Source organism: Takifugu flavidus, chromosome 22 (genome assembly GCF_003711565.1).
Source record: "Takifugu flavidus isolate HTHZ2018 chromosome 22, ASM371156v2, whole genome shotgun sequence".
Taxonomy (NCBI): Eukaryota; Metazoa; Chordata; class Actinopteri; order Tetraodontiformes; family Tetraodontidae; genus Takifugu; species Takifugu flavidus.
Genome location: NC_079541.1, coordinates 6,472,695 through 6,988,808, shown reverse-complemented (window position 1 = coordinate 6,988,808; position 516,114 = coordinate 6,472,695). Strand labels below are relative to the sequence as shown.

At 47.3% G+C, this 516,114-nt stretch overlaps 31 protein-coding genes and 2 long non-coding RNA genes across 76 annotated transcripts; 19 read left to right on the top strand and 14 right to left on the bottom strand.

Moving 5' to 3' along the window:
• Nucleotides 1-1,009: 1,009 nt before the first annotated feature.
• On the bottom strand, nucleotides 1,010-15,762 carry creb3l2 (cAMP responsive element binding protein 3-like 2). Of its 4 annotated transcripts, none has more exons than XM_057022425.1 (12): nucleotides 15,160-15,762; nucleotides 5,716-5,959; nucleotides 5,430-5,641; nucleotides 5,275-5,353; nucleotides 4,985-5,187; nucleotides 4,722-4,868; nucleotides 4,585-4,643; nucleotides 4,401-4,469; nucleotides 3,527-3,626; nucleotides 3,258-3,387; nucleotides 2,703-2,950; nucleotides 1,010-2,612 (listed from the first exon to the last, which is right to left on the bottom strand). In XM_057022425.1, exons 1-11 carry the CDS (start codon nucleotides 15,256-15,258, stop codon nucleotides 2,712-2,714), a joined length of 1,581 nt encoding a protein of 526 aa, XP_056878405.1. In that variant the 5' UTR covers nucleotides 15,259-15,762; the 3' UTR covers nucleotides 1,010-2,612; nucleotides 2,703-2,711. The 4 variants fall into 4 exon arrangements, with proteins under 4 accessions (XP_056878405.1, XP_056878404.1, XP_056878406.1 ...); XM_057022424.1 differs by having other exon boundaries at nucleotides 2,716-2,950; nucleotides 15,160-15,754; XM_057022426.1 differs by lacking the exon at nucleotides 15,160-15,762 and adding an exon at nucleotides 6,040-7,366 and having other exon boundaries at nucleotides 2,716-2,950.
• Nucleotides 15,763-16,525: 763 nt separating this feature from the next.
• ssbp1 (single-stranded DNA binding protein 1) lies at nucleotides 16,526-19,149 on the bottom strand. The gene is made up of 7 exons (XM_057022433.1): nucleotides 19,045-19,149; nucleotides 18,288-18,354; nucleotides 18,062-18,119; nucleotides 17,836-17,976; nucleotides 17,225-17,312; nucleotides 17,052-17,140; nucleotides 16,526-16,975 (listed from the first exon to the last, which is right to left on the bottom strand). The coding sequence occupies exons 2-7, from the start codon at nucleotides 18,309-18,311 to the stop codon at nucleotides 16,932-16,934; spliced, it is 444 nt and encodes a 147-aa protein (XP_056878413.1). The 5' UTR covers nucleotides 18,312-18,354; nucleotides 19,045-19,149; the 3' UTR covers nucleotides 16,526-16,931.
• Nucleotides 19,150-21,006: 1,857 nt separating this feature from the next.
• On the top strand, nucleotides 21,007-25,430 carry LOC130519252 (peroxisomal succinyl-coenzyme A thioesterase-like). The gene is made up of 11 exons (XM_057022503.1): nucleotides 21,007-21,157; nucleotides 21,592-21,797; nucleotides 21,863-21,962; nucleotides 22,062-22,252; nucleotides 22,325-22,488; nucleotides 22,585-22,704; nucleotides 22,787-22,869; nucleotides 22,948-23,041; nucleotides 23,123-23,203; nucleotides 23,293-23,419; nucleotides 23,488-25,430. The coding sequence occupies exons 1-11, from the start codon at nucleotides 21,093-21,095 to the stop codon at nucleotides 23,610-23,612; spliced, it is 1,356 nt and encodes a 451-aa protein (XP_056878483.1). The 5' UTR covers nucleotides 21,007-21,092; the 3' UTR covers nucleotides 23,613-25,430.
• rps16 (ribosomal protein S16) lies at nucleotides 24,717-26,990 on the bottom strand. The gene is made up of 6 exons (XM_057022504.1): nucleotides 26,905-26,990; nucleotides 26,763-26,814; nucleotides 26,170-26,271; nucleotides 25,988-26,084; nucleotides 25,859-25,906; nucleotides 24,717-24,906 (listed from the first exon to the last, which is right to left on the bottom strand). The coding sequence occupies exons 2-6, from the start codon at nucleotides 26,808-26,810 to the stop codon at nucleotides 24,761-24,763; spliced, it is 441 nt and encodes a 146-aa protein (XP_056878484.1). The 5' UTR covers nucleotides 26,811-26,814; nucleotides 26,905-26,990; the 3' UTR covers nucleotides 24,717-24,760.
• Nucleotides 26,991-36,586: 9,596 nt separating this feature from the next.
• Nucleotides 36,587-65,555, top strand: ppp1r12a (protein phosphatase 1, regulatory subunit 12A). 12 transcript variants are annotated; one of them, XM_057022046.1, is made up of 27 exons: nucleotides 36,587-36,915; nucleotides 47,661-47,791; nucleotides 49,916-50,034; nucleotides 53,025-53,184; nucleotides 53,660-53,804; nucleotides 53,888-53,962; nucleotides 54,067-54,158; nucleotides 54,270-54,427; nucleotides 54,518-54,636; nucleotides 56,134-56,358; nucleotides 56,448-56,539; nucleotides 56,718-56,831; nucleotides 57,376-57,528; nucleotides 57,784-57,945; nucleotides 58,020-58,190; nucleotides 58,950-59,040; nucleotides 59,147-59,326; nucleotides 59,413-59,587; nucleotides 60,151-60,275; nucleotides 60,355-60,420; nucleotides 61,025-61,041; nucleotides 61,137-61,254; nucleotides 61,366-61,470; nucleotides 61,555-61,602; nucleotides 61,731-61,764; nucleotides 62,583-62,633; nucleotides 63,991-65,555. In XM_057022046.1, the coding sequence occupies exons 1-26, from the start codon at nucleotides 36,679-36,681 to the stop codon at nucleotides 62,612-62,614; spliced, it is 3,144 nt and encodes a 1,047-aa protein (XP_056878026.1). In that variant the 5' UTR covers nucleotides 36,587-36,678; the 3' UTR covers nucleotides 62,615-62,633; nucleotides 63,991-65,555. The 12 variants fall into 12 exon arrangements, with proteins under 12 accessions (XP_056878026.1, XP_056878027.1, XP_056878024.1 ...); XM_057022047.1 differs by lacking the exon at nucleotides 63,991-65,555 and adding an exon at nucleotides 62,929-63,056; XM_057022044.1 differs by lacking the exon at nucleotides 61,731-61,764.
• A 3,066-nt stretch (nucleotides 65,556-68,621) lies between these two features.
• On the top strand, nucleotides 68,622-97,581 carry pawr (PRKC, apoptosis, WT1, regulator). Of its 2 annotated transcripts, none has more exons than XM_057023122.1 (7): nucleotides 68,622-68,779; nucleotides 69,015-69,636; nucleotides 88,055-88,180; nucleotides 91,184-91,218; nucleotides 93,751-93,859; nucleotides 95,263-95,367; nucleotides 96,349-97,581. In XM_057023122.1, exons 2-7 carry the CDS (start codon nucleotides 69,112-69,114, stop codon nucleotides 96,433-96,435), a joined length of 987 nt encoding a protein of 328 aa, XP_056879102.1. In that variant the 5' UTR covers nucleotides 68,622-68,779; nucleotides 69,015-69,111; the 3' UTR covers nucleotides 96,436-97,581. The 2 variants fall into 2 exon arrangements, with proteins under 2 accessions (XP_056879102.1, XP_056879103.1); XM_057023123.1 differs by having other exon boundaries at nucleotides 68,624-68,779; nucleotides 69,012-69,636.
• Nucleotides 97,582-108,557: 10,976 nt separating this feature from the next.
• Nucleotides 108,558-194,035, top strand: syt1a (synaptotagmin Ia). Of its 6 annotated transcripts, none has more exons than XM_057023118.1 (12): nucleotides 108,558-108,739; nucleotides 133,911-133,952; nucleotides 143,229-143,293; nucleotides 159,248-159,335; nucleotides 172,357-172,560; nucleotides 177,727-177,899; nucleotides 180,420-180,545; nucleotides 182,574-182,741; nucleotides 183,411-183,578; nucleotides 186,050-186,167; nucleotides 189,685-189,818; nucleotides 190,566-194,035. In XM_057023118.1, exons 5-12 carry the CDS (start codon nucleotides 172,386-172,388, stop codon nucleotides 190,770-190,772), a joined length of 1,269 nt encoding a protein of 422 aa, XP_056879098.1. In that variant the 5' UTR covers nucleotides 108,558-108,739; nucleotides 133,911-133,952; nucleotides 143,229-143,293; nucleotides 159,248-159,335; nucleotides 172,357-172,385; the 3' UTR covers nucleotides 190,773-194,035. The 6 variants fall into 6 exon arrangements, with proteins under 6 accessions (XP_056879098.1, XP_056879096.1, XP_056879095.1 ...); XM_057023115.1 differs by lacking the exon at nucleotides 159,248-159,335 and adding an exon at nucleotides 149,830-149,897 and having other exon boundaries at nucleotides 108,559-108,739; XM_057023116.1 differs by lacking the exon at nucleotides 159,248-159,335.
• A 576-nt stretch (nucleotides 194,036-194,611) lies between these two features.
• On the top strand, nucleotides 194,612-197,958 carry LOC130519568 (NADH-cytochrome b5 reductase 3). Its single transcript, XM_057023124.1, has 9 exons — nucleotides 194,612-194,915; nucleotides 195,180-195,305; nucleotides 195,438-195,510; nucleotides 195,976-196,082; nucleotides 196,153-196,282; nucleotides 196,348-196,431; nucleotides 196,563-196,648; nucleotides 196,719-196,818; nucleotides 197,499-197,958. The coding sequence occupies exons 1-9, from the start codon at nucleotides 194,895-194,897 to the stop codon at nucleotides 197,669-197,671; spliced, it is 900 nt and encodes a 299-aa protein (XP_056879104.1). The 5' UTR covers nucleotides 194,612-194,894; the 3' UTR covers nucleotides 197,672-197,958.
• Nucleotides 197,959-197,961: 3 nt separating this feature from the next.
• Nucleotides 197,962-208,991, bottom strand: ppfibp1a (PPFIA binding protein 1a). Of its 7 annotated transcripts, none has more exons than XM_057023109.1 (26): nucleotides 208,796-208,991; nucleotides 208,347-208,521; nucleotides 205,037-205,116; nucleotides 203,768-203,973; nucleotides 203,218-203,298; nucleotides 202,970-203,083; nucleotides 202,758-202,868; nucleotides 202,014-202,106; nucleotides 201,839-201,877; nucleotides 201,462-201,579; nucleotides 201,112-201,173; nucleotides 200,981-201,044; nucleotides 200,799-200,914; nucleotides 200,608-200,678; nucleotides 200,495-200,531; nucleotides 200,200-200,338; nucleotides 199,965-200,100; nucleotides 199,554-199,893; nucleotides 199,372-199,480; nucleotides 199,208-199,296; nucleotides 199,014-199,136; nucleotides 198,817-198,942; nucleotides 198,539-198,727; nucleotides 198,325-198,477; nucleotides 198,191-198,256; nucleotides 197,962-198,123 (listed from the first exon to the last, which is right to left on the bottom strand). In XM_057023109.1, exons 3-26 carry the CDS (start codon nucleotides 205,098-205,100, stop codon nucleotides 198,046-198,048), a joined length of 2,724 nt encoding a protein of 907 aa, XP_056879089.1. In that variant the 5' UTR covers nucleotides 205,101-205,116; nucleotides 208,347-208,521; nucleotides 208,796-208,991; the 3' UTR covers nucleotides 197,962-198,045. The 7 variants fall into 7 exon arrangements, with proteins under 7 accessions (XP_056879089.1, XP_056879090.1, XP_056879093.1 ...); XM_057023110.1 differs by having other exon boundaries at nucleotides 208,347-208,401; XM_057023113.1 differs by lacking the exon at nucleotides 208,347-208,521 and having other exon boundaries at nucleotides 199,554-199,704; nucleotides 199,774-199,893; nucleotides 208,796-208,987.
• A 20,956-nt stretch (nucleotides 208,992-229,947) lies between these two features.
• syt10 (synaptotagmin X) lies at nucleotides 229,948-237,283 on the top strand. 2 transcript variants are annotated; one of them, XM_057022285.1, is made up of 7 exons: nucleotides 229,948-230,251; nucleotides 230,772-231,165; nucleotides 232,923-233,481; nucleotides 234,185-234,305; nucleotides 234,469-234,640; nucleotides 234,725-234,854; nucleotides 235,588-237,283. In XM_057022285.1, exons 1-7 carry the CDS (start codon nucleotides 230,065-230,067, stop codon nucleotides 235,657-235,659), a joined length of 1,635 nt encoding a protein of 544 aa, XP_056878265.1. In that variant the 5' UTR covers nucleotides 229,948-230,064; the 3' UTR covers nucleotides 235,660-237,283. The 2 variants fall into 2 exon arrangements, with proteins under 2 accessions (XP_056878265.1, XP_056878264.1); XM_057022284.1 differs by having other exon boundaries at nucleotides 229,950-230,266.
• Nucleotides 237,284-241,659: 4,376 nt separating this feature from the next.
• Nucleotides 241,660-242,873, bottom strand: tnnt2c (troponin T2c, cardiac). The gene has a single exon (XM_057022336.1). The coding sequence runs from the start codon at nucleotides 242,704-242,706 to the stop codon at nucleotides 241,882-241,884; it is 825 nt and encodes a 274-aa protein (XP_056878316.1). The 5' UTR covers nucleotides 242,707-242,873; the 3' UTR covers nucleotides 241,660-241,881.
• A 2,275-nt stretch (nucleotides 242,874-245,148) lies between these two features.
• On the top strand, nucleotides 245,149-247,008 carry LOC130519141 (transcription termination factor 2, mitochondrial-like). Of its 2 annotated transcripts, none has more exons than XM_057022320.1 (2): nucleotides 245,149-245,363; nucleotides 245,767-247,008. In XM_057022320.1, exon 2 carries the CDS (start codon nucleotides 245,768-245,770, stop codon nucleotides 246,839-246,841), a length of 1,074 nt encoding a protein of 357 aa, XP_056878300.1. In that variant the 5' UTR covers nucleotides 245,149-245,363; nucleotide 245,767; the 3' UTR covers nucleotides 246,842-247,008. The 2 variants fall into 2 exon arrangements, with proteins under 2 accessions (XP_056878300.1, XP_056878299.1); XM_057022319.1 differs by having other exon boundaries at nucleotides 245,151-245,363; nucleotides 245,716-247,008.
• On the bottom strand, nucleotides 247,009-254,396 carry cry1a (cryptochrome circadian regulator 1a). Its single transcript, XM_057022277.1, has 14 exons — nucleotides 253,532-254,396; nucleotides 250,639-250,747; nucleotides 250,422-250,564; nucleotides 250,163-250,347; nucleotides 249,903-249,991; nucleotides 249,595-249,735; nucleotides 249,211-249,522; nucleotides 248,850-249,001; nucleotides 248,576-248,778; nucleotides 248,390-248,491; nucleotides 248,211-248,306; nucleotides 248,033-248,110; nucleotides 247,839-247,943; nucleotides 247,009-247,721 (listed from the first exon to the last, which is right to left on the bottom strand). Exons 1-13 carry the CDS (start codon nucleotides 253,687-253,689, stop codon nucleotides 247,843-247,845), a joined length of 1,869 nt encoding a protein of 622 aa, XP_056878257.1. The 5' UTR covers nucleotides 253,690-254,396; the 3' UTR covers nucleotides 247,009-247,721; nucleotides 247,839-247,842.
• A 203-nt stretch (nucleotides 254,397-254,599) lies between these two features.
• On the top strand, nucleotides 254,600-255,170 carry LOC130519185 (uncharacterized). The gene is made up of 2 exons (XR_008948235.1): nucleotides 254,600-254,776; nucleotides 254,860-255,170. It is a non-coding gene; the product is annotated as an uncharacterized LOC130519185 (long non-coding RNA).
• Nucleotides 255,171-256,235: 1,065 nt separating this feature from the next.
• On the top strand, nucleotides 256,236-328,771 carry btbd11a (BTB (POZ) domain containing 11a). 2 transcript variants are annotated; one of them, XM_057022248.1, is made up of 17 exons: nucleotides 256,236-257,760; nucleotides 303,553-303,702; nucleotides 313,619-313,826; nucleotides 316,374-316,526; nucleotides 317,070-317,235; nucleotides 318,799-318,888; nucleotides 319,841-319,942; nucleotides 320,726-320,819; nucleotides 321,413-321,548; nucleotides 322,352-322,584; nucleotides 323,223-323,401; nucleotides 323,611-323,716; nucleotides 324,340-324,442; nucleotides 324,652-324,733; nucleotides 324,810-324,878; nucleotides 324,955-325,068; nucleotides 325,366-328,771. In XM_057022248.1, the coding sequence occupies exons 1-17, from the start codon at nucleotides 256,893-256,895 to the stop codon at nucleotides 325,594-325,596; spliced, it is 3,084 nt and encodes a 1,027-aa protein (XP_056878228.1). In that variant the 5' UTR covers nucleotides 256,236-256,892; the 3' UTR covers nucleotides 325,597-328,771. The 2 variants fall into 2 exon arrangements, with proteins under 2 accessions (XP_056878228.1, XP_056878229.1); XM_057022249.1 differs by lacking the exon at nucleotides 319,841-319,942.
• Nucleotides 328,772-329,762: 991 nt separating this feature from the next.
• Nucleotides 329,763-335,277, top strand: LOC130519103 (zinc finger protein 420-like). 2 transcript variants are annotated; one of them, XM_057022245.1, is made up of 7 exons: nucleotides 329,763-330,086; nucleotides 330,710-330,912; nucleotides 331,505-331,606; nucleotides 331,713-331,808; nucleotides 331,891-332,001; nucleotides 332,224-332,347; nucleotides 332,463-335,277. In XM_057022245.1, the coding sequence occupies exons 1-7, from the start codon at nucleotides 330,059-330,061 to the stop codon at nucleotides 335,045-335,047; spliced, it is 3,249 nt and encodes a 1,082-aa protein (XP_056878225.1). In that variant the 5' UTR covers nucleotides 329,763-330,058; the 3' UTR covers nucleotides 335,048-335,277. The 2 variants fall into 2 exon arrangements, with proteins under 2 accessions (XP_056878225.1, XP_056878226.1); XM_057022246.1 differs by lacking the exons at nucleotides 329,763-330,086; nucleotides 330,710-330,912 and having other exon boundaries at nucleotides 331,588-331,606; nucleotides 331,907-332,001.
• Nucleotides 335,278-339,560: 4,283 nt separating this feature from the next.
• igf1 (insulin-like growth factor 1) lies at nucleotides 339,561-351,150 on the top strand. Its single transcript, XM_057022365.1, has 5 exons — nucleotides 339,561-339,879; nucleotides 341,056-341,215; nucleotides 347,850-348,094; nucleotides 348,271-348,306; nucleotides 348,990-351,150. The coding sequence occupies exons 1-5, from the start codon at nucleotides 339,832-339,834 to the stop codon at nucleotides 349,047-349,049; spliced, it is 549 nt and encodes a 182-aa protein (XP_056878345.1). The 5' UTR covers nucleotides 339,561-339,831; the 3' UTR covers nucleotides 349,050-351,150.
• A 4,467-nt stretch (nucleotides 351,151-355,617) lies between these two features.
• On the top strand, nucleotides 355,618-357,667 carry pmch (pro-melanin-concentrating hormone). Its single transcript, XM_057022370.1, has 3 exons — nucleotides 355,618-355,861; nucleotides 357,244-357,370; nucleotides 357,447-357,667. Exons 1-3 carry the CDS (start codon nucleotides 355,646-355,648, stop codon nucleotides 357,500-357,502), a joined length of 399 nt encoding a protein of 132 aa, XP_056878350.1. The 5' UTR covers nucleotides 355,618-355,645; the 3' UTR covers nucleotides 357,503-357,667.
• A 248-nt stretch (nucleotides 357,668-357,915) lies between these two features.
• Nucleotides 357,916-367,729, bottom strand: parpbp (PARP1 binding protein). Of its 2 annotated transcripts, none has more exons than XM_057022282.1 (11): nucleotides 367,667-367,729; nucleotides 367,277-367,432; nucleotides 366,493-366,729; nucleotides 366,283-366,384; nucleotides 365,461-365,631; nucleotides 365,213-365,367; nucleotides 362,822-363,008; nucleotides 362,504-362,685; nucleotides 361,753-361,834; nucleotides 359,064-359,253; nucleotides 357,916-358,553 (listed from the first exon to the last, which is right to left on the bottom strand). In XM_057022282.1, the coding sequence occupies exons 2-11, from the start codon at nucleotides 367,424-367,426 to the stop codon at nucleotides 358,264-358,266; spliced, it is 1,746 nt and encodes a 581-aa protein (XP_056878262.1). In that variant the 5' UTR covers nucleotides 367,427-367,432; nucleotides 367,667-367,729; the 3' UTR covers nucleotides 357,916-358,263. The 2 variants fall into 2 exon arrangements, with proteins under 2 accessions (XP_056878262.1, XP_056878263.1); XM_057022283.1 differs by lacking the exon at nucleotides 367,667-367,729 and adding an exon at nucleotides 367,538-367,663.
• A 169-nt stretch (nucleotides 367,730-367,898) lies between these two features.
• On the top strand, nucleotides 367,899-378,725 carry nup37 (nucleoporin 37). Of its 3 annotated transcripts, XM_057022329.1 has the most exons (11): nucleotides 367,899-368,041; nucleotides 368,529-368,704; nucleotides 368,802-368,923; nucleotides 372,464-372,536; nucleotides 372,735-372,829; nucleotides 376,413-376,503; nucleotides 376,663-376,844; nucleotides 376,930-376,980; nucleotides 377,118-377,211; nucleotides 377,295-377,442; nucleotides 377,818-378,725. In XM_057022329.1, exons 2-10 carry the CDS (start codon nucleotides 368,549-368,551, stop codon nucleotides 377,406-377,408), a joined length of 978 nt encoding a protein of 325 aa, XP_056878309.1. In that variant the 5' UTR covers nucleotides 367,899-368,041; nucleotides 368,529-368,548; the 3' UTR covers nucleotides 377,409-377,442; nucleotides 377,818-378,725. The 3 variants fall into 3 exon arrangements, with proteins under 3 accessions (XP_056878309.1, XP_056878307.1, XP_056878308.1); XM_057022327.1 differs by lacking the exon at nucleotides 377,818-378,725 and having other exon boundaries at nucleotides 377,295-377,475; XM_057022328.1 differs by lacking the exon at nucleotides 377,818-378,725 and having other exon boundaries at nucleotides 368,041-368,227; nucleotides 377,295-377,475.
• A 1,397-nt stretch (nucleotides 378,726-380,122) lies between these two features.
• Nucleotides 380,123-383,319, bottom strand: th2 (tyrosine hydroxylase 2). The gene is made up of 12 exons (XM_057022305.1): nucleotides 383,037-383,319; nucleotides 382,261-382,435; nucleotides 382,089-382,177; nucleotides 381,952-382,019; nucleotides 381,818-381,868; nucleotides 381,572-381,717; nucleotides 381,203-381,338; nucleotides 381,049-381,118; nucleotides 380,866-380,922; nucleotides 380,673-380,768; nucleotides 380,450-380,583; nucleotides 380,123-380,372 (listed from the first exon to the last, which is right to left on the bottom strand). The coding sequence occupies exons 1-12, from the start codon at nucleotides 383,277-383,279 to the stop codon at nucleotides 380,207-380,209; spliced, it is 1,431 nt and encodes a 476-aa protein (XP_056878285.1). The 5' UTR covers nucleotides 383,280-383,319; the 3' UTR covers nucleotides 380,123-380,206.
• A 1,820-nt stretch (nucleotides 383,320-385,139) lies between these two features.
• On the bottom strand, nucleotides 385,140-400,243 carry pah (phenylalanine hydroxylase). Of its 2 annotated transcripts, none has more exons than XM_057022311.1 (13): nucleotides 400,133-400,243; nucleotides 392,036-392,155; nucleotides 389,299-389,482; nucleotides 388,130-388,218; nucleotides 387,585-387,652; nucleotides 387,079-387,275; nucleotides 386,854-386,989; nucleotides 386,701-386,770; nucleotides 386,579-386,635; nucleotides 386,414-386,509; nucleotides 385,975-386,108; nucleotides 385,692-385,807; nucleotides 385,140-385,567 (listed from the first exon to the last, which is right to left on the bottom strand). In XM_057022311.1, exons 1-13 carry the CDS (start codon nucleotides 400,190-400,192, stop codon nucleotides 385,524-385,526), a joined length of 1,371 nt encoding a protein of 456 aa, XP_056878291.1. In that variant the 5' UTR covers nucleotides 400,193-400,243; the 3' UTR covers nucleotides 385,140-385,523. The 2 variants fall into 2 exon arrangements, with proteins under 2 accessions (XP_056878291.1, XP_056878290.1); XM_057022310.1 differs by lacking the exon at nucleotides 400,133-400,243 and adding an exon at nucleotides 392,833-393,224.
• Nucleotides 400,244-403,428: 3,185 nt separating this feature from the next.
• Nucleotides 403,429-439,438, top strand: LOC130519108 (uncharacterized). Of its 6 annotated transcripts, none has more exons than XR_008948229.1 (15): nucleotides 403,430-403,743; nucleotides 406,988-407,053; nucleotides 411,030-411,276; nucleotides 412,652-413,074; nucleotides 413,234-413,695; nucleotides 416,468-416,620; nucleotides 419,404-419,580; nucleotides 421,253-421,329; nucleotides 422,194-422,290; nucleotides 426,041-426,250; nucleotides 433,336-433,406; nucleotides 433,615-433,725; nucleotides 433,895-433,996; nucleotides 437,206-437,275; nucleotides 438,127-438,184. XR_008948229.1 is itself a non-coding variant. In XM_057022259.1 (15 exons), exons 1-15 carry the CDS (start codon nucleotides 403,582-403,584, stop codon nucleotides 438,367-438,369), a joined length of 2,610 nt encoding a protein of 869 aa, XP_056878239.1. In that variant the 5' UTR covers nucleotides 403,432-403,581; the 3' UTR covers nucleotides 438,370-439,438. The 6 variants fall into 6 exon arrangements, 4 of the variants coding, with proteins under 4 accessions (XP_056878239.1, XP_056878236.1, XP_056878240.1 ...); XM_057022259.1 differs by having other exon boundaries at nucleotides 403,432-403,743; nucleotides 411,030-411,219; nucleotides 433,895-433,992; nucleotides 438,127-439,438; XM_057022256.1 differs by having other exon boundaries at nucleotides 403,432-403,743; nucleotides 433,895-433,992; nucleotides 438,127-439,438.
• Nucleotides 439,439-440,709: 1,271 nt separating this feature from the next.
• On the bottom strand, nucleotides 440,710-442,780 carry ascl1a (achaete-scute family bHLH transcription factor 1a). Its single transcript, XM_057022361.1, has 2 exons — nucleotides 441,625-442,780; nucleotides 440,710-441,534 (listed from the first exon to the last, which is right to left on the bottom strand). Exon 1 carries the CDS (start codon nucleotides 442,243-442,245, stop codon nucleotides 441,640-441,642), a length of 606 nt encoding a protein of 201 aa, XP_056878341.1. The 5' UTR covers nucleotides 442,246-442,780; the 3' UTR covers nucleotides 440,710-441,534; nucleotides 441,625-441,639.
• Nucleotides 442,781-444,720: 1,940 nt separating this feature from the next.
• itfg2 (integrin alpha FG-GAP repeat containing 2) lies at nucleotides 444,721-450,008 on the top strand. Its single transcript, XM_057022316.1, has 12 exons — nucleotides 444,721-444,974; nucleotides 445,333-445,428; nucleotides 445,501-445,542; nucleotides 445,636-445,813; nucleotides 445,892-446,031; nucleotides 446,175-446,323; nucleotides 446,403-446,497; nucleotides 446,753-446,806; nucleotides 447,246-447,337; nucleotides 447,596-447,713; nucleotides 448,112-448,285; nucleotides 449,878-450,008. Exons 1-12 carry the CDS (start codon nucleotides 444,879-444,881, stop codon nucleotides 449,937-449,939), a joined length of 1,296 nt encoding a protein of 431 aa, XP_056878296.1. The 5' UTR covers nucleotides 444,721-444,878; the 3' UTR covers nucleotides 449,940-450,008.
• Nucleotides 450,009-455,011: 5,003 nt separating this feature from the next.
• On the bottom strand, nucleotides 455,012-469,474 carry nrip2 (nuclear receptor interacting protein 2). The gene is made up of 6 exons (XM_057022340.1): nucleotides 468,976-469,474; nucleotides 461,376-461,669; nucleotides 458,545-458,627; nucleotides 458,266-458,372; nucleotides 457,967-458,019; nucleotides 455,012-457,095 (listed from the first exon to the last, which is right to left on the bottom strand). Exons 1-6 carry the CDS (start codon nucleotides 469,129-469,131, stop codon nucleotides 456,979-456,981), a joined length of 810 nt encoding a protein of 269 aa, XP_056878320.1. The 5' UTR covers nucleotides 469,132-469,474; the 3' UTR covers nucleotides 455,012-456,978.
• Nucleotides 469,475-470,316: 842 nt separating this feature from the next.
• klhl42 (kelch-like family, member 42) lies at nucleotides 470,317-473,658 on the bottom strand. Its single transcript, XM_057022306.1, has 3 exons — nucleotides 472,451-473,658; nucleotides 472,181-472,374; nucleotides 470,317-471,708 (listed from the first exon to the last, which is right to left on the bottom strand). The coding sequence occupies exons 1-3, from the start codon at nucleotides 473,212-473,214 to the stop codon at nucleotides 471,254-471,256; spliced, it is 1,413 nt and encodes a 470-aa protein (XP_056878286.1). The 5' UTR covers nucleotides 473,215-473,658; the 3' UTR covers nucleotides 470,317-471,253.
• A 727-nt stretch (nucleotides 473,659-474,385) lies between these two features.
• On the top strand, nucleotides 474,386-482,291 carry LOC130519105 (endosome/lysosome-associated apoptosis and autophagy regulator family member 2-like). The gene is made up of 22 exons (XM_057022250.1): nucleotides 474,386-474,641; nucleotides 476,314-476,434; nucleotides 476,505-476,694; nucleotides 476,779-476,926; nucleotides 477,027-477,116; nucleotides 477,708-477,813; nucleotides 477,890-478,039; nucleotides 478,150-478,238; nucleotides 478,312-478,492; nucleotides 478,662-478,790; nucleotides 478,884-478,974; nucleotides 479,046-479,148; nucleotides 479,247-479,384; nucleotides 479,476-479,748; nucleotides 479,879-480,052; nucleotides 480,144-480,333; nucleotides 480,408-480,504; nucleotides 480,571-480,672; nucleotides 480,757-480,883; nucleotides 481,081-481,259; nucleotides 481,371-481,533; nucleotides 481,642-482,291. Exons 1-22 carry the CDS (start codon nucleotides 474,540-474,542, stop codon nucleotides 481,711-481,713), a joined length of 3,015 nt encoding a protein of 1,004 aa, XP_056878230.1. The 5' UTR covers nucleotides 474,386-474,539; the 3' UTR covers nucleotides 481,714-482,291.
• Nucleotides 482,292-482,585: 294 nt separating this feature from the next.
• On the top strand, nucleotides 482,586-485,794 carry LOC130519158 (tetraspanin-9). 5 transcript variants are annotated; one of them, XM_057022348.1, is made up of 10 exons: nucleotides 482,586-482,789; nucleotides 483,357-483,384; nucleotides 483,546-483,594; nucleotides 484,123-484,202; nucleotides 484,279-484,470; nucleotides 484,543-484,617; nucleotides 484,721-484,822; nucleotides 484,897-485,028; nucleotides 485,207-485,290; nucleotides 485,363-485,794. In XM_057022348.1, exons 4-10 carry the CDS (start codon nucleotides 484,140-484,142, stop codon nucleotides 485,432-485,434), a joined length of 720 nt encoding a protein of 239 aa, XP_056878328.1. In that variant the 5' UTR covers nucleotides 482,586-482,789; nucleotides 483,357-483,384; nucleotides 483,546-483,594; nucleotides 484,123-484,139; the 3' UTR covers nucleotides 485,435-485,794. The 5 variants fall into 5 exon arrangements, with proteins under 5 accessions (XP_056878328.1, XP_056878329.1, XP_056878327.1 ...); XM_057022345.1 differs by having other exon boundaries at nucleotides 482,588-482,789; nucleotides 483,546-483,590; XM_057022347.1 differs by lacking the exon at nucleotides 483,357-483,384 and having other exon boundaries at nucleotides 482,587-482,789.
• Nucleotides 484,081-488,186, bottom strand: amdhd1 (amidohydrolase domain containing 1). Its single transcript, XM_057022317.1, has 9 exons — nucleotides 487,937-488,186; nucleotides 487,490-487,596; nucleotides 487,349-487,413; nucleotides 487,008-487,285; nucleotides 486,709-486,934; nucleotides 486,196-486,320; nucleotides 486,037-486,130; nucleotides 485,812-485,972; nucleotides 484,081-485,630 (listed from the first exon to the last, which is right to left on the bottom strand). Exons 1-9 carry the CDS (start codon nucleotides 488,071-488,073, stop codon nucleotides 485,528-485,530), a joined length of 1,296 nt encoding a protein of 431 aa, XP_056878297.1. The 5' UTR covers nucleotides 488,074-488,186; the 3' UTR covers nucleotides 484,081-485,527.
• Nucleotides 488,187-488,391: 205 nt separating this feature from the next.
• Nucleotides 488,392-490,456, bottom strand: snrpf (small nuclear ribonucleoprotein polypeptide F). Its single transcript, XM_057022381.1, has 4 exons — nucleotides 490,176-490,456; nucleotides 489,466-489,591; nucleotides 488,871-488,935; nucleotides 488,392-488,635 (listed from the first exon to the last, which is right to left on the bottom strand). The coding sequence occupies exons 1-4, from the start codon at nucleotides 490,176-490,178 to the stop codon at nucleotides 488,569-488,571; spliced, it is 261 nt and encodes an 86-aa protein (XP_056878361.1). The 5' UTR covers nucleotides 490,179-490,456; the 3' UTR covers nucleotides 488,392-488,568.
• Nucleotides 490,457-491,777: 1,321 nt separating this feature from the next.
• Nucleotides 491,778-493,028, top strand: LOC130519191 (uncharacterized). The gene is made up of 2 exons (XR_008948241.1): nucleotides 491,778-491,915; nucleotides 492,878-493,028. It is a non-coding gene; the product is annotated as an uncharacterized LOC130519191 (long non-coding RNA).
• Nucleotides 493,029-494,158: 1,130 nt separating this feature from the next.
• ntn4 (netrin 4) lies at nucleotides 494,159-510,863 on the top strand. Its single transcript, XM_057022276.1, has 10 exons — nucleotides 494,159-494,619; nucleotides 495,641-496,194; nucleotides 499,775-500,053; nucleotides 504,799-504,925; nucleotides 505,212-505,397; nucleotides 508,486-508,696; nucleotides 508,775-508,869; nucleotides 509,187-509,255; nucleotides 509,350-509,523; nucleotides 509,854-510,863. Exons 1-10 carry the CDS (start codon nucleotides 494,574-494,576, stop codon nucleotides 509,991-509,993), a joined length of 1,881 nt encoding a protein of 626 aa, XP_056878256.1. The 5' UTR covers nucleotides 494,159-494,573; the 3' UTR covers nucleotides 509,994-510,863.
• The last annotated feature ends 5,251 nt before the right edge of the window (nucleotides 510,864-516,114 follow it).

Genomic DNA, 516,114 nt, shown 5'->3' with positions numbered 1-516,114 from the left:
TCCTGTTAGCTAAACTGTTGCTATCCATTTTAAGATGGTTTGTTTGGGATTCAGGACACAAATGTACGCAACGGCTCACAGTATTAACACCAGGCACGTATATATCTATTTCTTCATTTTTTCGCCCTTTGTCTGAAAAGATCTCTTTGAACCTCAAAGGGATTTTTCCCTTGTATAATTGAAGAAGCTGAACACTGAATCAATCCTTGGAATCATCTTTGATCTCAGTGCTTCAGTACATCAGAGTTTTCTCCTGATATATTGATTAGTGCTGTTGTGGGCTGTACTTTATCTCAGTATTCCACTAATTACCAGGAGCGGATCTGTTTGTGATAAAGACAGAAGCTAGTCTGTGCCAGTACAGTAATCCAGTTTGCACATAATTTCATTTGAAACATCACAGAAAAGTTTGGAAGAACCACAGAAAGGGTTGTTTATTTTAGTTGTTGCTTACTGTAGATATTTTAATGTTACTCCTTACCATCTTTAATTTTCTCTGTATTTCACTTTTAAGGGCTAATCAGATTTTAGCTCCACTACTGCAAATGTATACTCTGCACCAATAATGTGTTTACTGCTTTCGGACAATGGCATCAAACCTGCATGCTAGCACTTTAGCCATGTTATCAGAGCAGGCTTTGTAAAACCTACAACTTGATCCTAAAGTTGAAAATTCTCACTAAACAAAGCTCCAATTCTTCAGAGAAAAACTAAATATTTGAAATTTTAGATTCAAATATTTGATGATGCAACCATTTACATCATGAAGTGTATGTCAGCTACCAGTTGTTTGAGTACCACAGGGCTCTGTTCTTGGCCCTCTCCTCTTCTCTATTTATGCTTAATCCAGGAAGTCATAAGCATCATTATCAATTATCATTATCAATCACACCATTAGATTGTGATTTTAAAAAATAAAAATGCCATGAAGTTGCAGCTTTCCAGAGAGTTACAGTTTAATCTTGTTATTAGTCCAAGAGCTGAACAGACTACACAAACGCAGGCAAGGTGCTTTTACTAAGGAAAATACTTTATTCATTTGAAAGCAAAAAGACAGGAAGCCCAAAACAAAGTCACAATGTCCCATCAAATATAGTTTATCGTGTTTACGGGCTTTATTTTAATGTTTTATTTTGATGGTGGACGCTGCCTGAAATCGTCTGGATTTTATTCTATTTACAAGGTAGAAGTAACTGGCCAGTCAGCAACACTCAGGAATGATTATATAAAGCTACAAAATGTTAAACAAGTCTGCCGGTGCTGTAAATGAAATGGACAATTAAGACTTAAAGCCACAAATATTGCAGTTGTGAAAGCATCGGTGACCGTGGACGTCAAAGGATTATAAACTGGAGACTTTTAGACTTGCTTATTAACAACTTATATTTACAAAAATAGAAACCTTTTTCTTGTCTGAGAAAAAAACAAATCTTTGGCAAATGCTAAAAGGGAAAGTTCTAAAGACAAAAGAATTGCAGCAAAATAATGCAATGATGTTCTTCTGTACAGTCAAAGGTTAAAAACAGATTGACACCACTCTCACATTGGAATGCTAATACAATGCTAAGTGCTAACAAGTGGAGGAAATAATCGTGCTAAATTTAAGAAAAGTTTGTTTTACCGCTGATATTGAGCGGCACTGGATGGAGCTAACTAGCTGACACCATATCTGTCAGTCTTTCATACAGCACTAGCTAAGCTCCCGATATTTATTCCAAAATTTAAAAATAACAGTAAAGAAGATCAGACGTTTAAGCTGCAACATTGCCTCTTGAGCTGCTTTTGATAAGAAAAATAATAGGAAAATGTTTTCTGGCTAGCACACAGAGACTAGCATGCACAGAGGTAAGTAAAGATAGCTAAAGAGTAGCTAATAGGATCCCCACATTCATATGTAACTAAATGTTCAGTCATTGCCAAAAAAAAGAAGTAAAACACATTTTAACTCACATCTTTTGAAATTTTCCCGAATGAGTGCAGGCACCTCGAGGTAAACCCTCAATTTTAGCACGGAAAGTACAAAAGAGAAAAATAAAATTAAAACACAAATGTACAACATGAACAAAAGTATCAAAAACCGGGATGTCCGAGTCACGGGAATAGAAAATAAACACAACTGCTATTAAAAGTGACACAACTACAAAGAGCAATCTTTTTTTAAAAAAAAAAAAAAGGTTCTATAAATACAAATGTTTTCTGTCAGTGTCCTGTAAACAGCCTCACATCATATTTTCACACATTTCCAAAGGAATAAATGTGATTTTTATTCCCTACGTCTGTTTTGAACTCATCTTTTTACAGTGTTTCAAGCCAGGTCCACTCAGGCAACAGATACCACTAAAATTTGACTCGTGTCAGATTAATCAGTGCAACCTTGCTTCAGACTGGGAGGCAACCAGTGCCCCGATAGCACAAGTCATCATTACTACAGTGTATCTGAGCGCCCGCAGGCGGCAGAAAACCCTCAGCAGTGGGAGGAACTGTGAGGTTTGCTCCAGGACACTGAACCATTATCCAGGTGGGGGAAGGGGGCGTGGCCTCAGGAGGTCTCGTTGACCGTTCGTTCTAGCTCTACCACTTTACTGCTCTCGCCCGCCCGCTGCTCCAGAGACCTGCGTGAGGAGAACCAGGGATCAGTCCACATAGCAGCGCGCTAACGGTTAGCGTGCAAAAAAGACGTCACGGAAATGTAGATGTCTGACATCAGGAGTTCACCTGTGCAGGTCCAGCAGCAGGTTTTTGGCTGTCTGTGTGTTGTTGTGCTTGTTCCTGAAAGGCGGGTGCGTCTCCACCCTGCTGGGCTCCGCCCCCAGGCTCTTCTGCTCCGAGCGCCGCCAGGCCGCCACCACGACGGCGTGCGTGTCCTCCATCTCCAGGGGGTACTCCCCGCCCAGGCCCAGGAGGTGCGGCTGCTCGTCCTCGAAGGTCGACAGGAGATTCCTGGACTTGACTGAGACCAACATCGAAAAACATGAGCTGACCGGCGACCACAGATCTCACACACATAGTTACGTAAACGCTTCACATACAATATTCTAAACCATTAAATTCACTTGTTTCCATTTTACCTATGCTCGTGTGTGTGTGTGTGTGTGTGTGTGGGATGAAGCCAAAGGTCAGGTCTACTTGTCCGTCCTTGCAGCTCTATAGGTGAAATCTGATTATTGATGTTGTTCACTAATTATTCATCACATTTGCGACAACAGGAAGTGCGTGTGTATAGCTAATACAAGCTAGCACGGCCCCGCGGCGCGCACCTGTGGCGATGTAGGACTCTTTGATGGTCAGCTGTTTGGAGGCGAGGCCAGTTTCAGTGATGCTGGAGGAGGGAATGAAACTGCCGGGGTAGAAACTTCCCAGAAACAGAGCGAAACACAACATGACCACCTACAGCGAGACAGAGATGATAAATTATGAGGGGGTGATAAACGGCTGACGAATGAGGCAGATGTTTCCTAGTCGATGTTTCAATTTGTCTCACACACACACACACACACACACACACCACACACACACACACACTCACCATTAGGCAAGACGAGGTCTGGGTTCCCGCCACCCTGCAGGATTTGGCGAGTTTTCCCGCCACCATGTCCTGCAGAGACTGCAGCTGCTGCAACAGAGACCTGCAGAGGAGAAAACCACCATTTCACATCCACGTTCCAGCTCAAAACTTTAGGTCAGATTCAGTCCCAAAAGCACCTCTGAGCTCACAGAGCTAATGCTATTGCTGGCTAACTGCACCATGAAGGGACGTCTTATGTCAGAAGTGGATGGCGATGCTTTAACCACCACGCCACCATGCTGAGCACCTGCTCCTGTCATTTTGTACTTATAAAACATGACAGTCAGTTTCACCTTATTGACTTTTCCAGATGGTTTTTGCTTATAAAAGAAAATATTTGACTTCTGCCCTCAGCGTCTGTCAGGTCTGCCATGACGAGCTACCGCTGACGCTACTCTGGGGCCTCATCAATAATAAATCAACACATCAACAAGCATTCTTTGTCAGTCGACAGGCCGGGCGTCGCACAGACGCAAGTTTCTCCCGCAGTCACGGAAGACGGATCCTCAAACAGCCGCGTTCATCAGCCCCGTTTTACATTAAAACTCGTGCAACGCCCAAACGCCGAATCGTTCGCCGCTTTTTGGGAGTCGCAGGATTCATTCGGGGTTTCCCCGATGCATCTGTGCACCCTTCAGGCTTCTGAAGGAGATCAAAATGATGCTGCGGGGTCAGACGATACCTGATCTCCAGGCAGATAAATCCTGTTTTTAATATTCAGTTTGCCGGTTAGAGGAACCGTTCTCCCCTAACTGACAGATTTTCTTCAGTAGAACGAAGGTGGAGGAACGCCAGTGTTTGTGGTGCATTATCACGCCAGTGGGAGTGTTCTTACTTGTTGTCCTTGTCCAGGTTTTCCACTTTTCTGCGCAGCTCGCTGTTTTCGTTGGTGCATGTCTCCACCCTGCGGTCAGATGGAGGTACTGCAGGGTCACTGTCTGATATTACGTTCGTCGACTGCTTGTAATTATATTTATGGACTCAATTTCAGGCTTAAAAGTTTCAACAGGGCGACTCACTTTTTCTCCAGCGTGTCCATGTACTCTTTCTTCTTTCTGCGACTCTCTTGAGCGGAAATCTGACAGCAAATGCAGATTTTTATTCTATTTGTTTTAAAAGAACAGGTACTTCTAGAGACAACTTCCTGAACCTCTACCTTATTTTTGATTTTCCGGCGGATCTTCTTCAGCGCCTTCTCCTCGGCCTTGGTGAGGGGCAGTTTGGTGGGAACCGGGTAGCCTTCGGCCACCAGCGTGCGGCGCTCCTCTTCGGTCAGGATCAACGGGCCCGAGCCCTGCAGCTTCTACACCCAGGACGCAGACATTAGACATCTTTTTTGATAAATATGTGGGCGTTTCATCAACAACAAGGGCAGGAAATTATTGTTTTTGCTTTCAAAGTTTACGTGTCAGGACTCACATGAGGAGCGGTGAGCAGGGGGGAGTTGGACAGGCAGGACGAGGCTCGGGGCGACGTCTTCAGGGCGGCCTGAGCCGGTGCTGGGCTGGTGGGGGAGGTGGGGCGGGAGAGGCCAGGAGGGGCGTGGACGGGACTCTGACTGCCCTCGGAGTCGCTGCCATGGGAACTGGGAGGAGTGGGGGGCATCTGCAGCGACTCCAGTCCTGGAAAAATGAAAACACCGGATGATCAGTTGCTTACATCGACCAGCAGGGGGCGCCGTGAGAGAGGAGCTGAGACACAATCCAGACCTTTGGGGGACAGATTGAGGAACTGGTCGACTTCATGAGGCTCCAGTTTGATCTGGGGGAGGACGCTCTCCTCTTTTATCTGTGAACGGACACGAGGGACGTCAGAGGACGGTTTTAAAGCTGTTAAAAGTCTCTGCTGGACACCCCCAGCTCACCTTGACGCCCTTGCCCTGGTTGGAGGAGGCTGAGGTGGAAGCCACGGCGGGGAGAGCGGCCGCAGCCGCGGGGGAGGCCGCGGCGGGCCCCTCGGGGGCCTGGGGCAGTGAGAGGGAGAGGGTGGGGATCAGGGAGGGGGTCTCACACAGGAGGCTGTCCATGGCTTCCTCCTGCTCCATCGGCCAATCGGCTGAATCCCCCTCAGATTCTCCTGCAGAGGATGAAACCCATTATTCCTGACCCCCCCCACCCCCACTGTGGGGAGGAACTGCTCGCTCCTCTTACCTGCTTCGCTGCCTTGCTCACCGGTCAGATGTGACAGCGGCGACTGCGGCCGGCTGTCGCCACAGAGCGAGTAGCTGTGCTCGGCCGTGATGTGGGGGGGCAGCGGGGAGGACGGGGACAGGTCGCCGCCGTCCTCCCCCTCCATGGCCTCCACGCCGCACCTCCCTCCCGACAGGAAGGGGTCGCTGAGCAGCTGGCCCAGCAAAGCATCCTGGGAGAGGTCGTCCAGCAGCTCGGAGAAGTGCTGCAGACGGGGGAGAGGGAGCGGATCAGACAGGAAGACAGACGGTAATTACACCTCCACGCAGTAATTACAGGTCCCACCTGCTTTATTACCACTTCTCCTCCCACTCCTCTTTTTATTTCAGCGTCTGAGTCTCAGCTCGGCGTTAAATTTACCCTGCAGAAGCTCGTGGTCTTTATCTGCTCCTTCCTCCCCCCGTCGCCTCCTCCTCCCTCCTTCTGTCCTCCTCTCCGAGGTCATGTGACAGCCAAGACCGAGCAGCGGTTACAAGGAAACGCGGCCACTGCGCTAACGCTAACGCTAACAATCAGCGAAACTTTTCACTGAAGCGACGCGGCCCAGAAATCCCGACGTTTCCCAGGATCGGTGATCTCACTCCGTCTGTCCGTCCGTCGGGGGAGTGCGGATCCCCCCCGCGTGGACCCTGGAACACTCGGCTACAGTTCGCGCGAGGCTAGGAAAAGTCGTTACATAACAACGAAGAAAGGAAGGGGAGTCCAAAGGTATGAAGGGAGGAGAGCCAAGACGGAGGAGGGAGCCCAACATGTGGCTTTCGTTAGGCGTGCACACACACACACACACACACACACACACACACACACACACACACACACTAAAAATGACAGAGCACTCATCCATCATCACTGCGGGTGTTTCTGGTGCGGTTCTAGATCGTTCCTTCTCTGAGATGGAACCTCCCGTGTCCCAGTTTTGGGATATTTCCGTAATGTCAAAGGTCAAATACAGGTTTCTTAAACCCAAACACCAGTAATCAGCCCACTCCCCTAAAAATGACCCTCGTCTTACTTTCAAACCCTTTTCTTTTCGAGCAAATGAGCTGTTTCTGATGCTAATGACAACCCAGCGCATTAATAACCGTCGCGCTAAGCTCCCACTGCTGTCAACGCTGCGCAGGCTCGCTAACGGAGCGGAGATCTACTCTGGAGCTGCTCTCCAACCAGATCCCAGCCGAGGAAGCTGATCTGTTTAGCTTGATTAGCTCGATGCAACATGCTATTAGAGTTTAATTCATGGGCAACATCAAAAGGTTCACTTTAAGTCAACTCGGGATCTTTTGCTGGGAGGCAACCGGTAATTTAACGGTCTGTGTCGACACCGTAATTACCATCCTCACTGTGTGTGTGTGTGTGTGTGTGTGTGAGTGTGTGTGTAGGCCTATAATCGAGCTGTGGGCATGATGTGGTTTCCAGGAGACGCCGGGCGGAGGTAGACGACGGTGAGTGTTTGCCCTCAGTGTGACATTTCTGGCACGTGCACGTTCAGCCTTTATCCACGTTAAACACGCTCCCACGTGCACGACGCGCTCGCACTGACCTACATTGTAAAACACGAGAATGGATCCGCTGGAGGATAAATGTTTACGCTGCCCCTCCTAAACGGATGGTTTGTGCTGCACGCGGACGCTTGAGGACGATCAGGAGAGTGTGTGTGTGTGTGTGTGTGTGTGTGTGTGTGTGTGTGGTGTGTGTGTGTGTGTGTGTGTGAGAAAGGAGAACATGTAATGCAGGGCAGTAGGCCGGGCAGCAGAATGAGTCATTTCACACACACACACACACACACACACGCACACAGAGTCCTCTTTGTTGCTGCAGACCAGCAGAAAGCGTGGTATTTAAGGCCAGATGTAACTCGACACGTTCCAGCTGGAACCATGAGACTCGAAGCCTCGGTGGGGAAACTGGGAGCTCAAACTGGGAGGTTTGTCGGTGTGAGTTCTTCGGTAATAAAAGCCCCCACAGCTGTACTGGTCACCAGCTCGCAGCTAAAGTAGCGGGAGGGGAGACGGGGACGGAAGGAATGTCCTCTCGGCTCTGTAATTTTTCCACCAAGCGTCTGTTTCTGCCCTTAAACGCGGGCGTTAGCGTGCACGGAGGGGTGCCCGGAGAGGAAAGTTGGATGACGTAACACCCCGGGAAGAAAAGAACCAGATGGGGAAACAAAAAAGCAGAAAGAAGGACGAGCCTCCCTACGGACCCAAGGGTCATCCTGCGTACCCGTGTGTGTGTGTGTACCTTGCTCTGGACCCGTGTGTGTGTACTCGATGATGCACTGGTGCAAACACACTCTCGGAAACACACACAGATGACAGCCGGGTGACTCATCTGCTGGACTCGGCTCCTTTTCCCACATCCTGACCTTCTGGTGAAATTCCCCAAACACCCAACGTTAACGAGGGCCCAATATGTGCGTACGGACCCCCGCTGCTGCCTCTGCTCTCCGTTCATGCCTGGGTCCCCGTCCCCCCCGCTGCAGGGGGGCGACTGGCGGGTGGCTGCTGGAATTCTAACAATGCGCGAGCTGTTTTAGCAGTTAGCTTGAGCAGCCATGCGGCGCTCTAGACTTATCAGCTGAGGCTGCATTTTTGTTTTGGCCGTGAGCAAAAGAAGCAAAATGGCGGCAGTGTGGTTGGAGGAGGCCGCGTCCGGGGTTTTATCTGCGCCGAGGCCTCGCGTCACGTCTGGACGGCGTTCCGGCCCGTCGGTTTACGTGCGAGACTCGTCATTCCAAGGCTAACTAGCACGCTAACATCATTTGTTCCACAGTGTCCGACTGCCCAAAATGACCTCCTTTCAGAAAAATGCCTCCCAGGAGACTCAGACGCTCCCTGACCCAGATTCTCCACATGGAACTGGACTCAGAAGGAAAGTGGACGGCGAGTGCTGGTCTGACTGGTGGAAGGTTCCGGAAAACACCCGGGAACTGCACCAGCATATAACACAGCACTGTTAATCTATCTTTAAACACAAAAAAGTGTGTGTGTGTGTGGTGTGTGTGTGTGAGGGGGATGTTCTGCTTAACAGGGGTAAACAACAGGAACAGTTGGGCTGCCGGTGTTTACCCTCCACTTACAGCCGAGCACAGGAATACTGGGAGATATAGAAAAAACCAGCGAAACCATTACAGGCTGATGTGAGAGGCTTCACATCCACTTCCTGTTTGACACAAGTCCACTTCCTGTTTGACACAAGTTGTTGTTAGCAGCCTCGTTAGCGGCGAACGCTCAGTACTCACAAACACGCCACAGAAAGTTTGCTTTCAACAAATAAAGTGTGTGTGTGTGTGTGTGTGTGTGTGTGTGTGTGTGTGTGTGTGTGTGTGTGTGTGTGTGTAAATTAAACAGATGACAAATGGAAAATGGCCTCTTCTCTTTACCGTCCCTTTCCTATTTCTGGTAAAATCATTCCCAGATGGCTCCCAGGGCTTCCGAAAGATCACACACAAATACACACACACACACTCCCCCCTACACACACACACATGCACACACACACCCAAACTTTCCAGCCTTGCTCTGTCACACTGACCGGTTTTACTGTCCAAGCAAACATCGACCCCTCGCCTGCTGCTCAACATGTTCGCTAAAATCCGACATGTTGGAAATTGGGACTTTTATCCTGTTAATGGGTGTTGGTGAAAAAGAAACTTCCGATTTTCAGGCTTTGATGGCAGGAAAGACAAAAGAACACGTTTAATTACCCAAAATCGAGGGGGGGGAACAAAACAAACTCAGACAAATATCCGTTTACATGGTAAAACGGAGTTTAGCTTTAGCGCGCTAATGCTACCGTATAAACAGACGACTGAAAGTAAACAAACAAACTGAACCAACGGCAGCAAATCTCTCACTTTTATCTAGCGGCAGAAATGCACTGTAAAAACTCATTATCGGTGAACTTTTCATTTAAAACAGTCAATCACAAATGGCCAACACCCATTTCTGAAACGAGCAGGTTCTGAGAGCGTCGAGCTGTTGGGTTTTGTTCCGGTTCAGGATGAAAAATGGAGCCGAAGCTCCAGAAACACATTTGTTATTATGGTCCGAAAACCAACACGGTTAAAGCGGCGTTTCGCCTCACTTCCTGTCTGCAAACACAGCTGTCAGATGTTTGTGTCAAACACAAGCACAGCTGCTTTCTGATGTCCCTAACACACACACACACACACACACACTCACACACACACGTAAATTCTTCCATCTCTGGGCTGCAGCACCGACTGACCCTCAGGTACCTCGCGCTGCCCTCCCCGACCCAAAGGAATGCTGGGAGATGTCTTTATTAGCTGAAGCTCTCTGAAGAGGGACCAATCAAAAGAACCTGCCGGAGGTTCTGGGACCTGGTCCCCTCCGGTCTAAACTGGGTCAAGGCCGCGGTATCCCATAGCGATGCTCTTAATCCCTGGAAATTCAAACACTCTGGGAAACTTGTCTGGGCCCGCCGCTTATCTTCATTCCTCTGCTCGAGGTTGCCAAGTAGAAACTCGCTCGCCTGTCGAGGCACGTGCACGTGCACGCGCACGGCCGGCGGTGAAGAACCCTTATGAAAACCTCATCGAATCACTGGAGAATGTATTTAAAATGATAACACAAGTGTCCAGAACAGTAAACATTTGTTGATTAGCGCATTAGCTCCCATGTGAGCTTGTACTAAAACCCGGCTACGGACCACATGCTGTGGGAATGGTTTTGGGGGCCCAAAACCTACGCCTGAAATCCTGCTAACCCGCCCTCATGTGGTCCGCCCAGATGAAAGCGGTCCAGACGGATCCGATTCATCCTCCTGAACCCCGACGTTTAAGCCGCTCTGGTGGATGATAGAAGCTCATCGGTGAAGGTTAAGAGATTAGCAACCAACCAGGCGCAAAGGTTCTGGTATTCTGGGACAGGACCCGACTCGTCAGCGCTCTCAGCTCAGCCAGAAGGAGGAAGAGGAGGAGGAGGAGGAGGAAGAGGAGTCGACGGGGTGGAGAGGTTAAAAAGGCTGAGAAGGGTCAGGTTTCTGCCCTAAGGTAATGCTTTTTGACACGCTAGTTAGCAGCTCGGTATTTAGCAGGCAAGTAGCACAAAATTAAGCCAAATCTTTACCCAAAATACTAGTTTTATCAGTACAACTATCTCCCAAATTATACACAATAAATCCTCATGTTAGAAAAAGCTTGTTAACATTTCTGCAGCCTCATTTCATGTGAGAAAAAAAAGCAAAAAGCATAAAACCCATCAAAGTCGGCACCTCGCTGTTTAATAAGTGTCTAACAAGCTTTCGCCACTTTGATGGTTTCCAACACCGGAGCTCTGGCTGCAAATTAAACACGGAATTCTGCAGGGTGAGCTTTGTTTTAAGGTTCGATGTCTCGTGTGGTGGGAGGAGAAGGACGGAAGCGGTCAGTTTGCTACATCTGACCAGAGTTCAACCGAAAAAAATAAAATAAAATAGATGCTTCCAGGCACATTTTCGGGCTGGGAACTTGGACCCACACCCTGCTAACCACACCAACAGGGCTCCAACATGGACCTTTAAACCTGGAGCAAAAGGAGGAAAAGAGGGGGCGAGAGGAGCGGACCGGGGAGACAAAATTAGCTTTAGCCTCAGAAATCCAGGCTCCGTCCTGATCCCCCCACATGCTGATTACTACCTTCGCCTCGCTCTGAGGCGGCGGCCATGACAGCGGCCGCCAAACCTCCTGCCGCAGTTTTTTTTCCACAGTCTGGAGAAAAGTTGCATCAGCCGAGGGGGAGAAGAGCGCACGTGCACGCCATCTGAGGACCCCGCGTCCAAAACGTCGCTTTGATTTAAGTGACGCCGCTACCTGGCAAATTCTGCCAAACGTTTTATTAGAACCAGAGGACAAAGACCCAAAGACGCCAGAAATTGTCTGATGAAATCGGCACGTTGACGGTGGCGTGAGGATTTCGCTGCTCTGGGGCCGGTCGCAGCCTCCCAAAGCTGGTCCTCACGGGTCAGGACCAGCAGGGGGCATGTGAAGATACCAGAAGTACTACCCACAATTTCCACGCCATTCCTGGCTAATAGGGGCGGCGGGAGCCCCTCCCGGTGGCCCACAGGTGAGGCACCAGAACACCCTGTACCCCCAAAGGAAGCTGACCCACTCACGTGTGTGTGGACTGTGGCAGGAACCCAGAGATAAACTCCACGCTGATAACCGGGAGTTACATAAGCCCAATCTCCCTGACGTTAGCATTAGCGATTCCGATATCATCCTTTACTTCCTGATAGCGATTCCCATAACCTGATCTCACACATTGTTCAGGCCGACCTGGTTCAGGTTCGCCCTTTTTGTCAAACCTAAACAAACACAACAAGTGGACAAAAGTCCTGATTCTGGACTGGGAATACCGGCTCAGATCGGGTTATACCGTCGGAAACTCGAGGGATCTCCGGACGCTGTGAAGAACCGGCGTCCTTGGACGTCTCCGCCAGAAGATCCTGGAAATGTTCCCCCCCGATACCATCCGATAATTAGCGACCAGCCCAGCTGAAGACGGAACCACTGGTACTGGGAACCAGTTAAACCAGAACAGAGGCTCCCTCTGATGAATAATCAGGAGATATTTATCTAGATGACACTGATTATTGACGCGCTATTGACGTTCTTTTATTAACTCGGGCTAACCTGAAGATCCGGCACCACGCCCGCCACAAGGACAACGTACACGGCAATAGCGCGGGCGTGTTCCCTTGGATGACATCAACGCACGGCGGCTGGAATCTGAGCGAGTCGCCGGCCTCCGCTCAGGGAAGGGGGGGGGAGGGGGGGGCGCCGTCTGGTTCCTATCGGGGTAAAACCAGTGCACTCAGTGACCGTTGCTCTGAGACACGGGGCCATTCAGAGCCCGCAGGATGCCCGGCCCCGATGGAGAACCGGCTCCGGCCCCGTCACATGACCAGAACCTTCGCTGACGTCCCGTCCCGCTACTCCGGAGTCGGAATCAGTCGTAAAGCATGTAGCTGTCGTTCCAGGGGCGGGAACGTGCGCAGGTATGCAGGTGATCCGGACGTAGTTGAAGCCAGAGCAAACATACGCTCCCTCGCCGCGTCCTCTCCCCACACGTGGTCAGCACGTGGGGAACGCTGCGCCAAACTCGGGAAAGTATGCACGACTGCACGGACTCGGATTTACGGTCGCCACATGTTGGCAGGAAAGTGACAGCGGAGTCGTTCGTCTTCCGACTTCTAAGCTGCGGCCTATTTGCCGCTTTAAACGGCTTAAAAATCGCGACCCGCAGTAGCCGTTTGGCTAGCGAGGCCGCGCGTTTGCACCCGTTAGCTGCGTCTTGCTACGTTGGTTTCCTTCACGTATTCCGGACATCGACGACCAGAAAGTGAGAGTTCTGTTGGCCAAAACGGCCCGATTTTGGGAGCCTCCTTTTGCACACGGGGGCCAACGAAGATGGCGTCTCCTCGAACCGAGGTCATATTCGCCGTTAGCTCACAATCACGCCATTAAGGATTGTTCAGGCATTGGGAGGGGGAGGCGTGACACAGCGGGGGGGCGATGGGGGGGAGCAGCTCTGGAGCCCACACCGGAGGCTCAGAGGGTTAGCATTGTCGCGAGGAATCTCATACTAGCACACACACACACCCCCCCGCCGAGAAAAAGTGAGACAGGCGCTAACAAAGACGCCACTCTGCTGCCTGAGATTTAAACACTGCAGGCTTGTTGCTCTTTACGTTCAGGCCTCACACACACACACACACACACACACACACACACACACACACACACACACACACGCCTCTCCATATATAGAGCCGTCACCTTGCTAACAGCAGCATCTCCAGTCAGAACACAGCCTGGCCTTTGTGCAGCCTGGGCGTAACTCTTCACGGAACACAAACAAATGAAACCCATCAGGTCAGAGTTGGCCTCAAAACACCGAACACCTCAGGAGGACCAGCCTAAAGCTGAGCTAGTCCATGGAAATCTTAGCAGCCGATGCTAACAGGTCATTCCAACCCTTCTGTGTTTGTTTGATTGATTTCTGGGGCAGCTCGGCCTCCGGCGCGCCGGTGACCTTTTAAAGACGCGTCTGTTTGGTTTTTTTACATCGAGCTTGATGATAAGAAACTGCATGAACTCAACAAAGTAACAAAACCCTGATTTCTTTTCACGTTGACATTAAATACCTGCAGATCTGCGTGTGCTTGTGTGTTTTCACAAGGTCTCTGTAGTGTCTGATTCCTATCCTGCAATACAGCTGCATTTTTCCCTGCAACTTAATGCCCCTCCCATCATTACACACACACACACACACACACACACACACACACACACACACACACACACAGAGTTGGAACACAAACTCACACTTCCAGTTACATAACTGAGGCAAAGAGCCATTTAAAAGGCTCTGTTTCCTTTCGTGGATGCAGTGTGTAGGTGTGTGTGTGTGTGTGTGTAGTGTGTGTGTGTGTGGGGAGGTGGGTTTTGTTTATCTGCTGATTTACTTATACACACTAACTCCTTTCTATGATAATAAATTCAAATCTTCTACTCTTTAGATATGGATTTAATAAAATGCGCTCTGGAATCGTCTCTGAGCTGCGTTTAAATAAAGATACGAACGTGCGATAAAGAACTCCAGAGCGGCGCTCCAACAGCTGTGAACCTGCACTGGAAAACTGCAGGAGCTCCCTAAACTTCCCAACCAGCGTGTGTTTTCCAGGCGTCCTCGTCCCTCTTTAAATGAAGGCAGCGTTAATGTTTTAAACCATTCTGAGCAGCACAAACGTTCAATATTTTTACACTGTTTATCCATACTGCGTATTTACCAGGAAGGGAGGGCCCCCCGAGGGCCCCCTCCCTCACTGCTTCAGGGCCCCATCCGAGCCAGCAGCCCCATAGCTGGTTACTCACGGAAAAACTCCATATGGAGCAAACTTTAGCACCCAAACACTCGATCAAAAAGGCAAAAAGTAACGTAATAAGGCAAACATGAGTTCATCTCAAAAATAAAGAGGTTGGGGGGACATTTATAACTTTAGGGGAAGATGGCTGGGACCTGGTGTGAGCCTATAGCATCAATAAACTCTAAATCTGCTCCCCCATCAGAGAGTGTGTGAGTCAATGTCTACAGTGTGTTGATGTGGTGTCACTTTAAGGAAAAATCTGGAGGGGGGGGGGAGATGAAAAAAATAGAAGATTAAAGTGGATTTCAAGGATGGGAAAATTTCCTGGACCCCAGGGCTCTGGGCTTTGAATGGAGAGCCGGGTGCCACACACACACACACACACACACACACACACACACACACAACACACACACACACACACACACACACACCTTCCTGTCCCTTTAATGGATTTATAGCTGATCTTTAATCTCCCTGGAGCTAATCACACCCCTCCCCGCCGGGATCAATGCCGGATCGATAACTTACATTGGTGTAGAGCATGGAGTCGATCTCCTCGGTATCAGAGAGCTCGCTGAGGTTCCGGTCCCAGTGCAGAAAGGGCTCGGTACTGTCCAGGATCTCCATGGTGCCTTCACGGACTCTCTCTGACGATCGGAACCTTCTTCAACTCTTGAAAGAAAACTGCGGTGTTCGGTTGGAAACACTCGAAACTCCAAGTTCGGGGCAGGAAAGTCCAAAACAAACTTGCGAGGGGAGATTGGCGATGGCTCGGGAACCGGTTCTGGTGTCTCAGACGGGGTGACGCGGGTCAGACTGGAGCCGGATCTGGTTACTGTTGTTGTTTCTCATCTCCTCGCAGATTGTGGGGTCCGCAGCCGGATTCCAGCAGCCTCTTTTCCCTTTTCCTTCCTCCCAGCTGCTCCTCCTCACGGACCAGACGCTCAGGAATGTGTGGGCGGGGTCAAACGAGCCGATCGATGGCCGATCAGGGTAAAATCGATAGTTTAAGTTCACCAAGTTTGTGGCGCATATTGAGTGAAGAGACTGAACATTGAAGGCGGACTGTAAAAAGTACAGCGAATCTTCATTAATCAGTTGTTTCGAACATTTACTTATATTAACTGCGCAGCTTCCGGGAAATTCCAAAATGAAGCGTTACTACTGCGATAAAACCCCTAAAAACAGAATTGAGGCACCTTTCAGAAAAAGAATTACTGACAAAAGGTCGTTTACTATTGGATTGAACTTCTCTGCCATATTTCGCGTGTCACGCTCAATGAAATGTGGCGTTTAAAGAAACTTTTAAGCGCATTTCTCTATTGTCGTACAATAATATTAAAGACCGACCTGGTTTCAATCATTACAAAATCGCAGACATCAACCATAATGGTTTAGTAACCTCGAAACAAAAAATAATGAACAAAAAATATTAAATATAAATAAAAGTCCATTTAAAAAGAAATAAACATAACTCAGTACTTTTAGTTTCTGAGCCAATTTCAACTACTTCCGGTTTTGCCATTAATTTTGTAGTTTTGACGAAAATGTTGGGCAGGATTCAACAGGTTTCTCCATAACTCTTGGCCACGCCCATCTCAAAGGTCGACCAATCAGATGACAGATATCGTTGAAGCTCGCGTCTGTACGTCCGCCTGAGCATTTGATGGACAGGCCAAGAAGCCAATCAGATAAGACCCAGCGATTTATCAGGACCAATCATTTATGGCCAAGAATACTTTTGACTACACCCCGCCCTCGCTGTCATAGAACCAGCCAATCAGCAACTTTATTTTGTTTTAGATCACTTAAAAGAAAAATTAAGTTAAATTAACCTGACCTGTTTCCGGACACACCAAAATTCCATTCCATAAAAAAAGGACATGAAAAAATGTAAAAAAGAGAAAGAATGTTTAATTTTCAATACTACTTTTCTTTCTTTCCAAAGAAAAAAACAGCAGTCTCCTTTAAACTTGCAAAAAACAAACAACATTGGTTTTGACGATTGTTTTGTCCATGTTGTAGGATTATTTCACACCATCGGCTTCTAACAAGACAGAGAATGACCCTGGAAACAGGTTTCCTCACCATGGGAACAAAATATACATTATTTTAACAGACAAAATGAAAAAGAGAGGGAAAAGAAACACTTTATAAAAGTGCAAAGAGCTTTTTTTCCGCATCTCTGCAGGAAGTGCTTCAGTCTAGTCCGTCCCTGCTCTGTTGTTACATTTAGGGCCCTTTTTCTTTTAACTGTGTGGATGAAAACATATTAACGGTCAACGTCAGCAGACGATTCTTCAGGTTCTGTCTCGAATGTTGTCGCTCAAGAAGACGATGTTGTCTACAGAGAAAGGCAAAGAAAAGATATGAACTCTAGCGCTCATGTATCTGTTCAACAGGTGTGTTTTTATGCCGACCTGCAATGATGGTCGTTGCCTGGCGTCTCACTTGGTTCTTGTCAACGTACTCGCCATAGTCCAGTTTCCCTTCGACCAGAACTCTGGAGCTAAAGGACAGAAATCAAAATATAATTTTGAGAGTTTGAGATTCACAAATTTTGTTGGACATGTTGATTGTGTGTGCTTCATACCCTTTTTTAACGTACTGGTAGGCAACGTCTCTCAAACCGGGTTTGAACACCGAGATACGATGCCACGTCGTCTTCTGACTGATGTCACCTGCAGTTGGAACGCAGCAGAGATCACTCACAAACAGTCAGACACCGTTATACTCCGTCTGCAGCTCTGCTAACGTGCTACAAGGATTTTGTGTTAAGCTAAAAATCAATTTCACTTGGCTCAACGGCACAACAGCGCCATCAAGTGGACACGTGTTTAAAAACAGCAGATGAGTCTAACAACAAGGTTAGATTAACTGAACTTTATCACTACAAGTAATTAAAGCTTATTTAGCTGCATATAAAAGAGGAAAATATCTATGACTGCTTGTACTTATGAACTGATATTCATTTACTTTGATTAAGGATTTGTATGTTGTATAAATGTCATTGTGAATGACAGCAGGAATGTTTGCTTTAAAACCTGCCTGTCCATGATAAATCCATATTTGCAAAATCTGTGATAACAATATTGTGAAGCCTTAATTTATGTATTATTTTGTGGGTTTCGCGAAACTCTAAGTACAGACATCTGCTGATCACATCGTAGTTCTGAAAACCAAAAAGGTCCTGAATCCTCTAACCTGTTGTGTTAATCTCTCCTTCTCCACTGCGCCACATCTCATTGGTTGCCATTGAGAAGATGGTAACGGGGTTGCGACCCTCCACCTGTCTCATCACCGGGTCCTGGCCCACTCGTCCCAGCAGCTGCACGCGGTTTATCGCTGGAGAGAGAGAGCAAGGAGATCCTCATAACTCCTCATCTGCTGAATGGATGAATCTTTGTATGAATGATTGACGATTACTCACATCTCTCCAAGATCAGGCTGGTGTCTGTGCTCCTGTACCTTACCAGCTGCCTCAACAGCTGGAGACAGAGGAAAAGTAAAAAAGTCCTTAAGGATTAGTTATAAAGGTCAAAAAGTAAAGATGAAATTTCAAGAAAAGCTCAAATTAACTCTCTCCTTTATTTGTCTGGGAGCATTTTCAGCTGAGTTAATATTTTCCTGATACTTCCTCATCATCTTTTACTCACCTGTGCTGAGGTGCTTCTCAACATCTCTGAGGGGGAAACGTGGGCAGATGGACAGAAAGACAGCAGCCTGACAAATGGAGAAAACAGAGAGCTATTTATTACAGAGAAAAATGGAAGAAAACACACCCTATTTATATAGTTACTATTAGTATGTACAGCTCATATTCTGTTATAACTTAATTCTAAATGTGCTGTATAATAAAAAGTTTAAAGAAAATATGTATAGATGTAAATAACTGTTTTACATATGCTGACATGTACATATAATTTAAAAAACAATAATTAAAATGATCATCTATGACGTTAGGTTCAAACCCCTTAAAAGTCACTAAAAGCAGTCACGGAAAATAAGTAGAAATCAGGATTAAATGAATAAATTGTCGAATTTGTTGTTTACTTTACAGGATCGGTACTATATCCAGTAATATGACCTGTTATCGCTTCATGGCAGGATAATCTACATTCCTGATAGAGAAATACATAAAGAACAGACCCGCACGGATTTCAAATGCGTTCGAGGAGAATAATCATTTTAATTTTATGTCTGCTGCTCTGCGAGCATCCATTGATAGCAACGCGATCACTCTCGCGCCACCAAATGTGGACATTAAATAATTCTCTTAAAAAACGAACGTGACTGGTTGTGTTATTTATTCACGCACGAGCACATTAGTGACAACGTGTCAACAAAATGCGGCGATAAGATGGGTAAAATGGGTAGAATTCAAACACAAAAAAGAGTTTGATGAAAACTTACCAGAAGCGGGACTTCAGGGGGACTTCAGTAACCTCACACTGCTTCCGGTCCGACTCCAAAACGGTTCCGTCAAATCATTATAGTTCCGCTTCACATCAGTTACCGACGTAATCTTATAATAATAATAATAATAATAATAATAATAATAATAATAATAATAATAATAATTGAGGATGATCCATGTAAGAGCCATAAACCATGACAATGGATATGTTGTCTTGCGAAGTTGTGCATCTGCTGAGTATTTGCAGCTGTCAGATGTCACGGGGTGTGATCTGACAGGTAGTTTGGGAGGAAGTAAATTCACCTGCGCTATGCTGCTGCGCTGTAATGTAGAAGGTGATCGTCTGTGGCTCATTTCTATGATCATAAGTGTGACGTGAGATATGCTATGTTGTATGTTTTTTTATTTACTGTGTAATTTACTGGATTAAGTAAATTACTACAATGGCTCTGGCAAACAAACGTGCAAGTCTTCAAAAGGAACGTAAAAGGCATAAAATGTAAACACATGACACAAAATGAATTGTTCTGTTGTGTTGAAGATTAGAGCAGTAAATCCAAGGAAAATCTTCAGTTTGCATTGATGACACACAAAAATCTCAAAGAAGGAGCTTAACACAAAGCTAACATGGCTTAACTGAATGTGTGCAGAGCTGCTAGCGCACCTGGTTTTGTGGTCACACTAGAGTTGGCTTGGATGGAGAAACACTCTGTGATCTGCCTGATACTTACACTCAGGAGCAAATGCTGACAGGTAAACCAAGATCTTCAGAGGTGGCCTCATGTGAAAAATGTTCACCTACCTGAGATTGACTCTGGGGTCGACCTGTTGATTGGAACAAATGTGCAAAGACCATTGAACACAGTTGTATAATAACTTGTATACTGTATATTGACTTGCATATTGGATAATTTTCTTGTGATACAGGCAAGAAATTCCTCATGCATATTTATAAAAAAAAAAACTTTGAGTGCTGTACCTGCAGGATTACAGGTGTCACCTTCACAGCTACCTCTGGTCAGGTGTCCTGACAGGATCCATGGGCAGGTCATGACACTAAAAACAATTTAAGCATCCTTATTTGGGAATAAGTGACTTAAGATCCTAACAAGACGTGTCAAATATACAAGCTGTAAGCAGCTTTGATTGGCCCTCACACCTCCAAGCTTCTCCAACTTGTTGAGCATAATTTAGAGCAGGGATGAAGAGGATTGGATCAATTGTGTTGGATCACAGCCATTCAGACTAAGAAGTGGTCATTTTCTGTCACCAGCAGGAGGCGCTGCGAATACGGTGGAATATTAATATAGTTCTGCATCCATGACAACAACAAAATCAACTTAATCAACTTTAAAGTCTGGCGTAATGAACTGAATGGCCCGCATGTTATACATAGTATAAAATAATGTTCATTAGAATGTTTTGTCAGTGTTGCAATCCACATAACAGACTTGTCATTGTAGGTTGATCACAGCTCAGCTCAAGGTCCCATTAACACATGTTAATGTTTTGCTACACGTTCTGTGGACACGAGCAGTGCGCGTGTATTAATACTTAATAATAGTTTGGCACACGCGGAACCCCATAACGCGTTTTTGTTGACTTATCTGATAACAGGTCGTACAACAAGTTGAAAATATTGTTCGAGAAAGAAGGAGTTTGTAAAATCAGAGTCGTAAAAGCAGACGTCGATATGGTTTATTTCTTCACACGGTCGGTGGGAAATAATCTAAGACTTGGTGCGGGGGACAGAAATCAAAATATGATTTTGAGATTTTGAGATTCACAAATTTTGTTGGACATGTTGACTGTGTGTGCTTCATACCCTTTTTTAACGGGGGGGGGGGGGGGGGGGGGGGGGGTGAAAATTTAAAGCGTCTGCTGTTTTTACGTGACGTCAGTGAACGCACCACGTCCGCTGGAACTCCAGCATGTTGATAAATCTGTCCGGAGCAGCGGGCCAGCTTTAGCTTATCCGCTAGCACAGCTAAAGGTGCCAAAACAACTAAGGTAAACAAAGTTTAAACTGCTCAGGTGAAGATCAATGAGGTATTTAAGTGCCAAAAGGCTGTGTTTCTTGTATTTTGGATTATATCAACGGAGCTTCAGGTAAGAAATATTCCTATAGTAAACAGCGTTCGAGTGTGGACGTAGAACTCGTGTTGCCTTCAATTTCGGCTTTGTGAATCACTATTTACAAGTGTCGTTGTTAAAGTGGAGGGTTGCCGGTTTAAGTCCGGGTGCGGACAACTTTTCGGAGGTGTTCTGGTCGTTTGGGGGGGGCACCTGTAGAGCACCGCCGAGGTGCCCTTCAGCAAGGGAAGAAACCCCTTCAGACGCACCTTCACCCATAGCTGGGAGAGGCTCCTGCACCCTCCCCATCACCCCGAAATAGATAAAGTGGCCAACAAAAAATATATTTCTATATATATTATATTTCTAAGGCAGTAACAGTTCAGTGCATGATTCAAAGCCTGGTAGTTCACGGATCCACCATGCAGTGGTTCCCAGTAAAGATTCCCTGTGGTTTTCTTCCTCTGCAGACCTTTAGCGACCATGTCTCAGAGCTGCTTGCCAATCATCTCCGCTCACCCGTCTCGCGCCCTGGTCGATGAGAAGATCAAGGTGTGCGTTGAGAATCTGCCACCAGGACTCCCAGTGACACTTCACTCCCTCCACCACTCGGAGGACAAAGACTACTGGGAGGCTTTCGGTCACTACATCAGCGATCACAGAGGAGCGGTCTCAGGTGAGTGTGTCCACGCCTGAAAACCACGCTCCGCGTCCATTTTTGACATCTCCCTGGTTCTGCAGTGGCAGATGATCTGAGTTTTGGAGGCACGTACAAGGGAAAGGAGGAGATGGGGTTGTTGTGGAGCATGCGGCCAGTGCCAGGCAGCCGTGAAGCTCTCAGGTAAAACACTGAGTCTTTGGTGATCTGACGTTAAGCGTGAATAATACAGATAAAAGCTTCATCCTATGTGGACATTAAAGCCTCTTCATTGTCTGTCAGGTTGAGGAAGATGAACGTCTGCAGCCCTTTCTTGGTCAACATCTCCGTCCACAGTGGACATGTGACTGAAGGCTTCATGGAGCGCACTCCTCTGGCCGCCACGCTCATAGAGAGATGGTACATGGCTCCAGGGGTCAAGAGGATTAACGTCCAACAGAGAGGGGTGCGCGGGACCCTCTTCTTGCCTCCAGGTGCACCTGAGTGACCTTTTCTGGACTCCTCTGTGCTTCAGATCTGTCCTGAGCTCTACTTTGTTATGACAGGTCCAGGACCGTACCCTGGGCTGCTGGACATGTGGGGCGGTGGCGGAGGCCTGATCGAGTATCGGTCAGCACTGCTAGCATCCAGAGGCTACGTATCATTGGCGCTGGAGTATATCAAACCTGATGAGCTGCAGTCCGCTGAGCTCGCGTTCAGTTATTTTGAGGTTTGTGTTATTTTTCCTTTAAATTGTCCCCACAAGTTCCGATTTTTGGAATATGTTCCCTTTAAAAAAAACATTGTATTGTCTGCTTCTGCACAGACTGCATTTAACATCATTAAAGAACATCCCCGGGTGATATCGGACCGAGTCGGACTGTTCGGTCTGTCTCTCGGCTCGATTGTGTCCTTCTTGTTGGCAGCTGAGAGCATCGTCGTCAAGGCAAGATTTGTTCTTCTTTACCTCTTTGTTTTAAACCATATAAACGGACCAACAAATGTGTTTTATGTGTCTGTGTTTTTAGCCTTCGTGCTGTGTTTGTGTCAGCGGCAGCCACATGAGCACTCACTTGAACATCCTTAAAGGTTTCGGCAACATAATATCCGTGTATGTGTTCTGGCCTGGCACATGAACGCATCGTGTGACGTTTGCAGCAAAGGTTGATGCAACATTTTTTAATTACAGTCAGCAGGACCTGATACGCCTGGACGAGAACAACCATCAAGTATGGAGAGACATGTCCTTAGAGATACTGAGAAACTCCACAAATACCATTGACGTGAGTTTGACCTTCGTCGTGGCGGCACCTATAAAGTTGTTAGAGATGGAACCGACTTTCAAAGGTGCCTTTTTCTGCAAGGTTGGGAAAATAGAGTGTCCGGTGTTGTTGGTCAACGGGTGTGATGATCAAAACTGGGCCGTGGAGGAGTACGCCAAAGACGTGAGTAGACACACACACACACAGCCTGCACAATGGACACGTGTATCAAATGTTAATGTTTCCCGTTTGTCTTGACCTTTGACCCCCAGATCCTCCAGCAGATGAAAAACGCCGGAAATGAGCACCTGCTGACGCTGGTTCAGTATCCAGAGGCTGGGCATCTGATCGAGCCGCCGTACACGCCTCACTTTAGGTTCTCCAGGTTCAGTAAGGACGGTGAGTGTGAAGCTGCCTTTGGGTTTGTTCCCTTTCCACACGTTTCTGAGCCCTGATTTGCTTTGCAGCGATTGTTGTGTGGGGGGGGGCGACCAAACCCCATTCAGACGCTCAGGAGGACTCCTGGAGGAAGATCCTGGCCTTTTTACAGCAGCACCTGTACTCCAACCAGACTCCCCGTGCCAGGATGTGACCGGCGCTCACAGAAAGGCTGATGATGAAATCTGCCCCCCATTAGCTTATTTCACGTCACTCCTGGATCACAGGTGTCGCCTACAGTGACCTGTGGTCAGGTATCCCGACAGGGTCCACGGGCAGGTCATGACACTCAAAACAGTTAAGTGTCCTTACTTGGGAATACTTGAAATTGCCATTTAAGCTAAGAGGCGTCAAATATAACACAAGCTTGCGACATTGACGTACAAAAACCACTTTTCCTAACTTTTTGTCACACGCGTTTTATTGCGAATTCTCCTGAATATGACGGTGACCTGACTCGATCCCCATCTGGAGCCCGTTTTAAGTCGCAGGTGTAGAAATAAACCAAAATTTGCCACGTCAATCAGAACGGACGCCTTCCTTTTTTTAATGTTAGAATAAATCATGTAGGAGTGAGAACCCTTCACAATTCCAGATCAAATTGTGGCACAGATGTTGTTCCAGGAGGCTTCACATCTTTTAATATGCAGAATCTCCAAATCGATGAGCATAGATTAGAGCTGGGATGGTGATCATTGGATCAATCGACCATTTCCGGTCACCAGCAGGGGGCGCCGTGAGTAAAGTGGATTTTTAATGTACCGGTACTGTAATTCTGCATCCTGGACTGAACCCTCATGTCAAGAAAATTCCTAGATTTCTGAACCTTTGTCATTTACACGTACATGGGACCAAAATCGTGTTTCTCTTCTGTACAATTAGACATAAGTTAAACATGTTACGCAATCAAAGAAACATGAAAGTGTGGTGTAATGAGTTGAATGTTACTTGTGGTATAAAATAATCCTGTTGAGATCGAGTGTCCCCGGTGTTTGTGGCGAGGAGTGAGCGGAGGCGTTGCTCAGCTTCAGACGGATCAAGACTGGCGGTTAGGGGAAGACGCTGCTGCTCAAACTGGTCACAGTCGTTTTAAACCATGTTACCGAGACGTTTAAGCTGATTTCACCAGTCCCCCCCCCCCCAGCAGTTGGTGGCGCTCCTGCAGCCACACCATTTTAGCTATTTGCAAGTTTGTAACAATTTGAGATGGCCACAAAAGTATTTAGTTTACAGCTTCAAACACACAAAGGACACGTGATGAATATTTCATTCCTCCATTTATTATCAAAGGGTACGGGGGGGTTAACGGTAGGACTTCTGGTAACGAGCACGGGCTCCAGGTCCACCGAACTTCTTGGACTCGCAGCGACGTGGGTCGGCGACCAGCAGGGTCCTGTCGTACTGGATCAGGATGTCTTTGATCTCTTTCTTGGAAGCCTCATCGACATCTGCCACAACAACAAATCCAACAGGTTTAGTGAGGAGGGAACCAGAACTACCCTTAAGACTAGTTTATCAATTTAGAGGTACTGTCTGCACAGGGCTGGCCCGTGTCCCGGGCTCGTCCCCGTATATTAATGGTGGTCTGAAGGCGAGACGATTCCACCACACCGGTGTTACTCATTATATCATTATTACGCTGTCCGCTCTGCTGCTCTGACCAGGGGCAGATCACGCTGCGCTCCTTAAACAGAACTCCATGTTCAGGTGCACTTCTGACTCAGCACAATACAGGTTTGAAAACCGTGGCTATGCCAGGGAGGTTTTGCTGCGCTCAGCCAATCATGCACAGTATTCTTTGGCGTACACATGTTAATGCTGCTGTCATGTAATAATTACCACTGTTGTGTGTGTGAATATCAACCCATGTTGTACTAACAAACAGCAGCCCGGTGAATCGCTTGATCGTTCAATTTCCAGTACTTTCATTATAATTTGATGAAAAACTTGATTAAAGTTGTTTTGAAGCTGGTGTGAGACTTGTTACGACTAACACAATCACAGTCTGCAAAGTTACTGTTGTAATAAGCCCAAGCAGCCTTTAAAAAAAGCTTTTATATCTGAATATTCTGTACAGTGATGCTGATCCAGTTTTAACTGGAGGTGCCACTGTCAACATGCATTTTTTGGACTTGTGGGAACACGTCCGACTTCTCTCAAGCACCAATCATGTGCTTCATCCAACATTCAGGTTTGGTCCCGTGAATGCCCCAACAGCCTTGAACCGTCATACACCAGAGCCACGGTCACGTCTCTGAACCTTTCCAAGTACACTTTTTACAGCACTCCCAAGTATACGTCACAAATATGAACAGCGTAAACATAATATTGTTTGAAATGCATCACCTAATGCACAGACAATGAGGCATCATCAAGGTTGTGGCACATGAATATACTCACATTTCTGGTAGTAGGCGACCAGGGCTTTAGAGATGGCCTGGCGGATGGCTGTAAAATACAAAACCATTGGGTTAAAAAACAACACCAGGATTTATTTCATCTTTTGGAAAACGTGAATTTTCTTCTGACCGTAGACTTGTGCGACACGTCCGCCACCCTTCACTCTGACTCTGATGTCAACTCCAGCAAAGCGCTCCTTCCCCAGCAGCAACACGGGCTCCAGGAGCTGCCGGAACACACAGATTTCAGCCCATGATCACACATAAAAGCCGATTTAAAGGCCCACTGCATCTTCCCAGTCTGGAACTCACCTTGTACTGGAGGGTGGCAGGCTCCAACATCTCCAGAGGTTTGCCATTAACCTTCAGAAGGCCATTCCCCCTCTTGCAGTGGGCAACCGCTGTGGCAGTTTTCTGTGACAAGTATAACATGGTTTCCAATCACAATCAAACTAAAAGATCATCTCGTCGTATTTCAACCTATATATTTTAGACTAACTGTTTTCTGAGGTCCCTTTGTGGTATTAATCTGACTAATGTCAGTAACTGGCAGGACAAATTGGAGCAGCTTCTAGTAGTTCGTGTCAGTCCAGGAGAAACCATTAAAAATACGGCCCTTTAGCAACCAGGCTAGCCTGGAACGCTAACCCGATTCAACACAATGCGGGGGGGGGACAACCGGTGAAACACCCATAAAACGGACGAACAAGTACTGTACATTTAAGACCGTTCCCAGGTAATACGTTCAAAGTTTTCTTAGTAAGTTTTAGAGCTACAGCTGCAATTTATCGGTTAGGAATCAAGCGATGCACGACTTTTCTGTGCAAGCTACGATGGCTAAAGTATGCTAGCATGACATGTTAGCCACAAATCCACACGTGGAAGAAGTTATTCATTCAACCTACCTTACGTCCAAAAACCTGGACAGATTGTAATGGACCTTTTGCTGGCATGTTTCTGAAACACACAAACAACGATATTTACTCATTTAGCCAGCGAACGTGCGTCATTTTAATCGTTAAACGAAGACCAGCTTGTAGCACATACCGTCTTCAGCTAGGGTGCCGTACGGAGAGACCGACAGGGTTTCACAGGCAGAACATCAGGGTCTGTCGCACGACAATTCAGACCTGCTTTGCGGTAGAATTTACGACAGTTACTTTCGCTCAACCTCCATTTCACACAAATTGGGTTTTTTAAAACGTCAAAAACATTAAAATATTTTACCAGGATGCACTAAAGTGTGCATAGCTTTCTCGACTCAAGCTGCATACGAGCATCACCAAAGTTAATTCGTTGCTCTCTGGCCAGCCGACGCACAGTGAGTTTATATTTTATTTATAGATTACCGGTAAATACTACAATATAAACAAATCATTATTTTCCAAAATACATGTCAGGTTTAAAGCGTCTATTGTTGCTGCAATAGTGCTCCAAACACCACCAAAATAATTAATATCACTTCCCCTCTCCAGTCTTATAATAGAAGAGGTCTTTTAAATCGTTTATTTAATAAACGAATAGACCCCCCCCCCCCCCCCCCCACACACACACACACTCCTCATTCAACGATATCTAATGAAAAACATCTGTATAAGAAGCTTTTACACAGATTTCCTCGACAGACGACCTGGAAAGATGAGTGGAATGTTCACAGAAACGTGTCTGTCTAAACAACATAAACCAGAAGCCACGCCGTTCAGCTGCCAAAGTAAAAGCAGTCACACTAGAAAAATGCACCCAACACCTGGATCGTAGTTAAAGCAGATGCACCGTGACAGTATGAAAAATAAGACAATAATATCGATCGTTTCTACCTTCCGGAAGTTCAGAAAATGTTGAAACTGTCTAAATCTGTACGCAACAGCTCCACCTGGTGTTTACTATCTGTAATTACACCATTTACACACACGCCATTGATATTTAACCACGATTGTTGTCTGGGAGACATTAGTGCGCAGCATTTTTCATCATATTCCCTGCATCTTGTTTTCATCAGTGAACATTTTTTAGCTTGTGGTGAGATAAATAAATAAATCCACTGAGATTACTTGGTTCCGCATAGTTTTCCGACTATGGGAACCAGGCGCAACATGGGGGGAAAAGGAAGTTGGGGTAGCTTTGGGGATTTTAAACTGTATTCCTACGCTTGAGACACGGGTCTGACTGGACCACAGCGGCGGACATTGTTGACCCGGCCAAAGTGGACCCGGCCAAACTGGACCCTGCAGCTTGTGGGAGGAAAAACGTCCCCTTTGTTCTTCCTAAAGATTTCGCAAACAAGGAGTCTTTGTGGTGATTTAGGGTGAAAAGGGGAGAGAGACACTTGTCATGAATCCTGAGCACGCACGCACGCACACACACACCCTGCAGTGTGACTCTGGAGGCAGCTTCAAGCCACAGGCTCATACCGTTAAAGGAGGGATGCAGTGCTGCCATTCCAGGGTCGGAGAAGGACTGAAGATAGATAGCATCTTGGGAATCTGTATACAGTGGTGTGAGTCATGTGTGCGGCGTGCAGTACCTACCTATACTTGACATTTACTACAGTCAGACTGGTGTTTATAGTGTCCACCAGGCACCTGGCTTCTTTTATTGTCAGCGGGAACGTCTGCGCCCCTCAGGCCTCCTCAGCTTTTGGAATGGCTTGTTCTTCTTTCTCTCTTAATTTTCCACATTTCCTGAACTTCAAACTCAACCCTGGAGCCTAAATCAAGTGAAGATTATTTGATCTACCTTGGTTGTGGTCCGTGTGCAGCGATCTATAGAAATACTCGCACCCTCTGTTCTTAATTCAACTCTTGGCCACCAGGGGGCGGTCAACTGGACCGAGAACCTATTTCAGTAAACCCGAACTCTGATTTTATCAGGATTTGATACACAGGAGCAGCGTGATGCGTGACCAGCATCCCTTCTGACGTGTGTTCCATCCTCATGCGCGAGTACGGCAGGAGGATCTCCACGGCAACGTGCCGCAGCAGCGCGTGGGCGTGTTGTTCAGGGAGGCAGGAGAACGCCAGAAGGTGAAGAAGAGGAGTGATGGTTGGACAACAATAGCAACGGGACAGTTTCGGAGGCGGACGTCATCAGCAGACGTGTTGCTGGTCCTGCACCCCCCCACCAAATCTGAGTTCCGTCTCCAGCCTGATCCAGTCAGTGCAGGGATCTTACTGACTGGGGGGCACCTGCTTTCACCTTTACGGTTCTACAGATGTGTGTGTGGTTTGGAGGGGGGGGGGCAGTGCTACATCACCATCTGCACAGGAAGTGCCTTAAAGCTGCGGATTCCTCCATTTCCTGCAGTCAGTGAAACCGCTGGTCCCCCTCACAGCGCCGCCACCGCGTGCTCTCGGGTCACCACCGTGGTCACCGGCGCTTTCAGGGGAACCTGGGCCCCTATAACCCCCCCCCCCCCCGTCTTTATCTGTGCTGCTGAAATGGCAAATAAATCCTAAATTTCAGGGGGAGGAGGGGAGGCTGCACTCATCCAGTAAAAGACCCGGCAGTAAATAAAGAGCGCGCCATATATGGGCATTTCCTCTCCGCGGCCGTATGGAAACACATCACCTGGAGGCGCGACCTCCCCGACCTTGTCCTGTCACAGCACCCTGAGCAGGAGACAACGCTCGCAGATTTACAGGGAGGAGACGCCGTTCCCGGCTGCTCCCGGCTGGCCGCGGCGCCTGGCGTGACCATAATAGGCCCTGCCTGGGTTGGAAAAGCGTCGCTTGTAATTGAAAGTTCCCCCCGAGCGAGAAGAAGATCCGCTAAAACCCTGGTGGGCGGGGAGGCCGGCAGGGGCGCAGAGGTTCTGTGAGGGATACAGAACCTCGGGTCACCGCGGCAACGGGAGAAAACTCTTTCAGGGCTCACGGGGCAGAAAAGCGTCTCGCCTGAGGAGCAGCGGCGAGCCGCCGGGCCGGCGGATCACGGACGTCTTACCTTTTATATCCCTGCGCGGGGGGCCGTGAATAGATCCCTTCATCCCCGCCATCGCCCTAATCAATGAGGGACTCTCCTAAACCGTCCTTTAGGTCACACTCTCTGCCCCTGACCTGCAGCTGGAGCTTTACCTCCCTCCTCAGGGTCTGGCGTTAGTGTTAAAATAGGCTGCTGTGGTGATCAGAGACAAAGGAGGAGACCCAGTTAGAACCCTGGAACCGCTCCACCCAAACTAATCCATTTCAGAAGCATGCCAGACCTTCCCGAACGTCCCGCCCACATCAGTATAAAAAGGATGTCGCCACCACGAATCACCCATCAAAGCCTGAGGTACCCAAAAGGCCGCTACCCCACCCGCCGCCGCGTCATGGCAGCAGTAAATATTGACGTCCGACTCTGTGGGTGACGGCCCTAAAACGTAGCCCGGTATCGAACCCGGGTTGGGACCTGAGCCCCCTCCATTAATTTGCCTATTTCAGCACACGTTTAACCTGTTAGCCTCATGTGGCTACAGGCTAATTCCAACGCCGCATCACAGCGCCGCTAAAGTACTGATACTGGTTTGATTTGGATACTTTCATTATTTCTGTGGAAACTGGAGAGTAATTAAACGTGTGTTAGCCGCCATCAGCGCCTCCTTGGACGGTCGAGCTGTGAGGAGCTTGTGGCAGACGTTATGGCAGAGTGTTAGCTAGAGCCACTGAGCTAATTAGCTAGCCTTGACAAACATGAAAGTGTCAGCTGGTCAGGTTGGACGCAAACAACAGCACCTGTCTGCGGGGTGATACGTCACTCCTCGCTGCCGCTGACAACGTGCTTACATGGACAACGTCTCCTGACGTTTTCGCCGAGTAGCTCCTCAAACGGACGCGTCGATCATCGCCAAACAGCACCGACTGCCCTTTGATTTGACTTTTTTATTTGATTTACAGCATTCAGCAGGAGAAGAAGCCGTTATTTTAACTGGCCGCCCTTAAAATGTCTCTAATCTGAGGTCTCGGAGCAGCGATTTGTTAGCTCAGCTGATCTGGCGGTGGCGCCGCATCAAACTCGCCAACACGTCGGCCTCGCGTTGGGCTCATTCGTCCTCGCCATCACCCACGCTGCTATACGTCCTCTCAATCACCTCTCTCGGCCTGCCCACGGGATCGGCTCCACTCACCCGCCGGCCCGCTTGCACATGCGCACGTGTGACGCGGGTTAAGGTTCACGGGCGTCTGGACGGGGGCGGTGGGGCGAGGGAGGGGCACGCGGGTTAAGGTTCACGGGCGTCTTGGACGGGGGCGGTGGGGCGAGGGAGGGGCACCAATAGCGCCTCAGCGTCACCATCACACCAAAGCCTCCTTTATTCATCTCTCCAGTGGAAGATGTGACACAGAAACGAATGCCCCCCTACACACACACACACACACCCACCCACGCACACACACACTCTGCTTGTGCCTGCACACACGCTAAAATGTCAAGTACGGGATGAAATGTGACCTTTCCGACGTGGCTGATTGGCTCGTTGTCTTGCGTTTAGCGCTAGCATCACTCTCTGGGAGCGCGGTGGGGGTTTTAAACGCAGATGATGTCCCGGACGTCTTTCCCGGGGTGTCTGCGAGCGTTCCAGGCTCTCAGGGGTGAGAGAAGATGGAAGCTCTGATGGGAAAGTGGGCCAGCACTCTCAGCCCTCCACTGGAGAGCTCCTTAAAAGGCCTGGAGAGATGATGTCGTCGGCTCTTTTCCTCCCCCCCTCCACCGCCGTTATGTTTTTCCCCTCCTTCCAGAAGCCCGGCAGCAGCTTTGGTGGAAGCCATCGTGCACATCAAACGCGCGACAGTGATGACTTCACCCGGCTGAAATAAGGCCTCCATCCATCCGAATCTGGGAAGACCCGTAACGAAAGACCGAATTTCCCAGAGTGCTTTGCTGCAGTGGCCGAGGCCGCCCGAGCTGAAGTAGTCCGTCAGGTTTTACAATGTTATAAACAGTGTTGTAAAAGCACCCACAACTCAAAGTGGAGTAAGAGTAAAGATGTCACGCTGAGAATTACGTCGGTAAAGTGAAAGTCAGCTCCTGGAATAAGCAAAAGTTTCTGCACTCAAACATATATTTAAAGATATTTATTCATATCCTGTAAATAATGAACAGTTGTCCCGCTTATTAGCAGCGGTTAGCCAGGAAGTACGTGTTTAGGGGTTAGCTAGCGAGCCAGTTTGTCACGCTAATGCTACGTCCTGTGATACAAGTTCCCTTTTATTTATGAACCAAAAGCAGAAATGAGGAGGAGATGCAACACCAGTGACACGACAGAGAAGCAGAAGTGATGTTTTGCAAGTTTCGCTGCCTCGTCCGACCAATCGGAGCGTCCCAAACACGTCAGAGAGCGAGCGTCTCCTGGCTGTTGCAGCAAGTCTGACTGTGTTTTTCCATCGAAAGGTCAAGAACCACTTTATGTACACAATGCACGTTAGTCCAAAGCAGACCGCCGCGCCCCGTCTGACCGCCCCAGGTGAGCCTCCAGAAGGCGACGCCACCTCGCCCCGATCTCTGAGTCATCTGCCGTTATCTGGGGAACGTTCTTCACGCGTTTCATGGACATATATGTCCCAGGACGTTGACATCTTTGCTATTTTTAGCGCCGCTGGAGGTTGTTATAATAATGATGTCAGGGGGGCTTTGAAAATAAATCTGTGTTTATTCCTGCTCTCTATTCATGTTGTGTTTGTTTGTGTTTATTCGTGTATCGAACCAGCTGTTTTTGGGGGCCGATTCCTTTTAGCGGCTCATTTCGGCTCAGCTGCACTTCAGCCTGCTGGAAACATGTTTACGGACCTTCTTTGTAAAATGCTTTGATGCGGCAGCGTTTTGGACGGGTGAACGCCGTGTTATATCTGCTCTCATGTGGAAAAGGTAGAGAAAGACTTTCTCCTGCTTCTTTATGTTGCAGAAGTTAGCAATGACGGCAACGTCACATGTTCCTGAACAACGTATGCGGGATTGAAGGGGGCCAGCAGCACAAGTGACACTTGTGGTATCTATTTTTAGCCATCGCTTCCTCTGTGAAGTGTGTGTGGCTGGATCAACATCATTTCAATGCAACTAACTCTGCACGTCCCGTCAGTGAGCAAACATCTTGGGCTGATGCTAGCAAGCACCATTGATGTTGGACTAAACTAGCATGGCTAATGGTGATCACTGTCAAATTGTCTTTTCATTCTCTATTCAGGACGTGTCCTCAGCTGGAGATCAAGGGCTAATCTAGTCAAGGGAAAATGGCAGCGCCCACCTTACCGGACTCGCTTCGTAAACGTTCTCAGGCTAATTTAGAGCAACAATAGCAAACAAGGCGTCTGTTGTAACCAGCGGCAGATTTAAGGATTAGCCAAGTCGCGAGAGACGAGCACCGGGAAGCAAAATAAATCACACCTGTTAACGGAAACGTGAGGCGACGAGCTGCCCGTGTTAGATGAGACGGCCCGCGTGACCTTTGACCCAAGAGAATGCAGCCACCGGGCTCGCACCCCGTGATCGCCGACTGTGGGGTTGAGTTGAGTTCACAGTGTGCGAGTGGTATTTAAACCTGATATGGCCGAGAGGCTTTAAATGCTGAGCGCGGCTCTGTTTTTCCGCCTATGCTTCTTTTCATCAAGGCGAATGGAAATAATGAGGGAGGTGGAGGAGGGGAAGGGGGCGCTAAATCAGGAACACTGAAGCAGACAGACCAAAGATTTGAAAAGATAAAAGGAACAAACTTAGTCGTGGGTGTCATTAGCTCTGAGGCAGACGCCTCACGGGTGCTGCCATCTTGTTTTGATGATGTCATTTGCGGTGCAATAACGACCGGGAAGTTGTGACATAATCCGCTTCATGTTGTTGAATTGGTGATGCCGATAGCAGCTGTATGCTAACACAAGGTATCTCTGCAGCCCACGCTAATGCTGCTAGCGGAGAGGCTTTCGACCCCAGAATGCTCTGTTTTCTGCTAGATCTGGCCAAAGCGTCATCATCTGGCTGGAGGCCAGTATTTATAATTTACCAGCAAATAATGACGACGGTCTTGTTTGCGCGGTTTGGGATGATTCACCATCTCTTCGCGGCTCTTCGCACCAGCCCACGGCAGCAGCTCCAGATTTCGGCCTATTATTATCCCGTTTTCCTCTCAGAAACAAGGTCACTCAGTCTTATGAGGCTGTCGCTGCTCATTTGGCTTTAAAGAAACACGTCCCAGATTCCAACGTGTCCACGTCCTGCGCTCGCTCCCGTGTTTATTTGCGCATACCTGACATGATGGCTGAACGACTGTTGTTGTCATACCGGGGTAATGGGCTGGGATAGAGGGGCAGAACGGAGTGATGCTCCAGCTGCAGAGGTCCTGCAAGTGAGGCCCGCTGCCCTATTTCTGTCTGGAGGGGGCTCAGCTGTTGTCTGGGTGTAGATCACCTCCCGAACGTCCCCCAACCGTTCACCATCTGTCCTGCCATCGCTAACGCAAACAGCTCGCTACCTAGTGCGGCGAGGTATCTGCTAATTCTTGTCAATCGTGGGACCACATGACTCTGGCTCCGCCCACATTGTATCAGTGCATACACGTCCCCATTAGACCAGTTAGTTTGTTCTCTTTTCCCACCATAATCACAGTTTAGCTCTCCCAGCAGGCCAGTTGTACCACCTGGATTAGCAGTCCCGGGTGCTAACATGCTAACCACGTGGTAAATGGAATAAAAACATATTATTTCCTGATAATTAAGGGACTTGGAGGGATTAACAGACCCAAGCATGTAAAGGGGACAGAACACATGTCCCTGCCCCCCCCTCCCAGTGCTATAATCGTCCTTCTCCCCTTTCTCTTTCCATTTCCCTGGGAATAGTCTCAGATTAGCTCAGGGTTGACGTCCTCGTCCCGGTCAGGGTTCTGATGTTTGACAGTAGGTGACGTTCTGCCCTGTTTAACATGTCGTCCAACAGAACGCCAATCTCACCAAAAAAAAAGAAGACACCGTTTCGCCGGTGCATTTCTGTTAACTCTCACCTGATACCGGCGGCCCTGCCGAGCCTCCCGGTCCTCCACCGACTAATTGGACGGGTCTGGAGGGCTGAGCCAGCACCGTCGCCGCCTTTCACCAGATCACTTTTTAAACTTCCTCTGATAACATCAAAGCGGGACTATTTCCATCCGCTCGATAGTGGTGCTGTCTGGAACCACAGAACAGGGAGGAGATGAGTGTGTCGGCGTGACGGCCGCCAATAACAGGGACTGGGTGACAGGGGGGCGTGGGAGCGGGCCGTCTGGCGTCTCTCGGATGGGCCTGACTTGTCCACACTTCAGCGGTCACCCCCCCCCGGAGTGCTGCCCATCTGGGTCACCTGTAAATACACACTGATGGATGCTGACGGATGCTGTATACGGCAGCTACAGGAGGCTAATGAGTATCGGGGGCTTTTTTTAGCTAATAACAGCTGGACAGATGGATAGCCTTAGTACCCAGATGAGCTAACCGGTTGTTCTGCAGGCAGGAGCCAGAAATCTTAGAACTAAGGGTGTAAACAAGCGGTAGCCTGGAGGTGCTTCCAGACTAGAGTGACATTTTCTGACATTCTGCTAGCATAGCTTAGCTTCGGAATAGTAGGAAACCTAGACAGCAGACTACCCTACACTGCTAATTATTTCTAGTCTTTAAGCTAAGCTAACTGGCTGCTGCTTCTGTGACCATGTTTTGGGGTGGATTTCCAGTCAATTCTGTCAAATATTGATATCCCGGCAGGTCCTGCACGTCCTCGCTGACAACATGGCTTCAGACGCAGCTGCTGAGCGACGCTACGTAAACAGGATACTCTGCTGGAAGCTCCACTTCGCCGTGGCACGTGGACATAACTTGACGTGTTTCCACGCCTCCGCCTTGGAGGATTTTAAACGAGCATGAGAGGCTTGCAAGTTTAAAGATGCACGCCTGTTGGAAGCCTTCAAACATGATTCATTTCTCTGATATCTGACCATTAAAGCAGTTTTATCAGAAGGAAACCTGTTGAATATCCTCCATTATCCTCCGTATCACTGAACCAGTCGCTTCCCATGACAGTTCTGTCACATTTGGGATCAGATATCAGCTGCTGGTACCCTCACTGGTTTACCCCCAGTCCTCATGTTTCCATCAATAAAATGGACCTGCATACCAGAGCCGGGCTGGACCAACCTGTCAGGCCATTGTTAAACAGGTGAAGATTGACACGTCCCACTGTAACCAGCCCATTTATCCTTTTACCCAGTTCAACCAGTCTATTTATCCTCTCCCAATGTAATGAGTCCATTTATTTTCTCACCGTGAGTACAGCCAGTTGGTTTGTCCTCTCCCTCCCAGTATAACCAGTTCATTTCTCCTCTCTGCTCAGTTATAAAGCCTGTGTTTTGCCCCACAGGAATCAAGTTCATGTAAAGTCAGTGGATTACATCAGCAGATGCAGTTAACATGTCGTCCCATCATTAGCTGCATGATAAAGATCTATAGTGGATAGTGCAGCTGAATTTACAGTGCAAAAAAAAAAAAGTGACGTGGGGGCAGAGAAAAGATGGAATAAACACTGGTGGTGCGCGCAGCGGAGCCTGTCTGCAGCGGGGAGGCCGTTATGTAATATTTTCAAGCACTCTTGTCTTATTTGGTGTACACACTCGATCGGGGATTAGCCTGCTCATAATCCGCTGGCGGTGACGTCATGCCGCGGCGCCGAGATCTCGCGAGAGTTCGCCCGACAATCCCGCCGCCCTCTCTCTCTTCCTCCGTCGGTGCCCCCTCCTCTCCAGCCCTCCCTTCCCACGCCCCAGTGCGCTGTGGGATAGTGGCACTATAAAGTATATCCTCTCTCGGAGAACGATAAGAAGCCCGAGACTGGAGGGGGATGAAGATGGCGGACGCCAAACAGAAGAGGAACGAGCAGCTAAAGCGATGGATGGGCTCGGAGACGGACCTGGAGCCTCCTATTCTGAAAAAGAAGAAGACGAAGGTGAAGTTCGATGATGGCGCCGTGTTTCTGGCCGCCTGCTCGAGCGGCGATACCGAGGAGGTGCTCCGAATGCTCGACCACGGCGCTGACATCAACTACGCCAATGTGGACGGTCTCACGGCTCTCCACCAGGTTTGTTGCCCCCCCTTCTCTTAGGCGGTCACCGGCCGTGTCGGCTTGGCGAGGCACGAACGTCGGCTGGCTGCTAGCAACTGCTCGCCGTGGAACACCTGTCAAATGGAAGCCATTCTCATCCCGTTGTTTACTTACCTAGCACTCCCGTCCTTTTCCACACACCGTGTTGGACCACCGGTGCCTCGGAGCTCGGTTATGGGGCCCCTAGAACACCGAAACTGCTGATCATCCATGCAGTCCACCTTACAAAGTTGAAATTTCATCATTCGGGGCTACTTTTCACCCCGCAAAACTAGCCTGGCTGTGTCCCTTCTCTCAGTGGGTGCAGTCTAATTGCTGTATCCCAGCCTGTAAAACTGGGTCGCCTTTTCCTTTTTATTTATGTAGATTTGGAGTAAAGGGACAACCGAGGGCGGTGCAGTTGGACCGGGCTAATTTATGCCAGTCGGATCATCGAACGTCAAGAGTTTATCCCGAGTGTGGTTGGTGCAGACGGGATGAATTCCACAGCAATGGCTGGTTCCCGGCTAGCAGGAAAAGTCGTTTTGTTGATAAACCCTCCGCCTCGACCGCGACTAGCGTCTGGAGGGGAAGCTAGCTAGCTTCCGTCTGCCAACGTCAGTGCAGGAACGTTTCACCACCTCCATGTCTACTGTATTTACAGTCTTCTCGGTGTGCTCGGCAGCGATCTGCACAGTAGTTAAAGTGCCATTTAGTTGTAAATACTAGGCAGCTATTTTAGTGCACTATTAGCCAGGCTGACTGGACGCTCCGTTAGCAGGTTAAGCTAGCCGAACGTAGTTGTTTTGGGCGTTTATCTGTGGGTTAATTCATTCCTGCCAGCTGCTCTCGCAATATCTCCTCATTTAATGTTGCGTGACTTTTGACTTTTCGATTATAATGAGGATCATATGTCCCAAATATTGTTCCGTTTGTCTGGAATTTGAGCAATGCTAAGCTAATCCCTTGCCCGCTACCCTGCGTTAGCTGCCCATACTAGCCCGGGTAGTTCGGGCGTCAAAGAACGAAAAGAGGAGCGTGTTTTTACTGGAGCTGTGCGGTCATGTAAGCGCTAAACTCCCCCAAATGCCTCTTGAATAAAAGCGAGGCGTAATGTGGGGTTAAATTTGTTAAGAATCCTCGTCTAGTTACCGCGGGACCGAGACGCGCTCGCCGCCGCCAGGAGCGCCCTGATGTGTTGAGGCTGATTCAACTGTACAGACAGTAAATATCTGCTACAATAAAGCACTTTTATAGCCTTTTATAGGCGCCTCTATTGATCCCAGTCGTGGAGTGTGTCCTAAATGACGAGATGTGGCCTCATTGTGCTATAATGCCCATGAAATGTCTAATATATATTAACCAGTCGATAGAATCAGCTGATAATGAACTTGTAGGTTATTATTGCTGTTAACGGGAGATGATAGAGGATCCATGCAGATTAATGTCACTTTGGGAATCAAAGTGAATCAAACTCGAAGTGTTTGATTGCGTGATGGACTCCGGGATGCCAGGATCAAACCCCCGCTCCGTGGGTTTGATTTTGGCTTTTTTATTATTAATTTGTTTGGGTCATTTCAGTGATCTCAGGCTTAATGACAGGATTCCTCATCAGGTTTTCAATGGTATCATAGATTTGCAGTGATGTCACCTCATTACTGGCGCCCACATGGCTTTTTTAGCCTGAGTAATGCTACATGAAGGTGTTTGTTTCCCAAGCTTTTATACCTATTAAAATTTTAACAGCTTTTCCCAAGGTCATTAGCTTGGATTGGAGGGTTTTCGTGTGTTTCTGTAAGATTTGGCTGTTTTAAAAGGCTTTCCTTGTGGTCAGCCTTTTGTCGTTAATCCCGGATTTAGCGCGGCCCCTGTGCAAACTCGTTGGGTGGAAATGTTGCCTTTTTTTGGGCCGATGTCCAGTGATGAGCTCAAGTGATTGCCGCGCTCCAGATCTAACCATCTCTGGAGACGAGACGCCGTGTGAGAGCGCGCGTGTGTGCGCGGCGACGCATAATCCTGAGGATTTTGGGGGGGGTTTGTAAAAGCACCGAGGACATTTCTTTATTGCTGACTGAGTTCAAAGAGGTGAACGGGGTCACTTGATCAAGTTTTTAACCTACTGACTTCTGCTTGTGTTGTCAAGTGCGTTGTCGGTCCATGACCCTTCCCTGGGCAGCAGTCCCAGTCCCGGTACTGGTGGTACTGGTGCGGCGCCACGTTATCACCCGCGCCTGCTTCAATCGCGCATTTAGGTGAGAGGTTGTGTCTCTAGTTCGTGACTCTTCCTTTAGACCCACTATAGTTTCAACAGTCCTGGAATTTTCACGTTGCGTGACCGACCGAGGTCAGAGGCTCGTGGAGGAAGCGGAGGTGAACAAGGGACCCAGAAGAGGAGCGGCGATTCAAGATGTCGCCGGCTAAACTTGTCACAGAGGGAAACATTCCAAGTCCTGTTGTCCCGGCCGGAGCATTCCTCGCATGACAGTCGCTGGAAACCATGGCGAAGAGAGATGAGCAGGCATTCCTCAGCTGTCACCTCAACCCCTCCCCGAACCTCCCTCTTTCCCCTGACTAGTTCCGTCGTGGCGGGCGGCGAGGACGGAGGGAACCTGGGCCCGTTCCGCCGGGACCTGCACCTCAACTCCTCTCCTGACCCCTGACCCCCGCAGCTTGACTTGAGTCCGCTCTGTTGGCGTCCCACCCCGTCACCGTGGCCTTGAACATCATCTTCCACGGTTTCCATGACGACCACGCGCGAAAGGAGGCCCGCGTCGGCGGGTTTGCGGAGTGCGAGTTGCATAACCGGGCGAAGGCGTTTTGTTGGCGGCGCCCGCCAGTTTCAACCGGGGATGAAATCGGCGGCTCTCGTAATGGAAGAAAACCGGAGCGCGCGGCGGAAGATGGCTGCTCCTCCTCCGTACCAGCGTCGCCGGCTTTAACACGTTACATAATTGCTGACTGGGTCTCCCGACCCCCCCCCCCCCCCAGCCCAGAGCTGCGCCCGGAGCCCACATTTGTCCAGCGAGGGCAGCAGAAAAGAGACTTCTGACCCTGATGAAACTGGAATTTGAGCAGGAAAACGGGCCGTTTCTCTGTTGTGCTCCAGGGTTTGGTCTGGGACTCTTCTGTCGTCCGCTCTGTCTTCACCTGCCTGCTCCGCCACTCGTGACTCAGATTACGCCTTTTGCAGCTTTTCTAGCCGCATAAGCTCCAAAAGAAGCTTCGCGGAGCGGATCGAAGCGTTTCGGCTGTGTTTTCAGAGAAAATGTCACTTCCAAATTTAGATTTAATTCATCATTGGAGGCTTCTGTGACGCTTTGCTTTTCAAAAAGGGATTCAAGAACTTCCTCATTCAAAGTCGGCCTCATGATGGTCCGCCCTCACCTTAATCAAGTTTTTCTGTTTCAAACAATGATTTTAATGGTTCCCTGTGGAATTAAAGATCCCGGCGTCGGGTATTGAGCAATTTTCCTAAATTAAGAATCAGGACGGCCCCAGAATTTGACATCTGGTTCATAGCAACCACGCAGCTGACTTTTCCAGACGGAGACCTGTTGAGTTACGTGAGCGGCGGAGCCTGATATTGCGGTGCACGGCACCAGGTTGCTCCGGCGCGCGGAGCCGTAAACCCAGCAGGTCTGTGTGTTCTGTCGGACTCGCACAGGGAACCGCTCTCCTGGCTGCTGCTCCCACAGCACAACAGGCGTTGGTGGACAGATAAGCTTCAAATTCACACTTTAAAAGCAGAAACTTCCCTCAATATTTGCTCGACGCGTTAGCTGAGCCCAGCGTCACGGCTGGAAGGAGCCCAGTCGTAGGGACCTGACCACCCCGCATCACGTTCCTGCAGGTTGCACGAGGCCTCGGAGGTCTTTGTCCTGTGCAGCAGCCGCTCATGTATATCTCATACGATGCAGAACTGAATAATTCATCATCCAGACAGATTTGATTTGACTTCTTTGTCTGGCCCCGGAGCCGTTTCTCCCTCTGAAGTAATTGGCTGAGTTTGTTCACAAAAAAACCTCCAACCCACGGAGGTAAACTCCAGCTGTGGCCGCGCCGGCGTTTGGAGCTCTTGAATGAGAAGTATTTCTGAATCGGCACCCAACTCCAGTTCCCATGACCCCTCTGGGCTCCCCTGGGTGCTGTGGTGCACGCCGCTGGATTCAGCCGAAGCGCACCGTCGCGTTCCAGGCAGCCGTGACTCACCGCCGAGCTGCGCTAACATTAGCATTGGTAACAGAATGGCCCGAACGGGTATACTTTACCTGTGCATAATTGGCAGGTATGGCCTCGTCAGGCTGGCTTCATCCATCCTGTCCAACCCGTTATCAACAGCAGGAAGTCCGCGTGACGTTGGAGCCCCAGATCATCTGCTGATTGTAACACGTCAGTGTTTCCTTCACACACTCTGTCATGAGAACACGTATGACTTCGGGGGGGGGAAGCCGAGCAGAAGAGCTGGAGGGTTTCTCAAGTATTCCAGGTGCAGGTTGGAACTGGTTCACCTGGGGTCTTAGGGAGGATTCCTTAGCCCAGTAAACCTGCTGCCGCGGATACGAGTCGGCGCGTCTGACTGGCTGTTTGAGAGGATCGAGGCCGCCTGGGGTTGATCATTAGCCCACGCTGCAGCTAACTGGTCAATTATTGAGCCCACAGTCACGTCCAAGCACGGTTTGACAACTGAATTCTGTCATCCTAAATATTCCAATAAAACCAGGAATCAAACACACACTTCAGCCCGTGCCCCCCAACCCCCAACCCTGTGGCACATTGTCCCTGTCTGAGGTCCTCCGTCTTGGGGGGGACGCACACGTCACGCCGTGAGCGTTCTTAACGGTCTGTTTTTGAACTGAACCTGGACTCGCCTCGGCGAGCTGCGAGTACGATTCCGGCAGCGAGCGTGTGTGTTGTCTGCACGACGGGCGAGGTTGCGTTTTTTGCATTTATTCTTTTTGCCTCTTGTGCTGTGACATAAGGAATAGTGACGGTGGATGTGGACTGAGCGTCCATTAAAAGGGAATTTTGCGTGTGTGTTTTATGGAGTTCAAACATCGACTCGGCCTTTTAAGATGAATTATTAAATGAGCCCACTCAGGCGGCTGTAAAAACATTACTATTCAAGACATTAATCCACAAAACAAATACTAAATTTAAGAAAAAAAAATCCTTACAGTGGTAATTAAACTGTTAATCAATGTTTAACGTCATTACCAGTTAATATTGGACATCAAATATATCTAAACTCTAGAATCTATCATCGTCTCTGGAAGTGTCTTTAATATTTGATGCCTGGCCCAGAACTTCAGGAGGATCCAAAAGTTGGTGCTCATCTTCCCTCACCAAGGTGGTGATGGTGATGGTGGTGGTGGGGGGGGTTCGGGGAGATTTCAGACCCTTGAGGAACAGGAAGTGGCTGTTTATTTTCCTCATTTCCTCTTTGAGGCTCCACTAGCGAGTCTGCCGCTGCTTCCACCCTCTCGGCCAGCAGAGACACAGGTCCTCGCTTTGAAGCACAAACTTTCCTTTTAAACCTCAAAATGAGTCAATAAAAATGAGTTACCTGATTTGATGGCTGAGCTTTGCCCATTAAGTGTTCATCATTTTAGAATTTTACCCGTATAATAAAACTTTACCTGGCAGATTTGGGCCTCCGTGAACAATCGGCTGCTTAGTTTGCGTTAATAACTTTAAATCCATTCTTAAATGTTGGAAGAATCGTTTTGAAATGGAAGAATCGTTTTGTTTCAAAGACTCAAAGGTTGATGCAATAGTTTGCATTAATAATCAAAGAAATGTGGCCACAAGCGCGAATGCTAACGTTAGCTGTCCTTTAGCTGGGCCCTCTTGTCTTCAGAGCTGCTGACAGGGCTGTCCACCATCTTCGCCCTTCACATAAGGGCTCCATTATATAGAAATATCAACAGGGCTGCATTGGGCCCTTTCTGCATCGCCATCTGCCCCCACTTGCCTTTGACCCCGCTCACATGGAAACTAATTTGGCTCTCAAGTGCGGCTATTGTTTTGGCTGCCGAGCGAAAGCCCAAGTGAAACATACAGCCACAATCTCGCCGGCATTCCCCCCCCCCTTCCTCAATCCCAGTCTTCTTTTTCCACGGGAATCCCAGAGCCATATATGGTTGTCCTCGGCTACAGCGGCAGCTACAGCGCTACGGGCTGGAAGTGTGTGTAGCTTTCCTCCAGCTCCCAGCAGGGCTGATCTGTTGGAGGGACCCAGCTGGTTGCCCTACGGTGCTCTAACCCTCCCCCTCGTACCCTCTGGCCTTATGAACCGGGCCAATAGCAGACAGGAGCTGGCTGTTCTTTGTCCCAGACGCACGCACGCACGCACAAACGCGCGTGCACCTTGGAGAACATTCAGGTATATAATTCTTTAGTCACAGCCCGCTCCTTTAATTGTCAGTGCAGATCTGTATCACAAATGTACACATGCAGACACGGACACACAGCGCGCCCGTGCTTCCATGCAGGCAGTTGGAAGGAATTCCTTTTGTGGAAGTGGCTGCGTGCCTTTGAGCCAGTGACGTAGCCTGTGGGGAGTGGCCAGTGTGCTGGTGTTTGAAGCCTGGAAGCATTACTTATCTGGGAATTTCTCCACTGCTATGCTAGTGCTAGCCCATGTCCCAGCTGCTTAGCAGCTCAGTGGTTGGAGAGAGGCTAGTTTTTGTCATCCTGATAAAACGTCGCCTTCCCTTTTGAGAAGTCAGTTCATGTTCTTAGTTTTCCCTTTGTGCTTTAACTCCTGATTACACTCCACGTAAAGGTGGCTGAACTCTGCTGTGGTTTGAGGATTTGAACAGCTGTTTTAGAGCCCATCGCTCAACCCAGCAGTATCTGAAATAGTCTCTGCTTTTGCTCCCGGCGTTCCTGGTGTTAGCTTCACAGTTGGCCAGCGTAGAGCCGCCCAGACGTTCACGGAGCCCGCTTTTTTTTTTTTTTTTTTTTTTTTTCAGCCGACAGTTCGGTCGTCTCAAAAAAAAACAAAACCTGTTGACACTGAGGTCAGCAGATTATCCTCAAGAATCTGGTCATTGTTTCTGAAAACACAGGTCTCTGTGAGTGTGACAGCGTCCTCTGATTCACCTCCGTTGGAAAATACAGTGGTGGACAGACGACTGCAGACAGGGTTGGAGCTGGCCGCACTCCTAAATATTCATTTGATGATGCGATGGGTAATTTAATGTTTTTGATCAGTTTTGAGCGCATTATGTGCTGAAGTCCACGTCGATCCTGGTCCCCCTGACACTGCTCTCGGCTGTGCCCCCCCGTCCTCTGACGTGCTTGAGTCGGCCACCTGAGGATGCTGCAGGGAGTCAAGAAGGGGACGGGTGTTTAAGTGTCTCCTTGATGTTGAGTGGGGCTAAATTAAGCGCTCCGCTCTCCTGCACAGTGACCTAGAAGATAACAAAGCTGCCCTCCTGTGCACGTGGAGGTCGTACCCCCTGAGTGGGGTTTCAGGCTGGTGCTGCAACCTGGTCTTTTATTTGTGCCAAGATGGAAACGTGATTCTTTGATGCAGCGACCTGAACAGCCGACGGCAGCACCAGCCGCCGTGGTGGCTCTTGTGTAATCCGGTGAGTCACCTTGAACACGCCGGCAACAGTAAAAACTTGTCTCCAGGTAACCGATTGTGCAGCTGCCATGGCAGTAAACTACTTTCAGCGTGCGTATCAGCGCTGGCCGCCCAGGTGACCCTCGCTGGGGTGTGTCGGACCATATATTGTCATGTTTCCAAGAGCGCTCTACCGGCTGTCACGTCTGGACAAATATAGGAGCATATTTCTGGCCATAAATGGTCATGGGATTAACAGAAGCCGTTCTTTCAGGTATCTCCAGGCACGTCTGATGTTGTCTCTCAGCGGTTTGCTCTTTGAACTGCCTTCAGGGGCCGTCTGAGCGCTGGCGTGTGCTTCCAAATTAATAATTTTCTCTCTTTATTTGTGTTTCTTGCAGAAACTTGATGAGCTCTGAACCCATGTTCCCCTTCTGGCTTTGTTGTCATGGGAACAGAGCAGCCTCTTTCCTGAGGTGCCTGTCATGGGTACATTTTTGGGCCAGCTCAGAAGGGCTCAGCCCATCTTCTTTGAGGTGCTGGTTGTGGGGGAGGAGGGGCTTGAATTCCTCTATCATATTTCAGGATTAGACTGTGGTAAATGATGGATGTTGCATTGTTTCTGTCCTAATCTTATCCAAATTTATCCACGCCGGCTTAAGAAGATTTAATAAAGGAGCCTGTGTTTAGCGCTGGTGGTACTGGAGGTCTTTACTTATCTGTTCCAGAGGTCTGCTGGTTGATTCTTTAGCCTAATGTAACGAGTCGGCCTCCATATTTGCATGCACGGTTTATGACTGGTGTTTATCTAACAAGGTTAAGTCTGATGACAAGTCATTGTTTGCCTATGCAAATGGTATGATCCAGTTTGGAGGATGGTGTGTGTGTGTGTGTGTTTTATATAATAGTTAGGTGGTCAGGCAGGTTTGCTATATTAAAACAATGAATATTTTTTAATCACCACTTTGTCTCTGATGTCAGGTTTTAATTTGTTAGCGTTGGCGTGTACTGACTCACAACCATAGGGAGTACATGCATCCGTGCAGAAGAAACATTGCCTTTGCTGTGTGAACAGAATTAGAGCAGGAATTCTGCTAAAAATGCAGGAGATCATCAACCGGTCTGAGGCTGGGGTGCAGCTTTATTACGGTGGCGTGTTTGGAGACCATTTAGTAACTCTGACGTAGCCAAAAGCCTAATTGGAATATTGAAAGGATGCTCTCGTGAAATCTTTGGCGTGTGTTGGCGAACACATTGTCCTCTGTCTTCGCGACATTCTACGATCCGCCTTGTTGCATCACGTGCAACATTGCCAAGTCACCGGCCAAACAGGTTTAAATGGCAGCGTGTGGAAGAGCGAGTCGCGTGTTCTTACAGGTCTGTCACAGCCGATACGAGAGAGAATTCATCTGCCTTTATTTGTCAGTATAAATCCAATTAAACTTATCACCTCTGGAACCACTCCGACTCACCTGCCGCCGTAAACACGAGTCATTGTTAGTGTTTGTCTTTGGTGGTTACGGACGTTAAAGCGGAGCGCTACATTGGCTCGCCCTCGCCGTACCCTCCAGCTGCTGCAGCACATCACGGGCGACGCACGCGCCTCGTGCTGGCACCTGCCAGCAACATACAATTACCGTCGTTAAGGGATTACCTTTGTTGGGCTTCAGTAGCCGGTGGGCGGAGCCTGTGCAGGAAGGTGACGTACTGGAACGGGAAGGCGCTGCCTTCGCGGCGTTCGCCTTAAGGGGCTTGTTTCCATTATTAGAGAAGGAGAAGGCTTTGAAGAGAGGGTAACTGTGGGAAGTGGCTAAGGAGGAGGTTTATTCATGCATTATTCCTCCATATCACCCTTCAAAACAAGTATGCTCCAGTCGGCCGTGCCCGTTTGAATACTACTGCCGCGCTTGAATACGCAAAACAAAGGTTTCCCTTTGTGTCTTTCTCATCAACAAGAAAATGAGTTATAGAATGAGCTGAAATCCCAGAAAAATGCTGACTGCAGCTTCAGGAGAGCGACGACCGGACCCATCAGTACGTGGACGTCCATGCTGCCGGGCTTCCACGTTATATCCTACAATTCATGTTACGGCTACAGCAAAACCCGTCGGATCGGACCGCGCTGCAGCGTCAACGCGCAAGCTAATGAGACGCACGTACGTTAAAAGAGAGAGAGGGAGATAAGCTCGGCGAGGCCTCTTCAGGCTCTCCTCAGCTCTGGCCATGTACGGCATCCCAAACAGTCCAAATTTGGACAAGGATTCCAGCCAGATAGTCGTGTGCCCTGAACGTGAAGCCGCAGTGTGTTCATGTGTATCTGTTTCCCCTGTCAACGCTGCGGTTGCCATAGCAACCCCGGGAAAGACAGCGAGACAGTCCAGGCGCAGTGTTCAGCGGAGGGGGGTTGCGGTGGCAGGAGCTCCGTTTCTAAACGGTAATCGAGTGCGAATCCAAGTCTGCACGGCAGCAGTTTGTTTATGACTCCACACTTTAGTTCTAAATATTTTCATTTTTTTATTGCAGGTTTCAAGGTCAAGCTGTTGTGTTGGTATTATCCTCACCACGGGATGTCATTAACATAACCAAAAAATAGCCTTAAAGCAGGAGGTCATTTTTTTAGCGTGATTTCGATGCAAAGTTAAAGACGTTAATGCCCATAATGTGGCTAAAACCACCCACCGCATGAGTCAGACCATGTTAAAGCTCTACATGCAGCTATTTATTCCTACAGTGGTCTCACTTTCAGAGGGTTTTTTTCTGTGTTCTGCTAGTTTGCTGCTGCACTTCGAGATAAAGTCGATTTCCTCTCGTCACTCCGCAGACGGGAGATGACGCGGGCGATTAATCCTCGACGTGGCTTGATTTGAACCTCACTCTGCACGAAGCAGCAGCAGCCTATAGGCAGAGCGCCCGCGCCCGCTCCCTTCGTCGGCAGTACTATGCTGCGTGGTATTTGAAGCACCCCTGCTATGTGCAAGTGATTAGGGATCGCTCCGGCTGCCAAAATTCCCAACAACTCTGAAACCACATGGCAGTCTGTCAGCTGCGTTGCAGGGCTCTTTTCTGGAACTATAACGCCAAGAATCACGCCGACGTGAGCTCATGTGCACGTGTGCTGCAGCATCTCTGCGCCGTTCTGACATTCCATCTCTCCCGTCTCTCTCCTCAGGCGTGCATCGACGACAACGTCGACATGGTGACTTTCCTGGTGGAGCACGGAGCCAGCATCGACCAGCCCGACAACGAGGGCTGGCTCCCCCTTCACGCCGCGTCCTCCTGCGGATACCTCGACATAGCTGCGTGAGTGCTGACGCCCGAGGCCTTTTTCTCAGAAGCAGCGCGTCTCTTCTCAGACGCTCATCATTTACTTCCCTTTTCAGTTCTTTTTAAAATCTTTATTTTGATATTTGCAGTTGTCCCTACAGGCCTGGACGCCTTATCTCGGCGTGTTTGTAAAACGGGCAGCTATTTTTAAGCCGCACACAGTTCCGCACACATATTCGACGGATAACTCGAACATGCATTGTTCGAGTGATGTCATCAAATATTTGGAGGCGATTGTCAATAGCTATTTCTGGAATCTAGCTGTAGGGTTGCCCTCTACAGTCTGTGCTGTGTTTTATTGCTGCTGGATCTTTTCAGGAAGAAAGGCTGCTCATTGAAGACAATACTGATGTTATCAGAAGGTGTTTAAACAGGGCCCCTGACCCGCTTTACTCCAGTTTCATTACAGTTTTCAGGTTTAGCCCCATTTCGAATGGGGTGGAAATGGAAAATGGATCATTCTAAAAGGAAAAAAGCCAATCATTTTCTAAATATTAAGATTCTTTCTTGATTGAAATAAAGAAGTGACTCACGATCGAAGGCCTCTGTTCAGATCCAGCACGTCTTGTGTCCATTATGCCTCATGAACACAGCAGCGGCTGAGCTTCTATGACAGAAAACAAGATTTATTTTTGTTACCAGATAATGGTGGAAAGGTCAAGTGGTCCGCCTGGTTCTGGTGACTCATGGAGATCAAGAATTGAGAATCTCCATTTGTCACACTGACAACAGACAATGGTAGTGAAAGGGGAGCTGTGACAGGCCCCCACTGTGCAAAAAGAAAATGATGCACAGCCACCAATATACACAAAACACAATCTTTTTAGGTTCAGGTGGCAACCGCCTGAGCAGTCTGTTACCAGGGTGACAGAAGTCCTTGATCATTTTCCTGCCTCGGGTGTAGATGACCTTCAGACAGGGCAATGATGTCCTGATCGTTCAGTGCGGAGCGTTTCTGTCCATAGCAGGCGGCGCTGCTCCTGATGAACCCCGGCTCAGGGGCTGGGGTTTGGAAAGCTCATTGCAGAGTCGCGGAGATCTTCCTCAGGCAAGCGCCTGCTCACCTTCTATGGTGATGTGGACCTCGAGGTACCTGAAGATGCTGACTCTCTCCACAGGGGTCCTGTAAATCCTGAGAGGTGTGTAATGACACCTCCTTAGTTTTTGGAACGTTCAGGTTCTTGTCTCTGCACCATGGTGACAACTTGTCCACCTCCTCTAGAGAGGCTTTCTCCCAAGTGTTGCCTAAACCGCTCTATCATCCGCAAACTTCACAATGATGTTGGAGGAGCGAGTGTTCTGGCACACCTGTGGCCTGGAGGCACAATTCCCAAAATCACCCAGCTTGGGAGGAGCCAAGGTGTAGTCAGAGCTGTAGTCAATGAACGGCAGCCACACATATTTCCACACTGTCCAAGTGGGTGAGGGCATCTCCAGGAGTCCTGTTTGGGCGATAGGGAGTCAATTAATACAGGTAATGATGCACAGCAGAATTTCTTGATACGTCTCTTACGACACTTAATTACCACGGAAGTAACACCCAAAGGGGAAAGGACGGCTAGTTCCTCGGGGCTCGGCTTCTTGGGGACGGGGATGATGATGGGTTGCACGGATGAGGCACGGACACTGGACCGTGCCAGAGACGAGCTGAAAATGGAGCTGAACGCAGGAGCTAGCTGGGCGGCACATGATGCTATCGCGACTAAGGGTGACTAAGCGTGTTTTTAAAGCCCCTGGGGTCAGGGGCAGAAGACAGAAGGTCCAATCTATACTATCTACAGTTTACTTAAATTAAATCCTTGAGTGGGGAAACCATCGATGTGACTCTGTCACTGTGCTCTACCTCCACTCTGACTTTGTCATCCGGGCGCGGCGCGTTGGCTTTGTTTGCTCAGTCAGCAGGCGACCCTCTGCCATTTAAACACCTCGAACCTCTGCCGTCATCGTCCTCCTTATTTGAACACACAAGCGTGGTTATTTGCAGTTGTCATGCAGTGTTTGACGAACCTTCAGCAAACTCTGTCACACAGCGACTCCGAAACATCATCCTAAACACAAATATCTGGATCCTGTAAACAATAAATGCTGTTTTTGTTGCAGGTATTTGATCAGCCAGGGTGCCAATGTAGGAGGCGTGAACAGTGAAGGCGAAACACCTCTGGACATAGCTGAAGAGGAGGCAATGGAGGAGCTACTGCAGAATGAGATCAACAGACAAGGTACCCCCATCTATATTTGTGTGTTCTCACATTTACTCAGGAACAAACTGCAGCTAATTTATGTAGGTACATGAAAAGAGGGAATTTTCGACGCCGTGGTCAAGGTCAGGGCTCGCTCTGCTGGGTACAATTCCTGCCCTGACGTTATCCAAACACTCGGAACCCACAGCTGACAGTTTGGTGTGTGTCTGAACTGCCTGCTGAGCCGTCTGCCTTTTCTCAAGTGTGGACGAGGCTCCTTCATTAGTGGATGTACATTTCCTTCCTGTGCAGGGCTGTTGAAAGAACCATTTCCTGCTCGAAACGGCGTACAAAGTGCTCTGTGGATTATCGTGCGTCCTGTCAGGCTGACGGGTTATATTTCAGGGTGGTTTTTTTCTCCTATTTTATCTGCGATGGTGCTACCTGCTGTGTTTTTTACTCGCTCGCTCGAGGAGGCCTTGGCTAGCCCTGTAAAGACGATCCAGCTGTGTGGCGCGCACCATCAGAAACCGAAAAGGCCAGTCTTTTCTATTTTTGGCCAGGGCATTCTTGAGATGATGAAAGGCCCTCTCCTACGGTGAGAGGCCACACACTGACGTGTTGACTGGCCCGGGGCCAGAGGGGTGCTCCTCGGCTCATATTCACTCGTAAAGTCTTCTCTGTTTCCCCCCACGTCTCCTCCTGGACTGTGTTTACTGCACAAAGGCAAAAAAAGAAGAAGCTAAATAGTCCCGATTGACAGCTGAAAGGCCAGTCATATATGCAGCTTGCTGACAAAAATACCTACACTTCTCTCTTAATGTATAATACATATTAAAGCCACGCGGATGCTAACACGTGTGCATTCCGTTCGCTTTTTGTCCCTTTAAAAGTGCCTCAATTTAAATGCAAACTGTCCGAAAGCTCACAAAGTCCTCGGGTGATTACATCCAATGTGCCATTTACAGGTTACACACTCGCCCACGCTCTTGGTGATATTATATAAGAGCGGGAGATGTGCACCCACCTGAACCTGAAGCATCTCAGGCAGCAGCAGCTGTCAGGTTTGATTTCCAGCTGCACCATAGATGAGCCGGCTGTTTTAGACTAAATCAAACATACATCATTAAATTACCACCTCGTTGCCTCCATAAAGCCTAAAATGCTTTTATTGGCCCTTTCTTTTTAATCCAGGTCTGACAGATTTCTGCGTAATGCTGCCTACTTGCTGGAAAAAGCCCAAATGAGTGCTCGGTGCTCCTGGCCTCAGGGCAGCTGCAGACAATCCACAGCTCAGTCCTCCATTGGAGAGGTAGCAGGCAGCATTATGCAACGGCTTGTGTAACACCTCTCTATGTTTGTAATGTGATTTTCTCCCCTCAAAGAATCTCCAATCATTGGGTTAAACCTGTTAGCGGGCGGTCACGGTTTCCCCTGGCTCCAGATGCTTGTCCCGGTCAAACGGCTCCCTCCATCATATCCACCCAGAGTCCTGACGTTTACCCTCCATGCATAGTTTGGATCTTTCAGCCACTTCACTTGGTCTTTAAATCAATCAGAACATCCCTGGAAAACTAAGACACATCTGTGTAATTATCTCAATTTAGATGTTTCAGTTTAGCATTAGCATCAGCAGACATATTGTAGGTACACTGTCGGCACGCTAAAGGCTGGCGGGTCCTTTTTTGGTCGATTGGATTTTCCCTTTATCTCCTCAATGCTCAGATACAAGATGTGCTGTTCTCTTGTAAAAAGTCATCTTTGAACAGCTGCCAGTTTTTCCACTTGCCTCTTCTTCTGTAGTCCTGCTTAGAGGCCATTAGGATTCTTGCTTTTTATAGACACGGCGTGGGCTACCTCTCAACATCACGGGACGTGGCGTTATCCTGCCAGATCCCTGAGTTGATGTTCTATGACCTGCACTCAGGAGCACCGAGTTAATTTTAACGTTACATGTTGAAATAGAATTATCGGTCATACTCAGGGGTGCTTTTACTCGGTTAACTGTATCATCTCCTTACATTTCTCCTGCTCATCTAAGGTTTAAAATGGATGGATATTATTCATAGCTATAAAAGTGGGATATGTGGTTTGTTTTTTTAGATTTTAAGATGAAAGATTTTTTAGCACAGCTGCTATTTGTTGCTTCAGACTATAGTAAAACTTCCCAGAAACAAGCGCCTTCAACTCCCAACAGTGAGTCACTGGGCCACATTTGAAGTGACACAACGCTTACACAAATTCCCGAAATGCTGTTTGATTCTTGGACAAAATGAGATGTTTGGTTCACGCTGAAAGCGAATCCATCCGCTCCAGCTGTCGCCAGGTAGATTGAGCGAACGCTCGGGCGCAGATGTCTGCTCTCATTGTTTTTGAGGCTATCGTCAAACTTTCTGAGCATTCTGGAAATAAGTGCTGATGTGAGCAGGGGAGGAGAGCAGAGCCCGGAAAGATCCGCTGAAGTTCTGGCCTCGGCTGCAGAGAGGCCGTTGGCCTGACATTTATGGCGTTCAGCACGGTTAATGCTCAGCTGGCAAATCCACAGCTCACGCGGCCACACATTTTCAGACCGCCTTGTGTTCCAGCCAGGTGTCAACAAGACGGCACAGGCCCGTTTTCACTGCTGCACCACTTGTACCCTTACAGCTCAGACATATTGACCCACTTAAACCGGCTGAGGCCTGTGTGTTTGCAGCCGTTCGCTCATTGTCAAACTGAAGGAAAATTGGCACAATCCTGTTTGCTAAAACAAAACAACTGCTTCATGACATCCTCCAGTGTTTAGAGAGGTTGGCTGAATAAAGTTACTGCTGGAGTTCTGTCCTAGTGGTCGCGTCATCCTACGATCAGCAGTCAGAAATGAACGTGATTAATCATTCACGTGCTTTTTCGTAGCTGTAAGACATGGTAAATGTGTTCAGAATTAACCCCCCCTCTCATCTGTGTGGTTCAGTGTTAGAGCGGTTGTTTGCTAAGTAGCGGCTAATCCGGCCACTCTGACAGCGTCGGTCTGCTCTGTCGATCCCCAGGGGTGGACATCGAGGCAGCACGCAAAGAAGAGGAGCGGGTCATGCTGAGAGACGCCCGCCAGTGGCTCAACAGCGGCCAGATCCAGGACATCCGGCACGCCAAGTCCGGAGGAACCTCGCTCCACGTTGCTGCCGCAAAGGGATACGTGGAGGTTTTAAAGTAAGCCGTGGTCTTGATTTCACAGGTAGCCGAGAGAGAATGAAGCTAACGTCTTTCCATGTTGGGACAAAAATGCAATGACCACCTCATTTATTGCTATTGCATAAATTCTTTCCTCTGCTTCACATAAATACTGTTTATAGCCAAGGCCGCGGCCGAGCGCTGTCGTTTTTCTGTGCTCATGCCAAATATATCTCGGCGTCTGCGACTCGTCGGTGCCTTGTTCCGACATCCTCGCCGTAGGCTGTTAGCGCGTCTGCTCCGGGGCAGGAGCCTTCTGTCCATCTGCTCCGGGAAGCCAGCCAAACGCTGCACTGACGTAGATAGTTTTAAATACGTCTTCCCCCTCGTTGTGGCAGAATTATGGGCTGCGTTATTTGAGTTTGAAAACTCCGTTCGGCTCTTTGGGTGGTGGATCCGATTGCAACCTGACCGAACCGAAAATGTTTGTTTTCTCTCTCTCATGCGCACGCAGGCTTTTAATCCAAGCAGGGTATGATGTAAATATTAAGGACTATGACGGCTGGACTCCTCTTCACGCGGCGGCACACTGGGGCAAAGAGGAAGCGTGTAGAGTCCTGGTGGAGAATCTGTGTGACATGGACCTGATTAACAAAATGGTGAGGCTTCGCAACAGTCGAGCACTCTGGCAGGAAGTGCAGCAAAATCCATAATTTTTACCGTTTTGTCACGAACCCCTCAGGGCCAGACTGCTTTTGATGTAGCAGACGAAGATGTTCTGGGCTACTTAGAAGAACTACAGAAGAAGCAAAATCTGGTGAGTCACCGTGTTGGAGCTGAGAATAATTCAGTTTGCTGGTATAATGGTGATTGCATTAGGGTCGCCCGAGCATGTGATGGAGGCTGTGTTTTTGTTTACAGCTCATGAGCAGCAAGAAAGACGTTAAGAAATCTCCTTTGATTGAGACAACAACCACCGGGGATAACAACCAGTCACTGAAACTCCTCAAGAGGTTCGCAAGGCTAAATGTGTCCCGGCCTACAGCTCAGACATTATTCAATAGTTCCAATCTGTCAGATGTTGAATTCGCTGATGTTACATAAATGTTGTATTTCTGTTTCAGCAAAGAAACGCTGCTCCTGGAGCCAGAGAAGAGCACCCCACGCATCGAGACCTTGGAGCCAGAGAAGGTGGATGAGGAAGATGAGGGGAAGAAGGATGAATCAAGCTGCTCCAGCGAAGAGGAGGAGGACGAAGATTCCGAATCGGAGACTGAAGCAGGTACTGCCTGCGTGCACCGCGGCTAACCAGCTAGCAGAAAGGTCGGGGGATGGTGGAAAAGTTGTTCATTGTCTTTTGATGATGTCTTAGACAAAACCAAGCCGTCAGCATCTGTGAGCAACAGCACGACGACCACCTCGAGCAGCACAGTGTCTCCTCCAACAAGCCCCACGAACCAGGTGACGAGCCCCACTTCTCCGATTAAGAAGGTACGGCCCAGATGGCAGAAATGAGCCGTCCACAGCCAGCGCTGTAGCAAAAATATGATTAATCCTTAGACTGTATCCTCAGAACTGGGGTGGCCTTTATGCCCATAAACCCTTCTCAGATATTGCTGGCTGTATGTTTCTCCATAAGGACACGCTTGCCGAATATCTCAGGGGCCAAGAAGGGCCATCGTGGGTCTGCCCGGTGGCAGTTTTTTGTGTTGTTGTAACAGATGCGGCAACTTCTAGTGGTCCTTGACGTCTTTGGAAGTTTTTTCCTGCTTTTGGGGCTGCTGCCCTCTGCTGGCAGGTTGAAGGCAAGCAAGTCATTTTGTGTTTTGAGCCAGCAGCGGGATTTAAGAACCCCGTGATGTTGTCAAAAGATGTCACCATTTCTGAATGCAGCCTATTGATGTGTTCCATCTACCTGTGAACGTCCCATCAGCGGTCTTGTGACTTCCTGAATGTCGTTGGCTGCTCTTCTGCTTCCGTTCTTGCAATGATTTCTGTTTTTGAAGCCTAGCTCTCACACATCACAATGTTTGCCGTCTAACAAAACATTAACAAAGGTTAAGAAGATACAATCAGACGTTGGATCTGCCTATTATTCCATCCTACAGCAATAATTGTCCCCCCCCCGCTGTCCGCCTCCCTGCTTTGGCAGTAAGCATTGTGTGGTGTGACTAGGCCTTAAACCGTCCTCTCGTTACAGTGTTTCTTTTGCTGTTGCTTCTCTCTCACATTTTGGCTCTTCTCTGTCCCTTTCCCCCCTTTACTGTTTGAAAAATCCGGGTTCCTGTCTTGATTTGCTGTAGTTTGATTGTATTACTCCTCTCATGCCTGTGGCGGAGCCAGGCTGTCCTGCATTGTGGCGTCAAGGCTTGCGCAAAACTGGCATTTCTCTAGTGCCCAAAAAGCTTATGGTGAGGCATTGGTGTGCACCAACTTTGTTCTCTCATCTGACATGCACCTGTGCACTGACAGTACTCGGCACCCCCTCCCTAACAACCCTGGTCTGACCCAGGCGATGCCAACTGAACGTACCGCTCGCTGACTTTCACACATCCACCCTACATGGTTCTGTGCTCACGTGTATTTGCCAGCTGCACCCTCCCGTTCATCCTTTCACCGTGTGTGTGTGTGTGTGTGTGTGTGTGTGTGGCTCCTGTGTTTTCTTTAGTTGCTTCCCATTTTGTGACAGACCAAAAACGTACATTAAAATCCCAGCAGCCTTGTTTATCCTTTCAACATTGATAATGTAAAAGAACCTTGACTCCGGAATGATTTAGTGAACGCTGGAATGGTTCCCACCTCTTAACTGGCATGTCATTCCCTAAAGATGTCCCCTTATTTCCAAATCATGCTTCTTGGGTATTAATCCAAAACAGTTTTTTGACCAACTGACATTTGTAACTGGCCAAAATTCACCCATAATTATATGAAATGAATGAATTGCTGAATACTTTCTGTGCTGAAGTGCCATCCTTTCCACCCTCTCAGGCCGCTCAGCCAGCCGGGAAGGCGGCGGCTAAAGTGGAGGAAGACCGGAAGGATGAATCTCCGGCATCCTGGCGGCTCGGGCTGAGAAAGACGGGCAGCTATGGCGCGCTGGCAGAGATCACGGCCACCAAGGAGGCCCAGAGGGAGAAGGACACGAGCGGAGTCATGCGCTCTGCCTCGAGCCCGCGCCTCTCTTCCTCCCTGGACAACAAAGACAAAGAGAAGGTCAACATTTACTTCCTTTCAACTTCATGCTTCCATGAACCGCTGTGCTAACATGTGCAGCTAACATCGTCCATCCTGTCCAACCTCAGGAAAAAGACAAAGGGACCCGGCTTGCCTATGTGGCCCCCACCATCCCCAGGAGACTGGCCAGTACTTCAGACATTGATGAGAAGGAAAACAGGTGAGCCTCTGTGCTAACACTCTTCAGCAGTAGCAGTGAAGTTGCCCCATTCTAATATTGGAAACACTTCCTGAACATCCCTGTTAGCCCCATTAGCAGCTAGCAAAAAATGTTACATTCCAGGATTTACCCTCTGTGGTGCTCCGAGGGCTATTGTGTCTTGTGTCTTGTTCCTCAGGGACTCTACTGCACTGATACGTAGTGGCTCATACACCCGGCGACGCTGGGATGACGACCTGAAGAACAGCGAAGGAAGCGCCTCCACCAACCGAACCTCCAGCTACCAGCGCAGGTTGGCTGCTTTACTCTGCTGTTCCAAACTTCCATCCCTCATCTTCAGATTCCTGCTCCATCTGATCTGACAGAGTTTTGTCCACGCCGGGTTGGTTTTGCATGGCCTAACAGACGGCATCGATGTCAGGAAAGCTGCTGAGAAAGCCTTGCAAAGCAGCCCGACAGCTTTTCCACATCACTGCCTCAGTCTGTCATGTAATTGTAGTCCTGCTGTCATAGTTGGTTCCAAGAAAAATGTGTTTTTATTTTCATTTAAACCCAAATTATGTATATTCCCGTGCTATGAAACAGGCATGGACTTCTTCTGCATGCATGTCAGATGGGTAAAATTGGGAACATTTTCCTTCATAAATTGGAACCAAACTCAAACATTTCCGGAGTCAAATCCGGTCCATTTGAAACCCTCCATTCTTCTTCCAACCCCATGTGACACGTATGCAGCAACAGTGTGCAGAGATCAGATATGTTTCTGTGGTTGTATCTGTGTGTACGCCTCCACTGCTAATCTGCCTCTCTCACCCACTCGCCTGCCAACACGCCAGCACGTCCCACACACTAGCACTAGGGCGGAGTGGCAGCACGCGGGACGTGCCGGCCAAGTCTTCGTCCACTTCCAGCTTGGACCCTAACACCTGTAACACTAAACCCTGGCAGCCGCCCTCCACCCACTACCAGTCTTACAGCATTTATCGCAGGTATACCAGCCTCACCACAGGCACCACCGCCTCTCACACACTCGTCTGTCCTCTCGACCATCTCGCTGCTCGACTGTTCACCATGACATGGATGAAGCCAGGGTGCAAACGATGGACTGAATATTTAACATGTTCAAGTGCTCTGGTGTATAAAGCCAAAATTAGCTGCCAGTGATCTACTTACAGTATCTGCTAATTATCTCTGAGGGTCTGAGATTGGGGTGGCATTCACCTCTGGTGACTCTTCTTCTTCAGCAGCTCTTTTGGCAGAAGGCACGAGGACCTGAGTTCCTCCACAGTCACCACCTCATCACCCTCCTCTACGACGACCACCACCTCTTCATCCGTTACCTCAACCACAGGCCTCCGTGGCCTGGGCTCCTCCACCCGCACTGGCTCCACCAGTCTCACCAGCAGGTGCGTGAACGGGACCCGTTGGCCGGCCATCAGCAGCGCCTGTCCTGTGTTTACCACCGTGCGTCTGCCATCAGGTACTGGTCAGAGGAGAGTGCAGAGAGGGAAAAAGAGAAGGAGAAGGAGTCTGCTGCTGTCATCCCCACTATAAACACTGGCTCTACTACAACCACCACATCTACCACTACTTCAACAGCCATATCTACCACTCTCACCACCGGCGCTGTCACAGGCCCAGAGCGACGCAGGTAACACACCAGACGCAGCATTCCATGCATTTTCTAAAACTGGAAAGACACAAAAAAAAGGATGGTTTAGTGTCGTTGGTGGGAATCAACCGCACGATGAGTTTTAGTCCTGGGAGTTTTTTATGGTGGTTTAAAGGGACCCAACAGCTTCCATCGGTCAAACTAATCCGGATGCATTTCCTGTTTGGGAACAGGGTGGGTGTATGCGTCTTTCATCGCCGTACACACGAGTGGTTTGTGTGGAGTGTGTTTGCACGCGCGTGTTTAAATGGGTTCAAGTGTGCATCCCCCGTGCTGCTGAAACGAGCCACCTGTCATGGTGGGAGTGGAGCAGGCCCCGATTCTCAGCAAGTTTCCCTTTTAAGGAAGCCCTCGCTTTTCCTCAAGGCCAGAGCTGCACTGAGCGGATCTGTGTGGCCGGAATGGCTGTGCTAACTTTCCAGAATGATTTTAATTGTCGCCAACAGCATTAAGCGTCATCAGATTTCTCATAGATCTACTATAGGAGCTATTGCTGTTAGCAATTTGGTTGCATCACACAGGCAAAGAATTATCTACATACAGGCCGACATATTAGGTTTTAGGCTCTTTAAACACCTTTTCTAACTTGAGGGAAGGGTTATCCATAAGTCATTACTGCTATTTTGGCCCACTCATGTTGGGTTTGGTTGTGTATGCGTGTAGTATTAAGGTTAATTGGTGCCGAGGAAGGAAATCTGTCTTTATGCTGGATTAACTCTGGGTGTTTGGGTGCGTCAGGTCATATCTGACTCCAGTGCGAGATGAGGAGTCAGAGTCCCAAAGGAAAGCTCGCTCCAGGCAGGCCCGACAGTCGAGGAGGTCCACCCAGGTTAGCAGATCATATCCCGCATGCTAGCATCTGTGTCATCAAAATATCAAACGTTGACCCGAGCAACGCAGACGGCAGGGCTGATTTTATTGCTCTTTTCCACCAGGGCGTGACCCTGACCGATCTCCAAGAGGCAGAGAAGACGATCGGCAGGGGTCGCCCCACAAAAACCCGCGAGGAGGAAAAGGAAGAGAGGGAGAAGCAGGACAAAGAGAAGCAGGAGGAGAGGAAGGAGACGGAGACCAAGGAGGAGGATTATCGATCGAAGTATCGCAGCTTTGAAGAGGTACGTCTTTCCACGCCATTGTTGTTTCCGCCGGACACGTTGAAGGCCTCCAGCTCACCCCTCTGCTCTTCTCCCCCCCCCCTCAGCGCTACAGGCCTCTGTCTTCGTCGTCCACCTCGACTTCTGCCATTTCCACAGCCAGCACTGCCTCCACCCCGTCCTACTCCAGCACCACCTTGTCCTCCAGCTCCCTGAACAGGCCGAACAGTCTGACGGGCATCACGTCCTCCTACAGCCGCTCCTCCAGAGATACAGAAAAAGGTTGGCCAACGTGAACTGGTGCACATTGTTTCCGCTTCCCCTAAACCCGCAATGGTCGTCCCATGAACCACGTGTCTCCATGATCCTACTAGAACTAAAATAGCATCTGCTCTGTCCCGCCTGTCAGACAAGAGACGCGTCTGAGTTCTGCCTCTGCAGGTCCGCGTTCACACGGGCACCGAGCCAGACGCCGCTTAAGGGCAAAGAGACAGAAAAGGAATTGGATTGGCTTCTAAATGAAGTAGCTCTTCTCTTCACCAATAAGCCTGTGAAGCATCTCTGGGAAAATTTAAGGCGGCTTTAGTCTGTTCAACAAAAGGAAGGAAACACAGGCGTCTTTGTTCTCCCCCGACCAAGGCTGCCGTCTCCTCAATGGATTCCCTCCAAGTTATTTTCCCGATCCGGCCTCAGGAATTATGGCCCGGTCCCTCCGTCCCTCGGCCGTCCGCCCAGACAAGGGCCCGTCCGAGTGTTTTAGGGGCTCGGTGATTTAGAGTAAAGACGGCGCACGTCATGATGTTTTCGCTGCAACACACTGAGAGTTATTTCTTCTTCCTGCCCAGCAGAAACCGACAGAAAGGAGGAGGAGAAGGAGGGAGAGGACAAGTCTCAGCCCCGCTCCATACGGGATCGCAGGCGGCCCCGCGAGAAGAGACGCTCCACCGGGGTCTCCTTCTGGACCCAGGACGTGAGAGACTTGAACTTGAACCGGATAAACGCCTGTAATAGTGTGTCAAGCATCGTGCTTTGTTTTCATTCGTTAAAAGGGGGAGGAGAACGACCCGGACCAGCAGTCGGATTCTGAGGAGGGCAGCAACAAGGGGGAGCCACAGGTACCCGTCCAATCCTGAGCCTTCCTGTCAAATATGACCACCTTCTGTTTGATTTCTGCTCTCCCGTCTCCTCTCACGAGCCTTTGATATCCTCTAATCTTTCTCCGGTTCCTCCCCTCCTGTGCTCCTTTCCCTTCCGCCCTCTTGGGATTGTCTGGTTGCTACGGCGACCTTGAAGAAAAGCGGTCTGTTTTAGTAGTCTGACAAATTTCAAAAACAGGCTTAAACATTTGGACGGAAGGTGGGGATCAGCGGGGTCGGAGCACACTCGTGAGGCAAAAGACAATGAGAGCGTTTCTCCACTTTGGAACGTGCTCTCAAATCCGATTAAACGCATTCTGACGGAGAAAAGTTTGTGTTGTGGAAACACTGCCGGCTGGATGAACTTCCTGTGACTGCGGTCGTTAGTCGAACCAGCAGAGAGAGGAGACGCTTCCAGCGGGGCGGCTTCTGCTCCTCCTGTAGGACCACGTGAAATGTGACGTTTAAACGGATGCAGTCCGACCCGAAGGGTCAAAGGTCGCGCGGAGTCGGGCTGCAGAGTCGGTTTGTTTTCTGGTATCTGCACATTCATGATCTCTCTTCTCCCTCTGCTTTCTCACAGAGCGACAGATTGTCCAGGTATGATCCCCGCCTGCCATTTTTAAGCGCCGTTTCCTCTGAATCCTTTTAAAATCGGCTATTTTTTTTTAAACGCGTTTATTTTGCCACTGCAGGAATGAGCTCACGTCCTCCTCGGACCGCAACGACACGCTCTCCAGCCGTGGCTACGGAGAGAGCCGGAGGATATACTCCAGCCGCCTGGACAGGGACGACACCACAGACTATAAGAAGGTGTGTGACGCACGGGGGGGGAAACCCCGGTCGCCACGGCAACAGACGACGCATCCGCTCTGGGTTGAGTCCAAGCCTCTAACTGTCCCGTGTGTTTGCGGCTCCGCGCAGCTCTACGAGCAGATCCTGGCTGAGAACGAGAAGTTGAAGGCCCAGTTACGCGACACCGATCTGGAACTGGCCGACTTGAAGCTCCAGTTAGAGAAGGCCACGCAGGTACGGGCAGCTCGCCGCGCCGCCGCCACCGCCGCCATCATCGGGGAGGAGATCCCTGACCTTTGTCCTCTGCTGTCGTTTCAGAGGCAGGAGCGCTACGCTGACCGATCTCAGCTGGAGATGGAGAAAAGGGTAAAGAGAGTTGGCTCACCTGAGTCTAGCTGTACTGGAACATGTGTAACCTGTGTGTGTGTGTGTGTGTGTGTGTGATGCTCCATCCCTACTTGTCGGTAACACCCCCACTGGGTTTATGTCTGAAGGTGACGAGCAGGCCCCAGTACCCTCTGGGTGGTGGTATGATTTGAGTTTTTGTACCAGTCTCCTCTCTGCTGCTGCTCTCTCACACATGCCCTTTCAGCCGGGGTCAGAAGGGCACTTCCTGCCCCCCCCCTCCGCCCGGAACACTTTCCTCCTTCCTCTCACCCTTTGTTTTGTTAACCTTAGAAAGAGCGTGTGGTCACCTCTCCTCCTGATTGATGTGGAGTTTGTGTCTCGGTTTCATGCCGGAGTTCCAATGTTTGCCTTCAGAACCTGTTCACGTGTGTCTCCGTACATTTGGAAACGTGTCAAACATCTGTTTATTTGTCTCATTCTAAATCACGTTCTGCACAAACCGACTGTTATTAATATTCCATTAACAATCCGTTCTTAGTAATTAGTCCTTTCGCATATTAAATGATCTAATATTTCTGCCTTATCTTCCAATTAGCTCAGCAATTGAAGCTCGTTGGCTGAATTTGAGAGCTTCTGTTTCAAACGTTTGCAGCCCAACCAACAATTTAGTGGTTAAAATAATCCTTAGAGTGCACATGAATGGTAATTCCTGGTTCATCTCCATGAAGTCCATCTTAAAATGACTCCATCGTGTCCGATATTCAGTATCTATCCACCATATCACTGAATATTCAAACCTGTGACTGGCTGTTGCTTGCAGAGGCCTCACAAACTGTCAAAGCGTGTGTGTGTGTGTGTGTGTGTGTGTGTGCGCGCTACACGCTCATCACCTGATAGTTGTTTTGAAGTGTGTCCAACTTGCACCTGAGTGTTTTCTGTCCGTTTTTCTGTGTGAACTGTTGCGTTTCTGAGTTGATCGACTGACTTTGCCTCCGCAGGAAAGAAGAGCTCTAGAAAGGAAGATTTCTGAGATGGAGGAGGAACTTAAAGTACGTGCACACACACACGCACGCACGCGCACCGCAGCAGGCAGCAGGCCGGCGTTCTCATGTCATTTTTCCATCCCGTCCACCAGCAGCAGCAGAACTGAATCATTCCTTCAGCTCCAGATTCTCTCCTCATTTTCTAACAGTCTTCTCTCTGTCCTCCCTCTCTTCCTCCTGTCGGTCCCTCTTCTATTAATTTCTGTCCTCCCGTCTTTCATTAACCCTCCCGCCACATCCCCTCCTCTGGTCTTGTTTTTCTCTGCCCCCCCTCCCCTCCCCTCCCTCTCCTCTCCCGCAGAACCTCCCCCAGGTAAAGCAGGTTCAGGCCCTGCGGCAGGTTAAGGAGCGGCTGCAGGCTGAGAACCGGGCCCTGTCCCGGGTGGTGGCCAGACTCTCGCAGTCCGCCTGCAGCCCGCCGCCCCCCGTCGACCTCTGAGCCACGTCCGTCTGTCCGCCACCGCTTCCTCTTCCTCCTCTTCCTCTTCCTCATCTCTCCCTTCATCGTCACCCCCCCACCCCCACCCTTCCCAATTCTTCTCATGCTCCATTCGTGCTCTGACCACCTCCGTAGCCAGGCAGGTGCCCACCGCCCAACCTGCTACCCCCCCAAACCCGCCTCCCCAGAGCTTTTGGTGTTCACATTGGGGAGGGACTTTTGAAAGGACACTCTCCTTTCACAGTAGACAACCCCCCCCCTTGGTTGAGTCCTCGAACGCGCCGTGTCCTGTGAGGGGAAAGTGTCCTGATTGTGGTGCCTCCGTCAGTCGGAGCGGCGTCTGCTTTGTTTTGGCTCCTCCTTCTGCATGACCTTTCCGTCCCAGTGACGGCCTCCTCCACCTTTTACCCCTCCCAGGTCTTAATTTAGACCGATGACATCATCACATCGGTCCCTCCACGAGTTACAGTGCACGTTTCACCACCTCCATTTGGACCAGTCGTCCCAGTTTGCTGCGACCCGTCACAGTTTGAACTTGACGCTGCGGCTTCTGTGCAAGAATTCTGGAGGAACTGATGGATAATTTAGCTGCATGTGACAGACGGGATCAGAATTAAACTAACAAAAAAAAAAGATTCAAACATGTCGAGTTGACGGTTGTTCAAAGTCCGAATTAGCGTTTCGGGATTATTTCTGGAGCATAAAAGCAAAACGGCCCTGTTAGCTTGATGCTAATGCTAAGGATGACGTCAGATTTTCTGTGTGTGTAATGTTTTCGCCTTTCCTTATTCCTGGAATAAAGAAAGGCGTGGAGCTGCTGCCGTGTGACTCCAGGCCTGGTTTAACTCCCGTTGTGTCGGAGCGAGATGTCGGGCTTTCTCCTCCACTCGTCTAAACCTCCTCCTCCTCTCTCTTGTCTTGCAGATGCTCCCAGACTTGAAAGCAGACAACCAGAGACTAAAAGATGAGAACGGAGCGCTCATTCGAGTCATTAGCAAGCTTTCCAAGTAGAGCAGGCACCCCCCCGACCCACCCCCACCCCCACCCTTGTGGCATTGACTAATGGAATTGCACATTTAGAAATTAATTGCAACAGACATCAGACGAGACTCCTTCTCTTTTTCCTTTTCTTTTTGCTCCACCGCACCTTCCATCCATCCATCCCCGCTCGGCCGTGCACCCGCCGCTCCCTTTAGAGTCGCCGAGGCTGCCGAGCAAAAAGGAGGGGGCAAAAAGGGTGTGGCGAGCATGTTTAACGCAATGTGGGCGGGGCGTCCTGAACACTATTTAACCAATAAGCCTTAGATGTACATAAGAGAAAAAAGCATCAATCCCTCTTTCTCAGATTTTACCACTCCTGGTTTTATCGGGCCACGCCCCCCTCGCTCCTCGTCGTGTGCCGTGCGGTTTCCTCCTCCATCCTTCTCTCAAAGTGCCACTTCCTGTCCTCCCTCGTGGCCCCGCCTCCTACCCACACCACCGATGCACACTTCTCCTCTTTTTTTTTTTTACCCATCTTCCTCCAAGAAGGATCTTCTCTTCTTTTCCTCGCTTTAGCGAAACGAGGCGGACCTGGTGGAGTTTAAGCTTTCACTGTATGTGCAATATGCATTTTTTATCGCTTTAATCCATCACAGATAGGATATTTTCCCCCACTCTTCCACCGCTCACCCTCCTTGTGGCTGTTTTTTTTTTTTTTTTCCTTTTAAGTTTGTAGTGTAGTCAGTTTATCCTGTATTTCTCACCTTGTTTTAGCAGGTACTGAGTGATGCTGTATATACCTGTATGTATTTGTTTGAGACCAGCACATGGCATGCGTTTATGGTTCCCGTCTGTTACTATTAAAAACTATAACAAAAATTCCAGAGGACAAAAAGGTGTGTTTTAATGACATTTTCTTTTATAGACATTGAACGTGGCGCCGTGGAACCCCCTCCACCCACTTGTTCAGTGCTTTTTTTTTTTCTTTTCCCAGTTTAAATATAATTATTCACATGTTTGTGAGTTTTTTTTAAAGACAGAAAAGCTTCACGACATTTCACTTTCGTTGTATTCAGTATGTTGGAGGAGTGCTGTTAATTTTCTCCTTTTTTTTTTCTTTTTTTTTTAAGCTGTAGTATTATAGCCAAGGTGTTGTCACTAAAAATGACCTTTAGGTATCTCTAACCCTTTTACCATGTCTACATGCACTGTTGGAAATGCCATGTGAGGAGTCTTGATGTCAGGTTAAAATCACCACCCTGAATTCCTTCACATTTAAAAAGGAAAAAAAACATTTTATGCATTTCAGTGGCCTTTTTAAGGATATTTTAATAAAAGAGGAAGTCACTGCAGATGGACTGATGGCCGTCTCCTCTGGTTTAGACTTTCCCCCCCCCCTTCTCCCCGTCATTTGTAAAATAGGTGTGTGGCTTAATACATGCAAGCTGTGCTGTGACTACCAACCACTGAAGAGTTCATTAAAAATAAACTTGTACATTGTAAAGGTTCCATGTCTCCTGCTTTCTGACTCCACCATTAAATAACTTGAGCTCACTATTGGCCAAGGTGCCCCTCCATGGCCGCTCCATGTTTGCAACTCAACAGCACCTTTCGGGAGTACGACGTTCATCCAACATACGCAAACATACTCACTTATACATAATCATACAGTTATACATAGGAATGCAAAGAGAAAACGGCTTCGACTGCAGTACCTGGCAACGAGCAGCAGGGGGCGCTGTTTATGCCAAACGCTACAGTCCGTGTCATCTTTAAACAGGGCTATTTTAAATACTTCTAAAGTTTTAAGTTAATCAGCTGCATTGGATTTTTTAATTCAGTTGACTTCGTTTCATATGTTGTAAAATTTAATGAAGTTTTAAGGTTTTTTTATTATTTATTTTTTAAATCTAATTTAAATGGCTCTTTAAGGTCTATTTGTTTTGACTTAAGTTGCATTTTTGTCTATATTTTTTGACACTTTGCTGTCAATAGGATCACCCCTTAACTTAAAGAAGTTAATTTAATGAATTTAACCTTTATTTTGTCTCTAAAAATATATTTTTATTTGGAGATCGATAGCTGCGTTACTGCTCATTAACAGTAGAGGGCGCACGTTCGCCTCCACTTCAACACAGCTGCAGAGAAAAAAAATGTTTTTAAATTTAATTTATCTGGTTCCACATATTTGAGACATGCAAAATGTTATCCATCAGCAAATAAAGATTCTCTAATTTAAAACCTGTATTAGTCTGATCTGAAATGTAGTTATTACACTGCAGTTTTGTTAATAACTGCAATTATGCTGATTATTGTTTTTGTTTATTCAGCTGTGACTGTGGGAACTTTAGGAAAAGCTGCAGGTCCTGTTCAGGGTGGGACCTGCTCTGTCAATCTGTGATCTTCAATCTTCAGATTAAGTTTAGGATTAAGCTGTGGTGTGTGACGTAATTGCAGAGGCACCAGAGAAAAGGTTTGCCATGACCTCAGCGTGGTTAAGAGCTCTGGTTCTTGTTTAAAGTGCCCTGCAGATGCACTTCCTCTTCAGATGGGATTAAAAGGATCCTTTCGGCTCAATCAGAGTCAGCCCTCAGTAAAAAAAATACAGTTTTAGCAGGATTATTGAACCCTTGTGTGGTGTTGGGGTCTGTGGGACCCGTTTTCACTTTTTATTAAAAGAAAAATGATAAAATTTATTAATTTTATCAAGAAAAATGATAACATTAAATAATTTTCTTGATAAAATTAATTAATTTTATCATTTTTCTTTTAATAAAAAGTGAAAACGGGTCCCACAGACCCCAACACCACACAAGGGTTCAAGTGTAATGAGCTCAGTTTCTAAAATTTCCTATTCTTTTTTTGTTTTCCTCTGAATTGTCACTTTAATCCCCTGATTCCAAACCTAAATTTCACCATATGGTTATACAAGAACAGTCTGATTGTTTAAGACTCATGATCCAGGAAAATGAAACCGTTGTTATGGTAACCATGTTGCCATCATCGCCGTCAACAGACGTGCTTAAAATATGGTTCTGAACTAAAGCTCTGCTTTTGGTGGGATTTGGGACGAACATTGAGGGAACGGTGACGCTCCCACACGCTTGACTTTTACAGGAAATATGTCACCTGAAAACTCCCCGTTGACCTCTGACCTTCCCGTCAGACTGAGGCGGACAGGAAGTTCAGCAGTTCAAATCTGGGATTAGCGAAGTGCAATAAATTATGAGGTGGGTCGACGGTACCTGTGAGAACTCGTGAAATTCCTGGAAAGTTTCTTTTCTGAGCTGGAAAGAATTGTTCTTGACTTGAAATGGAGATGAATGACAACTAGTTTTGACCATTATCGAACTAAGGGGAAGAGGAAAAGATGATTCCATCTCTGGGTTTATCGTCCAGGTTCATCGTCCACACCCAGGAACTGAAATACTCACATAAACGACTTCATGGAGGCCGGAGCTCCTCGCCGTTAGCTCGCCACCTCCAGCTAATGCGCCCCCCCCCTAAATTAAAGTTTCCTGTCAAATAAATTATAACTGGTGAATGCTCGCCTGGCCTGACCTGCACATTATGTTTGAATGGCTGATCGTTTCCTCTGGAATGCGGATGATTAAAGGTGATCTCAGCAGAATTGTCACTGAAAATGAGGTCAGGTTAAATGTTTTAAAGCAGGAAACTGTAATTCCTCCCTTTTCCCTCCTCCTCAGCAGGGGGCAAAAATGCCAAACATGCAGCCCTGTGACCTGTGAGTCCACAGTTTAGGGTTTATTTTTAGGACGGGGCCGTTCCCTCCTGGTTCTCCACCCGGTTTTTGTCATTATCTGTTAGTGTGTTGGCTCATGCAGCGATAATGGCTGCTGTCTCATTTGACAACACCTTAGCATACCATGCTAAGCTAACAATCCATTAAATGTGTTTTTTAACCGCAGCAGCGCTTAAATAAGTGAAACTCGGATTGGGGAGAGAGACAAACACCAAGCTGTGTGTTGGAGCCGTACCGTCCCGTGCCGAACTGGACCGTGCTGCCTCGCAAAGGCGCAGCATTTTTGAAGCTAGCTTCCCTAGCCTGAGCTCTACAACTGCTGAATTTTATTTTATTATACTTTAATGATTCAGCTGTCGCAGGGGCCCCTTTTTTTAGACATTTAATTGAATTTCTAATGGGGTGATTTTAAAAACCAGAAAATGTCCCTGGATTGGACATAAACATGTTTTTCTCTCATCGTTGTTGTCTGAAATTACAGAAAAGAGTTGCAGAAGATTTCAGTCTCGCATTAGTGAAATAAAACTGTCAATCTTCTGTCTCCCTTTGAGCTGGAGTCGACGTGAAGACAAAGACCTGTGAGATCATTTCTCATCCAGCACTCCGGGGACAGCTTGACTCTGGTGGAAAAGTGTTGTAGCGTCCAACAAAAGGTCTGAGGGGGATTTGGCAGCATGAATTTGGAATTATGGGACGTTAAAGTCAAACTTTCTGGGAATTACCGTAATTGCGGGCCCTAAAGCGCCTGTAGAAATTGAAAATCAACGTGCGGTGACTCGGCAGAAACGGCAGCGATCACTCGTGTATTTCCGGAAGTGTTCGGGTATCATCGGGCTCGCCCGGCGGACCCCGGGGGGGGGGCAGAGCGGCTCTCGAAGCTTGAACGCTGCGCCATTCATCAGCGCGGACCGCGGGCACACCTGGTCCGACCCACTGAAGCTCTTCAGCGGCCGAAACCGCTCCACACAGGTGAGTCTTCACCCGTAACCGAACTCCTGCCCACTTTGGCCCACTTTGGCCCACTTTGGCCCACTTTCGTTTACTTTTAACAGCGGGAAAAGAATCTTTTGCGTCGTTATTAGAACCGCGTTCCTCAGCAACCTGTCGCGTCCTCGCGCCTCTGCGCGAGAAGCGTCCAAAGAGGACTTTTGAAGGGAAGCGGTCCGTTTCTAGCCTGACTTTATTTCCTCCTACCTGCCAGCAGCTCCCGGGTTAATCGCTGAAGGAATGCGGGGCCATTAGGACCGGAGCCGAGACTTTCAAACGCCAACTTTCTGGAGCGACTTGTCAAAAAGGGAATCATGGCCACGGGCGGGTTCAAGCCGAACGCCACCACGGATTTCCTGGAGGAATGGAAGGCGAAGCGGGAGAAGATGAGAGCCAAAATGCTGGGGGAGATCGCGGCGGTGTCCGGGGCCCCTCTGGCGACCAGCGCCGCGAACAGCAGCGGCCGCCACGCCGCCCCGCCGGCGGCCGCCGAGCTCCCCACCGGCCCGGAGCGAAGCGCCAACTGCCTCCCCCCCTCCTACCCGGTGGCTCGGTCCTCCTCCGGCACCGCTCTGAAGGAGGAGACGCACCATGCGGGCGCCCCCGCGGGGAGCAACCCGAAGAAAGCCCCGTCGCAGCCGGAGAGGGCTCAGTGCGGGTCCCCGGACCCCAGCTCCGCGGGCGGCCACGACATGGACAAGGAGAGCCCGTCACCCAGCAAGGCCAAGGAGAAGAACAGCTCCGGGCCCAGCGCCAGGAAGGGGAAAGGGCAGATCGAGAAGAGGAAGCTGAGGGAAAAGAGGAGATCCACAGGTGTTGTCAGCATACCATCCAACGAGGTGAGTCCTCACCCTGGGGGGGAGGGGGGTCCCGGTTCGGGGGGGGGTTACACCGGGCCTCTTCTGTGGTGACAACTCAGGAGTTGCAACAGCAGTTGCAGAAAAATCTGTTAAATCCAGATAATCTACTCTCAGGGGGGGGAAAAGTCAAATTTCTGGCAGGTTTTTGGGTTCTTTTCCAGAAGAAAGCTGATCTGATCCAAATCCGGTTTGGATCCGTGCACTTTAGCTCCATTTCACCGGTTTGCGAACTCTGACTGTAATCTGGTGCGGCAAAAAGGGAATTTCACCTCGGGATTCTTGTTGCGATGGATAATTTTCGCCCCGCGTGGTCGTGGAATCGGAAAAGGTTGCGCGCGTGACCCACCAGGGCCCCGAGGGTCAGGTCAGAGGTCGACCTTGGGGCAAGCTTCGGATTCGTACGTTTCGACACTCCTCAGCTAGCTTGCGCTGCCGTCGGTTTCTCTGGTTTTGACACTTCAGCCAAAAATGCTGATTTAAAAAATAATGTCTGGTTTCATCAGCCCAGTGTTGTAAGAGAGGGAGGGTGTGTGTGTGAGTGTGTGTGTGTGTGTTCATTGTTGTGTTTAGAATCATGTCACACTCTTTCTTAATCCCTGTGGTCTGGACTGCTGTGACTCTCGGCCAGCTAGCAGCGCCACCGCCAGTTTTAGACCCACACGCTGTAAAAAGTGTTCCGAGGTGGCGGTGGCGAATCCCGTCCCCGTTGTCACGCCTGGAGCGTCACGGCGCTACAGCTCGGAGGTCGACCAGTTTGTGGGTTGATTAACACATCTGTGAAGAATCTTGGCCTGTTTACCGACGCGTTAATAACTCTCCCAGATTTAGAACCTCTTTGGTCCTTTGATGCTTTGATGGTTTTATGGATCCTGTTCTCGGGGTCAGCGAGGTCGCGCGGTTACAGGCTAACTGTCTCCCGTGAATGATGTTTTCGTGGTATGCGAGGCATCTTCTCTATTCTTTTAGCATAAATACATGATACGCTGAGCTAGATTTATTCCCCAGCTGCTAAACTTCAGCATGACCGTGAATTTAATCGTCTCCACTGAGTTTGTTGTTAGCATTGTTAGCTGGTACATGGCTAACGCATCAGCAGGTGGAAGTTGAACGATACCTGGTGGCTAACAAAGCCTTCATTTAGGCTAACCCTAGTGTAGCCATAATGAATTCCCCACTTCCTGAATGGATAAATGGAGTCCAAAAGGAAGCAGGATTATTTATCCCAGCCTGACGGGAAAAGCTAGCACGATAGATTTCCCCCAGAATCCCCCCCCGAACTATGCAAATGAGGTGGGTCACACAAACTCCCCTTTGTGGCGGGACTATGTGAGGGGACAGGTGTGAACAGAGACGCCAGGGAACGTCCCCTCTGCCCGTTCTCTGCACAATAGCCTCAGAACCGCGCCGGGGGAACCCAATCTTCTGTCCGGCGAGGCTGGAATGGCCTGACAAAGGCTCCAGGCTCCGCTGGAGAATAGACGCGTCTTCCCAGCAACAATCAATACGCCACCTCTGAGGTGTCTCCTTTCTCCCACCCCTCAGCACGCAGGGGATTGTCGTCAGTGCTGACCTTTGACCCGCTCCGGTCCTGCTTACGCAACACAGGAATGCGAAAGGACAGCGCGTGTTTGCTGAGAGATCTGCCCCGCCGCCACTTTCCCTTCAGGTTTGTGACGTCGGGCTGGTTTACGAGGCCCGGCGCCAATCGCGCGGCGGCAGCGGTGAACTACGAGGCCGCGGTTGGACGTCTCGGGCGGCGGGTGTGGGGTTTTTGTTTGACGCGGAGGCTGGAAGTGTGCCACAAAAGCAACTGCTGCTGAGGAATGCAGAGCTCTTCCCTGCAGCACCACCGGCGAGGTCGGCGGGTTCAACGTTAGCGCGCCGCCGGTGGCTTTTGGTAAACATAAGGCGTTAGCCTCCGAAGCAGCGCTGGTCACTTAAAGCTGGGCCGAGCAGGTGCAGCACGCGAGATGGTTGTAAAGCTCGTCTCCACGCTAGCCCGAGCATTGCGCTAGCAGCCACACAGGGTGGCTTTAATTCTAATACACTGTTTTTCCCATTTTTTTAAGCTAACAGGTGGTAGCAGGGCGCCGCGTCAGCCGTCGGCGTGGCTCGTCGAGCTTTTACGGTGTTTAATGTGCCGTCTTTAAACTGCCTTTACTGACATTAACACCGAGGCCTTTTGTTTGCGGCCAGATTAGCTTCTGCTCCATTTTATCCTCTGGTCAAGTTCAGTGAAGGGTGAAGTGTGTTTGGACAAAGGCGGCGCTGAAGCAGCATTGGCGGCTGCTTTTCCCTGCCGCAGCCGCCGAGCGTTCACTTTAATTCGATTCTTTCTGTGTTGCAATAAAATGATGAAATCCGTCGCCCAGTCCTCTGCTCCGCCACGTACGGAGCAGTTTTTAATGGCCGCCCAGTTAAATCTTTACAGTTGTTTGTTTATTCCCTCTAAACAGCCCCCCGGTGCACGTGTGCGCAGAAGAATGCGTGCATGCTAATTAGCTCGGGGTGCATTTTGCTCGCTGTTAAATCCTTCTCCAAACAAGGACATCATCTCCTTAAATACCACCCAGATTTAATCATGGACTCTGGTGAGCCGGCTGTTTGGTCAGGCTGTTTGTTTTCCTTCTTTTCACCCTTTAGCTGAACATCAGGAATGCTAAACTCCTTAATTAAGCCCCCCCCCCCCCCCCCCCCCCATTTCTCCCTGTGAATTCCCATGATCCAAGAAGAAGCCGTTCCCAGCAGGACGACCCAGTGCGGCCGACCAGTGTTGGGATGAACTCCCGGCTGTTTACAGAAGATGTCGGAACAACGGGGTGACTAATGGGAGGAACATTCCCAGTTGAGATTTCAGGCAACTCGAGCGAAGGAAACAGGAAGTGTTGTTTTCTGGGGGTCTCTCAGCACTTCATCACAACGGGCAGCGGCCGCCTAACGAGCTGCCTTCCTTCGCCCTGTTTCGGAATGATACAGAAAGTGGACGTCCCGGTAATGTGACCTCAGCAGGACCGGGATGCTGTCGGACGACAGACCAGTGGAAGCTTAGTGGGGGGGATACAGCTATTTATTCATTTGTGGTGGGATTCGGTGTGGACCATTTCTCTCCGCCCTGCGAAGGTGGGAGCGTCTTATTTTCCAGGCCGTTGGTCCTCAGCTATGGCGGTTAGAGGACGCCGCGGAGCAGCCGGTAAATGATTCCTGAAAACCTGTCACCGACTCCACCGCTGCTGCCCGAGTGGCCCAGTTAGCCGTCTCCGTTGCTAACCTTTAGCGGAGGGGGCGGAATTCTGCATCATTCAGGCCGCCGCCTGTGAATGTGTAACCAGCGTCGCTCCACAGGTCCGAGTGAACGACCCCGCCGTCGGCCGACCTTTGACCCCTCGGACGTTAGCCGGGATGACCCCCCCCCCTTGTTGCCTTTTCCCTCCTCATTCCCAGCGTTCTTTGTGCTGGGTTACCGACACGCCGCTCGGGATTTTAATCCTAATAGTTTTCGGAAGCGTGGGGCGCTAACCTCTTTCATGCTCACTTTTAGCAATAAATTCCCCCCTGCTGTGCGGTCGTTTGGGAACTTTCCGTTCGCAGCTCCCGGCCGTCTTAATCCGACAACACGCCAGGCTCAGCAGGGGGTCTTTAAGGGAGCTGGGGGGGGTGATTTTTCTGCCTGCCGCGGTGTGTAACCTGTTGGACGTTCCTCACGTTTGCTGACGACTGCAGGGAATTCTGGGAGTCCGTTTACATCAAGCCTCTGGTGCGGGATCAGGCTGTTGGGAGTCGCCGGAGACCCAAATCTACTTAAAATATAGATGGAATTTGGGTTCCAGGCGCCCTTCTTAAAGGGATATTCCCTCCGTTTATAGGAGGACTCCCAGACATCCGATCGCTGCCGTCTTTGTCATGGAGAGGAGCCGCAGCAGGAACGCTCCCGAGCTGGAGCTCCGGCCCGATTGCCGGTGCTAAATCAATCAAAACAACGTGCTGCGCTCGCTCTGCTGCTTTAATGCTGCAGGGACAATAACAATACGCCTCAGTTGTCTGTATGAGTGGATGAACACCAACAGTATGATTCCTGTCTGCAGCCCCCCCCCGTGTGTTGTATGGCCACAGATCCTTCCTGTCACATTCACACCAGCAAGCCTGGATCAGACTTCCTGTTCCCACTCAGAGGGTATTTGGTTTGGCCCTTTCTTCCAACGAGTGAGGTTGATCATCAGAAATATGAGCAGAACAAACCTCCTCCGGACTGGAGCGACGCTCTGGGCTCAGCTCGCCCTCGAACCAAAACAAATCGCATTTATTAAAGCGGGACAGATGAGGATCCAGGCGCTGATTTAAGCTGAATGAAAATATTTTCAGCAGCAGCAGACTGGTAGGTCTTTCTGCCCCCCCCCCATCCTCCTCCTTCGGGTGTTAACATTTAGCATAGCAGCACTACAAAAGGACAGCGAAGAGAAAACTGCTCGGTAAAGGAGCGCAAGAATGTGGGGAACTAGAACAAATATGTGATCTAGCTGACCGCACACACACACACACACACACTCACACGAAGCTGAAGAGCTCTTAAATAAAAGCTGCAGATCCTTTAATCAGTCACCAAATGTCACCTGACCAGACGGCTTGTTTACACCTTTGGCCATGCTACGTCTGTTAGCATGCTAATGCAAATCTCTCTCACTTGGTGCTTTTGTGCATTTAATGACGGCCTAGAACACGCGTGGGCACGCAGGCGCCTGCACCTGTGGCAGATGCAGCTTAACCATGTTTATTCGTGTCTTTGGATTGTTTTTGCTTTGTATAGAAGCATCTGTTTTGATTCAGCATTTAATGGGTACTAATTTCCCCCATCAGCTCCAACATAAAGTGGCTTTTTTTGGTCTCAATTTTCAGAATTTCAGAATTTTTAATCCTGTCTGACGGCTGCAGCTCCGCTAATGCTAATGCTAATGCTGCTTAATTGAGCATCTTGATGCTCTCCTTTGTCGTGACGTTGGGGCAGCTTCACCCGTGGCTCTGCCGGCCAGAGGGAGACGCTAAATCCCTGGAGACGTCTGGGCGGCAGCGTCACGCTCGGAGGAGGAGAGACCTTCAGCATGGCCGTGTCTCGTAGCTCCCTCCCTCTCCTCCGTGGTCTCAACCTTCGCCTGTGGCCTCCTGAAAGATTCATGGCCAAAGAAACGCGTCCGTCCAGCGTGACAGATTGGACTTTCATGCTCCTCTGATGCCACCCAAAGTCACAGAGGCCTCTGTGTCTTTACCTGCTCGCTTCTCTTTGTTTGTCCTCTGACTTTTAGAAAAAATCCTCCCGTCCTCAGAGGTGTCCTCAGACGTCTCATTAGCAAATCGGTCCTCGACCCGAAGCGAAGACTTTTGCTTTTAGACTCATGATTAAACATCAGGGGTGCTTGTGTGTGAGGCTGTCCAGGTCGGGACGAATGGCCCCGTGTCCCCGTCTCTATCTGTCCACCAGGCTGGAAGGTCACAGGAATCGGGTGTAAAGTGCTTATCTGGAGGACGGACAGGGACTGTTGCAGCTTTCCCTGACTCACAACCAGGCTTGATTGAAGGTCTACATGGCGAGCGGGCGGCGAGCAGACCTTTCCCTGCTGCCGTGTGTGTGAGGGGGGGGGTCAGACTGAGCTTAGCATGACTCACGGTCTAGTTCGGCGTCTGCCAGCGCTCCAACACAATGGCCTCTGTACACAATGGCCCCGCTGCCTCTCCTGCTGGAACGCCAAACACGCTTCCAACCGCTTCCGATGCTGCGGCTTGTGTTACTTGGCAGAGGTGCGCCCTCCGCCCAGGGGCTTGCGTCGCCACGTTAACTTTCCTCATAAAGACGGCTCGCCGGGGGCAGGTTTTCATCTTGGAACCAGGTCTTTTTTTTTCCGGTTTCCTGACGATTTTTTACAAGTGTTAAATCCTGGTGAGTTGAATACTGCTGAGTAACGAGCGCCGGTGGCGGTTGCCCACCTTTAAATGGTCATCCGCGGGCTCAGCATTCTCCCACTCATTCAGGGTTGGGGGGGGGGGCTGTTTAACTGGGATACTGTGGGGGGGGGGGGCAAGGCGTGACCCTGGGGTGGCGGCCTTCTCTCCAGCCATGAAAACAGGAGTAAATCGTGACCTCCTGAGCAGAGATTGATTTATAATCAGGATTGAAATGCCCCTCAGAGCAGTTACGTAACCCCCCCCCCCCCCCCGCCCCCTTCTTATGCAATGCTGCAGAGGAACCATCCCGTTCCTCCTCCATCCACTTTAAAATGCTGTTGTCAGGAATTGCCCCGAGCTGGGTCAATTATTTTTCCAGCAGCCGTCATGAATGTTGATGGACCTGCTGTTCTGAAAACATTCAATTACTGCGCACGTGTTTCCAGCAGCTCATTTGCATGCAGAGCTGCCGCTCTCTTCCAGCTCAGAGACCCCCCCCCCCCCCCAACTTCCCAGCTGATGGGACAGATAAATGAACGACCCTGACGGAGGTCCTAGAACTTTGAAATCGGCCGAGGGTGCGTTGAAACGCTTTATTCGTTTCAGATCTGGGCTCGGCAGCCTTTTCCCTGTGTCGCCCCCCCCCCCCGGGCCCTGATGAGTGGCTGGGCTTCTTCCAGGGATATCCATTATCCAAACGCTGAACTAATTCCCCCACTCAATCTCTCACATCCCGTCTTGTCCCGCCTCCCAATCCGCTCTGCTTCTGGTGCGAGCGACATTTGTCTCGACACATCTCCCTCCCGTAGACCCCATTCACCCGGCCTTGCAAGAACTGGGATGTTTTCAGCTTCCAGGAATTGTGCAGCGCGGGGTTGTGGATTATGGCGCTGCAGCTTGAGGTGAAGGGCGCCACAGCGTGCGGCGGGATCTCCTCACGGCAACGCCGTGCATTCAGAATGCGTTCCTTGTCCGTAATATAGGCCTGTCCATACCATAACTCCACCTTTGGCCTCTCCATCCACGGCCTCAACACACCGCTCACCCGCACGGCGCCATGGTGTGGCGTGGTTACACGTGGTCATTACAGGTGGTACGTCACACCTGAGAGGTGGACGGATTATCTCGTGCACACTGACGCAAATTTTTATGTGCGTCAAAACGTCTCAGATCTCTGAGGTCTTTGGAAAATGGGAGCCGAAATCAAAGCTTATATTTTTGTTCAGTGGATTTAAAAACCAAAAAAGTTGTGTAGTTTGGAGGAAATGCAGGGGGGAAGTATTGGCGTTGTCCAGAGCTGCGCCGCTCCTGCCGTGCTGCGAGGGCTGGGCTGGAACACAGGAATGCACTAATCATGCAGCCGCCCTGCCCTCACCAGCCAAACCGCCTTTTGTCTGCACTTGGAGAGTGAACCAACACAAAAAAGCCCGCTGAGGTTCCTCTTTCCGCCACAGATTCAGGTTGCAGGAGTGTCGGTCTGAAGAATCTTAATCGTTTTCTCTAGCAGGAACAGCAGAAGCCCTCCCCCCCATCACTTCCTCATCCCATCTTCGTCTTTGTGAGGAATTCTGCCACACGCAAAGTAACCCGGGTTGAAGCGTTCCGTGGAAAACAATAGCTGGTATTCAGTGTTTACTCCCGCGCAGCCTTTCACCTAAACTGTCCAGCGCCGCCATCCTTCATCCGCCCTTAATGATGTTGGTTTTCCTCACACACTGCGGCTGTTGTTGTTTGCCCCTTTCCTGGTTTTGGAAAGAAAAAAAACTCCAGAATCCGCGCGGGCCCGAATGCCTCGCATAGCAGAGAGATTTCCTCTGAGCTGCGGCATCAAACCAGTTATGCTGTGCTTTACCTTCCTGCAGGACAGAAATGGAAAAACCCCACTTTAGCTGAGTCTCATAATTGTCGTTCTGACGCAGCCGCGACTAAAATCCTCCAACAGCCAATTAGTGCCATCAGCAAAGCCAGCTTCAGCTTCTGGAATGATGATTTTTCAGGAGAAGGGATGTCTGGGCTGCAGTGACACGGCCTGAGCCCCTCTGATCAAAGATCTGTGCGTGATGAGCCGCCCCGGGTCCACTTCCCTCTCCTACTTACAGCAGATCATTGTCAAGGCAGATTACTGCAGGTACCGAGAGGAGATTACAAGTTTTGTTTTTATCTTTTTAAATGAAGCTGAATTTCATGTAGTTCTTGAAATAACTGACAGGTAAACTTCACGTTCAGGCTCTGACATCATGAAGCAAGTCTGGACAGGATGTGCACGTGTGTTAACATGCACACACAATAAAGATGACCTGCAGCACAATTTTTTTTCTCCTGGTTTAAACACATCAGAACAGGAAGTAGCCCTATTGTTAGCATTAAATGCTAACTGCCCATCTGCGTCCATATGATTTAGGAGATGTGGGACTTTGTGTGAAAATAATTAAGGTGCAAGCACATTATTTCAGTCTCTACTAATTATTCCACCAGGCATGCTGGGAGATGTAGTCAGCCGGATGGCTGTTCAACGTTCATTTGTTTCTGGAGGGAATTCCAGTTAACCACCGTTTTATGGTGGGAAGCGCAGCGTCGATGGCTGTGTGAGGACAGCAGATGGTAGCTGGGAGTTCCTTCAGCCTGTTTTTAAAGGAGAACACGGGAGATGTCATCCATCTTTGGAAACCAGACCCGTGCCTCAAAAGCTTAAGGCTAGGTTTTGACCCCATTACCTCCAGGAAGGATGCAATCGTATGAGGAGTTAGAGGGCTGCGGGAGGCCGACCATTGTTGCCTCCAGTGGAAATTACATAATGTAATCTCAGGCGACACACGCTGCTTTTATCAACCCCCCCCCAACTCATTGTTGAAGAGCTCCCAGTAATGCTGTGCCACATGTTTATTTTTAAGTGTCCCACTTCCAATCGTAGGGTTTCTAAGCAGGATGAAGACCAGATCATCAAACAACAACGGCAGTGATTATAAAACAGTGGTGTGTGTGCAGCCCGAGGGCCTGACACCAGTGTTGAGGGTTGCATTCCACAGCTGCGTGAGCGACACCATGGCATCACCACACATTTGTATCCTGCACGTCTGCAGCACCGGTTCGGTTGGAACTCTCACCGTTTCCTCTGTGATGTTCACGTTCAGCAGCGGTGGGGTGGGGGGGGTTCTGAGTGTCTGCTGATCCTCTCTGCTGGCGAGCTGATGGGACTCTGGAGATAAGAGCCGAGCAACCTGCCCCAGCAAACCCGCAGAAACCCGACCGGCCGCCGCTGCGGGGATCAACTTGCAGCTCGCCCAAATTCTTCTGATATTGGAACCCGGCTCGTTTCTCAGGCTCTGGGCCTTTTGTTCCGGTTACCTTCCTCCCAACGCAGAGGTTTAACCTCTTCCTCTGCCTTCCTGCCAAAGTCTGGAGGCTCGGAGGGCCGATTATTTAGCTGTCAGCCCTCATTCCGCTCCTCTGCTCAGTCATGAACTCAAACAACCTCCTTTTTGTCGGCTTTGCATTTGTTTTTGTTTTTTTTCCTTCATGTAAATGAGAAATTTAATCCTTTATCAGCAGTGGGATTAAGAAACGAACCTTGTTAAGTAGCTTGTTTTGGGAAAAGACCTAATTTCCTAACTGGGGTTTTAAGAGGATTTCATCCGAGCTCGCCACAATCCCAAAGACGGACTTAGGAACGGTGGCATACGTACCAGCTGACACAGTTTACAGGGACCGTTCACCCTAATTTTGCTCATTCATCGCTGGGGTCAGAGGTCATTCAATCTGATCGACTGGGATTCAGCAGCAGTTTGCGTCCACAGCTCGGCGAAGGCCTTAATTGCGACAGGACCTGTTGAAGTGGGCTGAACGCCCGTCCCCTCTGGCTCCAGTCTCATTTAACCACCTTGACCTCTGTCAACAGTCCGACGTCGGTTAATTAAAAGTGTGCCTGAAAAGGTGTAAATAAACAGAGACCAAAGCGTGCCGACTCGGTCACGGCGGTCTTTATCGCCCGTCGAGTTGGAAAGCGAGGGTGTCGCCCCTGTTCATGATGATTGTCGTGTCTGGCTGCGCCCTTCATCCATCCCCCCCGTCTCTCATCTGGAATGGTGCCTCTGTCAACAGCTTTCGTTATGAATAGGATTGAAAGCGGGCTGGCAGAGGTGGGCTTTAAATAGCAACATTCCCGGTGTTTTTCATTGTTTTTCCCTCTTTAAGCCGCGTCAGTCACAGCTCCAGCGGTCCCACAGGCCCCCTCCTGCCGCGCTGTGCGGTAGGTAGATGGCACTCCGTCATGTGTTTGTTTGAAAGAGCTCCTCGTTGGGGCTTCAGCTCCGTAAATTCCACATATGGCTTCAGCTAGGCAGGTTGTTACACAACTTCAGGCAAGAATAGGTGCGGATATAAGAGGCATTACAAATCTGGCATCGTCTGTAATGCAATTAAATATCAAACGTATCTCTGCCTGGCACGCCTTTGACCACATGGGTTTCATATTTGCTGCTGGGGAACGCAGCTTTTCTGCAAAGCGCTCCAACAAAAGGGTTTAAACCGCCTCTGCGTCGGCCGCGTAGCAGCCGCAAGATCAAATCTCCCAGTGAATGGGGTTTAATACAGTCTGTCACATCAGGACAGTGCAGAAAGACACTGAAACATGCAATTATTTCACATTTGAGCTGAAAATTAAGCTTCGACTTCAGTCACTATATAAATAAACAATTTTAGGACATTATATTTAAAATGAATGGATTATTTTTCAGTCATTTTTAAAGAGCAAGTGTTTCATAGTCAAGGAGATATTTCTGATTCAGCAATTGGCCTCCAGGGGTGACAGAGATGGAACAGTTGGGAGAACAAGGAAATAAACAGTTTTTCCCCAAAACAGTCTCATTATAAACAAAGGTCATCATTTCCCTGTCAAACCCCTGAAGACAATGTCTGTGGCTAATCTTCAGCTGCGGGCCCTGCTGCATTCCTGACTTATTTGTCCTCCTATAGTCGATTATCTTCATAATTAGCTGGTTATTTATTTAAGTCTGGAAAATTCCCTTCCAAACACCGAACCTTAGACAGAACAGAAGCGTGGAAACTTTCCTCATTGACCATGTACCTGTACTCATCACCGTCAGTAACTGTTCACCGACGTGTGTTTGATCAATTAGACCACCTATAACATCCATTTTTAAGCCTAACTGTCTCTAGTGGCATGTTTTCAGGACTGCCACACCTTTATCCAGGTGGTTTTTGGAAGGCACCATGATTGCAGCACCTGTGTTTATCAGGAGATGTGAAAGATGTCATTATCAGCCGTTTGGTTTTAATACGCAGGTCGTCTAACTGGTTGGTTAACCACGGCCATCAGGCTGCCAGTGACACGCGATATCGATGTCACACCAGTAATGTCAAGTAATAATACAGTTTATATAGTGTGTATAATAAAGTTGTACCTCAGTGTTTGAGTGCATTTTTATCAGCATTGACGTGTACGAGCAGAGGAGCAGGAAGCGGTGAATTTAAACTGGTATCCTGTGGGGAACTGAACTAGAAACATGAGTCACCACGGGCAGATTCCCAAAACCAAATTAAAGGAATACAGACATAATCAAACGCTGGCTGAAAATGGGCAACTCTGGGCTTTTTCCTCAGACTCGGAGCCCACGTTCCCTCATCCAGCAGCTCAGGAAGTAATTACACGTCTGCTGTACTTCAACCTGCAGAATAAACCAGGAACCTTATAGATACTCTTTATTTCCTGGATTTGGGACATTTGTCACCCAGTTTTGAGGAGATAATCTGTCTGTGGGGGCTGTTGGCTCTCTGACATCAGAATAGTCCAAGAAAACCAGCTCAGTCAGAGCGGCGAGTGGTGCTGCAACCATCTCCTCAAACGTCAGCGGAGGAATAGACGTATCTTCTCCGAGTGTCCTTCGTGAGGCAGGTCAGTTTGTTTTTCCTCTACATCCTGGAGGAGTTCAGTCCTGGTCAGGATGTGTTCGGGGAGGGTTTGTGTAGTAAAAGTCAACAGCGTTCTGCCGTGGCACATGTCAAACAATCCCTGTCCACATCAAGGTCGAGCAGAGACTCGCTGAGATACCAGTCATTCCGAGGAAGACGATTTCCTGCACTGGGGTCAGGGGTCACGTTGTAGTCTCCCGAGAATAGTTGTGTTCAAAATGGGTTTTAAAAAAGTGATTAAAGATTAAAATCGTGGTCGTTGCTAAATCCACACATGAGCATGCATTTGGAGCACTGCATATACTTTTCCAAAACCAAAAATACATTTTTTTTGGTTGTACAGAAAAGTTGAGACGGATATTATGTTTTTCAAAATAAAAAAGGGTGAGGGCTTAATGAGTAACTCTATGAAAGGCTTCAACATGGCACCCAAAACCAGAAAGATGTGGGCAAAAATGGAAGAATGGGTTGAGTAATAGCCCAAATAGCCAAGACTGAGCCGATTATCTGCTCCTGGGTAATCAAAGCAGGTCTAACGTGTCTTCTGAGTAGCGTAGACAAACCCCTTATCTGAAGATAAGCTGTCAGTCAAAAATGCTCCTCCATTGTTGGAGGGAAAAAAGACTTTTGCTGGACAGGTTACAATCTGCAGAAAAACGCCTCGACTGGCTGAGGGAGACGTGGCAACGTTTTGTGGACTGATGAAACGAAATTGCTCATTTTGGGTCAAGGGGCCTCAGTTTGTCAGATGGCCCTCAAACGCTGAATTGAAGGCACAGCACGCTGTGAAGGATGTGGAGCCTGGCGTCAGACGCCTCACGATTTCTCATACTGTTGTGTTGAGCCTGTAAACCAGGATCAAGGATCAATTTGGATAGATAAAAACACCTGAAGGGGTCATATAGTTATTACGAAAAGGAAATGTCGTCATGGGTGTTTCAACAAGAAAAATGGCCCCGAACACGCCAGTAAGGGAGCAGCACTTTGATTCCAGACCGACAGGATTAATGTTATAGAGGGGCCGGCCCAGTCCCCAGACCTTAAACCAATAGAAAACACGTGGGTTGATATTTTAAAAAGCTGTTTCTGAGACAAAACAAGATGAATAGTGGAATATAGTTAAATTGTCTGGGGTTGGAATACCTGTTCACAGGTGCAGGACGCTGCTCAGCTCCACGCGACACAGACGTGAAGCTGCTCTCCCAAACAACCGAGTTACACCACTGAACATTAGCTATTTCCCCCACTGCTGCTGTCGCTGGCTGAGGAGAAATGCATTGTGGGATACCTAGCTGTCCTAAGCCCGCACCAGTCTGATGCATACTTCTCTTCGGCCACCTTTGATTCATGTCGATTTTGATCAACTTCCTGTTTTACCGTAACGACGACAGGCTGCTGTTTTTTGTATTCCTGTACCTTTTGGCCGGTCTTCCGGTTACAAATATGCAGTGTAGTTGGCTTTATGCTCCTGTGCCACGCTGTACAAAAACCCATCAGGACAGGAAGGAAGAAGAAGTGCTCACGCCAGCAGCAGACCAGAAACAAGATTAGGAGTTAGACAAAACACGGTGCAGCGTGTGTGCAACACCCCGTTATTACTGCTGGTTTGTGAGGGAGAGGGGATTGAGGAGAGGCTGCTGGGATCAAGGCTGGCACAGCGCGGCCCTGCCGCCTCCAGCCGCCAGCTCGGCTCCGCACACTCTCCACACATTATCTGCTTTATTTGTGCACACACCACTGGAAGGAAAGTCTCCACACATAATGGCAAATTTAAGAAGGTGCACGCAGACGTGCACAGCTCTCCAAATTCTCCTGTCAACCAGTAGGTACTCACCCCAGCAATGGAAACCAGTTGGGAGCTGGAACAGAATGAGAAATGTATCCAAACACATCCCAGTAGATTACAAGATTTCAGGCCTAATATGAAGCACATGTGAAGCAGTTTCACCAGCAAGTGTGTGTTTGTGTGTGTGTGAGATTTTGATTTTTCCCTTTTTTTCCCCTTTCCTGCTGTGTCATGTTTTTTTTCTCACAAACATCCTGATTAAAGGAGAAATTCATATCTTTTCCTGCAGGTTCCGAAGGTTTGAGGCTCGCGCTTCCTGCTTTGTGCCAGGAATGGGGTGAAATTGAGCGTGTCTGCTGACGCACACTTGCATCCATCACTGTCCGGAGCCAGAAAACTGAACACAGATTCTAATCATGTGACCAGGCAAATTTCCTACGGGAATTAGTTGTTCCCCTTTGGATTTGTGTGAACCAAAGAAAGTCCTATTAAGTGTTTATTTTAAACTCAGCAAAGCATAAGATCAAGAGGGAAGTTAGATAATGGACAGTGAAACGTTGCAAGACCTCAGCGCTCCAAAGTTTTTGCGTCTGAGGAAATGGAGTGAAAAACTCAACAAACGGTGGCGCTGAGTTGTGATGGACCAGAAACCCAAATGCCTGATTTCCAGCGTTAACTGCTTTATTTCCTACGCAGAGCTGTGACGAATGTGTACCTGTGATCCAGATGTTTAGAGATACCCGAAATATTCCGATTCGGCCCAGATCCTGGTGTATGTGTCGGTGGAATCGGCATCGTTAATCCCTTGGAAAGATCAACAAAGCTGACATTTAAATCTCCCCTCATCTACAGCTGTGCAAACAGAATTACCAGCTTAATTCTTACCAGGAAATGGCTGTGAATAGCGTGTCATTTAAAATATTTTACCATCCCAAACACCTTCCTGCCATTTAATGAATTCAATTCACCTTTTGTTTTGCTTAGGTGTTTAATTTTAATGCCACTAATGAGCTCGTTTGGATGTTAGCGGTAATGGATGTCGAACACGAGGCGCAATGTCCCATAAAATGCCCCATCGTCGACCTCCTGACCTTTCATTTGGACCCCGCCCCCTCGCTCATCCCCACACAGACACCTCCTCACTCAGGCTGTCCCAGTTTAAACTCAGCTCTGTTCCAACTTGTGTGTAGGTCACAGACCATGGAACCAGTTTGGCACACTGAAAAGTGCCGTCGGCTGTTTCCCACAAGCCTGTTCAGACGGTCGGAGAACTCGGCCCAGCCCCGCTGAGCGCGCCTGACCTGCCCTCGGGCCTCGGCCCCGTCTGCCACATGCGGAGGAATGCCGCTATCTCGGCCTGCACAAGCACAGCCAGACCCCCTGCTGGGTCCTTGTTTGTCTGTCAGAACGTGTGTGTTCAGAAGTCTGAGGTCTGGCTGAGCGCTGATTAAATGTTATAGTCTCAAAGAGGCGAAATTACCCTCCGGGCAAACTTGGAAGTTCCCAAAAAAACAGCGCAGGGCTCCTGGCGATAAACACTCCGTTTTAAAGAAAGCAACCTGAGGCTTTTGCGGCGAACAAAAGCTCTGGTCCTTGAGAATGTTTTGCACGCCGTTTGACTCCCGTCTGTCCCCGAACGGCCCTTTTACTCAGAAAATAGTCCTTTGTGCAAGTTTGGGAATCAAGTCACCGGAGAAGCATCGGATTGAGGAAGTGTGGAATTGTTCCGCAGTGGCAGTAGATCATCGCAGTCTCCGCTTTTAGTTTTCGTGGGGACTTTTATGTTCCTTTCTCACCACGTGGGGGCTTTGACGGCAGTCGTTTTTTCACAGTCGTGCTTCGGCGCGCCTCGCCGTGACCCGGCGGCGACCTTGGCAGGGTGTAGCGTCATGTTAATCATCCGGCAGCTCCGAGGTGAACATCCCGGCGTCGGTCTACCTGAGCCGCTGCCAGCCCCAGCTGACCGCCAGTCCTGATTAAAAGACGCCAGCGTTCTGGCGTCCCGCTCCTCTAATAGATCATCTTAATGAAATCAGCACGCTGCGGCGTGTGGCAGGTGATTAATGCGCAGAGATCATTAAACCGGGTGTACCGGCCTGCGCCTCGGGCGGAGGTGCCCTTTGCTTGTTTAGAGATAAATCTGCCAGCTAACCGGACAGGACGCTGGCACGGCGACGGCCCGGCCACGTCTCCAAACTGAACCAGCTCTGAGGGCAGGAGGGAATATTTTGGTCTGGGCTGGAAATCGGACTCGTCTAATGCGTTTCTCCGGTCCAGCAACGGCGGCCAGGAGCTCTTCTCAGGCAGAAAATTACAACAGTGGGGGGACGCCGCTTCATTATTATTTTAAATTCAGACAATAAACTCAGAAATACTTCTTAGAGTCTGTCGCTGGTTGGCGGATTCTGTCCCTTCCTCCCTGCAGTTAGCTCGTTGCTAACGGTAGCTTAAAAGGTCTCAGACTACCAGTTCAGCTCAAAGGTGGGACCAGGTTCAACTGTTCAGATATGCTACGCTAAGTTACTCCTGACGGATGCTAGTTCAACACTCCAGAGTGGGCGGGGCTAAAATGGATTCCCGTACATGAGATGCGATCGTGGAACAATAAATGTAGATTCTTTTCAAATGATGATGGTTTTTAAAGTCAGGTTTCAGCAGTCCTTTCCATCGTTGGTGGACGAAACTGGACTGAATGTGGTTCATTTAACAACATAAACGTAATAAGATTATGCCGTTAGAATGGAAATTTAGCTCGTCTGCTGTCCTTTCGGTGGTTGCCGTGGTCGTTGATTGAATTTCATCTAAAAGTCAAGTGATATTTGGGCATAATCTAACGCAGAACTTGGCCATAATATCTGGACCAGAAGGCAGCGGGTGTGCAGAACAAAAGTACTGATGACTGATGGGTTTTTTTTGCACAAACAGTTTCCAAGCCCAACAGACATTCCAGCGGATCACCAGCTCCGCTCCAGATGGAGCTTCTTAAACTCATAACATGCGGATTGACGGCCGTGGCCGCTGAGGCTGGAGCGGAGGGCATGCAGGTTCTGCCGCGGCTGCTGCCATAAACAGGAGGCAGAGAGGCTTTTAGGGATCTACTTGTGCTTTTTGGCAGTTTGACAGCTTTCATGTTAATGGTGTTTATGTTAATTGACTATTATCAAAGACAGTTTAATCCAGCGAACAAAGAGCCCGATGTTCAAAGATTAGGCTTAATAAAACATTAGCGTCTTCTATTATTACCTATCTAAGTTAGCACTTCAGTGATCAGTGCTCATTCCTTCATCCGAGTCCATATTCTTTGCCACCTGATGAGATGACTCGGGCTCAGTGGAAGTCATAACATCAATGAAAGCATCACTAATTCAACCGTGAGCACCTTCTGTACTCTTCTCTGCGTTCCAAGGTACAAGAAATTGGCCACAGGCTGATTCTGAGAGGAGAAATCCCTTATATGGTTACACCCAGAGCCCCCTTTTCCCCTTTATTTGGAACAGAAGAAATGCAACTTGGAATACTGGAGGGCAAAATGGGCTGCGTTTTGATCCAAAGTAAACTTGGGAGATTCCTGGTTCCATATTTCAGACAACACGGAGCATAGCAGAGCGGTTAGTCACCGCCGACCTCACTGCGCATCCAACATACGTTGCTATCGGGAAAGATCATTTCCATGGAATCTCCCTGGTATAAACCGGTGACAGCTACAGTAGGTGCTCCGTTATCGTGTCCCCGAGACGGGGACGGCGTGCATGCAGACGCATCAAGCTGCAGAGCGTTCCATGGAACGGGGCTGCTGCTGTTCCCAGAGGAGAGCTGATAAAGCCTTTGGCAGGAAAGGCCTCGCAAATGACTGCATTCCTCACAACCCTTGTACGGTTATTTTTACCAGTAAAGAGCCGCCGATCGGGAGCTGCGGTTCTGGCCGGAGCAGCCTGGCTGTACGTCTGAGGCCACGCACGTTTAATGGCGAGCGTGAGTCAAATACCGACAAGGGTTTCTGCTCTGTGTTGTCGTACGTGACGTTTAGTACAATTCCAAAGGACGTTTGGGAGGAAAAGTCCAATCAAACGTCTTCGTTTGGCCCCGCAGGGAGCCTTTGGGGGGGTTTCCTGGACGTGTTTGTGTCCTCGGAGGATTAAAAGGAGACCTTGGATGCGTTCAGGCCGAGGTCGTCGCCACATCACCATGCAGCGGCGGAACCGCGTTACTGTCGGCTTCTGCTGTTCTTCACAGGAACCAGATTGATTAAAAAAAAATAAAAAAAGGCCTCCAGCCCCTCAGGAGAGAGCTGCTTTTTCCATTCAGCAATAACTCCATTTTGAAAATAATTCAACGTCTCAGAGACGGCGGTGAGGCAGCAGCAGGACCCGGCTTTGACGGGAAACATCCTGACAGCGGCGGCGGCCTCAGTATAATTAGTCTGTCAGCATTTACATTCCCACAGTGTCCTTTTCTAATCGCGTTGGGAAATGAATATTGTGAGCGTGCTGTTGACACGGCGGAGGAGGAGAAGAGATAATGCTGTAGTTCTGCCGTTTAAATGCAGCCGCGCGTGTTCCGCTTCATACGAAGGCTTCTGCTTTGTTAGCACGTTTGAGGTGGAACAGAAATGATACGACTCGTCTGATGCAGCCTCATGGTCTTTAAGCTGAATAAGCAGTGATGGGTGAGAAATGTCGCTGTTGGGACCTGATCTGACCTGTTCTGGGTGTTTATTGATAACTGATTCTACGCCTGTTCTCGGGTCCTCAGAGCCTGGATGAGCTGGACGACGACGACCCCGGGGAGAAGGAGCGGCGGGAGGAGGAGGCGCTGGTCCAGGCCAACACTTACCAGAACGAGGCCATGACGGCCGACGCCAACTCTGGCCACTTACTGGTACGGTGACTGAATTATCCGTTGATGTTAATTGACGTGCGGAACGGTGTGATTGGCAGCTGTTTGGTGTCCAAATGAGCCTGTTCATCATTTCGGGTTCATTTAATTAACGCGACCTGTGAAGTCTGTAGCAGGAGGGTGGGAATAAATGGAAAAATCCAAAACGACACGCTCGCCTTGCAGTGCGGCGGCGCTTGTGCGACGCTTGTGAACGTCGGGGAGCATCTCCAGCTGGGTAACGACACTAAAACAGGATGGGATGAAACGGCCGCGCGCGAGTGCCGATGTGAACGCCGTTAAAAGTCACCTTCCAGGTGGATCAGCTGTTGGGCGTCAGCAGGCGGATTTTTGTTCAGGGCTGTTAATGAGACCCGAGGAGTGCGCACACAAATGTGCGGCTAACAGGGCGACTGTGACAGCACCTGCTGAGACGCTGCACGGAGGGAAAAATTAAAAACCGGCGTTGGCGTCGACGAGAGGCGCTCGAAACAAACAGCCACTGTTCTGGATCAATCTCCCGCCACCCGTCAGCCGGGGCAAATAAATGACACTTGTTGAGCACGACGGCCGACGCAGATCAAACTATTCCGATATCCCGGGATTCACATTCTGCTCAGCAACGATTTTGATGAAGGGACGACGCAGAGCTGTCGGATTGGGTTTGGTCGGCGTTTCAGGAATGTGCTGACAAACGCTGCGTCAGGATCTTCAGTCCTGTCTGGTCATCGGACGTTACAAACTGTCAACTACTTCCTCAAGTCTTTCATCTTCATCGGCTTTGCTGTCGCGGCGACGAATTGTCAACAACATTTACGTGGAAGCGCCTCCATGGTCGTCATACTGCCCCCTATTGGCTGACTGTAGTTACATCACGATCACCTAATGGTAGGTGGTGTTTAGTCCAAACTGAAACCATAAAATATCTTGAATTGCTTGTTTTGCTCGTAGGTAACGCTGAACATGCGTGTTAAGCTAACACGTGAGCCTGTTTCCTCCCAGTAAGAACATCGGTTCTTGCCTCTCGTCCAACAAGGACAGATGATTTCAGGGAGGGAACGTTCGAGGCCATATGGAACATTCCTGAAATGCATTGAATGTGGAGTGAAACAAAGCAGGTTATATGTGGCTCCCTCTAACCATCAGCTTGAAGGTTTGTCTAACGAGCCTCATTTGCATTTTTAATTAGCACCTTCTTGTCAGGAAGAAAAATCTACTGGTGCAGAACATTTTCACTGAACAGCAGGGAGAACTGGTGTTTCCATCCAGCAGTCATGTTAGCTGTGGTAAATCTGACAGGATGGCCACCAACAATCCCTTTAGCTCTTTTATTCTCTAGACCTGAACATTCAAATGCACATAACCCCAGTTTGAAAAACAGGGCACATCTCGGGTTTGAGCCCATATTTGAGTTCAGGGTCATCAATGTTGACTCGCGGCGCCGCCGCCAGTTTGTGAAGCGCTCAATCAATCCTGGAGTGCACGCTGAGTGATATAGTGCACGTGTTATGGTTGTTTGTTTTCTCTGGTTTCCCAGCTGCTCTGGGCTCTGCGGCGGCTCTTGCGGGAGCTGTCAGCTCCGCTCAAGCATGATAAATAAAGTTGCAGCGCGAGTCCTGCGTGAATTAGGCTAACCTTGATTCATAATCCCGCACGCCGCTGTCAAACGCCGCCAAGGCGCCGCAACAGCGTCGCAGATAAAACTGTTCTTTCTCCCACAGAGGCCGGCTGATCATCAGTCCATCCTCCCTGTATTAAACCAAACAGTTGCCTTCAAGCTCCTGTTTAACATGCAGTTAAATAAAAATGCATCTGGGGCGACGGTTGTTGTATAAAAACTGCCAGTCAGTAATTACGGTTTTAATTAGCAGGAAAAACAGGACATTAAGATGGTCCCTTTAGTTTGGTCAGCGATTGTTCCGCTGAAACGCTCTTTAAATGTAAATGTGAGTCCTGGAGCGACCAGATGGATCCTCTGAATATCCAATATGACCTGAAGGTCTGTCTGCAGGACGCCCACAGGAAACGAGCAATACAGGAAATAAATAGTTTGCTTTTGCGTCTCCTCGGACGGCCGCGTTTGGAAAGTCCAGCGTCGGCGGCTTTGATTGGTGTAATGAGGGTTCACAGCAGGTCAGGCCAAATCAGACGGTTTATGAGCTGTAACGGACCGGACTTGCTCATCATTATCAGAGTCAAGTATCCCGGTTTCACATCTCTCAAGTCTGAAATGGAACTGGACGAGATGTTGGTTTCTGAGACAAACTTCATCAAAGTGTGGCGGATTTTTATGTAGACAGGAAGTATTCTGGAGTGTCTCGCCCTCTGCAGCTGCACGCCGCCCTCGCCGCTGTCCTCCATCTTCAGCAAGTCCACCCAGGCGGGAGTCGGGGAGGAGATGAAGGCTGGGATTTCATCTCAGGGCTAATAGATGACATGTGACAGAGGATGGGGGCGACGCTGACCTTGACAGATAGATGGCAGCAGAAACCTGAGACTCTCCACTGCACATGACCTCCGAGGAGAGGAGACGAGCATTTGTCTCCGAGCGCCCGTGACGCACACCTCGGTTTTAGAGCGAGGAGCTACCGAGGGCGACTTTATTGGAGCGTACAGATCTAAACAACCTTTAGATTAAGGAATAATGGGAAAAGGAGATAAGCACGCACCTCCGTGTTGCAAAGCGAGATTGCCTTCCACACCTCGGGGCTGGGGGGCTCCTGCTGAGCCATTAGACGCAGCAGAGTTCATCTATATATCAGTTCAGAGGCTTCCTATGCAACCTAGAGGCTTTCTATAAATGCTTCTCTTGATAGATTTGTTATTCTCCAGATTGGATGGTCGTGTTCCTGCCCCTCTCTGGGGCGGCGACACCCCCCTGGGCCGAGGATCGCAACTGTGGCCCGACGAAATCTCACCCTGATATCTGCTTCTCTGAAATCACACATGATGATTGGATTGATTTTGGTCTGAACTGATTTCCCCCCTCCTCCCACTTTGTTTCAGGACACCCCCAGATCTGGGAGCGGCCGTCACAAGAGGTGAGGCTTCATCAGCGTTATCCTGCATTCAAAGTGTTGTCGTTCCTGCGGCTGCTGTTACTCCCGGCTCCATTTCCCACCTGCTGATGCTCCCGAGGGTGTGTGATTGGTCCCCCCCCCAGGCTCCCTGAGACCTCACCCTGCAGGGTGCTAATGGGCCACACTGTGATGTTTAGTATGGAGGGAGTCAGTGTTTAGGCTCGGCTTCAGGACCCGCTGAGCACCGCAGAGGTTTGTGCTGCGTCTGTCGTCAGTGCTGCCAAGGACACGTCTCTAAAAATACAATTACATACTTGAGTGTTGTTGGAACAGGGTGAAGCGTCTGTGTGGGTGCACAGGGGAGCAGCTTTAATCAGAATATTCAGACAAATAACACTTCCTCTTTGAGATGAGAACTCCACCTGGTCTGGTCTCCGTCCCCTCTAGTCTGGTCTCCGTCCCCTCTAGTCTGGTCTCCATCCCCTCTAGTCTGGTCTCCGTTCCCCCTCTAGTCTGGTCTCCGTCCCCTCTAGTCTGGTCTCTGTCCCCTCTAGTCTGGTCTCTGTCCCCTCTAGTCTGGTCTCCGTCCCCTCTAGTCTGGTCTCTGTCCCCTCTAGTCTGGTCTCCATCCCCCCTCTAGTCTGGTCTCTGTCCCCTCTAGTCTGGTCTCCATCCCCCCTCTAGTCTGGTCTCCGTCCCCTCTAGTCTGGTCTCCGTCCCCTCTAGTCTGGTCTCCGTCCCCCCTCTAGTCTGGTCTCCGTCCCCCCTAGTCTGGTCTCCGTCCCCCCTCTAGTCTGGTCTCCGTCCCCCCTAGTCTGGTCTCCGTCCCCCCTCTAGTCTGGTCTCCGTCCCCCCTCTAGTCTGGTCTCCGTCCCCCCTCTAGTCTGGTCTCTGTCCCCTCTAGTCTGGTCTCTGTCCCCTCTAGTCTGGTCTCCGTCCCCTCTAGTCTGGTCTCTGTCCCCTCTAGTCTGGTCTCCGTCCCCTCTAGTCTGGTCTCTGTCCCCTCTAGTCTGGTCTCCGTCCCCTCTAGTCTGGTCTCTGTCCCCTCTAGTCTGGTCTCCATCCCCCCTCTAGTCTGGGTCTGTCCCCCTCTAGTCTGGTCTCCGTCCCCCCTCTAGTCTGGTCTCCATCCCCCCTCTAGTCTGGTCTCTGTCCCCTCTAGTCTGGTCTCCGTCCCCCTCTAGTCTGGTCTCCATCCCCCCTCTAGTCTGGTCTCCGTCCCCTCTAGTCTGGTCTGTCCCCCTCTAGTCTGGTCTCCGTCCCCTCTAGTCTGGTCTCTGTCCCCTCTAGTCTGGTCTCCATCCCCCCTCTAGTCTGGTCTCTGTCCCCTCTAGTCTGGTCTCCGTCCCCCTCTAGTCTGGTCTCTGTCCCCTCTAGTCTGGTCTCCGTCCCCCCTCTAGTCTGGTCTCCATCCCCCCTCTAGTCTGGTCTCTGTCCCCTCTAGTCTGGTCTCTGTCCCCTCTAGTCTGGTCTCTTCCCCCTCTAGTCTGGTCTCCGTCCCCTCTAGTCTGGTCTCCGTCCCCCCTCTAGTCTGGTCTCCGTCCCCCTCTAGTCTGGTCTCCGTCCCCCCTCTAGTCTGGTCTCTGTCCCCTCTAGTCTGGTCTCCGTCCCCCCTCTAGTCTGGTCTCTGTCCCCTCTAGTCTGGTCTCCGTCCCCCCTCTAGTCTGGTCTCCGTCCCCCCTCTATTCTGGTCTCCGTCCCCCCTCTAGTCTGGTCTCCATCCCCCCTCTAGTCTGGTCTCCGTCCCCTCTAGTCTGGTCTCTGTCCCCTCTAGTCTGGTCTCCGTCCCCCTCTAGTCTGGTCTCTGTCCCCTCTAGTCTGGTCTCTGTCCCCTCTAGTCTGGTCTCCGTCCCCTCTAGTCTGGTCTCTGTCCCCTCTAGTCTGGTCTCCGTCCCCCCTCTAGTCTGGTCTCTGTCCCCTCTAGTCTGGTCTCCGTCCCCCCTCTAGTCTGGTCTCTGTCCCCTCTAGTCTGGTCTCCGTCCCCCCTCTAGTCTGGTCTCTGTCCCCTCTAGTCTGGTCTCCGTCCCCCCTCTAGTCTGGTCTCCAGTTCTGGATAAAACTGCCTCTATGGAAAACAGTTTCTCACACCTACAGACTCTTCCCAGCCTGGAGGTGATGCGCTGCTAAAAGGAGACATGAAAGCTAATTAAAACCGTCCGTCCCCCCCCCCCCGCCCCCCCCCCCAGCAGTAGGAAAGCAGATCGGTCTTCAGCCTGTTTGAAGTTGTGATGTGGAAATTGTAATTGTAATGTGGTTTTTTAGAAGCAGAAGCCTTTTTGCACCAGTGTGGTGAATCCTTGACGGCCTTTTCTCCATTAATGGACTAAAAAGCAGAGCGGTGTTAGTAATGCACACCTGAGTGAGAGGACAGAAAAGGGACACGTTCCCAGCAGGTCCTTTATTCTGGATGTGTCATCTGTTCAGGTCCAATAACCCGGGTATGATTCAGCTCAAGTGTTTGTCGGGGGAAGAATCTGAAAAATCCACATCAGGTTTTTAAAGCTCTTTGTCATCATGTTCTCTTGTTTTTCTCCTCCTGCTTTGGTGCCACAGCTCCGTGGGAGCAGAGGAGGAGGTGGGAGGGAACAGGCAGCGCCACAACCGCCACGCCAGAGACCCAGCTCCTGGAAGTCTGGAGAGAAGGATAGATGAGCTGGAGAAGGTAAAAGCACGACTCTTTTCATGGAACGGTCCTAACAATGAAACGGGCTCCTTGGCCACGTCAGAGGAACCTGCAGGTGACATTCCAACACGGCTGCACCGATACTATTTATACGACTCTGTTCTGTCAACAATGAGCAGCATGACATCAATAAAAGCCGTTTATTGATGCCACATCCTGCTCTCCCAGGTTATTACGCAAGCATACCTGCAGCGACCTGACCTGAGGGTCAAATCCCACTTCTGACGTCTGAGGTTAGTTAGTCAGTCTCAGACGGGCGGGAGAGTCTCAAAACGTCCTCCCAGATCAGCTCCGTCTGACGTAATCAGTTTCCAGCCGTGCGTGGACAGGAGCCAAAGCCAAACAGCTGCCGAGGCGGAACTCCTTGTGTAAAGGTCAAAGGTTAAAGAGTGGCTTTGAATGATCTGTGGTCATCACGACCAAAACGAAGCGAAACGAACGACATTTTTAACGTTTAGCTGCTGTAATTGGCCTTTAGACTTAGAATAAACTCCCGGCAGCGAAATGTCAAACCCCCAATATGGTGTTGACAAAGTTTAATTACAAAGTTTCTTTTTCTTGTTCTGTTATTTAATGTCACAGCTGCAGGATTTATTTATTAAAATTCCTGACAGTTTGACGGCGTTACCACATATTTTCGCCCTAACTCAAGAATCCAGCTGCGACATTTTACCGTTTTTTAGTAAATCTTAATTTTAACGTAAAAAAACCAGGAATTTGGTGGCCTGGGTGGTCACGCTTGGCCTCGTTTGAACCCAAACTTGCCCGTTTCTTCTTCTAACGTGCTTTTTTCTGCCTGGTTTCCATCCTCCACCTCTCTATAAATGGACCCATCCATGGAAATGTAAACTGGCAGACTTCATGGCTGACCTCTGCTCTCACGGTTAAATCCTGTAAATGTGTAAAGAGTCTCTGAGCCCGAGCAGAACTCTTTTGGCCAAGCACTTTATTCGGGCGAGTTCTGATTTTCTACCTGGAGGAATCGAGGCTGAATTGACACTCGACCCCATCAACAAACGCCGCGCGGCGGCTTTTAAGCAGTTTTTGTGAAGCTATGGATGTGGCTGACCTCCTGCCTTAGAGGACTCTCTGAGCTGGGGCATCACAAACCTTCTGAACACCCAGTTTCTCTCCAAAGAAAGGAGAAATCCAGCATCTGGAGCTCCTCAGAGAATCCCTTCACACCTGTCTGCCCCTACACGTGTAACGGATTAACCCAAACACGTCCGTCAACGTGCAGCACTTGTGTTCCTTCACCTGTTCCCCATCACCAGAAGGAAATCTACGCGGGTGTTTACACGAGGCTCCATATTTCAGACCGGATTTGGGGAGAACTTCTCAGGTCAAGCGTGAGGTTACTCTTGGTGGGATCTGTGTTTCAGGAGCTGGCCAGAGAACGTCAGGAGAACCTCAGGCTGCTGAAAGCCCACCAGGACAAAGACGACCTCATCGGGAAGCTGAAGGAGGAGGTCGACCTGCTGAACAGGGTGAGTCCAACGTGATCCAGCTCTGTCGTGCTGCCTGCCTGGATTTCACCCGTTTCATCTCAGTGGAGGGCTCCTCAGGCTTCCTCTCAGGGTGTTTGGGTGCAACTGAAAACATCTCACTTCTGATTCACCCCCACAATCTCACCTGCCTCTTGGGTTCCTCATGATGAAGCCACAAAGAAAAGCAGGATCGAGCTGTGTTTAGAACACCGCTAACTTGAAAATCAGTCCACAGCACCACGACTTAAATATGGAACCTTAAACAAGAGATTCTGCTTCCTTGAGACGGACTAATTTGTGTTTTTTGGGATAGTGCATACGCTTGAGTCACCCTGCCACCTGCTGGCGTGGCTGGTGTACTGCAGCTCGTTTCGCTTCACCCCGATGACAGATGTCACGCTGGAACAGGAGTTGGCTCGTCATGGTGGACGCCGGAGTCGCGTCGCCACTGCATTAGGGTGATAGCATCACACGGACAGGAATCTGGTCCTAAAAGACACGCTTCACGCTGCGGCGGGCGGCGCCGAGATAGCATCAGAGACGTGCCTGAGATAGACTGTTGCAAAGCCTGATGGGAAGGCAGGAGATAAGGTCTGATCCAGTCTGCGCGGAGGAAGATTAAACCTTCAGTGGCTGCAGAAGTTTATTGTGCAGAAGAAGCCGGGGTCAGATCTCAGCAGTGGCACGGCTCGACCTTTAAGAACACACGTAGGGTAAATAATCCCTTTGTGGCTGGGACGACCCTGCCACCTCCCTCGTACGGCTCTGGTGAATGCACTCGGTGATGGACCGACTCCAGAACGAGAGGCGTCGTTTAGACCAGCGCGCCGTGGCAGCTGAGAGCCTCTCTCATCATCAGCCACTAATCGAGGCTGTTAACGTCTAATTTGTTGCCGCCCGGCTGTGGGGAGTGAAGCTCCCTTTAGCTCGGCCGCGTGCTGAATGTTCCCGTCCTGAGCTGCTCTTCTGCTGTCTCGGCAGGACCTGGATGACATTGAGGACGAGAACGAGCAGCTGAAACAGGAGAACAAGACTCTGCTGAAGGTGGTGGGTCAGCTAACGAGGTAGAACCACACCAACGGCCCCGCCGCCTCCCCCTGTTCTGCCCTGACCTCCTGCCCTGGGCCCAGTCCAGCAGCTTGGCTCCTTCTTCACGTCTCCCCCGTGTTGAAGGTTAAACTGTCCGGTGTCAGAGGAGCAAACGCCGCGGCTTAACATCTTCTCGACCTTTGTTTGTCGTCCTTTCTGTATTTAATGTAAATGTCATGTATATAGGCCACATAGATTGTGGGTTCTTTTGATTTTTCCTTGATAAGGTCTTAAAAGGCAAACCTAAAATGAATGTATGTGCACACACAAGCGCGCACGGCCACGTCTGTGCACGCACCAGCCACCCCAGGTCAGGCTCATGGGCGAGCTCTTGTGGAGGAAGACTTGGACCAAATTTAGAGATGATCATCAGCCAAAGTGAGCTCAGGCCCTTCCACTGTCTCCATGATTTTATAAGAAACGACGACGTGGCACTTTAGTCATCAGGGTGTCACAATTCTTCAGTTCAATTAGGTTAATTAATCATCGCTCTGTTGCTTTTTTCCAGGTTTAAATTAAGAAAAAGTGCCTCTGTGAGTTAGCGGCTAAGCTAGCTCAGTATTTCTATTTATTCCTGAATACCGACGCCAGGTTCTAACGGTCTGACCATCAGAGCTGCACCAGACCCAAATGAAGAAAACTGTGCCTTTAATTTGCGGCTTTTATTAATTTCAGTGGAAATATCCGAGGATTGTATCTGCCCTCGATGAAGTGTTTCAGCGTTAAACCCTTCCGTAGTAAACGTGGATTGTTTTAAGATGCCTTTTTGTAATTTGTTTACAAGTGCTAGACGTTTAGCTTTGGATCGAGCTACAGTGCTTTTTTTTTTGTATGATAACCAAACGAAAAAGAAGGAAGGTTTGAAATACATCTCTTTTGTTTACTCAAGGGAACAGACTTGGATGGTAGTGGAATTTTACTATTTCTGTCATTTTATTTACCCGAGGAGTTGCTCAGTAAGCTAACCTATAGATTTTAGGGCGTTGGTAGATCACGTTGCTTCCACGCGCAGCCACGCACTTTGGGGTGAAGACCGCCCCGTCGCAAACACGGATCCATCTCTCATTACCGTACACGTGTACAGGAGATTAAAACATTTAATAAAGGTTTGATTGTCTCTCCTCAGTCGACTCGCTTCTCTTCATTAAGGCTAATTTTGATGCTGTTATGAGGTGGGAGGGGGGTGGTCATGAGGATCGGTGATGCCAATCATCCTCCTGGGACATAAAAGCCTCTGTCAACCCAGCCGAACCTCCATTACGCCATGGAAACGTGCTAATTCGCTCACCTAGTGACAGTGTTGAGGGAAAAATTTATATATGCAGAATATCAGCACTAATGTCAACTCAATTTCCAGACAATAGCCTCTTGGAGCCCATCAGAAATGCTGGAGGGCTCCTTCTATAATTCCCATTAGCATTTTTATGAAAATGAGCCGTCTGTCATGTGGGGGGGGGGGGCGAGGTAAATTTGGACCGTCAGTGACGGCAGCTCAAGGTTTTAATACACGGGAGCCGACTTTGTGTGCACGAAACTTTAAAAGGATCATGAATACAGATTCTGATGAACAAAACTGGTGACTTTTGCGTTTATAGGCCCAGGGTGTGGGAGTTGCTGACCTCTAGTGGACAAGATATGAGAATAAAACTCAACTTTCATTAGAAATGGGGCAGAGTAGCTCTAGCCTTCACGGAGGAGGACATGACTGTGCACTATTAAAAGCACATGCGCGCGTTTAGGGTTGCTTAATTAAAAGGTAAAGGCTGGTAAATCGTTGCCAAGCTAGCAAACTGGCGAACTCAACTCCTTCCTGACCACACCCACCAAATTAACACAACGTCCCAGCATGCTTTGCTCAATCGTTGCCCACCGTTCACGATACATCATCTTGAAACAATCTCGTGTCCGATCCGCTTTGTTTGTATGTACGGCGTCTGCCTCCGCAGCGCATGTTAGATCCCGAGAGGCCGATAGTCGCCACGGAGATGAGAAGCAGACCTTATCTCGTCCTTGTAGAAACCCAGCCATATTTCATTATCTGTTGGTTTCATGCTCCTGCTTCTCCGGACAATCTCCTCAATCTCCAGGCTCCCTGGTGCGTGGAAGCACTCATCCAGGCAGAGGATGTCAGGGGTCAGGATGCCAGAAAGAGCCGGAATGGATGCAGAGGACGATAAGATGGCATATTTGTGCAATTTCTCCCACCTCTGCCTCCTGCTCTTCTTTATCAGAGCAGCCCTTTTTCTCCTCCAGCAGCCTGAAAATGGCACGCACCTTTTAAATGTGGAGATCTCAGGAGCGCTGTGGGACATTAAAGGCAGGTTTCAGATTAAAGCGTCCTCGGTGACGGGAAAATAGTCCCGTTCAGACCTTTTAGAATGTCACGCCGCACTTCCAGCTGAATCAACAATCCCTTTCAAGCTGGCCAGGTTTGTGTCCGTCCGTCACCGAGCTGCTTTTGAAGTCGCTGCTTCCCGCCCCCCCGTTACAGGCTCTTCACCTGGACTGCAGGTGGTCGTGGCCTTCATGGAAGTTCACGGATTCGACTAATGGCCGCCTGGATGTGTGACATTTTCCAAATTGCTTCATTTACCCTGAGAAAGATTCTGTTTTTGGCATTTCAGACCACAAAAGCATCTGAAATTATTCCTTTAAAATAGCTAAAACCGAGCTATTTCTTTTTTTTTTAAAGAGCCACTTTAAGGCTTTCAGGGCCTCTAATATTCGTCTGATCTCTCCAGAGGTGTTTCAGTCCAGCTCTGGTTCTGAAGGGTTCTTCCTCTGCCTGTTCCTCATCTTCACAGCTCCTTCAGGTGAGATGGAGGCTCACGTCGTCCTACTAAGACGCAGTAAAAGCTGATTTGCAGGGGTGAAGAGGGCGAGCAGACCTTCATCCTCTTCACTGCTGGCGTCAGTAATCCGAGCGGTTCTGAGACGATGCGTTCAGGGACTGAAAGAGGAAAAACCCAATGAGAATTTCTTTGAAATTTGTTGAAACAAAACCAGTCCTGGCTTCCTCGTGTCCACACACACACACACACACACACACATACACGCAGCTGTGAGTCCCCTTACAACAGATGCTGACAGCTTTACTTTGGTGTCTTGTTTCTCTGTTGGGAATTTAAGTCATCACTTCTGCAGTACCCCTGGGGGGTTCCCATGGAAACAGATTTTCATGTCTATTCCAAATCTTGGTTGTTTTTTTTTCAAAGTCCACTTTACCTGTCACACTTCAGAGGATATGTAAATTAATCTTAGGAGGAAAAAAAAAAGATTGAACTGAATTAACAAATGTACTTCAGTCCCAGACAGGATGGAGCCCGTCTACGTGCACCTCCCGTTCCCCGCCAGAGGGTGGCGCTGTTCCCAGCTAGGGCAGAACCGAAACTTGACATGCTTCTATTGTTTGTAACAGTTGCAATGAACCCGGATCTCTCTTGATTCAGCCTTGAGCAACACAAGCACAAGAAGAAGCTGGAAAGTGGTTGCTAACATTCACTGTTCCATCCCATCTTCGCCTCTGCCTGGTTTGTTGTTGACCCGTCGCCACGGTAACCCTGATGTTGCCACTTCCCTGTTCCCGCAGCCAAGACCGAGCGTGCACGTTTGAATGTTGCTTGTGACTCGAAAGAGAAAGTCATGCGGAAGGAGCACCTGCGGTTTCTGATCTGAGGTCACTCTACGCCGTTACCATGACAACTGCCAGCATCCCCTGGAGAAGTTGTGTTTTCTGCCATGGGACTGCAGGGGAGGGGGTTGCTTTAGAGTAAAAACAACGTGCCTCCCCCTTGTCAGCGGGATACGTGCGGCAGTGCATGTTCGGCCCCGAGCGGAGTCTCATTCCGAGCTCTCCCAGAGGAACACGAACGTCACGGCAACACGGCAGTAAATTCCGTCTTCATCTTCCACCCGTCATCTACAGCTACTTCCTGAAAAATGGCTGCTAACCGCCACTTCCTTTCACCCAGCAGCCCCCCACCCCCCCGGGGCTACCCGCATCGGCAGGCGGCGCGCAGGTGGTATCTGGTGCGGGGTTCATCCATAAATGCATGATCGTTCCTACAGCGGCTCACCGATCACCTCTCCTCACGGGAAACCTAAACAAGCCAATTATCCCTGTTGGGATTCATGTGACTCCAGCGGGAGGAGGGGCCGGACTGAAACGGACACGCCCCCTCGCTCATTACCGTGCGTATTTACAGCCGCACGTGGGCGGCGCTCACACAGGCGTGATTAAAGACTTGGAAATAAGAGGACGTGTTGTGGTAATTTAAAGATCTGGTGCTGGTCTGAGTCGTTCCACTGCGACACCTCCCGCTGCTGCTGCTGGGCGACAGACACATGGCGGAAAAGGTCACTCCCCACATGGCGCCATGCATGATCCCAGGAACCATCTGCTGTGAGCGTGACGCTGTACATCCAGGAAAATCAGGACCTGGCTGCCGAAAACCATCCTGAAGGAAGGCGTGAAGGACTGACCTTTACCAAGAATCGGCGGCCTGCGTTCCCTAAATGTGTATTGTTGTGGGTCGGCGGGGGCTGCGCAGCGGCGCGCCGCTTGACAGGTTCTTGATGTCCTTTGTGAATAATCGGAGGATCGCACTGTCACATCGCATTCACAAGAGATGGCTGCACTTTGGCGTCGCTCGCCAGCAAAAAGGTCATCGTGGCTGCGACATACGGCCACAGCAGAGACGGGGCGAGAGCGAGGACAGCAGCGGCATATTTTCTGCTCTAGTTTACATAATGGGTGAATATTGTGAAACGGCAGAGTTGATGGTTAAGAACTCCTCTTCAAAGCCATTAGTGATTAGATGGAGGATGTAGATGGATTTGTAACGACGCTCTCCGCCGTGGCCCCCCTCGCCTCGGCCTGATGAAAGGCGGCGAGAGCCTCACAAGGCTTTTGTTGTGAGCATTATTCCACATTTACAGGCACTATGGCCACTCGTCCACCTGCAAGGACACCTGTCTGCTTTGATCAGACCTTATTGGTATGGAATAAAAGACTCATCAAGAGATTCAAATGCACCCACTGACATGGAAAAAAGAAATCACTGTTTTTAAATAACATATAGTTGAATAAATTGTGATGTTGCCCGCGGAATTTTGTTCAAAAAGCTGGATTTTTATGTCAATAAAAGAGGGATTTTACTGAATAAACGGAACAATTCGTCGATCTTTTACGTTTAACATACATGGCAATATAAAAATGTAACGCATTTCACAGCAAAAAGTCAACTTCCGCTAGCGTTAGCAGCTAGCGTTAGCAGCTAGCTAACGTCTTCGGTACCCTTTTTAATTGACAGCACACCTGTTAATTATGAATTCATTTCGACTGCGCAACAAGGTAAAAAAAAATACCTCCAAGGTCTATTTTAATGGTGTTTTTAGGGTGTTTAAAAGCGCCAGTGCTGGTTGTTTAATATAACCCTCCGTTATTATGAAACGAAGGCCTTTTTGTACCAATAAACAGTCAAATGTCATGGCGTCATTACTTTTCAGTATTTTGTCTTCTAGGTTTTAGTGTCTATGTTTAAGCCTTAATAAATGACTAGTGAGATAAATTGAGCCCCGTTGCGGATATTGGTGCATCCAGGCGTGTTTGTGATGGATGTTGTTCAGTGGAAAAACACCTGAACACCGCACAAACGGTCCAAATGCTCTTACAAGGTGATTAGGGAGCAAAATTTCCATTCCAGCTCATCAGCTTGTGCCGTTTATGAAACATTAAATGCCTTTTTGAGGGACAAAAACAGCTTTGGCAGCTTGACTCGTCTCACGGTACGAAAGTGTTTTTTTTCTTTCTTTTAAATGATGACGCACTTGTGCTGAAATGAACTCTGCTGTTTGATTTCTCTTCTCTGCAACGCTTTTTTCAGTTCTGATAAACGTTTGTTTTAAAAGTCAACCGGTCCAAACTCTGCTTTAAAAAAAAAAAAAATCCCATCTAAAAGTTCCAGATTTACGTACCATTGATTAGCATTATTCAGCTAGCGGCTACACAGCTAATGCTAACGGTTCAGGGTGTGTCGATTTCAGGCTTTGATGGACAAATATGCATCTCTAGCACATCTGGAGAACTAAATTAGCCTGTCTTTTCATGTCGCCACACCAGTGATTTGCTCCCTTTTGAATAAAAGTCTGTGTTTTACAATCATAAAATCCTGCTTTTTGTTTCTAACTTGCATTCTGCGCAGCTGCAGCCATCACGAACGGGCCCCAGGAGAAAAGATGGAGTTCTCCAGTTTCAAACGGTGTGGAGGAGGCTACAGACTGATGGGACTTCAGTCACTTTAAATGGCGTTAAGCAGCCAGATTTGCACGGTGGAGATCTTCCTATAGGCTGAGAGAAGTGGAGCGGAGGCTCAGCTGCGGTTGGGGGGCACGATGGCGCCGACGGCGGCTGCAGGTGCATGATAGAGAGAGCCACCATCACGTGGTGCGGCCTCAGCAGGGAGGATTCATCTGCCTTTCTGATGACAAACGTCTCAGCCTCCTGTGCGTCCCCAAATGAACCTTCTCTTCTCTTTCCGCAGTCCGGCCGATCTAAAGAGGAAAACAACAACCGTTTGATTTGTAGTCAAGTGACGGCGGCGGAGCAGCAGCGGGGAAAGTCGCTCGGCTGTGACCGGCGTTCAGCTGGAGCTTCCTGCTGACAGGATGATGAGCAGCAATCAGCCCCCCTTGTTCTGACAGGTCCACGCCAGGGCAGTGATGGGTGAATTACAGCTGAGGCGAATGCCAGCCTGCTGTCCACGTGAGCCATCAGATATGCACGTTATCATCTGCAGGAGAAGGCGTCTTAAACGGAAATAAATCCTTCACGCGTGGTTGCAGCTTGTGCTGGGAACACGCGTGACAGAACAGCACGGAACAAATGCAGCGTTTAGCCGAGTAGAAGACAGCTGCTTCTGTTTCTGGGTGGTTTTAGTCGTTATGAAGGTGAGTGCCTTTGGAAATAAGGGAATATTTTACTCATTGAAGAAAAAAAAAATCTGTTCATTTGTTAGCTCAATGCTAACATGAGCTGCTCAACAGCTACTGAACCTTAACAAATCGCTCAATTACCTGAACTTAAAGATGCACGTGCAAGTATCCAAATGCCTCATCCATTTATTACTGGGCTGTTTGAAGGCGATGTTGGTAGCCAAACCTCCGACTCTTCTCTGACCAGTCCTGAAACATTAGCTGCCCTCTCCTGGTCCTTTGCCTCGTGCTGCAAAACTTTCCAGAAAGAAAAGATTTTGATTACAGCCCTCGCCTGGACCAAAGCGGCTCTCACTGGTGGTTCCGCCTCCTCTCTTTTCTTTTTCTCTGTAGAGCCACCTGAACTATTTTCTGTGAGGCGGGGGAGCTAAGTGCATCTGTTGATCGGAGCTGATCCGGGAGGAAAATTACAGTGCAGAATAAGCAGCTGTCGCAACGTGATGAAGGTATGACTAAACCTCATCTTTTATAGAAAACAGAATAAAAAGGAGCCGCTCCCAGTGTTCTGAGTAGCTAAATTACAGACGATTGTGATGGAAGGTGTCAGCCCTCCCCCACAGCCCTTCCTAACCTCCCTCTGCTCACTTGTTCTACAAACAATGCTGGCTTTGATCTCAGCAGGCATGGAGCATTCCTCTTTGTTCTGGCTGCTTTCATTTAGCACGCAGGTGCCGACCGTCCAAACATTAATTGTAGAGTAGGACGCTGTGATCGGGCTCCGACTTTGGAACACCTGAGGGAATATGAGGCTGCTCGTCAGCCCCCGGTCCTGTTGTGCTGTCAGCTCACAAGCTGCCATCACGTGAACGCCTGGGTAAAAATAATTCTCTCGGCAGCACATGACGAGGATGATGCCCACGCTAAGAATAGGCCCCCTGGATAGAACCCAGATGACAGTAAATCATCCGTCGGATGCAACGGGGAACGCTTTAATAATCCGGCCTTGAAACAATGAGATATCAGTGAGGGGCCGTGACACAATCGTTTGCTCTGCAGAGCTTCTGCTCAATATCTGTCAGGTGAACACGTCGCTAATTGACTCACGGATTGTTGGAAAACGAATCTGGCTGTAACCTCGGCGAGCTGTGTAAACAAGGCGGGTTATTGCGGCGTGCGCTGTTGTCAGCGGTTGACAGTACAGCGCACGTGTGTAATGAAGCTGGGAACAGGCCGACGTATCGACAGCGAAGCTCTGAGCGGTCAGATTTAGATTATTCTTTAGTGGACGTCCACTCGGCTGTGCAGCCATTTTGTAGCCGATGTTTTTAACTTCAGGTGCTTTTGTGGGTCTTGTGTCATTTCATGCGAGATTGGGAATCGCAGCCTATCAGAGCATCGGACAGCCAGGTAATAGGTTACCTTTAAGGCAGGAGGTGTGATTGTGCTGTCACAGGAAGGCAGACGGGCGGCCATTTTGGTTCCTATAACGAGATCACAAGCTCTCGGGCCAACATGCCGGTTCCATTCAGAACACGTCTGAAAATGAGTGGAGCGGCAGATGGGTCGATGTATGATCATACCATCATAGGTGTTATCATGTGGAGGTGTTGTTGCGTGGCAGGCCCAAACATCTCCAGGGCAAATCTACCAATAAATCCCTGTGTGGGTCTGGATGCTCTGATAAGAGAGCATCTTGCCTTCTTCTTAGATGACCCCTGTGAGGATCAGGGCGTTCCAGGTGAAGGACAATGTTTAATATTCCTGCAGGTTACATTTCCTGCCATCTTTATGGATATTTGCCCCTGTCAGCTTTGACAGACAAGATACGATCGCTGCTTACCATTTAGTCAATGATGCGTTCAGTGTATTTATAGAATCGCCTCACCGTGTCTCAGCCTGAAGCTGATCTCCAGAACTCAATCTTTCATTACAATAGAAACCATTAGCAGACTCAACGGTGGTGAAAATGTTACAGGATTCTTTTTCCTTCCGTCTTGATTCTTGGATTACTACAGTAAGTGCTCAAACTGCTGCTTCTGCGCTATAATTCATATGTTCCAACAGGTTGGTCCCCACAAATGCAGTGAAGAGTGAGGTGTTAGCTGCAGAATGTTGGCCGTAGCGTGTTTGTGCCAGCATAATCAATTTTCCCCGCTCCTGTGATTGAAGGTTTGCCTTGAACCACTGCAAGAGAAGAAACCTCTGAGAAATCTGAGCTGCAAATAGACCTTTAAAGGGTTTTGAGTGTCGGTAAATAACAATTTACCCTTCTTTTACACAAACTACCCTCAGATTTGAGCCGAATGGTGGTTTGTTGACCGTCAGTACTGCCAGACATTGCTGCAGACGACAACAGCCTCCCCCAGAGCGGCTGTAGTTCGGCCATTCCCAAAAGATCTGGTGGGTTCTGCTCAGGTTGTGGTCTGCACCCCTTTACCTGAGCTCTCCATCCCCTCAGGGGAGCCGGTAAGCACATATGCAGGGTCCGCAGAAGGGGCTTGACACGCATCGGTGAGCGCGTCCCATCCTCGCCCCAGGCGGCATTTGCTCGTGGGTGGGGCCAGACTGGGTGATGTAGGGATGACACAATGAAAGATGAGTGTCGCCTCATCCGTCAGTCTGTCACCCAGCGTCTCCCAGGCTCCCATGCTGTAAACAAGCGGGGGAGACACCAGACTTCCTGGGGCGGGGTGTGTGCAGACGGCTGGGGCGTAGCGACCCCCCCCCCCCCCCCCCGAATCACCCATTTTAGGGGGAGGATATGACCCAAAATTGGACTTTTGTGTGACGGATGCTGTTGGAGAAAACAACGGACCGACCTGACATTTTGGACTGGAGAAAGAAAGCTTCGAGCATCCCGATTGCACTGATGGATTTAGCCTAGCAGTATAACGTTCTCAGCTGTGTGTGGAGAGATGTAGGCCACCTTCAGAACCTTCCGGGCTGTTTGATCTCTCACCGATGAGGGCAGCCATCAGTCATTTGACAGATGCAGGACATTGGGGGGAGAGGCTCGCTTCTCTAATTATTCCCTCCATCACATGATTAATATTGTCGCTTTGATTCATCTTTAAAGCATTAAATCAGAGGCGCTCTGACTCTGACAGAGGACACAGCTTCTTCCCTTGTTCCTGGGCCTCACTGACACCTCGGAGGTGTCCTTCCATCCAGGAGGACTGGGAGCCAAGCCTGTGGAGCTGGGCTCACTGCCTGCCAGAGCCAGGGCCAAGTTATTTCTGAACAGGACCAGGGAGGATGCAGCTGCTGCTTCTGCTGCTGATGCCAGTGGAGCCCCTCCAGAACCCGCCAGCTCCTTTATAGCGAGACAGACCGACACCAAGGACTATAAAAGCATTTCACTGTGACGTATCTCTACTTAGCCTGTTAGACTGAGTCCACATCTCGCTTTGCATCCGGCCCTTAGGGACCCAAACCCGCAACATTGTGCTGAGTGCCCCTGCAGCTGGAACATGATGGTTATTACTCTTTCTTTCTTTATTGCAGCGCACATAAAGACAACTGTCACAGAAAAGGTCACACTAAGAACACCAGTCAGCACAAACAAACAAGCTATATTGATGTTCAAACCTTCAAAGGTTTTCAATATGTTTGTGCCAGTAATTTTCTGGTGGATCGGGGCCATATTTAGATTCTGAGACCTGTCAGTCAGCTCCCTTAAAAAATTCCTAGCAAGGAATCTTAGTTTGAGAGTCATTGAGGGTGTTTTTGGCAGCAACTCTAAGTGAGGTGGGGACAAAAACTTCTATCCTAGTGAGGAGATGCTGTTGACCCCGTTGCTAGGTGACACAGTCCTCTAAAGGCTGTGACTGGTTGTTACAAAAGGAAAGAAAACCAACTGCGCCATAGCGATGAATGGACGGAGAAATGTTTAAACATACCACCTTCACATGCTGATTATTGTTGATTTGCTAATTTTGCTGCTAATTTTACTACTTCACCTCTTTGATATTGATGGTGGGCACAGCAATTACTGTGATTACCGACAACCTTGTTAAAAGCCGTTTGATTTGGCAGAATGACCAAAAAATTTAGAAAAAGGGGAAAAAAAGGAAAAAGTCAAACTGGACATAAGAGCAGAGCTGGCGTTGTCATAGCTCAGGGAGGAGAACAAAAGAGGGAATTGGGTCTGGTGATCACGGCTCAAAAGGCAGACTTGGGAGCGCTTCGCCCAACAAATCAATCCGTCGTTCCGTATGCGGAGAGTACGTCTCCTTCCTCTGTTGCCTTTATCTTCTCTGGTTAAGACACTCTGAGGCTTCTTAAATGTCCTCCACTCCTCTGGGAGCTCCCGTAAGGCCACATATATTTGTAACTTTTTATCTCGCCAAGGGAAAGTTCTAAGAAAAACCTTAATATTTAAGGATTCCTGAGAGCTACTTTTAGTCTTAGGATTCTTTGTGAATATGGGCCCAGATCTTTATGATGCTTCTTGTGCTGTTAGCAGGACCAGGTTTGTTGTCTGGGCTAGCAAAGAACAGCATTCCAATTTTTTTATTTAAGACAAAATGATGCTCTCTGTTCCCCCTGTTAAGTTTGAAGCCTTTCCACAAGGTGGGTTTATTAAAATAACTCGGTAATATACCGATCAACGGTGACGTGAGGCTTTAAAGCTAAACTAAGGTGGTTTTTGGAGATGAACTGCTGTGACATTGTTCCATCCCTGTAATGAGGGATTGTCCTTGCAGGTGTTTCTGTGGCATTTTGATTGACAGTCTCAGCTGTCCTCAAGGGAAATCATCCTCCCTTCACGTTCCTGTTGGCTTCTGAGTGCGTGTGCATGTGTGTGTTATGTACGTGCAAGGACAGGCAGTGGTTTAGCACACACGCGCCCGCACACGCTCCCGCCGCTGAAGATGCCAGCATCCTTCGGGAAGAGATTTGCCCTTGAAGGTGACGGCTAGCATCACGCTCAGGTTATTCCAATATGTGCCGACGGGGTCATCTCGGGTTACACGGTGTTGCCCATCATCGTTGGCATCTCCCCACCATCCAGCCAATCGCAGCCAAGGACTGAGTGATGCCGCGTCCCTCTTACTGGAGGGATTCCTTGGAACTGCCGCGTGACGATGCTGGCTTAAAGAAGCCTCCCCCTCCCCTCCCCCTCTTTTTCTCTCAGCCTTTTGTGAGGTGTAATTTCCACATGTTTGAACAGAGCATGATCTAGCACCATCCATCCAGAGTCCTCCCTCACTTCTCCAAACCAGGCTCCACCTCCCTCTCTCCCTCCCTCTCTCTCCCTCCCTCTCTTTGAGCCTCTCCTACTCCAGATGAGCGTGTCTCTCCAACAGGGCGAGCAGATTGGAACCTGAAGGTGTGCCGTTGTTACCAGGTATGACCGCACGTTTCACTTTGGGCCGCTCCAGAACTTATAAAGAAGCTGTAGTTGCTTTGTGAGTGTATGTATGGGCAGCATGGGCGCAATTGTGATGTTGTGTCTAGGTGACATCATCAGGTGGGCTGGGCACTTTGAAAGAGTCTTGTGGGAAGTACTCTTGCTGTAATCACCAGTTCTTTCTCCCTTTCCCCGGGCGTTCATACCGTCGTCCTCGTGCAGGAGAAAACTGCTTTAGGTGGAGGGTAGAGTTGGAGCTGCCTCCCGAACAGACTGTGTAGAACACATTCTGGTTGCGAGGGGAGACCACGGTGTGGATGTGTGGGCGGATGGAGAGATGAGTAGAGAAGGGGAGGGGACGGAGATGGAAGACGAGCAGCTGCTTTCATCTCACGGAAGCTAATCCCTCCGTTTGTTCAGCTCGGTCCATCAGATAAACCGGAGCAGCTGTGGTTGTGGTGCCTTGTCTCTTCTCTCCATTCTTCAATTGTGATGGGTTTATCTTTAGCAGGGAGCAAAGAGGGAGGCTATTGATTGAAATGATGTCATTTGAAAAGAAAAGACAACCCTCTGGGATTGACTTTTCCTCCCGCTACCTTTTGTTCTTACACCTTATGCTGATTGTCAAACTCGCCCTATGATAAATTCCTGTTCACAGCGGGAGTCTTCACAATAACCGAGTGCATGTAATTGACGGGCCACTTCAGGTCCAGGTTGCCGGGCCTCTCTGATTGGCGGGGAATGGAGGCTTATCACTTTCCACAGGCTAACTAATGGAGGACTTGACACATGCATGTGCGTTCTTTTCCTCTTGCTAGCACGTCAGGCATACCCACAGCAGTCGTAGTGAGCTTTGTTAAAAGGTGAGCGGCCTATCACCTCTTTCCTGCTGTCCGATTACCTAACATCTCTGAGGGCAGAACCGGCCACTGAAATGGCAGAAGATAAAAAGCAGATGAAGGGAGTCAGGGGTTGCTCAGGTGTTGCTGCTTAGCCTAGCGTTTGGAATACATTAGGCTGTGAGGCTCCCATGTGTCAAACTGTTACCTGGTGACAGAGTGAGCGTGCGGCAGGGGCTTTCCATCCTCCCGCCCTCGCCCAAATCCAAATGACCCCTCAGCTCATTTCCCAGGGCAGAGCTTATGTTTACACACTCTCTGGGAGCTTTGCAGATGCTCCATTTCATAAGCACTAAGTGAATCAAGCCGAGGATGCGGCCGCGCCGATGCGCCTCCTGGAAACCACGTGCAGATATGTCTGGTTTCAGAGGCTTTCAAGGTCACCTGACAGCGTAAGTGTCTTGGTTGTGCAGAGTCAGGCGTCAGTACCAAAACGAATCAAGAGGCTACTTGGCTATTTTATCAAGCCCATTAAGGAGCTTTCCTGAGAAAGGCAGAAGCAGTGCTCACCTTTTAACTGGACTCAGATTATCTGGACTGGACTGTTCTGAAAGAACTCTTTTAGATCCAACAGGCACCGTTGCCTATTCTCAGTAATGACATCAACTAACAGAAGCACAAGAATAGTTTCACGCCAGACAACTACTCTTGTTTCTGTTTTTCCAGTACAAAATGGAGGACATGAAGATATAAAATGTCATCACTGTTTTCTGGACCGAGGAGTTTTCTCTTCCAAAATCTTCTTTTTTCCTCTTCAATCACTTATCAACAGTTTCTGTCCACAGTTTTCCTTTAAATGCGTTTTCCTCATGGAAATAAAATAGCCAATTACTGAGCCGGGATGTCATCAGAGAGCGAGATAATTTTCTTCCATATCATTCTGTAAATGCATTTACACTGGAAGATTGTCTCATGTGCCCCTCTCTCTTTGAGCCTGTGCATTAGCGTACTTGCTCTTAATGTTCTGTTGTTCCATTAAATCTTAATAACAGTCAAAACAAATGAAATTATTCTGATTGCTTTCCTCTGAGAAAGCAAGGCTTATTTTGCAATATTTAATGATGAAACTAATTTTGCAGCAAAAAAGAACACTACTTTGTATATATAAAACATCCAGCTTGTTTCCGAGGTACTTCCTGCCAAGTGATCAACCCTAAGACAGCTCTTGAGGTCTGGGTGTTTAGCAAGGCAGCCAAAAAAGAGTGCAAACAACCTCTGAATAGGCAGCTTATTAAATAAGCCATGATTAATAGAAACGCTTATTAATCTGCTTTTTCAAAAGGAAAGTGCTCGTGGGCGCAGTTGTTGCCAGGGTTTTTCCTCAACGCATTCGTAACAGCTGTCGTTGCTGTGGCATTTCTGGACAGACTCTTGCAGGCGTAAACCCGTACGACTTGACAAGGTGCGCAGAGTTCCGGACCGCGCGATCTCCGCAGACCCACCGAGATAAGACTCGGATTACACGATCAATCTCCAAACACGCTCCTGCAAATACACACCAGTGCTTTCTGTTGACAGAGCTAAATGGAGAGAGATACATGTTATTTAAATGCTAATGGGAATTTTCCAGCATACACTGCAAAACACCATTTCCACCAAGTTTCCACCCATGTGAATGCGCAGCACATTTTGCGTTTGTCCCCCCAAACTCTCCCTGAAATACTAAAGGAATCTCATGAATTACAGTTTAATTTGACTCGGCTCACTCTGCCATGCAGCAACTTTGGCAGCGCGGGAATTCAGCAGAGTACGAGTGCCACCTCTTCCCACAACACAAGGCTCGTAGACGCGTTTTCATTTGCTTTGTTTCACCCCGCGACAAAAGCTCATTCTTCCATTCGCACACAACTGCATTTAAATTCACATTAATCAGCCTCAGCGTGGTCCAAATCATTTGCGTCAAGTTGCAGCGAGGCAGAACGGATCAGCTCCACAGCCTGAACATTGTCTATTAAAAACATAAGCCCGTATTGGATACATGCGCCGCTGTTTGCAGGACTCAACAGAAATCCGCCTAATTGAATACGCCGAGCGAGCCGAGTAAAATGGAGTAAGTTAATGCTGCATTGAGTAGGTGCAGGGTTTGTCTTGAAAATGAGGTTCCCCTGACATTAATCACAATCTGAATCCATTCATAGCTGCCTGTTGTAATTGCGCAATAAGCCTACAAACTGTGTTTAACAAGACTGTAGTTGGGGGTATGTAGGTAAAATGATGAGAAAATGGCTCCATTGCAATTTATGTCATTCTAAAATCTCCTCTAAGGGAAATTGCTTTTGCCCCCCTGCACCTTTTTAATATCCTGATTCATACTTTGTGGTAGTCAAAGGCATAGCAATTTTTCTAAAGGTGCTTTGTGGGGAATTAATTGAGATTAATACTGTTGGCGTGACTGTCGAGGGACAGGGTCGGAGTCCCGTGTGCTCCTGGCCTCCTCAGTCCTCAGACTCACTGGGCATTGTGGTCAAAGGCATAGAGGAATTATTGCCGCGTGGAGTTTAATGAATGTAGTAAAGCGCTGGTTTGTTTTGAAAAGAGGCCACTTCGCTCAGCCAATAGTGGCGTTTGCCTCCGCTGAGCTCTGAAAGATGAATAAGTACATCCCATGGTAGTTGATATTAAAACAGCGAGCTTGATGGAAGAGAAAATAGACAAGGAAGTGTCACATTACCTCCTGGGTAATGTCTCTAATATCCTAACTGACCGTCATTCTCCGTGTAATAGTCTTTTTGGCTCTGGTTGTTCATGTTTTTTGTCTGAAATGAGATTAGATTAGAGGTGCTTGACTCTGCTCCCTTGTTGCTGAGCCACGCTGTATTGACGGTGTAAGTGTCAGCGGTTACATGAGCCTGGCTTCCAAATTGCCAGTGTCTGCTCTTTATTTCCCACTCATGTTCAACATCTGCCCTTTTTAGGAGCAATTAAACACCCAGACTTTGTCACAATGATTGCACATTTTCCGACTCAGTCTTTCTGATTTTTATAGAAACATCTACATTTCTTCCATAGTTTTTCTGTACATGCTGGAAGCTACAGTATGACAGCATGTTAGAATGTCCAATAAGTTGCCTCTTGGCCCCTGCTGCAACTCACTGGAGGGTTCTGTGTCCCCCTGGGGGGTGCATGAGTCATAAAGCAACATGACACTCAGCAGCGTGTGTGAGATACGGTGGGACAATGGGATAAAAAAAGCAATTAAAATCAGTGTCACGCAGCACCCCCATCTTTATGACACAAACGACCTTGTTAAATTTAGAATAGATGGCATGAATTTCAACATCTGCAGGGATGGAGATGTGTGACATTCTGTCAAGGAGCCTGAACTGTTTGTATTCCTACGGATCAAGGTCACAGCGTCTCATGGATTTCCCCACATGTTAAACAGAGTAACTGTACAGCTCCATTTATATATCAGAGTTTATGTTTTTCTCTGAAGGCAGAACCTCGTAAACTGCTGAATTCTAGTGAACCTGTCAGAAGGGACAGTCGGACAGTGTTCCTCCTGCCCTGTCAGGACCTTGTAAAGGAGGAGGAGTTAAACCTCCTCTTCTCTCATCCCTGGCCCCGACAAATCTCCATTACTGTTAGTGGAACGGCATGCATGCCCTCCGCTGCCGACCGCTGAGATTTGCCCGTGATGCAATCATCCCCGTTTGTCGCCATGGCAACCAAGTCTCCTGCCTGCTGTAGGTTGTCATGCCAGCCACCTCCCCCTTGCTCTTCCTCACCCATTAGCACTGTACTGTAAATGACATTTGTAAGTGCTCCCCATCACTGTCTGAGATCTGTCTGCTTATCATTCGCGATGGTCTTGCCCTGCTCTCCCTCAGGAGATGGTCCCCTTTTTAGCACAGGGAAATAGAGAAACAGGGAATGGTGTTGTAGTGCCAGCTACAGGAATGTGCTTATTTGGTCGCACCACCGGCCAGCAAAAACTCAGAAGATGAGATGAAGTGAGAGGCAGTTTTTGTCCTCCTGCTTCTACTAACCCTTAGAAATTGAGCTGTGTGACATGTTTGGGGCTCCCAGAAAGGATAATGCAAATGGGGGCCCATGCTGTGCTAAGTTCATTCTCAGAGGGAAGCACGTTGGGGGCAGACGGAAGCCTTTCTTCCAAAACATGTCCACCCAGCTAGTTGAAAAAACACTCATTACCACAGCACTGAGGGGCCAACATGGGATAATAACTAGGCATCTGCTTAAATTTGATATAATGGCATGTTGGCAAGTCTGGGGTCTGCAGTAGAAACCATCACACTTGCATAGGCTGTCTGACTCCTGTAGTCAAGAGTAACCTGAAATGTTTGAAGCAAACCAGCTCTGCAGGTCACAACACAGGCTTTAATGGGTTCTTTACAGGGAGGCCTCTGGCTAAACTTTACCATATTTATAGAGGAGGATTAGCCTTATTTACTCCACCCTTCAGAATGGAGAACCCACACGGTCCTGATAATGCGCAACTCGGCCTGTTGGGATGGGATGAAGGCTCAAGGTTCCATTTAGCTGCTGGTGAAATATCTGAGATTGCATTTGCTGTTCCTTATCTCCTAAATTAACTCATTACTCGATGTGCAGCTTCCCCTTCCTGGGAACGAGGTGCTTTTGAATTTGTAATGAAACATGACCGTCCCTTCACGTGTCGCCTGTTGGACGAGACTGCGGCTCACACCGCCTCCATCTCGCCATTGATTTTTGGCTTCGCGGCCAGCTGGTTAACCTTGAGAAGGGAGGCAAAAGCAATGAGCAAGGAGGCAGATAACGCATCCTGTGTCCATATCTGTGTCAGCTCTGAAATGAAGTGATTCATCAAACTGATTTTCGTCATCAGATTTTAGTCGTGTAATTTTACCTGCCATGGCAGAGAACAGACAAAAAGTTCTAACAAATAGGATTCCATCAAACCAACAAGGCAAACATTACCGTCCTGTCGGTCACATCTTTCCTTGAAGCTTATGCTAATTGCACATGCAAATTGTCTAAGATTATGGTCTGCGCTTGCTGTAGGGTTTAGTGATTGCGAGTTGCGATATCGCCGGATTTCCTCGCATTCCTTTTGAAACAGTTGTTGATGAAGAGGCAGCGAGTCTTCTGTATCAGAAAACAAACTCCACTGAGAGAAATCCCAAACTTAAGTCTTGCTGGTTGTTGCTCAGCTTCAGTTTAGGCGTTTCACGTTTTAATTGTTGAGGTTTTTGCAACTTTGAGTCGCTACCCGGGCTTCTGTAGCTTCTGTAGCTTAGTCTTATTTCTGGAGAATTACAACAACCACTGATCCTGATATACTTAGTACGTTGGGGGTGTAATTGGAATATAGAGTTTAATCCATCAGCAAATCAGGGACTTCGCATCACCATAGTTGGGGGAAAAAATTAGGATTTAGAAGCCTTGTTACAGTAAAATTCCTCAATTATTAATACAGTTCAGCAGTTTTGATGGGATTTCAAAATCAGGCAAACCTGTAATGAACCAGTTTTCCTGCACCTCAGAAAGAGCTTTGCATTATTCACTGACCATCATCCATCACAGTCTCCTTCATGTAAATCCGGTCGTCTTGCTCGGCCCTGTGGCCCCTCTGGACCCAAAGACTGATTTTGAAGAGCTGCAATCGATACCTCTGGATCCTGCATCCCAACCCGCCTGGCCAACCTCAGAAAAGAGCCCCCAGGCGGATCCTCGTCCGTCGCCTCTGGACTGCTTGCGTCCACAAGTGCTGCTTTTAAAACATCTCCCATCACAGAGAGCCACACTCACAATCAACCCGGGGGGGTGTTTGCCATGAAGATCGGTGTGCAAGGGTGCAGTGAAGCGTCACAGCCACTAGATACTGCTACACCCTGAATCTAGCAGTCCCTGGTGAGAGCGAGACGTGACAGTTGCCACAGAGAGGCGAGGCAGCGTTATGTAATAGGAACAACACCTTCATCTGTTCATCTGCAAACACCCAAGGATCAGACCTTCAGAGATGAAGCCGCGTCATAACCCCCCCCTCCCACCCCAGCGTGCTCATTTTTACACATTTAGTGTTGACGCAAGACATTAATTTAGTCATGAAACAACTCTGGGTTTTAAAGTGCTTAAGAACACATCAGCCAGAGCCATTTATTTCTATACAACCTGTTAACATCTTTTAATTGCCCTCAGTTCCACATTAGTGCTCACTGATTTCAGTGTTGCCAATGCAGATTGTTTTCTAATTTGAAAAGTGAAAATAAAGACGCAGTTCTTTAATTGGAACTGCACTCCTAACCAGTGGAGCAGGGGGAAATTAATTAGATTTGCCAGGAATCTTATTTTGGAGAGCTTCCTTGAAAGCTTTCTTGTTTGGCTCTTTCTTGATTGGTGTTCATGTGGCTTCTAGGAGGAGGAGGGACAACCCCCTTCCCCCTTTTCTTGACCTCCTACAGTAAATCAGTAGCTGCTGATTGATTCCGAGGTGCAACAGTAAATGATGTCCCTCTCAGACAGTAAACGCTGACTGGTGAGGGCGTCTTTATCTTTGAGGTCACTCCACACTTGACTGTCTCTCTGTTTTCCCTTCGTCTGCCTCCTCGATGCTGTCTCCCACCACATCCACCATTATCTCTCTCTGGGTTATCAGCTTTTTTTTGGTAGAAAACACACAGCCACGGGGCACTGGCTGCTTCATGGAATTGGCTGGATGTTTAGATACTACAGTAGATACTAGTTTCCTGTTTGAAATGTCATGAAAATCATTCTCCAAGTGTTCTGTGGAATTTGATCCACCTCTGACCATGGTTGACTGTCCAGAATGGCTCATTAACATAACTCAACAGCTGAATTTGGATCACCAGTCGAGCCGGTGGAGACTTGCGTTGATGTTCTCCTGATTACTGTGTTCAGGATCTTCATTAAGGAAGCACCTAAGCCCAGTTTATCTGTAATTTAAAACAGGATCTGGTGTTGTTCAGAGGCTTAAAGGGGCAGTTGCACTGGTAATCTGATGCAGCCAGTGAACTAGTCTTTTAAATGCTGAATCAATACTCCCAGGTTTGGAGGTGTGCCAGGCTGTGCATCAAATCCTCTCCAATCTTTTTCATTTACGCTGCTCTCAACCTTAAAGGGATGGCGCCGCTCTCACACTTCCCACACGGCTGACCACCGGTCTGGACACGCCGTCTGTCACGTAGTGAAAGCGCGTCTCTGTTATTGACAGTGGATCGTGTTTCACTCTTACATTTGTTACGTGTTAAAGAGGCGTCCGACTGGAGCCGCTGGTGGCATAAAAAGCTCACTGATTGGTCAAGTGAGAGTAGGAGAAGGTGAAGAAGGCTCTGCTTTCTTCTGACATTAGTGTAAAGATAGTATAAGGCCTAAAAGTTAATGATGGTCATCCTAGCATCAGGGGAGATCAACGCTCTGTGGCTCATCGTTTGAGGAGCAGAGTTCGTACAGCCATCTCCTCCTGCAGCAGCCCAATTCATGCAGACTTCCTCGTTAGCTCGGGCAGATACAGGCCATGTCCTCCCTGCCCCCGGAGGCGCCTTCCCTCCCGCCATCAGTCGACCTGTTTTATTCAGCCCATCTGCATGGATGTTTGCCACCTGGCTGCCTCCACAGTGAAAAAAAGGAGGGCAGAGTGTGTACCAGAGGTCTCCGGAATGGGGTCAAGATTTGCTTCATGTTTTCGTAACCTGCTGGAAGACCGCAGGCAAACATCAAACAACCGGAACACCTGCTTCTAAACTACTTCCGTGTTCAAGCTGCGCTCAGATGAAAGTCGGGATTTGGACTGAGATCAAAGATGGTTTTGGGTTCAGACCTATTTTCGTGGTAACAGCTTTTATTTCAGAATCCACATATCCTCCCCAAGAGAGGATTAATATTTATGCACCTTTTCTCAATTTCTGCCTAGTTTTATTAATATTGTTTGTAATGTAAATAAAGATCATGGCTTTGTTTTCATTCATGTTCTTCATTTGGATAGATTGTGCCTCCCGGCTTGTCTCATTGGTGGTTTATTTCTATAAAGTTGTTGCGTTTCACTTCTCTCCTTTATTTTTTGAAAACCAAAAGGGATTTAGCATGATGGCGGCAGAAAAAAGAGCACTTTTTACAAGCCTGACAAAGTTATTGAACGTTTGAGACGACTGGGGGTTTAAAAAGGTGGGACAGGAGCTTTAATCATGAAAAACCCTGTAAAGCTCATCAAGCAGCAGCAGAACCAACGGTCCTTAATGTAATCACAGTCCCACAGTGGTTCTGCTTTTAGAGTAAATTCTAAAAAACATTGAAAAAACCCATAATACCTCAGGTGTCAAGACTAATTAGTTGCAGGAAAACAATTTTGCAATCAACAGTTTAATATTACGAAGCTGGAAAACAACGTGTTGTTGCTTATTACTGTATGTTACCGATTCAGATCATTTTAATGAGCTTTACAATCTGATAGATGACAAAAACAGATATTCAATTGCTGCCCTCCTTTAAACAACCATAACATATTCAGCGTTGTTGTGATGTATAATATTCAGCTGCATTCTGTGGGGGATATTTTTAGTTTGGCCCTGTCTGTCACCCTCACGCTCTGAATTCCAAATCACAGAAATGTCAAAATTTCCATGTTGTCACACAAAGAGACAGTGGTTACATTCAGCACCCCCCTCCTCCGTCAGAAAGTATGGCAATCCGCACCTTTTCATCTTATATTCCCTTGAATAGCTTTTCCACTTAAGATCAAAAAGTGGACAGTTATAATTGGTAAGAACGCTTTCAGCAAATGCATCATATAAATTCAAGAAAAACCACCAATCGACCCACCCTGCTGTTTGAAAATTAATAACCAAAGATAGTTCTGCTCAATCAGAGGTGATGTGCAGGAAAAAAGGGAGCTTTTAGTCCACAGACGACGTGTTCCTTTAAGAGCATCGCCGGAGTAGAAAATTGAGCAAAGACAACACACCATGAAATGGCCTCACATCAGGCGAGCCCTCGCCGGCCAGAACAGAACATGTCCCCTCTCCCTCTAATTCACCGTAAAATGATTTTGCCCCGGCCTCTTGGAGTCTTCCTCTAGGTTAGCAGCCGCTGCACTGCAAATATTCATTAGGCATGAATGCAAACTGAGTGATTTACTGCTGTGTGCCACCTTTGGCCCCGTCGATATGAATGCCTGGCTCAGGTCTAATTCATCCAGTGGCTGTGATGGGATTGCACCAGTGCCGCTGTGCAACCTTCAGTATCCCCGAGCCCTGCCTCTTTTAGCCTGAACCCACATCAGTGGCAATGATTGCTCCCTCATCAGAGTGTGAAAACACTGTTTCTGGCCTGTGAAGCGTGCCGTTCACGTTCATTAGGTCATCCTTTTTAATCTGGTGGAGAACACATTTGTGTTCCTGCCCCACCTGTTTCTGAATAGGAAAACAGAGGTCAGATTCATCCTCTCAGATGGGCCTATCTATCTATCCATCCATCCATCCATCCAAACCTGTAACCTTTGGTAAATTTAATCAATACGGAAGCCAAAGGAAGATCAGGCAGAGTTTTCCTTTTAAATCACTGACGTGAGGTTGTTACAAGGACCAATGCTTTCAGATTTTGGTACTCAAGATGTCAAGCAATAGAAAAAAAATCAAGCAAATTTGTCAGATTGTTGACAGATTCAGTCATGTGGGACCACAGGTCAGGAGAGGGGAGAGTGTGTCTTTCCTCTCAGTCGACTGTGGTGTGTGAATGTTGGACAGGAAGCATGAACACTACACCCAAGGATACATCTTTGAGTATAAAAGTAACCGGAAAAGATCAGACGTACAGTAACTATGAAAAATCCACAACGATGACAATGATAAAGTATCTTAACACGGCCTTTAATAGCTACAATAGTTTGTTTGTTAGCTTGTCAGCGCCGGTATGTCTGTGTCCACGGGAGAGCAACGGAGGCTCTGCCAAAGGTGGTAAAGGAAAGAATGGAAGATAGTGCTCATGAGCGGCCGGTGATGAAGGAGGCGGCGGCGGGTTTGATTAGTTTTTTATCTGCTCACAGGAGTTTGGTGGATAAACCCAGACTGATGGGCTGGAAAGAGCTGACACGGTGTTTGTTTGCAGCCCAATGAAAGCAAGCAAAGGCGGAACTGCTCTCTTTAACTGCACTTTATCTCTGCGTACTTCCTCTCCTAGATTGAAGTTTTTCGAGATATTTGCAGCCGTCCGAGGTGGCGAGGAAATGGGCGGGTCTGGGTGATGTAATAATCCGTAAATCGATGTGCAGGACCAGTATCGATCCTGCGTTTACTCCCACCGTGGACAAGTGTTATCTTTGCGACCATGAAGAGAAGCACTCCAACTCTGCCATGGATTTTCTTTAGGTTTCAAGGTCACATTGAGGAGGCTAAATAGAAAAAAAGCTTCCTACAGCTTTCTTCCATCTGGAACACCTACGGCTTATTTACAGCGTGCCAGAAATAACTGACAGATATAATTACACATAAAATAGAGAATCTTGGTTGAGAAGTCCCTTTGGAATTGAATAAAGCAGCTTTTGATTAACTATGAGTGAATGTCACAATATTCTGATTGAAACCTGAGGCAGGATTTATGCTGAATTCAACCCACCTGCAGTCAATTTAAAGAAGCTTATATCCGTTAGGAGGTGTGTTCCTGATCACGCAGGTGTAGGAGGAGATCACCTCTAACCAGGAAGAGCCAGTGGTCCATTTGCTTCTAATGACGCATGCAGAACGTCCACGACGGCCGGCGCTGCAGTGTTTTAAACTGCGGGGCATCAGGTCAATATCAGAGGTGGCAGTATTATAACTATTAAAAGGAGTATTGAGAGAATGTTGGTTTTTTTTACAGTATATCAGCATTGCAGCTCCCCACTAAACTGGGAACAGGAAGGAAATTGCAGTGTCAATAGTGTTTCCATATTTCTGCCGTAGCTAACAACCAAACATTTGTGCAATTGTAACTCTGAAGAGCTCTAATCAAACGACGGGGAGCGAAGCAGAGTCACTGTGGAATCCAGCTGTGCTGCAGGAGACCCACCTCGCCCTGCGTATGCATGCGTCTGCAGCCTGTCAGCATCCTTCGTTCACTTTGAGCTAATGCCCTGTATTGAACAACAAGCTAGTGTGGTCCAAACACGGGCCAGAGCTAAAGAGCCATGCCTAATAAAGCCTCGTATGTCCACAATGGGAATCAGCATCTAATGGGCTTTGATGAGAGTCAGTGCACGGGCCTCATCAATCTGCATAGATTCATAGGATGACAAACCAAATGGCTCACATTTCTGGATGAACGAATATGGATTGATGATATTTACAAAGTGCAGGAACACATAAATAGGCAGGATTAACCTTTGATTGAACAGTGAGAGAACCTTTTAAATGCAGGTTTTCTGTATCTTTAAAAAAGAAATCCAAAGAAAAGTGTGGTTCAGAGATGAGACAGGGAGCGAGGCATGTAAACCGTGCAAGTGTTGACTCCAGATAAGTTGGCGTCGGTCCTCTCTCCGGAGTCTGTGGCCTGTGGGTGTGATTAAGTAAAGCTCACACAGGCGTGGATTGTAGCAGGGAATTTGGCCACAGTTGTTTCTCTTGTTGTTTCATTGCTGAAAAAGTGCTCAGAACTTCCCAGTAAATGAGATTCAGTCCTGCTGGAGTCTCTCGAACTGCTGAATTATCAGTCAAAGCGCTAGCGCTGCTACTTCATAGCCCCGCTGGATGCTAACTGCCACGCTAATATATCAAAATGATCTTTTTTTTGGTCATTGAGACATGAAACATGATACCGTTTGTCTATCTGTGCCGCCTGACTTTTGCCACACTAGCTGCATATTTTCCAGAGAGGATATTAGAGATTGTGAAATGACAAACACATCTGAGGCAGCTGCGGTCTAAAATCTGGGGGTTCCTGTCTCGTGATCAGACTGAATACCTTTTCCCCATTTAGGAAACATCCTGTATATAGAGCTGAGAGGGTCCCATTGACAGTATTTGCCATTCCAGCCTGAGCAGCAGCTGTGTTTGTCCAGCTGAAATTAATGGCTAACATGTAAACTGCATCTGCTGCACAGACCAGGACAGACCCATCAACTCCATAAAAGTCTGCCTGACACCATCTTATCACCTAATTGGAGTGTTCGAATCCACGCACCAGTGAAATAACAGCCGAACTCTCCTTTCTTGTTTCTCTGCTCTTCATCACCATCAAGGAGTATCTGCAGCTGTTTTTTTAACTACGATTTGCATCAGAACAGACACCCGCAGTTCAGTTTTCAGCTCATTTACCTAAATCTGTCCCACAATCTGAGTCTTCAGCAGGTTTGCTTTGTCCTTATTTATGTCAGGGTGGGTGAAGATGAGGCTCTTCTGGTTTTCCAGTCTGTTTGGAGATTGGTCCACCATCCTAATGAGCACTAAACAGAGCATTTCTGTATTCATAACGCGGTTTAAGTGTCCTGGTTTGTTTTCCTAGAGGAATACCTATTCAATTGTAGCTTGAAACTCTGGACAGGCCCGCCCAGAAGAATTTACATGATGGGATTTCATCCCGATCCCGGACAGTTTTCACTTCTAACCTGCATCTGGGGTTTGCCGTGCTGTCACAGGACCCCTTGACACGTGATATAATAATGGGATTTCATATTCATCAGGCAGCTTGTTGTTGACAAACTCTGGGATAACCACATTCATAACTGCAAACATAAGTGCAGGACTAGATGCAGTGCCTAATTACTCCTTTTGTTGCACTTCCACTGCTGTGACCATAGGAAAAAGACAAATTAAATTAAACCAGTGCATATTGTTCTTTTGGTACGACATTCCTGCAGGGGAAGGATGGTGGCTGCCTCTTGATTCCTTCACACGTACGTATTTTCACGTTCTACATTTATAAATGGATTCTCTAATAAATAACAAATAATGAGGGTATTGTTGCTGAAATGGCATTCATTGCTGACAATAGTTTCCCACTATAGAAAGAACAGAAGTGTGTCCATTAATGTTTCTGAGCGACACGCACCAGCAACAAACAACATTACATAATCCAACCTGAGGATTCAATGACTCTAGAATGCTAATTGTTTTTTACTCTCGATGCCATTTACAAATCAGTTGTTGAATTAAAACCATAACGAGACCGTTGTGGCGGTCTTTCTCTGACGGTGTCGGTGTTATTGCTGTTATTTAATCATCTTTTGTGTGCCAGACCCCACGATGGACCCCACTAGTACAGTCCTGAGGTGTGGACAAGGTTGGAGGTGCACCTGCACGTTGCTTCTGTTGTTGCTTCTTGTTTAGTACAGAAGAATCTGAATGATCCCCACCTGTTTAATGTTATTTAATGGTCTATTTGTTTCTCCCCTGCTGCAACACATAAGGGGAAAATAAGCTGGATTTGTGCGTGAAAGTGAGTTACGGTAATTTGTATTTTTCGCCGTCTTTGAGCCAGCCTGTCAGTCTGAGGTGTTTCCGGCTCACTGCAGGCGGGAGCTCCATCCAGCAGCCCCCTGCTCATATTTTTGACTCTTAAAACAGCAGTAAAAGGTCAAAGAGAGACTTTTCTCTGCTGCCTCCTGTTTTATTCGCGCTCACCGCTGACCTACACTCCGACTCGGCCCCTCCTCTGAAATCTCAAAATCTTCCTCTAACACAGCCTCGGCTGAATACAGCATCCATTAAGTCCCTCGGCTCGCATTGGGATTACATTTTCTATCACTGGACCATGAAAAATAGATGAATTAGCTCTGGAGTACTGCTCTTATTGTGTCCTGTTTTCATTAGCCATGTCACCCTGCTCTCTTTATCTTCTTCATCTCTCCCTTTCTCCCGCCTGTCGTGTTTTCCAGGCCAGGATATTTGTGTCCTCCTTTAGAGGGCATATCTCTGAAACACTGTCGCCCCACCTACTGCACAGGACCGCACAGCGTCCATCCCGCACCCCCCCGCCGTTTATCATTTTTAATCTTTCCCTGCTCTGCTCGGTAATTACGTCTGCGACTGGTTATTTCCACGCTGCTGCGTGTTGCCCAACTGCCACCAACTGTTCTGATTGGTCCGAACACTTCTAGGTCAGACAGTGACAAACCAATATTCTCTCTCCCACAGCGAAATTCTTCCACAGGGGAAGGTGATGTGCTTTATTCCCCTATTTACCCCCCTCCTCTCTGCCAAATCTAAATATAAACACAACTCTCAGCGAGCGAGGGTAGTCGTGCTGACTCAAGATGGCGGCACACCTTCAGAGGTTCCTCTCAGTGTGACAGCCCCCCCCACAAAGGCCCGTAGTTGTGTGAAATCTATAGGTAATAAAGAGGTTGTTGCTGCCAGCTGTTGTGTGGTGCCCAGCGGGCCCCGTATAGGTGGTAATCAGATGGGTGCTCATCTGGAGAGCACAGAGGCAGCACGAGGCTCGACTCTGTCTCATCACCTCTCCGTCTCTACTACTTTCTTGTCTGGAAAGATGTCGCCTCGCTTTGAAATATCCAGTTTTAGTCAGTTGGTCGCACTTTATTCTTTTCCGTCACTTGAAATGACACATTGCCTCCTGTCCAGTCTTGACTGGTGTGAGAAAACCAGCCCAGTATGAGCTCTGTTTGTCTGACTGCTGTCATTTTCTCTCTATTGATCACCACCGCCGGTTATTCGTCATCTGCCTTTTTCCCCCCAGCCTGGATGGGACTCGTCCATCCATCACTGATTCTTTCAGCCTCACAGAGAATGAAGAAAGTAATATTTTCTCTTTTGGTACATCGAGACCTTGTTATTTAAAGGACAGTCCCTCTGTTCTCGCCAGTGGCCTCTGAGGGTGAGGTCTGGTTATTTCCAACCCAGGCGGGCTGGACCGCCTGAAGGAAGAAAACCTTTAAAGCGCTGTCACTTTACATTTCCTGCCTTATGTTAACATTGAAGGGTGCAGGGCAGAGGATGCAACGAACATTAGCCGCTACTTAAACCACCCTCGGGCTCAAAGCGTTGACCACCGGCTTTAAAACCCTCCGATAGGTGTCTTTGCATCTGACTTATGTGTTTTTGTGTAGAAAAAAAGAACGTTGGCAGATTATCTGGAGACTACAGTGTCTGTTTCCTTGAAAAGCAGCTCTTCTAAGGCCAATTACCTGCTCTGTGACACTTGATTTCTTTGCAGCTGATCAATGAGTCTGGAGTCAAACGGTTGACATGCTCAATGTCTCAATCCATACAAGGAACGGCCGCATTAGGATTTAAGGGAAGTTGGTTATTGACAATCTAAAGTCTGAAATGGACGCTCAGTGGTAGGATGTTGGTTATATCTCAGTGGTACGTGTTTGGAAGGATAACCCCTGTTTGACCTCCTTTAAAAATGCAGCCTCTGCCTGTTAGTGCACGCAGCCACAGGTATTATAAAAGCCTCTCTGGGGTGTGTGTGTGTGTGTGTGTGTGTGTCTGGCTAATGTGCATTCTGTGGTGTCCCCCACACCCCTCACAGCAAAACTGATGAATATGAATTCCCTTTCAGGCACATAATGCTCCTTCACACTCTCACTTCCCCCTCTCCTCATCACATCTTCTCAAAATCTTCACATGCTAATAACCTGGGAGGCGGGTGGCCAGTTGATCCGTCCAAAAATAACATCTGCATATGATTGGAAGAGAACACGAGCGCAGCGGGAGTCGTGAGAGGAACACGAAGGCACTCAGGTCTCTCTAAACTCCGCTCCAAAATACGTAGTGTTTGTTCTCTGGTGGGGTGACTTTCAGGACGTGTCCCAGAATGCTGTGGCCTTTTACAAGAAGGGCGTTAAAATGATTTTCCCTGACTGTAGCGGGAGCAAGAATATCTGGACAGTGTGCCCTGCACTTGCAGGTTGATGGGGTAATGGTTGTGCAGTGATGCAGATGGAGGATAATCGGATAGTCAGGTCAACTAGACCTTTGGGCTCATTTCCAAGCGAAATGTTTAATTTTCCATTTCAAATTCTTTACATTAGCTGTGACACATTTTTTACTGCCCAGGCGTGGCCTCCAGACCACCCTCAAAGATCTGGACTTGTATTCACTGTTTCACACTCAAAATTGGATGTCAGTCAGAGACGTGTTTGACCTCCCTGACCTTTCCGCTCAGGATAAATGACCTGAAGGGGAATGCTGTTCTTCCAGTCATTTCATGTGAATCGTCCAGACAAAACATATAAAATATGCACACCCCCCCTTCCTCGTAAATGCCACCTCTCTTAGTTTGCGATCATTAAAACATGTAAATCCTGTGTGTCACAGCACTGGCTAGATCACATGATGCGACAGACCACTTATATAACACACATCTCTGCAGGAACTGGAGCAGAAGAACCACATGAGAAGCCAGTCGTGTGGGAATGTCCCCGCCCACAGAGTTTATCACCCCTTTTCCTCTTGACTCAGGTTATCAATATGCATGTGGAAATTATAATCAGAAGAGTAATTGGACTTCCTATCAGTGGCTAGTTACAGTTTCATTAGACACTAATTAGTATGGATATATGATTTTCCATGAGAGCATTTGTAATTGCTTCTTATAATACTGAGAAACGCAGTATAAATAAGATCAGTTCCAAACGTACTGGACTGAGACCGAACGCTTTAGTAATGGAAGTCCTTGTTTACTGTGCATCCTAATGAATGTGGAGTTGCACAGGGAAATTACAGTCCTCACTTTTCCTATGGACATTAACTTCTAATTAAAATGGGAAATTGAGCATCCAGAAGTGAAAGGATTGACATTGATGATATGCACAATATGACACCCAAGCAGATGCAATCCAATATCCTACTGCTAAATTAGCATCTAAATATACCGGCCATGATAATAAAGCCAGCGCATTTTTGTCATCTAACAAATCTAGATCCCCCATTGTGTCATTCACAATGTGTTTTTCTTTGTTTATGTGTTAGAGTCTGTCGATACTTAAAAGATATGATCATAATATATTGAAATAAATGAGTTAGCAAGTTGTTATAGCAATAAACAGGCATTTGTTCATCATTTAAGTGTGAAAAAACAACACAATTTGGACTTAAAAGACAAAAATGTCATTAAATTCTGGTGTTAAATGTCATATACTAGCTAGAATACAGGTTTTGAAATGATATAAATGGTTTGTGTTTCTTATAACAAACTTCTGTTGCATCTCTGCTGGAGCCTGAAGGTCAAACACCCATCTACGTCTTTGAGAGCTTTTATCGTGACAGATGGTTGACATTTCATTTCGCTGTTATATAATATAACGATTTAATCACCATGTTTGTTAGCAAGTGCTTGCGCAATTTCTGTTCAAAGGAGAATAGAATCACTGAATTAACTTTGGGCTTCCAAGAGGCTTTGCTAATCAATATTTTCCACTGCTGAATGGCAGCTGATTACTTTAATGTGGTTATTTACAGGTTTTGATTGGCTGCGTTATTATTAGGAAGTTGCAAATCACGAATGCGATTAAACACCAGCATTAGAAGAAAAAGAAGCACTGGTGGGTTTGTTCGCACCATAAACTGTAGCATTGCAGTCTTCTTTTCATCCTCCTGTCCTTAAAATCGGCTTGACGGGAGAGTAGTTAATGTGACCCAGTCTGCGTTCCAAAGGCTCTGCCTATGTGCTTTTGCACTGTTAATTATGGCTAATGGATATGAGCTGGAGGGCTCAACTCTCTCCTGCTACAACAAAAACAAGTCAGCTCACGGAACACGCAGTGTGACAGCAGTCCAGCCCATTTGACTGCCTTTACCGGAGATATCACGGAGGTGATGCTTTGTTTAGCCAAGACATCCATTAGATATCCATGACTCTGTTTTTTTTATAATGTTTAGATTTCTGTCTGAAGTGACAGCTTTGTCTTGATGATTCAGAGTACTGCTCTTTTCATACATCAAAACACATCAAAAGGCATCCATTGATACAGCGCTGACATTGATTTCATCTCATTAAGTCGTAACTCAGGTCATTCACGTTTAACACCGATCTTTCCCAGGATGTTTGAAACGTCTCCGGAGCTTTCGGGGTTCTCAGACATTCTGTTACTTTTGATTTGCCAGGTGCTTTGATTTCTGATGGAACATTAAAGGGTACAAAAGGCGTGTCAGAACAGAGAATGTGGCTATGTGGCGAACTGTTTAGAAAGATGCTATCGCCGGTTAGCTACGACCCCGTCACTCTCTAATAAAAAGCTTTATTTATTTTTTTAGGGCACTAACCATAACGTCTCTCAATCATTAGGAAAAATGTCTGTCTGAAGCTAGCAAGAGTGTCTTTGAATGAGTTTTGTTTGCAGTAGAATCTCTGTATTTTCCTCCAGTGTTTTAGGCAGGCTCATTTTTTAATTAATCCCCTTTGTAGACTTTAGTTTTTTGTTTTTATCAAATTGGAACATCCATGAGGGACATTTTCTGAAGGCAGATCGTCACATTTGTTACAGCAACTCATTTTTAGGGACGGATTACTGTCTTTGAGTGGGTTAATTTAATTCCGTTGTCTTTTGCTACCAGCTACATGTCCCTTTCAAACCATGCTCTCATCAGACAAACTCAATTAAAACAGCGTAATTCATGGGTCTGCTCGATGATGTTGTTTTTCCACGCATGTGTTTCTGGCTTGATGTCTTGACGTACAAGAGGACCCGTGTTTATCAGTTTTCATACTGACGGCAGAGCAAAAATTAGTCAGGATGACGAAAGCACCGTCGCTGTCTGCTCAGAAAATATGTGAAAAAAAACTGTTAAGCTGAGCAATTCGAGGGAAAGAGTTGCACAAAAGGAGATGCTAATACTAATGCAGACATGGATTCTGAGTATTAAGCTCTGTCACAGAAGGGAGCATTCGGTTTATTGATCAAAACCTTCTCCAGCTCACTGCGGGATCAAACATGAGACATGAATGTGCACAGACGATGCTCAGACAAGCAGCACATAAACACCCTCGACCTCGTCTGGAGGGTTTAATGTTGCTGAGAAGGTTCTAAGGTGGAGAACACACATCACAATAACGTTGCTGGTGAAGAATATTGATTATATAATTGTTATGTACTGTCCATTTCTGCCATATCTTGTGGGAAAATATATACAAATCAAGCAGAAAGCAGCTAATCCACATGCAACAACTGATATTGTGTAGAAATTGCGTATGGGCTCATTAAACCAGCCCGTAGACTAAAGAAATCTGGAAATCAAATGAGTTTTTCCCTCCGTCTTCGCTGCAGGACACCCAGAACTGCATCCATGGATTCGATCTACAGCTGTGGTCGTGATCCAACATTTAACAGGGACGAACACGCCCTTAAAGGATTATTGGCCATTTACTCCCCCCCCAGCCTTCAAATGAGAAGACTATCTAATTATCATTGGAAGTGTAGATGTAAATAATGGAGAGGGAGAGAGGATCTGCGTCGATTTGAGTGCTGTAGCCATATTTGCACTCATCATTTTTGACCAGTCAAGACCCTTCGCAGTCACGCGCCCTCTGGAGCAGCTCTAGGGGGCGCTGTAAACCCACGCCAACATGCGTGTGAAAATCAAGTGGGGTGTGTCTGATGTTGGCATTTGTCATCCAACTCGTCTTAAAGAGGTCTAATTGCCTTTGAGCAAAACTAAGTTTACTTCCCATTTATCTGACTGGATCGGCAGAGAGCTTCAACGAGTGTTGCCAAGCAACCGTTGAAACGGGGCCGGTGAAGGCACCGGCCAAAAAGACTCAGCGAGGTCTTTTTTTCTCCCTCTCAACTTGATATTCATGTGCCATCTGCGTGCGCTCACAATGCCCATGTTCTCTACGTCAGAAAGCGTTCCTTGTTTGCAGAAACAAAATGACTTTTTTCTTCTTTTTTTTTAACCGCAGCTCCAAAATCCAAAAGACCTTTAATGCCACAACATGGATGATGTGGCGGCAGTGACACATGATCAATGTGTCTGTCTGCCAGAAAAATATTGCGCAAAGGAAAGTTTTCAAGCAGTTTTAGCTGGTTTAACACATTTGCAACTGACATCAGCTCCCACATCCAACTAGGCATCAAACAAGTATTTGTATTAGAAAAAAGAAATGCTGAAGCACATGAGCCAAATATGACTCAAATTAGCGCTGATACCAAATGCTCCACAGGCGCTTTGCACCTGCGGAAGCCAAATAATGCGATCTGATTGCATGATTATCCAGAGTGCAGACTCCGAGTGCCGTCATTCACTCTGATTGTGTGACACGAGAGGACCGAGCGGGAGGGTTGAGAACTTTCAAAGATCCACTTTCTGGATTGGTTCAGATTCCGAGACGCCATTAAGCATATAATCAGTGAAGTGGGTCTAGCTCGCTGCATCTCGCAGGCAGATTGTCTCTTATATCTGAGCCCTGCTGGAGATATCCGGAGACCGGCTGAGAGTTAAGATGGTCCATTTCAGAGTTAACGGCGTTTGATGGATGTTGGGCTCTAAGTGGGTCATCCTGACCAGAGGTGACCAGCCAGCCCTGGCAGCGTGCCGCTCACGGTCATGGTTGTCTCCTCCAATAAAACACACGAGGCTTCACGTCATGCAGCGCCTGCCTGCCTCGCAGGTCCTGCAGGAGTGAGCGGTGTTTCTCAGGTGCCATCATGAATGCAGGAATAATCAATTTCACTGCGTCTGCTGAGCACAAATAGGCTACGACCGGAGTAGAACTACCCGCAAAGGCTTTAAAAGTAAAGGAGGGAGCTGTGGAGAGGCAGGGCTGCACCATCATCACCATGGGAGACCATCCCAGCGTTATTAAGATGACTGATTTGAGAGCTAGCTTCAAGGATGTGCCATTGAGTTTCTGAACTTTTGTACGGACGTTGTGCCACAGTCAGACGCACGCACACACGGTTGACTCTGGCCGTAATGGGTTTAGTTCATTTATTTAATGATGACCGCTCACTTTCCGCTCCACTCTGCTGAGCTTTAGAAATGCTCATGAGGGGACGTCTGCAGCTCCAAGGTAAACACACTTTTCTGTTGCTATCTCGGAAAAACATCTAAAACGGCCACTTTAGTGCTTCTAAGCAAATCTGGGCCCTCGCGAGCAATCAGAGCGTCTGCACAGGGAAGCGTATGTAAATTCTTCACGGAGGCAGATTTGATTTGCGGATGCCGTGTGATGATAACGACGCCAATAATGGCTGTAGCAGCCTTGATTCAAACATATTTATGTTTATGCCAGAAATGTATCTGCATAAGTGACAAGTCCATTTCTTATGATCTCCCGCTAAACAAACGCAAACAAAAGCCCATCCCACCGCGCTGGAAACGCATGAGTCACGTCCGCACGCCAAAGTTTCGTTTTCCCTCCACTGCTCGGCTAACAAAACTGGCAAAAAAACCCCGAGTTTATTGTTAAATGCCATGCAATTTAGTCCAATGACAAAGAAGCATTGCAGGCAGCTTAATTAGTAGGTTGAGCACGCTAGCCTTCCTCTCCCCTTTTCAGGCTTCTGTAGTGGATTGGTTATCAAATGTTTTGATGTCAAGGGAGAGAAATGTTGACTGACAGGCGTGGCCGTACTGGAGCAACAGATCATGCAGAAACTGACAGCAGAGACCAAAAAAAAAAAGACACAAAACATTTCATTATTCGTCTCAGCTGCAGCAGACACAAGTGATGTGGAAAGGCCCGTTTGTTTGGGCCATTTCCACTGAGATGGGGATTTAAACCATCAAAAAGGGGGGAAGCGTCTAAGCCTAGAACAAAAAAAAGCTAATTGAATGATAAGACTCGGTGACAGAGGTTTGTTTATCAGGGGAATCTATAAAATTGGCTGTTTTCCAGCATCAGGAACATCCTTCAAACACTGTCCAATCTCCTGTCTTCTGCAGGTTTGCAGAGTTTAAACCTTTAAATGCTTGGAGGAGAACTCGTCTCATTAGAACGGCTCCCCCGGGCTTCTGCTCACGAGCACCAGGAGACCTCGTCGCTCCGCTAACTTTAATTTTAACCTTTGAAATATTCGTCCATCTTGCCCCGCAGCGCTGCTTGAGATTCAGAATTTCAAGCGATGTGAAGTTCTGGTCCATTCGTGCGACTCGTTAAACCCTGAAAATCTCCGCGTGGGCCAGACGGGTTATCGAAAGAGCAAAAGACGAGGACACCTCCGTGAACAGGACTTATTTATAATTGTGTGTTCATCGCTGGCAGCAAGTTGCCTGACCAATTAAAATGTTCCACAAATTTAGCGGTTTCCTCCCTAAAACAACAATCGTCCTGGCTTGGCAGAGCAGAGGTGTATTCATCTTTTGGCCGTTTCCTTCCCACCCGGCTGGCATCCTTCTGCCAAATTCTTGAAGCCAAAAATCAAGCGCGCCTCAGAACTGGCCGTCGTCAAGGCTGCCTGCCTGGTAGGACGGAGACAATGGCCGTCGTGTCTGCGGCTCCTGTGAGGAACAAGGACAGCTCCTGCTTCCCAGGGGTAATATCTCTGGACCGGATATTTGACTGCGTGGCCCTGCTGCTGCACATTGTTCCCCATACATGGGTCCCTTCAGCCTCTAATTGAACAGATATTGAGATCCAAACATCAATATGACTTTAATATCATGTCAGTTTTTTCACGCCGCTGTATTTCCGGGTCCATATGAGTCTCGCTGGAAGAATTTTGGATGGCTTTTCTACGGGAGAGATAAAGCAACGGCGGGACGCTCAGTTGTTATTAAGGATGATACCATCATGGTGCTGAGCCTGTAGTTACTCCAACCACGGTGATGGTTAGATGGTGAAATTCAATGGGAACGGGGGGCATTTGAACTGTTGGAGGGGGCCATTTCAGGGTCGATCATAAATGACACTAATTGAACTTCAGATATTGCTCAAACTTTTCTGATTGCAACCACAGAGGATATAATTTGACAGGCCCGGCCAGACGGAGGACTCTGGCCCGCAGGAGAGCGATGAAACTGCCATGATAATAACGTCCGAGCTCACCTCCGTCCGGCTTCCCGGATGGACGTTTGCGAGGAATATTAAAGCGATGGTAGCTGGCTCCTCCTGAATACGAGAGCTTTCGGAATAAGGGAAAACGCACAGATTAAATCAGGATCCTTTCAGACCTCGCAGATGTTTAGGAGGGTTATTCCCTGTAACTTTCACTAGATTACCTGCTAAATCTCTACCTTTAGACCCGTTCCACCTCATGTGATGGGTGTCAACCGCTCACCAACTCGGGACTATTTTAGCGGCACACACCCTGACGGCCAGACGCTGAGGTGTTTTTTTAAACCCCGCGTGAATGTTGCACATTCATGAAAAACCTTTGCAGTGGAAGCTGAGAGTTGGCTTTCAAAGCCCTCCTGCTGTCTGCTGGTAAATATCAGCTCTAATTAGTGGCTGTTTATATCTTTTGCAGCGTCATCTTTTGGAAGGCAGCCGCTCGACTCCACTACTGATTTTGTGCCGTCGGGAATCGATGGACGCAGAGTTCTGTGTCCTTTCTCCCTCCACCTGTACGTTTCTGCTCGGTGATACGAGAATCAATCCTGCCTGGTGGTATTTTTGGCCGCATCTCATCCGGTGAATTTAATTTTTGTTAAAGCGAGGCCATATTTGGGGTTTGTGGTGTAGTTTCCTCGTCACATTGCAGCAGTGGCCACGACCCCCCTGCCGGGGTGTGATATTGGGCTCCTCTCTGTAAATTAAGAGGCAACACCTCCTCCCGCCGTCGGGCTCCTGTCTGACTCCCTTCACATCAGAACTGGCCTGTTGATGGTATATGACCTTAAAATTAGAGTTGACGCCTGTTTGCATTTCTGGTATCTTCAGATTTGCTTGAATGGAAAGAAAGGTCAAAGGTTATCCCATTCTTGGCTATTACTGATGCTCCCCATATTTACTGCCTGTAACCCACACTGGGATTTCTGTCACCTGTTACTGGGAGAAGTAGTTCAGGACGGTCTTTTTTAAATCTACAACACGATCAAGCGGCATATTTGCTGTGATGTGTCTAAAATAATTCCTTTTTAGTGACATTAGAAGGCTGCACTGTGCATCCTATTAGCTCCAACCTTTGATTTATCATTTTCCTGGTACTGAACTGTTATTAAGGCTGCTGATTAAGCACTGCTAAAGTTCTGCCACAGGCACATTAGTGCTGGACATCTTTGTTACCGTTTGTGAATTGACCCATTAAATTAATTTTCTGGGATGTTTTAATCTTCATGGACTTACTTGACACATTTCATCACATTTTATCAAGCTGTGGGACTGGAATGTGTGGGCTGAATGGCTTTAATGTCTGATGATTTTGTCTTAGTGTTGAGCTTAAAGCCAGGCATTTTAATACTTATGAACACTGAGAGTTTGATATTTCTTTTCAGATTTCTGTTAAAGGAAGATTGGACGAAACCACTGAAGAAGCCGTAAGTACGCTTATTCAATCCCTCACACATGTGATATTATGGTTGGTTTGTCCCTGTATTCCAGTATGTCCATTTTGTGGATAAAATCTGAAATTTAAATTTCTCCCAACTGTCTTATTTGTTATAATGGCCTAATTGTGTTGACTGCAGAGGCCATCTTGCCCTCATGTGTTACACCCTGACACAGGCGCACAGTATCAATCAAATCAGTGGATCCTACAGGGAGTCAGGATGCCTGATGGCTTCTGGTCTCATTTGAGATGCAGACATTGTCCTGTTGCTTCCTTTAATTGGATCTGGAGGCGTGCAATCTAATATTCACCACTGAGGCTCCAACATGGCCCCTGAGCCTGTAACAGGAGGCTGTGTGCTAATTCAATGGACTGAAGTCAGCTGTGATCAGAAGGTTCAGTGGTCATTCAGTCAAGAGGATGACATGAGCCTTTCCAATACCTGATCTACTTATTTGTCTCTGCTCCTTATTCACTTGTGAATAAAATGAGCAAACTGTGTAAATGGCACCATTTCTGTATCTACAGATCAAAGTTTAAGTTTTAAACGAGGCCAGCTGAAGCCTGACACGCTGCAATTTTCAGATTTGTTGGAAATTTCACACCAGAAAACAGCTGTGTTGACTTGGTGCTGAGAGATTTAGCCTGATTCCAGCTAATTTATTGGTTACCTGTCACGCTGTTCAGTTGCAGTCGCAGATTTACCATCTGATCTAAACAGCCTGCAGCGGAAATAGCAGCCAGATCAAGGTGTTCCATTAGATACTGAACTGTGTCGCTTCAGTCCATGTACAGCTTATATTTGCACCGGCGACCCCCAAAATCTGATCAGAAAAATTTTACCTTCCCAAATCCACAGCAAATTCAAACTAGAACCCAGACGCGACAGCCTTATCTGCCAAGTCTGGGTTTCAGGGTAGAAGCATTTGTGGTTCGGCAGCTGAAAGAAAGCTTCACGTTGTCCTTTTCCTGCAAGGTCACCGGTGAGGCTTTGTTTGGTTGCTGCTCGCAGGAATAGATTTGCAAAGATGACTCATTATCTCAGTCTGATTTGATGTAGCGGAGCACCCACTCCTCTCAAGGATGATGAAGCTCCCTTCTCCTGTCCCAGCTGTCACTAGTGATGGATGAACTGAGCACTTCCTACCTCCAATGCCGTTTACGCACATACCTGATCTTACATCTGGAGATTCTTCAGCCGTTAGTGGGCATATTAATCACCCTTCATGCTGGGTGATTGGGTTAAAAATCCAAGTGCTACTCGGCTCAGAGTTTGTTGTTATTCTTCTCTTGGCTCACATATATTCAAGAAAGGCAAATATGCTTTCCTCATGTTATTACCCTCATACTTAGGAAAGTGAGGAATATCAGCTGACAACCTTCTCTTTCAATATACATATAAGCCATCACTTATCCGAGAGCGCGCGTGCTGGAAAATGATTATGTAGCCGAAAACAGACATAAAGTAATGCATACATTACACTGAATCCTGAAAGTAACAGTAAGAATATGTATTTGGGGGTAGGAGCACGTCGAGGTTATAATTGAATATTTTTATGCACTCATGAATACAGATTGTTTTTTTCCCTGTGACTAAAAATTGTTCCTGTCGTCTGTCCGCTGGATAAATGACAACTGTGGGTATCTGTTCAGAGAAAAACACTCATTCTGGCCACTTTTCCCCTTTAGCCTTTTTAAATTAATATAACGACAGAATTATTTCAGTTTATAGTTTGCGCTGAGTGATGCCTTCGAAGACGGTGTCTGCATCTTCATCTCGATCCAGCACTCAGCAGCACGACACCAGCTAAGAGCTTTACACTGAGAGAACATGCTAGCAGGACCAACAGAGGCTACATGTCAGTTAAACAGCAGAGGCTGACCCAGCGATAAGATCCAGTCCCAAAACAGAGTTACAGGACTCGCTGGGATGTTCCAACAACAGGACCTCCTGTAAACGCTGTTGCCGAGGGTTGTTAAGCAAATTTTTTTTTAGCGGTTGGAAATTGGCTCTTTACACCTTTCACTTTGCCAAAAGACAAGTTTGCTTGTTTTGTTTTTCTGGCAACAGAAAACAGCAGATTATTGCATGCAGATGATGTCTTATTTTAAACAAGCGCTAATTGCAATTTTGGGTTTGACTCTTAATACGGAGCCGATGATGGAAATAGAACGGATGAACAGAACCGGAACATCGTGGCTCCATCACGGCAGGACTGCACTTTAATCCTGGAACCTTCCCTGCGCTCCGTTTCCTCGCTGTTAAATGGGTGATAGCGACATTATAGTTGCTTTTGGTGGCCGTTTTTATTTTCAGGTTGAAACAAGATGAACTAAAAAACTTCCTTTTTAGTGAGGACAGTGTCAATCAGAGTATTTTTGTAGGTTTCAGAGCTTTAAACTAAAGTTGGTGCAACCTTGTTGTTTGTTAGAGTACCAAAAGTGCAGCTTTTATGCATGACGCGTGCGTTCAGCTGTTAGCAGGAGCATATCTGGGTGCGAATCGCCAGCTCAAGGCTGCGCCGCTCTGGTCAGTAACTGTCCGATGGGGTGGTCCGTCTCTGTCACTGCAACTCAATGATCCTTACATCGTGAGATAGAGAGATGGAAAAAATCTCCCTCTGGGGCAGCTTAAGAGAAGAAGACACATGGGGAAAGATGGCCTGGTGTGTTGGAAATAGCCACGGGGAGGACATTTCCCACAATGCCCCAATTCCTCTGGATCCCCGGTGTCGATCCGTCCTTTGTGAGCCAGAGTGTTTGAGACACATTGCGGTCACGGTGGGCTGCAGGAGATATGACAAATAAAAAAACAACCTTTCCTGTTCCGTTCTATTGAGAGGAAAAACCCCCCAAAGCCCTCTAAAACCGAGCTCCACCTCCTTTTAGTGTTAGTTAATATAAGCGTCACATTTTTAGAAGCTTGTCTGAACTTATTTATTCTTACCAATCAGCAGGTTTTATTCGCAAAGCAGGGAAGGGTAATGTCACTTTAATCCAAAATACACTCATATGTTGTTATTATCATGATCCGTTCATTAAGCTTGCTTGTATGCAATGCAACAAAAATAAAATAAAGTACTCAGGGAACAGAGTGGAGTTACTCTTCCCCCGCTGCATGGACAGATGTATTTTAGCTTCACACACAGACCTCGAACTTTTCAGTTTTTCCATTTTCTTCTCAGGCAGGTGTACAAAAGAAGGAACGGCTGCTGGTGTGTAGAAAATCGAAAAGCAAGTTTTCTTGCTCTTGAAGTTGACCTGACCTGAGAGATGACGTAGGTCATAATTCTTTTGTTCAGCTGTTAGATTCTACAAATATTCCTCTAACTATGACAACACGATGAAAGACACATCCCGTCTGTCTGTGCAAGAGCTCAAAGCTAAGGTTTACATACTTTTCTATGTGTATCCTCACATATTCAAACACTCTATTCAGGTCACCGACGTATGGCTTCAATTAATATAGCTGATATAATAATATAGCTTGGTTTTCTTTCAATGTGGCATTAAAGGCATTGCTATTATTGACAGGAAGCAACAAATAGTCTGTAGCAAAGATGGCTGACATCATATTAACAGGATCAGATCCGCTGACATCTCATCTGCTCCTCAGCTATGTGAAATATCTGGGGCAGGCCAGCTCCTCAAACCAGCTCTAGACGAGCTTCTTGTGATTCATCGCGACGCCGGAGCCCAGGGCCCTTTCAAGACCGCTCAGTTTCAGTCCCGAATGTTTGCGCGTTTGATTCTGAAACATCCCAGTTTGGAGGAAACAATAATACAGTTTGCATGGGCGGATGCGGGTGTGTGTGGGTGTGAAATATAGACCGTGGTTCTAATCCCTCTTTCCAGTCCTCTGAGTGTGTGGGTGGTGCTTTTTTCATCCCTTCATGTGGGATTAAGCTGTGGCTCGGTAAATATCCAAAGACGGCATAAAGAAGGCTCGCAGCCGAAGAACAAACAGCTATTTAGCCTCAGCATTGTTTTTATTTGTATGATTTAGTTTTGAAGCCGTTATTTGAGGTTGACTTCACAGCTAACTCCAGTCAATTATTTCGTAGGAGAGTGATTGATTGGGCGACTCCACCCCGGCGTCCGCGCTCCCTCTTAACTGCCACATGCCGACTGCAACGTGTCCTAATTGCCCGCATTTGTGTGTTTAGCAAATATCATCAGGCGGGAAAATATTTGTAGATTCCACAAGGGGCAACTCATCCCTCTGATGATGCTTGTTCTGATCGTGACGTTGCATACGAGAGCTCACCAGGCCAAGCCGATGGCTTAAGGCGATGAATGAAAATCATTTCTAGCAGCGTGTCATCTTTGGGCTGTAATTTTCTTTGATTTGCCCTCATGTCGGGAGGCTTTGCTCACGCTCGGTAACTGCTGCTCACAAGGCTGCGCTGCTGTGAGTTTATGTGGCATGAAGTCATAATAATAATTCCTTATATCTTTGACTGCTGTAAACATTTACAACACCACTAAGTAAAATTCATTTCTCTAACGAAGCTATAACAAGCAAATGGATAAAGATGTCTGGTTCTGACATGAAATGAGGCGGTGTCAGTCGTAGCTGCACCTCGGTGCGGAGCTGAGAGCAGAATTCTCTGCTCAGCTGAATGTAGCCTGAGCCAAAACACCCAGATGCTTGTTTAATGCTGCGCTGGCTTGCAGTGGCTTGCAAATTGAACATGGGAGCATAATTCTAAGTGTCTGTTTTGAGCGTAGGAACACCGGTGGACCTTCTGCCCACCGAGCTTCACCAGTCGTCCCCTGCCTTCAGAGGAGATCATGGATTCCGTCTGTTTCCGAGGCTGAAGGATTCTTCTTCTGTGCCGTGATGCTGAGCAGGGACTGCTGGTTCCATGTCACAAATTCTCTTTAGTTAACATGTAAAGTCGGTTTGCTGTCGTGTTGCTAGGTAACCCAACGCCTCCTAAGAGTGTGCAGTTATTTCTGAAAACTACGTCAGGTTTTTCACTCCTCTAAGAATAGAAAAGCTCACGAGCCGCTGCCTTACACAGATGAACTGAGGAGCAAAATAAAGTCCAAAGTGCTTAAATTTTAAGAAACAAATGGCCATTTCCTCACCTTGTTTTAAGCTCCTTCTTCACACCTCTGTCTGCTTATGCATATGCAATTCTAATCTGACTCCAGTGAACAGAAGTGACACTTGAATTTGTTGGACGGGATGCAGCAGTGCAAGAACGGAGTCATGCAGGGATGTAAGCAGAGTCCCTGAGTGCTTTTCTGTCCAGAATATAAACACACTGGAGCACCATGTGCCCCCCATGGTGTAATTGTTCCAGCAGATGTCAGGTTAACACTGAATCCTGTGCCTGTCTGCATCCAGACTTTTTAAAAAACCTTCTACATCATTTGAAAATGATGTGGCAAGTGCTAAAACGGAGCACCTTGGCTCCATCTACTAAGGCCAAAAAGCATCAGGCACCTTTCAGGGCAGCCCGTCTTTGTAACAGCGGCGAGGCGGTGGGAGCTAGTAAAAGCCTCAGAGCCAGGGGAGAGCAGCTGTCGTCAATAGGAGCTTTTTGCCCCCGGAGTGAAGCTTTTTACTGGCTTGGACCAGCTTTGATCATCAGCATTATGTGACCTCAGTGCATTGCTTATATTAACGCAAATGTCCTAAATTTATACATGAGTGGCATCTGAACAGAAAGGCTCCTTTCAAACTTTTTGAAGGACAATACTTTGTATTCCACACGCAGACTGAATTAAATATGAGCTCTGTGATATTCAAGAAATAAAAGATTATTGACCTTTCCCTTCTCAACTAAAAAAACCAAATAATAATATGCACAGGAACAGCACTTCCAAGGTCATTCTGTCTGATTTGCATGTCCTTCTATGACTGTTGGACATGGAATTAGTTTTGTTTCTCCATTAGATGATGAAGAAGCACATGCAGAATGGTACGTTTAGCTCCCATATGATGCAGCCCTTTATTCATAACCCCAAAGGTCATTATTAACAGAGCCTGTACCTATAGTGACCTTCTCAACGCTGGCAGTCCACCTACTACCTTCATGTTGACTCTAGTTGACTCATAAAACATGAAGGTGGGATGGAGTAGACACCTTGAAACAGAATATGGAGAAATAGCTCTTTTATGCACGTTTGTAGAAATGTCAGCAATGAAAGAGAATATGTTGAACTGTGTTGTCTCTGAAACAAGGATCACTGTTTTCCTCATACGTCGCACGATTTAAAGTAGCCTTATATATGTTTTCTGGCTCTTTTGCTGCAGTCGCCATGGATACGACCCCCCTCTGGCCCAGTTTAGTTTCCTTGCTCTCCGAAACGCCAGTTTTCACGATACCATTCTCATCTGTAATGTAGTGAATAAAAGCACACGATGCAAAATGTGTTCATTCATAGTTATGGAAAATGCTCTGTGTCATACTGGACCGGGCTTTTAAATGCTGTTTATTTTTGTATAAATCTAAGACTGTTTATCCCTAATTTTCTTGAGCGTAAAATGAAACCTAGCTTCTGTTTTTCCTCCATCAATGACATGTCTTCACCCCCAGCTTACGTGCACACTGCATACAAATCCTCGGTATAGCTGAGGAAGCATTTATAGGTCACTGACTATGTTTCATGTCGGCGTCCTCTGTGTTCTCTGGTTACAGGAGCCGAGCGTCATGATGACAGTGGTGGAGCTCACGTGTGCTCCACATCCTCTGTTTACCATACAGTCACCTTCCTTACACATGCACTGACCATTTAGGGTCTCTGGCCACTGTAGGCTGCTGCAGGCATGTGTGTGAATAACAATGCCATCGCCTCAGGTAGCGATCTCAAATCGCCTCTAGTGGACAGATAAACCATTGCAGGAAATGACAGCGGCGATAGGAATCACGCATCCTCCGCCAAGATGGAAACCATTTCAGAAATGGCAATCTGCCGCCCGGACGCACAGATGTCTGTCACGCCTTAGCGCCTCAGTGTTACCGACCAGATATATGTCAACATGCATCACAGCCAAGCGCGACCTAAACCGGTCAGATCCATGAGCTGTGCTTCAGTAGAGTCACCAGCGTCAAGGTCGGAACAAGTCATCAAATCCAACAAGGTCGTCTGCAAACAGCAGTTATTTTGCTTCCGAAAACCTATCACATGTGTTTTAGGAAGATATAGAGTTAAGCTCTGAATCCCGCTTGTTTCACCCGCAGTGACCTTTAGGTTCACAGACTCCCTGATTGGATTTTCTTTTTTCAGTTCACCCTTCTGGATATCTCAGAGTCACATCTCGTCTCCAAAGTTCTCCCCGTTTCTGACAGTCAGTCACCCCCAAAGTACCTTGACTCAGGGAGTAAACACGGCCGCCTCTGTTCATCAGTGTAATCTTGTTTGCTCAGAGGGCAGCTTCTGCGCAGGACAGCACGCTGCCACGGGGATAAGGACCCACTCCGGAGATACTGTGATCCCTGCTTCCATACCTTACATGTGACGGCTCACTGGAGCTGACGGGAAATCAGCAAAGTCGCAGTGTTAATAAAACGGCTCCATTCTGCGTCCTGCTCGGTTCAGAGCTTAAAAAAGCCTTGATGTTAAAAAAAAAGGTATATGTTTCATGGATGTGAGATTTGGTTACACCTCCATGAAAAACTCATCTGCGACTGTTGTTTGAGACGACTGAAGGGCGTTTAACATTCAAAGCGATCTCTGGGGTTCGCAATTAGGCTCTCAGCGAGCAGCCATCAAAGCAAGAAGAGAGGAGCGCAGCTGTGTCACAACAGACTAACTCGCCGTATCGCCGCCACTCCAGATTCTGTGTTTTAGCAGCTTGCAGGGTCCCTCCACCAGAGCAGAAATAGGACCTAAAAATGATGACACGAGTGCCGAGTTTAAGCTTTACTGGCAGACGTGTATGACAGAAGTTCCACTGCAGGCTGTCAATCAAAGGTATCGGCAGAAGGGGAAAGACCGTCGCAAGAACAGAGAAGTCAGGTCATATACTGATATTGATGATATTTCTCAGCAGCATCCCAAGAAGCTGTGCAAGAACACCATGATTTACAATAAATGGTGATGGCTGACGCAGGCCTTCCTCACTATGATTCTGATGGGAGGGATGGAGCAGATGGTGGAGAGCCATGCATAGAGAGATGAACCGTATGTGGATGGATGGCACAGTGGGAGCCTGGCCCTTATCAGGGGTGTTGGGAAGCTCAGTGGAATTCATTTTATGGAAGACTCCTCTGATCTCAATATATTATAGCAAAATATTTAACACCCTTTACCCTCAAAATGGAATGTAAAACACAACGGGATGAAACCCGAGTATGTCTGTAAAAACTAGGGCAACTCTGTTGTTTACAGATGCAGAGACCAGAAGGAACAATAATGTCACAGCAGAAACTAGTTGATTTCATCGTCTGGCTTACATATGCGGGCGAGTAGAAACACTCCAGTGATTGACAGGTTCAACCCTGAAAGGTCAGCGCGCTCTGAAACTCAACCTCTCGGTGTAGATTACGCCGGTAATATCTCTCATGTCAAGTGTTTCTCATCCCCGGCCAGAACGGCTCTCGGTCTACAGTCAGATGTACAGATTTCATCACGCCGCTGCGTTCGCTACTGCACAGGTTGTTGAACATGGAGATAGAGGGGCTTGCTGCATTGGCCCCACCAGCAGATGAGAAAATCATATATCTGCTAGTGGAGCTGGTAATTACATGATTACAGCCTCAGATATTCATCCCAGATTGTTCAATTTAAATGATCTACGCTTCAGACATGAGGGGGGTCAGAAACCTTCAAACAGCATGATAGTGTGAAGGCTAGTCCAAAAAATGGGTCAGGAATTGACGAGAAGGACTGAACATGGGAAAAGGTAACAGGAGACATGAGCCACGAACCACCAAGCCTCACAAAAGAGCCGGTGCAGATGGCCACAAAGGAGGATGCGAGCGTGGAGCCTCTGATATCACGCCATGCTCATGATGTTCCAGTCATGGTATTTGTTAGGAGTGCATATTTAGCGGTGCATTTGAAATCGGGGGCTTGGCGCAGGCTTTGCTCTGGGTCTGTGATTAACATGAAGCAGCGTGTGAAAGCACAGAACAGACATCCGCTCGTATCCGCGACCCCGGAGCAGAAGGGAGCCGGACGGAACCAACCACACACCATCTGATTCTTCCAGACTTTAAATGTAAAGCACGTGGTTTTCGCATGTATCGGCGGGAGTTCTACGCTTTAAACGCATTTTCTTTTTCCTTTTTCTTCTTGTCTTCTGTAGAGCCGATTGAACACTGCTGAGAGTGGAGGAAGTGTTTAAAGAGGACCTGCGGTGTCGAGTTAAAGGTGAGTCAATGCTCAGTCCTACCCAATAAAAGACAACTCACAGAGGATGCAGCTCATTCCACTTCTAAGTGTAGGTTTTTGTGTTTAAAATGTGGTCATTTTTGTTACGCCGCCCATCAATAACTCCGGTGCAGGTGCAGGTGGGGTCGGGGGTTATTTAGGAGCCACTCTGGCTGATTCTGGCCTTTTTAAATCCTATTTTGTTTCGTATGCGAGCAGCTCAGCCTCCCCCCGGCTCAGGAAGGTGGCGGAGGAATCGGGCCTGCTGAGCGTGGACCCAAAGAGTGGTCTAATTTTTCTTCCTTATTGCCCGTGACACATCCAAATGGCCCAGTGCGGCCCGCTGAGAGAGGCAGGGAAAGTGAGGAGCCCGCCGCTCAGGTGGAGTCAGAGTGTCCATCTTCTGGGGTTCTGAGCAAGGTCCCAATTTTCTTAGCTGAAACAAAACAATTCACCGGTGTTCATCAGGGCAGACAAGGTTAAATTGGAGCCGCAGGTTGCTGCCTCGGTAACACACTGCTGCTTGCAGCCTGTTTTTAGGTGGCAGTTTGGGCTGAGGATAACATGTGTATTAGGGTTTAACTGTGACGTTGGTTTAATGGGGCTGATGAAACTGCAGCACCAACACTGTAACAGCTCAAATCTAAATTGCACCAGACTCATCCTCAGTCTATTTTCCTCAAATCATCTGTTGTTCTAATCACGCGTGTGTGCGTGTTTAATTTTCTAAAGTGATTTTGGTAGAAATGATTCACTTAATTTTTATCAAGACGGCTTTGTGCAGATTAATAATCAAATGGCGGATTCAATTTTTTTTATGTGATTACTTGTTTATCTTCTCTTTTAAATTCACGCCCCAACTCGCAAGTACGGCTTTGCTCATCAGAGGTGTTTTTATTGTCTCTGGTGTGCCACACACCTTTCAGGAATCCTGCATTGAGCAGAGATCAGTTCTGTCACACGCTGCTGGGCGCCGCAGTGATGGAGGGTGCTGTCAAGGTGACTTCTGGGGCCGCCTATAGCAGGTGGGATCCCAGGTTGAGGGGGGGGGCAGCCTACGTGACTGGGAAAGGTTCCTCAGAGATGATTCCTGCCTCACCTTTCTGCTGCTTTCATCCTGGAGCCTCAGATTAAGATCTGGCCTTGTAATTATTGGCTTAATTCTGCCATGCTGATAACATCTCGCCCGTCAGGTGTTGCGGAGTGTGTGTGACACCAGCTGTTCGTGTCCCTTAAATGTTCCATCAGGCAGCGACGGATGCTAGTGGCAATCTAAAGGGATATATGTGTCTTGATCGACTTGTTCCTGAAGAGCTGCCCACCTTTTTCCATTTATACCTCCCTCGAAGGTTGGGAATTGAAAAAATTGTGGCTGTCCTGTATTTCTAACATCCCAGGAACAACAAGGGCATCAATCATCTCATGCAGTCCCACAACTCCCATGTCTGGACGCCTCGTCCCCCTTCGCAAACACACATTTGACAGGAAGAGTCAATTCTGCTTAATGAGCAATTGTGCTGCAGACTGTTTCCATTAGCATGCACACAGAGTACGTACACACCCACCCAGTTTATGGGCACAGGTCGTTTTTTTTCTCGTGCGAGACTTGAATGCCACGTGTGAGCATTTGTTTCAAATGTCAGCTGCTTTTACACGTCCTGTTAGCGTTGTGGTGAAGATAAACTCATGCAAAGGTCTGGAATTTTGTGGTGGAGGTGGTTTTCAAAGGAAATCAGAATCAGTAACTTGATATTTGTTGAGTGTGTGAAGTCCTTCCATGAATTGCCGTCCACGTGCCAGCGAGCGCTTGCGTCAGCACGTGTAGGTAGCTTCGGACTCTTATCTTCCCACTGCAGCTTATGGATGCATTGAAGTGGCAGCGATGCAGTTTAACATAGAGCCACTGTAAGGCTGCACAAGTTTGCAAGTTAATGACTGAATTTAAAATAGCTACTGATAAATCCTCAGCTTTTGGTGCATCCAGATTAATCTTAATTGGCTTTTGCTGGGTAAATTCTAATAAAATATTGTGCTTTTTCATGATATCATAGTTTGTTGTTCATGTGAGCTGAAAGTTCCCTTTCTGCCCCAGCTGAATGGGTGATGATCGGGGCTTTGCTTCCTATGTGGGGGCGCTGCTGCTGATATCGCTATCCTCTCTCTCCAAACCCGCCGTGCTTTAACCTCAGCTCAGACCTCACTTGGCTATAAGCGTCTTCCATCATAACTACACGTGAAATGAATCAGCCATGAGTAAGCTGTCCTGGGTGCATTCAGCAGTAAATAACACATAAGTATCACGGTGGATGAGATTAATTCATATGATTGGGTTAAATTATTGGTATGACCCTTTCGCTTTAGGACTCTCATCTTCTTACAGTAGCAAAGCAGAGTTCCTCTGACTGTCATGTTGAACGTAGTGTGTTTGCCATGATGTTTTTGGCGGATATGTCTTTGATATTTTAGGTTTTTGCGTGTTGTGAAAGTGACACCTCGCTGACCTTGGAGCATCTGTGTGTTGCGCAGTAACGGGGGTTGCTAAGGTAATTTAATTACCAGACAGTCAATGGGCAAGGGTAATTACTGCTCTCTAAATCCTCGCTAATCCCCCTTCTGAGTCCACTACACAGACTTGGCCCGGGGTACTCCAAGAGGCAGTACTGTGTACACAATCCCGTCCCAGTTCAGGGTTCTCCAACAGGTTCACTGGTCTGTGTGGTCCACCTTCTTTTCACAGGCGCGGTTGTCTTTCTCCTCACGTTGTGTCTACGCATGAGTCAAGGGGGACTCTTGGGTCAAAAGGGCCACTTATCTCTCTATAAGAATGTGGTAATTATCACCACTGGGATAAAAAGATGTGGCACCAGTGGCTGCAGTGAGCAGATGGAAGCTACTGAGCATGCTAATGAAGGTTTCTCCAGACTAACCTTTTAACCTCAAGCTCCCTCCGACCCCACAGTATCTATTTTGCTGCGTCTCTGGCCTTCATAAGCCCAAGTGGCAGCCAAACATCTGTGTGACATCAGCAGAAAGTGGCCCGACCCGAGCAGGTGCTGTGGGGGTGCTGTGGACTCAGTGTGTACAGTATCTGCAGTGAGGCAGGAGGGGGGTGAAAAGAGCATCTGCCTGCTTTGAAAAGAATCCTCTGAATAGCTCCATATTTGAACAGCCACTTACCCCCCTGATGATGCTGTAAGTCATTTGTGACAGCTTCCTGCCAGTGGGGGACATGGGGAAGTCAGAGAGTGACGGGAGTCACATTAAATAAGAATCAGAGCCAGAGCAATACATTTTCAACAAAAAAGGCAATATACAACACCGGAAAGGCTCTAATATCTGCAGATACTGATGCCAGTCCTGACAACAGACAAGCTATTTTTATGAGTAAGTTCCATTACGTACCTCAAATGCATAGTTTGCTATTAAAATAATAAATAACCACGATACAAGCAAGCTTGCTCGCTAAAGATTGACTGACACATCTTTTTTTTAACGGGACATTGAGTGTCCTGCAGTTCGGACCGACCAAAGTTATTCTGGTCACTTTTTTTATGTCCACGGAGCTGATCTTATCAGGAGAACACATCTCGTCCACAAAGACGCCCTGAACTTTTATAATGGCTAATGTATAATTTAATTATGTAGTCCAGTGGCTCTACAATTGCCTAAATATATGTTTGTTTCAGTGAGACCAATTCAAAGATGGTTGAGTTGAGGGACTTTGGTTTAATTCATTTAAGTTTTTGCAGTACAAACATTAAATTGGGAATATTTTGGATTGAATCCGAAGCACAAAAATATCTTATTTTAAAAATCGACGGTAGCCGTTCTCATTCATGATTGAGACCAGAGTCCAAGGCTTTCCATTCATTTAATTTTTTTTCTGAATGCCGTTGTTGCCCTTTTCTTTCAAATAACACCTTTGTGTTCCTCTTGTTTCCTGTCCTCCTCCTTCCAGATCGACCTCTGGAGGACACCTGAATTCTAAGAGCTTCCGCTGTAGCTTCTTTTCGAGTGACAAAGTGCTTCTTAAATCGGCTTTTCAGACTTTGTTGCTGTTGTTTTCAACAGGAAACAGCTAACAGCGCCAGACTTTTAATGGCCTCATCGTATCCACTCATTGGTGGATAAATGAGTTTTGAACCATTGATGGAGGTGACTAGAAAGTTCATCTCTTCACCAGATGTGGTTCACCAGATCATTATTCCATCTCACCATCCATTCTCCCATCTTCTGAGTATTCCCACATGCTTCCCACAGGGCGTGTCCCGCCCCAGAGGACAGAATCCACCGTCGTAGCAGAGGGTATAACAGCCCTCTTTGTTGGATCGTTCTTTCCGAGAGAACACTGGCTGTTGACAGGAAAAAAAACCTTTTATTTCATTATTTAATGTCTTTTTGCCCCTCGTTTTTAAATGCTGAACCTTAAACACTCGCTGACACCTACAAAGGGCACAAAACTCCCAGCAGATACATTAACCATTGCATTTTTCCTCTATAGAGAGCCTGATAGAGGTGTTCGATAGATGTGTTCTTTTTTCTCTACAATTGTGCTTATCTGCCAGCCAGTTTCAGAGCAAGATAATCTATTGGAGGTGAGCAGTTTTCATGGCCGCTGCCACTAGGGAGGCTTTATGCCATGCTGGAAATGACATTTTTCTGAAGATTGTTGGGAATTTCTCCATTGGAGATGGCCAGCACTGCACAGCATGGATGCACTTTGTCCCTTGCTCATTAGTTTTGAACTACAAGCCCGCTGGGCAACAAAACTGCAGCGTGCACATTGCCTTACCCCATAATCGATCCCCCTACGGCCACGGCGAGACAAAACACACACAGCCAGTTAACCAAAGCTTATAGAGAGAAGCAGGCCGTCTAGTGTCCAGGCAGGGTGTTAGCTGCTAATCATTAACAGCCTCCCTGTTTGCTTTCTGTCAGAGCTGGTTATCTGTTAGCTTTTATACATTTTGTCAACAGAGCAGTGCACCTCGCTGTGTTTTATCAGCCTGTGCACCTTATTTACTGGCCGGGCACATACATGTGCACATCCGGCTGGTTTCAGTCACGGCTGAGCGTGCAGGCCGCACAGCCCGCAGATGAGTGGAAAAAACAGATGTGTCGTCTGGGAGAAAACAACACGCAATTAATCTGCAGAGCAAACAAGCAAACTTGGGAGGTAAATTCAAGGATGTCCCGGGGAGACAATTGATTAGATGCAAGATGACCCATTCAAGCGTTTGGCTCAAAGGGCAAACAGGAAACACCAGGGGGGGCGTGGCCACGGGGGGGCTGCAACACCACAAACTGATTTATTTATTTAGGGATAAACAAGTGTTTAGTGCAGAGACTTATGAATGGGATGGTGATTTGATTAGTCATGTGTTATTCATATGTACAGGCTTTAACTACATGTAAACTACGTGCTAAAACATCAACATGTACGCGTTGGCATGGTTACCTAACATGGTTAGGGATTCACCATTTTGAAAAGAAAGGTTTCAACAAGAATAAGACTGCCTGAGACTGAGGCGTAAACTAGTCAATAAATGAACAAACACCGCCAATCCATCTGTCTCTAATGCTGCTATGTTTCCTTCTCATTAGATGCAGCGAAAGGCTGTTTTTGGTTATTTTTCCATCTCTTGGCTGCAGGACTTTTGTGTTTGATGCCAAGAAAGCACCATTAAACATCCACACTTCCATTAAATTGGGTTCCCAGGGCCTTGTTGTGTCCAGACGGGTGGTCAAATGAGACTGCTCTTAGTTGCGCCCCCCCCCCATCCCCCGGAGCCCACAGTGCCACATCTGGGCAGGATGAGAGAAGAAGGGATGCGGGCGGCTCTTGGAGGATGAGAATTAGCATACACTTACTCTGGGAATGCCCTTGTCGTGACGTTCTGAAGAATGGCTGCGAAACGGCGTCAAACACACCTGCAGAACCCAGAGGAGGGCAAACACGGAGCGATACAGAAAGATGGGAATGAAGAAGAATGAGTGTGAATAAGCAGCGGTTAAAGCTTTGAAGAGGGAGCCTGTGCTGAATGCCTCATTAGCATTATTCATTAGCCACGGCATCTAAGGTTTTAGATGTATTAGGCTTTCGCCAATGCTTTTGTCTTTTTCCAGCACAGCAAACCACCCGAAATGCTTTTGTGTGGAAATGCTGAGCTCGGAGGACCTGCAGCTGACATTGGTTTTCACAAAAGGTGTGAGCGGCTCTGGAAAATGTCTGAAAATAGTGAGCGGAGCTGGAAGGTAAAGGGGATGTTTGCATTTTGTCTGATGGAGAGAGCGAGCGGGAGTAGAGGGAGAGAGGGAAGGGGGGGAGGGAGCCGGAGTAGGTGGGCGGGAAGAGAAGAGGCGGGTGTCACGGATGGAGAGAGGGAGAACAGCGAGCTGCTCTCTTGCCGGAGCCGTTGACTCGGTGTTCGAGTGTGTGATCGTGAGTGCTTCTTAAGCCATTCTGTGAAACAAACAAAAAAAACACACAGGAGGAAGGGTGCTTTTTGAGTCTTTGTCTTTTCTTTTTCCTCAAGCGCCGCATCTCGTCTGAAGCCCTTTCTGGGATTTTTAAGAGGACCCGGGAAAGACAGCGTGCTGCCAGGTAAGAGAGGATTGGACGGCACACTTGTGAAACAGCGTGAGGGGGTCCCGGGTGCCGCGCGGGGAGGACAGGGGCTTAAAACAACAGTTGTGAACATGCATGTGCAAGCGTGACTGGCGGGGCAGCACTACTGTAATTGTGACTGGGAGAATCGGGTCATGTAGAGGGAGAGGATGAGGAGGAGGATGAGGAGGAGCAGGCGGCTCATGCAAGATGACAGGTGTCAGGGGTGTCAGATTTACAAGGATGGAGATTACTCCAAAGGAAAAAACAAACTGTTGGGGGGGGACTGGAAGGAGCGGGGAGAATCTTTTAGCTTTTGCTGTTAAGTAGAGATCAAAGTTGACTCTGGCAGGCAACATTTCTCATGAATAATCTGGGGAATTATTTGTTTGCATTTTTGCATGCAGCTGTGGCGGCAGGAGGAGATAAGCGGACCCTCGGAGAGGGTCAGCCCTGAGACGAGGGTCTGGTACTCGTGGTGTGGTCAGAGGTGACGGTTATTCAGAGGAGATAAAGGGGCTAAAGCTGCGCGCTGGCTTCTTAACTCCGGTTGCTTTGTCATTTAATGAGACTGTAATCGGATCACTGCGTTGCCTTCCCTGCTGTTTGTCATTTCCCCTTTGTCATTTCTTATCTCTGTCTCTCCGTCCTCATTATCCCAGATTCTGTTGAAACCAACTAGTCCATCTCTCCTTCCCGTCCTTCCCTCCATCCAAGCATGCTGATGTACAGTAGACTATTAAACAAAGATGGGCTACTGGGCCGGAGGCTCAGCAAAGCTTTTCTCTTTCTTGGCGTTTTTTTTTTTTCTGCTCTCATTTTCCAACATGAAAGAGGTGAAGGTTGCATCGAGGGGCTTCAAATAAGCCCCCTCTCTCTATTTGATTCCATTGAAACCATGAAAGACCAGCACACACGCATCCTTTCAGACGTAAAGCCGACTCGGCTTCAGGATTTTGCCTCAATTTCAACTTCATTTTTCCACCACCTTTCATTTCTTTTATTCTTCCCCAGCATTCAGTATGCTCTATTCACATCAACTGGGCCGCACTGACTCCTTGGAAAATGGATATGCGTGTCCCAGAGTGGACCTGAACAGTCTGCTCATTTCTCATAATCACACCATTGTTGCTATTAGACGTACAATATGTGTTAAATCTGGACTCGCTTATGGAGACAGTCCATTGTGACTCTCTCGATTGGACGGCAATTGAATGCTTTTTCTCATAAAATGTCGCTCCTGCTGACAGGCTCGTTTTATTTCACAACTATTTAGTGTGTCTGCTGTGAGATCTCACCACTGCATCAATAGTTAATGAGTCCATTCACACTGCTGAACAGTCCCATATTAAACACAGTTCAGGCTGACTTAGATTTGGATTAGGCATCATGCTGACCTTCAGCTAACCTTGCAGAGTGGGCTTGTAAATAAGGGGTGGCAACATGTCCGAGTATTAAATCTTCTAAAAGAGGAAGAGAGACGCGCACTAAAGGAGCACAGACTCTAATATACACACCTCTAATATGTTTGGAGTTAAATTTTTCTGCTTTGTGGCGGCGTCTGTAGGTCTCCCAGCGTGTCATGTGTGGGTGTTGCTCTGTGTTCAGACCAGATCACTCATGCCTGGACTTTACAGCTTTCAAGCCCAGAGCGGCACGCACCTCCTTTCGCTCCAGCGGAGCTGCAATCCACGCTCCCTGTGACTCATTGCTCTCGTGCTCTCTGATTGGCCAGCTTTTTCGCTCCAGGGAAAGATGGGACGGAGTGGGGCCGGCCTCCAACGAGCGGTTCTTTTTACGCGGCGTCTGACAAGAGTGATATTTGATTGGAAAGTTAAAGAAAACATGTTGCTCATTCTGTTTATTAGCTGAATACGTGCAGACTGGACGCACTCCGGTCAGCTTTTCCTCCATCACAGCGATGCATCGGGGGCCTCCAGCCATCTCCTCTGTGTGTCGATGATGCTGTCAGAACAGAAAGTGGAGCTGCCCGTGTCCTGTTTGCCCCCTACAGAAAGACCTGCTGCACACAGACACCTTAAACCATGTTTCATTAGGAGCATCACACTGAGGCCGAGCAGCGCTGATCCAGTGCTCCTGTGTAGAACTTCCTGCGGAGCATGACCCTGCTCGGTGTAGCGGGTATTCCTGTTACTGTGGGAGGAGAAAGTAAAGATCCAATTGGAATATTTGCCACCTTTAAGCTCTTTGGGCTAACAGTGACTGAGTCCACAGGTGGACTAAACCAGGTAGACCAGGTAAATAAACTTTTCAAATAAGCAGAGCTCACAAGTGCTTGTTTGCCACAGTGCACGTAGCTCACTGGAGCGTTAAATCCCACTTGGCTTTCAGACTGGGTTACTCTATGGGCTTTGTGTCCCCCCTTTAATGAAAGATATCAAATGATTAGAATTTAGTTGAATATCAGGGAAATAAAGAGAGCCCCTTCCACGTGGCTTTCTGGTTCCATAATAATCAGAGCAGAATCATGGAGAATCCGCCGCTCCCCGACAGAAGCAAAGAAGGAGCTGGGATTGATGCTAATTACCTTCCACAAATAGATTAGATTATTTTACCTTGTGATCATAAGAATCCTAATCTTTTGTGTTCCCCAGTCTGGAGTTAGAACCTGACATTTCGTCAGCAAAGATCATGCCCACCCATCGCTCCTTTTCTTTAGTGCGCTCTCTTCTTCTTTCCGCGCAACGAAGCATTCTGATTCATCTGCCGGGTTGTCATTCATGCAGCGCGCACGTTCACAGCAGCTTTTTAGTTAAATGCCATGCTGGTACATGCAGATCATCTTAAAACTGAGCCTCACGTTTCAGATTTATTATTAAATCTAAATCTGTTTCGGTGAAATGAAACCTTGCTGTCTTCTGCCCTGGAGGTCACACAGGACTTCCCGGGCCTAAACTGATACTGTACGTCAGTTCATGGGCGTGCACACCCGTCCATACGCTGACTATGGATTTTGTGGTTGATTGCATGTCCACTAAGTGCAAACGAAAGTCTGGCCGCTGTCACCAACACCAGCACGGACTCGTCCAGACAGACACGATGTGAGCTGCCCAAGCCCTGCCCTGAGGCTTCCATTATCATCAGCAGATAGCAAGACGCTGTCACGCCTCCCTCTCCCTCACTTCTCTCTGCCGGACCCTCATACACGTGTCCCCTAATTAGGACAGCTAATAACTAACCGGGGTCATTTGTATATGTGTGTATTAGCATAATTGAATAGGCATGAGTTAAGTGTTTTCCAGTGGTGTGTTAATAACGCGCTTCGGAAAAGAGGCCAGTACACAGACGGCTGTGTTTATTCGCCTCAGCGCTGCGATGAAGTGAGAGGCATTCATCTGTTCAGCCTCCTCCCCTTTGACCCGCCTCTCTTCGTCTCCTCGTCATCTGTCAACGCCGTGAAATTAAGGTGTGGCCGTATTATTCTTTTCTTTGTCTCCTGGGATGTCCTTGATTCTGAAGCTGTGTGTCGACTGTAGCTAATAAACTGTAGCCATAGCTGTGTGAAAAATGGGGCTCCTGACCCGACCACAGGTAGTAGTCTCCTCTTCCGCTGCCAGTAATAAACCCTCCTCTTCCCCACAGAAGCCTAAATAGAAGCATGAGGGGGCATGGAAAGACATTCCAGGTGAATTTGGCTCAAAGTGAAAAAAAGAATGAGGGGCGCAGAGGGTGACTGCGGGGCTAGAAAGAGGATACATTTTCCATCTGGGCACGCTGCAGCGGTCTCCGTGTTGTGTTAATCAGACCACTGCCGTCGGAAAGGAAAGGACAGTTTTGAGTTTCTCTTTCATCTCCGAAGGCCGCAAAGACAAAAAAAAAAGAATCCTTTTCTGCAGTCCAGACAGACAAAAGAGAGACAAAACTGAGATTCTTTGAGCACTATACTATGTTTGTATTTACAATTTCAATCTTAATTCCACCCCGCTTTTTGAAGCCATCATTTGATTCTGTTTAAAGGATCTGTCAGGTCAAAGGGACGACACAGAGAGTTAAAAGCCAGGGGGTTATCGAAAAATCAGACATTTCCTCAGAACCGTGTCCTTAAACGTATCGACAAGCTCTGAAGGAGATCAGCATGCAGTGGATGGAGGGCAATCACTGAGCTGGTCCTTCCACCTGGGACTCCGTTATCAGCGTCCCCTATCGAAAACGTCCACTACAAGAGATACAGATTCCATTACAGTTGTGTCTCACAGGGCTGAAGCATTCTAATGAATCCATGCAAACGATCTCTGTGACAGCAAACGGCATCACTTTGGACCCGCTTCAACCTGTTGACGAGAGATGCGCAGTGTTGGCGTGCATGTGCACTGACCTCTTCCCCTCCATTCATTTAGCAAGAATGTGCCCAAAGAGTCACGTTTGGCAAAAATGCAATCAGTAGCTTTAGGTTTCCTCTCCGAGCGCGCGCTCTCCCACCAATCATCAGAGCGCGTGCGGTAATGAATTTCAGTAAGCGAGGACAAAGTGAGCGGAATAATGAAAGGCAAACGTTGAGGTGGTGCAGGAGCTCGTGCATTATTCATCTGCCGTCACCCTCACCCTCTGTCAAAAGTTGGTGACTGTTGTTTTGGTTGGAACTCTTTGTCAAAGCCAAACAGACAAAATCAGCATTTCTTCTTTTACATGACGCCGCCTTGGCTCGAAAACCACAGACCTCAGGATAAACAGCTCCTGTCTTCACCCCCAGAGGCCCAGCGGCTTATTTTTAAACTGACAGAAAGACTTTTGGCACCACTGAAGGAGGTTTTTTCCAGCAATGCGACTTTTAAAATTTAAAAAGCCAATAACGGCGTGATGATTTATCCTCGGTGTCATTTAGATTCTTCCCCTGTCTCTTCTAGCCAAACCTCGCTCCCAGTCTCGTTCCCTTCCAGTGTGCCACAATTGTCAGTATTAATAACCTCTCCGCCTCCTGATATGCTAAACCCTGAGGAGGTACAAATTACCCAGCATGCACCGAGGGAGCGCAGTTCACACAGAGCTGCTGGATCATGGTGGCTTGACTTTGACATGCACCGAATTACCTGCTCTTACCAAGTTAACATTTCCACACACAGTTGCTGCATGAGTTCCCTCCCAGGACTCAGAAATGTGTCTCAGGAGTCAGTGCACGTGACCTCCGTGCACGGCCTTCCTGTCTATTACTGTTTAAGCATCGGTTTTAGTTCATTTAAAGTTTTAAACAGACTCATCTCATATCCAGCTCAGTATTGAGTTTATGAATGATTGGAAAACAGGTTGACGTTTATTCTTGTGACGCATCAGTGGAATGTGACTCTCACATCAACCATCGTACAGCAAATGTGTGTTCATCCGCAGCTTAAAATAGTTCCCTAGTTGTTCCTCTTGGCTTAATAATTACAGTGTACACCTGTTTTAACAAATATATCTTTTAACAGTGCCTGTAATGAAATATTTCTCCCAGTTTCTTACACTTATATTATTTTTATGGATTTTTTTTATATCCTTACAGCACACATTGTTATGTCTCATGTCTGAGTTGTAATGGGCCAGAAGATGGAAATGGTTACAAGGTGCTGAATGCTGATTTACATGTAATTACATTCTGTAAATTTGTTTTGCAAACAGTCATTGAAAATGTGAATGTATCATAAGTGACAGAGGCAAAAATTAATACAACACAGACGCAGACAAGGGGAAAAATGGAGGTCAGAGTGTTTACAACAGCTCTGTAATTGGAAAGAAAATGTGATGCCAGTCATTCTTTCAGTGTTTCCTGTCTGGACCAGACAAACAAATGTTGTGGACCTGATGGTTTAAGAGCTTTTAGTGAGCTGAACTGCACCCACGAGGCCCCGCATTTCCCTGGCCTGAATGCACCAATTAGATCAGTGACAGCAGTCTAACCTCAGGTTCTCCTCAGCCCGTGTCTCTTACCCCACCTGCCTTTTCCGCTCTCGTCCATCAATCAGTTCAGCCCGCACCACGCTTGAGTAAGCTTGACTGGCACTAAGGAGCCTTAGAGCGCCCTGTGTGGTGGTAACCAGTTCATAAACATGCATATCCACACCTCTCTGGTCCAAATGGGGCTCACCTGGCAAACGCATCAATATATTGAAGAGAAGATAAGAAGATCATTGCTGTCTTTCCCAGGGCTGGCTATTGTTAGGTCGGTCACTTCTGCTGGTTGGAGGACAATGCTCAGGTCATTCCTCAAACGCCCGGCTCGTGTGCTCTCACTGCTCACCAGTGTTGATTGAAGCATTGATTATGTTCAGCTGCTGCTCGGCTGTTGGTCCCCAAGCATAAAGATATATATCCTGTAATATTTGTGCGTTCATCAGCGTGATGGTGAAGTGACGGTTACAGCTTTAACCTTGTACACACACCTTAATGAGTCACTTTCCAACCAAAACACACTAGTTCACCAGGTAATGCTCTCAAACGTTGGCGACCAGCCTTCAATCAATAGAAACACCAAATGTCCTGACAGACTCGGTAACTGTGTTTGTTTTATGCTTTATTATATGTTGTATTCCAGCCTCCTGATGCTTGAGCTTTCCTGGTGCATTACTTAAAGTCATACCTGAACAACTGGGAGGGGGGGTTTGTGACTCTTTTTAACACAGTTCACTATTTTTCATAAATATGCAAAATGCTGTATTTAATTGAAGCAGCATGTAAATTTAATTTAAACTTTCCAGACACTTTATATTCTTTGCGAACCAGGGATAACAGACCATAAATAGCATGACCTGACCTGCCGGGTTAGGAGGTTACACGTCTTTGAGATGGAAATGCTGGAATGAAGAGCTGACGGGATTAAAACCATACATGGCAGACAGGTGGGAAACAAAGTTTTCACTCAGCGGGAGGTTTGGTAATAAGATTTTTGGAGCAGGAGCTCACAGATGGCTGTCATCTCCACGTGTGGCCAAGAATTTCTGGCTTTATTTGCCTCCGTTTCATAGCATTGTTTCCCCCTCCTTTGATTAATCTCTCCTCCACCTGTACTCTGTCAGAGGGAATTCTGACGTGGACCGTCAGCCTTCTCTGTTTACAGGCTCAACACAATATCCTGCCATGTTTTTGCAATATTTGCGTGATTTTTCTGGCCGCATCAAACTGCATTTACGGTGCAATGGAAGCCAAATCTGTCCAGCAAAGCTAATTTCCTGAATCAGACACTCTGAGATTCTGGCTCATCAAGGATCAGCAGTGGATTCGTAGCTGTTGCATGTTACCCTGAAACTCAGAGTCCATATTTTATCAGCTGGAGATGGTCACACGCGGCGTCAGAAATGTGCTCATGTGTTTGGGAATGTGCCTCATACGTCAGCCGGAGTGTGTCATGTCTTTATTTTGAGGGAGGCTGCATTTTCACACTAGTTCTTGATGTTTCGGGATGTGTAAGGGATGGCTTAACGCCACGCGCCGTCCCTGGTTTCCATGACGACTGATCCCACTATGATAATCGGATTGCTGCTATAGCTGTGAAAACCTCTGCTTCTTTAAGAAAATTAGAGCAGGAAATGGCGGCGTGAGGCCCTGGAGTGCGTGACCATGAACTGGACCGTCGCTGGGAGGGTCAGCTGGGATAGATCCGGCATGTTCCGGAGATGAACCCTTTGATAACAACGATGATGGTGATGGTATTGACTTTTTTAGAATGGGCGTTTATTATCCTTTGATTGATGCTGTCTTTTCCTGCCGTTCTCTCTCCGTAACGTCAGGTGTTTTCACACATACAGTCTGGTTGAAATCTTACACAAATCAAAACAAGGAATAAACAGCAGCAAAAGATTAGTTATTGATTTACATGAGCTGTGAAGCAAGACCGCTGTGTCTAGATGATCAATAACGGCTGTAAGTAATGTATCTGCAGTTTTAATGCTCTCCTTTTATATTTTGGTGTATATTTCTTTCACATAACTGAAAGCACTGCCAGCGTTCATTCATTTAACGGTCTCACATTTATCTCACGCTCAAAGTGCTGCTATAGATTCTGTCGTCTTGGCACAAGACAAATGACCCTTTTAGCTCAGGGGATCGTTTAAATCGCGTCAGGTACGCCCAGAAAGGCTTCTGAGGAAATTCAGATCGCAGAGGAGCATCAGCAACACATTTTACAGACCAAAACTCGCTCGCCCGGACCCACAAATAACTATCGGGTTCCAGATCATTTAATTCCACCCAGGCAACCTCTTTGGAGGCCAAAGTCTGCTGTTGAGGACACGTTTGTTTCAGCATAATAAAGTTTTCTGAATGCTGATCAAGGTTCGCTTGGAGGAAACATTAGAGTTCGAGTGTATGTCTGAGCTTTACCTCTGCTGTTGCCATGGCACTAAAAGGTCAGCAGATATGGCCAAGACACACATTATTCTCCCTTGCTGGAAATTAGCGTCCGTCTGATCGCTAGACGGGATGCAAAGGAATCATCCTTCTCAGTCACGCATATGAAAGCTGCTGCGTCTTCAGAACATGTCAGCGGGTGTTTGATGATGGGAAGCAGGGCAAAGATCAACAGCGTTTGATAGCAGGTGACAGCGCCATGCTCTGTTAACATCAGTCTCAGGCAATTTAAAAGGAGGGTTGCATCACATTGACCCCTCTGCTCTAAAGGTCACAGTTTTAGTCCTTTTAGGAAGTTGAGCTCATTGATGGGACCTGGATATTTCTGCTGAGGCCAGTAAGATCTAATGATCTTAACAGGCATCAGCGTTCAATCAGAAACCATCATGCCTGACTCATAATGACAGGCCTTAGTAGCATGACTGATAAGCTAATAGACTGATCACACTCAACTGGGAGAGTTATGTCAAGATTACAGATAAAAAATAAATAAAAATGGATTCCACCGGAGCAGGGAACCTGGAATAAATTAGACATCCTAATGAGAGGATATAGATTAAATCAAATAGACTGCTGGGAAAGATAAAGGATGTCTGCTTAAAAAAATCAAAAACAAACAATTCTAAGAACCATTTTCCCATGTCCCAGATCTCCTACTTTAAAAACACCACAATAGTAGATTTGCTTTTTTTAGCTGTGTTTTTGGATCAAAAGGAAACCAGATTGATCTGCTGTCTGTTTACAGCGGTTTGTTTCTGCCTTGTGTTGCGTTGGCGTCTCACCCCTGATTACAGTTGTTCTTCTCGAAGCTAACACAAACACCGGATCCAGGTCAGTTCACAAGTCTGTGTCGCTAATGTTAGCGACGAACAGAGGTCACATCGGTGACCCTCTAAAATCCAACCTACCACAGATTTGTCCCGTCAGACCGCCTCTTCTGAATTTTGAGATCATTTATTGTGTCTTCTGGCCCTCAGGTGAGCCACGCTTTACTTTTGATGTTTATTCAGGTTGTCAACGTCTGACTGTGGACGGAGTCAGGCTGACAGGCGGGTACCTTTTGCTTAAAGAGCGCTGACTGTTGGCCCACAGCTGAAGGTCAGAACTCATGCACACACCCTCATTTGTGAAAATTCATTCCAGTTTAGGAGAACCATCAGAAACCTGTAGATTATTTCACCAAAGCAGTAAAAAAAAGAATAGCTGAAGTATATAAAACCAATTTAGGCAGTTCCTGTTTGTATGACTTTGACCTCTGTATTTGAAGAGTGATTCAGTCATGTAGAATACTGCAGCATGTCTTAGCTGGGTGGTTTATCATCGAGCATTCAGTTTAGCATTTTTATGAACTTGACAACAGGCTGGAGTCATGTTTTCACCCCAGCAAAGTGGTTCACTCAAGTGTCGCCAGACAGGCAAAGATTTTCCCTTTGTGCTTTAAAGAGCGACGCAGAACTGTTCTCTGTGTCGTGGCTAAGCTCTTTAACAGAGACAAAGCGGTTGTCATTATTCTTAACACCACCTAATTCCCTTAAATGTCACAGGAGCGTAGTCAGCCACTGCTGAACGGAGCAACAGTTTAAAACCCGGCAATGCTATTTTTCTTTAGCTGCTATATATTTTATGCTGTTGATCGGATCCAGAGAGACAGTACATCAGGATCAGCAACTGTGACGGTGTGTTTCCTGTACGAGTGCGCTGCAGGATTGCTTCCTGGACATCGTGATTTGAACGCTTCCCCTCTCTCCATTGGGTAGCCTGCAACCACGCGTTCGTACCAGAGTGTCATTTATGAACAAGTGTGGACATTCCTCCTCGCTCCCTCGTGGCATAGCAGACAGCTTGTTCAGTCAAGGGTTGTCAGCTGCAGATGGCTGAAGACAATAAACATGATCAAACATGGGGGCGGCTATTTGCTGCAGCATCATAGATTGATGTAGTATTGCCATTTCATAATCCGTCCCTCTTTTTTTTTACCATATCCTCAAAGAAGTTGACGTTCTGCTTGGTAACACCAATGACAGGGCCTCTATACCAGCTGTGAACCATATAACTCCTGTAATGGGGTGGTGGGCCTTCCCTCTTTATTAATGGTGTTTATAAATCACCAGTCAGCTCAACCTCAACCTGCAGGGGGCCCAGATCAGGCTATCCAGTAATCACTGTTTTAGCACCGACAGGTGGACTTCTCTCCTCTCACTGGATTTCTTCTGTACCGTTTGGCATTCATCTGCATTCGTGTTGGTAAATTTGTATGAAAGTATTTGAGCCATATTGTCTTGGTAGGATACATGTAGACCTGGCGAACTGTTTTAAGAAGAATTAAAGGCATATAAACGGAGTCCGCCACGTCTCCCTCAGCCTAATAATCACGCTCGAGGGTCCCTCTCCAACCACAATGCTGCCTGATTGTATGGCCCTCAGACTAGGCCACAGCAAGATTGTGCAAGGCTGGCTTTACTTCATCATCAGTCCAAACTTCTCTGTTCATCATTCACCTTCTCTGCTTTTGTGTCAGCACCCTTATGTGCCATTTTGAGCGATTAAATAAAGGTCTTTTGACAGCTTTGATTAGGCATTATGAGAGATTCCCTGGGCTTTTGTGCACATGAAAAAAGCTGGATGAGCTATTCTTTCATGCTGCAGCTGCAGTAATGAAATAAGAACGTAGCTCCGAATGGGAGGTGATCCATCCATGTAGTCATGGCTAGTCTGAGCTGAATCTACCATCATGTATTCAATTTGAGCTAATAACTCACCACATTGCTTTTTTTAGTTGAAGAAATTGAAGTGATGTGGGTGAATGTGGGTGTTTAAAGAGGATATTACAGCAGAACGGCACCACAATACAATGATTTATCGTTCCAATCTTCTTAAAAAACCTCAGCCTTCTCTTTGTGACCTCTACTACCCAGATTACAAAGGGCACAGAGAAAAGTAAGTGATAAAGGGAAAACCCTCAGTGCCTCCTCGCCACTCCCACCCACGTTTATCTGAGATAGAGCTTCTCGTAATGGACCAATTTCAGCCGTGCCTGGAGCAAACCGGTTCCTTTATTCTTATGCACTGGACTCTTCCTCTTTGGCCAAATTGTGCAGACAGACAGAGAGCTACAGGAGGATAGACCCCTCCCTGGCAGACTAAAAGATGGCGAAGCCATGAGGTTTCAGGATGGGCACGGCGGTGAGCTCATATTATGGATGGTAATGGACTGTTTGTATGCCCGGCTGCCTCCCCGTCTCATATTGTTCGTTCAGCCGGCTCCTGTGGCTCTGCACCTCACTCCAAGGTCACAGGGGCTTATTTAGAGAAGCCGGCCCCTCGCCTACAGTACTTGAATCCCCCTGGTGGAGCCGTCCAGGTCCAATCACAGTGAGATCTGAGGTAATAAGCATTGCTCCATCCGGGTGCACACAGGGAGAGCAGAGAGGAGGAGGACAAAAGAGGAGTGTAGCCTGGGATTCAGAGCGTGGCAGGGGGATGAGAAGCTGTGTTGTTGGTTTTAAAAGAAACGCTGGGAAAATGGCTTTAAAATTGCTGCACCGAACCCTCTGGGAATAGTGTAAAAATAATGTGGTTTGGCTACTGCGCCGATAGAAATGATGGATTTTTACATTTTCTCAGCTTACAGGCATTTACTTATTCAAACCTCAACAGACCCTAAATGAATTTTAAAAAAGGTCGTAATTGACCTGTGGTTCTGCTTCGTTAATCAGTGTAAAATATTCTCTAATATTAGGTCATGCTTTATAATATATACTGGATATTATTATTTATTTATGTGTCTTGTATTTCTCCTTGGGCCGCCCTGCTGAAGGGTTCAAGTCTATCCACTTGTAACATACAGATGCATAAAAAGCAGCAGATACCATCAGCACGCTTCATAACAAAACTAGGGCAGGCTGGGCTGATGTGCTGCAAATCAATTTCTACAATGCCCGAGTGTGTAGCGACGACGAACCGTGCTGCTGTGTTATTAGTCACTATCTGTTTATTCGTTTGATCTTTATTTAAGCTGAATGAAATGGCACAGAAAAATGTTGCGTTCCTAAATGAAGGAGAGCTGCATGAAAGTGAGACTTCTGCTTTTTCAACCTCTAACTTTGTCTAGTTGTTGCGGGATTCATCGTCACATTTTGATTCTAGTGGATGCTTGACTGGAACTGACATCTTTTGGTCCCTCGCCAAAGCCACAGGAACCCTGTCAGATGGGGAACAACGGTGGGGGTTTGGACATTCTCCCTCTGTGGGTCCGCAGCGCTCCGCTGGCCTTTTCCCTGTCCAATCGGATTGGGCCACATTTCAATGACACGACTGGTTTCTGGCGCCTGTTGGAAGCCGTCCGGTATTCTGCTTGTGCCAGACAGGTCCACTGCTGAGATGTTACACAGAGAAAATGCTCCTCCACCCCACAGCTCTCCTGCTGTTTACCAAAAATTGGAATTATACCAGCAGCACAACCTCCTTCACAATGTCACTCCTCATTTAAATGACCAAATGTCAGGAAAAGATCAGGCCCAGGTTCAGAACTCTGTGGATGGTCCCCTACAGGGCAGGTTTCTTTCTGCTCTGTTTCCTTTGACACTGGTGACGTCATGGTGTGGTGCAGTTCTGCTTGTATCCCTCAGGGGGCACTCTCCTCCGATCCACTCGACTGAGATGACAACCAGGTCTATCGAAATTGCATCAATGCCGATGTTTCCAGCTGCACCGTTGTGGTCAGCCTCATCTCCTCATCGGAGATCCACAAACATTCATCCGGACTCTTTTACTCGGCAGCCCGTATTGCTGATTTAGGTTTTCAGAATGAAGAAGAGGCTACAGCGTTGGCTGCATCTGTTAGCATCTCATAGCTTGAGTCATAGTCATCTGTGAATGCATTTGCACTGAATGAACAAACGCCTCATCTCCATGCAGAATATTCACGCTTCCTCTTCTCTTCTTGCTTCTTTAAGTGTTAATGTTGTGGCTAAAAATGGAGTCTCAGTGAAGTCAGAAGGCTCAGTGACTCACAAGAAGCCATGACAGAGTGGTTTACATGAAGTGAGAGGTCCAAAGCCCACTTGGAATTAAGATGTGCAAGGAAATGGGATGTGCACCGGGGTTTGGTTTCGGGCCTGATGCACTCTGACAGCATTGGTGTGTCAGATGCACTTTTCTGTAAAGTAAAGGCAGATTGGACACAGATTCCATGACAGGACTTGTCTGGAGGCAGAAATAATCTGACATGTTGTGTAACTGTGAGAGACAAAATAAGTCACTACTTTGTGCAAGATGGCACCCACAACGTGAAGGAAAAAACAAACAGTTCAAACTTAAATGCTAATTAGCATCAATTAGCAGCAGCTTGCTTCACCTTACCTTAGGTGTGATGTAGCTCTTCCTGTTTTTATGAAACAAGCTTTTAAAAAATTTTATTCAGTGCATTTAATAAGAGGAAGTCCCAATTTGAAATAACACACATCCCCTTAGACCTCATTTATTTTAATCACAGGGCCATTCAGCCTTCAACGTTCACTCAAGCGTGGCAGCGTAGATGTTCCACTGCCGGCTCGGCCACAGTCGGCAGTGATAATTGTGCTGTGGGAGATGGGGAGGGTTCTCGCTAGTTGCCTGGAGGCACTGATACAGCAGATGTTGGAGTCTGGCTGACCAGTAGGGGGAACATTAAGATTACACACCTGGAGATGCAGGAGCTCAGAGAAAGGTGTTGGGATCAATGCAGCGCACGTCACTGTATGATGTGTACATGAGGGAACTTCTTCTAAATGAGAACTCAAAAGTCATCCTCGAGCGAGGTCAGAGATGCCTGCTGGCAAACAATGAGCTGAAAGATGGTTGGCCACAGCGGCTGTTTATGTCAATGTCACCCTCCCAATGTTATCTGTCAAGCTGCCACCACTGTCAATGAGTTCAATCTCACTCCTCACGCCACCCTGGCACCGTGGAGTATGATTTAGTGAGGCTGTTGTTTTAAATGATGGTGCCGCTGAGATCCAATCTGATGGCTCTTTCGAGTACTGAGGGGTGGAAGATGGAATTTTCTGTCTCTTCACTTCCCCTCAGAAAGATCACAGTCCCATTTGTTCAGTATTCCGCTTGAGCACTGTTGGTGTCATTATTTTGTCTGAGGAGACAAAATAATTAGAATTTTGCCACAATTACTGAGGTTATTGGACTTTTTCAGCCCTGCTGTTTCAGAAACAAGGCGCGTAGGTGAAACGTTGTGAGAGGCTGTGGGCACAGGAAAGGATGCCCAGGAGGGAAACACTTTGGGGGAGGAGGAGGAGGAGAAATTATACACATAGAAATAGAAAGATACAGAAATGCCAGCATAGAATGTGATAATCAGCATCAGCCTTTTGCCCGTTTTGCTGGCGTGAAATCTGCTGGAAAGGGCAGATCTGCGACACTCGAACCCCCCAATTCCGAAGTTTAATCATCTCTCACCTTCTGATCACGCTGTCCGATCACTCCGCGATGCCCCCGACGCTTCAGCAACCTGTCAGCACCCCCATCAAAGAGAAGGGGGCTCAGAGATCCTGTGACTCAAACGTGAAATGAGACCTGCAATCTGTCGCAAGTGGAAATGAGATTCAGGCTGTAGGTTTTCGGATTCCAGCCTGGGATGATCCACTGCTTGCTGATGTTTGCCTGCGTCTTTTTTGTTTGTTTCCGAGTGTCGTACCACTCGATCCATCCCGACGGCGTCGACATCATCTGCGTACAGCACGCAGTCGGTGCTGAATTAAAAGGTCAATGGGCAGCAGCAGTTGAAGAGCACTTGAAAATCCATCTGTTGGAGGACTTTAGGAACGCCTGGGACGTGTCTTCCTGTCTCCGACATCATGGAAATTGACGGCGGCAGCAAACAAGCAAGTGCAAGAGTTCAAAACAGAGCACTCCCCCGTGAGTGGAGGGGTTTAGGGGCATTTTTCTGGTCCTTAACTTTACAATACCTAATTTTTTAATGATGAAATATGACGATATGCAGCAATTTGCAGAATGACAGAGAATTGTCTCCTACCTCGCAGAGGCAGGTTGTCACCGAGGGAGGATTGAACGAGTGGGTGGGTAGAAGAGGAGGAAGAGAATCAAGAGGGTGGAAGCTAAGTAAAATCAATACCGGAGGGAGAAATATTTATTTATTTATTTGTTTCTCCGCTGAGTGACACCTCTAATTGGTCATGCCACTTTGAACAGAGACTTGCGAAATGTCAAAGTGGAAGTTTTTCCTCCTGCGCCCGTTGACAAATGCACCATGATTCGTATAAAGCACGTCTGTTCATGCCTTGGCCATGGACATGGTCATTCACATGACCACATGTACAGCACACTCTTGTAGAATCTCCTAACTGGCTGATGGTGCCGCTAATTCACATTGAATTTCCATCCCTCTCTTTCCATCCTTAACAACACCACCGGTAGCTAAGCAGATTCCCCTGAAGGATCCACTTGGAAGTGGGCATTGATGGAGCAACTAGCTGCCCTTTATCCGGCGGAGTCGCCCACCAGTAGTCCCCCCCCCCCGCCTTGCAGGACATCAGCCTGATTCCAACAGACACGTTTCCCGGGGCGCCGCTACATTAGCCCCGTTCCTGAAACCAACCCCTGCTGCCCCCTCCGGCCTCCCACGCAACCAGGGCGAAGGGTCTGCAAGTGTGGGAGGCGGTTAGAGAAAACGGCGCAGGTCAGCTGAGCAGGGGGGCAGGTCACAATAGCCCCCTGACAGTTTATGTGTGAGTAATTCAAAGGTAACGGAGCTTTTAAGCAGCCGTGATGAGCAGGTAAAGAGCAACCCCAGCCAGCAGGCTTTGCTGCCCTCCCTCTGAATAGTCATAGAAAGCAGCAACGTTAACAACATGACCTCCCAGCTCAGCTGATGTTAGCAAGAACTGGCAGAACCCGCGGTGAAACGGTGCTTTAGCTTCCATTATCAGCACCAGTGAACGATCGGGCGGAAGTCATTCACACTTTGATAAAATCTCATTACAATCTATTAAGTCCCGTGAAAACGGCATTGGGGCGTTTGCCTGAATATCAGCTGTAGTTTCCTTGCTCGTTATGCAGATCACATCGTTTGAAAGCCACTTTGAATGTCGGATAAAAAGGAAAGCCTCTCCTAATATCAGCCTCGGGAGTGTTTGCCCCTCCGCCGGCTTTCTGATAGAGTCTTGGTATTGATTCCAACATCAACAACGGTTAATGCCAGCTTCAGCATCTAAATGTGTGATTTTCTCTCCGCTGCACTCGGCTCCTGTCTCCCCTGACTCATTTAGCCCCTCGCTGACAGACCTATTTTCCAGGGGGGTGTGTCGCCTTGCAGCTTTTTCCATATAAATAGACTGAACGTATCCAGCAACAACTGGGGGAGCGTGTACGGGGAACAGCAATAAGGGATCCAGGCCCCCTGGATTCTTCTGTTTTGAAGACAACAAGCCTGCTCTTTCTGACATTCCTCCCTGCTTTTGAAGCAGTAATTGAAAATGGAGGAATCTTTCTGCACTGCCTTAATAGAGCCGTCCTGCCCTCGCTGCAAAGCGGGGTTAATAACTTTTCCCAGTTCCATTACCCCCTGAGATTGGCTTCAGGTGAGTAAAGAGGCTACGCCGGACAAGGGGAAGTGACCAAGGGGTCTTCTCGGCTCCCTCTTATCCCTCCTCACAGCAGACAGCCAACACACTCATTTACATGACTTATTTTATCCATGAGACCCTGCAGTCACGTGCGCACATGTGTCCGTGTGTGGAGGAAGCTCAACCGGCAGCTTATAATTAATGTGTTGCTTCACTAGTTCGTGTCCTTCTCATTCGCCTTCCCAAAGTTTTCCCGGTTTTCCAGCCGCCTCGATGGGTCCAGTAGGATTTGATGTGGTGCATATTTGACCAGTTGCTGTTGTTACTCTGAAGCACTTTGACAGCAGTTGACTCCTGGTGAGGCGTCCTTCTCTGATGGGGAGGGAGGAGAGAGGTGACGTGGGAGCTCAGTAGGAGCTGCTGGGCTTCAGGATTTGTGCATGGGTTGATTTTTCTGTTAGAATGGACACAAAAACTCCCTGGTGATTTGATTTTAGTTGTGTTTACACCTGCTTACCAATAAAAAAAACTAGTTCTTTATTTAATACTGAGATCAAAGCGATAACTGTTTTAAACTCCTTTTTCTAGCGTTATTTCAAGGGAAACACCGATGAGCTGCTGTCTGAAGTTGCTGTAACTTGTTTTCATTGATTTATTTTTCCATCGTCAGTAAGAACTCTATCCTGAAGAAGAGAGAATAAAGGAGAAAAGCTAAAGGGCTAACAGCTAATAACATACTCTTCATAACAATGCTGTTAGATGACAATCACGATGAAGGTCACAACCGAGCGGCATTTTCTTCTTCCATATTTAATACTGATGCCAGAATATTCAATTAGCAGAGCCGAGTCGTAACTGTTAGATGATTAAATGCTCCGTAAAGCATGAAATTACTTTAAATAAATAAATAAATAAATAAATAAATAAAGTTTATTTGCAGAATCTCTCCGCTGCTGAATAATGTGTTGTTTATCACAGCACTTTATTATGCATGCACATCACAAGCTGCTTTAATTAACAGATGTTTTTTTCCTCGGCGTCATTTATTGCAATTACAGTGTTAGTGCTCCCGCGCGAGTCGCGAAAGTGTTCTGGTTACGATAATGGCTTCATCCTGATGGGAAGAGCTCTCCTCAGCTGGCCACGGTGACCGATCAAAGTGGAGGAGATGAACGCGCCACATCTGTTGTCCAACTGCCCATTATTAGACTTGAAAAGTCCTTATTTGCTTGTTGGTTCTCCACGCTTGATCTCAGGCAACGCTTACAGTTGGAGACTCCTGCTGCTTTTAATTTCCTTTGACATAACATTTATTGTGTAAATCTCTTCTTTTCGAGCTGCGTACGCTTTAGCCGGAGGTTTAAATTCCAGCCTTTCAACCGTGTCGGTAATATACAGAAAAGCCAAATATGTTTGCATTAAAACTGTCACCGTAGGGATAAAATTAGCTGGGAAAAGGCTTAAAACCATTAAAGGTTTGCATCTGTTTGATCTTCATTTCAATAAGCTTGAGGCCTAACAATTCCAATTAAGTGGAAGACGTGTTTTTAACCATTCTGCGCAGGCAGACGCGGAGACCTCCCACATCGACTCTTCCTCCCTACTGTCCGTGCTTTGTGCACTCGTCTAGTCAGTTCTTGTAAATCAGGCTAACACATTACAACTGCCAAACTGGTTAGCAATGATTAGCAGATAATTAATGATTAAAAAAGGGGTGAATCGTTGATTTACTGGGTGATTACCTCATGAAACAAGAGGGAATATTGGCAAAGTGCCATCCCGGGAGCAACATCGGTCCTGCTCTGGGATGAACCTGGCAGCCCTTCCTCAAACAGCACGAGCGGTCACACGCTGAGAAGCCACGCGCTTCCCGGAATCCCAACTGGAGGCGTCTTCTCTTCCTCCAAGCTTTTGTTTTGGTGAGTCTGTTGGCGAGGCTGATGGAGGAGATGGCGGGGAGGCTGGGAGCTCAGGAGCTGACCCAGTTAGAGAGGGTGGATGAGTGATGGAGAGAGCGGTGAGGAGGCAGGCATGCGCCAGCGTCCTCGCCGGGGTTGGGGACCTGCTGGGCCATCTGGTGGGCCGGTAATTGGGTTGGGCTTTTACACCTGAACCACACAACTCCTGAGAGATGATTGGAGCAAATGAAGGCAAATAAGTGACGTGCTGATGGGAAAGATGGCCACATTTTTGTTTAAAAATGGCTCGTGCCTTGTTATTTATGTCATTAAAATAGCATCATACGCAAGCTAATGTATTTGTGTGAGGGAGAGAGAGAGAGCGACGGGGGGATTAGCCTCGATGGTGACGCCTACCAGAAATGAGAATTTCTGATCAGGCTTTGTATTACGCTGGCTGTTCGGCAGAAAAGGACCCCCTCATAAAGAGAAAAAGGTCAACCAGCACTCAGATCTTAGCGATAATGTGAGATCCACTCGAAGGCTCCTCGACAGGCGGCAGGAAGACAATGAGGGCGACGCCAAAGTCGTCATCTTGTCTTTAATAGACGAGTGGTCATTATAGCTTAAATATAAACTGAATTAATAACATGCCCCACAGGTGGCCCTCCGTCTGTAATTAACATATTTGGGGGGTTTTCATTACACAGTTCCTGCCGGAGAGAAGAATCCAGCTTATATTAGCAGGAAAAATGAAGCACCGCTGATTGTAGGACGATTAATGAAAGCCTAAATGTTGGGCCTACATGTTAGGGCCGTGTCGGAAATATTGAATGGAAGCCTGTGTGCAGCCCAGGGACGGATCGATGTTTGTTCTTCCTCCCACTGGCACTCCGTGGAGCATCATTGTGTTCCCCCGAAAGTTCTCGCCTGTGTTGAAGTATCCCTGTCATTGCCAAGTGTGCCTCTCAATGCTTCAGCCCCCACACTAACCTTGCAGCATCTGAAAGGGAGAGCAAAGGGAGGCTGAAAGAACGTGGCGATGCGTAGGCGTCCCCGCAGCAGAGGCTGAGGTGACCGCTGGCCCACGGGCTCACGCGGGCCGGCGCTTCTCTTCTCCTGAGTTCACCTTTAATGAGTTGCGTTGATTGGAAGTTTTTCGCTTCCTCTGCAGCGACACATCTGAGAGATGTGGCGAAGCGTTAAGTGTTAGCGGGGTGTTAAAATCACTACTGGAGCGTGCAGAGATTTCACAGTGTGTTTGGAGGCAGCAACTGGCAAGAATCAAGAGTTTTACAAAACTGTCTGCAGTCTAAACTGATGCTCCGCCTGACGTAATAAGCAGAAACGACGAAGGGCAGCTTTGAAATTAAAAACGAATGAACCGAGGGTCAATAAAAGACGCAATATGCAAAAATCCATCTTACGCCCTGAAATGCTCCTTATATTGGTCCTTTTTATGCGACAATTGTCTTTTTGTGCTGCAGTAAAACTAATGTGGTGATTCAAACTGTCTGTGTTGCTACCTAGCTACCGTTACTGTAGCAGCGGCTTATCACAGACAGTGGAGCACAAACTCTTCATCGTGAACTCCATGATTGAACACGGGGTACAGTGAACTTTACAGTTGTAATCATGATTGTTTGTTCCTCTCTCCATGTTTTTTCTGTGCAGTCCTACTTGTGTCCTCCTACACAGCCGTTCCAAAGCAGCCTAATCGTAGATGAACTGGAGGGAGTCAATCTGCAATGGAAATCTGCCAATTTTATCAATTTTTCTGGCTAATGCTAACGAACAGTGATGCTTCTTTACCTCGTGGCTGCAGCCAGTCCTGCTGAAACGGATCAGTTTCAGTGATTCCAGGGCTCTTTTTTCAAACTGCGGGTTCTTTTTCTAATGAAAACTCACAGGCACGTCTTCTTCAGCCTGTGATTTGGAAGCCTACTTCAGTTGTGAGGTGGCCCATCCCACTGCCCTTTTGGAATTGAACAAACCAAACCAAGTGCTGCTGTCGTGCTTACATTTATTGGGATTTTTGCTATAAAAAACACAAACCCCTGTTTCCTCTCCACTCTCGATGGATCGATCTATGATTCCACTTATCCTTTACTGAGCTACATACTGGTCTGCAGTTTGCTCCTGCTGATATTAGCAAGGGCAGCACACTCCGCATGAACTGCCATGAAAACCGCTGAAAACAAAAACACTTTTGTCAGCCAGTCAGACCCGATCCCTCACGATGAACTACATCTTAGAATTCTTCTCTCAGCTCCGTGAGGAGCCTTTGCTAACTTATCAGATTCACTTGACAGTTGAAAGACGTGATTTTTTATTGGATTTCCCAGTATATAGGCTGGCTGGGGTCTGCTGCACCTACAGGGCTTCGTACTCTTGACGTTTCTGATGTTAATCTTCTCGGCTAGTGCTTGGCTAGCTTAATTAGCCTAGCTTAATAAGCCACTGCTGGGTCTTATGTGCTGGTGGCCTGATCTCCTTGTAGACTTTGTCTAATCCTGCCTGTGTTGAACATGTACAGTGGATGTGACACTGTTCTCAGCTGTAATTTAAGGGAATTTCACTGTGATTCCTGTGTTTGATGTACAGAACAGATCTCAGGTTGTTTTCCTCTGGTGTGCAGTCAAGCTTTTATTCTGCTCTTTGATAGAAAATGATAGAAAAATGAAGCCAGTTCCATTAAGTCTCGTCGGTTCGGTAACTGTGCGTTTGCCGCGCATGTATTGTGATGCTTTTGTAAAACCTTTCTGAGTTTCTTGTCGTCTATAAATCAGAAATGAACAGTCAGATAAAATCTACATCTTCTGAAGACATTTGATTTGCTCTTACCTTTTTAAAACTTTTTTTTTTTTTACTTTGTCCTTGCTAGTTTATTTTGTGGCTTTTATTAGACTTAAATTCACATCATACATTTTAAGCAACTAATCAGAATTATTCATTCAATGAACGTACTTTTATGGCTGGATCAATAGCTATCAGTATGTGCATCTTCCCATTGATTTTCCTCAGATGCTGTGCTGTGTTAAACCCCCCCCCAGTGGTTACACCCCCAAACAGTGTCGAGGGTGGGAGACGTAACCTAGATTTTCCAGATGCCGCTTGTCTTGAAAGTTGCCAGTTTAATTCCCCTAATAGCTGTAGAATGTGAAGTCTGGAGCAGATGCCAGAGGTTTTCCTCCCAGAAATGATCGTTATTTTAAAATGTACAGGGATTAAATGTTGGGAATTGGGCTGTTTTATGTTCTTATCTCAGTGTTATCCCACACAAACCTTTCAACATTCTCCTGGCAGCACCATTTCAATGGTGTGGCTAATAAAAAGAAAATAACAGCTAAATGAGCTTTGTGCTGCTGTAAATGGGGGGAATTAACCTTCCCCGAGCACCACAGAACAAACTTCCACAACTTGTGTGCCATTATCCCCCTGATTGCGATGGCAACAGCCAGATTACAACCTGCACAGGAGGAGAAGACCATAAATATTTCCCGTCTGGCGGCGCTGCTGCAGCGTGCCTGCAGAGACGCTCACAGATCCTTGTTGGAGTTTTGATTGTTACTATAGAACAGTTGACATTAATTAGTAACAGTAGATTTCCTAACCCGTTTGGTTCTCCTCTGTTGTCTTTTGCAGCATCTGCCTGGCTTCCCAGCGTCGCCACAATGAGTGAGAGCCGAAGGGAAGCACTGGCGGCGGCGGCGCCTGAGTCCGCCACCGCCTCCTCAGCCGTGCCAGGCTCCAACACCACCAACATCGCTGGCCCGGGCACCGGCGAGAAGGACGAGGCCTTTTCCAAACTGAAGGACAAGTTCATGAATCAGCTGGACAAAATCCCCTGTAAGTGTTTTCACTATTGATTTATTAGACTTAGACAGGTCAGAAAGGTTTAGAATATCCTGAAGGATCAATAATTACAGGTGTGATTGATCAGCAGAGGGCGGTGATGCAGCAGGTCTCCTCCGCTGAACTGAATCATCTGCTGTGAACTTGAATTGTTTGATTGCAGAACTTCAGCCGTGCAGCTGGCAACGACGTTCTCCGAGTCAGAGGCACTCGTGTTCTTAAATTTCTCCATTCGCTTTCTGCCAGACTGCAGCGCTCAGACAGCCACGGCTCGCTAAATCACGCTACCAGAGCAGTAATCAGATTTGATTTAGGGGGTAAACATCTGGCGACAATCTTTCAAACTGTTGACGTGATAAAGTGGTAAATAAGCTGCGACAGCCTTTATTAATTGCGGTTGGATTTTCAGTTTTTCCTTCCTGGTAAGGCTCTTCTACCTAATAGAAAGTCTCCTGCTCCTTTCTCCTAACCGTCCACAACCGTCCACCGGAACAGTTCCACAGAAGATACATCCCAAAGCTCCGGCAGCATTTTATTCCTGTTCAGCAGCAGAAGCTGAAATATAGATGTCACCGCAGGCTGGCGTGAAAATTGCTCTGAAAACGGAGAGAGGGAACTGTGACTGCGGTCTCTGCGGTGAAACACGACAATCCTTCCAAAATAAAAGAGCCCATTTATATTCAGGTAAGTCGTGGTTCCTCTCCAGCGTCCGCGTGGGATCCAACACGACGTTTTCGTTGACGCTAGCAGGGAGGCAGGCTGAGAGCAGAAACCCGTACGACCCAGTGTTCAGCGCGGTGCATCCAATCTGGAGCTGCTCAGGTTGACGCCCCTCCCCAGGCTTATTACTGGATGTCTGTCCATGCATTGTTACCACCTCAGGGAGCTAAAGTAGCCGATTCCTCGCTGCCTTTGCGGCTTCTTCGCTTATCTGAGAGGAAAAAAACAGAACAGGGCATTTATAGAGATTCTAAATTACTGTTTTCTCACTCCATCACCTCAATCAAAAGCCGTGACTTTGCTCCCCACTGTTGCCAGGCTGATGATGGATGTCTCCGAGCCTTGTTTACCCGCTGGAATATCAATACTGTCTGCAGAGTCAGCTAGCAGACTTAACAAGGAGTGTGGAGAAGCTGCAGCAGAAGCTCTTCCTCGGGGCGTAAACCCTTTCAGGACAGTCACTGTTTTTAACAGACATATTCAATCAGATTTGGGTGCTGTTTGGATTCAATAATGAGGACTCACATTGCACCAAAGGTCAAGTTCTCCTTTATGGTGAGAGTTGAGGAAAGAGCCACAGATGACGGGATGTCTGCTGCCACCTAGTGGTCGGAGGATCAATCCAAACTCTCAAAGCAGCAGCCCAAAACAGCCATTTCACCGACACAAGAACATCTAAAAACCACCACAGAAATAAGACACCACAGCAGCAAAAGTGAAAAATTTAACCGGTCGCTGATTTTAAAAAAATAATAATGTTCTAACCCGCCTGTGCACGCACTCATGCTGACTGGGACTTGACATCAATTGTTTAGCTCTTACTTCCGCTCCAAAAAACTCCCACTAAAAGTCGTATTTGTTCTCTTATCTTGGACCCGCCACCATTACCGGCACATTATGCGACACGAAGGCGGCGTGAAGAGAAATAGAAGTTTTCGTTTGACTTTTTTGAATTTGTGGACTGTTTAGCGACAGTTAGCAGAGTTTAGAGTTTATTAAAAAGGATTATGATGGTGGATTAGCACAGTTATTGGTCCATTATTCTTTGAACAGCTGCTGCTAAAAGATTTTTTTTTACATTTATTACCTTCTTTCTGCAACAACCATCAGTCTTGTGAGCATAACGGGAAATATTCTGTCGTACTGGATTAGTGCCATTTTAAGAGCTGCGTTTTTCCACTTCATCTGAATTATAAAGAGACTTTAGTGGAACCGGAATCACAAGAATAACAAATTATTTAAAATAAAAGTTGCAGCTCTGCTCTGACCTTCTTGATGAGGTCAAAAACATTGGGGTTTTAAGGTGGAAATGGATTTAAGGAAGTTTTATCAGAAGCAGCAGAAGAGCTGGCAGCTTAGACGGGTGGTCGCGGTTGACTTTGTAAAACCAAATCAGAGATGTTATTAGAGACGTTCTGTGTGATTTAGTTGACATCAGGAACTTCAAGCATGCGAAATATTAAGTGCATTCTACATACTGTAGCTGTGACGCTGTCAAAGATAAATATGACTAAAATCTGCCTACCGTGGCAGGATTTAAGGACAGTTACTGCGATGCCATAAGCTTTATGTTTCACACTGACGGCTGCTGGGCGTCTAAGGTGACTTTGAGAAAGACTCAGCATTGTGCTTTCTGCTGAGGTTGCTTCTCTTCACCCTCAGCTGAAACTTTGTAAGCTGTTCAGGTATCCGGACCCAGCGTGACGGTGCGTCTGAGCCAGAATCCTGGGCTCCATCAGATTTCCTGCTCCTGTTCTCCAATTATAGAGACGGCTCCAAACCTCTGTCTCGGTATCAGCCAGTTAAACTTGTATGTCCAAGTTAAGCATGGAGACGATGAGGTGCTCCCCTAGTGGCGTGCTAAGGTAACAAAGTCCGGTATATCCATAAAATCTTAAATAAAAACTCAAACTTATCTACAGTGGCCCTAAATAAGTACAGTATTCCTAAACTAAATCTTTGTCCAATCTTAAATAAGGTTTTAAATGATGTTATCATGATGATGGATGGCTTCATATTGGTGGACCGTTGGAACCGGAGAGACTTTCTCCACCTGGATTTATGATGGATGAGGTAAATAATTTTCAGGATAATGTGATATTTGTGAGTTGGATATTGACTGAAGGTGTTATTGATGACCTTGATGCTGTAAGTCGAAAGGGTTTCTAACCTGGCATTACCCACCAAAGAGGCGGCCGATGATCTGTTTTATTCCATCTATCTTCACCCTGCGTGCCGAGCTTCTGATGGTGTTGATTGTGTTAGGTGTGTGTGTGTGTGTGTGAGATGGATTAGTCCTCCCGGCAGAATCCTCACTTGCTGATAGTTTGAGTGCTCCATCAGAGGGTAAAAACAAGCGTTCTCCCTCCGAACACATGAGAACCGTCAGCCTGACATTTACGAGGCTCGTTCTCTGACACGCGGATCCACAGAAGATAAAAACCTCCAATCATGAAGTCATCTTTGATCCGACAGGAGCGAAAACAAACTTGTGGACGCGAGAACACGTGAAATTACAGCCCGTGAGGTGGTGATGCGTCTGAAAGTCCCGGTCCACCCGGAGCCTTCTGGAAGTTTCTCTCTGTTTTCCCTTCCTGCCCTACAATTTCAATAAAAGGGCTGAAAAGTGATGTGAGCCCGGCGGAGCAGCAAACACGGATTTCGTCATGCGTGGCCCATCCATTAGAGAAACTCCATTTTCCACACCGCGTCTCACGGCGGAACGCCAGATAAGTGAGTTGAAGTGGCACGTGCACGCGGACAATGCAGCCTCTCGCCGTCTCTTTATTTTACTTCCCCGCTCCGTTTCTCTCTCGAGAAACGACACTCGCACAATGTAGTTAATTAGGGGATGCTTTTATTGCTTTCTGGGACTCGGGTTCCTTTAATTAAGGAACATGGAGGTGCCTTTCAATGGGAGACGCACTCTCGACACCCAAGATAAGGGCTCCGTCTGTGGTTTCAGTCCTACTGTAACTGGCTAAAATGACATTCCAGGCGGCCTTGAAATGCCGGATCATCAAAGTAGGATTTTCACAATGTTCCATCCTTTCATTCCTCCCGCTGAGCCGGCCAATTAAGCTGTTTACATCGCTTGGGGTCGCTTTGGCCTGGTTCGATTTAAACAAGTCCGATCCGGCGACAGCTCCAGTACGGCGGCGTTCTGAGGCCAGGGCCGAAGCTGGAGACCCTAAAGTTATTTCAGAGCATCGCTTTCTGCTTTTCCTCGCAGGAGAGTGCTTATTGATTTTGTCAGCAGAGCATTGATTTGTGTTTCTCCTCCCTCCATCTCTCTCCGCCCTCGGAAACTGCAGCAGGAGCGACGAACTGTCGTCTCAGTGTTGGATTTTTGTGCATTAGAATCCCCCATTACTGCATATTAATCAGATACGGCGCCTTTGGTTTTCAGAGCGGTGAGCAAACATGCGCCGGAAAAACTGGCTGGCTCTTCTGTTTCTGCTGTAATAAAATGGTGGGTGGGCTGCCAGGTGTTTGCTCTCTGCTGGAAATGAAGCGGCGCTGTTTATAATTGCTGAAGGGAGAAATCTGTTGCGAGGTCTCTCATTATTTTCAGCACATCTGGACCCAATGTTGCCTCCGCAGCGCCAACAACAACCGGCACTGTTTGCGTGGCACGCAGGTGCACCGGGGAGGGGAGGGGAGGGGTGGCTGTTGCGGGGAAGGGCGTCAGAGGGCCGTCGGCCTGTGACGGGGGGGGGCTGTCCTGAGTCTCTGTGCAGGAGCTAATGGTAAACGCCTTCTTCAGCGGCTGTTAATGGGTGGTTTTATACCCAGGCTCGGCTGAGTGATCCTCATCTCACCGTCCCTCTGGCTCCTGACCTTTGACCTCAGACTTCTGTGAGCAGCCTCTGGTTTCGTTTCACCCACAGTCTTAAATCTCAGTCATTTACAGTCCTCAGCCGAGTGCAGACGGACAGTGAGCGCCTCTCTTCCCGTGACCTCATTACTCCCTCATTTCATCCTCATTGCCTTGTCGTGGTCGCGCCATTGTCAGCGCCTCTCAGGCCAACCCTGCAAATGAGCTCCCCCCGCTCAGTCGTAGCAGGTTCTGGATCGCAGGTGACGCCGAGAAAGTTTCAGCTGTCTGGGAATCTTTCTTTTTAAATGGGAAGTGGAAAATGCCAACATCTGTTACTTCCAGCAAATTGGCTGAAGCTGTTCAGTCCTGTCTTGTCCTGCTCGTCCGATCGTTAGAAGTCTGCCGGTTCTTGATAGATCCGGGAACTGGCGACGGCGTGAGCCCGCTCTGCCAGTTTTGCCGGCACACACATTTTCCAACCTTTATCTTACCTGTCAGGTGGTCTAATCACTTTCTGGAAGCTAAATTTAAAAGCCGCTTTGGCCCGGTTCAGCCAAATGTTGCTTTGTTTGCTCCCAACATTTGATTCCTCCCAAACATTTCCTCTTTTCTTTCTTCAGTGCCGTCATGGGCCATCGTGTCTATTGCATTTGTGGCTATCATCCTGGTGTTGGCGTGCTGCTTCTGCATCTGCAAAAAATGGATATTCAAGAAGAAAAACAAGAAGAAGGGCAAAGACAAGGGCAAAAACGCCATCAATATGAAGGATGTCATTGATGGAGGCAAACCTGAGGTAGACACTTTCCCCCCTCGCAGGCTAATACATGCTCACTTAACACTACAGCCTTTTTCTTTAAAACATGACAAATACAGTATTTCTGCGCATGATCTATAATTTAGAATGTACTTGTGTAGAAACATCTTTGTTTTTTTGCTGTGTTTGGCTTGCTCTCTCTTTCATGAGCTGCTTTTAGTGCTAAATGCTAACAAACTGCACCAACACTGACCCGTCAAAATCCTGCATATTTAATTTGTTGACCTTAAACTGATGTTGTTTCTGATGTTGTTCTGCATTTAATGTTTCTAATCAGACTTATGCAGTATAATTTACTGATATTTCATCGTTTAATTAAAAAAAAAAACTCAATCTAATTACAGGAGAGTTAATGGAAGCCATTTAAATGGCATCTGAATGAAGAGAGAGTATTTCAGTCTCTCCTTTTTTCTTTTTGGTTCCTGTGAGTTTCTTTTTTGTCAAATGAGGAGCTGAAGCGTGTGAGTAACGTTTGCCCTGCAATGAAACGGTATCCACCCAGAGAAATGACATCACCATTCCATAAACCAGGGGGACTGAAATCTACCCTTCAACGGTATCGAACAGCAGAAAAAAAAGTGCTTGGCACTTCAGTCAGAGTTGGCGCGGTAATTGCACCATCATTACACCTCCATCCGCAGTGGAAACACGTAGAAAGAAGGCTTTAATTTGCCTTAACATCTCCCCCATCAGTGGAGGAAATGAGCGGCGGAGAGAACCCCCTGACTGTTTTCGTTGTTCGTCTGACTAACCCACCGCAGAAGACGGCGCAAATAATGTGTTAAAGACTCAGAACATTTGGCAACTTTGACCAACATCAGAGTCAATCGAAGAAGCCAGCACGATTCTGGGGATGAGGTTCCTTTCATTTCCATTACCCAGAATCCCTCTGCAGCTTCACGCTCCAGTCGTTCATCACTGGAAGCCAAACTGTCATTTCTCCAGGTGTGCCCAGACTGTGTTGACTCCTGTGTGTGGTTGTTTTAATTTGTGCTTCTTCCTTTTATGTCCTCCTTATCTGTGTTGTGTCTGATGACTGTTCGGGATGGTCACTGGCGGTAGGTTCTCAATCGCTGTTGGATCTTCTTAAGCCTGCTGCTCTGGTGTTTTTTATTTTGTTTTTTATGTAGCCTCTTAATAACAGTGTACTTCTGTAGAAGCAAATATATGTAACTATACATACAATACATGTATATCTAGTGTATATATGTGCCTAGCACCTGTATATGCACATATATATGTGTAAGAGAGACACTGACAAGGTTGAACCACGCTGATTTCTGCGCCTGGCTAAAGTCTCCTGCCTTTTGAAGCTCGCATTTCCATTTCAAACGAGTGGCGCCGAGCAAATGTAGAATGATTGAGAGGCTCTACAAGTAACCGTTCTTTTGAAACAGCTGATGAAACGAAGGCTTTCGACAGGCGGCGGCATTTGCATTCACTGCCGTCGACTCGGTGAAATAAATCCGCCCTCTCCAGGAGCACAATGGGCGGATTAGGAAGTCATGTCGGAGATAAATTAGGGGATTTTATTTCCTCAATCATTTTATCTGCTCCGCACTTTAAGGCCTTAAATAAAACGTAACGACCACTCCATTTGTGTTTGGCTCCGAAAAGGCAGAGAGGAGTATTTTTAAAAGCCGTCGGTGTTGTTCAGCCTTTCGCTTTCCCACATGTAACCGACACACAGTAACAGGCTCTGTTTTACATCGCGACCTTTTAAACGGCACCCAGCACTGGCATGATGCTTCTAGCTACCATCGGCATTTACAGGACGACCTGAACCCTTTAGGCATCGTGGTTGTATGACTGAGGGCATACGCAGGCCCGGGAATGGGGCACATCACACGGGAGCACCAGTTTGTGCCACAGAATGCTCTGCATGCCAAACCAGAGACTTCTTGGACAGGCCATTTTTGATGAATGAATGACCCTGAGATCCAGTCTGTTGCCTCTTCAAACGCATGTTGGTTCTTTTAGCAAACTCGTCCCCTCCACCCACTGCCACCACCTGCTCCTCTAACCCCAGTGCCAGGCTAGCAACAGGCCCACACATTTCCCAGTTGATGTGTTTCTGAGACCAGATTTCCCTGAAATAACTTAGGGGAAATGTCTATCTTCTCTGGAAGAATCTCTTTCTCCCTCCTTTCTGCACTCTCTTCTTGTCCCCCCCCCCCCCCCCCCCCCATGCCTGCCCATTGCTCTCATCTTTGGCGCCATCATTAAGCGTTCCTCCTTGCAGAAAGATTGATAGGGAGGGATGACGAGGGGACCAGGCCTGGGGCATTAGTGCATCACAGAGCATGCCCTGATGTTAACTGCTATGGTGTTTTAGTGCTTGCTCACCCCTTGCCCCCCCCCCCCCCCCCTTACGAACCGTAAAGTAGCAGCTTTTACAGGAGAAGGTCCGCTGGCAGGACCTGGGCGGGGAACAGCTGGCTGGGTGCTAGCAGCAGCAACAAACAGGCGACACTGACTCTTGGTGGGTGTCTCCTTCAGGCCTTGAAGGATGAGGAGGATGCGGAGACAGGGCTGACTGAAACCGAGAAAGAGGCCGAGCCCAAGGAGGACCAGAAACTGGGCAAGCTGCAGTACTCCCTGGATTACAATTTCACAGAGAATACGGTAAGGGTGACCTCTGACCTGATCGTCGAGGCCCGGGTCACGCAGACTCAACCCTGTCTCGTACACAAATCCAGCTACCAACTGCAGTCACTGAGCTGTGTGCTAATGTTAGCGTAGCCCCGTTTTACCATCAAGAAGTCATATTTCCTCTGTTTTCTCATTGTTCCAGCAGTCACAATAAAAATAGCAACCTGTGATATTGAACCGCTTGTAATGAGAGAAAATGTAGTCGTGCAGAGCTGAGGCGAGCAGAATAACCGGGGTTATTCAAAACACTTTCCTTTTGATGCACAAGCGCTGGCGAGAACAGTTTGGTCACTGAGAGGACCCTCGCAGGGACGTCACGGCCGAGCGTGTTTGTCTCCTCACAGGTGCAGGGGGATTTACTTCTCTTCCGAATTGGCTTCCCTTTTTCTACTTGATTGAAAACAGCCCCTGCAGAACTCCATCTGCTGTCTTTTTTCCAGCGACTGAGCTTTAAAACTCAGAACGAGGGAGCGCGTCGGCTTCCTGGCACCAGATGTGGCGTGACAGATAATAGATGCGGTGCGCGAACACAGTTCGGTCCCTCAGCGCCCGCTAACTCCCCATTATAAACAGAACTGACAACCTGAGATGAGACGGCAAGAATTTCTGCAGGAACTCCTTAATTTACCAATAAACAGATTTAAAGCCATAATGTTTCGACAGGCAGACTCATCAGGTGACATATTTCTGCAGGAGCTCCGTGGTTACCTTGGTAATAAGCTCCACATTTTATTGACTGATGAGAAAGCAGCTCATCTCCACTCAAGAAGAGTCAAAAATCCTGGCAGGCACGGCTTCATCTGACCCACTTTCAGCTCTCTGACAAACTCCAGAATTTAAGTTTTTAACGCGCAATGAGCGTGAGCACCAAAGTCTGGCTAAAACAGAAGATAGACCGGCAAAAAATAGCATCTGAGCAGTTTAAACACATCTGTCCTCACCTAAATGAGAGGAAAAAGACTGAACATTCCCTAGTTAGACATATGAATCTCACAAGCTTCTGGGTTTAAAGATCTTCATTTTGTGAGTGCGAGGTCACGTTGTTGCAGAACATCAGCTCTGCTAACTGTCACAAATGATGCCAATTTTGGTTTTTCTACATTAATTAGATGGAAAGGATTTGTAAAAGGATCCAAATCACTCAGGGAGCATCAGCGCAGCTTCATCAAGCAGAAACACAGCAGATGAAGCTCACACAGGCCTCTCAGCTCAGCAGGGGAGGAATTAGAATGTCATTTAGACCTTCATCTATGCTGCTATTTTCTGCACCGTGCCCGGCCAGAACCTGTTGAACTCATCAGGAGTTTACAATTCTGTCAGCCCATCTCTAAAGAACCAGTCAAATGCACGGGCGAGACAAAAGGATCAGGATATCGGCTATGCTAGTTTCTGCTAGCATCTTTTGGTTTGACAGTTTTTTGTCTGACAATAGCATCTAATTACACATAAGAAACCATTTATAATCTTAAAATTGATTGTGATTCATATTGGTTAAGTCCTTTTGGGTTGGCCAGGTTATTTTTTTGGGATGATTACACATTGGTTCCTGGTCACTCTGGCACCCCACGGTAACCCCGCTGCGTGGCCTAACAGCTGTATGGCTCAGTGGCTGAGTGCCCTGGTCAGCCTCCAGATTGCTGCTTGATGGCGGCCTGATAGGAAGCTGATTGACTGACTCGTGGGCCTCCTGAGAGGAACTTTGAGTCCAGGCTGTAACTGGCAGGTCAATCAGCCTCCCGGGCACCCAACAGTGGTTATCAATTATCAGCCTCACATGAAAAGAAACCTTCAACTCCTTCCTATTCTGACACCTTGTGACCTTTGCGATGGCTAAAATTACCTTATAATCTGCCACAGTGTCAAAAGAACATGGAATGGTTACAAAAGGCATCATTATAGAGCGAGACGCGCCTAAAAACTTTGACCAACTTCGACCGAGATGTGTTTTTTCCAGGAACTCGTCTGACTTTGTCTTCTTTCCACTTCCTGCTCCTCTGTCAGCTCATCGTGGGGATCATCCAGGCTGCAGAGCTGCCCGCCATGGACATGGGCGGCACGTCTGATCCCTACGTGAAGGTCTACCTGCTGCCTGACAAGAAGAAGAAGTTTGAAACCAAGGTCCACAGGAAGACCCTCAATCCCGTTTTCAACGAGCAGTTCACCTTCAAGGTAAAGATTCTGCCATCTCGGCCCTTTAAATTCTGGGTAGGTGTGGAGACAGCGAGCAGCTGGTGCATTAACGAGCTCCCGAGACGCCCGCGGAGGGGCGTTGCGTTCAAGTTGGACACAGACAGATGCAGCTCTGGCCTCCTCTGCTGCTGCTCAGCAGCGGGGAGGGTTCTGCCACTCATCCGAGACGGAAGAGCGCAGGTGTTTGGTGCCAGGGAGGCGTAATGTGATGTGATAACCATCACAGGTTGATCAGCAAGCGTTGAGCATGCGAAGAGAAACGTCGGGACAGGCGATCATAAACCCGGTCCAGACAGTTTCGGGTGACGGTGATAAACTGCAGACTCTCTCTCTGACTCATTTCCACTTCTTACTTTGAAGACAGCAGCACCCACAAAGACCAACCCACCCACCCAGCCATCAGTCTGATAACACTACCTGTCAGCGCGGGGGCTGGAGGGCATCTCCGTCGACAGACTGCAAAAACACACATCTTATCTCTGATGACAGCTGATTTGTGCAGGACCATCAAAAGATTCATATTTAATCTAAAAAAGAGCAGCAGCTGCACACAGAAAATGCTAAAAAGCTAATTAGCTTAGCATATATCACGCCTTTTTCCTTTGTTTGCCCAGTGTTCCCTCTGATCACCGTTACCCTCCCTCTCAGGTCCCCTACGTGGAGCTCGGTGGAAAGACGCTGGTGATGACCGTGTATGATTTCGACCGCTTCTCCAAACACGACGCCATCGGCGACATCAAGGTGCCCATGAACAAGGTGGACTTCAGCCACATAACGGAGGAGTGGCGGGACCTGCAGAGCGCCGAGAAGGAGGAGGTGAGGCTTATAAAACCCGTGTGGGCAGACACGTGCTAAAACAGGAACTGCGTGGGTTTGGAAACAGCGTGACAGCCGTCGACCTGTCGGAGCTCAAAATGGAACATCTGGCGGCTGCTGCTTCGGTTATAGGAGCATTGTTATTGACGCTTATATAAGCGATGTGATTATATACATTGAGCACAAATTTGATGCTGCGGCTGAAATAATCCGTCGCTCCTGCAAATGTCACTAAATCAGATGTTCACACTTCCCCTTCAATTACTAGAAGTGTGACTTTCCAGGCAACAGTTCAGGAGATTCAATTTTCATGGTAAATGTCACGCCATATAGCACATGTTGCCACAGGAACCTCATTTTTAGCATTATGGCAGCTTGATTTAAAGGTTAATTATAACAGCGCGGCGCTGCTGTTGTTGGAGTTGAAGGGCGTCGCTGCGTTCGGCCTGCACGCGGCGGTTTGAGACCAGATTTAAGTGACGCGTTACACGACGTGTTTACACGCAGATGACAGTTTTATTATTCCGGGGCTGCCATCACGCGGCGCCGCTTAACCGATATTTGAAATGCAGCTGAAGTGGAAACGGGAAACAGAAAGATGGTGCGTGCGCTCCAGTGGCTGCAGATTAGCTCTGGCAGATCGGATTTGTCTGCTCCAGGATAAAAAAGGTCCAACAGGTCGATCGGCGTAGCGCAGATCTGTTATTGATCTGCGGAAAATAATTCAAGCTTTCAAACACCAACATTAGCATCAGCTCCTTTGTACGCCGACGTCTCAGACATCAGCTGCGAGGATCTCAGAATTTTCATTATTTATTGATTCCCGTCAACGATGATGGTTTTAGGAGGATGATTAATGAGATACAAGAAGGGAGGAAAAACATAGAAATGTGTTTTTAAGAACGTGGTAATGAGTTTGTTTCCTGGACTCCCGGGGTGCCCTGGAGAAATTCTTCTGCTTGATTACTTTTTAATTTATTCGTCTGAATCTGAAATCATCAGGTGATCAACAGGAAGCAACTCGTCGATTCGAAATAAAGCTGATATTAGTCAGCGTTTAAGTCAAATGTGGAGATGGAAAAATCAATAGTGGAGGATCGAATGTTGCGTGAAGGTGTTTGTACAATTGATTATCTGTGACTCAACAGAAATACTCATCTGACATTTAGAGGCTCATGTCCATTTCTTTTACCCAAAATGTTACCTTGAAGGCTCTTTTCTATCCGATTTATTTAGCACCATATTGCAAAGATCAGCAGATTTATATAGTTCAAATCAAATAAAAATTAAATCAATCTTTATTTATATAGTGTCTGTTACAATCCAAATTGGAGGAGAGGAGGAGGAGAGGAGAGGAGAGGAGAGGAGGGGAGAGGAGAGGAGAGGAGAGGAGAGGAGAGGAGAGGAGAGGAGAGGAGAGGAGAGGAGAGGAGAGGAGGAGAGGAGAGGAGAGGAGAGGAGAGGAGAGGAGAGGAGAGGAGAGGAGAGGAGAGGAGAGGAGAGGAGAGGAGAGGAGAGGAGAGGAGAGGGAGAGGAGAGGAGAGGAGAGGAGAGGAGAGGAGAGGAGAGGAGAGGAGAGGAGAGGAGAGGAAGCCATGACCCAGTGGGGTGACAGAGGCCTGTCAGGTGATCATGTTTCTGGACCCCGGCAGCCTTGGCCTATAGCAGCATAGCTAAGATGTGACCTAATGATAAGACGACCCCCTCAGTATGATAATCTGTCTGTCTATGATAGTAACTGGAACTACAGAATTAGTAGCAATAAGCTTTTTCAAAGAGGAAGGTTTTAAGTCTGATCTTAAAAGTAGAGATAGAGTCAGTTTCCCGTACCTGGACAGGGAGCTGGTTCCATAGCAGGGGGGCTGGTAGCTAAATGCTCGGCCCCCCATTCTACTCCTAGAAACTCTGGGAACCACAAGTAGACCAGCATTCTGAGAGCGGAGTGGTCTATTGGGCTGCTAAGGTGTCACTAGCTCCTCCAGGTAGGATGGAACTAGGCCTCTGAGGACCTTGTAGGTCAAAAGAAGGGTTTTAAAAATTATTCTAAATTTAACGGGCAGCCAATGAAGCGACGCCATTACAGGAGTTATGTGATCTCTTTTGTCAATACCTGTCAGAACTCTGGGCTTCTTAAAGAGTTGTTTGGACACCCTGATAATAAAGAATTACAATAGTCCAGCCTGGACGTAACAAATGCATGTTCTTCTGATTCTTCTGTTTGTGACTTTTCTGAGCCTGTGTTGTTTATTTTCTGTCTTTTATTGTCAGTTTTTGTTGAAATCCTCTGAGCAGCAATAAACCACCAGAACCCAGAGCTTCGGCCTCGGTTCGCTGGGTGATTTCTCGTGCACTCTGGAGGGGAACTCATGAGTTGTTCTCCCCTCTCTGCGAGCATCTGCTGCGCTCATGTGACTTATAGGTGAGTTTAGGGCCAAAGTGTTTCTCACCTCCACGTCTCTGCTGTCTGGCAGCAAGAGAAGCTGGGCGATATCTGCTTCTCCCTGCGATACGTCCCCACCGCCGGCAAGCTGACCGTGGTCGTCCTGGAGGCCAAAAACCTAAAGAAAATGGACGTGGGCGGCTTGTCAGGTGAGGCGACTCATAATGTGAATGTGTGTGTGTGTGTGTGTGTGCGTGTTTCTTTGATTATTCATGAATCGCAGCACACCTGTTGCTAACGGCCACCCAAACACAGAGCTGCCCTCCAGCCTATTTATTAAAATAGACCACTGCCTGAGCCTTTCCCTCTAAAAATATATCAGAATGACCCTTCAGGCGTGAATGGACCTGACAAAGCGCAGCATCACATGTGTGCAGATGTTTTCCTGCCGCAGCTCTGAAACCAGCCAAGGTCAGGACCCATGTCCTCACACCCAGTGTCCAAGGAGGTCATCAGCAAAGAGCCCATCGTGGTCGTCCTTCACGGCTACGGCACCAGAAATGACAGAATTGTGTTTCCCTCAGTCAGAAAGGGGCCGATCGCTCGTAAAGGGAGACATTTCCCCCCCGTAAAAGTCTGATTGTTGTGCTTTGAAGCGCAGATGAATCACACCTCTATTCCACAAAACTGTGTGTAATTGTCTCTGGGAATGGCTCGGTGATGTGGCCAGAGGTGCAGAACTGAGCCAGATGTGTGCAGATCGCAGCTTTAAATCCCAGATGGATCTTTAACGTTATGGCACTGAACCTGTGGAAAGTCAGAATCCACTCGTTTGTCGAATCTTTCCAGGATAAATGAGTGTAACTTTATGGTTCTGGGTCCACCTCCTCGATGCTGACGTCCCAGTGTCCCCATGGCCGGCTCCACAGGCCCGGTTTGTGCAGCACAGAGGGCTGGATTTGTGTTTAACAGGAAGGACTGTGAGTTACAGTAATGACACAGTACATGTCTTTAATTACACATAGCAAGAATACGCTTTAACTGGCGCTCTGAGCTTTCGTTTTTACAAGTTCCTGCATCCTTTCTGCACAAAGAATAGCTTTAAAAGTGCAGCAGATGGATGAAATAATGCGCAGGTCCGTAATAACAATAATCAGCCTCCATTCTAAGAACGGCTCAGCCGAAGCTGAAGGAGGTGGACAAGTAATTGATGGCCTGGGATCAGCCTTCTCCTCTATTGTCCTGTTTACTTGCCTAATTATGGCTCGCACAAGGAGACGTGGGTATTTTCATTAACCAATATGTAATCAAAAATAATTCTTTTGATTAGCTCCTCATGCTGCATCACTCTGCATCAGCTGCTTCTCCTTCAAAACTCCATCTCAAACCATCTTTTCAAGAGCAGGTTGGCCTCCGGCGGCCCTCTGGATCCACACTGCTCAATGCCGGTGACGTATGGAGCAGCATGTTCTTTAGCTGTCGTCTTTAAATAATCCAGCCTCCGTGCAGGAACGCTCACTCTTCTCCACCGCCGCACGCTTCCGTTTCATTTTTGTGTGACATCCTCTGCTCATATTTGCCGGCCTGACACCGAGTTTTGGTTTGTTTTCACCGTCTAGTCGCGTTTGTTCAAAGCATCATCTCATCGTCGCCTCCTCCACGTTTCGGATCGCTAGTTTTTCATTCGGTAGCTATTTTGCCAAGAGGCAGTCAGGCTGTTACGGATCTCTGGCTCGATCGACGTTAGCATGGTTCCAGTAGGGTTAGCTGTTAGCAGGAAGGTATAGACTTGAGATGATGGGAGCGATTTACAGCCGGTTATGAGAGCTGCTCTTGCAGATTCGGTGTCTTTTTTGTGTGCAGTTGCAGTAAAACTCTGGTTTTTCAAGCTGCTATAATGTGCTGGTGTGGGGCAGAATCAATGGTGAGTCAGAAGTGAGTAGCCAAAGTGTTTCGTCCTTTCTTTTGTACCTTTCTAGACTTCGCACGGGGGTGGAAGGCACATAACCAGGTAATCGCTCGCAGTGAGGGAGGTTATCAAAGCACGCAGGCAGTGCGTCGGCGGTAATTAAGCCGAACCGCTTGGACCTTGGAGCCCCGCCGCTGCTGGATGTATTTGTTTAGTCGATCGGGCCTGTTGAACTGAGCTTTTTCCCCAGTCAGTGAAGCAACAGGACAGAAAGCTCGTTGAGACGAGGAACCGGCCTCAAGGGAAGAGCTTAGAGGACGATGTGCTGCGATCACGGCCCGTTTTTAGAGTTTCGGGCGGTTCCGGTGAGGCTGCGGCGCCGTCAGCCCCGATGTTCATGTTTGTGTGCGAGTGTGCGTCTCTCATCATGTGGAGAAGTGAAGCGACAGTCCTCCCCCAGGGCGCAGCAACTGGCAAATCCAGCATGATGGGAGGAAAGCTAAGATGACAGCCAGGCTATATTTAACCGGGCCCGTATCGGTGTTCATTTGGCACAGGCCACCAGCGCCGCACCTCACTCTGTTGTGGGTTTACAGCTTCGACCCAGTGGCTCCGTTCAGCCGGAAACGGCCCGTTCTCTGAAACACACCTGATCGCGGGGGGGGGGGGGGGCTCGAGTGGGGGCACCGCCGCCGCCGCTCATCCCTGAAACGGGAGATTACACCCGTCTGGGCTGAGATGGTCAATTGGGCCGGATATGCGGTACGGCGGCCTCCAAAACTCAATAACGCCAAAGCGTCATCTGCTGAGCTGTAAGATAAGACCCGTCTGGATCAGCATGTTGCGGCGCCACAGGTGTGCCCCCGCCCCCTCAGATAAGGGTATCGGCTATAATCCCATTCAGCTGCTCTATTGTGTTTATTCAAGCACAGTTGCCAATATGAAAGGAGGCGTATGATGCAGGCGTGGTCGCTCTCCTGCACCTACAGATGCTGACACCCCCCCCCCCCACACACACACACACACACACACACACACACACCCCAGGCCCAGACAGGACAAAAGTCTGATTTGAGCTGATACCCTTGAGAATGTGGAGGTGCCTCCGGCTCTTCCCAGCAGGAGAGTAATAACGGACACTCACTCCATTAGCTGTTCCCTGCCTTCACCCCCCCCCCCCCCCCCCACAGTCTCCCTCTTCCTCGTGTGGGTGGACTCTTCAGCTCCTCCTCCTCCTAAACCGGTTCAGCTGTTATCAGAAACGATAAGACGCCCCTTAATGGTTCTTTTCTCCATCTCGTCATGAACGAAGTCGCTCGAAATCCAGCTGTGGAGTAAACAAAGCCTTTCAAATCCAGCTGTTCCCGTGGTGGTTTTGACGTCTCGATTCCAGCGTTCCCCATGACTCCCTCCTCCACGACTGACTCCAGCTGCAGAGTGAATTAAATTCAGTCAGGAAAAATGAGGATGAACAGCAACTTTAATGAGTAACTAACGAGGCGTCACTCCTGCTGCCTCCGAAAATCACAACCCGGCACTCGTGGTGTTTTGAGTTTTTTGTGGTATTTTTGGAAGTTTTTGTTGATCACCAACAAAGCTGGAGGAGGGTGAGCGGCGGCGTGCTGTGATTGCCAGAGAGAGGCTGAGGACGGAGGGTGCAGACCACTCAGGAACCTCTCCAGACGGTGTTTGAGGCTCTTGAAGGAGGAAGGTTCGCTGATTGATGTAAACACAACTGTGGTGGAGTCGAGTCTCTGATATCTGAGGGCCGGAGAGTTGGAAAACAGGCTCGAAACAGTGTCAATGTGTCCCCACAGATCCGTACGTGAAGATCCACCTGATGCAGAATGGAAAGAGGCTGAAGAAGAAGAAGACGACAATCAAGAAGAACACCCTCAACCCTTATTACAACGAGTCCTTCAGCTTCGAGGTCCCGTTTGAGCAGATCCAGGTAAATGCAGCTTATGTAACACAAGGGAAGGGAACATCAACGGGCGCCATTATCTCCTCAAACAGTCCAATTAATAAATCCAGCTCCACATTCAACGTTGGCCTGTGTTCATCCCAGTCAGCCCAGTCCAGATCCAGTTCTCACCAGTGTGTGCTTCTCAGCAGTCAGGCCGATCTTTAATTAATTGTTGATTGGATTGTGAACCTCTGAAGGACAAAATTCAGATTCATAACATTGTTTTAATGTCAGTCTGATCTAAGATACAGATAAATAACAGAATAATTATATTGTAATGATGCAGGGACGCCTGAAAATGATCTGCAGCTGATTAGTTTTTGGTTCATCAGGAGGCTTTTAAGCACAATTGCAGATTTAAACTTGATCAGGACTGCTTCATTTAAATAATGAGATCAGAGCAGCTCTGAGTAAGCAGACATTCTGTTTGCTATTTTCTCATTAATTAATGACCTTCCATGCCAACAAGCTAATTTATTCAGCTAAAGCACTTTCTGCTACAGCCCAGTGTGAGCCCAGTACGTCCACATGTAGCAAAGTTTGCTACCAGATGTTTCATGCGAGCCACACACTTGTACATCACGCAGTTCAGGTATTGCAGAGCGTTAGCATGCATGTGGAAATGCTACAGAGCTAGCTATGCTTGGAAGCTCGAGGCTCACCGCAGCTCCGTCTATACGCAGACGACGCCTTGTTTTCCACTGACATTGTGGCCTCTTTCACACTCTACAGAAAGTGCAAGTTGTTATAACTGTTCTGGACTATGACAAGATCGGGAAGAACGATGCCATCGGCAAGGTCTTTGTTGGCCTGAACAGCTCGGGGACGGAGCTGCGCCACTGGTCCGACATGCTGGCCAACCCCAGGAGACCCATCGCCCAGTGGCACGTGCTGAAGCCCGAGGAGGAGGTGGAGGCTCAGCTCTCCGTTAAGAAATAGGCGGCGCCCTTTCAGCTCCTGCCTTGTAGTACTCTTTAGCCAGTATGTGTAAATACCTCAGTGATATATGGGTCCATAAATGTTACCCCCCCCCTCCTCGGTTTAGACGAGCTTCACAAACAATCCAAATTCTCAAAAATCACCAAAACTCTGTTTTTTTACTACCAACTTCTCTCGCTTTCTCTGTTTTAGTTCCTGCCCTCTGAGTCAGCAGTTTTCCGTGTCTGTGCCCTTAACTGCCCCGACCAAATGCCCAAATGCCCCCTTCTTTTAAGCAATATGATCTGTATAGATAGAGCATGACTGGAAGAGTTTCCTGTACCACAGTTGTACATACAAGTACGCAGACAAAAATGATTTCTAGTTTCTGTGTTTGTATGTTGTTACTCGTTTCCTAATCTGTGTATATCTCGATGTTTTTAATAAGATGTTCTATTTTAAATGATGTAAATGCAGATATAGAGGAAAGCCAATATTATATATCCCAGGATTTCAAAATTCTACCTTCCTACCTTGTTGCGTTCTGCAACTAATCGAATTCCAAACAGCGAGACGAGCAGAAGTAAGGTCACATCGTAAAGGACGCTGTCTGGCTGGAAGGACGATCACGATAAACACACACATGCATACGCGCAAACACACACTGAAAAAGTCCAAAATACACGGCCATTAACTGGTATGGTTCTGACGGATTCAAATATGCTGCTGGAAATCAAACAAGCACATGATTTCTTAAAAGGTTTTTGTATTTATCAATCAGTGGACCTACACGTTAGCGGGCGTTTAACGGTTAGCATTTGGGTTGTCCATATTTGGGAAAAGGTCCTCGTGTTCTGAGTATTTCCCACCCAGAAAGCTGAGATTTTAAAAAAAAGCACCAAGCTGTCGCCGTCGTGTCCTTATCGATATTCGTTGACGCCTGTCTCCGGCCAGGCGTCGTCGTTGAGGTATATTGCGTTGAGGTTTTTTTTTCTCGTAAACTGCATGATTTTTTTTTACGATCTTTACTCGAGGCCAGGGAGGAGGGGCCGTCTCGTCCCCTCGCCTTCAATCAGAGGAGAGGAGTAAATCAAAGGGGATGTTTTCCCCAAGCGAGTTTTAAACACTGCCATTTTCGGGGAGGTGACCTGCGTAGAGACCCTCTCCACGTGCACACTCCCACTTCCTGGTGGCTGTAGCGTCGGTTCACCGGGAACGATGTCTTTGGCTGCGACGGCGCCCCCTGCTGGCAGTCTTTGCTTTGCGTTGCCTTCTCACAGTGACAATAGAGTTAGCCATGTTTTACTGCCAATTTTACCTTTTACGTGGCTGCTGTTTTTGCACTGGATGTCTCTGGACTAGCTTGTTGTCTTTGGCGGGACATTTTTCGGACAGTTGTTTGCTGGCTTCGTTTTGGCCCGGGAAATCACGTTTCAGCCAACAGCACATGCATCGTTTCTTTCTGGCGTTGGCGCGGGACGACACCTGGAGAGGAATAACCGTAAAGTTAATGGTCTGCGTAGGCTAACAGACCGTCATGTCCTTTACTACGGGTCCGATTAGCAAAGGGAATAAGTTCGAATCCATTAAAAACCACGAAAAACTCTTATCTTAGAGGAGCCTCTTGCATATACTCGACGCTAGCTTCAGGAGGACTTTATTAATGTTTTCAATGTTATTGTGTAGTTGATAGCACTATTATGAAAAAGCTACTCGTCATTCCATATAAGTCTCCGAGGACTGCTTTGTGTATCACTGTGACTGTCGTGTGTGCGTAGACATGTAGACTTCTCAGTAAATAGCCAAACCGGTTTGTTCCGTAGTGATGTCGTAGCGTTTTAATGCCATTTTGCTTCTTCTACGCGCAGAGAAAGCGAGAGGGCGCCGCGGCGTTGACCTGAGATATTAAAAAAAGACCAATGCGCGAGCGGGGTCGCTTCACATAGCATTTTGTTGAGCACTGTGCAATACTTGTATGTCCATCCCATAGCGTGGGCAGCGCTGCCCGACGGGGGAAAAAACAATCCAGCGAATGATTCCAGCGCAGGGAGGCGTATTCATCCTTTCCAGTGAAGCGGTTAGGACACAGCACACGTAGAATCAGCTTTGACACCTCCGCCGAGGGTTTCGTCCCTTTTCCGCAGGTTGGTTTTTCTCTTGCACACAGTTCCAGCATCAGAAGTTTCAGGGAGTGTTCGTTAAATACCAAACCAGATTCTGCATTTCAATGTCCCCTTAAAAACGCCATGTATATATCAACATAATCGTGTTAAAACTGTATATCTAGAATAAATATATAAAGTGGTATGAATATGATTATTTAGCCGCTTAGATCATTTTTCCACATATCATCATCATGTAACTTTAATTATAGTTTTCTATAAACGGCTCCATTCATTCAGAACCCCCTTTTATATTTGAGATGAAAAGTCTGAATGTACAGTATGGACTGTGTCGTGTACTTTAACTGTGAGATTTGATGTACTTTGCACCTTTGTTGGGATTATTTTCCTGCTGTTTTGACTTTATTCCATGAACCTTTCCGTCGATAGAGCATTCCAATCTCACAGCTTCAACGCTGCTGCATTCCAGGCCCCTCCGGAACACGAGGGGGCTCCTTTTATTTGATGTTTGACATACGTGGATTCGTGCATTCCAGTACAGCTTCAGATTTAAAAGAACATGGATTCTAGGGAGAACATCACAAACGTGGCCTGAGCAGTTTTAAAGGCGAATCGAGCGACTAATCAGAGTAAAAAGCAGGTAAATTGAGGAAGGTGCAGCACCGTGGTGCCTGTCTAGATTGTTAAAAGCCATCTCCTGCAGCACGGTGCCGCTCCTCCACGGATTTCCTGCCAAAGCGTACGCGCGGAATCGAACCCTCAACCTTGAGCTCTCTGTGCAACGAGATTGTCTGCAGCGACACCGACGAAGCCACACCGACCTTTGGGAATCAAAGCTGTGTAAAGTATAAGAATCTGATGCTGTAGAAAGATCCTAGTTGCCTTTGTGTGTATCAACTGCCTGCTTGAGTATTTTGTGCGTGGAAACTTTTCTCTGTAATCTCGTAGAAACTGTTCGGGGTTTTTTTTCCTGCCATATCGCTCGCAGGAGGCGGCGGGCTGCTGACAGTTATATTTGCCGTGTAGACCTTCATTTTTTGACGAGGTGTTTTACAGTTTTGTTTCACTTTGTGTAGTGATTCACGCTGTGGAGTTTTCTGACTGTTGTTATATAACTTCATATACACAAATGATCAATAAAAATGTTTTATTTCCTGTTGATACAGAGGGCCTTAATGTCGTATTTTCCTTCAGAACGACCTCCTAAAAGCCGCATAAACAGCCTTCCGTAGTACTACAGTGTTTGTGCACCACTGAAGTGTGATTCACGGCTCCACGACATCAAACACAAATGTTTCTCCATGTAAATTCCAATTTCATGGGATTTTTAATCCCCCACAGCGGCCTGATAACAAGTCCACTACTGCCACCTACAGGATGTTGAGAGCACAGCATAAACCTCTATGAAACAACGTCAATCAATACTGTAGATCTGTTTTTGTGAATTTCAAATCGGCAGATTGATTTCCAGCTGTAGTCAGGTGATCATAATACAGCCAATGGGCGCTTGTGTCGCTTGATGGCGTACCGAGATTTAATAAACATAAAAGTCTACCTGACAAATTGTTTAAAGGTACAAGTAAAATGTCTTACGGGGGGGGCGCACGTTACAATTGGAAACAACTGGGAATACCCACTTTGGCGAATTTTATTCTGAAAGGCACACGCATTTCCTTTATTGAGTGTGAAGGAGCTGTATTTTGAAATCTGCCGGATGTGGAAGTGACGCCAGACCCGCCCAACGGTCGCTGGCGGTAGCCGCTATTGGCGACGGAAAGTAGTTTGCGTTAGTTAGCAGCTCATTTTTGAGCCTCGACAGTTGATAACCCGCTTAGAATAGCGCAGTTAAATACATCAAGCCTTGCTGCCATTTCATGCTTTTATTTTCTAGACACCTAACCGGATGTGTAGATAAGCCGTTAGCTAGCTGTAAATTGCGCAGCAGATACAGCTGCGCTCAACCACATTGGTGCCGTTTGCAGAGAACAAACGACCTTGCAGCTCTCCAGACTGAACGAAAATGCTGTCCTACATCATCGGCGTGAGTATTCTTCGCAGCTAAATACACCCACGCGTATTGTATTTAATAACTATCTGCGTCACCTCGGGCTAATGTCAGTTTATGCCTAGTTTTCTTGTCCCGAGTTTATTTCGGGGGCTGTGACGGGCCCGCAGTAGGAGCCGTGACTCATTTCTCCTGTTGTGGAATCCAAAACAATGTCGGACAACGCCCGGAGGGTTTATAAGTGCTTTGGTAGCAATTGGCTGGTGGTCTGAGTCAGTCTCTGTTTATGTGGCCCCACAGCTGATCCGAGGCGGCTTTGATGGCATCATTAACCTGATCTTCAGACTGTTCTTCTCCAAGAGGAGACCTGCCATCACCTTACAGGACCCAAACATCAAATACGCCCTGCGGCTGTTGGACAAGCAGGTGAGCGCCCCAGCACCCGACCCGAGCGTGTCCTGCGACCGCAAACGCAGCAGTTGCGTTCACTGGCCGCTGCGCTGCCGGATTTCTCAGCGCCCGTCTTGTCTGAGACGCTGTTTGTGTTGCCTGTTTCAGATCGTCAGTCACGACACCAGAAAGTTCCGCTTTGCTCTCCCGTCCCCTGAACACGTCCTGGGCCTCCCCATCGGTTGGTACCAACACTCGCACCTGAGTTTACCTCCACCCAGGAGGTCATGTGACATCCTGTTTGTCTCCTGGCACGATGGCTTGTAGTTGCTCTATTTATTGGTCTGTGCTCTCTCCAATATTTGTTCTAGTGCTAATTAACAACAGTCGTCACCCTCGGCAGTTATTAACACTTGGCAGTTTTTAACTTTAAGTGTTTAATGATTGTAAAGAACAACAAGCTCTCTTGATTGGAGGCAGAGAGGTGTTTAGGAGGGTTGGTTACTGGCCCCAGGTGTTCCCAGTCACACCTCCCACACCTGCACCGCCCCCCACTGAGTGTTGCCAGACTAATCAGATAAAACGGTTCCAGGCCGAGGATCAAGTCCTGATTTACTGATGATGAATGTTTGACCGTAAATTAAATATTAGATTAATCATTGCCACAGTCTGTCTGTCTGAACTCGGTTTCTCTCTGTGTTTCCAGGGCAACACATCTACTTGACGGCCAGAATTAGTGGGAACTTGGTGGTGCGTCCGTACACGCCGGTGTCCAGCGACGACGACAAAGGCTTCGTGGATTTGGTGGTGAAGGTAACGGCTGAGGATTCAACGATCCGTCGGCCTGGTTTGGGTTTCTAAAGAGGTCCCGTCTTATTGGCAGGTTTATTTCAAAGATGTTCACCCAAAATTCCCCGAGGGCGGGAAGATGAGCCAGTACCTGGAGAGCCTGAAGATTGGCGATTTCATCGACTTCAGAGGACCCAGCGGGCTCCTGGTGTATAAGGGCAAAGGTCAGCAGCAGTGATGGCTGGGCTTAGCTGCCTGATCTGATGCCTGATCATAATTTTCTGCTCAGGTGTTTTTGCCATTCAGGAGGATAAGAAGTCTCCAGCTGAGACTAAGACGGCCAAACACCTGGGCATGATCGCAGGAGGGACAGGTGAGATTAAATCCATTAAAGGATCAATTATTCCAGCAATGTACCCTGTTTTTGCATATAACAAACAAAATCTTTTATTTTAAATTGAAGCAGTTTTTTCTGATTCTACGTGTGAACTCCCGTCCACGCAGGAATCACTCCCATGCTGCAGATCGTCACAGCCATCATGAAGGATCCTAAGGATCAGACAGTTTGTCACCTCCTCTTTGCCAACCAGGTCAGGTTCCTTCACATTATTCTCTGGTTCGGGTGTCTGAACCAAGTCCTGAAGGTTCCTGTCCCACCAGTCTGAGAAAGACATCCTGCTGAGGGAAGAACTGGAGGAAATCCAGGTGCGGCACCCAGACCGCTTCAAGCTGTGGTTCACTCTGGACAGAGCGCCCGAAGGTAAGACGACAAAGTTCACCAATGATTTACAGTACAAGTTAGTAAATTACCTCAATCTGGTCAAATGCCAAACAAAATAATCCATCAGTTGATGTGAGAACTGTTTGATGGAGAAACCTGCTAATCAGTGTTTCCTGTAATTCTGAATTATACTGGAGCTCATTTTAAATGAAAGGTGTAGACACGGACTGAGATTATGCATTTTGATGTTATTACACAAATGAAATATGGAGCATTTGTTTGGAGTGTGAGGTATGTAACTTTAGGCTTTAATATTATATAATATCAACACGCCCAGTTTTGTTACTGCTGTGTCTGCAGATTAAGATAAGGAAATGGCTTGTTTTTTTAAAAAAACAAACAAAAAAAAAAACATGAACAGTAAAACCACCTTTAGTTTTTACTCTGGATGTGAAGGAAAATATATAAACGCTTGTTGTGTGCACTTCTTGAGCGTCGCCAGCAGGTGTCGCTGTTTTCGAGCCTCCATATTTCTGTACATTACTTAGATATAACTGGGAGTAAATCTTCATGTTCGAGGGTGTGACTGTAGCAGATGGACACATTAATCTTTTTGCAGATAAATTCAGTATTTTCAAATAGTTTAGAAGATGCCATCAAATGTGAGGGGTTTTATTCTGTTTAATGGCCACCTCTTGACATGTTCCTGTCTGTTTCAGGGTGGGAGTACAGTCAGGGCTTCATCAGCGAGGACATGGTCAGAGACCACCTGCCACCCCCTGGCGACGACACCCTCATCCTCATGTGTGGACCCCCACCCATGATCCAGTTTGCCTGCAACCCCAACTTGGACAAAGTGGGCCACGCCGCCAGCCGCAGGTTCACTTTTTAAGCGTGTTGATGTTCTACCCTGAAAAACGATGGCACTCTTGCATTATTCATGCCGCATTATCAAGATGGTGTCGGGGGGGTTCACAGCTCGGACCAAATGTGGGATGTCGTAGCCGCTGAGACTTGCCGTCTGTCACGAGTGCCTTATTCCTGCAAGGCTTTAACTTTTTTTATGCACTAAAGAAATGAGCACTTAATCCTCACGCCTGCGTTTGTGTTGAGTTGTTTGTGTTGCAATGTCAAACATGATGCAGCAGGTCGGTGACGGCTATAAAGAAATGCAACAGCGGCTTCTGGATTTAAGGTGTGTTTATTACAAAATGCTTTAAAATGACAGCTGGGGCTTTAACAGTATAAATACAGGTTGCAGCTGCGTCAGACACCGGCCTCGCGGGTTTCCAGTGTGGCGCCCCCTGGCGGCGATGTCTGAAACAGGTCGTCCTTCAGCATGCTCTGCAACACAGGAGGCGTCAATGCACAGATTCCTGGTCCCCGAAGACCCAACGGGTCAGATTCTCACCGTCAGATTGTTGATTTCTTCAGAAAACACTTCGATCTGTCTCACCGTCCCCTCCGAGACGTCCATCTGTCAACAGGACGAGCAAATGGGTTTAAAACGAGCAATCAAGTCAAAAGTCAGAGGTTTGTCCACACCTGGTCCAGATCCTCCTCGTAAACGTGGACCTGCCCCCTCTGGAAGCTGCTGCTCTTAGGCATGTCCACGTTCATGGGGCAGACGTAGTCCTCGCCGTCGTCATGGCGCTTCCGCCTCAAACTGCCAAAGCCGCCGAACGACAGACGCCTCGGCTGTGAAAGACGGCAACAATCAGACCTTCAGCAGTGAGGAGACCCTGGCGAGGAGCGGTACCTTGACCCTGGCGGTGGCCGTGAGGACGCTGTAGTCGGGGTTTTCCAGATACTCCTGTTTGAGGCGCTGGGCCTCGGCGCCGACAAGCAGGTGGAAGTGTGTGGCCAGATGGCGTCTCAGCAGGGTCTTGTTGGGCGGGATGTTGAGCAGCAGGGCCAGAGCTTCCACGTTGAAGCGCGGCTCCAAGACCTGCAGAGGAAACGGGTCAGGTGAGCCGACAAGTGGAGCGTCTCCCCCGTAGCTACAGGTGAGCAGCTTCTCTGGCCCCGCCCCCTCACCATCAGCCCTCCGTGGACACCACTGCCCCTCAGATTGGGAGCGTACTCCGCCAGGTCCACTGAGCGCAGCCACTCCATCACTCTGTGATTGGTCCACTGGCAGATGGCCGCTGGCGCCATGTTGCTCTGCAGGCGGGCATAAACATCTGTAAAGGGAAGGAAGTGAAGAGGAAAGGCCACGCCCTCCTGTGTGATACCTCATCAGAGGGACGCCGCCGCAGACAGTTGGGGGCGAAGGAGTTGATGCGGAGGACCTGAATGGCCCTCTTGATGCTGAGGTGATGGAGAACACTGCCCACCTTCAGAGACAGCAGGTCCTCCTGGGAGAACGGCCAACAGGTGAGTCATTCCATCACAGAATAAAACAGGAAGTGAGGTCACAGTGACTCACCACGGTCATGTAGTGCAGCATGCGTCCGTCCACACGAGCCTCATCAAAGTGGCTCTTGTACTGCGGGAGGCCGATGTCGTCCAGCCACCCTGGAACAGCATCGGAGCGTTAAACCACGCATCAAAGCTGCTTTGGAGAACCACCGTTGCGGTGGCAGCACTCACTCGTGGCCCAGTTGTGATCCAGTTTGCCTTTCGGGTCGTCGATGGAGCCGAGCGCCTGCAGCGCCAGCTGCAGCTTCTTCCTGTGGAGCGGCTGTCTCATGCTCAGCTCCTGGGGGTCGGATCAAACGCTTCCCTTAATACTTGCTCCAGTGCTGCCAACGCAGAGGCGAGGGCGGTCTCACCTTCTCCAGGTCGTGCTGCGACGCCTGCAGGAGCGTCTGTCCGGACTTGACCCAGATCTGACCCTGGGCCACATACAGGCCCAGACCCTGCTCCTGGAGCCAGGCGCACACCTCGTCCTTACTCCAGCGTGAGAACGGAACATCCGCGGCGCTGATGGGACACAGAGGGCGGTCGATCGCGGGTTCTTCCAGACGTGACCAATAGAGCAGCGGGACGCACCTGTGTTTGGGTTCACGGGACCAGCCGAGTCGGGGGCCGGCCGTGGCTCTGACTCCGCCCCTCCTGAACTCCACGTCTGCATCGTCCAGGTTGAAGGAGGTGGAGTGGCTCCGCTTCAGTCTGCAGAACCACAAGAGCAGGATTTCAACAGCAAACCCTTAATGTCAACAGCGGTGGCTGTCACGCCTCACCTGCCAAAGAACTTCCTGAAACCTTTGGACTTCTTCTTGGTTTCAGGAGAGGACGGGAGAGGAGCTGCTTCCCGGGATCTTTGCAGGGGGACACCGGCCAAGTCCAGGTGCTCCGCGGCCTTACGGTCCCTCTCGGCTAAGAAAAATATACCAATTAATAAACTAAGTTTACACACTCCCATAAATGTGGAAAAATAACTCTACAGAAAGGTCAAAGGTTTAAAGAAGCTGCTACCGAGGTTCGGAGAGCTGGCTCCCTGTTTTCCTCCACGTAGCTTGAAAAATCCACGGCCGAAAGATGAACGAGCCTTCTTAGTACCAAAACTGTCATTGATGGAGGGAGGCGAGGAACCAGATCCTGACTTGTTTTTAGTCTATACAGGAGGAGGAACAGAAGCGCATTAAAATCGGCGAGCTGTAGTACCGGGTGGTCGCCACTAGGGGTCAGTGCAGCAGTGAGTTCGTTTAAACGGGTAAAGAAACTGGTTTAAAGTGTTAAGATGAGCTTTATGTGATGGGCTGCAGCTCACCTGGTCAGACCCGTCAGTCTGTAGCACATCAGCTGAACTGAAACAAGAAGAGACATTAAAATACTTGTTTGTTTTAATGCTCACTGGTTGAAACCATCCGGCTCCAGTTCTACCTTTGAGCTGCCTCCGCCTGTCCTCTGTCCAGCTCATTAGTTTCTGAGAGAGCACCGATACCTGGAACAGACTGAAAACCAGGCGTATCAACATTTTCCTGGTCAGGGCGACCTGTGAGTGGGCTGAAAACTGAGATTTTCTCAGGAAGTCTGGAGTTCATCCGGTGTGAATGCTCTTTGGACATGTTTACCTCGCCAGGACTCCTTCCTGCCTCCCCCACCAACGCTGTGACCCGACCCTCCTCCGAGGGCGCAGGAAGTGAAGGATCATCTGCAATGTCGTCATAGTCGCCTTCCTGTAACTTTTCTGAGAAAGTTTGTTTCAACTAAAGGAACACAGATGTGACTATGCGTTCTGATGAATGGTTGTAACCTTTGACCTGCTGCACATTCTGGCACTTGTTGAGAGATGCCTCCAGCTCTTTTATCCTTTGTTCCTGTGGAACACACACAAGGTTAATTTGCCCCCTGCCTTGTCCGCTTGGGCGTGACGCCGTGCGTTACCTTCTCATCATTGGATGAAGCCAGTGACTCCAGCACCATCTTCATCTTCAACACCTCTGCATCTGGAGTGGACAAAAGGCATTTTCTGTGAGGGAATTTTGAAGTAGCTTCCGATAGTTAAAGCTAGTTAGCATCTATTCTGCTGAGATGCTCCTGCAGGAGGAAGACCGTCAGATATGTTTGGTATGGAGACTCCAGCCAGACAGATAAGAACTTAAATCGCCTCATTAGAGTTCAGACTGTGGAGGAATAACAAATGAGCAACCTCTCTGTCCTCTGTGGGGGGGGGGTCTGATGAATGCCCCATGTCTAATCCTCAAAGTCTTCTCTGCTAACTCCAGACCATTCACCTCTGTCTCCACTCTCAGCTCTGCTCTGGCACTCCAGCCTGGGTCTGCTCTCCTCCTTCAGCCTCCTCAGCTCCGCCTCGCGCTCCCCCAGCTGCCTCTGCAGAAGCTGCAGCTCCTCCTGTTTGACAGCGGTGCACAGATCAACGTCCGATTCACAAAATTCCACATCAACGGACGAACAGCATCTAAATTGTCTCCTTAGACGGGACGCCAACATGACTCAACGTGCCACGGCACAACACACGTGTGTGGAACACAAGCACTTACGAGGGTGGTGGAATTCAGGAAAGAAGTGCAGCAGTGGAGGAGAAGCAGCTTTAAAGCATCTTAAGAAGCAGAAAGGAGAAGAGCACAGGCTGCAGATTAAAGTCTTTCACCTCGACTCCAGTGAAACGCTCTGTGTTCGCCTTGAGACGCTTGAGGGTTTAGCAAGTAACAGGCAGACGTTACAAATGGCAGGAGAAAAAGGGGAGGGAGAAGGTTTAATACAGGAAAGGTTGAAGAGAGAAGATGTAAAAAACCAAACAGATCTGGTGGGGAATCTGTGCTCACTTTAGTAACTTTGAGCTGCTTCTCACACTGAAGTCTTTCATTCTCTGCATCGTTCACCCTGAACCGCAGGTCATTCACTTCCTGGTACCATCCCTGAGGAGAGGAGGACTCACATTACTGTTACAACCTGGAGGTGGAGTGTGGGGGTGGGGGGAGGAACAGTCCACACTTCACTCAGATTATTCTCTGCATGGCATTCTGAGTAATCCATCAACAACACTCAAATATTTAGCAGCACGGTATAAGTTAGCTTCCTTCTGTACACTGGATTTAAGTCCAATGATAGAACATGTGTGACAGCAAAGGGATGAAATATGTCCCAGAATCCAGTGCAGCACTGCTTAGATGGGACGTTTTATGAAGTGATGAGTAGCTGAGGTTAAAACGGAAACAAAAACAAACATTCAATTAGGACTGATTCAGTCGACCTCCTCCAGGCTTTCATTGTCTGGAAATGCCAAAACATAACAGACTGGCCGTATGGAAGCTATAACACTGGCGGCCTTTTGGTCCCAGAGGGGGGAGGAGGTGAGGTATGTGGGGGTGGGGGGATCCTGGCAGGAAACAGCTGCTGGAGCATGAGAAGGGTTCAAGCTTCTTTTGTAAACCTTGGAGAAGTCCAAGCTGCAGCACCTGACTGAGCGCTCCAGCCGGCTGTGAACGACCTTTGTGACTGTCAAACAATGTGCGAGCGGCTGCCAGATCCCGTCACGCCACAGCGGACACGGAGCAGGTGCAGCTCACCTCGCCGTCCCTGTGATCTCCGCCCACGGCCGTCAGCTTCAGCTTCAGGTTGGACACCTCGGTCATCAGCTCCAGCTTCTGGGTCTCCAGAGCGCCGCGGTTCATCAGCTCCTGAGGGATACCTTTAGTTAAACTGTGCTTGACTCACAGGCGCAGAGGTCAGAGGTCAGAGGTCAGGCCCGGACCCAAGCTCAGAATGACTGAAGCGTTACCTGCTGCAGCAGGTCCTCTGTGGCATTCAGCTTCTCCTGGTGATGCTCAAGGCAGGTTTCCAGGTCCCGGATCTTCTCACCTTGCACCTCCACCTGGTCTGTGAGCACACTAACCTGGAACATGGTGACACATAGATTCTGCCTCAGCACGTGTGTTCAGGTGTGCCTGCATTTATACACACTCAACTAGTTGTGAGCGACAGAAATCAGGGGTGTTCAGTTTGGAACAAACGTCAGCACTGACAGACCTGGAGGATGAGACACTCTTTGTCATTCTCCAGTCGTGACAGACGTTCTTGGTAGACGGCCTCTGAGCTGTGACCGTTTGTCTGGAAAGAGGGAAAAGGCCGTAATTTTATAAACAAACAGCACAGCTGCAGCAGTTATGCAACGTTTGCTTTCTTTAGAATGAGTGAAGAAGGACGGAGGCAGCCTTCAGCTGTCACGTTAAGTTACGGCTCAAGCTGAAGCCCTGAGACGTCTCTGGAGCGTCTGAGGCTATTTCTTCTTCCAGAACGGGGACAAGAGAGCGCAGGCGAAGTTAAAAATTAAATCAAACGCTTGTTTACAATATCACAGCTGGAGAGACGAAGCTGCAAGGGAAGAAAAACAAGAGGCTGGTCCTGAACCAACACAACCCTGGACGGTGGAAACTCTTCCCAGCAGGACTCACAGATCCGCCATTGTTCAGCCAGCGTGTCAGAACAGCGCTCGTACAATAAACAGCCAGCGAGAGGCCGATAGTGGGAAAATCAGGAGGAAAATGACTGAAATCAAGGCTACACCCAACACACACACCAGTCGTCCATGCAGCCACTCTGCCACCCCTTCTGCGGTGGAGTCGGGGATCTGACACCTGAGGTTGTCCCTCTCGTCATTGTCCATGAGCTCCAGTGCTCCCCGCAGGTCCTCCAGCAGGTGCAGCACCCGGAGGCCGCCCAGGAACGGCGAGGTGGGCGACTGGCAGTCAAAGAGCCCGTTGGAGTAATCCATCGCTTTGGAGCCTGCAGACAGGAGGGGGGCTGGATGAAAGACTGGCCAGGAAATAGAGCAGCAGGTTCTGACTGTCACAGGAACGGATTAATCCCTCCTAAAATCACCCACGTCTCACTGCAGAGGTGGGACAACACAATGAAATCAGGTCTCATCTGGGTTCAGAAAGTGGTAAACTGAGCAGGAGGGTTAATAAAAGAAGCAGCTTTATCCACTGGGCGATACTGGTCGGTGATACTGGTCGGTGATACTGGCGGGTGATACTGCTCGGTGATACTGGCCGGTGGGCGATACTGGCCGGCGATACTGGCGGGCGATACTGCTCAGCGATACTGGCCGGTGGGCGATACTGGCCGGCGATACTGGCCGGTGGCGATACTGGCCGGCGATACTGGCGGTGATACTGCTCAGCGATACTGGCCGGTGGGCGATACTGGCCGGCGATACTGGCCGGTGGGCGATACTGGCCGGCGATACTGGCGGGCGATACTGGTCGGTGATACTGGCCGGTATCACAGCAGCTGACTGAACCCGACTGATGTTCCGACTCCTTCCTGTCCCATCACCCTTCTGAAATGTCAGCCATGATGAAGATGTCAGACTCACCAAACAAACAAAGTCTCCACTCTGCTACAGTAAATCATAAGTGGTGATGATGGCTGTGGTTTCTGCAGCAACGGGGGAAGGAGTCATGTGATCCCCCCCCACCCATTGGAAAGGTCAATGCTATAATTACACAGTTGAGTGGAAAAGTGGAGACCCTGAACTGGAGGCTGCTCTGCTCGTCTGTTTCCAAACGCTCACAGCCGGAAAAATCGTTTTTCAGATGGAAACTTCGGTTTCTCATGACAGAGGAACGCAGCAGAACCAGTAAAGACCGGTGGAACTGGCAACAACTGCACCATTCTTCCTCATTTAAATTTCTATTCAGGAAGATGGAGAGAAGCTTTGCGCTACAGCGGGAGAAGAATGAAGCTTTGTGCACGTACAGTTCCCAGCGTGCAACTTAAATGGTTCCAGATGTGGGCAGCTGCCGCACAGCGCCATGCCCACTTATAGGCCCACTGTGGTTACCTGCTATGATCCCGTCCATCTGCTCCAGGGCCGCCGCCAACATCTCACTGGCGTCCGACATCATCTTGTGGCCGGTTAATCTGAAACAATCCAGGAATGACATCATCAATGTGCTCCACTGGGCTGCCTCAACAAACAAAACAAACAATTACTGCCCCCGTTACAAATATAACATTCGACTCACATTAAAAAGGGAGATTAAATCCAGTGTTTTAGTCAAACGGAGATGATTCATCAGGCCTTTATTGGCCTGGATTAATCAGGTGCAGGTTCATCAATAACTCTGATAAACCTAATGTTTGGATCCTATACGAGATGGAAGAACTCTTCTTTTAGGGGTCTCCTTGGTATGTTTGACATCCCAAACTTCCACCATCAAGTCACATGACTCAAACCGTACTGGGGGTTAGAGAGCATCCAGGAAGAGGGAAGAGCAGTTAAAGCTGGGGGGGAACAACAACAGAGGCTGTTTTGTTTCCATGGTGGGCCGGGGGTGGGCACAGGGGGGCTTACTTCATTTCCTCTCTCTGTCCCACCCAGCAGGGCAAAACATGGACATTCAGACTGTAATGAAACACAAATATCAATAAAGGGGGGGGGGGGGTCTGCTTGGTTTCCCACAGCTTCTAATTCAGCGGCTTCACTAGCGACAGAAGCCCTTTATCTCTGCTGGGATTCTGGTGTAAATGTTAGAGCCGGCTGCTTGTGTCACCACATGGGAGAAAACTGGACATCAAGAGCTCAATTTATGGGCACTTCTAAGATTCTTCAGAGAGGAAACGTTCAGCCGTTCATGCCACATCGTATCAAATGATTCATTTGCAGGATAGGATTTATTTCTAGAGCTCTCTGAAATGTGGGGGGGAACCCAGGCTGGCGCCCTCCGGTGATGGCTGCAGGAAGAGAACGTAAGTTTGGTTTAGGTGTTCGACCAGAGGCAAAGACATTTAAAAGCGTCTCTTGGAAATAAGGAGCAGAAAATAAAGATTTAGCAGTAACTTCAGTCAGATGATTCCCTAAACAATAAAGGAGTGTTAGCAGCATCGCTTCTCTGCCATCTTGTGATTAAAACCACATCCAACTGGGCGCTATTGGCTCCATGAGAGGTCTATATAAGGAAATTCAGCAGAACATCACTGGCGCGGTCCAAAATCTCCCTTTTAATGTTCTGAGCTAACGCGGGCCGGGGGTGTGTGAGGAGGGGTCTGCACCTATGATGGATAACGCCACAGCGTCGGAGTGCCGGCTACACACATTCCTAAGCAGGTTATTACTCCCGATAACACTGAAGGCTGGCACCGACATCCCGGCTGACCCCTGCACCCCCTCCCAAGATGTGGCTGATAAGACCACCGTCATATATTCAAGGTCACAGGGGTCACATACAGACACCTCAATGTGCCACGTCAATACCAACACAGGATGTGTTTTCCACTTTCATTAAGAAATCGACAAAAGCATGAATCATTCAACAGGAAATACAGCTGCAGGAACCATAACTGAGTGGGTTTTAGACAAAAAGCTGAGTTTTCTATCACTGCATGGTGGCTTTAACATAAACCAGATGGAAAGAAAGATCTATGGGGGAGGGATGCATTTGGAAAGAAAGTGAGCTGTGATTGCTGGACCATTTTCTGAGTGATCAGTCTGAAACACACACACACACACACACACACACACACACACACACACACACCACACACACACACAACACACACACACACACACACACACACACACACACACACACACACACACACACACACACACACTGAGTGCAACACCAGCTGTGGTTCAGATGTGTATTTCAGAGCGAATAAAGCAGATTTAGCCATCCTACCGTAACAAAAACAGGATTAGCGTTAACATTTTTGAACTACTAGTTGGATTAGGCCACAACTTTTTGACATTAGGCCGATAATTCAGACACATATGAATGAAAACAGACCCCGATTGATCAAATCTCCAGAAAGAGGTCTGTTATTCAGCAACAAAGTCATCATCCTTGCTAATGAGCAGGAAGAGCGCATGGCTTCATCTGGTGAAGCACTTGGCTGAGAGGCAGAACCAAAGAAACTGCACAGGCCTGAAAATAATGAACAGCTGGAAGTCCGATGACCTCCTGGACCACCACACATGAAATCTAGTAGCGGGCTTATTTACTCTCCCCCTGATAAGATGGTTGAGTGGACTGCAGTTCAGGCTGCTGATGAGGTCAGACCGTCTCACAAAAACAACCCTGCAGACTTTAAACGACAACTTCATTAGTGCAGAGAAGCTCCTTGTGTCACGCACTCACGTGACGGCACGGCTGTGCTGATCCGAGGACAGGAACCGCCGTCGGAAATCTAAGGAGGGGGAATTCAGAAAGAGGAGTCGGGACAACTGAGTAAGAGATCGCAGAGCCAAGAAAAACTCTCCTTTGGTGCCGGTGTTGTCGGTCTCAGAAGCACCCAGTGGCATGAAGTCTTATTTAGGGCAAAATATCAGAGGTGAAGAGAATCAAACCATAAACAGGCCTCCAACTGAGATTAACTCAGCCCTGTCAGGAAGCCTTTCCTGGCACATCCTGGAGAAATGTCTTCCTCTCCTTAGTCACAAACGGCTGTTTCCCCCAAACCTTAGCCCTGACCGCGGCTACACACGCCTTTTAAAACCTAATTCAACATTAGAAGGGCTTGAATATGCAATTATTCTGTCACAGAAATCAAATACGGGCGCCTCCTTCTTGCAAGATACACCACCAAGAATGGCAGGAATGTCGAGGGAAAATCAGATCAGCTCTGTTGACTGCCCTGACAGATTCAGGAAAAACATCAATCTAATAAACCCACTGTAAACATTTATAAACGCAACTTTTATTGCACGTTCCTGTGAGGCCATGCAGGACTCTGTTCCAGAGCAGTTAGCTGCAGGAGCGTGCTGGGAGGACAGAAAAATCTGGTTATTGTCAGAGGAGGAAATGGGCTCCTTTGTTATGCATTCAAGCCAAAGACATCAGCAGACGTGCGTGGAGCGCAGGGCTGCCAGCAGGTCACGCAGAGCCCCGGATAGGAGGGGGGGGGGCTTTTCCTGAGAAACTGTACTGTGCAGAGATTTCCACAAACAAAGGCTGCAAAGTGTGACAGCGAGGCTGGACCCGCAGCAGCTTCAGTCCGACTGGAGCGTCACCGCCGCGACTTATGAGCCGCCTTTGACTTGCACATCACAGACGAGCTCTGGTTAAAAGTGCACACAAAGCAACAGTAATCCAGGCCAAGCCACAAAGCGCACATTTAAGCCACAACGCGCACATTTACACACTGCTTACTTTCTCCCGCGGCTTCTTCTTCTTCTGTGGTTTTAATCCCGACGCTGTGACGCAGCTGTTAATGATTGCAGCACTAATTAGAGCGCCGATGATGCAGATGTTCGCGCAGCTTTTCGGCTACTTCTGCCTTTAAAATTACTATTTCCACACAGAAAAACTGCACAGTTGATTGTATCTGATGAATAAACCAGGAATTAAAATGAAATAACATTACGACCACGAAATACATACATTCAAAGGAAAATGAATGGAAATTTATATGCAAGTCCTCTTTAAACCTTAGCGTTGTTAGTTACATTAACAATGGCAAAGTTTGCATTGTTAAACGTGAAATAAGTGACAAATCAAGCATTTTTTGGGGGGTTAGGATTGCAGTAATTAAGTTAGCAAAGGGATCAAGCCAAAACGATTAAATCCAAGCAGCGTTGAAAACGCGTGTTAAAATTTACCGTTTCTGCCGGAGTATTGTTAAAATCCGGATTCCGCCGTATCTCTGAGTTTTAATCCCAACTCCTGGACACTTTTGGTCACAGCAGCTTCATGGTCAGAGTTCACTTTCCCATTGAAGTTCTCCCTCAACGCAACTTTTCATCGGAGCTCTTCCAGCGGCGTCAAGTTAAACTGACGGCATCAACCGGAACTGGGACCTTCACAATAAAAGCATGGTTAACAGATCGGTCCATAACAGGAAGTCTTGTTAAACACCAGCAATAGATTTAACTTGACTTTAATATTTAACGTGGTCAGGTACACACTAACTATGGATGATCACACCAGGCGGACGTACACACACAAAACTGCAGAATGCGACATTGTTCCCCATTATTGTGAAAATCCACGTGGCAACCGAAGCTGCGCATGCGTTTTAGAGCCAAGTTATATTAAACAAAGAGATTAAAAATTATTAGAAAAAAAGTTCTCCTTACATTCCATACAATTTTTCTGAATTATTAAATTCTCAGAGTCTTACACTAAATAAGCATGTAAATACAAGGACAAAACGCTCCCTTCACATGAAAATTAACTTGTTCCAACAGTTAAGTTTAAGTTAAGTACAAACAGTTATTTTGTGGCAGTTGTGTGTTTAAACTTCCTGAAAGAAAAATGCACCCTGAGAGTAAATTATAATCCCATCACTGAGACAGACAGGGAATACTCATCCGTGTTGCGACAGAGGGTTTGTTCGGCCAGTAGATGGAGTGAGAGGTGTTTTTAATGGTGTTTTGATCAGAAGTCAAGCGGCAGCGTTGCAAAAGTGTCCCTAAAGAAATAAATGAGAGCTAATTGTTTCCCCGACTGCTCTGAAGGGTTGAAGGATTCGCATGCATATCAAGTCTTTTCAGATTTGTGATGTTCTTCTGCCAAACACATCCTATTTATGCAGATATGCTGCAGACAATGGAGTTCATTTCTGTTTCCAGATGTGAAGACTTTTGTTAGTTTTTGAAGTTTTTGCACTCTAATCTGACATTTGCAGGTGGATTTGACGGGACACGAAGACTCCCACTGGGTTTTTCTTTCCCCTCTTCTTTGCAGCCTCCGTGCTTCCCCTGTGAGCCTCCATCAGTGCCTCTGCTAAATCCAAACAAATGACTCTGGAGCCACAGATTCCTCTGAGCTTCGGTCTGAGGTGTCCCAGTGCTCTTCATCAAACCGCGGCCGTGAAAGTAATTGGTACTTTTGCCACTTCTGATTTTTCTTCTTTTGATTTTTCAAGTGCACTCATGGTTGATGAAACCCTTAACAGCTGATTTGCTTATGCCACGTCATTCTAGCCCCCCTGGTAAAAACTCTTTGCAGCTAGCTAACACACACCTTCTGCAGATGCCACTCTCCCCCACTCTTTCTTTTCAGTGTTTGCCCACATGGTTCTATAGATTCTTTCCATCATCTGTCCATAGTTTGTATCATTGTTGTTTCTCAGATTTGATGCATTGGTGTTTTGGGAAAACCAGAAGTGAGTCCAACTTGGCTGAAGTGATGTCAAGTGGTTCTGATTGAGCTGAGGTCAAGCCCTCCTCCTGCTGCATGTTAATGGAGGTGGACGTACTGGAGTAAATATCCAGCGCTGCAAGTAGAAACCAATAAGTCCTCTCCAAGTCACCTGCTGCTCCTCGGCGCCCAGTCGTAGTTGACGGTTGGCGAGGAATTGAGCTCACATTTCTTTCCAGTTGACTTCACTTTTACACAATGAACAGAGTGTCTGACAATCAATAAGCAATCACAACACTCAAGACAAACATCAGCCTAGAGGATTTGAGCTCCGGCAGACATAGTGTTAGATAAATGTTAGGGACAAACACACATGAACACACACACAGCAATCAATGTTTCCCGAGGACATGCAGAGTGTACCATTGTGTACTCGGCCTGACCCGAGTGTGTTACAGGTTTTATACAACAATGGCTAATACAATAAATACAACAGAAAAACAAAACAAAAAAACAAACGTATCCTCTAAAAATCCTCCCGTTTCCCACTTTTTTTTACAGCAGTTTTTTTCTCTGAGGACTGGAATAAATAAGAACAGTTCCCCATGACACACACAGTGTTGCTGAAGTCTACAGCTATAAAATAGCTTCAGTAATTGAGTTAGGTTAGTTTGAGCGTACACAAATACCAGTCTGATTTGAGCTCAACAGGTAGTAGCGTGGTAGCTTCAGTCCGGAACCAATTAGCTTATCTTAGCTAAATCTAGTTTGAGTTGAGCAGACGGAGCTTATTAGTCTCACTAATTACACATTAGATGCTGGAACTACCTGGTTAGATAAAAGCAATTATAGAACTAAATTAATTTAGCATGGTAGACTCTACAAGAGGACCTAGGATAGAGAGGCCTGCGTGAATACATGGAATCAGATTTATTCTGCATACTAATGCTAAAACTAATATTTTGCGCACGCTCTCTTTCTGGAGATGACAGATTAGCACGGATGCTGTTGATGAGAAAGGGAGCAAAAGTGTTGTGAAGTGTAAGAACATTCGGTTCAACCCATTTAACTTTGATGGAAAGGCGGCGAAGGGAGCTGAAATGTTAAATGGCCGTGCAGAAAACAAAAAGCGACAGGGATGAATTTCAGCACGCGAGGTTTGTCGAGATTTGCCGTGAGACGGCGGCGCGTTGGGCAACAGTTGAGGCGGCTGCGGCGCCTTTATTCCGTTGTTCCCGGCTGATGAGGCCAGATTCCATTATAATACCTTCATGTGTCAGAACCTACAGGGTGATAATTAATGAGCTGGGAGCTGCAGGGTCTCCTGAGGGACCCAGGCCTCCCCTTGGTGACAGGTTCCACTCTGCATTCTAATGTTGGTGACGGCAGCTTCACCCTGGCATTTCACAGCATCTGGAAGGAATTTCATCCATCATCACCATTCTCCAAACACAACGAGCGGCCGGTTTGGCAGATAACTGTCTCTGTGGACATTCCTCTGGCGAGCATCCAGTGCTGCCTCTGTGGGCTGGGATTCGCACGGCTAATCTCTTGTGCCAGCAGATTTTCATATTTGTAGATGACGCTAGCAACCACCTGCAGGCGCGGAGCGCCGCGTTTCAGCTCCCCTGCTATGCCGACAGACAAACACGCTGGTGGGGGTGGGGGTGACCGGAACAAAGGCTTCTGACAGGGTGGAGGGACAGCAGTGCTCTCACACCTGAAGGAGGGGCAGAGGATGAGGGACAGGTGAGGAGGAAGAGGAGGCCGCCATCGGAGCGATGGGAGAGGAGGCATGGGGGGGGGACTAAACAATACACAAAAGAGAGCGTCTCTCAGGAGAAATCAGAGTTCTTTCAAGAAGTGAGATAAAGTCACAGGAAAACAAAGGCAAACGCCGTAGCCGGATACTGGCTGGAAGGACCCCAGTCCAGGAACAGGGTGGAAATAGCCGTGTCCATCACACGTTGCAACTCCCTGACATGCTGTAATTATTCCCCGATCTCAGAGGGTAATAATAAAGTTGTGGAGGACCAAGATGGTGTAGTGACGCCAAATAGAGGTGGACGGCTAATCGACCCACTAAACAACAACGACGTTCAGGCGATGTACATCCAGACATTTTAAACACTGTGATTAATAGTCGTCCTAAGAGCTGGAGACAGGAGACAAATGCAGCTCACAACAACTGAGATGTGACTGACAAGAAGAAAAAAAACAGCAGCTTCGGGAACGATTTATAGGCAACCCACAGCAAAAAGTAAGTGCACACAAGCAGAATGATTCCACATAATCCAGTTTGTGGTAAACCACAGGGTCAGTAAATCCGAGTACAAGAGATCGGACGGGCAAAGCCAGGTGGGGAGCAGGTAGACAAGGTCAGACAGAAAACAAGGGGATTACGGGAGCAGAGGGGAGCAGAGGGGAGCCAGGCTGCTCAGGGACACACCACTGTTAGCAACACGAGGAACAATGCAAATTTATGAACACTTTTAATACTATTATTTACCTTTTAATGTCCTCTGGCAGTTGACATATGTGCCTGTTCCTTTCATTCCCCCTTCTTCTTCTCTCCCTCCTGCTACTGTATCAGGAGCCGGATTAAGCCCATCTGACCTGGCCCCCCAGGACCAAATACTGAACTTTATACTGCTTTATATCATACCAGGGGCGTCTGTTTTAGGGTTACATTTTTGCTCCTAAAAGCTCTTGATTTATTCAGGACAGCAGTAAATGATGAGCCCAGTGTGAAAGGAATCATATCTGGTATTAAATGAGCACCGCTGGAAGGGAACGAAGGCTTCAGGTGAGAAGCCAGAAGCAGAGAAGCGATCCTCTCATTTAAAAACTCACTCAATCTCATCATTTGTGTTGATCTGCAGCAGCACCATCAGCACGCTGATGGTTTCCTGAGACAAAATCATCGCCTTGCTTCCTCTCCTGCCAGGTGGAGCGCGGGGAAACCTAGCAACGCGCTGCAGCTCCTGCTCCTCTGCACTCCGATCACACACTCCAACGAGAGAACCGGCGCGGACGCGCCGGCCGGGGAGGCAGGACGCGCTGTTCCGCGAGAAGCACGTTGCACGGCACGTCGACCCCGACACACGCCACTAAGACACAACAGACCCCGTGTGCACGTGTTTTGGCTATTGTCTCCAAAGCCGTGCAAGTTTGTGCGCCACTGTGTGGGTTAGAGTCCAAAAGAAGAGCAGGCATGATTCATCTGTGTCCCTTTGTGCTTGAAATGAACACGCATCAGTCAAAGGCAGCTCCCAGCTTTTATTGCCCAGTAACCTGGACAGCTGCAGATAACCGAGAGTGCCCGCTGGAGCTTCTTGGCAAGATGAGGAGCAACGGCGTTTAAAGGGATGCCGCTGAGCTCCATTTAATGCCACAAAAGGACAATTAATTAGGCACAGATTGCCACAGTTTTGGGCTATATTTGTTTTCTAATTCTGTCCTAATGTAATCCCGCCTGTTTTGCTGGGAGATTGTGCCTTGGTCGCAGGGGATGACTGACTGTTCCCTTGGGTGCCCTCTCTGAGGGGTCATGTTTGGGGCCTGGACTGCTGCCTCATCCTCTCATTGTTACATCTGCAAAGCTGCATGTTGGCAGCACGAAATCGCAGCAACGCAATCTGACATTTAAACGCACAAGTTGTGAAATTCCAAACGTATAATGGCAGTGAACTTTCCTTAAGTATGGTTTATGATTATTACAGCATTTTCCACAAGAGGAACAATCACAAGTAAATGTCTTTATTTAGTGTTTCAGCAGCACGCACGCACGCTAGGGGGGCCCGTGTACACACACTGAGGCAGCGCGGCGATTCAATTTGTCTAAGAGCGTCTGAAAGCGGTCAGAGACGCACTGTGACCGCATTTAATGCAACAGCGTGAATGCAATTGCGTCTCCACTCTACAAACCAGGCCTTAGCAAAGTAGTGGCCAGGGAAGGAGGCGGAGTCACGCCCACACTTCATGGACCACTAATTAGCCATTAGCACGTGATTTATCCTGATGTGAGCGCTGTATGAAGAAGAATGAACAGTAATTACACGCATACCTGCTGCGGGAGAACATGCAAACCCCGGGTGGCTGGATCTGAACCCAGAACTGCCGTGTGGCAGATGTGAGAATTGTTGATTATTCCTGATGTTGCTGATTGGTTGCTATTGGAGTGTTTTCTCGGCGCCCTTTATCGACTTCCACCACGGCGTCCGTCTCGTTGATTAGACATCTAATAAAACTGCCTGGGAGATGTTCGGTGCACCAACCTGCAGTTTCAAATCAGAATGTCAAGGTAAGACGTAGGTCCGGCCTATTTTTGTTCTATTTTGTGATCCCAGTTTAAAAACACCCTCGTTGGCTTTGGATTGGGGCCAGGAATCATCCGAGGCCGTCAGAATGTGCCAGAAGGGTGTAGAATGAAGCGACCATTGAGAGAATCCTGCAGTCCATTTAAGGCCGTTCAACAAGCCTGTTTGAATCGAATCACTAATGTGGATGTGAGTAAAGAGGCGATGAAAAGTCTTGCATGAGAATCATCGAAGGATTACAGATGAGGCTGTAAGTGGGCGACGCGGAGGAGGCGCACGGCGTCGGAGCCCCATCCAATTAATTCGATCGCGGCCTAATATGCTGAAAGTGGGTGAATTGATATCCCCTCTCCACGCCGGAGAGACGCAGCCTTCCTCCGTCTGACTGACGGGACGTGCAGATTTCTGTCGCTAATGCGGTGAAGTTTCCGCCGAGCTGACACACAGCTAACAGAAACATCGTCCGCCTCCAACCCAAAGACGTGTGCGTCGATGCTGATGCACGGCGCGGCAGCTAATCATCTCTAAAAGTTCAAAAACAACAACGGCGTCGGGGCTGGCAATCATTTCGACGCAACGCCTTCGGAAAAGGCCGAAAAGAACAGACGCTGCTTTAGGCCCGGCAGATCTTTATCAGCAGGAGAGAAAGCAGGAACCAAATTGACCAGGTTTCCAGAAACACCAATGGAATGGAGAGATAAGTTGTGTTGCTGTGTTGCTGTCTGCCTGCTGAATAGGTGATGAGGTTCATGACCACACCGTCCAGGAATTCAACTTGAGTCCTTGTTCATGTGACTCCCCAGTAAGAATTCCAGCATTAGTTCCAAACCACAGGAAAGACATGAAAAGAGATATGAAAATTGATACCATCAAAAAATAGAGACACCCCCCCCCACCTCTAGACAGCGGCTCAGACCGCAGCATTTTGTTCACTGTTTTGTGAACTTTTACTCATATCAAAATTTAGCCTTTAAAGATTTCAAGTTTAAGAAAAAGGTGTTAAAACCCTGAGAGTAGATATTTGTAGGTAAAATAGTTCACAAGGCTTTAACACAGAGGTAATTTTGTTTTATTGTACAGTAAAATCACTGCGGATGTTCTCCCAACTCGGGTTGGCGAAGGCTCCGTTTGAAAACGCAGCGTGTTCGGCTGCGCCGTAAAATCCCCAGATTTAGGCGACTGATTAAGCGCGGCTGCTCCTCCGGGTCCCTGCCTCTTTCAAATCTCCTGCCGGCTATAAGCCCTCTCAGAATGATAGATAAATTCTTGTTTACTGTACACACCGCCTCCGCCTTTCAGTGACATATTACATCTTCGCCAGAGTGGAGGGGAGCTCATATTAGCTTTGAGGAGATTAAAGGTGTTAGCTTGCTGTTGTCCAGGAAGTGGTGATTGCGTAATTGATGGCGTGCATTAACAGGGATTCATCAATCTGGACTAAAAGAGTGAAGCCAATAACACCAAAGAAGGGCAGATGTAGAAAGTTTTATGGCTGCGTTTCATCTTAAACACGCAGCATTTGCTGTAGCCTTTAAGTTTTCTTCGGCCGAGGGCCGTTTTATGCCTCATAATTCATGAAACCTGAGCGGAAATGACCAAAGTCTCTCACAAAAACAGGATAAAAGTGCTTTCGCTCCCCATTCACGAGCTCAGATTTAGCGGTGTATAATGTTGTATGTGAAACTAAAAAGGTCACAGTTTGTTACCTGATGCGTAAACAGTTGCAAAGCCTTGAAATCCACTGAAATTCTGGTTGCAGCTGAAAGGTCAGCCGTCGTCTAGACAGCTCCTGCTCCGTACACCTGACTGCAAGATCCCCGCTGATACCTCCTTGTGGCAGGTGTAATTTTAGCTATCGGCCAAATTTAGATGGGCTGGATGCTTGGAAACAGGTCAAATCCGAGTCAAGCATAAACTGGGGAGAGTCCCTCGTGGGGACACGTCTCTCAGTCCACCTTGGAGATTCTAAATGGTCTCTCAAGGGCCGATCCCAGTTGGCACCTCGCCCTGGCTGCTGGGAAGCGTAAATGCTTTTGTCAGTCAAGATCTGTGTCACTGGGTTAGCGTCAGTAATGAGCGGTGGCTCTGGAGAGACACTTCAAGACTTAAACAGGAGTTCTTGATACTAGTCCTCAGGACACCTGCAGAAAGAGTCACAAAGGCAGCTGTCTCTTCTGGATCTGCTCTGGGCTGTTCTGGCTTTGTAGCTAGGTCCAGCTGTGTGTCATCAGCATAGAAATGAATATTTACAGGCTTCACCTCTGCAGGTGCTCCAGTAATTGAGTCAATAAGGGGAGGTTGGCTGTGGCCCATAATTTGCTAATGGAGGTTTTTTTCTCAGCAGCAGTCTGCATCTCAAAAGCCCGGGGTACACGACCTTCCGTTTTACTGTTACAGCCAGCAGCAGCAGCAGCAGCAGCAGCAGCAGCAGAGTCTGACATGAACCTTTAAGTCAGTGAAGCTTTCATGGTTTCATGCCTCAAAGGTTCATCCTCTGGTAAACCGCATCAGTCCAGTGGCAGCCTGTCAATGCTTACGAAAGCCCCCTTTGGCTTTTCCCTTTATAGCGGCTGACTGAGATGGCAGGGTTTTTAGAGTTCTTGAATGCATCACAAGTTTGACTGCTGTCACAGCAGCTATTCTGGGCTATTAAATTACCTTAGAACTTTAGATATCAGTGCAGCTAGTGCCAAAGTTTATTGGTGTGAACTGGGCCAAGGGTAAAGGATCTGCTGAACACGGCTGGAAACCAGACTGGGGGCCAGTTCCCACTCAGGCCAGCTCCATCATTCCCTTTGCCCCTGAAATGCTCAAAGGATGGTGAAGATGGCACGCACGGACAAAACTGCAGCTAACAAGGGTTAGCTAACCTTAAATCATCAGATGTTATGCTAAAGTCTAAAAAATCAGATTTTATTTTTGCCGTGCGCATTATTTTGGAACCTTTTGTCTTCTAAAGGAAAACTCACGTGGCATTTACTATAGGATTGTTTGACTTTACAGACGACAAGGACAAAGGTTTAAGGATAATATCAAATAAATATCATAGTGGTCTCTACCCGCTGGAAATGAGGCGGTGCTGTATGAACGGCAGCACTGATGCTGAGGACATTTAGCAGACACCTTTAAAGTTCAGTCCCAGAATACTTGTTTCTGGGGTGTATGACACACACACACGCACGCACGCACGCACGCACGCACAGGCTTAAAATCAGTCAAACACACTGACGGCTGAATTCTGTACCCACAGTTTTCTGCACTCTCTGGATTTTGCCTCTGAGCCTGGGTCCGTATTTAGCTGTCTGCTCTATATTCGTCTGATCTGTAATCCGTCTCCTCGCAGGAACCAAAAGGTTGTCTGAGTTACTTTTACCACAGCATGTTCTCATAAATGCCACTGCTCTTTGTGTTCTGTTAGCAAGTCCTCAAGTACAATGTGTCCTTCTGATTTCTGCAGTATGTATTTATTTTTCCGATAATTAACTGATTTAGCTGGGAGCAAACTCCGTAAATAGCTTCATGTCCCACCTCAGCTACAGGATGTCTCAGACGTGTCAGTAAAGTTCGAAGTACGTCACCATTAATCACAATCTGCTGCGCCTCTGCGTGTACACAGTCATATTTCAGCTTGCTAGCAATTAGCCTCTAACCTCAATCATGTAGGCTTACAGGGACGACCGAGGAATCGCCATAGCTACTGAGCTAGCAATTATACATTAGGAGAAACGGCGAGTGAAGTTGTTTTTGCGGGAAGTTGTTTGTTGACATTGATGCTCGTGTGAGAGAAGGACACGCAGACTGCAGCGGGCAGCATTAGTCGAGGGTCACAGACGAGACTTGGCTTATTATTTCCCTTCACGGATTCATCATCACGTGGACAGCAGCACACAGACATCCTTATTAGCTTGACAACTGGCAGAGTGTCCATCCAAATGTGCTCTCAGGTCTGACGAAAGGTTTGGGAGGTACAGGACACAATGGACTTTGGAAGGACAAAACGGGAAATGGAGGATCCAGTAATTGTGTTGCCAGTGAGGCTGGCAGGCTGGTTTGTTCAGGATGTAGCCTCTTTTGCACCAAAGGAAACACGTAGCAAACACGTCCACCAATCGTCAACCAGCTACTAGAGAGGTGTCATTTTCCATCACCTTATGATGCCAAAAGTTGTTAAATTTATAGGTCTTGGAGCAAAAAGTAACGTCTAAGGACTCAACTCCACAAACAGGTCGCGCTAACCTTCAAACCTGTGATCCTGCGACAGGAATAGATCCATTTTTGGGATCACAAATGCTACGTGTGTTTGAAAATGCTCTAATAGAGTTTTTGTTAAAACTGCTGAAGTCTTCTGAGTCAGAATAAGAATAAATCACGGCCCTAATTATAGCACGATGGCATGTTAAAACATTTTTTTATTTTAGAAGCTAACTGCTATCAAAATGAGAAACTCCACCTCCACAACAGGCCTTCTGGAAGAACTACACCTCTCCTAGGATTATTTATAGAAGTACCTCTACTCGTAGGATCTAGCAACAAATGACAGTGCACATTATTAAAATGGTTGTCAACAGGTTGCCATTGCTAATTTCCAGTACCTTATTTCTTCCTGGAGATAGGAATATGGTTTGCACAGAAGATTCCTGTCCCCAGGAATGCAGGAGCCTCCTTAATTCCTCACAGTTCAACATCTTACTTCAATTATGCAACTCAACAAGCTGTCAGAATAGCTTACAGAACAACTCAGATCGTTCTGGTTGTGCTATAAATTGCCGCTACTTTCTATAACCTAAGCTCTGATGATTGAAATTGTTCTGTAAAAAGTCCAGAAAGCAGCTGACAACATCAGGAGACGAGGTGAAAATAGATGCTTTTAGCTGACTTTGAGGGATCGCCTTTGATTGGTTAACCTGACCGTGAAGGTAGGAGAGCATGGAGCCAGGATTCTAATCACGCCGCCGCCAGCCCAGACAGTGTGGACACCTCCGCGGCTAATGAATGGCTTTGTAGTGGATTTGAGAGGAGCGGTGCATTATTCCTAGCAGAGAACTTCCATGAATCAATGCTCATCCTGTCACATGGGGGAGAAAAATCAGTTTCCACTCAAACGAAGCTCCCTTAGACTGGGTTCCAATGGAAACACGTGGATTAAAAGGCAATATCAAAGAAACGAGAACTGAATTCTCTGGCGATTTTCCAATTGTGGGTCTGGTTTTCTCCCAGATTCCCCGTGGCCTCCACCTCTCCCGCCCTGTCACTACTGGTTGCTTGCGTTTGCAATTACGCCCTGTTTACTCGCCATCCCCCTCAGCTGTGGAAGACGCTTATGTAACCCAGCATTGGACGCCTGCTCATCAGCGCTGTTGTCTTCCTCCGAATAATCTGTCCGCTCTATTGTTTCCCCGGCTTGGCCTTTCCAGTCCTTTCTCCTGCGTTCAGCGTTGTCTTTGTGTATCACGGAGCAGCATCAGCAGCATCGCAGTCGCGGCTACCGAAGGCGGCCTTGAACCCGGGCTTGAAGGTTATTTTTTGTGAAACACGACGCTCGGAGACCAAAAAAAAGAAGCGAGAAAAGAAAAAAAAAGTCGGACAATGCTTTTGGGTTTCTAAGCACAAACGCGCCGACGTTTTCCGAATAATGTGGCAAAGATCGGGGAGAATTCTTCTGGATTAGCGACATAGGCGTGAAGATGGAAAGCGGGAGGGGGGGCAGAACGAATCACTGTCAACTGCACGTCAGCCTGCTTACACTCCGCATGACAAATGGACAGATGTGAGGCGCACACAACAGGGCCGTGGCTGCCATCCCGGTGCGCATCACTGCACAAGGCGGGCGGCGGATCTATTAACCTTTAAGGCAGCGGGAGGAGCCCTGAGACCGCCTGCAGGGATGCAACCTGCATCTGTGTTTAAAGGTTAGTGCACATCTGCAGTGAAGAAGAGCAGAAAACAGACCGGAGCTCGCTCAGGTTGGCACCTTCCCACACTTAACTCCACTCTTCCTGGGATCTTAGCAAATCTGGAACTAGCGAGTCCGGAGCGGCGGCCCTGGGTAATTTCTCACTCCATCGGTGCGGCTGCAGTCATTTTTCATGTCCAAACAGACCAGAGTGGAGGCTGCAGGAGTGCTAACGCTGTTACTGCAACAGAGGGGCAACACCTCGGTGGTTCAACCCCCAACAAAGAACGGCTGCAGAGCAAAATGCTTTTATTTAAGCAAGGGGCAGAAACTGTCCCTGGAAACGATACCGAGTGGGTTATTCAGTGATCAGAGTTATGGCTTTCAAAAATGGGGAAATCTTGGAGTGAACTTGAAACGGCGACTGGAGAGTGGCGTTACCGTCTGCAATTTTCAATTGTTAGAATGAAGATGATGAGGAAAGCTGGACTAGTCAATGAACCTGTTATAGTGGCTGGCTCCAGGGCTCCAGCTGCAGGCCATTTTAACACTCTTAGGAGGTGGGGTGGGGGGGTTCTGATAAGGTCATCAACCTCCATCCAGGTTTTGCTCCATAAAGCCCTAGAACATCTCAAGGTCGAGGTGTCACGGCAGAGAAGATCTACCGAAGGTCCGTCACTTCCTTGTCTTTTGTTCGGAACCAGAACCAGGATGTCCATTGCTCAGCCTCCATAGCAAGCTCATTTCCTGTTGAGCTTGTGTCTCTGAGGGTTTTGGGGAGCCAGTTTGGACACCCCCATGAAGCCTCTACACCCAACCTCCTCTGGGAAAGTGAATGCTCTCCTCTCTTGTGAGCACGTTGCCCACAGTTTGCACCACATTGACAGCTATCGAACACCTCGTATGGCACTCTGACCCAGGCGTTGACGCCACCCCTGCAAGTGCCAGGTTGTTGGACCTCTGACCACCTGGGTGAATTCTGTTCACTCAGCTGGCCTTTGATTTACTGTTCCAGCTCCTGTTTGGTAGTTTGCAGTGTCCCAAACTTCTTCTCCTCCCGGAGGCTGCAAACATACTTGACAGAGTCCTGAAAGAAGCATTTATTTGCCTCCTGCCTGTCGTTTCTTCCCTTCTTGGTCCTTTCAGCTCTTCTTTCCTTGATCTGCCTCAGTGCTGCTCCATGCTTTCCTTAGAAGGCGTCGCTCTTCTACCAACTAGAAAATTTCCTTTTCGCGCTCTCAGCTTTGTTCGGGGCGAGCCAACAACACGGGCTCGTCCCCAAAATGGGATTGTCCCTTCCTCGTGGAGGAGATGGCCACATGACTTTGGGTGGTACTCGCTTGCTGCGGGAGGCTCAGCTGGGACGTCCGCTGCTCTGCTGTGGTGTTTCTGTGGGGAGTTCTGCTGCTGCTGCTGCTGCTGGGAGAATGTTCCAACTGAAATGTTGGGATGGCCAGCACCATGGTGCTCAACCTCTACCTCCGTCTGACCCGCTGACGTAGTGCAACCCTGTGGCTGCCTGTTGCCCACACCTTTACCTTCCCCTGGTGGGTGTGCAGACCGTGTTGTTTTACTCCATCCACAGCAGCACCGTCTGCTGGTCCATCTTTCGTCCTGCCTCTTGGAGGACCACTAGAGCGTTTCTTTTCTGTTGTTTAATTTGGTTGTCCAGTTCCACAGCCTGGATATGTGGACTGGGTAACTGCCCCCACCCCGCCACCCCTGCTCCTTTTGTGCTCCTTTTCCCTGGACTCAGCTGCTCTCTTCACAGTAGTTGCCGGTGAGCCAGAAGCACACATCAGAAGTTATTCGAGTCCAATGGTGCAGTTCAAATAAATTATTGGCATTTTATCTGAGGCTATAGAATAATGTAATTTATGGATTTATTCAGGTTGACTAGCTTGTTTGTTTATTAGATATCAGCAATATTATGCATCCATTTATATTCCACTGCAGTTTTTCATGTGCTGACCAGCTCCTGGTGCAAACACTTGTGTTTTCCTGGAACTTAACGAAACATGCAGCACTGCCAGAGTCATTTTTAAATGATAAAGGTGTCTTTCCATGATGTTTCTATTTCCAGGTCCGGCTGTGGAATCCAGAAATTTCCACAGGTAATGAGGTGAGTTAATGTCCGGATCCTCGGCGGATTCATATTTCCACAATAAAATATTTAACGAGATTTTTAACTGGCAGATCTGCGCACCTCTGCGAATAAAATTGTTCCGATTTTCCACCGATGGCAGAGGAAAGTAATTGGAACGGCCTTTCTGGAGACGACACATATTGTAGAGACGCTCCGGAGGTTTTGAGGCGTGGAAAATTGAGGCAAATTTGGAGAAAGCATTTATGTGAGATCCTTATTCCTGCAGCACAGACGGAACCACCTTGAGACCCAAACATATTTAACAACAGAGATGGCCCCAATTCCTCAAACAGTACTGATTAGGCACTGTTAAGTCAGGAATGACGACAGGACACTCGAGAGATAGTGGATATGACAACAGAGGGTGCGGAGGACAATTAGAGATGGAAGCAGATGCTTTTGATGAGTTTAGATTGATGGTATGAAGGATAAATCCAAAGCTAATCATCTTTTATTGCAAAGAGAAAAGCTCACTGCACATATGGCAAAACAATTTTCTGGGTAAACAGAGACGGGAGGAGAGCAAGAAGCCCAGACGCATCGAAGATTCCGCTTTGTGGATGTTCTTCTGCTTGTGGAGCCTTAAATTGGATGAGCTGTTGCTGCCTTGGACACGTAAGAATTTTAGAATGTCAAATAATTTAGCGCGTTATCAGACGTTCTCTCCCGTCCACCCCCTTTGTGCCCTTTCTATTTTTATCTCCCCACTTCTCCAACCTCCGCACCTCTAAACGCCTCGAGTAAACAAGAGCCTGACGAGCCAGACTAGCTGCCTTTCCGCACCTGCCCCTCGGTTCCACCAAACCATTACCACCACTCTGATAATCTGCTGTGATAAGAGGGAGATAGGCCGCGGCTGAAGCAGCGTCTCCGCACCCTGTGATTACACCGCTGTTATCCTTCCTTCGGCCTTTTGTCCACAGGTGATGAGCGTATAGGACCCTACCTATGGGCATGCTATCTCCTTGACTCGTCCATTTAAAACAGGAGGGCAGAGGAAAACCATCAACCAAGAGGCAGGGAGTGAAAAGCAGGTTTTTCCCTCGCTAAAGCTGACGTTTTACAGCATTAAAAAAGGCGATTCACCTGAGAACATCCGGTATATATTTATTAAATCTAATGAAGGATGCTGGGGTTTTGAAACGGTGACCAATCAGAGGGTCCAAAGGATCGAAGAATTTGATGAAAGGGCAGTCACCTCTGTCCATCCATCCATCCATCCATCCATCCATCCATCCATCCATCTATCCATCCATCCATCCATCCATCCATCCATCCATCCATCCATCATCATCCATCCATCCATCATCCATCCATCCATCCATATCTCTCGCGTGACCATTCCGGTTCCACCCGAAGCTTTTAAGAACCAACCAGGACTCTGTTTATTGCCGGCGCTCATGAGTGAAAAGGTGATGCCACATCCATCCCAGCAGGAGCTGCACAACAGGGATTATATAACACGGCACCTATCTTTGCTTATCTAACCGTGCCGGTGGCTCTTTTATAACTACCACCTGAGGTCAGGTCTATTTGTTCATGATCTTATGAAAACTTTTTTTTCCCAGTCATAACGGACAAACACTGGATCTCAGAACTTCTTCATCCGTTCTGGCACTTTCATCTGGGTTTATTAGGACAAATTCTTGATCATCTGAAATGTGTGTCCATTGTTTCCTCCTCAGTAAATTAAATATCTGGTTTTATTAGTCAAGGTAACATGCTCATGCAAGACCAGAGAATAAAATAAAAGCTTTTTTAAAGAAAAAATCAAGGCTGTAATCATGTTTTCATCACATTGGAGTCTGTCAGCTTGGCTGAGAGACGTCCCTGCAATATCCACAACCAGCGCTTCCCCTGGTCGAGGGAGATTAAAGCTGCAGTTTGCTCTAAATTGCATTTAATTATAGCTGTGGAAGACGTGGGGAGAGGCTCTCCCATCCAAGCCCGGTACATTCAGGTTACCATGACAACAGTGTGGAATGGAGTGGAGTCGTGGATGTCTGGACAAAGGGGGTGAGAGCAACGTGAGGGGTGGCTTCCCCCGGAAAGAACATGAAGGTAAAAGTATGCGGCGCCCTATTCAAGTAGGGACAAAAAGTGACGCTTTTATTGCTTTAAATTAATAATTCATGCAAACAGGCAAGCTTGGTTTCACTGGGGTCATATTTGGAGCCAGCCGAGGGTGACACAATAGTGAGATGATGAAAATTAAATGTCATCAATTATCTGCGTTCATCTGCTGGTAGGAGCGAAGTCGGGAACGCTGGAGTATTGATCAGGTGATCTAAAAGGGAACGCATTAAATGCAGCACGCAGGATGTTGAAGAACGCAAATGAAAAGCTTGAAACTTTAAACCGCCAACTTAGCATGGCTATCAATGCTAACAGGACTAATCAAGATGCAGAAACCTTCAAATACGGTCGTTTTATCCATCTCTTCAAGCAATTTTATAGATTAATCAATTGAAATGAATCAATAAAGGTAACCCTGCAAGGTCACACGCGAACCCCTGAGCCACGATGGCTGCTCCGGCTATAGGACGTTCAATTCTGCAATAATTGGCAGAGTTTTGAATAGAACGTACAACTTTACTACAAAGACATGGTTATCCTGGAGCTAATATCATCATAATGTCCTCAGCACTTCTATCACTTCCATGTACGAACCCTTAACTATAAATCCTCCCGGGTTGCGTTGTGAGAAATCCCAAATTCGGTGTTTCAGTAATGAATATAATTGGCGGCCTGCGTCCAGACGGCCCCCGGCGGCCCAGTTAATGTGAATTAATTGTGACCGTGGTGCGCAGCCTCTGGTTAAGGTAATGACTTCGCCTGAGGGGTTCCGAGTGGCAGTGAGGCAGAGGTGATCTTTCTGAACATCCCAGTGATACTTTCACAGCGTGATCAGCCGCCGCTTTACCGTGTGAAACACAGGGGAAGAGTGGGTGAGCCCGACGTGCCACTTCAAACTGGGCTTCGTTAAAGCTCGGGACGCTTTAATGAATGGTAACTTTGGCAGAAAAGTGGCAGTCTTAAAGAAAACTAACAGCATCAATGACAAAGTACAGATGTGAGGCTAAACGGCTGCATGCTAAGCTGCAAGATTTCCCACCGAAGCCGATATAAATGTACACAAATGTCGTTTGTCGTTTCCCAATAATTACTTATGTTTTTCCTGTTATATAGTGAGTGATAAGCAATGTTTAAAACTAAATACAGACATTCAAAAATGGAAAATTGGACATTAATGCAAAACACCACGCAGCTAGCATGAGTAAAACACAGAAAGCAGCAGGATATATGGACAGCATTCATAATTTAAAAAGCAGGGGACTTTTTACACACACTGATTTGAATATTTAGTCATATTTTATTTATGTAAAAGCGCATTTGGATTTCAGATTTTTACTGTGATGGTGTGTGTGTGTGTTGGGGGGGGGGGGGGGCACAAAGATGCGAGAATTTATTTTAACCCCACTGTGACAAATGAGACGGCGGGTATTACTAGGCAGGCAGGATCGGGAGCATCCATGCTGGGAAGCGTCGTATATGTGGGATATGGCATAAAATTATCCAGATGAGAACAGGAGGAACACAGAATGTTCCACAGGCAGGTAGCGTTACAGAGACCCAGCCCGATCACACGGGTGCAGACCTGGCAGTTAACCTTTAAATGGCCTAATTAAACCACTGAGCCATTAGGAAAACTGTGATTAAATCAGACCTGCTCCACGAGGGGAATGAAAAATGTCTTTTTTAGGAGGTTCAATCGAAATCTCAGGCTGTTTAATGTATTCCATTCTCCTTTAAGTGGAGAAATCTCACCCCCATGCATCGTGATGAACTCTGCAGTATGAGGGAATGACTCCCCACACGCAGCCCAAACCATTATTATTAGGTTTCCACTATACAAAAGCATATTTGCAGCTGTGGAAGATGCCAGTATTTACAGGTGAAGCTGTTTTAGTAACTGGGTTTTCATCCGGTGTCACATTTCTTTAGCCGTTAGCTGACTGGATGAATGCTATCATGGCTACCCTGGCGACCTGCGGCTAGGCTGCTGTTTACCACCCACCAGTATGCGGTATGCTGCAGGTAGGTGCTAACACCGCCGCTGCTTTATGCGTCGCATCCCCTGAATAATTGAAGAAATTGATGACAGTTAAATGTAATTAGATCCTTTATCTTCAACTGACACCAAAGAATTTTCCCCTTCCATACTCCTGGGAAGTCTTAAGTTACAGTTTTTCATTTTCTGGTAAGGATCACGAGGCCCATTGTTAAAGAGCTCATTCCAAACGCTATATACCGAGGATGGCGCTGTCACTCTCTGGAGACGGTAAACACAGGACAATAATCCCCGTCATGCTGCCGCTGATGCTTTTAAAGCCACTCGACTCCCAGCCCCAAGTGTTGTGAGAATAATCAACATGAAACAGCTTTTTCTTTCGGAAGGTGCCGCAGACGCAGGCGGGGCCTCGCTAAACTGTTAATTTCAGGCCTTGCATGGCGCAGCGGTGTCTTTGACATGAGGGTGAACGCCGCTACAGTAATGACTTCAATCAAAACAGGTACGAGGACGACGCAAGCTCCCCCAAAACATTCTTCGTTTATCCGTAATTTTCAAAAAACAGGCCTCTTGACATTCAGAGTCTCACTCACTCGACCCGGAACTCTGCCGCTGCGTTTGGAGTCCCCTCCGAAATCATCATTACTGCTGTCATTTCTGCCGCACTGGCTGAGTTCTGAACGCTAATGATGAAATCGTTTCAGATTCACAGCACCCTTTAATGTCGGCCGAGGGGCGTAAGAATCCAAGCATGCCTTCACCACAGGACTCATCAGCTCCTCGCCCCATGACCATGAAAAACTGCTGGAGAATTTCGCCTTTGAATCAGACGCTTCGGCCTAGAGAAACTCCCGCTGACGCTTTAACAATTGGCTATCAAAGGCCCTTTGCTTTTAAGGAGGTGAACATGTTGTTCTCCCTGTCAGAGGTATGAACGCGCTCACAAAGCCATCTTAGCAGCCACTCTGCTGACATTTATCGTGACATTTGACACGAAAACCAACAGAGGGAGTCACCGCCGACGTTCGGAGCAACAGTAACCTTTTCTCTAGCAAGCTAGCAGCGCTACTGTGCCAAGGCTTGTCGGGGTCTTCTTTCTTCTTGTCAGTTGATAATTCCTGTTGACCAACAGGCACTTTAAAAGCCTTCCCTACAAGAACTACAGGCACCAAACAAAATGAATGCTGATGAAGGCAAACACTTATGCTTATCTTTGATTTACGGAGTCAAACCGAGTATTGCCTCGTGCCAAACTGCACTGCTGTGCCGCCATGATTAGAACGCGTCAAGTTGATAAGAGTTTCATTTTGATCATTTCTGCTGAGGAGAAAATAACAATTTCCTTTGTTTTTGCACGTTAGCATCGGACTAATGGCATGCTACGCTCTTTTCGCCTCGGAGCTCAGATTAGCAACTTTGAACTGCAGTTTTAAATGCATTTTAAAGTGGACGTAATTTTCCAGCAAGGGCAACCCGAGGATAAATGCTGCCCGTTTGCAGAATTTTACTTTTAAATAATGGAGGACGTAAACTGAGAGACAAAAGCAATCTCCTGGGTGGTTCAGTGGACTCTTACAAATAAGTCCTGAGGGGTTTTAGTCGCAACTGAACCAGTGAACGTGGCGGTTTTGTTTGGAAAGATATTACAGAAGCTTTTACAGTCGTTGGACAGTTATCCATTAGTGCAAACTCACCCTAATTGTCCATTTGTGCTACCAAAGTGCACCGTCATCAGCTCAGGAACACTGGAGGGTTCTGGGCCTTTTCTTAAAAAGAGGGCTCCAAATTTTAATAAAAACAAACAAGTTCGTGGAATTAAGACAGATGGCTAAGAAGAAAACAAAAAAGAACCCAAAACATGATAAATATCAGCACCAAGCTAAAAACAGCTTTAGAGCGGGGAAGCTAAACTGCCCGTAGGAGCACCATAAATCTGAATAAAAGGTTTAAAGCTAAATAATCAAGCTCTTTGGAGACTTCACACATCACAAATCTCAACCTCGTGGTCTCCCGTCAGGGCTTCATCAACATTAGGGTACATATTCAGGGGAGCATGAACATCTGCACCAATGATGGATGAGAGGCTTCATTCTGGTCCAGCGAGCTGACGAGCTCATCGCCATGGAGAGCCACTTAAATAACCTGATAATAGAAAACCGTCAGTTCCTCCACTCACGTCCTCTGATGTGAGTGAGTTTATGGTCAGAGGCATCGCAAAGACCTCGCAATCAGCGCATGTAAAATGAGTTCACAGCAGGTGAACGCAACGGTGTCAACCGGGCTCCTGACCTTCAAGCCTTGGATTGTTTTTTAAATATTATGCATGAAACATTGAGCGTTTCCATTCAGTAGGTTAATCCACAAGTTGACATTAGATTTATTTATGATTTATAAGCGAGAAATCAAAGTGGATCTGAGACAGAAAAGCATGAACAGCAATGGCTGTTCCTGCTTTCTGGGGTTGGTTATGAGCATAAATAGCCTGGGAGTATAAGTACAAATGAAGTAATAAAATATAAAGAGCACAAGAGGCCACTGGCAGTGTGCCCTGCAGACGCCCATCCTGTCAGCTCTGCCTCAGCCAGAGATGCTGGGTGACGCCACACTCCAGCCGTCAAGAAAAACACTAGTGTGCAAAAACACCAAACACCCAAATGACTCCAGCTTCTAAATAATGCAGATCATTGTGGAGCGTGTGTTATATGCATGCAACATATGCAAATGTGCTTTTTTTGGTGTATTGTGTGGGCACGCTTTCATATCGGAGTTTAGAAATAGGATTCCGGCTGCAGCAAGACCCTCTATTACACCGAAAAATCCTCCAACAGCAACAACAGTAACAGAAACAGTCTCCTGGCTTCCTTATTTTGTGGAACAGTCCCAGTTAAAACATACGAAGGGATGCAAGCGCTCTAAAAAGGAAGCCTAATAGCCTTAGTGAATGACTGTTTGCTACTGACACTTGTTAGCATCATTGAGGACACAGCAACAGATATGCAGTTATTTTAATATGGACAGACAGACAGACATAGATAACAATAAAGAAGATAGATAGATAGATAGATAGATAGATAGATAGATAGATAGCTAGATAGATAGATAGATAGATAGATAGATAGATAGATAGATAGATAGATAGATAGACAGACAGACAGACAGAAGTTGCAGCCGCCCGCAGACAGGCGCGTTGCTATTGGACGCGCTGAGGGTTGGACCCCAGCACCGCCGCCTGTTATTGCTGCGCAACGAGCGCGCTCGTCCCTCTTTGCGCACTGGATATGGATCAGGACGCGGCGCGCCTCCCCGCTCTCTCCCGCGGACCGGCTGCACTCCGCGGCGCATAATCGGGTGCCCAAATGAATCGCCACCCTCCCGGCTCGTCTGGCGTGCAATGGCTTAACAGAAGAGACATGAGTTTTCGGACGGAGGACAGCATTGCCTTGTGCAAAAGGGCTCTCCAGATCGTTACGGAACTTTGTCTCACGGGACACGTAGACCGGGAAAAATGTTCGGATATATTCGCCCTGGAGAGCAGTATACCAGGTAAAGGATATGCAGGTAAATAGACCAAAGGCCTTTTTCTAAATATGATTTTTTTCACCAAAGATTGCACAATTACGCACGCAAAGTCGAGCGAAGTTAGAAAGATGAGAGCTCTCCTTCCTGTAAACTTTAGCGAGTCGCTTGGCTGCGTGTTTAATGGCAGATAAGTGTTGTGGAAGCGTTTCTGCACCTGTTACATCTGGCTGAAGGACATTCCAGACGGATGAGCGCAGCAACAGGTGGTGTGCTCTAGTGCAGCAGCTGAGGTGACTGTCTGATTCAACAAATGATGGACGGTCTCGAATTAAAGACAAAATCTTGCTACTCGCTGAATCCTGGATGCTGCGGAGGTTTTATATGATTTTAAAAAATGAGCCTGCTTTATCGAACAAGTGCATATTCTGCCCCTTCTTTCTTACAGCTCGATTTCTCTCCCTCTTTTTCTCCTTTGCATGTTTGTCTGTCACATTTTGTCCCACGCATTGCCTCCTGTTATGACACCTGTATGGGTAACATGTAGACATCTCTATAAGTCTCCTAGCTGTGGTCGTGGGTTTCTGTGGCCTCGCCCTTTTGGTAGTCTCTCTGTTTGTCTTTTGGAAGCTGTGTTGGCCCATTTGGAGGAGCAAAGCTCTTTCAGCTCATGTGGAAAATGGCCTCCGTGTGGGTTTCCCCGAGGCGCCTCAGTCCAACTCTCTGCTGGCCGCGGACTGCAAAGTGGGGGAGGTGGAGAAGAAGTATCCGCTGGAAGTGAAGGTGAACGGCCGGAACTCCGTCAAGCTCCAGGAAGCGGCCATGAAGATCAGCCAGACGTCTCCAGACATTCCGGCTGAGGTGCAAACAGCCCTGAGGGGGAAGCTCAAACCGCAGGCTAAGATCCAGAGACAGACCACGGAGCCGACGTCCTCCTCCAGGTACCTGACATGAACCCACTGCAGGCGCAAGGCCTTTCACCACCGAGGACGCGTAATGGCAGCCGTTAATACCCTTGAATCTGAAGTGTTACACACAGACCGGACAAAGTCCGCCTTCTCGAGCCTGCTTTTGTTTGCTCCATCCACGTTAGCGCACAAAAAAAAAATGCTGCTTCGAAAAGGCTGTAAAAGCGTGACAGTCCGTGACACAATGGCCACTGCCCGTTAGGTTTGGCACGTGTCAAGGGCTGGATGCTGACCTTGATGTGCTGTTGCACACGCTCAATCTCCTGCACTGCCCTACCGGGGATTGAAAAAGCCTCACTTCCTTTAGCCTCATCACTCAGAGCTGCCACATACCTCCCTGCACCAGTCCAAACCCTATAATCTCCTTTACATACAAGTCAAGCTGTTATGGCACCAGCGGGAAGCAACCCCAGTAATTAACTAAGCAGCTCTCACTCCCCTTTGTTTTGCAGCACCGTGTTGACTCTACAACATCCATAATTAGCAGTGCTGCAGGGTGGGAGCTGTCACGGCGGACGCTCGGTTTCTGTTGGGTGGCGCCAGGCAGCTGGGTTCGGTTTCTCACAGGGAGCCGCTATTGACAACTGCCTTTGTCTGTCGTCAGGCTCGTTAATTAAGTTACATCAAGATGGAGGCCCGTCATGAGTTATCCACCCACCGGGGATGCAGAGACAGCAGGGCGAAGGCGACAACACCCACCGCTCGAACCTTTCAACCCACTAATATTGACGCGATGCCGTAAACTCTAATCAGCACCAAATGCTGATTTAGGACCAGTCGAGGTGAAAGTAAGAACCCCTGATGTTTAACTCAGGAATACGCTGCTGACATTATCAGCCTGCCTCTGCAGAGCCTGGTGAAATATTTATTAGCCACTCCAGGACCCAGAGAAACCATAGTCGCACTAATGTGTTTTCTATGCGCCACATTTACCAACGGGGCAATTAAACCGGCGACTAAGTCGAAGCCGATGCTTCTTTTTAATTGTCCGTCCACTGATTGCTTCATAAAACGTCCGAGTTATGGAAGTGTTGGTGGCGGGTGCGGCCAGCCCACAGATATGCCTTCAGATTGCTGTTTCGCATGTGAAGATTTAACGCGGGGCCAAAGGGTCAACCCGTGAGAACGTGTTATGGCGTCATTCATAAAGGCTCCTTTTAGATATTCTCTCTGACAGAGGGATAAACCCCGTCAAGGATTGACAGGATCGGGACCGAGCAACATCAGATGATTGGGACTTTTTTTTTGTGCGCGTGTGTGTGTGTGTGTGCCGTCATCCTGAAATCTGAAATTGAATGCAATATCTCTGGTGTTAGCGCTGGATTTGGTGTAATCCCCGCTGGATTGAATGTTTGTCATGGTTGTGCGGCGGGACATCACGTGGTGAAAAGGCGGCGTTTTACAGCGTGCTTCGGTTCCAGGCTCCAGTCCTCTCCTCTGTATGAGCGTAGTCCTCAGCTGTCCTTCCCGTGCCATATCATTTGTTCTACAGCTTGTCAGATTGCTGTAATTGTCTGAGAAAGGAGGTGGGCCAGTTGCTAGGTAACAAGTTTGGTGAGTCAAACATGGCAGCTTTTTCCTCTTCATTCTTAATAATATATCAAATGCTAAAAAACAAAAATTAGCAGTGTTTAGTTCATTTGTAGGGAGTGTTTTTGGTGCCTGATGGAGAAAACCTGGGGCAGTAATAATAACACTGCGATTCCTCTGACCTTTAACCTTTGCATCAGGCACAACTCATTCCGGCGCCACCTGCCTCGGCAGATGAACGTCACCAGCTTCGACTTCAGCATGGACGCCATGCCCCTCCGTCAGTCATCCACGACCAGCATCGGGCGGATAAAGCCTGAACTCTATAAGCAGAAATCTGTGGATGCGGAGGAGGCCAGGGAGCCCGTGGAGTCCTGCGGGAAGCTCAGCTTCTCCTTACGGTACGACTACGAGGAGCAAGCGCTGGTGGTGAGGATCCTCAAGGCTCTGGACCTGCCCGCCAAAGACTTCACAGGAACCTCCGACCCCTACGTCAAGATCTACCTGCTACCAGAGAGGAAGAAGAAGTTCCAGACGCGCGTGCACCGCAAGAACCTGAACCCCACCTTCGACGAGGCCTTCTGCTTCGCCGTGGCGTACGACGAGCTGTGCAACCGCAAGCTGCACTTCAGCGTCTACGACTTTGACCGCTTCACCAGCCACGACATGATCGGCGAGGTGGTGGTGGACAACCTCTTTGAACTCTCTGATCTGTCCAGGGAGGCCGTCGTGTGGAAGGACATTCACGCGGCCACCACGGTGAGTCCTCCGCCGCCTTATCGAGCCGACACACTGTGATCTAAAGACTCCACACAGAAATCGCTGGCGTTTCCACGCGCCCTCAAACACAACCTCGGCGCGTCCTCAGGAGAACTCTGTATATGCGGAGACTAAAATGATGCTTTATTAACATTCATCATCATTGTCCGAACAGCTTCTGCTTTATTCATGGACGTCTTAGCTGTGATAAATACCGAGCAGCCTCCTGTTCTGTAGAGCTACAAACTGAATTTTGTCCGAGCAAAGATAACAGAACTTTTTTTTTAAATTTTCCTGGACACAAAGGTTGAGATGGATAGAGAATAACCTCAGCGTGGAAGAAGGGAAAACCTTTGTGCTTCTTTTCTTTCACTCTGTTGTGATGAGGCCACAATCTGAAGATGTCACGCAGTGACGTCATCATGTGACCCCAGAGACACATGACATCAACAGCTCTCAGCTCCAAGGTCAAGAAAATACGAACGCATTTTACAAGAAGCCTCTGACATCGCCTAATTTAATCTTCTTAATTGTTATTTCATATTTTCCTTTGCCACCTACGACAGCCCGCGGCGCCACAGTAAAAATGAACCCGCCGATACGGCGAAGAGCCATTTATCAGTTGACTTCAACGTTTTGAAGGGCAGAACAAGGTTAAAGTTTTGAAGTGGAGATAACGCCGGCTCCCCTCTTTGTCCTCCAGGAAAGCGTGGACCTGGGAGAGATCATGTACTCGCTGTGCTACCTGCCCACCGCGGGGAGGATGACCCTGACGGTCATCAAATGCAGAAACCTCAAAGCCATGGACATCACAGGCTCCTCAGGTAACCACCTCGGATTCTGCTCGCAGCTCCGATGTGACGGCTGGAGGCCTCTTTCAAAGGAACTGTCGGATTAAAACATTAAAAACACCCTCTGCCGTCGGGGAGAAGGCCACCGTATCTAGATGTGTACAGACAAAACGGTAACAGCCCCTCTGCTTTCCAGACCCGTATGTGAAGGTTTACATGGTGTGCGCTGGACGGAGGTTGAAGAAGCGAAAGACTACCACCAAGAAAAGCACTCTCAACCCGACGTACAACGAGGCCATCATCTTTGACATCCCCCCCGAGAACGTGGAACAAGTCAGCCTGTCCATCATGGTGATGGACTACGACCGGTGAGTTCAGGACTGCAAAAAAAGGAAAAAGAAAAGACAAATGGGGAATTTCATTTCACCGTTTTGGCACTTGACTGCCCACAGGGTCGGACACAATGAGGTCATCGGCGTGTGTCGCGCCGGGCCCGACGCTGAGGGTCTGGGACGGGACCACTGGAACGAGATGCTAGCTTACCCACGGAAACCCATTACACACTGGCACGCGCTGGGAGAGGTACACATCTACATTAACAAATCTTTTCAGACGGTGTCTTTAATCCCAAAGTCTTCCCTGAAAGTGACGCATTTTCTATTATTCTCCGCTTTGGCTGCAGTTGCGCAACACTCACTTTGCATCTGACAGATGGGAGGATTATTTTTAGTAGCAAAACTCTTCAGTTTAGTAAAAACTGTAATCATAGAGGAATACACTATCTTTAATGATACGGTGAGTCACAGCATGAAGGAGAGAATGAATTTTCTTTTTATGGCTCTGCTCTGGGAATACCATAATACTCGTAGCAACTTACAGTCATCAAAAGCCCTCATTTACCACAATCCCCTGTTTTTTCCACCAACCTAAAACCAGTTAGTATCCCCAATATGGCTAACAGCCACATACCAACAGTGAAACACACTCAGTCCGCTCCGGTTTTTGTCCCACCGCTGCCGTTTGGCAACGTCGCTATAACAACCAACCGCAACCTGAAAAGGCTCTTAGAGGCTCTGAGAGCCGGGGTGAGCGGAGTAGGTTCCCTGTAGTGGAAATGACAAAAAGACGTGTTTGTTATGGTAATAGTTTGAGCTTTTTGTTGCATTGAGCCTGAACACCAAGCGTGTGGTGCGGTCGCTCTTACAGAGTCTGTTCCAACTCCATTAACATGCAGCAGGGGACACCTGAGGACAAGTAAGACGCTGAATGAGCCTCGGTGATATAAAATGAAATCTTGTTGCTGTGTTGCCCACAGTGGCCTGAAAGAGCGGCGAGCTTCGAGAGCCAAGGCTCGTGCCCGTCACCCAAGCACTCACAGACGCCGTGAAGCTCAGACGCGGCCTCGGCTACGTAACAAGAGAGAAGATACGACGAATTTTGTGGTGGTGTGGTAAGAAAATGTTCAATGTTACGTTTTCCGAGTGCTCTACAGAGTTAGCTATGCACAGCACTCGCTGTCATTCTCTCCATGAGTTCGTCTCCTGGTGAATTTGCTCGGAGCATGTGGACAGAAGGAGCAGCAACACCTTCTCAGAGATTTAACGGCAGCCCTTTGGACATTTTGGGTTTTCTCTGGAGAGTCAGCACTTTACGTTACAGCACGGCTTTGCTACAACTAAATTAAAAAATGAACATATTTGGGTAAATTAATCATTCACAATTGTCAACGATTTGTTGTTTAAATTCATTGGGCGAAAAAAAAAAATGTAGCGAAAACATGTAGAAAAGAGTGAAATCGCCATATGTTTATAAATCACAATGGTTTTATAACCATCATACAAGGTTGAATTTAAAGAGGTTGTTCTAATTCATTCAATAGTCTGCACTTATGCTGAAAGGATCTCTAAAGTGAATTTATGCTAATAAGCAACTACATTAGCCAGTCCAGCTAGCCCAGCTAACATTCATTACACTAGCTTATACAATATATAGACAACAATCTCCATCATATTGCAACCTAAATCATAGATGAGCATTAAATTCATAGATTCTTGCACCATTATTTATCATTTTAAAAACCACTGTATGCATTTATTGATGACAGACCTGCAGAGTCAAAGACACAAACATACCATAAGATGCATCCGCATCATCGCATGTGAATATAAGGCGATAAAAGGTTATTAAGAAACGCTGTTGTTTAAATCGAACGACAAAACATAGCAGGACATAACCAGTCCAAGAAATCAGGGAATTATTATCCATTAAACACGTTTGCAACTTTAATCTAGTGTTTGTTTTTAGTTTTTTACATTAAGCCATATGAAATTCCGTTCAATGCATCAACTCAGTGACTCAGTCTCTACTGTAATATGAGTGAGAAGCTAATATGAAACCAACACAGCAAATAGAAAAAGGCTATGAACTGTTAACTCTCTTGCACATACATATGAAGATGCTTCTCTCCTCCCGCCGCCCACAAATAGAAATATTTTTATTCGTAGCATGTAATCGCCACTTTTGATGTACTAAGCATTTAAAGAGTAAAGGAAAGACGTAAGAATCTGAGTTTAAACTTTCTGTTTACATCTGTATGTACTGTATCCCGTACTCGTCGATGGCACTGTATATATTTAAAAGTGGAAATTCAAAACTTATCGTAAAAAAGCCTATGGAAATAAGAGACATCGCAAAGTATTTCTGTTGTTTGGTGATAATTTGAACAGCTCCGACGTGTAGTCGAGTGAAACTTAAACATGTTCTGTAATAGTAGTGAGCATTTCGCCCTAACTGGAGTCCCAGTAAAGCCACTTCTCAACTTCTTCAGTGTTTAGGAGATTAGAGCTTTGATTGTTTGCATTGAATCGATATCGAGCAAGAAACAACTGCATTAGCTGTCCTGATGTGTACAGTTTGTGATAACTTTTGTAACAATTTAAAGTAAACATTTGGAATATGATTTATGGTATCCGTTTCATATGTATTTTAACAAAATAAATTTGAAAAACTGAGCCAGGCTGTGTCTCTTTATAGCTCAGCATACCAATAACTTGATAATCACTCAATACTTAATCAGTAATCGATGCACTGTGGCTCCGCCACGTTTCTACGGAAGCCCCGAGCGGCCAAATGTGACAGACTTACATTAAAATGTGGCTTTTTGCAGGATAACAGTCGCTAAACCCAGTTCTAATTTCTAAATGCACCATATAAACCAGTATGAAAGGGATTTAATTGTGATGCCAGTAAGAGTCTGAGGTTTCCTGGAACACTCGCTCTGAAGCGCGACATTAATCTAACCCCACCCCCACCCCCCCACCCCCCAATCCTTTCTGTCTGGGATGTTTTTAAGACCTTCAAGATGGGCAAAATAAAATAAACAGCTGAATGGTTCTGCCTTCCCCTGCGGGCATCTTTTTTTTGAAGGTGAAACATGAAGAGAACATTTTGATCATGCAGCACGCTTTGCTTTTGATCCACAATATTGGATGAAACAAAGCGGGAAAGGCTTGGGGGAGGGGGGGGTGCATTAGTATCCCTGGCAATGAATGCTGCTTAGAGCTAAGCCTGTATTTAGAGTGGAGTTGTATTTCTGGTTTGGGAAGTCTAATTGCATATCATTAAGGCTTATTTTCTGCTGGGTATTGGAGGAGTTTGGACTGGTGCTGAGGCCAACGTCAGCGCCACACCTGCAGGATCTGCCCCTGTTACGCAGCAATCGTCCAACTTTTTTAATTAGTTCAGCGAGAAAGGCTCCAATGAAGCTGGGATTGACCCGATAACCCAATCGTTAATCAAGAATACACCCTCAGATATCAACCCAGCCATCTCTTCAAGCCGCTGCTACAAACACAGAGAGCTGAAGTGTCATTCCGCTCTCACAGTGGGAGTCAGAGGGTCAAAGGTCACCACATTAAGTGTGTGAGCGCCGCCGGGTTCTATTTATATTTCAGTCAGCAGAGGTGAAAACGAGACCGCTCCGCGATGCCGCCGCCCTTTCCTCCATCAGCTCCAGGCTCAGACTTCTGTCATTCATCCGTCCAGTTCTTTTGACGCGTGCCGCCAAAGATTTCCATGACAAAAAGCCACAACAATGGAGACACGAGAGAGATGACAAAGGTCACCCGCATGCTTAATTCCCTGCTAGCATCCATCCTGGTAGGATGCCTCGTTAGCAGTCCTCGGTTGTTTCGGCGGTGCGATGGCGGAGAAATGTGGTTCCGCCCCGGCTAACCTGCTCAAACATGTAAAATATGAGAATTAGCCACCCTGAATGAGGCCGGTGCTCGGCAGGTCTCCACACACACGCGCAGAGGTGCTGAAAGCATGAAGGAACATAAAGGATATTGACGTCGGGGGCTATAAATAGATGTTTTACCCCATGGGTACGAGCGCAGGAACCTTCTCTCATTATTCTCCCCGCTTCATTGGATTGTCTTGACAGAAACCGCTAACTCCTCGTAACGAGCCCGTGTAGACATGCGTTTGGACCTCGTGACCTCCTGACCTTCCACAATGTTGAACATCTAGAGCAGTGAGTTAGCCCTTTTCAGCTTAGACAAATGCTAATGCCGTCTGCTGTCGATAGCCTCTGACTCAGACTCCAAATGAGTCTGACGGCTGTAATTAAGGCATCGTGAGCATCGTGGTGGAGGGGGGGGCAACAGGTGTGGGCAGCAGAACATCATCCTGTCACTAATGAGCGGCTGAAGGGGGCCGCTCCAGCCGCCTTTGATGATTTATTAGGCGAGCAGAGGTGGAGGGGACGGCGTGAATCACCCCAGAGAAGGAGGATGTGAGCTTGAATCCAAAGTAGTTAATTCCGTCAAAGGTGCACAAATCGGACAGAACGGGCAGGTGACGGCACCCAGGGATGGAATTTCACAGAGGGAAACAAACACGCCGATGAAGCGCATCTGCGACTGCGGTTGGCAGACGTGTGAAGTCGGGAATGAGCTCCGCTTCTGTGAACGAGCCCCCGGAGCTCCTGGGTCCCCCGCTGGTGTCATACTTCAGTCTCTTGTCCTCCGGATGCACCTTTGGGTCCCACCAGGGAGCCTTTTGATAACCCAGTGAAACGTTTTAATAGGGATTCCCTGGGATGTGTGAAAATCAACACACACACACACACACACACACACACACACGGTTAGTGTTCCCTCCTACAGTTCTATTTTTGTTTGCTCCGACGTGATGAAGCACATGAAACTGTCTCCACATTTCCTCTCAAGTGTCTGATTAAATGAGTCTGGTGTTAAATAAATCTGGCTGGTTCCTTGATTCAGGTTCCTGTCCCTGACACACGAGCCCGTCACACCGCTGCCACTCGGGAGGTCCCGACCACTGCAGCCGCACCTGTTGCATCATTTTACACCTGGACTGAGTTCATTTGGGTTTTTACTTCATTTTAATGGACAGACAGATGCGTTACGTGGCTCCGCTGTGACGGAGCTGAACACACCAGAGCGCCTGTAGCATCACCAGGGTGAGGTCCGATGACAGGTCGGGAGCTAAAGAGGTGAGACTCAGGGTAATTAAAGGCTGTGCTGTTCCAGCTCAGAGCAGGCTGACACACATTCACACAGAGACATTCAAACTATTTACTCAAGAACTCAATTTCGAAAGCCCGCAACGAGGATCTGACGGGATATGTGTGGATGTAAAATCTTTACAAGGCCAGGGGGACCCGGGGGGGGTCCAAATGTGGCAGGATGCCGAGGACACGATGAGATTAATGCCCTGTCGGACAGGCAATCTCCTTTATACCCCTGGATGCTCCCAACTCCCTCCTCAATTTGATGGAGACTGGAGAGAAGTCCAAAGACCTCGGTCTCCAGTGAGGGCTAATTTACGCAGCATTTTGTGGCAGCTGGGGAGGAAGCCCCCACTGAGCAACATGTGTTTACAGCCATAAAAGTGGGCAAAAACTACATATGTCTGACATAAAGACACACCAGAGGATTCTGCAACGGCAAAGTCAATCGTGAAGCTGGGATTTGAACCTACAACCTTCTTTATGTGTCAGGCAAATTCATCTGTTTAGCGCTTTATTGCTTTTGCTTCATTCTAAAAGTCTTAACCTCTATGTAGGAGCTCTTATTTATTAACTTGCTTTATTTTTTGTTCCATAAATTGTCGCTGACTGGGAAAACAAATGTTTCCAGCCGTGTTGTTGTTGTGAACCCCTGCCCACGGTGATAAATCACTTCAAAACAAAGCCAACGTGGCTCGCCTGGCTTTCTAAAGTGACTGGCTCGCATGTTTACGGGAACTGTTTTTGCAGGGAAAACACAGATCGGGACGGTCGCCATCACCCGCAGGTGGGAGCACTGGTTCAAAGGACAAACTCTCTAACATTCTAAAACAGCTTTGGAGTGTAATATGTTTAAAAAAGAAAAAAAAAGCACAGATATTCAATTAGCATATCTGAAAACTCAAGCTGCTGCAGCCACGTTTGTTTCCCCCCTGCAGAACTATGAGTGCTGCTTTTATTTTTAGGCCTAACACTGGTTGCATGTTAATTAGAACACAGGTGACTCGCATTTTCCCATCGATTCCCAGTGCACGCGCCGCTGCAGCAGCGCGTCCGTCCAGCCAGATGTTGCTCACGTCGGTCCGTTTGAGTGCATTGAGGCTGCGGGGCGATAATGAGGATCCTATCGCAGTCTCTATGGTAACCTCTTGGGATACTGCTGCGTTGTTGACAGATGTATAGCATTTATGAGCTCAAAGCTTAAAAAGAAAAGTCTAAGAGGGTGAGAAGTGTTCCTCCCGATATGACAGTGTCGCAGGTATAAATAAATAAATAAATAAAATCTGGTATTAAAATCCCGGTGGATGAATAAACATGATCACGGGCAATCAGTTAATTGAGTGGTAATTCTGCTAATAACAATAGTAATAATAATGGTGATGATAACTGGCGGTTGCTGTATGAATCATCCTATTAGTGCCAAATTAAATGCAATCACATAAAACACTTTATGAAATCAATTTTGTTCTGGATCACCTGCATTTAGTTACGCAACTCTCCTCAGAGGTTTGTGCACCACAGCCTGCGGCTCTATCGCCCTCTAGCGGTGGACTTGAAAAACGGCCCCAACACTTTATTTTTTATGTGCACTTTTTAAAATTATTATTATTGGAATTGATTTGATTTTCGCATTTTAGGGCTCGTTGGTTCTAGCTAGACAACAAACGTCCCCCTGAGTTGCTTCTCTGAGACAACAGTTGGGTCTTTTTTGATTAAAAACTCTGGAAGCTGAGTCCAAATCAGCTCCGTAAAAAGTCAGCTGTTCTCCATTTGTCAGATCTTCAGACAGCCGCTCAGACTGAGACCTGCACGAGATGACACCATTTGTTTGTCCCAAATCCCAGGAAGAGTCCGATACAAACGCCGGGAAATAATGAAATATGATTTATTGGACAGAAATGAAAACCTGGCAGCACATTGTAGAAGACAATCATCTTAAATTGTTAAAAGGACGTGAAAAACCAGCCTGTGGATGCAGAAAATCTTTATACAAACGCGATCTCCGGGACACTTTTTATGACAAATTGTCCAGAAACCCAAACAAAGAGAACCACCCCAGCGGTGGGCTGTGGCCCCTCACTTCAGGGAGCCAGCCTTGCCTTTGGCCCCGCGGGATGCTTTGGACGCCTTAGACGCCTTGGAGCCCCTCTGGTGGTCGCTGACTCGGTTGCGCAGCACGTAGATGTCGTACTTCTGCCTCTTCAGCTTCTCCGCCAGCTCAAACTTCTCGGCGTGCAGCTGGTGGAGCCACCGCCACAGGTCCTGCGCCTTCTCCTCCAGCTTCTCCTGGTTCAGGTGGTCAATGTTCAGGGGCTTCCGCCGATCCATCAGGATCTTCTTCTTCTCCTCTCTGGCAGTCAGCTTCTTGCCCTTCTTCTGATCCACCTTCTGCAGGTAGCCGCCGAACGACTTATTGGTGAAGATCTTCTTCTTCTTGGCCTCCTCCTCGGCGCGCAGCTTCGCCGCCTCCTCTTCGCGCCTCGCCTTCTCCCCGGCCAGGCGGGTCTGGCGCTCGCGCTCCTGCTCGGTGCGAATGCGCTGCTGCTCCGCCCGGTCAGCCCGGCGACGCTCTATGCGCGTTCGTAAGGCGATCAGCTCCTCTTCCTCCTTCTGCCGGGTGGTGAAATGCAGCTCGATCAGCGTCTGGAGGTCGTTGTAGTCCTTCTCCAGCCTCTTACGATGCAGGTCATCAAAATCCACCTTCTCTCCATCGGGGAGCTTCGGAGGAGCCATATTTGGTACGTATGTGGCCTTCGGCCGTGGTCTGGACTCCTCGTGCTCCTCTTTCTTCTCAGCCTCTTCCTTTTCAGCTACATCCTCCTCTTCCTCCTCATACACCTCTTCTTCCTCCTCCTCCTCCTCCTCCTCATACTCTTCCACAATTTCCTCAGAGTCTGACATGATGGTGCTCTTCTGGTGGAGAGACAGCAGGGGGGTCACCACAGCCTCAGAGACAGGAGACGACTGGGGTCTCCAGTGTGGCGGCTGGGGCGTATTTAAGGCGAGTGACCATGTGACCAAAGCCCAACCAAGTCTCCAGGGTGCAGGTCAGCGGAGGGACGGATTTCGAGACAGATGGAATAATCTATTTTCTCCTCACCGAGTCTTGACAGCCACACACCCACCCACTTATCCCCAAAAGACTACCCCCCCCCCCCCCCACCCTGACAGCCCACTCTGTTGACCCCGCAGCACTCCTCATTCCTTTGTAAGGACAAGATGAGGGACTATTTCAGATGCACAACAGATGCACGCGCATACTTGCGCTTGGCATCGCTCCTGAACAAATAGCAGCCATACTTTTTTAAAACCCACCGACGCTAACACTCGTAAACAGAAGAGCTGCAGACAAAAGCTCTTTTCCCCAGCACAAAGATGCGGCTTCAGGGTTAGAAAAAGGGGCTTTTTTCCCCCTCGTCTCCTCGAAGATGATAAAAACATCCCCAGGAAACAGGACGCCGATAAAGAACAAAGTGAAACGGCAGAGAAATCCCAGTTAGTTCAACACCAGGCTGCCATTTTGCTTCAGAAGATTCAACATCTTTCTAAATGCAAACTAAGACTCTGTAATGTTTGGATGGATGAAGCCCAATAGTGCATTTTCTTCTTGGAATTACAGGTTTCATTCTGCAGTAAAATGTCACGCGAACCTTTTTAGAGCAACAAAAGGTTTTCTAAAAGAACATAGGACATTTAAGAGGAGCTGTTCCGCTCCAGCATCGTCTCCACTCTGGAATGTAATTAAAACATTCTTGCTTGTGGAAGCTTCTGCTTTCATCGCCGGGAGGATGACGGCGGAACTGCTCCTGTGCTTCCATGCGTAAATGCTGTGTGTTTGGAACAAACCGTTGGAAAAAGCCAAAAGTTTTCCAACTCTTGACAGGGAGAGGCAGCTGTTCGGCCACGTCTGAGAATTCCAATCACAGCGATCAAGTCAAGGTTTGATTCTGCTGTGCAGTTATCTCAGGGACTTAAATTTCCCTTGCATAAATCTGCTGGCGCTCAGAGCGGGTGAAGACAGACTTAGAGTCACCACAAAGCAAACCATAATGCCCCGGACAATGTCCATAGCCGGAGTCATCCCAGAGAGGACTGAGCGGCCCTAAACCACGACACGAGAGCAGCAGGTGGCTCCGGATGAAGCCACCCTGCTGAAGGACAACTGTGTCCATCAGCAGAGGAAGGCAACAAATGATGCCTATAAATAGTCCCTGCAGCGTCTGTCGTTAAAAGCACTTCAAACTGTGGAGATTTCCTGCATCTTCCAACTCAACTGACACCATAAAAAAGGAGAAGAAGAAGAGGGGGAGGCAATTTACTCACTCCTAACTCCAGAATTAAAAATAAGCAGATATTTATTAGATATACATCGGCCCAACACAGATTTAATGATAAATTAAACTTTTCTCCGCAAAGAAATACCTACGTACTGCTTAAGGACAGATACAAGAGTGCCCCCTCCTGGTCGTATGTGATAATTACAACCAAAATATACAAATTTAAAGTTTGCAAATTAGTAATTCGATTAAATTATGTACAACGAGTCCTCATTTACTTGTTTGTACGTGATATTTTATCTGGTTCAAGGTGCACAACAACCAGTTTCATCCCAGTATTCCCAGAATTATCCCAGTAAAGTGGTCATCAAGTGATGGAAGTGTTGTTTAATGTAAGTTTAGTCACAAAATATTCATAAGCTTTGACAGATGTGCTGCTTTTAAAATCAAAACGTCTTAAAGAATAAAGACTTATCAATCACAATAAGCCAGGAACTTATTTCAAGTCTCCAGATGCCGTTTCATTTAGATTCCTGTGTTGACAACGATTAAATTTGTTTATTGGTATAAAAATGAAGGAAATATTTTTTGTGTCCTTTACAAGACACTTCCTTAAAACTTAAAACGAGTTTAATTTAAAGATAAAGCGCTGGCCTGTTCACTAAACTTGACTTCATATTTTACGTGCTGTATTTACAAGCAAGTGTTGGAAGATAAATAAAGCATTTATGGGTAACATTTATGAAGCAATAAACGACAGAATATTTTAAATTTAATTTTAGCTTTTAACGCTTGACCTGGGAGGAAGGCTAATTAGCTGGTGATGCTAACATGGGTGCAATTACGTACAAACCTGCTACCCTCACACACATTAATCATTTATTTGCTTCTAACGTGGTTTTATAGATTGTCCACCCCACTAAACAGCTTTATTAGAGCTGCTTGCATTTATAACGGGAGTTTCGTGGCTGTTAGCGTTAGCTTTGACATTAGCTTGGGTGTTGTTTCCTATTTGCGCAAAGGTCAAAGGGTCAAAAATAACCAGCTATAATCGAACCACCTCGGGTAGGCGGTGTCAGGGCGGGTCGGCGGTAATAAAGCCGCCGTAAGCGGTCCAAAAGGCGGTGCTGGAGGACAAACGCCGCCCTGGCGGCGGAGAGAGAACATCCGGCCCCAGCCCCGCCGAGCGCCGCTCCGTCCCCGGCTTTGAGCGTCCCCGCACGGCTCCTCCTCCTCGGCTCAGCCCTTATGAAAGCTGTGCTGGGATATTGTTGCAAGCTGGTAAATAATGCGTCCGTATTTCTGTCGTTTATTTCAGCCTGTGCATGTCTTTGCTACCCTTTACCACTTTAAACGTGTGCGCTAATGTAGCTTTGGAAGCTAGTTTGACTGAAAACATGCAGGTTATTGGATCCACGCCCGGCAACTTACGTGTCAGACTGTGTTACTTAACCGTCGGAGCAAATGTTCTCCCGTCCCCTTCAGCTCAGAGCAACAGTTTAGCATTAGCAACAACTTTACAGCACATTCCCCCTGATTTAGCCGACACACAATGTGAAATGAATCAGAGTTGCGTCTGTTGATGAAGTTAAAAGGTGCCCGTAAGTCCACTGACATGCGCTTTCTGCTGCAGATCCACCATGCTCCGCGTCACCACCTCCACCTTCTGCCTTTTCTGCCACAGGATGAGACTCCTTGTGCCCCCATCGGCGTCTTCTTCCACTCATCCCATCAAAAAACCTGAAAACCAGCACACAGTGAACTCCCTCTATGACCTCTCAGTCGACGTCCGGAAAATAAGGAAGTTGAAGGGCTGGATTCTGACCGAGAGCACGGCTTACGTGTCCGAGACCGCCGACCTGCTGAGGGACATGGGTGCGGACGCGGCGGCGATCTCTCGCATCCTTGAGACTCACCCCGAAGCCGTCCTGTGCCCCCCGGAGGAGGTGGCGACCCAGAGGGAACTCTGGGAGTCCGTGTGTCCACGCAAAAAAGAACTGATGAGCATCGTTGAGAAATTCCCAGCTTCGTTTTTCGCGCTGACTCGGCACAGCCACCAGCGCGCCAACATCCTCTACTTCCTAAGCCTGCGCCTGAGCAAGAGGATCATCAGCAAGATGATGGCCAGCGCCCCCCAGAGCTTCAGCCGGCCCGTGGAGCAGAATCAAGAGGTCGTCCACACCCTGAGGGAAACCTACCTGGACCTGGGTGGGGATGAGGGCAACGTGCGGGTCTGGCTCCAGAAGCTCCTCATCCAGAACCCTTACATCCTCTTGAGGCCGGCTCAAGCCTGGAGGGACAGCGTGGGCTTCCTGAGGGAGCAGGGCTTCAGCACCGAGGAGCTCCTCAGCCTGGTCTCCAACCTCCGGGCGTCCATCGCCGAGCTGCATCCCGCCGCCATGCAGCTGGCGCTGGCGTACATCCAGGAGACCTTCTCCTGCTCCGCGGAGGAACTGAAGCAGACGGTGATCCGCTGCCCGGCCGTGCTGTACTACTCCCTGCCGACCCTGATGGGCCGTTACCAAGGACTGATGGATGCCGGGTTGAGCGCGGAGCAGGTGAAGGAGTCCCCGAACGTCCTCGAGCTCACCACCCAAATTGTTCTCTATCGGATGGACAAGCTGGCGTCCTACGGCTACGACGTGCGCTCCGGCAGCCTGGGCGTCATCGTGGGAACCAAGAAGGACTTTGAGATGAGTTACGGGAAGTTGCAGCTCCGGCAGCAGCGCCCGCTCTTCAACCCCGTAGCTCCTCTGTGACGCCGCTCGCAGGTATCAGCAGAACCGCCAGCCTCCGAGGGGGGGCGCTGTTCTCCAACTACACCTTCCAGCTTGAAATAACAGCCAGATGCATTTTTTTTAAATATTTAATCCAGTTTTAATTAATTAAACAAGCACAATAAAGAAACAGGAAGCAAGTGAAGCACTTCTTTCTCTCCAGTGGTACATTTATTGGGGGGGGGTGATATACAGCAGGGGGTCACCATGATATGAAGATTCTGCACGTCTGTCGCTTTTCTGCATTTACTTCAACCCGACAGTGTTTCTACAGTGGAATAAAACGGCGAGCACTACGACAGAAATGATGGGAACACGCTTTCGATAGATACGCTGGATGGCTGACAAAAGGGGGCGGGGCTTGGGAGTCAAATAAATGAGGGTAGGCGTTGGTGTCAGGATCCATCCCAGATTTTTCACCCTGGTCTATGGAATGGAAACGGCCTACAAATGGGTTTTTATTGAAAAGTTTCCAAAAAGACGAGCTCCATCCACAATGATTTCTCATATCAAAAATATATCAATGGGTCTATGGCTACACAAGAGAGAAACACACATACAATATCCAAATATGTACAAGTTGTATGTGAGTTGAAACTATATACAGGAGGACTCTTTGTTGTCCCGGCAACCCAAACACCAGCACAGTAACAGCCGCTCCAGGGATGCGAGCACTGGACCGGGCCGCTGCACAGTCAATATACAGTCCCAAAGAAAAATAAAAAACCAACCAAAGGTGTGTTTGAGGGTGGGGCCGTTCTCTCTTTCAGAGGGTGTGTTCATGCAACGGTGCAATGTCAAAACCAGAAAAAACCAAAAACATCTGTTTTGTCTTGGGCTGTTTACACATCTGCACGCTCTCCTGCAAGGACAAGGACACGTGCACGTCAGAAAACGCTCCAAATGAAGCTCAATTAAAAAGGACAGCTCAACCAAAATAATAACTGCATTTTCCAAAAACATTCCTCTACTGCCTCACCTGTCTAGTGGTTGCTCTGTCTCTGGACTTTGGAACTTTTGCCGTTCCCAGAGTCCTCGTTGTGGCGCTTCCCGGTCGTCTGAATGCCCCCATGGCGTTCCAGTCCTGGAAAACACAAACGCCGTTTTTTTTACAAATGCCCCTGAAGGCAGCTTCAGCGCCCTGGTCGTCGAGGTTGGATGTGGCGTTCTCACCTTTTTGAGTGGATGGACCGGGAATCTGCTGCGTGTTCTGAGTGTAACACATGACCCCGGAGCTGGTGCCTGCATAGCCTGGAATTCAGGAACATTTATGGAATTACAGACACATAACAGACCGTGAAGCAGCTCTGCTGTCAGTGTGTGACGGCTGTTGCTGAGGTGTTAAACTCACCCTGCTGGGGTGCTCCCATGCCGCTTTGGGGGTCCTGCATGTACATCATGACGCCGCTTTGCCAGTCTCCCTGCGTGTGAACGGGCACCTGATAACCTGCAAGGCAAGATGCTTCCTGTTTAGGAACGCCGCTTCCCCGGCATACGCGCGCGGCGCCGACATGGTTTCGCTCTGCTTACCGGACGGAGCGCTGGGATCGTGTGAAGCTTCCACTGGGAAACACGTCTCATTGTTGCTGTTCCTGTTGCCGTTGGAGTTGGAGGGAACTGTAGCCAAAAGCCCTGAAGACAGAGCAAACCCAGGAATCAGAGCTTTTCCTGCGCTAACCGGGAGCACTTCACAGCTGGATTTCCCCGCCTCCTCACCGAGGCCTCTGTAGCAGGAGAGCTGCTGGTAGATCTGCTTCATCCGCTCGATGTTGAGGCGGCTGGCCTCGGCGTGGTTCACCATGGGTTTGGGGTAGTGAACGCCGATCATGCATTTGGCTGCCTTCTGCACGCTCTCAGGAGCGTTCCAGGGGTCGTAAATGTATTTGGCTGGGAAACCCCTCAGGATGGGCAGGTAACGCCTGCAAGAGGAAGCGCTCGGTGAGCACGCCGCACGGGGACAACCGTGTCACATGACAAAGCTCCTCCGTACCGTATGTAATCTCCGTTGGGGTCCGTGCGGCGGCCGAAGCCGACGGGGCAGTAACAGTGGAAGAACTGCTGGAAGAAAGAGCTGCAGGAGAGCCACATCCAGCTGCCGGCGTTCACGCTCCAGTCTGCATCCAGCAGCAGCTCCTCAAACACCTGCGGACACACAACGCGGCTGTTAGCTGAGGAGCAGGCAGGAAATGATGTCGTGCAACAATATTTTTAAAAAGCGAGGTCCTGGATCATCGGTTGTAGACGCTAGCAGATAAAAGTGCAGTTCCAGTCACGTTTAATGGGCAGCATAAACCGGACCGACAGGGAAAACGAAAGAAAAGAACAATCCCATAATGCTACTGTTCCTTCACCTTCATGCCCTCCTCCCAGCCAATCCACAGGTCTCCTCTGGTCAGGAAACAGGCCACGGCGTGCCGGGCCAGGTGATGGATCCACCCCTCCTGCCTCAGCTGGGTCATGATGGCGTCGATCCAGGGGAAGCCTGTCCGGCCCTCCGCCCACTTGGCCAGCGCCTCCGGGTTGCGGTCCCATGGGATCTGCACACAGATGGGGTTGTTCTCCATCTTGTCAAAGCAGGGGTTGTTGGTTGCGGCTGTGTAGAAGAACTCGCGCCACAGCAGCTGGCCGTAGAGCGACAGTGGCGGGGAGCTGTTCTTCTTCACCTGGTGGAACAGACAGAGGTTAGCATCTGGGAAACTGGGGGGAATGAGTCCGAACGAGAGGCTCGTCTTTACCTTCCTGTACAGGTCGGTGAGTTTAAAGTAAAAGAGGCGACAGGAGAGGCAGCCAAAGCGCAGGTATGGGCTGAGGCCTGTCGGGCTGGCGAGCAGCGAGTTGGCGTTCATTCTGGGACGCTCAAAGTTGGCCACCCATGCCTGTTCACAAGTCACATGGGGTTGTTTTTGTTAGCAAATGTGCAGAAAGGTGCCAAACCAAGAATAAAATGAAGAATCTGGCTTAATGAGAGTTTATGGCAGACAATCTTATAGTAGACATTTCTAATTTCCTCCCATTCTTCCGGCTTGTGTCTGGATTTACTGACCTTCCTCTCCAAATGTCTCTCCAGTCTTGTGAGAGCTTCAGTCTCTCCCCCTGGCCACACAGCTGAGGACAGACCCTCGGTATCGAAGCCTGCGGAGAACATCAAGCCATTGTTTTCACCTTCATCAGAAACACTTTCAACTTTTTTTTTTTTTTTACAGAATCAAATATCCAAGATTTTCTAAAAAGGTTGTGTATTATTTTATTTCACCACCAGGTGGCGACAGAGACTGTTTAAGCCCTGATTTTGCTTCCACTCACCCAGCTCCTCCAAGGAGGGAACCCCGTACTTGTCATCATGGTCGTCGGACAGCGGTGTTGTGCATTTCCCCATGATTTCGGCCGTTATGGACTCGGCAGGAACCTCCACCGGGTCCATGCGACTGATGAGGGTCTGGAACCGCTTGTAGGTGAGCGGCGATTGACCCCCATTTAACTCTATGATCCTGCAAAGGACAGAAAGACTTAAAGACGTGTTGGAGGCACGGCGAAGGAGCGCGCAGACTCAGGCGAAACTCACTTGTCCAGATCGTAGAGCGTGTGGGAGATGCACACCGTCACCTCCACGCCGGCCTCGGACGCCAGCTTCTTGATGGCTGCATCGCGCTCCTTCCCAAACGGCTCAGAGTCGTACTCGTAAGACAGACGGGAAATATTCCATTCCTGGACAACAAAGGCGGGGTTTGATGGAGGCACTCAGAAGGAACGTACGGCCGTGCGATTGATGGAGACGCTACCTTGAAGAGCCTGGGAAAGACATCGGTCGGCTGGCCCCGGATCACAAACAGCCGGGAGTTAAGCTTCCGCAGGCTGGAGTCCAAATCCTCAAGACTCTGCAGTAAGAACCTGAAGGACGACACCGGAACAAGCAAAAAACGTAAGTGTGAGCGTGCTGTTAATGCTGAGCAAAGTCTAAGAATGATGTGAAGGTTCTGGAGCTCCGAACTCCAAATTTGATCAAATGGACTCGATGAGTCAGAGGGTGAGAAAAGTGAGCCAACGGCCCAAATACACAGCCATGAAACGCACCAAACGGCGTGGAGCGTCACAGTGGAAGAAGAAACACTCGCAGCTCCTCAGTGTTCCGCTTTGCTTCTCTAGAATCTGCGACTTGATTTCAAATCGCTCGTGTTCTGACGAGTGAATCGACTCTTCCCGCCAAAATCTGCCGGGAGAGAGGAGAAAAATCCTCCTCCTCCGCACTGTTTTGAGCCTCCAGGTTGGAGGGCCCGGCCGCCGCGCTCCAGCAGGTCACCGTGTTCCGGAAGACGAGTATCCACTTTCCTTTCTGAGCCCCTGGAGGACGCTCATCTCCAGATGGAGGGTAAACACGCAGGCAGAAGATGAGTCACCTGACCTGCATTCGTATGAATGCTGATCCTCCGCTGTGAGTGAGGTCAGCAAACGCCCCTGACCTAGAAGAGGCGCTTTTGAATAAATATGATTAGGTTAAACATCTGCATCTGCAGCCGGTCGCCACCGCAGGCTTATCGTTGGGGCGCCCGCTCCCATTCATCTGGCGCGGCCAGGTCCCGACCACGGAGGAGGGATATGACAGATGCGAGCCACAGTCACGGGACCTGCGTGTGCCGCCACAGCGCCCAAAAATCGCCCTGGGCCGACACATTTTCCATTTTCGGGAAGCGACGCTCTGGACCTGCAGCCCGTCCGAGGGGTTCGCCTTTTCTTATAGAAGTAGGTCGAGGAAGGGTGGAGCGCTCACTACTAACACACTGACCTACTTTAAGCCGTGCGTGGTCGCGCTGGTGGGGGGGCAACGGTTATTATGATTATGTCATCTGGAAATGGCCTGTTTGGTTGAGGGCTTCAAGGATGCAGCTGATTGCTGCAGTTTGGATTCTAAACCTGCGCTGGCGGTAATTACAGAGGCGGCAGGGCACGACGAGCGGCGCCACATGCACACAATTCACTACTGAATGATGTCATGGCGACTCCACTGAAATAGCAGAGTTTATGTTTTGGTACAAAATGATAGGCAACGGAGTCTAAAAGGTTAAGGGACCTCCATTATTTACACATATATATTCCAGCAGTGTCACAGTTCATCAACAACGCTGCCATAAACCCAGCGGAGGCTGATTCAAAATGAAACCTTTGTGCGCTTTATCTTCTCATCAGAAAGTGGAGGCAACAACTGCTACTGAACATTTAGCAGCACGGCTTAAATGAAAGCCAATTCCACAGCAACGGTGTGGGTGTGGGTAACGGCGCCAGCGTCTGCGTGGTGGAAAGGCCGTCTGGCCTTAATCCTGTTAATTCAAGACCAAATTCCCAGCGATGCAATGTCAGACCGCTGAAACGTTCATTGGTGCCCCAGAAGGAACCACTTTTTCCTTTTGTGTCGCAGCTAAAACCGTGGGAGTGTCTCACCAAGTCGATTTCTTTTGAAAGATAAGTGCCGAGCCAGCGGGGCTGAGCAACGCTGATCCTACGGTTTAAATCTCGGCTTGGTTTCAAGGTCGCACGCGTTCGAGGCATATTGGCACTTTTTTACAGCATTTTACACAAATCTAGAGAACAACACTATAACAAGTGGGGATAAATCGCCAAGATGTTTAAGAAAACGCCATAAAGACCTCATTTGCATAGGTGTTTTCTTCAAACCCCGTCTGTGTGACCTGATTTCTCCACGCTAATTTAAATAAAGCCAAGTTCCTCACATCAATCCACCCATGAAACCATCTACACTGATTCCTAGAAAACTGGTTTTGTGACAGCGATCAGATCTATTCAGATCTATTCTGACAGCTGGGGCTCTCGTGGATGAAATAAAGCAGAATTAGCTTTAACAGTACAATTCCTCCCCGGCCCAGTGAGCCCCACCATCACACTGGGGCTTTAAAATAACTTTAGTATTCCATCACATCCCATAAACCCTCATTCAAATGTTTGAGGCATCAGGATTCAACAGCCTGTTCCTGTCTCACTCGCACACCGCGCGTCAGGGAAATGTCAGTTATGTAAAATTTTAGAATTGAATTAAAAGGTGGCGATCCTGGACGGAGGCTCCGCCCCCGCCTTCAGCCCGCCGCGGGCAGACGAGGGGCTTTCATTCATTACTTTCATGTCTGGAAACTCTGAGGGGCCGGGCCAGCCCAGGCTGGACGCAGACGTTTGTCACTGGGCGGACTGGTGGCACGCTGGAAAATTCCCCACAATGCATCGGAGGAGGGGGGGGGGGTTATTGACATGGTCACCATCTAGTAACCGATCCTGATAAAAATACAGAAAACACTGACACTAATTCCAGCCGTGTCCTGAGGCTAACACGCCTAAATACTGTTTACGTGTTTACGTGACGTGTGACACGAGTCTCCGCCACGTCCGTGATGTCACAGACTGTGTTCGCTGAGCATCATCTTCACCCTGAAACCACAACCGATGTTTGGATTTGTGATGATTACGGATTACTGAATGGTGGGGGACCAGACGGATCCCGAAAGATCTCCCAGGAAGTGCCCAGCATGGCTGGAAGCGTCACTTCCCTTTCCTAGGTTGCCATCGTGCAAAGAGAAACTCCAGGTGAAACACCTGCACGCAGCAAATCAGCGAGTATTAGGGCTCGAACCCTTGCACCCTCCACCCACAGGGGCATCAGTGTTGGCTCACCTCCACCTGTTGATCCCAACGTTGGAAGATCCGGCGAACCAGGGATCGAGGATGTAGACGCAGCGGACGCTGTCGGCACCCAGCAGAGAGTCCTTGAGCGACGGGTTGTCGTGGAGCCGCAAGCCCTTCCTGAACCAGTGGATCGTATTAATGACCATCACTCAACTGGATGAGTCCTTTATGTGCTCTTTCTGGATGGAGAAGCGGTCCTCTGTGTCGCTTCACGCCTGCCGATGCTTTCAGGTGTAAACTTCCCGGATCAAGAGAAAAGAAAAACCAAAGAAGAAACGAGGCCGAGATTTCCAAACGTCGCAAGGGAAGCGCGTGTATGCTAATTTAGCATACAAGCGTGGCGAAAAGGGTGTTTAGCCTTGCTCTAACAGAACCTTTTCCATAATTTCGAGAAATTTAGAAAGGGTTGGCAGCTGAAGCATTTGGCCCGGAGACAAGCAGCGGTGACCCGGCGGGCTCTAGGACCTGCTCCGCTCGGCGCGTCTTGTTGTATAACTTGTTTTCACGAATAATGAAAATACGACAAAAACGGCGAAAAAACACAAGAAGTTGAATCAGGCCGACTCGCAAAGTCCTAATCGAACCGAATCGACGCGACAGGCGGCTGTTTGGGCCGGAGATTGGAGACCGTTGCTGCCGCCGACGACACACAAGACGCGGTGGCGACAAGCCTCCAAAGCTGGTTATGTAAATACAGGTTCCGAGGCGATTCTGTCAAAACCCGCCGCTCGAACGTCGCCTAGACAAACACTTATCGGTTGCAAATCCTCCCCGGACCCGTACGCGTCGTCTCCGTCGATTCCGAGCGCCGTTTGGAGTATTTATGTCCAATATTCGTCTCCGCTGTAAACGAATGGCTGCTCAAGCTCCCCACCGCACCTACAGGCGTAGCTCCGCCCACGCGTGACGCAGGCGGCTCCGCGCCCTGTGATTGGCGGAGGCCGCTGGGAGCGCTCGTCGGCGCGGTCACGTTTCTGCAGCGTGCTCCCTCGGCCCTGTAACAGGCAGATAAACACATGGGCTCCGTTTAATGGCTCCCCTGCACGTTACAGAGCTGTGGCGTCTTTCCAGCCGACGCAACAGTCACATAATGCTCGCTGAGCGTGGCTAGATGCTGAGAGGAACCTGATCGAGGAACCTTGTCGCCGCGCTACCCCCCTGTGGCAGCTGACCTACTTAATTAAAAATTGTAAATAAAATACAAGAGACGGCTCAATGTGTTGAATATGGCAGGTAGACATTAATGTAGTGACACATTTTCAGAGTAATCAGCCCATCGTCATTTTACAGACTTTTTTTTTATTTTTTTTTTACAGGCTTGTTTACCATAAAAGAACCCGGATAAGCACATGAAGTCTGGCATGAGCGCACGGCTGTCACGCGTCAACGTGCGTGTGTAATTTTGCAGCGCTTACGTATTTAAACAGGCACTCGTTCCAAATGAATCCAGCTTCACGAGTGGTGCTGCGTTACGCTTATAGCGAGTAAAACAAAACTTACGTAGACACGAATTCTTTAACCTCTTTCGGGAAGTTGTTGCTGGCTGTTTTTTACGGATTCGTCAAAATCTCAGATTTCTTCTCTGCTCGTGTGCATGTAAAAGCAAATAAAAAGAAATGAAAAAAGATGTGCGCATTTTTGTTTATTTAATGGCGAAAGCATATCAGAACATCAGAGGAATATAACCTAATGGATTTTTTTTTATAAAGAAATAAAAATAAAGTACGTGTCTATGTTCATATATGCCATTTTAATGTTTTTAAGTAGCATTAGTGTCACCGGACACCGGACAGGTTAATCTTCGTGTGTTATATAAAACATTTATTTCCAATTATGCAAGATAAGCGTTGCGGTAGCTGCAGTACACAGAAGCTTCCACATGGTGGCAGCATAACAATATGACAACAAGTATGACGACAAGTATATGGCTTTTCCGAATATCTTTTAAACTATTAATCACGTCAGTAGCAAACACTTGGCATGTGGGTGGCAAATTTATAATTCGTGATTTACATATTTGGATTTTGGATGTAAATATTTCATTGATATTTTAGATGTGTTGATGAATAAGTTGCATAGATGATAGATAGATAGATAGATAGATAGATAGATAGATAGATAGATAGATAGATAGATAGATAGATAGATAGATAGATAGATCTGAGTCCAAATACTTTCGCCTATAGGCATGCTGGGAAAATAATGATAATTTTGCTGTTACCTGGCAACCACACTTAAGTGTGAGGACTGCCTCAGAAAGACCACGCTGAGCGTGGAGAAGCAGCTGGCATGCCCAACTCCGAGACGCTCCCCTCGCAGTTAGTCCATCTGATTGAATCCACTGCTCATTTGAGAACTTTGTCACACTCAGGATTGTGAAAACAGCAAGTTCTGGGTCCCCCCCCCACCACAAACCTGCAAAAATCGGCCGTTTTAACGACAAAATGACTCAAAAGAGAGGCTGCGTGTCAGCCAAACGGTGATATATTGTCCTTGTTGAGTCATGCTGCTGCATTCTCCAGTGTATGGAGCTCTGCAGTGGAAGCAGCTTCATGCTAAGAAAATATGAAAAGGGCCTCTGGCGTGACGAGCAGTGTGGACAGATGGTTGGTCCAGCTCAGACAGACAGACAGAAGCCTCAGCACAAAGGATGAATCATTATTCTGCCAACTGTTCCTTTCAATCGCCCTCCAGAATTCCGTCCTGTCACTTCTAATCTTCCTGGCCCAGCAGAAATGTTGCACGACGCCGAACAAAACCCAGGATCTTCTCAACAAAGCTGAAACGAGACAGCAGGTGTAACGCGAGCCGCGCCTTTAAAAGAACGCGGCGATTTCAGGCTATTTAAATCATCCCCGTGTTGCGTTTTCTCCCAGACATAAGATGCTTTTACGCGCACAGTTCATGAATTAACAATGATCCACATGTTTGGTGCTCGAGGCTCCGGCCGCAGCTTCGGGGCCACACGCATCTGACAGGTGGCTTCTAAATCTCTGCAGTCGTGCTCGGCAGCATCAGGTTGTCTCAGGCAGGCAGGCAGGTCCTCCGTCACTCAGCGCTGACGGAGACGCGGATTGGCTTCCTCCGGGCCGCGGGGCTGCAGGCCCCACCTCTCCAGCGGAGTCCTGCCCGCGCTGCGCTTGTTGCAGTCGGTCTGTGCGCTCCCGGGTTACGCCTGTGAAGTTGTGGACAAGAGGAGACGGTCATCCGGAGGAGGGGAGGAACAAGTAGAGGCGCAATCGTTGTCTCTGCTGCCGGGAAATACAACCAGCTCCCCGCGTTGAGGGGGGAGACGACTTTGTGGCTTTTAATTGGAGACCACGCATACCCAACAGTATGCGGTGCAGTTATGGCAGGCAAGGGTAAGACCGTCGTGAGGACGCTGGAGGATTTAACGCTTGATTCTGGTTATGGTGGAGCCGCGGACTCGGTCAGGTCGTCCAGCGTGTCGCTGTGCTGCTCCGACACGCATCAGTCCGTCTCGCATGGGGGCAACAACTGCTGGCATCTGACGGAATCCATGCACAGCAGGCAGAACAGTTTGGACACAGTCAACACCGTCCTGGCGGAGGACACGGAGATCCTGGAGTGCTCGGGTCAGTGCGCCAAGCTGCCCGAGCTGGAGGACGTGCCATGGAGCCTCGGCGAGGTGGAGGGCGCGCTGGCCAAAGACGAGGACCTGATGTTGGGCAGCCCGCCGCCGGAGGTCCTGGCCAGGCTGTCGGCTCTCATCAGCCGCGCTCTGGTGCGGGTGGCCCGGGAGGCGCAGCGGCTCAGTCTGCGCTACGCCAGATGCACCAAGCACGAGATCCAGAGCGCCATCAAGGTGGTGCTGTCCTGGACCATCTCGGTGAACTGCATCACGGCGGCCGTGAGCGCGCTCTCCCTCTACAACATGAGCACCGGGGACAAGTTCAGCCGCGGCAAGTCGGAGCGCTGCGGGCTGGTCTTCTCCGTGGGGAAGTTCTTCAGGTGGATGGTGGACAGCCGGGTGGCGCTGAGGATCCACGAGCACGCCGCCATATACCTGACCGCCTGCTTGGAGAGCCTGTTCAGAGAGGTGTTCGGCCGCGTCCTGCGCAGCACGCTGCTGGAGAGGGACAACGGCATCCCCAAGCTGACCGTGGAGGCGCTGGAACAAGCCATCAGCAACGACTCGGAGGTGTGGGGTCTTCTGCAGCCCTACCAGCACCTCATCTGTGGCAAGAACTCCAGCGGTAAGAGCAGCGCCACCGAATGTTCCATCGCTCTCCTGTCATCCGTGCGTGGAAAACCACGAGTGTGTGCCCACGAGGGGGGGAAAAAAAGTGAATTTAGGCAAATCTTCAACTATAAGTTTTAAAAAAGGAAAGTGGAAATTGAGCAAAAATGCACTCTGATATCACCTGTGTCACGCAAGCCTACATTTCAACATCCCGGAGTCACAGAACTCCAGAAAACTGCCCTCATTGATTTTTAGAAGCTAGAAAAAGTTTCCGTAAATGACCACAGTCGTGGCCCCGGCGGCTCCCGCTGACGTCGACACGGACCTCCGGTCCTCTTGATCTCCCCGCGTTCACAAAAGAACCGCGTCACCCGGGGCCGCAGTGCAAGAGCGTGCTGGGGAATACCTCCTGTCTATCAGGTCTGATTACACCCCCAAAACAAGAGGACGTGCCCCCCCCCCCAGAATAATTGAATCTGCAGGCATTTAAGGTGATTGTGATTAGGGTGAAGAGTGTTAATGACATAGTCACGTGATCATGAAAACGCTGGACCCATGTTTATTATGTGCACGGGCCGTGTTGATAATGTCATTAATGTCTTCCTCCAGAAGGTGTTGGAGCTGTCAGTGCCCCCCCTCCACACACACACACACACACACACACCACACACACACACACACACACACACACACACACACACACACACACAAGCTGGCTCCCACTCCAAAGCAGAAGGCGCTCAGAGTGTGATTCCTTCACCCGGCGCCAACAAGAGACAAACAAATACAAGATCATGTGATCTGCGGATGGTCGGAGAGACGCCTCGGCAGCGACGTTCACCCCTGATCCGAGCGCAGCCCGTGGGATCAGCCGCCGCCAGGTGAAACAATAGCCGCAAACGGCGAGTGCAAACGGGGCTCTTTGGTTCTCTTCATCAACCTGAATCTCTGGCAGGGGAGAGAGTTCGCCGTCGGACACGTGTGGACGGATGTCCTCAGATTAAAGGGAAAGATCAAAGCGCCGCCGAGTGGCTTTGCTGGTGTTCCTTTGCACAGTTGCCCCATCGGGGCCTGCGCTGCGTCACCTTGTACGCGACCAGGCTTCCCGTCTCGCTTCCTTCCCTTCGCCCCAGAGGCCGTGCGGGTCGCCGAATGTGCCGCCCGCTCGTGCGCCCGCTCGTGCGCCTTAACGGCTCCGGCGACCTGACAGGAAAGCAGCTGTTTCAGGCAACTTTCAGAACATCGGTTGGTGGTTTCGCTGTCAGATCCCGTTTGTGACCTGATTGATTTCTTGGCCTATTTATTAGTGGTTAATAAAAGACAAACACCCTCCCTGCAGCTCTATGTGCACCCCCCCCCCCCCCACACACACACACACACACACAGAAACACACACACCACCTCCAACTGCCACCTGCAGAGGAGGGAGCAGATATTTGAGGTCGAACCTCAACCGCACGTCAGCTGCGGTTGCGAGGCCGAGCAGGGCGGCGTCCTTAAATTCCACCTGCCCCCCCCCCAATGCTACAGAAATGGCATTTTTACCGCCGCAGCTCTCGATCGGTCTTGTGGTGCCGCGGCAGAGGTGACTCACATGTTCGCGTCTCTGCTGAGATTGGCTTGGCTGAAGGAGAGCTGATGAAAACTGCACAGCGGAGCTGAATCGGTGGCTCCCCCCCCCAGAACCTCCAGTCGTGTGATGACTTCCATTTATCTGATGTAGCGACGCTTCTTTTCTATCTTCGCACAAAAAAAGAAGCAAATTCATCTTGTCCCTGTTACAGGGACGCATTGAAGCATTTTGACGGAAGAAATTGCTCGAGGCCCAATAAGCATCGGCAGTTTCTCCGAGATACTTTCGTTCGAAGATGCTAACCGGCTAGCTGGTGCCCCCTGGTGCTTGGCTGCAGCGTAGCCTGCGAACCCCATCCTAACCCTAACAAAGCAGACATTTGGTCTCAGGTGTTTCTGCAATGACAGGAAGTGCGGTGGTTGCGAAAATGTCTACTTCCTCTTTAGGACCCTGGTGAGAGGAGCTGCACAGCGACTCTGTGAGACAAGCTTTAGCTCGCGGAGAAGGCGGGCATTCGCATATTTCTTAAGAAATCCTCATTCTGGTTGCAATCGTAAAGGGTGCTAGCTCACATGCTAACCGACCTAGCCTTCACTAATCACTTCCCATCTCAAGATTGCTGCGGGGTGTTGTTAGTGCGTGCTGCCCCTGGAGTTTTGGAGCTATTGACACATGCAAATGCTGCATTCACGGCCCAACTGGACCTTCTCCGAAGCTCTGGAACGGCTGGCGATGGCGACTGATTGCGTCTGTCAGCCGCTGTGACCTTTCCCGGAGGGACCGCTCCAGCCTCCGCAGGACAGATGACACAACATAATGGAGCTGCGGCGCTGCTACAGCCAGTTTATTAAATCAGCAGCGGGGTGTCTGTCCTCCCTCCTCCTTCACGCTCAGTCTTTCACACCATATTTTTTTTTGTGTTTCTGCAAGAGGGCGGACGCGGCGTTTGCATATTTATTTTCCATTGTGTGTGCGTGTGTGTGTGTGTTTTTAATAAGCTCAACTCATAAGCTCGGGATTCTGGCAGAGGCTTTTGTTGTCCATTTTGTTATTATTTTCCTGCCGCGCTTCCCCTCCTTAGGGTGAACTCACAGATGAGCTGACAGCTCGCCATTATTCCAGCGAGGACGCGAGCGGGGCCGGCCGGCTGTGATGGATCTTTATGGCACGGTAATTTCATAAGACCAAAAGCTGCGCCCGTTTCCCCTCCCGCCGTTTCCAGGAGTGATCAGCGAGTGTGAAGTCATGCGGAGTCGCTTCCCGGGCCGGGCGCTAGTTTATGAGCTGCGTCCGCCGCCGCTTCGCCGCCAAGTTGCTGCCTTTTAAAAAAATATTGACTTTAATTTGCGCTTCTGTCCCAAAACCACCCGTAAGCCTGCTCAGGTTATGAGGCCAGGCCCAACAATGCTGGTTTCATTACTTCTGTGTCACTGGAGTGTGGATCCATTTCCATCCTGTGAAACTAGGTGAACGCGCCGAGGTCATGAGGAGATAATGAGAGGCGTGCGTGCGGAAAGCATGAAGTTGTGAGGGAGTAAGGCGTAGGAAGAGAAACCAGGCCGGAGCGTCAGCTGGAGGAGGTGGTTGTGAGGGGGGCAGGTTCCTCAGAGATATCATTATGCAGCTCTTTAATTAACACTTGTGCTTATCTGCTAGTCATTAAGATTTGGAATTAGCAAAGGGGCGCTAGCTGAAGGGAACAAAGACGGTAATTCATCTCTGTCCTTTTCGGTACCTGTTACACGGGTCCCCGTCAATACAGTACGTCTGATCCTGGGCCCGTGTGGTCGAGGTAAAACATCGTTAACGTCCAAGCCTTTTGTTACCGTGGATACTACTGAATAATTAAACTGAGTAATTAAAGAGGTTAACAATAATTTATTCCTATGCAAGTTATGTAAGCATTTCACATATGTCACATACCTATATTAATAAAAAATAGTAGTAAATTTAGTCAGTAAATTTATATTTAAATTTATTCAAATAAAAAATTATCCAAAAAATCTCAGGTACAGATAAAAAACACAATATACTTTATTGAAAAGAGCATCAAAAAGAGCAACAAACAAGCATACACATGCTACACATGCTGACGCTAATGACTTAAGCTAATTTAGGGTCATAGGAACTAGGTCCTTCATGCCTGGATTTAGTGAGCTGGCTCACTAGCATGAAGTGGACGTTCACAGAGTGAGTTAATGTGCACTAGTAAATAAATTTTAAGCATATTTAAGAGACTTCATGTGAAAAAATATCCTCAGTCAGACGGCCAAGCTAATACTTTAGCCACTACGGTTAGCCGTCAGCATAGAAGCATGTTTTCTTCACAGAGCCATTAAAGAGTTCAAAATCTTCCATTAATTGTTCTCACTGTGTGTGTTGCTGTAACGTGGATCCAAATATGGCATAATGTACATTCATTTTTTCTCTGCTGTTACCCTTGAGGCTACAGCACTAGCTTGTTAGTGGGTGAAATATAGATTCTTTCCATGGCGGGTTATATATTAGGATGCATTTTTAAAATCTGCTGCTAATGATGCTGTTATTTTCACTGGGAATTAGATTACATAGACAAAGATATATTCTACTCATCTACTCATTATATATATATATATAATGAGACTCATTATATATATATATAATGAGTAGATGAGCATATATATATATATGATTTCATAGCTGAATGCCACGAAAAAGATCTATTGTTCGCTAGCTTTGATTTATTCAGCCATTATAATACATCCATTTTAATGGTCATTGATACACCAAGGCAGCATTTCTAAAGTGAAATGTTGGCAATGTGTTGGAAAAGACAGGCATGAAGACGCAGAGGTCAGGCTCAGCTCAGTCAGCTGCCCTTTGACCTCCTGAGATTAGTGGGAAACCAGTTCTGCAGGTGGCCATCAGGTCTCAGGGTCAGTAGCATTAGCTAGCACCCCATCGGGAACGGCACAAACCCGTGGAAACGACGCAAGCGTGACAAAATAACCCAAAAATGCCACAAAACCAACTCCGCTGATGCAAGATTATGAGCACATCCTGGAATTCTGGAGACTCACAGGCTCTTTTGATGCTGACACCATTTCTGTGGCGGCGCCTGTCAGACGATACTGAGGTGTTTGATGTTATCTGTCAGCACGACGTAAAGTTAATTCAACTGTTACCCCGGAGGTACACATGAAGCGCCTCAGTTGTCCTTATTCTCGCACTTTCATTTAAGGCATTTTTTTAGAGGGGGGCACAACCTCTCTTGAGGAACAAGGAAGAAAGTTTTCTTCCACTTTTGATCAGGATTTATCCGCCTCAGATGTGCTACAGCTAAACGAATCGCAGTTGAAATGAATATTTAGCGGGAAAAGTCAAAAATAAATCTTTCATCGTGTCGTCTATTGTTGCATAAATGGCGTTAAATTACAGGAATGTAGAATTCTGGGAAACTCCCCAGTCACAGCTGATGTCGTGACCTCTGTGGAAAACGTTATGACGAAAGATAACGACGGCGTTTTGGAGCAGCTCTGAGTCACGGTTGTGAAATGATTCTTGTAATATCGCTCTGGGATGGAGAAGTGGCTGCGTTTCACAGAGGAAGAAAATCAGCCTCACAAAGGGTCCCCGTAGGCAGTCGTCAAATGATTTTGGTGGTGGGAATCACACCAGGATGCGATAATATCGCTTCATCGGCAGCACTCGGGCGGATGTTTTTGTTCCAGGATCACACCGGCGGCTTTTAGAAGCTTCAGCCATCGCTCCGAGCTCCTCCCTCGCTCATTATCGCCCCTCTGCTGTTGTTATTTGTGCTTGTGCAAAGTTAAAGGCATTAAAGGCAGGAGGGTTTGACAGCTCGGCTCCCTCTGCAGGAGTGTCGACGCTTGATGACTGAACTGACGGGTGCTGCGCGTCTCCACGTCGGCGTTTTACCTCCGCTAGACCGGAATTTCAAAACACAGGAGTTTTTGTAGGTGATGAAGCAATGATGCTTCGGGTAGTGGGCATCCTGTTTGGTTTAGCGAGCCTGCTAACCTCTCTGTGAAGTCAGTAGCTGCTAACACAAACCAGGAGCGGTTCAGCTGCTAGCTTAACGGTGGAGCTAGGGAGAGGGTCCTGAGAGAGCTGGTGTGCTGAAATGAATCTTCCAAATGCGAGAAGCTTTTGCTATATCGGGGAGAAGTTGGCTAACAGTTCTTTTAACCAGTTTTCTGCTGCTGTTTTCCTCAGTTGTTGCGTGGAGAGACCGTAGTACGCACCAGCTGCGCGTCATCCCCTCGATGACTCCTCGCCTCAGCTGGTCCTTACAGGCCTGCAGGTCACATGTCTGGCCATCGTGAGGAGCAACAGTCAGCCAGCCCCCCCCCCCCCCCCCCCCCCCGCAGCAGCCTCTATAAACCGTTCATCACCAACTGCGACACGATTACTTGGCGTCCGCAGTCCTTCGTGTTCTAGCAGAAGTGATTAAAAGCTTTGCGTGAATCAACATATTTCAGATCCCCTCATGTTGCTCACAACCAAACAAGATCAAATCCCTTCAAATTCCTTTTTAATTTCGCTCCTCACGTATCTGATACGAAACAAGCTTGAGCCAACAAGTTTTTTCTTATTTTTTTTCTTACACATTCAGTTCGTTTGGCTGCAAAAGACGGAGGATTTTCAACAAAAGGACTCAAAGATGTGAATGGATGATCTCGACAGCGCCTCACCTCCTTCAGCTGCTAGCCTCCTCTAAAAAGTCCTTGATGTCGCTTCATTTGTCAGCCTGCTCAATCCTGTAATTCTTATGGAATATTTAAAAGTAGCAAGAAAGTCCTCCTCCTCCAGGTTCTGGTCCGTTTACAGGACCGTTTTACATCAGGACACTACCCCGAACTGGTCTGGTACCAAAAAAATGGTTGTTTCCTCAGTTCAGGTGATGATTTACTGATATTTTGCGAGGAGGAAAACCTTGATTGGACCCACCAGTCAAGGCAGACAGGTTCCTGACTAGAACCGTGTCCCGTTCATTGGTTCCTGTCTCTTGAACAACAACCTTGGTTGTAAAGTTTGACTTTAAAAAAGAGGATTCGGCATCTTCGTATTCCTCCACAACAGCTTTTGCAGTCATTTGCGGACAGACACGCTGCCTAACCTACGACAGCTATCTTAAAATGTGGCAGGTCCACGTCCTCTACAGGGTTTTGGTCTTTTAATGCATCCCAGTGGGACAGGACATCTTCGTCCATGTGCCAGTGCACCATTTAATTAATAACGGGTGAGCGGGATCCATTTCCAGCTGTTCACAGGTGGCGATGGGAAATTGTTCGCCGATCTCTGGGGAGAACCATCTGGTGCGGCAGGGACACAAACCGGGCCGACGGTTTCCGACCTGGGATGGTTCTGGTGAGAAGAACTGGCCATTTGTCGGGTTTAATGTTTCTCAATGACTCCTCACGATGTAACTATAACAGTGAAACAGTCGCTCGGTATTTTTTGAGTTACTCACAACGCGACTGATGTGAGGACGCAGCGGTTTTGTGGACCGCTGCCGTGTGGGCAGGAGCTCGTCCTCCCACTCACACTGGGAATTTCATAACAATAACAAGACAGGCATCAAAAATAGGGAACCGACTTGTGGGGCTCGAAGTTGCTGCGTGGAAAACCCGGAACACTTTATTGTGACCGTTTTATCTTTGTGACAGCTCATGGAGGGACAGAACGCAGGAGAAATCCTACGAGTGGCTCGCTGATCACGTGAAGGGGGTTGGAAGATATGCTGGGTTCATCTGGTCAGTTTCCTGTGCTGTGGTGTTTTAATGGACAGGTTAAATGGCTCATCTGGGCTCTTTACACACAGATCTTGAGTTCTTTCGGAGAACTAAAGAGTAAAATGTCCTCAGATGGACATCTTTAGAGGCCCTCGAGTCCTAAAATCCCCAAAGGCCCCAAATGATGTTTTTGTGAAACTGAAAGTGAAATCCATCTTCCTTGCAGAGAAAACCAGTGTGGTGATCGTTTTCCAACTTGCCACCAAGCCTGGTCCCGTCTGTTTCTGCAGCCTCTGCTGGCTCACCGCTGCAATGTGGTCTGTCCAGTCGGGCCAGTTGGAGGCACCCTGTGGCTGTTGTGACAGACAAGTTGAGGCCCAGCCAGTTACACCACAGCCGTTGTTACAAACAAAGCTAGCTTACTGCTAGCACACCAAGAGCCAGCCTACCTACCTACCTACCTACCTACCTACCTACCTACCTACCTACCTACCTACCTACCTACCTACTCCATGCTCAGGCTCATGTACACCTACACGTTGCAGCTTTACTGTCTACATGGTGAAAATAGTTCCCCCAGGCTTCACGGTGGCAGATCTGTTTTCTACCCTCTCATCACTGCCCACAATCCACCACCGTGTCCCACAGGCTGCCTGCCGCCACCGTCAGTATACAGTTTGTTTCTTGGCACGCGTTTCCACCATGCATGCATCATCGGGGTGGCGGTGGTAGCGTTTCTTACTCTGACCTGCATTTTTGTTGCGTGAAAGCTTGATTTAAGGGGGGGGGGGGGGGGGGGGGGGGTAGGTAGGTGAGTCAGACTGAGTCAGGGTGATTATGCATAAAAGCCGGGGGTGGTTTCTACCAATCAATGGCTCTCGTCTGACCCACAAATATTCAGTTGAGTAAAAAAAAGAAGGATATGAGACACCTTTTTGATGTTTATATGTAATGAATGTAGCACTACATAGACAGCAGAGATGTGTGAGAAAGAAGGAAGCTGCTAACAAAACAAAATAGAGGAAACTGTATCATGAGTAGATCACGACTATGCGGTGAGAATGTGACCTGCTCGGACACTCTAACGCCACATGACATGTACACGCTGAAAGAGGAGGTTGAAGAATAGATCTATGTGTCATAATTCTACACCGTGACGGTAAATTAGCCCGATAAGCTAACTATTGCTCTCCCTGATGGAGTTCCTTTATGTTCCTCACAGAAAGAGCACAGTCATGTGACACCAGGGGGTAAAATTTGCTCTACATCAGACTTCCATGACCCCCATACGCAGATGATACGATGCTGTTGGCTTTCATTCATTCTTCAGCCGTGTCTCCGCCCTGAACTGTCTATTTCTTCACCTCCTTCTGTTGGAAGTAGAGGCCTGTTAAATTGCCCAGGAAGGAATCATAGCTGCGATTCCTAGGCTGTCCCCATGGTCCTACCTCCACTCGTACCTCCAGCTGACTCTCAAAACTGCTGCTGTCATTTCCAGCTCCTCCTCTGGCGCCTCAATCCCTGCAACCTCACGGGGGAAAGCCGATAAAGTGCGCTGATATATACAAAGGGAAGGACTAGTGTTTTAGCACACGGGCGCTGATGTATTTATGTGCTTGGAAATCTCGTTCCAGAGGTTAGTCAGTGTTACAGGGGAGATAGAGAGGAGATTTCCCCTGCTGGGAGATGGATTAGATGCCAAATAGTTATTTATTTTTAAAGCCCACATCAGGGAACCGCTGGGAAGGCAGAAAATGAATGTCCAAGGTCGTCTGTTTGTCCTTGAAAATGTGACGAGCGAACAACATTGGCTATGTTCTGTTATAATAACTTATTTAATTAAATACCCTGTCTCCAACATGGGGTGCGGTCTGAAAAGAAGAGCCAGATTAATTGAAGAAATCAAAGCTGTTCCTGTCAGCCGAGCCGATCTCAGATGAATTTAACCTTTGAACGCCGGAGTGAGGATCATGTTCTACTCCACTGAGTTATTGTGGGTGTTGGGCAATGTCAGTGTGAGTAAGCACCAGCTAAAATGGCTGTTTTTAGCTTCTGGGGATTTTCATTGTGAATATTTATGAAGTTTGCTAGCAACTTTAAACAGATGGGAGTTTAAAAACAATATTAGATTTTACTAAAGGATGGAAGGGAAAAAACTATGAGGTTTGGAGGAGAAAAAGCTGTTCGGCATTAATGAAACATCATATTGAATCGGTGCGTTGAAGTAAGAAAAATCCTTTCCTATAATGTTAAGCACAGCTCCTGGTCCAGACCTGCTTTAATTATGGGAAAATGTCTCACAGTATGTGTTGTTTTCCTCGTGTTTGTCGTCCCTTTGCTTCCTCCTACAGCCTGGAGAAACACTGCTGGGCCGAGGGTTTGAAACTGCCGGCATCCCTGCTTTCCACTCAGTGCACGTGGCGTTAGGGCTTTTCACGTAAAAAAGCAAATCAGATGTATTTTCTTAGGAATATACGCCCTGTCCCTCCTTAGTACTAATAGTTCTCCGTCATTGGATGCAACCGCTCCACCTGACGCCCCGAGATCGACCGGCTCAAAACATAATAACTACCCCGTTGTGTCGTGTAGGGCTAATGTGTGAAGGCGTCTGCAGCTGCTCGCTGCGGTTCTGCCGTCAGCGTTTTGATGAAAAGTAATTTGCAGCAGAGGACTGATGGGAAAAGACTATTCTGAGGTCCAGTTCGGCAGCACGTGGAGGGAACGGTGGAAGATCTGCAACAGCTCGGCCATAGCAACAAGATATCTTCAGCCTGACACCAGCATGATCACATGACCAAACAGTCCTGCGTGTGTCACGGAACTTCCCGAAATATCACACGGCTTGTGGGTTTGAGCAAATTGCTGAAGTCAGGAAGGAACTACTTCCAGCGGTGGATGAATACACCGGACCTGGAGTCATCTGACCTGTGCGGTGAAGAAATACCGGGCAGCAGGGAAAAGAGTCCTGGTATTTGAGGACGTGCTGTGTTTGTGACACGGACATTCGTCTCTTCCTAATTCAACTTCCTCCAACTGCCGACAGTGTTCTCCAACATTCACAGCCACGCATAGATCAATTAATAACATCTCATCCACCCTGTGATAAAAGGGACTCAGTTTCTATCCTGTGCTCTGGTTCTTACTGGAAACCACTTACTTTACTTGTCATACACCAGCCTGTGTGTCCTGGCTACAGACCAATGCTGCTGCTGCCGTAGTATTATTTGTATAAAAAGGTTGACATTATGTGGGAAACAAGTGGAGCCAGAGGTAACCATATTTGGGGAAGAGGGCGGAGCTGGAGGAGCAGTAAGGGGCGGAACCACAGTCTTAATTGTAAGTCAGCCATGTCAATCAAGTAGCCCCGACTCCAGTTTTTAGGGATTAATATCTAATTCAGTATGGAAATCATTCCAGATGCACAACCAGGTCATATTTTAAGATGATGAAAGGAAGCTGCTGCCACCATTATAAGTTGTGAAAAAAGTTTTTTGAATAAATATTTCATGATTGAAAATGAATGGGAGTAGCTTGAAGCCAGGGTTTATGGCAGCCGGCCCCCTGCGGACCTCTGTGGTAATACACGTAAAGCCACGCATTGGCTTCACCTTTTGAGCCGGCAGACTTGGTCCATCTTTTATATACAGTCCTTGGTGGGGCCAGTCTTTATTCCGATATCAGTGATTACTGCTAAATATTGTGAGGAGTGTGAGAAATGTTGCTGTTTCCCCTCAGTGCTCATTTAGTGCTCATTAGAGATGTTACAGATACACACATGCCCCAGATGATCGCCGTCACCTGCTGTGTCTGTGTGGCATTCAGATGATGCAGCTCCTCGCTGGGTCTTCTAGATGGCGAGAGTGGCCACAGGCTCTAGGGTGGAGAAAAGCCAAGCCCATTTAGCTCGCTGGCTTCCATGTCTGGGCTTGAAAATAGGCCAGCTCCAGCCTGGGAGCAGACATGTCAAAAGAACTTGGTTGGTAGCTGCGTTAGGCGGCGGTTTCGGAACAGCCTCCGGGACGGCAAAAGGAAAAACAGTTTGCCAACAGCGCAGGGCGCTACATTTGTCTTTGTTTTAATGGATTTTGTGTGATATTTACAACATTTATTTGGGTCCCTTCAATAAACCCAAGTGAATATTAATCATTTAAACAGAGGACAGAATCCTCTGGTGGCGGGTGATTGATGGGAACATTTATTGGTGATGATGGGGCGTGTAAGTATAACTGATCTGATAGACGATTGGCACCTAAAGACAGGCAGGCTGGAGCGATGTGGGCAGAAGATCATCGGGTGGAATTTACAGGTCTAGACAGAGAGAAAAATGGAAGAAAATGCGGAGAATTCACCCACAGATAAATGACAAAGTTCCAGGAGAGTAAAGACATAATGAAGATATAAAGAAAAAGATGCTGGAAGTGATTTTGTAGTCACTGTAGTCTGTCGTGTAAATGTTAATGTAAAATTACCCATTAAAGCATTTATAGCTCTCCAGGCCTGTGTGCTGAGATAGCTGATAACTTTGCATATTCTTTGCTCCTTCAGGGGATACATGAAACACGAAACTTCAGAGGACATCTGTAAATATTAGTTCTTTAAAAAATAGAGGTTAGCAGAGCACCAGTTGTTTCCTTTAATTACAACTGGAAGGCTGAACAACTGTTCCGTTATGTGGGAGACATATTTACTATTTCCATATCCAGATGTGTCACACGAATAAAAGACTGTCATTCTTTATTTTTACTGCCTGTCATAGCGGGAACAGGCAGTTATCTTATTCTGCCTGCTAAAATCCATTTTTAACTGCCTAAATGATGAGATGCCAATACTGAATACCAGTCAGGGAGTCCCACACAACCCAGCTCCTTTATTAAGCATTTGCTCTCATAAAATTCAGCTTTTCCGGAGCCTGCGGGAACGCTTGGTGACTCCACGCTCGTGTGGTCACACATATGGGCACAACAGACGTCATACGCGCTGATCGGCGCTGCCAGAGACGAGATCTGGGAGGAATGGAGCGCTCCGGCAGTGTAGACAGAAAGAATAAGTGTGGAAAGAGGTGGAAGAGGAGGCGGCGAAGGCCGGAGCGGCAGGGGCCGGCTCCTGCCGAGCAGACCGGGATAATCAGAGCGGGGAAATGAGCCGAGTCCCACGTAGTCCTCGCCAACCGCCCCGGAGCGGCCGATGACAAGTCTGATGGATGGCGGCACACAGTGAGCACCTTCCTCTGGGACCGGGGGGGGGGGCAACAGAGGTGAGGTGAAGGCTGTGAAAAGTGAAAGCACATGACCGCAGGTGGTCCGAGAGGCGGCCATATTTAACAGGAAATACAGGGGAAGTCAGCGGTGGATGTGGTGGTAGTGGCGTCTGGGAGGGGCAGGAATGTGAGCGACATGTTTGTGCTGAAGTTACACAAACATGTCATCAGGAATAAAGAGTTGAGTTTAGCTGCTGAGGTGCTGCCGTTGTGCATCGGGTGGGTCACGTAGCGTAGCAGCACACCTCAGATGCGGTTCTAAATCCTCACTTCATACCTTCTCCAATCTCACAGTTTTTAATGGTCAGTTTGGAGCACTCGCCACCAGGAAGTCAGGAAAGTAGGATTCTCCTGCTCTAAATGCTGATTTCTGACCCACTTCTGAAAGGCCAACCCTGCATAAAGCTGAGGTTCCGAGCGGATGCTCATGAATGAGTGACATGAATGCAGCTCTGAGCGGCAGCGGATGACCCAGATTTACTGCTTAAAATTCTTTGACACTTACACATATTCTTCATCCAGGTCCATTAAAATATGTGCTGCTGCTTTAAAATCATGTCGAGCACGCAGAAGCTTTGTGATAATTCGGCTTTTTGGATCACTACTGGAGTACTTTACCAGCTGTTTGAGAGTCAGTTCTGTTGCTACCCTGAGTGGAACAGTCAGGTTTGCTGCTCTGACTTTAAAGATTAAACATCTTCATTGATAAATTCAGATTCCCTTTCTCTCCGATGGTAATTTGAACCATATAAACTGTCTAATAAATGCCAATCTGGGCATCGCGACATGAAAAATGCCTCCTACAGGAGCTTAAAGCCCCTCTGATCTATAACCTGTCTGTCCTGCTGCCAAAAGCTGTTTATTTAACCGCGTGGAAAACAGTCACACCTTAGCTGCTCGTCTCCCTCGCTGTTAAACACGCTTTGACAGGGACACACAAGAGAAGGACCGGTCCAATTGGCACCATGAGCACAGAGGTGAGACATTAACACAAGCGGCCACAGAGGACAGCTTATTGCTCAGTCCACAGATATGATTCATCTACTCTTGTTGCTGGGTGACGTCTGCATGCGCCAATGTGTGTAAAAGATGGTAAAATTCTGCTATCAGAACATGTGTGTGCGCTGCCGTGTGTGTGGGAGTCATTAAATACAGCTCGTCTTGGGTGCAAAGTGTGTTGAGTCATTAGCGAGCGTGAAACAGACTGCAGATGGAGACGGCTCCAGCGCGGAGCGCAGGGGATGCTGTCACCCTGTGGTCAGGACGCCGCAGCTCACAGGCGCTCCGAGCCGCAACCGCCACGAGACAGTCACGCGGGTCTGACGGGAACGTCGGTGTCCCGTTCACACTGGGAGAACAGCGGCAGTTGATGAATAAAGCCGTCGAGCCAAAATGGGGAGCAGCAGACGGCGAGAAGTGGATCAGAAAAAAGAAAATAGTCCCAGAACGATATCTGAGAGACATCTTTGCTTGTCTCTAGGGCTGAGAAGCAGAGGGTTGTTGGCTCAAGCCCCGGCGTGGGCAAAACTTGGGAGGGGTTCTGTTAGTAGGGGGAGGTGCCAGGACACCTTCAGAACACTGCTGAGATACCCTTGAGCAACATATTCAAGCTCCAAATGCTCACGATCACCCTGGCTTCACCCATATGCAGCTGGGAGGCCCTGTGACCCAAAAAGGATCTTTTATGGGTTTTAACAAAGTTTATCTGGAGATAAAGTTCCTGTAAGAGAAGATGTATAAACTACAAGCTAATGATCTACCATATTCAGAGACCTGGGTGCCCACAGTTGCTACCTATATTGCTGAAATCCCTATGTTTCTGGGTTATTATTTCTAGTTAAAGTAAAGTTTATGTTACTAAATTCACAAGTAGTTGCCACCAGATTTACCCCACTGTTAAATCTGTTGCTTAGATAACCAGAAAGATCCAGAAAACACCATAAATCTACCCTTTTTTTCACGCAACAAGATCTTTTAGTGGATAAAAGTGGCCTGAGACTCCTGTTTAAGCTCCGTCACCCTTCGCCTCCATCTCCATCTTCTGAAGCGAAGGAGTCACAGATTTTTTGTTCCACGTCGGCTCTTGAATTATGGAGAGACGAGGCTGCTGCCCTTCAGGGAAAGTGCTGCAAATAGTAAGCGCAGCTGCTAACACTCCCAGGTCCTGGATCCTTTTGAAGTGTTACCCGTCCAGACGAAGTCCCGGGGAAAAGAGGACAGCTCCACTGCAAAACAAATTAAAGGAGGAGAGACGAAATTCTGCAGCAGCCACCGCCGGCGGCCCCGTGGCCCAAATGCGCGGCGAGACGACCCCGGCTGACACTCCTAATACTCTAATTGACCAGAACACGGGCCCCCGAGGTTAACTCCTGAGACGAGGCTCTCCCTTTGTTCGACGACACCTGATCAAGCGCGTGTGATCCTCAGCGTGAGGGATAAGCGCCGCTCTTAAGCCTGGCCGCTCACAGCCCGCCCTGACATTTACATGCTCCGAGCGGTTTCCGGAGCAACCCGGGTGACATTTTATTTGGGTACAGCATGGCGGCGGGAGTGTTGTCTGCTCTCGTCTGGTTTGTCCGTTTAAACTTAGCAGCGTGTGCGCGCGCGTCTCTCCACGATCCCCTCAAGGTGCTGAAGGCGCCCAGATGTTATTTTGCACGCCGCATTCAGACAACGGCGCTTCCAGCTGCATCCACCCTCCGTCAAACCTGAGACCCACACGTCCGCACACGATGTCCTTGTGTTTTTGCTCCTCACAAACCCCTACCCCGTCCGTCCTCATCGCCGGGGATCTGTTAGCTGTAGCATTAAGCGGCGTTCCAGCGCTGTGCCACAAATCAGGCTAATGAGACACTCTGTATGCCGAACGTGTCATCTGCCAGATTTACTGCAGAGAACAATGACGCCGCGGCATCTCCGGCACGGCTCGGCACAACGGCTCTCACAGACACAACAAGTGCCTGAAAGGTCACTCATTCAGCAGTTTTTCCCCCTCGTGGTCGGGAATTGTTCCTCGGGCTTGTGATTAGACCGCTCTGCCGTGTCCCTTTAGAGGCGTCCCTGGCTGATTCACTGCCTCCAGATGGGTTAAATTTGTATTAATGTGGCTAAAATGAGCCAGACGTTTTCAGTCAAGCCGCAGCAGATCCCAGGTGGTGTCAGACGGAGGGCTCGGAGGCACACTTGCTGTGGATCTCTTCCTTTTTTCTTCTAAATCTCTGTATTTGACAGAGGGCTAAAAGCTCCCGACACCATCACAGTGTGGAAATAGGGGCCAGTCATTGGAATACTTCCTCTGGGCACCACGAATGTCTCCAAATTCAAGGACAATCCATTCAGTAATTACCAAATTATTTGAATCCAGTCCACAGTGGGGTGTTAATCGACCAACCAGCAGAAAGCAGCCCTAAATTAGCCCCCGACGTTGCTCCTCTGTCCTCTGCAGAGAAGAAATTGACCATGAGTATAATCACCTCTTGCATCCGGGTCTGTAGTTTGCTGCTGTGGGATTTTCGAAAGGGAAACAGAAGTCTGCGTACGCTTCTTCTCATTCCCGGCTCCGCGGGTGCTAAGCGGATGCCGTGTGCTGGATTATCTCCACCATCTTTTCCCTGCACATGTTCTCTTGGTCCCTCAGGGGCCGACATCGGCCCGCAGGAACGCCGCCAAGCTGGTACAGTACGATAGGCGTGCTGCTCGCCCCCCCCCTTCCCGGCAGATAAGCCCCCTGAAAGAAAGCAGAGAGGAAGGAGGCGAGTGGCTCATTCTTGTAGTCTGCAGGGGTCAGTGGCGCCATTATGGTCCCTCTCTGAGGCCCCTCTATTGTTCAGGTCCATCTTATCTCCAGGCACTAGATCTATGACACCAGCACATATCCACTCCCCTTATCGCCGCGTAGCTTTAGCCTTCCAGAGAACAGGGTGAGTCCACAGAGGAGCAGAGGAGGGGGGGGTGCATTGGGGAGCATGATGGACAGTTGCTGAGGTGTTGGACTTCACTGGTCCAGACGGTTCCTCACTGTAATTTCCCCAGTGGTCCTTTATTGACTGACTGTTATTGTGCTCCGCAGCTTTGCACGGCTCCGCCTGTCATTCATCTACTTGTGTGGGACCATACATGTCCAAAAATATGTCTAAATGTGTAATATATGAGAGAGTTATCACTTCTTGCAACCATCCACTAGGGGGCAAGCTATGGTTCAAAAAAATGGAGCAACACAAATCTTGTCTGGACTCTTTATCCTGCCAGCTTTTTGACTTTTTGTACGACATTTCAATGAATTCGTTGAAAAGAGTGATGACAAGTTTAGGGGAAAAAAAAGGTTTTTAAGCCGCAACGGTATTAATTAATTTCTTTTCTAATTCAAATTAATTTGCTGCCTCATCCAGAGAAAATGTGTGCTTCTGGTTAGAGAAAAGAGAAGGTGTGTGATCTTGAAGGCTCCATACCGAGTCACCAAAAAGCCCTGCTATTATGTGGCGCTGAGCCCTCTGCAAAAGCCCTCTTTCACAATACGGCAACTCGGAAGGAAAGAAAACCCCTTTTCTGCTATTTTTCACTGGGTGAGAAAAAGGATGGAATATGAAATGAAATAAAAGCGTAAAAGAGGTGGGAATTAGACCATGTGAGGCTGGAGGATGAAGCGTCTCTGATGAAGCTATTACCTTCACCAAGGGGTCCCTGCGACAAAAGTAGCCGAATAATAATATTTACTGAGCTTTAGCCTGTAACTGCAGTAGCCTGAGCAACTGGCTAACTTTAGCATCGCCGGCATTCGTGCGGCCTTTTCAAACATTTACTTTATGATTGTCGGACACTAAATTAGCAGAACTTCAGCACTCCGTACCGGACAGCACCACGACAGCGTGCTGATGCCTGTTTAATTAAGCCCGGGCTCTTTAAACTTCGATGTTTTTAAATGAATCATTTCGAGGAGAAGCCCGACACTCACCAACTCCCGTTAGCGCTGGCGATGCAGGAGTTATGGAAATGAATGGGGCCGCTCTGTCTGTCAGGATTGGACTGTTTCGTTTAAATTCATGATTTCAGTGAAACACTTGGCATCAAGAGCACTTATCTGCATTTGTAGCTGCCGCTGGGTCGAATGTTTTCACTGGAACCCGAGCCAAGGGTGTTCTGAGGGGGCACAGAAGCTACATCCCCGCTGCACAGTTTGATATTAAGCCAATTAAAAACACATTTTTACAAAAAAAAATAATGTTGGTATGCAAATATTGCCATAGCAACTTGCTAATACGCATCAGGGCCGTGGTGCCAGGAGATTCACTCATTAGCCAGGACTCCGTACTTCCCTACACCACATGCTAGATTAATCATGCCAGCGTTCTGTGCGGCTGGGTGGGCTCTGGATCGAAGGCGGGTCAATTTGCCGTATTTGCTGCATGATCGATGCAGCAGTAGCACAAGGCGACACGCTTGCTGGGTGACTGCAGCTGGAGGTCAACGTAATGGCGACCAGACAGGCCTCAAACACGGATGTTAACCTAGCGCAGTCAACAACAACAATCAGCCTCTCCTGCTTGTCCTGCTGTAACTATGTAGGTTTATGTCTATTTATGGGGCAGTTTGCTGATCGAAGGGCCATGACCCTGACCCTAAACCGTCAGTCGCTGCTCATCGTGATTAGATCTGCTCGTCTGCTCGGAAAGTTGAAAAAACTCTGAGGTTGCAGAGGGAGCTTCTCCTGTCGAGGCAGAGATTAAAAGGTGCTTTTGGCAGTATGGCGAGATAGTTTAGAGCCTTTTAATCCATAATATTAAGTACACAGTTCACGGAAAAAACACATTATTGTGATTTAGTGGTGACATAGTTGCCGTATATTGAGATTTTTAGTTCAGCAGCAACTAATACTGTCAGAGTTGTGAGTTTAAAAAGCTTTGTTCAGCGCTGATCGGCGCCATGGCAACCACACCAGTGCTAAGATTCAGATCAATTATGAGAGCATTACCTTCATTACCGGGCGTAGGAGTGGAATCACCGTTCATCTTCTAGGATGTGAAAACAGATATTTAAGTCATTTGGAACGCTAGTTTGAAAGCTAACGTTGCTGGTTTCACCACCGGCTGTCTTTAAAATGTGAATTATGCTTTCTAGAGGATACATCAGCTGCCATCCTTCACCTCTGGATGACTGAAAGAGAGACGAGAAAAGAATCCACTACGGTTTATCCGCTAAGCTACACGCTAACGTAGTTTGACGCTAAAGATCAAATGTTGGATTGTTGCACGCAAATCTTGCAAAGCTGAGTGGTGAGCGGGGAGCCCTTGGAAAGACGTGTTCTCCCTGTGAAGGCCTGTCAAAATGGTGACGGGAATAGTCAAAGACACACACTCTGCGACCCTGAGCGCTCAGATCTTCCCATCGGTCCCCATTACATCATGCAATTAAAGCTGAACACAGGAACGGCCGGGCTTATTTCCAAACACGCTGTAGCTCCAGATTAATTTCCCCTCCGTTTGGTCCCACGCTGGCAAAAAACCAAGGCAGGAGACACCATACGCACGTTAATGTGGCAGAACGGATACCGCCGGAGCAGGGCCGCGCACGCACCACCGCAAGGGACGACCCATCATAATCAAATGAGTCACACAAGTGATGAATTGTGGGTAATTATGAGGCGACTGCAGGGCCGTTCAACCAACCCGATGTATTAAATCTCTATTTGTGCACGTTGGATGAATATTAATCGTTTTTTGTTGACAGATCAGGTAAAGGTGAAGGACTCATCGGGTTAAACCATTTCCAACCAGGGTTCAGAAGGAACTTCTTATGATTTGGCGGAGTTGTATCTGGCACAGCGCCGCGATTTATGACAAATCACCAAATAACAAGCTGCTCCAAACTACCGCTACGTGAATTGTTCCCCTCTTGGCGGCTCTGGATTCGTTGAGGAGATATAAGTCCTTGAATTGATCTGCTTGCTGAGACGCGCTGTTGCACTATAGTGAAACGGGCACTAAGCAGCAGGGACAAAGCGTCTCACACTCCATTTGATGCGGGAGGAGACGGCGCGAGACTCCCGGCGGGGACAGCTCCTCGGCCAGTTCGCACTTATTAGGACGACTGTTTGAGCGCCCGTACGCCCTGAGGAGGGAGCACGGTGAGAAGGTGAGGAAGACGCCACTCTGGGAGGTTTTCATGGGGGTGGGGGTGAAGGTCGGCCTGCTGACTTATGCTAAACCTTGGTTTTATGAGGGAACCTGATTGATTTTCTTGAGGGATGGGGGGGGTCACACAGGTTCTGGAGCTGCTGCTGACATTTGAAGCTGGTTTCTTGCTGCTTTCTGACTTTTTTTTCCCCTCCCGAGACATGAAGTTCTATACTGACATTTATGGTTCCCAGCAGCCGAGACCAGCAGGTCAGCCGGTTCAGCGGGCCCTCGCTCTCTGCAGGGGGTGTCGGCGAGGAGGTGTAAAAACTGTTTATGTGGTTTCTTTCTGACTGAAGAGGCCAATCCTGGACATGCTGGTGTTCAAACGATGGCTCAAAGTCACCAGGAAAACACTTCAGAGGCTAAAACGGAGCTTCGGGGGGAAGACAGTAGCCAGAATATACAGGAGTAGGAGCAAAAGCTGCCATTTTACAGGAAACGCGTTGCAGGATTGGGTTTATTCTACAGAGAGGATCTGTTAAATTCTTAAAGCTGTTTTTTTTTACGGAGAAATCCAGTTGTTTGTTGTGTGTTCAGGCTGCCGTAATCAGGGAGGCGGTTTGAAGCAGGCCTGCGAGGCGCCGGCGGACAACAAATCAGTTACCATTAAAGCCTGTGAGTACATTAGAGCGCCGCCGCAGCGCCGGGGCGCCGTAATGAAGCGTAAGTGTTGCATTTGGGTGTAAATGCTGCAGAATCCTGGGCTCCAGCAGCAGCGGTGCTAACCAAAGCGCCGCCCCGCAGCCTTTCTGCGCGCTGTATCACTGACCCGGCGAGCCGATCGATCAGCCGCGTGAGAGAAACAGCGTAGCCGGAATCTCCCTCTCGCACGTGTCCTCGGCAGCGACGGCGAGCCGCTGGCAGAGAGGAGAACAAGGGGAAGAAGGGGCGATGATAAAGGCAGTTAAAATGGCGCCCAGAGGAACGCGACGCTAATGTCACCTTCAATACGAGCAGCTAAGACGCATCGTACTCAGGCTTCGCCGTCTTCGTTGCCTCCAAGCTAACAGCTAACAGGCTCGTTTTCAGCGACCCCGGAGACACGAGTGTGGCCCTTTGCTTTTCCAAACACACCTAAGAGCCGCAGGAGCAAAGCTTGTCTGGTTGTCACGGCGATTAGCCGGTTGCTGCTTCCATGTACTGACCTTTGAGGGCCGGAACGACAGAAGAGCGAGATGCAGAGTCGACGTCTCCTCCCTCAGCGCTGCTGGTCATCTTATATTTAATCTGGTCTGGTCTCTGGGCGGGGACGTCCTCGTCCTCGTCCCCGTCCTCGTCTTTGTCCTCGTCCCCGTCGGATCAACGGTCGGAGGCTGGTTTCAGTCGGCGCTGAGGCTGTCTGAGGCTGTCGCATCAGCTGGAGCCGTTCTGGCAGCAGGCGGCATTTCGGTAAGGTCGAAACGTGCTCGCAGAGGCCAGAAGCCTGGACGTCCTCCCCCCATCGGGCCTGCGCTCCTCGCTCCTTATTTGGAAGGTTTCGGGATGGTAGATCAAGCTGTCGGGACAGATCGACGCCTCGGTTCTGTCCTGGTCCAGCTGGTCTTTCCCACTTAATTAGCACCTGTGCAATCATCCAAAGCTCGGAACGGGAACACGTTTCGTACACTGGGATATTCTGGGAAGACGCCGCGGTTCCGTCTCTATCAGCCAGGGGTCCCCCTGGACGGACCCGAGCAGCCTTCCTCCTCACTCCACATGTATCCCAGTGTCTTTACAAGCCTCGTCCTGGTTCAGCGGACCTCCTGACCCGCGCTGCTTTAAGCAAATTGTTGACCTTCAGCTCAATTATGAAGCTTCCCTCTCCCTCCGTTTCCTCCTGCACTCGGTATTCCCGTCATCCTTCAGGCCCGTCTCCTTGGGAACTTTCTGCATCTGTGGGGAGTTGAAGAAATGCCCCCCCCCCCCCCCTGCAGGGGATAATTGGACAGGCGAGAATAACAGCAAGGATTTTCTTTCACCCCGACGGCGCGGCGGCGTCCAGGCGAATGTCCGTTCGCGCCAGAACCACCGGTTCCGTCTGACACGTCTCATTTCTTCTCCTATTTTCAGTCAAATGACTCGTTAAAATTCAGGGCTGATGAATATTTGAGGTGGAGGGATGAACATCTCTTTGGGACTCGGGCGCGAAATCAGCTCCATCACTGGATGTTCGTAGCAGGCCTTTATTATTAGTGGGTTTCTTTTGAACGGGCTTGTTTACACACTTGCATAGTGACTCCTGCTGGCCTTAAATGATTCTTATTCAATTTTTATGGGCTCTGACGCTCTAAATGTATTCAAGGTCATGGAACCGTTTGAACGGAATACACTGAATGGATCGTCCCCCGAGATATACTTTAAAGGAGCATCTTATTTTGTAACACAGATGATAAAACACAATAACTTTATAGAAGCACAAACAAGCAAACACGTCAAAATGAAAACATGCTGATTTCAGGTGAAATGCGCAAAAATATGAAACTGTAAAGAACCTGCTAACAAATGGAGAAGAACGGGACCAAAACTAGCAAAAACCCCTCCTTCATCATTCTGATGCATGAGCAGAAAGCCAATAACTGTCAAATATTGTGTTTGATGTGATTGATGGTGAACTCTACATGCTTTAAAAACAAACAGGCGAAAACTCAGCAGACAGCGTGAATAATTTATCGGCCCGTTCCAGGACTCTGTCCTGATTACGAACCATTACGGCTTCCTCGAGGGTCCCAAGTACAAAAACCAAGGCATTCATCACGCGCTAATGCTAATGCTATCAGTGAACAGATAATTGCCTCCAGGACATTTCTGAGTCAGAGATGCAAAGTTAAAATATCAGCAGTGATGGATTGCTGGAGCGATGCGGAACTACAGCTGGGAACGATCCCGGCCTGGATTTGTTTTATGTAATCCCTGCTAACATAACTGTTTCTCTCCGTGCTGGCTCCTGCTGTTGTCCACCCACAGGTAAGCTAACTCTGTGGCGCTAACACCAGCCTGAGACGCTTCCTCCTCACTTCACCTGCAGCTTAAGTGTCTCGGGCCCTTTTCCAAGCACGAAAAACAATTTAAGGCTGGCTAACAAGTAGTGAAAGCGGAATCTCGGGGTTTTCCAGCCGTACCGTGTGCTGCTCTGACGCGGGGAGCATTAGAAGGGAACGTTGTGGGTACCGAGCTGCAGAAACAGCCGACCCGACGTCTCTTTATTGGGCCGTCGTTCCACTCACGCTTCACCCGCAGCCTTTTGTCTGTTTCCTATTGTCTTTTTAATCCTCCGTCTCATTTTGTTTGTCGGGCAGTTCCGCTGTTTCAACAAGCGTTATCGCAGGAGAGCGCATCAGATAAAGAACCGCACCGGCTCCCCGTGGGAGTCGCTCCCTGATCCATATCACAGCAATTTCGAACCGGCCCGTCGTGAGGAGAGTGCGTTTCAACAAAGCGATGGAGGTCGGCGTCAACGGGCCGGCTGTGCGTTTTAGTTGGTGCCGGCGATGCGGGTCAGCTTCGGAGCAGCTGCTGACCTCTATATGCAGCGTCCGTGTAGCTAATGCTTATGTAGCTTATGTGTCCCTTTTGTTTGCTTGGAATGTCGCCAAAATCTACAGGTAATCACGCAAACGCAGAGGGTTAGGGTCGCCTGGAGGATGTGCTAACGCTAGCATTGCTAAAGTTTACACAGCATCAATTTGTTTACCTGCCAAGCTAGCATTACTGACATTACAACCAATCCGCCGTCACTTTATTTCTATGAATCTGCAGCTTGAATGGCAGCAGGCTACGTTCGCGTGAGGATAAATCCTCTGTTAGAACAGCTCGGGCCCAACAATGTTGTCATGTGTGTTAGCGCATTTGTTCAGCAGCCTGGTCAGACCACACTCGGGAGTCCCTCTGGATTCCCTCGCAGCTTTTGTGTGCTCAGATTTTTTTTTAAGCCGTCTACCAGGAGGAATTTGAGGCTTTGATGTGCCTTCAGCACAGGCTCTGGTCACCGTTCAAAATAATTACTTACTGAGCTGCTGATGCAAAACAACGGGGGAAAAAAGAGGCTTTGTTGGAAATAAAATAAGATGGAGAGAACATCTAGAAGGGTGCTTGAAATGCAGCCAGGTAGAAATAGATGCTTTTCACCAGCTGGGATTATTTTTTATAGGGAAAGTGAAATCTTTCCCCTCTCACTGAAAGACTGATTTAGGGGGAATACTGCAAAAGTAATGAAGGGGTGTTGTCGGAGGCCAGCTGTGCCGCTGAGCTCTGGATTTACCTGCCGCTGCCACATCAGTTAGTGATTTCGGGCCCAGGACTCCGGCTGTCGGTCCCCACGCGGGGCTTCTAAACTTCGGGTGAACGACATTAGCATGATGGATGCTGCAGGAGTGTTGATCATAGCGTACTTACCAGTCTGTTTGCTCGCGTCCAAGATGGGAAAAGCCTCAATATTTCACTTCCTGCCGCTGAGCCTTTCCCTGTCGTTCATCTTCGCTCCAGTCAGCTTTGAGTTTTCTCATGTTAGTGGACAGGTAAAGCCAGAAAATGTGCTTTTTATACTCTGACATGGAGAATGCTCGTCATGCTAACATGTCTCCTGCAGAAATTGACCACTTCAGACAAGCTAATTATAACAATGGTGGTAATAATTATTGATAATAGTCACTGATTATCTGTGGCCAGCTTGTGTAAAGAAAAACAAAATCGACAGAAAAGGGAGGCATTAAGCTGCTAATGCTAAGCTAGCTCCGATTGCAAGAAAACCTGTACCATCCCTAAATATGTTATTTTACTGTCCACACGTAGATAAAACAGGTTTAAAGAGAAAGTGAGCTCTCAAAACCCCGACGTACGAGGCGGAAGTAGGAGGTGATAAATCGTACTTCGATTGCTGTAACAACGTTAAAGCTGATGGCCATAAATAAACCAACAATCGCACTCTGTCTGGCACCACCCACTGGCTTAGCTTTTTTATTAAGTTAGAATGGAGGCTCACAGGAGCCGAAAGAAAGCAAAGGAAACGGGTTTATTTGTCAGGTGCTCGCAAAAAAATATGTTTGTCAAACATCAGAAGGCTAATTTGGCTAATAAGCCGGTCTATGTGGCGTTCAGCACCATTAAAACCACCTTACCACCGGTTTTTCTTTGTTTCTGATTTGACTGTCTCTCCATCCAGTTTTACCTTTTTGCTCTCAGGTTGTGTGAGTCAGGTCCTGTTAGCATTCACGCCGTCGATGCTGTCTGTCTGCGGCATTTGTTGTTTAAAAGCATGTCATTAGCTAATGGAATGTGTTTGACTCAGGTCAGTTAGCCTGATGCAGAGTTTGAAACAAAAGCTGCAACCAGCCCGGTAATTCCATTTAGACCGAATATGATTTAGCTCCGCGGGTATCGATGTTTTTAGAAGTCAGACAGGAATGCGCATTCATTACCCATCCAGCCTTTGTGGCCCCCCTCCGGCCCACCCTCACGTCCCCTCAACCTTCGCCTGCACTTCCTCCGCTGCTAAACACGTCGGAGCGAAACAGGAAGCTTCGGAATTCTGCATCTGAATAATTCAGCCGCGTCTGCGAAGTTGCAGCGATGGTGGCAAGTTTGCCGCCGCCTTTCCTGGTGAAGGACACGGGTACGTTGGCCCCCGGGGTGGGGGTGGGGGGGCTGGGATCGAGCAATGCTGGACCGCCTTCTCCGCCCATTTTCTGCTTACTCCGCCCACTTTGTGTTTGCCCCGCCCATTGCATCAAGTACGCACGGGACGTAACTCGTGTGGGTGTTGGACAACTACGTATCCCACAATGCATTTCACCTCGGCAGTACCTACGCCTGCGTAACGCTAGAGCGGCGGCGCGGCGTTTTAAATGTTTCACAGCACTTCTGGATGCTGCGAAGCTCCCGGACGCCTCCGCGCGTCACAGAAACATTCCTGAGGAAAGTCTCCCGGAGGTCAGCCAGCACCGCCGTCCCTCTCACATGTCAGATACGGTTCCTTGTCAAACTCCGCCCACCATCCGATTCAGCTGCCTTTTGTGGTTATTTAGATCCTGTCGGGAGTCACACTTACAAAGCTGAACAAGCCCGAAAACAGCGTCGCTGGTCTGATTTCAGCCTTCCGACTGGAAGGAGCTCACTGAGTCGGCGTGCGTTGCCTGGAAGCGCTCTGTCTCCTCCCAGGATGCCCCCGCGGCCTCGCCGTTCCTTCGCATCGGGCCGGGCTGTCAGCCCTCCTCACATCAGCCGGGTGAGGCTGCCCGAGCCACAAGGTCGTGGCTTTACTGTCCGTGCGTCTCGCCGGAGCAGGTTAACGCGTGTTGGGCGACCACAGCGGCGTGTCCCGTAGCACGGAGAACGACACCGGGCCGACAACGCCGGTCCTGGACCGCCCCTTTTTTGGCTGTGGCTGGCGAAAGGTCATAACTTTTAATGTGTCATCGCCTCGATAAAGTGTCGTTTTCTGCCGTGACGCAACCTCCGAAGGCCTTTCGCGGCGTCTCCACCTTCCTTTTCACACGCGGGGGCTTTTATGAGGGCAGTTTCCCTCTAAAAGCCCATAAACACGTCAACACTTAAACCGTTAGCAGCCCGTGCCCATTAGCGCGACGCTAACAGTAAAATGCCACTCGACGGCTATGATTTAAACGGGAGGATCTCGAACGCCGGCTTCATTAGCAGCTCCGGCGGAGGGACGGCGGGGGCTGAAACCGTGGCGACCGTCCCGATGTGGCGATGACAGGAAGCGTTCCGCTCGTCTCTCCCCGCTGCTCGCCGGCGCCGCTCTTCCTTTGCCTCCGAGACAAGCGATCCCGCAGATACGGCAGCTGGGGGACAAAAGATTGACTGGGTTGGAGCGCTGCAGCAAGGATTGAATTAGAATCTGTCGCAGCCCCCCCCCACACACACACACACACCACACACACACACACACACACACACACACACACCCTCCTCTTTATTATGTTACGGGTGCGAAACCAGCAGATTCTGGAACAAAGACAGCCGGCTCCTCCAACAGTTCACTTCTCTTCAGTAATGTGTGTCATTATTTCTTCAGATGGGGGGTGGAAAGGGGTGGGGTGGGGTGGGGGGGTGGGTTCTGTAGCATTAAGTCAGACATTGCTGCAGGCTTCACCGGGTTCTGGATCGACTCACCTTGAGGGGATCGATCAAAAAGTTTCTGACGCTGATCGTGGGACCGCTGCTTGACCCTTGGATTAAGAGTGTGTGTGTGTGTGTGTGTGTGTGTGTGTGTGTGTGGGGGGGCGGTCGTGTAAAGGGATTCAGATTTGCCCTGAAGGTCTCCACTAGACAGGCTGTCCTTGTGGGAGGGAAATGACAGGAGAAACGGACCTTTAATGTGGAGGCGGAACCATTGAGGAGCTCCTGGAGGGTTTCGGTTTGACCTTCCTGTGACCTGTGACCTCACGCAGCGAGTGACTCAGGTCACCGAGGTAACCACAGCAGTCAGAGGGGCAACAGACGCTGCAGGCGGGGCCCATGCACGGGAGTCTCCAGGTCTTGAACGCTTCCCCCCTCAGATCTGGCAGGCTAACCCTCGGATGGTAATAAAGCCTGTTATAACAACGCTATAGACGGCTGGTTAAACCATCATTAAACCGTCATTAACCTGCATCAACCCGGCGCATCGCCTGATAATCAGGAGCCACGTACGAGCCGGACGGGGGCGGTGACGGCGGAGGAGCCGTTATTGATCCCGGGAGGGTCGTTGTGGCAAAAACTGATCGTGGGGGGGCGGGGGGGGGGCATCCAGCCAGAGTGGCCACTGGCCAGAGGAAACATGTATCGATCCAGCGGAACGATCCAGCTGTTGTCACAAACGCTTGTGAGTCCATCAGCAGCAGGATTCTCTCGTCGGACATCAGGACAGTAAGGGGGGGGGGGGCTGTCTTTACTGGTGGGGGCGCTTAGATGAGCGGCGCGATTCAAATCCGACTGGATCTTTTGGACATTCCGGGGCCGCTAAAGAGCCACAATCAAAGAAGGACCCCCCCATAAACGGCGCTGGTCGGCTCTGACCTCTGCCCCCCCCCCCATGGTGAAACGTGCACTAAAAAGGACTTCCCCGTCGCCAGGAAAGGCGGGCGGATGCCCCCCCCCAAGTTCCGCGGGCCCGGTGAATTCTGGGATACGAGCGCTGACATTTTGCAGGGGGTGACATCACCGGGAGCCTCGCCGCAGCGCCGGCTGTCAATTAAGATGCGTCGCAGCACGTTGGCGTCCCGCCTCCCGGAGCCGAGCGACGCCGCTCCGGTTTTTACCTCCCTCACAGGTTTGGAGGCTAAAACCTCATTTTAACCACTCTGGAATTCAGCCCCCGAGTTTTTTGGGGGGGTTTCTCTCAGTTTTTTTTTCGTTTTTTTTGTTGTTTTTTTAAGCCTGGGGTATTTGCTGTGCGCGCACGTGCACGTTTTGTGTAACAGGATGAGGGAAAAAGCCCCCCCTAATCGGATTATTATACAAAAGCACGCCGGCGCCAACCCGAAGTTGGTAATTAGCAGGATTGTGGCGGGATTCAATACTCTATTAACCATCAGCTGGGCTGTTGTTTCTGTCCCACCGAGTCCAGAGGACGGTTTCAGGAAGCTGTCCTCGTCGTCCTCAAACGCTGTCCTCGAACCCTCCGGCAGCTCCAGCGTCTCTAAAGGCCCCAGGCTTCATTAGGCCTCGGGAGCTGCACAATAACGTTGATCCTGATGCAGGATTTTATATTAAATCCAGTCACATCATCGTATACATTGACGCCGTCTAATGAGAATGGCAGCATAAAAGCTTTATTATTATTACCGATATTAGCATAAAAAGTCCAAAAGCTCTGTTTTGCTCCCTGTTTTAATCTCCTAGCTCATTTGTGTTCATGCTAGCTAGTGGCATTTAGAAGGATTTCTGGTTTTGGTGCCGACAGGAAGTCAGAAAGTGGAACTACTATCAATGATCTTGTCAGGTCTGAATCGTCTGCTGGGGTTTAACTTTCCCAAACAGGAAGTTTTGGCTCAGCCGGGTGCTTTTCCCGAACACGACCGTAGCCACACTAGCGTGTAGCGCTCTGCCTCTGAGGGTGCCTGTGTAAAATGGGTGAAACGTACAGTGACTGTACAGATTTATATCACTGCAGGGAAGAGCGTGCTGACAGTGCAGGGCGCTCCGGGAACGCCGACCTGACAGACGCTAACGGACGTTCCCAGCAGCCCTGAAGGAAAAGGCTCATCCCGGCAGCCTCGGCGCATCAGTCCGCTCCGTATCCGCTGCGATTGAAGTCGTCAACGGGCTGGACGAAAAGGAAACGGGTCGTGAAAGCCGAGGCGGGCCCAAACGCCTCTGCAGCAGAACATCATCATCGGCCCGTCTGCCGGATCAATCCCGCCTTTCATTCCGGTCCCACGGAGCTCGGCTGGGCGCAGTGTTTCCTTTTCATCCCGACATGAATCCGCTGGTGAAGAGAAGGAAGCGCGCCTGTGATTAAAGTCGGCCCGCTCCGAGCCGCGACCCAGCCTGTCCGTGGCAGCGCTCCAAATCTGCTGATGGGGATGCTCGGGCCGGGCAGGCGGCCTCTGTGGGTCCACGTGGGGGTTTTCTGTTCCAGGCGTAGCAAAACATTTTCCCCGTCAAGTGGCAGCCTGTAATTCACCTGACAGCTCACTCAGTGTTACATAAGAGACGTGTTGGAGTTTTCACCGCAAAAGTGAAGCGGGGACACGGCAGAATCCTGCAGTTAGCCGAACGGAGGGAACAGAATTGTTCTTTAATTAGCAAAAGAATGAACCCGATTTCTATAATGTAATAACACTACCTACCAAACTCTTCTGACTAATTCCAACCGGGGGAACTGGACTCGGTTTTAAATGTGAAGGTTTGATGCTGTTTTAAACCTCAAATCAAACTTCTGGGTCATAATCCAGCGTCCAAGGTCATGCTAACGTTAATATGTTAGCATAGCATTGATAAGTATTGCCTACAGTAGCATGAAAGTTAGCTTTACTTTGACTAATTCAAGTAAATAAATGATAAATAAAAAGAGCTTATTATTTTAATAGTTAGATAAGAAATTATGAATTCACTGAAATTAGAATAGTGGTTATGAAAGCTGTACATTTGAGTTTGGGATGATAAATTTACGAATGAGTTTAATCAAAGTAAGCCTTGGCTCACGAGCAAACCTAATGAAAAACATGCTAGCGCACAAACCCAAACACGAAGATGAACGTGACTGTTGTTTTTGTCGGCAGGTGTTTGCCGAGAATATCTTAGTTTCTTCTGGCAACACTTGGTTTTCTATTCCAGTCCATTTTTTAATCGGCGACCTTGACTGTGTTAGCGTGTTAAGACCAGCTCACACGACACAGCCGCACTAGCTGTTTTGATCATCGTTTTGATTCTGTGATCTGACACCTTTTTTTTAGTAAACCGCACACGCTGTGATGGAGCGGCGGGAGTGTCGAGAGGCTTCTGCAGCTCCTGCTTAGATGAGCCGCTTTTGGCTGCTTAAAGGTTTTAGCGTTGAACCACGTGCGCGCGCGCAGATCAAAAGCCGTCATTAGCAAACTTTTTCTCGTCTGGAGTTGAAAGATGTGAACTCGGGAGACTGGTCGAGCAGAGTTAAACTATTTAAAGTCTTCTTGAATTTCTGTGAAAGCTAGCTTCGCTCCCGTGTTCCTGTTTGATTGGCACTGTTGGCGCATCGGCGTTATCGCTAAACTCTTTGCAGTTCAAGAGGTCAGAAACAGCTTCAATAGGAGAAATTTGCTAGGTTTTAGCATGTCTCTACCAATATAATCAACGTCAAAGATTGCGATGTGCGGCCAATTACTGCACACCTCCCTAAACTGCCAGTCAGTATCGTAAAAGCTTTATAAAAGCTATGCTACGTAATAGCTAGCATTGCATTTAGCTCTAAGCAGAGAGCACATCTGAGTTGCAAATGTGTTCCTCTTAACTAGAGGATCGGGATCGTTTCTGCAGTTCAGCTACAGCAGAGCCAAGCTGTTAGCTGATTCGTGGACAAGCAAATGAGCTTTTTTAAAAAAAAAATGTTTCCGTTTCCCTGAAAGACGTTCTTGTGGCACGAGATGCTAAAGAAGTAATAAAAAACAAACGCTAACAATAGCATCCCAAGGTGGCGTAACATGTTTTCCCCGTATGTGAGTCATACGTGCGAAACACAGGTCTCCATGTGGCCCTACTGACACCTACGTGCACATACATTAGGATGTGCTAGCTACGTCAATACTTCTGTTGCTTCATTTAAGGCTGCTTTGACGGGAGACATTTCAATTTAATGAAGATTAGCATCGATCCCAACAAATCTAATAATCTATTTGAGGAATTACACGCGGACGTCTGCTCCCATCAAAGCCTTTTCCTTTGATGCTTTCATGCTTTTGGAGCCTCCCTCCCATTGATTGATGAGATCAATGCTGACATTCACTGAAACTTTTTTTTCATTAACACGTTCGCTCACTTTGCTAAAGGAGAATCAGAGGACTGAATTTCAATCAGCCGCATGCTAATCTGCATTGATTTGGGTTTTGGTCTTAATTAATCTCGCCACTCCTTTGATCCCTCGTTTGAATCGTAGCCCAAAGTCGTCTGGGTCACTGAAAGAAATAGTACGACACCCAGATCTGATCCTTTTCACAAAATGCAGAGCTAGCATCGATTAGCTTTCATATGCTAACTCTCAGGAGAAAGATTATTAGGCGACAACAGAAATGAGACCGTGCGGGTGGCGCATCTCTAATTGGGCATCGTTGATCGCTTGATGGTGGTCAGCGACCTCGGAGCAGGCAGGTTTTCACTTCCCAGCCTGTGATTACAGGAACCCTTCGTGAAACCGATGTCTCCCGTCAGTGGGACTAAAACAAACAACGACGCTAACGCCAAGCATCCGGAGCGCTCCGCCGGGAAAAAAACTCTTTTTGGGGGACATTTTATCGCGGTGCCATTCGGCTTTGACTTAGATTGACCTAAATAAATAAAAGAAACGCCGCCGTGCTCATCGGCAATGAAGATTGGAGCCGCGATGGAATTTAAGAAAAGGGATTTGTTCTTTCATAAACCTTAAAAGTGCTGTAGTAAATGCTGCCAGCAAAAGGGGGGTTGGGGGTGTGAGCGTGTGTGTGTTACGTAAAGCATCCGCCCTCTCAGACTGCGTTAGCGTAGATCAGTAATAGCAGCGGATTTAGGCCAGAAGTGAAAGTCTGAGATCCCCAAACTGAAATATTTATAGTTCTCACTCCAGGACGCATCGCCCTGTTTGTTTTCCTGCGCTGCTGGAGCCTCAGTCAAAAGTGTACCGCATCATTTCAAGCAGCGCCAGCGGAGAAGCGTACGCGAGGCGAACGGACGGTTTTCCCGCCTTGCCCCTCGGGTCCCTCCGTCCAGATTCGGTTAGATTTGGGAGATTTGATCCTGTGAGCAGATGTTGAGGCAGGTCTGCAGGTCACCCGGGGCTGAACAATGAGCTGTGAACTCATCTGGCGAGCGGCCGACCGCAACCTTAATAGAGCTTGATGAAGGAGGCCCGCTGACCTCAATTATTAAGGAAAGTGGCTTTAATCAGTGTCTTTCACCGGGATTAACGGGATCTGACACCTCCAGATTACACTTCCTCGGTGGTTTTACTCTGTTTCTGCATCTATTTAAAGATGATCCGTGTGTACTCGATGCTAACCCTGTCGGTGGGGTCATCCCGGAAGTCTGAGTGGGCTCCCAGAGCCCAAAAAGGGCCAATAAACACAGTCTCGTCCCGAGAGGAAGCCTGTTCGCACGTTCGGCTGGTCCTCCAGCTCCCTAATTGGAAGGTGTTACGTAATCCCGACCCTCCAGTTGCCCCGGCGCACTTGTGGCGGGACGCGGCGATGTTGCACGCACGACTGCGCACTCTGGGAGAAATGCCTCCATTCGGGTGATTTATCGGCGATTCCGCGGCCCCAAACGAACGAGGAGAGCCTCCGCAAATGACGCCGTCTTCACACTAACTCATAAAAACCACAAACAAACCCAAAAAAACGGATTTCAAGCTCGGCTGCGCCTCACTTTTAATTGGTAGCAGGCAGCGCTTCCCTCGGCGGGTGGATGTCGGCGCCGCAGACCCCGTTTCCAGCATTTCACAGGATTTTGCAGATTAATTTACAAGAAGTTCTAAGTAGCACAGCTCTGCCGTTTTTGTTTTTTCACGTTGTCTCTTAATCTGGTTCGTTAGCTTTAACAGTCTGCACAAGCCTCGCAGCTACAGATGTGCTCCCCCTCTTTCTGCCTCAGCTAATAAGAAGCTATCAGGAGAGTCATCGCAGGGCTAATTTTAGTGTGAGGTGATGTGCTGTGCTTTGGGAAGTGCCGGGTGCTCAAGACGGAGCAGCATGAGGCGCCTCTTTGTTCATCCTGTTCCATTTACAAGAGGGCTTTTTTTTTTTTTTTTGCTTATTTGTATTACACGCAAACCTTCCTACGCAGTCGTTGCATCCAGAATGAAGTAAATCCGGCCAGGAAATACTGAAATCCACCACTTTTCTTCTTTGGTTTTGGTGGTTACCTTTGTGTGGAGCTTTGAACCATTCGGTGTGTTGATGACAGCCTCTATCGGGGCTGGAGGTGGAAAATGCTCCTCGGATGCCGTGATGCTCAAAGAAAAAGAGCGGAGCAACTCTGAATTCAACCTCAGCATCTTTTAGCGTCTTTTGTTTTGAACGCTCACGATTAACAATGATACAAAGAGTTTGGCGCTGTTTTTTCCGTGACTCGCAGTCGCGTTGGATCTGGAGAAATGTTGCTTTTGTAGTTTGCTCTTTTATGGTCAGAGTCTTGACAGAAATCCTGACATGAAATTCTTCATCACAGCAAAATCCGGAGGCTTTCCGATGTGCGAAATCCAAACCGTAGCAAGAGTTTAGCTTGAATACGCACACGACAAACACAACTTGGTTTAGCTTATCAACAACTGATTTCCAACAACTTTGCGACGACTCTCCCGGTCGGTACTGTAAATAGCGTCAGTTTGGATAAAGCCCCTCCGGTGTCTTTAGAAACCTTTCAGTCCTTCCCATTTGCTCAGCGTCCTTCCTTTCATCTTCGGCTTTTTGAGCTTTTCTCGAGGTTGCGTTCACGCTCGCTGGATCCTCTGAGCGTCCACCAAAGATCGTGTGAACCCTCCATCAGCTCTCGTCTGCTGCCCAGCTCACAGAGACCTCGCTGTTGGACCGGTGTATCGCCTGGCGTGGTTATAAAAACGGCGGGTATGACTTTTCTGAACCGCGTTGCACTCGTGACTCCTCAGTGGTCCCAATCCCCTGGACGATCGCAGCGTTCCGAGACCGTCGTTGGCATAATAGGACCTACTCGGCACGGAAAACCAAGAGTATGTACCCAGAAAGGAGCTACCCCACCGTGGTACCCCTAGCGGAAAAGCCTCTAAACCGTACCGTGTCGAGTCATGAGTGGATCAGCGGCATGAGTCAGCCAGGAGCCTAGAGTGACAGAGCCGTCTGTTACTTCTTGTTATTTACACCTTGAACAGAAGGGCCCCGGAAAGTTCTGGCAAATCTGCCGCTGCAGTGCAGGTGTTTCAGGAAAATAAGAGGCTTTTTCAGCTCCGCGCCTTTGACTAAATACCCATCTTGCGCGGCTCCTCTCAGCGGCGGCAGAGCCCCGTAAGTGTTCGTTTACTCCTGCGGCGTCTTACCGAGGGACGCCCGAGTTCCTTAATCCGTTACGTGACTTTGAAGTCATTGCTGGGAAGCGCACCCTCTGATGAGAAACAAGCGCGTAGACCGTCGGCGTGATGGATAAATAACAATAAAGGGAGATGGAGCCTGGAGGCTTATAAAGTCCGGATAAAAGCAGGGATGAGAGAAAGCCAATGGCTTTGATATGTGGTATTATTGTTGCTAACAGAACCTGGACCTCTGTCTTTTCCTCTACGATCCCTGAAGTTAATGAGAATCAAGTGAAGGGCGCCGCTCGGCTAAGTTGTCCGGATATACCTTCCAATCATGAACATTCAGGCGGCCTCAACTGAGGCTCCTGCGTCAGACAGAAGCCACAGTCTGCAGGTCAAAGGTCACTTTTTTAGAGCAGAGCCGGCTGTGGACACACGGGGAATGAGAAAGGTCATCAATTTTCACGTCTGGCCCTTCCGCATGGAGCAACAATGTAATAACAGAGGAGCGCGGAGCACCGCGGCTAAAGGTGCTTTATTGACGACCCCGGAGTTGATGAGGGCGAGCGATAAACGCCGTCCTCACCTGAGTTAGAGACGGACGGAAAGAAGCGGATTTCTTTTCCCCCTCGCAGTCAGCAGAATGCTCATCCAGCACGAGGGAAGCGATTTCATCAGACTCCAACATCCTTTTTCTTCCCACCGACTCGAAACGCAGTAATTGTGAAAGGGAAACTTCCGGGCGTGGCGGGATTTAAAGCGGGGTTTTCTGGGACACCTTGGATCGGCGGCTACGTTTTGACGTGTACGCTAACAAAGCCAGATTCTGCGGCAGGTGTTTTCAATTTGCTCGCTTCATAGGAAGAGACGCGTGAAATCGATCTCCGCGTGCGGCGCTCGCTCGCGTGCCACATTTGGAATCTGTGTTGGAAGCAATTGAAGCCGCCGTCGATGAAGCCCGCGGGAGATGCATTAGCCTGTGAACATTACCGCGCCGGGGGGGTCTGTTTAAACACAAGCGAGGGAAGACAACTCAAGAGGATTTATAATCACAACAGAACGCCGTAACAGCGCGGGGAGATGGGATCCCTCCAGAGGTGTCGTATTAAATCTAATGAAAAGCTGCAGCTACGCTCGGTGCTGGCGCTTAATAGCGATTCTGGGCTCCGAGGACGGTTCCCTGCTGAGAGACAGAGTGGAGTCTCAGAACTACATGTCTCAGTTATGGTTACTTCAAGACTGCGCACTTTTCCCCCTTCCACCGTTACGCAGACGATACCCAACTCTACCTCTCCAGCAGCAATCCTGCAAGCGGCGGAGTCAATATCTCGTGTTAGTTCCAACCACTAGGGGGCGCAGTCGAACATTTGCTTCACTTTTCTGCTATTCTCTCCTCAGTTTGTTGCTGTACATCAGTTGGTGCCTCCACTTTACTGCACCTAAACGCATCATTATCTTGACAGTCTTAAAGACAATCCAATAAAACTCAACTTTATGACCTATAAAGTGAGGATTTCCAGCAGTTCTCGCCAGATGGACATAAATAATCACAGGGACATTTGAAGTCAAGGCAAAAGTATCTTATTTTATCTATATTTCACATCCGTCTAGTGCTCACCACAATGTTTATGTTCCATTTTCCCATCCTGTTAGAAGAAAACAAGCTAACACACTCCCTGGTGGTATCGCTGGAGGTGTGGGTAGTGAAGTGGTCCCCACATTAGCCAGCGATGCTTCAGTGCTCTTATTCAGAGCCAGGTAACTAGGCAACCGCGCTGCCGGTCGACCGAGGTGGATTCACAGAGGATGCGACTTGGACTCAGGAGATTCTCCTGTTGTGTCATGATGTTACCCAAGGGGCTTTCGAGGGGTCAGCGATGGATTTCTCGGTCTTTTTTCCCCCTCTTTGGGAGGGAATACCCTCCTCCATGGTTCCACGGCCAGTCTGAGGTTTCTTGGCCGTCCCAGAGCTCAACTCCCACAGTCGGGCCGCCTGCCATATGGTGCGGGATACGGATGAAAAAAGAGGGGAGCTGAGGGAGTTTCTGCTGGAAACTGGGTCACGGAGACTGTTGGCTCACCATCAGTAGTGATAAACGCACCGGAAAACTCACTCGGAAGGGAAGAAAATATGTTTAAAAAGTTCCACCAATAAGAATTCTACTCATGGAGAAATCTATAGGGTCTGAATTTAATTCAGCTGGAAATAAGTCCGATTTTCGGGATTTATAGGATCCATCATCGTCATCCTGGATCTTTATCTGATTCGATAGATGTAATATTAGATTTTGCTGAAAGATTCAAGTGTTAATTATCTGTACATCGTCAAAAATGCGTTATTAATATCTTTATTATGTAATCTGCAAACATCAGGCCAGTCGCTGCTGACGGTTTCCTGTAGCTCCACCCTGAAGAAGTAGGTTTTGTTGCGTCCTCGGCTTCAGCGCCGCTCCGCAGAGTTTCTGTTTCGGGTTTTTAATGAAACTTACGAGAATGAATCGCGTCGTGTTTGCGGATCGGCGGAGCGGGGGCGTCACAACCATAGGTCAGAGCCATGAATTTTAATCAACGGCAGCGTCGCCCCCACAGCTTTTAATAGCCGCCCATATGCGGCGGCGGGATCGCCTCGTAAATCAGCTAACGTGCTGCACTTTTTACAGATGTTTTCTGCCTCTTCTGGGGTTTTTTTTTTTGTTGTTGCTCGCCTTTAATCCAGCTCGTCTGCGCATCGGTTAGAGGAAGCTGGGAGCAGACTCGTCTTCCTCCAGGGGAAGCTGCCGCAGGAAGCGCCACGGTTTGATCTGACGAGGCCCACCGCCGTCCAAACAGCTTGTGAGGGTGAAAGGTACAAATCAATCCCAGCTGTCAGGCTCCACTTCCTGTTCGGGAAAGTTCAGGAAGTCTTCGCCAGTCCTCAACCGGCTCCCCTTTGTGGCCCGACAGGAACTCCTTTGATTGCCGGGCCTTTAAATCTCAGCTAGGACTGAGATTCAGTCGGACTTTAATGGCTGAATAACCGACAATAAACGACATCACGCCATCAGTTCAGGGCGCTTTACTCCGCAGCTGGAGAGAAACAGACAGATGAAGAAGAATGAAAGTCACGGCGCCGTTGCTGATTGATTTCTTAATTTCCCGATTGCACGGTCGACGGCTGAAGCACCTGCCTCCGCCCGCCATTTCTGCACGGTAATTTTCTCATTTGGCGCCGTTTGCCGCAGACCTGATGTCAGCGGGGTTCTCTCTCTCGCGCACTCGCACACACACACCCACACACACACACACACACACACTTCCTGCCTTACCTGTAGCCTCATTTCTCACATGTCAGACCTGTGTGTGTATCTTACCTGAAGCCTCCATTAAGGAGGTGACAGCGGAGGTCAAAGGTGACGTGTCAGCTGTTTTTCTGGCGGTCTGACAGCACGACCCGTCCCCCGTGGCAGGAGACAAGCAGGAGGAACGGTGGGATGTGACACCCAGCTAACAACTTTGACTGACCCAGGTTCTTCCCAGGAGGCCCCCCCCGGGCGCTCCCCGGGTCAGCCGCTGCTGTCAGCCTGACGGGCGCCTCGATGTGGTTTTTGAGGCTTATGATGTTGCCATAGCAACAGCGAATCTTCCCAAACCTTTAAATCAGCTTTTTTTGCGGGGGTCATTTCTATGTTTAGAGTGTAAGAAAAGCAGGAGCATTTGTTTCCGTTGAAACATTTCACCCACTTTTTACGAGGTATTCATTAACCTTCCGTCTGCTGTCTAATTAATAAAAGATTGGGCACAGAATTAGTCTGAATTTTGGATATTTTTAACTGTTTACTTTTTGATCATTTGAAATGAGCTCGCAGGAATTAATTTGCAGTCCAAAACTTCACCTTGTCATTGGTGGTAATTATCAACATCAGAATATTATTTTATATCACTATAGAAACACAATAAATGATCAAGTCACTCTTGATATTAAAACAGTAGATTTGAAGCAATCCCACAGCCCCCTGGTGGCCGGCAGCAGTATAGTACCTCGAAAACAGCAATATTTAGCTTCAATCAGTCCAACTTTTCTTGCATAGCAACAAGAAGGCTTCCCTAGCAACACCTTTGCAGACTCAGGCTTGAGCTGTCGGCTGGGCCCATCGTCGCCGTGTAACTGCGACAGACCTATCGTGTTCACCGAGAGCTTATCGCCAGCGCTGCGGCTTAATCGGAGCCCACCGCTAAGCTGCTCATCGCTCCTTCTTCTGCCACCCATCCTGAATTTATCTCCTTCGCAACAGACAGCGAGCAGCGTGTCATCGTGGCAAAGTCAAGCAAGGGCGGCTGTCAGAGCAGCTAACATGGAGCCAGCGAACGTCTGATTTCAGATTTCAAAGCGCAACGTTCATGCCAAATCATCCCCCTCTCTGCCGTCTATGCTAATCTGACATGTGATATGCACACTTGGGTAATATTTCCCCTCTTTTTCTGAGTCTCCTCACAGTTCGGCTAATTCTCCAACAAGAGGTTGGGGGTGGGGGGGTTGGAGGAGACGCACTTTGGCCTTCGTGGGGTGTAATTACAGCACGGAGCTCAAGTTCTGAGGACGCAAAACTTCAGTTCCCTGCGGCCTTTTTATTAGAACGCCTCAAAAGGGAATGAAAACGCAAAACCGGAGCGTTTCCATCAATTTCGGACATGCGCACAACAGACGTTATTAGCCGTAGACAATATCTGAGTGTAGAAGAAGAACTTTGACAGTAGAGGAAAAATAACATGACTCTCACCTTCCATGTTCTCCCCAGGTTTTATAGTTCAGGGTTGCTCATAAGAAGTAAGTACCTGGTCATCATGAAGACTTGGTGCTCACCATTATAATGGCCGTAGAGCCAAACATGTTCGCTGTTTCGCTTTTTTATAAGCGTCCCACGTATGTGTCATTACCGCCAACTACTGGCCCAGCACGTGCACTACAGCGTATTGGTGGTCTTGTAGCTCTTGTTTTTGTTCTTCATATTAAAGCTCAGCTCGTCGCCTTTTCAGAAAGTTCCCCTTTGAGGGTGTTTGATTTTGATTTTCTCAATGGCAAAATGATAACCATTGCTAGAAAATGAAAATCAAACCATTTATAAATCCTCAATGATGAAGCAAGCAATTAAAGCGTTTCATTAGCAGACAGCCACCTTGTGAATCATCATTTATTTTAACTTCCGCAAAGCTCATATTGTTGCAGTTTACAATCAGAGCCCAGTGCATATTAAAGTAATTGAGAAAAATCCATTGTGTCGGCAAAATAAAAGATCAATCAATTAGCTGTTCGGCTGAAATGAAAACACAATTAAAGGGTGAAAACTTCAGAAGCAAGAACTGTCTGAAACTACGTCATTTGGTCCCTCATTTCGGGAGGTGAAGCGTACTGATGTGGCCACGTCTCTGTCCTCGGAGCATAAAGATGGACTTGCATGGTGGTGGATCTCACCACGGCGCCATTTTGATCGCTTTGGTTTATTGTTCTGCAACAACACAGCAAAGATTACTTTTATCCTTTGAACATCATCATCATCTCCTGATGTGTCTCTGCAGCTTTGATTTATCAGGTGTTGAGAAAAGTTTCTGACCTTTCTATAAAAAATTTGAACATGTTCCTGTCTTACACAACAGTACCTGATCAAACTTGCCCTTGTTGTCAAGGAGCCTCTGGGGAAAAGCTGCGCAAGGCGCGCACTTGTTAGCTTAGTGCTAACCTCATTGTCCCTGATGTGATTTGGACGAGTTCTCCTGTTACTTTAGAGTAATTCCTGACTCATCAGGGCCTCTTTGTTTTAATCTAAAAGTGTCTTTAGTCCTGTGTGTAAAGGTCATTTTGGAGCACTGAAGTGCTTTAGCTTTGATAGCCATTAAAGTCCCCATCAGACCTTATAACTGACTCTGAACCACCACTGAAATGAAACATAAACTTCCAGCGACACTCGGTAACATATTTCCTGCCTTCATTATCCAACAGCGTTGCTATGGACACGTGAAATACACCAGAGGGATGCGTGGCTTCTTTCTTTTTTTTAAATGTAGCGCTGACAAGGTGCAGATACTTGGCCCCATCTGTCCTCGTCCGTTCCCGGCTCGCTGTACGTGGTGAGCGGACATATGGCGACCATCTGGGCCAGCCCGGGGATGTCAGAACACTGTGGCTGGCTGATATTCTGGGACCTGCAGGTCACTTTTACTCCTTCAGCCGGGGACGAGGGAAGAGAGAGCTGATAGTGCGAGTAATCTGGGATTAGCAACGGTAGCAGAGAGCGAAAACAAACATCTTTCTCCTCGCAACCGGCGGTCACTTTTCCGTTTTTGGTTTCTCCGTCTTCGTCGCTCTTTCACACTCTGTCGCCCTTTTCCCCCTGCTACTGCTGGGATGTGAGGTCACCACCGGCTGGCTGCAGGGTTTCTGGCCAGTCACAGCTGCGTAGCCTCAACCGCTTCCCAACCTGCCACGACTGGCCGCCGTGCCCCGCAGCTCAGTGACCTGTGAGCACGCCGCATGGTCGCAGCAGCCGTGTCGGCAACCTTAATGTCAAGAATAAGTCACTTTGCCACAAAGTAGAGCTGCCAGTCCCCACGTGGACGTTTTTTTTTGGGGGGGGGGTTGGCGGTCTATGTTTGTTTAAGAAAGCAGCATAAAAACCTAATTGCAGTTTTTTATTCTCCTCTAATGATGGAAAAACGGTATTTAACCATTTCCGAGCTGTTATTATGAAAGCTGGCATGTGTGTGACAGCTGCTTGTGACTTGGCATTCAGTCTTTCAGGATTGAGTGAAATCCAACCAGAAAAGACACGTATGAGGTAATTAAAAGCACATTGCATGGGGAGTCGTCCAAACGCGCGATCGCATCAACATCTGGAGTTTTGTGAAAAGTAACATGGGGATAAAATCGGCCTTCTGATATAGCAGAACCCTAACTGTCACATATAGGCGCCCGTATGCCGGCGAAACACAGCCAGATGTGGGTTTAACAGGCCTGGAGAAGAGTTTAGTTGGGGAAAAAAGAGGTTTGGTGCTGTTAGACTCTTATATTCCTGTAATGTGTCCTGAAAGCTGCATTTGTTGTGTCTGCAGATGGTTGCTGTAAGCTAGCATGTAGCATAGCGGCGAACGAGCTTTTCCTTTTGTGCTGCATTCATGACTATCTGGTAGTATTAGTCACGCTTAAATAAACAGACATTAAACGCATTTCATTAATTCATGTGGCTTTCCAGCCCACTTTCCCGACCCTCTGCGGTCTTCCTCGTCCCCTTTCATTACTCCCAGACTGTATTTGTATCATCTCTGTTTGTGTTATTTCTCGCCCTCGGTGATTACGATGACTCAGGTGGCTGGATGGGAGGACGAACCTGAATACTGAACCTCGGAGCCCAGTCTGGGGCTGAAATAGGGTCAGACAGGGCAGAGTTGCGGGAGTTAAGTTCTGCATTTTGTCATAATGGGGCTCAGCAAAGCTTCTGAGCTGCATCATTCTGCATAGTGGAGGTGCAGAAATGATGGAGGTTGAGGTCATTTAATCGGAATCCCTCGCTTCTCTGTAACTTCAGTAGGCAAAAACAAACTTTCTGAGAAATATCTGATTATAATGGGAACAAGTCAGACTGGATGAGCATTTGCTGGGAAGTCGTTGCCAGTAAACAAATGTGGATGTGTTTCCATTACATGGTTGGATTCATCTACTTATCCAATATAACAAGGACCCGTCTTGTTAGAATATTCTAGCCTGGAGGGCAGTTTTCACTAACAGGCTTTTTTTTTTGTTACAAGGAAGTAAATAATACAGACTAACGAATCCTACAACAATAAAGCCGTGTTAGGAGCCCTGGGAGACAATAAACGCATATTACAGTAACATTTTAATGTGAAATTATGTTTACACATCTGGTGGTTCAGGTAAAAGGGAATCGTTTTATGAATATGATGGTCGCGGAGTGCTTGACCACGCTTTCAGGGGCGGGGCTATGATAACAAAGCCCGTAGGGTGGATGTCACAGTCAAGGTCGAATGTTAAGTACAGCATCAGCTGGAATATGACCAGTCCACTTAGCCTCCACCCTCCTGCTGCAACCAGTTCATTCTGCAGCTTTCACATCATAACCTCCCATTTAGCCCTTCTGTACTCTCTACTTGTACCAGAAATATTCACTAACGTTGGCCTTAGGACACAGGCTAATCTCTTCCTAGCGCGCTACATTAGCCTATATATCATCTCAAATTCTCCCAAAAATTATTTTAGATTGTTCTGTGAATGTAGAAGCTGCTGATTTCTTTCGGCGTCTGGACTCCATCCTTGTAATTCCCACAAGGTCGTTCAGCACAGCAGGGAACCAGTAGATGAACTTACTCCAAGGTGAATTCTCATTTTATTTCCATTTGACTGCCAGTGGTTCAGTCTGACTGGACACAGTTCATGATTTTGGACCAAAACCTACAAACGTGGAAGAAAGGGCGAACCAGGGACCGGTTTCAACGCCACGCCGCGATCAGCGCCGATCTGCTGCTTGACATTTGCGTTTAGCCAGCTGGGCTGATGTTTAATCAGTGGCCGTTTCGCTCCCCAGGATGTCTGAGTCCAAAGTACATTCATTCATTTTTAATGAGGGAATAAATGTCTGTGTGGTACTCTACATGCCACATTTACACCCCTGCCTCTGCTCACCCAGCACTGGTTTCACTCTCCTTCCCTTCAAAAAAAGGCAAAAAAACAACAAAGTTCAAAGAAATGGTTCTGTTCTAACCCGGGCGATCGCTACACGCTGTTAGTCAGCAGGCGCCTGTTGCCGTGGCAACTACCTGTTAATATTCCGGCCCAGATTTTTCAGCGCTGACAGCAGAGTGCCACCATCTCACCATAGACACATTTACTGGGAGCACTGGAATGTGTTCCCACTCACCTTGTTTCGGAGCAGAGGCCCCGCCCACTTGGACGAGGTGAGAGTTCCCATTGGTGGCTTTGGGACGAAGAGATCGATCTTTCTGGATCTTTGAGGAGAGTTTCGTCTATCAACGATGGTGAAGTCTGTCATCTCGCTACATCCAGACAGTCTGTCCTTTCTTCCTCTACAGGAACATGACAGAACCTTCACCAGTTTATGAGGCTCTTCGTGTTGTCTTTGCTTGTGTGACAGTTAAATTATCACCGGGCTGCTGAAAGGACTGAGAATGTTAGATGGTGTAGGACATTTCAGTTCAACCAGCGCGGAAGATGAATTACAGCCCTAAGAAATAACATTCATTTATTATTAGACGAGCAAATATCAGATGCTTTTGTGTTCAGCAACAAGTGTCTTACACAGGTAACATCGCTTGAATTCCAAATGTCGAGATTCCAAAATTGAGAGCACCCTCGGGACTGGAAAATCTGGTGAATTCCAACAGGAAAAGTAGGTTTTTGCTTGCCCCTAAAAGTCGTACGTGCACCTCTTGAGAGATGACAGCAGCGACAGCGAAGCCTCCTTCTCCCTTCTTCTGTTTCAAGCTGCGAGGGGTTATTCCCCCGACCCCGCTGATCAACAGCGCATGAGAGAGACACCGTTGCCGTGGAAATGTCAGGTTGCAGCGTGTGTCACTGTCAGTCTTTAGAAAACAGATGTCGTGTCAGCATCCGGAACCGTCCTCTGTTGTCTTCACAGGGGCCGGGCTGACTTCCTCCGATCAAATATTATTTTTCCATCCGAAGGAGTGTTGCTCAGAGATAACAAGCGGGGGGGGGGGGGGGATGGGGGGCAGACTTGTTTATACATCTTCATCTGATGGTTGAATAATTCAGCACAGCCCCCCTCTGACACCCCAGGATTATTCTGAAGAGTAAAAAAGTAGATGGTGGGGGGGTGATGGCGATGATGGGACGGGTTGATTACAGAGTGAATTATTCAGGCGCACACACACACGTCCACACGCACTCGCAGGGGTGTGAACTCCTCAACCGTGAACGGCAATATGGTTTTGGGGATTGCGTGAAGATGAAGAGATCCGCGCGCTCCTCCGAGGGGCCGGAGATGAAGACGGACCGGCGGATCCCCGTATTCTGCTCCTTATCAGGCTTCGTCTTCTCTGGAAGGTTTGATGTTTTCCGACTGTTTTGGTCCGACAAAAGACAGCCCAAAAAACTTTGGGTTCCACCCAGATTTACAGCGTAGATCCCTGATCATTGGAACTATAACTGGCCTTTATGTACAGTCCCACTCAAGACCTCTTCCTCCTTCACCTGCAGGAAGCTGTGGTGACGAAGACACGTTGACTAATGTGGACGTTTGACTTCATTTTATATTCAAATTTGCTCTGGAGGGTTCATCAGCTCTGTGTCCTCACCCCCTGCTGCTCTAGCTTGGTTGTTACCACTAAGTAGATGCACAATGGGGCGGATCGCGGCTTTGAAATGCAGCGCACGCCTCCTCACCAGGACGATGGTTGTAGCCCAGAGCTCCATTTTTGATGAATTTCACGATCAAATCTAATGATAACGTTATTGATTTCCTGTCAGAAATATCTTTTTTTATGCTAGCTCTTCCGATGATGAAGCTAAGGGGTGAATCGGGTTATATTCCAGGAACATGGACCTCTGATTGGACCTGCAAGCGGTTCTGGGCTGAGCAGCCACCGTGGAATACGTCCAACTGTCCCCTCAAAGCTGCTCTGCGGCTGAACAGTAATAGAATTCGTAATTTAGAAGCACCAAATAAAGCTGACCTCTCTGGGAAGGCTGTGGGAAGATGGAGGCTGGGGAGTACTGGAATGTAAGGGTGGGACACTGGTGGGAGGAATCTGCAGGGAAACATCCTCCGGAATGATGAACCGGCTGCTCGGCGAGGATTTTGTCTCATGTGCTGCCTCACGCGCAGACAGATCGACCACGTCTGTAATTACACTTTGGTGAGGAATGGCACACCGGTTCCTCTGCGCCGCTTCGGCAGGATTAGCACTCTGCAGGGGGCTGCTCTCCTACACCTTTAGTCCAAGAAAATACAATATCCCATCCGTCACATGACCTGAATTCAGTCCCAACACTGAAACGTGGAGCCAACAGTATCCAATGCACAAACACACCCTGAGAGTCCCCGTAGACCCAGAATAACCTCACCAGTCATGCTTATTTTACTGCAGGTGCTGCTGCTCGGGAATAATGAGCAGTTTTCAAACTCTATGCGACTGACAGAGGAACGTTGGGACCCATCAGATTGATGTAAACCGCACAGAAGGTTAATTTGAATTCGAAGTTGCCATTTTTTTTCTGAGTTCCACAGGGTCTCATTGTCTTCCTCCACGTGTCATTTAGTCCCGTTAGGCCCCAACGCTCTCAAGGGTGTTCTTAAATTCATTTTGCTATAAAACTAAAAGCACTGACAGCTGACGCATTGAATCCTCTAACGTCGTTTCCATGATTCCGGATTTGCTGTAATTCTTGTTTTCTGATCTTCTCTTTGCTGTCTGCAGGCGTCCTGAGCCTCCCCGACAGTCTGAACCTGCACCGGGACCAGCAGCGCTCGGGGAGGGGCGGGGAGTGTCAGGGGTACACCCAGGCTGAGCTGCGCACGCTGGAGCAGTCGCTGCTCGCCACCCGGGTGGGCAGCATCGCAGAGCTGAGTGAGTAACCCTCCGGCTGAGCTTCACAGGCAAAACTATCATTTATTGATGCCCGAAGCACAAGAAACATGTTTTCCGAACTCGCAATTTAGCACCGAAAGGTTAAAAAACAGATGATTAGCGAGGGGAGTTGAGGCTCTTCCTATTTTCAAGTGTGAAATCCTTATTTTTAAGAGGTTCCTCAGACCTCTGACATGCTGAGGGACACATGCTTCACCCAAATGTTCCTCATAACCTCATTGTTTTATAAATTGTGTTTTTTTCACTGTCCATTTGCTTTAAATCATCAATTCAATCATTTGACGAGCTGTTCTGCACATTAATGCAGCTCCGGGACTTTTTTCCGTAACTATGGGTAGAACAGATCCATTAGTATGAAGGTACGTGCACGCCCTGTCGCCGTGGGCTGTTGTGATGGTCGGCTGTTTCTCTCCTGCCCCCCGCCCCATCTCCCCTCGCCCACCCTCTGACAGTGGAACCATTCTATCACAGCTGTTCTAACACCTGTTTATGAGGCCTGCCCCGGAGACCTTTAAATTCAAGGTCACCTCTTTCGAGGCTAATGACCCCCCCACCCGAAGGGAAGAGTTCCACCTTTAACTCCCTCCACCCCCGGCTCCTTCCTCTCCACTGGCGCTTACTAGATCGTCTTGTTCCCTCAGCAGCGCCGCTTTTTGGTTTCATCAGCAGTTTGTGCACATCACAAACCTTATTATTCAAATAGTGATGGACGGCCGAGCTCCGCCCCCAACGCAGGGGCAAGAAAGATACCGTGGCTCTACTTCCTGTTAGTAACCAACGACATCCGCTAATTAAATTCTCAACTGCAATTATTCAGCGATCATTTTTAAAAATATATCCCAGTGGAATTCAGGAAAACGTAGGAGCAGTTGCCCCCTGGTGGCTGACTGCAGAATATCAGAATACCCCCCCCCCACCCCCGTGGTTATTGGCTAATCTGTTCGATCTCAGCGCTCTGCAGATTTCGCCTGCTGTTTGGTGCTAAATTGTTCACCAACTCAGATGATGCTAACCGCACGAAACAGAACGCCGGGCAGTTGGAACAGGAAGCAGATAAACCGGCGCCGTCTGCTTTTTAATTCAGGTTTAATGCAGCGTGCCTTTGACTCCGTCCCGCCTCAGCTGGGCCGGGGTCGGGGGTTGCCAGGGGTTACCATGCAGTTTGTTGATGCCAGCTGCGCGCCGCTTTGATTTTTGGCCGGTTTCGTTGAGGCGGCCTCCTCCCGAGCGAAGAGACTCATCAGCAGTTTACAAAACACTGATCAACACCAGCGAGTCTGATTATCGGGGCGCCGATGATGAGCGCGTCGAGGCGGCTGCGTTCGGCGCGCGCCGCCATCTGCCTACGCCGGGAACCTCGAAGGAGCAGAGTTGCTGTGAAGGATGGAACTCAAAAGTCGGCATTTCAAAAGCAGATGGAGCAACTCGCAGGGTCATTAGTCTGTCATCTGTCCCATTTACGGACCGTTTGAAAGAAAACTTTCTGATTTCTAAGAAATAAACCCCCCTTCAGAAACAGAGGCTTCGTAGGCATGATGAAGCATATCGAGAGCGCACATTAAAACTATTTCATTACACTTCTTACATCAATTTGTTGGTAAATTGTATTAATTAGTTAGGTGATTAAAAATTAGCTACATTTGTGGCTGATTAGGCCAATGAAAACAAATTATTCCGGTTAGCAAAAGCAAAAATACGCGCACCACCTTGAGCTCATGTTAGGAAGTCGGCGTAATGACCCCAAACGAAGCATTTAAATCCTGCTTATAATGAATCTGTTTGAATGGGAATTCATTTGAAACGATTAGTTCAGTATCGGAGGCCTAAACACCAACACTTAAAAGCTGCGAGGGCAATTTCACACCTGACTCGTCTGCTTATTCACGGCTGAGAGAAGAGCAGAGACGTTCATCATCGCATCACAACGCCACCCTCTGAAGGGGAAGAAAATCCGCCTTTTATTTCGGAGGTCATCATTAGCTCGCCGTTCGTGTTTCACGCCCGCCTCCAGCAGCTTCGGGCGCTCGTGTTTTGCCGCCCCTTCATTCCTGTGACAGCGAGCCCTTCTTCCTGGGCGTCTTGGCGTGTGGCGTGTCGACCTGTAGGCGCTCCGCTGACATATAGGTGTGACAGTGGAACGCCGCTCATCTGTCAGTGTGGCGGCCGGCCTGTGGGTCAGGGTGCAGCCGCCGGGCAAATAAACCCTGTAATGAAATACCCCCTTCAATGAGCCCCCCACCCTCATTCCAGAGGGTGGAAAACTCAAAGCTGTGACTCGGAATCCTCTCGGAATGCCGAGGCACAGTAAAGAACCAATGCCATGTGAAGTGAGCTGCAGAGTCCATCGAGTAAACACTGATGGCGGGATTAAACAACCAAGATTACAACTTCAATCCAAGCAGTTTGGCGGGGGGGGGGGGGGGGTTCTGTTTATCGTCGCCTGTGTGCGTGGACCTCATCTTCCTCACAATAACCATCTTGAGGCGTGAGTCATGGTGTTTTCTGCAGTGCAGGGGCAGAGAGGGGGAGAGCTTCTTCTTCAGGGGTGAGTGCCTTCCTCAAATTGAAGAATCTCTCTGGATGCAGAGCAGCAGGGGTTGTGCAGGAAATTACACAGCAATGGGATGTTATTTCTCTCCTTCCGCACTGGAAAACTTGTCTTTTTTTTTGCACTTGCTCTTTCTGCCCAACAACAGGCGTTATTCCTGCGACGCCTTGCTCTTCAGCACCCTGGGTTTCATTAATGCATCCCATCCTAAAGGCTGTAACGCACACCGTCTTCCCGCAGCCTTTGCTCCATTATCACACATTCACTATGTGAATATGAGCTAATATGAGCTGCGCCCATGTGGGCTGAGGTGTCACGTTTCATCTCAAGACCATCCACGCTGCTCTTGTTTTTCATTAAATTCCTCTCCCTCTTTGCCTTTGCATCGCCTCTCACGAGCCTCTGGCGGACGTAGAGCACAAAGAAGGAAAAGGATGAATTAAATGGATCTTCTCCTGCCGCTGAGGAAGGTATCCCAGTTTAACTAAAACCCCCCTCCTCCGGGAATTCACACATTTGCACAAAAAATGCACAGCGCAGCTGATTTGGTTTGTGGGATTGACTCTGGGATCAACCTCCCACATACTGTGCTTTTAATGCAGGCGAACTTTAAATTAACGCCGCCACGATCAATCGTGGCTATATATTATCCCCATCTCAGAAGACTTTAATCCCTGTAAGCAATAAGATGGAATAATGGCAAAAGTGTCCCAATATTTCCAGTTTTCATGCTTTCGCGGTGATTAAATCTGAAGGCGACCCTGGGTTTACGTTGTCTGTCTCCCATTTTCCTTCTCGGCTGATACAAACAGGCCTCCAGACTTGCGCCTCTTCAAAACATGCTGTAAAATTCTGAACGCTGCTTTCTGTATTCATTAAATCAGAGTGGGCTGGCTCTGGTTAAACAGTTTAATGTCCCTCGACAGTCACCGCCGGAGACCAGTCGCTCCACACCACAGAGATGAGAGCATCATTAAAAAGCTCATAGATCTTTTTTTTTAAGAAAAGGCAGATGTATAACCTGATTCTCCGGGTTCGGTCTCAGACACGGAGCGTCTGTCTCAGTCTGAGGCCTTTTTGTTCACTGTGATATGCATCATCACACGCTAGAGGACTTTCTCACTTCAAGGTCGGGTCTGAATGGATGAAGACAGTTATGTGACTCCCTCTATATGCAGATGATACCCAAACTTTAGCTTCACACAAATCTGACTGACTGTATTTAAAGATCTTTTAGCAATGCAGTCAGACCAGCTTTATTGTAGAATATTTGAGGAGAAAAAGATGATAAACTTTAAAAATGGAACGTGTGGAGTATGCAAATGACTTAAGCTATGCCGCTAAGCATGGTTGCACTTAACTAAATAAACTTACTGTACTCTACATGGGATTGCCTTACAAATATAATAGATGTTTGCCAATATACACTGGATTCTATGCACACAGTGGAGATTAAATGGCAGAGAATCATCTGAGAGGAGCATTCTAGGACTTGTTATTGACCTTAGATCCTCAGCAGCATCCCTGTAAACTCTGAAATCCATTGACATCATTTCAAAGACCGCCGTCTAAACACAAATGAAGCACAAGGACAGACGGCGGATAAAAAGTTTACTTCCCAACTCAGGATTTGTCAGAAAGCAGAAGGAGAGCCAAGATTGACTCGCGTCCAAACAGAGACTCAAACAGACTTGAGAATGCAGCAGTGGGACACTGCAGATTAAAACAGTCAATATTACGGTATAAATATAATGTTTCTGCTAAAACAAGCAGACACTTAGAACTGTGGCCTTGTAGCAGTGTCAGTTTAAACCCTTCTGAGTGTAGCTTAGAATAAAAATAAGCACAAAAACTGAAGATTTTACATACCGGTGTGTAAATGGTGTAAATGTAGGTTTTCTCTTAGCAAATATCACACAAATGTTGTAGTTGTTACATAATATCGTGTTTTTTAATGGAACCATTTTTCCTACATTGAGAAGAAAGCTGTGCTTTAGCTGTTAGCTCCGCTGTGAGGCTAGCTAGCTTACTACACGACAGCATAACAAAGCTAGCCGATTCCCAGCGTTAATTAGCACCTACAAGTTACCAAAGCTGGCTTCCTCCTCATCAGTTGCTGAAGTTTTTCCGGATTCTGGCCATGTGCAACCAGTCTGCAACCTTTGTCTCCACCTGTTGCCCATGAGCGTATCCGATCGTGCCGTTGCTACAAGATGCCACGGCTCGAGTGACGGCTTTTAATTGGAGCCACCCTACAGGCCTGCAGCATGTGTAAGCATTCGAGTGCGTGGCACCACTTCAGAGGAGCACAACAGCCACCGACAGATGTCGTTTGTTAATTATTAGCAACAACCCGACAGGTGAGCGTGGAACTCACACCTGCCCCCTGGCTTCATTACACCAGCGTCTGACTGACAGGTGCTGTTTACAACACAGCGCCGCCGCACCGAGGCTGCCGCCGCCGCACCGAGCAGCAGAGATAAAGCAGACGGTTTGAGTGTTTTGGAGGCAGCCCAGAAGTGCTAATGGAGGTTTTGGGGTAATAGGGCGTTGAATTGAACAGGCTGCTTCCAGCTCTCACTCCACTGTTCCCAGTGACAAATGAAGAGACGGGACAGCTGACGCAGACCGATGGCTGTTAGCTGCAGCGCTGGAAACACGACAACAGCCCTCCATCCCAGTATTGCTCATTACTCATTTATGCAATACTGGCAGTTTTACACATGCTGGTATTTCTCCAGTTCTTACACTGGTGAGATTTAATGTTTTTAATTTAATAGAGTATGAGGTTTTTGGTTTGCTGGGATGGTTTGCTGGAGTGAAGAACTGGACATTAATTCTTTATCAAGGGTTCAAAGGACATTTTTGCCTTGAATTTCTTGTTTTGGGATTGAATATATGAAGGTTTTCTATCAAGAGAATATGAATATGATTTGTCATTCCAGCTCTTTAGTTACAACAGCCACTGCAAACAACAGTTGTAAACAACACTCATATGTTCCCTGAATGTTACTTAAATGTCACATTTCTGCTGATGGCATTTGTAGTGCTCCAGTAAAGGGAGGAGCAGCACATTTACAAACATCTTGACGATAAAAAAAAGACCATTTAAGTCCCTGACCGCACATATGCGAGTTATTTGTTTTTAAACTGCAGCGTTCGGCTGTTCTCCACAGATTGAAGCCCGCAGAAGAGCCATTAACGGGGATAATGTGGCAACTATTTAAAAGTCTCCTCCTGTGCGTTAGAAGAAGGATGACGAGGACAGAACGACAGTTTCTGTGATCGCCTCCGGCCGTATTTGCCAGAAATACGGGAAATATCTGAAATGACTGCGAAGAAACAGATAAATGTGAGGTTCTGCAGCCTCTTCACGCCCTCGGAACTTCATTAACGTGAAAGGTTTTGTGTTACTTTCTGCAGTTTCATGACAGCTGTTAATGAGCAAACTTTCTTGAGGGAAGTCTGGGGCTTCGCACGAGCCGCCGCAGCTCTTTGGAAGGTCAGTGCACCGGGCTGTTCAGATCCAGATCCTGTCAGGTTTGACAGAAAATCCCACCAAGGTCCTCTTAAAGACGATCTTAACAACAAGTTGCAGCTTCTTGCATCATGGACCTCCATTCAAATCGAGTAAAACGTCCTCAGGGGAGGATGTCAGGTAAAATAACAGCCCTGCATTTTTGACCTTCCATTAAAATCACATAAATAATAAAGCGGGCTCGCCTCGATCACGTACCTCAGGATTAATGCGATGTTCCTTTCAGACGCCAGCAGATCGTTTGTAATTCGAAGCTAAATATTTCAGCAGGTGAGTCTGTATTCTGTTGCCGTGGGCCTAAAACAGATGCCGCTCCGGCCGTTAGTGGTCTGTCATTTAAAATAAGCCGCCCGACACCTTTAGCAATGTCATTTGTGGTGGCGTTAATAGTGCAGCGTCTGACCTGAGCCCGTCTGCTGCGACCTTTCAATCAACAGACGCTAGCGCGGCCTTAACGATGTTTTATACGGGAGATTATTAGCCGCTCAAGCGGTGAAATTATTGGCTACTTGTGTGTTGATGATGACATGCGCTGTAATTGACCGTGATTAATAGATGCCACGGACTTGCTAATGCCCCCCCCCAGGGCCGAGCGCCAAGTCGCTCGTATTACCCAGTGATGATTAAATGGCCCGAGCCGGGACCCCCGGGGGGGAACGAAGGGCCACGGCGGTGCGTCAGAGGACAATAAAGGAGTCGTCCGTCTCAGCCCCCGCCATGAGGACATCGTCTCACTTCAGTGGTCTTGGTTTGCGTTAGAGAAGTCAGCTGGGTTCACTTTGTCAGGTTGAATTATGAGTTAGTGCTCAGGCTGATGCAGTCTGCTCCCAAAGCACATCCGAAGTGTGTTTTAGTCTTTGTTTATACCAGTCAGACTTAACGAGCCTCGGATTCTGCCTAATATTGGTCAGGCGATATGAAAGGTTCTCATGCAAACAGTTAAACATGTTTATTAGAGAGTTAAATCACTGAAACAGGCCTGTGTCCCAAACTCCTCTCCTGAGGAAACAGAAAGAAAGGTTATTCCAATTATTCCAGACTGAATTATCATTTTAGACAGCTGCTTTTTTTTAAGTACGACAATGTTTTAGCATCATTAAGATTTTGCATGAATAAGAAACAGTCAGCGTCACTGAGGTGACACAGCCGGGAAAGATGGCGTCAGACACGCTGGTAGTGTTCCTGGCAGCTTCTGCCTGTCTGATTTATTCCAACTTTAAATCTAAAAGACATATTCCACGAGATGGGGGGGGAAGTGGCAGGAAAGGAAGGCTGGATGGATGGATGGATGGATGGATGGATGGATGGATGGATGGATGGATGATGGGTGGATGGATGGATGGATGATGGATGGATGGATGGATGATGGGTGGATGGATGGATGGATGGATGGATGGATGGATGGATGGGTGGATGGATGGATGGGGATGGATGGATGGATGGATGGATGGATGATGGAGATGGATGGATGATGGGTGGATGGATGATGGGTGGATGGATGGACGGATGGATGGGTGGGTGGGGGGTGGATGGATGGATGGATGGATGGGTGGATGGATGGATGGATGGATGGATGGATGGATGGATGGATGGGGGGTGGATGGATGGATGGATGATGGATGGGTGGGTGGATGGATGGATGGATGGATGATGGATGGATGGATGGATGGATGGATGATGGGTGGATGGATGATGGGTGGAGGATGGATGGATGATGGGTGGATGGAGGATGGATGGATGGATGGATGGATGATGGTGGATGGATGGATGGATGATGGGTGAGTGGATGGATGGATGGATGGATGATGGTGGATGGATGGATGATGGGTGGATGGATGATGGGTGGATGGATGGATGGATGATGGGTTGATGGATGGATGGATGATGGGTGGATGGATGATGGGTGGATGGATGGATGGATGATGGGTGGATGGATGATGGGTGGATGGATGGATGCTGTTAAAGGGTGGAATTATTCCCAGTGATGGTCTCATCCACCTCAGAACCATTAAGCTGGAGTTGATGGATTCCGGCTCTCCTTCCCAGTGGAGCCTCCACGCTGAGCAGCTTCAGGATGACTGAATTCATTGCAGCCCGACACTGTCAGGAGTCCCATTAATTATTCCTACTGCTATAATTCTGGAACTCTTCATTTACCAAATGAGACCGGCTTTATAAAAAATATAGAAAGTTGTTTCGTTTTTAAAAAAAAGATGTTTTGTGCTCTGAGTTAGGGAGGAAATGCTAATTAAGCTTATGGAAGACATTAGAAAGGATTTCTAATCACTTATCCTACAATTACCTCGGAAAAGCCTAACAATTTAGAAGCAAACGCCTTTAAAATAGTCTGTGATTGGTTGCTAATGTCTCTATTTTAGCATGCTAACCCACTGGTGAACGTTACCCAAGCATTATTTAAGCATTTTAAGTGAGGGATATAATACAATGTCTATCCATTAATCTGTCAGTTCAGGTTTGGGAGATCAGACAGACGAGTTCAGGACTTTTAGTGAAGTTTGGATCGATAATCCAGCTTTGGTCTGTAGCAATAAAGAACTTGGCTCAGCTAAATAAAGTCATTAGCCGCCCTCCTGTAATTAATTCATAAAAGCAGACAGAGGAAGCCCACAGAAGCGTTAGTTAATTACAGCAAGGCTTGTGCTGCTGACAAACCAAAGCCACCTGAACAATTAACAATTAATGACGGCGGGGGGTTCTCAGTCTAACCTGAGTTCGGAGGATCAGCAGCATTTTAGCCGCGCCCACGGTGTCTGTGGCGGCACAAAACCGCTTTATTATTAATGAACGTGTTCCGCAGACCTGGGGGGAGCGCTGGCTCTTCCCGAAGTTAATGTCTCTTTTACACTTTCTTTAGTTTCAGTCTAACTGGGGAGTTTTGTCGCGAATTTGCATATTTAGCTTTCCTGTCTTCATCATTATTAATGGCTCATTTATCTGCTTTATATTCAGGGCAGCAGCGCAGCGTTTAGCTCACGCTGACCCCCACAGAGACACCCTGAGCCCTCAAAAAGTTCTGTGCAGAGACTTCTGCAGCAGAGTTTTGGTTAATTTAGTTAACCGATGGGACACTGCGATCGTTCAGGGCGCACGTGTGCATGCCAGGCTAATCTCCAGCCAGATGAGAGATGCCTGGCGCCCAGTTTGTGAATAATTACATCACACGGGAATCTTATTTTTTCAGAGAAATCAACACTGCGGGGGTTTTCCTGTCAGAGCAGCGTCGTTAGTGCATCTAATGACATCATTAATAATCTGCCGCCAACTTGTCCAAATGTCGAGCGGTTGACCTTCGCTGGATCTGAACCGTTTTCAGACGCAGCTTCGTGACAAGAAGAAGGACGGGATTTTCCGCAGGAGAAAAAAACAGAACTGGTTTAATTATTCATTTCGTTTTGACTAATTTATCATTTTCATTTTCTCTTGTGTATGAGTATTTTGTGGCCATGTGCGTTTTTCATACTAAGCTAACCAGTTTCTGACCTGCTTGAGAGGAAGTAGGTGGAACCTGCGGCCGGCTTCTGTCCTGAATGAAGAACTGATTTAAGTGGAAGTTTTGTGGACCTGCACACTTACTAAGAAAATGGTGAAATTTGGGTTAAATATACCAATTTGACCAATTTGTAAATATGGCAAATGTAATAGTTCTGTGAGAAAGGGAAGGCAAGACCAAGAGATGTCTGGCTCAGCCAATGAGAAGTGCAGGAATATGTATCAGGAGAACAGGAAGTTCCATCACATCAGTAGCTAATGCTAATATATAGCTTCCTATCGCTACCCACTGTCTTCAGGTGACCTGGTGTCCCGGGCCATGCACCACCTCCAACCGCTGCACATCAAGAACCCCAGCAATGGCACCCCGGTCCACCAGAAGAGCAGCACCACGGTCCACTGGGAGCCCGAAGCCCTCTACACCCTGTGCTACTTCATGCACTGCCCGCAGATGGAGTGGGAGAACCCCAACGTTGAGCCCTCCAAGGTCACCTTACAGACTGAGAGGTGAGGCTGCCGTTTATTCTTTTGTTATAACATCAGCTCGCCGGGTTTGACATGTCCGCGCGCCTGGTCGGGGTCATGAATTATTGACGGAGCCAAGGTGAGGCCCTGCGTGAGCCTTCAGCCTGGTGAGTCCAGGTGTTCTGGCTTCCTCGTGCAAACCTTTCGCCCTCCGCGAGTGTTTTTTAAGAAGCAGCGTGGGCTGGACGACGCTGACACGTCCCCGGGCGTTGAACAGATTGATGGGAACAACAGGGACTTCACTTGGTTGGACGGATGGACAGATTCCAACATCTTTCCTCCGCGCTCAGGAGCTAAAAACTCCATCCTGTTGACTCTGGGGAGCGCGAGGAGTGTCAGGCAGAGTGGCATGTCATCAGGCACTCGGGTGCCCCAGAGAGGAAATTTCCTATTTAGCATTCCACTGAAAGGCTGAAGGCAGGAAAAATGGGCAGAAGAACACAGCAGGATATAAAGGGAAGCAGAATATGATCTAATTAGATAAAACTGCCCTCCGCGAGGCTTTGGATAAGCCTTCTGTCAGGCAAAATATGGAAGCTGGAGAGATTTTTCCTTTTAACCTAAGATTCAGAAATGTTCAGTTAGCTTAGCCCAGACTAGCCACAGAAGCAACCACAGCACCTCCAACCAATAATTGAGTTTTGAAGCATATAAGCTTTAGAATGATCATATTCAGATGCCTCTTCTGGTCCTGCTCAAGGTTTGATCCTGTTACGTAATCTCAGGTCTGAATGAATAACGTTGACTTGAAAACAAGTGTAACCAACATGAATTTAGTGTGTTTACAGAAGCACTGAGGCATTTTCTGAAACTCGTGCTAGGGTTTTTGCCAGAAGGTGACATTGAAGGGACCATACGCGGGGACTTCCTCATTCAATCAGCAATCTTAATGTTTTTGAAGGTTTTTACAGTGTAAGAGACTCGTGCTTTTAATATCGTTTTAAGGCTGCTGGGGTCTAATTAGCCTAGACTCTCTGTATAAATGCTTGTAAAGAGAATAGAAAACATTCGGGGCATTTTATCAGCTTTAAGATGATCTGATAATGGTAGCAAAGCCCCCCATGAGGTCACTCACCAAAAGAAAAAGAATATTTTGAGGTCCCTGGGGAAGTTAGAAAAGAATTAGTCGAAGCTAAAATGGAGAAGTAGAACTGTAATTAAACAACAACATGAAAGCTGCTTGGCAAAAAAAGGCATGCATCAACCAACACAGGAAAGTGGCAAAAAAAAACACATCGGAATTACGGGAATCAGCGATTTTTACTGTTTTCATACTTATTTCTCTTTTTGAAAGACCTGACGCTGCCAAAAAATATCCCCAGGGTTACGAACTCTCTTTGAACCTCAAGAAACGTCAGGTTGCAATGTTATTCAAATAGACTAACAATAGGAAGGCGGCAGGCCCTGACGCCATCTGTGGGTGCACCATATGCTCTTGTACGGATCAGGGTTCGGCCCAGGGTTGGGGTAGGGGGTCGAGCTATACACTCAGCTGGTGTGACAGGAGTTTCTGGACCTGAATATCTCTAAAACCAGAACTAATCATTAACTTCAGTAAGAACTGCGTCAGGCCTCCTGCAAATTTGACTTCTTTTTATTTCATTTTATAAATTGCATTTTCATATGTCATCGACCCCAAGATCTGATGTCAGCACAGGTGCTTTTGTTGAGAAGTGCCAACAGAGGAACGACCTGCTCAGGAAGTTAAACTCCATCAGTGCCAGGAAGAAGCTATAGTGCTCCTTTTTAACTTTCTTGAAAGTATTTTGACTTTTCCCTTCACCTGCTGCCACAATAGTTGGTGTGCAACACTACGAAGGACGGGAGTTCCCTTTGGGATAAATGTGTGGTTGGAAAAGGCGATCATGAATCAGCATGACCGCATCTTGTCATCTGAATCTGCGCTTGTGCCGTCGGGGCTTCGTCTTAAAGCTCCACCACGGAGAGCCAAACGCTATTCCAGGTCATTCATCCCCATATCAGACCTTTAAATCTGGATACTGGCCTGTGGACGTGAACTCCCTATCCTCTTTTTACAATTGATTGTGTGTTATCTGTTAGTGTATCGTCTATTGTGCCTTCTACTTGCGATGGAGACCAGATTTATTATTGGGGGGGCTCCTCTGGGCTTTGGAGGCTGATACAGGAGGCACCTTCTTGCTTCCACTGACACCCTCATCATAAACTCCTGTATGTATGGGATGTATGTTTGTACAGTTCTGGCAGACGGCTGAACAGGATTTCCCTCTGGGATTATTAAAGTTGATTGAATCAAATTAAATCCAGTGAGAACAAATTAAGTGTGTGTGTGTGTGTGTGTGTGTGTGTGTGTGTGTGTGTGTGTGTGTGTGTGTAACAGAGACAGATTAGCTGACAAACACAGAAATAGACTCAGATAAGTAAGAAATGATGAAATATGAAGACGTCAGCGAGCTTAAACCCATCATGGAGTTATAAATGAGGAATATCGATTTCTTCTTCTAACAGTCACCATGTTCTGACATGTATGGTGCGTCTCGCCCCCCACAGGCCGTTCCTGGTACTGCCTCCGCTGATGGAGTGGATCCGGGTGGCAGTCGCCCACACGGAGCACCGGCGCAGCTTCTCCGTGGACAGCGATGACGTGAGGCAGGCCGCGAGGCTGCTGCTCCCTGGCGTGGACTGCGAACCTCGACAAATAAAGTAAATACAGCTCCAGAGGCCAATAAACCCACCACTTTAGTCTGGCCTTTTCGTGGCTGACAATCATGTACTGTTTAATCCTCATAAGGTGTGATGGATAAAGGCTGGTGAAATTCAAGGCAGGTCCAGGTGCTGATACCTTTTCACACCCCTCCCCCGCCACAGGAAGATGTCCCCATCAGCCCTGAAACTAATGCAACCTGTCATGAAAATCAGACAAAATCTTTATAAATGTTTTCTTGCATTTCTGATGTGATCATGAATCATCACCAATTTGATTCCGAGACGAGTCCTGATAGGATTTCAGTAGGAGGACATGTTGGAAGTGATCCGTTTCATTAGGGACACTGACGTGCCGAGGACAGGAGTGACTAATGGAGCCTGGCATCGGATCCATCGGGAACGCTACCTCCTTGCTTTTTCCCTTCCTCTCCTTCTGCTCTTAATGATTTCAAATGTTTAATCTGTCAAACCAAACTTTGCGCCAGCTTCAGTCTGCTGCCTTTTTCACATCAAAGTAGTTGATCTTATATCCGTCCGCAGGGCCGAGGACTGTTTCTGCGCCACCAGAAAGCTGGACGCCGCCTCCACAGAGGCCAAGTTCCTGCAGGATCTGGGCTTCAGGATGCTCAACTGCGGCCGGACTGACCTGGTCAAGCAGGCCGTGAACCTGCTGGGGCCTGATGGCATTAACAGCATGAGCGAACAGGTCAGGACACACACACACACACACATATACGGAAGGTTAAAGACTTCAACACAATAAAATCACCCACTGAGCACAAGCTGTTCCATTGAAACTGTAAATTGTCATCATACATCAAAAATGTAGCTTTGTTACTGGCTGACAAGTTAGAAGTGAAAGGCAAAAAATGAGAAAGTAAAGCTCTTTCAGGTAGATTATTGGTAAAAACATACCAGAGAACACCAGGAAGTTCTGCATTCAGTCTAGTCAATCCAGAATACTGCAGTTTGTGTATATTTATTTAGTTGCTACAGTATTCACGCACCTGATTAAACCATAAGGCCCAGTTTTATCTCAAAATGTAAAAACAAAAGTAAAACAAGGCTCCCGACCAATGTCACCTTTGTATTTTAATCATGTTATAAGCACAAAAAGCAGATGGTCATGCTGGAGAAGTGAAATTATGGATTTAACACCATCAGAAGGGCAGCGCTGAACACTGACAGGGAGCTTTTAAAGAGATGGCAGGATGTGAGGGGGCGGGGTTATCGATGACGGGGCGTGGTCATGTGTTAGGGGGCAGGGCCACAGGTGAGGGAGATCAATCAGGGCAGAACACACAATTAAAAACATACTAAAACTCTAAGAAAGACAAATAAATGACCCTTAAATATTGTGCAAATATACATGCTAGTATGGGGGCTTTTATAGTCAAGTTTTATTTAGAGAAACTGAGCACGCTTTCCTTCAGAGCTGCTAATGTTCCCAGACGACTTTGCAACTAGCCGTAAAATCCCTGTTCACCACGCATTTACATTAACACGAAATGATAACCATTAAAACCTTGCATCTGTTTTCCACACCTGCCAGCGCTGCAGGATTTCAGACATTTAGCATATTTGTGGGATAATTGAGCCTTTTGTTATTCTCGCAATAAATCATTTTCTTCTAAATGCTAGATAATTTCACGCTGCCGTGGTCTTTGGCCTCTGCACTAACAGGACAGTTACACAGTCCTGATGCATCCTGATCAATCATCATTTAAATAAGAGATAGAAAACCTGTCAGGTCTTTTTTTTTTACAATCAGCAGCCATATTCTGAATCTGATGAGAGTTTGCTACAGTTCTTGTGTTTCCTATAGAAAACGCTCCTTTTATGGCATATTTGCTCTTTATTTCTTTGCCTTAACCTTTCCACGAAGATGCTGAAGATGAGGCAGTGGTGTATGCAAGCCTCTTTTAGCTTGACTGGTAAAAAAAAACACTATAAACAGAGGGATATTTTGAATATTTGTACATTTTTGGCTGTTGGCAGCGCTGCTGCTGTCAGACTGTGCAGCTGGAGCCGTGCATGTTAGCCAAGAGGCAGAGAGCAGTCATAATAAACTGTATCTGGAGGGTCATGTGGGTGGAAAAGCCTCTGGCTCGAAAAGAAAAGTTTTTCCGTCCATCCCTGCGCTCTTTCCTTATTTACTTTACTGAGTGTCACTCAGCAGCCTGTGTGGCTGCTGCTCTCATGTGATCAAGGTTCCTTTCAAAACTCAAACCAGTGAAACTGCAGCCTGTAACTCTTCCTCCGCCTGCAGGGGATGACCCCTCTCATGTATGCCTGCGTGCGCGGGGACGAGGCCATGGTCCAGATGCTGCTGGACGCAGGCGCCGACATCAACAGTCAGGTACAGCGCTGAGTGGACGTCGTCAGTCTCAGTGTCACATTGATTTGATGGATGTGTCTCCATTAAACTCTTTTGATTTGCTGTTCTTTTTCTGCGATCTGGCCCGCTGTCTGCACGCTCTCCGTCCTCTTGGCAGCTTTGTGTGAACGTGGACTGATAAGCAGCTCGGGATCGTTCCCACAGTTAAATCGCTGCAGCTGTTTAGAGCGCATGCATTTGCTTCCTCATCAATAATGCATCAATATCATCGCTGCTGGACACGTGTCGACAGTGTAATTTCCTGCAGGCTGTGCATGAGCTCCACTGTGCTTATTTCAATATTAGATGGAAAGCGTTTCCTCTCTCTGTGCCCCGGCTTTACCACGAATCTCCACCAGGGGGCACTTACGTTGTACCAGCAGCAGAGCTGTCAGAGCATCATCGTTGTTGTCTGATCAAGCAAATAAAACATAACGAAAGTAACTTTGTGACGCGTGCATGAATTTCCAGTGTAGGGCGTTTGCGTGTTGACTCTGGAGCAAAGCCCAGAAAGCCTAATGTATTCAACTCTTCCACATTAACAAAATATAAACATGGCTGAGCTGTGGTCCTGAGTCAGCACCGCTCATCCCTGTTAGCCGCCTATGCTAACAGGCCTACGTTTTCTCTGTGGTTTCAGTGTAGCGCTGGGGGGAGGGGCTTTTTTTTGTGGGATCCAGCTGATTCGGGAAAGGCTTTGGAGGCAGTATTGATCATGTTTAGAGTATTATTGGATGAATATTTAGGATTTGAAGAGGGTTTACCTGATCCGCCTGTGATCAGAGGCAGCTGCTGGCGACCTCCCGTGAAACTGCTCACACTTCTCCCCCTCTGCATACTGCTTCTCACTAACCCACACTCTCCACACCTCCCTGAGCTGTCAATGTTAATGGCTGTATATCTCTCTCCCTGAACTTCACCTATGACTTCCCAGGTGCCAAGCACAGTAAACAAGCACCCCTCAGTTTATCCTGAAACGCGCCAGGGGACGCCACTCACTTTCGCCGTGTTACACGGACACGTCCCTGTCGTGCAGGTAGTGACGCTTATGACATTCACCTGTGGCGCTTGCCCTGACCTTTGCACCAGAATTAAGAAATAGCAATGTTTTAAATCTCCTAATTTCCTAATTGTGTCAGGGTTTTGAAAGATATTTTAAAAAAGTCTAAATATGGACAGAAATGAGTTGGTGGGGGGTTAATCAAAGCTGAACTTTAGATTTGGCACCTCTGTTGTTATACATTTGGTGAATTTATGACCAGCTGACTAAAGACTAAAATGACCACTTTGTCCCAACTCTGCTGGGCAGAAAAAGAAATAATTAAACTGCCCTTTAGTTTGTTCAATAATGAATGGTCCTGCATCAAGAGGGAGACGCTTCCAGAGGCTGTCTTCCCACCCTGGACAGAGCAGCTCGGTGATTCGCAGCCTCAAGGACGCCAAACTTCAGTGTTTCACCCTTTTCTGGAACAGATGGACCCATTTGCTCGCAGCAGCTCGCGTGTGAGCCGGCCGAAGCAGCAGCGGCGCCCTCAGGATTCCCTTTTTTATTTGCATCGCTACAGTCAGAGTTTGTTTTGGAAAGGGACGGAAGAAAAAAGCATTTCCTCGCTGAAGGAACAAGAAACCAGGAGAGAGGAGATAATGAGGAGCATAGCTGGGGGTGTGTTTAGTGTCCACAGCTCAGGCTAATTGAGCTGGTTCAGGGAACAGTTGAGGTTTTTTTTTTCCACTTGAAGAGCTCGAATATAACACCGTCGTCCTCTCACTTGTTTTCTTCCTCACCTCTCTCCCCCGTGCCCCCCCCCCTTTCCCACAGTTGCTGCTGGATAACAGAGCGAATGTGGAGGGCGCCCTGCAGGATGGGGCGGAGAACTACGCGGAGACGCCGCTTCAGCTGGCCGCCGCTGCAGGTGATTTGAAACGTGCAGCGGGGGACGCAGGGTCCACGAGTCTCGGGTTCTGCACGTGCAAATGAGGCCCGAGTACTTTTATTCTTGCTATACGCGCGATTGGTCGCGGCAGGCCGGATGTGAAGTTCACCACAAGGCTTTTTTCACTCTGTGAAAGCAGCGGCTAATTAAATCATCGCTCCCTTGCTGTCGGAGCGTCATTGTTTGAAATGACCTTTAAGGTTAGAGTGAAAATTGACCCGCATGTATATTTGAAAGGTTAATTAGAGACTACGTTCACATCTTTACTTAGATTAGCTTAAACGCAGAGCCTGGAAATGAGATGATCATTTTCATAATTACTTTGCAAATCGTTTGATCTGTAAAATCTCGAAGGGGGAAAATAGCTCCTTTTATTGACGGTGGAAACCCAAACCCTTTCAGTCACGGTCATTCATTCAAACAGAGTCTAACAATTGATGTTAAGATAAGTGTTTTCTGAATCACTTATTCGGTGAGTGGAGATGTTTAATCCTGAAGACAAATGTGGTGAGAAATGGTTGAATAAATGTATTCAGGAGACCTGATGCTGATGGTTGCTGCTTTGTTTTCAGGCAACTTTGAGCTGGTGAGTTTGCTCCTGGAACGAGGCGCTGACCCCATGATCGGGACCATGTGTCGAAACGGCATCTCGTCTGCTCCGCTGGGAGACATGAACTCCTTCAGTCTGGCAGCATCACACGGCCACAGGTAGGTGAGGGACGGATCGTCATCGCGGCGGTATTGATCCATTTACGCTCTCGGGCCTGATCGATCTGCCTCTGTCACAAAGCGGCGCGTCGGGCTCCTATCTTTGTCCCGGTGGCGCGCGCCGCGGCTAATGCTCCAGCTTCAAAGCACATTCCTGCAGCCAGGGAGGAAAAAGGCCATTAACATTCAGCAAAGAGAGCGCTCTCAGGGAACGGAGCGGCAAATCCGACAACACAGCATTATAAAAACAATTACCAGACGATGCTCTCAGAAAAGAAACATTCAAAGCCAAATCAATCAGGTTGACTACAAGATGGTAGCCGGGAAAGTTCTTCTGCATTGTTGATCGCTGTCAGAGATCTGGAGGTCGTTTTAGATCGTATGCATAATTAAAATGTCTTCTATGCTAATCGGTTTATGCAGAAGTTGCCTTTTGTGCTTTGGTGTTGGCACCGCTCACACAAGTGGCTTTGCTTTTTTTTTACTACCAAAATGTCCCGTAATGACATAGGTTCGGTGGGCCCGGGAACCGTAAAGTTGGAAAATTCCGCAGATTCTTTAGATTGAGCTGCTGTTGCTAAGCTAACTGTTGAGCAGCTCAGCAATTCATCTGGATGGAAGCGACTCATCGCCGCCTCCATGTGCTAAGCTACATTTGTGCTAATATGACAAAGAATAGTCTCTCATTCTATTGTTCCTGAGAGCTCCAGTTGTTTAATTTAGGAGCCTCTGGCCATCGCCCGCATCCACTTGTTCTCTGTTTGAGTTTTCTCACGCAGCTCTCTCACTCTCCTTACCTTTAGGAATGTATTTCGCAAGCTCATGGCCCAGTCGGACAAAGAAAAAGGGGACGTCTTGTCTCTGGAGGAGATCCTGGCCGAAGGTTCGGATCACGCGGAGAAGAGGCTGGCGCCGCAGGCCAACAGCAGTGGGACGCTGCGAACAGGAAAGGCCAAACTGAGAGCCCTGAGAGAGGCCATGTACCATAGCGCAGAGCACGGCCATGTGGACATCACCATAGACATCCGCAGCTTAGGTCAGATTTACTAATGCATGCTTCACACGCCTCGCCTCCAGCTGTCCTGGAGACGTCCTCACGCTGTGACTGTCCTGTCCCATCCTGTACCTGCCATCAGCAACCGCTGCTTAGTGTCCGACAACGGCCCCTCATCTGAGGCGCTAATAGCTCAGTCAGAGGTGCTAATGAGACAATTAGAACGCGAGGATGCAACAAGCTCCAAACTCAAAGATCCCACACGCGACGTAGCCAATCGCTGTCGCTAAATCACGACGGTTCTCCGTGTCTGTGTGGCCATACCATTTGTCAAATATTCCACTTCTCTCACAACAGTGTTTGTCTGTTCGTCTGGAAGCAGCGTGAGCTGAAAACGTTCTGGACGCTGATTAAATTTTCAGGACGGTTCTTGTTTCCTCCCGGACGGCGAGTCACAGTCATGTTAATCTCACACAAACGTCCTTCTGGGCTCATCAGGCCATTTATGAGCTGGACATCCTTTAATTGTATTCAGAGGTGGCCCTTTTATGTTTTCTCAGCATGATCTCCACGAGGTGATGGGAACATGGTCTGTTCTGTTGTCCTGCCTCTGATGTGTGTGTTTGTGGGTGGACGTGTGTGGACATGTGTGTATTCACTCTCCGTGTGGCGTTTCCCAGGCGTTCCCTGGACGCTGCACACCTGGCTGGAGACCCTCCGGACCTGCTTCGTGCAGCACCGCCGGCCGCTCATCCAGGGCCTCCTCAAGGACTTCAGCTGCATCCACGAGGACGAGTACACGGAGGAGCTGCTCACGCACGGCCTGCCGCTCATGTTCCAGATCCTGCGAGTCTGCAAGGTTCTTTAGTCTGCATGTAAACAAAAAGCTTATTAGCGGAACATCAAACAAACCGGGACAGGGGAGAACAAACCGCCCCCCGCGACATTAACATCAGCGCTCACATCTGCATATTTCCAGATGCACTCTGAGCCTCATTATCATGCATTTGCTTAAAAAGCGGTGATTTGTGGGGAAGTTTGTGCTGACTTGAGTCTGTTTGTCTGCAGAACGAGGCGATAAGCCAGCATTTGTCGGTCATCTTCACCCACTGTTACGGCCCCTTCCCCATCCCCAAGCTGACGGAGATCAAGAGGAAGCAGACCTCCCGCTTAGGTAAAGAGCTCCAGCTAAAAATAACCTATGGCAGCGAGAGTCAGACTTTCGTTTGCTGAGAAGGTTTTTTTTTTTTTTTTTTACAAAAATAGTACTTTGCTGAATTAAAATGTTGGGTTGACCAGTGTTAATATCTAAACACCAACTCTAATTAAGGTATTCAGTATTCAGTCATTTTGGTAGATTTCAGCTCACAGTTTCCTGCACCGCAGATTTAAAAGGAAACAGCAAAATGAGGCATGGATTTTTTTGTTCAATTCAAATGTATTCTGCAATGTTGTACAGCAAGAGGATTTATATTTAAGTCCTAATGTAATTGTAAAAATAATATTAACACGGGTCAGGAAAGTTTGTAAATTTCTGCATTTGTGGAGCAGCCTGTTTTAGAGAGCATCTTTGTGGCAGCTTCCGTGCTGAGATTTTGCCGTTAGTGATCAATCTCATGTGCTCAATGTCGTCAAACACATTTTAATTCAAGTAGAAATAGATCAGTTTGGCTGCAGCTCCATCTAGTGGAATGTCTGAGTATTTTGCCTGTGAAATCTATTTAAAACAAGGATGTTTATGTTATCATTAAAAAATATATATGTTAATGATCGACATAAACCATCTATTTTTTACAGACCCCCACTTCCTGAACAACAAAGAGATGTCTGATGTCACCTTCCTGGTGGAGGGGAAACCATTTTATGCACACAAAGTGTTGTTGTTCACGGCTTCAGCCCGGTGAGGAACTTAAGTCTTTATTGATTTGCAGAATTATGTCTTTAAAAACAAACAGCCGATGCAGCAGTATACGATTAATGCTGGCAGCATGACTGGGAGAACATCCCAGAGAGGCAGAGCCTGAAGAAGACATCAAAGATGTGGCTTCCTCTGGGAATCTGACTATATAATACCATCTAATACCCATGATTCCTTGCTGTTCCCTCCAGGTTTAAGTCGCTCCTCCAGAACCGCCCAGCTGCAGAGAACACCTGTATTGAGATCAGTCACGTCAAGTACAACATTTTCCACGTGAGGCTGTTGTTCCATGAACACTGTTTGACGTCTGTGTCCATATTTAATGACGGAACTGTGTTGTCTTTTTCAGCTGGTCATGCAGTATTTGTACTGCGGAGGCACAGAGTCTCTGCACATACGTAACACGGAAGTTATGGAGGTACGAGAGGCACAAACGCGGCTCTGTCAGCGTCTCTTTGCCGTTTGTCTTCAGATGCTGTCCTCTTCCCCCGCAGCTCCTCTCAGCCGCCAAGTTCTTCCAGCTCGAGGCTCTTCAGAGACACTGTGAGATCATCTGCTCCAAGAACATCACCACGGAAACCTGCGTGGACCTCTACAAACATGCCAGGGTGAGAACAACGTGACAACTTGTGAAGTAAAGACAGCTGACAGAGACATGATTGAATTCAATTTCCCCACGGGGATGAATAAAGTTCATCTTAATCTTAATCTTAATGATTGCTGTACAAATTAGCCATAGCTGCTAGCTTGTGGACAACGAGAGCCTTTTTTTTCCCAGTGCTATCTAAGTAAGATAAAATTTCCCAACTCTAACAAATTATTAACATGCTTAGCAGTGTTAGCATGTATTGCACTTGCATGCTATGTTGTATTGGACTTAAAACGCTGTTTCCTACGTGACGCAGTTCCTCGGGGCCTCTGAGCTCACGGCTTTTATCGAGGGCTACTTCCTGAAGAACATGGTGCTGCTGATCGAGCTGGACAGTTTCAAGCAGCTGCTGTACGAGCCCCCACCCCCCGAGAGCCCTGTGTCCAGCCCCGGCATCTACTCCGACATCCTACACGACCTGGAGAAAACTCTGGCCATGCGAATCCGCTCCATCCACCTCTCCACCTCCAAGGGCTCCGTGGTGTGACCCCGTGGAACCCCCCTCGAACAAGACCCCTCTGAAACCCCGCAATACGGCCCTGCCCCCACCCCGCGAGAGATTCCCTTTAAATCGGCCCGATGAAGCAATCACATCATCGGCGTGCAACAAAAACAATAAAAACTCACCTGTTGAGTTAAAACGTGATTAGCAAACAGTTTTTTTCTATAAAGGTGCATGAAATACCTTTTTTGGGAGGGCGGTGAAAGAGTTTAGAGTAGTTTTAACTCGACATCTCTGACGTGTAGTTTTAAACATGCCAAAATATTATCCTGCTATACAACCAATACAAGTGACGCGTAGCAATGCCAGGAGGCTTCAGGCAGAACACTCCTGTCACTTCCCTGTTGGATGTTTCACTGTGTTCCACCTGCCCAGGCCAAACTGATCACAGGAACTTCCACCAGGACGGCCCACTGAGAGAGCGGACACACAACTGGGAATTGAAATCCACAACGGTTTGTTTTTGGGTTTTTTTTGTGCATGCCGGCCACTCGACTGAGCTGCCCCAGCGTGGCCAAACGGACCACCATCTCATCGGGGACTGTGGCGGGAAAAAGTGGCCGGCTGGGATCAGGATTGGCCGGGCTGCTCTCATCTCCACGTGTAAATAAGTCCCCAAAGTCAGCGTGCCGGTCCTTCTTTCTGCTGATTTTTGTAAATGGATGTACAGCGTACTGCCAACGCTGCTGCTGCCGCCTTCATCCAATGTGCCCCACCCCCACGGATGCACCCCCCCCCCCCACACACACACACAAGCATATTTTCCAGCCGTCTCTTTCTGCACGCCGGACGAGTTTTGTCCTGTGTTTTCTCTGTAGACGTGTCAGGCTGGACAAGGTGATGAAGGTTCAGGTGGACTTGCTTTACAAAGGGGACGGATGGATGAAGTAGGCCAGCAGGGGCCACATCCCGGGATCAAGCCTGGGGAGGGAGTGTGTCCAGTTGGACCCTGTCTTCAGACCTGGACCCATTCTTGCCTTCAGCTGGTCCTTGAACACCAGATCTGACCCTTCACCTAAAACCAAATTGTCCAGAATTCAGTGAATTTCCCATCCTGCCTAAATGTTCCATCCTGTTGTTCCAGCAAATTAACTCACATCCCTTCTTCACTGGGACTAAACCATTTTTAAAAATCTCCCCAGACACCAAGAGTCCAGCTAAATAAAGCAGTCATTCCAAATCATGATAAAATAAAAGATTAAATAAAAGGTCGCAGTTAATCTCTGAAGATTAAAAGTCATAGATTTCTAAAAGATCAAAGAAAATCAGGAATATTTTTGTGTGAGATTATTATTTTTTGTTCTTTCTCGTTGATCTGACTCAGCTGTGAAACGTCACATATCAAAGCATCAAAGACCGACAAGAAAATTCACTCACGAGACAAAATACTAGAAACTTTTCTCAATGAAGCTTCAACAGTCACAGCCTGAGTGAGAGAGCCCGGGCTCAGGTGAGTCAGGGGGCGTGGCCTGTTCGTCCCTGGATGGTTGGTCAGCATAAAGGTGTGTTGCTCCGAGGTGTGAGTTTGATGCTTGTTAGAGTTGAGCTTCTTCTGTCCACATGGCATCCAAATGCTGATATGACTTAGTTAGCAACATTACTAAAATGATGCTCAGAGAGGTCAAAGGTTAAACTTGACATCATCCCATTTACCTCTGAGCGGGGGTCTAATGATAAAAGTGAGGCGGACATGTGGACACGCTGAAGGGTTGAACAAGCACGTATTTGTTTAGTTACTTCTCTTTGATCTCTGCTGCTCTGCATGTGTAGGTGTCACTTTTCTGATGTTAGATGAGTTCAGTTTCAGTTTGTATCAAATGAGTGTAGCAACATTAGCCTGGTGAGAAAGCGATTAGGCCACGCCCACTTCTGAGGCGGTATTGTAATCTGGTTGACAGAAGCTCCGCCTCTCACACTGCTCTGTTAGCCATTCCTGCAAAATCCTGATTTATTTTTCAACACAACAAAGTCAATTAATTAAAACAAGTGACGCCATTTTCCACAGACGTTATTTATTTATGACTGTAAATGCAGAATATCTACAAGATGGGCAATGTTGCCTGGCAACAAATCAAAAAAAGATACCTCCCCATCTCAGATTCAAATGTCTCTTTAACGTCCTCGAGCGTCAATGTTTCTGCAGAAATCGGAGTTTTCAGGCGTAACACTGTCGCGCTGGGAATAAGCATATTAGGCCAAGAGAAAAATGACTTTAATGGAAACAAAAGTTCTAATTTAGTGTAAATAAAATAAAACACAGCTATGACTTTATTTTCTTACCTACATACATAGCGCTGTATATTTTATTTTACATTCTGCAGCTATTTTGTTTTACAAAAGCAAAAAAGGTTGAATAAAAAAGGTGTTTGGAACTAAGCAATATTAATTTTGAGTAGTGCAAAAAGTACTGCAGGACAGAGCTAAACTATAAATGACCTGAAAGAGGTATAACCAGCCTGAGCGTAAATTTCTTTTCTTTTTTTTTTTTTTTTTTGAGGCATCATGAGAAGCTACTCGTTGATTTTTGTCCCCAAAGCTGAAAAACTTTGAAATGTAACTCAAAGATGCAAACCGTTTTGTCTCACGGAGGTAAAAAGGTTCCTAATGATGTCAAGCACTTTGGTGCCAGTGTTACTGTAGCCACACAAACACACACACTTTAGCAGCTTCAGTCGTTTTTGTGACCCAAAACTTGTTACACTGGTCTGTTTTTATCAATATCGATGTTTAGCAAATAGAGCTAACTTTAGCTCGGCCAAGCTGATTCCATGCTGGGTCAAAGTGCTAAATGCTGATTGGAATGGCTTTCCTTGTTTGTCGTCTTTGAATGTGTGCTTTGTCCACCAGGACTTTGTTTGTCCCAACATTTATTTGCCTGCCTATTTGTTCCTGGTAATAAACAACACTTAGGCGCAGTGGAACATGCATGGATGTTCACTAGACTTCAAATCCAGCAGGGGAAGGGGCAATGTTTTGCTTTTTTTTCCTTTAAGAAAATGTATATTGTACAAAATATAAATATATATGAAATATAAATTATACATGTGTGAGAAGCAGGGATGTGGTGGAGTTTAACAACAAAAACCAATTTTCCACTCGCGCTGCACTGTGGTTCCATGACATGCATTTGTGGACAGCCAATAAACAAGCAGAGTTTAAACTGTCTTAATGTCATTATTCCGCTTGAATTACTATGAATTACTGTGTATATTTGAATGTTACGCTAAACCCAAAAATGACAATTATTAAGTCATTAAAAGTAAGTTACTATTTATTCATATTGTGTTGTTCTAAACAAAGCCACGTGGGGGAAGTACTGAGGATAATCGCCAGATGTCCATCTTGTTACTGACAGCGAAGAAGAACGATCACATGACCGGAAGTCTAAATCAAAACGGTTGAGCTAAGACCCATTTTAAAAACCACAGTATTATTTATGTTTAAAAATGTATAAACGCATAAATTCCACCGCACCACAGGGTCGTGCAGTTGTCGACTTTCAAGAAGCTAGTGTTGATTTCATTCATGTTATTCAGTAATATTCAAAATAATATGGGGGAAAACTTGGGGACCCTGGCGAACATAAAGTAAATAAAGTCAATCTGTGCGTCCAAAAGCGAGTTTTAACCTCTTAATTTGTGACGTTTACACTCGATATCATTATCCCCGCGTACGGCGTTTCTTGGTGCTGGACATTAGGTGTTGAATAGGTCTCTCAAAAACAGCAACACAGGCGTTAACACTGCAGTGCATATCGCAGGCCTAGGAAAACTATTTACACAAGTTGTCTTACTGTCAGTTTATATACAAAAACAGAACAATGAATTAATTAACAGATGCAAACAAACACAATATTTTTCCAACATTATGTTAAACGAGACAAAACCATCAACAAAAGGTATTTATTGCTTTGGATGTTTTCTTCTTCAGCCTTGTTTACCTTGTTTTAATATTTATGCAGCAAGAGTAAACATTTATGATGAAAGAACAAGCATATTGATTATCAGACAGCTAGGATAGGAGATCATAGTTTATATGTTATTCATTGTCCTCTAAGAAGTACAGTAAAATAAATAAATTAACATTTCCTTACGCCACCTTAGGGGGCAGTATTGGGAAGAGAAGCTTGAAGTTTGCTATATCAAGTAAACGAAAAAGAACCGATATCCGTGATAGGAAGTTCCAAAGTTTAAAGAAGTATTACAGTATGTCATTAATTTTAACGTTATAGCAAACGTCCGATAAATTTCGAACACGTTTAACATTTTTTGTTTTTAATCGCTTGTTAGGAGTAATTATCGTTGTAGTGGATTTATCACGCCTGCGCACTCAGCATATCGAGCCGCCCTTCTTCCCCGCCAGCTTGTACCGCAGGGTCGGGCGGTCGTAGACTCACAACAACACCGAGTTAATTTCCTTATTGTAATTGGGTTTTTCTACAGATAATATGGAGAGTCCGCATCGTTCCGAACATGGTAAGCAAATCTGAAGCCAGACTGTCCAACCCGAGACGAATTATCAGGTTATCATTTGGATTGTGTGCGCCCGATTTTGAACATGGCGTACGCCGCTCCGTGATGGCGGTGGCTTTGTGTTGCGTGCTGCTGTCAGGTTGTTAGGAAGTTGGCCAATACTCCACTCAAACGCATATTTAGCGACACAGCACAACTTAAACATCTTCCTACCGCAAATAACGGTAATGCGCTATCATACCTGTAGTTAGCATTGTCCTTTATTAACTTGGATAAGTTAAGGACACAACTACTCCAGCCTTGTTTTTTATTCCGGAGCTGCTCAGTGACCGTGAAGGCAACCCGGACCAGTTAAATAAATGATTGTCCGCTCAACTAATTAGTGTTTTTCTTAAACAACTTCTAATTCGCTTGTGTTCAATATTGTTTAAATAGATCTCCTAAAAATCACTTAAACTCTTAAAAGACCATAAGATTTTATTAATTTCTATTGCATGCTAAAATAAGGACCCTATTCAGTGGATCATAAGCCAGTTTCTCCTGGAACAATCTGTCATTTTTCACCAAGCAGCTGTGATGACTCATGCTCAGATTACTGAAAGTCTTGGTGCTATTTTATGTTCCAGAATCTCCTCTCCCGCTGCCATCTCTTCGCCTCTTCATCCCTCCTCTTCGGCTGGTATCTGCAGCCATGTGGCAGGTCATCCAGAGAGGACAGGTCCAGGACTATGGCATGGTGGAGGAGTTTATCACAACGGTGTCAGAAGTCGTCCCGGAACTTTTAAACGTAGACCAGAAAGCTGAACTTCTGCTGGGACTCAGGGCCCGGGTAAGCCTTGAACCACATGTGGTTCAAGCCACTTGAAAGACGAATTCGTACAACTTCCTCCTTCTCCGACCAGCAACTTAACCATTATCCAAAAAAAATATCACAGAATGTGCTTCCACCCATTTCCTTTCAGACTATCTGCAGATATGCTTTCATTAGCACAGATTGGCTTTGCCCTGAAGTCCATTCCCCAAAGTATAGTTTCCACTCACACGCTTGTCTCTCCACCTATACTTTTTAAAAAAAATAAATTTTAGCTTCCTGGACATATTTTTAACACTCTGCAGCATCAAATCAAATGTGAGCAAAGTTGGATCCCTATATTGGAAGATGTGCCCCTAAATATTGTTAAATAAAAACAATTTTGAACTTTAAACCGCAGCTAAGTTAGATCCATGCGCAGGAGTTCACGCAAAACAGCACCCCCCAGTGGCCCACTGATAATACAGCAGTTTGTTTTCTTAAGTTATCCAGAAAAATGTTAATGCAGTCATGAACACCGCAGAATTGACATTCCACAAAACCATAAATGACATTTCCAGGCCCGGAGCTGTCAGTTTGGATTACACTGAAGTGAAACTATTTGTTGCAGGTGGTTCTCGAATTGTGTCGGGCCGAGCCAATCGCAGATGCAGAAACCATCGAGGTGCACCTGGAGCGGATCAGGGCCCTCGTGTCCACGTGGGCAGCGCAGGTTAGCCTCTTTTTTTCATTGACAGCGATCGGCCATCTGCTCGTGTTTTCCGTGAACCTGTCACTTTAATTTGCACATGCTAAATCCATGTGGGCTCTTTTCCCAGCCATGTTTTGCTGAAGTCGAGTTTCCAGAGTCCAACTTCGTGTATCAAGTCGAATCGCTGATGAAAGACCCAGAGGAGAAGAAGAGGTTTTTCCAGGTGGTGTTTATAGCTGTCTTTTTTTCTTCTAAACTGTAGTATGATGGAAATGAGACTGTACTCTTACTATTGTCTGCTTTAGGACGTTTTTCCCACAGATTTCGGGTCTGAATACGACAGCGCGCTGCAGATGCTAATGCTGGACTTCCTGTCCAGACTGGAGAAGCTCCTGCCAGTCCCAGATATTCAGCAGGTTTGAAAAGCTGAACTTTCAGTCCTTTTTGTTCACAAGACAGTTGTGTGGTACAGATCTAGAACAGGCGCTACCGAGATTCCTCACAAAGCCCAAATGAATTCTGGATTTCTTTATTCAGATGCACCTTGAATTAAAACTTTTAAGAGAATTAAAGCTCTTGTTAAAGGTCACAGCTTTAAATTCATGGCTGTCTCATCTCTGACCCTTCCTGTATCTTAGACTGCGACCCTGCTCAGCGCCGTCCCGTCTGCCCTGGACGAGTGTGTCCACTCTGTTCCTGACCCGCGACACCTAAAGACGGTTCTTCAGTACCACGCGATGCTCGGACACTTTGACCTATTAGGTGATGTGGAAAAAGTGACTTGCTAACTTGCAGTGTGTAGAAACAGTGCTGAGATTGGAGGTGAAATTATTTTTAATCTCAAAATCCGACAATTTTTTGATTTATTTTTCTACAGATGAAAGTCAGACCATCCCTTCTTCCTTTGGGAATTGCATCCTCTCCTCGCTGTCCCTCCCTCAGCTGGAGAAGGTGGAAATCGACGCCGACCAAATCGAGCTGCAGCCTTCGACGGAGCAAATCGAAGGCTGCATGACGGTCCAAGTCGAGGGCGAAACTGTGACGCTTCTGGACTACATACAGATAGAACAGCCACCGGGTGTGATCGGTCCCGATGTGGAAACGGAAGTCAATCCGCAGGGAACTGTGGAAGAGGACGGCGGCGATGCTTTAAAGCCGGCGGCGTTCCAACCGCTGAAACAGAGCAAACGGCTGCAGTTGAAGAGAATGCTCTCGGACGAGGATAAAGACTCGGCAGCTAAACGACAAAGGAAAAAGTACCCCAACAATAAGATCTGTCCCGTGTGCGATAAAATCTTCCTGCGCGCTGCGGCCATGCGGCGACACCTGGAGACACATTCCGCCAACCGGGAGCTCAAGTACAAATGCGCCAACTGCGACAAGCGTTTCAGGGACCATTACGACATGAAGCGCCACATCATGCGCGTTCACGAGAAGGACGAGGTGAGCAACGGCGCCAAAGACGACGAGTCCACGGATCCGGGAACGTCCGAATCGCCGGAAAACAAGAATTGCGCGCTTTGCGGGAAGTATTTCGCCCGTCAGGTGGACATGGAGAGACACATGAAGTCGCATTCAGAGGACCGGCCGTACAGCTGCTCCTATTGCGAGAAGAAATTTAAAAACCCCTATGTTCTAAAGAGACACCAGAAGGAGATCTGCAAGAGCAGAGAGCTGAAGAGGCCGAGGAAGAAGGAGCCGCAGCGCTCCGCGCCGCAGCCGTCTTCCGACGGCTCCATGGAGAGCAAGGTCTGCCCCATCTGCAGCCGGACGTTGCCCTACTCGGCGGACATCGCCAAGCACCTGCGCTCTCACACGGAGGAGCGTCCTTACATCTGCGTCACCTGCGAGAAGGGCTTCAAGTACAGGGACACGCTGAAGAAGCACCAGATCATCCACGGTCACGAGGGCATCCGAGAGGAGCAGAGCAAGACGGTGGAGCAGATCCTGGCTGAGGCCGACGCCCAGAACTGCGGCGACGGGGGCGCGAAGGAAAACGAGCCGCGGCCGCCTGCAGAAACCCCCGCCCGCGTCGCCTCCGTGCCTGTGAGGAAAGTCCACCAAAAGGCCGCCAAAGTCTGTCCCGTCTGTGCCAGAACCTTCGACAGCGTCAAAACGCTGAACAGGCACATCCAGTGCCACACCGAGGACCGGCCTTTCCACTGCATCCACTGCAAGAAGCGCTTCAAGCACATGCACGGCCTGAAGAGACACCAGATCTATGCGATCTGTCATAAGAAGATCGCCCGCTTCTCATGGAAAAGGGAGCAGAGAGCGGCCGGCTCGCAAAGCGAGGCGACCGCCGCCGACGTGCAGCCGGCTCTGAAGATCCCCGTGTGGTGCTCGAACTGCGGCAAGCACTTCGAATACCCGTCGGCGCTGAAGGAGCACCAGGAGAACGTCTGCAAGGTGGAGCTGAGCGAGGTCATGAAGTGCGACGACTGCGGCAAAGAGTTCAAGAGCATGACGCTGCTCAAGGTGCACCAGCGGATCCACGACCCGCTCTACTGCAAGGAGTGCGGGAAGATCCTCGCCAACGAGCCGGCGTTCGAGCGGCACAAGCTCATGCACCGGCCCATGCAGTGCACCATGTGCGACAAGACCTTCACGCTGCTGAGGCGTCTGCGGGAGCACTACGAGAAGCAGCACGACTTCACCGGGCCGTATCCCTGCGCGCAGTGCAGCAAGACCTTCATGCAGCTCTCCTACCTCGCCATTCACCAGAGGATCCACAAGGGGGAGTTCCCTTACATGTGTCACCTGTGCCCCGAGAAGTTCCGCTCTTCCAACTGCCTCAACGTTCACCTGAGGAAACACACGGGGGAGAAACCCTTCCTCTGCTGGCAGTGCGGGAAATGTTACCGCTCGGCGTCGGAGCTCACCGTGCACATGGGGACCCACTCCGAGGAGAAGCCGTGGGCGTGCGGGCAGTGCGACGTGGCGTACCGCACCAAGCTGCAGCTGACCAACCACGTGGAGCAGGTGCACATCGGCGTGCGGTACCCGTGCAACACCTGCGGGAAGCAGTTCATGAAGGAGACGTCCCTGAAGAGGCACGAGCTCATCCACACGGGCGAGCGGCCGCACCAGTGCACCGTGTGCGGCAAGACCTTCCTCACCGCTAACGAACTCAAGCTCCACAACCGCTACCACACCGGCGAGCGGCCGTATAAGTGCGAGGAGTGCGGGAAGGCCTTCATTCAGTCGGGATACCTGAAGTCGCACATGCGCATCCACACGGGGGAGAAGCCGTTTAAATGCGACATATGCGACAAAGGCTTCCGGCTGTCCTACCACATGAAGAAGCACCGGCGGACGCATTCCAGCAACTCCAAGACTTACAGCTGTAAGGAGTGCGGGATGGCGTTCCTGGTTAAAAAGGCGCTCTGGGAACATTCGCTCACTCACAACATGAAAGTGGAGCAGCAATTCACAGATGAAGTCCAAATAGAGTTTCAGTGAAGGTCCCGGCTTGGTCCGAGACCCCGTTTGTGATGTTTATTTTCCCTTTTGTTGCAAATAAGAACCAAAAACTGATTTGGGAATTTATGGCCAGTGATCACTAATGCACCAATGACTGAGTAGAAATTGGCCTTGAATGTAATCCTTGTTCCGTTTTCTATTTTCAAAAGTGTCACAATGTGTTTGTTGGGAGAAGCAAAGCAATAAAAAAAATATAAATTAAAAACAGACATTTGATTCAGGCGCCGACGCTTTCAGTTATTTCCGCCAGTAGGTGGCGGTGTTGTCGCGGTAATGAGGAGGGAGGGGGGGGGCGGCCAGGAGCAGCGCCACTGCTGCAGCCTGTGTTTGGGAAAGTCAACCCTCAACGAGCTGCAACCACAAACTGGTTGGTTTTTACCAACGCTCGGTGACTTGGGTGTCACCTGACTGCTCTGCCAGGTTCAGCTCCAGGGAAACTTCTCCCATCTAGGAAAAGATCCAGTCGGCTGAGTCAGCACTTCTGGAGAGTGTTGGGAACAGATCGCGTTTTAACCCCAACCATATAGATTTGTTTGGCTCTGTAATTGCTTCAGTGTGTCGTGGATTATTCCTAATTGAGGGGGGTGGGGGTGGAAGAGGCCTATTTTCGCAGTGCCAGCTGGTGGCACCGCCCTCATAACACAACCTGCCACAGAGGAAAAACACGAGGGCGCTGACCCCTTCCAGAAGGCCCTCTCCTCGTCCCCGGCTGTTCACGCATCTCCGGGTGCTTCGAGGAATCACGCGGGCTCTCGTCCAGCTCTAATTACAACACCAGTCCCGTCATGAGGACCCAGATTGGGCCGACGGCCAACCGGAGGCACGGAAAGGTTCCAAGCCTTGAACGTTTGTTGGAGAGTTGGCTCCCGTCTGTGGTTCGTCTCCGGGATTAGTTGTGTTTTAAGGCTGCAATTATTGCGCAAAATAATGTTGAGCAATTTGCTTTGTTTTTGTTCCTGACTCAGTGGAACATTCCTGGACTGCCGAACAAACGGAACGTTTGCGCCACCGAAGCGGTCGCCGGCATCACTGCGGTGCCGCGGCGACGGGAGGTCCCGAGCTGCGACTGTTCCACCTGCAGCTCTGCAGAACGGACGGAGAACTATGGAATCCGTCCTTCTTATAGCCAGTCTCACCTCAGCAACCGTATAAATGTATATGATTGTTGCTTTAACTACACTATCTCTGCATTAAAGGATCAAGGAGTGCGGTGCCTTGCCCAAGGGTACATCGGCAGTGCTCTGAAGGCATCCTGGCACCTCTCCTGCTCCCAACACACCTTTTTACCTTTAGTCTGCAGCCAGGGCTTGAACCAAGAACCTTCCTCTGCCCAGCAACAGGCCCCTACAGCCTCAGCCACCCCCCTGCGCCACATAGTCAATTTATGCTAAATTACCGACACATTAGGTTGGAATTGTGCGAAGGGGGGGGTTCATATCAACTGAGTTTAGGGTGACGCCCACTTTTAAGGTAGAGAAATCCATATAGGCGGCGTCTCCGTTTCCACCGGAGGCCGTGCACATCCTGTTTCAGCTAATCGATAAAGGAAAGGCGGCTCACTGGGCTCAGAGGGGGGAAAGCCAGGTTCGACGTTAATCTGAGACTCAAATGATCGTACAGCTATCCTGACGTGAACCCTCAGACCGCCCCCACCCCCACCTACCCCCGATACCCGACCTGCCTCATCCCGCCATCTCTCCTCATCCCTGGTGTTACACAAAACCACAACTTTGTTTTTTTCCCTTCCGTTCCCTTTCATCCCTCCTTCATTGGTATGCTGTCCATATCCCCGCGTCCCGAGAGGAGACGACGCTGCGAAAAAAGGGGGCTTTCTCCTCGCAGGTTTTCCTCACAGCGTGTTCGGGCTGCGCTTGTTTTGGTCTGAGCGGCCGCCATTTTGAAGACAATTATTCGTCTTTGGTGTGAAAGTGTAGATTCTAAAGGCGCCCCAGTGGCTGACACGAGGACGCCGCCGGCAGGTGTGAGGGTTTAATCCACCTGGACCTGAGGGGCAGATTTCCTCATTTCAGGCCATCCTCTGTTGGCAATGGGGGTAAAGCTCCAGCTGCCGATTCAGGGCGGAGTGTGAATTTCTTTCTTTTTTTAATGGCATTTTTAAAAATGACCAATAGCACATCGACAGAGGAGATTAAACTCATCAGCTGCACCTTGTAGATCTCCTAAATCGACTCATTCTGGATTTTTTTCATGGTTTTGGTTGAAGCGATCATTTTCTTCCTGCACAAGCAGGGAGAGAAAACAAGTCTTTCCCTGGTCAATGAGTTCAATGGGTGGATGTCTTCTCAGAAAAGACTGCAGGGGAGGTTTAAAGTGGGAGGTGTTGGTGATTGGTTGGGGGGGGGGTCCCCATTCAAAAGTCCTGCTGCCAAAAAGAGTGAGGGAGGGGAAGACAGAATCCTGGCACCAAGATATAGAAGAGGAGCTGGGAAGGCCTTGTTTTTTTACTACTGTACTCCCAGATCTCATTCACAATAGCAACTTTATTCAAATGTGTCCTCTAACATCCCCCAGATCTATCTATCTATCTATCTATCTATCTATCTATCTATCTATCTATCTATCTATCTATCTATCCATCTATCCATCCATCTATCCATCTATCTATCTATCTATCTATCTATCTATCTATCTATCTATCTATCTATCCATCTATCCATCTATCCATCTATCTATCTATCTATCTATCTATCTATCTATCTATCTATCTATCTATCTATCTATCTATCTATCTATCCATCTATCCATCTATCCATCTATCCATCTATCCATCTATCCATCTATCTATCTATCTATCTAGCTATTTTTGCAATGACACCATCGGCCGGAGGAGGCCACCTCCAAGTGACCTTTGGGGAGGCTGAGGTCATGGAGCAGGAAGGTTTGATAAGGAGCGGAGCTTTTGTTTTTTCAACCGACCCTCCGCTGGTGGAACCTGAGGTGTTGATTTATCCGGTGACGAACAGGCTGCGAAATGTCAAGAAAGCGCAATTTCCCAGAGCACAAAGTCAATTCTTCCAATTCGACTGTCCAAAACCCCCAAATGACAAAAACATTTGGGGCACTTTGGCTTCAGTGGTGCCTGGAAAACTCGACTCATCATCAAATTTGCTGCATTCTCTTTTGATTTACTGTCATTTCGATGAACTTATCAGCTCAAAGTTGAGCATGTTTACATTTTCGGCACCAAATCTGCGCGTGGCAACAATCTTTGAGAAGGTAACGATCGATTAAATCCAAATTTTGCAAAGAATGTTTTGACTGGATAACAATGAGCACAGAGCTGCAAATGCAAACTAAAGAGTTTCTGCTCTTCCAAATTTAAAATGGTGGCACTGACTAAAGGCAAACTGTCCTTTCCTCTACTGAGCTGAGGGGATTAATGGGCGATAGGAAAAGCTCTCAGGGTAGGTGACTTTCTCCCTCGGAGTTTGAGAACATTGTCACATCCTGTTGTTAATTTTACAGTTTTCCAATAACATCACCTTTAACAAAAAGAAGAAAAAACATTTTCAACACCTATTGTGTTCGTTTTATGCTCATAGCCGTGCCAGACATGCCGAAAATGGATTTCTTCCGCATGAGGTGACCTCTAGATTAGGCTTTCGGGCCTCCTCCGAAGCCCCGGCGCTCACGTTTGGAAGCGGTCCTTAACCGTGGCGATCTGCAGCGTCTGTCCCACCAGTGTGACGCGGTTGTCCGTGTCATGTGGGGACAGTTGACCGTCTTTGCGTTCTGACCCACTTTACCTCAACAACTGTATCTGTTGCATGTCTTCAGCCTCGGTCCCTTTTGGATCTGGCCCCGCTCGCTTATTCACACTAGCCGAGCATGCTGGGAAACACCGGTGTCCTGCTTTATGATTGGGCCGCGGCTCTGATCTCATGTTTAGTGATTAGATGTGTCGGTATCTGGTCCCTGCTAGAGATGACCCTCTTTAAGCTGCTGCCTTGTGTGAAGCTGCTGTGTCACGTCTGTGGATTGCACTGAGGGGGCACTGGGAACACTGGGGGGGGGATTTTATACCCTTTTCACATCAGTCATTCGGTTCATAAAAGCGTCAAACGTCACTGGGCAACACGTGCAGGCGAGCCCGCGCCTTTTCAGCACAGAAACCACAAGTGAATGATGGGAAATTACAGCGAGGAAGTGCAGAAAAATAAGTGTAAATCCTGCAGAAGCACCAGGTTTCAGGAAACAAGACACGAGAAACGTGCTGGATGCGTCTGGGCAGCGTTTGCTCACATCCCGAACAGCTCGTCTTTAACTTGTGCATCGGCTGCCAGCGTGTGAAATATGGTGCTGTGAGAGCTCCAGCAGCAGCAGCAGCTCACGCTCCCCCCCCCCCCCCCCCCCCCCCCCCCCCCGTCTGAACTGCAAACCAAGTCTCAGAGAGATCAAAATTCAATCCCGTTCTGAGAAAAAAAAGGCAGAGCGAAATGACGTTATTTGAATATGTGCCCAAAATCCTTAATGAATAACTTAGGACGAGTAGGAGGCAAATGCTGCCCCAGCTGTTTCCTGTTGAAAATGTCTGTGTAATGTAGATAAATGTGAGGGATTTTCTCTCTAAATCCGTCTCCTGTTCGCTAAATCTCACTTCTCCAAAACGAGTCTGCGCAATGGAACAAAGTCGGAATATTGAGATGTGACATTGCCCGCATCTCATCCTCTTTCTCCCCGATTTTTAATGACTTCAAACAAGTTCATTTTCGCCGGGTTTTGTCTTGCGGAGACCCGTGGGGATGTCTAGCGCTCTTTCCTTTCAGTGGCATTTATGTGATGTCTTCAAGGTAACTTACCTGATTTCCTTTGACACTATTGTCGATTATCAGCTCCACTTGCTCTCTTTGCACAGCATCCTGGATTAGTTTTAAACGGCGAAATGAAAGCGCATTCACAGCTTTTATTCATAATTGACAGCCTTTGCATGCGCGACCAAATGATTTATACAGATTTTAACAGTTTGATCTGGTGGTGAATAATTGCTCTGCATGTCCTGGTGATTTCTCTATTTAGCTAATAGCAGAAAGATGCTCTCTCGACGGTTTTAGGGGACTTTTCTTTTGGGAAGTCCTGAATCGTGCGTGACTTTGACGGTTTTCCATCCTCGGAGTTTGCGCGCTCTGCGCTCTTTTTCAACAGAAAGTCCAACTGTCAGAGCCATTACTGCTGAGTCTGCAATATTTAGGGCTTAAATGTCTAAACCAAGGCTGTGGGCCGATGGGAGCCCGGGATGAAATGCGTGTATCGGCACCGTGCGCTGGAGCTTCTACTGCAGATGGAGAGGGTCCTGCGTTTCTTCTTTTTTTGCGTATTTGGCTCGATTCCTCGGCGGGGTTTTGGCGAAGGGACCGTTTTCCCCCTTAGGTTTTTAGAGGGGAGACACCCCTGGCTCTTGCGATCTCTTCTCCTGTTTTATTTCTCCAAATCACTGTTAATCAGCCGTGCGTAAAAACGCACTTAAGGCTGCCTTGGCACAGCGAGAACGGTGAAACCTCACCACCGACTGACTCCTAATATATGCTATTAAGCTGGTCTAGATTCTGCCTGAATTTAGAGGACGAGATCGGGGGGCTGAGCTGCAGGGCGATCAGCAGAAACTCGCCTTTCCAAATTTGGAGGCGCTGCGTTCGTTTGCGCACAGACGCTCCGGAGCATCTGCTGGTCACCCGCCCGGAACTCCTGCGCCACGGCGACTTTTGATGAAATTCTGCCTTCTTCCACGCTTGAACCTGTATGAACTTACCAAACCTGACAACCCCCACTTTAATTTCACATTTGCACAGTTTAACGAGCTGGTTTCAGTAAATGTTGGGAAATGATTAATGCGCACTCCGCTGACACTCCAGCGGCGCTTCACTGGAGATGTCTCCTTAAATTACATTTTTTAAAAAGTCCTTTCGGGTGATGCTTAAGTGAAAGCCAACTCAAATCCCCCTTTCTCTCTCCCCCTTTCTCTGCTGCAGAGTGCAATGTGCTGTATCTCCTGTAGCCACACCCTCTCGCTACTGCTGTGCATCCTCACCCTGACTCCGACGGGAACAGGGGCGGGCCCAGAGACCCTGTGCGGGGCGGAGCTGGTCGACACGCTGCAGTTTGTATGTGGAGAGAGAGGCTTTTATTTCAGTAAGTGCACCTTTTTATTTATTCATAAAGGTTGGCTGTATCCGTCCCAGAGCTCCCCATGCACCTCCAGCAAGCTCATAAATAAAAAAGCAGCCAGTTTGACATCTTGTCTTGACTTCATCCTGCATTAATGCTACTTTCCCCCCTTCATTCACTCCTTTTCTACTGGTTCATCCTCTCTTTAAATGCCATCAACGGCCGCATCTCCGGCACTGTGGCACATCTCGATGGTGCAACACCGAAGGGTTGAAAGTGAAATTTGGCTGCTGATCTCCAAGAAAGAGGAGGAGAATAAATTAAACGCTGCACATGATTTTTTTCCCCTTCATTTTTCCACCAGAAAAGGGAGAGCCACCCAAAGAAAACCCACCAGCAGCAACCCAGGGTTTAAATCTCTCATTTTTCCATTAAGGGCACAGAACAGTGGAGGAAATGTACACTGTCAGAGGCGAACAGTGTGGCTGTGCATTAGCATATACAGTAGCAGGCCTTGGCTCCACAGAGCTGCGGTTTAAAACCTCATTATTTATGTCTTTGGCGGCCGCCCACCAGTCAAATCGGTCACAGCCAACTGTCACAGAGGAGCTGCTTAAAATTCAGTTTTATTATTTTCATAGTAATTTAGCGTTATTTTAAAAATGACACAAGGTATAGATTTTTCCATTTCCAGTTTAACTTTACCTTAAACTGTAAACCCCTTTGAGCCTCATGGGAACTCTGACTCACAGTACGAGACAAAAAGAAGACCACAGTACAACTGTATTTGATTTGCGCTACAGTTTATTAAACTTCTTGATGAACAGAATATGTTAGCATGCTAATGTTTGTGTCAGTCTGTCCAAATTCAGTAACTTAAGGCAAAGCGTTCAAACGTTATGATCTCATAGTGAAACCTGCTGTGGCATAGCTGTGGTCACCTCACACCAAAAAAGGTCCAGGTTTCGCCCGGTCCTCCAGTTCCATCCCAAACTTCTTCATTGATGGTTGATTCTAAAGTATTTTGTGTGTCCTTTAATGTTCTTGCTGCTCACTCACCCCCCGGCTGCTGGGTTAGACCCGAACACCACGGAGGCCGCGCAATTTAAACCGGTATTAAAGGCATTCTTCTTAAAGTGACCTCAGTCGCTCTCCTCTGACAGCTTCTGTTTGAGCCGCAGTGATTGTGTTAAAGCAACGCGTACGCTGGTGACTTAGTCTCGTCCAGTTGAAGCACTTTTCTGCAAGCGCGATAATGCCCGTTCTGACATCTGCTGCTAGTGTTGGAAATATTGGCCTCCGAGTCCAACTCTGTTGTCAACCGCCTGTTCTCTCCATGGCCAGTGTTTATTTCTTGGCCCCTTGAAGCAGCAATTAGCCCCTGCAAAGATCTCGATGTCTGTGGCTACCTGCTACATCCTTTCGACCGCAGTCACAGTTCCAACGAGGGCATGAGGACTTGCTCCGACGTTGTGCTCTGAAACCACATGCAATATGATAATAATGACTCCGACCGTCCCGCGCTGTTGCCAGACCAGAACATCAGCACTGGACAGTCTTAAAAAAAATCCCAGATTACACCGAATGACGTTTGTTTTTCAGCGTCCTCAGCCAGTGTTGTACAGAAGTCTTGCTTTCTAGAATATCTGTGCGGTTGAGAGTAAGGGGGGAGGGGGGGGGGGGGATTCTGGCTGTGGTTAACAAAAACACAAACTCTGATTTCCTGTACAGTCGAATGTGGTACACAGTACGTGTATCCAACTCCCCAACCTCCATTGTCAAATAAAAAAGTGCTCTGCTGCTAGAAATTTGGACACAGAGTGGTGTAGCAGCCCGAGCCCGATGACCGGTAAAGAAAAACAGGAAGTCCAAGTCCTGGCCATTTCCTGAGGTTGACCTCTGACCTTTAACCCGTGGTGCTTCATTTAGCAGAATCGTTTGATATCAACTGAGCTGAGAGTTGGGTCAACATGCACCTTGCTGCTGCGGGTCCTCCGCCTTGTGCAACCTGTCCAGGACAAGCTAACATGCGAGATTGTGAGATTGTTAGCTGCCGCTAACGCCCGGGGTGCGTGAAGAGGTCATGACAGCCTTCTCAATCACAGCTCCCCTGTGGAGCACCTCTGTTACGGCGGCTCGAGCAACCCAGGCCTTGTTCTCCTGGCGTCGTTTGAGGAGGTACAAGAGCTTCGAGTGCTTGCGCAATTACAGCGTTAGCGATTGACGTAGAAGGTAAAATGGCCATGCGATGCAAGGGTCACCCCTCCAGCACGGCGCTGGCAGCCTCTTCTGTAAATGCGATGGCGATTTTCTACATCAAATGAAGCTCACAGCCGAGTTCCTTCCACGTGGCTCAAGGCTCGGTTTGAAGAGTTTTTTTTATTTTTTTTAACAAAGCCCCAAGAAGTGTCTGCAGCTGCGGGCTAAAGTCGCTGAAAAGTTAAAGCTCCTGTCAAGGTATGAGGCTGTCCAGAGAGGCGACGCGAGAACATGACAAACCCTTGGCTACCGATTGCAGCCTTAACAAGGGTTTTGGCGGCCGTAGGACGGTGCGGGCGTTCATTTCGGGAGAAGGTGCTGAACGGAGGCCAGGGTACCTCTGAATCCTCATGAGGCTACCGTTGCCCGGCAGGCGCTGTGGTTCACTTCTCTTTCGGTTCTCATGTACCAGTGGCGAGGAGAAAAACCATTTGTGTTCTCTCGAACAGCGTCACACCTTGGCCCTGATGCGGTCGCTCTTTTCCCTGAACTCTTCCCCTCCGGCCTTGCTGTGTTGAACTTGGCTGTTCCCCGACTGATAATGTGCTCAGAGCCGCTGTTGCAACAACAGGCTTTCTGTGCTGAGGCTAGCTTTGCCAATCCACCTTACGCATGTCACCAGTAAAGCAGCACTGGTGCGTTTTAAAACTACAGATTTCCGACCCTGACAGAAAACCTAAATACTAGCAAGTGGAAATTCTTTTTTCTTTTTTTTTTTTTTTTAGGTAATGAATCAAACTGTCTTCTATGAAAGTGAAAAAAAGCCACAAATGCAGTCACTTTTTCCAATTATTAGCCTGACCTAGAATCCTCAGTTGTCTTTGCGCAGCTTCAGCAGGCAGCAACTGTGGTGGGATTCCACTGTGATGTACCTTCCACCATCCAGGTCTGTTATTGGAGGGTTTTTTTGGCTCAAGCGGGAGTGGTAAATGGCTCCCTTCATAATTCACTCCATATTTTATAAGTTTGGGCTAAAATATTCACCTTTGCCTGACAATAAGTCGCAGATATACGGTCTCACTGTTGACTTTTTTTAAATGAGTGACGCACAAACTCCTCGCCACGGACGGCACGGTCCATCAATTATGGCCACGAGCTAATTTGGCAAAAAAAAAAAAAAAAGAGAGAGAGAGAAAAAAAAACAAGCTAATTTAAGCACTGTGCTTTTTTAAGGGTTTTGGCTTGAAATGATGTGGGGTGAGGATGGAAAGTATAGAAGGAACGTTTGCTTTAGCGGCTATTGATGAGACGTCGTCGTCATTCTGAGCCGGTGCTGTTGAAAACAACAAGAGCCGGGGAAGGAGGTAGAGCGTGCAACTTGCACGTCACACATAGCTAGGCCTTGTCCCTCAGCAGCAGGGGATTATGTGGATTACAGGATGATCAGGACACCCCCCGCCCCTCCGTCCCTCCCTCCCTGGTGTTACACTGGACCTGAAGTGGAGGGCAGCGAGATCTGAAGAAAGACCTCCTGTGTCCTTGCAGAGAAAAGGGGTCGTTTTTCCATTAAGCCCCAAAGTACAGTTCTGACCCTTCCGCGAATTAATGCCCAGGTGAACAAAGAGGCATCTCATGAAATGGACACGCAGGCGTCTCGTCTGTACATTCGGAGAAGCTGAGACACGAGGGATTGGAGGACAATCTGGGGCCAGCAATTCTTTACCTCTTACGCCCTTCATCGCTTCAAATCAGGTCGCATAATGTCGGAGCTCTTCAAAGACAACGGGAGAATGCTGTAAGAAGAGCTGCAGGGTTGAAGAGCTTCCCGAGATGGCTGATGTCCTGGACCTTCCTGTGCATCCCGTCGCCACAGGTGGTCTCATCAAAGCACTTTATTCAGTTAGCTGAAGGTTAACACTGTTAGCAAGTGTTAAAACATTGAATGCTAACTAACCTGCTCTTGCAGTGAATAAAACAGGATAATGTTTCCTCTGGATTGCTCCTAAATAACAGAAAATCTGGCATCTATAAGCCATTTTTCCAGATGATGCACTAAATACTGGCAAAGTGCCCCCTCAGGAACCTTTCCATGGTGTCTCTATGGTGCAGTGCCCTTCAAAATGTCTTTCCAGTAAATGCCAGATGAAAAATTGGTCCACGGTAACATTTAGCCCAACATGAAACTTGAGTCCTGGTTCCCAAAGAGGAAATCAACTTCAACTTGTTAATCTCCTTTGACTATACTCTATGCCCCAGCAATGACCAGACAACCCTTTTAACCCTCCACTTGTCCCCAATGCTAACTCTTAATTAGCCTCAGCTTCAATTTCTCCTTTCTTCATATGGAAATCTGCATTTCACACTAAATAATCTTAGGTCCAAATGTATCATATCCACATTTTAAAGCCAGAATCAGGAACATGGGGGGGGGGTGTTGTTCTGTTGGGCGGGGGGGGGGGGTGTTCTGTTGGGCCTTGTTCTGTAAAATTGCTGGTATTCTCCATATGAAAGCACTGTAGCTTACAGCTGAAACGCTGACACATGCTTTCTAATCTGGCCTCTGTCGTCGTGCGTGATCCCTCCATCTGGGGTCCATTTCAAAGAGCAGATGATCATATGGCGCGATGCGTGGCCATAAAGAGCCGTTAACCTTTATTTGTTTAACAACAGTCACAGAAAGCCTTTTGTTTATGGGGGATTAGAGCAGTCATCCCTGGAACTGAGGCAAAGCTTTTAGACCTGATTATTACATGCGTGTTTTTCCCCAACCTGCCCGAGCTGATTATCCTACATGCTGCGAGCGGTGCCAGCTGATTTTGCTCTCCCTTCCAGCTGTTTGTGCAGCGGGGTTGCAAGCTATTTTCGGGAGAATAGCGGATGTTAATTTGCAAGAATTTATTGGGACGGATTGAAAAACAGGTCAGGCATCGCCGCACGGTCCCCTTTGTTTGGCTTTCAGCAGCCATTATATAATCATTTCGTGTTTTCTCCTTCTGAATGTGTGCTAACGCCAGGTGTAAATGCAGTGGCCAAGTTGGGTCCTGCTGATTCCCCCCCACTAGAGGACCAATTGCTCTGATGGGCCGCTAAAGAATTAGGGAGCCATTCTCATCCAGGCTTTGCCCATTTTGTGAGATCTGGGTGAATCCAGAGCTCCGGTTTCTTAAATAATGCAGGTTTCCCGGCGTATTTTTAGCATCATTCTACCTGATGTGTGACACGAACGCTTTTCGTCACGCCCGTTCCGCCTCCCCGCCGCTTCCTGCTTTTCATTCACATCTCCATTATCTACCGGACAGGGTTCTCCGTAAGGTGGGGGGGGGGACATGTGGGAGAAAGATGCTTTTGTTTCTGAATGAAAGCTGCTCTCTGTCCAAAACAACATTATCAGGAAAAGGCAGACGGAGAGACGAAGTTAATGCACTTTGTCAGGACTGGCAGGCGACTGAGCCAAGAGCTATTAACTCTGAGAGGGAAAGGCATTTCCTCCTTGTAAATGCCATATTAAATTATTATTGTTTTATTTGGCAAAAGGGAAAAGCCATCAGGGCTTTATTGCACAAGGTGTGCAGGGAATTGTAAACGGAGAGACTGAAGGCCACCAGAATAGGGTGGGTTTCAGGGGATGAGGGTGCTTTGAGATGTCACATAAACCTCGGTGCCAGCGCAACTACCAGGCACGTTTAACTTCGCTACTCGGAACACAAGTTTCCTGTATTGTTTGCGTTGCCGCCGCGACCTGGGAGGATTGTGCAAGTCATGCCGATCCACCTCCTGGTCTTCCCATCTGAGTTTCAGTTCTCATTACGCATGTTAATTTTTCATGGACCTCTCCAGCTTCTCCTCGACACGGTCGCTAGCTCCGCTCGCCGTGCCGATGTCCCACATCGTCCTTCACGAATGTCACCCCGCTTTGAGCTGCGGTATTCTTTGTGGTTCGCGGGCATCCATTTAACACCAGCTTTGACTTACAAATTAGAGAAATAACTAAATAATCCAAAGGAATCCCGCCGTGTGCGTTGCAACCTTTGACTCCAGGAACCTTTGGAACTTTTGACGTTTTTATCTATTTGACATTTCGATCGATATTTTTCTGCCAGGCAGAGTCGAGGTACGGCCAGATAAGATGTGAATGAACGGATGAAAATTGGGATGCGGCGCCAAATCCTTCCTGCAGGTTGATTAGACTGAGCAGGGTTGCGGCTGGTCCTTCCTCCTGCAGAGGAATGGAGAATAGGTCCGTGTCCATGTCCATGCCAGGTGGCCTGGGCCAAGTCCAACCTAAAGGCAACTACCCAACAGACCCCTGGGACTTTCTAGACTGGCCCCTCACACAGGTCCAAGTTGCCTTATGAGGTGACACCAGATCCAACAGCAATGGGACTGTCGTCGCTAACATCAGCTCCAGATGCTTTCCAGATCTTCTACTTCACCAGTACCTTTTCACGGTGTGTTGCAGGTAAACCAACAGGCTATGGCACCAACGCACGGCGCTCACGCGGCATCGTGGAAGAGTGCTGCTTCCAAAGCTGCGACCTGTGGCGTCTGGAGATGTACTGCGCTCCCGCCAAGACGAACAAGCCCCGCACGCAGCGCCACACAGACAAGACGAGAGCGCCTAAGGCCGGTGGCACAGGGCACAAAGCGGACAAGGGCGCGGAGCGCGGGGCGGCACAGCAGCCAGATAAGGCAAAAAACAAAAGGGTGAGCAGCACAAAACAATCCTTTTAATAGCTTTGGCTTTAACATTGGCTAATGTTGCATATTCATCCCAAAGACATAAAAGAAAAATTATTACAAGCTGTCAGCCGGTTTGTCAGCAGTTATTCACCATAAGCCTGACTGCATCTGGTTAAAATGATTTTGTTTTCCTTCCACAGAGACCTTTATCTGGACATAGTCATTCATCCTTCAAGGTACGCACAGCAGCAGATGCTTTTTTATCTTACTTTGTTGCTATATTAGCATGCGCGCCCTCTCCAAACAACCTGTATGTCAGACAGAGACATTTTACCAAACTCGATATGATGTGCAGGCAGCAGGCGCAGAGCACTGAGATCTAAATCTAATCTTGGTGGGTTGCCAGCAACAAAGGGAGAGTTTGATCCTTTTTAAAATGTGACCGTGTGCTTTTTAGTCTCTCCCTCAAACATGAAAAACATCAGCCGGAGGAGGAACTAAGTGGTTTTTGTGGTAGACCCACTGGCACTCCCGCTCCCCAGGCAGAATCCCAGCTCTGCCGCTTCACATAATGAAAGCGGGCATCTCACCGTGAAACATGCAAAAATCCAGAGGTGACATAATGCACCTGCGTGTACGGTGGTTTTCCCACATGGATTTCTGCTACATTCTGAAGATTTTCGAACAGCACGAGCACTGACGTTGCAATAAAACCGCTAATGTTGATCCACTTCCATTTTAAACTTAATTCAAACCGCAAATGAATGCGATTGGGTGTGAAATTACACCCGTATTCGTTGAACACCCAACTTAGCCCTTCAGCATCTCCGACTCCAAACGGCGCCACGGGGGAGGACCCCAACCCTCTTGTGAAGCTCTTTATCTGAACTACGATTTTCTTTTTGTTCTTCTCTTGCAGGAAGTGCATCAGAAAAACTCAAGTCGAGGCAATGCGGGTGGCAGAAATTACAGAATGTAGGCGAGGAGCGAATGGACAAATGCCCAGCGACTTGAGAGGAGAGAAGGGAGTGGCCTTACCTGGTACCCCTGTGGAATGGTTCACTGTAAAACAAAAGGCTAACAATGCCCCGAAAAGCTCTTCACAATGATTGAAACAGGAGAGCTACCTATTGTTTAAAGCATTTGATGAGGGATCTTGTGATTATTTTATACACTGCACCATTCCATACTGGGAGGAATTCTTTGTTAATGCAATGTAAAAGACTAGCTTAGCTGCTGAGACACAAACAAGAGCTTAATGTCACCTCCATATGGGGGGGCTGCAGCAGGGGGCTCCAGGTGGGACAAATCCATCTGGGTTGTAGCCAATCAGAGAGCTGCAAGCTGGCTTTGCAAACTAATGGTCCACCTTGTTCCTTGAGGTTTGTGGAGGTATCAGCCCTTTGACCCCGAGTGGAGTCATTATGCTCCTTCGCTAGGACAGGATGTTCTGTCAGAGGTCGCGCATAACAGTAAAAATTAACTCGTTTTTATGCTTTATATCCCCTTCATTGACTGAGTGCAGCATCGGTCCATCTATTTGGAGTCCCTTAAAGGTTTGAGTCCAACTCAAATCCCCCCTGAGCTTGAGGAAGTGTGGGGCCCTGAGGTCTAAGTCTAAAAGCCATAGACTTCTCAAACGACATATCAGAGCCGATTAGAAGGAACAGCAAGTCCCGCAGAACAACGCTTTCTCCTGTTTTCCTAAACAGGGAGTCCAATAAACCAGAAACTAGGCTGAATTATTGCATTTGGCCAGGCAGCACATGGTACGTGTGCGGTTGTCAGAAGTGGGTCAGTCAGCGGACTCAAAGTGCATTTGGCTGGAGGGGTAGAGACAAATCAAACAGTCCCAATCAGGCAAGATGTTTGTCGTCTGCATCGTTTTCACATGGCACCACCGCGGCCAAATTAGATTTTTGTCAACAGTCCAGTGGCCGGTGATTGAGCTCAGAGTTTGAGCGGAGGGCTACGTTCAAGGTTGGCCACTAGTTGTGAAAGTTTAGCCACAGCAAGTCAACAAGCGCTTTACAGGCCACCCATTGGCGAGTATCAGCTCGGGTTAAACGTTGCTATCACGGCCACAATAACATTGTCCGCGTAGATATCAGCTTTAATGACCTCGGTTTGTTTTTATCTGGTCAGTTTAAGATGCCCAAGATTGCTCCTACATCTGGTGGCTTCACCACGCCATTACGGTTCGTGGCGCGTGGTCCGAAGACCACCCAAAACACATGCCGACTCCGCGCTGCCGTCAATGCCCTCGACCAAAATGGCAGGTCCCTGCGGAGACCCGAAATAGGGCATGCATGTAACAGTACACAAGCACACATGCAAGGCAAACAGCGTGAATGAGAGTTGTGTAACCGCGAGCAAGGATCAAGCACACATCAACAGTTCTGAGAAGCCCTGGCATGAGGGCTGGCAGTCACGACTGTTTGTCCTGGCTTCCGCGTTGATTTACAATCATTTTATCCCACGATCATCCCGAGACATCTCATCTCTATCTCTGCCTCTTCTCTCTGTGTATAACCAAACAATATTCCCATTTATGTTAACCTTTGCATTACTATCATTCATTGTACACGATGGTTTCATATAGCCAAACTCTATTAAGAATCCTATCCACTGTATAATGGTGCTATTTTGTAGTTTGTTACTTGCAAGCGATGGCTAAGATGGACAGATGGCAGGGCTTACATTGGAGGTCTTCCCTTTTGCACAGCCTTGTGGCCACCATTTTAATAGTATTTTTATTTGTAAGCTGTTTCAGTAACATAGTGTACAGTAAGTGAGTATCTGTGTGAAATCTGTGAATGCATGGAGTTTAACAAAAAAAAAGGAAAAAAAATCCTGTCTCGGTCCCAAAATGCTATTTTTTTCTACTGTTTTTCTTCGGAACAGTTTTCTCAATATTGATCCCTTATGCCAAATAACTTGACAGAAGTACTGTGAACTGTAATTCTTCCATTTGTTTCGGGATTGTACAAATTCATGGTGTGCTTTTGACTGTCCTGTGTGTGTGTGTTCATGCACTTCAGAAGAAGCCAAGGTATCAATTATTAAAGCCATTCACCGCAGGACTACACAATCTTTGACGACCACCAGCCCGCGTGGCTGAAATTTACCAGATAGCGATATTTAAAACTTGCCACAATTTTTTTTTCTTCTTCTTCATTGCCGTCTTTAGTTTCGGTGAGCGCATTCAAAGGTAACACAGTGGACGGATGGTATTCAGCTTGTTTTTCTTTCCAAAGTACTTTTGTATTGTATTAAATATCAAGCTGACAGCTGGTTAGCTTAGCTTAGCATGATCAGTCCCTCTCAAAATAGTCTGCAAGTAACACAATTGCAAACGAGGTGATGCGTTACACCTGTCGAGGAAGAGTTGATTTTAAGTAAAGCTACATGTTGGAAAGGCTCTCTGGATTTAAGATTGAGCTTTGTTTCCAGTCTATACAGTAGTAGCTAGGCTAACTCTTAACTTTAAAAACATTTTCTAATATTAGCCTAGATAAGCTATGGGTCACGAAGAGCAAGTCCAATAGCAATTTTTTGGTGGTAGCTTTTTTTTTTTGGTTTTAAATGACATCCAAAATCATTTTTGTTCACAGCACTAATAATAAAAATGAAAACAACCAAACCAAAGACTTGTTTGATGACAACGAAGCTTCACTATACGTTATTATATCACAAAAGAGTGTTAGCCTGGACTCGTGCGAACCCGGTGTGAACGCCACTGCAGCTTCATTCCACCTTTCACACACTGTCTGTGTACCGGGAACCCAGCTTGTGTCACGGATAGTAAAGTGAGCCACAGAAATGTCTCACAGCGTATTTGCAGCAGTGCTAACCAAGAGCTACAGCTTTATATCACTATGAATCGTGCGAAAATTGTTTGTGTCACCTGCGTAATCGGCAAAGCCTAGAGAAGCGGGAGTTGGGCGTGCGTTCACAGCTCTGCGGGATGTTTCGTGTTTGATTACAGCGCTGTTTATTTATGGTGCTCGATTGCCTTCTGTAGAAAAATGAATTGTTCACCATTCCTGCTGAATAAACCACTTGTCAACATCACAGAAGCGGCTGTTTTTCTTCCAAAATCCCGTTCAATCATTTCAACCCTAACCCTGACGCCACCGGGTGCAGGTCTTTGATGGTGCTGAGGCTCCAGCTCTGGATGACAGTGATGCCTCGGGGCGTGGCGCTCCCGGAGGCCGAGGGCTGCACGTTCAGCGCCGCCGTCAGCACTTCTTAACAACTGATCTTTCACGTGGGCGGCGGCTGGAAAACGTGGGTCGAGACGTGGTGCAGCGGAGGGGAGGCTGGTCGTCACGCCTTTAGCTAACACAACGTGGGTTATCTCACCCTAAAGGTCCGACGGCATCCTTCAAATTTCCTTCAAATGCAGAATTTTTCACTCTCAGGATTTACAAAGAAAGGAATTCAATACATTGAGGGTAAAAACGCGCCTGTGGCGTCTATAAGAAACGCGCCGGGACGTTCCAGTTCTTCCTCCCGCTTGTGCTAATTTTGGATGACACGGTTAATGAATGCAGAGTGGTTTGGAAAACAAAACCTGGAGAACCGGGACGGTTCTGGAAAGAACACAGTCTTTTCCCATTGATCTGCCTGCACTCAGGATCCAGTGCATCTGAGGACACAGATCCTGGCCTGAGCCCTGAAACCGGATCTCCCCCACCACTCTTCCACTCCTCATCTTAAACACACAATTGTCTTTTCTGTGACCTTGTGGTCTCTTTTACTACGCTCGCTGACTTTTACTACTTATTCTACTGGTGGTTTTACAGGAAAGGCAGTTTGTGAGGCTTCATCAGCTCTCAGCCGTCCATTTTTCCTCCATAAGGATGCCCTTTTTATCACTCTCAGCATCCCAGATGGTAATTCTGGTAATTCTATGCTGTTGCTCATTAATGAATTGCTCATTAATGAGCAACAGCCCGAAAGGCAACGTCAGAAGTTGCTTCCTTGGCGGGCATCGACTTTATTGTGTTTTGCTTGAACGTCGCTGCAAAAACAACCGTGGGGGAAGCCAAACACTCGTAAATAAAATCAAATTTTGCAGGAAAGCCAGCTTTGCTTGGCTGGATTTCCTATAACTTGTGTAAACGTTTCACAACTGACGGAACAAAATGGGCCTACAAACACAAATAGTCAAACTCCAGCAAGTTTTTGCTCATTACAGGCAACAAAGCCTCTGATTCACGTAATTCTGACAACGTTCTATTCAAACGACTTGAATAATAACGGTCATTCTTTGAAATAATAAATCGAAGCTCTTGCAATGCTTATTCTCACCACTAGATGTCAACAAATCCTACACACTGGACAAATACATACATTTACATGCAGAATGGGCGTGATAAGAGATCTCTGGTTGTGGTGCAACTCCTAGAACCAAGGTTTGCAGGAGAATCTCTGTCTTTCTCCCTTTCAGCCGACAGTGGAAATTCACTGAGGCTTGATTATAGCAGGACAGAGTGTTGGCTCAGCAGCCTGCTTTAAGAACCCATGATGTCAGAGCCTTATTTTCCTTGGAGAGGCTCTCATCAGCTGCATTGTTCCAGGAAATCATGGTCTGTTCTCTGGGCAAAAAAAATAAAATAAAAAATTCCCAATGCCCAAAATGTGGTTGCCCTCACTTGTGCACCCGCATCTCTGCCGAGAAGCAGCAGGCCGGCTTCTGGCGCGCAGAGGTCACCGGCCGGGGCTGAAACCGGAGCCGCCTCTGCCGCCGCGCCGTTCCTTTGGGTTAGAGTCCGTGATGAAAGGCAGTGTGTTAATTCAGGCTGGGGGAAATAATATGTAGGCCCTCGGGGGATTATAAAACAATGCTTGTGCTGATGTCATAGAGGCCGGACTTCTGAGGTCTCGTTTACGCACAAAGCTGCGGGCGGCGCTGGCGACCGGCAGGTGATGCAAGCAGCTGACAGGGCAGATGAGGAAACCGCCCGGCAGCTTGCTCCCGGTGCGGGCATCGAACCCGCAATACGGACGCGTTTTAAGTGCAAACACCACGCCGCGCAGACAGCCGCTCGGTAAACCCGAGCGGAGTCGCTGAGCTGATGAGCTGCCTTGTGGAAAAGATTTAGGACAGAATGTTTGCGGACACCCATCTGGTCCTCATAAAAGCTCTTTGGCTTTTTTCGCTAATGCTCCTTGTTAGACAGTCGCAGCTAATGATTTCTTCGAACCCGGAACAGGAGGAGGAGACAGCGCGCTCGCCGCGTGGCTGAATCTTCCCCGCAGGTGCGGCGCAGCGCGGAGCCTCCTGGATCAGGTGGATTTTGCCCGCCGCATGCCTCGGCCCATCAGTGCAGGAGAAATTTGGGGGGGGAGTGGGGTTGGAAAAGGGAGGGAGGGAGCGATTATCAGAAAGGGAGCGAGAAAGGTTAGAACAACAGAGCACCGAGCTCACAAGTTCAGTTGTGCTTCTGCTGGAACGGCCGTGCCCCTGTGGACAAGTTCAGTCCTTCAGTAGAAGTCTCATCCCTCCAACAATAATACTTACAAAATAAAGGCCGACCGCTCCAAGTAAAATCACTTCAGCCGAGTTCAATAGCTATTATTCCAGTTCTGCTTCTCCGTCCTCTGCGCTACGGCTCCTGTGATGTTAATAAGGTAAACCTGCGAGGAGCTGTGTCAACACCAGAGCGCTTTGGTTCTCGCTCGCCTCGGCCTTTTATCGTCAAATGATGATTGCCACCTCGGTGTGTGTGCGTGTCCATCAAACGCTTCAAACGCTTGATCACGGAGCATATCAAATTCCACTTTACATGATTACTTTGACGTTTTAGGAAATGGGAATGTTTCTTTTTCCCCCTCCTCTTCTGCTGGAAGTTGCAGTGGAGGACTGATAGCGTTTCAAAAATGTCAAAACTGGTCAACTGAGGTGGCTGCGTTGAGCGAAAAGCTGCTTATCAGCATCTCTAAAGTCCACAGTGAAACGCTGCCTTTGGATAGTTGGCTAATAAGAAGCCCCTTTCTCCAGAACAACAGTTTTTTTGTGTAAATGCTAAGCCAGAATGCTAATAAATTTGACCAGAGAACCACAAAATCAGACCTTTAAAGTTTCTAAAACACAGCCGTTGTCATCATTTCCTCTCTGAGGGGGACTTTAGTTTATGCTCCTGACCTTAACAAATTGGATTTTTCTTTATAGTCATGATGCCTTTCAGAAAAAATCAGCTGCCCTGACCTCTGCATGCGCCTCCTTCACCAGCCACAGCCAGACTCCCGTCACCTGCTGGTTTCATCCAAAGATCCACTGTTAAATCCTGCCCTTTGACCTCTGGCGCGTCCCGTTGACCCCGGCCTCGCAAGCGTCACCTACTCAAACGCATCACATTCGAAACCGACAACAGATATTTCCCAAACAACAGCTAACGTTCGCCGTGACCTTTGACCTCCCGTGATAGGCTCACAGCTGCGGAGGCCGATCCGCTTTTTTATATTCCGTAATTGGATTTCGAGGACACGTTCTCTCCCTCGGGTATATAAGATGGCCGAAGTTCTGGTGGCATCAGTTCAAAAGAGGCACCAGACGCTGAAGATACCATGATCTCCGCCAGCTCCTTCCTCTACACGCTCGTGCTCTTCTCTGGGCTGAGCAGCCGCTCGGTCACCGTCGCCATGCCTGCCGCCAAAATAGAAGACGAGGGCCTGGGACTGCTACTTGGAGACGAGCCCGCCGTGGTCCCCCCCGTCTACAGGCGAATGGACGTCCAGGGTAGCAGCCCGAGAGACGGAAGGTCCAAAATCATCGTCGTCTCCGTAAGCGCCACCTTTGATTTATTACAATCAGGCCTCTCTGCTGGTTTATTTTTACTCGGCAGAGAGATTTTTTTGACATCCAGGCCGCGGTTCCAAACCTCATAACCATTTGTCACATGAAATATTACTCGCTAGTTCTGTTCACCCAGCGTAATTCTGAGTCCGCTCTCATTTCTAATATAAGGCAGAGGGAATTACATTTTAAATATCAACAGCGTTTGTCATAATCCCCAGATTGTACTGGGAGCAGTTTTCACTGGGGCTTTGTTTTAAGGGAAAGTTCCTCCAAAGTCAATAGCGAAGAGTGAGGTCTCAGGATTATACTTAATGGGGAAACTGTTACTGGAAAGACACGCTGCTGCTCAATATCTGAATCCAGTTTTTCAACACTTGAAGCTTGATAATAAATCAAGGTGCTCCATTTGTGCTGCAAACAAGAGTGAAGAGTCATGGGGGGGATTGTTGTTTATTCAGGCAGGATGTTTTTGGCTGGGGGTCCATCTCCAGGCAGCAAACATGCAATGAGCTAGCTGATGGTGTGACGGCGGTATCCTCCGCGTTCGCCCAATATCGGCGTCACGAAAGCGGTGGGAGGAGATGCCAGGAGTCGTTAAAGTGTGCAGATAATGAGTCCAAATGGTCGGCGTTTGACACGAATAATAAATAATCTGACTAAATAATCCGAGCAGAGTGCCGGCTGCCGGAGGAGTTGAGTATTTGTGGGTGTTCGTCCTTAAAACAAAGTGTAATTCCAGAAAACTCAGCAATTTTTCATGCAAATAGATCGGATTTTGCGATCGGTCCTCCTGAACCGTGGCTCGTGGTTCACCCGACCCAGATGTTTGGGTTTAACAGGTTTGTTTTTGAGGGTCCGATGAATTTGAATATCAGGCTGGATTTGTTTTTCCCAGATTCCCAGGTCCTGGTCTGCTTGAGCAGAGCCTTGTGACTCGATTCGGTGACTTCATGAGAACTCTCTCAGGAACTATCAGGCGATTCTATGACAATGACAGAGGTCAAAGGGTCACAAACCTGGACATAGTTTAATGGAGTCCCACTGAAGATTTGGCTGCGACGTGTCCGGAGTTAATACGCCTCCCGTGGCCCCTGAACATGGTGGTTATCTTTGCGGTAATGGAGAACAGGCGGCCATGATGGAGCTGCAAAACCAGATGAGTGAACCGGGGCAGCGGAACAAAAGAAGCCACGGCGATGTAGTAAAAACAGGGAAAACACATTTCTTCCATTTGGGGTTGCTGTGGTTTGGAGCGGAGAGGGACGTTCGGGTCCAGCACCTGTGCTGCGAGTGAAACGGCCCCAGATCATCCGTGTAGGACCGCGTGTGTGGTCACGCATGATCACGCATCTACGCTGTCTTTCAGGACCTGAGGCTGAAGGGTTTCCACGGAGAGAGCCCGGCCTTTTTGAGGAGCCCTCATCTGCTCACAGACCAGAACGTCCCCACGGAAGACGGTCTGACCCTTGAGCGCAGAAACGCCGACCTCGACAGTGAGTATCTGTAAATCGGAGCCGGAAAAGAGGCGGAGACTTCCAAACGTTGCTAATCGGGTGTTTGTGCTCCCAGTACTGCGGTGCATGGTGGGACGAGTCTACCGACCCTGCTGGGAAGTAGAGGTCTGAGCCCAAACACCAAGACGCTGCACGAATCATGAATTCATCTGTAAATTCTCTCCTCGGATGCCTCCAACACACGGAATCTCACAAACGAGATCATCATTAAAGCTGGAATTCTGTCTCCCAAGTAGATTTTCCTTCATTAAACGTACACACGCACACAAAACCACAGATTATGTTGTTTTCCCCTCGCATTCTTTCATTCGGGTTTAGATGTCTGTTTCCTACCAATTGAGTCAGAATGAGCATGAATTTGAAAAACATGAGAGCCGATGGGGTGAACCACTGATCGATCACGCCGGAATGTCGGATTTATGCTCGACTCAGCATCTCTCGTGCTGCTGCGATCTGTTGGGAACATGCAGTGAAGATCTCTCCCTACGCGTCCAAGCTAAATATGTCGCTGTAAAAGAGGAAGATGTGGAAAAGATAAAGGCTTTATTAAACACAACACGGCTCTGGAATTCAGATTTACAGGGCAAGTGTTCAGTATAAACTATATACATCAAGCAGTGCAAGATCTGATATAAGTGATGCATTGATTTACAACAAATGCCACATTATAGGCAGGCAGAAAAAATAAAGAATAAATACATCCATGCACGGAGTAAGTGCTCAAAAATCTACAAGAAAGGATGCCCTGCTCCATTTGTAGGCATTGTTTCCACACCTAGAGGCTAAAGGTAGTATTACAAAAGGCAAAAAAGCGCACAAATACTGTTCTCATGTTAAAAACGTAATAAACCTCATAGCCCCACAATCTGCACTTAAACCCTGAAAAAGCTGGTTAGCTTCCCCTGCCCGGCGATGAGCTTCTTCCTGGTCTGGGCCTTGCTGCCTGGCTTGACTGGCTGTTTCTTCTGCGGCGGCTCGTTTTCGCATCCGCCATGTTGTTCAGAGTCCCCAAGTTTCCTCTTGTGGCTCTTGCTTTGTTTGCGAACGCCCGCGCTGGCACTTCGGTCTGGGGCATTTCCGCTTCTTTGCCCGAGAGCGGCTCCTTGTGGCGCAGGGTTCCGCTCCGTCTTTGGATGCGCGGAGGAAGGCTTGGCTCGGAGGGCTGAGGTGGAAAGAAAAAAGGGCAAAAGTGTGACAGGTTGATAGAAAAAAGGGGAAATGCTGTGACGAAAATGCTGACATTAGCGCTTTTCCTTTGGAGCTGAATTTTAACGTTTGTCATCCAAGCTAATACGTACAGCTGAGACTGAATTTCCACAAAGTTTCGTGGGAGAAAGAAAAAAATTAAAAAAATAAAAGAATCTATGAGTGCATGTGCTTTTGGGGTTTACTACAGATGAGGGTGTGGGCAGGCTTTACAGAATGGGGATACTGTACATTTAATAGCTGGTGGTGAGCACCAGTCCCAGGACTGTGACTGAGAAGGGTTCAAGGTTGGAGCTCAGAGGTGTGCCTGGGCCTCAGTCCAGCGGCGTGGCGTCAGAGGAAACGAATCAGTCCCAGCAGAAAGGGAACGCTGCACCACCTGCGTTTTGTGAGCTTTCTCAAGCGTGCGCTGAGTTACATTTAAAGGCCGCCGAGGAGCCGTAAAAGTTAAAAGTTGAATCCGTACCTGCGTTTCCCTCCTCCGCATCAGAACGCCGCTCCTCCTCATCCACAGCTGCTGCGATTTTGCCTTTGGGCGCCGGGTGTCGGCAGGTAGGAACCTGGCTGCTGCTGGGGAACTCCAACACACGGTTGAGCGGCAGCGGTTCATCTTTGTATGTGCACGCAAACTGGGAGCGAATGATTCCGCTTTTGGCCTGCAGTCAACAGAAACCAGACCTCAGTCCAACTGATACCGAACGATGATGGCGGACGATCGGTATCGATGACTCAGCAGTAGGGTTTTGGCCTTTAAAATATGGTTTCTGGCTCAGAGTTTGGTGTTTGGAACAAAAATAACCCCTCACACTCAAAGTTCAAGAAGTGCTTCCAACTCCTGCACATTTTCACCGTGAGCCCGAGCTGCTCTCTGAGGACACCGCTCGGGTTAAACACAAATCCCAGCGAGTTGAACGTGTACGAGTGTCAAAAAAACACACCCATATGATGAACATATTGAGGTTGGTTTTAATATTTTAAAGGAATATTTCAGGGAAATGTGTCTAATTTTAGGATTCTGCCTTTTGGAACTGTGAACATCTGCCTTAAAAGTCATCACGTGGCAATCTACTAAGAAAGGGCCTTTTTTTTTTTTTTGGACAACCTAGTTAATTATATAACAAAGTGCAGGACGCTCTAGTCTACAATCCTGGCCCCGGGGCACTCAGATCCACGGCTTTTCATCTACCGTTTGATCTACGCTTGCTCGGGATTATCACAATCCAAGGATTTCACCCTTTATGCCAGCAGGCCAGAGTGGGGAGGAGAAATCTGAGGGAAAAACTAGAGCGAGCAAAGCTGGGTGGGTCCGCGCGGCACAAAGGGATCAAAGCTTCTGCGCTTTTCAAAAGAACTTCTCAAAAGAGCGCCTAAAACAACAGCGACCCTAAGAATGCAGCCGGCTCCGATAACGAGGGCCGCGCGCCGCCGTTGCTCACCTGCGTATCTGAAACGCCGCAGGAACAACGGGGGCCCGCGGAAGAATGAACACGGCCAAACCATGTGTGACAGAGGACGTCTAATCCAATTACAACAGGTGCTGCGCCGTGTTGCACAGAATGTCCCCCTCCCTCTGAGGGGGGCCGTCCTGAAACGACCTCCGCGCGGCACCTGCCCGAAGGAGGGTTCGACGCTCCTGTGGAACTTCGGCGAGGCTTCGGCAGCCCCCGCCGGCTCAGGGGACGTCGAGGAGTAAACTTTGAAAAGGTTGTTCTCTTTTTCTTTTTCAGCGCGGGACCAGACGGGAGTCAGCTGATCCGAATTCAAGATGTGCTGGTCAACGCAAACCTGAATCCAGATGCGAATCCGTTCGACCCAATCTGTGGACATTTAACAGACAAATGAGTCTGGATCCAGGAGTTGAACTTTGGGTCACGCTCCAGTCTGTTTATTCTGGTTCTGCATTGTCGAAAACTGATCTGGGTGCAGAACACTGGCCCACAACCAGAGCTTACATAATTCTTTGCTGGCTGGGACCCAAATAATGCAGGAAACCTGATCCAAATCTGCAGAAAAATAATAACAATAATGCAAACTGCTTAAAGCAGAACACCAAACCCACATCAGGTGGATCTGGATCTAAAGTTATCAGTCGTCCGAGGAACCGGGGAAATGAACAGGTGCATCAGATTTCAATTTAAAAAAAAAAAAAATAAAGCCAAAATGGCAGTTTTGGCTTTATAATTGAACGCATCTGGCACCAGAGGAGCAACAGCAAACCGACATCTAAATGTCTTTGTCACACGAGGTCACACGCGCGGGCAAAAAGACTCTGCTCACCTCCGCCGGTTCCCGCTGACGTCGGCGCAGCGACAGAATCGGGAAAAGATAACCTTTCGCGTTTTCCCTCGCCGGTCGAATTACGCGGGACGATATGGCGTCTTCAAAGTGAAATTGAAGCAGAAAGCTTCCGCTCAGGAGTTCAGGAAGCGGTGAGCTGCCCAGGGACCATTACGGCGGACTGAAAACAGGAAGGCAGCCAGCAATTGTGGGGAGCCGAGATGACATCTGCTAGCCCAATCAAATAAAGGAGCCATTTCACGAAATGCGTTTAGCACACGTGCGCGCCCGGCACAGCCACCTCGGCCCTACCTGCAAAATAAGACCAGCCGGGTCACCGCTATGTGCCCGTGTGAAGGAGTGACTCTGCAAATTTGGGCTGCGTGCAGCCTGTCTCAGAGGACCTCATGAGGGCTGCGTGAAACAACGGGGCAAACTATTTTTTCCAACTAAAGAATTAATGCAGAACCATCTCAAATATGAATTAGAAGCTGACTAAAACCGACGCAACCGGAGGAGGACGCGAGCATCATCAGATCTGCAGTATTCTGCAGCGTAGTCAGAACTGAAGCCCTGACAATCCGATGACTTATCATCAGGACTGGTTAATGGTTTGAAGCCCCTACAAATAAGTCATTTTACGCCACAGATTTAAACATCACCCTCAAAACCACCAGCAAGAGCTAAAACACAGCTGTGCAAACGGGAACAGTGGAAGTCAGTTAAGATGTGCGACTCGGCTAACAAAATAAATAATATAATACCAGGGAGAAATTACAGGATGTAAAGACGTTATTTTCAATGTTTGTACATCTGATTCGATTTGAAATAACTGATGGTTTGGACTTGGTGCTCTTGGATGAAGGGGCCCGTGTTACCTTGGGTTTGAGCAGGTCTCTCCGGCTCTGGATGCGGTTCTTCAGAGGTTCTGGAGAAGCTCCAGTAGACACTTCAGGGGATCTGCATGGTGAGAGGCAAAGGCGAGAGGTTTATAAATCAGCTGGAAGGCTGCACGGTCGCACCGACCAAAAATAATGGCTTCTAAAAAAGCTTTAAGCAGCATGTAAGAGTCTGGTTGACCCGCTTCTGGGGTTTTCTATGCATGCACATTCTTGACCACAGCTAGTCATGGTTTTTTAAACATCTTTATATCAGATGTTTGAATTATCTGGGTTAGCGTGGGAGTATTGTTCTTAGCAAAGAGCTGGGCTTCCTGATTTGAGCTATGCTAATACAACAACTCAGCAACATTTATTGCCAGCAAAGTTAATTGCTGAATTATTTCCATATTTTACATACAGTCCCATTGTGTTTTTAAAAAAAAGATTTTAGATCAACAGGTTAGAGATTAGAACTGATGCTTGATCACACGACCAGACAAATCTCAACATTAGCTCTAAATGATCAGCCATGCGAAGAGGCAGATATCATTTTAATATAATAGGTGAAGAGATACCATCTTATTTTAGCACACTAGCACGCTGTCAGTTTTTCAGAAACCTTTGCAGTTTGGATGCTAATGTGACAAAATCTTGATACAGATTGATTGAGAAGCTATGAAATGGCAGCACTGGAACACAAAGCCCCATCTCATTGGACTGAACTCTTGGTCAGAGTGAATATTTTCACCTGAACAGCGCGAGGAAGCTGTTGGCCTCGCCTCCACTGACAACGGGCTGGTCCTCAGACAGCAGGTCGGCCTTGTTCAGACATGGAGGCGACAGAGCTTCCTCATCTAGAAGAGCCATCAGCACCTTCACAGTGTCCCGGCCTCCAATCGCAGTGGCGTGATTGATCGCATACGCCTTTGGCTACACAGAAAACTCAATAACTAATCACAGAAACACTTCAAGCACTAAAGAAAAATGGATCTCCTCAACACCAAGTCACATATAGTAAATGCACTTTAACTATAGGGATGTTCGGACCAGAGCAGGCCGTAATTACCCTGGCAGGGCTTATCCCTATCATGCCGCCGTTAGCGCCGTTCTGTTTCTGGATGTGGTGCAGCTGGCAGATCCTCTCCTTCAGCTCCTGGGTCGTCTCATCGGCTGCGGCGAGAACCGCATCGCCGCTGCCGCGTCCCTTCACCAGCGCCGCCCTGATGGCCGCCACCAGCTTGGATCCACACGCGCTGAAAAACGAAAGCAGTGAGAGTTTGTGGGGGAAACTCATTTGTTTTGGACAGGACTTCTTTTTCCTTCAGCGGAACATGCAGACAACTAGATTTTATTTGCCTAAAATTAACACTTTTCAATGGTTCAGCCAATATTTGCAGTCAGGAACAGGTCTCCCCTCCAAAGTGAAACCCAGAACCTTCCTCTTCTTCAGAAGACATACAGCAGCTTCGCTCTTAATTAATCCTGCACAGACTAAAAGCCGGGAGTAATTGTTCTGGTGCTAACAACCCGTTGTAGTTCACTCCGATGCCGCTCGCCAACGTCAACACTTTTGCTCCAAACTCCCTGTTAAAGTCACTGAGGGCATGTCACAGCTTACATCCGCTGACTGTCAGGAGACAAACTGCAGGATTTTCCTCTTTATTTCACGATGTCTGGGCCGTACATTTTAAACTCAAAGGAAACTTTCACTTCTGTACATTAATGCATTTTGTGCTACTTTTTACTTCCACTTTTCCACTTGTACGAGGCAAATAGCGCACATTTATTATATTGACATGTGCTTCTGTTTAGCTACCAATTTTTTTTTAATTTACTACATATCAAACATCAGAAAACTCTTCGATCCGGTACATTGCCCTGGAGATGAGCGTTTGACCCTCTTCGCAACCATAATTAAAGATTTTATTGTCAGAGCTCAAATTCAAATGGCGGACTTCCACATTCCACATGAGAGTTTGCAGCAGTCAAGTGCGCTGAAGCGTTCAAGAAAAAGATCGCAGCAAGGTGGAGAGGCGGAGGTCCGGCCCTGATGTGAGCGCGCAGGGTAACAGAATCATTTGAGAAAACAGATGTCAAATGAAAAAGGGGCCCTGAACTCTCCACAGAAGGTGTTTGCATGAGGAAAAACAGCACTCCGCTGAGAGCCGAACGGCACTGCCTGTTGAAAGACACGTGCTGGCCGAGTTCATCAGGGTCTCTTCAGTCTGGCCCGACTGGGAACCCACATCCACGGCTACGCAAACATCACCTTGTGTTGTTATGGCTTGGCCGAGGGAAGCTGACGTCGCCCACTGGGAGCGCAACAAAGGGCGCTCCGGGGCCCGCCCTCACGACCAGACAGCCAAATCATTTCTGATAACCACTTCTGTTGTGGTGCCAAATGCCTTGACTTCAGAAATAATCTGTAATGCTATGAAGAAATGATCTGTGGAGCTCAAGGCCTGATGATTAGTCATCAAAGCAAGATCTCCAAGTCTTTGATGTTGCAGGGAACAACATGCTTTAGCAATCCAAATGTTATCATGAGCAGCTTAGGTGGAAGTCATTACAGATATTTGAAGGAAATAACAGGTGGATTTTAATGATCACAGGTGGGATTTCAGCACACGGGCTAATACATCAGCCTGGAAATATTCTTAGAATTAATCACAGCAAAACTCCCTTTCACACGCAGAAAAAAGACTAATGCGTGCATTAGTGTCTGCAGCATCTTATGTAGGATTAGCCCTGGCTAGCAGACTTCCTTTGGCAACTATCAGGCTTTTTGAACCAAAATGATCGTTACTAAATATGTGGTAATAAAGTTACTAAAGTTTGGTAGAAGTGCAAGAGCAATGCTCATCAACTAGGAAGAGGAAAAAGAATTGCAAATGGAAAAACGACTGATAGAATCCAGCAGAAATTAACTTGCTTGCACCTGGAAATCAGGAATGACTGTAATATACGTTGAAACGTAATGTAATATACATTTTTCTCTTCTTTCGATGCAAAGCTAATCCTCTTCTCACTTTTGCATAGTTAGCTAACAGAGCTGTGTGGTATAAACCTCTCTGAATCTGCACAATATGAGTGATTTTCAGATGCATTGAGGCCTGATTGAAAATTTTAAAGTAATTGAACCCCAAAATCACTGTTGGAGAGGGGCTGGGTGTTTCTTAACTGCTCCAGAAGCCCCGCCCATAACTAAGGCGATTTTTAAAGTTTCAACCAAAATGCACATCAGCCAAAATCCAGGGGTTTAGTTACTCGTTAAAAAATACAATAAAGAATAAAAAGATGTTTAATTTGCCATTCATTGGTATGTTTTTTGGCTGAAAGCTAATAGGGGTTCATGGGCTTTGCTCTCTTCTTGTGACAGAAGTAGCTGTAAATGCTCAGAGGCAGTTTAATGTTGTCAGACAGCGACTGAGTGGTAGCATTAAGCTGTGCTGTTTACCTTGGGTCTGTAATCTCCCCCAATATTTCCTCCAGGTTGTCTAAAAAGTGGACAAAGTCAGACAGGCCTTTGACATGTTGCCGGAGTGGGTCAGATTCTGCTGGCGCGTAGCCTTTCCCTCCAAGGTGTAGGACCCTCACAAAAGACGTCACGGCCTGCCAGCAGAAAAATAGAAAATATGATTCATATTGTTGTTTTACAGTGATGAAACGTGTGAATGAGTCACAGGGATGTTGTGTGTTAGATACCAAGAAGAGAGAAGTGTTGCTCTTGTGTGCCGCATGCTTAATATCAGTGAAAGCCTGACGTCCAAGACAGCGGCTGGGGACGTCCAGGGACAAGGCCAAGGCCATGTCATTCTTTGAGTTCACCAGCAAAGTCAGATAGGAGCAGAAAACCCTCCGAACTGCTGCTTTCACCTTAAAAATAATCAACAGAATGACATTAAACACCCATAATGAGCAAACCTGTACCTGACAAAAATTCAGACATCACATTTTCAGGGTACAAATCACTGAAATTTGGGTCTAGAGATATAAACCGATATTTTCTATTGAACAACAACTCTCTTTTCATTTAGCTTAGCATTATTCCTACAGGGTGATCCTGTCACATCCAAATTATTGTAGTGTTACTGGAAAAACACAACTGGCAGTATGAATTAAAAGTCCAGCGTTTACATGACTTGAGCTGGTAGAGCAGCAGAAGCCACCGCGAGAAGCTCATAAATCTGAAAGTTAAAGAAAAGTGCAGTGAAGGGAGGTTACATGAGCTCTTGTCCGGCCACGCTTTGTGTTGTGTTTAAGACATTTGTCTGGTAAGTGAATTCACGCTGTATTCCTCATTCTAGGTGACATAAGCTAACGTTCCTGTCAATAAGAACAGGATGGACTCCAGACAGAAATTAAGTCGACTGGGAAAGTAAATGTGTAGATTACTGCCAGCGGGAGAAAACTCATTTTTCCTAGGTAAACTTTGTGTGTGACTGGAGAAAGAGAATGAGCGTCTGGTTTATGGTGGGCTCTAACACACGTGGCGTATTTTATTTATGGGAGAAAGACCGGGCCTACCTGTGAGATCCTGGACTTGCTTTGACTTGATGGTGTTGATGGAACAGAGAGCTCTGGAAGCGGTGAAACCTCACTGTTTGCTAAAAACTCAAACAGATGGACCTTGGCAAAAGAATAAAACAAGCGATTAGTGAGATAAACCCATTGATCTGTTACTCAGCAGACAATTGCGTCAACCACAGATGGGTTTCTGACCCTGACCCTGCTCACCGGGCTTATGGGCTCCTCCGGGTCGTTGTCAACATCCCTCAGCTGTGTGTACATGGAGAAGATATCCACCAGATCCACAGTGTTGGAGCGTCGCAGGAAGGATTTGTACGTCTCCAGGATGAGATCATAGTTCTCCAAGCGTGCAAAGCTGGGGGGTGGCAGGTGAAGTTTGTCTAGCAGTAAGTGTTTCCAGGCCATCAAGACATCACTCAGAGCCACTTTGAATTCTCCACCATGCTGTCACAGCCACAGAAACAACATGGAAAGAACGGTCACCATAATTACCGACAGGCTGGAAGCCATCAGACCAAGTTTAAAAAGTGACGAGCGGTCCACTTATAAAACGTGCGGTAATGTCATCAATTAAAGACCTGATGACAATCAAACTGATGGGTCAATTAAGTGGCGCTGATGTGAGCCGGGCTCCATAAAGCCTCTTTAATGTTCTGTTGAATAACCAACTGAAAAGTACCTTGTCTCGACTTACCGTATTTGCTTCGCCTTCACCCTATTGTTTCTATTTTTTTCTCCACATTAAAAATAACAGAGGCTCCTCCTCTTAAAACAAAATGCTTTATAAACACAGTATGTAAGAGGTATATAAGAGATAATGATAGTGTGCATATATCGTGTATCTGCCCTTTTCTGCTGTGACTAATTGAATTTTCCCAGTCTGTGAGTAATATACAGGCCTTACAGTATTTGTTTAGGGTTTATTATGCAACTGGCCTTTAATACAATAAGCATTTTCTAATTTTCATCACATAATGAAGTAGATTATTACCTTTTTATTAACCTCTGCCATGGCCAGTTGCAGCACCATCAGCATATGATCAGCCCCATGAATGGTGGTCCTCTCTGAGTGGAACACCCTGGAGCATTCTCTCCTGAAAACCTTGACCATCACCTTCATTCCATCCACCAAAGACTCCATTTCCTCCTAAAAATAAAATAAAATGAAGGGGCAATTGAAATATTTAAAAACCCTGAACTCGTCAAATCATTTAGATTTCTTTGTCATTATCCAGCAAGTCTTAATACTTACCGATTAAAACCTAACGTGTTTTTTTTATAATAGATTTCTTTGCAATTTCACAAAATGCACACATGCCAACTGTATATTTGACATGTGGCTGGCCAATATCAAAGAATATGATCATTTAACATAGCAAACCTTCAATGTTGTAGTAGGTCACAGCTCTTCCGCAGACACAGCGGTTTGAAATTTTTAAATTCCCGATGACGTTATCGCTGTCTCGCCCAATCGTGTTTATATAGAATACGATGGCAGAGGTCCGGTTAGAAACATATTTACTGTTTCACTTACATTTAATTTTGACGAAGTAGAGAGCTAGATTATATTTTTTAACATTAATACACGGTTATATGTAAAATAATTGTCTGTACATTGGGTAATGTTTTCAATTTTTTCAAAATTAATACGCTAACACTCCCCTTGACATTTCCACTCGATGGTACATTCCAAATCCAACCCGGAACAAGCTGGAAAACATACACAGCGCGCGCAGCGTTTGAGTGAAAGAGCAAGGTAGGAACGTGCTTGAGTCATGTGTTAATTCTGAATCGATTAAAACCCTCCTGAACACGAATAGGTAACAGTTGTTTTCAACAGTTATTTTAAAACTGGCCATTTAAGGTTTTTGTTCAGTTACTTTGAAGCCAGTACAGCCACACATACAAGGCAGCCTGCAAATCGTTGCTGTTTCACATCATAGTGAGTTAAATAAACATGGCAATTACACATTGTTGAACACGCATAAACTCGTTTCTTCTTTAAACTGTTAAAATTTAGATCATAATTGTGTTATTGAGTATATGTCGGCATCTTATAAAAAATATTTAGATATAGATAGACAGATACACACACACTGAACTTATATATATGTATACACACATATATATATGCATGCACACACATTTACATATATATGTATACACACACTGAAAAATACCTTAAATTTGGATCAGTGTAAGCACATTTATTTTAATGTCATTGTCTCTTTCCTCCCCCACAGATTGTCAGGATTTGTCAAACATGCAGGCAGACACCAGCCGTGTCCCCACTTACACTGTGTCCTGCGAGGACTATGTTCACGTGGTGGAGTTTAGCCCTTTCAGCTCTGGGACGCCTTCCTCCCTCTTGGCCTATGGTGGAAACCAGTATGTTGTAGTGGCCACTTGTCTATTCCAGGTACGAGCTTCTGGGTCATCCGTCCAGCTTTATACTGGAAAAGTCTGCTCCCCAAGTGCTTGTTTGTTGTTTATTTTTGAACCCATTTATCCTGTAGGAGGAGGATTTGGAGGTGGAAGGAGTTGAATTTAATGTTCTGCGAGCGTTCCATCATGAATTGCGTGTTGATGCACTTGCCTGGAGCCCCGAGTCCCGACTGGACCGGTTACCTTTTATCAGGTACTGGTTCACTTTCTTGCATTTTTACACCCATATCAGCTTCTCAACAGTGTGGTAGTATATGTCTACGTGTAATTTGACTTTTCTTAATGTTTTTGCATGCTTACTATAAACTCAGCACTGGTTACACACTGTTTCCACCTCAACATTAAATATTGGGCACACAATAGTTCATATTAAAAAGTCAGTGGTGGTAATAGTTAACATATAAATCTAACCTGCAATTAGAAAGATGAGTAAAGAGGGATGGAGTCACAGTAGTCAATATTTATGCAGGATATGTTTAAGGATATGGTCCTTCTTAAGCGATACTGTTAAATCAATCTGGACCTTTTGATGGGATTTATTATTATAAGAGTCTAAAGGAAGTTAAATCCACCATGGCCCCGATGACTGAACTCTCTTTATTTGTCCCCAAGGGGAATTTCAGTTTCACCTGCTATACATATGCAAAGCTCCAGACACATTCAGCAAAATGCATCCATATCACATGATGGGCATTGTTGGACAGGACTGACACAAAACAACCCAGCATTATCATCAGGGTCTACTTTTGTGTGTGACTGTGACTGTCCTGGCTATCTGAGCCCTCAAGGTAACGGGATGAGGGGTTGCTGAGAGGAGACGTGTGGCATCCTGTTCAAATGAGATTTGCAAGTCTCGTAACTGACCTTTTACGCATTACTGTACATATTTTAAAGTAATAATTACCTTCACCTCTTGGACAATATGACTAAAAGAACCTTTAAAATTACAATCGTATGGACTTTAAGCATTACAGTCTTGCTCATAACCAGGCCTGAACCAGGATCACTCTACTTCTCCCTTACATGTGTGATTTTATTAACTCTAATTCACTATATGGGACTCGTTTTCCTGCATCTGCTTTTTCCCCCTCAATTACCAGTCATTATAAATAATGTCCTTATTTATGTAGCTGGCTTTTTCCCTCCACTTTTTTCTTCTTTAATAGAATAATCCTGCTCTGAAAAATGGCATCACAGAGCAGCTGAGTGTCCAGTGACCCAAAGACTGATAAAGTAAAGCTGCTGGTGACCTTTTGATTCCACACAGGGGAGAGCACAGCGTCATTCTGCATGACAGCATGTGATGGAAATAAAATGCTCTCTACAGGGTCATAAACACGAAGGGGGAAGCAAAAACCATTGGCTGCCCTCTGGCCCAACTGGAAGAGCTCACCAACCACCTTTCCAGAGTGCAAACATGGCAAGAAAAGCAGTTTACAGCCCAGTCACCACCTGTTTGACCTGCTTCGCTCTTGCAGATGCTGCAGGTCATTATAAACCGGGTCCAATACACACCAGTTTCTGTCCCAGCACCGTTTACGCTGGAGAGACGCTCAAATGCGCGGAACGAAATTGATTCCTGTGAAACAGTTTGTGCTGTAGCCGTCTTTTTGTATTATCCTCAGGAGAGAAACCATTTATTGCATTTATGTAAGAGGCCATCAGAGCATCATAATAGGATTAGGAGGGCACACTTTGGCTTTTGTTTGGAAAAATAACGAGACGATTCCCACGACAAACGTACGAGTAACCAGTCCAAGAGGAGGTCGTGGAGACGGTATAGCTCCATGTCATATGTGCAGAAAAGACAGAGCTGCATCTCACTGTTGCACCGCTGCTCCCAGAGCTTTGGCCAAGTTATTTCAGGTGGCCTTGGACCAAAAGGAAGTAGCCTAACTGTGGATTGTTAGAAAGCAAGAGTTTTCCTCCTAATTGGAGCGGTCGAGGGGGAGGTCTGGTGGTCCCTCCGGAGGTGTTTAAGCTTTCTGTAATTGAAAAGGAAAGGCAGCGATAATTCCTGGCCTTCTGTGGTTTACTCCGCAGGGCCCTCGAGCCAGCCCTGTGACGTGCGCACATGTTATTGCGCTGATGACTACCGACTCAGGTTCCATTCCTCCCTCCGATCCGCACGTAGCTGTGCCTTCCAGGAAAAGTACAACTTTCTCACGGGTTTGCTTCGGACTGGGGCCCAGGGGGAGTGAGAGATGAGGGAAGAAGGGAGGGGGGCTCCAGCTTCCATTCACCTTAGAAGGATGGAGATGCAAAGACCCCAAGCACGCAGGTTTTTACCTCAATGTGAGGAATAAAGTGCAAATGAAGTCCAGGTTTACAAGACATTAATACCTTCATTCATCCAAAAATTAGGCATAATTGGGAATGAATTTTTTTTGAGAGGGGAAAAACTCCTGTTTTCTCAGCTGTGGTAAATGTAGTTCAGAATGCCATTAGGATGAAGTTCAATGTGTTAAATCTATTTTGCCTTCTGCTGCTTGAACTCTGGAAGCCACCAAGTGAACATAAACAGGCCATAATTGTGGTGATGACAATGAGGAGATAACAGGAAAAGGGTGAGAATAAACAGAGGTTTCCCAGCTGGGTTGGAAGCAGCTGCCGCCGCTCATGCACAGCTTCCAGATCCCCCTAGCGTCTGCAGGTAAATGTGGGTTAAAGTTGTGTCCGGCCTGTTTACATGAAGGAGGAGATCAGCACTTATCTGAGCTGCTGGATAAACTAAGCTGAGTTGTTGTATTGGCAATCATCGAAGCTTTGAATTGGTTAAATTGCAGGAAGTTTAAAAATGTTGGTAACTGAGGTCGCGAAACAAAGAGAACATTCAAACACAACTTGACTTTTTTCACGTTACCAGGGAGCTTTACAACCCAAAGTTCTTTCCGTAAACATTTCTTCTCCTCCAAAGATCTTTCTTAGGTGCGTGTGTTACTTTAAACTGTAGTAGGATCCTGCATGAACTGATGTATCGACCTCCTGCCTTTACAACACCCGCATCTACGGTAACTTAAAAAAAAAGTATATTTCCTAGGACATTGAGATGATATTTGATTTGCTCTGTTCTTGGAAAGCTGAAACTTAGCCGTGTCCTCTTGAAACTAGGACTTAGTCTGTTACGCAAGATTACCAGAGAGCGCAGAGGAAACTGGCTTTGACGTAAAAGTCAAGAAAGGTGTGTGTTGCCAGCCTTTACCTCAAAGTCCAACATTAAAGTGTAGCCTTTTTCTAGCCAAAGTCCCGTCCTAATATCATCTAATCTGCAGCGGTAATACTCTGAAGCACACTATTAAGGGTGTGACCTCATGCCAGATCCATCTTTGTCTGGAACTGCAAAATTGTGAACCACCGTCTGTTTGCTCTGGTGATAAGTGTGTGTTTTTCTTGTCACAAGTGAGTTAGAGTAATTGTGTGAATAACTGCAGGCGGTGGTGTAAACTACGACTGATTAGAGGGAAAGTCCTCTGCCTCTGCTCGGGGTTCGTTGCCTCATGAGTGAATGGCGTGAGGGATCCTGCTATTTATTTATTTTTTCACACTGTTTATCTACCCTTGTTTGGTAATTAGAGGCTCCTTGGCAGCATTTCTACCCCACACACGCACTTTCATCCTGCGGTGTCATTCTGCAGCTGCGTGGACGCACGCAGGGAGTCCGTCCGTCGTCGGGTGGTATCCACGCTTTGTTTATTTTCACATCCACCCTTTCTCTTCCACTTCCTCTCCGCAGATTTTGCACCGCTGCGGCTGACAGAAAGCTACGCCTGCTGACGTCCGATCTTCGGGACAAGCATGAAGTTAAGGTAGCGCAACATCTGGAGCACGCTGGTCAGAAGTGTGCTCCTCAATTTCTTTACATTTCTCTGACATTTACCGCTACAGGACGCTGAGCCGATTGTGCAGCTCATAAAATAACCCCGAGCTTGAGTAAAAAAAAAAAAGCTCATTTACTGATCACATACGTTTTTGTTTACCTAGTGTTTTTCTTCACTGTTGCCTAGGTGATGGAGGGCCACACCAGCTACATTAACCATTTGGTGTTCGAGCCGACAGAGGGGAAACAAATTGCTTCAGTCAGTGATGACCACACTTGCAGGTCCACACAGTTTTATTTCCATGTATGTGTGTGTTTTCCCAGCTTCTGATTTTCAGCTCTGTTCTCTGTTAATGGTGCAGAAACCCCTGACGGTGTTTCCACAGTGAAACATGATGCTAAACACAACACGCTCCGAGTGACCGTGCATAAGCACAGAGCTGCTTTGTAGCTTTTCTAGCTAATTGGTTAAATATGGAAATCCAATTAAGTGCAGAAAGATTTTCCTCTCTAAGGGGGACCCACGCCGAGGTCCCCAAATTTTCCCCTTTCAATCGATGGGAGCGGAGGGGAAAAACAGTGTCAGTAGTCAGGGTTACTGAAGGGACACCCCCACACCTCCTTTCCACATCAGCAGATTGTTTGAGCAGTGAGCCTTTTTTCATATCGTTTACACAGTAGGTGTAAAAAAGACAACATCCACCTTATCTGATCCATCCAAATGTTGGAAATGGTTAAAAACTCAGCGTAGCATAATTAGGTTTACTAATTATGAACCTCCATTAGGGTTTGTTGGGGAGCCGTTGCAGTACAGAGCAAAAACACGGGGCCTTGTGCAAATGTGCAGTAACAGTTGGGCTCTTCATCCCATCCCTGAGCAGCAGTGGGCAGCCATGTTGAGCCCCCATGCCCATTTACATTTATAATGTCCAGTGCTGAAGCCTCACCCAAGCAGTCACCCACATAACTCACCTACCCAGTCATACCTTCAGAAAAGCCATGCAAAGTCCACATAGAGAGGCTCAGAACTGAACCCAGAACCTTGCTGTGAGATAACTCACCACCTGCTCATTCGTTATCAGATTTGTTCTTTTGGTGGGGGGGCTCTGAATTTTAGGTTTTTATGATTTGACAGTTGCAGCCTCATTGTCAGCAGTGATGACATCCACTGTGCAGTCAGAAGGTTAAAGCAGTGGTTGAGTGCCAGGACGTACGTTGAATAGACCCGCTTGCACTGACCAGAACATCACCGTGTCCTACCACAGCCATCCGAGCTAGAGTAGAAAGACCCCCGCCCACCCCATCCTTTCCTTTTCCCGCTGACCGGCCAGAGAAAACAGCAATGCACTCCATCTGCTGAAAGATTTAAATTCTGTCATGTTGAGAAAATATGGGACGCGGGAGGGAGACAGAGGCGGAACAAGGGATAGATCAAGTTAACAGGAGCGGACCTTCCAGTCAGCCCACACAAACTGAGTCTCGATATGAGAGGAGGGAGCTGGAGCGGAGGGAAGCGTATGCCTGCATGTATAGGCCCATGACCTCTCCTCTGCACTCTGTTAGGTTTGGCAGCGATGCGTCTAATATAAGTTTGCTTAGCTTTGTCATCACGGTCCCCTGCAGTTGTGGGAACTCTGCTTTTCGCCAACACGCAACCTGATGCTGCAGTGTCTAGGCGGGGATCCACTCTCCACTCCCTCAGGGGAGTTTACATTTGGTCCATGTAGCCTAAACAGCTCGTGGTGTCATAACAGTTAAAGCAGGGGCGGGGAAGCGCCCCCTATGGGTCAGAAGGGCGCAATGCAGGTCTGAAAGAGGATTTGGGGTTGACTGAGTTCGCAGATGAACTCGGGAACACACACCTGCTGCTGTGGCTGCATTATGTATATGGTTTAAAGCATTTAGTCCTGATCTTTGCGCTAATCTTTTTGTGTTTTTCAATCTCTTGTGTTGTGTAAGGGCATGAAATTGCTGGACATTTCATTAAGTCAAGGACCCACATGGTCCACTGTTTACAGAAATGTTTAACACTGGAGTCTGTGGGTAAATTTGATGCGCTTGCTTCATGCGGATAAGCTAGCCCGGATAGGCACGCTAACAGATAAAGCTATAGTTTAATCATTTAAATTAACCGAAGGGCTCCAATCATTGTACAGTCAGAATTGAATGTTATGAAGGTGCTGTTGGCACATTCCGTAAAGGAGTCTGTTTATCCAGTTCTCTGGCTCTAGAGTCACCTTTCTTTGATTATTTTACTTTGCTTTCTACAATAAATTAAATCACTGTGCACTTGTATCAATATTCCCATTTCCTCCACTTATAACCCTGCTGAGTTCTTCCTCAGATAACGTGATACTTCAGATGTTCTTTTAAACCGTGTAATGGAACCGTGCATGGAAGTGCAGGTCACTGCTCCATACAGCGTTATGCAACCGTGCCATGTTTTGTCAGAGGTGGTCACTCTTTGGTCCGTCTTCGACCCGCTTTGGAAAACATCGTGTTTTTTCGGTGTGATCCATGAGAAGGGCACAGCGGTTGACCACGGTTTGGCAGCTGGTGGTGCAGCGTGCATTTGAGTTCTTTTTGGCTAGCGGTCCAAAAAGAATATGGTTCAGACCTTGTTTTTGTGCTGCGGTCTGGTGGTTCTCTCACCCCCCCCCTCCCCCCCAGCCTCACTCATCCTCAGGTTTGTTGAAGAAAGGAGGCTGTGCGTGAGTCTGCACATGGCCGGGGGCAGCGTCCTGCTGCGAGGGAAATGGGCCGACGAGGTCTGCGTCTGAGACGGGGCATGTCGGCCTCTCCAACCCTCCTGACATGTCGATGGATATCTTCTGTATGAACTCGTCAGTCAGGTTCTTCTTTTGCTTCGTAAGCTTTAAATTCCCACTTGAACCACCTGACCCCGGCACCCCCATCCCCATCATTTGTCCTGTTCAGCTGTGGTTAACCATCGAATCAGGTCTGTGTGGTTTGTCAGCTGCGTTGGCCTTGCCGGGTCTATTTTAGCTTTCGAATCTTCCATTATTTAAATGATGACTGTGTATAATCCTCACACAAGCTCTCTTTCTTTGTTTTCATTTGCACAAACCAGAATGCTGTTCAACTTCTCCGCGCTGCTCTTCTTCAGTTGACGTGTTCTGCTGCTTTCCCTGCCGAAAATTGATGGCAGCGGGCCGCCTGCTGTAAAACATTCACTGTAATGCGAGTGAAGCGTGACGCCGACTCGGGCACAGGGGGATGATGTTTCCCTTCTGCTCTTGCTATCGTAGCTCAACCTAATGTAACATTGGCACTTTCCCCCGAAGGAGGAATCCAGCATAAGTCTCTCTGTCTTCAAGAGCTCAGGGTTCTCCTGGAAAGGGATGAAGGGCCTGCACATCACTTACGCACAACCAGCTGGGGTTGCATAAATTAGAAGCAAACATGAACTTGGATGAAAACATGTCATCTATTACTGCGCGCTTTGTGTTCCGTCGTTAAAGTCTGCTCGTGTGCTGAAGCGCACATTTATGGAAAAGTTGAGCGCCGTCATAAAAGCATCATAAAAATAAAGGGCTGTGGGGCTTTTTATGATATGCAGTAATGATCTTATATAAGATGATAAAATATCATTTTGTGTTTGTTTTACTGGAACTGTAAGTACACAGAGATATTGTGAAGGCCTGTGCAACCATGTGAGGCCACTAGAGGCCGACTCAGGTACGTTAATTGATAACGGGACGATGGATGTCAGTGGAGCCGCCCGGCTGACGTGTGAGGAGTTCTTATTCAAGTTCTATGAGATGCGACTGTTAGCAGGATGGCAGAGATATCCCCCCCCGTAGAGTTTGCATTGCTGTCATTCATTTTAACTTTGAACCACCAGGGTGTGGGACCTGGATGGAAACGAAAACATTACTCTGAGACTTCGCTCGCCTGGTATCAGTGTGTGCTGGCACCCAGAGGAAGCTTTTAAGGTTGGAACGGCTCCTTTTTATGTCTCAATTTTAACTGTATTTCTAGCATCTGCCAGTGCGATGCCAGTCTTGTCCAGAGGGTGGCGTTTTCTGTTTAAATTGAAGATTATTTGTGACAGGATAACCTTACCCCTAAAAGCAAACGTCTGTTCCCTCCAGTTAATGGTAGCAGAGAAGAAGGGAACCATTCGCTTCTACGACCTGCTCGCCCAGCAGGCCATCCTGTCGCTGGACTGTGGTCAGTCGCCGTTGATGTCGGCCGACTGGTGCCTCAGCAACACCATCAAAGTTGGCGCTGTGGCTGGAAGCAACTGGCTCATCTGGGACATAACCCGATCCAGGTGAGCGAAGGAGCGTTGGCTGAAGATACGGCGAGATGATGATGGAGGCGATGCCACGAGCTAAATCTTGACTTATCATTTGCAGTTACCCTCAGGAGAAAAGACCAGCACATATAGACAAAGCACGACTATTCAAGTAGGTTCCATTTATGTCTTTAATTCCTTCTTCAGCTAGATTTACATGTTGCCAGCTTCTTTTAATGTACTTCTATGTATATTAGCTGGGATTAATTGCATGAGGACATTTAAAGAGGTGTTATTTCTCCTCCTCAGGTGGTCGCGGGCCAACGAAAACCTCTTCGCCACCACCGGATGTCCAGGAAAGATCTGTAGTCAGCTACTCATCCACCATCTTGGCCACCCACAGGTCAGTGAGACGGTTTATGCAGCGTTTTCTGGCTAATGACCTTTTCTGCGCCGCTCTGACGTCGCACGCTACTGTCCTTACAGCCGGTGACCATCGGCTCTGCTACCGTGGCGTCCGGCCTCAGCTGGCACCGGACCCTCCCGCTCTGCGTGCTTGGCGGCGACAGGAAACTCTGCTTCTGGATGACTGAAATGTAGACCCTTTTCCATCGGGGAGAACTTTAATGCTACGGTAGCACATTTTTCAATAAACTATTTTCCAGTATCGGCCAGGTTTCGTTCTTTAGTTCTGACGACCCCTTCAGGTGCAGATGAAACAAGATGGCTCGGTTTGCTGTGGCGTAATTTACACCATCCTGCTCAGTGAACTGTGGTTCTGGGGAAAGGCTTGAAGGATTTATGCTCTTCGTACCACAGGTGTTCTTCGTCCGACTTTCTCTCAAAGGCAGATGTGGACTCATAGTGGGACTATATCTTTGTAACTCCAGGGAGGGGGGAAGCTTTGGCTTTAGGGGCAGTTTAGTCCATCTCCAGCTCTAACACTGAGGAGGACAAGGATCATTGGACAGAAGCACATCTGGTCAAAGGACTGATTGTTATTTCACAGGAACGTCTTCATCGCTTGCTCAGCGTTCATCAGAGGAGGAGAGGCTGTGAAGTGCGACATCTTTCCGGCCCAAACTGAGCAACTCCAGCGCGATGTCCAGTCCTGAAGATGCAGAGGGGCTTCCACACCCTGAACCTCATCCAGAGTGTAAAAGAAAACTCAACGGAAATGGCGTTTGAGCGCCTCCCTGGGACTTACCCGACTCAAGGCCGCCATCTGTCGGCTGCAGAGCAGAACAGCAGGGTCCTGCTGCGAGGAGTCGAAAGCATTACTGACAGAACCGTGAGAGATTTCTGCAATTTATCATCCATCTTGGAGATCTTACAAACTGTTCTTGGAAGCACATCCCGTCTGGGGCCTCTGCGTTACCTTTGACGTAAATCTGAATGGAGCTTTTATTCCTCACAGCTTGTTCTCAAGTGGTATGAGGGATAACAAACTGAAACGGATGAAAAGAAACATCAGAACGCCTTAAGAGCCGCACCGGCTTCCCCCTAATCTCCTGTTTGAGATAAATCTCAAGCTGCCCTTCCAACTTTAAGCCACAGCTCAACAAAAAGAAAGCGAGTCAAAATAATGGCCCCGATGTGAGGGGAAACAAAGATGGAGATTAGAGTCCTTTGAGCGTGGCGTTTGATTTAATCTCACGGCTGGTTTGTTGCTGTGCTTTCTCAGATTGGAACCATTAGCGTCTGCTGATGAGTAGAAGAACATCGCCTCAGCAGATCTCCATCAGTTTGGCGGGTTGATGCAGCCAATGAATTTGTCCGCGCCGCTGTCATAACACACTTTATAGCCGTTGGACTTGGTGAAACCGTTTACTTAATTCCTTACGTTTCACGCAGGAAAGGAAAATGCTGTCTTGCCGTCCTTTATTTAAGGAAAGAATAAACTTTAATGCAAGCATTTGTTGACAGGATAACTGATTGGACTTTATTTACTGGCTAAAATCGACACATTCATCCTGCCCCGCTATGCAAGTGAGATTGAACAGGAAGTTTATTCTTTCTGCTGAAACTCCCCTTTCCCTCTTCAGCTGGCAGAGCCCGTTATCTTGCACCAAACAGGTCTTCAGCATCCTGTTTGGCCCCTGTGCGCTTCATTCTGCAGAATTTTTTTTTTACCCGTTAGAAAGCATCAAACTTTTCATTTCTCCAACATGGAAAATCCACTTTCGCAGTTTTATTTCAACTCTTGAGCGCTTGTGGAGATCCCACTTTTGTGAATCCGAAATTTGTTATCCAGCATCTGCCAAACCCATTAGAACCAACCATTCGAGACGAGGTTACATTTGATCTTCCCCTTAGTTGAGTGTCAGCTAACAGTTGCTATAGCTAATGGGCCGAACATATTTGTTTGACAGTCCCAGCTGTCTATCGCCATTTTATTGCATTTATTGTTGCTAAATAGGAAGTGTTTGATGCTGGATAATTTTGTCTCAGCTGAACGTAAAGACAGCTCTTTCATGCTGATGCCTTGGTTTTTCAGGTTTGGGCATCTTTGGAGATCTCTGTCTCAAGGACTCTCTGAAACTCCCTGAACCTTGTTTGGTCCAGGCCCCGAATCCAGGCACAATGTTGGACTGGCAGCGACCTCCTAGGAGGAAACTTCAGATGGTTGAAGAGCGGCTGACTCCTCACAGGTCACCGTTGCTACGGCAGCCTGCTTTTGTTTAACACTGCTCAGATTGAGATATGAGAGAATATTAAGAGCTGGACGTTTGCTTGGAGAGTTTGCACACTCAAGCTGTAGCTCACGCCTTCGTGCTCCTTCTTGTCCACAGCACGTTTTCAGGCACTGCTTGGTTTAGTGCACAGTGTGCGTATCTGCGTGCACGGAGCGGCGAGCAAGGCTGATGATTTGTGCGTCCCACAGATGCCGGTTAATGAGATCCGATACGTGCTGACGCCCTCTTGGAGATCAGACTTCTGGAGGTCCATCCGGAGAGAAAAGACTCCGCGTCAGCAGAGCCGCCCGGCTGTGGTCGGCTCTCGGGTCCCGGTGACCTGGCCATACGGATGTTCTGGGCCCCAGCCCTGGCACTGGCCTTGACCAGCCGAGGGAATATAATACCTAAATCGTTCATAATTAGCTCTTTCCTTCTGCTTAATAACACACGAAGGTGAAAAGATTCCAAGACTTCTTTTTCTTTTTTTTTGTCTAGATGTAAATTGTGGGTTTGGATTTCTGAGGCTAGCAAATGTCAACAGTCCCCGTTGAGTATGGTCCGAGCTCTTATTTCTCCCGCTGGCAAATGCCAAATCTCTTTGTTACCACCTTTTCTATGATACTCGGGGAGGCAGGCGACACTAAAAGAAGTCTTTATTTCTTTTTGACTGCACGGTGAACCTGTACATGGTCAAGAGAGTGATGTCTTCTTCTGGTGCCCTCAAGATGAGCTCAGTTTCTCCAAGGCGTCCTGGAGGACCTTCATGTCCTGCCTCATCTTGCTCAGAGCATTTTGGATCCTGCAGGGCTGATCCAGAACCTCCACGGTGCAGGTAAGCGGCTCGTAGCGCACCGCAAATGGCCGCTTGATGGTTGCAGAGTACCTCCTGGGAACGTGATGGTAGAGGGGTTTAATAGCCGTATGGGCGCAGCTGTGATAAGCTTGCATGATAAGCAGGATCACCTCAGCTTCAGTTTAGCATCCTCAAAGCTCTCAGACACAAAGTAAACGGGCTGGTAGGTCTGGTCCTGGTAGGGCTGCACCGCCGTCTCCTCTGGGATGAACGGCTTGTATTCCGGCTCGTTCGACAGAGCGTGCTGGAAGGACAGGCCCAAGACTCGTCACGCCAGGGAGATGGTACGCGCACGGCCACATGTTTGGGTGAGAACATCTAAAGCAGACTCACAGTCAGTTCCCCGTAAGACGACAGGAGTCCGGCGCCGTACGCCTTCACTGAGCCGTTCTGCTTGCAGAGGCCAAACTCCACAGTGAACCAGTACAGCTGCGGATGGAGGAAACGGTCAAGTAGAAGCAGATGTGAGGGGAGCGGCGCAGTTCTTACATCGGACACTAGAGGGTGCTGAGTGACAACAACGCACCGTCGACAGCTTTTCAATGTCTTCATCTGAAACCCCGAGCGAGGCGAGTCCGACCTCCTGGAACGACGCAGAGCAGGTGGCAGTTCTGCACGTTTGTCTTGACTAGAACAATGACATGTTCCCCAAATACCCCCCCCCCCCCCCCCCCCCGAGCTCAAGCCTGTCCCAAAGAGCCAAAGTTACCTGTGAGAACTGGGCATATTCTTTATCTGCCAGCATGGGGATGTGTCCCAGTAGCTCGTGGCAGCAGTCCCTGTGGGGGGTGGGGGGGGGGGGGGGGGGGGGTCAGTACAAGGTCAGACTGATGCAAGGAGGTCAGTAAAGAGAGACAACTCACGGTTCGGGAGAGTGCATCGGAGCAGACGAGTGACGGACGTACTGCGTGCACTGGAACACCCTGAAGGCCAAACTGTTGAGGAAGTCCCTGGTTGACAACAGGCCGGCAACTGGGCGGAGCTGGAAACCAGTCCTCTCTGGATGGAACAGACACACACGTTATCTGGTGTCAAAGCCCGATGTGTAGCGGCTATTCCTTTGATGGATAGCGAAGGGAAACATGGGGAATAAGTCCAGTTATTATACGTCTGCCTTTGAAATTCAGAATCAGGTGAGCTGGGGTCACATTTCAGGAACCGATGGGAGGGAAGAGCTGGTCGGCGTCTTAAGCTCGTGCTCGGAACGTGGCGGGACGCTGAGCGCGACTCACCTTTCAGGAAGGCGGAAACGTCTCTGAGCTGAGGGATGCGATCCTCTCCGTAGCCACACTCCTGCTCCAGCTGCTGCAGGCTGTCCAGGAACTGCCGGCAGGCCAGGCTGGGGTAGACGCTGCGCAGCTGCCGGTACACCTCCCTCCTTTAACCGCCACATCACACCAGCGCGGCGTCACATTTCAGCACGTTTTGAGATGCAGCAAGCTAACAATTAGCTTTTATAGATAGCTTTTGTGGCTCACCATGTGGACAGTTCTTCTGCTGTGTACTCCACCGTGGGCAGAGGGTCCCCCCTGTGGTCCACACAGAAGAACCGAATCATTAAGGGGTGTTTTGTTTAGTTTCCTTTAAATACGAGGGAAGATTTCTGACTCACTGTTTGTATCTGGAGGCGAGCTCGGCGATGAATGCCCGCCTTTTTCTATATTCTGGATCTCGGTATCCCTTTAAAAACCATTTCAACGTGTCATTTTGCGTGCCGATCGACAGCGTTTCCATGTCTTTAGTACTCACTGGATGACCCTGGTCCAGGTCCGGATCGAATTTGGTGATCAACATGTTGCACCTGTCCAGGTCTTTTAGTTGTCGTGGAAACCAGGGACCTGTGATGTGGACAGGAAGAGAGTTTCAATTAAAACCTTTAAATTTGCATGAATCTGCATCACAGGAGGCCGGCGGCCTTCACCCTTCTCCTCTGGCACCGAGCGCACGTCCTCCACGATGCTCTTCAGCGAGTCGATGAAGACGTCCACGTCCGAGCCGTGCACGTCACACCGCATGAAGAACTCCAGGTCGGTGGTGCCGTTCTTTGAATTCCTCCCAGGGCGGCTTTCGATGTGCAGGAGTTTGGCATCAAATGTCTGTTCGTATATGACAGAAAGAATTCATTTATTTGAATGAAGGCGATTAAAAACGGTTTAAATTTTCTTTAATCTTTTGTCACGTTGGATTTTGGAAACCTCTTTATAGTGTTTAAACACAGAACTACCACATATTCCTTCAATCCCAATAGAATAATTTGGGATTATCAATAAAGAGCCACACTATCATACAACAGTTATATCTGTTATATACTGTATATATATATATATATATTTACAGTTATATCATTTTCCCTGTTCTGAGGGTGAAACCAGATTAATTCCAAAGGAAACTAATTGAAACTAGGAATAAACTGGAAATTTGTGTATTATTACATCTTAAAAATGAAGAAGTAATTACTTCTTGGAATAAATATGTGGAAATAATCATATAATTATCGCCTAAAAAGGATTTTGTTGGTTTTGCTTATTAGGTAAAAATGAGCCCAACACTATAAAAAATACATTCTTAATTCCAGTCAAACTGTTTTTGCACATTAAGTGTAAATGTACCGATTAAAATGGAGAAACAAATCGAGAGAAGAATTCATTCTCTAATTAACCGACCTTTATTCGGAATTTAAATCAATTTTCTTCTTACCTCGAAGATTTTCCCGGTTTTGAAGAACCCCGCATTCTTCTCGCTGCTGAGAGTGAACAGGACGTTGAGGCGGACTCTGTCCAGCTTCTCCTCGGACCCGGACCCGGACCCGAACCCGTCCCGGTACCTGGAGGGCCCCGGGGAGCCCTCGGAGCTGCTGCTGCGCTCCCGGCGCGCATCATCGATCAGGTTCTGCTTCCAACCGCTGAAAGGCACCGCCTGCGGGGCGCTGTCGGTCTTCATGTGCGCGGGGTGCGTGTGCGGGGTGCGTGTGCGTGTCAGCCTCACCTCCGCGCAGGTTTAAATAGTTTTCCATCACAGGGGCTTTATGGAAATGAGTGGCGCAAATGCACCACGTGTGCATCGCGGGCTTTTTCTTTTCCCGGCGCCTCCTGCGTCATGTTATTACACATTTATGCAAATAAATGCTGCTTTTAGGGGGGAAGTGAAGGTTTTTACTCCAAAAATAGATGCGTTGAACCGGAACCGACCATTGCGGATGAAAAGCGGGGTCACGCACAGAAATATCTTGGCTTCCTAATCATATCCCCCTTTATGTGTGTGAGGGTGATGTTTGGTCACCCTCACACATGGTGTTAGCTCAATAAAATCTAGAAAAACTGTGTGAAATGGATGATTTGGTAATGGTGTAGTGCCTGCAGGGGCCTTAAGGGCTCCCTGTGGGCTGTGTTTTACACAAATAACACATTGTGAACAAAAAAATTTTGAGTACGTATGAAATCCTATAGTATAATAATGTTCATTAACCATCTGTACCATCCCTCCTGTTGAGACATGGCATGGCCCATGGCTCACTAATGCTGCCCATTTATGCATATTCCGGGGAAGGATTGGCTTGTTTCCTATGGTTAATAGTCCTTTGTCATCCAGTTTGGCTCCTCGCTTCTTCCACGTGGCCTTTTCTTTTTCTGGAGCACTTTGTTGCATTTCTTTTAGAATATCATTATCTGCAGGTTCTAAGGTAAATGATTCCTCATTATCAAGAAGTGTGTTGTTATTTGCTGCAGCCTTTGCGGCTCTGTCAGCAAAGGCATTGCCTTGTGAGACTGCGTCTGTGTTGTTAGTATCTGCAGTGCATTTACATACAGCTATTTTGCGTGGCTGCTGTACTGCAGCTAATAACTTTTTTAACAGTTCTGCATGCATGACCGGTTTGCCGGTCGACGTTTTCATCCCTCTTAAATTCCATTGTTGAGCAAACACAAACAGCGTGGAAAATGCATATTGACTATCTGTGTAAATGGTAACATCTTGTCCTTTGCTTAATTCACAAGCACGTGTGAGTGCGACGAGTTCTGCAGAATAGGAGGAGGGAAGTGATTTCGCCTCCACCACCTCAGTTGCTGTAACTACTGCATAGGCAGTTCTAGTGCGTCCACAGTCATCTTTTCTCAATGATCCATCCACAAAGAGTGTCTGTCCTGTAGTCAACGCGACATCACTGAGATCTGGTCGCGGCAGGACCTTGGTGGAGACCTCATCCAGGCAGTTGTGCTGGTGTCCCTCTTCTGCGGTGGGTAGCAGCGTCGCTGGGTTTAAGGTCGTGCAGCGACGAATCGTCAGATTGGGCTGAGACAGCAACACTGCCATGCAGGAAAGATGACGTGCGGGCGACAGGAACGCTGTCTTACTTTGTAGCAGCAGTATTGACACTGCATGTGGAACTAGCAAAGTTAGCTCATGATATAGCACCACTCCTGCGGAGGCTTTTACTGCCTCAGATGCTGCCACCACTGCTTTAACGCATGGCGGGAGTGCACAAACTACGGGATCTAGCTTGTGGGAGTAGTAGGCCACTGGCTGCCTCTTATCTCCGTGCTTCTGCAACAAAACTGAAGTCATAAAATCACCTTTGCAATCTACGACCTGCTCAAAAGGCTTCCGATAGTCTGGCAGCTTTAACACTCCAGCACTTACAAGGGCCTGTTTTGTGTGTGTAAATGCTTCTTCAGCTTCAGGGGTCCATGTTAACACATCAGTCATTGCTAAGGGATTATCATACATCAATGCTTGTAAAGGGGCAGTTATTTTCACATGTGCAGATCTGTTTGTAGTTGGGAATTATGAGACAGGGAACAAAGAGAAAGGAGGAAAATCCTTTATTTGATTGCCATGCATATACTTCATATAGTACTTTATATATGTGCAAGAAAAACTAGCTAGTTTTGCCCTAAATCTCCATGCTAAAATGTCTGGTTAACATGATTTTTGTTAAAAATCTTAATCATGAAAACACTTTTTCTTAACTGCTCATGCACATAAAACATTTTATCAAGCAAGAAAAAGATGAGTAATCATGTCAAAATCATATTTAAATAGCCTTATGGTTTAAAAAATAGTACTGTCATCTGCATGTTTATATTTGGTTTCCACACAAAAAGCTAAATATGGACTCTTTTAAAGCAAGCGATGACCAAAAGGAATGAAGATGCTCTTTGAGAAGCCCGGCTCTCGCTCCACGGGCCGTTACTGCAGTTTACGCAGGGCTTCACACAGTTTTCCCATTTCACCTGCAACGACAGGAAAGGTGGTGAAGCGGCCGTACAGATCTCCCAAACCTGACGTGGCTGTAAGAAACTGAGGAAACCGTCCAGTCTGAGGGGATACAACTGGAAACAAGAGGGCGACACGTACTGCTGATGCAGTCGGCCAGATTGGTGAGCTGCTTGGTGTCGTCCAGCACTTCAACGCTCTGGGTGTAGGGATTGTAGCGCACCGAGAACGGCTTCGGGATGGTGGCGGCGAATTTCCTGTGGAGCGGGAAGATGTTAAACCCTTATGGCTCCGTGTTCTGCTAAAATTTCCGGGGATTGTACTGCTGACCGGTGTGCATCAGGGTGATATTTATGAGTTACTCCAGTTCTGTTCAGTATTGTGCTTTGTATATTTATATTTATGTTGCTTCAAGGGACCTCACCTCACTTTCTCTTTGGCATTTTCGAAGCTGTCGGCAACAAAGTAAATAGGCTGGTACTCTGTGATGGGGTATTTCTGGAGGCAGGTCTTGTCGGGGTCAAAGGGCAGAATTTTGGGCTTGTCCGTCAGGCAGTACTGCAAAAAAAAACACAGAGAAGAAACAATTTCTCCGCGCGCCGCTATTCTCAACCTTAAACAGGAAGTGCGGCATCGCTGAGTGAACATCCTCCGCCGGTAGCTGCTGATGTAATGCGTGACCTCGGCAGCCAGCTGCTCACCCACTGACTCACTGAACCTTCTCAGCCGCACCCCGCTGGGCCGAGTCTGACTCCCCCAGTGACACATTGAACCGGGTAGACCACTAACCCACTGCCTGTTGTGCAGCCGCGCCAGTGACTAAACAACGGGTCTTTCTCGATTTCACGGTTCGCCGTTCCTACCTGCAGCTCGCCGAAGGATGACAGCAAGCCGGCTCCGAAAGCTCTGATCTCAGAGCCCTGATTGCACAACCCGAACTCCACGGTGAACCAGTACACCTGAAAAACGCGGGCAAGGTTTGCGTTAGCATCTCCCCAGCGCGCCCAGGCGTGAATTCTGATACTCACAGTGGCGAGTTTCTCAATGTACTCATCAGGAGCTCCAAGAGAGGCGAGACCGATTTCCTACGGGCACACGCGGCATCAAAATCCAGTTCGCGAGCGATTCTTAGAAACATTTGTCGCCGTACCTGTGAGAACTGAGCAAAGCTGGAGTCGGCAAACAGAGGAACGTGGCCCAGCAGCTCGTGGCAGACGTCCCTGCGCGAAGAAGGGATCAAAAACAGAATTGGAATGCGGCCGAAATGACGGCTTCTTGACGACTGCTCTCGGTGAGCCCTCACGGTTCAGGCGTGTACGTGGGCCTGGAGCTGTGACGGATGTACTGCGTAGAATGGAAGACCCGGAAGGCCAGCCCGGCCAGGAAGTCCCGGGATGAGAGGAGGCCGGCCACCGGGCGCAGCCGGAAACCTGTGCACGCTGTGGAGATGGGAGAGGAGAGGGGGAATTACACCGTTAGCTAGTTTCATCAGCGCTCATGCTGAGTGGAAACCATTTGAGGGACTCACACTGAAGGAATCGAGACACATCCTCCAGCTGCGGGATGTTGTCCTCCTTGTAGCCGCAGTATTTCTCCAGCAGGGGGAAAACGCGGTTGTGCTCGCGGCAGGCGTGCGTCGGGTACAAGGTCTTCAGTTCCCTGAACACTTTTCCCCATGTGGCCTTTTCATCTTCTGTGTACTCCACTCGTGGGATAGGCTGGCCACTGCCAGGAGTCAGACAATACAACATTATACATTTTTAGGTTATTTGCTTCATTTATCTCATTTATTTGGAACTATCTAAGTGGTATATCAACATTTCCTGTCTTTTTCTTTATGCTGTAGCAGTCAACAACCTTTTTCCCTTCACGGCTATACATGAAACTGCCCTCAGCGCTCCTAATCTGCCTGTAAATAGTCCTTAATTGTGCACACAAAGACACATAAAATCCAGTTCATATGGTTTGTTAGGATAAACTACCGCTAGCAAGAGGCACAAACCTGAGCAAACAAATGCAAAGAAAGGAATTTACTGTCTGTAGTTGTAGGCGATGTCAGCAAACTCTTTCCTGCGGAGTCTGTACACCTGATCTGTGAAACCCTGACACACACACACACACACACACACACACACACACACAGACAGGCATGTTAGATGTGATGATCGCAGCGCCGACATTTGAAGCTAAATCAAAGTGGAAATCCTCTGCTCGGGCTGAACCCCGGTGGCCTCTGACAGCATTACACACTCCGTCTCCAATGAAAGCGGGCAAATGCATATTCAGATGAAGCCTTTGTAGAGAGCTCTTCAGCTAACCATGAATACGTTTCTCTTTAAGGCCTGTGGCAAAAGGGGGCAATTATCTATAATTATAGGGACACGATTAAAGCACTGACATCAACTTGTGTGTCTCGACAGTTTTCCATTAGAATAGATGACGGGGTGCAGCCTCTCATCTCCACGGGCTCATCTTTTAGAAGGCGTGAGGGGGGGGTTCACGCACGCACACACACACACACACACACACACACAGACACACAAACACGGGCAGGATGTAACAGATGAGTCAGTCCTTACAGGGTGATCAGCATCCAGCTCTGAGCCGTAGCTGAGGATCTGGTTGGCGAAGCGGTCTAAGTCCTGGATGTCATTAGGGAACCACGGAACTGGAGAATAATAACAAATATTACACGTTAACCACCCCTGTTTATGTTCAACACACACTTAGTCAGGTCGAATCTCTTAAAACTGCATTTAAAGATGTCAAAACATATGTAAATTCTTTTTTTTTTTTTAAATAGAGTCCTTCAATGCTATCATTTGGGTCTGGGGGTGTTAAAGACGCATCAATTTATCTTTAATAAGAATAAAGATGTGGAAATAATGGTCCAACCTGTGATGTAAATAAGCGCGGTGTAAACTGGTATGGATGGGGACTGATTTTTTTTAAATTCTGCAGGACAGCAGTCCGAGGTCATCTGCCTCTTCATAGGGATTTATGACAGGGTGAAACAGCGGGGCCCGTTCATTAATCTGCATTTGTGCACTGTGGTCCAGCCTGAGGCCTCCAGACAGACAACAGGAGGCTGCCAGGCTTCTCTATAAACAGGCAGGCTCCAAAAAGGGCCATAAATATCCGCTCATCTACTTGACCCTGACCGGCAGACCACAGCGTGACAGCGAGGTCAAAAGCGGACCCATGGTGGCCCTGTCTGTCACCGCCTGCCGTGACCTTGGCATGTTCTGCCGCCCCGTGTTGGTCTGAGACGGCCACACAGGCTTCCTCTGTTACACCAAGCCTGTAGCTAAAATAATGTCATTCTGGAAACGACTAATAAAGGGGTCCAAATGTGGCCCGGGGGTCATCAGTCACCCTGGCGACGCTGGCTGTCCATTAGTGAGTCTGGTTGTGCCCTGTTGATAAAGAGAGCTTTTTAACCAGATTGCTACCAGTGTTTTATTTTTAAGCCACGCTAGTTAGCTGCATGGCTCTGATGCCGATGATGATGACCCCCTCCAGCGTTTCCGGACCAGGATAAGGGATCATAAATGAATAAAAATGAGAAAATCCTCCACTGTTGTGTGGATTAGCAGAGACCCAAATGCTCTTGTTCAGAAGTGATCCTTGAGCTTGATTTGCCGCATTTACACTTCAAGAAATTCTTTTGGATGCGGGTGATACGCGCTCTGACCTAGGACCTCTGTTTGGTTTTTAATGCATATATATTTTAAACCGGCCAAAAGACCTGTGTCCTTCTCTTTGTTGCGTGACAGCTCGTGCACGTGGCCGCTGATCTCTGTACGCAGGCTGTCGATGACCTCGTCCAGAGCCTGGGAGCAGGAAGTGTCCACGTTGATGAAGAACTCATACTGGCCTGTGTTTGTGCGCGAGGGACGAGACTCGATGTGGGTGAGGTTGATGCCTTTCTCCTGTGGTCACATAGACACAAACTCAGATTACCGCTGCTGTTCATATTTACCCTTTAATAGACAGGCTGTTGCAAGTTCGCGGGTTGCAGCACTGTATCTACTTCACCACTAGAGGGCAGTGTTCGACCAGTTAACGCAAATGAAGCTCTCCCGCCCCGCATCTCCCGCAGGCTGAAAGATCTGCGCATGCTACACTTGACAGAGTACACTGTGGTGCTTCAGAGTAAATATGTTGAATAAATAGTTCAGCTGCGGGCGACAAACAACCCGGGGGTGAACTCTCGGCTTAAGAAAATTCAACTGTACTTTTGGAAGATGTTTCACCTCTTATAAGAGATGACTTCAGTTCTAAATTAACTGGTTGGAATCCCAGGAGTTAGACGCACTCAACACTGTTGTGAGAGGTCATTTACACGTGCGGTGTGAATGATTGTGAAACTTTGTGGGGAACTGTCCTAGGTCCACCATCCACAGTTCATACAACTCTGGTCCAGCTGAATGTGTCCAGCTGGACATCTCTGGGACCTGGGGGACTGAGGACATTAGTCGACAACCTGAGGGATGTTTGGAGGCTTTGTTAAGTTTGAGTGTCACAAACACACACAGCCTTGACGTTTGCCTCGTAGATGTTTTTCAGTGAGAGATTAGAGAGGGAGTTTTACGTCTTTGGCTTTGGGCTAAGAAATGAGGACGGCATGTGAAGCCGATTCTCCACTCTTCACCCATCTGGATCCCATTCCACAACCGAGTCAGATTACTGACGGTGCCGCTTTCTGCTCAGGGTTGAATGATGAAATATGCCTCTTTACATACTATTATTACTGTATTTAAACATTCTGAAACACGTAGCACGAGGTCTGAGAGTAAAGGCAGGACTCTGATACGAATTCCTGAAGATAAACATTTTTTTTTATCCAGCGTTTAAGACCGGCTTTATTTTCTTAGAAAGTTGAATAATATCTGTATTTCTGGGCCATATTTCGGCAGCTTAACCAGCCTAAATCCTAAATCGGCGAACAGAAGGGGGTCACCTAATTCCCTGATCCATCGCACCGATTTAAATCCGGCGACATCGAACCTCCCGTCGCTGGGGCCTGGGGTCAGGTACTCGTCACATGATGGCCACGCCGCCGCGTCACATGCGTTTGAGAATTCGGGAGATTAAAATCTGGCGCTTAATCTGACGCGAGTCGCTGGTTCAGTCGGCGGAAGGATTTTTCTTTCAAATAGGTTATCATCTGGATTCTGTATGCTGTACTGATGAGTGGCGTGTTTCGGGGGGGAGGGGGGACCGACATGTTTAAAAAAGAGGGGGATGGGAGGAGAACGAGGGGGGTGGAGTAGGGGGAGGATGCAGAGAACGGATGCTCATAGGTTCGAAAAGGATCCTGCTGCTTTTAAAGAAGGGTTCTTCCATATGGCATTGAGTGATGTAAGCCCACCTATAACTCCGCCCCCAACATGTGGCTGCAAACGCCTGGTGCGCAACACCCCCTGTTATGGGATGTTTTGGAGATGGAAGCAGTTTTGACTGCAGATAGAGCAAACTTGAACCTTGATGCACATGAAGGGACGTGTGTTTGAACAGAGGTCTAAACAGCCAATCACTGGTTGCATGTGTGTGTGTGTGTGTGTGTGTGTGTGTGTGGTCACGTACGCAAGATCATGACAACAACAAAAAGTTGTGCCAGGTCGCCCGGTATGACAGTTATCCTGGTCCAATGTTTGTAAGAGGAACTCATTCTAACGAGTACCGTGTTCTGAAGCGCAACGTCTGTGGGAGGCACCTAAACGCAGCGCGAACGTGCACTTTGGGAGTGTCGTGCACCCGTTCGGGACCGCATCAAAGGATTTTTCTCTTTGATGAATCCTAGTTTTAAAAGCCCCAACACCAGATTCCGTTCATGGAATTGTTGAGACACTGGAATGGCCAGTGTTGTCTTGCGTCACTGGATCAAAGAGCCTTCATCGTGTTTGCTGTCGTCTGATTCGCAAACACCAGATAAGCTCAGTTTGTTTAGATTTTAAATTGAAATCAATGTGATGCATTTTCACTCTTTTCAAAAATAAATAATCGGCTCTTAGTGGTTTTAAATCTAAACAACAGCATAGAGACTCGTGGTAGGTTTGCTTTGCTTGTCTTGGTTGACGTTAACCGATAACTTTGTAAACCAGGGAGCATACACACATACATGAGGAAATCGATATCGCTGCGCTAGCATGACTTAGCTTAGTGTAAACAACCACAGTGACTAGCTGGGCTTGTAATGGGTAATAAAACATTTCCATGGTCCAAATCACCATAATTAACATATGGCTAATTGTTCCACACACCATCACATGGAACAAAGCGATTTTTTGTGCTACGCTTGTGTTAAGCTAAACTGCCTCTACATTGAAATATTGTTTAACTTAACATTGCTGCATCTTCATGCTTCAAAATGTCAACAGAAAAGTTGTTCATCCATCTGAGATCACAAACAAACTCAATTATGTGTGAAGTCACACACCGGGACCCCCCTGATGATGAAGGTCAGCTGTGCGTCAGCTTACCTCAAACAGCCTCAGGGCCTTGGCTAGCGCGCCCACCTCCTCGTTCAGGGAGAAGATGCAGGAGATCACCTCCGACTTCCTGCCTGTCTCCTCCTCCAGGTACATGGAGCCTCTTCTCTTCTGCACAAACCCATTTAATCCCACCTCAGGTCTCGCAGCTCGCATGTTTCTCATCACGGTTTCATTTTTATGTGCCAGGCAGACACAACGGGCGGCACGTATCCTTGGGCGTGTGACCCCAGGGGTCTTCGAAGTTATTTAACCTCTGAGGCTGAGGATCTGACCACGTGACACACACATGTTTTTTTAAGCAGAAGTGGCTAATCACCGAAACTTCGGCCAACATGTGCACTGCGGTCTCCAATGAGTTTCTTCGTAAAGTAGGAGGAAAAACTATGAAAGTTTTGTTGGGTCATTAACCTTGAAGGCTACTCATGATGCTTCTCTGAGAAGCTGCTTTTCTTTTATTATATTTCATTTTCCATCCTTAAATTTGAATTTGCAATCGTACAGCATGTTGGCAAACAGATAAACGTCGTTCCTCAACCTGCATTTCTACCTAAAGTTGTTTTAACCGCACAAACTGAATCTCAGCCATCATCCAGCCCGCAAAACTACACTTTTACCAGACTTTTCTGGTCATTCTCCCCTATTTAATCCCCCCTCCAGTGCAGCTCCCTGACCTCCATTCAGCCTTTTGTCTGCAGGAATATTCCAGGTCACAACACCTCTGGCCAGCAGGTGTGTTTATTCAGACATGCTGGCCTGTTTAATAGCCTCCTCTCTGCCATATTTACCCTGCTGCCTCCTTCCTCCGCTGTCTCCGACCCTCCGTGGTCTTTCTCCAACGCTGCGTCCATGTTGCTGCTCGTCAGGTGAGGCGACCCACGCGGGCTGATGCTGATCGTTGACAGATGGGTCCGCGAGCCGCCCCCGTCCGTTTTATCCTACCCCTCTGCGCGAGGCGAGCCACGTGACTCGACGCCCCCTTCCGCGTCGGTATGTGACGGTCGGCGGGAAATTAAACCTGCGGGTCTGTTTTTCCCGCATTGGAGCTTCCGACCACGTGTGTGGCGATATTTGGTGAATTAATGTCACGGTCATTCTGCAGGCTTTGACTACACTCCTGAAAGTTTCCCAGGGAATCTATGAAAACTCGGACCTGCGGAATTATCTCGTTTCGTGCTATGCTAACCTGCACCATGGAAATGTACAATATCAACAAAATACGTGTTCTACAGAAGTTAACATAGCAATAAAACTTAACAATTATTGTTGTTATTATTACGGTGATCTAATTTAGTCTAAATGGTAGGGTAACTTGAAGTAAATGCTATGCTAATAATTAGCCACAGTAGCGTTGACGGGCTAATCTGAATGTACGGACAAATGTTGGTTTATTATTACTGTTTTATTCATAGTTATTCTGATATTAGCAAGTGATAGAAGTAAGGCAATGTCGATATTAATTCCTTTGTCATTCATTATGACAACTAATATTTAGACTCCAGAGATGGTTAATATGACCATATATACTTTAAATATATATATGTATGCTAAATGTATATATGTATGTATATATACTTTATATACATATATGCACAGTAGTTACAAGGTTGCACAGCATATTAGGTTTTTTCTTTAGTCAAGCTCAGAGGTAAGGAAACTAATTTAATTACAGTTAATTAACATCCATTCAAGATTCAAGATTGACTTTATTCATCCCCGTAGGGAAATTGAACCATAACTTTCTGAGTCATTTTGTTAACAAATACACAATCACTGGCTGTCACATAACTTCCTTGGAGGAGCTAACAAATATCTTAACATTTACGGTGATCACTGTTGCTGTGAGGCTTTTTATTGCTGCAAGAATTACTTTTTATTGTCTAATAAAGGTAAATCAATAAAAACTTGAGTGCTAACACTCCACGGTGGCTAATATGAATAATAGTTTACATCCTAATTTGGTGAAAAAAAAAGACATTTAAAAAACTGAATTCAGAGATTTCCTCCTATTTAAAAACAAAGAAAGGATTAATACCACAAAGGTAGAACAGAGGAAGCTTTATTTTCCTGAAAGTTGAAATACTCAAGGTATAAGAGCCTCCAATTATACCGAGAGGTATCTAGAATAGAACGTTATATTTAACAATTATTTTTCCCCTGGTTTTTTTATTTTGTTTAAAATGATTCTTGGAGAGAATGTGGATGGAAGTTTGTAAACCTCTATCTGTCGGCTCTCGTGCATAAAACAAAGCTCCTAACCACTTCCTCGGCACCTTTGTGGTTAAACAGGTACATTTTTTTGATAAAGCCTGAATAATATTCCATTAATAAGACGTATTATGAAAAGTACTGCAAAAATTAATGTAACCTTATAGATTATGTCGTGGTGACAGCGTTTCAACATCGTCATTACTCGGAGTTTTGGAGTTTTCCAGTTACACCTGCCCCACAGGTACCACAAGGGGGCAGTGTAGTTCTGCTAATGATAAAATCATTTGAAAATGTTCTGCAATAGATAATAGAAACGGCTCTTTTCTTTGGTCTTTTTGCCTTTAAATGTAAAACACCAAAAACAAAACAATACAAGAGAGACTTGCTTTACCAACCAGCTGATTGTTTTAAAGGAAAAGGAATGACACAGGGTGGTTTTTGCCCTGTGAGAATGAATTAGTTCAGGAAACTTCACATGATTGTGTGTGGAAGCTTTGTTTGAAATATCTGCTCCATCTGCCTGGAATTGACTGTACAAATGATGGTTTGATATTTTTTTTTAGTAATCAGTGTATCTTATAAATTTAATGCTTCTTTCATACAATTATTAATGTCACATTAGGCTCTGGCTGCTCACACCACAGAAATCCACCACTACTTTTAAACCTTAAACTTTAGCTTAGACCTCGTGTTCAGAAGGTACCTAGCTGCGTGTTCATGCCCCCAAGTGACAGAGAGGATCAAAAATACGTCAGCCAAATTAATCAAAATTCAAAGCTAATATAGTGGTAAATCACAAACCAAAGTCAGTCGACTGGAACATAAGTCGCCGCTGCACCGCCTCCAGTCTCCGAGGTACCGGAACGCTCACCGTACCAACTGTACCTCTCCAGACTTGGGTCAACACCCGATACCACCACCGCCAGTTCTTACACCCAAAATCAGGAGTCTTCTCTAAGATTGGAACAGGCTCCCCTTTCCTGAAGCCTCGAGGGTATGAGACCCCGGAGGCCCCAGATTATGTATGTCTAAAAGAGTGGTCAAAACTGTCTTACCCTGCAGTTTTGTTTCAGAAAACAGAACAAAATGGACCCAGTCAAAGCTACAAAGGCACCAGTTATTCTAGCAGTCAAATTATCTCTACATAATACACACACACACTTAAAACTCAGCCTGAGCAGTCAGTGCACAGATGATTATACAAAACGTTCAGTGTCTAACAGAATATCACATCAATCCATGTTTACATGAATCAGAGCTATCTTGTATGAGGAGTCACAACTTAAACTTTATTAATGCACACGGGGTTTAAACTGAAGGCCGATTATACAGCAAACTCAGAGGTTTAACTTTAGCATTGAAGTTTTTTAACCCTTCAGTGCACGATGCGCTCCTGCACCCAGTCACTTGGAGGGAAATAAAAAAACAAAACAGCGCTCGTCCGTCCCCCGAATGTTCCCACAAACTGTCGTGAACGCGCGTCAAAATTGCAACCCACGCTAACGTTGCTAAGCTGGCTGAGCTAACTCTAATTGCTCAGTGAATCAATTTATATTTATACTGTATCTGCACGTACATTAACCCCCCCCCCCCCCAGCCATCTTGTACGGTGATTGGGCGGAACCATGGTTTTTTTGATGTTTATGGCTCCCCCCAGTGCACCAAGGGGACACGCCAACGATCTGATACAAAGCTGAAATTGCTCTAAAATCATGCAAGATTACATATTGCACCTTTAATACCTTAATCATCATTGACGCTGGCTACAAAAGCAAATAGCCGAAACAGAAAGCGAGCTTTTTTTAATCCTAGCAGCCAAATAACAGGATAAGAGTGACCCAGAATGTTTTGTCACATTTGTGTGTGTTCGGATTTATTTATTTAGAGGGCGCTGCAGGGCCAAGCGGGTCAAGTCGGATCATGCTAGTCCAAACACACAGACAGCCAATTTCCTTCAGGGATAATGGGCCTCTCCAGCGGTCAGTAATTTGCAGATGGATCTCTTCAGTGTCTCATAAAACTGCCCCTGTTCCCCCGAGTCCTCTTCGCTTCGCGCCCTAGACGGAGAGCTCCCCACCGGGCCATTTACTGTCATTAATGGCGATGGAGACAAACGCTCATTTATCAGCAGAAGTGGTACAGTGTGCGCCTACAATGGCTTTTCTCCATAGGGCTCCAGTCTCTTTCACACACTGAGGATCCATTCTCACTCTTAATGATCGGCCAGATGCGAGTCACTTTCACGCAGGCTGCTAGAGCGGAGCTCTTTTACCCGCCGCAGCTGTCCTCTCTGAAAAATAAAGTCACGATTGTGCTACCGGCTTTTATCATCATTACGGTTCTGGGGAAAAAGTCCGGTTGGACGAGAGAACCGGCTTGAGCAGCTCGTGGCCATGCAGCAGGAGTGGCGGGGGTGCTTAGAGATGATAATTCCTTATAGAGTTGTGAGGTTCCTAATTGTGCCTTCATGAGATGGGTGTGATAAATGGACTTGTTGAGGGACATCCTGCGAGGGTTGTCCACATGTGCGCCATCGACGGGGGGGAATCCTCTCCAGACTTCTAGCCACATTGTGTAGCCTCTTTTCTGAGAGCCGGGAAGCAAGAAAGAGGGGAGGGGCTGGGGCGCGAGCGGGGGGGATAGAGCAGAGAACAGAGAATGAAAGTTTTGAGGCAGCAGCACTGTTGTAAAGGCGAGTGAATGAAAGTGGAGGCCGTGCAGCCAGCCACATGGGCCGTTCTCACTCGGGATAATGGAGGCCCCTCTGTGCTTCTTAACCTCCTTGTCACATGCTGGGAACGGGCAGCCGTCCACTCTCACTCACAACAGGCACGCTCAGACACGCTCACCCGCTGCATAATTGAATTTTAGACCCGAGAAAGTCAGCCCTGTCCCTGGCAGGGTCCCCTCATCCACGTGGCCCCGACAGGAACTTTCCCAGGATCAGCATCTCACCCGCCGAAGGCCGAGGCGACGCTGGGAGGTAGCGTTGACAGCAGCCTCGCTCGTTGTTGTCGAAAGCTAGGACCCAGGGAAACCACCCGGCTTCACGACACAGACAAATCTCCAGTTCTAGTGTTTCATGTGAGTTTAATACCAAAAAAAGGCAAACCGCTCCTGAAAAGATGCACAATCATGCTGACTCCAGGACTCTGCTGGATGCCTGCAGACATTCCTTTTTGAACAGAAGGCAGCCAGGGCCGTCTCCAAGAACGTTGGTTATCGCAGATTACGTTGCTTGTGTCGGCCTCATATTCCGAGATCCCATTTTCCGAGGTCATAAAAGGAATCTTGTGGCTGTCAGCTGTTGTGCAGGAAAAAGAGCTTAATTTGTTCTGCAGACCCTGAGGTTGCATCAGCAGGTCTGTATTGTCCCACGTTACAGAGGCGTTTCCAACCAACGTCCCGTCAGCCGCCTTTGGCCCGTCCTGCTGCCGGAGTGAAGGGCCCAACGGAGTCCCCTGTTGAGTCCGTGACCTGTACTGCAGCCAGCCTGTAGGGGCTGGTTTGCCAACGGCCAATAAAAGAGCTACTGAGAAGATTGTTATTTAATTGAAACAGCGCCTCACACAGGCCTTATTTGGATCTACAGGTGTTTCACTTGCATAAAGAATGTGAAACGCTGCTGAGGCGTGGTGTCGGCAGGTGCTCGCGGCTTTTTCGATCCACACACACGGCCGAGATGGAGATTAGATTAGTTGTGTTTTAACTGGGACAAAGTTGAGGCCCTTAAGTGAGGGGGGGGGGGCGTTCTTGTTAAAGCTGCGATGTGTAGACAGCGTGTGTGTTAACGCCCTGAGGAGGGTGGGATCCTGAGCCTCCCTCCTGCCCCTCAGGCCGGCCACTTCTTCGGCGTGGCCATGTGGGTCACCGCCCTCGCCAGCTCTCTGACCAAACACAAAGGGCAGCTCCTCCCCGCAGCCGCGGTCACTTTCACCTGTCAGTCAGACTTTTGCTGTCACCCAGAGGGTGCGCAGGGCAGCTGCAGGTGAACCTTTAAATGCTTCTTAAGGGCAAACTCCTGTATTTCGTACAGTTTGCCGGCAAAATGTCGCAGTCGGTCTTATTCTCCAAAGCTGTGTTGTATATTACGCGGACATACGTTTGAAATTCTGCTGAGTCATCAGCCATTTTGTCCGTTGTGTTTACCCAGCCGTCCCTTTACTGTCAATGCAGGGACCCGTTTCTTAATGAGAACTCTGTGATTGAGTGATGCTCATGCAACTCGCCACACAATGGCTGCAGGTCTGCGTGACTCCCCACTGTAAACACGGCCTCAGCCTGCAGGACATGATCCCATCCAGGGCTGACAACTTCTGTCTGAACTGTGGGTGTGTGTGCCTCAGTGTTTTGTTTTTCTAAAGTCAATGCCTGTGTATTAGAGATAAATCTTATAATCTAAAGCATTTATTACTATTGTTGGACTCATATAAAAATAATAATTGGTCTAGATTTTAGTTTGTTCAATGTTTGTTTGGAAAAGTTAGCTCTTTGACAAAAACCTTCTCTGACGGCCCTTGTGGACATGTTCCATATAATTAGCCTGTTAATGATGACTTGGAATTTACTGGGGTTTTTTTGCCTGGAGCCCAGCCTCATTTACCATCTTTAATATGCTGATTCTCCACTGTCTTTTGTCTGATTTGGCTTTTAACAAAATTAGCAGAACATCCTGTTACACCTCAGTTGACCCGCTCATGTGGTCACTGAGGTCCGTGAGAACAGCTGAGTAATGGTGAGGCAGTCGGTGGACGAATAGCAGCCAAAGAATTTGCATTCAACTCGTTTTGGATACCCCAAAATGAGCGCGACTTAATGGCTCTTAATTTCAGTCATCTTGCTCAAAAATATGTTCCGGCCATATGTTCAACAGGGCCAGCTATTAGCATAGGCGAGCAGAGACAGTTAGGCATAGGCATTAGCAGAGGCAGTTCCCTAGACTGCCATCTGCTGGATGAGGAACCACTTCAAATCTATCAAAATAAAGTAAAACAATCATATGATTTTTGAAAATGCCTTTAATTTGGCCTAGGACACCAAAACGGCTCTTTGTGGTCAACAAGCGTAGCATCAAACTACCCATAAATGCAACTGCAACTCCCATTTACACCAGCAGAGGGCAACGTTCTCCTGACAAACTCCTTCCAATCAGCGTCCCTCTTCATCTGCTCCTCCCAGCATGCAGCTCCTCTTGGTCCCCAGTGGCTGCCCCTCCCATCAAAGCCATAACCTCTCCTAATCCCCCCAATATATACACACATTCGTGCACGCATGCACACACACCACACACACATACACACACACCCTTGTTGCCCTGGAGACAGCTCAGAAGAGCAGGTGATGCATTGACAGGGAGCAGATGGTTCCCTGTGGAGGTAAGCATGGCTGAACAATGCTTCCATATTCATCATAAAGTCTCTCTGTACACAAATAACTTTAAAGTTCAACATATCCGGTTTTCTCCACTTCCTGTTGTCGATTGACTCTTGTGGAGGTTTTTTGTCCACTTTTTTGTCCAACTCTACTTATAATTAAGTACTTTCAGAACAAAAACTGCTATACCTATAACATAAAGTTCATATATTTGTGGTGTGATACTTAAAAAGTGACATCTACTTCTGTCAATCAATGCTTTCACCCTCAGAACGCACATGTAACAATCACCCACACTAAAATGAACTGTCCACTAATAACAGATTTGTCTTTTTCTATATACTGACATTTCGGAACAAGAGGCAAAACAATGGGAGATTAATACCAACTCAGTCAACCAAATAATGCTAAACTTTATCAAATGTGGTAGCTGACTATCCATCTCTAAATGAGCTCCATCTTCTGGGGGCTGTAAGCTCAAATCAGCAAATAAAAAAAACTCACCTCCAAGGTTGCCAGCACAGTGGCAATTTCTATCTTTGTGAGGACTTTCATCAATATCATGCATTTGCCAGCCCCTCACTCTAACATTAAAAATAAATATCCAACCTTAGAACCTGTCTTAAACCCCAGACAGTCCTCGCCTTGCAAATGACCATTTTTTTGTACTTCCTGTTTAACATGCATGACAACACACAAACACTTGTTAACTCTTCTCTATCAGGCAATGACGAGTTATCACGCAGAGGCAGTGTCAGATATTCGCTGGCCTGTTTTAAAGCAGTAGGTTTACAGTATTTAGGGGGGTGAGGGGACAGACAATAGAGGCTCCTCGCCCTGGCCTCCTTTGCGCTTGTGTTCTGCAGGTGTTTGGGAGCTTTTTTTTTTTGCTGCAGTAACTCACTCGTCTAAAGAAGCTTCTTCTTTAGCCCCTGTCTCCCCTGGAGATAAAGTACAGACACCCCACTCTCTCTGTCGCTTTCTTTCAGCTAACTCCTGAATAATCCGGTAACAATGCAGAGCTGTGAGGCGGTGTGCAGCGATTCGCCGGAGGCCTGACTTGTATTGGGGTGCAGCGAGGGTGGGGGCATAATGGAGATCAGCTAATGCATGTAAAACACTGCATCCATTTTTTTTTTTCCGAACAAGTACTAAAGGAAAAAAGTGTGCGGCACAATAGACGTTCCGAGGCACCGTGCTTAACCCGCCACACCTGGAGCACACAACAGGGGGTGAGAGTGGCAGACCGCCACCCCCATTCTTCTTCACCCATCATCACCAGCACCACAGCATCTATCAATAAAGAGTTGGCTGGGGTTCCAGGAGGAGGGGGCTGCCTGTATTCATGGCCTGACTATGATAAAGACGCACAGTGAGGAGCCATTCAAGAGCCCTGTGCCTATAATGGAGTCACTAATAGGTGCCTATTCAGCAAGAAAAGTGTTTTTTAGACAAGAAAAAAAAAGTTTGGAGGAAGCAACAATCACTTTGTCTGCTGCCTTGTGTATATAAAATTTATGCAACCCTCCACCTCCTCCACCCTTTTCCAACTCTTTTGCCTGTCTTTTTTCCCCTTCTCTTTAAAGAGCGTCACCGGTGAATAGGCGACATGCACGGTTTGGAGTCTTCCTTTCATCCTCACTTGAAAATAAATTCAATGGTCTGTCCTCAAGGGAGTCCAGTTCAGCCACAGCGACGGGGATATACTGACATGTGCCCGTCCTCCGTCTCCTTTAAACTGAAGTAAATCCATTTAGACGGTTTAAAAACTTCATCTGCTCCATCAAACCTATTTTTGTTCTCATTTAAGTGTCACTACAGAAAGGTTTTTAGAGTTTCCAATGTATTTTACCGCAGAGAAAATGCAGAATAAGGAATATTTGATGAAACATCAGAAAACCACGCAGTGTGTGAGCTCAGACTATTCACAAATATTTTGAAACAAATAACGTGAGGCATCTCATCTCATCACATAATGGCCCTTGAATACCCCGAATACATTGCTGCATCCACCCTTTTCACCCAGATCCACTTTTAAACGGTTCTTCCCAGTTCTTTCCCAGTGATGGCACCCAGCAGGCACATGTGGGTGAGCTAACTAATCTTGAAATGGTGCAACCATATTGAAGGAGGGAAAGACTAATCCGAGAAATACTGCGACCATATTGTGCCGGGTGTCAAAGGGCTTAGTGGACAGATTGATGAGATGAGGAAATAACGGAGCGAACCGTGGAGGGAGGCAGGAGGAGGGGGGGGTCCCAGCATGGCATGGTCGCCAGGGTTTGGAGTGAGAGCAGGACTCCCTGCAGGCCTGCTGGGCAGAGCCGACGCAGGTCAGCGCTCTTTGATTCTGGTCCCGCAGATGACAAAGGGCAGCACGCTGTGGGCAGGGCTGATTTCCTTAGAAGTGCATGAAAGCTCTTGTAATTGTATTTTTATGTGTTTGTGAGAGGCTTTGTCAGCTTTTGTCCACTGATTTATGTGTTTATTTTATGTGTCAATGTGGGAGTGAAAAGATTTCCATCTAAAAAGCACACACATCTTTATTTTTTCCAATTTGTAACAAAAACAACGCATTATTTCTATTTGTGCAGCATAGTTGGGCGTTATTTTCACAATAACTCATTGAGATATTAAAAATAAGTAACAATATTTGGATTGGGAATAATCTTAGTATCCTCCTGTTCCTTATCTTGGTTCAATATCTTGCCTGATATTCACCCTCTAAGCAGATGGAAAAATCAGGAAACTGTCTCCAGCTTCCAAAAACAAGTTAACAGATATCTGTTTGGCCAAGATGCTTAGTGAAGACGTAGTTTAACATTCTGAGACTAGAGAGACCAAAAAAGGAGGATGGTCTGATGGTTTGAATTTCTGTTTTCAAGTTTTCTTCAAACCCCTCCACAATAGCTGTGATTTCCAGCCTAGCTTTCCCTCGCTCGGTGCATTTTCTCCCGGTGTCCTAGCAACCGCAACTGCCGTCTCTGGATTACCCAGAAAGGCCAGTGCGGAGCCCCCGCGGGGTCGAATGGATGGAGACCTTTGGGTGTTTTATTAAGGGACACATGAAGCAGAGGTTGATCCTGATCGCAGATTGTCTGGAGAATCTCCACAAAGTCTCCAACAAGTTTTAGAGAAATATTTGATCTGCAAAGTGTGTTTGGTTTGGTCACCATGGCAAACAATGACTGCTCCACAACCCTTGTTAATATTACACTAAGTGTGTACTTACTGGGCTTTTCCTGCATGCCAATCTGAATATGAAGAGCCTCAGAGTGAAGTCTCACTCCAGATAATAAGCTTTGATTGGAGATGCAGATAGAGGGCTGTTCAGAGTACACACACACACACAAACACACACACACAGGAAAGCACACACACTTGACTCGGCTCTGATTTGTAAAATTGATAGCGTCCCGTTGTTTCCACAGAGCTAGCCGCTCTATGCCCAGTAATGTAATTAAGGCCAGGAGATTTATGGTGCTGTGTGGCAGCTCAGAACCTGATCCATGTTGTGTCTGGAGTCAGGCTGGAGAGGCCTCACTTTGTCCAGCTGGTCCTGGCCGCTGCTCTGGCCTCTTTCTCAGCGCTGTCCACTTCTTAATTGAAAGCTTTGGTTTATGGTGAGGCTCGTTTTTGTGCTCCAGGTGGAAGGGTCGAATATTTTCCTGCAGACATGCAGGAAAATCAAAGGGGAGCCTTCTTGAGTATCTCTGCTTGCATAAGAAGTCAAAGAGTTAGACCAAGTTGGTAATTATTAACAGCCATAAGCTATTTAAATAGCACAGTTCTTAGCCTCCCACAGAGAGGCATTGCCTGGTTCCTGCCCCTTTAAGCAGGAAGGAGTATTAAAAAGGTTTGCTTGTTACTTGAGTGTTCTACTATTCAGGGGCTCTGGTGGCAAATATGTCCACTTTGTTAAAGTAAATGTGCAAAACTAGACTTTATTTAAAATGCCTGTGGTCGAGAGGAGACGAGCTGCAGCGCCTCAGTGGGGAAACGGTCCTTCCAGACATCAGGATTTCAGGCACCACCGGCAGCCTCTGGCTCTGCCTGGACGCCCAGTCGGCACCTGGCCGCCAGGCGGCTCCTGCTCCGCACGCCACGAGCACGGGGTGAGTCTATCCATGCCCACCCAGCTCTTCCTAAATCCACAGCTGTGCGGCCCCGCTGCCGCCACCGCCCACAACTTCAATATCCCGAATGAAAGACACGTCAAACGCTGCTGAATGAACCCCATGTAGAGGACATTAGAGGGAAGATCCGCAAGACCCGGAGCATCTGTCCACCTCTCTGACACTAATGAATGTTAAGTAGTTTAGCTGCTGGTGTGCCACTGTCCCACAGGTCAGTGTGCCTGCTGGTGGCAGCAGGCTGATGCTTTTGTCACGGTGCGCCAACCCCCCTGTGTGACATCTAACATGGCTGGACCGGACTCCTCTCACAATCCCAGCACCAATAGTTGCCATATTGATCTCCTTTGCTTGCAGATTAAAGCATAAAAGAATCTCTGTCCTGCCAGTGGGGTTCTCCGCTGACTCCCAGGGCTCATTTCAGGGTCACAGAGCGCTTGCAGCCTCCTGACCCGCACCCCAACGTGAACACACACAAATGGTGATGCAGGGGAGGATGGAACCCGTTCCACGGCAGAACCCCATTAAACAGGATTGGTTGGATGCTCACATTCACAGCTCATTGTAGCTGACCCCAGGCTTTTCTCTCCCCCAGTCTGGATGCTCTTCTCTTCTGTCTCTGCCTCTAACCTGCCTAAAGACATGCTGAGGTGTTCACCCTGGCCTTTTGTTTGCCATTGATGGCTCATCCTTGTCAGTTGTGTTGCAGTGAATTGTTGAATCCCTGTGGTATGCTTTTAAAGTTTAGTCTGATCTTTGGAAACTTTGTAGCTCTTTGTCTTCAGGTTATTGGCTTAGAGACAAAATCCGTAATTTACGCCTTAGAATTTCAGTCAAGTGTCATTACAGTTGGGTGGCTGATTTTGATATATCTTATGGATAAATCTATTATTTAAATTATAAAAACTAACAAAGCACATAGTGAAAGTGTGTAAAGCAAGAAAAATGTCTATTTTAATAATGAAAAAAAGGTTGACAGCAATTTGGAAAATCCATCCTTATAAGTAAGTAAGTGTAGCGCCCCTAGTGGCGCACATAGGTAGTAAACGCGTGCAAGTTTGTATTGAAAGTAGTCACTTTTACATTTATTATCAGTAATAACAGGATTGTCGTGTTAGGGATTGACTGCTTGGGGGTTGCATGAAGCTAAATTAAAGCTCCCCAACAGTGTGTAGAAGTCTATCTGTCCATCTTTGTTGTTCTTTCTGTCTGTGATGCAAACACACAGACTTCGGGGGCCTACTTGACCCCAACAGTGATGTCACATGTTTAGTTTTTGACATTTAGCATCCGTCAGCAGCAGAACCTTTTTTCCTGTTTTCCCGTGAGAGGAGCTCTGATCTGCTGCTCCCTCCCCTCAATTGAACGTTGATTAAATGTCTATTAATGTCCCCCGACTCAAATACAGAGCATAATCGGGCCAAACGGAATTAATAAACCATCCAGAGCCGTGTTCGGGAGAGAAGGAAGGGCTCCCATGAGAATGACAGATGGTGTGAGGAATCGCCAGAGAAAGAGGAGGACGTGTGGGAGAGGGGATCAAGCAAGAGCAGCAACCACTTTGGTGATTAGCTGTAAATTGGTAATTTAATATAGTCTATTCCACCTCATCATTATTGATAAGGCTGACCATATATGACCACATTTTCCCCTGCGTTGCTTCCTGTCTGCTCGGGTGCTTCCAGCAGACGGAGGACATCTTGGTTTCTCCTTAATCTCATCATGTGAATTGGGCAAGAAAAAAGAGGTTCATTGATCAATTTAGAAAAAGCAAACATGCTTTTAGTTTGGCTGATAGGTCAAACGATGACGTCAAAGGAAGGAGGACTGTTCAATAAGGCATTTTCACTGAAGCAAAGAGAGAGTTAGCGTTTAAAACAGGTGGCGTGATTCTCTTTGTTTCGAATTTTGTGTTGTGTTTTGTGGTGAATTATGATGATGCTGACGAGGCTCGCTTTACTACACACCCATTCTGGTTGATATTGTAGCTCATGTTGCTAATATTAAGTAACGGTGCTGCTGTGGAAACCCTAAAGTTAGTTCAAAGTGGATTACTTTGAGGTGGAAACTTATCTTTAACAATCATTCAGGACCCGCTTTCATGTATGGTGACAGAGTAACTAACTATGAGAATGGAAGTAAGTCAGCTAGTTAGCATTATCTTGATCATTCTAATACTAATAAGAATAATAACTGATTTGCTTTATTTCCTGTTTTTCTTGTATTTCCTGTTTCAGTTCACATCATTAGTCCTCATTGTTTTCACAGGTTATTCCAAAACCCAAACCACTTCATTCAGCATATAATTGGTATCCACGAGGTCACTCGGCGCCAAACAGCCATTAACTGGAGGACTGGTTGTTCTTTCTGTTGCTTTTCTTTATTCAGCTGCAATTAAGGATCAAGAGCTTGAGTATTTCTGGAACCATCTGCATAAACGTACATGATGTACTTGCGAGTGGCGTTCATAGAAACAACACCCAGCATTGAGCCCAGCGCCACGCCAGTGCCAGTGCATCAAAGAGGAAGAGACACACACATCAAGGCCCATTGTCCTCCTGCCCTGTGAGTCCCTTTGCCCCCTGTCACCCACTCTGGGCTGGGGTTAGAGCCCATGAATGAGGGGTGATTCCTGGGAGGATCTGCTCTCCTGCTCCCTGGAGTGGACCAACTTGGAGCTGAGTCGGTGCTTCTGTAAGCTGCCAGGTTTCGCAAAGAGAGATGGATGAGCCGGCCTGGTGGCTGCTGGGCATGGGCTGGTGAGGCGTCTCCCGTGATTGATGAGTTAACACAGCGTCCCCCTGCTCTGTGGGTCAAACTGGTGCACCCTCACCATGAAAACCAGCACACTGACCTGAGGAAGCTACACGATGGGAAGAAAGGGGAAGAGTTGAGGAACAGACGCTTTGGAAAGTGAGCAGATGTTGGAAAGGCTTTGTGGGCGTGCGGAGTCAATCACAGTCTTGTGCAGCTCAGACCAGAGGAAGGCCTCACAGCAGCTCAGTAATCAAGACAGAGGGGTTATTAATGCACTGGTGGCTTCCGAATGTCTCTAGAGAGCTCTCTCACTGTGTGCTTTCACTCATTGTTCTCAGCCACTGAAAGGAGTTCATCTCTATTGAATTATCATGACTAATCATTCCCAGTTTAACTCGTTTTAAATTTAAAACCTGCCGTCCCCACATTCTGTTATCAATGCACCTTTTGCTCTGTTCATTTCTTGCAGGAGCCCTTTTATATGTCTTTTGTCAGCAAGGCCATCCTGTGGGATAGAAGACTCCGTCATTACCCAGTGAGTGTGAAGAGACTTGCGTCTACTGGTAACTTTTTAAGGTTTCATTCTGGTATTTGAAATGAAAATGCATGAAGGGAACAGGTTCGGATATCGTGGCAGTCGTTTTAGGGGCGTTCCTGTCATGATCGGTGCTCCATTTGAACTTAATCCCGGTCCAGTTTTTTGAAACGGGCCAGTAAAAAGAAACACAAACACACGCTCCGGCTCTTCTTTCTCTCCTCTGCCACTCAAAAGTCTCCACCTCTCCCCTTTGCTGAAAAGAGCCTGCGAGTGGATGCGCCACCATCGACAGTGGGGTTGCCATGGGGACAGCAGATCTGTGTGGGCTGGCTTCCTGTCTTGGCCTCTGGTTAAACAAACAAGTAAAGTCAGCAGACAAAGCCACTCACTGGCCCTAACAGCCTCATTTACATCCTCAACTGCCTCCATCACTCCTGCATTCAGCGAGTTCATCAGGCCTGGCATCACCCGGTGCCACCTCTCCACTGCTCCTGCCGTATATAACCGCTCCTCAGGGTATTGTGATGGTAAATCTGCCCCAGTCCAGCAGCAACACAAAACGGGCATCCCTGTCCAAACACGAAGACGCCCAGCGAGAGCCTGTTGACCCAATGGTCCGCTTTCTATATAGACGTCGGCGCTCCCGTCCCGTCGCCTGGGACACCAGCTGCAATGCGACGGTGCAGATCAGACTTCACAGGTGCCCAAACAAGGCAAAAGGGCTCAAAGCACCAGATTAAAATGTGTGTTTTTGCGAAAGGAATTTAGGTCTCTGCTGTTTTGAAGTGATCACACGTTAAAGCTCGTGGCGAAAAGAGTCTCAGCAAATGGTGAAGGAAGGACTTTTAGACACCATGTTGGGGAGGAGGAGGAGGGCGAGGCAACATTAATGGGAAAGATCTAGATATGTGGAGAGTGGACACCACTTCTGGTATAAAATCAGAGCAGTTCCTCTTTAAATAAAGTGTGAATATTTTTTGTCAGCCTTCAGGGGAAGAGTTCCTGGCCTCTCTTGGACTTTGTGGGCCCGTGAAGGGGGGCCATTGTCTCACATCGAAAGTAGAAAGTTACTTTGAATGCTAAGCTGTATCTGAGCCTGGCTTCTGACACGAGCTGATAATCAGATTTACTCCCCTGAATCCGCCGGACTCCACAATGCACCCCAGTGTCGTCGTCCCCTGTTTCGCCTCTTGCCAGGCCCCCTTCGCCAGCATCCCAGCCCTTCATCCACCCTCCCACCTCCCCCGCAGCAAAGCTAATTACACCCCACAGAAACACAAATCTCCATGATTTAAAAAGTCACTCTTTTTCAGGGGTTTAACCTTGTTAGAGCCTAAGCCTGGCTTTCTTGTGCTTCGACTCTGAAGAATTCTCTGTTGCTGCAGACACTCGGGCATAGACACACTTCTGTCTGAGCTCGTAGCCGTCCGCCTGTCAGCGGGTTCAATCGGAGGCAGCGTAATTAAGTGCATGCGCGAGTGTGTCTGTATCACTGCCTGTGTGTACATGTGCGTGTGCTCTGAGGTGGTGGCGCTGGGGGGGTTAAGGAGCACACGCAAGGCTGTCCTCTGTAGGCCATCTGGGACTCTAACTAACTAATAGACTTCCTACATTCATGCAGCAGCGCTTCATGTACTTCTCAATCAAGGAGCTGTTGACCACAAACAGGCCAGTAATGACATTAGTCAGTTCTGGCATTGTGCGGACAGCGTGTGGGTTGCCTGACGCCAGGAGGTCAGCCTGTTTCCTGGGGGCCTGCAGTCTCCAACGGAGCCCACACAAGTTTTATTTGATGGGTGTCTGGAATCCTACCTAGTGTCTCTACTAAATTGTGTAAAAGTTGGATGATGTAGAACTGCAACTTTTGTGTGGTAAAGAGTGCGTCTCAATAGGTGTTAGCCTAGCCAGACAGTAAAATTATATTTCCACTGACTTTTTATATCTTGCATTTCTTTCCTATGCAAATATTGCTGCTGTTTAACCTTTAATTTGCAGTTTTTAAGATAGTTATTTATTGTGCCACCTAGCTTAAAAACAACTAGCTTAAACTAGCTTAAAATATATATAAATATAAAATATCTAACATTTTATATTTTCACTGAATTTCTGACCTAAACCTGACTTTTGTTTTTGAGATGTATCAAATCCTTAAACAGATGGAATCAAAACCAGGATCCCACATTGAACACTTAAAATATACACATGTATACAGTTTAATCAGTTTGATTAATAGTAATGACAACAGTTGTGTCAAAAATGAACAAAAATAAGAGACATTTCTCATGTGATTCTTAATAAATCGAGTCGCCCCCTCTTGGTTAAAGGTTGCAATTACAACTGCCCTGCCTCATTGTTACTTGCATTCTCCCAGTTCTGGACAATCTAAGACAAAGGATTAAAAAGGTAGATATCAGCAGGTGGATCAGTGACCACGTGCAGTAAGAAATAAGAGTATGTTTACAGTAGTTGCATCTCAGCCCTGGGGTGTGTGGTCGCGTGCATTGATGCATTAGGAGCCTTTGCGTAGGTTGTAAAACAAAAAAAACAGTGTACACAGACACTTGTTAAACATTCGTGCCCAGACCTGCTGTGCAGAGGGTCATAGGCTGGATGACACCGACCCAACACAAAGCCCTCCTCAACCTTCTGACAGGTGCTCGGTGACAGGTAATGAGGAGGCCGTAGGGGAGGAAGAGGAGCACCATGAAGGGCCCCCGTCGCCGGCTCCGGCTCCACTCTTTCTACCTCACTTCTCCCTTTTCACATCACAAGAATGCAAATCTGCAAAGCCTTAAGATCTGAGAAAAGGGAGCCGGTGGAGATGGTGCAGGGATTTAAAAGCTGATCCTCACTGTGTGTGTGTCAGACATTAACAGTCCCCCCCCCCACACCGTGTCTCCGTCTAAAGGCCTCACTACTGTATTCAGACAGGCGTGAGTTTTCAGTTATTTATCATGTGCTAAACAGTTGAGCAGCTGAACTTTGCTTTTCATGAAGTCAAATAAAACCGTGCCTCTGTGGACCATTAATTACAAATGTTTACTTTATAAACTTCCCTCAGTGAGTCACTGGCACCAGGGCTGCGCTGCATTTTTCACCGGCTGTCCTCCCCCAGTGTTGACCATCCTGCCTAGTTAATCTCCTCTGTCCCGAAGCTGTATTCTCACAGAGTTTGTCACCTTCACATTAATTTCTACCATTCTTTATGAATCCAGTAGTGTTTGTGCTCAGGGAGAGGTGCGATCTGTTTTTTGAACACAAGGGGGCAGTGGTGGCAGCAGGCGTCGTTTGAATCGTCCACTGACGGCAGACTTCCTCTTTCAGGCTTGTTTTGTTGTGCACAAAATTGGACACGATAATCCAGCACGTTTAAAAGGAAAACAGCTAAATAATGAGTGGAATTATCCTGAACAAGAACATTTGGTTTAGAAAGATCAAGTTTAATCAGCAGCTTTTACATAAAACTTGACACTGGCACATGAAAAACCCAATTACATGACTATTAAGACATTAATGGTTCAAATGCTTTTTTTCTTGAAGTTTTGCATCATGAATTTATTGTTTGAATTAATTATATGTTGTTTAATAATTATATTTTACAGTTACCTAATTTTTCATGTAAATACCTTGTTTCATTTTTAGAATATTGTGAAAAATTTATCTACTTGGTTTTTAGTGTGCTCTTTATCCCAGTGGAAACATTAGTTGCTTTTTTCTGTTCTCTGTGCTCTGTAGTGCCCACCAGAGGCATTCAGTTGGGGCAGAGAGTAGCCCATCAGTACAATACAGTGATTTATGAAGAAAGACGGCCGGACAATTTCAGTGTTGGATTTAGGTTAAAGTTCTACCCTGATAACATTTTAATCCAAGTATAGTTCTGGTTCTTGGAGATAATTGATCCTACCAGCCTGTCTGTGAGCTTCATCTTCTGATTCTTCTCAGACAAGACATCAACTGTATTTTTGTTTTCCAGGCCCGTGAACGTCCCTATGATTGTCCCTCACTGTGTCCACGGTTCTTGTCCCACATGAAAGTCCATCCTGAGGACCACAGGCCTCAGTGTTTCCAGACCTCCAAGTCCAGACGGCCTCCTCTTTTCCAGGGAAGGACGACAAACACGTGCACTCTTGCTCCCCCAGATGCAAAGGCGCAAACCCTGGAGAGTGAGGCTTACCAACACAACACCTGGTGCTTTCACACCATCACATCCACAACAGGAGGTGGTCAGGAGCTCCTTTGACTCCACAGTAGTGCTCATTAAGGATTTCTCTCTTCCCCCCTTTTCTTCATCTCTTAAAGCTGCATAGGTCAAGGCCACCAGGCTCGTCATTAGCTCCTAATCTCTCTCTAGCCCCCCCCCCTCTCTGCTTCGTTGTGGTTTGGTTACGTCCAAATCTCCTCTCTGGCAAGGAAGTGCCCACAGCGCCACCCTCCTGGTGGTCTTCTGGTGGGACTGAAAGGCCTTTCAGTCTGGCCTCAGATGTGAAGGCATCTTTCCAAGCACACGCCTCTGCTCCTCAGCAGGGCATGGCTTTCACCATGCCTGTGGGGGGGGGGGGGGGGGTGTTCTCACCACTGTGGTTTAATACTAATTATTCTACCATATGGTGGTTGGCCCCCTCACAATCACCCTTAACCCCACTCCCTGAAGGAACACGCAGCACCCAGCGTCGTGACTTTGCGCTCTGACACCCGTCATTCATGCACATGTCAGCACACACACATGTGCATGTTCACACGCACTTGAGCGAGTGTGTAACAGATGGGAATGGCGGGGCATTGTAAGAGGAGGTAGTGCAGAAATGTGCTCTCCAGCGTCTACTCTTTATCCTCCCGTGCTGACTCCTCTCAGTGGCAGACCCCCAGGAAACAAGAGCAGATTGTCCAACCCCCCTCACCCCCCCCCACCACACCACCACCACCCAATCTCACACACGCTCAGTCTCGACACACACCCTCTCAGTGGTCAACACCAGAATAGAATCAGAGAATGGAAGGGGTGTGCAAAGGGGCGAAATGGAAATGGGCGTCGCAGGATGGAGTTGATGTTTGCCGGCCAGAACCAGAGAGGGATGAAAAGAGATGATCAGAAGGAAAAGGAGGAGGAGTTGAGTTAATGATTGTGGTAGGAAGAAGTAAAGATGTACAAGACGATGCTCCACGTGCCAAATTTGTTGATGCCCATCGGTCAAATGTGTTTAGTACCAAAATACATACAAAGGGCAGATTCATAATAATTTTTCCTTTTTTGAGGGAATTTCCTTTAAGTTGCCCTGTCAAATACAAGGAAGCGCACACAAAAACAAACAGAACTGCCCTCGGGTCTCACTGCCGTGCTGAATGTTGAGCTTGGAAACGGGCAGCTGCACCAGCGGGGCAGTTTTTTGCTGCCTTTGTTAGCGCGACGACCCACCCAGCAGGGGTACAAATGTTTGCTGCAGTGGGAATCTAAGTGTCAGAAGCAGATTTTAGCTCCTTTAAATCTGACCTATTGAATTTGTGGTTATTCAGAGATGTAGAAATGAAGTTTCTTTTCTTTACAAAGCGTGGATAATTTGTATGAATTTTGAAATATATATCTTTTCTTTCTTGAAGGGTTGTTGAATCTCAAAGCAGAGAACAGAAGAAGTGGGAGATTGAACCAAGGACGGCGCCCAGTTCTTCTTCCCCATCTTCCAGTGCCCTCCGCTCCACCACCATCCACCTTTAATCCAACACCTCCACTCCAAAACACCCCTTTTCTCAACTCTGAAGGGCAACAAGTCAAAGTAGACAGTGACGGAGCCTCTCCCAACAACACTCATCCTCCGGTGGATGAAAACATTAAAGTTCAGACAAAGGAGGCACCGGTGTCTCTCATGGAATCCATGAAGCTTCATCTTAAGTCGTCTGGGCCAGTGTGCTCACCTTCACCACCCTCCACCCTCTCACAAGGGTCTTCCTCAGATTATAGTCAAGCCCCTTCTAGTGTTTTCAGCCGGAGCACCAACCTCAGTGGCTGGATCAGTGGGCTGTCTGGTAAATCTAAACTGGACTTAGCTTTAGCCTGGAAGGCTTAAAGCTTAAGTGCTATACAATATTGCAAAATCCAAAAAGCAACATCAGGATCACTGTCTTGTCCATCACCCAATGATGGCAACATTTCTGTTTAATTACTTTTCTTCTCTTATTACGCAGCAGACGCCAGGGACTCGGAACCAGAACGTGGCGCCTTCTCACCGCTCCAGCCGTGTCTGGGGGTGGGATCACCACTGGCTTCCCATCTCTCTCCTGGATCTAGCCAGCCCTGCTCATCTGGGAATATTCCAAACACCTCTATTCTGTGTGAACCCATCTTTGGCCAGCTCAGTCCCCTATGCCCTCGCACACTATCTGGAGTTATTGATCAGTCACCTAAACAACAAAGTGAAGAAAATCTCTCCAAAGAGGCATCTGTACATCCCCCATATGAGCCGTGCTTAGATTCTGATCATGGCCTCGCTACCCTGGAATTTCCTTCCACCACTTGGTCCTCCTGCCCAAGCCCTCAGAGGAGCACACCCCAGTCAGGGTCAGGCCCAGGACTGACCCCTTCTGCATCTGTGGCTCGGATGGAGTCTCATCGATGGCCTGTCCTGCCTCCTATTTCCCCTGTCAGAGGTGAGAAATGAGCACCGTCACATATGGAGCGTTCACAGCCTCCTCCCTTCACGGCGCTCCGCTCCTGCCCACATTCTTTGCAGTCGGATTGTCCCAAACATCACTGGACATCCACCCACATACAAAGACGCTGGGCCAGACAGAATTAAAAACCTGCCTCCATAGTGCGCCTTTCTGATGCGCCTGCCCCCATCAACACGTGTGAAAGCGCCGCTGTCAGCCTGTTTTTCCCACCTCCTCCCTCCCCATAATAAATAACACAAAAACCTTTTCTTTTCCTTTAAATCAGCAATAGAAAGGAAGGCTTTTGATGAAAAGCTGGTACCGTTTGATTCCCCACTCAAAGGCGCGAGGCCCCAACAATACGAGTCGGGGTGCCTACCTCGTGCGCTGTGCCTCTGAGCCTCAGCACCCCCGTGCCTTCGCTATTCTCTGGGCTATGGGAGGGAGACGTGCTGCCGACGGTCATAAATCCACACTGACCACCGCTCTCTGACGGCAGAACACAATAGAATACCTCTGCAGCTTTCCTGCGGATGCTAATTTACCATTCCCAGTGGGGATAAAGGACAGGGCCACTGACATCTGACTCCTCCAGGAACTTTATCAAAGAAAGCAAACAATGTGGAAATTGTGTAGGGATTTTTTTTTCTATCAGAGACGTCTACTGTTCTCTGCGTGGCGCGGTGCTGCAGGGGGGCCTTTGCTGTGATCGGGGCACGCTGTTCTCTTCACGGCAGAGACAGAGCAAGTGTCACAAGTTCATTTATTTCGCTGCAGATGGAGACAATTCAAGCTCAATGTGGCCTCAGTGTACAGCTCAGAGGATGCATTTGCTTTATTGCAACTCGGGGGTTACTTTGGTAGGTCTGGTTGCCGTGACGAACCACTTGGCAGAATCCCAGGTGCAGTGTGGGACAGAATTTTGTGAGTTAAACTTATAAGATAGTGTGTTGTTAATTAAAGGAAAGCCAGTTACCTAAAATCATGTCCACATTAGAAGTAAATGTACTGGAAAAGGTACGCTGTTGCACACGTATCAGCCTCCTTACTCAGTAGTTAGCTTCTTGGGTATGAAGAAACAAGCTTGGCACCCCTGGCTGAGGGTTATGTTGCCTGTTGTCCTCGCAGGTTGGACTGCGATCAACAATGGACAGTCATTTTCAGGTCTCTTCAGAGATGTTTGACTGGTGTCAGGAGTCTGGCAGGAGGAGTGCTGCAGTGACAGCCCGGAACCTTCTCAGAGGAGCTCTGGAGCTGGCTTTGGTTAACAGCCATAGTCCTGCTTGTTTTAAATGTCTGAAATGTCAGATTGTTGAGGCCACTGAAGCTTTACTGCCAAAGAATTTCTTTTGTAGCCTTACTCAGATTTGCTCCTTCTATTTTAATATCCACCTCAGTTCATGGGCTTTCTGAAACAGCAAATTATTACAAGAAAAAAAATCTTTGTCAAAATATCTCTTGATGTTGGCGGTAATGTTGCACAGACACGGTACAGTATTTTGCTGCAGAGGCTGATGGGAGATTTCTCATCTTTCTCAGCCCTCTCTGACCCCCAGGAGGATTTTTCCAACCTTCATATTGTCCATGCAGTGACCCTCAGCTTCAGGGTGTTACTGTCCTTGACAATGACGGAGGGCTCTTTGCTGACCTGGCCCGGCCTCTCCACTCACAGCTTATTAGCCCAGCGCTGTGACCAGGAAAAGAGCGCACAGAGAGGGGCCTTGTCTGCCCATGATTCTGTCGTATCAAGCCTGCTGACCCCCGAGAGTCACCTTTAACCTCCCTGAAAAACTCGCCCCGGTCTGCTGTGAGTGACAGCCGATTTGACAGCAGCAATATGCTTTGAAGAGTCAAGTCAAGTCCCTCCATTGTGTGCCTGAGTAGAGCGCTCAGTTGCACAATAGTGTGTGTAGATGGTTGCTCACATACTTGACCGTGCGAGTGTGGCTTCATGTGTACATTTATACTTGTCCATGTGGGCAGTCGAGAAGGAGCTGAGTTTGCCTTTTCCTTTTAGAGACTCTGTATATATTATCCTTTTGTGCGGGCCAAGCTGTTCTGCATTTCTAATGTGAGAAAAGCCCCAAAAAGCCTCTTTCAGAGCGACGACAAAACACGCCACCCAGTGCAACAGTTTCACTCACTAATCCTCTGATTCCTGGAGCAGGCAGAGTGAAGCAGTGTTGTTGTGATGGTCTGAGAGGAGATAAGTGATCAGTGATTGTTTTGACAGGTTTTGCCAATCCTTTGAGTGGGGTCTTTGGTAATTAGAGCTTTAGGACAGGACTTCCTGCTCCATGTGTATTGAAGGTGAGATGAGATGGTTTTGGCCCCGAAATCCAACTGTAAGCACGACCTCAGAGCCGTATTCAGGCCTCGCCTCGGGGGCTTTGCTGGTGGAGGTCTTGGGTTTGTGTTGGGAGATTTGTGGAGGGGACAAACTTTGGCTGAACCTGCTACAGTAACCGGATGAGATTGTTCATCTGAAAGCTGCATCTGAGGGAGGAGCTTTTAGCTGCCTCTTGTATCTTCCCTCTAAACCTGATGTAAAATTTAAAAAAACAACTATACAAATTAATTAAGCATAGGCTGCATCACCAAAGAGCAATTTGCTGAACTGCACCTTTTTGCCGTGCTGATTTTGCTCTCGTGGTATTTCTTTATTATATAAGCAAACCACTATGCCTATTGGAACAATTACAGTTGCATTTATTTCTCATCAATACAACTCACATCATGACATAATACACCCACTCGGTGCCATTGCAGGATGCTGCAGCAGCGCTTCATCACGCTCCTCTGAGCTCAGCTGCACTCAGTCGCACCTGTTTGATGAACTGGAGGCCATCGCCCCTCGATCACCCTCCTGTCCGTCCCTCTACCAGCCGTGGGACTCACCCAGATCTGCTTCACCTGATACAGGTAGACACACAAACACACAAGAAACGTGAGCATAAAAACCCAACGCTTACTGCTAGCGAACATTAGCTGGTTTATCCGGGCATTATTAGCATGTTAGCAGGTTACAGCAGCATTTGAAAGACGGTGGACAAACGAGGACAAAGATTTGTAGCACTCCAGCTGCATTTTGCTCTTGAGTGACAACATTGATATTAAACACTTTGCCAGACTATTATCACTAAACCTGAAGTTAGCTGGAAACTTTTTCCTGACTCATCTCCCAGTAACATCTCAACATCTTTAAAACATCATAACTGCCTGCCTGGCGTCTTTGTTTTTGTTTGTTGCCGTTTCCATCTCTGTGTGGACCCCCCACCCCAGCAACGTCTCAATCAGACATGCTCTCCTTCCTCTGGCTTGTTACAGACAGGGATGGGCTTATCTGAGCACTCACCATGTCGCGTCTTTGTATCAGCACATGTTGGCCAACAAAAGAAGAGTAAATGTGATGTGCGTGTGCATGCCTCTGTTAGTGTGTGTGTGTCCTGGGGGTGATTCAGCGAGACATTAACCAATGAAGACTTCCTCCACCTCCCTCATAGCCTGCTAATCCCTGACAAGGTGTTTAACCTGCTTTCTTGACCCAGACCCCACATCTGACCCCGTGTGACCTTTGACCTCCAGGATGGTAGCAGGGCGGCCGCTGCCAAGGCAACCACAGCATGATAAAAATCAACAGGCAACCAAAAGCTCCACCAACTGCGAGCTAATTCTACAGACTGATTTTTATCAGGCTGACCTGGAGGGCATGTTAAATCTGTACGGACTGTAGCCGATTTAAAAGTTCAGTCGGCAGATTTCTTTTTCATAAAATATGAACATAATTTATCACAATTGTACCCAAATGATTAGAGACTTTTCTCCACCAGTGCATGATCAATAATAAAACCAGCCACACTGGCTCCTTTTGCAGCTCCTCAAACAAAAAATAAATAAATCTGTTTCAGACTGATTTAAAAATTAAACACCAAGGGCCAGAAACAAGATCGTTAAAAACTAGAATATCCAGAGCATCAACATGGAAATGAAAACCTCACACAGAAGCATTTCAGTGGAATGCATGTGTATCAGTTGTGTAAATGTAAAAATTCATTATTTTATTTGATTGCTCAAGCTTCATATCTTGATACACATCTTTTACTTGTTAACACTGTAATATGAATCTGGAAACGTTCCCAGGATTGCAGCTTCACTCTTACTCATGGTAATTCCACCTAACCGTAACTGTATCGCGTCATCTTCTTTATGTCTGGACAATTACCCAGCTATTGTTGGGCATTTCCACTTAAATGCTGGCCCATTGGACAGTTTAATAAGCAGTGTAGAAATGACTGTGATGGTCCAGCTCATCTGAACAACCTCTAATGTACATCAAAACTGTGTTATTCTTGCCGCCCTGCCCCCGAGTGGGTGGTGAGTGGCGTTTCCGACACCTTAATCACGAGATTAGTCGTCCGTTATCTCCTCTGTTGTTTGCCGAGTGTCCCTCGATCTCACGGCTGCTTTGGTCTGCTGGTGCAATAAGACTCGGCCTAATTGAAAGCGTGTCTGACCACGGTTCTGTTACACCCACGACCATCCCAGGGATTTCCTCCCAACGACTGCTTAATTTATCAGCCAACAGTGACAGTTCCTCCTCCTCACCTGGAGGATTACTGAACTGCGCAGCAGCACACCTTCGTGTGTCCTGTCCCAACTGAAAACACTTCAGCCGAGCGTGAGTGGGCACCATCCTATAGGTGAGAACGGGAGCAAAAAAAACATAACACATTTCTGAAAGCATCATTTTAAAGTGACGGTAAAGTAACAGTAAGTGGATCTACGTGTGTGTGTGTATGTGTGTGTGTGTGTGTGTGTGTGTGTGTGTGTGTGTGTGTGTGGGGCGGGGTACCTGCCGCAACAGCCCAACGTGTCATGTGAAATCCCCTCCACACCCAGCCAGCGTGGGCTGGGGATTTGCATTGGCACGGAGCCATGCTGTCATCGATCCGCTTTTAATTGGGTGTGACGATGAGAACTTTGGAGCCCACGGGATGGGGGTGTGTGTGGGATGAGGAGGGGGTGAGTCTGCCTCTGGGGGTGGGGGATTGTGCGGAGTGAATGTGAGTGTAGTCTACAGTAATTTCATAATCCAGTTAAGCGAGTCACTCAATCTAATTATTTTGAAAGGTCAACGGTTGTAGATTTTAATAGTATGTACACAAGCGCCAGCCTGTCAGATTATGGGTTGTTTACTGTTTGTTTTAGGCTTGTTAAAGGAGATTTTATACACATTAAAAATGATGACGAGTTGTGTTTTTTTACGGAGGACTTTAAGTTACAGTTGTAGTATATGGTACACCATTATTTACTGGTTAATCTGGCAGGTTTCGGTCGGTTTCCCTTGACTTCCCTCCAGTGATCGCATGTTTAAATTTCCTTTTATGAACCGTCCTGGAAACAAAGAGTTTGAAGAGTTTGTCCAGAAACAGCTCAGCTTCTGGAACAGATGTGAACGTGCCGCATGATGTCAGATAGCATACACGGTCACAATAACAACCCCTCCCCCCCCGCCCGCACCTCCCAGAGCCATTAGCGGCAGAACTAATTTGTGTTTGTAGATTAAATATAATAACTTGTTTTTCTACTCATTTTTTGCAGCTGTGTTGAACATCTGAGTTGTTGTGTGTTTAGACAAATGACCAAACCTGTAACTGTACAGAAGTGTTTTGGGGGAATGCTGCAGGCTGTTTTCCTCCCTGCAGAACTGTCTCCAGGCCTGGCTGCGCTGACAGTGGGCTGCCAATCTGGGAACCTCAGCTCCATGTCCCGGGTCCAGCTGCTCCTTCTGAAGCGAGTGGAGCCGGAGGACGAAGAGCCATCACCTTCGCAGGATTGGTCTGGTTTCAGGATGCAGTATGATGCAGGACTGACATCCTCAGGTATACCCACAATGCACCAGAAGATGTGGAGCAGTATGTATGCATGTGCTGTCTTTTTACTGAAGAAATCCCTCTCTAAATGAAAACCTGGTTGAAGATTCTCCAAAACTGCCAGCTTTCCAGAAGCCAGATGGAAAGGAAGTCAAAAGAGGAAGTTCACAATTGGAAGCTAAACTAGATTCAACACTGCATGAAGACATAAAAATGCGTTGCTTCAGTCAGCATCTCGCCACCAAATTCTCTGATTTATTTGTGCCAAATTTCAAACTTGGGACTGTAACCATTGCATTTATTAAACAATCTCAGTTACTGCGAGCGTTGTGCTGCGACAAATTTACAGTTTAAAGGAGATCGTTTGATAAGCAGAAACCGTCGTTTTAATAACAGGGAGAAGAAGGCAGGTGCGTCCGCGGATACGTGCTTGTGTGACGTGACACTGGAGGTGTGTTTCCTCAGCCTTGAGTTCGAGCGATGCCTTTATGGCATCCAGCGGCTTTTTTTTAACAAGCCGTGATACCGCCTCTCATCTGCTCCCCGGCATGCCGCTGCGAGCTCTTAACTGCTTCTCTGTGAAGGTGTGGCAGCTCAGACGAAAGGTTTATAGGCATATCAGGATGTGCCGTATTAATAAAGATCAAACCGCTGGGGTGGATCATTAACCGGGAAAGTCCGACAAAGATAGCCGGAGACACCAAAGTCAAACACAGCATACACAACAATGGATAAGAAAATGAGAAGAAAAGCCATTTAGCACAGGGTCTGTTGTTTATAGTCTGATAACAAGGGAGAGGGCGAGATAAACAACATAGACGTTTAAAAGTCCAAACAAGTTATGAAGTAACATCTCCCTCTGAACTCCAGTGGTATGCAGCCTGACGATCATTACCTTCAAGGTGATCAGTGGGGGTAACTGGGGTTTTTTTCATTAAAAATGCACACAGATTTGACACTTAAATCCAAATGGATCCTGACTGTAGCGTCAGATTGATTCATTTGGATGTTTTTTGTGCACAGATTTGAGTGAAACTTTGTCTAAGGCCCTGAAACCAGTGTGTCATCTCTGTGGGAGATGGAAATGTGGCATCTAGTTTTCCATTTGTTTGTCCAGGCTTTACAGTAGATTGTTCTCCCGCTTTTATGCAAACACTGAAATAAGAACTGGAATTCCTCGGACCTCCATGCTGATATCTCAAAACCTGGACAAATAAGGGCCAATCTGTCTACATGCTCCCAAATCGCAAGTGGAATGTGAAAAAAGAAAACTCCAACAATGGCAAAATAGGCCGGTTTTGTGTTTGGTTGTCATGCCTGTGTATGACTGATGTTTACAGGAAGAAAATCTGTCTGCTGGAAGCTCGTCTTCCCTTTCTGTGTCTCCAGCACAGTTTTTGCACCTGGCACACTTCTGTGGACAGGTGCTCCTCTGCTGTTTTGTTACTCCATTTTTTTGCCATTATTTGCTCAGAGATTAAGAGCTATAATTGGGCCTAATACACTGCATTGCTCATATCTGCGCAGTGTGCACACACGCTTGAGTACAAAAGACATACAAGTGTGCGAGGAGGCCGATACTTATGTACACTCATGCATGGAAGCACGCCGGCTGGCAATTGCAAACATAATCGCTTCCTCTCTCTTTGGCTTGACGCCGTCTCCTGTGTGATTTTGTCAGGTGCCCCGAGGCCCCTCACAGCTGGCAGCGTCTCTGAAAGGTGTGACCCTGCACGCAGAGCCGTGCAAAACAAATCGGTGAGTCTCTCTCTCTCCTGCCCCTTCCCTCCATCAGATTTCCTCCTGAAAAAAAAAAGAAGCGCTTCGCCTTGTTGTGAGCAAACACTGCGGCTTCATTTCTAAGCAGACAATGGCTCCAGAAGTTGGAACATGCAGGCTCTGTCCCGCACAAAGACCCCCTTTCACAACGTTGAACCGGTGCATATTTATAACTGTCATTCCAGTAAGAGGAGCCAAATTGTTGTTGATAATTGAGACACAATATAACACAGGGCACGCGGCGTGCAGCAGGTGTGTGGTTAATCAGTCACGGGCTGCACAAGAAGGGTGGGGGGAGCTTTGACTGTACGGGAGCAGGCAACCTCTCTTATGGGGGGGGTTTCGCTCAGCTAAATAGTCGGCGCTGTGTGATTCTTTTAGAGGATGCGGCACCACCTCTAGGATCAGACAAGGGTTGAGGGGTCAGGGGGTAAACAGGGCTTGTGCATGCTGAGCTGCAGGGGAATGGTCACAGGTGCTCCACACGATCTACCATTAATCTCCCCTTTATGACAGATGAGCGAGAGCCCCCCTGAAAAGCATGAATGAGACTCATAAGCCCCCCTGCAATAATGCCAAAACCACAATGAGGAGCTGGAGTGCCCAGAGCTGGGCTCATATTTGCATAATGCACCTCGCAGGGATGAGAGTCCACTCAGTCGATCATGTATTAGTTAGAGGGAGAAAGCAGTGGTATGCAGTCAGGTGGGTAGGAAGAGGAGTAAAGACTACAGGAACCATAATTCATGCAGTTGTTTATTATAAATACATTGATTTAAACCTGGAATGTAAGAGCCATAATGGACTTTAATTTATTATTTTCAATCTTTTGTACACTTGCAGGATGAGTCCGGCTCACCATCCTCTTGGATCATGGAGCAGAGACGGTCATTCGACACCTTTAGAAGCACTGTCTGTTCTCCCTGTGGTTCCAGTCATGGTACCGTATCCCTCAAATCTGCCCCCGCAGCTTTTATTTTGCTGATCTGTGTGCTGTTATCATATCACCTCGGTGCCAGAACTTTCACTCGCCCCTAAGAGCTCGTAAGAACAATGCTTAATCAATACAAGAGCCGGTTTTCACCATTAGCGTCTGATCCAGTAAAAGCTCTCTCTGTCCTGTCAGCTTTGCTTTATTAGGAGCCATTGTTTCCTCAGTGTCAGGGCCATGTTTAGCCTTCTCCTGCCTCCGGTACACTTAAGCCCGATAATCCCGACTAGGGGCAGCTGGCTCCAAGTATCACCTTCACCTGTGTGGCTGGCTTGTGTACATTCACCAATGATGTTTGAGGCTCAGGTCAGTACTGTACCGACCACAAACTCTGGGGGAAAAAAAAAAAAAAAAGGAAAGGTGCAGGAGCACTAGAGAGCCACTTCTGACAAATAGGTCCCCCTCTGTTTCCTGCCAGTACTCTGCAGTCCGGTATCACATGACATTACTAATGACGCTAATGATCTGTGTCGGTGTTCCTGAAGGTGTCAAAAGCATCCGTCATCAGAGGCTTGAAATATGGCTATAAGAAAAGCTCTGGATCACAACCACGAGTGAAGAGGCTCAGTCAAGCCCTGCTGAGTCCAACGTTGCTGTTCTGACATCAGATCTGAAGGATAATGGTCCTGTTAGGATCTGCCTGATTACGTGTGCTTGAAGCAAAAGTGCTTCTCATTTGTCAAATGGCAGCTGAAATTCTGTCCTGCCGCACCGCCCAGTGCACAGATAACACGTCTTTATCGCCAGGTTCATCGCATCTTGACCTTCTGTTCGACTGCGGGCTGTTTCTTTTTTCTTACCTTTGAGCTCTATTGATGTTGGTCAAAAACAGAACTTACTTTGCCTGAAAACTACACAAATAAATGAAAATAGCTTCAGTTTCAGGGCCCCTTGGCTGGTTGTCCGGGTGAGGTCTTCTTTTGCAAATGCTGCGTTAGAGAAGTGACATTTGTCTAACGTTTTACAGCGATTTATTTACTAGATTGTTAAACATGCAAAGCGTGCATCCATTGTCATTAAATACAATGTTTAAGGTTTTTATTCCACATTTTAAACATGCCTCTATTTGGTTAACTGCCCTTTAAAAACCAGGTTCACGAAGAAGATGTCACCCAAAAGATCACTGACTGCTTGGGCGCTTTGACCTTCGGGAGGCCAAAGGCATGGTCACGCTCAGAGGGGGTGGAAGGAGGTGGGGGGTCATCATCAGGGCGTGGAGAGGTCATGCCTCAGGTCACCCAGTGTCTGAAAGGTGCCCAGTGTGTGGCATGTCTTTGTGTGGATAGGTGAGATTTGGTTACCCTGGAGGTGTGAGCGGTTAAATAATGGAGTCATGGAGTGACCCCATTACGGCTCAATATAAATGAGACAGTTGAGAAAAGATGACCTTATGAACCAGTAGATTACTGATTTGCATTAAGATTTAAATTTAAACTGAATCTGAAACTTTTCAGTGGGCAAAGAACTTTACTTACTTTTACTTTTATTTATTATTTGTTGCATTTGGGGCTTCTTTGAACCATATATGAGAATAGCTACATATCTGTTGTTCCTTTTTTAAAAAAATATTCTTTCAGGTTCCTAAACACATAGTTTGTATATTACAGTTTAGAGCTACCTTTTTAAACTTTTAATTCCTCATTTTAATCCAGCAATATGCAGGATTACTTTCAAGATCAATGAATTTCCTTGTCTCAGTTTCAGCAGTAGTTTAGCACATCTGATGCTAAATACATCGGCCGTGCTAAGATGTCCTTGCACCCCACCGAGGCCTATGGTAAGACCTTTGTCCATCTTTGCTAATCAGAATTCATAGGTTGGGTAATCCCTCCCCTCATAATTGTGTGGCGGCTGTTTCCCTGCTGCCCTGGTCACTTTGCGCTCGCTCCAGTGTTTAGCATTCAGCTGCTACTAAAGATGTTACCGTCCAGATGAATGTAGCGGTGCGCGGGGGCGACAAAGAGCACTAATCTGAACTGACCCCAGTGGATTGTTTCCCAAAAGCTGAGGAAGCTACGGGACAGATTAGGCTCCAAAAAGACAGAGACGTGCATGCTGCGATTAGCCGTGTCCTAAGCGAGGATGGTTCCCCCCCAGAGGACCACACACTGACAGTGTAACCGTGTCACCATTGTTTCTAAGCCTCCATCACTGCGGACTCATTGGCTATTGTCTCTGAAATCCTCCAATCCTCCCCCAATGAAAAAAAAAATCCTGGACTCAGACCCTTTGATTGGCACTTGTCAGGGCTGATAGAGAGGGTGATGTGTTGGGAAAGGCTTCGATAAAGGAGGCCTGAAAGGAAAATCCCCTCCCCATGAATAATAAATTGGTGAGGATTTTCCTTTTTACTCCACCCTGTCCCTATTCTGCCATTCTTCCCAGAGATAGACAAGTGAATGCACTGGGTGGCATCGGTGAATGGCCTCGACACGCCGATTGTTTCGCCGATGCTCATCCCTTTCTCAAATACGCGGAGAAAATGATACAAGTCCAAACTTCTTGCCTCCGCCTGGTGCCCTGGATGCTAAAGGCAAGGCAGATTGTGTTGGGAGAGAGTCGGGCGTTGGGTGGGCGGTGCGTGTTTATTGTGTTAGGTGGCCTTTTCGGAATTACCGAGGGGATTTGACTCGCTCGCTCGCAGCCAAATCCAGCTATCTGCTGTGTTCAGATGCTGTGGTTGGTATGGTAACCTGTGTGTTTTAGCTCAGCTTCTGTTTCCAGATTGATTTGACCGCTAACACATCAGAGGTTAGAATAGGAGCGTTTCAAAAGGGTGAAATTTAGAATAATTTTGCTCATGGTTATCTGTTGTTAAAGACCATCTTCTGTTTTGTGTGTTTCTGGAGATATTCTAAAGGCGAAACACTAATTTTTTTTATATTTATGTCAGGACAGCAGAGCAGATTTCATATCTTTGTCGTTTATGTTGGAGCGGAATAAAAATTCCGGGCCCTGAAGATAAATGTAATTCTGCCCCGGCTATCATCTGTCGTGGGCACGTTGAAACCCGAGCTGGCGGGAGCGCCTGATTGTGTTCAGTGTGGTGGAAGGCGACCCATCAAATGAGACACGGGCCCATCGGTCTGCGGCAGAAAGCTGCAGGCTCACTGACGGGGAAAATGAATCCAACACTAGGCCACTCCATCGGTCAAGCTTTCAATGAGTGGGCCCGTTTTGAAATGTGTTGAATTATCGCTCATGCCCTGACGTACGCAACACTTGTGCTTGGAAAAGGTAGCGTGAAGAAAAGCGTCCCAAACTCTAATGGAAACTGTTCCAGCCTCTCTTTAAGCTCAAGTCTGCATTGATTGGGCTCTTTGTGCAGGCTCGGCCGCACTGAGGACCGCATTCTGTGGACTTTATATTCAGAGATAATGGGAGCCTTAATTGGCTGGTCAGTAACAGAATGGTTGGTTGTTTAAATTTCAGGCAGGAGCGTCCGTTCCTCAGCGAGACCCTGAAAGGACTTAAAAGAGATGTGACTGTGGCATTTAGGGGAACAATGTGATGAGAATGAGGGTTTTATTAAAGGGACAGAAGAGGGTGGGGTCCCGAGTTTTCTGCTTAATGGCAATTTCTACTTTCCTGGCAGTGAATGCAGCAGTGTGGTGATTGCTCAAACTCTTAAATACATTTCAACTGAGCAAAGAAGTACTCGCTGTATTATGTATTTTGTGTTTCATCTCTCTGCTGTAGGTTCCAGCACAGATGACGAGGGGTCCAATTATCCAGGAGGGAGGGACGGAGTCGAGGCCTCCACAGTGGGGAGGGGTCCTGACAACATTGCTGAAGAGGACAGAAGGATGGAGGAAAGAAAGTTGAAGGCACTAAACCTGCTTTCCAAACTGCACAATGATGCACCGCGTCTGGCAGATGTCAACAAAGGTCTCTCCAACTTTGAGGACTGTGAGTTCATCATCTTCTAAAAACGGGCTTTTGTAATGTCCCGCACTAAGACCCCAATTTCCTTGTTATTATGGTTTATATCTCGGTCACAATCAAAATATTCAAACAAGTAAATGTGGGTTTATTGAGTCACCCTGATCAAGCGTGGCAGCTAAATCTGGCCAACACCACTTCTACACTTCATGTTCTCCCTCCAGAATAATGCCGAAAAAACACATTTTCCAACAGTCCTGTTCGCTCTAAACATCGCCATCAATGACAGCACTTGATTTTTAGAGCTTCTTTTTTTTTTTTCCAAACCTGAGTTTGGTGAGGACTTCTCCTGTTTCCTTAAAGTACCTATTTTCTGGCTCCCTGTCCTTTTGTGAGAGTGCCAGGGCCGGCGAGTCCCACAAAGAGCATCCACACCTCAGGTCAAGGCTGAGGGCCGGCCCTCCGCAGAGGTCAGCCAGGTCGACCATGAATGGGACTGATTGCAAAGGTTTGTTCAGTCCCTAATCAGGCAGGATGAAGAACCGCACAGCTGGTGTCACTATTCTGCAGGAATACCGGAGTTCAATGGTCGCGCATCTCTGGTTTCTTGGGAAACTTTTCAAAATCGGTATCATTCATTTAATCAAGCGCTTCATGATAATTAACATAAACTGATGCGTGTGTAAGTGCCAGTCTGCTATATTTTTCATCGGGAGACGTGTGCACGCAGTGCTTGTGTATATGGGTGTGGTGCGTTTACACAGTCTGTCATTTTTCATGCTTGAACCTTCGCCAGGGTCCTTTTGTTTTGAGGGGGTTGTGTGTCCCTGTGCAGAAAAACACTCAGAAACACAACAGTGACTCCTCATTAGCACTCTGAAAGGGCCTGAGTGGTCATAATTGTCTGTTTCTTCATCCAGCGCTGACCACTTGCCAAAAGATGCCCGAATAAAGAGGATGCCTTCCCCTTCCCCCACTACAACCACTCACCTACGACTTCCTGTGCTCTGCCACCGTTCACTCATTCATAGTTGTGGATATAGGTTGTCATCAGGCAGCGGTTACCGTCATTGGCTGGTGTTGGTGTTAATGCCGCAGAGAAGAACAGAACAGAAAGGACGCGATTATGTTTGCTCAGAACAACCTGTCAATCCGACTTCCTTTGCTCATCTGTGTTGCTGAGGAAACCCCTGAAATGGCAAAGACCAAAATAAATCCTACAGATCTTAACACTATGTGCTAAATAACGTCTTTTGAGAGATGGCGACAGTTCAAGGATGCATTCTTTTTTACACAGTTCAATAAACTTGACCTTTACTTAATGTTAGTGTAAACGCCCCATTTCTTGGAGGTTGCATGCTTGGAATAAGCTGTAGCCATTTTTGTTTAATATTAATTATTTATCCTGTGCCGAGGAAGGGTTAAATCTACGATTGACAGCTCATGTACTCGGTACTGCAGCCCGTCTTCCTGCTTGGCTCAGGGAACACGTCATGTTTTGTGCCCATACGTCATGGGCACAAGCTGGCCACCCTTCCATCACAGACAGTTTGGTTTTAGTTTTGCATATGAGGAAATACTGATGCTTTGCTTGGTTTCTGGATCTGGATCGGGGACCAAAAGTACATTTAGAAAGTGCATTTGAGACTGAATTCACAGGGTCGAACCTATGATGGTTTTTGATAGCATTCTGATCACATTAAGCTGTATAATTGCAAAAAAAATAAACAGATTTAAGGTAAAACCAGGTTTTATGTTAAGCTTTAAACCCCATTTTTTGCCTGCTGACACCTGGGGCTGTGGTCTCCTTTGTGTAGGTGCGGTGGGACAAGTAGTGCCTGTTAACCAGTGGCCGCGTGATTGTTCGGGACTCTGTGGCTTTCTGATGAATGTCCGCGTTGATATGGAACACCTGGCGACCTTGAAGCCAGTCTGACTCAGACCCCACCCATCATCCGCTCGTGCTCGCGGGCGGACGTCGACGAGGAATCGTTGTTGATCCAAGAGTGAGGTATGGCAGACCGAGGGGACAAGAAAGACCAGATGCTTTAAAAGAGAGATGAAGAGAGGTGCGCGGCGTGAAGTGTTTGTGAATGCGTGTGTGAGGATGTTGCCAGTGTGTGATCGGGTACGGTGCCTTTAAGTAACCCTCTGTTTGTTCAGCCTTTGGTATTTACCGTCAGTCCAGAATGCCTAGGCAAACAAACAACCCACCTATTGATGCGCAGCAGCGTGGAATATGTGCAGCGTTTTTGCGTTGGACGGAGAGAGAGAGAGAGAGAGCAAAGTAAATCTGTCAAAGAGTCTATTATATGATGTCCAAACAGAGAGCGAGCCTCCACAATGGCCTTATTAATGGCACAATGTCAAGGAGCGGCAGGGCAATAATAGCAGATGATTTTGCTTTGTGAGGTTATCTTTGGAGATCTGGTACTGCAGTACAGCAGATGATTTAGACCCTGGGGGCATATCGGTGTGGATCTGTGGCAGGAGCTGACTGGGCGTAGGTGTGTGTATGTGTGTGTGGCATGCTGTGAAGTAAGCTGTGGTTTGTGGTCAGGTGGATGGCGTGACGCCAGAGAGCAGAGTGTGGCCAGTGCGTGTGTCTTTGTTTGTTTTCCTACCAGTGTGTCTTTGTTTGTTTTCCTACCAGTGCTTTAACCCCCATCAAAGCACACAGGCACACAAACACACACACTCCAGTCTTTTTTTGGAGAAAGTGAGGGGGGAGGAGTCGCATTTTGACGGAGCAAAAGCAGAAAAATACGGCAGACTGCTGTTAGCTAACAGAGCCCTGCACAAATTGAAGTAGTAATAATGCGTTTCAGTTGAAAAGAATGTGTTATTTGTCTTTTTCTTTTACTAATTAATGAGAAAATAAAAACCTGCACCATTTTCGATCACTTGTTGTTAAAATATTTGAAAAACAGCAATTCAAAGGGACTCAACAGGGAGATGTTTTGTGTTTTATAGACCTTTAAAGGCAAACACATCCTCACCATGTCACTGCATTCAGCCTTTTGCTTGGTCGTGTGGCTCAGTAACTTGAGCTCTGACACGTGAGTCATCATTACGCATCACCACTACTGGGTGCTGTTCGTTAAACAAAGGAAGAGCTTTCTGTTACGATATTCATGCAAGAGGAGTAACTGCTGTGGATAACAGTCAGGTTTATCTGTCTGCTTTTCTGTAAATGTGGTCAGAATAAGCAAATTACTCTTTGGTTGAGGTAAAAAACTAATTCTCATTCACTGTACTGGCATCATGGGGTCAGCTCCTTGTACTGTTGGTAACAGAGACCTAATTTATGCTGAAATCTTAATCCTTTAATCATATAGGTTTAAATTTGCATGATTGGGTATCAGATTGACGTGTGATTAGATGGAAAATATAATGCTTCATATAGTGATTTAGAAATTATTCATATTGCAGAAGCTCATTTAATCTAAAACCCACATTAGTTTTACTTTTAATCGTGCGCACGGGTGCGGCTGATCCACTGCTCCTCCTGCTGGTCTGGTGTTCCTCCTGGAACTCTTTTATCAGATTTACATCTAAACTTGATTTCAATCCAGTTTGAAACTGCCAACAACACCTTGTTTGAGACTGTTGTGAAATGATTGGCTTGGCCTGGTTTACCGGCCTGCTTTGGCACCCAGACCTCTCACCTCCTTATCTTACTGCAGCATATTTTGCTGCTTTGTCTCATTGAATTCAGGCGCTAGAATCACAGGATCATCACCTTTGTAAGAACTTCAGCCTAAAACGTCCCAAAAACCTGTGTCTCGCAAATTTGTCGCAGCTGGAGAGCGGTTGGGCTCTGTTTACCCCGATGCTTTCATTCAAAATATTTGCTCTTAATCACGCTTTTTGGGGCTCTATATGTGGGGCAGGTTGCGCTCCAACATTCCACTGTTATTAAAAAGGGGGTCGCATACTCTCCACTGTTGAATGTGACCTTTGTTAAAGGAATTATAGGACAATTTATACAGGGCAATGATGAACAAAAACAAAAGTCTGGGATTAAGCGGGAAAGAGAGCAATAAACAAGTGAACTCGTTAGAAACACAATAGACTGCTGTTTGTGCGTGTGTGCTTTATAACTATCAAACCCATCAAAGTGCTTTGACTCAAGTACCGGTACACAGTAGTTTAGGGTTTCAGGTTGCAGTCTGTAACTTAATGTGCACAATTATCAATAATCTGTTGTCAGAAATCGAGTAAACATAGACTAATATGTGGAATCTTATTTGTGGGTGCTGGAGTCTATCCCCAGCAGACACAATTAGAGTCTCCAGCCACCCTAATCAGCATCTATTTGGACTGTGGGGGAAACTGGAGTACCTGGAGAACACAGGTACGGAGAGCACGGAGAGGCTTCAAGCGCTGATCATGGAGATACATTTGCTGAGGAATCTACACAAAAAAGAATCTACAGTTTTACTACCAGATGTGGCCAAATGAAGGGCCTGAACGGCTATCTTTATAGCCACGTTTCAGGCTGCTATTAATTTCTGGAGGTCACCTTTCTAAAAATGAATCATACACAGTTCAGTACCACAGCCATCAGGCCAGCAGTCAGCAGTGTTTCTCATCTGTCAGCCGCAGATGTTGAAGAAATTGCCCGTGTGTGTGTGTGTGTGTGTGTGGTGTGTGTGTGTGTGTGTGCGTGTGTGTTAAATGAGTTGTGACCCACGGCTGTTTGCAGCCTGTGGGCCGGCGTGCGAGCAGCGACTCTGCAAGAGAAAAGGGACAAAACGTCAAAAACAAACGGCGGTGAAAGAGTGAACCTCCCTGCTCATCATCATCATCACAGGCCCATTCTTCCTCTCTCAATTGCAACTGAATCGCCCCGGTCTCATTACAGATTATTGCTTCGGCAGAGTGACTCTCCCCTTTCTCTCGCCTTTCTCCACACAGTCCCTCTCTTGATTAACATTTTCTGCTAGGCTTCACACCAAAGGCACAACCTGTGCGCTTTAAAGGCAGGGTGAAAAAAAAGCCATCAAGCGCTGGAGTGGAATCAGATAAGGCTATCAGGCAGAAGGCTTTACTGCCTCGGCTTTGTCCCGCTGCTCCACCCGCACTCGCTTCCTCCCTCAGCCTCTCACTCCACTGCACCTTTTGTCCGTCTGATTCCCCGGCAGAGTGTTCCCCTCAGCCTGGGACCCCTGAACTCGCCCGGCACCACCGCCCCGCTGCTGCATGTGTGGGTCCACCAGAATTGCCAGCTAGGCTGATGCTCCCTCACGACTCCGTAGGTCTTTGTTTAATTAGTTTGACTTTTTTCTGACTGGCCTTCCCTTTAAATAGCTGGATATGCAGCAGGTTTAATAAAAAGTTTTGTGCTTATGAGGTGTACCGAAAAGACAAAGTATTAGAAATGTATCAAAATGCAGTAAATGCTTGAAGGTCTACTTTTAAACACTGAAAATTTCAAGCGCAGAAGCCATGAAGTCTTTTTGTACATATTCTTTCACGTCTTTTCCTTACCAATCATCAATATTTTTCAGTCTGTGCGTTTGTGAGGGCTCATTTTTGGATCTTTGGAGACTTGCTGATTGGAAACAATGACAAATGTCTCTTAAGATCATTGGCCCTCACCCTTTAGATACCATTTCTTTAGATCGAGATGGGAATTAAGTGAAAGTATTTTATAATTTCAGAATAAAAGTAGATAGAGCAGGTGTAGACGTAAGATGATACGTTTATAATCTCTTCACACAGTTAATTGGTTTGTGACGGTATACTGCACCAACATTGGCCTTTTACTAATAAATATATTCATGTGTGTGTTCTGGATTCGCTGAAGTCGCCACAGGTCCACAGCTAATTCTACTCCAGATGGTCAGTGGACCTAAACCTCAGCCACGTGATAAGGAGGTGTTGGATCCATTCACTGTGTTACACAATCCGCGTTTTTCTCTTCAGGGGATCAGCCAGCGCACCGGCGGAGCCTCCGTGTGAATGTTCTGGTCTCTTTTGAAGAGAACGGGCTTTAAATCCCAGGCCGGGACTTGGTGGCGGCTGCGCGTGCAGCGCCGGGTCCTCCTCCTGCAGCCGCTCATCGCCGCAGATATTTGCAAACAGATGCACGAAGCCGACTTTTTGATCAATCATGCTTTAACAAGTCAAGTTGACTGGACACGAATGTAAGATTTTGCATGTGAAAGGACGCGACCACTGAAGGCCTGGTTTTGATTAGGCCTAAGCTGATAAATGGAAGATTCAAACTGCCCCCCTACTATTGCAGAGAAACCCCAGAGGTCCAGGGGTTTAAGTCCAGACTGATATCAACTCTGTTGCTCCTCTTTCTTCTCCGAGCCAATGAATGGATCCATTATTCAGTCGACTCATTCTCATCTTCTAAATTGAAGTGGCAGCAGCTTAAAAGCCCCAATTTTCTACCCCCCGCCTCCTTTTTTTATTCCAAGTCATTCTCCCTCACACATTTGGCCCACTGAAATATTCATGCATGTGTTTAGTCTCAGTTTGCCCCCCACATCTTCTCTTGCTCGCCGTTATATGCGTATTTCAGACATTGAAATCAAAGATTCCACCGAGCTTCAGTGCTAATTGAGGAGGCAATTATTGATTTCTGCACACCAACAATTTTGTATATTGACAGGATTTATAAATTGACCGAGGCAGACATTAAAAAACGCAGCTAAAATAAGATGATCAGGAAACTGCCGTTGTTTTCAACGCCAGTTAAAATATTGTCACTTCACTTTTTACATGTGCAGTTGAATGGAATTTACTTTTTATGTGCTTTATGATTTACACTCCTCCTGGATTCCTGCTTTAATCGTTTTCCACCACATTATGGTTGATTTCAAGGTCTTCGCTACTGAGTCTCCAGCATCTATTCAGCCATGTGCCATTATCCCCCCGACCTCCATCACCACCAATCAAGGCCGAATGGACTCCCCGTGAACCCCTGGCCCTGTATTGTCCATCGTCCATGACCCCAATGTGACCAGAGGAGAGGAATATTGTCCTAATCCTCCCTGACACGGGTTTAGGCAGAAGCCTACTGTTGGTACTATGGCTGAAAATCTCTTTTCTACATCTGATAGTTATTTTCTGCTTTTTCCTTCTTCTCTTTGCAGTTGACTTTTTAGCAAAATACTGCATTTTCAGTCAGGAGAAGCTGGCTGACTACAGAAGAGCGTTTGAAGAAGTAAGTGTAACGGCACTTGAGAATCACTTGAATTCATGCTCATGATGTTTTTTATTGGCACATAATTAGAGGTAAAACCAGTATTTTTCTTAATAAAGAACAAAAATGATGAACCGGTTTAGAGTTGACTAGGCTGCTGATCATTTAAACCAGGGTGGCTTAAAGATGACCTTTGTGGTGATGAGAGCGAGGGTGTGGTTGCTTGCAGGCCGACAGTGACGGCGACGGCTACATCTCCTCCATTCAGGCTCTACTGGCTCTGAAAAACATTGTCCCCGCAGAGCTGCTCTCTGAAGAAGAGGAAATCTACGTTTACAGGGTCGGTTTTTACTCCGTTACAAATAACTCATCGCTTCCACGCATGTTTCCTACAGAGTAAACCTGAGCGAGGCTCTTCACGGAGCCCTAGTGAGACGTTTCTCACAAAATGATCAGGTAGAAACAGGAAACTTGGTATCATTCATCCCCTCTCTTCTCTTCTATCTCAGATCCTGGAGATGGTGGATTTCAAGGTTACAGATGGGCTCATAGACCTGCGGCTCTTCGCTGTGATCTCCTGTCTGGCGCAGAAAATAGCCACCCTGGAGTAAGTGAGTCAGAGGAGACACACTTCTCCATTAAAGCAGGACGAGGAGTCCCTGACCTGCCATAAATAAGAACAGAAATCAAAGTGTACGCAAGTTTGTTCCGCTGATTTGCTCGTCGTGTGTGGGGCTCTTTTTGATCCTCTTCCTCAATGGCCTTCAAATATTTTTATGTGGCCAGTCAATGGCCTCTGTGTGACACCGTGACCATATTTATGATTTAAACGGGACAATTTAATACTTGTAGTTCTGATTTTAAAAGAGGATTTGAATTGAAAGAAGGAGAAAGTAAATATTTTGAGGGAAAATTCTGGTTGCAACATTTTTTGCAAAAAAGTCCAACCAAGTCCGATTCTCTTTGTATCGGGCGCATGCTTCTTCATATTGGCAGCTTCATATTGGCAGTTTCTATTGTAGGGTCTTGTGAGAACATTTGAATTCAGGACGGCTGTGTCAGCGACGGTCGGTGGCGGCCCGTGTTGAACCCTCCGCAGACAAAAGGCACCGTTCTGATTTAAACTCAGCCCTGCCGTCTCTACATTTCACCCCATATGCCGCAGATTCCCACACACATCGCTCCTTCACCCTGCCCTGGGGTGTATAGCTTCCTGCAGACAGGAGTGTGTGGAGCCAACCCAACTCTGGAGGTCTCCCAGGGTCAAGGCGTGCTCCCAAAGCCCTCACCCAGCAGTGAGAGCTCCCTCTCAGCGAGGACAGGGCCAGGGTCATGGGTCCTCTGATTTACGGCCAGTCCTTTTGTGCTGTGAGTTAGAGGAGGCCTGTAGACTGCCGGCCCCACTGGCACAGGCAGACCAGGGTGGCTCCTCTCTATAGAGGCAATTATAGTAATGATAATGAATGACCATATTAAACCTCTTCACAAAACTCCTTTTTGCTATTTGAATAATAAGACGATAGCAGATCAGCATTCATAATGCCGGCTCCTGAACAAGGAGAAAACAATATCTTCCTTCTGTCGTCTCATCCGCGCTGCACTAAATCGATCCTCTTACCTGTTTCAGTTAATCCTGTTGCCTCTAATCCTGTTTTAGAAATAAGTTGCAACTGTAGTTACACAACCAGCGAGGCTCTGAAACCGGAGTCGGCTCTTCCCGTAAATTTTTGTATAACCATCTTATGTCATTAAATGTGGTATCTCACGCTGCAAAAGTTAGTTAACAACAACAACTAGTTTCAAATGAATGAATCCTTTTCCTTTGTTCAGCTTTGACATGGTTGATAGACCTGACTAAATAAGGTCGAATCTTTCTCCATCTCCAGACCGAATCTCTGGAGCTCAGTCAGATTGATCTTTGGGTTCTTAGTTACCTCTATGACCGAAGATCTTCTCCCCCAGCTGTTCAGTTTGTTCTGAAAAGCAGCTGTAAGAACCAAGCCTCTTCTTTGTGAGACTGCTGATCTCTTCGAAACCATAAATGAAGAAGGGTTTTTTCATAACCTTGTCCAGGTGTGTGTCTTGCTCATTTCTGCTCTGATATGCACATGAGTGTGACATTAAAGTCTCTGGATGTTGATGTTTAAATTACATTTTAGGGTTTTTTTATTATTAATTTGCAAATATTTCTAAAATTTTGGGTTTGGGTGGTCCTTGTGTGGTATTAAGTGTAGATTATTGGGGGGAAAATGTAAGAGGGTCTGAACAGAACTGTACCTACTGTACCAATGAGGCTAATGGACTCAGAAATGCCTGAATGTGCCTCATCATCTTCCTCATGACATGACGTGTCAGAGCCAGGAGCTATTATGGTTCTCAACAGGCAAGATTCTGCAGGGTTTTAGGTGCACTAGTGGCCTGGAGTGCCTCTGCTGCAACGCCCATCTGCCCCCCCAAACTACTGTGCTGCCTAACAAGCCCACCTCACACAGCACCACAAACCCTCAGGGCAAGTCACACGATCTGCCAAGGAGCACATTTCAATACAGGCTTCCCAAAAGGATCACTTTCACCCCTTGTTGCTTGGATTTTGTGAGCATGCATGCATGAGTGCGACTGTAATCACTCTGTCATCAGGTTCCTGAAAATAAGACTTCATGAGTCAGGGTTGGAAGAGAAAGCATGAGACAACAGATCTCAGCAGAGTGTGACAAAATGAGTCCCCCCCCACTCCCAGGCACCAGAGAGGTCAGCATGGTGTCGCAGCCCGCTTAAAAATATCCAAAAACAACTCTCGATTCTAGGTCAGGACATGTTTGCATCCCTCGCAATGTCGCCACGCCCCAAAGAAGAGACCGCCAAAAGTTTTGTTACGTAAGCATGCAGGTCTGCTGTGGTTCCCAGCAGGGTGCCATAGCGGGGCCCACAAAAGAAAATGGGTTAGGCTGCTATTATATCCCCCCACAGCGCCATCACCCATCCCCATGCTCCTCGCTGATGCTAGCCATTATCACGCCAGTGTCCTTAGCAGACCAGCGTTTGGACTCTTTTACTGCAAACCAAGTGCAATTAATGATCATTAGCTGCCCTGTCTCGCTTCATCCCGTCATGGCTGTGGTTGGAGGACGACAGCCAATCACAGCGCTGGGAGCACTCAGGCGTGCGTTGCACTCGTTGGCCCAGCGCTCGTCCATTCTTCCCTCTGGCAGGAGAGGAGGGGCTCATTAACACCGGGCTCTCATTAGAGTAGGGTCGGCCGTCGCTGTGCCACACGCTGGACTGAAGAGGGTCTGTCCCAACACAATCGCCCGCGTCTCCCTCTAATTATTCAACCAGACCTAGATTTTTGCTGGGTTGCAATCGGACCACCACCGCGTACCCCAGTAGCTCGTTCCCCTCCCCAAAAACCTCAGCACACTTGCACAGCTCCCCCCCTCACCCCAAAACCAGAGCAGTTTTATCCGTTACTGTGGCGGGATGTCCACGTGTGCCTGGGTATTGTTTGGCAGCCGGGCCACTGTGAGCAACCACAATGGGCTCAGAACACTTTACCATCACAACAACACAACATCGCACGAGAGCCCCGCCAAAAAAACAGTGGCCTGGATTCATGTGCGACGCATTTACCAAAAACATCACTTTATTTTGTTGTGACGAGCGTCAGTTTGGATTGTGGAACACTTCAGGATGCAGCTAGGTGCAAACTAATTATCCAACTTAAGACTGAATGTAAAAATGTGCAGAAAATGGACCTACTGAAGGAAGAACTTCAGTAGTTTACTCACTCAGATTAATTTACTGTGTTGCTGTTTGTTTCCAGCGAGTTTATGCGATCGCTCATCAGCAGCATGGACTTCCACTCATTGGAAGCGAGGCTCTTCAAAGTGAAGGTAATACCAACTTTTCCTGAATTCTCCTAAACCAACCTCTGCTGTCTGACATGTGCGAGCTGCACTTTTACGCTCGACTGCATCCTTGCGATGCCAGGTTCAATCTCAACTTTGGCCGCATTCACGGCACAAACGTCACTCTTTCATGGCACCGTGGGTATAATTACAATGAAATAAATACTGGTAAACACTTTGAAGAGCAGTTCTAAAGCTCTCTTTGTAAAGCTAGCTTTTATACCAGAGACCATATGCATAGAAATGAGGGAAGTGAGATGCAGTGAGAAAGAGAATGGGTGCTTTTCCCTTTTCATAGATTAGCACGGGCCTAATCTCATTAAAGTGCCCAGCAGTGAACATGCCGTCCACTCCTCCCACCCCTGTAATCAGCCTGAGACACACAGCTCATCTGAGATGGACCGGCATCACCCTACCAGCACGCTCACAAGCTGGGCCCTCCCTCTTTCATACAGGGAATTGCTGAGCGGCACGAAAGCCTGTGGCCAGGGGTGTGGAAACTGAGCCTCTGGCCAGGTAGAGGAGGCTTTGTAATTACAGAGCTGTTAGGGATAGGGTTGTTAACTGGAGAGGCCTGTGAGGGGGGGGTGCTGATTGCCAGAAGGATTATCCCCCCCTCCCCCACACCGCCTCCTTCTGCCCCAACAATTATTACCTCGATTGCATTAACTGTGCAAACAGGTGCACTCAAAACGCCTGGAAACAGGTCGGAGTAATCTGAAGCTCCCCACAGGAGCACACAAAAAAGCCCACACGAGCGCAGAGCAACACACGCGGCTTCGGCGTCAGGCTGCCACCCTTTTTTTCTATGCTAACCGCTGTCCCAACTCGCGCAGCAACTGTTCCTGTGTCTCCTGGATGAGCAGCGAGGAGATGCCACAGGTCAGCAGGGCTTCATCAGTCCAGAACAGCTGCTGCTGGAACTGAAGGCCGGTGGGATCCATCTGGAGCAGGAGGCCACCATCCTAAGGAAGCTGCGGCACATTCCACCCCTGGACCTCCTTGACTTTCTGGCCCACCTTCCTCTTTTCATGCTCATCCATAATTCAGTAATCTCCAACCCTTTCAATGACATCTGAACCAAGCAGCGGGATTTATTCCACATTTACCTTCAATTTAACACTAGTTAAAGCTAGTTAGCAGGTGATGACAACTTTTATAGATAGATTTTAATTTTAAAATGCTCCTGTCAATGGACGCCTGCAGCCAGGCTGCAGTAACCACACAATCCAACCAACAATTGGTTTTCGTCAGGCATTGACTCATACTTTCTGGAACTCCAATGCCTCAGAGGCAGCGTCATGTAAATTATTCTGACACAAGCGGGTGCGTATTGTCTGGGAGTGAAAGAAAAACAACATTGAAGGTGGCCACTCAGACTATCCAACTTAATCAAGGCTGATGAATGATATTCAATAAGATATTCAACTTATATAGTTTGAGCCTTTGTTTCGCCTCAGTTCTGCCAATTAGACATGGCCGCGCTCTCCCGTGGCTCGTACACGCTTGACAGACCGCCAAACAGGAAAACATAATAGGCTCTGACAGGCTGCAAAAGCAGGGTTGTCAGATCAGGGACGTCCCGTAAGAGGCGTTTGTCATCATGAACTGAAACCCTGTCGCCGTAAAAGTTGCTTTAGCAACAACTTTTAAGTACAGATTTAAGAATGATTTTACTGTTTTTTTAGGTTTTATTGTATTCTTCATGTCTTTACAACTTAAGGAGGCTATATAGACAACACTTTTTATCTGTTACATAGTGTTGTTCACTTATCAAAATATATACTAACTTTGAAAAAGAGAGTTCAGATTATGGGAAATACGTGTTTGTAGATCTTGATTTCAGTTTAACAAAACTTTAAATGTAAATGCATTTTTTTGTTATAAATGCTGTGTAGGCGTTAGCTTATTTAAAAGAAAAATCTCATTTGTGGCATTTGGTTGACTTATTTGGTGGATTGGACTAAATAAGACTGTAGGCAAAACTAACATTTTGTGATAAAACACTGCATATTTAGAAATGCTTGCAACAAATGTCATTAATTTGAGTTGAAGCTGTTTTTAAGTGCCATAATGAAAATAAAAGATGTTTCGTTAGAGAGTAAGGGTGACAATTGGAAAACAAATAAAAACCAAAACAAATATGAATACATGTTGGCACTTATTTCTTTCTTCTGAAATTCAGATTTGAATATGGAATGTTGACTTTTTTACTTATAGATCTTGAGGGATATTGTTGGAACATTCTTGGGAAAACACGGAGGGAAAACTGACAGTTTTATCCTTGTTTTTTTCAAAATTATCTGGCCTCCATCGACCTTTTTCCTCTGTTTAGAGATTGTAAAATGTTCCACATTTACAACTTTTTTTTGCTTTGCGAATCCCTCCACTTAGGGCCCCCTAGTGGCCCCTGAAACCGTCGCTTTAGAACAGCTGTTATGCACGCGCATCTCTCACAATAACCGTGAACGCGCGCCCTGCCCCTGCCGCCCCCTCCTTGATAAACTGTTTTATCACTCTTCCACAGATTTTCTGATCTAATCCGGCGTTTTAAACCTGTTTGAAAGAACTTTTTTAAACACGCGCGTACAGAAACACCAGGCTTTCCCCTCGTTCCCAGGTGGGTATTGTTGCGTGTTGGACGGCAGGCTGCTGTCAGGAGGCACACGCCATCAGCCAGTGGAGTTTGTGTGTCTCCACTCAACCAGCCCACAACCCCCCCATTCACTCATTAAAGCAGACACGCGTCTGGCTGCTGCCCCCGGCTCTACCTGTCAAACTTCGTTTTGCAGAAGTACAAATTCCACTTCGAACTACTGTTGGTGGTCACCAAAGCGCACTAACGATCCCTCCATCTCTCTTTTGAGCGGGCAAATGCTTTAGTTTAAACTTAAAAAAAAAAAAAGTTTAGGTTGTTTTTTGACAGAAGCTTAAACCTATAAATGAATGTGTTTTTCTTCTGTTAAACAACTTTGAAGTGGCGTTCAGACTCTCTTCTTCTTTTTAACTCTATGAATGGATCGTAATGATGTGGGTACGCAGCATTAAGAGACGCTGCAGCGTTGCAGCTTCGTCGTTGGGTGTATTTCAGGACATTTCATAGCTGCGCTTTGATGCATAAACTTTACGCGCCTGGTTTATGTTTTGCTTATGCGCGCAAGATAAGATAGACCTTTATTAGTCCCACTGAGGGAAACCCCACAATTGATAACTTCTGTTGTGTAAAGCTTGGCCAGTGAGATGCTGAGGGCTTTTTGAGTCTATATTTATGCGTGCGTAAAACATGCGTAAAAGTTGAGCTTCTTTTTTTATTGTCGGTCGTAATTCACTTCGTAATTCATCACTTTTTCTTCCAGTTATCTATAAGATGTTGAAAAGTGAAATCAGCCCCGCTCCCGAACACAGAACATGGAAAGTCATTCTATAGCAAATCATTTTATTATCGGACTAGAAAATATGGTTAAAAGACTCATTTTTAACATCTGTGTTTGTGAAGACGGCAGTAGAAAGAGACAATAGCTCGGTTTGGATAAAAGCTGCATAAGTTTTGATCATTGAGAAGTTGGTATAATGCAATAATAACATGGTTTTGCTATTAAATAAGACACATCGGTGCTAGGAGAAAACAACGGAGTGTCAAACTCCGTCAAACACGAAGAGCCAGAGAATAATAGACTACACGTCTACATAGGCAGGAGGTATAGAAGCAACTTCGATATATATATAGACAAAATATATACAAAATTATGTGTACAAAACATCTATAAATCTCTTACATACAAAAATATTTAATATACTTTAAAAGGCGTTTCGATATAGAATTTCATAGAATAAAATCCGCGTCTTGGAAGCATTTTTCTGAGAGGGTTTACCAAACGGTCTGTGTTCTGTGATTGGGTTTAGCATAGTTGAAGAGCGACGTGTTTACTAGCGTTTAAACGTTGCTGCCGAAGAGCTGGAATTCATTTTGGTGTTTATTTTTGTTTATCACGGGCAAATGCACAGAAGCCTGGATTCCCACGCTGTCAGGAGACCCGTCTTCTATAATCCCTTGCGCTGACCTCCGGTCTGGTTTCCCCAAGCTTTGGGACGTTAAGGCTGTGTGTATCTGTCAATGTCTTGGAGGACTGGAGGGCGTTAAGGATGCGGGGCCAAAACCCCGCGCGTCTTTTGCTTGAGGACCGCCAGCCTCCTCCGGGCAATCCCAGGCGCGCTCCATCAGCAAATTGACTTTCTCCATAATTCTGTAAGAGCAAGAAATGAAAAATGTTAGGTCACTGTTTGAAATCTGATTTGGTTTTGCATACCGCTGTTTGAGCTGGAGGATCTCTTACCTCATACACAGATGCTCAGAACCAGTTGGTGAAGTCTAACAGTTCCTGCTCCTCCGGACTGAGGGGATCATAGGAGCCCTCGTCGGATGAGTATGAGGACACCGGTGAACCTGCCATTGAGTTCATGTCCGCGGAATATCCCTGCGATATGGTGGGCGACAGCACGCCCGACTGGAACGCCGCGCTGACCGCGTCGTGTTCGTCCAGAAGCTGCTGCAGAGCGCGGATGTACTCCACCGCTGAGCGCAGCGTCTCCACTTTGCTCATCTTCTTGTTGGCCGCGCCGTTGGGGACGTGCTCCCGCAGGGTGGCGAAGCCGTTGTTGACCAGCTTCACCCGGTTGCGCTCGCGCTCGTTCCTCCGCGCCACCGCGTGCGGCTGCTGCTGCGGAAGACTGTAGCCGAACCCCGCGAAATTCAACCTCCGCTTGCAGCGCAGCAGCTCCGGCGAGGACGAGCGCTGCCTTTTGGGGTGCTTGGAGCCAGACTTGCCGCTGCTCTGGCTGCTGCCGCTGGGGCTCAGCTGGATGCTCTGCGCCGCCGCGGCAGCGGAGAAGAAACAGGCGGGAGGCATCAGCTGCGGCTGATTGACGCTAATTTCCATCTTGGCTGCGAGGTTCATTCCCGGTGAACGCAAACGTATTGGAAAAAAAAAATCACCAAAGTCTAGAGGCGGTGCGTCCCGCTCGTGCCGTTCACGTGGTGTGGTCGCTTTCACGCGCTCTGTCTGGGCAGTCCGCCTCGCGCACTCCTCAAATCTGCTCTGAGTCGTCGAGGAGAGATGCCACTGCTTTTCAATCGGTCTGGATGGGGCCCTGGCCACGCCCTCCAGTCGCGTGGATACACCTTAGCTCCTGCCTCAGTGCCGGTGCGTTGCGCGCGCCGGACGCGTGCCACTTGAAGCACTAAACAAACAGAGGTGAGTTTTTTTCTCTTGCTTCGTCTGTTTCGGGCGTCGGATAAGTGCGCGCCGGAGAGCGCCGCAAAGTTTCCAATATTGCATCCGAGGCAGGAATGCAGAAGTAGTGTCGCCATAGAAACAGTTGGAATTCATTTTTTTCCACGCGCTCAAAAATGATCTGGTGTTTTCTTTGTTAGTTTTCATGATATTTTCTTTTTTTATTCACGGCAAATTAAAATCGGGATAATCAATGAAAGTAAAAAAAATGCATTCACTTTTCTGAAAGAAGCCAAAAAGCTGTAGTCTTTTTAGATTAACTTTTGAAGTTTGCACTCCATTGTTCTGAGCATGTTTAACTAAACGCATCTTTTCTTCTTGCAGCTCCGGACCAAACTGTGGTGCTGAAAGCGCTCCGCTCCTAAATCAGCTCGCCGGCGTCTGCTCTCAAACGCACGTCCTCTTTTTAGGGTTTCATTGTGCATCAGAGGCCGAATTTTCCACTTTGATTAGAGCAAATCGTCAGACTCGCACAGGCGGAACGGAGGGGCGCAAATCTGCGGAGGGGCCATAAATCCCTCTCGGAGCTGCTTTGTGAATGATTTGATACACCCGATGTGGTTACAGTAGCGTGGACGCGGAGAGCGCAGCCGATTATTGTCGCTTTGAGGGGCGCGGGATATTAAAACGCGCCTTTCAGCGTGGAACAAAACCGCGGTGGAGCTCCCTCTCTGTTTTCTGTGTGTGGGTGTGTACAAAGAAGCTAAAAACTTCATTTTTGCATACTTCTCGCCGCGTTTCTGTTCTTCGTCAGAAACCAAGTTTCGTTTCTTCGTTTTTCGCGTTGTATTTTACGCTTTTCAAGTGTGAGTACACACCCCTATCTTGCGCGTGCGTCTCCGTGCACGCCCGTTCCGGGGGGAGGGGGGGGGGGGGTAATAAACTGCAATTTTTCCGAGTTTGCAGCGGCATTCAAAATCAAGCTTGCACTGAAGAGCCCCTGACCACCCGCCCTCCCCTCCCCACTACCAATACTTTCTTTTATTTCTCGCCCCCCATTCTCTCTCCCCTTTTTTGGCCCAGCGAGAGAGTTTAGAAAAGAAGCGTGGGTTCTATTCAGCCTCCCTCTGCGCCCCTCGCCACAGCCAGGCTTTCTGAAACCTATCCATGCCCTGTCAGGGCGCTCCCAGAGTCCAATTAGCGCTTTGTGAGGACTTTCTCTCTGCTGCTGCGCCGCTGCCGCTGCTCCTCCAGAGGCAGCGAGGGCGTACAGTTTTCTCGAGGGGCTTTCCAGTCACGACTGGGTGTAATAATTAATATGACATCTGGGCGCCCGTGTTCTTCTTTAACCACATTATGTATTTATCTCGAGTCTGTCCTTAATCTACCAGCAGACAATAAAACAAAAAACTTTGAAACGCTCTTATCAACGCGTCTTTGTGTGTGATCTAAGGCTTAATCTTTAGAATCTTTCAATTTGTCATTAAAAATAGTTTTCCAGGACATGTTTTGTTACTGGCAGGTGCTGAGAAGCAAAAACATGCAGCCACACCAACGTTTCATTATAATTTAATGATCAAAATATACTGGAAAATAAAATAGGAAGGCTTTTGCTAGTTGCGAAAGAAATTGATCTGCAAGAAACTAATACACAAATGCAATTATTTAGATTGAAAAAACATTTTTCGGATTTGTTTTAACAATATCTTAAATATAAATATATCTAAAATATACCGTATACAGTATATCTCAAGAGACTTTATGTTCGCTTCAACCTCCGGTTTTTTAACGTTCTTTGAATCCTAGTATGGCAAAGTTGTTATCACATGTTGCCCTCTACTGGTAAGTAATCACAACTGCAGTCATTGTGTAATATTCGATTTACAAATACTCATGTTAATGAGACATTATTTGAGTATCTGATTGGATAGCATTTGCTTAATTAAGTAATATAATGATACAGATTTATTCAGAAAATTTTATAATGTAACGTCTTTACCACTTATAAATTCAACTTGTCCAACATTAATAGTCCGAATATGAATTGTACCTAATCCTTAAAGTATTCTGGAAATATGCATTAATCATACGTGGACATCATTTAAGTGAAAATTGGCAAATCAGATCAGGCTGACACGTATTTATTTATCCATTCGCAAAAGAGGACAGATGTCTCTTTTGAGCATCCGTACTTTTGCTGGCCACGTGCCTTTGTTTACCAGGAAGAAGTGGGCGCCCGTTTTAGCAGCTCATCTCCAACTAAGAGCGGGTACCCCAAATGTGATGAGAGGATTATTATTATTATTATTGTATGTATTTAATAGCGGTTACTTCATCAAACAGCTGTTTTATCAACTATGCGGTCCTTAAACTATGTTCAGCGTCTAAGTTTGGATTTTACTGGAACTCTGTTTCCTCACGCCATCTGTCTCGGAGATGCAGACAACGACTCGGTAAGCTAATGACGCTAAATTCGTTTTCTGCGCTTTAGCAACTTTAAATTGTTAAAAAGCTCAGTCAGAATTACATTTAGAAGACTTCTTTTTTTTTTTTAGAAAATGTGTATCTCTAAGCCAGGTCCGTTCTCCATCATATAAAGTCCACTTATGGTGCATATTTTATTACATTTATGTGACATAAGTGTATGGTTAAGTTACTAAAAATAAAGTCACGTTGATTTCTAGGAACCTCAATCTATTTTTTTTTAAATACGAATGTATGTTTAGGTAAATAATTACGACCTTAGCTACCATTTAAATCTTCACAATCTTCCATTTAGATGCAACACATTAACACATGTGCTGTTTGCAGCTAAATGAGCTGGTCGTGGGGGACACCAGTGGAAAACTGCTGGTGTACAAGAATGACGAGTCCAAACCCTGGATCACAAGAACCTGTGTGGGCATGGTGAGTGCAGAAACCCAAAATAATCAAATGGCAGCCTTTCTTTTACCCACGATTTGTGTTTTGATTTTCTAGCTGACTTGTGTCGCCGTTGGAGATGTTTGCAATAAAGGAAAGGTTTGTTGGAGATTGCACAAGCAGAAAATGAATCTTTTTGGGAGAGTACATGGTAAGGACATTATGCTTGTCTGTTTCATTCTGTTTTTCCAGAACTTTGTGGTGGCTGTTGGTGCCGAGGGGTGGTTCCACCTCTTTGACTTGAGTGCAGTCAATGCAAATAAAGCAGATTCCTCCAGTCAGCATGAATTCTCATCGTTTGATGACCAGAAGCCCCTGTTTACTCAACATATCCCCGCCAACACCAAAGTCATCCTCATCAGCGACATTGGTAAATGTTCTATTTTTGCTGTCTGCTTTTTGTACCTTGTCATCATGGATTAGGCTACAGAATTTGCACAATCTTCAGATGGTGATGGCCGCTGCGAGCTGGTTGTGGGCTATACAGACCGGGTAGTCCGAGCATTCCGCTGGGAAGAGCCAACAGACAGTTCAGATGTTGGAATCGGGCAGCTTATCCTTTTGAAGAAATGGCTCTTAGAGGGCCAGGTAGGAGCTTAACAACGGTTCCCTGCATGTTTAGTGTATTAAAGTATATGTAGTCATTCGAGAATAAAAAGCTGATATACTCTGATTCTTTATCAGAACTAGTAGAACTAGAACTAGTCTTAATTCTCACATGTGTCATGCAGGTGGACAGTTTGTCTGTAAACCCAGGTCCAGAGGGTTTACCAGAACTGATGGTGTCCCAACCAGGATGTGGTTATGCTATTCTGCTCTGCTCTTGGACACAGCAGGACTCCAGTGGCTCTGAAGAGGAGGCCCCTGCCACTCCTGGGAGGTCAGACCTGAGTCCACAATAAGTTTTAGACGTATTAAAACATTTAGATTGTTCAATTATTTTCTTTTTCGCCTCACAGTGAGGGGCCTTCCAGAGATGTCATTCTACATCTCACCACTGGGCGGATACACAACAAGAATGTTTCCACACATCTCATTGGCAGCATAAGTAAAGGTCAAAGCACTGGCGAATTTACTACTAGCTTAAAAGAAAAGATGCAGCATGATCTCAAAAAAACATTGAGGATATTTTTCATTTCAATTCTGAATGAATACATTAAATTACAACTACATTTGAGACATAAAATAATTCACTTAGGTATTGCACTTTTCCACCCAGCTTTAATATTAGCGGTTAATAAATATACCTGTTTTTTGTCTTACTTGTATCTTTTTTCTTGATAAAATAAAATTTGTTATCTCTCAACAGGTTCAAAGGAGGAATCAGCAACGTGTGGCCTGTTTGCTCTGTGTACATTAGATGGTGAGTAAGGACAACAGCAGAACCTGAATTGAAAACCTAATCAAATTTTAATCAATAGGCAGATTTAGGGATCAATGTAAGGAGTTCTGTATATATTGGGATTATGTTGCTGCATATGGAGATGTGGGTGCGAGGCTTCAACAGTTCCCAGAGCAGCTGGAGACGCCATAAATATTTAAAGACCAGAGGATCTAGAGGATTATCATCTCGGAACACTTCCGACTGCCAACAATTTCCACTCAGAACTGTTGACACTCCACGTCTTCCAAGAGAATGAAGAGATTATAGTACAATTAAAGGGTTTTATACATGCCTGTTTTCATAGTCTGTCGCCAATAAAAGAATAAATGCAGGTATTGTGTTTGAGGCTTATGATGAACGGGTGCGTTTTAATATCCACACACCTGTCCACTTCTGTACCCACCTTTACACGTCACAGGTACCCTAAAACTGATGGACAGTTCGGAACAGCTGCTGTGGTCGGTTCAGGTGGATCATCAACTGTTTGCACTGCAGAAGCTGGATGTTACTGTAAGTTTGTCACTGTTTATACAGATCAAAATTCCACATACTGCAAAGGTTCAAAGCAGGATTTTTCCTGTCCTATTCTGTTCTATTTTTATTAATAATTATAACAAAACCATACAGCTTTGCAGAGTTAATTCACAAAAATAATGGCATCGTTCAGGTGCCGGATTGTTGATTTCTTCATTAATTAATGAAGCCCCACCTAGAAGTGTATGAGGAGCAAAATCCTTTCTTTTCACACTTTACTGCGTTTGCTTGCAGGGAGATGGCAGAGAGGAGGTGGTCGCATGTGCCTGGGATGGTCAAACCTACATCATTGACCACAATCGTTCAGTAGTGCGGTTCCAGTTCGACGAGAACGTCAACGCCTTCTGTGCTGGTGAGGCTCCCTCATTATTGTTCACATCACAGGGATCGGTTCTTATGTCAGCTGAAAATCAGATTTCTATTCATGATGTCAGTGTGAGATCGTGTTTTCATGCTTTTGTGAAACCAATGTGTGAGCGGTGGCTGTGCTTTTAACCATCCCACCAATAGGCGGCGCCGTTTAGCTTCTTTTTTCCCCCAAACTTCAAATTGGGATTCAAATACAGGGTTTTTGTTGCAGCAAATATGCTGTGCGCATTAACAGGTATGTTGATTTGGGTGTGCGTTTTGTAATTAATCTATGAAATAATAAATATCTCTGCTGCATGCCGCTCTGCCACACAGAATCATATCAGCTGATGACTGACATTGCGTTGACTGGGATTCACATCACATTTTTTGTGTTCGTAGGTCAGTATACCTGTAAGGATGGGAAGAACAGATCGTGCCTGGTTTACGTCGGCTTCAACCACAAAATCTACGTCTACTACAAAGTAGAGCTGGAGCGCATGGAGTCCACAAACCTGCTGAAGGTGCTGGAGGAGAAACCAGAGTTTAAGAGGCACCTGAAGGAGCTGGGGGTTGGTAAGTACACAGAGAATGTCATTCAGGTCAGACCGGAGCATCCTGGATTTGGTGTTTTAATTGGACAAGAGGCCAACCGTGACTGTTTGTGGTCGCCCTTCCTGTTGTTAGACTCGGACTCTGACCTGAATGCTAATGAGCGAAGAGGAAAACAGCTTTTCATATGACAGACTTTTGCTGCTAACAAGCTGCTGCTCACTGGCGAGTTTAATGAGCCTTATGCAGAAACAGTTTGTACAAGCAGATTTTTTGAAGCACCAAGATGTCGTATCTACTTAGATTCAGCAGTTTTCTTCCTATTTTGCATATTGCACAACATCCTATTCTGAATTTCCATTCTTTTTCCCCTGGGGAAGAAATACTACTACCCAAATCTATTTAAATATATATATAACATAATGACATAATTTTACTACCATCTTTAGCATATGTCTTTATCAGTCATTTTCAACCACAGTTTTCTGTCAGTAGTGTTCATTGAAAAGTGACTTACTCTACCTACTGAGACATTTCATAGATTTTCGAGATAAGTAAAGATGGTCGGCTCGTCTTTGCCTTTTCTTGCTGTACGAAAGTAAATCCTGATGCAGAAATCACTGAGAGAAGCGCTGCATGAGGATGCTTTAAAAGGATATACTGTCCATTTTCTCAGCTACACGTCCAGGAAGCTGGGAAGCAAATTCAAGCAGTCGCTCTTGGATCCTATATTTATATCTCCACATCCAAATGTTCTCTAAATAAATCCGCAGCCTGTCATTCGGCTGGGCTCAGTATATTTTCAGTCAGGCTGTAATCCAGGAGCACGCAGGGCACAGCAGTCGAGGATGCTGCTCTCTGATTTTTAATTTCCTTACTGTCAGGGCTGCACGGTTAGTTTTCGCATAAACACTTTGCCTCTGAGATGCTCCTTCCAAACCTTGTCCATTCTGCATGTTTAATATTAATGCACGTCATATACACAGCATTTGCTCTTTGTATTGTTTTGCATGGATGACCAACTGTTCGGCCTTCAACGGCAAAAACAATAAAAACCTTAATTTCGGATAAATAAATTCCACTGTTAACCACTTCCCACTGTTTACCCAGACTGTGGTTTTATTAATTAAAAAGAGATTAAAGGGAGTTTTAATTATCGTGCACTCAGCTGCCTTGCTGTGACCTCCTAGAAATGTCAGCGGCAGCTCTCAGGCTCTTAGCCGCCATTCATCCACCCTTGTAACCAGAGGGTGATGACAAAGAGTCCATCCGCTCTTTAATTTGTCACTGAGGAGTTCAGTCATCGGCTCATTTCCCCCAGAGAGAGTAGCGTCTCACAACAGTTGTAGTGTCCTGCAGCGAGGACAGGTAAGGAATATTTTGTTACACGGGTTGTATGAAGCACAATAAGTAATAATGACTGAATAATGTCCGTCTTTTAAATTGTAAAGCTAAGCACTAACTCAGTCTTACCACACACTTTCCCATTTGCCATCCTGAGATGTTAGCAAACATTAGCATTAAACTAAGGAACGCAGGAAATGATTGACAGACTTGCATCCCTTGCATTTTACTACCCTGTTCCCTGATCTTTCAATCCTGTTTGTGTTTTACAGATGCGGAGGACGCGGCAGCAGTCAGAGCATTAGTGACAAATGTTCTGTACCGGGGTTCCTAGCACACCAACACACATCTGCTGTTGCCACTGACTGTAAATACTGTAAATAAAGACTGATTGATCTCCGGGGCTGCTCTCTTGTTTGCCCGTGTGTCCTGGCTTCTCCTTTTATACCTAGTCTCATGAGTACTGGCCAGCTCTTGCCAGGGACATGTTACGCTGTTTAACCTGCCATTTGTACTGCCGCTGCGTTGTTCTGCGACTGAAGGGGACGACCACAGCAATTGTGCCGCTGCCAGTCAGCACTGACAAGCTGGAGAAAAGAACGCTCCGCCTGAGCATTTTCTCCCCAACCTGATTTGTACATAACAGTGTTTGATTACATATTAAGAGCTGGCTGAGCTGCATGATGCATCGATCTGAACAGTTGGTGGAATTCCTTACCGCTCCCAGTGGGAGGATGCAGTAACCGCTTCTGCCCGCCACGTTCTTAAAGTCATGCAGTATAAATGAGATGCCTTTTTGTGCCCGCGGGCGAATGCAGGCTCAGGTGTCCTGGCGGCTCTCCGCCTGGCATGTCCTTTTTTATCTCTTGTCCTAGACACCGTGCTGAGGGAAGGCTGTCCTTACAAGAGCAAGGTCCCCGTTTACTAAGTGAATTGCTTGTGCTTTGAAAAGAATCCGCTGCTCACTGGGTTTCTTTGGTGTGATGGCCTGAAGAAACTGATTTTCAGCCTTAATCTGGGTCCAACCCTAACCCAGGGTGAACCCCTGTCCTACCCTGCATAGGCTGTAGTTGCTCCCTTTGCCCCTCTGTCATGAAAAACTGTCAGTTATTCTTTTCATGACCTCAGGATTACTATCTACTGTGTTTCCATTCATTGTTACTCCACTACCAACTCTTTTTTTTGCCATGTTAATCCTAATCTAACTAGTAAATGCAGTGATCTTTAGCTCCATTCATCTTGTCCACCAGGAGATTAGTAAATGCCCAGTTTATTTCATAGATTGTATCACAGTTGGCAATCGAAAGTCCGGATGTCATTTTTTAAAATCAGCATCTGAGTCATAAGACTGCTTCTCCTTATAAGTGTTGAACGTTCCAGGGGAACGAGTACAGATGACCATTAATGGCCAGGCTGGATCAGGCCCCCAAATAACAGCATCTTATTTTTATGGATCCCATCTGTTGTGGACCTTTGTCGAATCTGCCCCCACGTTCTGCTCGGTTGATTTCCTCAGGGAAAACATCCAAAGGTTGAATGTATAAAGGCCGCATGATGAATCGTGGGAGGTTCTGACTTTTGCTTCCATGTTTTCCCCAAGCAGACAAACTGGACATGAAATACGTCCGAGATGTCTGACCTTAGAACAGGAGCACTTGTAGGCCGCTGACCTTGTGTGTGTTTCTGGATGTTTACGACCGTTGGCCACATTAATCCCGCTTCGGCATTCTTGAGCCTTTAAAAGTAATTTCACTGACTAATGGATTCAAAATCCTGATTTCCATTGAGGCAACAAAAAGCAGATAAATGATGTGTCGTTTCCTCTTTGTTATTTAATTGTTCAAATATTATTTTCCAATGTTTCATACTAGAGTGCTCTTCTGGGCAATTAAATGTTCATTTTCAGTTGCCGCTGCTGAGCTGTCGGATTTAGATGAACCCTGGAATAAAACGACTTATCTAAAATTTCATCTTCGCCTTCGCTCTGGTTCATCGAGGGCCTCTGAAATCCCCATTGAGTGGGTTGAATCTGGCCTTCTGTGAACTCCAAATGTAAGATCAGGGGCTGTAAGATCACAGAAGTCAGAAGGATTCATCATCTGGGATCCTTGAAGGTCACATTTGGTGATTGTAATCCCTTTGATACCACGTGGATGGATCATCGGTCCATAAAGGCTGGCACCTCAACAACATGTTTGAGAGCCGTAAAATGGCCATCAGAGGCTTCGGTGAATAATGAACCCGTCACGGAGTCGCCGTCTGTAGGGTCACCCTGCAGAGGATCATGCTCCATTTTCCGGCGTCTGCGGATGAACCTAAAGGCGGCACCGTCCTCATCTCGGAGCAACAAGCTCATGTCGGGTCACGTGGAAGTCCGTCTTGCGTGTCTCTCGCTCTCTTACCTTCCATTTCTGCTTTTATTTGCGACCAGAATAAATCTGAACCCTCACTAATTCCTCTTTTTCGATTTACCGTGCAGAATTCCATCGGAGGCGTATCTCAACATCCATCTTGACGGGTTACATAATCGCCCCCCTCTGCTCTTCCCTACAGTGGCCACGCTGGCACAGCGGGGGGTGGGTGCGGTCGTAAGGCTCTGATCCTGACTGACAGACAGCTGGGCTGAGGGTTCTTGACACCGTTTCCACCACGTTCCCTCCACAACCGCCGAAGCAGCTGAGATCACTGATTAACGGCAACCAATTTCCCCCGTGTCGGTCTTAATTCAGTGGCGTTTCATCATCCCCTCGCTGACAGGAGGACAGCTCTTTGCTCAGCGCTCAGTCGGTTTATCTCAGCAGATGACGAGGGGATTCCAGTCTCACTGAATGGGTCGAACTGCCACTTCCGCTGATTCTTCTCCCTGCACGCGCTGCGTTATTAGGCGAGTAATGACGGGCAGCCGGGCCACTGTGTCAAGTCCTGCTCTTGAACCACCGCTTGAAAGTCAGTTTGTCACCATTCACGCTGTGTATGAATTGTCTGGACTCAATCGTCCACGGCTCCATAAAATGGCTCCATCCCTCCATCCCCAGGCCTCAAAGGACTCCTTGCTTTTCTTTGTCCCCTCCCAGCGTCTCCCTTTTTTTAACACGCACTTTTTAACATTCCAGTTTCTTGTGCTACTGATGTTGCATTGTAAATGACAAAATTCAGTTCTGACAGCATTTGCTTTCTTTGTGCCCCTGTTATGGAAGATGACTAACGTCCCTCTGCTTGCATGTTAATTTCTGTCTGAAAAGCTCCGTAGAGGGTCTCCCACTCGACGGTACTGGTTTATGTAACAGCTGCCTCTCCACGGAGGTTCTGCTCTGTTCAATATTCCCATCACAATGTTCCCAACTCGCCCTCTCTGGTGAATACTGGTGGGTCATCCTACTGAGGTGTGTGTGTGTGTGTGTGTGTGTGTGTGTGTGTGGTTATGCAGATGTAAAAATGATAAAAAGCAAAGGGCTGAAGAAATTACAGACAGTTTCAGCGGCGGCCGCAGTGAATGAACAGACTGTAATGAGTTTCTGGCCCGTTGATGGCGCGTGTTCAGATTGTATCAGGGTGACAAAGACCCTCTGCCCAGTAGCTTTCAGCTTCTATTAATGGAATACAGCTCAAGTTGTGAGAAGTGACGGCTCCATTTTACCCTGCTAGCTAGCAGCGTTAGCCTCTCTGGGGACATGCAGAGGGAAATCTGCAGACAGATGTTTGTTGGTTGTTAGAGCATCATTTGACATCACAGAAAATCATGATCCTTAAATATAATCGTGTGGACTAGACTGGGATTGCCCTTTGTTATGTAATGTATTATTTTAGCATGTAATAAATCTTGTTTTGTAGAGCATTTCCTGCTAACGCTAATGTAATTTTGTGGTTGTTAGGGTTATATATGTTATGTGACTTGCAATAAAAAAAGAACTGGCTCAGAGGAACATCAATGTCACATAAAATCAAAATATTACACCTGCACATATAGAGAGACAGCCGACATCTCCTGTGTTCGACCTTGCTCACTCACAATTATCCATAAATGCAATTTCATGGGTGGCAAAGCACCCTGCTGGTGTTCCTGTTAAATGGTGAATAATTTCCACAAGCTGGATGCACTGGAGATCACCTCGTCAATCTGTGTACTTTGACATCCCTCGATGGACAGTGGCATTAGTCATTCTCTCCTCCGACGTTACTCTTCAATCTGCCTCCTCATTCATACCAAATGAGAAGATGACATTTTATGTAACTCCTTCGTCTGTGTTGGTCAGAGAAAGGCGACGGTTTCCATTTCCTTTTATCCCCCACTCGTGTCGTCTGTTCCGCGTGGGGTTCTTTTTCCTTTTTCAAGCGTCTTGCAGTTGAAACAGCACGTGTGACCACAGCAGGTTGCCTGTGACTAATGGTACTTTCCTCTGCGTTACCTGCTGCAGTGCTGACAGGATGTGGTGTGCACAGTGACTCTAAACAAGGACAGGGGCTTGAAATTTCATGTCCCCCTACTGTACTTTCCCTCTGCATGTCCCCAGAGAGGCCACCCAAGCCTGACAGCTCTGACAGTGTTGCTGTTTTGCAGGGAAATAATTGTATTACAGCCCGAATTATAGAGATGTTGTCCTTTAGAGTGGAAAAAAACATTTTTCTCGAGGCGAAGAAACTCTGCCTGAATTATTTTCCATGTAAATAACAGCGGAGAGATGCCAGCATGTCAACTCACCAATGTCTAAAGGCTTTTTTAGACGTCTGGAACTTAACCGAGGACAATATGTAGAGAGAGTGTTGCTGCCACATCACATTGACATGCAAAACCCCAGCAGCTAATCCTGCATCTAGTTATTGTAATTGCCAACGGTTTGGTGGGAAGATGGCAAAATCACTCCTCAGAGGTTAAGGGATTGTGCTTTGTGCAAATATGAAGCACGCAGGGACATCAATTGTCGTGTGAAGCTTTCCCCTAAATGTAAAGCGTGTTTTTTCCATCCGCCAGGTCCCATTGATTTGCACATCAATCTATGTAGATTACTTTGTTGAGTAGCGACCAGGTTGGTTTGGTCATTCATTTCACCTCTTTAACTCCCAAACTGCTGATGAGCACCGTGGCATCAGAGTGCTTGAGCAACACTCAGGACTGCAAAATAGTCAACAGCGCAGAGGAAGCATCTGTTCCCACTCTCCTGACATGTCAGTCTTCTTTAAATAGCGGTTTGTACCAGTAAAAGGTGATGTTTTGGAAGTAAATGGGCCTGGGAATCAAGACGCAGAGCTTCAAACTGGCTGGTTAGCTTGCCTTTCAGAGATGCACTCCCACAACCTGTCTGGTGATTCGCCTTATTCAGACCGTTGGGGAATTCAAGCGGCTGCCCTCTCAGTTCCGCCTCCTCTGCTTTCCCTGCATCAAACCGAAAGCACAGAGACAAGCGCGGCTAGCCAGAATACGTACTTTATTAGGCAAAGAATATACCATTCAGAAGAAGAGAAAACACCAAAAATAAATTTCTGTCGCACAGCATTTCCCCGCACCCGGTGTAGGAAGGTCACTAGCACATCGAACAAAACCGAATAGCGCCGCTTTACTTGTGGATGGTCGCCCTAAAGAGTTTGAGTGGACACTGTAGCACAGCCAAAAACAGGGCGCGGCTCAGGTGTCATGAAAGCAGAGCGTGATCTGGAGCGGTTCTCCGTGCTACCGCCACGAGGCAGGTGGCGCTGTAGCGCTGGGGGGAGGGGCTTCAGTGTCCTGTGATTTATTCGGCAAATACCAGGTGGCTAAATTGTGTCCAGTACACAAAAGAGAGCGGCCGGTGAGTTTGAAGAGAGGCCTTGGCACATCCTCGACCGAGCAGAGGAGGCAGAGTGAGAAGGCAGCTGGGGTCGGATTTTGGCAGCTCTTTCTGTCCGGAGTTCAGAGGACCGTTTATGGGAAGAAGAGGAGTATTCCCACGTGAAAGTCAAACCTAAAGAAGGCAGAAAAATGCTCTGCTCCTGGCTCACACACACGCTCGCGCACACACACACACACACACACACAAACACACAGGTGTCGGACATCCACCATGATCATCAGACTGGTACACATACATGCAGACTTGTACAAAGGCAGAATTTTACAAAGTCATGCAGATGGAATGTTTCCTGTAGTCTGACTCGAATCTGCTTCACTGTGGAATGATGAAGGGGTAATCGGCGTATTTTAACATCCTAAACTCCAGACGGTTGCCTGTCATTGTCTCTAAAAGAGGTAGCCTCATTTATACCAAATTATACCAGAGTCCGTAAAACAAAACAACAGAAAACTCTCTGAATCTCCTGAAAGCGACCTGCAAAGGTCGTTAATAAGATTTGAAACCTTTAGGAAAATTCCTGGAAAAGAATGATATGAAATCTGTCAACAGTCCAAAGGTTAAAAAACAAAAAGCAGCATCCACCCACAAGAAGCTCTAAAGTTCCCCAAACAATGAATTTAAAAACCTGAACAAAAGAGATTGTGTTTTTCTTTCACCAGCTATGGTTGTGCTGCCTCTGCACCAGCGTGTGCACTCCTTCTTTGGGGGGGTTTATAAGGACATAACTTGTGCAAACGTCCATCTTTGTGGACATAAATGACTAAAATTTGTCCACTGGCAGCAGAAAATGTCCTTTTTTTGTCCAAATGAATCATGTTTAATGTTAAATAAAAGAACAGGGGCTGGATGAAGAAGCAGAGGGTTCTCAGTTCAAGTCCCAGTACAAAATTTGGGAGGTGTTCTGAAAGCAGGGAGAGGTGCCAGATCACCTTCAGAGCACTGAAAAGGTACCCTTGAGCAAGGTACTAAACCCCCAAATGCTTCACATAGGGCCATGTGCCAAACTCAGAGGTATAAAATATGCAGATAGAATCTTTCATCCTCCCCGTGACCCCAAAAGGGATATAGTGGTCAAGAAAGAGAGAGAGGGCGAGTTAAAAGAACCCCAGGTGGTCTGGAAGCTAATTTATTTTACCTTTGGACTGTTTTTTTCCCCCAGTAATTAATCAGCTTCCTATATTTAACACTTTGTAATGCATTTTTATAATTGAAAGTAATTTTGTGCAGTCATGTGACAAAATCTTCCAGCTGAAGCGAGTCCGTGAATCTGACCTCTTCAGAGTGCAGCATTAGTGTAACCAGGCGACAGAGGAATTCAACTGGATATACATCAAAACCGTAAAGAACGTTCAGACTACGGCGGCTGTGGCCCACTCTTGTAACTAATAATCATGGTCTCAATTCTACAAACACAACGATGTAAACTCGGGCTGCGAATGCTCATCCGTGTTCGGGCAGTGTGGGACACTGATTGGACAGGTCCAGACACAAATGACGTCGTCGCAGCAAACCGGTCGCGGACGGAGGGATCCGTCGTCCGCGCCCGTTTCACAGGTTCTCGTTGGTGTCGTGTTGGCACTGGCTGTCAGGCGAGAGGCTCAGGAAAGGCAGCTCCTCGTCGCCGCCCTGCAGCTTCAGGACTTTGTTGCACAGGTCCAGGCAGCACTGAGGACACGAGGGAAGAAAAACAGATTGAAAAAGCAGCTCGAAATGTTAGGTTAATGTTTGATATGGGGTCGTGTTTTATGCTACGACGTTAGCTTTTTAGCTTTCAAACAACAGGTCTGATATTTCAGCAGGCGGCGCATCCGTGTACATCTTTTCCTGGCTCCAGATTTTGAATTACAGCGCCACGTTGCCACGTAAAATAACAATTTACAAAAAAATACATACTTAACACATGCCAAAAATGACATTTATGTCTCTGTTGAAAAACAGTTGAGCAGCTTTAACAGCCGATTTTAATAATCCGGTGGTATTAACACTGTTAATCCTGTTTCATATATGAAGAAAACATCAAATATTTCCGAACAGAACAGTAGCAGAAAACAATAATCTGACAGAAACTGATCCAAAATCCCAAAGGCATAATATTTTCTTTGTCAAATCAGATTTAAGTGACAAAGTAACCAGATGTGACACATATTGGAACAAATTGAGATGGGGGAAAAACACCAGAGCTCTTCTTTGTGGGGATGGAAATTAAATTTTCAGCTGTGAAAATTTAAATTCCCACCTTCCAGGAGATCCTCGCCTCTTTCTTATCTCGGATTTCCTCTCACGGTATGTGTCGGACGCATGCTGTGCTACCAAAATAAATCTGGGCAGCCTTTTATCCGGCGGCAGTCTCACGATATCGACTTGTGCCTCCGCCATTCCTCGGGAAATGTTAGGGGTTTTTTGTAGGTCGTTGTTCTTTTCCTTTTTCTCTAAGTCTCCAGTCTTCTGGGGACTTCTTTAGAAACGGAGCAGGCTCATAGCAAAAGCCACCTAAAAAAAAAGCCACTGACAACAGGAACTCACGCAAGACCCTTACTTTTAGTTCCAGCAGAGTCTGGAGACCCAGGCACAGCTCAGATGTCTCATCCTCTAAGGGCAGACAAAGAAAAACCAAGATAAGAACAGAGCAATAAAAGGAATTTTGGAAAAGTTACACAAATGTTTTTGGCTGAATCCAACTGGATTCAGGCAACAGAACTTTCTGGGTAAATGACACAACCTTTGGCAGTGTGTGCCGTTAATTACTCGTATTAGCATGCTAATATTCCCAGGGGGTACTGGCCTTCCTAAAGTCAGCACTAATCCCAGCGGTTTGCAGATGTGGCCACAGCTCACCTTTGACATAAGCTGAACACTGGACCATCTGTGTGCCGAGCTGCAGCTTCAGACCCAACACTGAGCTCGGCGCACCACATGGAGAACTGGCTTGTTTGGGAACCAGTCTAGAAATACAGACAAACAACCTGTCAATCAAAGTTTTTGCATCAAAGGAGGCTGAAATGAGATCTGACTAGAGTTAGGATTAGCATTTTTAGGTTCACAGCTGCGCGTCAGTCAAAGAAGCTGTGTCAGAATGTGGATCAGAATGTGGTGAGTGTTTGTGCAGGTTCTCACCCCAGCCTCTGACAGCAGGAGGTGGAGATGTGGTTGTGTTGGCTGCCGGTGTTGATGGACGCCTTGATTTCAGTCTCGCAGCACTGTGGGGACAGAAGGAGACTTCTGTGTCAGAAAAGTCACTTTTTCCTATGTCACAGCAGCACGTTTACTTATCACTCAGGCAAAAGCTGTTGAGCATTTCCTCTTAACAATTCCAAAAACTCAAGTCCAAGTCAGCAGTTAATCAACGTTGCACAAATAAAACAAAACGTCCCAGTGATGCTGTGTTTCCAAACCAAGTACATATATTTTTAATTTAACTGTTTTGATGCCTTAAATTCCACTTTTTATCACTGCAGTTATCAATTAAACAACAGTTTGTACATGACACATCAAGTTAAAATCATTTAGTTTATTATTAACTCAACTGTTTCCCAACAGGATGCTGATTCTTCAGTCTGAGTTCATTTTGTGGCGACTTAGTGTTCCCAAAAACCACGAGCCGTACATTAAATATTAAACAAATAGGTTCAAAGGTGTTTTTAACTCCTCAGTCAGGCCAGAAACACATCACATGGAGGAAAGGGACTTTTGACTGGTCAGATGTCTCATTTTGACCTTCGAAGGGAGTTAATCATCACTTCTTTGATGCAGTAGTTCACGTCTTGTACTGACCTTGCAGATTGAGCTTATCTAGCCTATCTTGCAAATCATATGTAGGACAAAGAGTTAGCTTAGCATAGCCTGAAAACACCTAGCTCTTGTATGCTGATGTCCATCAGTCCACCGACATAAGAAGCTGCGAACGTTTGTTCTTTTTTTCTCTTTTCACTGGGGTAGTTAAAGCTGGAGTTTCCCGGCAGTGAGTCAGATCGGCCCTGTTTACACCGATGTGTTGCCTGCAGCGAGGAAACAGGGTGAGCTTTTGCGCGATGTCGTCTATAATGGCCTTTTTCTATTCAGCAACCTTTTACGTGCTGCAGCGCACAGATAAAAACATGCCCGTTGGAGAAACGCATGAAGTCGTCGAAGTATCCAGGACATATGGCAGCTCTGCATGCGTGTGTGATAGCAGGGTTCTGCATCACACTCTATACATTAGGTGTATGTTGTTGATTCTCTATATAAATGGATATTTATAGAGCAATGTTAAAGCAGTTGCTGTCAGAAGCGTCGATCGTGACGACAAAAGGTCACCTTTTAAGCAAAGGGACCCGGTTTTCTCCAGCTTCTGAAGCCATGCTGAGCATGTGAGGAAACGACAAGTGAGGTGTATTTCTGGAATACACGTAGCTGACAGTTTCCCCCTTTCAGCTTCCTAATTATGATTCAAAATCTTTTCCATGATGGTCCAAACTGTGCAGTATTTATTATGATTAAAAGTATTCATTACGTTGCCAGATCGACCCAGTAACCCTCCTGAATCCCAAAGTTTCCATGACCCTTGTTTTTGACCTTTTGCCATCAGAATAGCCTGAGCCGCCCCCACCTTTTTGTCCTTACAGATATGCCGGCTTATCGGCAGACGCACAGACCTGATCTTTTGTCTCGGCCCTGGCGGTGCAAAATCCCTCTCCTCAGGTTTAAAAATAGCTTCCCGGCGAGTAACCGTAGGTTACCTTGCACTTAATAAGGTAATGATAATAAAAAAGGAGCTGGCAGTTGAAAGTGCCGATTCTACTAGAAATGTCACAGAAGACTTGTTTTAAGCCAGAGTTTTTAATTTTCCAAGCAATTTGTTATTGCCAGAAATGTAGATATGCAGAAAAAGTCAATAACACAGGCAGGTTCTGTGCTGGTTCTCCTGCTTTCTTCTACTTTTAATCAAATGTCTGGCACATCGGGCCCTCTCTACAGGCTGGACATTTAAAAAACGCCTTAGTGAAGCCTGAACAACACAGCCAGTATTTTGGGTGAGCTTCTTTTAGACATTAATCATCCAAGTGTGTTGTGGCTGACGCTGCTACAGCATTTTAAAGTGAAATGTCTAATGTGCAGAGAGTGAGTCACTGCTTCTGTAATGATACCATTTACTTTGTTACATACTGAGGCAATTAGGCTGCTACCCTAAAACCTACTTGATTTAGTTTAATGGTAATTTACTCAATTGGTGCTCAGCTTCGCACATGTTGATAAGTGTGCTAGCTTGATGCTAATCCTTCACAAGACGCTTTGGCTCTCTAGTGCAGAAGGTGCTCAACACTTAATGTGTTAATGACAGCGAAACAAATTTACCTTAAATGTCTGTCTTTATTTCTTCAGCAATATTTAGTCTCAAAACATTGTTAAATATTTCTGAACAGAAGATTAGCAACAACCTCTAAGCTACCATAATATCCTCATGGCGCCTGTTCTCAAAACAAATGCACATCTTTTACACCCTTGGTTGCTTTAAATATGAATTCTCCTGTAATGTAAGCACATATCGCCGCTGTATATGTGGAAGGAATTCTTTAGTGGCTGTATTTGAGAAAATGCCATTATAACAGATTACTGTGCCAACCAGAAGCAGGATTCCTTTTAGAGACAGAGTTTGGTGGTCCGGTGATGCTGCCGTCAGGATATTTGTGTCAGAAGTGGTAAAAGATGGAAAGCCTTCAGCTCTAACCTGTACACAGTAAGATCCCAGTGGCATTGCCTCCCTGGTCAGTACACACTAATGTGGACCAGCTTTTGTCGTAGCGGGTTTCTGTTGTTCTGCTCCAGCCGGCAGATGGACGCTGCCAGCTTCAGAGAAAGAGCCTCTCGGCGGATGAGTCACGGAGAGCACAACTGCGCTCTTTTTTGTCCTCTCGATTTCTATTTTTACACAGCAAATGAGAACGTTTCATCGAAGGAGATGTCGGTACCTTGCACTGAACCACCAGAGCCGTCAGCTCGGTCTTCTGGGCCGTCTGCCTGGCCGCCGCCTCGCTGCTGTCGTCCTCCTCGTCCGAACGGAGGCTCCTCTCGCTCTCCTCCAAGGACTCCCTCTCCTCCGTGGAGTCGTCCGCCGTGCTCTCGCTCCTCTCCTCGGCATCCGCCTGTCCGTCCTTTGGGTCGGCCAAGGGGGAGCGGACCCTGGCGCTGGCGTCCCGGGCCTCCCCTCGCAGCCTCGTGATGTTTCCCTCCAGCAGGCGGCGCTGGACAATACTGTGAGGTTGCTTTAAAGAGAGAACCAGATAAACCGTCAATGAAGAACGTTGCCAAACAACTGATGATAGCTGCTCATCGTGACCTTGTACTGTACTGTAACATCTTGAGATTTGAAGATATTATTAGAACATGGGCAAATATTTCAATTCCTCCTCATTAAATGATCCCTAAATAAGCATCCTGGAACATTGCTGAAACATCTTCTTTCAGATGAAAAGACATATTTATAGAATTAAATGGAGCTCGTCATGTAAGCGAAACATCAAGCAGGACACGTAGGCCGTGCGGGCAAGGAAGACATCAGCATTCTAAAGTGATGACTCAGCCCTTTTTTACCTGGGAAGGACCTCTTTTCTTTGCAGGAATTGAAATGTTTCATTATGCATGTTGTATCAGGTTAGAGTGACACATCCAGATTTAATGCCGTCCACGTAAAACATTCTAAAATAAAACAACACTCATGCAAGGATTCAGACGAGCTAATGCTAGATGAAATGGCCACAAGGGGGAGCTGTTCCAGATCCTAAGATTAGACACGAATAACACTGCTAAAAACGCCTGATAAAAATGAATCAATTCCACAATTTTCTGCAATGCAGACAATGTGGGGATTACGTAGATGATAGCATAAAGCGAGCAAACTCCATTAGTTGATTAAGGGAAAAAAAAGATGTCAAACAAATCATCAAAAACACAGGAGGTCTACATTTTCTTGTCTGGACGTGGTTTTAGCGAGCCTAGCACCATGTTACACCTGCACATTTAATGCTACGCACCAAATCACACAAACAGATTCAAATTGCTCAATTAGGCATCAGTGGGGGGTGGGACGGCTAGAAATACAATTTTTAATGCTCTTAATTATCGCTACACAAGAGTCATTATTGCAATTATTGCTATTTATATTTAATATTATTGTTGCTTTGGCTTTGATTTAACGATGATTCGAAGCAGCTCATGGCCACCGACTGGCCCTCTCCTCCTTTATATAAAACGTAAATTCTATTTCAGCTGCCTGCTCCTTTGTAATCACATTTGTGCTCACCAGAACAGAGTCTGGCTGCAGACTTTGAAAAGAGCAGGTCATCCAACCCCAGCAGAGTCCTTCATTAATAAAACACGAAGCCGTTGCTTCGGTTTCAACTTCGGCAGCTTGTTCAAAGTAATTAACACGGATCAGGGACGGGTGACGAAAGACCAGGCCGCCGTCTCACATTTACAGTTTCTCCCTGGAGCATTTTAGCATGTAGCTCGCTGCTAACACGAGTGCGGCCGTCTCTTTTGGTTCGCCGCTCAGTATTGAACAAGAGCCGTTCTGTTTTAAATTCACGTCAATTTGTCAATCTAGTGCCTCCGAACAAAAGCTTGTGATCCAACGGGGAGGAGGACATCCCCATCTGCCGTCCGCGTCTTGCACGCTTAGCATGACTCAGCCTTGGATTCGCCCCGGACATCTGTCGCCTCCATTGATCTGTCCCTCGTTTGTTCCTGACCACCTTTGTTTCGTTGCTGCTCTCGCCGAGCGTTCAGAGCGTGGGTGGTTTTGGACTCTCCTGCCCTGATGTTCTGACTGTAACTGGGGTCAGCTTGAGAACGATTGCACGGCATGGCAGCGGTAGCTTTGCTCATCATAGGGTCATTTTTCTCTTTCAGCGATGGATTCGTTTATTTGTGGCTCTCCGCTTCTGTGTTGTCCACGTCGGCCATGTTTCGTGTCCAAAACAACACTTCACAGTGGTAAACAAGCGCCCGTGTCACTGAGCTGGCATCAGCCCATTCGCTGCGCTCTGACGCTCCAGCTGAGGCCAATGACCTCATCGCCAGGTTACGAACGCGTCTCCAGGTCTCCTTTCCTTTCATCTCCTTTCATTGTTGTTGGAACTTGACTCCAGCCTCTTTTGTTTCATCCAAAAGGAAGATCTCTTCACTTCATAATTTGATTTCAGACGGAACATCAGAAATGACAGTGCTAGGTCAGCTCTTCCTCCTGGTTCCACATCGGACTTTGGCTCGCTCCTCATTCTTTCCTGTCCCCAGCTTATTTTCCCTCTTGCACCTTTGAATTAGTTTTCTGCCACCCTCTGTGCTACCTTTTTAACCAGCCGTAGCTGATAAAAGTTGGTCCTAATCCTGAAAGAGCTCTGCTAAAACAGGAGTTCTGAAGTTGGACTCCTCAGCATCTGAGCTAATCAGACTCAATCAGGAGCCGCTCCACTTCTAACTGGACTTAATTCTGCTTTATCAGACTCTCTCCACATCACTTCCTCTATCTCTTTAAGGTATTTTTAAAGGTTGACCTCTTCCTGACCTGCCGCCAAATTACAACGTTGGATGACAGCAATTATGCTCTTGCACAAATGGCAGAAACAGCTTGTTAGTGGTGATTGAATCAGTGGAAGATGAAGGGTTTTTTTGCTTGTGGTTTGGTGGTCGTCAGCTGGGTTTTTGGCTTACTCATTTATAAATATTACTCTTGAATAGCTGGAGAACTTCGGGGACACGGGACAGCACGAGAAGCAGCCTCACTATGATTTTCTCCCCCTTGTTCTGCTCCCAGCGAGCACTGATGGTTATAAATAAAGGTAGAACTCATCTGATAAAAATATCCTGGATATTATTGCTGCCATCTTGGTGACATCAGGCGGAAGATCTAGGTCCCCTCAAGCCTGGCTGATCGTTGCACACACAAATCTACATTTGAACATATTACAGCACAGCAGGAGCCACTTAAAGATAACTAAAATGAGGTTTCGGGAAAATGCTTTGGTGTTATTGTGACCTTAGAAAACCAAGTGGGGAGGGAGGGAGGGAGGGAGGGATGGATGGATGGATGGATGGATGGAGGATGGATGGATGGATGGACGGACGGACGGATGGATGGACGGACGGACGGACAGTGGTTGTGCTAATTGTGATAGCAGTACACAGTACATTCAAATTATTCAGATTCCCTATAGGACACCTAATCTATGGAGGCCTAAAATTGTGGTTTCAAGGACAAAGTGTGGGTCTTTATTTCAGGATGTTTGCTGTTTTTTGTCATAATGAGTAAAAAAGATAGGGGCCCAGGGCAGATCCCTGAGGTATACCTGCAGCTGTAGCAGCTGTATTAGCGGACTCGTTTTCTGTCAGGAGGAAAAGCTGTGGTGGAATTTGATGTTTCCAGGCATCATTTTTTTTAATCTGGGGTTTAGATTGCCGTCATCCAGGACATGCAGAGCAGCTATCAGGGCTCCTGAAAACACTATTACTGGTTTGGCTAATGTGATCAATGTGCACTCCTCAACGTTAATAAGTTTTTGGAGGCCACTTTTAATCTGTGTTTCCCTCTTTACACCTTCTCCCTTCTGCTTCATCCCTATGCTACTCTAGTTTCCATGAGTGAAATTGCAGACTAATTGCCTTGTGGACTAATTATCTGACTGCAAAAGGGTCATCGCACTCACTCATCACGTCACGTGACCTCGATAAAGCCCCCTCGTCCTAATGAGAGTCCCCAGTGGCTCACTTCCTGCCGCACAGATAGATGCTCAGAGCTGCTTTCCTCTTCCTCTTCTTTCCCCCTGTTTAATTACTACATCTAAATCATGATTTAAAGTCTTTTATCAAAGCTAAAACAAATTAGCATTTTGTTTTGCAAAAAAAAAAACGTTTTCACAGTGAAAGAGTTCAGATAAGGAAGGTTTTGAAAGAATTTAATCATCATTGGATGCAAAATGGAGGGCAAAGATGGGCAGAGCCTTAATGCAATATTGGATCCTCCCACCAGTGGGCGATATAGGTGGCTTTTTTTTGCTGATTTTCTCTTGTTTTCCTAATGAATTATTTTATTTCCCAGCACCTTGAAATTTTAGAATGTGAATAGAATGAAGCTAGATTCTACTCTCTACATTGGAGGCACTTTGCAGGCCAATTCAGTATTAATCCCATCAACAAAAAGATTGTCAGTATTGTAGAGTCTCTCCTCTGTTGTTGGGGTTGTTTTTTGTTGTCAGGTATTTTTAGCCTTCCTCTTATCCTGCGTAGCTCCGAGAAGGCTGTCAAAGGAGAGAACTACCCCCCATCCGTGGCTCCAGATGACGCAGAGGAGAGAGCTTCAAACTAGCCTCGTTCCAGCCCAGCTAATTGTCCCTCTGCTAATAATAAAGGCTGCGTGTGAGTTTATCTGTCGGGGTTTGTTTTGGACGGAGCCGACGCTGAAAGAGGCAAACTCCCCAGAGTTCAGTCACTGTGCCGCCGTCGCCACGTTTGCTTTTGCTTTGAAGCGCTACTTTGCCTTCTGGGTAAATTCAGAAACAATTGAGTTCATCAGAATCAATCTGGATGCAAGAGTGCAAGACTGTTTGATGAGAAGGAGTTCCTTCTTTGATAAAGAAGCTGTGCTAATGAGGACTACAGCACCCAGTCTTCTTCTGTGTGATTGTTGGGGTTTTTTAATTGAAAAGATCAAAACGAGACATTAAAAAAAAAAATCTTCCAAAGAAACTGAAGGTTTGTGCCACAGAAACAGACCTCAGGTGACACAAAAAGATGCTAAAGCATGAGCCTGTGTTGAAAATGGGTTTCTGAATCACCACTATTAAATGTGCACAGCCGACACTCGCCATGGTCGAGACTGTTTGGTCCTTTATGTAATCAGGCCCAGGTCTGTAGCTATTGATTTCCTGAAAACATCAGCGTCTTGACTGGACAGACAGACACACACACACGCGCGCACACACACACAGATTTCAGACTCACTGACCTGTAAGAGGAGGACTTGAGCAAACTGACAACTGAGCTGCAAGGAGAGCATGTCGAAATAAGTGTGTGTGTGTGTGTGTGTGTGTGTGTGTGTGTGTAATCTCAGTCATGCACCAGTTGGCTAATTCATCATCTAATAAAAGAGTTGTTCTGCATGTTGAGTAAATTTTGAATGCCCATCACATCTGCATCATAAATATAGCAGCAGATGGTTAGCGTAGCGCTGCTAGCCTAACCGGGCTAAAATATCAAAGTAAAATAACTCATTTTTACACACTCTTCTGGTGTTTTTCACCATCTAGAAATAAAATGATATAATGACAGAAACAGTGCCCATCTGGCCCTTAAAACAGATTAAATAACAATGATTTTCTTCATCTACGCATGGTGAAGCTGCTGCTACATCCGTCGTCTCCAGTGAGAAACTGAGATTACACAGTGGTTGCACAATAACTGAGCCTGAGCTGAGCTCAGGTGTCCAAGTCACTGGGTTCAGATGTTTCTGATGCGCAAACACCCATAATGCACTGAAGTAGAAATAATCTCAGCCTCTCTCATAGGTCTTGGCCAACATTGTGGTACATAAATCTGCCCCATGTGTGTCCTCTTTGACCCAGGTCTTCACAGCACATAACGCTTTCTTACTTTTTCATTTCTGCATTTTCAGAGGTGGATTTTGCCCTTTTCATGCTTAGTGCTCTCCTCACACCAAAATGCATCGCTCCATTGCTGGAGTGATGCTGCTGCTGCTGCTGCTGCTGCTGCTGCTGAGAGTGAAAGGACCCCAGGCTTAAGAGCAAAACAAATTCACGCTTACATAACAGACTCTGCTGCTGAATTACACACTGCACAGGACAGTCCAGCAGGCCAAAAGTAATAGGGAGAACGGCAACAGTTCACCACGTTTTAATTGATACAGAATTAAACGACAACTCGCTGTTATCGTTCATGCAGAGGGTGGGGCGAGTAGATGATATGTCACTCTCATATCTTCAACTGGGAACAAGCACTTGTAGCCCGTTAGCTTAGATTAGCATGAACCAAAATCAGCCCCAGATGGTTGCGAGGGTACTACACATTTCCTTCAAAGTGCCGTGTTTAGTTCCTTGTGGCCTACGTAGATGTCTGCAGAAACATGATACAGGCGTGACAAGAGGGCTGCTGGCGCTCTCCACCAGATCCAAAAGCTACCCTGACATCCAGACTCGCTGTTTAGAGATGCCAGCTGAATCCTACTGGGCTCCCTGTGGCCGCATCTGCGCAGCAAATAGTGTTTTGCATAACTGCTGTTGGCACAGCTTCATTCTGTTTTCAAGGGGAAGATAATTGGACTTATAATAAGGATTTGGGGCCTCTGCAAGGGCCGTTGAAAATTCTACATATGTATTAACTTTACACTGTGCTCTTTGAGTTTTGAAGCTTCTAATCTTCATGTAGATTAAGTAGTTTTGAGGTTGGTATGTATGATTTTGGAATCAGCTTTGTTGCCTTAGCGACGGTACAGACCTGCTGCTGTCTGCTATTTCAAATATGCTAACATGCACCTAGTGACACTACAGCTTTGCTAATTTGAAAAGGAGGATTTTTTCCTGCCATGAGTCCCTTGATTAACAAAAGCTAATACCTTTACATAAAGATAAATCATCCATCTAGCTCATTTTTTGGGGGAAAAAACAATTGATTCTTTCAGTCATATGTGTGCAAGTTTTTTCAGATTAGTAGCATCATGCTGCTCTTCCTCAAGGGATTGTGATAATAAAAAGTTTAAATTGTTTTAAACTCCAATAATGTTACAACAGCTTGTCAAACATCACCCTCTGCGTAGTTGCTCAAGACTGAGTTTAAATTGTCATTTCAATCAGAGAAAATAATTTTGAACACTAACAATAACAAACAAATGTTGCTATTGCTAGTGTTTTGGTTTTTACTTTGTTTATTATTGAGAAGCTAAATGATGACACTGATAAGTTCTGTAATGTTGCATGTTATCTCAATCATCTTAGCTGCTAGCAAGCTAATTACCTGTAAACGTTCCTTACGAGAGGCCATTATTGGAGGGAAATGTGTCTTTAAAAAATCCACTGCTCAAGATTATTTAAAAGCAGAATGTGTGAATTTTGTCCATTTTAATCCCATAAATACACAGGAAAAGATGATCACGTGACTCCGAGGAAGCTGAGGAATAGTTTTAACTCATCAGATCATGTATTAAGAGGTTTCGGAAGCCTCTGGGGTTTGAGGCTATCTGTCATCTGATATGTCAACCATGAAGCGTATCTAACAACCTGTCTGCACGAGAGTTCTGCAGTGGAGGATCCCTCCTCTGTGGGCTTCTCTCTGAATGTTTCATGAGCTTTTCCATGAGTTTAATATTCAAGACAGCTGCACATTAGTGCTAAAGCGGAAGCAGTGGTAACACTGTCAAATATATGCATGACACCGGAATTGTAGCACAGTAAGTGGTGTCATTCTTTCCCGGCATTAAATAATGTGATTACGGTGGCTGATGATGATGAGAAACAGCCTTAAATGACAGCCAAGCTCCAGAATAACCGCCTCAGCTCCACTCACCAGGTCTTTGGACGTGCCCAGTCTCTTCAGCCCATCCAGGGGCAGAAGGTCAGCGGAGTCCTTGTGTGTGAACTGGGTGGCTTGCTTCAGGCGCCTCTGCTGGTGCAGGATGGCTTTATCCCGGATGGCTAGCTCACTTTTCTTTGCCTCACTCATGGTTTTCCCTGGCACGGTGCGCGTACACTAGAGCTGAAACCTCCGAACGGCGGCAGACGCGGTCTGAAGGGTGTCTGTGTGCAGAGAGGAGAATCCCCCAAAGGGCTGCTGTTTTAAGGCAACAGAAGACGCCCGCCTGTGGAGTGCGGTGCTGCGCTCTGGGCTGGCTGCGGTCTTTGTCATGAATCTGTCTCAGCAGCAGTTATTTTCCAGCTCTGGATGCTCCTCTGGTGTAGACATGCATTTTCTTCACAATGTCAAGATCTCTTGTGTCTCTGGCTGAGGCTGGGGAGTAGGTGTGCCTCAGAGATGGTTTCCCCTCCCCTCAGCTCCGGCTGTCCTTGGTTATCTCTCTCTCTCTCTTTTCCTGGCTCTCTCTCCCCCCTCTCCTCTCTCTCTCTGAACCCTCCTCCTCCTAACACATTCTCAAAAACAGACCACATTTTCTCACTTGACTCTCGCCTAAAAACGTCTTCTTTGTCCTATTTCAGCCTTCTAAATATCATCAGCATTGTCTAGAATCGCCCCCCTACATCACACAGCCTAGCTTGCCGTGTACGCCGTTAGACACGTTTGGCCTCCGCGACCGCTGATCGTGGAAGTGTGAGAAATCAATGTGACCTGATGCCACAGACGGTCGATCCAGACCACTGCGGCCACAATTGATTTTATTTGCTTCCCAGGGGGAAGCCAGCATAAATTAAAGGCCCCAATTCGTAGCATCGGTTGGTCAATCAGTATCCACTGTAGGTTAAAAATATCCAAATGTTTGACCTCTGGTGTGACATTCTGAAATGAGTCAGTCTGTGTTTATTTCATAGATGACGCATTAGGCGTTACACTTATAAATGTGCGCTCTTCTATAGTGCATATTTAAATACTCACTTTTTATTTCAAGGAGTTCTTTTGAAGGTGATATGAAAATAAATGTCTGCCTGTTGAATGAGCATGTGCTGCCCCCTGCTGGACAGCGGTTTATTACATAATCACTGAAGGACAGGCACAAACAACATTAGCGGAAAGTGATGGATTAATATGTATGTGTACTGCTGCAGGTTTGTTTTGGAGCAGCACAAGTTGACCCGGAAAGATTTTAGGGTTTAGAGTAAATAATAAAACCAATCCAGATGTTATCTTGTGAATCTGAAGCTATAATGGATGTATAACACAAAAAATAGCAAGACAAACCCCTGATCACCTTTATTCACATCTTTCCACATTTCAGAGGAGTCAAATAACCACAATATGCACAATCAAACAGCAGATTTTGATAGTTGTTAGAAAGGGAAGCAAATGCATTTTGTGCTTTTGAAGTATTTAGCAACTTAACTGAGGTTGCAGAAGGCACGTGTGTATGAGTCCAGTTTCTGTGGACTCATGTCAGAGCTTCATTAAAAATGGCAGTGTAAAACCAAAGCCATTTTAAGATAATATTGACTGCTATATACAACTGCATCTGCATACAACTGCTTTTTAAGGTTTGTAGTGAGTTTCTATATATATATATATATATACCCTTATATATACCTTTTATTTGTGTAAACAGAGCTGCCACTTTGCGGTGGTGATGTTTTTGGAGCTAGAGGTCGGGAAGTGGAGTGCAGGCAGCGGAGGTGGGACTTGGGGCTTCAGCTTTACTGATGGCAAATATTTAAAAGTGATATAGGACACCGCCACCAGGGGGCGCCTAACAAAACTCGAGTTCTAAGTTTGAGTAGCTCTTGAAATCTGCAGAAATAGTTATTTATCTATGCCTTTTATTGGCCCCTACGGATGTAAGCGTTATGGAAGAAACATCCAGGCCCCTTAAAGCATCTTAAAGTTTAACATTTGACCTGTTAAACAAGTCAGAGTTAGAGCATCTGAAATGATCTGTCATGAGGGTACACAGTGCAAGGACATGGAGGATTTGTTTAAAGAGACGTTGAGGATCCCTTACGAACAACTTGTAAACAGTTTTTTCCCCCAGACAAACACAGTGTGTTGCACGTTCGGCTCACGGACTTTTCTTCTTATCCCAAACGGTTGTTTACATCCACTGCAACATGTGCAAAGTAGTGTCGTAGTGTTCTTTCACGAACTCGAAAGTCATTCTCACGGGCTCCGCCTGTGACGGTGCAGCTCACAGCACGTTCGGGAGGTAAAGCGAACACAGCAGCATGTTCTGGCCCAGAGCTGGGAAGCGTCTGAAGGCCTCCCAGGCATCTGAGAAGATGTTGTACTTGAGAAAGACCCGGTGCTCCAGGCTGGTGGGCAGGCTGACGTCGCGGCTCATGATGTAGATCCCATCGTTGTGCAGTGTGCACGTCAGGTTCAGGCCCGACTTGGATGTGTTCTCCTTCAGGTGGATCCACTCACTCGTAGTGACGTTGTAGGACTGCACCGTCAGCATATCCTCTGTCTGACTGGGTCGCCGCAACTGCCAGCCATCTTCTAACTCGTGGGTGTAGCCGCCCACCAAGAAGATGGTGTCCTCCACAGAAAGCATCTGCTGCTTGCGAATGTGCACGGGACACGGCCGAAACACCACCCACGCGTCCGAGGTGGGACAGTAGCGAAGGATATTCGTGTTTCTTTCTGTTAGACACGTACAGAAAAAGACAACAAAGGAAGAAACACAACCTGAGTTAAGACACCAACATGTGACATGTGTTCGTGTTGTCGGCAAAGCGCTCAGTCTCCAGGAAGGACCAGGGGCGTGGAAACAAAAGCCGGTACCACAAAGGCAGCACAAAATCCCTCTAGATGGTTGTGGATCAAACAGAGCCGGCCATGTGATGCTGGCACCCCAGCCAGGATTTAATGAGCTCTGGGGTTGTTGTCTGGATAACAATAAATGACAACATTATATTGTATATAGCTGGTGACCGACACTAATTCACTTCCTCCTATAGACAAATAGAACTGACAGTCAGTTCTATTTGTCTAACAGTTACTGACTGAATGTTTGGCTTGTTTATAAGAATTCATTGTGAAGTTGTTCATTGATTTGAAATGTGCCAAAGGCAACATTTAGATCGATAAAGGCCGTAAATCCGGTCAGACTAACCTCTTGCCGTGTATCCACCCATGACGTAGATCATCCCCTGACATTCACAGGCAGAGAATTCAGCCAGCGGGTCAGGCATGGATGACACGCAGGTCCACCAGTCCTGTTCTGGACTGTAACACTCCACCGTGCCCAGACACTGTCCTCCAACGGCGTAAAGCTTCCCTTCCACTGCCAGCAGCTTTAAGTTGGACCTGTTGGGGAAGGCATGATAAAAAATGAATCAGGATGGGTTGATGTTTGACATGGGCTGAGCGGGCCGGGTTCTACCTCTTTTGGTTAAGTGGAGCCACCTGGTTCCACTCGTTCCGACATGGGTTGTAACAGTGCACCGCAGAGATCTCCTGACTCGTCATCCTGTATCCGCCGACGATGAACAGATAGTTATCGAGGATGGCTGACCCGTACCCTCTGACATTGGTCATATCTGGGGGCAGGTTATTTGCCAGAGGCTTCCATCGCTGCTCCACCTCTCCGTACCTCAGCATGGACCAGGGCTCATCCTGATCCGGCACATCCAGTGACAGACAGCTGAAGTCTCCAATGGCTACAAGGGTGGCGGTGCCTTTCATCCGCATCTCCTTGACTTGGTTTCTGACCGCAGAGGGAAGGCTGATAAACTCTGGACGCTTCAGCATGGGGTGGTAGTAGCAGCTCATATATTTGAGGCAGGCATTATGCAGATCGTGAGTACCGTAAACTTCAGAGAGGCTGTACAGCTCCACACAGTTATCCAGGCGGATCTCGGATGTGAGCAGCTTAAGGATAGATGTAACCTGCAAGAAGGAAGCCGTCTCAATCAGATCCTCCAAAGTCTCGTTGACGATCTGAACCTTGGATGTGTTGATGAACTCCAGGACCAGTTCCAGGCCTGGAACGCTGAGTCCCTGCAGCTGCACAGAATCCTCAGTGGATTCCTTCATTCCGGAGCTGTACAACGCACGGAAGTAGTCGCTCTTCTCTATCAGTTTCTTTTTATTTACCTCATATATTTTGTCATCCATGACGATAGCGATAACCTGGTCGGATGACATGATAAAGCTAATTCGCCGTTTTCGTCCTTTAAGGCTGAGGTTTGTTGTGCTTGGCCTTTGAGCAGCCTCTTTTGCGAGTCACCGTTTACATTTCACCGTCTGGGGAGCTCTGTAACCGGTCTATATATGGCAATGCTCAGCCCATAGATCGCCACGGGGCCATATTCCTTAGCGGTTATTTCCTATCCAGTTATTCGCCCCAAAAAAATTCAACGGCAGCTAAATAAACGGGGAAAACGAATCTTTCTTTTAATTGTCATTCCCTGGAGGTCCGAGTGAAAAGCAATATGCTAAGATGTTTGAGGCAAATTAAACTTTTAAATAAGAAGCAGAAATTTCCGTTGTATTTTCTCTCTTGGGGCGCACTGCAGAACTGTCAAATTTAACTGTTTTGGTCTACGCAACTTCCGGCTCGACGCAATTTCTTCTTCTTCACCCCAGGAAATGGGACGCATGTATGGTGTAGTGCTGCCCTCCAGAGTCCAGAAGTGTTACTCCACTTGGTTTAACAAGTCGAGCGACACCATAATATAATATTCAAATGAAGCGTATTCTTATCTTTTAACCCTTCTATTGTAAGTACGGTACAGCGCCAGCATAAACCCTTGCTATATAATTTGGCTTATTTTTAGATACACCCATTTATTTGATAAGGCCTGGCATATTATTGTGTTGATGCGAGTATTTTTTTTAACTCCCATCGAAAATATTGACCATTGTGTAATGATCATGATCTTTGCCAATAATATACGAAAGAAAAGTGGCAGATGAAGGACATTTTGCACCACTTACTTAAACACTATCCACCATGTAGCACTAGTTTTGCTTTGAGAAGTCATGTTGTCATATAGGTTTCACCTTAAGTGACTTTGTGGCTTTTTAAAATCTCAAACCGTTGGTCTTGATTAAATCATTTAGACTCTAGCTGAGACGATTTACGTTAGTGAAATTACAAACATTAAACGTGGCTGGGGTTGGTGCTTTCACACTAAAAGCAGGTACTATCCATTGCTGATTAAACACAAATCTATACAGTGATGAACGACAATAAAGACTAAAAATATTTACTAATGTAGCTAATTTGTTGTATAACAACATGCCTAGAAAGAAAAATATGGATATTTTCCACATGAGTTTATCGTGAGATTTATTTTGAAGGCTTAAAACGGAAATTGAATCTGCCTTGTTGGTTTTATGAGCTTGACAGGTGCATCGGACAGACAAACCCGCGACACACACGCGCGCACACACACACAGACTTCGGCATCGTATATAATATTTGTAGGTCCAGACAGGGGAGAGACGGGTGTTTGTAATCCGAGGTGATGATGCGGGGGCGGGCGTGGGTCACCTGCGTCTCCCGCTGTCTGTTGCTGCTCATCACCGCTCCATCAGTGTCCGCTAAAGAGCTGCGGCCGTGCGATGAGGTGAGTGCGCTCTTTTGGAGTGCCTTTATCAGAATAAAGCGACTCACAATTGCCTGTCAAAATAAAAAATCATCCCAACCTGCTTTAGTGGTCGCAATATGACAACGAAAGCATCTTGAATCAACAAATATTTTGCATCAGCGGCGCCACCGCGCTCGGCCGACGTTGATCGGCTTAAAGTGCGCTTTATGTTGAATATAAACACGCTCATAAAGAGATGACGCTGTCGGCTGGCTCCCATCCCGTTTCTGGGCAGCCTCCTTTGCGTCGGTTGGAATCGAATTACCCGCTAAAGATGTGAGGGAACCGGACAGTCATTGTTGAGTACAGTTAACAGGATATCGGAACGTATTTCTAATGCTCAAGCATTAGCTTTGCTTTTTGTGCGTGTCATCATTTTTATTATTATTTTTAAAATTCGCCCCTTAGTTTCTTTAGTGTGGCCATGCTAAGAAAACAGGTTTGCTGACCTTCCAAACAAAGCAGCAAATGACCTCTCAAGCAGGTATATCTTGAGATATCTAAAAAATATCTTTAAAAGAATAAATGAATAATTACAATTGGTTTGACTATAGACACAGTCATATCGTGCTGAGTACCTTCATATATGTACATGTATTGCTTTTTGATGGATTGTTTACATTGTGATATCTTCCTCACTTGCTGGCGCCCTCTTCTGACTGACTGCAGTACATGCCATTACCTCCCTCTATCCCCTCAGTCAGTATACGTCAACACAGTAGCTGCTCCTTTTACCCTGTTACACAGCAGTTACTCTCACTGCCGGTTGCTGGGCTACATGCTAATGAAGTGGTGGAGCGCTTATGAGGCGATCCATGATTTGTTTATTTATGTCTGTGTTGGGAGGCTGGGGGGTGGCGCAGGCTCAATGGCCATTTCTGCTGTTACACAAAGGCACCAGCTTATCTGTTCTGCACACGTACAGATGCTCCTTATCTGCAGCACCTGATGAATTTTGCTGTAGACACGGAGTTATTTTCCGCAATTGTTCCCATCTTCTTTTGGCTGCTGCTTAAATGTCAGGACGTCGCAACGAATGCTCACTGGCCTATTATAGGTCAGCTATATGTGAGCAGCTTCAGTTTTCTCCCCATATTCTTATCAAGGAACAATAAATGCATTTTTTTCAAACCTCGAGCCCCATAAAGTTGTTAAATTAGAAGTGCAAATCGGATCTTTTTGTCCAAAGTGCGTTCTTGGCGCTTGATCCTTGAGCCCCACGTCCACCTCTGGGTGGCTGCAGATGTTTCTGCGGGGCCTCATCGTAACCTGCTTTGGACAGAATGTTCTTCACAATCAATGCAAACACCCATGTCATAACCAGACAAAAGCAGCTCTACAGTGGAACTGCTGTTCCTAATGGGCCAATACTGTTCCAGCAGCTGGTCGTCATGGCGACCAGGGTTAGCCGCCACCACGGCCTCACTGCTCCATCCTCCCCTCTTTGACCGACCTTTGCTTTTATACGAAACCAGTTTCATGTTTGCCGAGTAATTTGCCCTGCAGGTGTGTCGTGATACTTCTATCAGCTTCCATTTTGGCTTTATTAGCAGTTTAAGTATGTCCAGTTTGTTTGTTTTTTTGATTGGTAAACTTGTCTGAAAGCCCCAATTCTGCATATTCTCCTTATTTTTTTATATCTCTTGTGCAGACGGATTACTACTACCAGTACACAGAGTGTGACAGCACGGGGTCCCGATGGAGGGTCGCCATTCCTCTGAATCCAGGCTCCTGTTTAGACCTCCCGCCTCCCACCAGAGGAACAGAGTGCTGTAGGTACCATCTGCATGTGTGTGGGTGTGCGTTTCCACATCATGTGACTGCTCTTCTATTTTCCCGCAGCTTTCTCCTGTCCGGCTGGGATGTTTTTAGAGATGAACAGTCAGCGCTGCACGCCATGCGAGGCCGGGTCCTACTCGTTGGGCAGCAGCCTTCGTTTCGACCAATGGGACGTCATCCCTGCAGGTTTCATCAATCTGGCCAGCTTCCTGGACCCAGGCCCAAGTGGGGAGGATGTTCAGGCCTGCAACAGGTGACATCAACACACACAGCTCACCTCAGAATCATGGAAACTGGCAAACATCTGTGTTTACGCTGTCCTCTGTTTGCGTTGCAGCTCCTCATGGACGCCTCAGGGTGTGTATCTGGAGTCTAATCGGGACGAATGCACAGTGTCACTGGTTTACGCCGTCCATTTGGAAAAACAAGGCTCCGTCTCCTTCACCTACCAGTACCCCGACAACAACATCTTCTTTGAGTTTTACGTGAGGCTCGATCATAATGTTATGCCGTAACAGACTGGCTTCTGAACATGCTGGATTATTGTCTAAAGAGTTAATACAATGATGTGGATCCTATTTTAAGGTCCAGAATGAGCAGTGTCAGGAAATGGTCCAGACTGATGACCAAAAGTGGATTAAAGTGACCAGCAACGGCGGCTGGGACACACACACAGTGAGTACCTGCTCCTGCTGAGATGTCACGACTGTTAAACTAAAGCAGGCTTATTCAACCGGTGGTCTGCGGGCCAGTTCCGGCCCACCAGTCACCTCAGACTGGCACCCCAGTGGGTTCAAAATACCACAATTTATTCTATTCTTCCAGAGCACACCGTGCACTTGACTTGAGGCAATTATGGCTGTTACTAACTTTATCGGAGGATGTTCGGATCAGCGCCCACACCAGCGACTCCGGTTTCTCTCACATTCATACCATAATAATGAATGCTCCCGCCTCCTTGATGAATGAGCGACCGCGTCGTCTTTGCTGTTTGTCGATATGAACCATCTTTCTCTGTCCTCGCTCAGGGAGATGTAATCTCTTGCCTTGCCTAAAATCTTAGCTGCACCTGTGTCTCTGTTTCCTCATGGAAAGTTGCTCATCCCGGCGCTCATTTGAACGTTTCTATTTTCCTAGAGAGTATTTTGCAGTGGGAGTGTTTGGATTGCAGCGGTGGGATGTGTCAAATGTTCAGCTAGAAACGTGCCAAAATAAAAGCCTGAAGATCCTCCACTGTCCCTGTGTGCCTGTTTTATTCGGTTCCAGGTGAATCTCAAGTCTGGTACAAACATCCTGTACTGGAGGACCACTGGTATCCTGGTCGGAGGGAAGATGGTGAAACCAGTGTTGCTGAAGAACATTCAGATCGAAGGTAAACTCAGCCAAACCACAACCGCTCTGTCTGAGCAGTACGATACTTTACAGGTGAAATGTTCTCCTCCCTCTAGGGGTGGCCTACACTTCTGAGTGTTTCCCATGTAGGCCCGGCGGGTTCAGCCCGGCGCCCGGCTCTTCATCCTGCGAACCGTGTCCCAGCAACACCTTCTCCATTAAGGGGGCGTCCTCCTGCACGCTGTGCCCTGAGCACCATTACTCACGTATGTCGCCGCGTGACAGCTGCAACCTGTGAAAGTCCACATTGTTGCCTTCTGCAAAAGGGAAAGTGACAAAGAAGCAAGTTTTTTCTCCCTTTTTTCCACCCTGCCAGGTGAGGGATGGGCAGAGTGTAAGGTGAGACCACCATGCTCTGAGAAGGACTACTTCCAGATCCACACGGCATGCGACAGCGAAGGGAGGGTCAGTTCACTTCTCTTTCTTCTCTTTCACCGATCCACCTCCATCCATCACTTCTGTGGGGTTTCTTTTGCAGACGCAGGTGCTGTATCGTTGGGTGGAGCCTAAAATCTGCGTGGAGAACACCACAGGCGCTGTGGCGCTGCCTCCCATGGGCCAGAGAGAGCCGTGCCCTCCCTGCAACCCCGGCTACCACAACAGCAACGACTCCACCTGTTTTCCGTGTCCACCTGGAACCCACTCAGACGGCACCAACGGTAACCCTGGACCGTTCCCTTGGCAACCCCAAAGCATTTTTATCTGTCTTAGAAAAGTGCACGGACACAGACATGTTCTGGACAACAGCATCTGCTCACACACCTGCAAACACGGAGGAGGGAACATCATTGTTGTGCTTAAATATGGCTCTTTGTGTTTGCGTCCCAGAATGCACTGCGTGTCCTGCGGGTACAGAGCCAGTGCTGGGTTATGAGTATAAATGGTGGAACGTGCTGCCTTCTAATATGAAGACTTCCTGTTTCAATGTGGGCAATTCCAAATGTGACAATATGAACGGTGAGATGATTCGTACCCTGACGACTTTGCTTCAATAAGCGCCACTTAACGTCACCTATTCGACCCTGATGTTTCCCGTCCGTTGATTGTCAGGGTGGGAAGTCGCCGGTGACCACATCCGCAGCGGAGCTGGCAGCACAGACAACGACTACCTCATCCTCACCCTGCACGTGCCTGGATTTAAGTAGGTAACCTTGATAGAGACGGGGATTTTGAGAGGATGCGTCTCCCTCTGAGCCTCTGTTTCCATGGCAGGGTACCAGCTTCACTTTCAGGACTGAGCGGTAATGAGTTTGGCCAGATCGCCTTTGTGTTCGAGACCATCTGCTCCGCCGACTGTGAGCTGTACTTTATGATGGTGGGTGATTGTGTGTTTGAAGCGAGCAGCAGAGATCGTGTCAGTCGTAACAGCTGCATCCGGTCCTCACCTCACTGTCATTGCGATGCCCCCTACAGGATGTCAACAGTAAGAGCACTACAGTGGTGGAGTCTTGGGAAGGCAGCAAAAGCAAACAGTCGTTCTCGCACAGCGTCACCAGGAACGTGTCTGTCACGTATACGTGGGCCTTCCAGAGGACGAACCGTGCATCTGACGTAAGTAGTTGGGTTAATGCCACTTTATTTCAATGCAACTTAAAATATATAAAGAATGTACCTTCAGTCGTTGTGCTGTGCACTTTTGTAGACGCGCCTTTATTTTGACGACATGGTGAAGGTGTACTCCATCAGCGTGACCAACGCACTGGACGGCGTGGCGTCGTCATGTCGGGCCTGCGCCCTGGTGCCCCAGAACTCCCAGCAGGCCGGTTCTTCCTGCATTCCCTGCCCTGCTGGGTTTTTCATTAACAGAGAAACCAACCGATGCCAGGAGTGTCCTCCGAACACGCACCTGTCAGGTCGCCACATCTACGGCCAGGAGGCGTGTGTCGCCTGTGGGCCTGGAAGCGTTAGCAACAAGGTGCTGAGTCAGGGCTTCAGACTGTAGCAGCAGTTTGGTTATTATAGACCTGAAACAAACACAAGTTTGGAAATCAGCCATTAAATGTGTTGCATCATGTGTAGGACTGACACTTTTATCTCTTTTTCAGGACCACTCGCTTTGCTACAGCGACTGCTCTTTCACCTACACAGAGAACAATCGTTCCGTAACCTTTGACCTCAGCACCATGAGCGAGGTGGCCTCGCTGATCATCGGACCGAGCTTCACCTCAAAAGGCACCAAATACCTTCATATGTTCAACATCAGCCTGTGCGGCCATGAGGTGACGTTTGCCTTCAGGGGGAAAAATGACAGGAAGAGGAAGACATGTCGCCATAGCAACGCAGCTCATTGTCTTTTCTGGATTGCCACAGGGAAGGAGAGCTGCGATCTGCTCTGACAACGTCACTGACGTGTCCAACAAGGAGGAGCGGAGCGACGCTGCTCAGTTTGTGAACTCAGTTGAAAGCTACATCTGTCAATCCACCATCATTCCAGCGGATGGGCGGGGCTTCAGAATGTCCATTTCCTCTCAGTCCATCAGCCTTGCAGAAACCTTCATTGGTGAGACAACAGCGAAGTAGGCGACTCAAAGATGGTTTGCATTTCAAGATATCTCACTCTGTCGTGGTTTCCAGGGGCGACAGTCGAAACCGTCCTGGACGGCATCAACGCCAAACCACATCTGTTTCCTGACAATCCAAAAGCTGTTCCAGACATCAACTTCTACTACAGGTAGAGTAAAAAAGCGGCCAAATTTGAGTTCCCAGTGCAGAAAAACAACTCCTTTTTTCCCCTCAGGTCACGGCAGGTGACGGCGTCATGTGACCAGGGTCGCAGTTCAGTCATCACCATTCGCTGTAACCCAGAGAAGTCAGATCGAGGAGACGTGTCTGTGCCCAGGTGAGTGAGCGGCATCAGAACAGTCCTCAGATCAGCAGCCACCTCAGGAGATCTTTAAACGTTTTCTCTCTTTTTGGGGGGAAGCTCCTGCCTGGCAGGAACCTGTGACGGATGCACGTTTTACTTCTTGTGGGAGAGCGCCGCCGCCTGCCCACGCTGCAGCGAGGACGACTATCATGAAATAGAGGGAGCGTGCAAGGGTGGCATTCAGGTAGCATCTACACACGCGGGATTTTGAATTTCATAGCGGATTCAGACAAAACTGTATAAATATCTTGTTTCCTGTGTTGCAATAATTTTACTGATTTCAGGGCCTCGGGGTTGCTTGAGTTATAATTCCTTCACACACGACTTGGACCTTTCTCGCGACGTTTACTGACATGTTTGTGCTTCCGTGGCTCTTTCCAGGAGACTCTGTTTGTGTGGAACGAGCCAAAGGTGTGCACCAAAGGCGTGTCATTGCCCCCCAGGCGCTCCTCCCCCTGTGAGGCCATCGCGCTGTGGCTGATGATCGTGGTCGGCGCCGGGGCCTTCGCGGCCGTGCTGCTCATCTCCCTCACCTGCTACTTCTGGAAGAAGAACCAAAGGTTAGAGGAACCGGAGGAGCAAACCTCCTTGACTTGACTCAAAAGTCCAAACATCAAATAAGTTCACAAAAATATATCTTTTCTTCACTTTCCTCTCGCTTTGTCTTCAAGGCTGGAGTATAAGTACTCGCGTCTGGTGATGTCAGCCAATAAGGAGTGTGAGCTTCCAGCTGCAGACAGCTGTGCCCTGGCCGAAGGGGAGGAGCCTGAGGACGATGTGGTCTACGCCCAGAAGCCTTCGCTGCTGGGAAAACTCCGCGCCATCGCCACCAAGGTGTGTGTTTTTTGAGTGAAGGTGGTTGCAGGCACACATGTACTGTAGAATCCCGTGATCAACACCTGATCACTACGATGGTGTTGCGGTGTGACGCGTGCGTTTCAGAGCGAACCGGGGGAGAGCAGCGAGTCCGTGCTGCTCAACTCCTCCCAGTCCGATCGTTGGGTCCTGGGATGAAGCGTCACCGAGAGGAGATTCAATGATGGATAAAGGAGACGTCACTGACGGCGTCGCTGCCCTCCTCCTCTTCATCTCCTCACAGTGGTCGGAGTCACTAATGACCGCAGTGCATTCTGGGAAATGCCTGCAAACGCAAAATGTATGTCCCAACAGGAAACAAACTGCCGCTTTAAAGATGCCGAGGCTGATCCAGAGAGGGAAAGAAAAGCTTTTAATGTTTTTGTATGTTTTGTATTTTTATTTGAAATTTTCTGTTCAGAGTTCGGTACATTTATATTAATGTTTCAAAGCGCTGTTATTAAAGTTCTACTTAATGTTAGGATTTGTGTATAAGTATTGAACAGCCGGTAAGTAAGAATTATCGTGATAATTCATATAAAATTATATTTTATTGATATTGCTTTGTAACTGAATATTTTTAATTAGGAAAAACAACAAATAATGTTAATTGAACTTTAAGTATTTTAGATCATCACAATTATTATCTAACAAGACCAACATTTGGAACTGTCCAGTAAAAGGATACAAGCAAAACTGAAATAAACACTTATCTATCACCCGATTCTAAATAATAATTCGTATAAATTTTCCTTTTTCGAGTTTTGAGATGGGTTTTTTTCCCCTGTCGGGCCTCCATACAAGCGGAACTATTTCCTGCAATACCGCGGATGACCACTAGTTAGTCATAGGTATACACATATACACACGGTTGGTTATAGGTGTCGTTTGTAAAGGTCACCTCAGTCTGTTTGGATGAATCAGCGCGGTTCATCCATATAAAACAAAGATGAGATCTATTCTCATCGTTTTTTTCTGACACCAGGGTCTTTGCCCTGATAGTCACGCCTCCCCCCCCCCCCGCTCCGCCCTCCTGAACCAGACCCCCTCTTCCTCCTCCTCCTCTTCATCTCCTCCGGCCGTCGACTAAACTTCAAACGACAAATTAGCAGGAGCAAAAGTCCCCTTTTTGCCTTCCTTCCTCCCGGTGCTGCGCATCAGGAGCCGTGATGTGAAACTTTCTGCAGCAGGAATTCGACACGCTTCCCGGGGAGAGGAGCTCCAGAGGACCGACGGTAGGAAAATGTTCGTCCGCGGCTCATTTCCGAGAGCATGGACATGAAAACAATCAGGACCCGAGCAACGCAACGCTCACATTTGCCCCCTGCAGACAAACGCGACGGTTTTATCCGACGGCAGCGTTAAAAAACTTGGGATTTATCAGCGACCTCCAACCGCTTTTGACTATTTTTAACTTTAAAGTTGGTGGAAAAACCGCAAACTGAAGTTTGTGACGTCACGGACGACGAACTTTACATTTAGAAATAAAATCTTTGTGAAGTTACAAATGTATCTTTGATGAACGCTGGCATCTTTAAATCTTTAAATTCATCGGGTTTATTCTTCACCGCTTGAATCTTTTACCGGGACCTGAAGCTTTATGTAGGCCTTAACAATTACTTGGAAAAAAAACAATTAAGCACTTTTTATTAGGTTTCATTAACTTTTACACATAATTGTCCCGAAGAGATTTTTTTTTATTTCTTTTTTAAATCTGATACTTATCTTTAGTTTAGTCTATCTTTAGTTGGGCTGGAGCTTTGTGTTAATTTCCTTTTCATTCTTGTCGAGGAAAAAAAAAGATTGGATTGTTTCAGCGCTCATTAATCGGTATGTTGACGTAATCTTAACATGTTTATTGATTCGTATAAAAAAAAAGTATTGTGTGGTAATCTTTGTATCAAGTTTAATTTTTTTTCCTCCTTTCGTTTGAAATGGTTCAGAATATTTTTTGTCAATTTTTATTTGACGCCATATTTTTTGTCTTACAGGGTCTCCTCAAGTGTCTCCATTGTGCCATTTATCCTCTTCATCCAGTAAGTATGTGTGATTTATTTTTTTATTCCAAAGCAGACTCGGTGCCTTATCACAATTTTATCCGTCACGCTGTGGTTTTCAAGGCGCCTGTAGAATTGCGTGTGTCCACCAGATGGCGATGTCGACAGTTTAAGATCAGCGTTAAAAATTATGACGCAGAACTTTGATTAATTCCTACAGATTATAGTCACAGGGGGCAAATTCTAGTATCGCCTCTTAATATAATTCTGTACAAACATTTTTCTGTACAAACATATTTTATGTTGTTTTTTTTTTTAGATATTAGATATCACAACCACCGTGGTTTTCAATTTCCAGTCGGACCATTAGAGGTCGCTTTTTTTCGATGTATTTATTAGAAATCAAAACCTACTTTTATAATTATTACTAATTATGAAATTTTAGGTGAAGTAAAGATTTGAGCTATAATGCTGCCCATACTGTATTCTTTACTGCCCTCTGAAGGTATTACATACTTTAATACCAGACTTCTTTTGAAATATTTATTTTGTCCGATCTTGTTTCTTGCAGTCTTTGTTGATTCAGTCATGGCTCGTGGATGCATCTGCTGCATCAAATACATGCTCTTCCTCTTCAACCTGCTCTTCTGGGTACACACACACAAACACACTTTGTCTGATAATTGCCTCGTCAGTGAATTCAAATGCAATTCTTCCTGTGTTTCAGCTGGGCGGCTGCGGGTTGTTGGGCGTAGGCCTGTGGCTCTCCGTGTCTCAGGGCAGCTTCGCCACCCTCTCGCCCTCCTTCCCGTCGCTCTCTGCCGCCAATCTCATCATCACCCTTGGCAGCATTGTCATGGTGACAGGCTTTTTGGGTTGCCTGGGTGCCATTAAGGAGAATAAGTGCCTTCTGCTGAGCGTGAGTGCACTACATTTCCCATAATGCCTCAATCGCATTTATGGTAAAACTGTACTGTGTTTTTTCTTCTAGTTTTTCATTGTTCTGTTGATCATCCTGTTGGCTGAACTTATTCTCCTCATCCTCTTCTTTGTCTACACAGACAAGGTAAGAGATTTTTAAATTAAAATGTTTAAATCATTTTGTCAATCTGGACTTCTGGGTGACACTGCACACGTATCCCATAATCCATTTCTTCACGTGTGTGCAGGTGAGTGAAAATGCACGTCGGGACCTAAGGGAAGGGTTGGTGCTGTACGCCACAGACAATAACGCTGGCCTGAAGGATGCATGGAACACCATCCAGGGAGAGGTAAACAACCCAAGTTGGTAGAAACCTGATCATTATTCTTTACAAATATATATCATATTTCCTGCTTCCACCAGTGGCGCTGTTGCGGCGTGACGGACCACCGTGACTGGTACGCCGCGCTGCACGAGAACGTGGTTCCCGACCGCTGCTGTCAGCACTTTTTCCAGGGCTGCGGGCGCAACGCATCCAACACCTTCTGGACTCGGGTCAGTCAACAGAAGAGAGCAAAGAGAATCTGTTTAAAGCTACGTATGCTAGTTTATCAGCTATGACGGCAGCGCTTGATGTAGACGCCAGAAACATCTGCCATTTCCTGCGTCTGACTCGATTACAGGAAGTCCAAATAATTATCTAAGGAAAACTGATTTGTCTTTTTCTTCTTAGGGTTGTTATGAGAAAGTGGAGGGTTGGCTGGATGACAACAAACACCTCCTGGGGACCATCGCCATGTGCGTGCTGGTCATACAGGTAGGTACAGTTAGTTTCTACAGCATGCACTTGGCCAGTCACATGACTCAAGTTGGACGTCTGTGTTCCCAGCTTCTCGGTATGGCGTTCTCCATGACTCTTTACCAGCAGATCCACAGAACAGGAAAGAAGTATGAAGCCTGAAGATCGACATGGGGGGATCTTACCAAATATATTAGCTTTGTTTAGAATAGCCACGTGTTTATTTTAAAGGCCAACCAGTGTACACGCGTGTATTTATAACGGCATCGTCTGGTCAGTGTTAATCACGTTTCCTTTAATGACGACATGGCGGATTAGCTCCCGATGTCCTCCCAGCTGGTAGATCAAATGCTCCCATCTGCCAGGAACAGGTCAGACAAAACTTCAGAAATGCTGAACACCTGTTTAACAGGCTGCTTATGAATGATGAGGGACAATATTGTAGGTCAGCTACACCGTCTGTACACGTACGCTTTAGCTCTGTATTCTGTAGCTGGTACTGAATAAAATATTTTGTACACATTTGTGTGTGGGCTCACCGACTGTTGTTGAGGACGAGCAAGTCTCCATGCTTGCCGACCTCCAGCGAGCCGTGGGTGTCGGAGCGGCCGAGGGCGTAGGCGGCGTTGATGGTGGCGGCGGCCAGAGCCTCCGACATGGTCATCCTCATGTTGACGCAGGCCAGGTGCATGACGATGGGCTGAGAGGGGAACGTGGACGCATCAGGGAGTGGAACGGCGCTACCCATCATGCACCTGTCTTACCATGGAACAGCAGAAGGCATTGGGGTTGAAGTCACTGCCGAGGGCGACGATGACGCCGGCGTCCAGCATGGCCCTGGCTCGGGGCTGCGGCAGCCTGGACGGACAGAAAGACGGATACGTGTTAATCAAATACATTAAAAAGTGTCACTGGTAACGTACCGTAGGATATAAGCTGTAGTGGGCAGGAGGACGGCGGCAGTCCCGGCCGTTGCCATGGCAGCAATTCCCTCATCTGTGACCTCCTCCAGGTGACTGATGGCTAAAGCTCCAAGCTCAGCACCCAACTGAGAACACATGCGGAATGTCAAAACCTGAATCACTTTAACCAACTAGATAAATTATACAGCTCATTACGTGGACAGTTGCTCAGATAATGCTCAATGAAGTTGTGGACTTGTTGCAACCATTTAATCACTAAACAGATTTATCCTGTGCTCACCGATTGCTGCTTTCCATCACTATTTCTGTTTTAAGCCAGACTTTTTATTCCACCCCTCTGGTCAAGTATCATAGGACCCGACAAACGGATTGCTCTAAAAATTCACTGGGTGGTGAATCTTTTATCCATTATTGGTCATTTAAAATAGCTGTTAAAAGGGTCCTCAGACTCCTGCAGATAAATGTTTGCTAGTTGGTGTTGACAAATAGAAGTTTTGAGGATTAAGAGGGTACCTGAGCAGAGTTCATGGGATGGAGCTCATCTCCGTGGAAGTTAATGTTGAGACCCAGCTCCTTGCCCGCCTGCAGGATGGAGCGCGTGGCGTCCAGGTCGAACACCCCCTGCTCGCAGAAGACGTCGATGTTGTCAACCCTGAGGGTCCCGGCGGACATCAGCTCTTTCAGCCGCGGCAGCTGGACCTGCAGGATGTCCTCAGTGGCCTCTGCAACCGTCTTCCCTCTGGAAAAAAATAAAATAAAAAGCTTTAAAGGGCGTCTGCGAGGCAGAGATGTGGCGCGACTGAGGATCGTACTTGGGCACAGCGTGAGCTCCGCAGTAGGTTGAGGAGATATTGATGGGCAGGCTGCGCCTGGCCTTCTCGATCACCTCCAGCATCTTCACCTCGGTCTGCAGCTCCAGGCCGTAGCCGCTCTTACACTCTACCAGGGTCGTGCCTGCTCTGAGCATCCGGGCCAACCTGCTGGCGAGGGAGCCGAGCAGCTCCGAGGCCGCCGCGGCGCGAGTGTGCTCCACCGTGAAGTGAATCCCTCCACCGGCGCGGTGCACATCCATGTAGGTGGCACCTGCCAGCTATGCAACAAGTTTATTTTCTCTCATATTTTACTTTTAGGGGAAAAACAACACAACAGTTACCTTCATTGCAAATTCATGCACCCTGTCTCCAGCCCAGACCGGATGGGTGTGGGCATCAACCAACCCTGCAACAACAAAGAGCTGATGACAGATCTCAGATCCCCCCACCCCCCCAAAAAAATTAAGAAAATAGATACTGACCAGGCAGAACACACATCCCTTTAGCATCGATGACCTTATCAAAGGAGGCTCCTGAATACTGGAGACTGATGGCTTTAGACGGCCCCACAGCTTCAATCAGCCCATCTCTGGATGAAGAAATTAAGAACTTTAACACTCACAACATATTGATAACAGCAACAGCATTTATTTTTCATTATGTTTCTCTAGAATCCCCACAAATAAAGTATAGAAATGGTTACCGGAATCAGATGTAATGCCTGTATACAGCCAGCAGAGGGCGACATATTTGCAACATGGAGTAACAAACGACTCGTGGTTTTAATACAAACATGCAAATTCTAAACAGAAGTCCACATAAACAATCAATGTTTATAAACGTATAAACAATGGTATACGTTATCTTATATTGTATTATTAATACAGAGAATTTGAATTTAACTGATTTCAGCCATCTTTGGCTCCTACCTTCCAATAACAACGCTGGCGTTCTGGATCACGCTCAGGTTTTTCATCCCCTCTTTAGTCAGAAACTTCTCTCCATGGTTGCAGATCACAACCACCTGGTCGGCGTTTTCCACCAGCAGCCTGTGATTACTGGACATTCTCAAATGACGGCGCTCACGCTTTGCTCTCTGCGCTTTAAAGAGGTTTTAGTGAAGGGGGCAATTATTTGTACAAGAGTTCAAAGTGCACAAAGGGGGGGGGGGGGGGGGGGCGCAACAGAGATGTAGCCAAAATTTAACCAAAGATTGACTCAGAGGACCGTACGGCTGCAACAGTGCATAAAAGTTTCACTCATCACACATCTGTAAAGCCAGACACAGAAGTCTCCAGTCAGTCATGTGACACCAGGAAAAGTCAAAGAAAAAGAAACAAAATTTAAATAAAATCCACATATAGAAAATAAACTGAACACAACAGGCTTAAGAAATGTTTTTATTGTGTCTGTATCACAATGTTACAAAGGAAGATTGATCTTGCATACAAAAAGAAAAATTAAAATCATAAGAAAAAAAAACAAGCATCCATTCATTTCACATGGTGAAAACACAAACAAGTGAACTCAACTATAGCAAAAAAGAGCAACAGACTCTTCGTCACTCTCTCATCTCTCCATCTTCTTCCTCTTCTTCTACACCTCTGATGTACAAAACATTATTGCACCTGTGAGGACCAAAAACACCACAACAATGGAATTAACACAAGACGCTGCACACTACAGGGTCGATTCTACTTCTACCAATGCTTGGAAAAGATGTAATTATACTAACTGGTTCACGCAGTTAATCTATACAGTATCAATATTCTTGGCACCATTAATCTATAGTGCAACAATGACATGCTTTTATTTTAAACACCCTGCTTTATACCTATTTGAAGAGGGAATAAAGATACCGACCTGATCAGAACTTCACCGAGATGCCCTGCCAGTGCTCCGTCCACAAATTCCTCCGTGTTTGCCAGCTGTCATGGAAACACGTACGTACAGGTCAACAACTAACCCCCATGAGAGTATATGTAATGGGTGGATGCCCTAAAACTGGTTTCTCCATAATATAACCAATCACTTTAGTGACTCTGTTGGTTACAAGTGAATGAAAGAACCTTACTTATTTGCCAACACTAATTTTAGCAAATTTTAGTCTATCAGCAATTTAAAGGAGTCGATGAGAAGAGATGAGCCGAAACGCCGAGGACCTTCAGCCAGCGTGGACAGAGTAAACGCTTGTGGTGTAAAACAGTTTTAAAAAAACAAAAACAAAAAAACAATGTATGCACAGAGAGAAAGCTCTAATTCTCATCAAACCTGATTGTTTAATGTCTAAACATGAATACTTTGCATCCAATATGTTAAAAGGCCAAATGTTGAAAGTGTTTAGGAAATAACAAGGAGATGGCACAGTTGGATTTATGAATGATTCAACAGCACCAACTTGAAAAAGCACAAAACAGTAGTGTAAAGTAGAATTTATTAATTGTGTCACTTTACTTACCTGCATGTTCATGTAGCCGTCCACAGACACCAGGTAGCCCTTGTACTCCATTCCCCACTTTAGTTTCACCATCACTGGTTTGCCTGTCAGGCCATTCAGGAATGGTTTGGGGTTCAACGGTAAACTCTGTAGAGTAAAGAGTGGATAAATGTATTTATATGCATAAATGTATCAGTTTGATTAGATAAAAGCCGTGTATACTGGATGGTAATATTTGACCCATATGCCTGGAATATTTTAGTAGTAATTCGGACAAACTAATCTATCATTTTTCAAAAAGGTTTGCATATATAAACCCTTCCATGATTGATTTACACCTACAATCTGACAAAAAAAAGATTATATATACCTTTAACGCTAGGATCATCATTATCATTAAGAAAGATGAATTAAAGTTTTATTCATTCGGTAATGTGTTTTTTTTCGTACAAATCAGTTGACGATAAACTATGCGACATCACGATTTAAAACTACTACATCCTCTAGGAAAGTGCATTAACATACTTTAACAAAAATCTTGCAGCTATACTATACAAGTTAATACATTATTTGAGAATGTGTCGCATTCATTCATTCGCGTACACAATCGATGGAAAGCTATCGTAGCTAACGCTAACCACCAAAAGTACTTGAACATGTCGGTGTTAATTGATTAAACAAATATATAGACGGCGAAAAAATACGAAATAATTTCAATACAATACTCTCACCATCTCTGTTCTATATATCGGTGTCGATGAAGAGGTAAAAACGTATAACTTTTCGTCACTATAACGTTTGCACTTAGCAAACCAGAACACGCTTTAGCGCCAAACAGGAAGTCTCACGCTTCCACTTCCGGGGGAGTCTTCATAAAGTTGAGAACTCGGTGTACTGCCACCTTACGGTTGTAAAGTGACACTGCAGGTGTTATGAACACTTTCATTTTACAGTTTAAAGTGATAAAATCAGCTCAAATTCCTCACATCTGTTTCCTTTTAGGGTCAACTATGCATTCGTCTTTATTATTTCCATAAAATAATTAGTCATGGAGTGACATCACAATCAAACTGGGACTGTTTGTTCAACACCTGCCGTAGAGGTTAAACTTTACTACAGTGAAAATAGTGCCAAAGAATTACTCTGTAATTTTAAACTGAGACCTGTTCAGCCAAATTAGTGAAATGATTGTCATAAATGGGTTGTGCCGAGTTGTCTGGACAACTATTTTCCTGCAGGCACAAACAGTCTGAAGAATTCACTTAATTTGCCAAAGTGCTCAACTGTTACTAAAGAATTTGACAAGTTCAAACTTGATACGATGAATTAAACTATCGTCCGATTCTTTACAGTGGGGGCCACCTTCTGTCAGAAAATTCCTCAGAAATTGCACTACATGTCTTAAATACTCTCACATCATTTAGCCTACTTTTTTCCCTCCCCATCCTACTGAGCTGCCTCAGCATGTAATTAACTAATCCATCATTTATCCACTGTCAGTGATGGTGTGAGAAAACGGTTTACAGGTGTAAGTTTTTTCCAGTGCCACAAGCCAAAAGATAGACAACTATTTTGAAGTTTCTATATTAAAACTGTCTGCTATGGACACCAAGTAAAGAGAACAAACAAACAGTACAAAGCCATACAACATAATCTAAAAGAGGTGTCTTTAAGAAATTTCCACAAAAATGCAAAAACAAGACAGTAACAGCAGACACTAAAAATGGATCAGCAGAGACCGACAACAGAGAAAAGTAAAATGATGACAAAAATGAGTAAAATAAACATTGAAATAGCTGAACAGCCACAATAACCCCCCAAATAGGACAGACATTTCCAAACACACATAATGAGACCACAGACACTGATTACAAAGAAAAGCTAAATTACAATTAAGAGAGGAAAGACCTCCAAAGATACAAAAGCAACCACAGAGACACAAAGACGCACCAGTAAAAACATTCAAAACAACCACAGTCATAAATATTACTGTGGGGAGACACGGAAAAGCCCCAACAAAGGCCTCAGGATGGTTCAAAATAGTCACAATGAACATGTGAAATGAGTATAAAAGACGCAAAAACTCCCACAACGTGACAAAAAACTACTGTCAGTGTCCAGCTCTGAGGGGAATCTGGAGGATTCCAACATTTCTTGGACATCTGCTGATATCGGAGTGTTGTCTGTAGTTTAGCCAACACCAGCAAAACAAACTGGAGTGGATCAACTCCAATCTGGGTTTCAAAAACTCCCCCATCCTGACAACAAAGTTTGGCACCAATGCAACGCTGCAACAATTACTGGATTAGCATCTTAAAGGGTCATCATCAGGACACATTTGGTAAAGTGTGTAGGTTAGAAAAAGGATAAAAACGCCGGATGAGCGGGTTTGAAAGCGCACACATGCGAGGGAAAGAAAACATGTCGCAGCAATGATGATTAAACCAAGACAGGCGGAACAACGTGAACAGGTGAGATAGTTTGATTTGGCTCACTGCGAGTTGGACACGGGTCAGATGCGCTTAAAAGCAGGTCACGGTCCGATTACACCGCAGACAGAAAAATCCAACGCCATACTGTGTTCAGTGGAGCTTGAACTGGGCCGCAGTGGAAGAAGAAAGTTTTTCGATATCGCTGTTAAGCCCCCACTACCATCACTGGACACAAGGGGGCGCGTTCCAGCTAGTTCAGTTCAGAGCGCGCACCTGCTATAATATAAGACTTTTACAAAGTGTAAATGCTGGTGCTGTTCGTGTAAACGTGTTACACCTCCCTCACGGATCATTAAGCAGCCAGGTGCGGAAAGCCAAGGCCTGAAATTCCCTGGCTTTCATATTTCACTGTTTATGAATAAGCGCCGACCAGCTTGTCTACACGACGCTGAAGTTAGCTTCCGCCTCGTAGCTTCCTATTTGGCAGTTAAGGGAAAATCCATCAGGCTGAGAGACTTTTTCTGCCGATTATCCGCTGTTTTTTGACCCTCTTCTTCATGTTAACTGACACATTAACTCTGCCTGGCAGACACTTAGATTTGTAAAACTTGTATACTATTGGTGGAAATACAAAAAAGGAACATTTCATTTTTTTCCCGCATCTAACCCACTCTCAAATGTAATCCCAGAGAGGCTAAACTTTCATTAAAACACTGTTTCAGATTTGTGAAACCTGTATTTTATTTGTAAAAATGGGTGGAGAGAAAAAGGGGACGGGGTAAATTTCACTGATTTTCTTCCAACTGGGCCACGATGGACCAGATTAATTTATTTATTTGGCTCCCAGATTATTATTTCCCTGTCAGCAGCAAAAAGTCAGACCCAGTAGCGAGCACGGCGACAGTTTGACCATGTATAAAAGCTTGGCTTTGTGTTTGAGGGTTTCAACAGTGTGTTTCCTGGTTGCTAATGCTTCTCATAGCTTTGAAATCTAATTACAGGCACCCTGGTGTTGGCTGCACATGAGATCAAAGGCCTCCAGACATCATCATGCTTATTATAGAAATCCTTATGCTTTCATGACCAAGGCTGACACTGTGCTAAATATTTCAGAGAATAAAACATTTTATGGGGCAACCCTTTATTGATCCATATCTCTTTCATTATTGTATATTGTATTAGTAAGTTTTTATATTTAAGAATTGGTTAAAACGGTCTGTCTGGCACAAATGTTGCAATTTTGTTGATTTAACAACAGGTGGTCAACTCTATTTCATACACCAACTTCATCAACACTGTTATTGTACTGATGTCTGGTATTACCTGAACATGGACACGCCAATGGCTGGTTTTGCCTGGCAACAGGGGTTTGTCATTGCACCTTTGTTGTCTATTTGAAATTGTCACAGTGGGTTACTAGAAGTTACAAGTACTATTAAATGACTTGGTAAGTTTTTTTGGCATAAACGTATACACAGATAGATTGGTCCCTATTGCCACTGTAATTAATGTATTGGCTATAATTGCCTAACAGCTATTAGTTTGATTGTCCCGATAAAGATGCACACATAGGGAATTTGTAATCTTTGGATCGCATGTACGATCAGGTTTTTGTTTTTAAAGCTGTTTAGATGAAGGTATATCATATTTATACGCAGTCAAGCTGATCAGCAAGTCGGCTTTAGAAAAGTAGAATTTTCAGATTTCACAAATCTGAAAACGTTTAAATGAATCTTTGGGACAATCTGGCCCAGACTTGAAATTGTATTGGTTTTTGATCTGGACCTGGTCCAATGTAGGTTATAAGGGAAATGTTTTTTCCTTGTGTTTTCACAAATAGAATAAAAGTTTCACAAATCCAGTGGCTGTCAGACAGAGTTACTGTGTTCCCCAAACTGTTTAAAATGTCTTCAAATCAATAAGAGCTGCAAAAAAATGGACAATCGTTGGAGCAACAGTCACTCAGCATGATGGATCTGCCTCTGAACTGCCGACTAGGACGCGACGAATCGGAAGCTAACTTCAGCGCCGTCTGCTCAACCATGCGTGTGTGCATCCAACAGGTCTTATCATTCACGTGCTCTGGATACACAGGGGGTCCATAACTTTTTCACAGCATGAAGCCTTAGCTATATTTTTACCATTTCGGTCATTCGTGCTAAGTCAAATCTTTATTTAAGAAAAATCAAACAATAAATGGGCTCCCTCTTGCAGTAGCTGCATTAAACGCTTTATTACTTCCGTCCCTGGCGTCTCCCTGATCTACTGGACTGTTCCTTTAAGCCGGGGGAACATGCGGAGGAGAGGCGGAGCTGCCGCTGTCACTCCAGCGTCTCCTCCGGGTCCGTGCGCGCTGCCTCCCCAGAAATAAACGTGCATCGCAGAGCGGCCAGCGGGCTCACACAGAGGGGACATGAGACACGCTGCCGGTCCCGGAGCAGCACACGACCTGGGCTTCTTCTCTCAGCGGGACCGTCCGGGATCATGTCCGTTATTGATCACTTATTATCGCCTCGTGGGATCTCCGCTGAATGAAAGAGAAAGTCCGCACCGGATCTGAAGCTGCGCACTTGTCCTTGTTTTCTTACCCCCGTGGTGGATGAGATCTCTGCCCATTTGATGTCCGAATAGCTCCGGGGCTTTTACCCCCCACCTGTTTCTCGTCTTTTCGTGTGTTTTGGGATTATTCAAGGAGATATGTTGTATTTATTTGTAATTATCCTGGCTGTATTTTCACATGCAGGTTAGTGCTTTCATTAAAGTTTGCTCATGTCAAGAGTTACTTCCAGTTAATGCATCAATATTGGATGTAAATGAAAAAGAGATGGAGATATAGGTTTAAAAGAAGGATCCTAGTTGAATACACAGTAGCTTATCTCAACACTCTCCTAGCCTTTAGCTCACATCCTATTAAAAAGCCTGGCGGGTTCAGCCTGACCTCCTCTCTTACAGACAGTTATGTAATTCATCATGAACTCCACATTTTTCCTGTTAAGGTTCTTCAGGGCAGAAAGTTAATTCGGGTGGCCGAGGTTAGCGACGGTCTCAATATGAGATGCTAAATGACTTTTCCATGATGTTTAATGGAAGGAGGCTGCCAGAGATTCCCAGAGTTCACGGGGGCTGCAGGCTGCGGCCAGCAGGTGCACAATGCCTCTATTATCCTGTTTGCGTAACATTTCCGATCAACATACATCACTTGACTCGTGCACACGCACACCAAGTCACTCCTCTGAGTTCACCCCCTCGTACAACCTCTCAATCCAGCCCTCAAGTGAAGAGGTACCCTGAAGAACGGAGGAAGTATTCGATGAATTTGGGGTCAAGGAGCGGCGCAAAACACCATCTGACAAGTTCTCGGGTGGCTCGATAAGGCCGATTCGATTCCTCATCAGTCGGGTTGATTGTGCTTCCTCTTAATCAATCCCTTTCAGATCAGGACAGCAGGTTTCCCATCACTGGGGACATGTGTGAACCTGTTGCATTTTACCCAGAATACAGCCAACACTTCATTCATCCTCTCAAAGTTCCAGCCTGGAAACCACCGCTAGCTAGTCTGAACCAAATCAGCGCAATGATGAATCCTAGAAGTGCGTTTTGAGTAAACAGACCCTTTCAACTAAGGCTGCCACACCTTTCCAAACACACCTGACACCCGTGCTTTCACTTTGTCTTTGGTGTTTTCTCCTGAAAGCTGTTATGTCACTGCGGATCGTGTTCGCCGAGTACCTGTGTAAACTCCTTTTCTCCTCCCATCCTTCCAGCTCTCTCGGTGGAGGTGTTTCGTGCAGGCGTGGCCCCTCGCTGCGAGAGCCGAGCCTGCAACCCCCGCATGGGCAACCTGGCCCTGGGCCGGCAGGTGCTGACGCAAACCGTCTGTGGCCACAACGGGACCGAGCTCCACTGCTCGTACTCGGACCCCAACGCCAACCTGGCCTGCGGCGCCCCCAAATGTGCCAAGTGCAACGCCGGCCTGCCTCTGCTGTCCCACCTGCCCGGGGCCATGTCGGACTCATCCTTCCGTCACCCCAACACCTGGTGGCAGTCGGCCGAGGGGGTGGAGGCTGAGACGGTGCAGTTGGATCTGGAGGCGGAGTTTTACTTCACGCATCTCATCTTGGTGTTTCGCTCACCGAGACCCGCCGCCATGACCTTGGAGAGGTCCAGGGATTTTGGGAAGACGTGGAAGATGCTGCAGTACTACGCCGATAACTGCAGCGCTACCTACGGGTTTGAGGAGGGGAAAAAAGGCACAGGGCGCGATGGAGCCACGTGTACCTCTAAATATTCTGGGGCTTATCCCTGCAACCGTGGAGAGGTAAGGAGTTACCTAACATAGCTTGAAAGCATATTGTTGTTTTCCCTGTTAGCTACTTCACTTATGTTTAGAACTAAATACATCTGTCACTATCCTGCATGTAAACACACCCACACTGAAAATGAGGCTGTAGTTGCTCAATATTTGAAGGTATTTTGACCCAAGTCAGAATTTTGTGGAGGAGCTCAGGAACTATACTGCAGCCTATCACCAGAGGGCAATCACAGAGATTTGATTGTCAAAAGAAAAGTAAGGGCTCAAAAGATGCCCAGCAAGCATCATTTTGCAATGCCCCCTAGTGGGCAGACATGGAAGTGTCACAGCAGAATGGAGAAGTTGTAAACTTATGTGGAATATACAAAATATACATAAAGACCACGTGCAAGATGTGTTGTACATCACCTGCTTTATATTAAGTTGAATTTCTGCAATTTTCCTGAATCCAGACCTACCAAGATGGGTCTTAAAGCTGCTTAATGTAGGTGGAAATGAGGCTGCAAATGGGGATTTGGATCATTCATCTTGCGTAAAACAAAGAGGCATATCTTTCTTTTAAACGGACCCTCTCGGGCCGATGCACCGCCGACCATAAAGAAAACTACAATCCGTCTTCAGTAAGTCACGCAACATGCAGGGGTCATATGGTGTCGTTAGCACGCCGAGCAGAATGGAAGCAGAGCAGAGCCATGCGGGGAAGCTCTGTGTGTATGTGCATGAGTGAGCATTTAACAAGCATACTGTAGCACGAGAGGGCTTCCTGGAGCCCATTGATGTTTAATTGAAGCAGTGTGGTTGGGAGCTGCTCTGCAGATGTGCGTGGAGGCACATGCCAAGCGTGTGGCTTCTTTGGACTCCCCGCTGTGCTCTCAGATGCGTGTTTACGTCCCCTTTGGAAGTCGATCCGCTGCTGTGAATCCCTCCGAGCGCTTCGCCCAGGTGTTATGAGCTTTACTCCGCTTCTGTACTGTAAATCTTTTTTATGCCGCCCTGCCGGCGTAAAAACAATATGACTGTATTCAGTTAAAATGACTGCGGTATTTCAAGCTCCTGTGTGAAAGTAAAAACTGAACAGAGAGCCCCTTAAAATGAACTCCGACTGTTTTTTATGGTTTTTTGTGTGGTAAGAAGGAAAAAATATGACCTTCATTTGCTTTGGGTTTCCATCCTTGTCAGCCCCCTGCAATAAGACCATGAACTTCACCTTCTAACCCTGCAGCCAACGACGCAGAGGTCAAGGGGACCAGACCAGCTACTGGTCAATGTCTCATACTGCCTCTGTCCTCCCGTGTGTTTTCAGTGATTTTACCTCGCATCAAATCACAGTTCTGACAGCAAACTTCTTCAGGACGTTTGTGTTTGCAGCTGAGCTCCAGATCCATCCCACCAGCCAGTTTTGTGGACTGTGTTGATGTTAAGCACCTTCTAACATGTTCACCATGTTTGGCATCTTCTAACATGAATGCTGCTCCTCAGTTAGCTTCAGTGGAGCGAGTTCCATAACTGCTTAAGTCGTTCGTCAAATGGAAGAAAGATTACGAGTTTCGGCTTCTCACGTGAGGATTTGCTCCTTAAAATATGTGTACTTATGTCATGAAGCCTGGGAAAAGATTAGTTTTCAGCGCTCCAGAGTGAGACAAAAACATAAATACGTCAATGACATACACTGAATTGTTCAAAGCAAATAAGATGGATCACACGACTAAAGCCAGCCCCTGTGCACGTGTTGTTGTTAACGCATGTAATGATTCCAGGGTGGAAACCATTACTTGAAGTAGGTACTCCCAGCTTTCTGTCTCTGCTTTCTGCAGCAGATATGAAAGCGTGACACCGATTTCTCTGAAAGCCCTTTGTGTTCACCTGTAGTGTGTGTGTGTGTGTGCGCGCGCGCGTGTGCGTGCGTGTCTGAGAACTCAGAACTCCTTGTCTTATTTATGAGGTCAGCCAGGCGAAAAGAATGTGAGTGTTTGTTATAGGAACTGATCTCCTTAGGGAATAGAGCAAGGCAGACTGGCCTACACACACACACTCACACACACACACACACACACACACACACACTTTTGCCCATGCCCTTTTTAGATAAGCCCATACAGTAAGGGTCTCCGTCTGTCTGCTGGGAAGGAAGTTCCACGGCTCTGATGGAAGTTGGTACTGTTGGCCAGGCACCCTCCCCCCTGTCTTACTTCTCCCATCACTGCCTATTGTGCCTGTTTACCAGATTACAGTCCACGGTGCTTTGATGGAATTATGCCCGTTTAAGCCAGGCTTTCATTTCAGTCTGGGGTGGACTCCTGGCCCCTGCTGTACTCCAGCACTCAGAAATGAGGCTCATTTTTTAAGGAGTCTTCAGTTGATTTGAAGATTCGTGATCAAAACCTGATCAACAGATCCTTCACATACCGCATTTTAGGGATATTCCAAGCAATCGTTGAAACAGAGGAGCTTACACAGAAGGAAAACATAAATGTCCTCCACTCTGGCAGAGATAAAAGGAAATAACTGGTAATAATTGCAGGTTCGTGTCAGGTAAAGACAGATGCTAGAAGCTAGTGCATCAGAAATGTCTAGTGTGGATGGATACCTTCTCAGGGCCCAGATTAGCATAAAGAAAGGTGTCATCTGCATATGTGCAAAAATAATATTTAGTTTCTAAACTTTAGAGATGACTAAGAGACACCCCCCAACACACACACACGCACACACACACACATACACACACACACAGACACACACCCCTTTGGGGTTTCTGTTTGTGAGCATGCCAGTGTGGTTGTGTGAGTGCTGGTGTTGCTGTGGTGTCACGGGGCTGTCGCAGGGCTTTTGTGTGACTCTGAGTTATGTGAAGCTGCATCTCCATCGCCGTCTTTGTCTGGCCCAGCTTTCCATGCTCTCCCGTGGATCGGCGCCCCCCTCATCCTATTTGTCGAATTGTCTTAATTGTGGACCACAATGCCGTGACCCCGTGACCTTTACCAACAACAGGGAAATTAATAGTGCTCCTCCCATCCCGCTCGCAGCCAGTCATCCAGCCAATGAAGGAACAGCACGGGGGCTTTCCTTGCATCCAGATAACACACAATCGCTGCTCATCCCACGATATCGATGACAGCCAGGGGCAACAACACACACTTTGTGCAGAGACACACAACAAAAATTTCTTTCAGAGCAAAACATGGAGCAGACGCCAACTTTTTCACTCTTGCGGCAGTAGTAGCACTTGTTGCCACGGGCAGCGGTAGCCATGGTGATGACAGTCAATAAAGGGATCTTCAATTTGAACGATGACCATGGGTAAAGACTTGAGAGGGGGCCTCAAGACACCCAATACCCTCATGGTCACAGGAAGACATGGTCAGAGTCAGTAGGTTTGGAATATCATACTTTGTTACAGAGGTGTTACCAAAACCGGTTGTTCCACCCGTCTGATCCATTTTTTTTGACTCACATCCCATGAGTCATGACCTATAGTCCATACTGTAAAGACAAAAAACATTTTCACTCCAAAGCTCCTGTCTCAATATCCTTTTGAGCAACAAGGAATAGAAGGTTTACCCATCTGATCTCTCTCTCTCTGACTCAGGTGATCTACCGTAGCCTTCCGAAGTGGGAATCTCTGGATCCTTTCGGAGACGAGGGCCAGCAGCAGCTAAAAGTCACCAACATCCGTATTCGCCTGCTGAAGCACCAGCCGTGTCCGTGCCAGGCCAAAGACCTCAACGCTGCACGCGAGCATCTCCCCACCCAACATTTTGCCATTTACGACCTGATAGTGAAGGGTAGCTGCTCCTGTAACGGCCACGCTGAGCAGTGTGTCCCTGCTCTGGGTTACCAACCCATCAGAGATCGGACCAACCACGTGGTAAGAGAGCAGCGCTACAAATGTCAACGAAATGTAGAAATATTGGTTACAAGAGCTTATTGACAAGAGCAAAAAAACGCAGCAAAACCCCAAAACGGGAAGAAACGACCACGGCAAGACGTAGCAATTTGACTACCCAGAAGGAACGTTTCATTTTGCGTTAACTCGGCTTCCCTCTGCCCCCTGCTACCAGTTTGGCGCTAGCTAAAGTGATCACCAGTTGTTCCATGAGTGACATAGCGGATCGACCTGAAAAAGCTCCGGCATTAATGAGAAGGACGCGGGCATTCTGCCACCTGGGATAATCCCACTGTAGTCGCAACTTGTCTCAACTGTGATGCAAATTCCGCGTGAACATATGAAGCAACTCTCTTATTGGCAGTCTCAAACGCTCATTTAGGTGTGAGCGAGTAGACAAAAAAGTAGTTTCACCTCTGACTTTTATGTGCTGTGTCTTTTATGGCTTAAATGCCCTATTGAATAATCGCCCTCTGCGCTTGGCAGGAATGTGTATCATATAACCCACATGTGCATGTGTGAGCGCTAAAGCTTAGTCATACAAAACAGCAACCCGCTAATCTTTAAAATATGTAATACTGCTGAAAGATGTCATGACTTGCGAACTGTATGGAAGAGCCACACAAACCCAGTAAGTACAGGATCCTATTTGTTTCTGTACACTAAATACATGAAGCATAAGCCCGATGTTGAAAAACCTGCTCCAAAGCTCTCTTTGTCTTGTTTTGACATTTCTTTTCATCCCCCCCCATGGGCTTGTTTTTCACTTGTTCAAAGGAATGTAAGATTATACGGTTTGATATTTACAGACTTAAATGGCTTGTTCACTTCATGTTGGCAGTTATCGTAATAACAGACTAAAAGAGGGGTGGGGGGGAATCACCTTTCTTTCTACTGCGTCCCCTTGTTCTCCTGTCCGCTCTGATAAACAGCTGTCTCTGTGCTGATAACAGACCCTAGAGATGTGGATATTGATTCAGCCGAGGGTTAATGATGGTGCTGATGTGTGTGCGTGTGTTGATAAAGGTGTGATTCTTAGTCCTTTCCTGGAGATCAACACTAAGTGTTTCAGAGCCGGGCTCCTATCGCTGCCATCTCCACAAACACAAGCGGCGGCCCGCTTTGAAGCCGAGCGCCCGTTCCGCCGCAATCAGCGAGGCTCAACGGGAAAAGTGAGAGTTTCCTTTACAGCTTATATAATCAAAGGTAGATTAAAAAAAAGAAAACTTCTTGTTTTCTTTTCTAAAGTTGCAAAGCAAAGCTACAATTGCATTTCTGACAATATCCATATTTAAGTGTTTAGAAGCCTCAGACATTGTTTGTGCAAAAACGCTTCTGAGTTGTTTAAAAAAGCTGTTCTTTATGCTGACTGGTTGGTTGGTTGGTTGGCTGGTTGGTTGGTTGGTTGTTGGTTGGTTGGTTGGTTGGCTGGTTGGTTGGTTGGTTGGTTGGTTGGTTGGCTGGTTGGTTGGCTGGTTGGTTGGTTGTTGGTTGGTTGGTTGGTTGGTTGGTTGGTTGGTTGGTTGGTTGGTTAATGTTCTGTTGATACTGTATTTATGGAAGTATTTCAAAATAAGATTAACACTGGCAGGGTTTTAGCGGCGCTAACTAGCTTGTACTAGAAACAGTAATGCCAGGTTGGTTTACGTCTTTGTGTTAACCTTGTTAGCATCTGACTTTGCTTTTTGCAGTTTGCTACAGGCATGTTTTAGTAAACAAGACTAGATTTAGATCAGAGGTTTTAAATACTGATTCACATTAATCTCATTCGACAGTTTCTTAATAATAATAGAAGTTCTATTTTACTCATTTACCTTTGGGCCTTTCAGTCCCAGTGGGTTTTTTTTTGTTTTGTTTTTTTTAGCACTGGTCATTGAATCCACAGGTGAAATACATGGTACAAATATGACTATGGGGCAGTTTTTGGTATGTCAGGTGACTACATCTCATGTGTTTTCTTTACTTATATCAGCTTTTGTTTGTAATAGAGCTTTTGATAGCTGGTTTATTGGTCCCACTCTTCAAATCCTTAAATCTGACTGTTTTCATGCCAAGGAATTCCAAGTAGCTTTGCTGAGTATTTTCATCAGGATTTCCGTATTTTGAGGGCAGAAAATCCCCCAAAACAGTCTTTAGACCACGGGACTGTAAAACTGTCCTCAGCACGCTAGGATGATAACAATAAAGGATCGTTTCAAAGGCCAGGCACGTCGCATGAGAGCGAGAGGCAGCGCCACAGACCTCACCTGAACTGTGACCAAGATGTAAAGTTTTCACCGCAAACTCAAGTGTGCTCACAACATTACTGTAGGTCACTGGAAGGGTGTTTAGCAGTGAGCTATGCGGGAGCGTTCCGTAGACACACGGTGGCTATAAGTCACTTCTGCTGCCTATCAGCACTTTGTGTCCGTTTCAAACCAAAGCCACCGTTACTGACAAAACCCAAACAAACGGCTCGAGATGGGAGATGGGGGCAGTGATTGCTGAGCAGCCAGGGAAGAGATGGGCGTGTGCAGCGCAGCAGAGCTATTCCCATCTACTTCAGTGAGAGGTCAAAGGTCTCCTGTATTGTTTATATTCATCACTGTACAACATGCTCTGCATTGCACGCATGCAGAAAAAAAACGACTAGTGTTTGTTATACAGATTAGTTTTGCACAATAGATGACATGGTAGTCACATCAGGCCAAAGCAGCTCTACCGCCACCCGGTGGTAGGTTGAAGTAAGTCAGCAAGCACCACCTCCACTTCATTCTCTAATTCAAGTGTCGATTTTCTCTACTTTTGTTTGCTAACATCCATCCATTGAACACCACTGTCATATTTTAGCTACGTTTTTGAGGAGATTGGAAGTGATTTAACTATAGTCACTGTGTCGTGTCCACATGCAGTTTAAAGAAAAGGAGACCCTGCTAACCACCGTCCATCCTTCAGTCCACAAACTAAAAAAGTCAAGTAAATTCAGACCATATCAAACCAATCCGAACTGTCCTGTGCTGAACTGAACAGTGTGGCTCAGTAGAAAGCTTAAACAAATCTTTTTTTTATAAATATAAAAGACAAAATCTAAAGATGAATCCTTTGTGAAGTGTGTATTTAAGCTAACAGTATATAAACCCAGAGACATGAAATAGGGTCTTCTTTTACACTAAAACTAGGTCCAATGTTATCATTTCCATCGACAAACATTACCTCTTGTTTGTTTGGTCTGCTGAGGGTAAGGTGTGTGTGCTTCAGTATGCAATGTTTTGTCTGCTTTAAGCGTGTGTGTGTGTGTCTGTTGTAATCAGTGGTGAAAGTGATCCTGATATGTAGAGTCATTACTGCCCAGACACCGTGAGCGTAGACTAAAAGAGCACTTTGTTTGTTTGTTGTTTTGTGCTCCTGTGCAGCTCAGGCGATAACGTCTGTCTGTTAGCCACAAAGTTAGCACACATGTAAACACACATAATGACACCCAGGAGTAGCTACTGAAGCGTTAGCGGCAATTAGCTCAGTCGTCTAACTACTTACTTTGTTGCCTCATGTGTTTAGTTAAGTGGATACTTTTATACGCACATTTCTGAATGAAACCCGTGTGTTTTATAAACTTTTAGCATTTAGCCTTTGGTGGATTCCAGAAACACATCCAGCTGTCGTGTCCTCTGAAAGGCCGCATTCGTGGTTTGCGTGTGTGGAGCTCGCAGTGTGTACATGTGTTAATTGTCCCGTATCACATTATGGTAAACATATGAAAAGGTTTGAAATACCAGCTGTCTGGACGCCAGCCAGCTGCTGCTTCTGTTGTCTTCTCTCGTTTCCTTCCTCCGTCCATTACTTCTCTTCAGCGTGACTCGTTTCGCTCTTCCTCTTGCGATATGTGTCGGTTTTGATGTTATCGCCATTTAAACGTTATTGTCAAAACATTCTCATGAAAGCTGGAATTTAGAGGTGGGGGAACTCAAATTGTGAGACTGTAGTCAGGGCTAGATGCAGAAAACCTAGCTAAAATATTTGGGATTTTTAAATGGTTGCATCCTTTTCATCCTGTCTGTGCGGGAGCACATTCACACGGTGATGCCAAATACAAGCAGAGGTCACGACATCGAACGCTAACTGTTGGAAACAGATAATCATTCATGAAGAGCTTTTGACCACCAGGTTCAAACATCCTCTAACATCATATACGCTCTAATAACGCAGTAGTAATTCCAGTAAATGTACCCAGTTACGATCACCAGTTCTCTTCTCTTGTGTTGACGGGAATTAGCAACACGTCACACGCACCGTGGGAACCCGACGCAGCTCCCAGCGTGGGTTTTCTACGTTTGTGATACTGCTTGTGTGCGTTGGCGTCATAATGGTTGTATAATCTTATGTGTGTGTCCTACATTAGTCGCACGGTGTAACGCAAACAAATAAAGAGCTTCCTCAGATGCCTTGCTCCCCCCTTCCCTTCTTCAATCATTATCCAGCGTGCATGGCATTCCAGCTCACAGGAATGACAAGGAGATTGTTATTGTGCTCTCAGTGTTGCATACTTGCACCCTTCTCATAAACACACACAGAGCCTTTTTCAGAGGCCCTTTCTTTTCTCCAGCAATGAAGCCAAACAATCCATTTCCATTCACTAACGTCAGGCGAGGGAATACGAGAGAGAAAGAGTCTATCATTCTCTCCTTTTCCTTGTTACTAATGAGCTCTTTCTCCCCCTCTGTCCTTTCCTCCTCTCTCGTTCTTTCTCCCAGGTCCACGGAAAGTGTGTGTGCAGACACAACACTGCAGGTGATCACTGCGAGCGCTGCGCTCCTCTCTACAACGACCGGCCCTGGCAGCCCGCTGACGGGCTGACGGGGGCTCCGCACGAATGTCAAAGTGAGTCCAACAAACGCAGACACACCTTTTCCCGGCCGGGGAAAACAAACTTTGTTTCAACTTGAAAAAATCCCCCTCGGATCGTTTTAGGCGTTGCGAACGGTGCTTCAGTCAACTAAACACGTAGTTTTGGTAATTCAGTTGCTGTCATGTGTCCATTTTTGCAGGGTTACCAAGCAAGCTGCTACTAGTTCCATTACTGTGGAACTTTCACAAATGTGGTGATTTTTTGAGCTGTCGGAAGCTAAAGATCCTTGATATGGTCATTTCCTCCATCTCGCGCTAGAGTGCAAATGCAATGGACACGCCCTGAGCTGCCACTTCGATTGGACAGCGTGGCGCGAGTCGGGACAGCGCAGCGGAGGCGTGTGTGACTGTCTGCACAACACCGAAGGGCGGCAGTGTCAGAAGTGCAAGGTCAACTTCTACAGGGATCCCCGACGACCGCACGCGGCCCCCGACTCCTGCAAATGTAAGGCACCAAACACGTCGTGGAACAAAACCTAACACAGAAAGTCCCGTCATGATGTGACGTAAAGAAGTTCCAAAAGAATGTTGAGTCAGGTGCTCACCGTTCAATTATACAGAGTTGTAGTAAGAACAGAGGGATTTCACAAGTTAATTTATTTGTTTTTGTTTTTGGCAAACTAACACATGGACCCCCACAACCACGTACAACCACGTAGAACACCTTGTAAAACAAAATAAACCATTATTAATGACAACAATAACCTCATACAAACCACACTGGCAAACATTTGCTCAAGGAATGTCAAGGATTGCAATCACAAGCCAGGACGTGCACGATGAAGTTGATTTCTGATGGGCACTGGGCTCTGGGTGTGTGTGTGTGTGTAAGTTGTTAATCATCAGTGGTGACATTCCTTTGACTTGACTCAAAGAATGAATCAGAACCCCTGGTCCTTGGTCTTAGCTTGTGTGTGTGTGTGTGTGTGTGTGTGTGTGTGTGTGTGTGTGTGTGTGTGTGTGTGTGTGTGTGTGTGTCTGGCTTGATTGGCACGCTGTCCTCCAGCAGCAAGACAAGTCTTACGTAAACACGCGATAGTCATCCCCAAACATGGAGTGGTGGCTACATTCTCCCTCTGATTATCTGTCAGATTTGATCTGTGAGCTCAGTCCTCCAGGTATGCTCGACTCAGACGTGATTACTGGTGTGTGTGTGTGTGTTTGCAAGAGGGTGTATGTATGTGTATGTGCACTGAATTTATAAACGCTATCAAATTGCTATAGCCCATTTAAAAACATCCAGTGATGGCAAAACAGTGAATGTGTTAGCCTTTAGCTCATCACGCGTCTTCACTAAACTGAAAGGCTGAAGGTTCTGTTGAAGGTTCTGTTGAAGGTTCTGTGTTTCCTTTAATATTTAACCAAGTGTGACAGTGTCGTAATGTTTAAGTGGCTTGGTTTATATGCTAATTAACTAAAGTTAGCATAGGTATGCCTTCTTAAAAGCAACTATGTGTGTGTGTGTGTGTGTGTGTGTGTGTGTGGGTGGGGAGGGAGGGGGCCTTCATGATCCAACGACTGATTGATTAAAGATAAATGGAAGAAGAGCGAGGTTATGGCACCGGTTGTGAAACCCTACTTCAGCTGTTTGCTGACAATGTAGGAATTTCCCTCTTATGCGAAGAACATAGCTTTCATACCACCTTCCGAGCGGCCCGAAACCACTGTAGTCAGTCTCACACGCACACACACACTAGCAGTGTATATTTGGAGGTGTGTTTGCTCAGGAAGGTGTTTTGTCATGTCTCAGCATAGGTTTTTATTATCAGGCCCGCTGCGGCTGACAGATCCATTAAATACACACGTATTTACACAAGAGTCCCGGGGTGGCGTTCATAAATTCTTGCGCTACACGTGTTCGGGCTTAATAAAACCGAGGCGGCGCTGTAATCTGGCTTGATTATTAACGTGCGGAGGCTGCTCATTAATCCGCTCCGATTCACACTCGCGTACAAAGTTTCTCCAGTTAGAGTCGGTCGTCACGGCGTTGCATGGACAACGTCAGCAAACGTGTTATCTTTGTGATTGGATTGATGAAGTTTATCTTATCTCTGTTTTTATTGGTGACTCGAACGGTCCGTGGAGGTTTATTTGAATTAACCGCGTTACAAAGAATCATGAAAAACCCTCTTACATTCATGCACGTTTAGAGGTTTACGGCTACGTTAGCGACTAACCAGCCAAACCAGGAAGATTAGCTCGACAAAACGATGTGTTGCTGCTCCTCACACGCTCAACCCCAATGACAGCGAGTCCATTTTATGCCTCTTTCCCCAACTCCTCATATTCCACAGGATTATTTATTATTAGGTGATTGTTACTAATTAACTTTGATCAGATTGCCAGATTTCTCCACATTGCTTTTACCTCCTATAAACCCTAAAAACTGTTCTGGTATCGGTTGAATGGGAGCACATTGTTTACCACGAGTGGCCAAATGTGATTGGATGAGTGAGTTTTTCCATCTGGGACGGGTGGAAATAGAAAAATTCTCCAAATTGGCTGAGGTCCATCAGAAAAATCTGTACAATTTCCTCTGGATGGGGAAATGAAGCCAATACTTCAGCCTTCACGGGGCGGTTTTGGAATCATGTCTGTAAAATATTTGGCTGGAATCTAAACAAACAGGTTTATTCAAGATATGACACAATAAAAACCTTACAATTGCTTACATATTTGAGGAAGATGTTATGGTCTGGAGTCGCTGAGGAGTATTTTTTAAGCACGCATCGCTAAATCATTATGCGTGCATTAGGTCAATGTTTATTTTTGCTTTAAGGGTCGTTCTCCAGTCCGATGCTCTCCATAAACACTCACCAGATTCCTGGATGAATTTGTAACTCGAGTTCAGCTGAATTTGCAGTTTTGAATATAAATATAGGCTTAAAGGAAGGACCTGAACTGTAACGTTGTCTCTGTTGCTGCGCGGGTCCAGGATAAGTGATTGAAAGAGCCGAGGGTGGCGGGAGATGGGGGGGCGGGGGGGTGGAGGTACAGTAAGGACTGTAGTTGGAGTCATTTACTGCCTGTTGAGCTTCACGCTTCATTAAACAGCAGAGGAATGGCTCCAAAGAACGCACCCCCAGCTTTGTTCCCTTCTCCTCCACTTCTGCCTCTCCCTCGCCACGCCCCTCCTAACTCCGCCTGCCCCCCTCCCTGTCTGCCCAGAAATGGGGACAGATTTATGGGGGGAAGGCTCCCCCCACCCCGCCCTGAGGGGTCTGAGCATTAGCAAGACAGCAGACAGTGTTGATGGGTTTTTTTCCTCACGCCGCCAGTGGAAAGAAGTGGGTGTGTGGGTGTGCCGATATTGTTTTTTGGTTGTTTTAAGCGCAGACAATTAACAAAAACACACAATAGGGAAAAAATAGCCATAGTTAGCAACGGCTGCTAAGATAATCAAGGGAGGTGTTGTTCGTCCTTCGTCCTGACCCCTTCTGCCACCAGCAGAGTACGAAATCTCTACTGAAATCATTTGTTCTCTATCCAATACCACTGGGAACTAACACCCCATATACCTTTTGAACCCACAGCATGCAACTGTCACCCTTTGGGTTCCTTGCCCTTCCATTTTGACGGCTCAGTCTGCGACCCCTCCAATGGGAACTGCATCTGCAAACCCGGGGTGGGAGGAGCCCACTGCGACAGGTGCATGGTGGGATACTGGGGCTTCCACGACTACGGCTGCCGTCCATGTGACTGCGCGGGAGACTGTGACCCGTTTACAGGGGACTGTGTGTCTGGGTGAGTGTCGGGCAGGTTTCTCTCTCCTCGACCCGGAAAGTGAAAAAGCAACTGAATTTCTTTGGGTTTGTTTTATAGATCCGATCTGGACCTGTACAACTTAGAGGGAAACTCCAGCGAGCCCGTCAGGATCTTCAGAGTAGACGAACTCTTCTCTGCCCTGCACTACTCAGGTGTGTGCGTGCATGTGCATGCGCGTGTGCGAGTGTGTGTGTGTGTGTGTGTGTGTGTGTGTGGGTAGACAGTCTGTCCTTTCTTTTGGACCCCCCACTGCCAGCACTACCTTCAAACTGCAGCTTTCATGCTTTCATTGGTACATTCCTGACTGGACACACGTGCTGCTGTTGCATTCTTAGGACGCCGTGAACAGTATCTGAGACCACACACACACACCACACACACACACACACACACACCACACACACACACACACACACACAGCGCACTAGTTGTAATAAAATATTAATCTGCTTGCGTCTGTCTCCTGCAGAGAAGTGTGAGTGCAAAGAGCAAACTCTGATCAACAGTAAACTCTTCTGCACCATGAATTATGCATATGGTAAGATACACACACACACACACACACACACACACACACACACACACACACCAAAACAGTGGTCAGTGTTTTTTAATTTCCTCTTTCTTCTCAGTATTAAAGGTCAAAGTGCTGTCAGCCCACGACAAGGGCTCCCACGCCGAAGTGGAGGTCAAAGTTCAGAAGGTGCTCAGTCAAAACCCCAAGGTGAAGATACAACGTGGTCGGGCTACTCTTTACCCCGAGTCCTGGACCGCCCGGGGCTGCACCTGCCCCCTCCTCAACCCAGGTGAGAGACAGCCCAAGACGTTTTCAGAGCGGTTCGATTCCGGTTGAACCACTTTTGTTGTTTCCGGATAAAAACCTCAATTAAATGTTTCATAAATGTATATACTCAGGCAAGACACTCTACCCTGTCCAATCAGACCATCACTCCCACTCTGACCTGTCCATTCATCCCATTAATCCCACTATAACCAGTCCCACCATCTATCCCACTCTATCATAGAAACCACCCACGCAACTGCAACTCCTTTGGCTCTAGATCTCTAAATATCTTAAAACCCGTTAAAAGACCCGGCGGCAGCTTCAGCTTGTGCTTGTGTCCTTCACTCACCAGGGGTGGAGTACCTCGTGGCGGGCCACTCGGACCGAAAGCAGGGCCGCCTCCTGGTCAACATGAAGAGCTTCGTCAAGCCTTGGAAAGCCAGCTTAGGGCGCAAAGTCCTGACGCTCCTCAAGAAGGACTGCAACTGGTAGACGAGGAAGGCTGGAGGGCAGACGGACACGTGGACAGATGAGATTGTGTGAAAAACACTGGATTGTTCTTCCGCCGTGCTGTAGATGTATAATCGTGCTGGCCGAGGCAGGAGGCCGAAGCGACTATCTGCTGTTGTCCAATAAGAGCAACGAGTCCTGCCTTACCCAGAAGCACAGGGGGGCCCTGCTTCTTCAGCTATCCTGTAAAGGAATCTTTTTGGGGGACAGGAGATTGCGGAATGCTCAAAGAACGACGCTCGTGGACCCTTGACTGTCAATGAATCCCTTAAAAATTGATTTCTTCCTCTCTGCAGCACTTTAGCCCGAGATGGACTGAGGGAATACGGACAAATGGAGAGAGGAAAACTTAACACACGCTTAACCCCTCGCCATGGACCCAGGGAGGAGCACGTCCAGTGCTCATTGGCGGCGTGCGCGCCGCGCGGAGCGCCCAGAATGACCCAGATTAAGCCATACAAGCCACCACAGGTGGACAAACCTTAGCCGGTCCAGGTGCGCCTGTGTCGAAATCCGAGCGATGGGTTTTGCTACGAACGTGAATGTATTTTGCCTGTTCGGCAAACGCGTGCATGGGCATGTTTGAGCCAGAGAGGGAGCGCGCGCGGGTGCACGTATTTGTGTGCAGGCGCAGAGGTGTGCAACGAGCACCGTCCACATTCAGTCCAGCTCATTCTGCAGGTTTGTGTTCTGCAGCCGTTCCATCTACTGATTCGCCGTTTCTCGCAGCGCTAAATTCTTTTGTACAGTATTATTTGTACATATCTCTTTAAATATTATTGTTTCAGCTTCCTCCTCATGTTTAACTGTTTTGTATGTGGTAATATTAAAGGATGATTCCAATTTATTACACTACAGTCGTACATTTCATTTTTTTTCTCCTGAATTCTGTAATTTGCTGGAGTTAAACAGATTTTTGGGTGCAGCTAGGTCACAAATCTGGAGCAAAAGCTGAGCCAGAATGTCTTAACTGTAAGGGAGATAAGCAGAACTTCAAATCCAAAAATCAGACATAAATGTGCAGAAATAAGGGCCTCGCTTTGCGACGATCATGGTTTTGAGTATCAGCATCAATTGACCTGTCAAAATTTCCATTGTCCTGCTGCAGCCTAAAGAAAACCTGAAGGGCTGCTAGCATCATTAGCATTTGTAAAATGGCACACAGCTGATGTTTGCAGCATTTGCTTCACACCGCAACTGTTCCCAGGAAAACTGCAACAGTTGATACAGCAGCCCCGGCCTTGAAATACTTCACGTAAATTGGACATAAATATCCTTATCGCCCTGCGGTCTTTCTCACACGTCCACATCCACACCTCCTCTTCTGTCCTCTGTGTCCCCTCAGATTAGGTCATCCATCACTCTCGCTCCCAAAACACACTCCCCCTGCGTTCGCATCACACCACAGAATGTAGACCATAACAGAGAGGCCGGGGAGAGCGCACACACTGTTTGGGTTGTGTACGCCGCCGCCTCCTCTCGCACTCCCCGTGACGCCGTTGGCCGAGAGGTGCCGACACATTCCTGGCACGTCGGATTACGCTCAGCAGAGGGTGGGGTCGGGGGGGGTCACTCACCTGCCTGCTGGCCTCACCCCCTTGGCGAGAGGTGAGCGGGAGAGGGGGTGTTTTCGGTACCGCGGCCCGGACAGCTTATTGTACCCGCATTTCCTCATCCGGGGCCCATTCACAGATTCGTGGCAGAGGGGTTACAGCTCCTCCAAGTTTCTGCCAAGCTGTTTTCAAACAGCAGGGAAGGAGGTGAATGAGTACACAGAGGAAGAGGAATGTGACTGGGGGAAGTGCCAGTAACAAAGCACTGAACTTATGGACATACAGTCCACTTTGTATAATACATCCATTATTAAACAACATTGGAGGCATCGTTTTAAGTTTGCAGTGGTTAGCTATGTGAAGAATTTCTAATAAATAAGTGGTGGTCACATGGTGTTGCTCAGCATCCTCTGGAGCAACTGGGCAGAGCTGCATATCGCTAAATAGCTGGGCTGCAAACATGTGCGAGGATGTTTGGGCTACGCGGTGTCTGAAGTCAGATGGCTGCTATGCAAGCAACCGATTTTGTAAAAACATCAAACTGTCCGAAAGGCATGACGGCCAACGAGGGCTAATGGTGATTTAAGAGCCACGTGGAAGTGTGTTCTTGACAGGTGGATCACAGCACAACTGGCATTTCACAGTGAGACACTTGTGGAGTTATGGGACCTTCTGCCTCTTTTACACCTGGATCTGTCATGTTGTTCGCTGCGATGCAAAGATAAGGGTGGTAGGATGGGAAGCGGTGCCCATAACTGCAGCTAATTCAGTAATAATCACTATTTATTCTTATAAGTCCATTTTATGGTGGCATTTTCACTGAACCTTCACTGACTGCTTTGTGTTACTGCTCAGGTTTGGTTTAGAAGGAGGTGTTCGTGCAGCGATGAGTGGCCTTGATGGAGGCCCAAACTCCGCGTCATTCTGTATCCGTCTCTCTTTTTGGGGTCCTTCTTTCTTGCCCGCGCAGTCATTGTCCTTTGATTGACGGGCTATTCTCAGGCTGTGATGGAGATGTCCTGTGGGGCGTGGGGTGGGGTCGCATGCTGTGGGAAACTTGTTGATGAATGAGGGTTTGGCATACTCACACACATGCATAATTTGACCTGGTATACTTTATGTGTGTGCATCATTGTAGTAATGTCAAACGTGTGTATGTATGCGTGTCTGTATGAGCACAATACCCCACTTGTGTTGCTATAGAATGGAGTTATGGTCTTTGTCCTGTCAGCATTCTTTTGTTGCTACTGGCCTCGGAGTGCTAGCCGTTCCCGCAGGCTCGGGGACAATAACCTCCCCACCTTCTCCTCCCCTCTCTTTGGGAGCCACAATGCACCTCTTCAGGAAGACACTCCCAAAAGTGGCCTGAAATGGGTGTCACATGGCTGTATCAGCCCCCAGCGAGCCCAAAGAGGGCCAGAGTGGACAGGATAAGGTGTGTCATGTGCTCAGCATTATCCCATCAGCTGTGATTCAGTAACGGGGAAAATAGCACCCAGTTAGGCGCAGACGTGACATGTGAGCTAATACCTGCACACATTTTCATCAGCTTGCATGTCCTAATTTTTCAACCCATCCTGATCCAGAATCCACATCCAGAGTTGGATCACAACAACAAATTTGGGTAGGTCATGCTCAGGTCACGCAGGGGCCAAATTTGTATTCAGATCCATGCAAATATTTTGGAATTATACTAGAATCTAGAGTCTGGAAGGCTGATCCAGATAATATGTGGATCAGGAATCGCCCAAAAGAATGCCAAGCATTCGGAGATATATGGGAGTTAAACCGGAACGAGCACACAAACTGACACAGATCCAGAACGTGATCCTAATCTAGGAACCCAAACATCTAGATCGCAAAGCAGATTCTATTTCATTCAAATCCACGCCGAGTTTCGGGAACTCCCTTAAAACCATCAGATGCTGATCGGGATCCAGACTCCGGACCATAACTAAAAGTCAGGGAACCTGTCAGATTTTTGTCATATTCAGGTGCAACTTCTGTGACCGACAACCCAATCAATTTCGCTTGGGCTCTGTTGCCGACGGAAACGCAAAGATTTAGAAGAAAAACAAAAATGTAAAGCTCCGTCCCGAACGCGTGCCCTCAGACATGGATCGGGAATGTTTCCGTTCCCGCCGAGCATCAGAACAAGCCAGAACAGGGCGGTGGATGTTGACACGGCGCAGCGATACAGACACCAGCGCTGATTATTATACAGCAGACAACCAGCTGATGTCATCGCGTCGTTATGAAGCAGCCCACATATCAACACGACAACAGACGCAAGCGGCTCGGAAGGAGGCACGCATGACATGTCAGGGCCGCCTGTACGAAGCAGATTAAACCGCAGAAGCCGTCTGGCCTGCAGAGGCGACACGCGGAGCAGACAGGCCGCGCGGCCCAGAAATTACAGGAGCCGCGTTTTTGTTTACAGGCTGTGAAGCATTTCCGCCACCCTCACCAGCACCTGTGTTTTCACCCTCCGCAAAACCAACAGCGTATCCAGCTGCGTTCACACCACCATGAAAGAAGTGGCTTCCTTTCACTCCGATTATCAAACAACCTTCAGGGAAAAACAGGTCGCAGGGATGTTTTCTCCGGCTCCGTGACTTTCCATTCTTACGAGGACTAAACTGGAGTCAATATGACGTTTTAGATTCCCAATTTAAAGGAAAATCGGATGTATGCTTTTTTCTTGTTCCGCCGTGCGATGTGTGTCAAGTTTCTATAATTGGCTGGGAGGAAATCTTTTAACTTTTTTTCAACACCAGCCAGATCAGGTCATCAACTCTCGTGATCCTGTACAGTGGATCTGAAGATATCACCAGCAGCTACTTTAGCTAAGCATTAACACAACGTCAAAAAAGGAACCAAACACACCAAGCGGAGCGGCCAAAGTTCATATTTTACATTTTGTACAAGGCTGATACTCCATGACTCAGCGACTTGTTTTGTAAAATTTGAGGTAAAAGATGTATACTGTATATCAATTTTAGAGCCCAAACAGGGAGGTGTCTGCTATCGCTCTCATACATGTGCTGTATGGACAGGTACACCATGCTCCTCTGGGAATTCTGCCCTTAATCCATCCATCCATCCTTTCTATAACCTTCCTTCCCTTACAGGTTTCTGCTTTTCAGTAGTAATTTAATACAATGGTGTCATATGTATAACAAGCCTAAACTAAAACCTGACCAAATACACAAACATCCCACTGTAACCAACCATTTAACTTACTGCTTTACTATCAGTTACTAACAGCCACATTTAGTGTGACACTCTAAATGAATAGAAAATTAAGTGATTGGGGGGCAAGTGACTAGTGTTCACTTACAATGTTAAAATATTTGATTAAATTAATGCAGGTATACTGTAACTTTGGGTTTAGTGTCAGATTTATTATTTTGCACATGCTAACTTCGTCCACTAGGTGGCGCGTTACCTCACAGGGGCCTTCTGCATGGTGTGTTTGCAGCATTCTCTGTTTAATTTCCACCAGCTCCCAGGAAACATAGTTGTCTCTTTAAGTTCTAACAACCTTTCTCTCTTTACTGTTGAATGCTGGGATGTATATTGGCTTGTTTAAATTCTACAACAGTTTGGGAGGGAAAAGCGACTGTAAATGGCAGCGAACGCCGTAAAAGCCTGAATGCACAAACTGTATGGAAATGAAACCCTCTGGAAAAAAAAGTTAAAAGAGCTTTAAATACAGAAGCTTTTGAGTCAACAAAGGGCTCTCTGAAGTACTGTATCATTAAAATGTGAGCGTTCATGGGAGAGAGTGCGGAGTGAAAAAAAAAAAAAGACAGGGAGGGAGACTTAGCATGTGTGGACATGACGGCACCAAAGCCCAGGGACACGGAGGGAGAAAAACATTAGAGGTGATTCACAAGCATCGCATGGCACATCAACACATACCTCTTCCTTTAAGTCACTCACAACGCCCCTTAATCTCTCTCATACTCACACACACTCACACACAGAGTGCCGACACACACACCTACTGTATTAGCCCACTCTCTGTGTTCAAGGGGGGTTTAAACAGGCTTGTATGGATCACTTCCCCACTAATCAGAACATGAGAGGGATTCTTCGCATGCAGTCAGGGTGCGTGTGTTAAGATTAAAAGCCCTCCTTCGGGCAATGAAAATCACCTCCCTTTATTCTCACAGAGATGCCAGCCTGAGGGAAAATAGTTTTAATTCTTTTACAAGGATTCACAAGTAATATAATAACACCAATACAGTAATTATATATCCAAGCCTGCCATATTTAGTGTTGCTGAGGTATGTGAAATCGGCTTCACACACTGGGTTTTCTTCTGTTTCTCCCTTTTCTTCCCACACGGAGACTTTTGGCATCACTCGATCATTTCAAACAGAGATGATCTTTAGGGGTGTCGAGGAGAAAACGATAGGATCTACGAGGTGAGTTCAATAGCCCCCTATTAACCAGCATGCAGTGTGGGGGCAAATGGGGGAGGCTTTTAAGACAATATTGCCAAAAAGTAAACAAAGCAGTTCCAGCATGTGGGGGGAAAAAGC

Coding starts and splice junctions, on each gene's coding strand:
- creb3l2 (XM_057022424.1), bottom strand. CDS start 15,258: ATGGAGATCCTGGACAGTACCGAGCCCTTTCTGCACTGGGACCGGAAC. Junction 5,354..5,429: donor ACCAGGGCAAGGGCGTCAAG/GTGAGCTGGGGG, acceptor GTCCGTTCACAG/ATAAAAGAGGAGAGCGTCCT. Junction 5,188..5,274: donor CCTCAATCTGTCCCCCAAAG/GTCTGGATTGTG, acceptor TCATTTTTCCAG/GACTGGAGTCGCTGCAGATG.
- pawr (XM_057023122.1), top strand. CDS start 69,112: ATGGCCACGGGCGGGTTCAAGCCGAACGCCACCACGGATTTCCTGGAG. Junction 69,637..88,054: donor TCAGCATACCATCCAACGAG/GTGAGTCCTCAC, acceptor TCGGGTCCTCAG/AGCCTGGATGAGCTGGACGA. Junction 91,219..93,750: donor GGGAGCGGCCGTCACAAGAG/GTGAGGCTTCAT, acceptor TTGGTGCCACAG/CTCCGTGGGAGCAGAGGAGG.
- ascl1a (XM_057022361.1), bottom strand. CDS start 442,245: ATGAACCTCGCAGCCAAGATGGAAATTAGCGTCAATCAGCCGCAGCTG.
- amdhd1 (XM_057022317.1), bottom strand. CDS start 488,073: ATGTCCAGTAATCACAGGCTGCTGGTGGAAAACGCCGACCAGGTGGTT. Junction 486,935..487,007: donor GGAGCTCACGCTGTGCCCAA/GTACGATCCTCA, acceptor ATTTTTTTCCAG/AGGGAAGACGGTTGCAGAGG. Junction 486,321..486,708: donor ATCCCATGAACTCTGCTCAG/GTACCCTCTTAA, acceptor ATGTGTTCTCAG/TTGGGTGCTGAGCTTGGAGC.
- ppp1r12a (XM_057022039.1), top strand. CDS start 36,679: ATGAAGATGGCGGACGCCAAACAGAAGAGGAACGAGCAGCTAAAGCGA. Junction 54,159..54,269: donor TCACTGAAACTCCTCAAGAG/GTTCGCAAGGCT, acceptor TTTCTGTTTCAG/CAAAGAAACGCTGCTCCTGG. Junction 61,603..62,582: donor AGCTGGAGATGGAGAAAAGG/GTAAAGAGAGTT, acceptor TTGCCTCCGCAG/GAAAGAAGAGCTCTAGAAAG.
- LOC130519105 (XM_057022250.1), top strand. CDS start 474,540: ATGATGCGGGGGCGGGCGTGGGTCACCTGCGTCTCCCGCTGTCTGTTG. Junction 476,927..477,026: donor ACATCTTCTTTGAGTTTTAC/GTGAGGCTCGAT, acceptor TCCTATTTTAAG/GTCCAGAATGAGCAGTGTCA. Junction 480,053..480,143: donor TCAGCCTGTGCGGCCATGAG/GTGACGTTTGCC, acceptor GGATTGCCACAG/GGAAGGAGAGCTGCGATCTG.
- LOC130519252 (XM_057022503.1), top strand. CDS start 21,093: ATGAGGTATTTAAGTGCCAAAAGGCTGTGTTTCTTGTATTTTGGATTA. Junction 21,963..22,061: donor GGCAGCCGTGAAGCTCTCAG/GTAAAACACTGA, acceptor ATTGTCTGTCAG/GTTGAGGAAGATGAACGTCT. Junction 22,705..22,786: donor CTGAGAGCATCGTCGTCAAG/GCAAGATTTGTT, acceptor CTGTGTTTTTAG/CCTTCGTGCTGTGTTTGTGT.
- ntn4 (XM_057022276.1), top strand. CDS start 494,574: ATGTTGTATTTATTTGTAATTATCCTGGCTGTATTTTCACATGCAG. Junction 500,054..504,798: donor GAGATCGGACCAACCACGTG/GTAAGAGAGCAG, acceptor TCTTTCTCCCAG/GTCCACGGAAAGTGTGTGTG. Junction 509,524..509,853: donor CTGCCCCCTCCTCAACCCAG/GTGAGAGACAGC, acceptor TTCACTCACCAG/GGGTGGAGTACCTCGTGGCG.
- snrpf (XM_057022381.1), bottom strand. Junction 488,936..489,465: donor ACGGCTACATGAACATGCAG/GTAAGTAAAGTG, acceptor TTTCCATGACAG/CTGGCAAACACGGAGGAATT. Junction 488,636..488,870: donor CTCGGTGAAGTTCTGATCAG/GTCGGTATCTTT, acceptor TGGTCCTCACAG/GTGCAATAATGTTTTGTACA.
- parpbp (XM_057022282.1), bottom strand. CDS start 367,426: ATGGAGTCTTTGGTGGATGGAATGAAGGTGATGGTCAAGGTTTTCAGG. Junction 365,368..365,460: donor GCAACACTTCTCTCTTCTTG/GTATCTAACACA, acceptor TTCTGCTGGCAG/GCCGTGACGTCTTTTGTGAG. Junction 359,254..361,752: donor GAGACCTGCTCAAACCCAAG/GTAACACGGGCC, acceptor TGTTGACTGCAG/GCCAAAAGCGGAATCATTCG.
- btbd11a (XM_057022248.1), top strand. CDS start 256,893: ATGGCAGGCAAGGGTAAGACCGTCGTGAGGACGCTGGAGGATTTAACG. Junction 303,703..313,618: donor GGGCAGCATCGCAGAGCTGA/GTGAGTAACCCT, acceptor CACTGTCTTCAG/GTGACCTGGTGTCCCGGGCC. Junction 319,943..320,725: donor GACACGTCCCTGTCGTGCAG/GTAGTGACGCTT, acceptor CCTTTCCCACAG/TTGCTGCTGGATAACAGAGC.
- syt10 (XM_057022284.1), top strand. CDS start 230,065: ATGAATCGCCACCCTCCCGGCTCGTCTGGCGTGCAATGGCTTAACAGA. Junction 233,482..234,184: donor ACATTCACGCGGCCACCACG/GTGAGTCCTCCG, acceptor TTTGTCCTCCAG/GAAAGCGTGGACCTGGGAGA. Junction 234,855..235,587: donor ACTGGCACGCGCTGGGAGAG/GTACACATCTAC, acceptor TGTTGCCCACAG/TGGCCTGAAAGAGCGGCGAG.
- klhl42 (XM_057022306.1), bottom strand. CDS start 473,214: ATGTCATCCGACCAGGTTATCGCTATCGTCATGGATGACAAAATATAT. Junction 472,375..472,450: donor GCTCCACTTAACCAAAAGAG/GTAGAACCCGGC, acceptor CTTCCCCAACAG/GTCCAACTTAAAGCTGCTGG. Junction 471,709..472,180: donor GGGTGGATACACGGCAAGAG/GTTAGTCTGACC, acceptor CGTGTCTAACAG/AAAGAAACACGAATATCCTT.
- th2 (XM_057022305.1), bottom strand. CDS start 383,279: ATGAAGACCGACAGCGCCCCGCAGGCGGTGCCTTTCAGCGGTTGGAAG. Junction 382,020..382,088: donor ACCTGGACCAGGGTCATCCA/GTGAGTACTAAA, acceptor TGGTTTTTAAAG/GGATACCGAGATCCAGAATA. Junction 380,769..380,865: donor ACATTGAAAAGCTGTCGACG/GTGCGTTGTTGT, acceptor CTCCATCCGCAG/CTGTACTGGTTCACTGTGGA.
- LOC130519158 (XM_057022349.1), top strand. CDS start 484,140: ATGGCTCGTGGATGCATCTGCTGCATCAAATACATGCTCTTCCTCTTC. Junction 484,618..484,720: donor TCTTTGTCTACACAGACAAG/GTAAGAGATTTT, acceptor ACGTGTGTGCAG/GTGAGTGAAAATGCACGTCG. Junction 485,291..485,362: donor TGTGCGTGCTGGTCATACAG/GTAGGTACAGTT, acceptor CTGTGTTCCCAG/CTTCTCGGTATGGCGTTCTC.
- tnnt2c (XM_057022336.1), bottom strand. CDS start 242,706: ATGTCAGACTCTGAGGAAATTGTGGAAGAGTATGAGGAGGAGGAGGAG.
- LOC130519568 (XM_057023124.1), top strand. CDS start 194,895: ATGCTGTCCTACATCATCGGC. Junction 195,511..195,975: donor CGTCCTGGGCCTCCCCATCG/GTTGGTACCAAC, acceptor CTGTGTTTCCAG/GGCAACACATCTACTTGACG. Junction 196,432..196,562: donor CATGATCGCAGGAGGGACAG/GTGAGATTAAAT, acceptor CCGTCCACGCAG/GAATCACTCCCATGCTGCAG.
- LOC130519108 (XM_057022256.1), top strand. CDS start 403,582: ATGCCTGTGGTCGAGAGGAGACGAGCTGCAGCGCCTCAGTGGGGAAAC. Junction 403,744..406,987: donor CCGCACGCCACGAGCACGGG/GTGAGTCTATCC, acceptor CATTTCTTGCAG/GAGCCCTTTTATATGTCTTT. Junction 416,621..419,403: donor ATCTGCTTCACCTGATACAG/GTAGACACACAA, acceptor TCCTCCCTGCAG/AACTGTCTCCAGGCCTGGCT.
- LOC130519141 (XM_057022319.1), top strand. CDS start 245,723: ATGCTCCGCGTCACCACCTCCACCTTCTGCCTTTTCTGCCACAGGATG.
- cry1a (XM_057022277.1), bottom strand. CDS start 253,689: ATGGTCATTAATACGATCCACTGGTTCAGGAAGGGCTTGCGGCTCCAC. Junction 248,307..248,389: donor CGATCCCAGCGCTCCGTCCG/GTAAGCAGAGCG, acceptor CTTGCCTTGCAG/GTTATCAGGTGCCCGTTCAC. Junction 248,111..248,210: donor CATGGGAGCACCCCAGCAGG/GTGAGTTTAACA, acceptor CCTGAATTCCAG/GCTATGCAGGCACCAGCTCC.
- pah (XM_057022310.1), bottom strand. CDS start 392,895: ATGGACGCAGCGTTGGAGAAAGACCACGGAGGGTCGGAGACAGCGGAG. Junction 386,771..386,853: donor CCCACGTACACGCCTGAACC/GTGAGGGCTCAC, acceptor TTCTTCGCGCAG/GGACGTCTGCCACGAGCTGC. Junction 386,636..386,700: donor GCTTTGCTCAGTTCTCACAG/GTACGGCGACAA, acceptor GTGTGCCCGTAG/GAAATCGGTCTCGCCTCTCT.
- LOC130519103 (XM_057022245.1), top strand. CDS start 330,059: ATGGAGAGTCCGCATCGTTCCGAACATG. Junction 331,809..331,890: donor AGAAGAAGAGGTTTTTCCAG/GTGGTGTTTATA, acceptor TGTCTGCTTTAG/GACGTTTTTCCCACAGATTT. Junction 332,348..332,462: donor CGGACACTTTGACCTATTAG/GTGATGTGGAAA, acceptor ATTTTTCTACAG/ATGAAAGTCAGACCATCCCT.
- nrip2 (XM_057022340.1), bottom strand. CDS start 469,131: ATGAGTGAGGCAAAGAAAAGTGAGCTAGCCATCCGGGATAAAGCCATC. Junction 458,628..461,375: donor CTCTGGTGGTTCAGTGCAAG/GTACCGACATCT, acceptor CTGTCCCCACAG/TGCTGCGAGACTGAAATCAA. Junction 458,373..458,544: donor TCCTGCTGTCAGAGGCTGGG/GTGAGAACCTGC, acceptor CTGTATTTCTAG/ACTGGTTCCCAAACAAGCCA.
- igf1 (XM_057022365.1), top strand. CDS start 339,832: ATGTCTAGCGCTCTTTCCTTTCAGTGGCATTTATGTGATGTCTTCAAG. Junction 348,095..348,270: donor ATAAGGCAAAAAACAAAAGG/GTGAGCAGCACA, acceptor TTCCTTCCACAG/AGACCTTTATCTGGACATAG. Junction 348,307..348,989: donor ATAGTCATTCATCCTTCAAG/GTACGCACAGCA, acceptor CTTCTCTTGCAG/GAAGTGCATCAGAAAAACTC.
- itfg2 (XM_057022316.1), top strand. CDS start 444,879: ATGCGGTCCTTAAACTATGTTCAGCGTCTAAGTTTGGATTTTACTGGA. Junction 444,975..445,332: donor GAGATGCAGACAACGACTCG/GTAAGCTAATGA, acceptor TGCTGTTTGCAG/CTAAATGAGCTGGTCGTGGG. Junction 447,338..447,595: donor TGCAGAAGCTGGATGTTACT/GTAAGTTTGTCA, acceptor GTTTGCTTGCAG/GGAGATGGCAGAGAGGAGGT.
- nup37 (XM_057022329.1), top strand. CDS start 368,549: ATGCAGGCAGACACCAGCCGTGTCCCCACTTACACTGTGTCCTGCGAG. Junction 376,504..376,662: donor ACCCAGAGGAAGCTTTTAAG/GTTGGAACGGCT, acceptor TGTTCCCTCCAG/TTAATGGTAGCAGAGAAGAA. Junction 377,212..377,294: donor ACCATCTTGGCCACCCACAG/GTCAGTGAGACG, acceptor CTGTCCTTACAG/CCGGTGACCATCGGCTCTGC.
- pmch (XM_057022370.1), top strand. CDS start 355,646: ATGATCTCCGCCAGCTCCTTCCTCTACACGCTCGTGCTCTTCTCTGGG. Junction 355,862..357,243: donor CCAAAATCATCGTCGTCTCC/GTAAGCGCCACC, acceptor GCTGTCTTTCAG/GACCTGAGGCTGAAGGGTTT. Junction 357,371..357,446: donor CAGAAACGCCGACCTCGACA/GTGAGTATCTGT, acceptor TTGTGCTCCCAG/TACTGCGGTGCATGGTGGGA.
- syt1a (XM_057023116.1), top strand. CDS start 172,386: ATGAGTGAGAGCCGAAGGGAAGCACTGGCGGCGGCGGCGCCTGAGTCC. Junction 172,561..177,726: donor TCAGCTGGACAAAATCCCCT/GTAAGTGTTTTC, acceptor TTCTTTCTTCAG/TGCCGTCATGGGCCATCGTG. Junction 177,900..180,419: donor TTGATGGAGGCAAACCTGAG/GTAGACACTTTC, acceptor TGTCTCCTTCAG/GCCTTGAAGGATGAGGAGGA.
- ssbp1 (XM_057022433.1), bottom strand. CDS start 18,311: ATGTTGAGAAGCACCTCAGCACAG. Junction 17,313..17,835: donor AGGAGAGATTAACACAACAG/GTTAGAGGATTC, acceptor TTCCAACTGCAG/GTGACATCAGTCAGAAGACG. Junction 16,976..17,051: donor GGCAACGACCATCATTGCAG/GTCGGCATAAAA, acceptor CTTTCTCTGTAG/ACAACATCGTCTTCTTGAGC.
- rps16 (XM_057022504.1), bottom strand. CDS start 26,810: ATGCCAGCAAAAGGTCCATTACAATCTGTCCAGGTTTTTGGACGTAAG. Junction 26,085..26,169: donor CTGCCACCCTCCAGTACAAG/GTGAGTTCCAGA, acceptor GTGTTCCGGCAG/CTCCTGGAGCCCGTGTTGCT. Junction 25,907..25,987: donor ACGTGTCGCACAAGTCTACG/GTCAGAAGAAAA, acceptor TGTATTTTACAG/CCATCCGCCAGGCCATCTCT.
- ppfibp1a (XM_057023109.1), bottom strand. CDS start 205,100: ATGATGTCGGACGCCAGTGAGATGTTGGCGGCGGCCCTGGAGCAGATG. Junction 201,045..201,111: donor CTTCATCCAATGATGAGAAG/GTAACGCACGGC, acceptor TGTGTTCCACAG/GAACAAAGGATAAAAGAGCT. Junction 200,101..200,199: donor AGCCAGCTCTCCGAACCTCG/GTAGCAGCTTCT, acceptor TATTTTTCTTAG/CCGAGAGGGACCGTAAGGCC.